This window comes from Macaca thibetana, chromosome 7 (genome assembly GCF_024542745.1).
Source record: "Macaca thibetana thibetana isolate TM-01 chromosome 7, ASM2454274v1, whole genome shotgun sequence".
Lineage (NCBI taxonomy): Eukaryota > Metazoa > Chordata > Mammalia > Primates > Cercopithecidae > Macaca > Macaca thibetana.
Genome location: NC_065584.1, coordinates 146,767,124 through 147,252,825, shown reverse-complemented (window position 1 = coordinate 147,252,825; position 485,702 = coordinate 146,767,124). Strand labels below are relative to the sequence as shown.

The window sequence follows — 485,702 nt, the reverse complement described above, 5'->3', positions numbered from 1 at the left end:
CTGCTTTCCACAGTGGCTGAACTAATTACATCCCCACCAGCATTGTATAACCATTCCCTTTCTCTCTAACCTCGCAGGCTTCTGTTATTTTTTGATTATTGGTATCTCATTGTGGTTTTTATTTGCATTTCTCTAATGATGAGTAATATTGAGCTTTTTTTTTTCTGTGCTTGTTGGCTGCATGTATGTCTTTGAGAAGTGTCCGTGTCCTTTGCCCATTTTTTTAATGGAGTTGTTTTTTGCTTGTTGATTTGTTTGAGTTCCTTATAGATTCTGGATATTACACTTTTGTTAGATGCAAAATTTGCTAATATTTTCTCCCATTTGTAGGTTGTCTATTTATTAATAGTTTCTTTGGCTGTGCAGAAGCTCTTTAGTTTAATTAGGTCTCGCTTATCTTTTTTTTTTTTTTGGACACAGGGTCTCACTCTGTCACCCAGGCTGGGGTGCAGTGATGTGATCATGGCTTACTGCAGCCTCGATCTCCTGGGTACAAGCAATCTTCCCTCCTCAGCCTCCTGAATAGATAGGACTACAGATGGATGCCACCATGGCTGGCTAATTTTTTAATTTTTTGTAGGATGGGTTTTTGCCATATTGCCCAGGCTGGTATTTTTGTTTCTGTTACAGTTGCTTTTGGAGTCTTCAACATGAGCCTTTGCCTCAGCTCATGTCCAGAATGGCATTTCCTAGATTTTCTTCTAGGGTTATTAGAGTTTTAGGTTTTACATTTAACTCATTAATCTATCTTGAGTTGATTTTTGTTTATGGTGAAAGGTAGGGGTCCAATTTCAGCCTTCTGCATATGGCTAGCCAATTATTCCAGCAGCATTTATTGAATAGGAAGTCATTTCCTCACTGCTTGTTTTTGTCAGCTTTGTTGAAGACCAGATGGTTGTAGGTGTATGGCTTTAATTCTGGGTTCTATAACCTATTCCATTGGTCTATGTGTCTGTTTTTGTACCAGTACCATACTGTTTTGGTTACTGTAATACAGTTTCAAGTCAGGTAGTGTGATACCTCCAGCTTTGTTCTTATTGCTTAGAATTACTTTGGCTATTAGGGCTCTTTTTTGGCTCCAAATACATTTTAGAATCATTATCACTCTGTGAAAAATGTCACTGGTGGTTTGATAGGAATGGAATTGAATCTGTAAATAGCTTTGGGCAGTATGACCATTTTAACAACATTGCTTCTTTCTATCCACGAGCATGGAATGTTTTTCTATTTGCTCGTGTTGTCTCTGATTTCTTTGAGCAGTGTTTTGTATGGTTTTTCTCATTTCCATTTTGCTTAGTTCAGCTCTGATTTTGGTTATTTCTTTTCTTCTGCTACCTTTGGAGTTGGTTTGCTCTCATTTTTCCGGTTCCTCTAGATGTAATGTTAGCTTGTCAATTTGAGGACTTTCTAACTTCTTGTGGAGGCATTTAGTGCTGTAAACATTCCTCTTCATACTGCTTTAGCTGCAAGATTCTGGTTATGTTATATCTTTGTTTTCATTTGTTTCAAAGACTTTATTCATTTCTGTCTTAATTTCATTATTTATACAAAAGTCATTCAGAAGCAGATTGCTTAATGTCCATTTAATTGTATGGTTTTGAGAGATCTTGTATTGATTTCTATTTTTATTGCACTGTGGTCTGAGAGTGTAGTTGGTATGATTTTGATTTTTTTGAATTTGTTGAGAATTGTTTTATGGTTAAGGGTGTGGTCAATTTTAGAGTATGTGTCATGTGCAGATGAGAAGAATGTATAACTTGTTTTTTGTTGGGTGAAATGTTCTGTAGATGTCTATTAATTTGGTCAAGTGTCAAGTTTAGGTCAAAAATATCTTGTATTAATAGTATTCTGCCTCAATGAGCTGTCCAGCACTGTCAGTGGGGTGTTGAAGTCTACCACTTTTGCTGTATGGGTATCTAAGTCTTTTCTTAAGTCTCTAAGAACTTGTTCTATGAATCTGGGGCTCCAGTATTGGGTGCACATATATTCAGGATAGTTAAGTCTTCTTGTAATTGAATGCTTTATCATTATTTAAAGCCCTTCTTTGTCCTTTTTGATCATTGTAGGTTTAAAGTTGGTTTTGTCTGAAATAAGAATAGGGACCTCTGCTCTTTTTTATTTTCCATTTGCTTCATAGATCTTTCTCCATCTCTTTGCTTTGAACCTGGGGGTGTCCCTGCATATGAGATGGGTTTCTTGAAGACAGCATATAGTTGGGTGTTGCTTCTTTACCCAACTTCCCACTCTGTGTCTTTTAAGTGGGACGTTTAACCCATTTAAATTCAATGTTAATAATGATATATGCGGATTTGGTCCAGTCATCCTGTTGTTAGCTGGTTGTTATGTAGACTTGGTCAGGAGATTTGGTCAACCTTTAAAACTATCTACCTGTGCAAGGCACTGCTCTGACTCTAGGGACACAGATGAAGACACGTGCTTGAGAACAATCACAGGCTTACCATGTACAAGGCTCTGCGCTAAGCCCTGTACTAGCTACACTCATCAGGGCTCATTTGGTGACAATCAACAAAAATTCAACCGAAACCAATATAAGTGGAGGATTTATTGGAAGGACCTTGGGCTAGCTTACAGAACCAGGAAGGAAGAGCTATGGGAGGTAGGGCAGCTCTGAGATCCTGGGGACCAATTCTCTTTCTTTTTTTTTCTCTCCTGTCTGATTTTTCCTTCATGCCCAGGGACAAAGCTTTCAGAAGCAGCTCTGAGGTCAAATCCTTTTCAGCTTCCAAAAAGGAAAATAAAAAAGAAGTTGGCTCCATTTAGAAAAATTATGGGGAAGGGCTTTAGCCTGGTTTGAGACACTTGTCATCTTTGGCCCAATTACTTATTTGGGGGGCTGGGGTAGGCAGGAAGGCAGGAAAGAAAGGAGGAGTCAGGGAACTGAAACCAGTCCAGGCAGGGTCTCCTGTCTCCCATTCCCCTGGTAAGAGCGTAGAGGTGCTCGGAATATCCAGTTGGCCAGACTGCAAAAGGCCAAATTGTTTATTTATTTATTTATTATTATACTTTAAGCTCTAGGGTACATGTGTACAACATGCAGGTTTGTTACATAGGTATACGTGTGCCATGTTGGTTTGTTGCACCCATCAACTTGTCATTTACATTAGGTATTTCTCCTAATGCTATCCCTCCCCACCCCCCCAACCCCATAAAAGGCCCTGGTGTGTGATGTTCCCTGCCCTGTGTCCATGTGTTCTCATTGTTCAGCTCCCATCTATGAGTGAGAACATGCGGTGTTTGGTTTTGTGTGCTTGTGATAGTTTGCTTAGAATGATGGTTTTCAGCTTCATCCATGTCCCTGCAAAGGACATGAACTCATCCTTTTTTATGGCTGCATAGTATTCCATGGTTTATATGTGCCACATTTTCTTAATCCAGTCTATTATTGACGGACATTTGGATTGGTTCCAAGTCTTTGCTATTGTGAATAGTTCCACAATAAACATATGTGTGCAGGTGTCTTTATAGTAGCATGATTTATAATCCTTTGGATATATACCCATAATGAGATCGCTGGGTGAAATGGTATTTCTAGTTCTAGATCCTTGAGGAATCACCACACTGTCTTCCACAATGGTTGAACTAATTTACACTCCCACCAACAGTGTAAAAGCATTCCTATTCTCCACATCCTCTCCAGTATCTGTTGTTTCCTGACTTTTTAATGATTGCAATTCTAACTGGTATGAGATGGTATCTCATTGTGGTTTTGATTTGCATTTCTCTGATGACCAGTGATGATGAGCATTTTTTCATGTGTCTGTTGGCTGCATAAATGTCTTCTTTTGCGAAGGGTCTGTTCACATCCTTTGCCCACTTTTTGATGGGGTTGTAAATTTCTTTAAGTTCTTTGTAGATTCTGGATATTAGCCCTTTGCCAGATGGATAGATTGCAAAAAGTTTCTCTCATTCTGCAGGTTGCCTGTTCACCCTGATGATGGTTTCTTTTGCTGTGTAGAAGCTCTTTAGTTTAATTAGATCCCATTTGTCTATTTTGGCTTTTGTTGCCATTGCTTTTGGTGTTTTAGTCATGAAGTCCTTGCCCATGCCTATGTCCTGAATGGTAATTGCCTAGGTTTTCTTCTAGGGTTTTTATGATTTTGGGTGTTATATTTAAGTCTTTAATCCATCTTGAGTTAATTTTTGTGTAAGGTATAAGGAAGGGATCCAGTTTCAGCTTTCTGCATATGGCTAGCCAGTTTTCCCAGCACAATTTATTAAATAGGGAATCCTTTCCCCATTGCTTGTTTTTGTCAGATTTTTCAAAGATCAGATGGTTGTAGATGTGTGGTGTTATTTCTGAGGCCTCTGTTCTGTTCCGTTGGTTTATATATCTGTTTTTGTACCAGTACCATGCTGTTTTGGTTACTGTACCTTGTAGTATAGTTTGAAGTCAGGCAGCATGATGCCTCCAGCTTTGTTCTTTTTGCTTAAGATTGTCTTGGCTATGTGGTCTCTTTTTTGCTTCCATTTGAAATTTAAAGTAGTTTTTTCCAATTCTGTGAAGAAAGTCATTAGTAGCTTGATGGGGATAGCATTGAATCTATAAATTACCTTGGGCCGTATGGCCATTTTCACAGTATTGACTCTTCCTATCCGTGAGCATGGAATTTTCTTCCATTTGTGTGTGTCCTCTTTTATTTTGTTGAGTAGTGGTTTGTAGTTCTCCTTGAAGAGGTCCTTCACCTCCCTTGTAAGTTGTATTCCTAGATATTTTATTCTCTTTTTTGTAATTGTGAATGGGAGTTCACTCATGATTTGGCTCTTTGTCTGCTATTGGTGTATAGGAATGCTTGTGATTTTTGCACATTGATTTTGTATCCTGAGACTTTGCTGAAATTTCTTATCAGCTTAAGGAGATTTTGGGGTGAGACAATGGGGTTTTCTAAATATACAATCATGTTATCTGCAAACAAAGACAACTTGACTTCTTCTTTTCCTAATTGAATACCCTTTCTTTCTTTCTCTTGGCTGATTGCCCTGGCCAGAACTTCCAATACTATGTTGAATAGGAGTGGTGAGAGAGGGCATTCTTGTCTTGTGCCAGTTTTCAAAGGGAATGCTTCCAGTTTTTGCCCATTCGGTATGATATTGGCTGTGAGTTTGTTATAAATAACTCTTATTATTTTGAGATACGTCCCATCAATATCTAGTTTATTGAGACTTTTTAGCATGAAAAGCTGTTGAATTTTGTTGAAGGCCTTTTTTGCATCTATTGAGATAATAATGTGGTTTTTGTCATTGGTTTTGTTTATGTGATGGACTACATTTATTGATTTGCATATGTTGAACCAGCCTTGCATCCCAGGGATGAAGCCAACTTGATCGTGGTAGATAAGCTTTTCGATGTGCTGCTGGATTTGGTTTGCCAGTATTTTATTGAGGATTTTCTCATCGATGTTCATCAGGGATATTGGCAAAAGCTAAATTGTTAAACATCTATTTTTGGCTAAGGTTGAGGCTGAAGCCAAAAGTCACCACTGAACTTTGAGATTCCAGAAGAAATCTGAAATTGTATTAAATAAGTATTATTGTTATGATGATTTCATTATCGAAAAGGTTAGTAGTTACATGTTAAAGGGTGAGAACGTTATTTCTCAGTGCAATGTCATTTCTCTGCTGGTGCTCCTGTGACGATTATACTTTTGACACAGAATAGTCACTCATTTCAACTAATATTTAATATCTGTTACGCTGAGCAGAGTATAATTCAGAAAAAAAGTTTTTCAGTAATATGTTTTCTAGAAAGAACTTTGTACCTATAATTCATTCTTGGGCAAATCTCTGTTCAGTATGGCAAGCTGGCTACACTGGGCATACAAAAAGCCTCTGAACCATACCAGGCAGGACGGTCTGGGTTTCATTCATTCCGGTTTCTGCGAGGGCCCCTGCAGCTGTGAGGAGCTTCAGTCGTCCTGTCAGCCCTACTCAGAGGCATTTGGCCTGCAGAGAAATTTTCTGGTTTTCTCTCAACTTCGAGGAAAGACAGTTCAAAGATCTAGATCTATGCCTTCAGCCTCACCCATGGCACTTACTCTCTGTAAGGCTCATGCCTTGCTCTTTGTTTTCTCTGCACCTGACTCTTCTTCCTGCAGACTGTGTGCTTCCTGAGGGCAAACTCCCCGTTTGTTCATTCTTGGATTTTCCGCACCTGGCCCATACCTGACCCCCAGGGTCCTGGAGCACTGACTGTGAGCCAGGAACTGTGTTGATGTCTCATGAGCTCATCTAATGTAATATCTAGAAAGTTCCCATGTACCTCCACCTCTAAGACCACTGTCATGTATATCCACTGGAAAAACTGACTTGTGAACATTGACTGGTGCCTAAGGCAGTCCTTGGAACATAGAAAATTGCCAATAAGATAAAATATGAGTTTTGGGAACCATTTGAAATTGGCATGAAGTTTTTAGTCACTTAACACCTCTGATAAGCACTGCTCTAGGAGCAGAGAAAGGGGGACTGAGACATCAAAGAATTACACAAAATGACTGGGCAATGCCTGCAATATGGTCACTGAGAAGGCTGAACATTAAATTGTCTATTTGCTGTGATTATATAAAAAGTATAGGATCTGGAAGTAAAACCTGGAAGTGAAATTTTGACCAAAAGAAGTCTAATGAGGGTTTCTTTTTCTTTTTTTTTTTTTTTTTTTTTTTTTTTTTGAGACGGAGTCTCGCTCTGTAACCCAGGCTGGAGTTCAGTGGTGCCATCTCGGCTCACTGCAAGCTCCGCCTCCTGGGTTCACGCCATTCTCCTGCCTCAGCCTCCTGAGTAGCTGGGACTACAGGCACCCGCCACCTCGCCCGGCTAATTTTTTATATTTTTAGTAGAGACGGGGTTTCACCATGTTAGCCAGGATGGTCTCGATCTCCTGACCTTGTGATCCACCCGCCTTGGCCTTGTAAAGTGATGGGATTACAGGCATGAGCCGTCGCACCTGGCCGCGGGTTTCTTTTTCAAGGTTTAAAAGCTAAGCATCGATCTAACTTAGCTGTTTATTTACTAATTTATATCCCTACTTTACTCCATAAGAATCTAAGGCGACTTAGAAGCTGGTTTATACATCCGCTGAGGCCCATCTGAGAGGCTACAGGTTTTTGTTCTTCCATTGCCTCAAGGGCCAGACCTGGAGAGAGAGAGCAGGGTTTCTCCAGGGCCGGCCTGCCTCGGAACTACCTGGGTGCTTAGGAACAACAGTGGTGGCTGGGCCCGCTGTGGCACCTGCTGAGTCAGTCTCTGTGGTTGAGGTGCCAGATTCCTATTTTTCTGAAACTCACTGGGGCATTCATTCGGCAGGTTACATTTTGCCAGGGTTAACATCCATTTTGCACCTCTGCCAGGGTGAGGTTAGGGGAGGAGAGCATGGGTCCTCATCACAGCCCCGAGTCTGCTGTGGGAAGACTGTTATTAGGGACACCTCCTATCCTCAAGGCTGGCCAAGAGCTGATGGGGAGCTGGCCCTGCTGCCAGCCCTGTGGGCAGTGGTAGTGAGCGTGGGAACAGGACATGAACGGTCGTCTGTGGCAGGACCCTCCAACTGTGGCCCCTGAGCCAGCAGCACGGGCATCACCAGAAATGTGATGGAAATGCAAACTCTTTGGGCCGTTCCCCAAACTCACTGAATCAGAGACGAGGGGACTCAGCACCTGCGCGTTTCACCGTGTGGGTGATTCTGACTGGCATTTCAGTGTTGGTAAATCACTGCTCTGTCGGTCCTTCTCCTAATTATCTCCTTCTAATCTCCCTGCAGCCATTTGAGGTGAGGGGTGGCAGCACCCCATTTCAGAGAGTTATCTGCTGTGTCCCAAAGCCTGCCAGGAGCAGAGGCAGGAGCCGAGTCCAGGCCAGGTGGCTTCTGGCTCCTTCCGTTCCTCAGGTGTCCAAGAGCAGCCAGTGGTGGCAGGAGTGGCCGCTCTCCTCCTCCGCACCTTGAAAGAGGGACTGGGAGGGATGGGGAATGCGGGGAGCAGCCTCATAGCCAGCAAGGCCTCTGGGGAAGCAGGGAGCACCCACGTGCATTCCTGTGCTGTCTCACACCCACCTTGCCCCTGCATAGCCTTGGCCTCCCCATGGCCCTTACCGCATCAGGCAGCCCAGAAATGGTGTGTCCAGGTAAGAGCCTGGAAATGAAATTTTCATTTAAAAAAAGTCCTTCCAGATTTACAAGGTGTGTGTGAAGGGAAGGTGCTTATACCGGAGAGGGTGTCCATGGATTAGGAAAGTCAAAATGGTGAGGGGTCTCTCACCTGCCAACACCACTGTGGGTAGGGTGGTCCCTGCTCCTCCTGGCCACCTTGCTGTGCAGGCAGTGGCAGCAGGTTCACGTCACAGACGAGGAAACTGAGCCTCCGTGAGCAGAGGGCAGTGCCAGGGCTCACCAGGGGATTTGGACACCTAGACCACTCTCTGCTGCAGCCAACCCTGGGCTCGGGTCCTGCACTGCCTGGCAGAGGCTGGTACAGGCGTCCAGTTGCTTAGGAAGAGGCTGTAGCCTCACTGTGGTCTCTGCCTGTCCAACCCAGCTTCCTCTCCCTCTGTGCAAAAGGGTGGCTGGGTTAATATCACGTGTTTTCATATCAACCAGCAATTTGGATTTCCTGAAGGTGTTTGTTCTGGGGAATAGAGGGGTGAAGGATCAAGTTTCTCCATCTTACTTTTTCAATGATGAGGACAACCTCATGCTTCCTGAGTTGGGAGCAGCACTTGCCTTAGAGTCTGAAAAAACGAAGGTGGAATTGTCATTTCTCCCCCTTCCCGTATTGAACAGCTTGCACCTCAGTTTCTTTATGTAACAGTTTGCACCTCCTGGGACAACACAACCCGTGTGGCAGAACTTTTGTGAAGAGTCAATGAAAGAGCGTATGTGATCTGCTCGAGCAGTGACCGGCACAGAGGTGCTGAAGAAATGCTTGTTACTTTCTTTCTAGGTACCTCGGAGTCCGTGTTCACGCAGTGTAAATGCCATCTGTGGGAATTGAGGACACTGTCACTAGAGACAGCAGTTCAAATGACAGACATAATTAAGAAAACCCAATATACTATAATTCAGAAAATCCAAATCTGCAAACCACATAAAGGCAAATTATTCTCTTTGAAGAAGGATTCTTCTATGTTAAAAAAAGCCCAAACAAAAAGCCCAAAACATACCCAGAGATCTCCTTTAAATCATGTATGGATTTCATTTTATTCAGTCTCTTCAGGAATATATTTATTGAGTAAAGCATAGATTGAGTGACCACCTGGCCATCTCCAGCTCAGAATTACCCCAAGTAGTAGGAGAAATTTGCTTTTTTGTTTGTTTGTTTGTTTTTTGTTTTTTTTTGAGACAGAGCCTCACACTGTTGCCCAGGCTGGAGTGCAGTGGTGCAATCTCGGCTCACTGCAACCTCAGCCTCCCGGGTTCAAGCGATTCTCCTGCCTCAGCCTCCCGAGTAGCTGGGATTACAGACACATGCCACCATGCCTGGCTAATTTTTGTATTTTTAGTAGAGACAGGGTTTCACCATGTTAGCCAGGATGGCCTCGATCTCCTGACCTCGTGATCTGCCTGCCTTGGCCTCCCAAGTGTTGGGATTACAGGCGGGAGCCACTGCACCCGGCTGGAATTTGCTTTTTTAAATTAAAGTTAACCTTGAGCTCAACAAGATTAAAAAAGAATTCCACTTGAAAATTCTTAGCATAAATGTCCCATTATTCTGACCTACACAACCTACGGGTATAGGCCAGAACAATGGAACATTTGTTCTATATCCATAAAGAAAATGCCACAAAGCGAAGTGTTCATAAATCCACAGTAAGTCCTCACTTAATGTCATTAGGTTCTTGGAAACTGTGACTTTGAGCAAATGACGTATGACGGACAAAACCAATTTTTTTCCTCATCAACGTTATAATGAAATCACATTGAACAAAACGACATTATTTGAAAACTTGCTGTCTGTTGCTTCTCTTAAAGTCGAAGTCTCCAAGAACCTACTGATGACCTTAGGTGAGGAGTTGCTGTACAAGCCTGCAACTCACAGGAGAAACCATTCTCACTGGACACTCGCTGGGCCTCTCTCTTTATCAAAATCATTTTTAAACTCTGTGGCTTTGGGCCTTGGGGGATGCCTCTGAGCTTCAGCATCTGCATCTGTGAACAAGGCTGGGACAGATGCAGGCATCAGACAACGGGTCCACATCAGGTCTTGCTCTGAAATGCGTTTTCTTCCCTGTGATGGTGGTAATGGGATTTGGGCTGTGACTATTGCTACCATTTCTATGCTGTCATAAGAACACTTGTTATTGATTTTGACATGAAACAGTCTTTTCAGCTGGTGCTGTGAGCACATTTCACCCTTAGCAAACTGGGGAAAAACGCTTTGATTTGAGGGTTACCAGGCTTAGCTGGGCGCAGGTGGGAATGAAGACACCAGGGAGATGCCGTGCCGACTGCATGAACGCCCATTTTCAGACCACTTGGAGCCCCTGCTGCTGGACCCGCAAACCTGTGGGGAAACTCCTTTCCAGCTTCTTAAACCTGGGCTTCAGGTCAGACTCCCGGAGGATCTATATTTAAAACATACAGGTGCCTGGGACCCAGCCCCGACAAGCTGCATTCGAGTCCTTGGGATGCTGTCATGCAGCCTGTCTGATTCCAGGCCATCGTCATGAACTGAAGGCCCCTTTCACCATCTCCCGCCCAGGAGGGCTCCCAAATCACTTTAGGGTTCAAGCAATAGCCAACGTGCCTTCCGCCGCATTCCTTTCCCATGCCAGATCTTTTCCATTTTATTCCAGCCTCATAAGCATTGCTTTTGTGCTTGGCAAGGTAGTAGATGTGTAGCGAGTATTTCATGCAGTAATTTTGCTGATTAGGACACAGGCTCAGGGGTAAGAGGCTTGTCCAAGCTCGCACAGCTGGAAAGTGAGGACAGCAGGATTCAAAGTCAGTTTCAGCTCCAAAGCCTGTGGTCTGTCCACTGCCTGCAAATAAGCCAGTAACACCTGGGCCTGCAATCTGCAGTCCATGAGCCAAATCCAGCCCGCTGCTTATTTTTGCACAGCCAGGGAGCCAAGAATAGCTTTTACATTTTTAAAATGTTAAAAAAAAAAACCATAAAAGCATGCACATTAAAAAAAAATGCAACAACAGAGGCTGTATGTGACCTGCTAAGCCTAAAATATTTACCATCTGGACCTTTAAAGGAAAAACTTGCCAACTGCTGATTAAGACTGTGACATATGTCCCCTTCTGAGCTCACCCTGGGACAGTGGTGAGATGACACTGGGTCAATGTGTCCATCCAAAGCTTCACTGTCAAAAACACAGCAGTTCTGAGTCACTAATGTGACATAGGACTTCAAAGACTCTTCGTAATCCTTCTTTTGCTGGCTTGGCCCGAAGGTGGCACATGTTCCTCTGGATGCACCAGTGTTTGCTAGAGCATCACAGAGAGATGAGGGCCTTGACATTTTTCACCTGCCACATTAAGAGTTTTCCAGGCCGGGTGCAGTGACACACACCTGTAATCCCAATGCTTTGGGAGGCTGAGGCGGGCAGATAGCTTGAGCTCGGGAGTTTGAGAGCAGCCTGGACAACACAGTGAAACCCTGTATTTTCAAAAAATACCAAAAAACTAGCCAGGCGTGGTGGTGTGTGCCTGGGGTCCCAGCTACTCTGGAGGCTGAGGTGGGAGGACCATCTGAGCCTGGAGAAGTTAACACTGCAGGGAGCTGTGACTGTGCCACTGCACTCCAGCCTGGGCAACAGAGCTAGACCCTGTCTCAAAAAAAAAAAAAAAAAAGGAAAGGGAAAAAAATGAGTTTTCCATTAAGGAGTTAAGGGGCCTCTAGGGCCTGAGGCCAATGGCTGGTTGTTCCCTTATATCAGAAGCCAGAACAATCACTGACCCAGTCCTATCATGTCCACTCTTGGCTGAGCCTGGCAAAAATTCTGTGAGGTTGAAGAGAGAGAATTGTTCTCCCAATTAAAAAACAGAATCTTCTTCTTTACAGAAAATAAAGCCGTGGCTCAGAGAGTATAGGGATTTGCACAAGCACACAAAATGGTGTGCTTTGAACCTTGTGGCTGGTCTTCTCATCTAAACATCGTGCTTCTCTAGCTTACAGTGTCATGGCTGGGCACGGGCTCAGTGCCCTGTGTTTAGAAAGAATACCCCACACTTACTTGGAGTTCCCTAACAGATCCTTTGGAGGCTTCTGCCATTCTCTAGGGATATATTCCTTTGTTTTGATCTATTTTCTATTGATTAGGATATTATATTACCCCAAGCAGATATGAAGTTATGAGAGACTCACTGGATTCTTGAATAGAAGTGCTGTAATTTTCTCCAACAGGATGGATGACAACCCGAAAGGTTATAGTTTTGCTGCCTGATAGGATAATTAATTTCATAACTAATTTAGTAATCTTAATTGCAGTATTCTTTTTTCTCAGTGATAATATTCTATATATATGCTAATGAATCTTGTCATTCTGCTGGTTCTTTCATTAGTGAGTTAAACCTTTGACACATGCTCACTAGATATTTGTATGAGCCATGTTTTGAACTTTTGAAAAATAGACTGACATCCTCATCATGCCTGCAAAAATGGAGACCTCCAAGATCAAATCCACCAAGCTGCAGTGGTCACCCTGGGGTCTGAAATCTTTTCTCTGTGGGTGTATTGATCTGTCAAGAGAGGGCCCAAGGTGGTGGAAACCTTTGGAGAGCACAGCTCGGTTTAGCTCTTGGTTCCACCTTTTAAAAGCTGGGTCATCTTGGCTGACTTGTGAGATGTCTCTCAGTTTTAGTGTCCTCAGCCATAAAATGGAGATAAGGCTCCATTTATATAATGTTGTTACATAAAAATTAAATAACAAATAATATTAGAAGACAGTGGTTGAGGATACAAATTCTTAGCCAGGCTGCCAGGGTTTGCTTCTTGGATCTGTTGTTTCCTAGATGCACAAAATTTTCTAGTTGATTTGATTGTGCTTCCATTTTCTCATCTATAAAATGGGGTTAGACCCTACCTTATAGGGTTACATGTGTCAATATTTAAAAAGCCCTTGGAACTGTAGTCGACTGGTATACTGTAAGCACTTAATAAGTGTTATCTGTGATGAGGAAAATAACGATATTCATAAAACACCCAGTAGAGCCCCTAGTATACAATTTATTCTCAAAGAATTGGTAGCTGTCAAAGATCAAGAATATTCATCATCCAGACTCAGAGTCATGGCAAAAGACCTGTTAATACATAAAAACAAAAAGTTTCCAAGAAGTAAAGAAATGTGCCCAAGATCACCAAGCCAGAACCAGAACCCAAGTCTTAGATTCCAGGCCAGATTCTGTCCCCCGTGCAGAACTTAGGAGCTAGACACCGAGCGCAAAGGACAACCAGCCCCGCCATACAGGGGCTGAGTCTCCTTCCTGCCAGACTCGTCTCTGTAGCTTTTGGTGATTCCCTGCCCAAGGAAATGTCTTCCCCGTGCTGCTACTGCTGCTTCTAAATCAACGCTTTTGTGGGGCCACAGGGAAAAGTCAGAGCCTGAGCAAAACACACCAGGTCAGGGATGGAGCCGTTTAGTTCCACGGGCAGAAAAAAGACCAGGACTGTCCTGCGCCCTCCCCCACCTTCCAATCCCTGGGGTCCTCAGCTCCACGCTCATGCCTCCAGTCAAAATAGTTAAAGATTTCCATCCTAAGTGATGATGAACAGGAAAAACAAACCCATACCATACCACATACCCAAATTCCAGACATTCCTCAGATGGTTTGCTGTGTAGGTGATTGGCCACAGACTTCTCTTGCTTCTCAGAGAGCGGGGATGGAGACTAGGGGTGGGGAGACGGGTGCCCCAACTGCTCATCCCAGAGTCTAGAAACAGGACTGGGATGGCTGCTGTCTGCAATAAGTCTGCTATCCTTTTCCACACCCATCAAGTAAGCCATATACTGGAATTGGGGTGTTACCAACATCACACTCTAAAGATGCATCAAAAACTAAACATTTGTTGAAGACCTACTGTGGGTCTGGCATCATGTTAGGGGCACAAGTGCTCAGTTAACTCTTGAAAGTGGACGCAATGGGGTTTTCACTGGTCACATTTTCAAGATTGCTTTCATGTAGGTGTGAAGGAAAAGGGAACAAGATTTTGCTGCATGCCTAATATGTGGTCAAATGCTTGTTGGCCTTTATCCTATGCGACTGCTATCTGGCATTAGTTAGGGTGCCTTGGCTGCAAGCCCAACTCCAGCTGGCTTAAATGTGGCAGAAGTGTATCTGGTTAGGGATTGGGAAGCCTGGAAGAATTAGGTTAGACAAACTGATCGACACTGCCACCAAAGTATAGATTCTTCGATTGCCTTCATTCCACCATCCCTGGGGGAGGCTCCATGATGAGGCTGGTGCTGCTTGTGGTCAGAAAGTGGCTTTTTCATTCACCACTGATAGGGAAGAGAGAGCCTGTTGGGGGATATATGATAGACATTGTGCTTGACTTCCCAACATCGACTCCCTTCTGCCTTGTGGAGTGCAGCAATATTTTGGGGGACTTGGCCTCAAGTCAAGGATAACACCATTTTTACTGGTCACATTTTCAAGATCACTTTCATGTAGCTGTGAAAGAAAAGGGAACAATTTTTTTTTTTTTTTTTTTTTTTTACTAAAAGAATAGATTTTTATTAAGCGCTGTGTTTCTAGCAGTATTAACAAAACAACAGACCAATTTCCATCACAGAACAACTCCTGAGGCATTCTCATTCCTTTCTGAAACTCTTCCATGAACTCCTGCAGTTTCCCGGAAGGAGCATCCATTCAAACGTAATGAATCAACTCTGGGGCTTTTGTGGTGAGGTGGGCCCAAAAGGCAGGGAATTTGGAATCTGGGAGTGGGAGAGACACATATCATCCACTCAGTAAACACACTGTCTAGAATGTGTTTCCTCTTATCTCCAGCAGACATTTTCTCTTATCTCCTTGGCCAGAATCAGGTTGTATGCCCATTCCAGAACCAGTCACTAGCAGGGGGAATGGTGTTATCCTTGACTTGAGGCCAAATCCCCCCAAATATTGCTGGACTCCGTAGGCAGAGGGGAGTAGGTGCTGGGAAGTCAAGTACAATGTCTATCAACAGGCGTGAAAACTAAGACTTGCTCCGAGCCATGTCTCCGAGTTCAAAGCCCTTGTAGGTTCTTTTCACTTCATTGTACTACATGAGGCAAGAAAAGGGAGGGAAGGACTAGGGAGTTGAATTTCAAGTGCCCTTTTGGAGCATGGAGCTGCAGGAGGAAACTCTGCTTCTTAAAGTACCCGTTCCCCTCCACCTTTCCTTTCTTTTTCAGATGGTCCTCACATCCCACTGGCATTCAGACCGGGGGCACCATCGCGTAGGGATTGGTTCATACCGTCCGAGGTCCTTTCAATATTTCAGTAGCAACTCCCTTTGGCTGGGCGTAGTGGCTCACACCTGTAATCCCAGCTTTGGGAGGCTGAGGTGGGTGGATCCCTTGAGGTCGGGAGTTCAAGACCAGCCTGGGCAACATGACAAAACCCTGTCTCTACTAAAATACGAAAATTAACTGGGTGTGGTGTTGTGTGCCTGTAATCCCAGCAACTCTGGAGGCTGAGGCAGGAGAACTGCTTGAACCTGGAAGGCAGAGGTTGCAGTGAGCCAGGATCGCACCACTACACTCCAGCCTGGGCAACAGAGCAAGACTCTGTCTCAAAAAACAAACAACTCCTTTTGAGCTGGAGCCTGTCTTCTGGATTTTGCTGGACAATGGGGAGAGTTACCAGGAGGTGTCAGGATATTTAGGATCAAGCTGTGTTTCCTTGCAGCTGTTTTAGGAAGGAAACCCTAGGAAAGCGATTTTCAGAGAAACTATTTTAGTCTGAGGCAATAATGTTGCCCTGTGGCATGGCAAGGCCACGGGGAGGTGGGGAGGAGGAAGAAGCCAGCTGTGGTGGGTGGTAGCTGTTTGGGAACAGGCTTTTTAAGTCTGTTCAAGTTCAAATCAGCCAGAGTCCAAAGCAGCTGACGCCAAGCAGGTCATAAACACGAGTTACACACTGCATGGTCTGAAGTTTCCTCCCAGGCAGTCCATCTTTATTAAATACCTCACATGTCCAAGGCTTGGTTTTGGGTGCTAGGGAGGTTGCATGAGATCCCTGCTTGAGACCTAGATGAGGTTGCTGCACAGGCAAAATACTACCTAGTAACAGTAGACGGGGTATGTGACATGCTAAGAGGGGAGGAGAGACAGTAATCGCAATAGGATTTGGGAGCAGCGTTTCCCAAGGTGTGATCTTTGGAATATCTGTCCCTCAAAATATACTGAAATTAAAAACTGCTCCAAGGGCCTCCAAACTGGGGCAACCCCACATATTTATAGGCTCCTTTTGGAGATATCCAGTGCATATGAGTATCTTAAAGGCTCTAAGAAGTCTCAGAGAGACTTATTAAATTATTAACCTGTTTACCTTTCATAGCCTGATTTCTGATACTTATTTACCCATGAAATGCCTCCCTTTTCTCTCCAGGAAAACAGGACTACCTGATCTATCGGTGTCCCATGGAACCACACTGCCCCCTGTGGTCAGAACCACCCGGGATGCAGAACAGCAAGGACCGCAAACTTGGGTGCAGAGGGCTTTCCTCCACACAACCCGGGAAGCTCCGTGATTGGCAAACGGCTCTGTCAGGATCCATCAAGTCAGCAAACATAGGTGCCTCTAGGATGCAAGCCAGAGAACAGGGCTGTTTGTGGCTTGCTGGTAGCCAAGCAAAATGCCCCGATCCATCAGGTGAGCTGATGATGAGCTTGCAGGCATGGAGAATGTAGCACTGAGGCAGAGTGGCAGCCAGCCTTAAAGGTTTGTTGTGTCTTCCACTGCTTCCCTGGCCCCGCCTTCTTTTGGAACGGAGCCCTGATTCCAAGGAGTGCAGGCCCTGCCAGACAGCCTCCGTCCCTACCTGTCCCTCCAGGTTTAGACCTTGCATGGTCCTCTCCCCGCATCCCTCCTTCCTGCCTGCATGCCTACACCCTAAATGTTCTCTCTGCTCTATTCACTAGCACAGGCTGCTTCCCTTCCTTTGAGAATCTACTCCAGTCCACCTCCTCCTCAGTCCTACCCTCCCAAGGACCCTCCCTGAGGCTGGAGTCCTGCCGGCCTCCCACCACACTGGATAACTTGGCATTGCTCTCGTTTCTCCTTGCAGGAGACTGGCTTCTCCAGGGTGGTCTGAGATCTTTGGAGGGAAAGACTGTGCCTTGCCTTCTCCTTCCATCTCTTCTCATGCTCATAGAGTCAGGGAGCTGAGAGGACACCAGCCCGTCTCTCCCCTGGAGCCTCTAAGCACCTCTCCCTTCCTGCTTTCCCAAATGCCTCTGTAACACCACGGTGCTGGGTGCATGGGACTGAGGGGCCTCCCTCGGGGCCCCTTCTCATCCTGGGCTACCCCAAGACTTGGACCCCATGTGGAACACTGTCAGCCTTCTGATGAATCCAGAAAGCATTTCTCCAACATTCAGTTGTGAGCTTAAGGGAATTAAACTTCTCTTTCTGAAAATAAGCTGCAGATTATCCTGAGAGAGGCTCAAACAGGCAGGAGACTCTGAATATGGCTGCAAGAGCTTAGGCTGTTACTGCGCCTCCTAGGTGCCAGCCCACGTGGGCAGGCTTTTCCGCCCACCACCCCCAGGTCAGCCTGGCCACAGAAGGTCTGGGCTGGGGTTTCTCGCCTTGCGGAGTTCAGGCAGCAAAACTCCTGCAATTATGCTCTGCTTCGGGTGGAGGGTGTTCAAATAAAAATGCCTGGCAGAATATCTCTGAACCATATAGCTAGCTACCTGTGAACACTGTGGTTTTAAACCCAGGATAGAGCAGGGTTTTGGAGACACTCAGTGGGAATAAAGTAAAGCAAGGCTCTGTGTGACTGCAGGTTACAGAACAAGCTCGGTAGCACGGGCTCTGTGAGCCTCAGGATGTCCTCTTTCCCCCCACCACAGACACGTGCAGACTTGGCCTCTCCTGCAGCCCTCACCAGCCCCTATGCTCACTGTCCCTACTTGCCCAGAAGCCTCCAGCACATCCCAGGCTCTGCCATATGCACACAGTTCCCTCTGTCCCCAGCTCCCTCTCCCTGTGTCTGCGTGCTTAATTTCCCACTGGCCAGGCTCAGACTGAGGTTCTCCCTAGGCTGTTGGTTTAAAAAAAAAAAAAAAAGGCGTTGAAAACAAACTGGAATTTCAGTCCTTGCTTTGCCACTCACTAGCTGGGTGATCTTAACATAGTGGTTGGGAGATCCCAGTTCTGCTAGCTGTGTGGCCTTGGGCAAGTTACCTAACCTCTCTGTGCCTCAGCCTTGCTGTCTATAAAACGGAGATAAGAGCACCCATGCATTGTACTGGGTATAGTTGTAAGGATTAAATAAAGGTGATAACGGTGAATGTCTTGCACATGGTAGGTGTAAGCTAACTTAGAGATGGACCACCACTCCCCCATCCTACCTCTGGCAGCAGCCCCTCCCACTACAGCATCTCCCACTGGGCAGCTCTGTGGCCCAGCTCACCTTGCTCTCAATTTTTTACCTTGGAACCGAATTCATTCTCTAGTTGCTGACCTTTGTTAGTGCATCTCCTGCTTCCATCATGCATTTTCCCTAGACAGAATCTCTCTCCTGATCTCCTGCAGTGATTCATCTGATAACTGGACCGGAAGTGCCCTCCCTGACACAAGGCCCCTCACGCTGTGCTCCTGGCTGCCGTCCTCTCCGGCCTCACTGAATTGTTCACCTCCTTAAGCAACTGCCTCTTCAGAAACCCAGGTCTACATAAGTGCGGTTCCTGCAGCCTGGAGTGCCACCCCGTCCCTTCTCTGTCTGGGGAACTCCTATTCAGTAGGAGTCAGGCCAAATGTCCTCCTCTTGGAAATCCTTCCCAGCTTCAGGGCTCTGCCCTTGACTCCCACGGCCATGGGTCAATGTTTGCCCTCCCTGGACTGTGACCTCCTCCGGGAAGTAGGCTCGGATCCCCAGCGTCCTATACACAGCAGGGGCCGGGGCATGTCTAAGTTAAGGTCTGAGTTGATAGGGCAGCCTGACCGAGCTGCGTGTGTAGAGGATCTGAATTCCTACAGACATGACCACTTCTGCATGAGTCTTGGTTTGCCGTTCTGCAAAATGGTTACACCACCTTCCCCACGGCTGCCAAGGGCTGGGCTCCAGCTGTCCAGCAGCACCGATCTGACACACAGGAGACTCGCTGAGCCCTCTTCCCCCTTTCTGGTTGGCTCAGGCTTCCCACCTTCGCTGTGGGTATGGTCAGCCCCAACCTCATTTTTGTTGTTCTTGTTAAGTCAAAGATATAAAAACCTTCATTATCAACTGGCTTAGAAATCCTAAATCATCCTTTTAAGGGTGAAAAAAAAAATCTATCTTATTGGTTGTTAGACACAGCAGTGACTCTCTTCGTTGCTATGGTGATTCTTTGACACCCCCTCTTGCAGATTAGAAATGCCTCACATTTTTCTAAGTCTGGCTGCCCCCCACAAACAGGGATTTCTGGCCCGGCAGTTCCCACTCCCAAACAGGAAGGAGGGCCTGGCAGCCTCTGGGGATTGCAGTTGTGGCTTCAGCTGTCAGAAGTGAACCTAACCTTCCTGTGTCAGGGCCTAGGTCAAGTTTGGAGATGATACCATATGCACTTCTGTATTTAACTGGGCAGTCTTCTGACAGAGGTGGTACGTAAAGCCAAAAAGTCCCCAAGCTACTTGTCCAGGACGCCTGCTCCTGGAATTTCTCCAAGTTAACTCTTGTGTCAGCAAAGCTACATGAAATTCAGTGGCACCCTGTGGCTTCGCGTCTGCCACTCACTCACACACACGTGCGCGCGCTCTCTCTCCTGACATACCTCTGGTAACTGTGGAGCTAGTCCTCAAGGTGGAAATCTACTCTCACGATAAAGACGGTTTCCTCCCCCTTCTTGTCCACCTTCCTCCCGTTCCCATGAGTCCTCCACACAGGTTTGTTCCTTTAAAGGTTTATTTCTGGCAAATAAAAAAAATAACTTATGTGGTTAGATAAATTAATGTATGTGATGAGACAGGACACAGGGCAGAGCTGAACGTTCCTGTTTTCTTCTGGATCTTGAAGGCTGCTGAGAGGCAGCTGAATGAGACCCAGCCTCGTGTTTTGTGGGATGAAGAGATGCAGACAGAGTGACTCAGGTACACTGATGCTCCCGGGAGGGCTGGGAGGTGGGCTCAGAGGAAGAGGCCGAATCCAAACCTTTTTTATTGAGAAGAAATAGTTCTTCTTTGTAGCTTAAAAAGAAAAAACCGAAGCTCTGCACACAGTCATCCGTAATGACCATAAACATAACATACCAAGCACAGGCTCGGAAAGATGGAGCAACAGACTGAGGACATTTTCAACATGGTACTTGGGGATACCTTTGGGAGAGATGCCTTCCCCAGCAGAGGCCAGCACTGTGGAGAGAGAGGACCAGAGCCACTACTAGCACAGTTGTCAAGGTCTTTTGCTTTCTGAACTCTGGGGACCACTGCCTTTTAGCCTGAGGTGAACGTCTCCAAATTTCTTGGGTTTGGTAAGTCTCAGAAGCAGCCAGCCCCTCGGTCGACGGAGGGTACCTTTCCTCCAGGAATCTGAGAATGGAACATGCAGATAGTCTGTGCTGGTGTCTTAAGGCCAGAATCCCAGAAGCCTTTCCGGAGCCCAGAACCTGAAAGCTGGGAGAGAAGATTCTGGGGACTACCTGCCAGGGAGGAAACCAAGGCTCCTCAGGGAGCAGCCTGCGAGCTCCCCAGGAGCAGAGCCCATGGCTTGCTCACCACTTCTGACCTGTGTCTGGTTGCTTCATGAGGTGTTGCTGGCCTTGGCATCACTTTGGAGGTGGGGTCTACTCTCAGGCTATGGTGAATTTTGGTTATAATTTTTGATGAATTAGGAACAGGCTTTAGTTGCCTGTGAATGTACTGACTAAGACAGCCGGAAAGCAAGCAGGTGAGACCCAGGAGAAGCTCAAAGGGTTTTCCCTGATAAAAGCGTGTGCCATGAGGCTACAGGCAGCTCACTTCTTAAGTCCCATGCACAGATTGCAGGCTGGGCAGCTGCCTCTGCAGCCGACCTGGAGGGACTGCGATGACCCACTGCAGGGCCAACCAGGAATTGAGGAACCTGCCTGCACAGACGGCCAGGGCCACAGCTGGCTGGACACCGGCAAAATTTAAACAACGGCTGTTCATTTCACCAAACACGACCTTAGCTTCCCTATCTAAAGACTTCTGAAAGGCAGAACCAAGTAAAGTCCACATTTTCAAGTCACTGGGCAGTTCTGAAATCCACTTCAGTTCCCCTTTTGGCCATCAGGAACAGCAATTTCTGGCACAAAAAAATCAGCCCAAGGATTCAAAAAGCCCTCAAGGAGCAGAGGGGCGTGAGAAGAAACACATCCACACACCTACTCCCTCTTCACAGAGACACATTTCTATGCTCCAGACCTGGGACCATTTTTATTCCGACACCACTCCCTTACTAGATGCTCTGGAAGTTCACACTCCCAAATGAACTCATGCCTGTGTTATTGATTTTCCTTTGAAGAACCAGAAGGCCCCCTCAGTGCCATCTGAGGACACTGCGGTAATGCTTATTAAATAACACCCAGACAAGGCATGGCCCTTCAACCATCTTATGAACTGAGAAACCACCACGCCGGCCACGAGGCCATTCACATAAGCAGGGTGGATGAGGAAAGGACAGATGAGAAACTGGGACCACACCAGATGATAACTGACAACCAAACTCCCCAGAGCTCCCAGCACTGGACGACTCCAGAAAGGTGAGTATTTATACAGCTCCTACAAAAATAAACTTTCTTCGACGCCTGTTCTTTAGAGGTGTAAAGGACAGGCCTTTGCATTTGGTTTGTCTCTGGAGGTTTTTCTGGTATCAAATGCAGTAAAGGTTTTAAACGACTCTGAGGCAGGGTGGGAGAACTCACCGCCTGCCCCTGCCTCGGTCCGGGGGTTCCAGGATGTGACGGGGACAGGCGGAAGAGGGCAGCTGCCCTGGGCATAGCATAGAAGAGCAGAGGGTGGGGTGGGCTGGGCCACAGAGGGGCTCCCCAGAGCCCTGTTACAGGAGGCCATTAACACATGGTGACTCTGAGCATTGGGGTCTGACTTCTGAGGGTCTCTGGAAGCACGTGTGCCCCTCCTCTCAGTGTCCAGCCAGGGCAGGCATAAGGTGTTGGATCAGCTCCACTTAAAGAGGGTGAGCCAAGGGTGTGCCAGCTTTTCCCCAAGAGGCTAGGGCTCTAGCAGCTCCCCTCCTCTTCAGAACTGGTACCCACACACTGTCAGTGTCCTACACACTCTCTCTCACTTGCTTTTCCTTTACAGTATCTTTTCTCTAACTTCACTGGTCTGAAAAAAAATTCTAATACGTGCAAGCACTTACAAGTAACTTACGGGAAGCTGTCAGAAGTTTATATATTTTAAAACCATGACATAGGCTAGAATCTGGTGAAACAAGATCATCAGGCAAGGTCGAAAGGTGACATCTTTGAAGGACCAAAGCACCCACTTTCCCCTGTCGGTGGAACTTTGAAACTATAGTGTGGATGGAGTCTGAGACACGACAGCACACCAGAAAGAGAGGCAGAGGGTGAGTGCCTTTAACTGTTACCAGTTTTGTAAATCATGTACTTCCGTTAACTTTTACCTCCCCCACTGTGAATTCTTTCAGACACTCTTGCTCCCTGGCATTAGACTCTGTCAAGCCATTCATCTTCCATGCACTGCCTTGGCTAAAGGCGCAGATTAAGGTAAATTCAAGGTCTTCCGGTGCCCTTCCCATGGGAGGGCTCTGAAAAGAAAAGGGGAAAAATACAAAATTGTGGACGTGTGACATCCAGAAAATGAACTCGGAAAAAATCTTATGTCTTCACTTATGTGATAATAAGTAAAACGATCTTGTTAAAGGTTCACATTGATTTTAGGATGCATTTAGATTTTCTAGATATCAAGACAGAAAAAAAGGCGTCTTGGGTTGGAGGGCAGGTGATAGGTTTGTAAGCAGATGCTTTCTAATCCGGGCTTGTGACCATTCTGAAGGCATAGAAACCAGCGTGGGACCTAAAGATGACTCACTGAGGAAGCTCTTTATGCCAGCAGAATCCCCACCCTGGACACTCAGGAGACGAGCGTTCCACTGACTGTCAAATGGGAGCCGTGGGTTTGTGTGGATGACTCTGTATGAACTGAAACAGCCTCTGCAGAGGAAGGAGCCCACAGATTTTATTATAGCCCCTGCTCACCAAGCCCGGACGGCCTCCCACAACTCTGCCCTTTGGACTATGGAGGGAAAAAATAATTGTTCAGTTTTCTGAGCCACAAAATACAAGATGGGTCTAGGTTGTACAAGGAGCTTACACACGGAGGCAAGAAAGCGTGCAAACAGGAGCGGGAATTTTTCACCCCCTGGGTGAGCCAGCGCTCAAGACATGACATGGAAGGAGGACCTCAGTCACCCTCCCGGAGTCCACACGGGTTTGTTTCTGGCTTTTATGAACCATGTCCAACTCCAGCTTCCGTCTTCTCCTGAGAGGAAGAAGAATATTCTATGACATCAATGATTTTTTCCCTATTACGGTATCACAAAGAGGTCCAGGGGCAGGCCTAAGAGAAGGACCAACAAAAGCAAACGTGTCTGAGAACGACATAATACTGACTTTTCTTTGTTGGTAACAGTCCACGAAATGTGCACCCCTCTCTCCTGAGACACAGTGAGGCAGGAGGGGAGGCGGCAGAGGAGCTGTGGGTAGGACATTGTACCGTGTGACATCACGATCATGCAGCCGGTGCCGACGGGACAGAGATGTGAGAACAAGCACGCAGGGCTCCAGGCTCACCCCGGGGGGAGGTGGGCAGTTTCCAGGTAAGTGCCCAGCCTCTCAGGAACACTGTCCAGTTCAGCCAGGGCCATCCCTTGGGACTCGCCATCTGGGCGCGCACCTTAGCCCTCATCTTCCCTCAGCTCGGTGGGTAAAAACTTATACTGCTGCTGGCGGATTTGGGCCAGTTTTTTCCTTGCTTCTTCCAGTTCTCGCTCTTTCTTTAGCATTTCTTCCTGGGCAGCGATGATCTAGAAAGAAAGCAACAAGCTGGATGGACCTAACGCTTTCTAGAAAACCCTCCCCACACCCCACTGCTCATGTGAGCTCCACGGCTCCCGTGACCATGGGGCACTGCAGCACATCAGGGACAGTCTTGGCTCTGGAGACCAGCCTCTGTCACTGTTTGGGGTTTGAGACTAACGACCCAGCCGAGCCATGAAAACATGCTGGGTCTGCCCGGTGATTTAACAGCAAACATCTACTACAGCCTTCCTATGTACCAGGCTCTGGTGCAAATACTCTTCACTGAAGTGGCTGCTCTGTGAAGCACGCCCAGTTGAAAGTCTTGTTTTTCCAAGAAATCTGAAGCTGAGCGATGTAGGTCCACTTGTCTGGAGTCACCCAGCCAGTGGAGGAAGACCTGGTCCAGGTATGGGCAAAGCTAAAGCGGAACCCTGAACCACCAGATGGCCCTCAAATGCTTATTTCATGCTTTTAAGGTGTGATCTGAGGAAGATTTGCTAATAGGTATTGTGTGAAAAGGGACAGTTGTGTTCAAAAAAGCAAAGTCAGTTCCTTTCCTGGCTTTCCAGAGCCTTTCCTAGGCTAATGACTATCATTACCAGGGTGGGGTTATTGAATGCAGTATTCTCCAGCCTTATTTGATCAGAGCCCCTTCGCTGTGAAACTTCTCATGAGAAACACATTCTGGTAAAAACACATGCAGTGCATAGCCAAACACAGGGCGTGCTTCAGGAAGAGCTAAGGCAGGCATGGGGCGTGAGTAACTTCAGTGCTCCTGGTGTGGACAAATAAAACAGTCCCCTAAAATGGATTTACGAGATGGACACACATCAAAAAGTGCAAGCCTGACTTCCTAGAGCTTTCTCCTCACTCCCATGCATGAAAATGTCATCCTGCCTAAGTCAGAATCCCAACTGCTCTTGTAACAGTTCTGGGAGAGGGAAAGCATGCTCTCTCTGCAGAGCCCAATGTCTGGAGCGGGCAGTAGCTCCAAATGTATTTTATTTAAATAATATTGCTGTCCTCCATTTTTGTTCTTCTTCTTTTCTACAATAGAATCCTTGATTTTTATCTAGGCAAATGCTACTCAAAAAAGAATACGACATTGCCCAGCCTCCTGTGCAGGGAGCTGACCAACATATGTGAGAGGAAGTAATGCCTGCAGCTTAGGGTCATGGCCTCCCCTCCTTGCCGGATGGAAAGCTGAGGGGCTACTGAGCCAAATGGACCACATGGCCAAAGGTAACATCTCAGGGATGGTGAAATAGCAAGGCAGACGGATCTGGCTCCTAGACACGAAGGAAACACCACACCATCTCTGGTACATGAGGAAGAAATAAACTTTCATCTTGAAGTCACTGTTCTTTTGTCTCTCTGTTATAACCTGACACCTACCTCGGGAAGTAAACACTATTCTTGATTTAATTACAAACCTGAGCAATGCCCCCCACAAACTTGGTTTTCACTACAACATCGTCATCATCAGCTTTGCCAAATGCTGCCTTCTGGGCTGCACGGACAAGATTGTCTGAGGCTCTTTTCACAGCATTTCCTGCCGCCTGGAGAGTGAACAAAACATACATGATATCATTAGAAACAGCCATTTGGGCCCGGCAAGAATAGACATGAAGGTACAGTTTGTGAGACTGTGAGTCAACTGATAATCCAGTTACAACATAAAGTTCTCCAGCCAGCGAGTACCCATCTGTCTGTCCATCCATCCATGGAGTCTACCAACACTGGAACCTCCCTGGTCACTCACAGATGAATGAGACAAAGTGCCTGGCCCTCAAGGAACACTCATTTTTGAGGGGAATTATAATTATGTAAATGTTTAATAAATGATTCCAGCAATGTGATACGTGTGTTAACAGAGGCAAGCCTGAGTTCTGCCTCCTTGGTCTGGAAAACCATTCCCCTGCCTCCATCTGATTTAGCACATACTTGAGGACTTGGCGCAGACATCACTTTCGCCTGGCTCCCTTAGCTCTACCCACACCCTCTCCCTGTGTGTGCCTGGAGTGTGCTGTGCCGGCGTCACTGCAGCCTTTCCCATGCTTGTGGCTGGCTGTCCCCTCCTGGACAGTCAGCAACTTGAAGGCAGAGACGGTGACTGGAATCCCTGCATCCCCAGCAGCGGCACTGTGGCTGTCCACAGTTGGTGCTCACTGAAGGCTTTGAGGGAATGAAGGGCTACCCTTGTGTGGAAGGGCTGGGAGCCTCACAGTAACTATGGCCTTGTGCACGTACTTTTAGGGTCTCAGCTGGGCTTTGCACCACAGGCTCTTAAGATGGAGCGATTGCTAGAGACAGGTAAAGAAGAGCTTTTCAGTCTTCCTTAGGTCTTCCTTAAGGGCTGTTGCCTGTATTGGCTGATTTTTAATGCTCATGAAGCATGTCCCCAGGGACATGCCAGCTGAGGTTTGGAGTTTTCTTCTAAAAGTGGTTAAGGCTTCATTAAACCTCTCGTATTTCTTGTCCAGCGCCCCCTCAGGGTTGAAGGTTTGTGCTTGAGGGTTTGCCATCAGAAAGCTGAGAGTTCTTCTCATTCAAAGTTAACTGCCCAGCCTGGTCTGTGAACTCAAGTGCCCAATGCAAACTATGAGGGCTTGCACAGGATGGGAAGGGAACCTATTAATATTTGACAAGTAATCACCATGTGCGTATTCGCCAGAGGGTTTATCAGGTCAGAAATCTTTAGCCTGCTTTTCTGATGTGAAACTGAGGTTAAGAAACCTAAGATTTGGTAGCTAGCAAGTTCTACATCTGGGATCTGCACCTAGGTCCATGTAGCCCCAGGGAACTCCTGAGTCATTTATAAGGGGCTCAAACACAACACTGCAGCATCCGGTTAAATCGGTAATGATGGGAACAAGAGCGATGCTGCATTCGATCTGTGTAAATCCTTAGGCCCTAACAAAGCACTGTCATATCCATTCTCCTATTTGACCCTCATAAGAGTCAGTGTGGATGGCTCTATCCCCATTTTACAGATGAAGCCCCTGAAAAGTTTTCAGTGATTTATATAAGATTATGCACCTAAAAAATGGCAGAAGCAGGACTTGAACCAGGTCTCTTAACTCAGGATGTTTTCCTCACAAGTGTGCCCCAGACTCAGAAATCACATATTCACAAACACACAGCTCCTCCATTTTTCCCTGGGTTTATCCCAGGTATCAAATAAAGGTGAGGGAGGTGGGTCATCCCAGGTATCAAATAAAGGTGAGGGAGGTGGGTCAGAGAGGGACTCAAGAGTCTCAAACAACAGAAATGCACTTTAGGCCTTTTACAGTAAAACAAGAGTTCTGAGCTTTGGTAGAACTATTCAAACATTTCTGCCATTTATGATTTGCTTCATGACTGACGTAAACATACTTTTGGCAATACAGACGATCTGCATTTTAACACTTATAATAAAAAAAACTTGAAAATTGGAAACAAAATGTCCAAAGTATAGAGAAATTCTGGCGTAATCAGTTGATGCAATATCATGCAATCATTAAACATGGAACTCATGAAGAACGGGCCAGCTAGCTTTGCATAGAGAAGTTAATGAAGCCTTATCTTCAAGGAAAAAATACATATGATAAAATGTTAAGTGAAAAGAAAGCAGAATGTATCTTGCCATGATTACAACTGGACAATATTTTATATGTAGATAAAAATGAACAGAAAACAATGATAACGTTTGATATATGAAGATGTTGGGGGCCGTGTGATTTTTTTTTCATTTAAGCATTTCTTTTATTGTGTTTAAAATATTTTTACAATTCAAGCAATCAGGAAAATGTATCTGCTTTGGGAAGGACTTGATTGTTACCTTCCTAACATGCTCTCTGGGCTCTGGGAAGCAGCCACAGTCTCATATAATCTCAGTTCCTTTACTCCCTTCTGTAGCAGACATTGGCTGAAGGCCTCCTCTGAAGCAGGCACCGAGTTAGTAACATGTGAGAGAGGCACAGATGAAGGTGTGGTATCTGCATCTAAGAGGCTCACAACCTGCTCACGGACAGACCTGCAGTGGTAACATGTGATGGGAACCTGAGTGGTCTGCCTAGGGGCTCTCAAACGACAGAGGAGGGATAAGCTGCCCAGACACTGGGAGTCAGGGAGGGCTTCCCAGAACAGAGGACTTTGAAGGTGAGTCACAAAGGACAAGTAGGGGTCTGCTGGGTTGGGCTGGTGAGGAGCAGGGCCCCAGGGCATGAGACCAGAAGGCACACGTGGAGAATGGCAGCTTGGCGGGGCAACAGTGGAGGATGCATGGATGCACGCAGTAGATGAGGCTGCAACGTGGACAGAGCTGGCTGATGGAAGGCCTGGTGGGGCATGCCAAGGAAGTGAGGCTTGTCCCCTTTGGTGACACTTACCCGCTCCAACAGGAGTATTTTCCCACCAGCATCAGTGACCATTACCTGTAGCCGCCTCATGGCCTCTGAATCCTGGTCGGCCTTCACCTTGCAGGCCACCAGCAGCTGAGCCGTGGAAGCGGCGACCTGCTTGGCAGATGAGATGAGCTTCTCCTCACTGGCGTGTCCCTGAACAGAGGCATTGGCCGCCTCACAGAGACTGCTGGTCGCAGCCGCCACCATCCGGGCCTGGGGACAGTCAACAGAGAAGTGACCCAAAGCCCAAACCTCCCTCAGGGGACCCAAAAAGCAAACTGGGAGGAAGGAGAAGGCAACTCACAGCAGAAATCAGCCCCTGTGACCACTGTCCGTCGTCTGCAGCATTGGCAGGGATGGAGCCCACCTAGAGAGGAGAGTCGAGAAATTGGCCGTGAGGGCAGGCAGCCCCAGTGGTCACAGCCCCTCGTCCCCACACCTTGCTCAGGAACCAGACGTGCACCCCACTTGGTGCCTCCTGCCAACAGCATAGGCCTAAGAAGGGAGCAACCTTTCTCATGTGGGACGCAGGCCATGCCAAGATTGCAGAGCACATCCCGGCAAGTTTCGCCACCAAGAGGAAATGGGAAATGCTAAGAATGGCTCCATTTAGCTGCCAGGTACTGCATTTCTGGGAAACGTCTCAGGAATGACGGCCTGGTGCTGTCTTTCTACACTTACTCCTCTGCTGAGCTTTCTCCATTTCAAATGCGGGAGCCACTAGGCCTCCTTTTTTCATGGTCTAAGGGAAATTTAAATCTCTCCCATTTACTGACCCTGAAAACCACACTGTGTTTCTGGCAGATGATGTTAAAAAAGTGTGGTGTACCTCCCTCTGGTACAATTGAGTGCAGACCCTGGTCTTAAGGAAATACCATTTTGTCAGGGGTGGGAGAGAAATAAGAGGCTGGAAGAAATACGGATCTCTGTTTCTATTTAGAAATCACAGCAGCAAGTAGAACATTTTCTGTCCACAGCTAGAGAGAGAAGCGACAGTAGGAAATACGTTCAAGCTCGTGGGACGTGCCTGATGAGGTAAGAGATGAGTATCTCAATTTGAATATGAAATTGGGGGTGTGTAAACAATGACAGGGTCATATCAGGGCTTGCTGAATGTCAGGTAAAACTCCAAGGTCCTGCCTATAATCCTATAGTTCACCCAAGTCTGGCTGAACCTCCGTCACCAACTTTTTAAATGCTTGAACACAAGTTCCTTGGAGGGCAGTTAGGGACTCTGCCATATCCAAGTTGGATTCTCTAGTATCTAAGCAACGTGTTGGACACATAGCCCTTTATGAATGTTGAAATAACCAGGATTTTTTTTTGACATAGGATGTTCTGTTCAATGACACATTTGTGGTCTTTACATGTTGACCAGCCAACAAGAACTTGCTGAGTACAGGAAGGACAAGGTTGGCAGAATGCTGGCTCTACAGGGGATCAACAGGAAGGATGGAGAGAACAGCTTATGTGCCAGGTGGGGAGACAGACACGGACCAATACTGAATAACATACAACACAATGGTTTAGAAAGAGAATTCAAGGTATGTAGACTGGACTAAGCTGTGGCTGAGCTCACAAAAGACTTCCTGGAAGAAGATGCACGGCCTATGGTCAGGCACAACCTTCCTGTCTGTAGTGTGAGTTCTCGAGTCAAGACACAACTTGCCTCCACCTATCTGTACGCTGACAGCAAAGGCCTTTTAATATCAAACAGAAATGAATGACAATGATGGTGACCACATTTTCCAAACCCACGACTGGTCAGGTTGCTGTGGGGCCTCTCCATTTGAGAGGCTCTCTGAAAGCCAGTGTGGATAGGATGGTTCCATGGGTATGTAAATCACAAGACACATGGAATATGTTAAATCAGAAGACTGTTCCATATCCAGAATTACTAATGTACTAATAACCCTTTGAATCCTCGAAAAACAACTATACTTTTATGCTAAAGTAGATCAAATGGGCGACTAAAGATAAAGCTGAAGAAACTGCAGAATTAAAATCCGACTGGCCCTTTCACCAGCAGACTTAGGAAAGTGCTAACTGCAAAGTTGGCCACTATTCAGCTCTCCAGTCCCGAAAATAAACGCAGCCCTTTGGAGCTGGAAAGTGGTATCATAAAAGCCGCCGACTGCGGTGCTTCTAGAGCGGCCCACCAGGAAAATATGACAGTTTACATCTTTACGTAGCCTAATGTACAGTGGGAATATAAATGTCTCATTCAGGCCCCAATCACTGCCTGGAATGGGATGCTTTCCTTAACAAGAAGCAGATGAGAGGCCCAGAAGCCAAATCTCTTATTCTGTTGGTCTGAATTCTGTAGTTTTCAGTCAGTCAGCACAGAGTGTGGCAATTCAGGGAGGGAAGGTATTGCATGTGTTTCCTTGGACAGGACAAAGGCTTGTAGCTCTTTTCCTGGGCCCTCAGAGGCATGAGTGTCCCCCATGTGGTCAGCAGCTTTACCCACCTTTCCTTGGGCCACCAGCTCCCTCTGGGCTGCTGAGGCCGATTTGACCAGGGCGCTTGTGGCAGCAGCAATGGATTTAGCAGCTTCCAAGATCTGTTCCTCAAAGTCCAGGGTCTCATCCGCTTGCTATAACCAAAAGAAAACAGCATCACATGCAATTCATATCCACAAAGCGCTCTTTCTTCCAAACTACTTACTGCCGGGTCACCTGGCTCTTCACCTGCCTATTGTTTTTTGTTGACAAACCACACCTGAAATGGGATGGTTCCTTAACAAGAAGCAGACTACAGGTCCCCTGTGCTAACTTCCAGGACTCTACGTCAATTTGGTTAAGCCACCCTCAGGTTACACAGTGTTGAAGATGTGGCTGGTACCTTTCAGGCATTAAAAGACAATGGCCAGACACAGCAATACTTTTCTTTGTATGTGTGGTACAATATATATAACACAAAATTTACCCTTTCACTTAACATTAAGTATTAATACACTGACATTGTTGTACAACAGCAACACCAGGATAGAAAGGTCAGGCTGCCTCTCCACCTGCAGCCCCTTCCCCCTGACTCCAAAAGGAAAAAGCTGTTAGCGTGACATCCCACAGAAATTCGAAATCGGGAAATTCAAAGACAGGCTCATTTTCTGGAACAGAATCTTTAAAGATATACATTCACTGTGAATAAAATACACTCAAATGGTTTTAGCAACATCAATAACCAAAACCAAAACAATAAAATCAAAACAGTGTATCATAGCACTCACTCTCTTCCAGAGCCTAAGCCTCAAAAATGGACTTTAAAAACAAAAAAGGAAAGATGGGTATCAGTTCTCAAAAGTCATCTTTTTCCTGGGTAAAAATTAAAGCCAAACAGCACTGGCATTTCTGTGGCTGAGCACTGAGACAGTTATAGACCAAGCACAGACTGCCCAGTGGTGAAAAAGAAACCAGGGCAACACGACATCAAGCTGGAGCTTGTTCTGTCCCCTGGACACCCGAGGCACGGGCTCCACCTTGGGGAGAACATTGGACACTATTGTGTAGGTGTTATCAGACTGTTAGGGCTCTGCTCTAAATTCACCACCATCTCCTTTGCTGCTAAAACAACTCAGGAAGTTGAAGAGAAGCTTTGGAGAAGTGGGACAAGTATAAAGACTGTGGTCCCAGGCTGCATGGGTTGGAGCACCACAGTTTTGTGGGGGGGCGGGGGGTGGGGTGGTCAGATTAGACCTGTGTGGTAATATTCCATGACTCAAGGTCAATTTGGTTAAGCTGCCCTCAGGTCACACAGTGTTGAAGATGTGGCTGGTACCTTTCAGGCATTGAGAGATGATGGCCAGGACCAGTAATATTCCTTTTGTATGTGTGGTAAAATATATGTAACACAAAACTTACCCTTTTATCCAATTTTAAGTGTACAATTCAGTGGCATTACAGACATTCACACTTTGTGCCAACAGTAATACATTTTTAAGAGTGCCTACTGTGTACCAAGTATTTTGTTAGGCACTTCTACATACAATGACTTCTCACCAAAAAAAAAAAAAAAAATCTAGTATTGGAATTATCTTTATCCTTATTTTTACAGTGAGAAAACCCAGGCTCAGGAAGGTAGATTATTGGACCAAGAATCTAAACCAGAATCAAACCTAAATCTGACTCCAAAATAAGGCACTGTAACTAGCCGAAGCCACCCCTTAGGGTATCCGTGAGGAATGGTTTGTGCCAGAGGTTCAAAGTCAGCTTGCTAACGCTCCCGTGTGAAACATCAGACAGGAGGGATACAATTCTTCTCCAGTTCTCCATTCTTAATGCCATATCTTGAACCATGAAAGGTGCTAATCCTTTTTCTTTTGCACTTCTAGTGGATCTGAATGATGGTGGCATTTCAGAAGTTCTGAGACAGAACTTGTGCACTGTTTCTTAATGCTGACCAAGTCTTGCTCTAAGAGTATTTAGGACAGAAATGAATTTAGTTCTACTGGACTCATTTTGGATTGGTGGAGTATAGAATTTGGTGACTGAAATACAGAAATGATCCGCTGTAAGGCACTCTCGCATAAAAGGAACTCCTGTGTAGTCCACAAATAAATTACAGTAGGCTCTAATTTATACATATTAAATATAGTAAATATATATTTAAAATGTATATTTTAATAACCTTGAGATTAAGAGCTTTTCTGGAAATTCATTCTGCCAAAGAATGTCAGGCACAGAACAGATTAAAGCACTAGGGAAATCACAGAATTTTTGACTCCAAACTCCTCATCTCATTTTGCAGATGAGGAAACGGAGACTCGTGGGAGCTCTTCACGGCGGCTCCTGAAGTCTCCCATGCTCTTGTCGCAGGTGGCCTCAACTACACTATGGGTTCCAAGCCCGAGTCCACTTTACAGTGTAGAATACTCTGTCAGATTTTCGGTTTCCCAAATTTTAAGATTTTAAAAAATGCAATTTCCTTAAAATTAAGCGCTAAGTCTTTAGCAGGGGTAGATCTGATAAGATAATCTCATCGCAAGGGATTTTTAAGAGCCTCTCCCACATCTTCCGCTGCCTGGGAGGTTTTTTTTTTTAAAAAATACATGCTTGTAATATTCAACTTGGAAATATTTTTGACACCCACAGATTTTTCTGGTGATGGCAACTATTGTAATGCTCTCTGATGAGTTTTTATTTTTCTTTCCGTAACATCACTATGCTTTAAATCGGACACGGCAGAAGGCCTTATCTCTGGGAGACATTTGCTCTGATTAGAAAGTATTAGAGATTCTCCCTAGAAAGGCTGACTGAGATGGCACAGGGATGGAGGGCTAATGTTAGATGCTACAGTTTGGGCAGAGTATCCTGATGAGACCTGCCTTCTGACTGCTGGTCCCTATTTTCCTGTATGCCAGGTTTATGACTAAGATGCACTGCCCACCCTATCTCTACTGCTGAAATCAGACACCAATACTTAATGTGTCCTCATACCATACAACTTCTAGCCTTAGAGAAAATGGGATCTCCCCAAGCCAAGGAGACGTGGTCAAAAACCCAGGTGCCCCATCAGTTCCAGCTCCCACCAGCATGCAGAATGGAATAAGGGAGAAGGTAGGAAGGACACACACTTAACCACATCACAAGGAGAGAAACAGAATTCGCTTGGTCTTCAAAGGACTTTCCTAGATAAAAGAATCACAATGAAAATGCAGAATTTGTTAATGGAACAGTCCCCACTGCAGCTGAGAGACTGGGAGACTAAGAGGAGCAACGTGGTGCACAGTGACTCTGGGGAAGAATGTGGAGGCTGGGCCCCTCTCACGGAGCTCTCATTCCCACCTCTTCACCAGAGAGGCTCAGTTCATTGGTGTCTTAAGGTCCTCTTTAGCTGACACGTTACTGACCTGACCAGGGTCCGTCAGGTCTGCCCCTCTGGTTTACAGAGGGGACAATGGAATCCTCACTTCTGGCTTTTTCATTCTTTCAGCAATTGGATCATGTAAAGACCCACTGAAATCTTTTAAACATTATAACTAATCCTGTGCATGTGGCTATTTATATTTCTTTAGAACTACTGGCATCAAGCTAAAGCAAGGAACTTAAGAAAATAGTTTCATTAAACAAGATAATAGTTTCATTAAACCAGGATAGTCTTTAGCCACAAAAAAGAATGAGATCCTGCCATTTGCAACCACATGGCTAGAACTGGAGATCCTCATGTTAAGTGAAATAAGCCAGGCACAGAAAGACACACATTGCGTGTTCCCACTTATTTGTGGGATCTAAAAATCAAAACAATTGAACTCATGGACATAGGAGGATGGTTCTCAGAGGCTGGGAAGGGTAGTGAGGGGATGGGAGGTAGGGATGGTTCATCAGCACAAAAAAATTGAGTAAGACCTACTATGTGATAGCACAACAGGGTGACTATAGTCAATAACTTAATTGTACATTTTAAAGTAATTAGAATAGTGTAATTGGATTGTTTATAACACAAAGGATAAATGCTTGAGGGGATGGATACCCCATTCTCCATGATGTCCTTATTTCACACTGCATGCCTGATATAGCTTGGCTGTGTCCCCACCCAAATCTCATCTTGAATTGTAGCTCCCAGAATCCCCACGTGTCATGGGAGGGACCTGGTGGGAGGTAACTGAATCATGGGGGCGGGTCTTTCCTGTGCTGTTCTCGTGATAGTGAATAAGTCTTATGCCACCATATGAGACGTATCTTGCTTCCCTTTCACTTTCCACCATGATTGTGAGGCCTCCCCAGCCATGTGGAACTGTGAGTCCAGTAAACCTTTTCTTTATCACCCAGTCCTGGGTATGTCTATTTTAGTGGTGTGAGAACAAGCTAATGCCTGTATCAACACATCTCATGTATCCCATAAATATATATACCTATCACGTACCCTCAAAAACCAAAAAAATGGATAGCCCTCGCTGCAGAATCACCTGAGAATCTGGTGTAAAGACGCAGACGCTGTTTTGGTAGGTCTGAGGTGGGAGCCAGGACTCTGTATTTCTTACAGAGGTGGTTACACACTATTCTGTAGGAAATGCTGGCCTGGACTCAGGAAAACAAACACCAGTTAACGTAATCCTACCAGCCTGTGATCCCCTCCAGGGCAAGATTGTGTTTTATTCAACCTATGTTTCTCTAGCACAAAATCAGGCGGAGGAGCCCATGTGATGATCGACATTTGCTGAATGAATATATCCATTCAAAATGAGTTTCCCAAGTTCCAGAGTTCAGCCAGAGCACAATGCACAAGGTTGGAGAAGGAGAAATACACAGAGTAAGCATCCATATCATTAGCATCCACTCCTGAGCCATGGTGGACAGATGCACACACAGCTATGAGCAGCTTCCTGCCCCGTTTAAGGCCGTGGGTTGTTAATTGTACACTCTACTTGCATCCCTCAACTAGAATTCACAGTTTGTGACATTTAGTCATACATGGACATACAAATGTAAACACAGTGGCATTTTACCAAGAGGCACTCTTAACAAGACAGCACTGGGAAAAAGAGTGAACAGATGTACAAACTAAGCATCTACTCTGCCTAATGAAGGTGTTTGCTGCTGCCTCTGCATGCTGAATCTATCTTGTCCCTTGACACACTGTTCTTTTCCCCCTTCCCCTCCACTTGAAAAGGCTATTTGGCCAGGTGCCCACCAGCTCTTAGCAATCGTCTTTCCTGGGCTATCTGGCCAACTCTTGCAGAGGATAGATTTATCCCCACCTAGGCCTTTTGGTAGCTTCTAGAAAAGTCTGAGCACCCTGTAGATGACCTCTTCCCTGCTCACCCTTTAAAAAGTCATGGCCTGCTGAGATCCCTCTTGGGAAAGGCTACATATTGGGTTGGTTCCCTTCCCATTTCCCACTTGGGAGAGTATTTGAGACCCCTATATGTTTGCTCTGATGGGTTTAAAGTTTCAGGAGCTGTATGTCCCCTGGAAGAGGAAATGGTGGTGGTAGGGGAAGTGGTATGGCAAGCGGAGGAGGGAAAAGGGACAGCCTTTCCTCATTTTTCCTTTTGGCGTTTGGCCTTTCTGATTCTGAACATGGTCTTCAGACTAATTCATTCATCTTCTAAGCCTACTTCCCCATCTAACCTACCTGATGGGGTCATTACAAGTACATGATTAATATATGTAAAGCATGGCTGACTCATAGGAGATGCTCAAAAACCATTAGCAATTAATTTCATTATCAAAAATTGTTTTTTTTCAGATTTGGGGCTAAATGAATCTGTTCCTCTGTCTAAACCCTGTTATGTACTCATAATTCTAACAAAAATTCTTCTTGCTGTTTCTGATTACAGCCTAAATTAATTGTAAGTAAAACCCACAAATCAGTAAGCGTCAAGTAACAAACAGCACAGATGGGCGCCAGCTTCTCTCTCAGCACCCCACCAGGAGTGGGACAATCTGGGTGGTAGTCACTGCTTTGTACTCTGACCATGTGACTGTGGGGTCTTCGCTGCCCTTCTCCAGGTATCAGTTACTCAGTTTTCTGTTTGTCACTTGAGGAGCAACTCAACCTTCCTGGTCCTTTTGCCTAGACATGGACAGTTCCAAATTAAACTTCTCTTAGAAGGCGGTGACTAAAATAAGCAGGAACTCCTTTTTCTCTTCTGATCTCTCTTGGCCTCCTCCTCAACATCCCCCACTGCCCCTGCTCCTCAACATCCTTACCCACTTCCCCTGCTCACTGTCCCTGTCAGGCCCCGGGCAAGTGTTGGGCGGGGGAAGAGAATGTCCACCCATGGTCTTTTCCTTGGCCTATTTCTTTACGCCCTGTAACCCCCCAGAGGAGTTCCTTTCCCCAATGAACTTGAAGGTGAAGGACCATAAGGCACCCACAGCAGATGGCCAAAGGCCTTGCCTTCCTCCCTGAAAACTTCCTTTGAGGGAATGCCTTGTTGAGAGCTAAAAACACAACGGTTGCCCTTCTCACAACTGGCTCCACAAACTGAAGAATCACCCCGGTGTCATCTTTCCAGCGGGGTCTCAGCCTTTGCTCTGCGTTACTCAAGAGTCTTGCAGAACGCCTGCTACTAAAAATAAGGTCATAGTGCATCAGAAACTTTTTAAAAATCCTCTTGGCTATATATTTTTCAAAGTGTGAACATTTTGCATTTAATTTAAATGTCCTTGAGGGAAAAAAGGAGGCCAAGGCCTAGAACTCCCACAACAGGAGTGAGGCATTTTCCTGCCAGTTGGAAGCCGGAGTGGAGCAGGCAGCCACATTTCTCTTTTTTTGGTTGCAAGTTTGGCTGCTACTAGTTTGCTTCTGGTATTGAACTGAGAGGTGGCTTGAGGGAGGCCTTAGCCTGTATGCAAAGCCCCAAACTATGCAAGGGTTAGATCAGCTTCTCTTCTGGAGGACCTATGGATGGGGTGGCTTCAGGACTGCCACCTTTACTAGTTCTAACAAAAGGTAAACTTCCCAGAACAACTGGAACTGCCAAGAGCCAGGCATGGACAGCTGGCCTTGTCTCAGGGAAAGCTCCAGAGAGACCTTAAACAGGCAAGATGGGTGACTGAGAAAGAAACTGCCGAATGGCTGTGCCTGTGCCTGGGGAGGGACCACACCCTCTGCACCCAAGGAATACGCACGAGTTCATGCACTGTCCATTGGAAAAGGTCCGCACTTGCCTGATTAGTATCTTGGGATTCGTTTTCCCACAGTATCCATTGCTTTATTTTTGTTTTCAAAATGAGAAGCAATGCCACTGGAATCATCTTTTCATCACTGTTTCTGTTTACGGGCCCTTGAATGTCAATATAGAAAGCATAGACAAAGATAACAGGGTTCTTCTCCCAAGACTTATCAGATAAACTCCCTACATCTTAAGCCCCCTTTATGTGTCTGTGAAGGGTCTGACAAGGGCCTACTGGTCTACCCTGGAGGGGAGTCTCCCATACTTATTTATTTTTTTGAGACAGAGTCTCACTCTGTCACCCAGGCTGGAGTGCAGTGGCATGATCTCAGCTCACTGCAACCTCCTCCTCCCAGGTTCAAGCATACTCAGTCCCAAGTAGCTGGGACTACAGGTGTGTGCCACCATGCCCGGTTTATTTATATTTTTTTGTATTTTTTTTTTTTTTTTTTTTTTGAGACGGAGTCTCGCTCTGTAGCCCAGGCTGGAGTGCAGTGGCCGGATCTCAGCTCACTGCAAGCTCCGCCTCCCGGGTTCACGCCATTCTCCGGCCTCAGCCTCCCGAGTAGCTGGGACTACAGGCGCCCGCCACCTCGCCCGGCTATTTTTTGTATTTCTTAGTAGAGACGGGGTTTCACCGTGTTAGCCAGGATGGTCTCGATCTCCTGACCTCGTGATCCGCCCATCTCGGCCTCCCAAAGTGCTGGGATTACAGGCTTCAGCCACCGCGCCCGGCCATTTTTTTGTATTTTTAGTAGAGACAGGGTTTCACCATGTTAGGCAGGTCTCGAACTCCTGACCTCAAATGATCCGCCCAACTCGACCTCCCAAAGTGCTGGGATTACAGGTGTGAGCCACCATGCCCGGCTCCATACTTGCTTTTCACACCTTGTATGCTCCTGGTCTGGAATCAATGAGTGCCACTCAAAGCCCATGTGCAGCCATATAGAAAATGCTGTATTTGTCCTTCTCCCTGAACAGTTGGTTCCTTTTTCCCTTCACTATATTTATCACTACAGAGAACATGCTGGTCAGTGACAAAGTCACCCAAAGAAACAAGAAAATCACATCAATTCAAACAAATGGGCTTCATCTGCAGGTCCTTTTGAAACCATGCTTTTCTTTGTTCGTAGTAACTTGCTGTCTCTTTTCCATGGCCATTTGCCATTTCAGTCAAACAATGTAACTGGACTCAAAACCAAAACCAGTGTTCTCCAGCTGTGTGAAGGAGGGACTGACTGGGGCAGCATCTTGAAACCCGCCTGACAGAGCACCTGCTGACACACACAGATCGCTTCTCAATGGAGAAGGATTCCGGAGACAGGTTCCATTGTGTAGCTCCAGAAGCCAGGACTCCAACATCACAGGACCCTCTCCTGTGTCATCACCTCTCTGATGCTGCTGTTGGCAACCCTGTCACTATGCATTCACTTGTAAGCAATGTGGCAATGACTTCTAGACACAGAAGTCTATAAGGGGAAGCTTTCATGACTGACCTGTTTAAACCACTTGCTCACACCTTTTCTCCTCCACAACACTGAGCTATGAGCACAGTAGTTCTCTTCCCAGAAAGCAGTGCTCACAAAGTATTTTGTTGAGAGAACTCAGAATGAACTCACACATACCTCACAGGCTTTTCTATAAGGAAGAGGTCAAAACCAACCAAAGAAGGCTGTTATGTACCAGAAAATATGTTTTCTATATCATAATCCCAAACTTCCTGCCACAGTCAATTAGGCTATGAAATTACTTTCTGCCTGTTGGCTTATTCTAAATATTACCAAACTCCACTGACAAGTTAACCTATAACAGGAAATTCAAGAGTTCAGTCAACATTATATTACCTTCATGAGATACATTTAGTCCTATATCCAAGGTTTGTATAAAGCTCACTGACTCAGTATCCATGCAGCTGGTATAGTGGATTTGCTTTATACATCGTTACTGTGAGTGGAAAGGGAAGTTATAGAAAACTGATTTGTGCTCCTTGAATTTTTGCTGAAACCCTGACATGAACTTCTAAATTGAAGATCAGGATAAAAATGAACCAAAATGAAATATAAATCTAGATGTGTTTGAGGCTATAATCCTGACCTTTATTTTATGTCTCATAGGCATGGGTTGGAACCGTTTTTTCCACTGAGCATACTGAATTCCTTAAGGATTCATCACTGCACAAAACTAAGCCGCACAAAATACCCCAGGCTCTTATGAAACATCAATACTTATTATTTGTTTCTATAATAAGCAAATAATCTAGTAATACTGACACAGGTCTCAAATGCTACAAGAAGAAATAGAAGATAACATGAATTGTAATGACTGCTCCGTCTTCTAAATCTACTTGTGATTTTAACGTGTTCTTTCCTGTTGCCTTATAAACTTTATTAGGAACCCCCGGAGACAGGGCAAGACACTGTAGGAATATGTTTGATATATAGTTGGATTAAATAACAACCTAATATATCAAACATATCACACAGAGGCCTGCAGAAAAGGCATCCAGGTTTGACTGAGCTCGAGACTAGGCACAGTATTGAAGGTTACGGCTGCGGGGGGTGGTCACTTTTGCAGCAACTCCGATACCTGTCTTTGGAGCACAGGTCTGCCTGCAGGTGTGGAAACGGCGCCATTAACAATACTGTCAGCACATGCACCAGCGCTCACTGACATTCTCAACTCCCCAGGTGAACAGCGGATTCAACAGTGCATGTCTGGGAGATTCCAGGCAAAAAGTGATGCTTAAGTTTTAAGAGCCTGAGGTGGAAATATACCAGAATCATCATCATAAACCATGAGCCTCTCCTTTAAAAACAGGCAACCTGAGAATGTGCTGAGCAGAGCATTTTTTGACAAAATTACTGTCCCTCCCCAAACTCTTCCTGAAAGCAGTGCGAATACATCCATATACAGAGGGCATGTGTGTGTGCGAGGGTAGGGTTATAGGGATGTAATAAGCAATTGTTTACTTACAGTACCCTGAGGATTTTTTTTAACATTTTGGGAGAGAATGGAGAGAAGTGATTAACCTCAAAAGACTGGCTGATTTTGGTGCAGATTGTTGTTACTGTTTTTCAATTGAGGAAATAAACTCCTATATAAAGGCAAGGAGGATATTTTATTTCATGCAAAAGTTATTGCAATGTGGATTGCCCTATTAGGCACAAAAACTATGGTTTGGGTTGAAGGTTTTCCAAAACAGTTTCATAGATAATGTCTGCCTCTGGTCATTAGGCAGAGAAAGACTTCAGACCATTGTAAAGCATTCTAGAAGTACCCACCACCCTTCCTAATATGAAGAGAGTGACCTAAGGTAGGAACCTTCAAACAAAGGAGTCACATCATTAGTTGTGGTAACCTTGACCTTGGCCAAAGGATTCCTTGGCCTTCCTATAAAAATCCTCAATGCAAACACAAAGGCTATATGATTCTGGAGTACTGTAGGGAGTCCTCACTGGCCGGCTTCAGCAGTCACCATTAATTTTTAAGGTGCGGTTATTTTTAAACCTTTGTTTTATAAAATGTTAAAACACAGACCCTTCCATCATCCCAATTCCATCTTCATTCTTGTACATTCCCTACTTATTTTTTTTTTCATCTGTGGGCTTTTAGAGTTGTAATCATAATGAGTATATAATTCTGCATCCTTTCTGTTATACCATGAGCATTTTCTTCATGCTACACAGTCCTAGCAACCATTATTTTTCATAGCTGCATAATATTCCTTCGAGGAGACACTTGGTCCACATCCAACTGCTCATTACTACATACAAGGTTGCAAGGAACAACCCTCTCACAGGCACACAACTTTCTTCCCCTCTTGATTTCCTCCTCAGGAGAGATTCCCAGAGATGGGATTAGTAGCTCAAAGGGCACACATAAAGTACAAATGGCCCTTGTGGGACTACACCAGCCTTCTCTGACAATGGGGTAGGGAAACGGACTGGTATGGACTGAAACTGCCACCCAGGGCCATACATAGCCCTCCCAACTGAGTGACGGTGCTCTGACCATGGCAAGGTAATTCGCCTCTTGGTGCTTCTGATTCTAATGGACTTTTTGAAAGGATCAGATGAGTGACTCTCATAAAGTACCTAGAAGACTGCCCGGCACATGCTTGGCAATTGAACAATGTGAGCTTTCTGTTTTCAGGCATTTCCTAGGGAAAAAGTCCCAGACACATATTTTCAGTGACGATGGTGATAATAATGGTGATCTAGTTACTATTTACTGAGTCTCACTGTATGTCAGGCAGTGTTCTTATACTATCTTATTATTATAACCATAATCCTATGGGGTAGGAACTTTAATAATTTTGTTTTCCCATCTGGAATCGTGAGGTGAAAGACCAGACAGGGGGAAACCAGGATTCAGGGACAGACAAGAGCTCAGAAGGACCCTGCGGAAGGACAAAGAGAAACCAGGATTCAGGGACAGACAAGAGCTCAGAAGGACCCTGCGGAAGGACAAAGAGAAAGACATTGAGACAGGAGCTCTTAGAATATGGGGAAGTGTTAATGTTAAATTAGCACCAGGCTAATTCTCCAGGAGAACGAATGTGTCAACTGACATGGCTTCGGCATTAGTGGACGGAGCCCTCCCCAAGAAAGGCCACTCGTGATAAATCAGACAAGGAAATGGAAAAACATTATGCACCAAACCTCTAAATCTTAGTTAATGGTTGACTCTTAAGTTTAAAGTACACTTTTCATTCACGATTAACTTGACTGACAAAACACAAACAAAGGCATAACCAGAAAATGGAGTTGTCCCAACACCCACACTTGGCTCTTAAGTTTGCAAGAAAAACTCGGCAATATCAGGCAACCCAAGACTCTCAGGTAGAGGCCAGCAGAGAGAACCCTAGTAAACCCCAAAATCAGAAGCCCAAATCCTTAAGTTACATCTTGATGAGAAAACGTTTACGTGCCTTTACCAAGTCCAGAGTGACTATTAGGAGGTTGGTTGTGAACACTCAAAAGTTTTAAGAATGTTCCCAAGCTGAACAGACTCAGTCTGTGTTTATTTCATACACTACACTGGCCCAGGCACTGCTTTTGAGTGGTCTGATCTGTTTCAGGGCCCAGACTCCATCCCTTGGTCTTACAAAAATAGGTAAATTTTTAGGTATACTTAAATTGGTGGAATCCAGCCCTTTTTCGAGGGGAAAAGCCAAATATTATTTCCTAATATATCTGGGTCCTTGGAAATAGGTGAGTTACAATGCACCACACCAGGGACTTACTTGAATAGGAAGAAAAAGGGGCCTCCTCTGGTTCTACCATTTTCCTGCTGAAGACAGCCATGGAAGGTGGGGTAGGAGGTATCAGCTTAACAGGGTGGGGGCTTTGCCCCTGCAGACAGCAGTAGCTCGTCATCCTTTTATTTAGAAAGCGTCCTTCCTCCTGCCTAATCTAAAAGTATCTCTTTCCTTTAAATGGCTATTTCTCTTCACATATCCTATAATCTTAAGTTTTAAACATTTATCTACATGACAAACAAAGGTGGAAAAAACATACCAGCTACCCATCACCTCCAGCATACACTGAAAAGGCCTGGAATGGGTGCACTTTTGAAGTTCTCATTGCCCTCTGATTCCCAGCAGTGCTATTTCTTTGTAAAAAGCAAAAGAGAAACCAGAAAATTGGAGGCTAACAATCTCCTCTCCAGTCACAGCAACTTCTGACAGAAAGCATCCAATACCTGCTTTAGATAATGGAACTAAATCAAGACTGCAAATGCCCCAATTCTTCCTTTGGACACACAGAGGTATTTTTCTGGGTGGTTAACTTAGACTCATGAGCCATTTTTCCCCCATACTCTAAAGCAGTGCCGGGCAGGTAGATCCGGTTTTCCGCTTGCTAATCTGACCATGAGGAAGGAGTCAAGCTCCCTGCAGCACTCCTCGCTCCACTTCACAGCCACCCACTGGAAGAACCCACTGACACCGGACAGCCAACCATAAATGAACACTTACTTTTGGTTTTGCTCTTGGCTTCAGTTGCTCTAACTTCTTAGCAGCAGCTTCGATGGATGCTGCAGCCCCCAGTAACTCTGTTTCTGCAATGACAGTTGGGTCTTCTGGATCCACCCACTCTGTTCCTAGAATCAGTCCAAAAGAAAGTGATTCTTGGTAGCTGCAGACCTCAGGGCACTGGCTTAATTACAAACAATATCTGGATTTGCATGCATGAAGGCTCCAGGAGCCTGACCTGCATTGTCCTAAGGAACCTTCCTTCGGTCTCTCATAAAGGCCATCTGGATGGGGGTGGGGGTGCTAATCCTGGTTTTCTAAATCAGTTGTGTGTATGGCCCTACCACAGGACAGTCACCAGGCAGCTTCAAAAATGATCTCATGGACCAAGGCTTGAGCCTTGCTTTGACTTTGAACTCAAAGCTCACGAATATAAGCAAGCATCCTCAGGAGACACTAGACTATGCTGTAGGTCACACAGGAATTTGCCATTCTCTTCTCCCTGGAACCCAGGAGGAATGACCCCTCACCTTAATTCAAAGTAAAGGAAATTGGTGAGAAGACCTTTCCCAGGTGAGTTGGCTGCTTCTATGTAAGCATAAAGGGTGTCCAAACAGTGCTGTCAGATAGTATCATTTTCAAAATATGAAGTATTATTTCAAGGAGAATAAATATCCTGATGAATGAAAATGCAGACAAAAAAGAAATGGGGAGGCTCCTAAGGGAAGTGAGTAGTTCTAGGTGGAGGATACCATTTAAGTAGAAGCACTTAATACAAAGACTAGAGTGTTGCTTCAGAGAAGATGTTACTTTTTCAAGCTAATTCTAAACCCATTTGCTTGCAGAAAGTCCTCACTCTATTCCCGGCTGCATTTGCCAGCTAAAGGCCCGTGCAGGCTGTGCTTTTCCTCTGTGCAGTCTGCTGTATTAGCACTGCCTGGAAGGGCTGCCCTCCGCCAAGACACAAGAATCCAGCCTACCTTTCATGGCTTCCGCCGCCTGGATGAGCTCTGTCACAGCACCGGCCACTCGCTTGGAGAAAGCAGCCAGCTGCTGCTTGAGTTCTGGGGTTGGTTTCTGAAGAATCTACAGGTGAAGAACAAGTCAGAGGCATGAGGGGGTTAGTAACCACTGAGACGAGAAAGAAGCACATTCCTCCTAGCGGATGTGGGGTCAGGCAGCCTGGTTTTAAGTTGCATTTCTGTCCCGAGTGACTTCAGAATCTTGTGGAAAACGCTTAAGACTCACTGGGTTTCAGTCTCCCCGTGTGAGAAATAAAACGTTGGGAACCAGTGGCGCCTCTAAGGTCCCCTCTGACATAGCTCCTAAAGATCATAAAGGAGACAAAGTCCTCACTTGTCTTTTATTTGGACCTTCATTTGTCCTTTATTTGTACATAAAACACACACATGCACCTGAAAATTACCCAAACTTTAAGAACATTCTGGCTGGGTACAGTGGCTCACACCTGTAATCCCAGCACTTTGGGAGGCCGAGGCGGGAGGATTGCTTGAACCCAGGAGTTCAAGACCAGCCTGGTCAACATAGCAAGACCTCATCTCTGAAACAAAAATTAAAAATTGGCTGGGCATGGTGGCACACACCCGTAGTCCCAACTACTCAGGAGGCTGAGGTGGGAGGATCTCTTGAGCCCAGGACGTCAAGGCTGCAGTTAGCAGTGGCTGCATCACTGCACTCTAGCCTGGGCCACAGAGAGAGATTCGGTCTCTTAAAAAAAAAAAAATAAATAAATTTTAAAAAAACATACTGAGTAAAGGCAAAAAGCCCCAGGCTAGGGGCCAATCGGTACTTGTGACAAAATAAAGGACCAGAGGAAAGGTGCCACTCAAGTCCTAGAGACAAAATCCTTAAGTGAGCAACAACGCACTGATCAGGAGGATGATTCTTGAGGAAACAATCCATTTCCAGAGTTCTGACTGCAAGCTCTCCTGGGAGAGGCCCTGAGGATTTGCCCTCTTTTGAATTAGTTCAAAGGTTTTTAAAACTTGTCTTTTGCTTTCTGTTTTTTATGGATTTAAAAAGAGGTCCTGGGAATCCTAAACACCTTTAAGACATCCCCAGCTGATTTCTTCTCAAACTCATCCATGAATGGAACTATGACACAGGATGACAGCTCTTCCCCATCTCCCACCAGGGATCTAAACTCCGGTGCACACCATCCTATCCCTTCCTCATGTTGAAATTCTTCTTCCACTGCTCTTTTCTGTTATCTCTTTCTCATGTTTCCCAAAGGTGATCTTCAGATTTAGAAAGGTTCAGACGGTCGGGAGAGAAGTATAACTGCTGTCTATCTCTGCACAATTTTGGAGCCTCTGAGTAGGGGACAAAACATCAGCTTTGGAAATGAACAAACTTGTGTTCAAACCTGGCTTCATACATTACTGGTTTTAAACCTGTTTTCTCATCTGTAAAGCTGGGATAATGCCTGTCTCAGGGCTGGCATAAAAACCAAATGGAGGCCGGGCATGGTGGCTCATGCCTGTAATCCCAGTACTTTGGGAAGCTGAGGTGGGTGGATCATCTGAGGTCAGGAGTTTGAGACCAGCCTGGCCAACATGGTGAAACTCCGTCTCTACTAAAAATATAAAAATTAGCTGGGTGTGGTGGCGGATGCCTGTAATCCCAGCTCTTCGGGAGGTTGAGGCAGGAGAACGGCTTGAACCCAGGAGACAGAGGTTGCAGTGAGCCGAGATTGCACCATTGCACTCCAGCCTGGACGGCAGAGTGAGACTCCATCTCAAAAAAAAAAAAAAAAAAAAAAAAGGATCAAATGGAATAACACATCATGGGGAATATTTCTCACAATGCTTGGAACAAAGCAGACATGCATTAAATGTTAATTCCCTTCTTGGTGCCCCACACTCCTTTCCCCTGCCCAGGGAGTAGCACAGTCTTTCTCAGGAATCTGGAAAGATGGTTTTTAGACCCAGGACTAACCCCTTTGCACCATGACTATAGAGAAAGCTTAGGAAAAAACAGATCAGAGGAGTCAATGGGTTACACCATGACCAGTCCCAGACACAGCAGTGTATAGATGACATTATGCATATGCACAAATGGATTAGTCAATAATCTCTGAGCATTACTTCACATGCATCTATTATAATCTTCCCTCCTCTTATAATCTTTTACACTTCTTTCATATTTGCTACTGTTCCATGATGATTCCAGCTGCTCTGTGATTCTCATTCCCTCACACTAGGGCCTATATATATATACACACACACACACACACATATATATATATATATCTCATTCTGCAGATATTAAGAACTCAACACAGACCTTTGAATGAACAAATGAATTAATGAATGAAAAGCAGACCAATACATTATTGGGACAAGTCCTACTATGACGGCTTCCTAGACCAGTTCCAAAAGAACACCAGAGCCACGGAGAAATAGAAGGAAGGGGGATAAATGCCTTTTCCTTTCCAAGACAGTCAGTGGGCAGGCAATTTAGTTAGGCATAGGTTCAGCAGTCAATGTCAATGTACAGGTACTTATCCTCTCTCTAAGCCTCAGTTTATTAAGTGACCACAACAGACTTCCCTTGTAGAGCTGTGGTGAGATTATATAAATTAATATATACATAAAGGGCTACTGACAGAATTGTTCCGGTGTGTGGCCTGGGCATAAGAATTTTTGTAAGTTCCCTGGGTGACTCTCATATGTGGCCATAGTTGTGAACCACTGCTCTAGACTTAGATGGTGGCATTTGTCACCAGTTAATTGCAAAAGGCTTGTACCATATTTATCTGAAACAATATATGCTGTAAGACTACTAGGTTACTCATAGTTATGGCTCAGGATCTCAGTAGCTAAGCAGTCCACAGGCATTGTTAAATGGTTTCCCTAAAGTGGCCAACACAGCATGAATAAGCAAAGGGTTAAAGGTATGGTAGGGACACTCATAATTAATGGTAAAAGATTGAATGATTTTCCCCTAAGCTAAAGACAAGGGAAGGATGTTTGCTCACATACTTCTACCAACATTCTCACAAAGTGGAATGATGAAAGACTTGTTTCTAAAAGGAGCACCCTTGGTGAGCAGTGTACACCATGACGGCCCGCAGACAGGGAACAGCCCCGATAAAGAACCTGAGCTTTAGATAACGAGGAGAAGAGGAATTCTATTTTTATTATGCCATTAAGTCAACATGATTTCTGATAGCAGACAATAGACAGATCCAAATTAAAGCTCTGCCAGTGGAAGCGAGGGTAATTTTATCCCTGCCACAGATCTCAAACTGTGGTTTTGCAGAAATATTGAACTGTGATAGTTGCAGAGGAAAAGTAGCTGCTTTTTGTCCTGCAATACAAATCCTCTACGATAAACCAGCACACAGCAAATGCAGGAGGCCACCATCATTCAAAAGGACATCTCTAAAGCGTCATAAAGCAGCTCTCAGGGCAGCGGGGAGATGGCTCTGTCCAAATTAGATCCTATGTTTGTTGAGAGTTAACTGAATTATCTAAAGGATTCCCCAGGCAGGGGTTCTCCATTTGCAGTCTCTAAATACCAAAAGGTTCTAACTCGGTTTTGTGGGTCTGTGACTCCTCTTAACAGTTTGAGGATCATTCTGTGTGTCTGTGCTGATGTTTCTTTGATGACGGTTGCAGAAGGCAGGAAAGGACCCAGGGCTTCTAGCTCAAAGGGGCCCATGACCCACAAAAGATGAAGAACGCTGAAATCGGGACAGTCACTGGCATCTATAACAGGGGGAAAGAGAGAATGGGAGTGGGAATAGATACAAACTTTATTACTGATATGTTTCTTTAAAATATAAGCATCTGAAGCAAATAGGACAAACTGTTAACAAAATTAGTCAATCATAGATGGTGGGTACATGGATGCTGCTATTAGTTTCTGTATTTATTTAAGCATTTTCCAAAGAAAAACTAAAATATACAAACCAGCCATAAAAGGTTAAGAATCCTTGGCTCTAGATATTATAACCGAACAAGGCGAGGACACCATAAACTCATGCATATTTTCATGTGCCGAGATTTCAGAAAAGCAACTCACTGAAGAGGACCCCCGATTCTCCTCGTACCAACTGAAAATGACCTCAACTTATTTCTGCAGATTGCTGGACACTTTCTCTAAACCTTGACTTCTGGAATTTTCTCTTTCCCTTTTTATAAAAAATGAACAATTATCTGACCTTTCTTCAGCTCTCAGGAATCTCCGGTGATTCTCCTTAAATTGTTAAAAACAGGGGATCAATTTTTCAAGCATTTCAGGAAGACTACCCTAAGAGCTACAGGTACAGTCTGGTTTAAGTCGACTCTTTTTCAGAATGGAGAGGCCATGGTCATATGATCATACACAGTCTTTTTGCAGAGACCAAAGAACAGAGTGAAGGGCAGAGTGTGTGTGTGTGTGTGTGTGTGTGTGTGTGAGAGAGACAGACAGACAGAGAGAATCAAAATCTCTGGTTTTTAATTGCTTTTCAAATCTATCACCTGCAAATAACTAATCCCATTTTACTAGACATTCTTTTCTTCTACCCTAAAAAGAATTTCAACAAAATTCTGATGTCTTTTTCCAGACTGGCAATTTGGCTTTCATTTTCTGGTTGTCGTTAGAATCCCCTCTGAAAATGAACACTACTTCCCAGGTTTGGGCATTCTCCTTTTCCTCATTTCTTGTTGGGTGTTCACACAGCACTGGCCTGTCAGTCTTGTGGCTTGCAGGACTCTCAGTGTAAAACAATACTCCTCTTTCTTATCCTTACTTTAACCCAGATTTCTAGAAGTTAAAGCTAACGGTGTGAATGGGAACGTATTTTTGGCAGCAGCCCTAAGACAGTGACCAATGTTATCACAATTTAGGTGACCGAATACGGTTGTGGGGGTTTCTATAATTTTTCACCAGGAACATGTATTTTTTATATGTTTATGACAATTCCCTAGAAACAGAACCTTGTTTTCCGCCTATAGTTTTTATTAGAAAATACTCTTCAAAGACTGTCTTGCTTTTTAAGGAACAAAAATAAATACATGAACATGAACAAATGAGTAAATAAATACATACATAATGCTATTTCATTCACATCCTCGGATGTCAGAGCCATCAGCACTTGTCACCCTCAAGGGGGAGAATTCTTTTTTTTTTCTGATAGTTGTATCTTTGATTGTTTTACTCTTTAACATTCTATAAACAACAACCAAGACCACTGAGGGAGACTGACTAGATTATAAATGGATTGGGAGCTACTTGAAGGCAGGGGTCATTATGTGCTTAGCTTGTATTTCTTTTGTGTGGTCTATGGAAGGAAGTCAATAAAATAAACGATGACTTAATGAATCAACCATAAAGCCCAAATGATAAGTCTTTTTCCTGTATTCCCCTTCTTTCAGTGACTATTTCTGAAGTTCTCTTTTTTCCATTATTTCTCCAATTTTTTTCCTGGCTTCTACTGATTCATGCTTTCTCAAGATCTAGCCTTGACTCTATATGTCTGTACTGTATGCTCTTAATAAAACTCCATATTGGCCAGGCCCAGTGGCTCATGCCTATAATCCCAGCACTTTGGGAGGCCAAGGTGGGCAGATCACCTGAGGTTAGGAGTTCGAGACCAGCCTGGCCAACATGGTAAAACCCCATCTCTACAAAAAAGACAAAATTAGCTAGGCCTGGTGGCTCTTGCCTGTAATCCCAGCTACTCGGGAGGCTGAGGCAGGAGAATCATTTGAACCCAGCAGGCGGAGGTTACAGTGAGCTGAGATCACGCCATTGCATTCCAGCCTGGGCAAGAAGGGCAAAGCTCCGTCTCAAACAAAAACAAAAAACAAAAAACCCATATACATGAATAAAAGCCTTCAACTGCCAGCACTAGAACTATATCTCCTCCTCCATCTTTACATCTAGAGAATGTATCAAATGCACAGTGTGCCTAATAAAACTTAGGCACATTGTAAATTTTATAGATTTTATCTATACAATCTCCCTTTCTTCTGTCTTGCTCTGTCAGTAGCATTACCACGATCCTAATCTTGAAGCTGGAGAACTTTGGAGGTAACTTTTAATCTTCCTTTCTATTGCTTCTCACACTTAGTTGCTAACTTTTAACAATTTTATCTTTAAAATATATTTGGATCTTTTCAGTCTCAAGGGGGAAAATCCTTATCACAAAAGATGAGATAGATTCTGTTTCTTTTATAGGAATAGTTTTACTATCATTCAGCTTTTCTTCCTATTAGTGATTTCATTTTAGTACCAGCTACCAGAAACCTCTGAATGGCCTTAGAGAACTAGGACACTGATATTTCTACCCCAGTGACGAACTACAATGACAATAATTGTATACAATGAAGACAAGAAACTCAGCTGGCAGGCTTTTAACAGATATATCAACCACCCAAGTTTGTAACATGTAAGGTTTAAGAGTCCTGATTCTCGGTGGCTCAAGCCTGTAATCCCAGCACTTTGGGAGGCCGAGACGGGCGGATCACGAGGTCAGGAGATCAAGACCATCCTGGAGAACATGGTGAAACCCCGTCTCTACTAAAAAATACAAAAAACTAGCCAGGCGAGGTGGCGGGCGCCTGTAGTCCCAGCTACTCAGGAGGATGAGGCAGGAGAATGGCATGAACCCAGGAGGTGGAGCTTGCAGTGAGCTGAGATCTGGCCACGGCACTCCAGTCTGGGCTACAGAGCGAGACTCCGTCTCAAAAAAAAAAAAGAGTCCTGATTCTACAGAAAATACAAGTAAGAATCCATAACAGAAAAGCAATCAACTACAATGTCAACGGTCATCAGAGAAGCACGTCTGGCCACAAGGTGCAATCTGTTCTTGCCTAGGCCCTGGGAAAGAAAGTAGTGGTCACTCTCCCTCCTTCCAATCTCCAGCCTCCATGAGATGAAACCTCCTGAATGACCTGTGATGCTGGGTCTCCCTGCAGCAAGTGACCTTCTTCCTGTTACAGAAAAAGCTGCCGTTTACCATCAGGGCTGATGCTGACATAGCGACTGAGTGGCCACTAAGCAGGAGTCTCTGAATGTGTGGCCTGGGACTGTTCCCAGACCTTCTGCAATGTTCCTAGAGATCCTGGACCTCTCGTCCTCCCCTCAGGCGGAGGCCAGCCACCTGCCCGCCCCTCAGACAGATGCACACCATATAGATAAGACAGCCTTGTCTTATTTTGCTCACCCAAACAAGGTGGGCATGGAGAGGGGAAGTGAGGAGAAAGGAAGCACTTGAGCAGATCCAACACCTCATTCCCGGATACTGGGATAGGGTTTAAGGTCAGCATGTGGTCAGGGAGGTGACCCTGTTAGAGCTCCGTTTTCCTTTCCCCTGAGAGAAACTTCTCCCTAAGACAAGTGCTGGCACCTGCCCTTCCTTACGCAGACAGAATTCCTCTCCCTAAAATAAGCTGTATTTTTGCTGGAGAGTGAAAGGGGAGACCTTCACTCCATTTGCATCCAGGCCTGTGTATGTGTCAGACATAAAGCTGGAGGCAGACCCCACACAGTGAGGTTCTTGTTAAATGACTCACCAAGGGCCAAGGTACAGATCGCCAACCTGAGGCCCATGTGTGCAGGGCCTGGACCCACAGACGTCATGTACATTATCAGTGCTGCACAGGTGCTGGAGAAAATCTGCTTCAACTCAGAAATGGAACTGGGGAGAAGTGGTAAAATAGAAATACAAGGATCCTTGTATCTCCTCCCTTCCCCCAAAATGAATAAGACAAAAGCAAAAGCATGAGAGAGGAAAAATAAGGAGAAATGGAGCATAGGGGGAGAGCTCCCATTTAGGAGGCAGAGGGCACTGCTACTGCAAGCCCACCATTAGCAAGTACCATCCACTAGCCAGAAACGGCACCTTCCCAGTAGCAGACTTCTTTTTTCTTTTTTTGAGATGGAGTCTTGCTTTGTCACCCAAGCTGGAGTGCAGTGGTGTGATCTTGACTCAATGCAACCTCCACCTCCCAGGTTCAAGCAATTCTCCTGCCTCAGCCTCCCGAGTAGCTGGGATTACAGGCACCCACCACCATGCCTGACTAATTTTTATATTTTTAGTCGAGATGGGGTTTCACCATGTTGGCCAGGCTAGTCTTGAACTACTGACCTCAAGCGATTACGAGCCTCAGCCTCCCAAAGTGCTGGGATTCAGACGTGAGCCACCGCGCCCGGCAGATTTCAATAAGGCATTCAGCAAATGTTAGCTTGGCCACAAAGTCCTGGGTTTCCAGACATGCTCATTTCATCCTTAATAAACTGCGTGTTTAACATCTGAGGAAACTGCACCCCAGACAAGACAGTGGCCATGTAGCTACTTATGTGGCAGAACCAGGATTTGAACTTGAGGCTCCTAAATCTACTGATTGCACCCTATTGTCCAATTCTTAGTTATAACAAGGTTCTATATGACTCAGAATATATTGTTCCATAATGAAAAAGAGGTCTTTGGAAAGCCTTGCTGGTGTTCTCTTTAACCTGAATTTCCTGCTAGGCACACCTACAGACTGAACACTTTAACTGTATCCCAACGTGTCTAGCTGGAGGCTCTTGCCTGTGAATGCTGACTGGCTAAGATGTCTTTCCTTGGCCTCCATATGATACACTGATCTCTATTCACAAGGGTTCAGACTTTGCGAGCTCAATGTTAGTAACCCCAGACTGGCTACTTTCCCAGAAAATGCACTTCAGAATTGACCACAGTTACCTGGATAAAGAATAAAAATAATGATCCCTTAAATGACCTCAAACGTTTAGCATCAGCAGATAATTTATTTCTAAGGAGGAGGCAGTGAAATGCACACAGCTGGGAATAGTAAGAATTGAGATTTGGATCCAGCTCTGTTGCTGAATAGCTGGGTGACTTCAACCAAGGGACAAGCTTTCTGGGTCTCAGATCATTCCTTTGGCCTATACGCCTCACAGCTGCACAAGGACAGAATGAGAAAACTTGAGAATGCCCAGCAAATGAAGGGCTTGGCATTCCTCCTCTAGATATGTGAATTATGTATCTAAAGGTGGCCTGTTGGATCTCTTTCGTTAGGTTTGGTAAGAGCAAGGGCAGTGATGCAGGGGAGACATCATCAACTCTCTTCTGGGGGTGTCCCTGACTATCGAGGCCTGCCCTGGACCTTACATGGCTCTCAACATGGTTCCTGAACTCAACAGAGACAGATGCACACTGTAGATACTTCTTGGTGCTCCGTGGTTTGGTCCTTAGAGAGTGTGTAGTGAGTCAAGCCTCCTTAGGAACTGCACAAACTGAGGCTCCCACGTGGGCAGCCCACGCGCCATGACCATCTACGCCCCTGCCTGGTGTCTTCTGTTCATGCCTTCTTAACCCAGCTCCACACTGGGCACGCTAGGTTGGGGGAGTCATTCTTGATGGGATCTAAGCCATTCATTCGAGGATGGGAGGAAGTTGTGAAGGGCTGGTGGGTCACCCGTAGCAATGGCAGCCTCCCTAACATGCCACGGAGGCTGGCATGGCTCTGTCAGAAGCCTTCTGTGTCCTTGCAGGATGTACTGGGGGCTTCTAAACAAGACCTCGTGATACTTTTTCAGGTTGGCACTGGCCTCCCACCCACTTACTCTGCTCCCTCCTCTTTTACATGCTAATCTTGCCTTTCGGGTGCACAAGAGAACTGGGCTTTCCTGAATTCTAACTGCAACTTCATCCAGACTGCACTTTTTAGCTCAGTGTGCTGGATCAGTGCACCAGGGGAGATTCCAGTTCAATCCAGTCCCAGCCTCACAGTGGCACTGGACAGGGCTCTGAGAGAGGTCCTCCTAAGGAAAGCATAGTTCCAATCAGCCAGGGCAGCTGGGGAGGGACACAGCTACTACCCAGCCCTGACTCATGCGCTTTCTTACCACCAAGACGTGCTCCAGGAGGTCCAAGTAGCCGAGGGTGCACTCCGTCCCGAAACGCAAGGCTCTGGTTCTCACCTCGTCACTGACATCGGGGTGGAAGGATGCTTGCTGGAGGGACAAAGGAAGGTTGAAATGTTAACATGGGAAAAGCCAGCAGTATTGGGCAGTCCCAGACTCAGAGGCAGGAGAACTTAACCCTGGTGACCTCGAGAAACTGCCCTGACTCTCTGGACAGAAGAGGTATCTCTCCTCCACATCCTCCTGCCACCTCCCACCTGCCCACAGCAGGCCCTCTGATGCAGTCTGTGCGTAGACTTTGTTAGTGCCCTGCAGCCAGATGATAGAAACAGCTCAATCTGGACCTTTGTTCCTCCTTTTCCCACCCCACATTTTTTTGAAATGCAAAAAATTCCACATGCACAAAAACATCCAGCAAGATTCATGATCAGTGCTTACAGCTGGAGACGTACTGACCTAGGGTCAGCCTTGCCTCTCTTTAGCAGCTTAAGGGGTCCTGAAAGCCCCTCTCTGCTCACAGGCTAATGAAGCCCAGGCTCTCACCCCTGGGCCTGACCATGCTACAGTCCGTGAGGCCTCTGTGACCGGGCCCTCTAGCTCCTGGGAAACTCCAGATAGTGAGCTGTCCCCAGTACCCTAGAGGCACCATAATTCATCTCATGTTACACAGAAGTCGAGATACACAAACCAGCACACATGCTTAACAGAGCATCTTGAGCTTTTTTCTTGTACTTATGACCTGCTAACTTGAGTCATTCATGATGACATCATTTCTGAAGGGATACCCATTCAGAGTCACCAGATAAAATGCACCCAGTTAAACTGGAATTTCAGATAATCGATGAAAAAAAATTTTTAGCAAGTATGGGACACCCTATTTTGTATTTGTTAAAACTAGCAACCCTACCCCTTCCTTCTACAGCTTCCCTCTGGAAAGAAACTGAGGGGCTTGCAGAAATACCTAAAACTACAAAGATATCACTAATCAGGACAAATACAAATCACACATTAGGACAAAAGGTAAAGGCTGAGGGCGAAGACCAGGATCCATGTTTTATCCACTCAAGCCCCTCTTCCTAGGAACGGGAGTGCTGATGGGAATACCTTGGGCTCCCGCCTTGACTTCCCCCCAATTCCTGGACAGAGTGGGGCTAATTCTCATGGCCAGCATGTTATATATGAGCTAGGTTTTCCTCATCTGAGGACTAATGGGCTCAGAGGCAGGAACCAAGAGCCATGCTCCCAGCCACCCACCATCACCTGTTATTCATCCTTATACCCCTGTGCCCGCGTCTGATTGATGAGACAACACTGTGGGAAGACACAGGCCCAGATGCTACTCAGAGTCACTTCCAGCAGGTTATGTGCAAGCCCCTGTGCAGGGAGTGGGTGAGGTGGAGCTGAGGTGCTTGCGTGCACTGCTGGGGGCTCTGTAACCAGGTAGAACCCTTTGGGAGAATAATCTGGCACTAATTAAACTCTTTTTTTTTTTTTTTTTTTTTTTTTTTTTGAGACGGAGTCTCGCTCTACCGCCCAGGCTGGAGTGCAGTGGCCGGATCTCAGCTCACTGCAAGCTCCGCCTCCCGGGTTTACGCCATTCTCCTTCCTCAGCCTCCCGAGCAGTTGGGACTACAGGCGCCCGCCACCGCGCCCGGCTAGTTTTTTGTATTTTTTTAGTAGAGATGGGGTTTCACCGTGTTAGCCAGGATGGCCTCGATCTCCTGACCTCGTGATCCGCCCGTCTCGGCCTCCCAAAGTGCTGGGATTACAGGCTTGAGCCACCGCGCCCGGCCTAAACTCTTATACTATTGGACCCACTAGTTCTATTTCTGGGAATCTTGCCTAAGGAAATAATCCAAAGCACAGAAAAAAACAGATATGCCCAAAGATGTTTACTGCAGTAAAGTTCATGATTTTTTAACAATGTAGACAGCCTAAATATCTGTCAACAGTGGGAAGATAATATTCATTAAAGGTACTTTGTAGTCATTAAAAAGTCAGCAATATAGCAACACAGAAATAGCTTTATAACATTAATCATAATAGTAGATATAAAATTACATCTAATATACACGTGTGCACATGAAAGTAAGACCAGAAAGAAATATGCATGAGAATTAACTTAGGGTTTAGGTAAGTCTTTCTCTCTGCCTAAGGAACCGCAGTAATCCTTCCATTCTAAGAAGAGCCAGTATGTAATTTTCTGCCCCTCCGTGTGTGGGCTGAGTAGGGTAGCCAGGGAAAAGGCAGAGCTGGACTAGGGTGACTAGGCCCTTCTGCTTGGCACGTAAGGCTTCCGTCTTGACTACCACTCAGCACCCCAGTTCTCCTGTCTATGCATTATTGCATGCACTCCCTTTCGGCCAGAGACCTCATTTCCTTTTGCAAAGGGGTGAGGGATACAGGAGACCAAGGGAAGCAGAAATGTTAGTAAGTTCGCTAAGTCAGTCCTATCCTAACAGGAGCATCAGGCCTCAGCAGTGACTCCTGTCGAGTCTGATTTTGGTGGGTGAAGCTGACGTTCAGGCTTCAGCGCTCTGGCTGCTACCTTGTCCTGCAAAGCCCAGATAATGTGACCTGGGGCCAAGATGACAGAGAGGAGCTGAGGATGGCCAAACAGCACCCACACTGTTCTACCTGAGCTCCTCCCCAGAAAACAGGGGAGCACATGTTAGGAGAGACTTAAAAATCTGAGCTGCATTCCCTTTAAAAAGACCATTTAATCACGGTTTTCTTTTTTCTGTTCAGTTTCCCCTGTTCATGTCTGTAGCTTGGCGACAAAAGCGTCTGCCACGCATCAACCATAGCGACCTTGAGCACTACATCTGGGAGGCCCTGAGTAGCAGAAGCAGAGTGGCTGAGGACGCAGGAGAGCCAATTTCAGTTCCGGTTCTGATAGTAAATAGCTGTATGACCTTGGTCATGCCACTTCTCTGAGCCCACTTCATCATGTGACAAATAGAATCATTACTCTTGCCTTTCTCATATGGGATGAAATGAGAGAATATCTATGACAGCCCTTCTAAAATTTTGGGGTGCCGTGTGTGTACACCACAATGCACGCAGGCCTTATCTTGCTAGGTAAATACTCCTCTCTGATAGAGGATGTAACCCCTTTGGCAGTTATCACTTCTGGTAGGTGGACTCCATCGAGCATATCAAAGTGGCCAATACTTGCAGCCTCAAGAGAGAGAGACAGAGTCCTACCTCCCTGATCTAGCAGCCCTGGGTCCTTTCTGAAAGTGGAGGCTTTCCAGCCCTGTTTCTTCCAGCCCACCCTCTTCTCTGCACCCTCCATCACCCAGGGGTCCCGTAAATGTGGTACTGTCTCCCAGGGTTGGGCCCTTGCACACAAATTCCCTCGTTGCTCCCTTCTGTACCTCCCTCTCCTTCTGAGGAGCCACCAAGAAGATGTAAGAGTTGGATCATGCAGCAGCAACTCCAGCTGAACTCACTTTACCACAAAGAATGGCTCTGTTCACTCAGACCCCACGCTGTAGGAGCAGGTCTTCAATTCCGGGTCAATGCCCGCCCTCACTCACCATGGCAGGGGATCATCAATCGATCGCAGAGCAGAAGTCAGAGTCCCTGGGGGCAAGGCTGTCCCTAGAAGGGTGAAGGCCTGGGGTGGGGGCTCTTACAGTTCACTTTCCTAATAGATCAAAAATAAAGGTTCCAGACCCTGGGTCTCCACAGCTCCCTCACCAAGCACAGGCTCAGGGCAGTTGCCCCAACTATCCACCCAAGGAGCAGAGGAATTTTTCCAAGATGTCTAGCACAGACTGCGAAAAGTAGCTCCCCAAGTTCCGCTGTATTCCTCCAACTCACTTCCTCACCGGGGATGGCAACACCTCTCCTAGTGCACAATGGCTGACCTATAGAGGTAAGAAAGGGTCCAGCAGAAGAGCGAACAGTTTCCACTCGGAGGAGCTGGAACCAAGTGCTGCAGTCCCTATCCACCACCCTCGGAGAGGCCTCCACCACACTCTGCAAAAAGGCCTCCTGCCTATTTAGGAAGAACTAGAATGAAGTGGGAGGATTAGGGCCAGCAGGGCTGACTCCATCCCCTCTCAAACACAAAACTGCCTTAGAGAGTCATTTCCCACAGGCTGGTGCATATGCCATATTCAGCGTGGTTTTTTTTTTTTTTTTTTTTTAAAGGGACAGGGTTTTGCTCTGTCACCTAGGCTGGAGTGGAGCAGCATAATCATAGCTCACTGCAGCCTTGAACTCCTGGGCTCAAGTGATCCTCCTGCTATAGCTACTCTTCTGAGTAGCTAGGACGACAGGTGCACACCACCACACTTGGTTATTTAAAAAAAATTTTTTTAAGAGATGAGGTCTCACTGTGTTGCCCAGGCTGGTCTCAAATTCCTGGTCTCAAGCGATCCTCCTGTCTCAGCTCCCAAAGTGTTGGGATTTCAGGCATGAGCCACCACAACTGTCCCTGTGTGCATTTTTATTACAAAGTTTAAGGTTCTGAGCCCCTCCCCTTTTCAGACTACACCAAGCAACCCAGTCATGACAGAGAATCATCTATGCATCCAAAACAATGCCAAGGTCTTTACCTTGCAAGCCGTCAACATATCTGACACGGCTTTCCGGCTCAGGTTGGCAGTAGCAATCACGTCCTCCTGTCTACACGAGTTTCCAGCTGCCACGGCTTTGGTTGTTGCCATGGTGATGCCTTTCGTCATCCTTATGGATTCTTCAGGTGATGATGTCTTTTCAGGTACATCTTTTGACTGGAACAACTGGAAGTCAGAAACAGAGAGGTTAAAAAAATAAAAAAGGAAAAGAAAAAAATAATTTATTCTTTTCCAACCAGGCTGTAGCTTGTGTCTGAAATCTGAGCCAGTAACTGGAAGAAACTGTTGCATGGCAGGAAATTAGAAATCTGAGTACAGTAATATGGTTCTTGTTTTCAAGATTCTCCTGGACAAACCTCTTGTCCTATACTAAGCATTCACGGGAACAATATGGTGAGGGAGACGTATCTAGAGTGTTCCCCTGTTGGTCTGCAGAAACTGACACCCAATATTTACACACTACCCATCCTGTGAAAGGTTGTTGCATGGCTTCATCGTTCTCTTCCCCCATCCCTGCTGGTGCTTTGGCAGTTTCCATAAACTCTCAGTTCCAGTGCTGGTTTCAGGGTAGGACTGACCTGGCCGCATCACTCAGGACTCACCTCTCTGTCTCGAAGGGGACGTCAGGTTGGGGGAAATGAAGCATCAGTTCCTTCTATTCTTAGCCTGTCTTAGAAATATAACTGCATAATTGTGCAGAGGTGTTCATGTCGAGTGTGCCATGGTGACACTGTGAATTATTTAGCAATCTACCCACCCACTCCCTTTAGAGAGGCTGAAATAAATTCATCATGGTAAGTCAATATCCCATTTCTGCTTCATGCTCATCTGTTCTGGCTCTCTAACATGAGCAATTGGTACCCTGGATGTGTGCTGAATGTGCATCTGTCCCTACATGAGGGCCCCTAGCCTAGGTGGGGCTGCCCTGTCTTCAGCCCTAGGCAACCATGTTTCAGCAAGGAAGGCCTCCCTGATGCAGAAGAGCGGGCTCAGTCGGTATCCCACAGAATGCCAACCACTGTCAAACATCACTGCCCCGTGAAAATGGGCAGCTGCAATTAAGCAGTCTAAGATCCCAAATTCCCACTTCACCCTTGAATGTTACAGTGGAATGAAGGCCACACGCAGTCCTTCACACTAATGTGATCCTCATGACACATGTTGCATGGAAACCCACGATCTGGGTAAATTTTATTCAGTCGGCATAAAATTCAGTGAACCCGGCTCACAGGAGCCTCGACCTCCTGGGCTAAAGTGATGCTTCCACCTCAGCCTCCTGAGTAGCTGGGACTACAGGTTCATGCCACTACACCCGCCCAACTTCTTAATTTTTTGTAGAGATATGGTTTCCCTATGTTGCCCAGGCTGGGCTCAAACTCCCGGGCTCAAGCAATCCTACTGCCTCAGCCTCCCAAAGTGCTGGGATTACAGGCATGCACCGCCACGCTTGGCCTCTGGGTGAATTTTAAATAACACCGGTACACTTAGAATAACCCATGTGTCTGTAGTTTCCCAGCATAGCTCCAAATTTCAAGTCTCTTCGATCACCACCATTAGGCCTGCCTATGCATATCAGAAGCTGTGTTCACAGGGGTGCCTGTGCCACCCCATCCCTAGCTTCAGGAGGCTCAGCACAGAGTGAGAGACTCCATTTGTTTGGGAGAAAGTAATTATCTGGTAATCCAGATAATTCTTCTGGATCTTATCCAAGACCATCAAGGTGGTGCCTCTGTGAGTCTGCAAAAACTACAGTGTTACTGAGCTTGGTGTGCCCCCCGATGCAGATTTGGCTTAGATCATAACATCCAAGTCCTTTTGAGTACCTGGAAAGCCTTCCCAAGAAAGACGGGTACAAACAAGCCTAGACTGTGAAGACTATAATAAATACCTAACTCTTCAATGTCTAGACACAAATGAACACCTATAAGCATCCAGGAAAACATAACCTCACTGAATCAACTAAATAAGGTACCAGGGACTAATCCTGGGGATGTGTGACCTTTCAGACAAAGGAATCAAAAGAGCTGTGTTGAGGAAACTCAGATTCAGGATAACACAAAGAGGGAATTGGAATCCTATCATATACATTTAACAAAGAAATTGAAATGATTAAAAAGAATCAAGCAGATATTCTGGAGCTGAAAATGCAATTAACATACTGAAGAATGCATATGAGTCTTTTAATGGCAGAACTGATCACACAGAAGAAATAATTAGTGAGTTTGAAGACAGGCTATTTGAAAACATAGTCAGAGGAGACAAAAAAGAATACAAAATAATGAAGCATGCCCACAGGATCTAGAAAATAGCTTCAAAAGGACAAATTTAAGAGTTATTGGCCTTAAAAAGGAGGTAGAAAAAGAGATGGGGTAGAAAGTTTATGCAAAGAGAACTTCCCAAACCTAGAGAAAGCGATCAATATCCAAGTACAAGAAGGTTAGAGAAGACCAACCAGATTTAACCCAAAGAAGACTACCTCAAGGAGTCGAATAATCAAACTCCCAAAGGTCAAGGATAAGAAAGGATCCCAAGAGCATCAAGAGAAAAGAAACAAATAACACATGATGGAACTTCAATATGCTTAGCCGCAGACTTCTCAGCGGAAGACTTACAGGCCAGGAGAGTGTGGCATGACATATTTAAAGTGCTGAAGGAAAAAAACATCTACTCCAGAATAGTATAGCTGATGAAAATAGACAAATGGGATTACATCAAGTTAAAAAGCTTTTGCACAGCAAAGAAACAATCAACCCACAGAATGGGAGAAAATAGTTGCAAACTACCCATCTGACAAGGGGTTAATAACTAGCCTGTGTAAGGAGCTCAAACAATTCTACAGGAAAAAAATCTAATAATCCGATCAAAAGATGGGCAAAAGGTCTCAATAGACCTTTCTCAAAAGAAGACATACAAATGGCAAACAGGCATATGAAAGGGTGCTCAACATCATTCATCATCAGAGAAATGCAAATCAAACTACAATGTGATATCATTTCACCCCAGTTAAAATGGCTTATATCCAAAAGACAGGCAATAACAAATGCTGGCAGGGATGTGGAGAAAAGGGATCCCTTGTACACTGTGGGTGGGAATGTAAATTAGTACGACTGTGGAGAAGAGTTTGGAGATTCCTCAAAAAACTAAAATTAGAGCTACTTTATGATCCAGCTATCCTACTCCTAGGTATACACCCAAAAGGAAGGAAATCAGTTTATTAAAGAGATATCTGCACTCCCATGTTTACTGCAGCACTATTCACAATAGCCAAGATTATATATATGAAATATATATGAAGTAAACTGCAATAAACATGCGAGTGCAGATACCTCTTCAATATTGTGTGTGTGTGTGTGTGTGTACCATTGTATATGTGTATCCATTCATCTGTTGATGGACACTTAGGTTGCTTCCAAATCTTGGCTACTGTGGTACACACACACAATGGAGTACTTTCAGCCATAGGAAAAAAAAAAAATGAGATCCTGTCATTTGCAACAACATGGATGGAACTGGAGGTCATTATGTTAAGTGAAATAAGCCAGGCACAGAAAGACACACTTTGCATGTTCTCACTTATTTGTGACAGCAAAAATTAAAATAATTGAACACATGGAGATAGAGGGTAGAAGGATGGTTGCCAGAGGCTGAGAAGGGTAGTAGGGAGGTGGGAGGTTGCGGGTGGGAAAGTGGGGAGGGATAATGGGTACAAAAAATAGAAAGAATGAATAAGACCTAATATTTGATAGCACAGAGAGTAACTACAGTAATAAATAATTGTACATTTAAAAATAACTAAAAGAGTATAATTGGATTGTAGCACAAAGGATAAATGCTTGAGGTGATGGATACCCCAATTATCCTGATGTGATTATTATGCATTGCATGCCTGTTATCAAAATATCTCATGTAACTCCTAAGTATAAACACCTACTATGTACCCACAAAAATTAAAAATAAACAAAAAACAAAAAAGGAGCTGTGTCTGGATTTTGGTAGCAAACACTCAGCCTGTGCAGCCAGGTGAGTGCCAGACAGTGGTACTTATGGCACCATCAGTTTTCCAGTTACTCCTGTATTTTTTAGTTTCTCCTTTAAAGCATGAACTGAGCGCAACATCAGTCAAGGCTAGATTCATTAACGATATGACAAGAAAACCCAAGTTTGTCACCCAAACCCTGCGGAATTGCTCTACTATTGTTTCCAGTGCTCTAGGGTTGCCTTTGCAGGTGACCCTTTAAAGGTGCAGAACAACTGGCAGCAAAGGCAGGTATCCCTCTTCCCCCAAAAAGTTGAATCTGTGATCAGACCTCCTATCAAAAAGAAATCTGTTTGAAGCTACTCATTTTCGGCATATTAGAATGAGCCAATCCACAACCATTGTGGGATCATAAGAACAGCAGGTATCATCCACATTGCAGTGACTCCAGAATGTCCTTAACTCTGCAATGCTGGAACAAGTCAGAAACGAACAAGGTCAATTTCTCTTACGTCAGATGACTCCAACGGAAGGAAGCTGGATTTTAAAGGGAAGTGTCTCAGGTAAAGGCTTCCAGGCTTTTCCAATAGCAAACGGCAGACTTCCAATTCTGCATGTGTGCGGGTACCAAGAGCACTGTGCATCAAGAGAGGCTGTGCACTGTTCACAGGATTAATGCTCCAGTTAAGCGCAGTCATACTGACTTTCCCTTTTTCCAGGAATCGTTGACAATCCTTTGATTTTGTGCTATAACTTTAGTGGAACTAAACCTGAATAGTCCTAAGTGATACCTTTCAATCAATTAACTCCTTGATTACAATTACACATCAATCCCAGCCAAACTCAGTGACACATGGGGTCTCAATTATATAAAACTACCAGCAGGCAGGTGAAGGGGCATTCTCAGTCCAGGTGTTTTAGGTAAAACCTCATTGGTAAAAAAAACCTCAAATGAGCTCTCACTTGGGTCAGCTGTGGGACTCTGGTACCCAAGGGAGGTAACTGCTGGCTCCTTACCGTAAGCTCCTGCTTTATGCATTCGATTGTGGCCTCAAGCGCCCTGGTGCCCCGGGTGGCCTCATCCTCCACCGCCTTTACAGTCTTGAGGAGGGAGGTGACATTAGTCACCATCACCTGCACAGGAAGAAAGAATGAACTCAGATAGTGCAGTGTCTCAGGTTCAGCCCCTACTCCTTTTACTTCTGGATCGCATGCTATGAGCAAGGACACCTCTCTTTCCTTTAAGTGAGAAGAGAACTCAGGTGCTCGTCCCCAGCCAGTGCCCCACTCTACCTTGGCGGCCCCCTTGAGCTGGTACATGGAAGGGTCGTCCGCTGGCTTGCTGGCAGCTCCCTTGGTAGCACTGATGAGATCGGAAAGGGCCTTGGCTACATCTTTGATGGCGTTGATCAAAACCACCTGAAAGAGAGCACCGGGCCCAGGTGAGCAGGCGCCAAGATGTCAGCTGCAGGCTTTACCAAGGCATGCAGCCCGAGGGCAGGCCAGGGCACAGGGAATGAGAAAGAGAGTCTAAAGTCTGCAGCATGGCAGACCTCCTGGGAAGCCACCCTTGGCGATTCTGATACAGGACTCAGGACTTTGAAAAGCTGCCCAGGGGAGGCTGAAGCCGAGCCAGAACGGAGAAGTCAGGTGTAAACGTGCAGCTTATGTAAAACCTCCTAGACAGCAACTTGGCAGATGAGCTGCCTCTGACAGCACGAAGGGCACCAGAGAGGCAACACCACTCACTCCTGACGGGCACCCTGAACACTGAGTAAAAATCCCCAGTTGACCCGGCCCTCAAGGCCCCACAGCAGCCCTGCCCAACTCTCTGGCTATGAGGGTGCTCTGCTGTAGGCACACAGGTCGGCCTGTCTGCTTCTCCATGGGAAATCTCAACTCATTCCTGTTCAGGGCCTTTGCTCGCTGTTCTAACTGGGCCTCAGCTCAAATGTCATGTCCTCAGAGGCTTTTCCCGATCCCTCAGCTAAGGGCCCATTCCTAGAACTGCCGAAACTGTCAGGTTGCCGTTTTATTTACAGCACTTATCAGTAGGTGGAATTATTTTATCATTCATTCACTTGTAAGTCATCTGTCTTCTCCCTCAACTTGAATGAAAGCTCCAGGAGGCTTAGCCTGGACTTCTGCTTTGTTTCACGCTTGTAACAGGGACGAGCACCCAGCAGGTACTCAGTAAATACTTGTGGAATGAAGATGCAGGTATGTTCCCACATAAACCTGGATGTGATGCATTATCTGTGTTTGCTTTTCTAATTTCACAGAGACCACAGATCATCTTTTCAAAGTGCTGGATTTAGAGTGAAAAGTACCAGGTCTAGATGGGAATTACACAATACTGGGCATTGCACTGAAGTGTTCCCAGTCCAGTAGCTCCAGTAACTCCTATTTCTACAATAATAAAAACATTTTCCCTTTACTGAGGGCAGTGTTCAGGCGCTGAGCCAAGCACTCCACACACATTATCTCATTTACTCCTTGCCACCACCTTTTCAAGTGGGAACCACAATCCTTCTGTCCACACTCCCGGAGTCTACACACTTGCGATTCAGAGTCTGGTGAGCATGAGGGCACGGTCTTAACCTCCACACTATGCCATGCCTGTGTGTGTGGCTCCGGCTCCTCATCCACAGTGAAATCAGCGTGCTAGCCCCATCTACCTCATTAAATTGTTTTGAAGATAAACTGGGATCTCCGATGTGAAAACGTATTAAGTGTGCAGTGGCGTGATCTCAGCTCACTGCAACCTCTGCCTCCTGGGTTCAAGCGATTCTCCTGCTCAGCCTCCTGAGTAGCTGGGACTACAGGCGCCCGCCACCTGTAGCGGAGGCTTTTGTGAACGCATAGAATTCCAAAAGGCAGCCAATCTGAACTCTGATGTTATCAGAAACCCACCAGAAAGGATGGTAGCATAAGGAATGTTTCCTCTCGGAGCTCTGCTCCAATCATGGGTGTCAGGGAGGAAGGGTTTTGCTGTGAGGGAACGAGGCGGTGTCCTCAAGTGAAGCAGCATAATCACTGCATCTCCTGAATGGCAGGGGGTTTCTAACCAGGTTTGTCCAGACAGACTAGTTTACTGAGAATGGTTTAAGGAGTGAAAACTGAAGTGCTTGGCATTTGATGGTTCTGGGAACAGAGAGAACAGAGTTTTTTGTTTTGTTTTGTTTTTTAAGTTTTACGCTCTGGGAACAGGCATCATCCATTTATTAATGACTTTTGTTGGCTGTTAGTTCAACAATAGGTGAACACATACTTGTTCAGTAGCCAGTAGCCACTATGTGCCAAGAGCTGTGCTGGGTGTGCAGGTTTCAAAGATGAGCAAACTGTGGTGACTGTCCTTGAGGAGCAATGGTCTGGGAAGGGGACCATGGAACAGGCAGGTGATCTCAATGAAACTGCCAAATATCAGAAGCAGAGGTCACAGAAGCACAGGGTCCTTCCCTAGCCTACCAGTTCTTCTCTCTCTTCCTTGAGAACCAAAGTTCTCACCTGGGCCATCTATAGGTGTTGTGTTCATTTCCCCACCCCCGTCTGGCTGCTGGGCCACCACTCCACACAAGCAGCTGGGGACACCAACATCCTCGATGGCACTCAGTGGTTACTGGAACGGGCCAATAACCTTCCCAGACTTCCCTCTTTCTTGACTGTCACTATCTCTGATGGGTTGAAACACTCCATCCTGGCAACACGACACCTGCAGCTTTCCTCCCCGCAGCTGCTGCTGCTTCTCGGTCTCCTGCGCCACTTGCACGGTAACGTGGTCCGAAATGCTGTATTCCTCTGGGCTCTGCCCTGACCCCCTGGCTTTTCCTCTCATGTGGTTGCAGTCACTATCTCTATGGCAACAGTCCCTGAACCCACAGCCTTGTGCCTGGGCAGGCTCAAAAGCACTCACTAGTTCTACCTGCGTGTGGCTCCAGCACTTCCATCACCTCCATCTCCCTGCCCACACCAGCTCTCCCTTCAGGGAGCTCCTGTGCCCTGCTCTGGCTGCACAAGGAGCCGCCTTTCACTCCTCCCCCTCCCTCAGGCATGCTGTGCTCCAGCCTTCCCCAGGCCAGGCCAAGCCTTCCTTCTAGACTCTCCTCAAATCCCTCAGCTTGTCTCCATCCCCATGGCCACCACCACAGTCTGTGCCACTCTCTCGCTTGGATGACTGCCTCCTACCGGTTCCTCAAACCAGACATACTCGCACACACATTGTCTACTTCAAAAGTTCCTGTTCTGCCTTAGGCCGCTTCTGAGGCGTAGTGTGCAGCGTTCACGGGAAGACCAGGAGGACACACTCCCCAGGCCCTGCTGGTACCTGGGTCTCGGGGTCGTCGGAGCCCAGGCTGGCTGCCCCCAGCTTGACCACTTCTGCGAGCTGGGTGATGGTGGCTGCTGAGGACTGGGCCGCCTGGGCCAGCTTGTCAGGAGTGGACGCAGCTCCTGACACAAGTAGTTTCGTGTCTTCCACCAAGGCCTTGGCTGTCTTGAGAATGTTCTCCCTGAGAGAGCCAGGAGGGGCAGGGGAGAAGGGGAGAGACAGAGGGCAAAGCTTGATTACTTCGAGAAGAAAAGAAATCCCGCACATGGGGCTTTTGTGAAAGGGCTTTGAAGAAGAGAAGTGCTGTGTTACACCTCCCCTTACCAAGGGACTCTCATCTTTCGCAAATGCAAAACTGGGGGGAGAAGAAGAAAGTTAACCAGTATTCATTCATATAGCCGACTGACATGAAAACTTCAGTGAAAGAGTCAGGCCCACTAACCCGGCTCCCTTCCCAAGCCCTATAGTTCAACGAAAGGTCAGCTGCTTTTCTGTGGTTCCCACTGTCCCTTAAAATACTTCATAGTCTCAGTGACTGTGAGGACATGTGGGCTGGAGCACCTCGTTCAGGATCAGAGGCTGGGCTTGCGAAGGGACAGCAGAGCTCTGGGAACTGCATTCCTAGCCCAGCCCTTGGATTGCAGAGGGGAAGAAAGGTGTTGGACATGTGGCGAGGTTTCAGGGGTCCCGAGCAGCAGATAGAGAGGCTCAGGGCAAGCTCAGCAGACAATGTTTCCCAAAACAGGGTTTACGCAAAACAGGCCCGCCCCCGCCATTCCCAATCCTGCTGGGGTTGGCCAGCAGTTCGAGGAACAGCTCTCTGGCTCAGAATGTGGCAGGTCTAAAAGCCGTCCTTCGCTGTAGCAGGCTGGATTTAAGGCTGTCAAAGGCAAAGCTCGAACCACGACACTGTGTTTACAGTTGGCAAAGGGGGCTTATTCTGATTACATGGTTCACTTTCCCAACTTGTGCATCTTGTTGAAATCAAAACAGGTAACTACATTTCTGGCTCCCAGGTGGCGTCTCCAAGTCGATCATGAGTTTCAGGGGCAGGCCACCCTGAACCTCTCTCCGTCCAGGACCCCCACGTACCTGTGGTCTGCGAAGGTCTCACTGTTCTCTGCATTTAGCGTCCCCGCTGTTGCAAACATAATGGTGGTGTCCAGGTCGGCAATGATCCCAGACACAGCGGTGGCAGCTGTAATGCATGCCTGGGTTCCTTTGTTCCCGGCCTGCAGAGCTGAGAGCACCAAGGAGACCTGTAGGCAGAAAGGGAATGTGAGGGGAGCTGGGAAATGGAGAGAACAGGACCTAAAAGCAGATTCTGAAAATTCTGAATTATCTCCTAGGAGCTGATGTGGCTTAGGGGTTATAGGCACATGTCTGGAGTCAACGGCCTTGGTCTGAATACCAGCTTTGCCATTTAAAGGCCATGTGACCTTAGGCAAAGCTGCTTTACCTCTCCAAACCTCAGTTTCCTCCTCTGTAAAATGGGGCCATTATTTCTGCCCTATTAGGGCTGACAGGATTAAGTAGGAAGAAAAATATGTGTAAAGTGTCTAGCAAGGCATTTGGCATACAGTAAGTGCTCAGCAGAGGGCAGATGCTGTTTATTCAATTACTACTATGTTTCTGAAACCACAGAATGGGATAAAGGATTAGGCTCCTGTGAAAGGTGTGGCAATTACATCCCCTTTTATTAGGTTTTCAGTAGGAATAGGCCACTGCCACCACTCATCGCTCCTTCACTGGGATGGAAATTCTCCAGAATGGAGTTCAGAAGGGCTGGAGTCTAGAGGGGATCTCGACTTCTAGCACTCCTGCGAGCCATCATCCACCCCTGAACCATCATTTCAGTGCCCTGAGGGCCCAGCAAGTACACTTGGGTGTCTTCCATGTCAGAAATCCTGTGCTGTCACCCTCACCCACCACATACACCCTCACTGCTCCAAGATTCTTTCCTATGACATAAACCTGACCATACTAAGACCCTGCTTACAAGTCTCCCCTGGCTGAACTCCCTTTCTGGTCATGTGTCTGCTTCACCCGGCTCTCACCACATCCGCCAGCTCCTGACTTTCCCAGACACTCCCACCTCTCCACCCTGGGTCCGCGCTCTGCCTGCAATGCCTCCTGCCCCTCTCCCTGAGCCACCGAACTACTTGGCCTGCAAGACACCAAAGTGAAGAAAGAAGGAAAAGCCACCAAACACAGATGTATCATCCTGTGCCTCAAGCAGCCTGCAAAACAGCTGAACCCTGGACACCTCCCCCTGCTCTCCTCTTCCAGAGACAGTCCAGCCTCCTGGGATCCCACAGCACACGGTTCTTGCCCTCAGGATGGCCCACTGCACCCAATGTAAATTGCATGTGTCAGGCTAGTGGCTGGAGGCTCGTTGAGTCCAGGAGCCCTCGTATTAATCTCTGTGTGCACACACCCGCTACCCTTGACTACGACCTAAAGAAGAATCTGACAACGTTTCGTACGTACATTTCTTAAAACATGCTGACCAGGGCAGGGGAGTCACTGTGTCACTGTGCCAGCAAGAGGCATGGAGTATGAGACACTCTGTCCCCAGTGCTGCTTAGATCTCAGCAGAGGCTGTGGACACAGTCTGGCAGGAGAGGCACAGGGACCATTTCCTGGGTACCTACCACATTCTGAGACCAGCCCACAAGGAATTGTTTCTCTTCCTCATCTGCCTTTCTTTTAAATGCTACTAGGTCCTACCAGGAAAAGACAAGTCAGACTGGCATAGAGCTGGCCTGGAAATGAGGTATCCAGGTTCTGGAAAGCCCCTCAGAGGATGCATGACAAAGGCCAAGACAAGTATCATGGGAAGCCTGAAGGGGTGTGTGTGTGTGTGGGAGACATTCTTAGCCAGGGTGAAAGAAAAAGAGCCCAGAAATAGCAACCCACCCTCTGTGAAGGGTGTGCCAGCCGGCAGGTGTTTACTGAGTATCTGCTAGTCACTAGGGGCTGAGGACACAAAGGCAGACAAGTCGTGGCTGTGTGTGGGTGCACTATACACACCATCAAGGCATATAACAAGACACAAACCATAGAGGACAGGGACTCACAGCAAGAAATAGTCAAAAGGCCAGTTGCTAGGAACGGGCCACCTCCTCCCCTTTGGTGCTCCCTCCAGGTATCCCAAATCAGGGACCCGCAGCCGGGAGAGGGAGCAGGGCCCAGGCCAGCTCAGGAAGATCAAGCTGCTTGGCCATGCCTGCAAACACTATGCAGCTTGGACCCCTCTCCTCCCTTCCTGATGCTCCCGCTACAAGGCCTTTTATGGGGGAATTTGGCAAGAATAACTTCAATAACAAGAAAGGGCTTTGAAAGGCAGGCAAATGCCTTCCTCCAGCTGAGAGATTTATTTCCTAGTCTGTGGAGTCCCAGGAGGCTGGACAGCCCTGTGGGCTACGGGAGAAGGCCAGACTGTGGCTTGGCCTCAGGGAGGGCCACGGACAGAGCAGTCTCTGTGGCAGCATCTTCCAGCTGAGGGTCCTCCCTGCCCACCCCTCAAGTCGGTTGCCAAGTTTCTCAACAGGACAGAGCTCTATGTCCTACGAACCAGAGTGAAGGGAAGGGGAAAAGCTATCAAGCCTGGATGCTTTATCCTGTACCTCAAGCAGCCTGCAAAACAGCTGACCTGAAAAATGATTCTGAGACAAAAAGCAAAGCAAAAGACTCGCATACTGGGGGAGAATAAAAGAGCTACTTGGGAATGAAGAAACACTCAAAGTAACGGCATGGTTAACTGGGGAAAACTGCCTGGGGAGCAAGAAGTTTGGAGGAAAGTTTCGAGAAAACAGTCGCTAGATTTACTAAATGTGTGAGTATGTGTCTGGTACTGCACCAGGCACTTTTACACATATCAGCACAGTACATCTTTGCAGTTCTCTGAGTCAGACATTATATATTTTAATCCTCATTTTACAGATGAGGAAATCGAGCTGTGGAAAGGTGAAGTACCTTAGCTAAGATCTTAGAGCCTTATTCACTACCCCATGGGAATCTCTCTACAAACAAGTGTCTTTCGAGTCAGAAAACTGAGGGCAAGTTTCTGCTTCTCCACAAAGGTACACGCCACTGCCCAATGTGGCCTAACCCACCCCTACTTCACTGTCTCCTCTGTAAATGAGAGGTTACACCAAAGGGATTTTCACTCCTGACTCAGCCCTCAGCACTCAGGAGCCTCCTTGAGAAGAAAGATGGTGTCAACAGGGGTTGCAGGAAAGGGCTCTGGCCCCAGGCCTCCCCCGACCAGGGCTCCTGGCTGCTGATGGGGACTTTGATACAATCCGCCCATGGGAAAGCCCTACAAGAATGGGGAGTGCCAGGGCCTGACCTTCATGGGAGAGACCCTCTAAGTCCTCAAATTCTCTGGGCCTATGATCAATCACCCCAGCTTCCTGACGCGCCCCATTCCTGGGAGAATCTGAGCAGTGGGGAAGATCGGGGTGAGACAGCTGAGTCAGCTGGGTTCGTTTTCGCTTAGTTTCCTGCTTTTGTCCTTGATTATGCGGATCACTGAGAGCCAGCGCAGGTTCCTGTGGCTCTAAACCGAGGGCTGCTCCTTACCTTCTCCGTGACGGCGCGGGCGCACTCGATCAGCTCCCTCTTGGTGTAGCTGTCTGTGGGGCAGACCTGGAGGGCCCCTGCCTTCTGCACCAGGAAGATACAGCCGTGGCCCAGGTCCTGCACACGAGTGCGAATCTGGAATCCGATCTGCAGGGGCAAGCCCAGGATGGGGAAGGAGAAGCGTGATGGACCCTGCCATCGAGGCCTTCCCTATGTGGAAAATTTCTCCTACGTCCTATGGGAGCCTGGCTAGGAAAATTCCACTCCTATTACGAGTCTGTGTTTGGTGAAGTATGGAATTTGGTTGATTTTGCTTCCCTTTTTAGAGACTGTAAAATGCCCAGTCTCTACCTAACAAGCCCGTATCTTGCGGTCCTAGTGTAATACCCTCCTTGATACGTATCTTTCCTGGTTTATGGCTTATCTGCTCCTCCAGCCACCTGGTAAGAATGTTAATTAGATGAACTTTGTGGGATAATTCTGTTATTCATTCAACAAGCATTTACTGAGCCCCTATTGTGTGTCAAGGCCTCTTCTAAGCAGGTAATGTGTTTAATTTCTTTTATTCTTCACAATAGCTCTAGAGGGTAATTAGAGGTTCAAAATGTGGTTTCCGTATTAAGCATATTTTGAAGTGTTCAGATTCTTGCAAAATTGGTATGTTTACCAACCAGAGCACCCCCTACCCCAGCTGTATCCCATGGGGACAGCGACCATACTGAGCCCAGACTTCCTATCAGGCTAGGTTTGAGGTTTCCTTTAAAAGGTACATTTTTAGAGCCAAAAGCTCAGCAGGCACACATTCTTTTAATAACTCCTCGGTTGTGTGATTATAAAAGGTACTTTGCCTAAGAGAGGCCAAATGGGCTCCGCTGTGGATTAGATGCCAGCTGTCTCCTTTAAGGTGTAATAAATTCCACTTCCACCTCCCCGAAGTTTGCATTCCTCTGGCCCTGTTTCACATCAAATTTCATTTTGGTCTGATCAATACAGCTGCCATAAATCATCTGCCTTCCAGCCCAGGCAGGCAACTCAAACCAAACCAAAACAAAACTTTAAGCATGGGTCACTGTCATTTTCAAGAATCTACAATAGCTAGAAACTGCGGCTCTTATTTTTCTAGCATCTATCAGGAATAGTTACGAAAAGATCTCAGGTATTGTGAATAAAACCTGGGAGATTTTTGGCCCCCTGGATGCTATCTTCCAATAGCGTCTCATTAGCCACAGTTAAAGGAAGGATGACTTTGGAGAATGAGGGGTGCTGCAGTTGTTATTTCTGCTATTATTGAAACACTGTTTTTAGGGAAAGCACTCTTCCTCTAAACCCCTTAAAGGCCAAAGAACTTTTAAATCCATTTAGTAGAATATTCTCATGATCGACAAAGTTGAGCTTCTGCTCTTTTAGGTGTCTTCTATACACTTTCTTCTCTTTTTTTATGATAGAGTCTTTTTCTGTCACCTGGGCTGGAGTGCAGTGGTGTGGTCTCGGCTCACCGCAATCTCCGCCCTCCCAGTTCAAGCAATTCTCCTGCCTCAGCCTCCTGAGTAGCTGGGATTACAGGCAGCCACCACAACGCCCGGATAATTTTTTGTATTTTTTTAAAGCAGAGACAGGGTTTCACCATGTTGGCCAGGCTGGTCTCGAACTCCTGAACTCAAGTGATCCGCCTGCCTTGGCCTCCCAAAGTGCTGGGATTACAGGCATGAGCCACCATGCCCAGCCAAGTTTCTGCTCTTTTGGGTGCTTTTTATACACTTCTATACACCTTCGTACACCGGTGCCATAGACGCTTCATAATTAGGCAGGGCTGTCTTGTTGACTACCTCCACGCAGAATACAACAGCAGCAGCACCTCTGGATTGCACAACACAGCAGCTCTGCAAACAGATCTGGGGAACGGTGTAGCAATAAGGCTGCCGCTGAGGCGGGAAAAACACTCCAGCCCACACAGATGTAATGTCATTTAAATATACGTGTTTGCTGGACATGTTTGTTGGTTTGAAAATAATGTTAAGCTGAAGCAGGGGTATACCCCATTAAAGTTTCAAACAATCTGGCTCTTGAAGTGCTCCAGATGCATCGAGTTAAAACCTAAGTATTTCAAGGTAAGATAATCTAGAGACAAGGGCTCTGAGGTCAGTGGCGACCACAGATCTTTAAAGGTTAAAGTGCTGCTGGAAAAGTCAGGTAAGAAGGAAATGGAGTTAGAAACATTTATAGAATTTCAAGGTAAAAAAGATCTTACCAGGTCAACCCTCCCATTTTATAGACAAAGAGATGGAGGCCCATCTCTTTATAGACAAAGAGAAGTGATGTGATTTGCCTAAGATCACACAGCTGGTCCCTGGCACAACTAGGTGAGAATCCAGGTCTTTAATCCTAAGCACAGTGCTCTATTTGGTAGATCAGTGTTTTTCTAACTTCTTTGATTTTTCTGTGTAGCAGGAGAACCCTTCCTCTCCCAATCCAAATTAAATCTCTTGTGGATCTCAGTATGTCAAATGGATAGCAGTAATGGGTTATTAGTATGCTCTTCCTTTATGAGTTAAAATGTATATCTTTGACCCAATAAAAAGCCAAAAATGACACTGAGTGAACCAAAGTGTTACAGATAAGGTTATGAAGGCTAGTTACAGCCTCAGCCACCAAATTATTTCTGTGTTTTGCTTTGGCGATACAGTGTTGAGAAGATCCTGTTACATGCATAAAGAAAGCGAAGGAGAGCAGTTTCCTCCCCATTCTTGACCACTGCAGCCAAGGCAGGAGGAGCAGCAGCCTGAGATCAGCACAAAACTACCCAGCAGCCTGAAGCAAAGCACCGGTGGCCCCCAGCGGGTTCCCATTTGGTCCAGACCACACTCAAAAGCTCCTTTCTGCCACCCACATGAGTGAAAGGTTGAGAGCAAGGGTGGGTTTTCCTAGCAGTTTCAACAATAGTTACATTAAGCTTAAAAAGTAACACTAGGGGCAAATATGCAGAACCTCCTCCATGGGTTTTGAAGAACATGGCATGAAACCACGCTGCTAGAAGAGACCCAGGCTCTCAAACTTCTCTGTGCGTTCCTCCTGCTCCTGTGCACAGTCTAGCCTGAGCTTTCTATCTGCAAAATGCAAGGCACCGGGACGAACACCTGTATCTTAAATCCCGTTGAGAGTGGGAGGGAGCGAGGACCCGCTCTTGAGCTGTCTTGAACCTGAACCCTACAGGAGGACATGATCCATGGTGGGCTACATCCTCAACAACACTTTTGTGGTCCCTTAGCACCACCCCCCACCAAAGGCTACGCTCTAAAAACATACCCTAGCGCCCTGCTGTCCGGCCCCTTTCTTGGAGGTGACACGAGGCATGTAGCAAGTGAGCCCGTATATGGTCCATGGTGCAGCTGGCTCAGTGGTCATCAGAAATAAAATTCTAGTTAAGAAGCTCCAAGGAAGGCCAGCACCAGAAAACAAGGGGATGAAAATAAGTGAGGCAACAGTTGCAAAGGCCTTTGGTGTTCTCAGTCAACCCAGGGCTTTGCCTCCATATTCAGGGCTGTGCCAAGTCACGCAATTGTCATCTAGGTACCTGGAGACCCCCTTGAGGCTCGGCCTCACAGGTGTATGTGTGTCTGCACAATTCTATTTGGACAGCACACAGGAGGGATGTAGTGTTATCAAGGACAAGCTGAAATAGGCTTCACCCACTGATGTTCATGGGCCAGGAGGGCTGAATCTAAGAGGAAGGACGGGATCTCAGGATTCCCTGCCAGCCCTGTTCTCAACCTTTCACCCCCGTGGGCAACAGAAAGGACTAAGGACCTTGCTTCCAGCTCTGCTTTTTCCTTGGGAACCTGACACTCTTAACCTTCAGGGGCCTTTGTTCCTTCCCGTGACACAGGACAGAAGCTATGTCCCACTCCAGGGGCTGATGGGATGAACAAATGAACAGGTACATGTGGAAAATCTCAAAAAGATGAAAGCCATATGAATGCATGCTGCTGGAAAAGGAGGCAGACTGGTGCAGAGAGGTAGCCAGGGTTGTGATTCCCGGCTAACCTGGGTTTGAATCCTGGCTACTCCACATATTTACTTGTTAACTTATTTACTTACTTGGAACATTCACTTATTCCAAAGTTATTTAAAGTGGCTCACATACTAGCGACTATAGTTGTGTGGTCTTGGGCAGTTTAACTGAGCTCCCTGAGCCTGGTTTTGCTTATCTGTGAAATGGGGAAGAACAAAATATTATCTCACTGCAGTTGTGAGGGGAAACAGGATTGGGCCCATCACAGCATCCGATATGCGGTAGCACTTGATAAATAATAACTCTATTACTTTGCAGAGGCACGTGAAATAGCTAGGACACTTAAATGAAAGAGGACAACAGAATCAACAGTCCACTGGCAATTTTCTAGAACATTTTGTTTTACTGGGGGAACATCCTTGAAAGGAAATCCTTTTTTTTTTTTTTAGATGGAGTTTTGCTCTTTTTGCCCAGGCTGGAGTGCAATGGTACGATCTTGGCTCACTGCAACCTCCACGACCTGGGTTCAAGCAATTCTCCTGCCTCAGTCTCCCAAGTAGCTGAGATTACAGGCACCCGTCACCATGCCTGGCTTATTTTTGTATTTGTAGTAGAGATGGGGTTTCACCATGTTGTCCAGGCTGGTCTCAAACTCCTGGCCTCAAGTGATCCACACATCTCGGCCTCCCAAAGTGTTGGGATTACAGGTGTGAGCCACAGAGGAAATTCATTCTGTATCCAAAAAGATAAGAGATTTAGACTGGGCTCAGTGGCTCAAGCCTGTAATCCCAGCACTTTGGGAGGCCAAGATGGGCAGATCACTTGGGGCCAGGAGTTCGAGACCAGCCTGGACAACATGGTGAAACCCCGTCTCTACTACAAATACAAAAATTAGCCGGGCATGGTGGTGGATGCCTGTAATCTCAGCTACTCAGGAGGCTGAGGCAGGAGAATTGCTTGAACCCGGGTGGCGGAGCTTGCAGTGAGCCAAGATCACACCATTGTACTCCAGCCTGGGCGACAGAGCAAAACTCCATCTCAAAAAAAAAAAAAAAAAAGATAAGGGATTTAAAAATGCTAAGCTTCTCCCTGCAATACTAAACTTCTCAGTAAATATGACCAGCCCACAGGGTGATCCAACGAACTACCAGTGTTGATTAGAAAGGAATGTTGCTCAAAGACATAAAATGTGGGGTTTTAAATTGGCAGCTTTAGAAAAGTGTTATTTGAGCCTCAAGAAAAACCCTCAATTCCTTTCTTGTCGAAATAAAAGTAAAATGGAGAAAATCATCTCCTGGTTTTGTGCCTTGGGGGAAATTAAAGGCCTGGTCTTTATGAAGTTTTGGATCTGATTCCAGTTGGAGGGGGTCTAAGGAATCCTGATCGCCTTTCCTTACTTCCTCAAACAAAACAAAACAAAACACACTGGTTTTTCCCAAGCCTTAAAAAACAACTACATCTGAAACCCGGTCAAATGTAATTTGCTTGGGATAGCTTGTCAAAGTTGAAAAGGCAAGAATGGAACTTATCTGACAAAGATAGAAAACATGGAAGAAAAAAGTGGCTGGGCATGGTGGCTGACATCTGTAATCCCAGCACTTGGGAGGCTGAGGTAGGTGGATGGCTTGAGCCAGGAGTTTGAAACCAGCCTGGACAACATAATGAGACCCTGTCAACAGAAAAATTAGCCAGGCATGGTGGTGCACACCTGTTGTCCCAGCTACTTGGGAGGCTGAGGTGAGAGGATTGCTTAAGCCCAGGACGGAGCTCAAGGCTGTAGTAAACCATGATTGCACTACTGCACTCCAGCCTAGGTAACAGAGCGAAGCCCCGGCTCAAAATAATAATAATAATAAGATAATAGTATTATTACTAGGTTGGTGTAAAAGTAATTGTGGTTTTTGCCACTAAAAGTAAGGCATTTACCTTTGCCTTGGGAGGCCGAGGCGGGTGAATCATGAGGTCAGGAGATCGAGACCATCCTGACTAACATGATGAAACCCTATCTCTACTAAAAATACAAAAAAAATTAGCCGAGTGTGGTGGCGGGCGCCTGTAGTCCCAGCTACTTGGGAGGCTGAGGCAGGAGAATGGTGTGAACCTGGGAGGCGGAGCTTACAGTGAGCCGAGATTGCGCCACTGCACTCCAGCCTGGGTGACTGAGCAAGAACCCATCTCAGAAAAGAAAAAAAAAAAAAAAAAAGAGTGGGTCCAATGGCAGCGGGGCATCATTTTCCCACCTCCAGCATGTGTATCTTAGGCTGGAAAATTTGAGAGAATTCTAAAGCAGACATCCATTTCATCTGGGGGAAAAGGCTGCGGTTCTCACCACAGGCGCTTAACAAATGATTGCGCCAGCTTTTAAGGCATCTGGTATTTCAAGTGGTTACTGCAGATTTTCCTCCGAGACAAAGCTTTCGTCGCTAAATCTTTTCCTCAGCATTTCCATTTAGAAGTTGTGGCTCATAGGATCTCGAATTCTTTCTTCTTCTTTTTGTTAAGGGGAAACTAATCTTAAATAGCAAAGCTGCTGGAGGCTTTTAACTTTTCCAAAGAAATAAGTTTTCACAGTGATGTTAACAAAGGTTTGAATTTTCCATGAAAAATAAGCAGATAAAGCTCCTGCTTGATGTTCCAGGGCAGAGCTATGACTTTTCCTGTAATTGTCACATTCTGGAAAAGACCAAAATGCTGACCTTGCACAGCCGACTGCGAGACTGCAGCGAAGGGAGCAGCTTCTGATTTCCCCTGGATATAAATATTTTCACATGCCGTGATGGGGGAGCCCTCTTGGGCAAACAAATAATTCCACAATCTTGGAATAAAAAGCTACATTGCTTCAGGGATCCCCTAACTTTCTCAGTTTTCCCCAAATATCTGTCTGGCAAATGTACACAAAGAATTTTCCTTAGCAAGCCACTGGAAATTTTATATTCTCTCTGCCCCTTTTCACTCCAGGTCACACGGCTCTCGTGTCTGGAATGTAAAATACATTTCAAGATGTAACAATGAAAAGGAAAACCTTAATGAAAACGTCAGCTGCTACAAATGCAGGGCTAATAACCAAAGTAACCTCCTGTACTTTTAGCAACACATTCTCTTTCCTTGCTGTTTTGGCATTGTTTTATATTTTGGTTCAGTGGTCTCTGTTGTAATAAAAAAAAAAATCTGCTTGTGTCACACGTTGGGTGGGTAGCTTACAAGAGCTCATGTGGAAAGGGCCCTGTAGTTAGGGAGGCCAGCAGTTAAACTAAGGCAGATGGTGGTAGATTCCATTTTCAAAGGTTTCTGTGGACAGATAGATATCCAAACCTCCCTTGCCAAATTCTTTTTGTTTTTTTGGCTTTGAGATGGAGTCTCCCTCTGTTGCCTACGCTAAAGGGCAGTGCGCAGTCTTGGCTCACTGCAACCTCCACCTCCTGGGTTAAAGCAGTTTTCCTGGCTCAACCTTCCAAGTAGCTGGGATTACAGGTGCATGCCACCACGCCCAGTTAATTTTTGTAGACAAGGGGGTTCACCATGTTGGCCAGGCTGGATCTTGAACTCCTAACCTCAAGTGATCCGTCTGCCTCGGCCTCCTGAAGTGTTCGGATTACAGGCGTGAGCCATCGCGCCCAGTCCACATTTTCCTTTTGTCCAAGCAAACTTTTCCTTACTGTAACATAAGTTCCCTTACATGTTTATGGAGTTCAAAATTACAGGTTAGTCAAATGAATTATAAATCTAGATGATCTTACTAAAACAGGGAGTCTATTTAAAAATAATAATAAAAAAAAGATAGGCCTGTGTTAGGAGTCAACAGAATCTTAATGTCGGTATCTGATAACTCTCTTTTCTTGGTAGTGAGTTCACAGTCATTGCAAATAGAATTATTCATGCTACAGCCTAGCCAATTATTCTAATATCTCAAAATGCAGGCACTGTTAGAGACTTAAGTAATCCCATGCTAGATATATATGTATGCAAGTACATATATATATATGGTACTCCTATTTACATGCATTGTTACCACACACATTAGAAAGTGATTTGTTTTGGGACTTCATTTCTGTAACATCTCTGGGAGTCTTTGTAAAAACATACTTAGACCTGACTCCCAGGAGAAATAGCAGCACTGAGTAACTTGGGGACAGTGACTGTCACCATAAGGAGAAGAGAAGACCAATTACAACCTTCTGCCTTGACAACTTGGTTCATTTAGGCACGTTTTGAACAGGGTTTGCACTCAATAAACAGCTTGCTGAATTTCACAGAATGTAATTACCTTTATCTTTCAAGTGTCCCTGTAATCCACTCCATTAATCTTCATTTCCAATTGGGCTTCCTTTCTCTAAGAAGCCGTGTGGTTCCCCAAGCCCTGGACTCCTTCTGTTTGTTCACACTGATACAGATGCTATGAGGCTCCCTGGAGCTGCACCTGACCCATGTCCTTCCCAATGGACCACCCCATTAGAAGTATGAGAGATGGCAGCTCTTAGAAAGTGGCCTTTGGGGCCCAACTTTGGCTACTGTTAGACTCTTACGGGTACAGGCATTCTAAAGCCAAGTCTACACTGGTCACTAAGGAAAGGTGGTCTAGGAAAGGCAGGGAAGTAATAAAAGGAGTCCACAGGACGTATGGGGGAAGGGATCTGGGTCAATTCTTAGCCACCCAGAATATTCAGGCAAGACTTTGTTTCATGAAAGTAGCTCTTTCTAGGGAGAGGGACAGCTAATTTTCATACTTGAATGAACCTTTGGAAAACAAAAATAATTGCGGGGGATGTGCTAACTGGAGTAGGAAGTGACAAGATGGCAGCCTCACGCTTGGGCATGCTAATAGAGACAGCAGGGGATGGGCCTAGGGACAGGGGACCTGGTAGAACACTGTATACAAAATCCTTCTGTCTGAAAGCCCATGCGCCAGTTCTTGGCCAGTCTGCCCCATAAGGGGCAGTGAGCCTTGAGTACAGCCTGGAGCTGCCTGGGTCTGGACCTGTGCTGTGCAGTGGTGGGGAAATAAACTGGGCTCTGGTTACTGGGCTGGGGTCTTCTAGAGTGGAGCTAAGCTATGAAGAAATACCCAGGAGTGGGCATCAGTGTGTGTGTGTGCATCTTAAAATAGGGGTCTTAAGGTGGCAGACCTCCTCTGGTTCCGCCGTGGCTGCTGCCATCTGGCCCTGGAAAGCCAGGTGCCCATAGTCACTGGTCATTTGTGAAGCCAGTCCTCCCAACTCCTCCGGGTTAGTAACCGACTTAGTCATCTGGAAAAAGAAAACAAGCAAGACACACACACACACACACACACACACACATACACACAGAGAAAAGCATGAGAACCATGTGTTAATATCACTGGAAGCCAAAGGGTTTCATTCACTTTTAAGCTCCTGAGGGGGTGAAGGCCAGGCCTTGCATTTGGGGCTAGAAGCTGGAGAGGGCAGTTCAAGCCAAGTCCATGCTGCACTGCACACAAAAGGCCAGAGCCCTCGCAGGGCCCTGCTCAGGCCAGATTCTGACCGGGCCAGTGGGGACATGCTCAGCGTTGGGGCTGTGCAGCTTGAAGCCAGCCCCCAGGGTCCCCCCTCTGGCAGGTGAGTGTGCCAGCTCCTCGCCAGCCCTGCTCTGGGGGGGTCACCAGAGGAATTCCCCCTAGAAGCCCCCAGAAGGCACAAGCCCTGTTCGCTTCTCACTCCTGGGCCCAGGCTTCTGTAGGGGGCTGATCTGGTCTCTGGATGCCCCGAAGCAGGTCCCACCCAGGCGAGAGAGGGCATGAGGACAGGGCTGTTAAGAAAACCATGAATGAGAAGTGCTGGATAAGCCAATGTTTTAGAGGAAAAAAAACTCATAGAGGATACAGCTTTGCAGTAAATTTGTGCCAAGGAATTACAAGGTTTTACCCACAAATTTAGTTAAGAGTAGTGTGTAGCCCACATGGTCAAGTTCTGCCTTTATTATGAAGATACTCGGGATTTTTCTCTGTTTCATAGACTGATGCATCTCAATTATCTAAGGTAGCTGGCATGCTAGTTTCTAGTGCTTCTTCTTCCTCTGGACAAAAATACCTTTAAATTCTCACAAAAGCAGTTTTAATCTACCACCCAGAAGGGTGTCAACTTGTCCCTCATCATGGGGCTCCCCTCCTGTTCCACCTCCTCTTGCTCTGGATAACAATACTGTCTCTTTATTTGTGGCCTTTTAAGACCTTGATTTTAAACAGCCTTTTAAAATACCTTTTGAATGACTCTCCATCCATCAAGGCAGGACAGGAATGTCCACCCCATCTAAGGCATGTGTACAAGGACACGTCCCAGCCTTCAGCTGAGATGTGGCCTCCAAGGAACGCACACTGAGCTGCACGAGAGTGAGTGGTGCCACGCACTGCTCCACTGCGACCTGCCAACAGGTGCACTGGGTCACTCCTTATGGGGTGAGGAGGGCCTCTTTCACACAAGGAGCCAGGCCAGTTATCTCAGGAGTGACCATGCAGCCTGAAGCTCAGCTCCTTAAGCTCATGGACACCCAGGGTCAGGCCAGGGCAGCCCAGGACCTGGCTCTGGAGACATTCCAGAAACACCATGAGGCTGCTCAAACATGTTTTTACCGCTGCTGCGCTGTGCTTCCTGCTCATCAGGAATCTGCGCTGAAGGGCTGCTGGCTCGGACCTAGGATCCATCCCCCACGCTCCCGAGAAGGACAAGACTGGGCTCAGCTCCAGCTTTTCACAGAACACTGAGATGGGTGTACCATTCCCCAGCCTGAATTCTTTTAAACAAGCCTGGCACAACCACAGAGTTTCCATGAATGAATGGCAGCAGCCAGGGACGACTTTGTGGTCCAAGCTCAACCTCTAGTGGACACACGATTACATGACAAAACCACTCAGAGGGGATCTGGGCACAGCAACCACGTGGTGGCTCATTCTGGTCACTCCAGCGAGGAAGGCCCATTGATTTCTCAACCCAGGCTTCTGTGGCAAGTATCAAAGAGGCATGTTTCCCCCGAGAAGGACAAGAAATTTTATCTTATGGCATCTGAGCTTTCAAAAGTTGAGAGAAACTTTTTCTATGGACTCCTATCAATTCTTTGGGAACCACATTTGTCATCTTTCTTATAACTGCTTAACATATCAGAGAGCATTCACTTTCTCTCAATGCCATTTGTATCTAAGGATCTATATAATACAGTTCTGGCTGCATTACATTTTAGCAAAAAAAAAAAAAAAAAAAAAAAAAAAAAGCCCAAACCAAACATTACCTCCAAAAGTCGTATGCCTTCTACTGTCAGGAATTTTTTTTTTCTTTTTACATAACCATACTGTTTCATTTTGCCTGAAAGATGGCAATACCTTATTGTCCAAGTATTATAACTTGATTTCATCAAATAATCTCATCTCTGTTCTATTTTATCCCGAAATATCTTCTCTTGCACTGTTATTTTAATCTACTAAAAACACCTCCAGTCCTTTGTGAGGTGAAAAGGATTCTTCCCCTTTCTCCTTAACTACAAATTCCTTGTTTTCCCCGTCTTCTCATTTTCTCTCCTTCCTTTGCTCCTCTGTCCTCATGCCCAAGTCTCAGCCACCTTTAATTCCCTCTTGCAGCTTTTTCATGAGATAAGAACTACAGCAGACTGGGGCTACCAGACACAGGCAGCCAGAAAGACCACAGATAAAGGACAGAAGCTGGAGCCCCTGAGGGACTAGAGAGTGGTCTGGGCTCTCTCTCCGACACAGATCTGGGATTTGCAGGCTCAGCGGCGGCAGTGGATAAAAAGGCAACTAACAGTGGGGAGGGCAGTTCTCTCCCCTCTTACCATTTCCTGAGCTGTCACCGCAATGGCTTTGGAGTATTTAACCACAGTTGTCTGATAGTCGACAAATGTTCCCTTTGGTTCTGGAGGAGTGCCTTCATCCAGCTACAGAGGAGAGGAAAAGAATCCAAAGGTCATAAGAAGCCTGGTGAAGTGTAGACTGTATTTATGAGAATTAGGAACTTTGAAAAACAGAGCGGGCCTCCGAGATTCTTTCGCCCAGTGTCAACTCAATTGCCCAACTTGTGCAATAAGGACTTCAACAGAAGGGCACATAAGGCATTCGGGGTACATGTCAAGGAGAGGCTCCCAGCCTTGCCTGAGAGGAGCGGGAGGCCTTCCAGAGGAGTGATGTTTCGGCCAAGTCTTACCAGGCGAGGAGTCTGCCACATGTAAAAGGTGGGAAAGGCATCCCAAGAAAAGGGAACAGGATTCAAGCACATGGAGGCGGGGGCCAGCCTGACACTTCTAGGGAAGCGCAAAGGGGCAGAAGATGAGGTGGGAAAGGAGGCGGACTATCCATCAGGAAGCGCTTCCTGAGGAATGGTAGAGTCCATGGCTATCCATGGAACCCTTCTTTAAGAGCACAATTGGGGAACAGAAGGAATTAGAAGCACCAGAAATACATTGTTGTTCACCTGACCATAAATGCAATGCAATAGGAACTGAGAGAAGGGCAAGATCACTGTGGGGTGGAAGAACTGAGGCAATGGGACTATGTCCCTTGAAGGCTTGGGGACATACTGGTGTAGGAGATTTGTATTCAAGATCTGCTTCCAAGGCTTGTGAATGAACCACAGGCTGGTTACTTAAACTCTGATCTCCAGTCCTTCAGTGTTAACTTCCAGGCATCACATGGTTACAGTAAAAACCAACACTACACCTGGTCAAGAACTACATATAGGAAGAGGAGAGAATGTGATAATGACGATGGTGATGATAATGTCAGTGATGAAGAAACAGGCAACCCATCTTCACCACCACCATCCTCACCATCACCACTGGTTGCTGGATGGTATTCCAGGCGAAGAGACAAAGTGAACAGAAATGAATACAGGCAGAGCGAGTCTAGTGAGGTCAGCCTGACCTGAATAGGAGGGAGCTGTTGACAGCAGTGGGAATGAGGCTGCATCTGTTTTATGGAGAACCTTGAAATCATGAAGACAACAGTGGGATCTTGGGTAGGCAATGACGTATTTGAGATTTCCCTGGCAGCTCTGTGCCATAAATTTCAGTCAGAGAAGAGATTGAGGCCAAGTGGTCAATTAGGAAAATGTTAGCTGGTCTCTTCAGTGAGAGCTATATGTCATGAGCAGGCATGGACTGCACTGTGAGTGAAAGGAACGCATCACTGTGGCCTATGCATGATGTGGCTGCATAGCCCAGCATATAATTTTCACCAAACTATTAACACAAAGTCCACACTAGACTTTTTTAGCTTTCCCTATCAGGCAGATAGATGCTGTATCCCCATCACGGCATGGGGACCCTGCTAGTCAAAGGAGACTGAACTGCATACTCATTCACTTGTTGTAAATTGACTGAACATCTTCTAAGCCTCAGGCCATGTGCTAGGAGCTTGCATGTGAGATGTGACATCACTACCAACATGCCAGGATGCTGGAGCTGAAGGGCAGCTCAGAGCTCTTGGCCAGTGGCCACCTGCCAAAGAACCTTTAACTAGTCTGAGGACAATGGGAAAAGAAAGAACAAAGTAGTGACTAGGATTTCAATTTCATTTATCTGAAAGGACTTTCCTTTATTCTGAGATTATAGCCTTCCTCCTTTTGTGGGTGCTAACATGACCTTTCTTTTGTAAAACAGCAGTGATGTAGATAGCACAGTCTTTGTCTGTTTTTGTTTCTTTAATTTTCTTACTTGGCCAAAAACAAAAACAAAACAAAAACAAAGAAAAGAGACCACATCACAAAATCCCATAGGATCCTACTAACCTCACTGAATGAGGAAATCAAGGTTCTGAGAGCTTGAATGCCTGTCCAAGGTCACCCGGAAAGCTGATTACTTCATACTCACTTGTGAGTCTCCAAACCTCCCAGTGCTCAGATGACGAGACAAAATCTCAAACAGAATCTGTTCCACAGTGGAAGCCCCCAAAGTGTCAAGAGTCACATCCAAGTTAGAATTAACTCTGGCTACACTCATGTTTTTCTATAATTCACTGGCTTTGAGAATTTCAGACATGAGTCTAATAGTATCTCAGAGTTTTAACCAAGTTAACGAAATTCTGAGAGACTATGCCAGCTTTCTAATGCCTTGCAGCACAGGGAGCCAAAGGACCTCAAACATCACTTAATTGTAAGTCCCCAGCAACAGGCTAAGCAAAGGGAGAATGGGAATGGGGAAGAGGTGTTATGTGGTGCCCTGGATGTCAGGCCAGGGTAGATAAGAGTTAGGGGCAACATTGAAACCACAATTATATACTTTGCAGAACTGAGCGGGGAAGAATAGCTCCTGGCCTCTGTGGCTTGTGTTGGCTGGCAGTTCCTAATTACTGCTATCAAGTAACACCTGACTTATTTCCAGCCCATCCAGAAGAATCCAATGTGTCTCTGGCTGAGACAGCACAGGCTATACCACTAACAGCAAGTGGTGCAGGGCCTGCTCTCTCTGTCCACAGTCCATCACAGTGCATAAGGCATAGGGCTATCAAAGAAAGACTTTGGATCTGATGTCCATCTTCCTAGGATGTATGGAATCTTTCCCTGTCATTTGAGAGGTACTGAAAAATATCTTCTCCCAAGAAGAAAAAGATTATCATTTGCATTTCTAATTTGCACCAAGAAACCTTGGGCTCCATTATTTAATGTCCTTGGGTAGATACATGGTTTATTTTCAAAGCTCTGGTGTTCTGACGTCCTGAAAACCAAACAAATCTACTGAGACTTATCCAAAGGCCTTGAGAAGAGGGAAATTTCACTCATTTTCTGCCACAATGTCCACATTTGCAGCATGAGAAGCCCACAGCAGAAACTGATGGACGATTTGACAAAGTGGAGCCTGAAGTCTCTAAAGGGAGACACAGCATTCCATCCTGGGCTTGTTATGTTTGTTCCTAGGCTGACAATGACTGCATAATGCCTAAGGATAATTATTCTAATTATAGTTACAGCGTATCATTTCTTCATGGAGATATGAACAACCAATCTTCTCTAAATTAGCAATTAAAGACTGCTTATTATCCTGAAAAACCTTATTAATGTATTCACAATCTGACAATGGACATTTCAAAACATAGATGATGTCTAAAATTCTTGGCATGCTATCACAGGATGGCAATTAGATGCTGATGAACAAGCATTCTTTCTAATGAATGTCAAACTTACATGACTAGTGAAGGATTCTTTGGGGGAAAGAACAGGAGATATGGAGTTGAAACTGTCTCCAGTCATGTCACCCTAATGATCCAACTCAATTGATGGGTCACTAAATGAGAAAATGATACTCATGTTCTCTTATATGTCTGTAGCCTGCAAGGGTTTACCAAGGGCTTTTACATATATACTATTTCAGTGGTTTCTGTGCCTGGCTAGATATCAGAACCACAAGGAGCATTTAAAGAGTATGTTAAAATGTAACTCAATTGAGTGGGTTGGGGGTGGAGCCTCGGAATCTACATTCTTAAAGCTCCACATGATTTCAAAATAGCCATTCCAAAAGCTAGCACTTGGGAATCACTTTTTTTTTTTTTTTTTTTTGGAGACAGAGTTTTGCTCTCATTGCCCAGGCTGGAGTGCAATGGGCACGATCTCGGCTCACCGCAACCTCTGCCTCCTGGGTTCAAGCAATTCTCCTGCCTCGGCCTCCTGAATAGCTGGGATTACAGGCATGTGCCACCATGCCCGGCTAATTTTGTATTTTTAGTAGAAACAGAGTTTCTCCATGTTGGTCAGGCTGGTCTTGAACTCCCAACCCTAGGTGATCCGCTTCCCAAAGTGCTGGGATTAAAGGCATGAGCCTCCATGCCTGGACAGGAATCACTTTTATTTCATTTTGGCAATTGTTCCCCCACAACAAACCCTATGAAGTAGATAATCAATTTCCATCTTACAAGTGAGGAAACCTATGATATCTTTTCCATCTCCATCTTTTTCTTTCATGTAAAATTAGAAGGAAGGGCACAACTGGCTTACAAAAGTAATGCATTAATAATAAAGAATAATATGTTGGATGTGTGACTGGATATCTGTACATTAACTAGAACCTTCAAGAAAAGTAGAGGCTTGTTGCTAAGAGCCTTGACAGCAGCTTACAGAAAAGCACGCAAGGCCCATGTGTGAGGGAGATGAGGGAGTGGAGAGCCCTGGAGCCCACGCCCACCTTGCTCATAGCCTCTGCAATGGCGTCCACCATGCCCCCAACCAGCCCCACTTCACTGGCAGCTTCGTTCAGCGTCACCATGATGTCGTCCACCGCTTCCTTCATCAGCTGGGCGGCCTCTGTGATGGCGTCATGGGTGTGCTGCGCCTGAGAAGGAAGTGTGAAACATTTCCTTAAGCAGAAGAGTGCAGTGCTCAGTCTTCTAAGAATAACCTTCAAAAGTAGAGTGTAAAACCATACCCCCACAATGGAGCACAGCAATGTATTCTATTCCTTCCCTTTCTTTATGTTTGGCCATTTGTTTGCAAAGTAAATAAAAATCAGAAAGACAAATAGAAAAAGATCTCTTTTTACAATCAGGGAAAAATAAAACTGCAATATCAAACAAAATCTTATGACATGACTAATATTATATGTTACTATGTTCAGGACTGAAGAAACAGAATGCCACAGGTCCCTAAATATACAACATATACAAGTTGACACATTAAAAAAATAATATAATGAAAAAATGTGCTTAAAATAAATGTACTTCTTTTCAAAGTCGCCCAACACACTATAATTCCCTATCTAAAGATAAGATTGGATTACAGAAATGTAGGTTCCTCTAAGGGAAATGTATCTGTGGAGTGCCTAATAGGCTTTGAAACTATGTCACAAATTATATGCCATGAGGTTGGAGAAATGCATGCAGCCCTGTAGGTAAAGCCCTGAGTACCCATGCATTCCTTAGACCATATTAGGAAGCAGGTGTTTCACACCTGTGTCAAGCAGAGTAGGGGTTAAGTAAATCAATGGATGAAAACAATGAAATAACGGCAGTCCTGGGCTCCCTGAAAGACACCTCAAGTAGTAGCAAGATGCCGGGGGGAACAGACAAGCCAGGCAAACCTGGGTTCTAGTTCTGGCTCCACTGCTGGCTCACTAGGTAAGTGGCCCTGGGCTTGCAGTCCTCCTAGGTAAAATGGGGAAAACTACAGCAACACTAAGCAGTGATGGATGATATGGCTGCAGGCGCCTTGTCATTTATAAGGGCAGTCTAGGAGGAAATCGTGCCCTCGCTCTGCAAAATCTGACCTGATGTCGGGTTTTTAGGGTTGGAATTGCATTACATCCAGGCATTGGGTCTACTCATGCCGTGGCCATGGCCGCCCTGAGCCACTTTGTTGGGGAAGTAGACCCTTTCAAAAGGCCAAGATATTGCATCTTTACTTTGGTAAATGAGAAGGTAAAGAAGCCAGTGGAAAGCAGTAAACGAGAACTCACTGGGTGATTTTCTAAACACAAGAGAATTTCAGAGGCTATGTGAGCCACAGGAATTGGCCCTGTCTGAATCGAAAAGCCATAGGAAGCAAGAAAAGTTATTCAAATATGACATCTGATGAGATGGGAAATATGTTGATCATGGGTGGTTATCCTTGAGGCAGCTGTGTCAGGATACACAGGACTGTCTTCGGGATGAGTGAAGTAAACTGGTAATTCGGGCTGATAGCTGATTTCATGGCACAGAGATGGTAAAACACAAAATGTGCAGATTGCTTTATTTTGATGATAGAAGTGTGAAAGGTGATACCTCTTGGACCTACTCTCCAGAAAGAGCATCTCATACATTTTTATTCATACAGAAGGTGAAAGGGAGGGTGCATATTTCTCTAAGTCTCATTTAGAAAGAGATGATGACTGTTGAAGATACAAAAATGCCAGCAATTCTACACATTCATATGAAAATTAAGTACACCTTCTTGGGGAGATGGGAGCACTGCCTGCCAAGGATCTGTACTCTCATGCAGGCTCAGGAAGGTTCAAAAGCAAATTTGGGGGGCAGCAGTAAATCACAAAACTTTTTGAACTCCTTGGACAATTTAAACGACACTGTCCTGTACCAGGTCACCAAAATCTATGAAAGCATATCCTTGCTCTTGGCAATCCCAGAAATGAATTACCTCCCCATCCACTCATGCTGATGAATTCTCTATAAGGCCTGCTCTCCTTCACTGCTCATGGTTAAGTTTTTCACAGATTCTTAGAGGGTCAGCCCAGCATCTACCTCTTCTATGAAGCCTCCTCCAATTACTCCAGGCCTTACCCAGGGCCTTTTCTTCTGAACGCCAAAGGCAAGTCTCATCTTTATCAGACAGCCTAATCTCAAATCACACACACCTGCTAGTAGAGCTCAATAGTTTCAGACACCCAAAGACACAGTTGGATCTCAATTAAGGCCTGTTTAAACCACCGACAGCAATCTCATAAGTGGCATCAGTCGGCCCAACAATGAGGTCGTTATTTTAGATTCCAGAGGGGTTCCTTGTTACTGTTCCTCATGGCACCACACAAGAGGAAAACCAGATTCCATTCTTTTTCAGACACACGTCTGAAGTCCGGCTTCCAAAGGAGCCTTGTTTCTTTATTACAGCACTTCAAATACAAAGCCCAGGATAGCAGGCACAGACATCACAGGAGTATGGAAAAATGGGAGAAGGCCACAGGGGAGCAGATTTCAACTTTGGTAGAGGGAGAAAAACAAGGAATAATTAGAACTGCCCAACAGTGGAGAGGGCTGCGCTTCTGCTGGAGTGTTGCAGGCGGAATCTGTGGGGGCCCATCAAGGATACTGCAGAAGGGAACTGGGCGGGGTGGGGATGAGTGGAGAAGGGAGCACTGTGGGGTTGAGAATACTGCAGAAGAGCTCAATGGAGCGAGGGAGAGGTTACACTGCAAATGCCTTGGTAAGCATGTAATTCATTAACACCAGGTTCTGGGCTGCCACTTTTTTAAAAAACATAACGACTATGTTAGGCACATTATCTCATTTAGTCTCTACCAGTATCTTAGGGAGGCATTCATAATTGCCTTCATTGTTTAGCTGCAGAAACAAAGAAATGAAGTAATCTACTCGTGAGAGGCAGAGGTAGGATTTGAATCCAATTATGTTTGACCCCAAAGCTTGTGCTATTTTTCACCAAATCAAAGCTACCCGTAACTATCTGACAAACCTTTATTTCTTCTGCAAACAGGGATATATAACACCTAGCACATGGCAAATAAAACCTAGTAAATATCTGTCCAAAGAATAACACTCAAGGTGATTAAGTCTCTGCATCAGGCATCTAAGGAAAGGGTTCAAAAAAGCAGACTGGTAGTGTCCCAGGCGCACTTTGGGCTAAGCCTGTCAGGGTTTGCAGAAAGAGAGCAGGTTGAATGAGACCAGTGAGGGACAGAGGTGATCACCTGCCTTGCCTTCACTCATCTTGTTCTACTTCATCATCTAATGCTTTACTGAAAACTACTTCACCCTGGTGGAAAATTATTCTAGACACCACTTTCAAGCAGAGGCTGTTACCAGAAAGCTTACAGGGCTGACTATGTGTGCTCTATGGGTGGGAACACAGGAAACTAAGTCCAAGCTGGATGTTGTGGCTTGCACCTGTAATCCTAGGTACTTGGGAGGCTGAAGGCGGAGGATTGCTTGAGGCCAGAAGTTTGTGATGAGCCTGGGCAACATGGCGAAACCCCATCTCTGATGGCTGGGAGCACAGTCAGCACTGTAAGCTTTCCGGTAACAGCCTCTGCTTTACCAGAAAGGAGAAGCTGAGGTTGTGAGGTTCCTTGAGAGAAAATAAAATTCCACAAGGAGCTCTGAACATACAGTCCAAGCAGATGTGTTCATGTCTTAAAAATCCAGAAAGGTCAGGTGTGGTGGCTCATGCTTGTAATTCCAGCACTTTGGGAGGCTGGGGTGGGTGGATCACCTGAGGTCAGGAGTTCAAGACTAGCCTGGCCAACATGGTGAAACCCCATCTCTACTAAAAATACAAAAAGTTAGCTGGGTATGGTGGCACACGCCTGTAATCCCAGCTACTCGGGAGGCTGAGGCAGGAGAATCACTTGAACCCGGGAGGCGGAGGTTGCAGTGAGCCGAGATCACACCATTGCACTCCAGGCTGGGCAACAAGAGCGAAACTCTGTCTCAAAAAAAAAAAAAATCCAGAAAACTCCTACTTTGAATTATTCTTTTAGTACTGAAACCCTCAGGTAGGAGTGGGGACACGTGGCAGTAAACAGCCTGGATAAAAGACAACCCAGGAGAGAGTCAGAAGGTAAGCTCTGCCTCCTCCAGTTTGGGGAGGGTGCAAAGGGGGCTGGCACGACTGCAAGGCACCCTGTTGTTACTCCATCACGGTCAAAATGGTATTTTTTTTCTCGCTCTATTCCACCACTTCAGCAACTCAACTTATTTTTCCAAAAGACTCTGAACGACTTGAGGGCAGTGGCTGGCTCTTAATATTTCAGCATCCCCAGAATGAGGCTCTTAATAACTGCCAAGTACATGAATGAAAAAATTGAACATAGAAAACTTAAGTCCAAGCTGGGTGCTGTGGTTTGCGCCTATAATTCCAGGTACTTGGGAGGCTAAAGGGGGAGGATTGCTTGAGGCCGGGAGTTCGAGATGAGCCTGGGCAACATAATGAGACCCCCATCTATAATTAATTTATTAAGTAAATAAGTAAATAAATGAGCAAGCACGCTAGCCAGGTATGGTGGCACATGCCTGTGGCCCCAGCTACTTGGGAGGCTGAGGCAGGAAGAAGGCATGAGGCCACGAATTCGTGACCAGCCTGGGCAATATAGTGAGACATTATCTCAAGAAAAGGAAAGTCCATGACATTATTCACACTGCTACTATGTTCAATGTTTCTAAAATAAGGACTGGTTGTGCCATTCCCCTGCTTAAAGACCGCCAATGGCTCCCCACTACTTACAATGAAGACCGAAGTCCGTAATGTGGAAGAGACCTGTCACCCTGCAGCCTAGTCCATCCTCCTGCCTGGTGGTCCCCCAACTCCGCATGTTCCAGATAGACCAGACCACTCACTATTCCTGAAGAAATCACAACCCTTTAATAAATCTACCTATGACTTTGCATATGCTGTTCTCTTTTCTGCACTTCCCAAGTTCAGAGTAAAATGTGGTGCAAGGTCTCCTATGACAGGCTGTCATCATACTTGGCCACTGGTATGGGAGATTTGTATATTAAACTGCAGTCTCTTAAGTACTAGGAATCGAAATGACATTTACTGGAGCACAATAGAGCATTCCTTTGTGCAAGCTGGGTGTCAGTGCTGAGCAGGGACCCAGCAAGCATTACAGTTTTCATTCCTGTCATCATCACACCATACATTTTTCCTCCCCAAGGATACTTGTCTACACATTCTGTCAAGAAAACAATAACTTTTATGTATATTTCTTCGTTTCCTCCCTAAGAACCCTGGGAAGGTCAATAGATTATTTCCGACCTCAGAGTGGGAGCTCAAATGCCACCAACAAGAACTGGAAGTGTTTTTTCCTGGAAGGACACATTACAGCAGGAATGCATGATGGCTTCTTAGTGGTCCTAAGTGAGTCCCCGAAATCCTGGACCATACCTTGGGGTTTCCGCCACCTTCTTTGGCTGCGTACAACATCTGCAAGGCAGACTCTGCGAGCGTCTTGGTCTGGTCCAGCACCGTCATCTGCTGCTGATGGTCAAGAATCTTGGAGGCCACACCGACTGCGGCTAAGATCAAGGGCTCAAAATAGCTTGCCAGTTGTGTCACCTTTTAAAAAAAATAAAAAAGCCACAGATGTATCATGTAAATACACGTGTCTCCTTCAGGGGCTCCACGGTGGGTACGGGAGGGGAACAGGACTGGGCTGACTCACAGGCAGAGGCAGATCTGTGGCAATTTACTGCTGAAAGCGCTTGCTAATTAATGTACTCTTTCTTGGTTTTTACTTCCTCCAGGGAGTTCTTCATCTTTCTAAATATGGCAGAGGTGCTAAGAAACCCATTCCAAGATCCAGAGTGAGATATGAGAATTGAATTCAATTTTACAAACTGTCAATTTCTATAAATTAACAACTTTTAAAAGAACTAAAGACGTCTTACAAACTCAGGAGGAAGGGGGAGTGGAAGAGGATAAGGTAGCAGGGGAGCAGAAAAAAGCAGGAGATGAAAGAAACCTTCAAAAGCTTTGTAGGAAGCCAATCCCAACTGCCTTTTGCCCGGAGCATTTTGACCAAGCCTTGATTTGGAAAAAAAGCACAAATGATTTCACATCAGCCTAGATGCTCTGTTTATGATTAGCCCAACTTGGGAGAACAAAAAAAGCTTATCCCCACAGGAACCACTGCCTCCGCACAGGCCCCCTTCCAGGAGGGCGATACCATGCATATCCATCCATGCTCACCAAAGCTCGCCTACCAGCTGGGCGCTGTGGGCCACGTGTTGCAAACATCTAGTGGGCGCATCCCCTGTGCCAGGCTCTCTGCTGAAAGTTTAACATCCATTTCCTCACTGAGCCTCCATAACTTTAAGAGGCAGATACACAGGAAGATACCGAGGCTTCAAGGGGTTGAGACACCTGCTCCATCTCATGCAGCTAAGAGCTGGAGACAGCGGCATCCCACCCCACAGCCCCAGCTCTCAGCTACCACAGTCTGTGGTCTCCGTCACTTTCATTGTGACTGCAGTCCTGCTGCTGTTGTAGCACTACACTTTTAGAAGTTTATCATTTGGTGTTTGGATGCCCCTCTACCTGGCATCAGAATATGAGATCTTAACATTTTGCTATATTCACTTCAGATACCAGAATCTATCCCCTCTCAGAATCTATTCTCAACTCAGAGAAAATACAATGGCATGAATCACACTTTTCTGTTCAATGCCTCATTCTGTGCGGTAATGACGAATGGCTAAATTATGCCCTTCAAGAGCACTTAAGTTCAAACCTTTAGCCAGCACCTTCCTTAATGCTTCTTCCCCTCACATGTTAGAAGGATGAGTGTTGTGGGATGTGGACAGGAAGACCACTCACATGAGCAGTCACTGGGCCAGCAGCAGCGGGTGGAGGACGATGGTGGGTGGTGGCTAGGGCAAAGTGGGGGAATGTGTCCAAAAAATAAACCTTAATTAGCGCTAAGAGTGAGACATGATTATTGGCCAACAATAAGCATATTTTTAATTGTTATCCCCTCTATGGTTATCTTACAAGAGGTTTCAAATCTGGTGAATAGGGCTGTTGGCAGCCCTTAGGGAGCCTTTGGGTGAATTTTAAAGGGGTCCTTTGGGCAGACATGAGTGACACCAGGGCAGAGCATAGGCTGAATTTGGTCCCTACTTCCCACTTCAGCCAAATGCCTTTGTGGAGGGCATGGCCTGCACAACCACAGGGAGCAGCTCCACACACCTGCATGTGATTTCATCCTCATCCCCAGGAAGGGCACTGGTGTCACTACCAAAGGGAATGGGGCACTAAGGGGTCATCGGGGCTGAAGGCTTTTAGGGTGGTCCTTTATGTCCTAAAGGAGGAGTCAAAATGTTTAATGCATTAGAATCTTACATGTTTTCTAGGTTAATTTTATTATTTTAAAAGTATATTTCATCAATGCAACTGTCAAATGTCAGCGGTTGCTGTGTGCTGAGAATCATTAAATGCAGTAACTAAATAGGAGCCCAGCTTCCCCATGGAGATAGCATGGCTGGGCCATGAAGGACGTCAGCTCTGGCTTCAGAATCACTGGATTTGAATCTTCCCTGCCAATTCCTTACTGAGAAATATTTAGCAAATTGTTCTAATCGCTCCCCTTCAGTTTCCTCATCTGTAACATGGGGATTAATAATAGCACTGAGAGTTCATCAGGACTGGTAGGAGGATTAGTGTACATGAAAGCCCTTCACCACGCTAACTGCCACATAGGAAGCATTCACTAAAGGCTAGGTGCTCACATATTACAGGCAAAGCTTTCTGAAGTCATGTGCTTTTCTCTGTATTTAGGGAGCTTAGCAAGGACTTTAACACCTTTAGTTCTTGGACATGACAAAACAGGAAACATCCTCCCTTGGGTTAGCACGTGCATTAAAATAACAGAATTTTGAGTATTTGGTACATGATGTTCATTCCTAGGTCAAGGGACACAGTGGATTGAATGGTGATCCCTCAAAAGATATGTCCATATTCAAATCCCTGCAACCTGGGAATGTGATCTCATGTGGAAAAAGGCTGCTTGCAGGTGCATTTAAGGATCTTGAAATGCGAATGTCCTGGATTAGCTGGGTGGGCTCTAAATCCAGTAACAAGTGTCCATCTAAGAGATAGAAGAGACACAGAGGAGCAGGTGACAACGTGATTATGGACGCAGGGATCAGTGTGATAGTCAAGGAGTGCCAGGAGCCACAGAAACACAGAAGCAGCAAAGAACAGATTCTCTAGGGAATCTACTCTACAGCCTCCAGAGGGAGCACGGCCCTGCCAGCTCCTGATTTTAGACTTTGGATGAGAGAATAAATTTCTGTTGTTTTAAGCCACAGAACTTCATGAACACAGCTGGGGTCTGAGAATTTGCATTTCTTATCACTCCCAGGTGCTACTGAAGCTGCTGCTCTGGGGCCCCCCATAAGCACTGCATTGAAGCCTTGGGGAAAATGTGGGTGTGAACTCCCAGTCCACGGCTCTTCAGGATAGAGGGCCCACAGACTGCCTCTGTCCAAAACTCTCTGTTAGAAGGTAAGAGATGGATTAGCCCAAGGGCCAAGAGTAAATTTATAAGTCAAGTAACATAATTGCATTATGTTTCTTTTGACGCTAACCAGTAACATAGGAATTAATCTTGTATACTAATGAAGTATCCGCAGAGACATGGGTATTGTCCTCTAAAGACATCCAGAAATGTTTTATTACAAAAGTTCTGGAATAAAAAGTAACTGCTGAGAAAACGTCCAGCTTCTCTTCTAAACTCAGTTTCCCTTATGGGCACACAGGCAGTGGCCCCAGTGTCCAGACCATTCTCCTACCCCTGCAAACCTCTTCACACAGATGGACAAGCCCTTTTCTAATTGCCATATAAAGAAACAGCTATGAAATGAAATATGCTGGCTGGGCGTGGTGGCTCACGCCTGTAATTCCAGCACTCTGGGAGGCCGAGGCGGGTGGGTCACCTGAGGTTGGGAGTTTGAGACCAGCCTGACCAACATGGAGAAACCCCATCTCTACTAATAATATAAAAATTAGCTGGGCATGGTGGCACATGCCTGTAATCCCAGCTACTCGGGAGGCCGAGGCAGGAGAATCAATTGAACCTGGGAGGCAGAGGTTGTGGTGACCTGAGATCGCGCCATTGCACTCCAGCCTGGGCAACAAGAGCAAAGCTCCGTCTCACAAAGAAGAGGAGAGGGGAGGGGAGGAGAGGAAAAGAGAGGAGAAGAGAAGAGAGGAGAAGAAAAGAGAGGAGAAGAGAAGAAAAAGAAATGAAATATGCCACACTTAAAAAGGCAAACAGACACTGGCCTTTGAGATTTCAAATCTTAAAAATCCCTCCTTGGAACCAGTGGGAAGGTGAGTAGGCCCTTAAGCTATTCTGTAATTTGAAAAAGCAATGAATATTGATTTTCTAAAGTCGATACTTGCCAAGAAGATTTTGGCTACTATATTTCTTCCTATACTGACGGCCGCACTAGGAAACCCAAGGTGGTTAAAAATCCAATCTCTGGCCTCTCCCTATTGAGGCACAGGTTGCACGACAAGCCAACTGCCCTTGAAGAATCTGCAAAATGAACCCCAACCAGGCAAAACGTCATTTGGCTCTTAAGACAATGTGGGTATGAACCGCCAGCCGAATGGCTCCCCTGGAGTGGACACCTAGGGAGCGTTTGGTCATCCAGAGAGGTCTGCTTTGCCTCATTATGTCAAAGAGTAGACACTATGTTAGAAACCACAAAAGAATAATGTACCCTTAAATACACCAGAATGGGGCTGGCCGGCCAGCCAGCCAGAGGTGGCAGACTCCAGGCTGGGAGTGTCTGCTTCAGTCTCTGGCTTCTTTCAGCAAAGGCCGATTGCAACGGACGACTGTAAATGCCAAATTACGTCTCTGGCCACAACCAGAAAAACTGTACTGAAGTTTTCTTCTGAACTCTAGGTAAAAATAGAGCCTGAACTGATCATTTCTGGAGAGGATGCCAGAGAGAGGTTCAGTGTTATTTTCTGCAGCTTAAACCAGCATTGGACTCAGGCACAATACTTGCACCACAGGCTTTTGGGAATGATAACAGTAAAGTCAGTAAAATCCTCTCTCCTGTGATCACACGCACACCCTCACAGGATCCCCTCGGTGTGCATTACCTTATGTCCCAGCTGAGCTGCTTCTCCCCGAGCCGCTGTGGCGATGGGATCAATAAGGTGCCCGATTTCCTGGACCACCGAAGTCAGCTGCTCCTGCAGGGCCTGATAAGGAGAGAAGCGTCAAGTTCATCCCATAACAGCTCCCCACAGAGCTGCACTGATTCAAAAAGGCCCCTCCGAAAAACGAGTGAGGCCATACAAAGCAGACACCAAAATGCCTGGGTGTGTGCCATCAAGCCACTGTGCCCTGCCCTGACCTTCTCAGTGATGACTCCTCCAGAGAGAGAGAGAAGAAGCAGGCCTGAGACACACTTTTGCAACTGGCTTCTTGCTCCTGTCAACCCTGACAACTGACGCTACTGGTATCTTTACTTTAGGTTCCTTGATGTAATTAGCAGACTTGCGGAACAGTCATGGCTTTCCAAAACGACAACTTCTTCCAAATGCAGGGAGATAATGGAGGGGTCTGAGGGAACATCCGGGTCGCTGTATTCTCAAAACTAAGAACCCCTTAAGGAGGGAGAGTGACATAAAAATGAGATTAGCTCCTTGAAAGCAGGACTACTTCCCAAACAGTGCACTGTGAAAATGCTCAGTCCACTGTGTTTGGTGGTGCATATGCAAATATTAAAAACGGTGCCCTCAGGGCCTTTCTTCTCAGGCTTGAGAGATGGTTTAATCTCTCCACCCCCAAAGAATTGAATCATGCTCTAAAGAGACAGCAAGATATCTAGATGATTCTGAGAGTGTGGGGGATGGGAGATTCAAAGGTGGAGATTCCCAGCCAGTGGCAGGAAAGATCAGATCCCTTTGCAGGACTATTCATAGGAGCTTCACTGATAGATGCAGGATTAATGCATCAGAGCACCGGGCATTTTAGGTCTGCACACACCAGCATGGAACTGAGTGAACTCCGCCGAAGTGGCGATGTCCTGCTCATCAGAAATGAGACTCTAGCCTTTGCTACTTTCCCACAGAACAATGCTGCCTATGGGCCAGCGGGGATGTGGGCAGAGTGTCCTCAACAAGAGGAGCAGACTAACATGCAAACTTGAAAACAAAACCCTGGAGAAAGAAAAAGAAAAGGAAAAAGAGAAATAGAGACAGATGGGAGCGGGCAAAGAGAAACTTCCAAGACGGCCAAGGGTTTTATTTAGCTAATTACTTATTATCTTCACATTCATAATGTGATTATAGTCAAGAATGCAAGAATATTCCAACAGTGCTGTCTTATTACAGATGGTTTGTTAAATTAAACAGGGTGTATGATTAGGGAGCACATGCAGTTAAAGGGGAAGGGCTCTCTTCCTAGTGAGGGAGTTCAAACAGGAGATGTACTGGCTGGGGGAGGATATGGTGGAAGGATGGGGGATGAGGGGGGATTCTGGGGTGCTGGTCATCTTTGCTACTTTTTTTTTTTTAAAGATGGAATCTTGCTCTGTCACCCAGACTTAAGGGTGGTAGTGCAATCTCGGCTCACTCACTGCAACCTTGCCTCTCAGGTTCAAGTGATTCTCCTGCCTCAGCCTCCCAAGTAGCTGGGATTACAGGTGACTGCCACTGCACCTGGCTAATTTTTCTACTTTTAGTAGAGATGGGGTTTCACCATGTTGGCCAGGCTGGTCTGGAACTCCTGACCTCAAGTGATCCATTCGCCTCAGCCTCCCAAAGTGCTAGGATTACAGGTGTGAGCCACAGTGCCTGGCCTCATCTTTGCTTCTTGATCTGGGTGCTGGTTGAAAGGCCTGTTCAGTTGGTGATAATTTATCAAGTGGTACACTTATTTGTCCTTGTCTGCATGCATATACATACGGACATTAATAACAGATTCAAAAGAATAATTCTAGCATCCCACACAGTTTGAGAAAATTTAATCTTTCTTTTTTTGGAAATAGGAGGGTGAAGGTGGAGCGAAATAGACAGCTCTATTAATAAAAATGAGCAATACTAACTCTGGGCCGAAAGCTGATTGTTAATGAATTCAGGGGCAGGAAGATAAACATCAATAAACAGACCATTCATATTTATTAAGCACCTTCTGCATGTCAAGCACTGTGCTTTCAGTTGAGATAGAAGTAAAAGTGGGGAACCTTTGGACAGGTAACAGAAAAAAACCCAAAGGGAAAAAAGTAGGAAAATTCCATTCTAAACTTTGGAAAAACAAGCAAGAGAGGGCAAAGTGGCTTTAAATTAATAATAGGATGCCAAAGTCCTCAAATGCTAGATATTGAATAACTTAGGGCAGAATCCTTGATCTCTGAACAGACCCAATGCATTAGTTTAATGCTGAATTTGCCAACTAACTAAAAAGCACACTGATGAAATATGACAACAGAGAATTATTTACTATTTACATACCTAGGTCCACTCTACTGATGTGTTAAAACATAGTACCCACCTAACCCCTAAATTACCTTGATATTGATATTTTCCCTCCCAATTTCAGCCACACTTCAACTTTCCATCCCAGTACATGTATTCCTTCCCCTAAGTCACCCTTCTCTACTTGGCATCCGCCCTACCCTCTCCAAAAAGTTCCCAGATTGGCTCCACAGAGAATGGCTGTCTAATGATGAAACTCCAGGAACAGAAACATTTTGGACCCACAACCTCTACCCCTCCAAGTCTGATGCTGAGATTTTTCAACATATCTAGAGGCTGCTAAGCAGGCCCCCAGATCCCCAGCTTACCTCCACAGAGATGTCGTCCCTTGTGGCCAGGCTCTGGCTGACAGCAGCCAGCGAGGCCTGCTCGATGTCCCGGATGCACCGGTTGATGCCATCGATGGAGTAATCACACTCCCTCTGTCCAGGGGCCTTGTCCCTGGAAGGAACAGTGCAAGTTGGACACAAGCTCCATGGGGCTCAAGTCCCACAGCCTGCTCCAGCACTGGTGGGCCAGGATCCCTGTCCACTTCCTCCCTGACTCAGTCACCTCCTTTCAGGAGGAATCCCTGACCCTTGGTTGGCAATGTCGCACTGCACAGCCCATGCATTCCTTAATTTAACACTTCAGATAACTCTACTTATTTCTGGTGGAAAGAATATGGTCCTGCCCTCCACCTTAGGCTGATAACAGGCAACTGCAACGGGAGCAATTTGGACTTGGATTCTCTATTCACTGGCTTAAGCACAGGACTCTTATTAAAAAAAAAAAAGTCAGCACTATTTCCAGTGCAAACGTATTATGCTTTCTACATTGCATACGAGTCACAAAGTCCTGGGCTATAGTAGGAATTAAAACATGTAGTGAATTTTTCTTTGCAAGCCATTAAGAAATAAAGTTAACTGTGGTTTTGAGCTTCAAAAGCAACTAGGAAGCAAAATATAATTAAGGAAGATGAATTTCATGCTGTGAGGTATTAACTGGCTAACTTCAGAAATGTTATGTCTATTTGGGGATGTCTTTTTAGGCTCCCACTATCACCAAGGAGGTCAGAGATGCTCAGAGTTACTGTAGGCCCTAGAATATTCTTTGTCTTATTAGCAAACTAACTGCAACCCCGAATCCTGCTAAATAACAATGGTGCTCAATGCCTAAACTCCTAGATACAGACAATGTGGTACAGTGATTAGACAGCCATTGGGCCTTACGGTGACCTTGGGGATATTACCCAAATTTTTCTGCCTAAACTTATTCATCGGTACAACAGAAATAATGACAATGGTACCTTACAAGACTGTTGTGATGTTCAAATAAAGTAATACAGATAAAACACTTGGAGTAGTATTTGGTATATGGTAAGTACTTAAGTTAGCAATTACTATTGTGACCAGTGCTTCTGGCCCCAAAGAGATAAAGAAAACGATGATAATGATCAACAACATCACTATTAAGGATAAAGCCTGGTGGGCTTGTCCTCCTCCTGCCCCGCTGAGATGCAGGCTGGCAGCAACCTCCAGATGGGAAACTGACCTGATAGAAGTGATGAGACTCTTGATGGAGTCGGACACTGTATGGGAATGCCCAGCCAGCACAGACCAGGTGGGTGGGTCTTTGGGGTTGATGGCCAGAGAGCGTGCCGTGCGAATGAGGTACGATGAACTCTCCAGCATGGTCTTGGCTGAAACCAGGATTGGTTCCTGTGCCTGGGAACCCTGAGACCAAACGGCAGAGAAATCAAAGTCAGGGTCGAAGATACGAGTGAATGAGGTGGGCCCTGAAAGGTCCTGTTCTTTGCCAAATCACCACCTCGGCCCTTTGAAGGAGACAAAGAGGGCAGGGAACCATGAAGACTGGATTACCCGGGGTCTGCACGGTGGGGACTTAAACCCATGTTTGCCCCTTAACTAGCATTTTTTAGCGTGACACATTCCAAGAATCACCCCAAACCTAGGCAGTAAGATTGTTCTCTACATATACGTCATCTCTCAAGAGAGTTGGAGTCACTGTGTTTCACTCACTGTGCACATGCCATGGGGGACAAGAGTAACAGTCACAGACATATTGACAGAAAGAGCTTTCGGAGTTTTGACTATTAACTCATTCGGTGCCACACAGAGTTAGCCAAAGACCTTAGTGTGATCTTCCTGCACAAACGCCCTACCTCGGAGCTGATCTGGGCGGGAATGCTGACAAACTCAGGGTTCGAGGCGAACGCCGTCAGGTTCTCCACAGCTTCAATCAAGGGTGCGGTGGCCATGCGACACTTACTGCGGTTGTCTTCAGAGAAATCCCCATCCAGGGCCTGATGGGACAAAACACAGAGATTCTGCCTGATTGAGAAGCACAAGTCATTCCTGAACCACAGGAATCACCTCTGAGTGAAAGAAGGTGGTTCAATGGGAACACTGAAAATGTTTGGTGACTTCATAACCAATAAATAAGAACTGATTAAAGAGACCCCTGCCATCAAGCAGAGGGGCCCCGTTAGCAGTTGTGAAGAATTAAAGACAAATGGGTAGCTCACAAGACAACGGCCTCCACAGTCAATGTCCCCCTCCCAGAAAACAGAGACACAGATTTAAACAGCAGCCTGCTCTTCAATGCCCCGTGACCCCCTGCACCAGACCATGCAGCGGAACGACTTTCCTCCTCACTTCTGAGACTAGAATCCTTCGGATCTTCGCCTTCATTTTACTCAGATTAAATCTATTCTCTTCCAAACAATAAACATACTTTATTGTATTTTAAAGCAGTACTTTTAACTTTTTCTAAGTTTTACCTGGATGTTCCCTAATGACTGATGCAGGCAAGGTGGGCATAACTGTCATCATTTGGAAATGAACACAATGGAATCCAATGGGAAGGAATAGACGAGAACTAACCCCAGCCATACAAACAAATCTCAAACATAATATTTAACAAAACAGGCCACCCACAAATGGGTACCTCCTGTACAATTCCATTAGTACCAAGTGCAAACACAGGTGGCCCTCCTAATCTAGGGTGTGAGAAGAGCAGATAAGACCAGAGAAAGCACAAGGAAAGTTTCTGTGTGCCAATAACATTCTGTTTCTTAATCTGGCTAGAGTTACCAAGGTGTGTTCCACTGGAGAAAATTCACTGGACTCTACAGACAACGTGTTTTCTCTCTATGTATCTTACGCTTCGTAATTAAAAAACAATACCAAACAAAACTAACAGCAGGTAACACAATGGCATTGAGTGATCAGGCCTATTGCTGATTTATGGCCTGGATGGATGAGAATCCAGGAATGTGGCCTGTGATCCATGCCAGACTGCCTCACAAAGGGTTAACACTTCGATGAGGTTCCCAGCCCTGGACTCTACCTCCTCAGGATCAAGGCTGTTAGAACCTACAGCCTGTGATCCAATGACAGAAACCCTCCCTCCCAGCAAAAGGCTACCCTTGAGAAGGCAGTTATGTTTGCAGAAGAATGCAAATTTCCTTGTTAAATGAGCAATGAAACTTTTAACTTAACCCTTATGAGCAACAGATAAAGCCAATTTAGACAACTGGGATCAAAAAAACAGGGGCACTGGCATCACCAAGCATAGCAGATCTGAGATGGGAGCATTTCTGTTTTCCAGTAAAGCAAGAGGGGGCAGGCACCGTTGGTTTGAAGGCCATTTCTGAATAACAACTACATTCCAATCAAGCCTTGGCAGCTTGGGACAATAATTACATACCCACAATGTTAATATTTTCAGAGGAATTCCCGCAATCCTGGCTTATTTATTGTTTTTTGCTAATACAGTGCCTGGCTCGCCTTGGCTCATGCCCTTCCCCCATCAGACAGGCCCTGACCTTACCCTCACCTCTCCAGTTTTGTCATTCTTCCAGGCCCGATGGAAACCCTTGCACACTGGCTACTTCTTGCTCACATTTAAACCTCATTTCTCACTACCACTGACATACTTGGTAAACGCTGATTTATGTTGCTGGCACTGGCCAGGTAGAAGTGGACCACCCTGGCACTCTGATCTTGTTGCACCGTTAATATTGCTCTGAAGTTTGGTAGATCCCTGGAGGTCAGGATTTACCAGACTTCAGGGCAATTTGAGAACACCAGTGCCAGGCAGGGTGGGTGCCCCTCAGCAGGTGCCTGACACAGGTGGACCCAAACATAGGCAAAGGAGTGAAGCAAGCTGATTGCAAGAGTGGACTTTGGAGTGGAAGAAACTCAGGTCCCAGCCCCACCAGTGGATACATGGCTTTCTCCAATCATATCCTTTCAGCTGGGATCACACAACTTCTAGCTTAACAGGAGATGCTCAGCCTTCCCTTGCTGCTGCTCCCCCTTCCTGCTTCTTACCTCTCCACGCTTTTCTCTTCCCCTTTCTGCTCCCACAACCTCTCAGTCTATTGGGAAGAAGGGCAGCCAGTCAAGCCACCAACCCTAAGCTGAACTTCTTCAAACTGAAAAGATGACTCTACTCAAGGGAAATCTCAAGGAATTGGTTTTCTAATTGTGCAGGTTTCACAGACAGCACTACTAGAATAAAGACGGGGTGTTTTTTTGTTTGTTTGGGGCTTTTGTTTTGAGCATAGGCCTTAAAATCATATTAACATATAGCCCATTGCTATTTGCAGGTCAGAGCCTTGAATAACATGACCTAGAATAGCAAGGTACAGCAATCATCTTCCATTCTCAAAAGGGACAAGTTACTTCATCCAAAGAAGGCATCCGGCATCAGAAAGGATAGTTTGCACAGGTATTATTTCACTCTAAACTCTGCTTCCATTGGGCACAGCAGAGCCACTCAAGTGAACTGAATACTCAAAGCTGCCCAATGGTGAAATTTCAAGCATGAGAGTTTCCGTGTCACAGAATGTCTGGCATACCAGCCATAATGATGAAAGGGTAAATTTACTTAGCCATATATCCAGGCCCCACCAGGACAAGAACACTTCCAAACCCGGAGCCTGCTCCAAGTGTTCCCCCTTAGCAAAATACCATGGAGACCTGGAAGAAACAATTTCTGTGAATGCACAAAATCAAAGATTCATGAACTTCGGGGATTAGAGGGGACCCTAAGGACAGTTGAAGCTTAAATCCCCAATTCTCCAGACAATAAAACCAGCACCTGGAAAGTGACACGACTTGACAAGGTCACCTTGCTACTCACTGGCATGCCTCAAACAATGATGCGAGCCTCCTGGCTCCCTTCTCTTCTGCTGACCTTAGACAAAGGCAACAGAACAAGCAGTAAAAAGCCCAAGAGCCTTTTTCCTTTTCCTTTTAAAGAAACCACTTTCCCAATCCAAACATAGGGATGACCAAGAAAGCATACTCACGGCCAAGTCAAATTCGATTAAAGAGAGCTGGATCGGGTGTCTGTGGTACACACTGAAAGTGCTTAACTGCAAAAACCCCGAACTTTAACTCTGCTGTGAGGGGCAAGGCCAAACTTCAACTTCTCAGAAAAACAAATGCTGCTGTTGCATAATTTCTACTTGGCACTCAAATGTGAGTGACTGCACATTTAAAATAACATTCCATTCCACACATCTGATTCAAGACTAGGTAATGAGCTGAATGAAGAGAGAAAGGCAGGCAACAGAGTGCGTGGTGACTCGGAGACACAGCCGCTGTGGTTAGGGGTGTGCATCTTTCTACCATACCCAGCATTTAGAGCCATCCCTGGCAGAAGGCAGAAACACAGAAATGGATTCTCATGCAGCCCTGCTCTGGGATTTTACAGAGTGCCATCAGTAGTGACTGATGCTAATGAGCCACTGTGTGAGGTAATCTGCTCCTGCCCCCTCGTGCTTCTCCTGGTGGCTCCCCTCCCTTCTTCATGACTATAAGGGTGTGGCAGCTGAGATTTAGGCTTGGGCACATCCTCACGGTTAAAAGGAAAAAAACAGCATTAAGCAGCACATAAAACTTAAGAGTAATATGCAGCTATGAGGGCAGCTGTCTTAAGCACTTAGGGAATTAAATATTCATTTGTTTTTCTGTTTGAGAGAATACATAACCATTCCTTCAAACAGGAAAATGTTCAGTATATAGTACCATGTGCTACAGTGAAACGACCTTTACCACTTTCCTGTTAGTAAATTAAAAGCAAAGCTCATGGCTTCCAGCAAACCCTGCCACGCGATGGGAATTGAAAAACCAGGCCCATTTCCACACGCTGAGGGGCAACATGTTCATTTCTGTTCCTCTTGCATTGCTCCTCGTTCCCGGGGTGCTCCAGGAGACAGAGGCCTTTATCTTTTCCACGTTACAACCCCCCGACATTCCTCCTCTGATGTTCTGTACAGGCCTATCTTTTAGGCCATCACAAGAGCTCATTTGCTGCAGGGAATTGCAAAGAGGGTTTGACACTGTGAGGAGAATCTGAAAAGAACATGAGATCTTAACAGAGATGCTTTATATAGAGATAGGTCAGGATTTAAAAACCGAAGAGAAGGCAGACAAGAAAGGGCTCCAGGAATTTCTACAGAATAGAGTGTCTTTCCTTTTTTCTACCCCATTGGTCCATCTAAATATAATGTTTTTTAACAACCAGAAAATGATCGATTTTAACTGAGATAAGCTCATTACACAGCAACCAACGATGTCACTGCTGTCAACTCTATTGCTCTTTCCACCCTCACCTCCCCAGACTCACATACAAGCCCTGCAAACACAGCAAGGTCTTTCTTCCCAGGCTGGAGAGATGACTTTGTCTCTCCATCCCAAGAGGTGAACAGCACGCCAGGGCTGAAAGCAGGGGCTCTGGGGCCTGGGTTTGAATTCTGCCCCACCACTTCCTGGCTGGGTCACCTTGGTAAAGTTACTTAACCTCTTTGTGCCTCAGGTTCCCACCTGTAAAATGGGGTAAGCACAGGGTGGTTGTATGGAGTGAATGAGTAACATACCCAAAGCACCAAATAAACGTTTTTAAATGTAAGCTTTATTACTTCCTAATTACTGTGAACTATGATGGTAATTCAGGTAACCTGCCACCAGGATCATGGGGCACCTGGACACTGGCTTTATTCATTTTCAACTGAGCTTACTCTTGCCTTCAAATAGGGAGGGGTTTTTGTTTGCTCATTTCTTTAAAAAGACTCTTTGTTTCAATAGCTAAGAAGCTGCTGACTGGGGTGAGAGCCCCATGTGCTGACCGCCAGCTTCCAGTTGGTGCTGGGCTGGGTGTTCCCTCCTTTTGCCTCTACTCGGTCATCCTGTTGACTAATTTCTGCATACAATTGCACTGGTGTTTTGCAGTCAAAATAAAGTGAGGTGTGCAGTGTCCTATCCTCTGGAGAGAACTGGGAAAACTTCTTCCTCTAGGACTTGTCCCAGCAGTAAAGCCAACCCTCCCATCTGAATGAACACAAAACCCTGAAGTAAAAAGTGTTAACTCCTTCAATGCCTTTCCCTTTAGTGGTGTCCAGGGTTTAACACAGAACTGGTATCCTGCCTCCCATGACAATGCTCCTTTGAAGGCTGGGGCTGTGGAGGGAGCTGGGGAGATGGTGCTGGGCCTTCTGCCTGTGGTCTGTTGTCCAGGCTGTGGCTGTGTTCCCACAGGCCAGCTGCCTGCTGCCTGCTTGGTCCTGGCTGAGGGCAGACTGTGTTTGTGGCTTCATCACCCATCTACAAGTACTACGGCCTAGTGATTCCCACTTGCTTCTTGCAAGTGAACCCTGCCTGCCCGCCACATCCCCATATACCTTAATGCAAAGGTGAATTTGCTACAAACACCAGAGGCTCTATTTTGAAAAGTTGATGCTCCACTTAAAAAATTCAAACAGCTATAAACAGAATTAATATCACAGGAACGATGAAAATGTTTTAAGTGATTTTTCCAAAATTTCCCATTCCCTTCTCCTTCTACCTACTCTCTTGGTCCAGATATATCCAGCAACAATGAGAGAGCCCTCTACCAGCCTACCCAAAAACGCCATAAGTAAACATATCGTTTAAGTAAAATCAGAGTATTTGCTACACAAGCATAGCGCTAACAGAGGCCCTATAACCAATCCTTTCCCATCAGAGTTCTGTCCCTAAGCTCCTCATGTACAGAATTTGGGAGGCCTCCTTCCCCACCAGCTAAAAGGTTAGTAGAGGGCAAGGCTGTTGGTTTTTCACGAAGAGTATCTCCATTAGTAAGGGATGCCTCTTCAGTGACATAAACCATAAGACTGAATTAGAAGTTAAGCTTCACTAGACAAGGAGAGGAGCGGAGCTTAAATCTTGTTCCCCTCCCCGCTCCGGAACAGGAGTTGAATAAGGCCTATAATCCAGCTACCTACCTTGATGGTCTTCACCAGGTTGGCAGTGCTGTTGGCGACTTCCTTGGCTGACTGGACAAAGTGCCTCTTGGCTACTGGGTTGGCCGTCTTGGATGAGGCGATGCGGCAGGCATTGCACAAGGCTGATGTGTGCTTGGCAACAATTGTGGCAGCTGACAGGACCTACAAAGCATGGAGCTAGGTTGGGGGTACCCCATGCTACAGTGCAGAGGGGTCCACCCTGGTCCTCGGCCCTGGGTTCCTGTTCAACTCACATGTTCAGAGCCTATGTAATTACAAGCATGTCTAGTTCTGCCACCCTCAAAGTCACTCCAAGAAAGAGGAGGGCAAGAAATCTTAAGCAAAGATAATAAAGAAAGAACAAGAAAAAAGGAGGTGCTGACATAGTGGTGGGATAGGCTGAGCCCCACGCAGTCTTAAAGGAGATGTAATCAGTTAGCCTTTGGAATCCCACATAGGAGGTCCAGGGTGTAGAATCTAGACCAAGGTTTACACATACATAATTTTAAGTTTTCTAGTAGTCACCTTAAAGTAAGTAGAGAAACAAGAGAAATTAATGAAATAATTTCTTCTATTTAACTTGGTATATCCAAAAATTTCATCATATAATCAATTTAAAAATATTACTGAGATTTTATCATTTTTTGTCATACCAAGTCTTTGAAATTCAGGGTGTACTGCATATTCACAACCCATCGCAATTCGGACTAGTTCCATTTCAGGTGCTTAACAGCCACATGTAGCCAGTGGCCATCAGACTGTAGAGCCCAGATCCAGATGAGAAAAATACATATCAAGGTGCAACAGCTCCCTTCTCATCCATGGGAGAGCTGCTGACATCTACTGAGGTGTCTGGCTCAGGAAGTTCCACAGGCTCCACCCTGCCAGCCTCAACTCATTTGCTCTACTGAATCCACCTGTTCTGCTTTGCTGAGGCTGGTAACACTCCTTTGGCCTTGCTGGATGGGTAAGGACTCCCAGACACACCAGCTCTCGGGGCTGCTTTAGGTCCACATGGTCCTTGTGGAAGTTTCCTTCTTTGTTCAGGTCCTTCTCCCGCCTCAAGAATGTGGGCCCCAGGTTGATGTTGGACATGTCACTAACAAGACTGCCTCCGCCACCCCCATTCCAGCCACTTCTCCTTCCTTTCGGTACACACTGTTTTAATAAGTGACCGGTACCCTATGCCACTCAGGTATGAGACATGTTATGGAATGTCACACGCACTGGCTCTTCATCAAATGGCACTCTGGCTTCTTTCTGTGCTGCAGATTCTACCCAACTTTGAGGCCCGGTTCAGTGCTGTCCCCTCTGGGAAGTGAGCCCTGACAGCCCCCCTGGAGAATTAATCACACCTTCCCTGGCACTGTCATCATGCCCTGGTCATTGCATTTTCCAAACTTTGCCCAACACACTAAGAGCCAAGGGGTAGAAAATGGACCCTGCACACACTGACCCCTTACAGCTAAGCACAGAACAAGCCCTCAATGCATGTCCCCTGAAATGAAGACTCCTTGTGAATCTCACTGTGATTACTTCACTCCTTTTGCCTTCTGGCACCTCATTTCAAGGCACTTACAAATTTCCAGATCCATCATATTTTGCAATATTTGTCCCCACCCAAGTCATTACCTACAGTGCTGGCATTTAGCTACCTTTGCAAGCTCTGAAAGAACAAGATTCTTTACTAATTTCTCATAGCCTCCCACAACCTACCTAGAGGAGCTGCTTAAGGGCTTGAAATCTTACATCCTCCCCAACAGTTACCTGTGATGGGCTGCTGCCAGGGTCCACCAAGTTCTGGCATGCCATCTGGATGGCCTGGTTAGCCCTGGCAAACTGGATGGGGTCCACTAGGCCCTGGTGGCCTGCCTGGCTGTTTGGATCAGAGATGCCAACCAAGTATGCAGCCTAGAAAGGGAAGAGAAAAACCACAGCTCAGGCTCCATGCTCCCACATGAGCCTGTCAGGGATGATGGTCCACACTATATATGCTGCTGTCACACTCAGGCACTTAGTTCAAACTGGTCAAGGTCATCTCATCCCACTCACCAATAAGGGTGTAGTAATGAACAGGTTTATGCCAGCTTGACATGCCAGCAGGAGTTTATCACAAGCTCATGGAACAAAGTCTCCTTGTTCTTAGGAGACAGCCTCAAGAAATTCTTCTTTGGGGGCATGGATAAGGATGGACGCAGCCCTGACTACGCTGGCAGCTGTCTTGTGATCACGAGGCTGCCCAGCCTCAGAATGAAGCTGACTCTTTGGCTGGCAGACAGGAGAGGCAGAAAACAGTGGGTACATGCAGACCAATGGCGTGGAGCTGCTGGGTCAGCCAACTTTGGAGCCTGCCCTGTCCTAGGGTTCCTCATCTCATAGCTTACCGAAGCATGTCCTTATTGCTTAGGTCAGTATTTTCAATAGCAGAAGGGATCTTAATTTTGTAATTGAGTAAGATGGCCCAGAAAAAAACAACAACAAAAGAGACAGCATTTGGTTCCCAAGAGGACAAGAGGGCACAAAGGAAGGTCTTCTCTTTGCAATTCCGTTTAGATGTGTCAGCCAAATAAAAGAGAAAAAATGAATCTGTGCACAGGAATTTTATCTTATTTCATTTCCCCTGAGATCTGAGGGGAAGGATGAAGGTAGAGAATTTCATCCCCTAAACTAGTAATGTTTCTCTGTGGTTCAGTAAAATCTTCTAAGTTCAAGGTAATTGTCAAATGATGAACCCGTTAAAGTAGATGCTGACATCTTTGAAGCTTCTGTCATAGGAGGTCAATCATCATTGAAAATACATAGGATAGTCAAAGAAGGGCAAGGAATGTGCCGTATCATTTCTCTGCATGATGGCATCTAATTTTTTTCTCTCTCTGATCCTAAAAAGAGCATGATGAAAGAGTTTTGCATTTCTAAAGCCTCAGCAAATTTAAATTATTTAGTGCTTATTTTTCTACCCCAAACAACTCATCTATAATAAAAACTTTTAAAACGATTGAAATGTTGGCCTCTGAACCTATTTGCTGGGTCTGTACTGAGTCTCGCCGTGCTCCCCAGCCTGGCCCATGGCTGCTCTGCTCCTGGGGGGTAACTGGCTCATGTTTTGTGTAAATGCCCCAGCCAGCACAGAAGCCACTGTCTTTCCCATGGTTTCTGTGGTGGTACTTGGAGAAACAGGTGCAGCTGGAGTTCCCCTGCACCTCCCACAGGGATCTGGCACAGGGCACATGGGTGTATCAGGACCAGCCCCTTACCTGGGCTGCGGCCTCTGTCAGTCCACAGAGAGCCTTGGATGCAATCCCCACACATTCCCCAAAGGCAGGGAGGTCCCCAGTCTTGGCGTTCTGTGAAATCCCTGCCATCGATTCACCCAGAACCTGCAAAACAAACGGCCAGCAACATTCTCTATCCAGCATTGCCTCAAACCAAGGGGTAAAGGAGGCTATACTCCAACTTTAACATTCAAGGCAACTGAATTTGGAACATTTGACATTTTCTCCTTTATTTGTATTAAGAAGAGATGGAAGAGAATTACATCATTTCCATTCCACAAAGAGATATGTACAATGAAAGTATAACCCCAAAGTTATCTATATTCCAAGGAGTTACAGTTAATATACACAGACTATATAGTAGAGTCTATAAAAGGCAACTCATAGGTGAACGGTCTAAACTGAGAACTAGTTCCTAGAATATAAAAATCATATCCACTGAGCTGTAGGTGAGGTCATAAACAGAAAGCAGGAGACTCACCCTTCCAGATATCATTTGTCTAGTTACTGACAATAAAATTTAAATAGAGATCTTTGTTAAGTATGTTTCCTGAAAACTATAAGAATTTTGCCTTATTTTGAAAATCGCTGGTATGGTGTGTTCTTTCTTCAGAGATCTTTACAATAACAGCTAAAAGAGATTTTAGTGTTCAGAATCCAATCCAGAGTGGTCACGCATCCTGTACAAGGTCACAGTGAAGGTCACATGGGCAGGTACAGGGTACACGATGCGAATCTGATGTTCCCTCACTATGTCCCAGGAGGGCTGGTCATATTTTCCTGGGCAACAATGATGGAACTGAAGGATGTCTTACCCTTTGGCGAGACTATGGTATTGCCAGGTCTAGAACCCAAAGCAGAGACCATTTGTCAATAAGCCATCTTGGAAGGGAATAAATTTCCTAAAATTGCTTAGATATACAAAATAATCCAGTTTACATAAGGACTTGCCAAAAAAAAAAAAAAAAAAAAAAAGGTAGAGGGTAGTTTCATGTACACTATTTCTCCCTCCCTCCTAAGCTCACATTCCTCTTTAAGAAGGAACCATTTCTTTAGATCTGAGTGTGTACACATCCTTCCCTTAGACAATCATAATTCCATAAAAGGTACTGGATGAGGATATTCTGGTTTTAGCCTAAATCAAACTGAGTCCTTCTGACACTACCAATACAGATGTTTCCCAGCTAGAATAAAAGTAACCATGTTCCAGCTACAAAGCCAGACTGCAACAACTCGACATCCATTCATCTGATGAAGGTGAAATTTTCACATTCTCAAAAGACATTGGTATGATTACTACAGAGGAGTGTTTCTCAACAGTTTGTTTGTTTTTTTCATTATTGTTCCACTAAGGAGCCATTTAAGTTTTTTTTTCCTAATCAAATACCAAAGAACAAGATTTTGTTGAGTAAGCTTAAGATAGGAGCAGGGTAACAAGCCATTACATTAACTTAAATTTTTTCAACACTTCTCCAAAAGAGGATCCCACGTAAGTCAAGTCACTGAAGGACTTTCCAAATCAGTTCCAGTGTAGAAAATACACGATTTGACTCACAATAAGACCCAGTTGTGAAAAAAGAGAGGAAAGGGTTCTCAAAGTATGGTTCCTGGACCACAGGGGCAGGACCTGGGAGATAGTCTGAAATGTAGAATCTCAGCTTCATCTCAGATCTACTGAAACAGAAACTTGGGGGTAGGCAATCTGTATTTAACAAGCCCTCCAGGTGATTCTGATGCACCCTCAAGTTTGAGAAGCTCCTGAGCAAAGGGCTCCACAAGGCTTCATGCTACATGCGGCTAGCCCTGCAGACCAGCCACGGGCAGATGCACATAAGGCACGTCTAAACTTCTCCCCACATTGACAAGCAATGCTAACTTCTGACTTATGGTACAGACAGTCTTACCTTGGAGTTTTCCATCACACTCTCAATGCAGTCAAAGTAAGAGAGGTCACTAACAGGTTCATTAGGATTGTCCAACATCCCCTTCACAGTCTACAGAAGAACACAACATAAAAAGCAAGCAAACGTCATACAGCAAGAGAAATGCAACATCAACTACCAACTATCAACTTTCCCTCCATATATAAGTTTCTGGTCATAATCACTTTTACTCAGATTTTTGAGAATTTAGATCATGACATCATGACTTCAGATTTCCTGTTAGCAACACAATGCTCATTATAGGGGAGCGGGTCTCTGGTTAGCTTTGCCAGACATTAGAATCTCTTGTTTTCAGTTTTAAAGGAGAAGAAACAAGGTAAACACAGAAGGATGGCATTTAAAACAGATTAGAACATTACTATAAGGCAATACATGCATGGTCAATTAGCACAATTTCTCTGCAGGATAATTCTAAGGAGTTTAAATTTCGAAAGGCCATTCATTCATTTCTTCATGACTAGTAAGAACCCTCAGTTTTTCCAATTTTGGAACATTTTAATGGGAAGGCAAGAAAGAAGGTAATTTCCCCAAACTGCCCATTGCAATGGTTCATTTGTTTTTAATTTAAACAGTATAGAAAATATTTATTGTTGTTTCGGTCCTCATCAAGGAAATAAATGGGTATAGGGGCCTGGCTCTCTGTCTCTAAGTCACTGAAAACCATGGCTAGCTCCGTCATGGCACTGTAATGACCTTTGATCACCACTTGTAAGGGACTTTTCCTGGGGATGCAGCCATTTATCCTCCTCCCCAGGAAGCGAGAATGTACATTAGGACCCAGCAATCTTTGGGACACAGCCAACAAAAAGACAGTCATTTGAGTTACAAAGGCTGGTGGGGGGCTGGGAGATAAGGAAGGGGAACTGCTGAGCTGTTAAAAATGGGAGGGAAAGAGGGCAGTGTAAGGAATGAGCTCATTTCATTCAAGAACCTCCTCCCACTCCTTGGATAATCAAAATTGTTTTAGTAACAGCAATCCTAAAGTAGTCATATTTTTCAAACAAGGATATCAATAAGGGACGGAGTATTGGCACCTAGGCCAACAGAGCTCATTTAGATCAACAGCCTACATATTTATATTTCCAAATGTGAACAGAGCAGAATAGGGTAGTAATTCAGCCAATGTAAGAAACATTCTCAACTGTTTTCAGAATGCTTCGGTCCTGTGATAACAATCCCCTTCTCACTTCCAGCTGTGCACAATGGCCTAGTGCCAGTACCAGGGCCTCAATCAAATGCTTCAGGAGCTGCAGTGGGTATTCCCACCATGCCAGACCCATGCTGATTTATCCAGAAATGGAAGGTACCTTGGGACAATCAACCCACATCTACTGAGATACCCATCTGGCACCTCAATATAACCTGCATTGGTTAGGACTGCAGGTTAGGACATACAAGTAGGTACACTGATTTTATGTTTACCCACACACACATTCTATGGGGATACATAACTTTTCCATAAATAACATGAGTATGAGTATAAAATGAAAAGTGCCCACACTGTGTTCTGGGCCCTTAGGGGACCCACAGCCACCTGGACTGTGTAAGTAGTATTAGTCCTAGGATTCCTCTTACATATCCCCTATATGGTACAGACACAATATATGGGAAAATCATTTTTACTCAAAAGCACACCTATCCCAGCCTCTCACTCTCTCCCCATTGTTCCAGAACAATCTCTCCAATATTTTTTAGGTAAAAATTGCTGATCTTCAGCCTACACCCAACATCACAGGCCTCTTCCTGTTTGAAATAAAGAATCCTTTAACAAAATACATCTCCTCCTGCTGGAAAAATGAGAAGCAGGAACGATAATCCCAACTAAATCTAGTTTATCTTAGTTTCTTTCCACTTGGATTGGAACTTTGGCCTTAACAGCCTCCGAGGAAAGATAAAAGGCAAGGACAGAGAAGAGAAAACTAGCCCTATAGGGAAAGAACAGACACAGACAAAGACAGACAGACACACAGACACAGACACTCCCTCTCTCAAGTCCTCAGCAGCCTTCCCAGGGACCCAGGGACCTACCTCGAGCTCCCGCAGGGCATTATCGCACTCTTTCTGGCCCGGAGCTTGTTGGGTACACAGAGTGATGAGTTGATTGATGCTCTCTGTCACAGCTCTGTGACAGAAACAGAATTTTTTTTTTTTTTTTTAAGATCAACAGTAATTTCCCCTACAATGCTTTGCAGGCTCACCAGAAATACAATTAATTCACTATTTCGGCTCGGGTCCCCAGGAGAACTCTTCCACAGAGGCTCTATACAACCAAAAATAAACCATACCCAGGGAAGACAGAAAGAGAAACCCTACCTTGCCTCTGATAATTCATTTGCTAGACCTGGAAGGGGTCCTAATACAGTTGACCTTTGAACAACATGGGTTTGCACTGTGCAAATCTGCTTATAGGTGGGGTTTGTTTTTTTTTTTTTCCAGTAACAGTCACACCAGTGTATCTACCTCTCCTTTCTCCCCTTCCAACTCTTCCACCTCTGCCACCTCTCAGACAGCAAGATGAACCCCTCTTCCTCCACTGCCTACTTAATGTGACAGGGATGAGGATGAAGACCTTTATGATGATCCACTTCCACTTAGTGAAAAGTACATTTTCTCCTCATCATTTTGTTAGTAGCTCAACTTATGGCAAGAATACAGTACATAATACATTAACATAAAACATATAAACTATATGTTAACTGTTTATGGTATCAGCAAGGCTTCCAGTCAACAGTAGGCTGTTGGTAAAGTTTAGGGAAGCAAAAGGTATACACGAATTTTTGACTGTGCAGGAGTCAGTGCCCCTAACCTTTGCATTGGTCAAGGGTCAACTGTAGTTCTGCTAAGAAAGCTAATATATTCATAAGAAAGAATTTGCAACAAGCAAATAGACCATATTTGCACTATTTAAGACCCTTAATCAGCAGCCCCCAAGGAACAAGACAACCTGAACAATTTGGAATATTTTGTACATTTTTTAACACACAGACATAAAGTGAACTGTGCCTATGATTTTAAAATTTCTTCCTTCCATTAAATTCTATGTGATTGACTGGTTCCTAAAAGCGACCACAAAATTATTCATTAAAATACCTATTTTCTTTGTTAACATTAACAGAAATAAACTAGGGACTCTTATATGACTTTACTTGTTTCTATTCTTAGAACATAAGAGGTAGCCCAGATTTTTCTACATTGACAAGCACTCTGTCCCTCCTGGGCAGCCCCTGTTTAATTTGTCTGAGCTCATGACATGGATAATTTTGAAAGTCATGGCCATTTGTAGTTAACTTTTTATAAAATATAAGATATGGGTCATAGTTCTTTTAAAAATTGTTTTGCATATGTAAGCCCAATAGTTCCAGCCCCATTTGTTGAAAAAGACAATCTTTTCCCCATTGATTTGTGTTGCACTGATCTACATGGTCAATGTTTTGTCAATACCACACTGTTTTAATGACTAGCTTTATACTAAGTCTTAAAATTGAAAACCCATGCATTTTATAAATGAAAAATCTGAGATAACTCCCAAAGAGGATGCTACAAATAAGCAGTAGAAGTAAGACGTAAACTCATGCCTTTCTGACTCCAAAACCAAATACACAGTTCTTTTCTGCAGTGTCATAACTGGTCCACACTTCTGGCAGGGCCCCGAATTCTACTCAGTTTCTAACCACTGCAGCTTTGGCAAGTTAAACAAAAATAAAATAGGCACATATTGCTGTTAATCACCAACACTAATATAAAAGATGCCTCATTTTATTAGTTAAATTGGCTTTGCAGCTTCCCACAGAATATCAAATTAGACAGAAAATGATGTTGCCAATGTACAAAAGCAAGCAGCTTAATTATTTGATGAGGAGATACTGCTTTCAATTTTAACTTGAGCTAGGGTGATAGGAAAAATTCTAAAATAGTTTTTGTAAGATTGACTCTGGTGATTCATTTATTTGGGGACCACTATTTAATTAAGGTGTCACTGGGAAGCACCGTGCTCTCCATGGTGCAAAGCAAAACAAGAATAAGGAGACAGCCGGACAATCCCCAGTTCCAAGGAATGTGGAGGGGTGTAGTCCTCAATGTGCGCATTTAAAGTACCCCCTGGGGAGAGCAGCACCCTGTTCTCCATGGTGGTGGCTTTGAGACACACTTCTGAGATAGGCTGGCATATATCAACATCATAATGGCATGATCGTTTGGTGCTATTTCCACATATCACAGAAGCTTTCTGTTTAGCTTAATTCTCTCTGTGTTTCCTGTTTATCTGTGTTTTTAAAAAACCGTGTTACTATATAAAAGTTTCTTCCATTAAAAACTAAGTGTTTATAACTGGTGAATCCAGAGGATATACAGCTGTGGGAAAGCTGCCAGTTTTCCTCATCTCTTAAATTTTTCTGTAGATGTAAAGTTTTTTCAAATAAAAACTTGAGACAAAAACCAACAGACTAAGGGTTTGTGGTTGGGTAATCCACAAAAGTCCCAGCCCAGCATCGCGTGTCTAAGTGAGATGCTTGGATAATACTGATCCAAAACTAAGAAGCATTATTTAGCTATCACAAATTCCCATAACTCATTTTACAGTCGGGATTAAACAGCTAAATAAGTGCTAAGTGGTCCAGAGGCAAACGGTTATGTAAATTTGACAATGAAAAATAATATTTATGTTTTAAACCCCAGCAGTTATCTATGAGCAAAGAACATGGAGCAACCCAAATACGCAACAATAAAGGATTAAATAAATATACAGCCCACAACAGAATCCTGGGGACCCATTAAAAGTCAGTGGTGTAGCATATTTTCTCATGTCACAGATGAATATATGTGTTACATGATTAAGGAAAATAAAATTTACAGAAGAGCATAAATAGAATGGGCCTACTGCTCTAAAACATATATATGCGTAGAAAATGATAGAATGACATATATTAAAATGTGAAGCGACTTTATGTTATTTTGAAAGAAAAACTTTCAATAAATCTACCCCCCATTAGAAACTGAATAATTTACATTATCATAAAAAATATGGCCAAAATTAGAAGGGTCTCTGTTCTTTGTAAATCCAAATAGGTCTGAAGTATCCTTTGATTTTTTTTTTTTTACAATTTTTTTTAATGATCAAAGCTACATAAGTTCATTTTGAAAAACACAAAAAAGCTAAATAACCATAATGCTACCTTCCAGAAACAGTGTTTTCATCTAGGCTTATCTATCTCCTCTCAGTTTCTAAAAAATTGGGGTGTACAACTTCAATGGTTAAAAAGGGTTAAGGCAAAAAATTATTTAGTGTTCAGAGATGCTGAAGTGATTCAATTGAAGTGTGAGAGCTCTGGCTGGAAGTTTCAAGTAGATACAGAATTGGGGAGGAGTGTGAGAAGAATCAATCGCTTGGTGCTTTTGATGATCTATTTCGCACAAGTCACCCAGTCAGGAGCTTAGAGGGTAAAAAGCAGCAGCAGACACCTCTCTTCCTGCCTCCAGGGAAGAGGCACCTGGGAAAGGAGGAAAGAGCAAATCGAAATTGACCTAGCTGTATTCCCAGGGTCCTGTTATGTCAAGGCACAGATATTAAAAAATAATCTAGGCTGGGCGCGGTGGCTCACGCCTAGAATCCCAGCACTTTGGGAAGCCGACGCGGGTGGATCACTAGGTCAGGAGTTTGAGACCAGCCTGGCCAACATGGTGAAACCCCGTCTCTACTAAAAATACAAAAATTAGAGGCCAGGCGTGGTGGCTCATGCCTGTAATCCCAGCACTTTGGGAGGCTGAGGCAGGTGGATCTTGAGGTCTGGAGTTCAAGACCAGACTGGCCAAGATGGTGAAACCCCATCTCTACTAAAGATACAAAAAATTAGCCGGGCGTGGTGGCAGGTGCCTGTAATCCCAGCTACTCAGGAGACTGAGGCAGGAGAATTGCTTGAACTCGGAGGGCGGAGGTGCAGTGAGCCAAGATCGCATCACTGCACTCCAGCCTGGGCAACAGAGTAAGACTCCGTCTAAAAAAAAAGAAAATTAGCTGGGCATGGTGGCATGGGCCTGTAATCTCAGCTACTTGAGAGGCTGAGCCAGGAGAATCGCTTGAACCCGGGAGGCGGAGGTTGCAGTGAGTCGAGATTGCGCCACTGCACTCCAGTCTGGGCAATGGAGCGAAATTCCATCTCAAAAATAAATAAATAAATAAACAAACAAACAAACATAATAATAATCATCTAGCTAGGCATGGTGGTTTGTGCCTATAATCCCAGCTACTCTGGAGGTTGTGGACAGGAGTTCGAGACCAGGCTGAGCAACACGGCAAGACTCCCTCTCTTAAAAAAAAAAAATTATTTAAAAATAACAAAAATAATCGTTTGTATCTCTCTAGGATGGCAAGGTGTTTGCAATCTAATTGAAAAGGCAAGACAATGAGAAGACAAGGTACAAAGAAGTCGGATGAAAGAAAGCAGTACCAGGGCGGGACACCTGGCAGGGCATGATAGATGGCTGAGCTAGGGAGCAGATAAATGCAGGGACTCACAGGGAGCTAGAAGGAAATGAAAGCCTTAGCCGCCGGGCGCAGAGTCTGCCTGAAAGGGAGGGTTCGATGTAGACTGAAGCAATTGGAAGTCAGGACTGAGTGAGATCCTGATTTGGATGGAGGGAAGGAAACATTCTCTGTAAGACCCACAGAGAGCAAAGGTCTCTTGTACACCTTTCTGTTTACGGAGCAGATGCACTCTTCTCATTTGTGCTGCTTGCTGGACCATCCGTCTTCACAGTCTTTGGGGACAGGAGGAGCCCTGCCCAGCAAGAACCTCAGACCAAAGGGGAGCCAGGGGGACAGGCGCTACCTGCGAGTTCCTAGGGAGCACCCTCTGTGGACTGGAAAGCAGCTGAAACCTGGCCCTGGGGTCTGATGCTGGCCGCTGTGGGCCTAAAGCCTTCTCAGTTCTGGAGTCCTTCTGGCCAGGATGACTAGTGGTGAGCAGTGATTCAGGGAAGGTGCTCAGAGGTAGGATACCCCCTTCCTTTTGGCAACTGCAAGCTAACTTTCTATTTCCTTGACTAAGTTCAGAGAGCACCTGCCCAGCCCCTGGTTGGGGAAAAAGGCTGACGAATGGGTGACAAAGGGTCTCTAGCTTCACCCGACTTGTCAGAAAAGAGCCAGAACCCAATCAGTTACATGGGAAGAAAATGAACAAGCCAGGCACTAAATAGCAAATGACTTCCTCTCCCCTAGGCACCCAAAACCAAGGGGCTAGGTAGGGTCCCCAAAACGCACCCAGGCTCAAAGGCAGAATTAAGAACAGAGGAACAAGACATTCTCTACATTTTTCTCCAGAAGCAAGCCTTTTCTTCCCAGAGAAAGCAGGACCGCAGACACCACAAATAATAAGGGGTTCGAGACTGTTAACACAACAGGGCTGAGTTGGTCCAGGCCTGGGCCCTCGCAGTGGCATTTCTGGGGACTTTGAGGATATACACACAGGAAGGACAGGCAGGACCTGACAGTCTCAAGAACAAGGAGGACAGAGGACTGAAGACTGAGACTATGATGATCAGATCCCTTCTGCCCAGCTTCCCGTGCACTTTTATGCAGGACTGTTCTAGGCCCAGATGAAATGAGGGGAGCACGTGCTGAGTCCTGCCTAACTCCACCAGGGCCACATCCCTGTCTTAATCACAGTGTGCACTCAGCACTGGGCCTCGCCCACATCAGGTCTGTGATGAAAATCTATGTAATGAAGACATGAATGAATAAGACAATGAATGAATGAACCCCAGCCTGGCGGAGCTTTGTGTCCCAAGAGGAGCCTGCCTGACCCTCTTGACCTGGCTGGAGTTTCTGCTGAGAAACAGCCCCAGGGAGCAGAAGCTTGCCAAAATGCGCCAAGAAACCAAGGAGAATGTGCCAGCGTTTTCTTGCACCAGTTCCATCCTGAGACAATCATTTTCACATGATGATTTTTAAGTGCTTACTTGGCTATGAAACCATCAGGCTGGGAATTCTCTGTCAACTGCTAAAAGCCAGGACAGAAAGGCAAAGAAAGCTTTTTTTTTTTCCTTTTCCCCGTGTCCTTTCTTCCAAGCCACCACCAGGGGGCCTGCAGCTATACACAGAGCCATACACCAGCAATATTCTTTCCGGGTCTGTTTCCTTCTATAGCTGGCTTTCAAAAGGGCAATTTATACATTCCCCCTCCTTCCCACAATTTAGGAGAGTGAAGACATTCCAAGTTGGAAACTGTAATTTTGAAATGATGCAAAAAATTGAAGATAATGAGAAACATCTGAGTTCAGATACCTGGAAATGTCAGTTGCTTTATCCAAAGGCTCTTTGTAGGAAAAAAAGGAATGATTAAGAGGGGGTTTTCTATCAGAAACAGCTGCTCAACAGAACAGACATCACCCCCAACCCCACCTCCCAACTCTCCCGCCATCGAGGGAGGTCACTTATTTACTAGAATAGTCACTAACAAAGCATGAGATGGGGAGATGGGAAGATAATTTTCCAGTCCTCTGGTGGCTCTAGCTATTGTTTGCAGTTAAAATGCACCTTCCAGGAATAAATGAAGAAACTCAAGGGTTTGCAAGCAAACTGCTCTGACAGTGTCTAACCCTTTACACACACACACACACACACACACACACACACACACACCACTACAAGCCGAGAAGGGAGGAAGGGCAGGTTTGGACCACGAGTACCATGAGATCTCATGTGCTGAGAGCTAAAGATAGCTTTGGGATGATGCAGTTCACACCCCCACTTTGCAGACGGGAAAGTTTAGACAGGCTGAGCAACCTGACCAATGCGACTGAGTCAGTCAAGTAGTAAAAAGCTTGGAATATAATTCAGGTCTCATGATGTCAACAATTTAAAAAACAGCCATTGAGCTCCCAGGGGAGATAAAAAGACACACACACACACACACACACACACACACACACAAACAACTAAGCAAATTTAAAAAACCAAGTTTAAAAAAAAGCAGAATCAAAGCTATGCTTTTCAAAAATCACGAATCTGCACATTTTGAAAAGGCTTCCAATTACTCTCTATCCCCTAATAGTCCTGCTTTTAATCTCTCTCCACTGTCAGCTTTCTTATATATAATGTGATGTTAAATAATGCTAAAAAAACATGCCTGCACCACCACAGAATCATGACCACCCTCCTCTCTGGGTTCAGGAAAATGAAAGAGGAGCAGCTGATATGAGAACCCCTTGGGCTGTCACTGCAGTGCTCCACATACCACATTCAACCACTAGTTACTGAACTAACTTGTGGCCCTGGAGCAGAAACTGTACTGTTTTACCCACTTCCCTGTGTGAAACCAATAGGAGAGAAGGACACCAGAATCATCCCAAAATTCACACTCATGTTTTAATATATTTCCAAAAACAATTTATTCCCACTGACTCCCTACTCATCTTAAAGTGGAGCCTTCCCCATGTGAGAGATATGACGTATTACATTCAGTCTAACACTGATGCCAGGCACAGGGTTAAATGCTCAACAAATGTCTGTTAAATGACTTGATGAGCACCGCTTTTTATCTTTACACTTTTTGGTATTTTCTGATTTTTCAAGAAGCATATGTTATTTTATAATCTGAAAGATGTAACACTGCTTTAAAACAACTATCTGATCCATTGTGTTTACAAGTCAAAAAGGACCTTACGTCTAAGCAAGTCTCTACTGAAAAGGCTGTATGAGAAGATGGAAGGTATTTTTAGTGGGGAAAGAACATGAAAATGAACCAGTTTTATAAAATACCAGAGTGTCCATCACTCTCAGCTCCACCTCCCATGACCTAAGGACAGCACCAATTCTTTGCTCAGCAAAACTGGGAGGATGTCAGGCACATCTCCAGACTGCAATGACACTGTTTAACCACATACAAAAGCACATTTTGTCCCACTCCTACCTTGCAGCTGCAGCCAGGAGATTTTTTGCGTTGGGAGCTCCTGGATCTACAGAGAGAGACTTGGCAGCTAACAGCAGCTTGCTGGATGCCATCGAGATATTCTTGAGGTTTCCTATCACTTGGATCTGGTCTTCTTTTGTCTGGAAGGTCAAAAGGAGCCAGAGCGATTAGGACCTGTCCATTTCTTGAAGGAGGCATTCAGAGAGCTAGAAGCAGCATCCTGACATGCAGGCAGGTTATCTGTATAGATCACATTAAACCCAATTAGCCTGTGGATGCCTAACTCGTTGAGACACTGACCAGTGTCTACCCTTCTCCAAACAGATGCTCAGATCAAGATGCATGCCATGGGGAAAGAAATCCATCCCCAAGTGGGTCAGCCAAGAGCTGTGCTTTCTCACAACCAGAGGCATTAAGCGGGGAGCAGGGTGGGAGGAGAGCGAGTGAGCTGTGAGCCAATGCACAGACCAGGCAGCGATTCCAGTGTCTTGCTCAACAATGCTGGAGTTGTCAAGGAGCTGTACATCTCGGCCTGGCACAAACGACCAGCACTGTCTCGATATTCAGAGCTGACTGCATCCCTAAAGTTCCTGACTCGGGAAAGGACACATTTCTCACCTGGCTGCCATCTGAGAAATAATTCTTTGTAGATACTAGAAGAAGATATACCCTGGTTATCTCTTTTAGGGAGGTCAAAGCAGCACAGGAAAAAAAACAGCTCTGCAAGCTGACACCAGATCAGTCAAGCTCCCTTGTTCTAAACAAGGGGTTTATCTGTTCATCTGAAGGAGACAGTTTTTAATTACTTGACAGTCAGTATTAGACACAGACCATTTGAATGGTCCATTAAACCTCAAATACATAAATATTTTTACTTTATTATCCCACATTTGAAGAGCTGTTCTAATCTTTGTTAAACATTCTCCTTCTTTCTACCCTCCCTCCAAATAGTAAGACTATGAATTCTGCTGGAGGATCACGGGAGAAGATATCCTTCATTACTAACAGCACCTCGTGCATAAGCTGACAGCATCTTTGGGAATGCCATTCCCAAGAGGGCATAAGCTTCCTAAGCAGCAAAAAGAATGCAACCATGGCCTGCCTGCTTCCAGGTTCCTTTTCCTATTTGTTCAGTCAGTCTCAAGGATGGATTGTCCATCTGAGAGGAGAGGCTAAGGTCAACTCCAGACAACCACCTCCACACCCACCTGCGCTTGGCCAGCCATCTCAATGCCAGCATCGAGGAATTCATCAAAATCATCGCTGAACTTTCCAGAGGCTGCAGCCAACTCTCCACTCTGGCCCCGGGTGGCATGGACAACTTCCCCAGCAGACTGGTTCAGATCAGCTGCTGCCTGGTTCAGTTCACTCTGGGCTTCCTGGAAAGGCTTCGTGCTTGGAGGTAGCTATGGGGAACAGACGGCACACCCCATGAGACATTTTGCTTTGTCGGGGAGGGATAAAAGGAAGGTATTGTGGAGGGGAGACAGACTCTTCAGGGATGCATTTGAGTCATCACAACTAAAAGGCTCTGAGTCATCTGAGCCCATTTTATTAATAGGTTTGACCCTCAACATATACATTCACTCATTCATTTAAATTTATCAAACACCTACTCAGTGCTAGACACTGTGGATCTAAAAATGTAAGCTATCTACAGGGGCTCAAGGTTTCTTATGTGGCAGAGACAGGATCCACACCAAGGTAATCTAACTCCGGGGTCCATTCTCTAAAACTCTACCCTATTTTGTCTCTCTTAAGATGAAAGCTACATTTTAGCTTTGTAAACTAAAAGGCAGATGCTATCAAACTTCAAATCATGTTCTTCCAAACTAATAGCCAACAATTATATTAGTGGCCTTTGCTAATAACTTTTAAATGTCATCTAGCAGAATGATAACCTATTTGTGAAAAGTTCTAGGGAGTTAAGCTCCCTAGAACCCACATGCATTGCCTCTATACCTGTGCAGAGAAGAAACAAACATGCACGAGCACAAACCCTCCTTCAGCAGACTCACAAAGCAGGGACGGGAACAGGCCCCAAGATGAAACTCCTCAGACTACTTGCTGTCTCACTGAGTCTTGGACACATGTACCCTTCCAACACCTGATTGTCACTATCTGAGATGTCCTGATAAGAAGCCAGGCGATCACACACCCCTTTGCCTGTCTCTCTGGGATGATCCAAGAGGAAACGGCAACATGGGCTCAAAGAAAAAGTAAGCTTTAAAAGCTTCACCTGGGAACTTTGTTGATCAGACAGCAAAACATGGAAAACAAAGACTGGTGGGAAAAACAGGACTCCTAGAGGAAGGGTTAGCTGCTCAGAGATCTCATGGAGAGAAGACTTCGCTCACACCTAATGCAAGCCGAGTCCCCCAGTGTCCTTTCCCAATCTAAGAACCTCTCACCGAATCCACAAGCAGCTTCTTGCTGGACTCCCCGATGCTCTTCAAGGCCACGTCCACATCCTTCTGCCCAGGAAGGCAATTTACGCAGTTATTCAAGGAGTGAGAGACGGCTTTAGCCACCTGAATTCGTGGAGGGAGAGAAGCACCTTTAAGTACAAACATTTCTGCGCACTTGTTGGGAACGGGCAGTGATGACACGCAGAGCTGAAACACACACGGAAATGACCCACCAGCATCCGCCTGCCACTGTCCCCTGTCTTACACCACCTCATCCAGGCCCCTCGTCCCACAGAAGATGTTTTCCACCCTCTTATTGGGATGGACACTCTCTCTGCAAAGGGTCTGACATGGTGACGCAGCACATCCCACCTGTTCCCCAAAGCCAGGCTAAGCCACAGTTTTGTGATTCAAACACAGAACTCTCCAGCATGAGGTCAGGTTCTAAAGCAAAGATTTCTTATAACCCAGAGAAATGAAAATATCTCCCTTCTTGGGAGCCCTGCTGAGGTCACCGAGGTGGAAGGAGACCTTGAGTTTTTTGGATCACAATTAGAAGGCCTGTGGTTAATTTCCTCTCAGTGACCCATGGGGCCATCCTCCCAAACCTCACTCTACCCAGGGGCAAGTGGGGTGCTCTGAGCACAACCTGGAGTTGCCCTCATGCTGTCTAGGAATGTTTAGTGGCCCCCTGTATGCATTCTTCGGTATCCTCAATTAAAAGGAAGGTCTTTGGAGGTGGGGAGGGTCATTTCCTGTAATCTAAGCTATCTCCTTCCCAGCCCCACATCTAGGACTCTGCCTGGATGCTCCTTAGCCAACAGGTTCCATCAGGCAGTTGAAGAATCATTCAAAGAAGTAAGAGAGAGCCAGGGTTGAAAACTTCTGGGTGGCCAGCCCTAGTGGATCTACCTCACTCCCTGGCGAGGAACAGCAATACAGGTCAGCACGCATAGGCCCAAAACAAGCATGTTATGTCCTGGCTCCGAAACTCCCAAGGACAGAATTCAAAGGCCCCCATACCCTCTCCTGACCGTGAATTAAGCAGATCACACATTAATGTAGAGAATACTAGGCAAGACTTACAAAAGTGAGTATCATGTATGGCCAGCACGGTTATGACCTTTGGAAGTTTCTGCAAAAAACTGCTGTGTCAGTGTTCATATCAGGGAAAAGTGCCCAGGAGACAGCCCCCCCCACATGTCCACGTTAATGATGACCATGACAACCACAAGCCTCACCTGAGCCAGTCTTTGTTGACTCTCTGCATCTCCAGGTGCAATCAGGGCCTGCTTGGCCTCTTGAATGAGCATGGCGGAGCCCTCCATCACGTCTCGAGCAGAATCTAACATGGCATGGGCAGCCGCGGGGTCGGTCGTCGATGCAGCCACTCCACGGGCGGCCTGGGCCAGCGTTTTCAGAGCTTGGGCCGTCTCTCTAGCAGCCACCCCTGGGGATAAAAGTCCATCAGACTTACAATTAGATTCCATCTAAATGTCACATTTTACTTAGGAATAAGCTTCTGCACCAGGGCCTGGCACAGAAGGGGAGCTGCAGATTAGTTTTCATAAAATTTGAACTGCTGTGTTTCTCAAAGAAGCAGCTGGCTTCAGAAACATATCCCCCTGGCTCTGGGCAAAACCAAGAGACACGTTAATAACAAATGCAATACTAAAGACTTCCTCCCCCTGACTTGCCTTGCTCCCACTGCCCCACTGTCCCTAGACCTAGAACACCAAGTGCCTGGGAGTGAGTACACAGATGGACATACCTGGGTATGTTCATGCACACGTTTGCGGGAGGCCATTGAAAGGCACCTTTCTTCTCAATTGTCTTTCTGGGACGTAACTTACATACACTACAGTGAACAAGTCCACATGTGCAGCTCAGTGAACTGGTATGTATGGACACAGCCACATATCCACCATCAGTTGTGCCAGTCAATACTCCCTTCACACCAGAAGGAATCACCATTCTAATGTCTATTACCTTAGACTACTTTTACCTGTTCTTAAACTTCATGTTAACAGAACCACATACATGTATATTTTTGTGTCTGCTTTCTTTCTCTGACCATAATGCTGTGAGATTCAGCTAAGTTGTGATGTGTGGCAGTTCATTCTTTTTTCTTGTTATATAGTATTCCACAATACAAATATGCCAATATTTGTTTATCCATTCTCTTGTTGATGGACATTTGGGTTGTTTCCCATTTGGGGCTGTTATGAATTAATCTAACAAGAAAGTTCTTATATATTCAAGTGGCCATATGGGATCACTTCTCTTTGGAATCACTTCTCTAGGAGTTGAAATGCTGGGTCATAGAGTAAGTATATATTTAGCTTTAGAAGATACCACAAAAACAGTTTTCCAAAATGATTTTACCATTATACATTCCACTGGCAATCTGTAAGAATTGCATTTGCTCTACATCCTAGCCAACACCAGGTATCATCAGATTTTAATTTAATCATTCTGATGTATGTGTAGCTGCATCTCAATGAGGTTTAACTTTTATGTCCTTAATGAGTAATGATGTTGAGCACCTTTGCATGCACTTAATGGCCATTTAGATATCCTCTTTTGTGAAGTGCCTGCTTATCTTTAAACATGCATCTAAACAGATGAAGGGATTTGGTGATAAACTATGAATATAAACTAGTCCTTTAAAGCTGTAGCACTAACTCATGCAGAATAAACATGAGTCTTACTACCTGGCACGCAATCCTTGACACACCCGAGAAGAGGATGAAGATTGGAGACGCCAGGACACATATGAGCCTGAGAATCACTGAACAGTTTACCCTAGAGCTCATCTCATAAAATTTCACAGATGAAGCCTGGTGCTGAGACGTATCTTGCCCACAAACACTTCCAGAGGTGGCACGAGAGCTACATCTGAGCTTTCCTCACTTCGAGGTCAAATATTCTTTATAGTGCTTTTTGGGGTAGAGAACTAAGAGCCCTTTTTGTTAGAACACGTACGATCTACATGAAAAATATGCAAATCGATGTCTCTCTCGCACTGAACTTTTGAAATGACTATTTTCTACAGGACTGAGCTGGAAGGTCTCTTGGCACCAGCGAGCGTGGTCTTTACTAGCCACTGCTTCAGCTGAGTCAGCACCTACACAGGAGGTGGTCTTTTCCTCACTGAGGGCAAGGCTCTGTGATACAGTAGAGTGTGAAAGGCCTCAGATCCATAAAACCAGACGGGTTTGCAGTGCTGCAGACTTGCTAATATGTAAATATTTAGTAAATCACACAGCTGGGATATAAAACTACGATCTAATCAAGGTAAATTACAAAGCTGCCAATCTATCATTTATCCCATGGCACTTCTGAATACAGCTGGTGGAATGAAAGAATTTTAAACTAAGTGCTTTTTATGGCAGAGGAGAAGTCCAGAAGAGAAAGCACAAAGGTAAACAAAGCTAAGGTGAAGAAGAGAAACAATCTGAGGAGAATGGTCATTCCATTTTACGCTTAAGCTTTTGGCACAGGGTTGAAGGATGCTGTTGCTCAGGAAAGCGCCAGATGTAGTTAAGACCTCATCTGGCTCCGGCTCTGCTGCTGATTAGCTGTGTGGTCTAGACTGCTGCCTTTTCCCTCTGGGCCTCAGTTTCTCAAGGGTTTTAGGAGAGGCTGAGTTCCTAGCTCTGACCATTGCAGATTCTAGGCTGTGATTTCTAGACCTCTCCTCTTGTCTTCCCATTTGTCATATGGACTCTTGAATCCCCTTCTCTTTGAGTCATATATAAGTTTGGAGGAGTAAATCATTTATCATATGCAATTAGAAAAGACATGTTTATGCAAAATCCATTTACTGAAAAAACCTTTCCTAGACTCATACAATTAAAAAAACACAGAAATCAGAAGAGCTAAATTCCAAAAACCTAAGCTGGTCCATCCCATGTGTTTTCTGCTAAGGACTCACTGTGAAATCTCAAAGCACATCAAAGATCTTCTTGAGAGAGATCACGTTTTTGTAAAGAGGAAGCCATATCATCAAAAGGATGAAACCAGGCTATCAGAGGTCAGAAAGCCCAATGAACACCCATGGCTGTGCATGGCTGAACACATAGCAACATTCTCAGTGCTCATCACTACAGGGTCAGATCTCCAAGCAAACACCACCCTCCGAATGGAACTGTTCCTGCAGTCAAAGTGTGCATCACAATACCAGAACCACCAGAGTGAAATACTAAAGCAGATTTCTGTTTCAATAACCACAGTCCTTTGAAAACACAGATTACTTTCACGGTATTCTTGCCATCTGGATCTTAAATGATACTCAGTAACAGAGTCTTATGAAGGCATATCAAGTGATATCAAATATAGCAGCATTCTTCATAATGGTTGCTATTCTTTACCAGAATTCAGGTGGACTGTGTATCCAGACAGTATTGGGCCACACAGCAACCTCAAAAGATAAAGACCAGGTATGACACAAACCTTTTATCTGTTCCAAAGTATTTACAAAGGGTTCTGTGTAATTGTAATCAGCTATACAGAAATATATTTTGAACACTGCACTGTATCTGCACTGGTCAAACAGAAACACACTTGCATTAGAATGCAGCCCAGTGGCAGCTCACGTGCAACTTCTGAAAATCCCACACACCTCAATTGTGGACAAGGAAACTGAGACCCAAGAAGTTTTCCACATGTGCTGTCTCTTTCCTTGCTTCCCATCCATTCTCCAACTTTCCTGAAACTGCCTTCAACAAGGAGAATAGTGACCTCCTTACTCCTAAAGCTAATGGATGCTTAAGTCTTCCATTTGACAAGACTTTCTGGGCAGCAACTGTCTGTGGCTCTAGAGACATCCCTCTCTCCTGGCTTCTCTGCCCCCTCCACAGCTCCATGTTCTTCTTTCTTTCAAAGATTTCCATTGCCAGTTTCCTCCTTAACTAGTCATGTTCTTCAGGATTACAACTGATAGGATGTCGCTTACTTTACCACTCCCTGTTGGCAAAATTATCTACTTCCAATCATTATCATTTTACCAACAATTTTCAAACCTGTATCATCCAGCCCAGCCTTCTCTACTGAGTTCCAGAGCCAAAGATTTAGCTGCCTAATGATGCTCTCCCTGCATATTCTCCAAGCACTTCAAATGGAATATATTTAGTGCTGAACCCAGCATTCCTGAACTTCACCTTCCCTACTCCTACCAATGGTCCTGTGTTCCCATCAGTGATTCATACAATTCTTCACTGAGCTATAAGGCCAAACACTTGGAACCGTTCATGTTATCATCTCCACCAACTTCTAACCAGTCACCAATAATGATCGGGTCTTTGCTTCTTCAATCCATCACTTCATCTCCACTGTAGGACACTATCATGTCTTATCTGGATTAATGCAACAGCCTGCTTGCCTACCACTTTGTTTCCATCCAATCTATTCTACACATGGGAGGAAGGGCAACCTATACAAAAAGCAATCTGACCTGTGTCCACAGCTGAAAAACATGTTCACATATTCTTCAGTTAAAGTCTAACCCATTTATTTAAGTTTATGAGGCCCTTTAGAATCTGACCCTGGCCCAACTTTTCAGCCTTATCCTCTTACTTCTCACTTCCTCTTTGCCTATTACTTTCACCATCTTCAGTTCCTTCCATCAGCCTTCTTTCTCTCATCTTTAAGGATCATACATGCAGTGCTCACTTATGCAACTGCCTTCCAATGCCTGCCAAAATTAAATGGGGCTACTTCTAGGCTGTTTTTCAACACCAACTAGACAGCATATCTTTCTGGGTGTTATCAGTATGAGATGACGCAACCTGTAAAGTAGTCTTTTCTCTAAATATGCATTTCATCATCTACACAACAGCTGGCAAGATTTAGGGAAAGTGTGGAAATTTCTGAAATTTAAATCTCTCATATTACCCTATGATTTTCTAAGAATTTTATCCTACTTTTCCTTCTCCTAGAATGCTAAAGGAGTCCTAAACAATACACAAAGCCCTCGCTAGGTGTCAATTCTGCTCTGAAAATTTCCCCTATCCTCCCATTGGGATCAAATTTTATGTTCTTATTATTGCAGGTACTATACATGCTGTACTAACTTTGTGTTCCTATTGTGCTCTTTAAAATTTTTATTTTCAAAGTAATAAATGTATACAGTTTTTACAAATCAAAGAGGATTTTGCTTGTAGTGATGGCAGAATAACTTACTGTAAACAGCCTTCCCACATAGAAACTCTGGAAAACATACATAAAACATTTATTTGAAGGCACTGGAGAAATACCAATGCCCCAAGGTAAGGAAGGCCAAGATCTTGAAAAGAAGGACTGAGTCCAATACTTAGGGCTGCTTTTTCTCTAAAGGCATTTCCTAATTTGTAACCTGTTGCCAAGAAGCTGAGAAGCTGAGTAAAGTTTCCTGAAGTCTCATGGGCTAGGAAGAGAAAAAGCATAGTTCTGAGCCCAAGAAACAGAATGGCTCTGGTAAATAGCAACCCTTTCCAATAGGACACGCAAGGGCTACACCCTCAAAGGTAAACTGGAAACAGACCACACAATTTCCAATCAGCTCAGTTCCTGCATTTTTATTGTGATCTGTCCTTATCTTAATCAGCTGTCAGGAGAAAACAGTAATCCTATGTAGGGAAAAAAATGTAATTCAGAGCCTCAAACTATCCCTACAATTTAAAATAGCAACGTTCAGTCTTGAAGGAAAACAAGCAAACAAACAAACAAACAAACAAAAAAAGAACATGAAAACACCAGGAGACAAGACCAATGGCTGAAATACCAAGAGTAGGGGGAAAAAAAACCCTGACAACAAAAACAGGCACAGGCTATCCAGATATCAGGATACCAGATTTCAACTTTAAATAACTGTGATAAATATGTTGACGAAATTAGATAACATACAGAATTTCAGCAGAGACGCAAACTATAAGTAAATAATCAAATGGATATTCTAAAACTGAAAAATATGATACTTACAATTAAAATCTCAATTGAAGGAGTTGAAAGCAGAATAGACACCGCTAAAGAGAGGAAAAGTGAACTGGAAGATAAATCAAAAGCAAATATTGAGAATAAAGCATGAAAGAAAAATGATGAAAAAGAAAAGGGTACAGAAGATGTAGAAAACACATAACATAACATAAGAAAAAGGAAATGGGACAGAAGCAATATTTCAAGAAACAAAGGTTGATTTTTTAAAAACTGGCAGAGGACAACAAATTCCATTTTCAAGGAGTACTTACAACCCAAAGAAGGATAAATATGCAGGAAAACTCCCCCAGGCACACTGCTGGAAAACCAAAAACTAAGAAAACTCAAAAAGCAAGGAAAGGGGAAAAATAAAACCACATTACCTTTATAGCTAACTTCACAACAGAAATAAAGGAAGCCAGCGACAACAGAATAACATCTCCAAAGTGCTGGAAGAAAACAACTGCCAATCTAAAATTTTATAGTAAGTTATATTATCCACTCAAAATAAAAGCTAAACAAAAGCATCTTTAGACAAATCAAAATGGAGAGAATTTGTCACCTGTAGATTAAGACTAAAGAAAATAATGAAGGGAGTTCTTCAGGTATAAGAGAAATGATCCCTAATGAAAACCCCTGGAGATGCAGAAGGAATGAAGGGTGATGGAAAGGGCAACTATGGGAGGAAATCCAAATGAATAAGGATTATCTGGAACAATACTGAGACTGTGTTGCAGAGATGAAAATATACCTAGAATTAAAACATATGGCTGGGCACGGTGGCTCACGCCTGTAATTCCAGCACTTTGGGAGGCCAAGGCGGGCGGATCATGAGGTCAAGAGATCAAGACCATCCTGGCAAACATGGGGAAACCCCACCACTACTAAATATACAAAAATCAGCTGGGTGTGGTGGCACACACCTGTAGTCCCAGCCATTCGGGAGGCTGAGGCAGGAGAATTGCTTGAACCTGGGAGGTGGAGGTTGCAGTGAGCTGAGATCGCACCACTGTACTCCAGCCTGGTGATGGCATGAGACTCTATCTCAAAAAAAAAAAAAAAAAAAAAAAAAAAAGACAACAATAATTGAAAGAAAGGTAAATGAAGTTAACATGTCCCAAGATTCTTGCACTATGCAGGAAGAGGTAAACAGAGTAACTTAGATTTAAAGAAATCATAAAAGAATAGTAAATGAATGTACAACTAACAAGCTAATCAAGAGGAAGGAAATAGAATTTAGAAAATGTATATGAATCTGAAAGGAGGCAAGCAAAGGGGAAAAAAAGGAACTTACCACAGGTAGGCACAGAAAAAACAAATATTAAGATGATAAGACTCGAACTCCAACATATCAGTAATTACACTATCTATAAATAGACAAAATACTCCAATTGAAAGAAAAAGATTGTTACACCACCAAATACTCTCTGCCCTCCCCAAAGAACAATGACAAACTCAGTGGATACCCAACCCATTAAATACAAGCATGAAGAAAAACTGAAAGTAAAACAATGAAAAAAGATATGTCATGCACACATTAACCAAAAAAGAGACTTCTATGCAGAAAACCATAAAACGGCACTGAGAGAAAAGAAGACCTAAATAAATGGATATTCACAGATTAGAAGACTCAATGATATAAAGACATCAATTCTCCCAAAATTGATTCAATGTTATCCCAATAGTGGTTTAAAAACACTGGTTTAAGAAAACAGTATTTTTTATTATTATTCTGTAGAAATTGACAAGCTGATTCTAGAATTTATGTGGAAATGGAAAAGGCCAAGAATAGTCAATACTAACCTGAGGAAAACCAACAAAGATGGAGGATGTGCATTACCAAACATTAAGACTTAGTATAAAACTGCAGGATAGCAATTAGGGAAGCGTAGTACTAATGTAAGAATAGGTAATTAAATCAATGGAAAAGAACAAATACCACAGACTGATCCAAACTTATATGTTCACTTACGTTACAACAGAGTGGCACTAAAGATCATTGGGAAAAAGTAGCCTTTTCAATGAGTGATGCTGGGTTAAATGGATATCCATGTGGAAAAACAATTAAATGAACCCTACTGCACATAAACAAAACTCATTCCAGATAGTTCAAAGTTCTAAACATGAAAATCAAACAGTGAAGCTCTAGGATATGACAGAGGAGAACATCTGCATGATCTTAGGCAAAAGTTTTAAAATAGGACACAAAAAGTACTAACCATAAAGAAAAAAAGTGTAAATTGGAATATATTAAAATAAAAACTTTTGTTCATTAAAAGGCACTTTAACAGAATACAAATGCAAATCACAATATACAAGCAATACATATAAGTACCAAAGAACTCCTATAAATGAGGAAAAGACAATAACCCAATTTTCAAACAACGGGCAAAACACACAAACACACTTCACAAAATGACCAATAAACCTATAAAAAGGTCCCTGATGGCATTGTTCATCAGGGAAATGCAAATTAAAATCATAATGTGATACTATCACACACAAACCAAAAGGGCTAAAATTAAAAGACTGATGACACAAAGTGGTGACAAGGATACAGAACTACTGGAGCTTCCGTATGCTGCTGAAAGAAATGTACTGAACACATGGGGAGCCTCTCACCTAGGAAATCCACTCCTAGGTACACAGCTAGGAAATGCTTACTATCTTCCCTAAACAATGTGGACTGGACTTGTTTCTGGCAGTGTCTTTTGGAAACAACCCAAATGCCCAACAACAGTATAAAGAACAGCTATATTTATGTAATGTAATACCATAGAGATAATGGAAATAACCACTCTGTGTACCACAGATGAGTCTCACAAACACAGTGCTATGAAAAAGCAGCTAGACATCAAGGGCACATATTATATTATTCCATTTACTTACAGCTCCAAAACAGGCAAAATTAATCTATGCTGTTAAGCGCCGTGAGTGTTTACCTCTGGGGAAGGAGAGCGGGGATACAGTGACTGGGAGGGGGCACAAAGGAGCATCTGGGAGGCTGAAGATGTTTGATTCCTCCATCTTGCTAGTGGCTTCTTGGGTGTTTTCAATTTGTGAGACCTTATGAAGGTATCCATTTAGGATTTATGCTGTTTTCTGTGCATATATTATACTTTAATAATGCATATTTCAAAAAGTCAGGCAGTGTTACTGTGTAACAAAAGCAATGATCCAAAATCCACTCCTCCCCTCTTCGTCCCTCCTCCTAGAGCCACTCAATTCCTTAAGCTTTCCTTCCGTATATATTTTTAAGAAATGTGCCCATACTGAAAACTCTTGGTTTTAAAATTTGAGGTATGTATAGACTTCCTACCACAATAACATTTCCTTATTGTATAACTTTTCTGCTTTTCTTAGAGTTGACGATTACACAATCTGTTCCTTATACAGACTCCTGTTGAAGGAGTCTCTTACCTTCAGGGCACCCGGCATCACCAATACTCAATACCGCCTCACCCCCCAGGGTTCTGCAGCACAAATCAGCTTGCCTCCTTGCTGGTTTCCCTACCCCTCAGGTTTCTGTTCACTTGCCTCTACCTGTTACCACGCGTCTGTCTGCTTCCATTTTCACACATTCCATTGACATCTTATTTGTCGTCATCTCTTACCCTCTTTAGCCTTTTGTATGCCTTTACTTTAGTGGGATTCCTGGACTCACAGATAGACCTGGAAGTCTATAATTACTACTTCTTTATAGTCTAATGGGGGCAATCCATAAATAGTTTGAGGGAATCATATTTTATTAGTCTTTGTGTGCTTAGTATCAAGCCCAGTAATGAGCACATGGTGCTTGAAAAATACATGGTGAACTGCTGGGGGAAAAATGGCACGTGTATTGTCCAAGGAATGAACATTCTCCTTCTCCTCCCCCGCTACGCCCAGTGGTCTGCAGCTGACTACAGAGGCATGAAGAGCGTGAGTCTCACCTGTGTAGTGTTCGTTGCCTTGAGCAGCACAGGTCAGCAGCTGTGCCATGGAGGAGCCCACTGCCTTGGATGTGCTTCCCAGGTCCTGAGCACATTTTTCCAGCTATAAGAATTTTCAAGGAGGAAAAGAACGTCTGCTGAGGTCTTAACATAATTTAGAAAAGTCATGCAGATCAAACTTTGAGCCCTAGCTCTTTCCCACCAATGGCACTAAGATGCAGCAGGGTGGTACAGGAGAAGAAGCCCGAGCTTTAGAACAAACAAATCTGGGTGCAAATCCCTGCCCCCTGCTCCCTCCCCTCCCAATTACTAGCATGAGATTGAGTAAATTACTGAGCCTCTCCAAGCCTCAGTTTCCTGAGGAAATCATAATATCTAGGCTCAGGTTTTCAGAGAATTAATGTAAGCTCTCAACAAATGGTAGCTATTAGTATTATGCCTTTAGAAGCTAATTTAGAAAGTCTGCAACAAATCCTTAGCGAGAATTAATTATGGCTGGGCAGGAAGTGGGCAGACATCCAGCTGCACCACCTTCCTGGCATGTGAGACCATTAACATTGTTCAATTTGATCATTATACTTTGAGGAGTTCCAACTGAAAGGAAATGCAATAGAAATAGAGGGTTGGAGTGGTAAATGAGATTATGAAAATGGGCACAGTGCTTGCTTCCCATGAATAGCATGTTACTTTGCTTTGTAAACTGAATAAAAAATTCAGGGAACGAAGTCAGTAAAGGCCTAGGATATGGACAATTATTTGATTACTAGATGAGGTTTTGGAAGAGAATTTCTAGGTATACTGCGAGAGTACAAAAAGGCAGCAGAGAACAAATGCATTTTAAACCTTGCAACATGTTTTCCAGGAGAAGCAGTGCTTTCCAATAAAAATAGAGCCTGGTCTATTATAGCAAACAATATGTTATGACACAATACAGACTTTATTAGAGCAATTTCTTTAAACATTCATGATGTTTTCCTGCATTCTAACTGACTGGTCTATGCTCTATGTAAAGGTGGAATTACATGTCATGCCAGTCTCTCTTGCACTCCCTGGGGTACAGGACTTTGCAAAGAGACTTCCGGACTACTTTGCAAAGCTGTGGGCCCGGGAGGCAATCCCAACTCTGTCATTAACTGGGTGGCCTAAGTTAAATGACTTAACCTCTCTGAACCTGAGTTTCTTCTTTTGTACAATTAGGGGAACTTGATTTAACACACATTTTCTGAGTGCTTTCTATGTACCAGGCATTGTTCTATGGTACATTAGATGCTTCTGAAGTCTCCTTTACATTCTAAAAGTCTTCAGTTCATTCAAAGAGCCAGAAGCTCTCAAAAGCACAGGTTTTAGAGTCCTGCAAATCTGGTTCTGCTTTGAATCAAATTCAAACTGTGGTTCTGCTCCTAACTGGCAGATAACACTGGACAAAACAGTGACAAACTGTGCCTCTGCGTTTCTCACCTGTAAACAGGGTTAATAAAACTTGTTCATGAAAGTTACTATCACGATAAACTAGACTGTGTGTGTACAGTGCTTCACAGATGCTTAATACATGGTGGTATTTTACTAGCAATGTTCAGTCATGTGAGAAAGTACATACAAATGAGGAGGACTGGTAAAGTTTTAGCCAACAAAACTCTGACATAAGCATGAGAAGGTGTGGTAATACGACCACAGTAGGTCTCTAGGGCCATTATTCCATTTGCAGTATGGCTTTCCTGTATGGACGCACTTTGTCGTTGTCCATCCTAGTGCTTTGCATTAAGTAAATGTTTTTTTTAAAATGATTGTTGATAATCTTTTCTATGTGTATCATGATAGCCTCATTGCTACCCATTTTGTAGATAAAATACTTGAGACACAGAGGAGATATGAAATGTGTGCAGAGCTAGTTGATGATACAGCTGAGTGTAGAAGCCAGCACTCCTAACTCCAAACCTAGTTCCTCCAGCTGCCCTGGGCATTCTTTACAGAAAAAGGCCACAGGGTTAGAAACTTCTCGACATGCTGCGACATTTAGCAAACACCCTAACAACAAATAATTTAACATCATAACAAAAGGTACACCTGCACTCCAGCTGGCTCTAACAGCTCACCGTTTCGCCTGGAAGTGGCTTCAGCTGGCTCTCCACGGCCGCCATCTTGGCATCCTGCAGTTCATTCTTAAGCGTCTGCACAGTATTCAGAGCTGAATCGATTTCCATCGGACCACAGGCTTCATGGGCCTGTCAACAGAGTTGGGAATATGTGTACCCAGTATGCTTCGGAAAAGTGTCCCCAACACTTTTGCAACTTATAAAATGCCTTTCTGGATATACCCAGTGATTCTCCAAATCCAGTAGGAGGAGCAAGGAAAGCAAGTATTTTTAAGAACAAAATCATCCTCAGTTAGAACCTTACTCTTAACTTCCTTAAACCATCAATTATGTATGTCTGATAACTAGATATAGTAAGTGTTCCAGAAGTGACCCTTATCTGAAATGCACTGGCCTCTTAGACTCAGTGGATCATTTATTTTCACTGTGGCTGGCTTCTAGAGGTAGGGCACCTAGCACAGCCATGCGTGTACAGAGAGGCATGGAAAAGATGCACTGAATGAACAAATGAACCCACGCAGGACTCTGGGGGCAAGTCTATGTCAACTTTATCGCTTCTCTTTACAAATTTCTAGATTATAAATCATTACTTTTCTGTACCGAAGATTACAAACTATTTTTTCCTTAGTGATTTATGAAAACTACTTTATCTCTTGGTCATCTATAATACTGATCTCCAAATGCTTTGATTCCATCCCTCAATATACGCATGCACATATAATTATATAAACATGTAATTATTGATTAGTACACTAAATACTGGTACATTTTCATTTCTTTCCATTTTTAGATAATAGTAGTAACAGCAGAAATAAATACCAATTGATTTCTGTGCCAGTATTACTCAAGAAGGAAACTGAGGCACAGAGAGGTTAACTAACTTGTCTAAGTCACAAAATTAGTCAATGACAGTCTGATTCCAGAGCCTGCACTCTTTTTTTTTTTTTTTTTTGGGGGGGGGAGACAGAGTCTCACTCTGTTGCCCAGGCTGGAGTGCAGTGTCATGGTCTTGGCACACTGCAACCTTTGTCTCCTGGGTTCAAGTGATTCTCATGCCTCAGCCTCCTAAGTAGCTGGAACTACAGGCATGCACCACCACACCCGGCTAATTTTTGTATTTTTAGTAGAGATGGGGTTTCACCATGTTGATCAGGCTGGTCTTGAACTCCTGGACTCAAGCAATCCACCCACCTCGGCCTCCCAAAGTGCTGGGATTAGAGCCTGCACTCTTAATCCTTATGCTACATATTAAAAAATATTGCTGGGTGCAGTGGCTCATGCCTGTAATTCTAACACTTTGGGAGGCTTAGGTGGGAGGATCACTTGAGCTCAGGAGTTCGAGACCAGCATGGGAAAGATGATGAAATCTCATCTCTAAAAATAAAAAAAACACAAACAAAAAAAATTAATCAAATGTGGTGGCACATGACAGTGGTCCAGCTACTCAAGTGGCTGAGGTGGGAGACTGCTTAAGTTCAGCAGATCGAGGTTACAGTGAGACATGATTGCACCACTGCACTCCAGTCTGGGCAACAGGGCAAGACCCTGTCTCCAAAAAACAAAACAAAACAAAACATATATATACACACACGCACACACACACACACATATATATATGTACAAGTTTTCACAGTGTCTTCCTGTACCCAATGGACAGTCTTGCTTGAGTCCCACTTTAGGGATCACTGCTCTGGAGCAGTGTGGTTCAATGTTGGTGTGTGTCTCAGACTCAGCAAAGAAGCTTGTGAAAATGCGGATGTTCAGGCTCTATGACCAGAAATTCTAATCTGGTTTCTCAGAGGCGAGGCCCAGGGATGTGCAGTCTAATAAGCATCCCCAGGTGATTCCAGTGTAGACAGTACCAGGAGCTCTCTTTGAGAAACATAGGTCAAAATAACTTTTTTATTGGATATAGTCTAAAGCTCTGGATATTTTTATTTGGCAGTGTAGCGTACTCCTCATATTAAGAATTCAAGTCAGCTTCTACCTACTTCTCTCACCAATTTATGAGGCTGCTTGTTTCTATAAAGGGATTGCTACAATGAAGAAAAGTGAATTCATGCTAGAACTTGATGCTAATACCACATCAAACATGAGTAGTAAATGAGGCCCTTTGGTAATTAATATGCTCCAGAGACAGAAATTTTTTCAGTCCTCAACTCTGTTCTCCTTAGGACCTTGTTAAGGTGAATGCTTCCATGTAAGATGTGAAAACATTGCAGGGCAAAAAAGATAACAAAGATGACCCTTCAAAATAGATTTTCTGCCTATATAATTTGTTATTAAGTTCACAAGATGACACCTGGAATATATGATCACTTATTCTGGACCACAATTTAGCTGGCACTGAGACACTGATGGCTACCATTCTCCCCTAAGACTGTGAAAAATGGACCACTGCTTGTCCCAGGATATGGGAGGAGGAGGAGGAAGTATGCAACTCAAGATAGTTCAACGAAAGGCATCTGAAACCAAAAAGTGAATAGTAAGTCTGGGAGATAGTGGCTTAATGCAATAAAAGCCAACCCCCAGGGGCATCTTTAACAGTCATGCAAGTGGAACGGACAACTCTGCCAAGAAATAGGTTCAGCAGTGTTCAGGCCCTGGGTGGCACTCATGCCACCCCAGCTCCCTTCCTGATAAGCTAACCCCTGTGACATGCTCCACTTGCCTTCTGCGAGGCGGTACGCAGCTCCGCCAAGCTGGTGGCCAGGTTCTTGGCACACTGGCTCAGCTGCATGGCTGCGGCCTGGTCACTCACGGTGGGCACTGCGGCTTTGGCAGAGGACACCATCTTGCTTCCAGGCTATAGAGAGATGAAAAGAAAGTAAGACGGCTCCTGGGCAGCAAGAGGTAGAGAGGAGAGACCCAAGCAGCGATATCTCCACAGCAGTCAGAACTGATTTTGTCCTAAAAAAAAGGAATATTAAACAACTCGTCCCCTACTCCCAAACTGCCACCTCAAGCCAGATACTCTAGGGCAGTACATTCTAGGAATGTTTAAAAAAAGAAAAAGGGAGGTGTCATGGAGGGTAGAAAAGGCAAAATTGGAATAGTGGCTTGAAATTCTCATTTAAAACAGATTTCAAAGAGAGTTCCTTATCAAATAGGTTTCACTGTATTTCTCAGAATAGCTCTTCATTCTGAGTCACACATACTCCCAAAAGACTGCTTAGGAAAACGAAGACAGATAAATAAAACAGCTAACATGACCTCGCATCTCACAAAGCAAAATAATTTCGCCAGTGAATGGATACCTATGTGCATGTACATATATTTTCAAAAGTAAGATCATACTGTTGACTCTATTTCACAATCTCCTTGTCTCACATATCCTACCTTTTAAACAGCTATACAATATTCCAGTATATGCATCTATTGCCATTTCTCAATTCTCTGTTGTTGGGCATGTTTCCATTTTTTCCAATTTAATAAACAATGGTATGATAAACAGCTTTGTAGCTAAATCTGTAGACATTTATAATTTTTTTGTATAAACTTTTAAAAGTAAAATTTCTGGATCAAAGAGTATACATACTTTTAAGACTTTTAATATATATGCTATAAAACTATACTTAGAAAAGTTGCAACAAGTGCCAGATCATAAATATTAAGGACAAAAGTTAATATTTTTAATATTTAAATAATATTTATAAAAGCTACCATGAGTATACAAAAAGCATAAAAAGATAATTTTGCACAATAAAAAATAACTGAAACTTATGAAAAAGTGTTTAACATTGTGAGTATCAGAGAAATGCAAAACCAAACAAAAATAGTTTTACAGAGCAAACTGGCAAAAACATACATGTTTTCTTAAAACCTGAATCCCCAATGTCATAAAAGATGTATTTAAAAGCACGCTCCATATTACTGCTAAGTTGTAAATTTAGAGTTGTTCGACCTCCTGGAACAGCAGTTTTATAACATGAAGTTTAAAATGTACAAACTTTTCGATCTGTCAATTCAATTTCTATTTATTTTCAACCTTCTCTTTTTCTTGTAAAGATCTATCTATAATAGCAAAGTTAAAAGAACAAAAGAAAAAGGGAAAACAAGGGCAGAGACAGAGTAGAACCAGGAACACGTCTACACGGCTCTGTCTTAACGCCCTACACTCTTGCCAGGGTGGAGACAGCACCCACAACTGGCTCCAGGCTCTCTCCCCTCTCAAATGAAGAGAGAAATGCCTTGTCCACGTCATAATTTGCAGTGTCCCAAAGATAAAAATAAGCTATTTGCAATCATCTCTCTAGGAGTTCAAGAAGAGAACAAAGACTTGAGCACATAAAGATTTTTATCACGTTACTCACGATGGCAAAAAATTGAAAACCTGTACGTCCAATGATGAGAGAAAAGTTAATTGTATATAGGCCCTTTTGTGTTTTTCGTCTAACATATGAGTGTTTATGATTTTTGAATAATCTGTTGCAAAAGGGCCTATATACAATGAATACCAATTTAAAAGAATATATACACACATACACACACATACATACCTGTGTTGCATATGTATGTAAAGTATGAGGAGATACATCAAACCTTTTACATTTTATTTCTGCATATTAGAGTTATACAACTTGAAAAATGAACCAAACAGATGTATCGCTGGGTCCTACAACTATCGGTTGAACTAGAAAGGGAGCGGAACTGACCCACCTCATCATATCAACTGCTTTTAAGTTGAGAAAAAGTGCTGATAAAGTAGAGACATTTGAATATAAGAAGCACATAAAGGGGAATTTTTCTGCAACTTACTATTTTTGTTTATTTTATTTTCCTTAAAATGAATCTACCCTTCTTCACCCCAAAGAGACTGACAATACTAACTGTACAATTGCCACAGAGAACGATCACATCTCTGGAGAAGATGCACTTCACACTTCTTTCCCCAGTCCATGAATAATGACATTAGGATCTCTGCAAACAAAAACCTAAAGCAATACCTATTCCTAAGCTGTTCATCACAACCTGCAACTTTTTACATGCTTTCTTCTCTTTGAAGAGAAATACATATGATAATCCTGAGGAAAATGGATCATATGCCATCTCCCCAGGGCAATTTCCCCGCATATCAGCATTTTGCTTTGCCAAGCTGAACCCACCTCTCCTGAAACTGAAAAGGCAAAGAAGAGGCCTTCAAGCCCTGCCTACTGCAAAGACTTAGCTGAGGCTGTGGAATTCATTAACTCCTCTCCTTAAAGGGCAGCCCCTGCCCAGACGAGGGCTGTGAGTGAGCCCAAGGTGACCACGGCCCTGTTACCTGGAGGAAGTTCTGGCTGGAGATGATGAGAGCCAGCTGGGCACTCAGGTCTTCGGTTTGAGCTTGGCTCCCCCTCACTCCCTGGACCAGTTGAGGGATGTGATCAGCCACTGCCTGCAGAGGGCAAGGAAATGAAAACAGCATGGCTAGAATGGTGGGATCATCCAAAGAAGCTAAAACATGACTCAAGAGCACTTTTTGGATGTGCCATCCACTCCCAGGGGACACCAGCCCCAGGCCTCGGAATGACACTGCACATTAAGCCAGCTGGGTCCTTACCAACACTGAATCCCATTTTCTGGGCATTTTCTCTACACACACTCTACCCTGTGGTACTGGAGGTCTCAATGCATTCCTTCGAAGATGATTGTCTATGATGAGGCCTAAAAGAAGTTCCTTAGCTGCAACTCACACCATCTGGCTCATTGCCATTGCAAACCTAGAATCAAAGGATCTACACGATTCACCGCTGGTAAACTGAAGTCATATGGCCCCATGTTCAGAAGGTGAGGGAAGTACTTGGATACCCGTGCATGTAAGTGCTTTGGCTTCTTTCTTTGCAAGCACGCATTCTGTGCATCAGCCTTTGTGTTGCCATGGCCCCTCTTTCTCTAAGAAGGACTTCTCATTCTCAAGCTGGACAGCCCAAAGCCAGGAGAAAGGAGAGAGGCACAGCATTCTGTGAGGCAGGGCTGCTGTACAGTAACGGGCTCCTACGGTATCTTGGGAGACGAGCCTTTTACTTTCTCTGTGTTCTGTCCACACTTCCTTTCTGTGCCCACACGTCCTTCTCGGCTTAACGAGGCTCTCAGAGGCCACAGCACTGTGGCTATCACTGCAGATAAAGGTGCCCAGGGCATACTGGCCTGGGAACATATTTTTCTAGGACTGCTCCAGCACAGGTTAAAAAAATGTTTCCAAGGAATTTTAGGCCCCCTTTAGGACTGCTAGTTCTGCTAGTTCTAGTCATTTGCTCCACTCTCCCCTCTTCATCTCAATCCTTTCATTTCCTGGTAGTGACACTCGACACCTAGTATCTCCAGTCTCTCTGCAGAAGAGGGGCGAGAGGTCTCACTCATCTGGTGGCATGTCCCTGCATGTGAGCTGCACATGCTCCCAGAGAAGGAAGTTTTCACCCCTGCTAGCAGCTGAACTGAGGACCCAAAGGAAGCAAACTCCCCCACAGCAGATGCCCTCACTCTCAGCAAGACCCCTTCGCTATCCACACAGGACCGAAGGACACCAGCCCAGGACCCTACTATGTCACTGAGGCTTTTCTTCCTGGAGTGCATTCAGTCCACAACAGCAGCAGGGCTGGCCTCAGAGAACCCAGATTCAGGAATAGAGGGCTCTATCAGAAGTAAAGCCATTTCTGAAGTGGGAGCAGTGGCACCCCTCACAAATGTGAATCATTTGGCAGAGATTTGAAGAAGGAGAGAGGGTGCAGTTGGCTCTCATAACCCCAGCACAGACAGGTATGCCTCCCAGCCAGCTACCACGGCTAGATGCAAATACTTCTAAGACATACCAGCCAGACGTGCCACCCACATGTGGGCAGTGGCTCTGCAACTGGATTTTGTGTCTGCCACAATTCAGAGGAGCCCTGGGGAAGTCAACTCTTGGAGAAACCAACAAGGGTGTTTACCGTCCCTTTTGTAGTAAACTGGGCTCAACTTAGCATCAAGGCCCAGGTGTCAGAAGAATAGAGACATAAGGGCAACAGCAAAAAGCACCAAAGCACAAAGTCACAGAGGCTAGACGGGATGAAATAAATCCTTGAGGTGCAATTACTAGAAAGCAGGAAATCAACCCTGCTCCAGGGAGCAAGGCTGAATTCAAAGTCCTGCCTCTCAAAGAAAGGCCACTCTGGAAACTCAACACTTCCTTCCTATTTCAGAGCCCTAAAATGGCCTCGTCATTGATCCTCTTTGGTTCAGTCTCTTGAAAAGAAAACTGTGGGCAAAAGTAAGACAATGCTGGGAGAAAATCATACTTTCCTTCCAAACACAGGCCATCCACTTAATGGACAAAAACCAGACGTGTATACACCTAGAACATGGGAACTGGGACAAATTGGATTAGAAGCTTGGATAATCTGTCTTTACTGAATTATCAGGGGACTTGGCGTTCTAACATTATCAGGGTCATCTGCAGCTGATCTGGCTCTCTGTGCACTGGAACCTCACCTTGCAACTCTGAACCAGCTGCTGCTGGGCCGCAGGGTTCTTGTTGGAAACAGCTGCATTCTGGGAGGCGGCAATGGTCTGTGTGGCTGCTGCTGCGGCCTGCTTGGCTGCAACCTGCAGATGAGTGATAGATGAGTCAGGGTCTGCGTATGCAACACACATGCATGTTGTACATGTCACTTCCACCACAGAGTCAGGATAGGTTTGTTGCTCTAAAGGAACTCCCAAGAGCAGGCTTTGTCTTTTAAAACCAGTGATGACCCTAATCTCACAACACACTATCTTCCTTGTGTTGACATCCTCTGAGACAAGTGACAAACACAGGCATGCTTGAAAGCTCAAGCTTTAAAGTTCATTTGTCTTTCCCAAAAACAAAAGGGATGATCCCAAGATCATAATGACACTGACAAGCCGCACCAAGTCTAAATGTTTTTGGAAAAAAAATCTTCCACAAGCAGCATAGATGGTTCTGTGTAAAGCACAAGTGCTGGTGCTCTCTCAGTACTCAAAAGCCTTAGTTCCAAAATGCTGAGACTTTCCCACCAGGGCACTTAATTGGGTTTATCCTCGTCTTTTTCCAAGAACAACAACGTTACTTTTCTTCCAGAATATCGCAGACTGCATATGGAGGGACTTCCCAGCACACAGGCAAAGGTCTCAGCTTCCAAACTCTCAAATTTCAGTGTAAGGTTCTCCTGTGTGCATTTGTAGGATAAACTTTTTTTTTTTTAAACATAGTTTGTGCCTATTACTATTTTAACTTTCTTTTTCAGAATAATTACTTCAAAAAATAACAAATATATTTCACTCCCTTCTATACCTCTCCACCCAAGCCTAATCTCCGAAGTTCATATTTCCTATGGGAAGTCCTGACAAAGTCACTGACTCTAACAGAATATAAATATTTTCAGCAAAAGATCCTTCTTGAATGTGTATATCCTTTAATGCTAGAAAAAAAATAATCCGGTTCCTCCTGAAAAGAATCTAAATTCTATTCTTGAACGTTAGAAAGGATTCGAGCTTACAGAAGCAACTTTTTCCAATGGAGTCAATGCTTTTATAGTACTCAAACCTTCAAACAATGATGTTTGAAGTCAAACAACCTTGACTTGGCTTTCTTTATATGGGCAACACCTTGTTAATTCAACTATCTTTTCAAATAACTGTTTGCAATTTAAGATGGGCATCCCAGGAAGCCAGCCTCTTTCCTGACCTCCAGTCGGTTGACAATTTTTTTCTTAATAGCATTCTGGGCAGCTGCGTTGGTTGCTACCCGGAGGCCTTCTGCAGCTTCTCTCAGCCTTTGCTGCTGGTCCTCATTCTCCGGGTTGGCTGCAGCCCCCTGCAAAGGTGAAAATAAAGATTTCAAGTGGTCTAGCGGGAGACATCACTGAATTCATGCCTTCAGTATTGTTTTTTCTTTGTAACAGAAAGCATTTGGAAGGATAGTCGAATGCTGCAAGCAATATCTTTATGATGAAGATGTTTCCTCATGCAACAAAAAAATACCTACCAGGGGATGTTTCAAAACTGCGTGGCTAAGCAGTTAGAAATCCAAAGTAATAATTAAACACTTGAGAACACTGCCTTGGTTGTCCATACAGATTAACCTGTGGTCAGAAACCCATGGTTTAAAAGATGGGAAGATTAAATCTCCCCTCTTCCTATCTCTCCCAGGGAGCATCTTCTTTTCATTGGCATGACATAGTAATGACACATGTCTTCATGTCACTCCTGAAATACCCTGTGGCACAGGTAAATGTGAAGGGGTAAGAGTCTAGTATCAACTCAGGCGGGGACAGAGGGAAGACGGGGAAGGATGGAGGGAGGGCTCAGGAATGCCATTAAAAAGATTCCAAGGAAATTTTGTGAAACATAGACCATGCCCAGAAATCACATTCCTAGAGAGACAGAGTTGGAAAGTCTAGTATAAAGTCGAGATGGTACCCAAAAGTACTGAATTAATGAGAGAAAGGTAATGCCCTCAACCCGACAGAAAAAGAGGAAGGCAATGTGCACAGTCAGTCATGCATTCTTTGTCCAGCCCCACAGCCCTTTTACTTTGTTGCTTTTAGTTGAACATGTCTTAGAAACCTAAGTGGATTTTATTTAGATGGGTGGGATTCTGAAGCAGGGGAAGGCTAATGGTAATGTAGAGAAAGGATATCATTTTAACTCTACAATAATTCAACAAATGCTCACCGCACATCCAGCCTTCCTCTCCCACCAACAATAACAGCAGCCATCAAGATTTCCCTCACCAGGGCCTGAATGCTTTGTAACATGTGCTTGATGTCTATAGATCAATGAGTTTCTTCCTATGAACGCTTTCAGGCAATAATATTTGCTCTCGAGGCAGGGAGAACAGTAGAGAACAGCACACTGATTTATCGAAAATCAATTTCCTAAAAGTCTAGATTTCCAAGTGGCCAATTTGCTAAACTTACCGATTTATAAGAACCGATTTCTTTGAGCTATTTATAAAAGTTATAGCAATGCATACAGGATGGACTAGTTTTAACAGCTGTGGCAGAATTATTTTGGCAACCCTCTTGAATAGAATCTCCTATTCTTTCAAACCTTAACCAATCTCATAATCTTGATTTTGTGTTTCTAGCACTGAAAAATTTTTATTTCTGTATTTCACATGCAAAAGGATTGTTTGGGCTACTTTTGGTTTCTTTTGCAGGTTTATGGAAGTTATTTTGTTTTTTTTCTGGTCTTCAGGTATTTTCTAAGCCACTCCTTTATATATGTCTCACATGCACATCAGTCTTAATTTTATTTATTTTGAGCAGCTGGAAACCAGCATTTCTGCACTTCACACTGATATGGATGCTTTGGGTCCTTGCTCAGCAATGTCTTTTTTTATGATGAATATGTATCAGATATGGGGTACTAATCTTGGCCTGAAATCTTAGTTTCTAATCATGAAATATATTTTTTCTGCACATTAAATATAATCCTTGGAAGTCTAACCTTTGCGTGTTCTTTAGCTTTCAACAAAATTCAGCAAATTAAAATATTGCTACAAAGACAAAATGAAAACTTTTAACTAAAAGCTGAAAGAATTTACAGAAACACTTAACATTGTCCCATTTAATATAAATAACCAAAATCACATGAATACTTAGAAGAAATGAGTTTTTGGTAACTTGGTAAATGCAGTGAATTGGCCTGGTAAACAGTCACATCAAGAAACAAAACATGGCCGGGCATGGGCTCATGCCTGTAATCCCAGCACTTTGGGAGGCTGAGGCGGGTGGATCAAGAGGTCAGGAGATCGAGACCATCCTGGCTAATACAGTGAAACCCCGTCTCTACTAAAAACACAAAAAATTAGCCGGGCATGGTGGCAGGTGCCTGTCCCAGCTACTCGGGAGGCTGAGGCAGGAGAATGGTGTGAACTCGGGAGGCGGAGCTTGCAGTGAGCCAAGACTGTGCCACTGCATTCCAGCCTGGGTGACAGAGCGAGACTCCATCTCAAAAAAAAAAAAAACAAAAAACAAACAAACAAAAAAAACGAAACGTGCACACTGGCCTGGCTCAATACTGCTTAGGTGGCATTAGCATTCATCTTTTTGAGTTTTAATTTTTTTCATTTGTAAAATAAGGAATGGACTAGATCTACCCTACAGTTCTTTCCAACCTAGCAAGTAATTTTTTGTGAACGTAAGATTGCCTCAAATAGCTATGTGTAGACTGAGAGAGGTGAGGTAAACTAGTAAAACCTTTTAAAAAAAATTCAACTACTACATAAAACCCAATACATACACACACACACACACACAGCATATATGTATCATATATACATATATGATATATATATAGCTTAAAGAAGGGGGTTAAAAGCAGAGCTTATTGGCTGAAACGCGGATTAGGAGACAAGGGAAGGCAGCTCAGATGCTGCCCCTCCCTGGGTCTCTGCTTCACCGCTGCCCACGAGGTGTCTCTAAGAACTCTCAGTCCTCAGGTAACATGAATGCCAGTTCAGTCAGGAGAGGTCCTCTACATGGCTATGTGTCATAATACTTTTTTTTTTTTTTTTGAGACGGAGTCTTGCAGTGTCATCTGGGCTGGAATGCAGCTGGAATGCACTATCTCGGCTCACTGCAACCTCCGGCTCCCAGGTTCAAGCAATTCTCCTGCCTCAGCCTCCCTAGTAACTGGGATTACAGGTATGTGCCACCAAGCCTGGCTAATTTTTGTATTTTTAGTAGAGACAGGGTTTCGCCATGTTGGTCAGACTGGTCTTAAACTCCCGACCTCAGGTAATCCACCTACTTTGGCCTCCCAAAGTGCTGGGATTACAGGTGTGTGCCACCATGCCCAGCCCACAATATATTTTAAGTGAAGTAATGCACATATTAGGTTGAGATACCAATTCCCGGAAGCCAGGGAGATGAGATAAGATGTGGAAACACTTAATGAATCTATTTTTTTTTTTTTTGAGACGCAGGTTTGCTCTTGTTGCCCGGGCTGGAGTGCAGTGATGCAATCTTGGCTCACTGCAACCTCCACCTCCTGGGTTCAAACAATTTTCTCCTGCCTCAGCGTCCCGAGTAGCTGGGATTATAATAGGTGCACACCACCACCCCCTGTTAATTTTTTGTATTTTTATTAGAGACGGGGTTTCAGCATGTTGGCCAGGTTGGTCTCCAGCTCCTGACCTCAGGTGATCCTCCCGTCTTGACCTCCCAAAAGTTCTGGGATTATAAGCACGAGCCACCGTGCCTGACCTTAATGAATCTTATATGCATAGAAATACATTTAAAATATTATTTTAAGGGCAGGAATTTGAAGGTGAATTTCATTTTCTTTTTTCACATTTATCTGCATGTTCTATTAATTCTACAAGAAATGTGTGCTAGGTACACAATAAAAAACCCAGAAAAATATAGCCTTATTCATTTAAAACAGTTCTCACCTAGAGATGCACATCGGAATACCCTGCAAAACTTAAACACGCACACGTGCGGGCACACGCGCGGGCGCGCGCGCGCACACACACACACACACACACACACACACACACACACAGAGTCCTACCAGTGACCTTGTGAATCAGGATCTTTGAGGATGAAATTGAGGCATGTGAATTTTAATATGTTTCATAGGGGGCTATGTATCAGACCCCAGGTTCCCAATCACTAGGTTTTGTAAGCATTATGCCATAGCATAGCTGTGAAAAAGCACAAAGCTAACACTTAACTCCTCATCCTTTTATAATATTTAAAACTGTGATGGGGATTTAAAGAACGGTAACATAGGAAATAGTCTACTGTGCAAAATCTTGCTAGAAGTTTAGTTGAGAAGTCAAATGGAGGGCAAAGTAACATTAAGGCGTTGAGGAAGAGAACAGGTTTAGGTGAATTTGCTATTGAAAAATCTCAGGTTTAAATTAGTCACCACGTTCAATGAAGCCAACACAGTGATGACCAAATGGAAAAAGAGGCCTCCCTAAAGAGGGCACTTTGCTGCTACGGCTGAGTCAGTACCACTCCCCTGAAGCATTTCATTCAGATGTTCCATCACCTCCTTTGCCACAAGAACAGGGTTAGATGTTACAAGCCACATATGTTTTAAGCAAACAAAAATGCACACTTGGCTGAACATCCCCCATCTGGAAGGTACCTTCCAAATCCTAACACTTAATAGTGTTCACTTTTCATACAAACAAATCCAGTACCTTTGCAGCTTCCACCATGCGAGCAGTGGAGTCGGCTAAGAGTTTTGCTGCTGCCAGGAGCTTCTTCGAATTCTCCATGTCGATTTCGGCTTCTGCATCTGACCTCATGGCATTGACGAGGTCTGATGTGGCTTGGGCCAGGACCCGCGCCTGGCGCACCATTTCACCTAGAGGACGGCATAGAAGATGTGGTCAGTTTGTCTGCTTTTCAAAGGTCAGTAAAACCTCAGGAGCCAGTAGAGTCTTGTCTCTACTCTTCTGATAAGTGGGAGCAAAAAAATGGAACCTCCATGCTCTACTCCTAAGCAATGCATCCAAATTAGAACCCAAAATGAAAATATTCCCTGCGGCTGCCAGGATGATACTCGCCAAACACATCCGGGTTCAGCCTTTCACTATGAGGCATGAAGAGAACAGAAGGAACCAAAGAGGAACACTTTATAAAGAGAGGGCAGGGAACAAAATTATGTGGATTTAGCATTAGTAAACACTTATTTAGAAAACACTGCTTTCTTCACTTTGAAAACCACTTACACAAAAGCCTCTATAATAAACTTTTTGAAGAACTGGCACAGAACAAAATTATTTTTAAATTCTGTATTAATGTGTAGGCTACCTAGCACCAGATGAGGGATATTACACAATCCACTCAATGTGTGCCACTTGGCCTTTGCTAATAGAAGCACAGACCCCAGCTTCATGCTCAAATGCTATGACTTGCCTTGGCCTGGAGTTTTCCCTGCCAATTTTCTCTTTGCTCATCCTTTTTTTCCCAGCACTGATTTTGATCTTGCATTATTCTTTGGTCTTATTGTCCCTGTGATTTTACTGAAATCTATTTTAATTTCCTTTTGGAAGTAGGAGGAGTATAACAACCAACATTAAAAACTAGCACGATTCAAATGTAAGGGATTTCTTCCTCTAGCAAAAGCCATCTGAAAAGAATGCTGAAGCACTGTAACAAAAAGGGGGAAGACGAAAGTTTTTACTCAAGTAAAAATGTGCTTAAGTGGTATCCTAGACTGGATCCCGAGACGGTTAAAGGACATCAGCAGAAAAACTGATGAAATCTGAATAATGTCTGTAGTTTAGTTAGTAAAGTACCAATGCTAATTTCCTGGGTTTGACAAATGTGCTATCTTTTAGGGAAGCTGTCAAAAATGGAGAAACTGGGAAAGGTATATGGGAACTCTCCTTATTTCCTCTGCAACTTTTTTGCAAATTTAAAAGTATTTCAAAATAAAAGGATTATCAAAAACAAACAAACAACAACAACAAATTCAAATGTGTGAGGCATTCCTATCTTGTTAAATTATTTATGGATACAGAAGAACACAAGACAATTTTCTTTAAAAAAAAACAAAACTCGCTATAAGGTATTGTTCTATGCTGTTAAGGAAGCTCAAAAATAGATCTCTTACAGATTACTAGTTGGGTTGCAAATTGTGGGTCCTTTCTGGAGAAAAATTTCTTAGACACATTTAAAATAAAAATTTACCTACCAGCCCAGCACCTCCATTAATAGGAATTTACCCTACATTTGAAAAGTAAACCATTTTTACAAGAATGCTTATTGTAGTGTTTTTGTAAAAGCAAAACAAACTCACAAACAAAAAAACTAAATGTCCATTAAAAGATCACTGGTTAAATTATGATGCCTACAAAAATAGAATACTATGCTGCCACTAAAAAGATTAACACACAGGTGGACATGAAAAAAGTCCAGGCTGGGCACGGTGGCTCACCCCTGTAATCCCAGCACTTCGGGAGGCTGAGGCGGGCAGATCACCCGAGGTCAGGAGTTCAAGACCAGCCTGGCCAACATGGTGAAGCCCCATCTCTACTAAAAATACAAAAATTAGCCGGGCATGGTGGCAGATGCCTGTAATCCCAGCTACTTGGGAGGCTGAGGCAGGAGTATCTCTCGAACCTGGGAGGTGGAGGTTGCACTGAGCCAAGATTGTGCCACTATACTCCAGCCTGGACAACAGAGTGAGATTCCACCTCAAAAAAAAGAAAAAAAAAGAAAAGAAAAAGTCGTTAAGATATATAAAGTGAAAAGGTTATGAATTTCTGTGACTTCCTTTTCAATAGATTATAAAAAGGTGTATTGTATATGTTTTTAAACTGACTGCGTATTATGTATGATGCTTTGGAATCTGAAAACACCTTTCTGCTGGAGACAAACTGTCCTCTAAGGGCTGGACAATTTAGAGACTGCAGAGGCTCAGCAGGGAACATGTCTTTGATATGCAAACTAACCAATCCAGAGCTATTCCTCCTCTAACTGGCCCAGACACTCAGGAGACACTGTTCCTCTGCCTGGATCATCCTGGGGCCAGGTCCCAGGTAACTAGCCACCACCTCCATAATTTAGAGCCTGCCAAAATTATTTAAACTAGCCAATCCTAAATTGTTTACCCTGCCCTGCATTTCCCAAGAAGTTCCAATAAAGGCCATGGTCTAGGCCCTCCCCTTGCTCCTGTCTTCTCCCTCCTGACCACCCTGGTGCTCTCCCATGACCCTGTGTGGCAGGCGCTGACCCCTCCAGGGGACACGCAAGTACAACAAACTTCTGAATTCCAAGCCTTGATCTTCTTTCCTTCTGTGGCTGCTCCAACTTTGCCATACCATACCCAACATGTGCATTCACAGAACAAAGGATCCGCCGCAAATCTAACAAAATAACAAAATCTAACCATCACAACAAAAACCCGGTGAACTCTGTTTAAGTCTGTAAGCATGGCTATGGAAGAGTCTTGTGCCTTTTTCCGAGCTTCAGTGGGGAAGTCTTTGAGACCGATGAGAACTTGCCCTTGCCAGTTATCCAGGCAGCCTTCACCTTCCCTGTGGGTGAGCACCACCATCAGGAACACCAAAACCCATCCATCCACCCACCCACAGCACAGTGCCTTACCAGCATCACCCATGGAGCTGAAGATGCTCTCAGTGACACACATGATGGTGTCGGTGGCCTGATCGTAGCGGCCAATGGGCTCGCCTCGGCTGGCAAACTGCCGCACATGCTGCAGGAGATCATGGAGGGCCTGGCTGACCACGCTGGCCGCTGCGCTGACCTGCTTCAGGAGCTCACTGTCGGTGGTGGCCGCCTGGCAGGCACGGACACAGTTCTCCACTGAGCGGTCCACCAGCTTCCCTGCTTCAATCAGCTGCTCCTGGCACACAGGGGAGCTGATAGTGGGGCTCACAACCTGAAGCGAGACAGGAACAGGTTGTGGGCACTGCGGTTGAATCCTGGTCCCTCTCCATGTGCCCCCACAGTCCCATCAAGGCCCTTCCTGCTCTGGGCCTCGGTTTCTTACTCACAGGACCATTGCTCGGTTTCTTACTTACAGGATCGTTTCATTCAATGAAACCATTGCTTCAGTCTCACACACTCTGCTATTCTACTTCATCCTTGTGATTTGACATGTCCCGCTGATTTATAATGTCATTAGTCACACGTGACAGTCCATACTACTGCCCTACTTCCATAGAGAGAAATTCCTGAGATTTCCCAATTATACCTCCTTCCTTTTAGGATCCTTTGAATTGAGTCTTTTGAGTTGGGATACAAAGACTACCTAAAAGAATTCTATTTCTATTCCCAGAAACACCTGAAACTCTGCTTCATAGTCCTTTAATGAACAGGGGGGTTCTGTCAGTTCCTTGTAAATTCTAGCAGTGTGGACAAGGAAAGCTTGAGGGAGACAATGCTGCAAATCTTACCATAGGCTCTCGATGGCAAGCTGAGCCAGATCACAGATCTACACAACATGACAGGCCATCAAGTCCAGAAACGGACATTTCCCATCTTCTGATGCATCATCACCGAGAGGACACATGAAGTGGAGGGGAAAGGTATTTGGAGGCAGACAGACCTGAGTTGTTACTCTAGTTCTGCCACTTACTACTTCTGTGGCCTTAACCTACCAACATCTAAGGGCCTCAGATTCCTCATCAGTGAACTAGAGATAATGGTACTTAATCCTGCTTGCAGCATTACTGGGGAGATGTAATGAGGGGATGCATGACACACAGAGTGTGTATACCCTGGCAACAATTAACATCCCCACTCGGACACTGTGCAGCCTACAAAGGGTTCCCATAAACTCTGGGGCTTATTTCTGAATCCATTTATAATGCTGTACCACACAAGGCAAGAACTATTTTTGTGCAGGTGTAAGATGCACTGAGAAGTCCAAAGGGGAGACACAGCAATTTGCATATAGAAATGAACTAGTGAAAAGTACCAAAGGCCTGAGGACTTGGGCAAAGAACAAATGATAAAAGCAGAATCAGACCACTTATGCTAAAATCCCATCATCACTTAAGACACTTGAAAGAAGTTCTAAAGCTTAGACTATTTGAAAAAATTCCACCCCTGCTACCCACCAAATGCCTGGAGGCAGATAACAGCAGGTGATACTGCATAGAAAGGGCTGGGGCGCCAGCTGGCTTACCTTGGCACATGCCACAAGCTGGGAGGTGGAGAGGGCACACTGCGTGGCAGCGGCAATTACCCTGTTCTGTAGGACAGTATCTTCGGCCACTTGGGCAACATTCTTTGCCTTTAGTACCAACATGGCAGCTGCATTGGCAACAGCTTTGGCCAAACTCATTAAAACATCCTGAAAAAGGGGAATCAAAGACTGTTCATTTATTTCTCTCTAATCACCTTTCACAGCCTGAAAATAAACATGTTATTAAAATTCCGTTTGATCTTTTTCCTTCAGCACTTCAGAAGTTTTTTTACTTGTTTTTTAAAATGTCAACTTATCCTTAGAGGTAATTAAAAAAGAAGACTTGTATCCTAATAACTCAGTCTCTTACATCCATTAAGTAGCACAGGTTTAAATCTAAAATAGTGAATTTGAGGGAAGGGTTATTATTTTAACCACTGATTCACATTCACGCACTTATCTAACACAAAGTCTTGACCACGTCTCTTGGATGAGTGGCCGATATGGTGGATCAGGAGAAGCTGAAAACATAGCCAGATGCCACAACATCATGTGCCATAGTTATAATTCATGGCCTCCAAGTCATCATGCCCCACTGCAACTTGAAAATGTATCTTCTGGATTTCTCCTTTGCCCAAAGATCTGAGTCGTCATCAGAAATTCAGCCATAGCTCTACCTCCAGAGGGCAACATTTGATGCGCACAGACACATAGCTGGCACCAATACCTACAGCTCAAGAGCCAAGAAATGCTCTGAACATGAGTTATTCTCAGTGTTCTGCAGCCTTCCGGGTAGGAATTAAATTATGACAGAAAGCAGAAAGAGAGCCTATATAAATACACTAGCTATAAGACGGTCTGACTGAAGATGCAAGGAGCGCTGAGCCTTGAAACAGCAGTTTATGTTTCAACTCAATGACTACGCATTCTGCCTGCAGAAAGAAGAATCCTTTGAGCCTACCAGATTTGCCACCCATCTGTTTGACCTGAAGAATAACCACGGTTACAGTTAATTTACTTCTTTGCTTTTAATACTGAAAGTAGTTTATTTGACTTGGAAATGCCTTCCCAAACATACAAGCCATTTTTACTTTGAACAAACATGTCAAGGCTTTTCCCCTCAAGGAAATATGGTCAGGAGTCTTTATTAGTTCATCAGATGATAAAGACCACATTTGATTCTAAATGTAAAGGGCACCCACAGTGTCTTTACAGTGAGATATTTTATGAGAAGATACAATGGAAATAATATTCAGCCTGCACAGTTTTACACAGAACAAAGACTAGATACAATCCAGCTAAAACAGAAACCCATGAATCTATCAAGTAAGCTGATTTTAAAATGGACAAAACCTAACTGGTCTTCAAGGAGCAGGTTATTCCAGTCTTTCTTAGGTCTGTGATGTTTCCTGGCTACCCCAGGTATAATTAAAGCCCATGGTGCTGAAAGCTGAAGATTCCTTTGGGATTTGACTGGCACTTGTCTACCATACAACTTTTAGGAATTGCTCCCACTATGGCAAAGTTACAGTTCCTGGACATTTATCTCAATGCTCAGTGAAAACACAGCTTGAATGTCACAAATTAATAAAAAGATTTTTAAAAATAACTTTCCAAAGTAGGTCATGGTATTCCCTCACTTGACATGAATTCATCTTTTCAGATGGGGGCCAGGATTTGGTCACATAGAATCATGATTGTTCTAAAGGGCTTTGTTAGAATTGTTTAAAGAAATCCTGTTCCTCTTATTAATTTTGTCCAAAAAAATACAGTTAGAAAAAGAATGTGATACTACAGCTATAGCTGCTGACAAGGCCTTTGTCAAAATTTTCAACAAGACCACTATTATACAGCCAGTGTAAAATAAATCTTTGTTAACTATGGGAACATGCAGTACATTAAGAACCCAAGAAAAGCTCTGAGATATGATCTCAAGAATCAGAAAAATAGAGTAAGAAATCCAATGTCAGTTACCCATAACTGGAGGAGGTTGCAGGATCACCTTACTGGCCTGGTCTCTACCTAGAGAGCTTACACAATTGAAAACATTCAAGTCAGGCCTGTCCCTGCTAACAAAAGCTCTGTAGGACTATCACCCTGAACCTGAACCTACTTCCTCTGCACATCTGAATAGAAACAAACATTAGGAAGCAGGGTTGACATTCATACACAATGAAAATAATCTGCTAAAGCAGGGAGAGGCAGGTAAAGCTTTTAAAAAATACAAGGTTGCATGCGATGTTTTAAGGAAGAATTGTCTTTCTCCTTAACCTTCCTTGGCACTTTGGAGAAAACAATAATATTAATACTTTTGGGGAAAGTAAATGACCATGTCAAGATAATTAAGCCTAGTAAAACAACAGCTGAATCTCCTATTTACCAAGTTCCTAAATGGGTACCTTCCTACAAATAATTACCTGCCCTAATTTAAAAAGTAAAGGCCAATGCAAGAGAAGTTTAGGGATATGGAAAGGGAAATCAGGATGGGGACACAATAAACTTGGGTTTAGCAGAATATATTGATGTGCAGTTCATTCTGATTCTAGGGAACTTATGACCGGCCATCTCAGTGTAGAAATGGCTTCCAGGAATATTCCTACAGCCCATGATACGAACTCACCCTCCATTATGACATAAATGTACATCGAATGTCTTATTGCACTGCAGGATATAAGTGAATCCCATAGCCCAGTGCCACAGGCATGTGAAGAGTGAAGGAGAAACAAACACATCTATGTATGAAGGTTGAAATTTCATGTCTCACAACATACATGATCACATCTTAGTTTAACTAACACATCTTTTGCTTATAAAATTTAGAAGTTCTAGATAAAATGGCATGCGAAATTGCCACCCATGAAGCAAGAAACCTGAATGCCAGAAGAAAGCTAATCATCTTTTTGTTCTGTCTATAACATATTATAAAATCATTGTCAAATGAAGAGGTGGTCAAAACAGATGAAGTCAAAAATGCAGGAAGAAAGGTATTGAGAGGTGTCAGGTAGTTAATAAAAACATTGTGTTATTTTCTGGACTTGGTGATATTTGTGGTATGAGTTTATATAAGTTTGCAATTCTTTGTGATTTCTTCTAAGCAAATATTTCACTATATACATAATTCAAAAACATTTTAACAAGTGAAGGCCGATGAAATTCTGTAGAATCCTAAACAGTGAACTTGACACAAGATTTGGAAAAGGGCATCTTTCAGAGAACCTGGGCTAGAACAGTAACAATTTCATTAGGATATATTTATATATGACTTGCAAAATTAGAGACTTAGGAGGAGGAGTAAAGGGCACTGGCCCACCAGCACATAAGCAGCTCATGCTGGCCTGAACTCCCCCAGCAGCAGGCCTCTGCGCCTCACCCTTTGAGGGACAGGGATGGAGGCAGACGAGCAGATACCTGATGCTTTCTGAGCTGCCGTGAGGTGATACTGCACACAGTGGTGACACTTGCTCCCCAGAGGGCAAGCAGCACATGGCCCTGGTACTGAAAAAGAAGGGTCACAAAAAAGACTTCTCTGCCACGCTTGTGGTTTTGGATAAGATACAAAAAACAAACCACCTCTGAGTACAAAGGAAATTCTCTCTCTCTCTCTGTATGTGTGTTGAAGTACATAGGTTTTCATGTTTATGAGGACTCAAGAATGATGCCATTAAACCCTTCTCCTAAACAGGTAAAATAAGACTGGCCAGGCGCTGATAATCAGGGGTTAGGTGACAGATACCAGGAGTTCATGACACTATTAATATTTCCTCCCTTCTTGTGATTAAAGAATGTCCAGCATATTGGAAAAAAAAATAATAATCAGGGTCACGTGTGGTGGCTCACGCCTGTAATCCCAGCACTTTGGGAGACCGAGGCGGGCCGATCATGAGGTCAGAAGTTTGAGACCAGCCTGATCAACACAGTGAAACCCCATCTCTACTAAAAATACAAAAATTAGCCGGGCGGGGTGGCATGCGCCTGTAACCTCAGCTACTCAGGAGGTTAAGGCAGGAGAATCACTTGAACCCGGGAGAGAGAGGTTGCAGTGAGCCGAGATCATGCCACTGCCCTCTAGCCTGGGTGACAGAGTGAAACTCTAATTTAAAAAAAAAAAAAATCAGGAAAGCTACATACGTGCTTTACAGTGATGAAACATGGTGTCAGTGAAATGAGTTTTCCTATTAAAAAAAAATTTTTTTTGCTAACACAAAAAGACCTCACTCCCAACATAATACATCTCAATCGCATTCTTGACAATCTCAAAGAAAATGTAGTTAGCTTTTGAAATATTACATTCTGCCTGCTGGGGTCTAAGACCATCACTTAGACTTCTTTCCATGACTATAAGGCTGCAAATATCTTACCTGGAATCGCTCATCAGTCTCATTCTCTCCAATCTGTCTCAGAAGATCCCCACTGGCTTGTCCGATGCTGCCAGCAGCAGTCAAAACTGTCTGTCGAGGCTGTGAACAAAGAACACACCTTAATTGGAAAGAAAACGCATTTCCTCCAGTGCCATGAGACATGGAAGTACAGGAAGTAGAATCTCATAGAATTTGCTCCCTTTGTCTATCAGTGAGAATCTCAGGTGGTCTGCCGGATAGAAGACATCCTGGTGAAATCCGTGCAAGGAAACATCCGGTGTCTCACAAACCAGCAATAGGTATGTGGATTTGAAATGGCCCATTAGTGAGCCTTGTTCAGGTGTTAAGAAGGTGATGCGCATTCCGTGGAAATTAGGGTGCAAACTTATATTTCCCTTAAATGTGTGTTAATCCTGTGTGTTAAGTTCCTGGGGTTGCATCTACTCAAGTACCCTTGATGGGGAGGCCTTTATACTAAGAGCTCAACCACTCCTGAATGTGGGTGAGCTCTTAGTTGCAGAGAGAAACATACCCCATCAGGATGCAAGGAACAGCTGGGGAAGCAAGAGCCGCATGGTCCCCCAGCAGATGTAGCCATCCCATCAGAACCCCAGTGATGCGTGCCTCTGGAGCTTACCTCTCCAGAAGTAGGCTGCACAGCTTTCAGCAAGTCTGACACTGCCCCAGCGAGGGTCCTGGCAGCTCTGAGCAAGTCCTCCCCGCTGCCCACCTCATCATCCATGAGGGCGGCCAGTAGCTTCACACCCTTGGACATCTCCGTCAGGTTGGAAGAAATAGTGGTGATTGCACATCCCACAGCTGTGTAGTCAGTGTCTGCAGGGTCACCTGGGAGAGAAAAGAACCATCCCCATCGAAGGAGGGCACATGGTTCTGGTGAGAATTTCCAAAACCCCACACTGGCGGGAGTTCCTCACCCACCATCCTGCAGGAGTCAGACAGCAAGCGTCACATGAGCACAGTGAGATGGCCTGCTCCCTGTCTCCACAGTGACTGCAGAAAGGTCCTTTTGCCTGGAGGCCTCAAGCATTGAAATACTGAGTACAACCACCTTTAAAAACCCAAAGGATGTCTCAGCATCTCACAGCCTTTTCCATTAGGCCCCTGTCAGCAGCTCAGGGGGTCAACTCTGCTCCTGAAAGGCGGATACGCTGCAGGGTGAAACCGAGCAAGTTCCCAGCTCTCCCCTGAGAGCGCAAGGCTGGGAGCCACACTGTGCCAGAAGAGACCACTGCTGGACAAGATGGGTGAAGGCACACATGACAGGTCTGTTCGTTCAAAACCATTTTCCAACTGTAGGTGCCCAGAAGGGAGAAAGTAGCCTCAATAGACTTTGCAGTATGTCCAGCACACTGACAAGCCATGAGAAGATCTGAATAGGTGCTTTTTAATGAGGATGCAAGATACAGGCAAAAAGCAATAAGATGTTCCTTACCCGCTCTCCTGGGTCACTGGGAGAAAAGCGCCTAAGAATAGACTATCCTCTCATAATATGAAGTCTATTGTTTCAATCAACAGATAACTTATATTTTAAAATTAAAAAAACAGCTTTTAAACAAAACTCCAATGCAGCACAAATCTTAAGGGACTTACCCGCCGTGAGGTTAACAACCGAAGCCGTTCCGGCCGTGATAGCATCAACTTGAGAATGGATTTCGTGTTTGGATTCATCGACTTTGTTCTGAACCCATACCCTAGATGCCTGCAAAGCCAGACAACGGCACAACACAATCACAGCACAGAATTACCCAGGAGACCGGAAAAGCCCCCCCATAAAATCAGACCAGCATTTTGGCTACATTCTTCTTATGAGGCCAACGCCGACAGGGCCCTTAAGTTATCCTAAACAGTATCCTCAACAGGCCTCTTGCTCCTTCGGAGATACTCAATGCCGTGCAAATTCTCCCTGTGTCTTACATTAATTATGTTGTTTGTGTTTTTAACTTTTAAGATCTTAGGGAGAAAAATTCCACATGGCTTTATTTAGAAAAATTCAATTGAAAAAGAACGAGAAGCGAAAAATCAATGTTTCATAATAATACTGCACATTAGCACTGATAGTTGTTGCTAATTTTCACCTTGCTTTGCAGGGAGCAGGGTGAGAAGGAGGGTGTTTCAGCTCATAGGTGTTCTCTGTCAATGTAGGAAATGTCTCTTGCTTACAACATGCATCGCCTTGAAGACGACTAAAGGCCATGCTCATGTAGATGGTAAGACCTTTCCTGGTAAGATGAGGGGATGGGTCGAGACCCCTGTTCTGGATCCAGATCTACCACTAGGAGGTGATAGGACCTTGGGCAAATCATATCCAGGTCCTGTGCCTTATACTTTTTCTACCGTAGGAATTCAATGGTTTTTAAAAACCTTTCCAGCTCTTATACTTTATATGTTTATTTGAACCTATAAATAGCAAGTTCTCTATTTTCTGGTATGAACTTACCTAATAAATGATCATTTATCTTGATAATGATGACCCTGCAGTAAGGTGCTCATCTGCTTCCCAAAATATCCCAAAAATATTCATCTATGTTCAGGATGTGACTAGCACTAAAAATAATTTATTGCATTCTAAATCTTTGAAAACTGGTGAAAGAGGAATGTTAAATCTTAAATATTTTAAAACTCTACCTCCCAATTATACTGGATATGGGAATCTGCCATACATGTTTTTACTCTGGAGTTCCCCAAAGCAAAATGTTTATTGTCTTCAGGTACCTGGGAGAAATGGCACCGAGGATACCAGCAACCTCCACGCACACAAATGTGCAAATGAAAGACTCAGCATTCTGGGAGAACTTGGAGGGCAGTTATCCTGGCAGGACAAGATGAGACTACAGACTGTATCTTGGTTCTGGCCCCTGTGATGGCACCAGTCAGTCCTACAACAGTGGTTGTCAACCCTGACTGGCCATTAGAATCAGCTGGTGAGAATAAAAACCACTGATTCTCAGGCTCCACCCACAGAAACATCGATTTATTTGGTCAGAGCTGGTGCTTTGGGCTTTGTTTTTAAAGTTCCTCGGATGATTCTAACATACAAAGCAGGGTTGAGAATGACAGTGCTAGCCGGTGCTTCTCAAACTTTAATGGTCACACAAAGAAGTTGGGAACTTGGCTAAAATGCAGATTCTGTTTGAGTGGGCTGGGGAAGGCCCAAGATTCTGCACCTCTTACAAGACACTGGGAATTGCCAACACTGCTGGTCCTGGGACCACGATTTGAGCAGTGAGGAGTTGGAAGATTTTATGCAGCAGTAGCTACAGGAAGATCTCTGGGTTAATCACCCACCTTGCTGAAAAGCTCAATGGTAGTAAGCCAGTGCTTCTCAAAGCACAGTCCCCAGACACGCAGCGCTGGCATCACCGGAGATCTTGCTGGAAATGCAAAATCTCAGGCCCTACCCAAGATCCAAAACCAAAAACAAAACAAAAAAAAATGGGGGGAGAGTCCAGCAATGTGTGTTTTAATAGGCCCTTCAGATGATGCTGACATATGCTACAGTTTGAGAACCACTGGTAGCGATAAAACTAACCAACAGCTAATGCTTACTGAGCTCTTACTACGTGCTAGGGGCCATGCTAAGAACTCTACAGGTGATTAGATCATTGCAGCTTCACAACAACTCTATTTACAGATGACAAAGAGGAGGATTAGAGAAGGCAAGTAGCCCAGATTCACACAGCCAGTACTGGAGCTGGGGTTTGAACCCAGGTCGCAGGATCCTAGGGTCCAAGTTCTCTGCCCTCCCATGGTACTGCCAAAAGCCTGCAGTACTCTATGATTTTCTCCTCCTATGGGTGCAACTGAGAGACAAAGTCTCAAGATCCTGAAAAAATCATGGGTTTCCATTTCACCTAGAGATAGAAATTTACCTAGATGAATCCTGACAGAGTGCATAACACTGCTTTCTGCCAGGACAGAGACTCGGCATGAAAACCACTCAACAGTATTTACCATATCCTGGCCGAGAGGTGGCAGCGAGTCGAGCTCACTGAGGTCATCCTGGGCCTGCTGGACGGCATGCATGCTTGTGTTGATCGTCCCCATCAGGGCCTGCTGGGCTGAGGTCTGCAAAGGCAGATGAAACAAAGCTGTCATCCCACACTCCTGGGACTGACATGGCCCTTTATGCAAAACAAAGCAAAACAGAACTCTGCGCTCGAGACAAAGCAGCCCAGGCCACATCTCAACAAGCGCCTGAACTATCTCCCATTTCAACCTGGAGGCCAGAAATAGATACTGCACTATATTAATAGAACACAAAATGAAGGTGATTGCCATGGAGGGATTATAATCAGAGGTGTGTGAAGAGCTTAATTAGCTGACAAGAAGGCTCATAAGAGTCCTTGCAGGGGAACTGAGGTGATCCAGTCTTTGAGTACCGAGGACCTCCTCATGCACAGGAAACATGTGGGTGTTAAATGAGAATGCTTCCTGATAGATGCTTAAGGACTCCACCTAAATCTACGGTCAACATGCTTTTTCAGAGACAAGTGTTGCTCCTGAGCTTTCAAAAAGTTCTCGTCCAATAGCAAGAGAGTCAGTCCCAAGGCCAGCCTCAGAGGCACCGAGCCAGACAGACCAGCACAGTGGAAAGCAATCAATGACTCCCAGGGTGAAACCTCAAGATTGCTAAAAACCTGGTCTACTTCTCAGCCTTTCCTAGGTGTATCTGGACCAATCAGCTTCGTGCTGCCAGGACATGGGAGCAGGGTTCTGCCCCTGTATCAAAAGTCATGTTGAGAGCTCCCCAATTTTCCAGTCACAGAGGACACCTCCGATACCAAACAGGCAGTGATCCGAGTCATCCTATTTAAAAAATGCACAGCTGAACGAGGCATGATTCAGCCGGGAACTAGAGAGAGTTCCAACACTCAGCCCATCACCACCGCTGGTGTCCACCCTGCATGCCGGAGGCAGCAGACTAACCAGCGGGGGAGGAGCACAGGAAGCCTCACCAGTGGCGGCATGTGGCCTCGGTGCATCTGCCCAACCATGACCTGCTGCTGTGGCGAAGGCATGCTGCCAACGTTGAAGGTCTCAGGCCCGCTGGAGCCCGAGCGCATCACGGCCGGCAGCGCCACTGAGCCGTGCTCTGCCTTCCCGGTCCGGTTGAACTGCTGCTGCAAGATGGTGGACCTGCCGGGAAAAGTGGTTTGGTCACTGTAAGGACGCCACCCATGTGGAGTGCAATGAAGAGACCCCACAGATGTCACGTATGTTCCCTGCTTTATGCTGTGAAGGCCAATTTAAAGAGGCACATACAGACAGAGAAGCAGGAATGAAGAAGTGGCATCACAATACTTAGCAGAGCTCTGAGATGAATCCTTTCACGATAAGTAATGTAAATAATTACTCCCAATTTATCCACTTAATAGACTTATGATATTATGCAATTAGTTGTTATTAAGAAAACAAGGCTGGGTGCAGTATCTCACCCCTGTAATCCCAGCCCTTTGGGAGGCCAAGCGGGGAGGATTCCTTGAAGTCAGGAGTTCAAGACCAGCCTGAACATATGAGACCTCATCTCTACAAAAAATTCAAAAACTTAGCCTGGAGTGGTGGTACATGCCTACAGTCCTAGCTATTCAAGAGGATGAGGTGGGAGGATCACCTGAGCCCAGGAGCCAGAGGCTGCAGTGAGCTATGATCATGCCTCTGTACTCCAGCCTGGGCAACAGAGTAAGACTCTGTCTCAAGAAGAAAAAATGACAACAACAACACAGAGATTCCTATAATAATGATGTCCCAGGTTTTAAGTGAATGTTTTGATATGTTGATATATCATTTTTGGTAAATCATACCTGAAAGAACATTCACTAAACAAGTATCAACCTTCTGCCAGGTTCCATTCCAAGCATCAGAGATACAGATGATGTATCTGCAGCTTGAAAGGGGAAATGTGGAAATGAAGCTAGGGGAAAATCTCCCACAGCTTAGCTCCCTCCGTCAGGCCCACCACCACTGACCACAGAGGATGTTTCACTGCCTCTAGAGCCTTGACCACGTGAGGCTTTGGCACCTTCCACAAATGCTTTCAGCTAAATATTGGGAAGACTCTTAAGGTATCTAATGGAAAAATTGCATTTTTAATTTTTTTTTTTTTTTGAGACAGAGTTTCACTCTTGTCATGCAGACCGGAGCACAGTGGCGCGATTTCGGCTCACTGCAACCTCCACCTCCCGGGTTCAAGTTATTCTCCTGCCTCAGCCTCCCAAGTAGCTGGGATTACCAGCGCCTGCCACCATGCCTGGCTAATTTTTTGTATTTTTAGTAGAGACAAGGTTTCATCATATTAGCCAGGCTGGTCTCGAACTCCCGACCTCAGGTGAACCACCCGCCTCGGCCTCCCAAAGTGCTGGGAATACAGGAGTGAGCCACAGAGCTCAGCCAAAAAATTGCACTGTTTACTTTATATTGTCTTAGAATGAAGAATAAGTGCAAAGGATGCAGATCGTCTAAAGGTAAGAAGTCTGAGGGTGGTGTATGTTCCTCAGAAGCCCAGCAGACAAACCCACAGACAGCATGTGTGTGTGTTGTGAGGTAGAAGGAAGGTGGAGGTGCAGCTGCATGAAGAGACAGGGGCCTCTGTCCCAGGGCCCTCGCACCATCACAGATCACTCCCTGTTGCGCAGGGCAAGGCTCGATAGCCATGCTGGGATCCCAAGCATTAGGCATCCATGGAGAAACACTGCAGTCTAGGGGTGGGGTGGTGAGAGACTAGGGAAGGTGGGTCTGGAGGCTCCAGTGAGAAGTCAGTTGCATTCTGAGATCTCAGCCAAGGACCAACACAGGAAGAAGTGGAAGGTCTAGAGATGGGGACCATCCTGACCATTCTTTCTGCTTGCCTTGATCAGACCCCACAGTGATGCCGTGGGCAGTGGAGGAGGCTACAGTGGTACCAGGCAGGGGAAGGTCCCAGACCTCTGGGCTCAGACACTTACTGGGCTGCTCCTATGGGAAGCAAAGCACAGCAGAGTCCTCTGAAGTGAAGCAGATCACCCTGTCAGAGAGCACTAGCTCACTAATTTACATCCAATGGCCATGAATAATTCCAAGGACTTAAGGTGCTCTGCCCAAGGGTGGCAAGTACTAGAAACACATCATATCAAGTTTGGTTCTAACTTGCATACTAGTGGGGACAAATGGAAAAACACCTTCTGGGTGATTAGGAAGCAAATTGTGAGAAACTGGCAGCAAGGGTGAAAATGTTAGAGAAACTACTATAGCTAAGCAAGTTTAATGGACTGGAAGATGCTAGAACTTTCTAGCAGCATACTATGGGAAACATTGCAAGATCTGAATCTGAGTCCTGACTCTACCACATATGTATATCTCAACTAACTTTCATGAGCTTCAGTTTCCTTATCTGTGGACTGGGAATGATAGCACTTGGCCTCCCTTTTGCATAGGGAGCTGTTATTGGAATTCCAAATGAGACAGAATGTCAGATACACACACTAAAGAATAAAGAACAGTCATTACATTGCTCTATTAATATAAAAGGGATGTTTGTATAGGTTCCCCATAAAAAACATTTATTAGATGTTACTTAATTTTAATAAATCTATCTCCTCATCTACAAATGGCGCTAAATTGAGAACACTGTGAATTTAAAATAATGATTGTGAGGATGATAGTTATAATAGCAAGTGCTATGTTCCAGGCATTGTTTTATGTGCTTTATTAGTAACTACCATGGAAATAAAACCTACTTAGGTGGTAATATCATTATCCCCACTTTATAGATGAGATCATGCCAGAAGAGAATTCAGTAACTTCCCCAGGGCCACACAGTGAAACACAGACCCCAGATTTGAGCCCAGGACGAGTTTCCATGCTCTTAACCACTCGCCTGTACTACGCTACCTCACAGCACTCGAGACAAGCGTGGCATGCAGCAGTGCTTCACTATAACTCCTCCACTGGCTACACTCTCTCCTCCCACAAAAGGGGCCAGAATCAAACACAGAGGCTCATCCTCTGACCTTCTGATGGTATGATTCGATCATGAGATTTAAATCAGAAATGCGGAACAGGACTCATGAACACTTACTGCCTCAAAAGACACAGTTAAACGCCACACTTTGGTCAATGTTTCCCTAAAATCCTCAGCCTCCCTCATGAGACATTTGCCACTTCAATGCTGCTGGTCTGGGGACCATGCTTGAAGAAGATTCAACTATATCATCTGCTGTCATCTTCTCCAGGTGACAGGCTTCAGAGCAGCAGGCTCCAAGCTGGCAAGAGGAAACCTGCCTGTCTAGGGAGAAGGTGGTGCTCTAGTGCTCTTCATAATACTTACTTTTTTGGGGAAACGGACTCTTCTAACATGGTTGACTCCTCATCACCTTCTAGTCCAAATCGATCTTTACTTTGTTTCTGGAAATGCAATAAAACAAAATGCAAAAATGAAACCCAGGCCAGGCACAGTGGCTCACACCTGTAATCCAGGCACTTTGGGAGCTGAGGCGGGCGGATCACTTGAGGTCAGGAGTTCGAGACAAACCTGGTCAACATGGTGAAACTCCGTCTCTTTAAAAAAAAAAAAAAACCATAAACCAGCCTGGCATGGTGACAGGAGCTTGTAATCCCAGCTACACCAGAGGCTGAGGCAGGAGAATTGCTTGAACTCAGAGGCGGAGGTTGCAGTGGGCCGAGACTGTGCCTCTGCACTCCAGCCTGGGTGACAGAGCAAGACTCTGTCTCAAAGAAAAAAAAAAAAGAAAAGAGAGAAAAGAAAATCAGCAGGTCTTCATACAAGGACCTTTTAAAAAAACATTTTGAAGGGACACAAGTGAAAGTGTTGAAGTTTACTCAAAATTCTTTATACTGGATATTTAGTAAGTGATGGATGAACAAAAGCATAATAATAAGAGAAATATATTATTTAATATATAGTTAAATGTCATGTATTTATTGCACAGACTTTAATTTTACATAGTAAAAAATCAAGATGCACATATTAACATTCTATTAAAACTTGTTTTTTTAATGGGCTGTATCTTGAAACCTTAAGAAATCTGTTTTTCTGTATACTACTATGGCATATAACCCCGTCACATTTGTTTAAAAAAAAACCAAAGACATGAAAACTGCAAAGATCATTTTTAGCCCCTCAATCCAAGTTTCCACAGAGGCTGAAAAGCACAGTACAGCTACGTGGAAAGGAAGATGCTGAGGGGTGCCAGGCTCATTCATTAGCTAAGTGACATGCTATTGTTCACTGCCTGGTAGTAAATGATACAAATTTATGCTACAGAAAAATCAGGAATTCTCATAGGATCTTGAGGTCAAAGATCTCATACTTAATTAGTGATTAAAGATGAAATTAGTAAATCAAGTTTTATTGTTTTGTGTTTTCTTTGAGACAGAGTCTTGCTCTGTCAACCAGGCTGGAGTACAGTGGCGTGATCTCAGCTCACTGCAACTTCCGCCTCCTGGGTTCAAGCGATTCTCCTGCCTCTGCCTCCCAAGTAACTGGGATTACAGGCACTCATGCCTGGCTAATTTTTTTTGTATTTTTAGTAGAGACGGGGTTTTACCATGTTGGCCAGACTGGTCTCTAACACCTGACCTCAGGTGATCTTCCCGCCTCGGCCTCCCAAAGTGTTGGATCACAGGCATGAGTCACTGTGCCTGGCCTCGAGTATTTTTTAAAAGGGCTTTTTTTTTTCAAGGTACCCACACCATCGAAACCGAGCCTTTTAATAAAGCGGTCTTGCTTTTCCAATTTGCATCAATACAAAATACCTTTTTCAGGATGATGTCAATGTAGCCTGCAATCAGCTGCGATATCTGCTCTCCCTCGGTGGTTTGTACTGAATAGTAGCTTTCCTGATACTCCCCAAAATCCTGAAAAGACAGCATTGGAGGAAATACAGCTAAATCAGATATATCAGCATTTTAAAGGCTAGGAGGTCCAGCTCTAGAACAATATGACATAGACTTCATTTCCCCTGCTCCTTCTCTCTAAATACAAACGAATACCCTAAAATTTATTGAACAATATTCAACAATGGTAAAAGAGCTCTCAAAACTGAAAAGATGAACTGGTTGGGGGCCTCAGAACATGTAAAACCACAATGTGGTTCAGTTCTTGGGTTTTCTTTCCTATCCCATATACCCGCAAGACTAAGAGCTGTAGAGGCCTGAACATTGGAACCTCCAACAGGCAGTTCCTGAAAAGCATGCTTTTAGTCAAAGAACCAGGAGAAGGGGAGCCCAACAGAGACTAATTTGGGGAAGTAGTCAGGAGCTCCAACTCCAGCTTAACAACCTGGGCTGACATTCACCGGAAGCTGCAGAGCAGTGAAACCTCAGACCCTCTCAGGCCCTTTTCCACAACCCAGGCAGGTGGATGGTCTGATCCTTTTGCTGCAGCAGGCACAGTAAAGCCCTGTGTCTCCCTGCCCTCCAGCCAGTGGCTTAAAGAGACTCAGACCCAGTGCCTTCTGGTTCCTGCAATGAAGGTCACCCAGCAATAGCAGGTAGCCCAGGGAAGTGTCTTCTGCCTTGATCAACAGAACCAACAGGGTTTGAGCAGGAACCTTAGTGTCAAAAGAAAAAATCAGCCCAGAATGGCACTGAAAGGGCTCAGAGAATAAAATTGTCATTGCAACTTAAGCCCACAAAAGTAGGCCAGAACACTACACACTGAACCTGAACAAAGTGGCCACCTGCTAACATAGAATATTTCAGTAAGATCAAAAGTCTCCTGATAGGCTGGGCACAGTGGCTCATACCTGTGATCCCACCACTTTGGGAGGTTGAGGCGAGAGGATCACTTGGGCCCAGGAGTTCAAGACCAGCTTGGGCAACATGGTGAGACTTCACCCCTATAAATTTTTTTTTCTTTTTTTAATTAGCCAGGCATAGTGGCATGAGCCTGCAGTTTCAGCTCAAGAGGCTGAGGGAGGAGGATCGCTTGAGACCAAGAGGTGAGCTATGATCACACCACTACACTCCAGCTTGGGCGACAGAGTGAGAGACTGTCTTTAAAAAAAAAAAAAAAAAGTCTCCTAATAACCAAGATGTCTAGGATGTTTTTTAAAAAATAAATATTCATATCAAGAGCCAGGACAACCACAATATGAATGATAGACAATCAACTCATGCCAATACTGAAATAAATCAGATATTGGAATTCTAAGGATTTTAAAGCAACCATCATAAAAATGCTTCACAATAAACTGCAAATTCTCTTGCAGCAAATTTTAAAGAATAAAAAGTTCCAACAAAGAAACAGAAGTCATAAAAAGGAACCAAATGGAAAGTATAAAAGAAGAACTGAAAAAGGCAATAACCAAAATTTTACAACTCACAGGTTAAGACTCAATAGTAGTGTGGAGCTAATAAAAAATAAAATCAGTAAACCTGAAAACAGATCAACAGCATTTAGTCAATCTGAACAACATAGAGAAAATAAACTAAAAAACAGAGCTTCAGGGATCTACAGGACAGTAACAAAAGATCTAACAATAATATCATCAGAATAACAGGAGAGGACAATGTTGGATAAAAATAAAGCATTTGAAGAAATAATGACTGAAAACTCCCCCAAATCATGAAAACTTAAACCCACAAATTCAAGAAGCTGAGTGAACTCCAAACAGAAGAAATCTTAAGAAGCCCATACCAAGAATTTTGAAAACCAGAGATAAAAATATCTTAAAAACAGCCACAGAAAAATGCCATATTACCTACAAATTGACACTAACTTGAATGACAGCAAATTTCTCATTAGAAATCATGGAGGTAAGAAAGAAGTGGCATGACATGTTTCAGATGCTAAAAGAAAGGAACTGTCAATCCCAAATGCTGTACCTGGCAAATTATCCTTCATGAATGAAGGGGAAATAATAACGTTCTCAGAGGAAGAAAACACTATGAGAATTTGTTGCTAGCAGATGTACCCTTAACAAATAGCTAAAGGAAGTTCTCCAAACACAAAATGATAACAGAAGGAGGCTGGGAACTTCAGAAAGGCAAGAAGAACAATGGGGTAGATAAAAATAAAGGGAAATGTAATAGACTGTTCTTCACTTCATGAGTTTCTTTCATCACATTTTCTGTTCAAAGCGGAAGCTGTAACACCATCTTATGTGGTTATAGACAAAATAACCATCTTACATGTATGCAGAAAAAATATTTAAATAATTATACTCAAAAAGTGTGGGGAGGGCCGGGCGTGGTGGCTCAAGCCTGTAATCCCAGCACTTTGGGAGGCCGAGATGGGTGGATCACGAGGTCAGGAGATCGAGACCATCCTGGCTAACACGGTGAAGCCCCGTCTCTACTAAAAAAAATACAAAAAACTAGCCAGGCGAGGTGGCGGGCGCCTGTAGTCCCAGCTACTCGGGAGGCTGAGGCAGGAGAATGGCGTGAACCCGGGAGGCGGAGCTTGCAGTGAGCTGAGATCCGGCCACTGCACTCCAGCCTGGGCGACAGAGCCAGACTCCGTCTCAAAAAAAAAAAAAAAAAGTGTGGGGAGTGGGTAGGTAAAAAGACCTAAATGGAAGTAAGGTTTCTACACTTCACTTAAAGGGGAAAAGCCAGTACCAGTAGGCTATGTTTAATTTTATATGCACATGGTAATATCTAGAATAACCAATGAGATATGCTCAAAATGTAACACACACACTAAGTGATATGCTCAAAATGTAACATACAAAGCAAACTGAAACTCTAAAAAGTGTCCAAGTAACCCACAGAAAAGGCAAAAAAAAAAAAAAAAGAGAGAGAGAGAGAGAGAAGCAAAGGGGACAAACAGAAAAACTACAAAATGATAGACTTGGGTCCTAATATATCAATAATTAGCTTAAATGTAGTGTAAATATACCAATTAAAAGAGATAGAATGGATTAAAAAAATACATAACCCAACTAATTATGCTCTCTACAAGAAATTCATTTCAAATATAACAATATATGCAGGTTGAAAATAAAACGACGGAAAAAGATATATCATGCCCACATTAGTTTTATAAAAAGCATTGGTGGCTGTGTTAACATTAGATACAGTAGACTTCAGAGCAAAACAAAAATTACTAACAGAAAAGAACATTACATAATGATAAAACAACTTCTCCATTAAGATGTAGGATTAAATGTACAGGCACCAAACAACAAAGCTTCAAATTACATGAAACAAAAACTGAGAGCTGAAAGAAAAAGTAGAAAAATCCACAATTATTGTTAAGAACCCCACTCTCGGCAACTGAGAAAACTGCCAGACAGAAAATTAACAAAGATATTCATTCAAAAGACTGGAACACCACCATCAACTAATAGGGATCTAACTGGTATTTACAGAGCCCACTTCACATGATAACAGCAGAATATATGTTCTTTTTGAGTACTCATAGAACACTCACCAAAAATGATATCCTGGGATATAAAAACAAACCTTAAAATTTCAAAAGGACTGAAATCATACAGAGTATGCTCTCTGACCATAATGGAATCAAACTAAAAAATCAATAGTAGAAAGACAGCAGAAAAACCTCCAAACACTTGGAAATTAAATAAAGGCTAGGAATAGGAAGGAAAAAAATCACTACATATAATGAACTTATACGCATTATGCATTATATGCGTTATGCATTATGCAACGTTAGGCTTTAATCAAAATACTGATGTGCTCTCTTTTGCCTGAGGTAGTTAATGAGGTTATCATAACTATTTATTTTTTTTTTTTTTTTTTTTTGAGGCGGAGTCTCGCTCTGTCACCCAGGCTGGAGTGCAGTGGTGTGATCTCGGCTCACTGCTAGCTCTGCCTCCTGGGTTCGTGCCATTCTTCTGCCTCAGCCTCCTGAGTAGCTGGGACTACAGGCGCCCGCCACCACGCTCAGCTAATTTTTTGTATTTTTAGTAGAGATGGGGTTTCTCATCCTGTGTTAGCCAGGATGGTCTCGATCTCCTGACCTCATGATCTGCCCGCCTCGGCCTCCCACAGTGCGGGGATTATAGGCGTGAGCCACCGCGCCTGGCCAAATTTTTGTTTGCAATAAATACTTGGATCTAGTTTAAAAAGACCAATAGTATTAAAAGATGTAAAACAAAACACAGTTGTTCCCTGTCCTACACATTCTCATATTCACTTTCTACCACATACTCCTCCAAAGGTAACCACTTTCAACTGTTTCGGCGGTTTCTTCTAGTATTTCTAAATAATATATTTATATTGATTTCTTGATTTTTCTAATTTAGAAATTATCCATGACTTCCTGCAATGCAAGGTTAGGACACAGCTAAGTAGGAACATTCATCTTTTGAGGGCCATACAGGCACAGCTGTTACAGCTACAGGAGGATAGAAGGTATGTTTTCTGATGATTCCTTCTAATTGGCAGGAACCTAACAATCTATAGTCAAATTAGATAACTAATGACTTCTTCTATGGTCCCTTCTTTACATAGTTTTTTTTTTTTTTTTTTTTGATGTCCTATTATGATATCTTGCATAGATAAGAGGTGATATTTCAAGCATTCACTAGAGACTTCAGGAGTCTTAAGAAATTGACAAATTCTAGCACTTTTTGATTTTTCTTATTGTACAACTTGCCCTACCAACTACCTGTCCTATTGTGTTTCACAAGTAAATGCGGCTATAGTTAAGGCATAGAGTTATTACGCTGCTAACAACAAATATTGAAATCAAGAGGAAGAATTCAGAGGTCTGAAGACCTGAAACAAACATATTCTCACTACTTTCCATAAATTTTACACTAAGCATCTTATCATCTTCATCTTATTCAATCCTAGCAGCTCTGTAGGCATGACTATCACCATTTTATAGCTGAAGAAATTAAGGCTCAGAGAGGAAAGGTAACTTGAACAAGGTCACAGAGCTGGGAAATGACAAACTGGATTTCTTTTTTTTTTTTTTTGAGACGGAGTCTCACGCTGTTGCCCAGGCTGGAGTGCAGTGGCGCGATCTCGGCTCACTGCAAGCTCCGCCTCCCGGGTTCCCGTCATTCTCCTGCCTCAGCCTCCTGAGTAGCTGGGACTACAGGCGCCCGCCCACCGCGCCCGGCTATTTTTTTTGTATTTTTAGTAGAGACGGGGTTTCACTGTGGTCTCCATCTCCTGACCTTGTGATCCGCCCGCCTCGGCCTCCCAAAGTGCTGGGATTACAGGCTTGAGCCACCGCGCCCGGCCGACAAACTGGATTTCTATAATAATACTATCCTAAAGTCCACGTTATTTCCACTGTGTACTATGCTGTCTTTCTAGGCAGGCTGAGAAAACATCCTCAGCAAGATAATCACAACGCTTAGGAAAATATAAAATAGAGAGGGGGCCTTTGTGTGTCAGAGCACTAAAAGTTTCCTTTCAGTATATGCTAGGGATGTCATCAGGAACACAGAACTGAGAATCATCTGGGTGAGTGGCTTTTTCTAGATAATGAACTAGAGGCTGACTTATGCAGAGTGCAGAGAAGGAGCGGTGCTTGAAGAAACCCAGGCTTGCTGACCTCTCTTTTACTTCTGGACCCATCCCCTTCCCTGCCCATGGGCTTGCACCTTCTTCCTCACTCCATGCTGGCTCTCCAAGGCCAGAGAAACCCAATGGGCAACAATCTGGTCTTTCTCCTGTTCCCACAATATCACCCGAGGCCACGCTAGTGCTCTTCTTGCCCTCTGCCAGTCCCTACCAGTGTGAAGCTCTTGGGTGAGGCTGCCCAGCGCTTGACGGTGGTGAGGGGCCACTCCTGCAGCACCTCCTTGGTCTTTTCATCCACGCGCATCACCGAGTCTTTGGTGATCCCCAGCAGGCGAGGCACCAGCTTGTTCTTGCCTTTCATCTTTTCCTGAAACAGGAGATACCAAGAGTCAGTGCTCTTCCTCTGAATACATCTGACTTTGCCAAGGAATCAGTGACTTTTCAACGTTTTACCTGCATACACTGTGTTTCAAAACAGGCAGGGCTATAGGAAAACCAAGGTTTTGAGGCTAGGTGAATAACTCATTAAACTAAAGGTATGGGAACTCAAACAAAGACATGAGAAGTATGGAAAGAGCCACAAGAGCATGCCTCCTGTTCAGGAGGGCAGCTTGCTCCAAAAACAGACTATGTCAGAAAGATGGGATAGAACTGAAAAGACATCCAGAGAAAAAGAAGCAAAGGTGAATTCCAGGTACTATCACTTCCAGTGGCCAACTCAGTGAGTAACAAAAGAGGATTAATCTGAGATTTAAAATTAGCTTAACTAAAACTCTGTCGAAGTAGAATCTTCTCATTATGAGGAGACACAGCTTCCTGCCCTTTTTTAAATCTCTGAAATATATTTCTGTTTGGATTCTTTGTTTTGGAATTTTGTATATCTACTGATTCTTAAAACTTATTGTATAACTAGTTTTAATAATGTTTTAAGACATAGTAATGTCTATTAAAATAATAGACCCTTAGCTCACACTCATACCAAAACAAATTAAAGAGAGATTAATAATTTAGGAAGAAAATCCAAGTGAGTATTTTTGTGATCCTTGGGTGAGAAATGATTTCCTAAGAAAAACACCAACATAACAAGCCATAAAGGAAATGATTAATAGGCTTAACTCAAAATATACATACTTTTGATAGATCGGGGGGAGGGGAGCAGAAGCTAAAAAAAACCTCATAAAAAATGAAAAAGACTGGGCAATAAATATTTACAATGAATGTAATGGCAATAGACTTCATATACTGTCTATGTGATGTGTTCATATATCAACAAAATAGCTGCTGAAGAATATGAACAGAAAATGTTTTTAAAATAACACAAGCAAATAAGTTTTCACTTAAAATAGCTGAGGTTTTTTAATTAAAATTAATACTCAGATTTGAGGAACATGTGAAGGGGGTCAGTAGTGATGAAAGCTTAAGACAGCAAAGCCTTCATGAGAGAAAATGTGTCAATATCTATCCAAACCCTTAAAAAGTCCCTACTTTTGACACAGCTAGCTTTTAGGAACTTAGTCTAAAAAAATAAAGTTATAAATGTGTGTAAAGATTATGCCACATGAAGCTCAACCACAGTACATCATAGTGAAAAGCTAGAAACCACCCAAATTTTCAGACAACATTGGGCCCATTCAGGGTGGTATGGCTGTAGATGAAACAATCCAAATTTTCAATAACACGGGACTTAATACATAAATTATGATATATCCAGATAACAGATTACCCTACATGATTAAAAATCATACTGTAGAAAAACAATTGGTTTTATGGAAGTAAATTATTCATAATATATTATTAAAAAACAGAATATAGGGCCTAATCTTAGGGGAAATAAAAATTTAAAAATAGGCATATGTCCATTACATGAAAAAAAATGGCACTGAACGTCTCATGTGTTTTGTATTATTTTTTTCATGCTTTTCCTTATTTCCAATATTTCATTTAATGCATGTATATTTTTAGGGTTGTCAGGAAAACCTTTTCAAGTTATATTTGCTGAAATCTAGCAACATCTCAACTGCTATTCTCAGGGGCATAGACACATACATTCACACAAAGGATCCATTTGTGGATGTGTCTACACACACCCAACACAGGGTAATGGCATTTAAAACACAGTTGGAGCATACTAGATACTTAGTAAGCATCATCTGTTCATCTTCAGAGCATCTCCAAAACACTGGTGTCATCACTTTTCACTTTGTAAGTGAAGAGACCAAGGCCAACAGTGGTGAGTGGTAAAGCCATAGTTTGAACACAGATTTGAGTAGCTCAAAAATATCCAAAAGCTGACTGTCTACTGTAGTTGACTGTCTTCCGGTAGAAGCAAAAAGAGAAAAGGCCAAATCCCCCCCAACCCCAACCGCCCTCACCATGGGCATTTGGTAACCCTCAGATGGTGACAGTCACCGCACACCCCCAGCTTCCTCAGGGAGGACACCATTGTGTGAGGAATCTACCTGGGTCTCAGAGGAGGGGAATATTCCTCCCTGAACCTTAAGTCTTAAACACTGAGAAGGGTCAGATTTTTTTCAAAGAGAGGACAGTTCCACAAGGGTGAGATCAGTGCAGGGCAGACAATGTCAGTTAATCTACTTTGGCTTCAGGAGCCACACAGAGTTTTAGGTTGAGAGGCTCTAGGCAGCTAATTTAGTAGCACGGGGTTGGCACAAACCCAGCTTCTGGGACCCAGGAAGAGGACTGGAGATAAAATATGGTTTGCAGCTGCTGCCTTCATTCTTTCCCATCTGCACTGCTCCCCAGTGAGGGATTCTGGGGTGCGGGAACACAGAATCGTGACGGATTGCCCTAATTCTTGTCAAGATCATTCCAGATTGGGAGAGGAAGCCACAGTGAACAAACAAGTTACAGTGGACTTTCTAGCAGCAGGTCACAACTGAGGAAAAGGGGCTGAGGGAACTCAAAAAATACTGGAACTGTCAACAGAGACCACCATCAAGGGATAAAATTACTTCAGCACCTACACACAAAATACAGAGCAGCTGGAGAAAGGTAAAGTCGCAAATGGCTGAGATCTGTGATCATGATGCAAGGTCTTCCCCGGTGCAGAGACCTGCCTTAGAGCCTCAGTGACAGGGATGTGAGGGGAGGGCCACAGGGTAATAAAGCTTCCTCTTTCCTTCCTATGCCTCAAATATCAATAACCCCCACACCACTCCTTTCCAACCTTCAACTACACAGACCAGCTTCCTTTTATCTCCAGTACACAAAGCAGGCTAAAGCAGGCACCAGTGAAAACCCATCTATCTTATATACCAACACACACACAGAGTTGTAGCTGTGATTTCTGCCAGCCATCTAGAAGCTTCTCTCTCAAGGTGGTCCTGATTAGATTGTTTTTGTTTTGAAAACGTCTGCAGCGTGTATAACTCAGAGGCAGGTGAAAGCAGGCATTCTACCGAGGAGAAGCAATGAACTTCTCGTTAATGAACCCAAGCCCTCCTCTTTCAAACGTATTTCAGCTGCTACTCCGGGTGTAGCCCTGGCAGCCAGCTGTGATCAAGCCTGCTGTCTGCAGACTCTTCTCACAGGTGCAGAGATTGCCTGATTCTGACATCACCTCTGCTTCACATCTGAGATCCAGAACTAGATGGAGGAATGCAACTGGACTGAGCTTCTGGCTCCCGGTCCTTCATTTCAATATGGCCCAAGCCCATAGGGTCCTCCCCATGATCCAGCTGAGCTCACTAGAGTTCTAGATTGGCTTGGCCAAAGGGCTGGTTTGCGTGTTTTGTTCTGTCTTCAGTATATTTCTTTATTTTAGGGGGATGGGGAAAAACGGCTGCTCAAGAGCAAACCTGTAGACCCTGTTTATTAGCCATTTCTCTCCCTACAAGTGACTGCCAATCTATTTTGACTAAACTTGGGATTCTGAGATGCTCTGAACGCCCTGTCTGGTGTTTTTACAGTTTAGGGGAGAAGAGGGTCTGTTCCCCCAGGTAATCTAAAACCTCAAGGCTCTGGCTATGTCTGCAAAAAATTTTCAAAGGCAAATTTAGAAGTGAGAAGAGTTACCCAGTGATTTTCTGGAATGAAACAAGATTTTATGCCAGTCATGGGAAATGCCTTACTGTTGCTTGTGGGGTTTTGGTGTAGCAGATCATGATGAAACGCAAAAGAAGTCAACGCAACAAGGAAGAATGTAGACATTTAAAGCTCCCATTTATGGAGATTTATATGAGGCAGTCCCCTTTTCTGTATTAACTTATTTAAACCTCATAAAAAGTCATAATTTTATGGGTGAACAAACTGAAGCAAGAGATGGAAGGTAAGGTAACTTATCCAAGGTCAAATTACTAAGTGGCAAAGCCAGGATCCAAACTGAAGTCCTTCTTTTCCAAAGCATATTTCCTAGCCACTGAAAATACTGCTGCCTAATGCTATTCCGTGTGAATTCATTATATGGCTCGCAGACATGCTCTGTATGGAGGTGGGTAAACTATGCCCATTGCTAAATCCAGCTTATGTTTTATGGCCCAAGAGCTAAGAATGAATTTTCTATTTTTAAATTTTAAACAAATCAAGAGGAATATTTTGTGCGACAAAGATTACATAAAATTCAAATTTCAGAGTCCAAAAATAAAGCTTTGTAGAAACATAACCATGCCATTCATTTACATTTTGCCTATGGCTGCTTTCATACTACAGGGGCAAAGTTGAGGAGCATGATTGGCAAAGCCTGAAATGTTTACTAGCTGGCCCCTAGGGCCAGGGATTTGGGAAATATGGGAAGAGTTCAGTGTCTGGGATAATCTGATATTTATTAGGCCAGGTACAGTGGCTCATGCCTGCAATCCCAACACTTTGGGAAACTGAGGTGGGAGGATCACTTGAGGCCAAGAGCTCAAGACCAGCCTAGGCAACATAAGGAGATCCGTCTCTAAGAAAAAATAAAAATAGGCCGGGCGCGGTGGCTCACGCCTGTAATCCCAGCAGTTTGGGAGGCTGAGGCGGGCGGATCACAAGGTCAGGAGATCGAGACCACGGTGAAACCCCGTCTCTACTAAAAATACAAAAAAATTAGCCGGGCGCAGTGGCGGGCGCCTGTAGTCCCAGCTACTCAGGAGGCTGAGGCAGGAGAATGGCGTAAACCCAGGAGGCGGAGCTTGCAGTGAGCCGAGATCGCGCCACTGCACTCCAGCCTGGGCGACAGAGCGAGACTCTGTCTCAAAAAACAAAAACAAAAACAAAAACAAAAAAAAAAGAGAGAAAAAATAAAAATAAATTAGCTGGGTGTGGTGGCACGTGCCTATAGTTTCAGTTACTCAAGAGGCTGCAGTGAGCCATGATCATGCCACTACATTCCAGACTGGGTGATAAGAGTGAGATCTAGTCTCTAAAAAACTAATAAATAAAATTAAATTAATCAATATCCTTATTTTCCAGTCACCACACTTGTTTACATACATTAGCTCGCTTACTCATCATTAGAGCTCTATAAGGAATTATTCCTATTTTTCAGATGAAGAAACAGAGATTTAGAGTTTAGGTACTTTCCCTAAGGTCATATAAGTTTCTACTATTTCTCACACAGGTGTAAATTACCATCCTGGATTCTAGGCCAATCGTCCCAACTCCAACATGCAAGCATGCTCTATTACAACGACACAAAGTTTAATACTGATTTTTAGGACAAAATGTTCATAGACATAGAAGAAAATATGATGTAAGCAGCTCTAAGCACATGAAACCAGTCCTTTCAAAACATCTATGACTGATTTCAAGGCTGTGTGGTTTGAGTAAGTGTGTTCAATATCATTATTAATTATAATTTCATTTACTTATTTAGAGTTTCTAATAGAAGCCTATAAAAGTAGTGAATGGGAAAGTGGAATTACTAACTTTTAATTTACTTCCTAAATTATGCTTTCATTAGCATAATTCCTTCACAATTTAATGCAATGTTCAGTTTGGGGCATGAGAAATCTGTTACTGATGTCTTTTAAAAAATTTATTGCCCCAGTTAGTACAGCCTCTATGGAAAACAGTATGGAGATTCCTTAAAAGCTAAAAGTAGATCTACCATTTGATCCACTACTGCTACCAGGTATCTACCCAAAGGAAAAGAAGACATTATATGAAAAACACACTTACACATGTATGTTTATAGCAGCACAATTCACAACTGCAAAGATGTGGACTCAACCTAAGTGACCATCAACTAATGAGTGGATAGAGAAAATGTGGCATATATACACCATGGAATACTACTCAGCCATGAAAAAGAACAAAATAATGTCTTTTGCAACAACTTGGATGGAGCTGGACGCTATTATTCTAAGTAAGTAACACAGGAGTGGAAAACCAAAAACCATATGCTGTCACCTGTAAGTGGGAGTTAAGCTATGAGTACACAGACGCATATAGATGAACTTTAGAGACTCAGAAGGGAAAGGGTGGGAGCGGGGCTACAGACAAAAAAGTACACATTAGGTATAATGTACACTACTTGGGTGACGGGAGCCACTGCTATATAATTCACCCATGTAACAAAAAACCACTTACACCCCAAAAGTGACTGAAAAAAAAAAGTATACCTTAGGTATACAATTTTTTCTTTCTGGTGCTATTCTGCATGTGATCTCTTTTTATCATATACTCTAAATGGTTTTGCGAATTTTTACATACATACTCTAAGGGCTTATTTCATATGGTTGACATATGCCTTATCAATTTCCTTGGCCAATTTAATCAATTTAACAATAAACCTGAAAATTAAAATGATTGTGTACATATTGTTAAAACATGTACAGGATCCATAAGCTGAAAATTACAAAATGTTGAAAGCAATCAAGGAGGCTCTCTATATCATGTTTATGGGTTAAAAGATTTAACACAGTAAAAATGTCAATTATCTCCAAATTGATCTATAAATTTAATGCAATTACTATCAAAATCACAGCAAGCCTTTTTGTAGACATAGATAAGTTTGTTGGAAAGTATATATGAAAAGGAAAAAACCTAAAATGGCTAAAACGATTTTGAAAAAAAAGAAAAAAGTTAAGGGAATTTATCTGATGTTAGGGCTTACTTATAGCTAAAGTTGATCACGACAGTGTGATTAGCACAGGGATACATATTTGAACGAGAACAAAACAGAGAACCCAGAAATAGACCCATATAGATGTGCTGAACTAAATTTTGACAAAGATGCAAAAGCAACTCAATGGAGGAAGAATAGCACTTTCAACAAATGGTGCTGGAGTAAGTTGATAATGGTGGAGGTTACACAAATCTATAAATATGACAAAATTGCATGGAACTAAACACACACAAGTGCATGTAATGCTGGAGAACTCTGAATAAGGTCTGTGGATTGTACTAATGTCATTCTCCTGGCTGTGTTACTGTACCGTTGTTAGCATTGGAGGAAACCTGATGAAGGGCACATATGACCTTTCTGTATTACTGTTATTTTTAAAACCACAGTCAGTTTTAGAATATTTTTAACACATCAAAAAGAACCCTGCACCCTTTAGCCATCATTCCCCTCTCTCCCTCACCACACTCTTAAGCAGCCACTAACCTTCTTTCTGTCTCTATAGATTTGCCTCTTCTGGGCACTTCACATAGAGGGAATCATATAGTATGTGGTCTTTTGTGACTGGCTTCTTTCACTGAGCATAACATTTACAAAGTTGATCCATGTTGTAGCATATATCGGTACTTCATTCCTTTTTATGGCTGAATGATATTGCATTGTATGGATACAACATAAATTGTCTACCCATTCATCAGCTGATGCTTTGTGTTGTTTCTTACTTTGGGCTAACACTGCTGTGAACACCTATGTGTAAGTTTTTATGTGGATACGCACTTTCAATTTTCTTTGGTATATATTCATAGAAGTGGGATTGCTGGGTCATATGGTATTTCTATGTTTAATCAATTGAGTACCTGACAGACTGTTTTCCAAAGTGACAGTACCATTTTACATTCCCACCAGCAAGTTACGGCTGTTCCAATTTTTCCATATCCTCACCAACACTTGTTATCATCTGACTTTTTGATTCTGAGTTAGTTTTACAGCTTCCTGTGAATCTGTAATAATTTCCAAGTTAAAAAAAAAATGACTTGGTATATCTTGTTACAGGATAAATAATCATAGCTACAAGTCATAGTAATTTTGTTCCTTCATTTGCTAAAGCAACGATTTTCCCCTCATTTTTGTATCTTACTGTATTTCCCAGAACTTCCAAAATAATGTTAGAGGGTAATGAGATGGTGGGCACATTTATTCTGATTTCAACTCTTACAGCTTTCTTTCCTTTTTTTTTTTTTTTTTTTTTTTTTTTAAACAGAGTCTTGCTCTATTGCCCAGGTGGGAGTGCAGTGGTGCAATTTTGGCTAACTGCAACCTCTGCCTCCCAGGTTCAAACAATTCTCCTGCCTCAGCTACCCAAGTACCTGAGATTACAGGTGTGCACCACCACATCTGGCTAACTTTTGTATTTTTAGTAGAGACGGGTTTTCACCATGTTGGCCAGGCTGGTCTTGAACTCCTGACCTCAAGTGATCTGCCTCCCCTGGCCTCCCAAAGTGCTGGGATTACAGGCATGAGCCACCACGCCCAGCCTCTTATAGATTTCTCTCTAGCGTCTCTATTAAGTATGATACTAATGAGAGGTTTGATACCGATGAACCTCTATCATGGTGAGCAAGTACACTTATATTCCAGCATTTTAAAGAATTTTCAATAAGATGTTGAGTTTTATCACACATCTTAGTGGCTTTATATAAAACAGTCATATGATATCATCTTATTTAAAGTCTTGATCTGATTCAGGTTCATTAATTCTTAATATTGACTAGTTCCTGCATTTTTTAGCTATACCACTTTCAAAATAAGGCAAACTATGGTCACATAAATTATATTAAAAACAATTATAAAATAAAATGTCATACTAATGGGCCCACTGAGCAAAACACTGAAGTGAGCAATATGCTATTAACATTGTAGAAAGCAACAAAAATAAAATAAAAATTTGAATATTTAATATGTATATACAAGTTGCAAGTGCCTGGGCAGGCATGGTGGCTCACGCCTGTAATCCCAGCACTTTGGGATTACAGGAGAATAACCTGATGTCGGGAGTTCAAGACCAGCGTGACCAACATGGAGAAACCCTATCTCTACTAAAAATACAGAATGAGCTGGGCATGGTGGTGCATGCCTGTAACCCTAGCTACTCGGGAGGCTAAGGCAGGAGAATTGTTTGAATATAGGAGGCGGAGGTTGTGGTGAGCCGAGATTGCGCCACTGCACTCCAGCCTGGGTGACACACCATCTCAAAAAAAAAAAAAAGTTGCAAGTGCTGCCTATTTTCTTAATCCTTTCTTCTCTTCAAAGAGATGCAATTTTTAAAAAAATATAGAGAAAGAAGGGAAATACAGAGAGAGAGGAGAGGGAAGGAAAGAGTAAGGAAGGAAGGGAAAAAAGGTCTCTCATGTTCTTGTTGTGCCTTAAGTAATTTTGTAAACGGAGATTTGGTTTGATCAAATCTGCAAGACCCCGCTATAACGAGAAGATCTTTGCTCGCTCTCAAATTATCCTAAGTGACCATGCACCGATTTTTCTTAGGTTCTAAATTGTCGCTGGAGAACAAACTGATTTTTTCTACAATTTGGTGTTCAACTTCTCTTCCTAATTACAGATTTCTTTATGTTCTTTATTATCCTAAATTTACTAACCTACATGCAAGCACATCGCTGAAACTGACTGTGTGTGAAGCCTGATGGTATTAATGGAAGAGACGATATGAATGTAAGAGATGAATTTAATACTGGGAGGACTACAGGGAAACTCAAGAAAATAAATGGAAATTGAAGCCATTAGCAGTGGACATGATGAAAATTTGTTTAATCTTTGTCCCTGCAAGGCATTGGAGCTCATTTACTACTGGATGCCCTTCACAATAATGAATGAAAAGCACAATTTCTAAAATGAGCAGATCTCCCCATGTGTTCAGGGCACAGATGGGAAGCTAGAACGGTGGAAGCAGGTGACTGCCTCTCAAATGGGGTCACTCCAGCTAAGGCAGTACAGCTAGAGGCTGGGAACACCATCTGTGAATCAGGGAGACCTGAACTCAAGTCCTGGCTTCTTCAGTTACTAGCCTTATGGCCCCAACTGAATCACTGGATCTAGCTGGGCCTCTGTGTTCTCACTTATACAAAGAAGATAGTAAGGCTGGGTGCTGTGGCTCACACCTGTAATCCTAGCACTTTGGGAGGCCAAGGTGGGCGGAGTGCCTGAGCTCAGGAGCTTAAGACTAGCCTGGGCAATATGATGAAACCCTGTCTCTACCAAAATACAAAAAATTAGCTGGGTGTGGCAGCATGCACCTGTAGTCCCAGCTACTTGAGAGGCTGAGGCAGGAGAATTGCTTGAACCCAGGAGGCAGAGGTTTCAGTGAGCCAAGATCGCGCCACTGCACTCCGGTCTGGGCGACAGAGTGAGACTCCGTCTCCAAAAACAAAAAGAAGATACTAATAGTAGTTTTGCCCTTGGGTTGTTGATAGGTTTGAATGAGATAAGCTTGATGGATGGCTGTTTACTAAACATTATTGCTGTTATTATTAATATTGATAAGTGGAGTCATTGTTACCTAGATGGCATCAGTGCCATTCAAATATTCAATGATACTTTAAAACTGCCACTAAACGTAAAAGATTCAACCTCTCAATTATTTTTCTTAAAAACAAGGTGACTGACATACACTTTCTTCATTGCAAAGGCCACAGCGATTCTGGGTGTAAAACTGAGAGCTAGTTTGGTTGATGTATTAATAACTAATCAGCATGCAGCATATGGCTTTCTGACACACAACTTCTTGCTATCTCCTCTCTCCAAATGAGGCAGCTTGCTCCAATGAGGAGTGGAGTCAAGAAAAACATCTTAGAGGACAATGTAACTTCTTCTTTTGTAGTTCTCTTTGGCTGTGGGGAGAGACACCTTCCTAGTCTGGTCAGTTTTGTCCTTCCAACGTCAGTCCCTGGATGCAGCCGCAACACGGCTGGTTTGCTCCCATTTGCTGAAAGCAACACAAGAAGACTCACTAGAAGTTAGAGCTTTCTCCAGGGCCCCAGGTGACAGGCCAAAGGGGCCAAAGCAAAACAAGTAGAAATATGTGAAACCTAATAGTTAGACAACTAAAGAGAGTATCATTTCCCTGAGGTTAGGAAAAGCAAAGGGGTAACAAAGATAACCAGAAGAGTTGTCGGTCAAGTGAAGATGACAGCCATCAAGGGCCAACCTGGGCTTGCTCACAGGTGCAATTTCAAAGACACGCCTCTTATCCTCTAGTAGGAAAACAGAAAATTCCCATGAAAACAGACCTGAGGGCCGTAAAATCCCAAGTTCTGTCTTAAAGTATACAAACGAAGCATCGTATTTACTACATGAATTCGATTTGGTCTGCAGTGGTGAAGAGCCTTCACTTAGTCCACAGGACTCTTGATGGTCATAAATGAAACATTGTCAGGAGAAGGAATAAGAAGGAAAAGTGAACTCACTCCTTCAGGGACTTTATAGCCCTGACAGTGATCTGAGCAAAGCCCAGCTGCCCAGGGGCTCCTGGACAGCAGGGCTCACTCACCAGCCCACAGGTCATACCCCTCATGGCTGTGGTGCAGCTAAACGCAGGTCAGCACTAGCCAGATGATCCACCTGCAAATGCTAGCAGGGTGAGCAGGACAAACCAGACTTAACAGCAAATGCTTGAACCAAAGAAAAAAGAAATGGTCAAGGTGAACGCCCTCCCCATTCTGCCCAACTCACCTTCACCAGGAAGAAGGACACGCCATATGTGCGGAGGGACCGTGCGAGTTTGACGTACTTGACCTTGGCTTCTATCTCACTCATCTCTCCGCAGTTCTTATGCTCCTGCAAAAGTGACAGTAGCCGGGAGCAGTTATTGCATCTCTGCCAGCAGAGAGAGGTAGTTATTGTACGTGGTGGACACAGTGGCTAGGAATGATCATTAAGTGATGTTTGTGTCTGAGACCCCTCCATAACACAGGCAACTGCTGACCAAGGATCAGAGCACACAGGAAGTTCTAACATAGGGATTTCAAACCAGAGTTTGAGCCCAAGTAGCCCAAGTAGCCACATTACTTCACAACTAAATGCGACAATTCATGCACACATGCAGTATGGTGGGAACAGGGTCCATAACCGCAATCACATTTTCAAAGGACTCCACGTCCCAAATGGTTGAGGGCCAAGACTTTAAATGATACCAAGAAAAATGTTCTTCTCAGGAGAGGTGTCATTCTAACATCCATCCAAAAGGTATTGGCTGGGTGTGGTGGCTCATGTCTATAATGCCAACACTTGGGGATCAAGGTGGGTGGATCATTTGAGATTAGGAGTTTGAGGCCAGCCTGGCCAACATGGTGAAACCCCATCTCCACTGAAAATACAAAAATTAGCCGGGTGGTGTGGCACATGCCTGTAATCCCAGCTACTTGGTAGGCTGAGGCACGAAAATCACTTGAACGGGGGCGGGGTAGGGGGTAGGGGATGGGGGGAGGGGTGGGGGGTGGGGGGTAGGGTACAGAGGTTGCAGTGAGCTGAGATCACCCCATTGCACTCCGTCTTGGCTCTGCTTCAAAAAAAAAAGTATAATTTTCTAAAGAATAGGGTAAATACATGTCTGTACACGATAGTACTCAGAAACAATACTGGAGAAAAGTATGTTTTATATGCATGAAATTTGTATTTTAATTTATATTTACATTTCAGGATCAAAGACGACTTTGGTATCTTGGATTCCTTAGAGTGTTGCACGCCAAAGTTTGTGTTAGGGCTTTTCTTACTGGTTGTGTAGACTGGACAAGTCTCTGATTTTTAGAATAATCCTGGATTTTTAAAAGGCGCTAATTTCCAAATTCCAGTTTCTAAAAACAAATCTCAGAACAAAGAGGCTACTTGTAGATCCTTCCTCAGTGCATGTTAACGGTCTATCACCTTGTTTCAATGTTACCAAGATAATGCCTTTGAAATTAAATGTATGCACATTTTTCTCAGAAGGGCTAGGTAACCTTTAGCAAGAAAATATGGATTAAGATAATAAATCTGCCCAAAGTAGAACTGTCAGCTTCTTTACTCTTGAGTCAGTAATCATTTATTATATAAGAGTACAGGCACGAGGTATAAAACTATTATGCGCAGAGGCCCCCTCATACTAATAAATGAGGATGGGGAGTGAGGAGAATAATAAAGTTCTGTACATTTCCAATACCTGAAAGATCCTCTTTTCAGCTCCTCTCTGCTTGATATATTCTTTGGGCAGGAATTCCTTCAGACTAAGAGAGAGACATTGAAAAAGGAAAGGCATTTATCATGTTCTATGATGAGAAGCAAAGCAAAGACATTTAATAAAACTCACAGTTAACTCACTAAGTCTCCCAGTATTTTACGGAGTAATTAATAACAGACTGCTATATCCTACGATGCACTTGAATAAGGACACGGACATAAAACTAGTATGATAGAAAAGGTCAAACTAACATATTTAAAGAAGAAAGAATTTCCAGGATCTATTGTAAAGTGGAAAAAAAAAAAAAAAAAAAAAAAAAGAGCACAAGAGTATATAGTATGCTGCCTTTTGTAAGAAACGAAGGAGATACTTATTTTGAAAACATTATTTTCTATTGTCTACATATTTAAAAAAAATACAAAGATAAACCTAGTTCTAATAAAAATGGTTCTCCGTGGAAGAGGGGAAAAACAAGGAACAAGGATGGAAACTAAACTTCTTCTGTATTTCTTATATTATAGTTTTCACTTTAGAACCACATGAAATTGCAAAAAAAAAAAAAAAAAAAAAGCAACATCTAAAAATCTAAAGCAAACTAAAACCGTCTATCAAGTTGACAGCATAACTACAGGGAGAATAATTATGTCAAGTAACTTTGCAAAACAGTCTTTTGACTGTATATCCCTCGTAGGATATTACGGACAAAATAAACCATAGTAGATTTGTTAGTAAAAATATTAGTATTTCAAATTAACATCTACTTTCCCTCCTGTCTATACATAAACACACACAATAAAATTAGGATATTACACTATATATAAGTAGGATGTTATATATAATTAGGATAAAGAAAATGAGTAATTATGGTTGTTGTTAGGAACCAAGTTTTTCAGCATAAAATAGATAAAAATAAACAAAATGCAAAAAGACTTGGCTAAACATTCTGCATTTTTTATTTGAACTGGAAATACTGGCCTGAGTACCTGATTCATTTTTCTTTTCCTGAAAAACATTTTCTAGCTACGTCCCCTTTAAAGGCCAGGAGCAAGAACAACCTGATAGCACCCTGTGCCCCCACCACCCCTGCTGGTGCCTAGGCCAGGTGGTCTTCTAAATACCATTTCCACTAAAAGGAATCAAGTCTCAGATAAATCACTGACTCTTGGTCTGAGGCAGGAAATGTATAAAATGTTCCTGGGACTTCTTGTGGCTTGAATCAAGGAAGTTACCAAGATAATACTGGAGCCAGTATCAATGAATTCCCATTAGCCAAAAATTGGATGATTTAAAACTGTATATTGAAAAAGAGAGAACAAAGTAATAAACCCATCCATCCAACCTCGACAGTTATCAACTCATGGCCAATCATGACTCATCTATTTCCCCATCCCACTGACCTCCCCTGGATTATTCCGATGCAAATCCCAGACATCATATAATTAATACCATGTGATGGGACAATTTAAGCATCAGAAAAAGGATGATTGCAGTAAGTTAAAGCACAGATATTTAATATCTACAAAGATTTTTTTAAAAAATCATGGTCACCTTAAGAGATTGCTATGGTCCCAACTCATACTGAAAATTATAAATGAGGGGAAAGAAACAAGTATTTATTCTGATGTTTCTAAATGTTCATGAGGGCAAGAATCACAGCTAATAAATGTAGAAAAAATAAAAGAAGTCCAAAATCATCATTATACAACTCTTACTGAAATAACTGATAGATCAAAGCAAATTCAATGACTGTAAGACAAAAAAATAACAAGTTGATCAGGAACTTTTTAACAGATTGATCGCTCTGATAACATCTAAACCCAATGATCAATTTTAATATTAATCAAAGTAGGATAACCAGATAATATATGCCTTCCAACTGATACAAAAGGAAGTATACAGCACCACCTAGGAAGTATTCTTGGCAATAAAGAATAAGTAAATACATAATTAAAACTGAATTTAATTGAATCCCTAAATCTAAATAACGGTTTACAAAAAGAATAGGGGAACATGTTCAATGATACCATCAGGATACAATTAGCCAAACCCAAACACAAGAAATTCTATGAAAATAACTTAGCTTCTTCAAAAATAAATAGTTTGGTAGTAATGGTGAAAAGGAGGGCATAATAATAAACTAAAAGAGATATAAGAAATATATTTACCTACAAAGCTCTAGTAACAAAGACAGTGCAGTAATGATGTAAGAACAGATACACAGGTCAATAGAACAGAATTGAGAGTCCAGAAATTAACCCTCACCTTTATAGTCAACTGATTTTCAACAAGGGTTCCAAGACAATTCAGTGGGGAAAGAATACATTTTTAAACAACTGGTGCTGGGACAACAGGATGTTCACATGCAAAAGACAGAAATTGAACCCCATACCTCATACTATACACTAGAATTAACTCAAAATCTATGATAGACCTACATGTAATAGCTAAATCTATAAAACTCTCAGAAGCAGATACAGGAGTAAATCTTTATGACCTTGATTTAGGCAAAGAGTTTTTAGATATAATACCAAAAGCACATGTAGTAAGAGAAAAAAAAAAGGACTATTTCGAAATTATAAACTTTTAAATTGCAAATACCACCATCAAGAAAGTGAAAATACAATCCATAGAATGGGGGAAAATATTTGCAAATTATTTATGAGGAAATTGCAATATATTGCAATATATGCAGAATATATAAAAAACCTTTAACTGATAATGAAAAGACAAACACTCAATTAAAAACGGGCAGAGGACATGAACAGACATTTCTCCAAAGAAGAGATACAAATGGCCAATAGGCACATGAAAGTATGTTCAACATTATTAGCCACTAGGAAAATGTAAAAAAAACCACAATGCGATACCAATACATACCCACTAGGAGGACTACAATAAAAAAGATGTACAACAGCAAGTGTTGGCAAAGGCATAGAGAAACTGGAACCCTCATACACTGCTGGCGGGAATATAAAACGGTACAGCTGCTGTAAAAAAAAAGTTTGATAGTTCCTTAAAATATTATGCAGCAATTCTACTCCTTGATATATGCCCAGAAAAAAATGAGAACACTTCCACACAAAAACTTGCACACAAATGTTCACAGCAGCATTATTGAGAGCCAAAAGATGAAAATAACTCAAAAGTCCATCAACTAATGGATAAAATGTGGTTTCTCCATACAATGGAAAATCATTTCTATCTAAAGGAAGTACCGACATATGCTACAACATGGAAACACTATGCTAAGGGGAAGAAGCCACTCACGAAGGAAAAGTTGTATGATTTCACTAATAAGAAAAAAAGAGAGATTCCAAGTTTGTCAGCAGGAGGGATCTAAGAAATATCTAATCTGCAGCAGTTTAGACATTAAAATTATCATTAAGCAACTTCATGGACAAAAATGAACGATTCAGAGAGAGCTGGAAGGCACCATCGCCACCAAAGAGGAAGCTGAATTTCAGAGAGGTAAAGACAGCTGAAGGCACAGGACTTTTGAGTAAGTAGCAGAGAGCCTCTGACCTCCCAGAACAAGAGTGGGTCCACCTGAACACACAGCTGCTTCAGGCTTTCTCAGGGGCCCATTTAAAATAAGGAAGTGGTATCATGAGAGAACCACTGCTGCCAGCCTCTAGGTAGTGGCTCCTACATCAGCAACAGAGACGCGGTTAAGGGTAGCAAAAGCGCCCAAAAAGGGCTCCATGTCAAGCCCTCTCAGAGCAATTTGTCTCAGAGCAATTTGTCACTAGAAGAATACCAGATGGTGGTGTCCAGGGGACCAGCAGGGTATAATATGCTGACCATCTATGGCAAGAAAGTCCTGTACTGCAGCAAGCTCCCTTCTTTTAAACTCCGCCAAACCAGCCCATCTGAATCTGCCTCCTATGCAGTCTTCAGGAGTTACTGAAAACAACATCAGAAGGTGCACTAGAGGTGTGACCCCTGAGGTTTCAAGAATTGGTTTGTGGGGAATTTAAAAACCATTTTAAGATATGAATGGTGTGTGCATGTGTGTGGCGTGTATTTTCCCCAGTAAATCAGCCATGTGCGCCACTTCAGCACAAAGCAGGAGGGAGCAGGCAGGGTGTCATCAAGGCCTGCCAGCCAGCAGCGCGGTAGTTCCAGCTCAGTTGTTGTTTTGATTACCAAACCTGAGTCTGGAAGGCTCCTAACATCTGGGACATGTATACAAGTGCAATCTGTCAGCCTTGTCGGAGAAAAAATGGGTCACACTGTCAAACCTGATTGGAAATATTCCTAACTAAGCAAGTTCTGGCCAAGCAAAATCCCTCCCACTGTCTCCTTAAATGTTCTCACCTTAAAAGGGCAGCCATCTACAAACTGTGCATTGAGAACTCACTTCTCTGCCAAACTCTACTGCCAGTCTTTTAAGCATGGCCCTTTCTGAATGCAGTCATAATAACAGTAAAGTCAGTACACTAATCTCTAGAAGACTCTCTAAGATCCATGAGAGGTTGAACGTTTGCAGCCAACAGACTCCTCTCTCACAAACCCCGACTTCTGCTCTGGTCAAGTCCACTGTATTTGTTCTCCAGTTTGTTGCAGCTGCCTGGATAGCACATGATAATGTGACATACTGACATAGCCCATGAGCTGCTGAAATAGTACAAAAATTGAGCTACTGCATTCTTCCTAAAGGTAATAGTCATAAAATGTATTAAATGACATATAGATGAGACAACTGTTAAATACTGAAAAGGAAAAATATCATGGAAATCTATTCTGTCCTCAGATTGCTTCATGGTTGTCTTTAAATTCCCTCAAAGATTATGCATTATGCATGGTTCATGCAAGACACTGTAGAAATCCAATCAGGAGATTCACACAAGAAAAAACCTTAGCCCTACATCAAAACACTAGCCACACATGTATAAGTTCACAGTTAGAATAATGGATTTCAAGCAGTAGATGTCACCTGTTATGATTCTACATTTTAAATGACTTTTTGGATTATCCAACTAATAGTCCAAACCAGATGGAGAGAGAGTGTTTCTGCAATTAAAACAGCTGCCATGTACTGAAGGCTAAACCCTGTTTCAGGTGCTTTACAAGCACTAGCAGATTAACTGAGTACTGACAAAAGCCGTGGGAAGCCAAGACCCCATTCTACACACAGACTCTGAGGCTCAGTGATGCTAAGTTGCCCAGGGCCACAGCCCACACGCTGTCTCATCCGTGGGCTCTGGGGACCATACTCTGGGCCACCACAGACCCTGACCCTCCAAGTTACCCTTTAGTCAAACAACATCCCACGTGATCAGTATTTCAGACTCTGTGGAATAAGATAATAATCAGATTATGATAATGAAGACCAGGTGGTAGCCATTGAGTTTTATAGAAATGCCCAGAAGCCGGTGGAATCAGGGAAGAGGAATTTAACACATTTAGGGGAGCAGGATCTGAATTCAAATACAGATGTCACCAAAACCTCATTTTCTGCTTTTTGAAGGATGAGATGCAATTTTGTTATTTTATTGTACATACTTAAACTATACAATGTGATATTTTCATATAATATACATAGTGAGAGAATGTCTACAGTCAAGCAAATTAACATATCCATCATCTTACAGTTTTTATGTGTGGGGTAAACGTACCTAAAATTTACTCTTTGTAAATTTCCAGTATACAATACTATCAACTATAGCCCTCATGCTGTATATAAGGAACATCAGGCCTCTAGACTTATTTATCCTATGTAACTGAGCCTCTGTACCCTTTGACCACTATCTCCCCATTTCCGCACCCTCAGTAACCACTTTCCTCCTCTCTGTTTCTATGTATTTGAGTTCTTATGTTTTAAGGTTCCACATATGAGTGAGACCACACAGTATTTTCATTTCTGTGTGGCTTATTTCACTCAGAGGACATAATAATGTCCTTTAGGTCCATCCATGTTGTCACAAATGGCAGCATCTCCATTGTTAAGGCTAAATATTATTCCATTGTGTGTACATAATCAAACCTCATTTTCTTACGTAAAATTTAAGCTGCCTCTACAAGTAATTACAAAAGAGAAGCTTCAAAGATGTTTCCTAGTCTGGCCGTAAGTTACAAGTACACAGGGAGGCAGCTATGATTTGGGGAAACGTAAACTGCCTCTTATCTGTCCCAGGGCTGCCATCAAGTCACTGCATGACCACAGGGAAGTCACTGTTTCTCTAAGTTGGTTTTTATCACTTGAAAAGCAGAGGTTTCCAACCTATGAGTGTTATCGCTCGTGCGAATTGAAAACAAGGGATGTCGCCTCATTTGTGAGAGCTGAGGGAATCCATATGAACATACAAACAAAGCAGCGGAGTGTCCACTCAGCACAGGGTGGAGGAACAGAGGGGAGGGATGGTGGAGGTACGATAAGGACAGCATCACCCAAAGGATGCTGGAACACCCAGGATGCTGACTCCAACCTTGATGTTGAATCACCAAATGATTAACAACAACATGTCAAATCTGGTATCACATAAGGTTCTCAGAGTGTGGCCCCAGGAGCAGCAGCATCAGCAGCACCTGGGAATGTGACAGAAATGCCAGTGTTCAGGCTTCACCCCACACCTGCTGGATAAGAGGCTCTGGGGGTGAGGCCCGGCATCTTTAAATAAGCCCTTTAGATAATTCTGATCAGATGAAGTTGGAGAACCACTGACACAGTGGGCTGAAAGCTCAAATTACAGATTCAGACACACTTGGATTTGAATCCAGACTCAAAGGTCAAAATGTCTGCAACTGCGAGTAGCAGTTAAGTTCTGGTTAAGTAAGGTGATAACACAGGCGGAGGGAAGCACTGACTGAGCTGGGAAACGCTCAGAATGGCAAGAAAAAGTGGAAAGGGAAAACAGCTTGTTAGTCAGTTTGTGCTGCTGCAAAAGAATACCACAGATTTGGTAATGACCGGTTTTTTAATTATATTTAATTATACTTAATTCTATAATTTATAATTCAATTATAAAGAACAGAAAATTTATTTCTGCACAGTTCTGGAGGCTGGAAAGTCCACGGTCAAGGCACTGTCAGGTTCAGCTGTCTGGTACGGGTGGCATCCTCTGGGGAGGGGAGAAAGGCTGTGTCCTCACAAGGCAAAGGAGCAGAAGAGCAAGCTGGCTGAATGCTGCGTGAAGCCTCTTTTTTATGGGCCTTAATCCCATTCATGAGGGAAAGGTCCTCATGACCTAATCATGTCTTGAGGCCCCACCTCTTAGCGCTATCACTTTGGCAACACCCAAATTTTGGAAAGAACACATTCAAACCACAGCAGCATGGCAGAAACATAGGAAATGGGTTTGAAGTCCTATCTTGGTCACACAGCAGTTCTGTCATCCTGAACCAATCCAAATGTCCTTTAATATAAGGACACGCCACTGCCCAGGAACTCAGAGACAGCGCAGGGCTGGATACCTTCAGCGGTTCCTGGTTTGAAAGTTCTGGAGTTTCAAAGTAGTTAGGGAGATAGGCACCAACCTCAGAAGACAGCTAGGAGGAAACAATACAGACACTACTGAACGTTCGCTACCTCCGAAACTGAGAGGATAGGAGAGCTCCGGGCTGTCAGAAACACAAGACAGAAGTTCACAGGGAGGAAGTACGCAAGTGGCTTTTTACTGCATTTTACTTTTAATTTAGTGGGAGGATGGTGGTGAAGAATATAATGTAAGATAGCTGATGAAAACAGAGGTTGAAATGCCAGATTTCTGGTTAGTTTGAAAACCGAGAATCAAGGGCCAAATTATTCTGACAAAAGCACACAGATGACCAACTCCAAAGGAGGAATATGTGTTTGAACAGAGGCCAAGTGAAAAACTGGTTTAAGACCTCCTACTGGGTCAAAAGCTTTGCTTGTTGACAGTAGAATTATCTTGAGTTTGTGGGGGAAAATTTCCAAGTCCACTGTGAATTCTTTCTCAACAAAGATTCATGTCCTGGGTCGCTTTGTTTTCTCAGTAAAATACTTCCGAGGAATTCCCAAACAGGAAGAGGGGGCTGTGGGAGTCAAGGATGAGAGAGGTTTCCTAAGCCTGTGACCTTCCTGCCCACTCTCAGCCCTTGGACCATTTCTTCCCGTAACATGCAGTCATGGAACCTTTCTGTCTGGCCTCCAGTGCCTATTACTTTTGCCTTTGCCACGTGTTAAATATCCAACTTTGGTGAATATAAGCTTTCATCATCACTTCAAGCCCAGATACTGCAACCATCTTTAAAAAAAAAAAAAAAAAGTTCAGTGAGCTGGGTGTGCTGTTTCAAGCCTGTAATCCCAGTACTTTGGGAGGCTGAAGAGGGTGGATCGCTTGAACCCAGGAGTTCGAGACCAGCTTGGACATCAAACTGGGACCCCATACAAAAGTTAGCCAGGCGTGGTGGTGCATTCTTGAAATCCCAGCTACTTGAGAGGCTGAGGTGAGGGGACTGCTTGCACCAGAGAGGTGGAGGCTGAGATGGCGCCACTGCACTCCAGCCTGGATGACAGAGTGAGACTTTGTCTCCAAAAAAAAAAAAAAAATAGTTGAGTGTGAAACATTTCAAATTATAGAAAAATATATGCTTTATAACTTATATACCTACCACCAAGGAGAAATACATGTTGGCATGTTGCCATATCTGCTTTATGACTGCTACTTCTCTTGTTACTAAAGTAGAGATTACAGAATTAGTGGAAGTCCCATATCCTTTCTTTATTAGGTAGCCATTTATTTTATTTATTTATTTTTTTGAGCGGAGTTTCCCTCTTGTTGCCCAGGCTGGGTGCAACGATGTAATCTTGGCTCACTGCAACCTCCACCTCCCAGGTTCAAGTGATTCTCGTGCCTCAGCCTCCCAAGTAGCTGGGATTACAGGTATGCACCACCACACCTGGCTAATTTTGTATTTGTAGTAGAGACGGGGTTTCTCCATGTTGGTCAGGATGGTCTTGAACTCCCCACCTCAGGTGATCCACCCACCTCAGCCTCCCAAAGTGCTGGGATTGCAGGCGTGGGCCACTGTGCTTGGCCACCACTTTTTTGAAGTTAGTTTCCACAGATATTTTAATATCTTCCTATAACTCCTTGTGTCTATAAACAATAATACATCCGGTTTCTCTTTGTGTATATATTTTTAAATAAAAAGATTCATATTCTGAAATACCTTGTTTCCTCTATAAAGAACCTTGGTGTCTTCACACATTTAAATGTATGTCCATCTGAGAGATATGAAATGCTCTATACCTTTTGATTTTGCATTTTCTGAATCACTTATTAAGTTAAACATCTTTTCATGTCTTTATCAGCCAACTACAGTTCCTTCTCTTTAAAGTACCTACTGATATCCTGGATGATCTTTTTCTCAGATTTTTTTTCTTTTTTAATATCTTCTGGATATTAATCTGATCCTGGAGTATGCATTGCAGATATGTAAATTTCTTTTTCCAGTTTGGAGCTTTACTCTTGATGATGTCTTTCCCTAATAAGATATTTTAATTTTAATAAAGGTAGATTTATCAATCTTTTGAATTACTGTATCACCTTATGACACTAATATAGTGTTTTAATTACTTTATCTTTATAAAAAATTGTGGTAGTTGTATGAGTCCTTCATATATCTTCAATTAGCCTTTACCATTCTTGAGCCTTGACTAGTTCATATTAATTTTAGCAGCTTTATTGAGATGTCCATTTTAAGGATAAGTTTTCTCATTATTATGTAAGTGACTGGAATTGAACTGAGTCTATAAGTTTGGGTAGAAGTACTTTACCTGATATCAAGTCTTCCTACCCATTAACATAGCAATAGCATAGCATTTACTCAGACTGCCTTTTATGCTCTTCAAAAAGCTTTTATCATTTTATTGGTGAGATCTTGGAGATCACTGGACAGCTGTCTTCCTAGGTAAATTATACTCTTTGTAACTACTATAAAAGGTAATTCCCTTTTATCAATTATATTTCCTCTTTGTCGATTTGTATGGGAATACTATTTGCTATTACACATTTTTTTTTTTTCCCCCTAAAGACCTCACTTAAAAGTCTTGTTAATTCCAGCAAGGTTCTCTGTAGACTGACTATCTATGTAGATAATCCTATCACCTGCAACTAATGACAGTTTTGTTTATCTAATCCTGATATGGTTTAGTTCTTTTTCTTTCCTTATTGCACTCACTAGGATATTTAGTATCATGTTGATAAGAAGCATTGATAGCAGGCATCCTTCTGGACATTAAAAGGAATTAATATTAAACTATTAATTATCATACTTGTTTAGACCAAGAAGGTTTTCATGAATTTCTGGCATGCCATGAAGTTTTTCTTTTTGTCATCAAGATTATTTCATTTTATCAAATTCTTTTTCTCCAGCAATTAAGACAATCATATAGTGTTTTTTCAAAAAAATCTAACATGGTAAACTATATAAACACGTTTTCTACTGTTAAGATGTGTCTCTTGGTATTCCATTCTAAAATGTCAAGTTCTCTCTCAGTCCCTAAAATACACAAACTCCCTATTCCCTTTTTCTGCCTTTTTATCTTGGCATTCAGCATCATTAGTGTATTATATATTTTACTTACTTATTAGTTCTCATCTGCCTTTCTGCACTAGAATTTAAGTTCCATGAGGGCAGAAATGCTTGACTGTGTTTTTCACTGCTGTATCTCCAGTAGCCTAGTGTCTACCACGTAGAAGGCACTCAACAAATTATTTGTTAAATAAATGAATTTTGCCTCCTTTAAAGAAACACTATTTAGTTCTAACTTGCACTTACGCATGAACATATGTCATGCTGGACTTAATACTTGATTAACTTTTTTGAGCAAGACATCTATATTCAATTTAAAAGCTTTCTATTGTCTGTATTCATTTTGGTATTACAGTTCTGCTAGTTTCAAATTAAGGTGAAGACCTTTACTTTTTTATTTTCTGAAATAACCGGGGCCTAGTGTTTATTTTGTTGGTTTTTGATTGGTATATTTTAAACTGATAAGTCAATTTCTTTCAAGATTATAGATTTCAATTTTCTAATTATCAATTTTTTCTAAATTTTCCTAGTTTATCACATTCTCAACCACTTTTTAATATCTCTTTACCTTATTTTGCCTTTTTCTTCTTTCGTTTTTCTTGATCACATTTACCCAAAGTTTATCAAGTTTTTCAAAGAACCAGCTTTTGGTTTTATTGATTCTCTGTGGTTTTTATTTCATTATTTTCTTTTAAATATTTTCTTTCTTCTATTTTGATCTTGTTGTACTAATCATTCACTGAGGGAAGTATGTTAACTTACTTCACTAAAATTGCATATCTGAAATTATTGCAATACAGTCTATTTTTCCTTTATATACATTTAAGGCAGTGTTAGGCACATATACAGGTTCACAATTATTTAGTATCCTGATAAATTAGTCCTTCTATCTTTATAATCTTCTTTATCTCGACTTATGCTTTGTTTGCCTTAGAGTCTATTTTGTGTACTGTAAGTAGAAATTTCCTGGCATATCAGTTTCAATGCATTTAAACTTTCCTCTGTCATTCTCTCTGTTCTTTGTCTAAAAGTGTGTCTTTTAGAGATAATATAGACCTGGACTTAAAAAAAAAAATTCCATTCAATGAGAATCTCTGTTTATTAATTGCTGCATTTCATTTACTTACATTTGGTATGATACCTAATATATTTACAAGTGTTTACCATATCTTATTCCAGACCTTCTTTTCACTTTGTTTCCATAAGCCACCCTGCACATCTCCTATTGTAACGGTCAAGCTATCTGCATTTCTTCCCTCCTACCCCTACTGGCTTGAAAGCTATATGGATTATTTCTTCTTGTTTGGTTTGACCAGTAATTAAAATTTTATTAAAGAACTTGTGAAGTCTGGTTTCTTTCACTGTTTCCATATACAGTCTATATATATTCTCTCAGGCTATCTTCATTTTTTTCCCAACAATTTTATTATGAAAAATTCCAAACATAGCACAATGTTGAAACATTGTGTATTGAACATTCTATATCTGTCACCTAGAGTCACCTTCAATTTTATCAAGTATCCTTGATTTAAGATCTGAAGTTTACCAGTAACTCTCATCTTCTCCAATAAAATATAGTCTACAGAAGGCTTTTACTCTGACCACTTCTTAAAGTTTTCCACAGTGTTTTTAAGGGTCTGGAAATTAGTCATTATTATGTTTTGCTGTTGCTGTTTTAAGAGTTAATTCTTCTTTAGATTTCCCTTCTACTTTGTCAATTTCTTTAATCAACATTGCTACTTGCATGATACTCTTCTCACCTTTTTAGAAACAATCCATAGTAGTCTGCATAGTTTACACTGCAACTTTCAACTTCCTGAATAGACCATCCCGCATTTAAAATACAGTTAAAAAGTTGGACTTTGTTGAAATGATCAGAGCCAAGTTTTGGTTCTGCATAATAACCATTTCATATATTTATCTGCCACACAGATTGTAGATTCAAAAACAGCAAGGAATTAGTATATAATATCTCCCTTATATTTTCTCTATACCTGGCACAATAAAACACATCTGCAAGTCCTCAATGAGTTAAAGAAAAACACCAGGCTCACACATAGGTAACAAAATTTCACATGAACCCCACACATTTGTACAAAAATTCACATCACACGGCCTATTTTCTGCAAGCATTTTCTGAACACAGAAAAGCATAAAGCAAATACCTGATTACTAGATTATGTGTCGTTTTTACTTCATGCACCAATAAAATGTCCCTTCTTAGGACCCTCTGAAGGTGACCTGAGGAAAACTGTCATGTAGATAAAGCATATCAGACTCAGTCTAGGAGATCCTGGCTTTCTTCTGCCTCCCCACACTTGACTGTTCTGGGCCTTGTCTCTGTCTCTCTCTAGCACTTATTCTCCCCATCGATAGAGTAGATGGATATATTAAATCATCCTTAAATCCCTGGAAACTCTGAAAATCTTTCAGACTCTGATGATTTTCATTATTGTAAATGAGTACCTTCACTGAAGTACCAAATCCAGAAATCACTGGAGAGTCTGAAGAAAGTTCAAAGCGAATCTCATAAAAATGTCCATATTGCAACTCTGAGCAAAAATGCTAAGAAAATTTTCAAAAAATTAAAAGATATGCCCTCGTTCACATCCCTATGCACCCACCTCAGAAATTACATAACTGAAATTTCTGGGGGCTGCATCTTCAGCATGGCTGTCACAAGTCCAACCTTCCCATTATTATTTTAAAACCCTAAATTGTTTAAGCAGATCACACATATGAAAGCTAGATTGGGAAAGAGCTAAAGGCTGCAAAAGAGAGCCCAGTCAGTCACCAGGGACAGCCCAGGCAAAAACAGGACCTGGCTATCCAACTCACAAATCAGCAAATGTGGCCTCACTGTTTTGTTTTAATTAAGAAGGGACTTATATCCTCAAGAAGTTTTACCTGCATGGTATAAGCAATAATGTACACAATTAAATATCTACATTAAGTAAAAATGCCTCATTACCTAATTTGGCCTAATTAAAAAGTAAATCAAATTCGTAAGGAAAAATAATTGCCACCAGGCAAAATTACCTTATTTTAATTTGGAATCTGAATAAGGGTGCAGGTACCACTACAGGCATAAACTTGATATTATAATCTTAGAAAAAAAAGAAACGAACTCAACGCAATTGCTTAACTCTTGTGGTCTCAGATTATTAAGAGAAGAATACTGCTGCTGGAGTGTGAGTGTGTAGCATTCAATAGGACCACAAACTGCAGTATGTACTTTTAAGACCAGTACCAATGCTTTGATATTAGTTTGTAATCTCGACACAGGCAGTCAGCTGTACAGGAACATTCACGATGATTTGGTTGGTACGATCCATCATGCTAGGAAACAGACCAAAGCACCCTGTAATCCCAGTTTTAAGTACCTTTGCTGCATAGTGGGAGACCAGTAAAAGGGGCAACTTTGCCTTTCATTGAAAGTAGGAATGCCTTTCAAAATGAGAGCCTGGTGTTAGAAGTCAGAAGCTATTTGCAGAGGAACTCTTTAACTGTGAATAAGCCACTTCTCTCTCTCCTGCTTCTTCCGTATCTATCAAATAAAATACTATGTTCTCAATTCACAAGGGAGTCCTGAGAACTAATTGCCCCAAGGCTATGGAGAAAGTGAGCTAATAAAATGACCCGGGTGGCATCGTCATCAATATAAGAACCCAGTGAATGGCTACATTCGGATCTCCTTCCTACCAGGGAGACATAAAAATTCACAGCTACAAAAGTCTAAAAACAGGTAAACGTTTTATTTCCATTTTTTTGATTCATCAGTCTTCCCTCCATTTTCTATTTGTCATCAGGCACTTTAAAAACAGAAACAGAATATTGTTTCCTCCGAGGCCTCACTAGCTCTTGGTGTTTATTCCTCAATATCCGTGGCCATAATCCTCAGGCTGATGACATCAGTTGTATCTGAGGGGCCAGCTGTGAGGCTAGAAGGTGGGAATGTGGAAACTGCTCAAGGAACTTGTGCACACGGCCTTCAATAGGTGGCTGAACAGAAGGGGACGCTTCCTGAGGCTCCTGAGGAAGGAAGCCAGACGACTGGGGTAAAAGCGGGCCCTGAGGAACACCCGACTGTATGACTCATTTGGAGAATACAGAACTAAGTAGGTGGTAGGAACTGCTCAGAGCCATCCTCAGCCTCAGACTCACAATGTGTGGCACACTGCAGGACACAGCATCACCTTGTAAAGGCTCCCTGGGATTCACTAACCCAAGGGCAGAGGTTTGCTTTCTGCGGGGTTAACAACTCAGTTTAGACCAAACAGCATATTGGCCAGGCATTCTCTGGCACCAGAAGAAAAGTTAACTTTTCTTCTTACTCATAGGCATATACTGGTCCCAATTACTTTCCACCAAAGTGAAAGTGGGGACAAGGGTCAAAGAAGCCTCTCCGTTATCCTCTCCCTGCGATACACTTGAACCAATACAATGAACGCACAATACCATGAATGGCCTACTGGACACATCTCATGCTGACTGGCACATCCTACAAGAAAGCTCATGTCCCTCCCCCTTACTCCCCCATTGGTGTTCACACCATGGCCCTACTGGAGTGGATTTTTTTTTTTTTTTAACTTTCCTCTTCACTAAGATGAAGTAGAAGGGAAAAAAAAGGGGTGGAGGGGGACACAGATCACTGAATTTCTATTCAGCAAGAAAAACTTCTCAATTTATCTTGCTTTCCCCAAAATCTGCAAATTTGGTCATCTACTTGATTGAAGAAAAGCTAGCATTCTCACAAATGATGAAATTAGGGTATGATCTTAGATACCTAGCTCAAAAAAAAAAAAAAAAATGGTGAAAGGAAAAGAAGAGAGGAGAAAAGAGAAAAAAAGAAAATCAAAATGTCATTTACTCTAAAAATCCAGGTTTATGTTTGTGTTCCACATGAGGTCCAAACTGTATCTGGGCTTGAAATCCACCAAACTCACAGGCTTTCTCGAAGGAGACAGGGTGAGAGCCATTCAGGATGTCATCCCGAGCCTGAAACACAAGAAGGAGGAAAAACATCAGAGGTTTGGGGGAGTGACGCGTTCTCTCCACTGACACATTCCCATGGCCCAGCACACTCTCTCTGTGGAGCAGGGGACAGTGCCAGCCGACCCACGGTGACATGTGCAGGACACAGTGGATGATCACCACATGGGAGAAAACTAAGGCGAAAGAAAAACAAACCTTTGTCCAAAATGGCCTGTAGATGGAAAACATTAGAGATGTCCGGTATAGCAAAAGCAAAGTCTGACGACAATTGAGAAAGGCAGAAGTGATTATAAAAAGAGGCCAAGGAAATTCATATGAAATGATCAGCTTCAAAGAGGCCAAAAGACAAATTCAGTGTACTTTTTATAATCCTAAATCATAAAGCTAGCTAATCAAATATCTAGAGGCAAAATCAACCCAACCCCCATCCCCAGATAAAGACCAATGTAATAGAAGAAGAGAAAGAAAGGCGATAGGCGCACACACACACAGACAAGAACTCAATACTCAAGACAGCAGGGGAAAGGACAAGCGAATGCATCCTAAAATGGGGAGCTTGCTGTGTCTGAACTCCTCCTCCTCCCAGTTCTCCATCCATCACTGCTGTTGTTTTCCGCTGCCCTCCTTTCTGCCTTTCTTTCTCTAAATGACCCCCAAATCACCCAAAGATGGACACTCTCAGCTATCACTCTGAGCCTTAAGCCAATAAGCATCTTTACACTGCCCTGCTATCTCTCTCCCTTTGGCCTCCCCACTTCTTTCCTCTCAGCCCTCTTTCCATGCCATCCTTCCATCCACTAAGTCAGGGGTCAGGAAACTTCTCCAAAAGGCCAAACAGTAAACATTTCACACCTCCTGGGCCACACCATCTCTGTCACAACTACTGAGTTCTGTCACGGGAATGCGAGAAGAGCCACAGAAGGTATGTATAACAACTACATAACCCTCAAGGGGATTTATCAATATGTGATACTTGAATACATAAGCTGTGTTACAATAAAACTTTATTCATAAGTATAGGCAAAAGGCATGACTGTAATTTGCCAACCCCCACATTATTTCTATGGGCAGATAGATGGATAAATATGGAGAGGAAAGGGAGGGAGGGAAAGAAAGGAAGAAAGGAAGCTGGCAGGAGAGGACAAAGATGGATGATGTTTTCCCTGAGCCACAAGCAACCTTGGGGACAATCCAGTACAATCCACATCTTCACACTGGGAAACTCAGACATGTTAAATGGCTTGTCAGTTTAACAATTACTTAAGGGTAACCACATGAAAGATTATTGAAAGGATATCTTCCAGTTAATGAGAAGTCCTGATTTTCTGACCAATATTCTCTTGCAATCTAAGATGTCAGCTAAGAAACCTCTGGGAAGCCACAGGGAGGCCCTACTCCGGATGGTCAGCTGCGCTCATCCAGAATATCAACCTGCACCACAACCAAACACATGCTTGGACCCAGAAGCAATGCCTGCTGGAAACGATGCCATAAACGTGGCAGAAGCCAGCGCCGCCCTCCTGCTCGCCACAAGATACAGCCAGGAGCTTCCTGCAATCTCATCAACCTCAGTGTCTGAGCAGTAAATACTGTACCTGAACATAAAGCAAGTTCAGCTGCACAGGGTCTCTCGAATCTACATTCTGATCAGAGTAAAAGAACTTCCGTCTAAGCAGCAACGTTTCGTTTTCATCTACTCCTTGTTCTCTGAATGTTCGGCTGTGATCCAGCCAATTTACTGCAACACAACAAGACATATAAGAGAACTGTGTTTATTTTTCCTCTTAATTAAAGGGAATTTACCAAAAGAGCAGTGTGATGCAGATTTCTATAACTCTGATACTTAGTTATAGTTACTTCTTACATTAGTACTGTGGTTTTTAAGCTTTGCAAAATAATTTCACATCTACCAAATGACCAGCCAAAATGGAAATGAGGGAGAAAATTCCCAGTCATTCCTAAAGTTATAGCTAAAGCACTATAATGAATGTGTAATATGCTGCCTCTCCGGTGGCAGGGTGGAGGGCAGATACTCCAGTCTCAGCTAATAAAGTGATTTAGAGGCTCTGAGCATAATAAGTTACCTCTGACCTCAAGTAGAAAAGAGGAAGAAAATGAAAGTATGGAGGGAGTGGGGGAGACAACAGTAAAGGGGGGCTGGCAGAACCATGCCATGGGTCAGCTTAAATCTCAGTCATTCTGAGAACCCTGTTCTCTCATCTATGTGTACAGGATTTGATCACTCCCCTGTACACTTTCACAGCTCTCACTCCAACACTCCTCTGCGGGCTTAAAACACATTGTGAGTTAAGTCCTTATCACCAGTGTCTCTAGATTATAAGCAACCTGAGTACAGAAAACGTGTCTCCCACATCTCCCACAGTACCTGCGAGAGTATCTTGCACATAATAATAAATCCTTGGGATTTTTCTACTAAAGTCTCTTGGAAAGAAGTATATAACTGTAAATCAAATTAGGCAGAAAGAAAAAAAAGCACACAAAGGGTCAGAGGAAATGAGAGCCTCACAGAAGATCAATAAACACAATGGCAATAACGATGTCGTCCCGATACAGCCACAAGAACAAATACAATGAAAGGAGGAAAGAGGCCAGGAAGTCTAGGTGGACTGGGTAATAAATTAAGACCCTTTCAGTGGAGGGTCAGGCAGCAAGGTGCAAACAGCATGGGCTTTAGGGACACAAGGGGTTACGTGCTGGCTTTTCCACAAATTAACTGTGTAGCTATGGAAAATGACTTTCCAATCATAGAATTCTATTACTTTTTTTTTTTGAGACAGAGTCACGCTCTGTCGCCCAGGCTGGAGTGCAGTGGCACAATCTCAGTTCACTGCAACCTCCGCCTCCCGGGTTCAAGCAATTCTCCTGCCTCAGCCTCCTGCATAGCTGGGATTACAGCTGTGTGCCACCACACCCAGCTAATTTTTGTATTTTTAAGCAGAGACAGGGTTTCACCATGTTGGTCAGGCTGGTCTCGAACTCCTGACCTCAAGTGATCCAACTGCCTCAGCCTCCCAAACTGCTAGAATTACAGGCATGAGTCACCGCGCCCAATCCACTATTACTATTTTTAACTCCTAAGGAAATAATGGGTCTAAGGCAACGGTCATTGCTGGATGTTAAACATCCCCCCAAAAAAGAAAACCAGAAACAACTTCCTGATGGAAGTGCCCATCACCACTGAAGAAAGCATCTTTATTAAAATAAACACAAACACTTAATCTAGTCAAGTCTCCAGATCTAAGGAATTAAAAGGGACAGAGGAACGTGTTAAATGACACCATAGGTATGCAATGAAGAAAATCCAGACTGTACAAAATGCTGTACAAGTAAGAATTTGGTTTTTTCACATACACAAAAACTGCAAAAAGACATGAACTATCACACTGAGTGGTGACCACAGTTAATAATAATGCATTATATATTTCAAAAATGCTAATAATAGATTTTTAACAATCTTACCACAAAAAAAGATAAATTAGTGAGGTGATGGATATGTTAATTAGCTTGATTGAATCCTTCTTCATTGTCTACATAGATATATCACACTGCACCCCATAAATATACATCATTAGTATTAGTCCATTAAAAAAGAGAGATGGAAAGACTCTTAGTAAAACAAATTAATTCACTAATTAATTAACTTGTTCAACCTTATTTGGATCCCAGTTCAAACTACTAAAAAAATTTTTAGACAATAATGAAGCAAATGTGAACATGATTCGTATATCTGATATTAAGATATTTCTTTAGATGTGAAATGGTATTACAGTTACTTTTTAAAAAATTTTTATTTATTTATTTTTTGAGACAGAGTCTCACTCTGTCATCCAGGCTGGAGTACAATGGTGCGACCTCAGCTCACTGCAATCTCCACCTCCCAGGTTCAAGTGCTTCTCCTGCCCGAGCCTCCTGAGTAGCTGGGAATACCGGCGTGCAGCTAATTTTTTGTGTGTTTTTAGCAGATGAGGTTTCACCATATCGGCCGGGCTGGTCTCAAACCCAACCTCAGGTAATCCACCTGCCTCGGCCTCCCAAAGTACTGGGATTATAGGCGTGAGCCACTGTGCCCAGCCTACTTTTTTTAAATCGAGTTTTAAGAAACAAAGACAAAAATCCTGTCCTGGGTCATACAGATGGCGGGAGGGAAGTAAGGCTCAGCAAAGCCTGTGTGTCTGTATCACGCTTCCTCTGCAAACACTTACGGTCATCATCTGTGTGCAGCTTGGCCTTCAACTTCTCCATTTTCCTCTCATCTCGTAGCAGTGTCCTGTCTTTTTTCAGTGTGCCCGTTCCTTCCTCTTTCTTTTCATCGACAGTTTCTTGGATTAAGGAGTATTCTTCATAATTTGTTATCCCTAAAAATTGGAAATTAGGTTACAATTATAAATAATTAAATTACTGTCAACCTCTTCCAGCCCAAGGCCTGTGCTATTCCAAGGAGCTCCTGGTGGCAAAGAACCAGAAACAGCCCTACTAACGTGAGGGTCAGGGAGGTGGCCACATCAAATTAAATGAGGGAGCTTCGGCCAGTTAAGTCATATTCACACTGTGGGGGGAAAACAGGTAACAAACTTGAACACTTTTTTTTTCAAAAACAAATTTTTAAAAATCAGACTCTGGTTTCCTCTTTCTTCCAAAATGTCTTTGGAGACCTTCCTACATTTTCACAGGGTTGTGGTCACTATGATAATACAGAATCTCCAGTGCTAAGTAATTGCTTTCATAAGGGTTTCCTAAAAATGCAGTAGTGAAATCGTACCCAAAGAAGTCACACTTACAGTAAAACTTACGTCACATTCAATTCTCTCATCTAGCCGGACGCGGTGGCTCATGCCTGTAATCCCAGCACTTTGGGAGGCCGAGGCAGACGGATCACGAGGTCAGGAGATCGAGACCATCCTGGCTAACACAGTGAAACCCAGTCTCTACTAAAAATACAAAAAATTAGCCAGGTGCTATGGCAGGCGCCTGTAGTCCCAGCTACTCGGGAGGCTGAGGCAGGAGAATGGCGTGAACCCAGGAGGCAGAGCTTACAGTGAGCTGAGATCCGGCCACTGCACTCCAGCCTGGGCGACAGAGCCAGACTCCATCTCAAAAAAAAAAAAAAAAAAAATTCTCTCATCTATAATAATTTTGGGGAAACACTGCCACAGAGGACGTCTTGCAGAAGGCGGCAAGACAGTGTCAAACAAAAAGTGTCTGAAGGAACTGGGCTCCCTTTGCATGAAGAGAAAACTAAGATAGGCAAGTCTATTTTCTTCAAATATTTGAAGGGCTTCATTAGAAAAGAGGCAGACTTGTTCTCTGGGGAGACTAATGGAAGCCACAAGAAGAAAAACTGTCTAATAATCATATGGACTGTCCTCATAAGTACTCAAGGAGATAGTGAACATCTACAGTGCTCGTATAGAATAGAAGGCAGCAATGGGCAGAAGGCTGAATTACACATGACTTTCCATTTGAAAATCTCCTTGTTTTGGAGAGGGAAACGAAAGCCCTCCACTATGACTTAGTGAGAAGTCCAAATGTTTCATGTATTGGCAAGCTGGGAGAATGGACACACCCTCTGGGGATTGGGCAGAACTCGGCATGTTAAGACATATTCAAAGTTGCCTAGAGATCAAATGCAGGTGGAAAAAAGAAGAGGCCTGTAATTAAAAACTAAACAAAAGATATAATGAAGGTTTATGAATGCTCACCTATTCTGCTACAAATAGTGACCAGGAGCTCCCCCACAGTCTTGGAATCATCCACCATCACCGTCTTCACAGATCCATCCAGCATCCGGATTTTCTGAGGTCTCTGTTTCTTTTTATATTCCAAAATATCCTAGAGCACAAACCACACACAAATTTCACACTGTGTGGGAAAATAAATAACAAACTTGGGACACTTTTCTTTAAAAAAAGAATTTTCAAAAAATCAGAGTAGACTCTGATTTCCTCTTTCTTCTAAAACATCTTTGAAAACCTTTCAAAGTTTTCAGGGGATTGTTGCCACTATGATAAAACAGAATCTCCAGTGCTAAATAACTGCTTTCATAAAGATTTCTTAAAAATCTGATAGCAAAATTGTGCCCAAAGAAGTCATACTTATGCCTCACAATTACTGAAAACTATCCTCAGTGAAATGAAAGTAGAGTATGACCTCCTGAAAGGCTGGGAATGATCTGTTCTAAGGAGAATTAGCAGAGGGAGGTGACTACTTGCCTTTTCAAAAGACAGCAGTGTGTGTCTCCAATTATCTTTTAACACTGTCATAATCAACTTTTACGATCTCTATGTTTTTACTATCTGCATATAAAAATGTTTTTAATTTTTACTATAAACACATTTTTACCTTATATATTATAAACAATGAAAGACATAAATAGCATCCTCATCGTTCTTCACAGCAGTGGCATATCACAGTAATAGTGGTTTTCAAAATAGTGTGCTGAAATACATTAATGACAAGACCAAACAGGGGTAACATGTTCGGGGGATATTTTTAAGTAACTTGTTGACTACACTTCCTAAAACTAGAACTATGAACTTCCTAAAACTAAACTATTAATTTCTTATCCAAATTAATTGGCATCACCTATTTCACTCTGACTTTACGGACTACCCATCAATCTGATGGGTCAAGTTCATCCTACATACTAAAACCCGGTATCTTGGAGGTTAAGCTGAACAAAACGTTTAATATGTTTTTACTCATGACTTCTCCCTATTTCCATAACACAACCACTTTTGTTGTTGCTGTTACTACTACTGATCATTATTAAACTCACATCTCAAATTGAAGTTTCTTTTTCAGAAACAAAACACTAATATTCAGTCTCTAACTACCGTTAGGGTTACATTTCGTTTTCCCTCTCATCTGTTCTTACTTCCCATTACCAGGCACAGGAATATCTCTTCCATACTTATAGCAAGATGCCGTAATCTTATCTCACAATTACCAAATCCAACAACGCCAAGTCGAAACTACTTAAAGTACTAACCTCGAACTGCTTGGATCCTTCTATGGAATATCAAGAATTTGGATATCTGGTATTTTCTATCACCACCTGAACAGCCCTTAGAGAGTACAATGCATCGAACTATTAATAAGATGCCCTTGAATCAAAATAGCGTAACCGTGTTGGCGTCTATGGAAGGCCCAGGGACAAAGGGATGAAGAAACAGCACTGGGATCGGCAGCATACCCCATTCCGCAACATGTAGTAATCCAGTGTTCTGCCCGCTTCCAGCCAGATCCCTTTCCTGGGGTCTTCATCCGAAAGAAACAGTCCATAGTCAGAAGCTGAAATATAGATGGGAAGAAAAACAGTAGGCAAAGTGGTGATGAAGCCATCGCTGACTTCCAGGCGCTGAGCCTGCTGACTCAGCAAGGATGTGGGTGTTCTCCTTCACCAGACAGAAATGTTTCGTTTTGACAACACCAGCAGCCGCCGGGACTGCAGCAGATCTGGAGGAGTAAGAGTTGAGTTGCAGAAGCAACGCCCACAACTAAGGTCTGTGTTTCCTAAAACCGGTGGGCTGTAGTTGTGTCTAAAATGTAGAAAAATTTAGAAGCAGTCCAAATTTCCTTCTAACTGAATTTGAGCTTGTTCTCTATCCCTTGCTATAAAAACCAGACCAACACCCCATCGAGAATGACAGGACAGCAGTGAAGAAACTAAGGAAGTGACCACCTAGGCCCAAGGCCACTCAGGCAAAGGGGGACAAATGAAGCCTTTATGTCTCCAGTGACCCCTCCATCATCCCAACTGAGCAGTCTAAAAGAGGGGTAGGAGTCCCTTGTGAGATAAGGCCTCTGACCCCGAACACCAACAAATTATGCAAAAGGTGCAAAATTAAATTTGGTGTTCTCTGCAGAAACCCCTGAATTTGACATAGGAAGTACGAAGGGGGCGGGATGGCAGGAGAGGAGCAGTACCACTTCCTACCCCCAAAATTTATTTCTTTCTTCTGATACCCAGCTGAGGGTAAGAGCTCCTGCTGTTTCTTAGAAAAGCAACTTCAAAATCTTTAAAGGTTTATACCTTCACTAGCACTATATAGCAATCAAGCTCCCCACCCCCAACCAAAAAAAAAAAATCTGACAGAACAACAACAGAGAAAGGGAACAGAAAAGTAAAGGCACCAGAAATGACTAGACAACCAAATAGTAGAGGAAAGTTAGGGATGTAGCAAACCTTATTTCTAAGTAATCTAGAAACACTACTAATAACATAAATAATGTTTTAATAGCCAGGGGGCGCAGCTGCTCACGCCTGTAATCCTAGCAATTTGAGAGGCCAAGGCAGGTGGATCAGTTGGGCACAGGAGTTCGAGACAAGCCTGAGCAACATAGCGAGACCTTGTATCTATAAAAAATACAAAAATTAGCCGGGTGTGCTGGCGTGTGCACCTGCAGTCCCAGCTATTCAGGAGGCTGAGGCGAGAGGATCACCTAAGAATGGAAGGTTGAGGCTGCAGTGAAGTGTGATGGGGCCACTGCACTCTAGCCTCAGTGACAGAGCGAGACCCTGTCTCAAAAAATAATAACCGTCCAGGCGCGGTGGCTCACGCCTGTAATCTCAGCACTTTGGGAGGCCGAGGCAGGCGGCTCACCAGAGATCAGGAGTTCAAGACCACCCTGGCTAACATGGTGAAACCCCGTCTCTACTAAAAATACAAAAAATTAGCTGGGTGTGGTGGCGCGCACCTGTAATCCCAGCTACTTGGGAGGCTAAGGCAGGAGAATTGCTTGAACCAGGAAGGTAGAGGTTGCAGTGAGCCGAGATCACACCATTGCCAGCCTGGGCAACAAGAGTGAGATTCCATCTAAAAAACAATAATAATAATAATCATCATCATCATCATCATCATGTTTCAGACCAAAAAGAATTTTATGAAAAGCAGATCTTTTCAAGAAGAGATTTTTGTATTTATAATTACCCTTGTTGTGATGTTTGATTTTTATTCTTCCTTTTATTTTGAGTCAGTGTCTCGCTCCGTCACCCAGGCTGGAGTGCAGTGGCTGGATCACGGTTTGCTGCAGCCATAAACTCCTGGGTTGAAGCTACTTTCCTGCCTTGACTTCCCCCGTAGCTGAGACTACAGGCACATACCGCAACACTCAGCTAATTTTTCAGACTTTAGTAGAGACAGAGTTTCACCCTGTTGCCTAGGCTGGTCTCTAACTCCTGGGCTCAAGCGATCTTCCCGCCTTGGCCTCCCAAAGTGCTTGGATTCCAGGTGTGAGCCACCATGCTTGGCCTATTCTTTCCATTTTTAAGATAAGTTTTATCCCACTTTCACACTAAAGACGTACTGATTTGGAAGGGATCCAATTTCTCAACTGCCTGTCAAATAAATACTAAATAAAGGAAAGACACATAGAGAGAAGACAAAGGGAAGAGGAAAATAAAATGGTACAAGTGGCTTTTGTTTAAACTCAGATTAATGGGGATGAGTGATTTAGCCAAACTTCAAACAAAACATATATCACAAATGTCTTTTTTTAAAAGTTTGAGATAAAATGTATAAAGTCCCTGTAAAAAAAAAAAACTTGAAATATAAGACCTGCCCTGGTTTCAATGGCAGTGGAAAGCGTTCAGCATGGGAAACAGGGTTTAGGACACATATCGCCAATATTGTTAGGGCAGCTTCACTTGCACTTTCTTGGGACGAGATGATACATGAGAACGTGATCTGTAAACTGCAGAGCATAATCCTCATGTATGGGAGGGTCAAGTTGCTGGGCACAATGACAGTGATGACTCAGCGGTGGGCATGGTCATTGTCATCACAAGTCTCACAGAGGAAGCAGGTAGTGTCTGATCTAAGAAGACATTTCATTTGAAACATAGGCACTAATAGGCTTGTGTACCACTTGGAGCCTCTCTTTAGCCAAAAAGTGAAAAACATGCAAACACATTTTAAGAAGCCAGTAAATAACCCATGACCTACCTTGCCCAGTTTGTGCCTCAGGTACCCGTTCCCGAATGACTCGACATGCATCATACACAGCTGTAGATGGTTCAAACTGCATGGTCTTCACCACGTTGCAGTGGCGGACACAAATCTTTAAGGACAGGGCCACCATTTTCCTAGGTGATGCGGACAGTCTCACTTAGAATGTCTGGAAAACACAAAGAGACAAACCCGGATGTTCACGTTAATAGTTTGTCTTGGGGAAAAAAACAAAAAAAAAGTGCTGGACTTAAAAATCAATTTTAAACAGGGAAAGAGAATAAAACAGCAAATACAGAGAACACTTTAGGTCCAAAACACATTTTAAAAATCAATTTTGAAAAATTTAAAGGAGGACAACTACAAAATATCGGCTAACAGCAGAACCCCTGAGGGTGACAAGTAGACCCCTGAGGAGGAGGGAGCTCCAGATGTTCACCACACCTCCCTCTGAGTAGTTCCCCTCCTTGGGGTTTCCGAGAAAAGGTCCTGGGAGTGGAATTTCCAGAGTTAATGTCCTCGAGGCAAGAGGCAGAAGCCTTGAGCACCTATGACCGAGTCCTAAAGACAGCCTCAGTTCCCTGGGTCCTCTCAGCTCCTGGGGACAGAGAAGAATCAGGGAAGCTCTCTCAGGTGCTCCTCTTGGCACAAGGGCCCCACCACCCCCCCCTACCAAAAGACTTGGCTTCTGGGCCCAGCTCCATCACTAAGAGCCTGTGTCAATCTGAGAAAGTCACTTTGGCCACTCTGCCTCAATTTCTTCACAAATAAAGTGGCTATAATGATATCGGCCCTGAACAGTGCATAAAATAGAATCCCAAGGAAAGATCAATGTGAGGCCAGAGAGGCCAATCTTAAACCCAAAGGGTACCAAGAAGCTTCATGTGATTGGGGTCTCAAAGTGAATAAATGCAACTCAATTCTGATTTTGTTTATGGAGATATTTTGTTTCTTGTCCGGCTCAATAGCTTTAGAAAATACACAGGTGGCTGGGTGCAGTGGCTCACGCCTGTAATCCCAGCACTTTGGGAGGCTGAAGGGGGCAGATCACTTGAACTCAGGAGTTCAAGACAGCCTGCCCAACATGGTGAAACCCTGTCTCTATTAAAAACATAAAAATTAGCCTGGCGTGGTGGCATACACCTGTAATCCCAGCTACTTGGGAGGCTGAGACAGGAGAATTGCTTGAACCCGGGAGAGCTGAGATCATGCCACTGCACTCCAGTCTGGACAACAGAATGAGACTGTCTCAAAAAAAAAAAAAAAAAGAAGGAAAGGGAAAGGAAAGTCACAGGTTTAGGCTAAGTTTGAATTCGTTCATAAAAGCCTTCTTTTAAAAATGTAAATTCAACAACTTAGTGCTTTTTCTTTGAGTTGGTGGCTCATGGTGTATTTCCAGTGTCTGCTCTATTTCATGGCCAAAAACTGACCTGTCCCCTACTCACTTAACCCAAGCTGGTCTCTATCAAATATACTCCTTGGGCACAAGACAGACAGAAAGAAACCTGTATCACAAATGCTTTTTCCTTTGTGCCTGAAGAACCAACTCAGACATAACCAGCTGAGTGTCATCCCAGCAAGCAAAACAAGACCCTTTATAACTAGTAGCTAAAAGAATCTTAGAGCAGCCCGGAAAACATCAATCCATAGGTATTTCAAGCTCACTCTCTTTCTTGTGTTTCATTAGAGAACCTGCAGGTAGTAAACCTGGACTCTAGCTTCTTCCCACGGAAGAAGGGAGGTGCCAGGAGGCAATGAGATGGCCACAAGGCAGAGGGGACAGCAGGCTGCCCAGGCCCAGGCAGTGCTGCAGATGCCTCCAGGGTCTCAGCTTCTCGGCATGCTTGATTGCTGGCGTCCTAACAACAGGTGGCTGGGTCACTTGGATACAGGAGATGTTTTTCAACAGATGCTCTGGTGAACGCGGGCATGGTTTACACGGTCTCACAAAGCAACCTTTCAGGCCATCCAACTGCAATGTCATTCTGACCCCTGCTTGCATTCTGAATGAATTTTGCCACGAAAATTGTAAAAATATTCCTCAGTTGACAAATGTCAGGATATACTTCTCAATAAACAACAGCAGTGTTCACTGGGAATCTGTCTAAAACTGAATTAATTAACCAAAGCCTAGGCAGTGGCTGGACTGCCGACACAGCAGAGGGGTTCAAAATATCTGGCAATTCCCACCTGCAATATTGGGGATTTTTAAAGCCATATGTAAAAGTTCCCCGCTCCCCCCTTTATGGGCCAAGTTAACCCAGCAACTCCCCTATTGGGGGAAATAAATTTAAACTCTAGAGATAAATGGACTAATTTGCTGTGATGTAGATCATTCCATGGCTGGTCTGTCCCCTGGGGCTGGCGACAATTGCTAAAATCTGTGACTGGTGGTAAGAGTCAGTGAGGAAAGCCACAAAGCTCCACGCTGTCATGGATGCTGTTTATGGGATGCAACAGAGAGGATGGGATGGTTAATATCATCTGTTCCCTGGGAAAAGGAAATGTTTTAAGTGTTGCTGTGTGAAGGCTGCCCTCCCCAGGCTAAAAGCTGAGCTTTCTGAAAGGTAAATGAATGGTCCCCCTAACTATGCAGAGAGAGATTCCATCAAAGCCGAGAGGGAGCCGTGACATGGACCCTAGAGCCAAATGTAACAGCAGGACCTAATACTGGAGCTCAGAAGGAAGCAGAAGACACACAGAGGAGCAAGGTGAAAGCGGCAAAAGGGGCAGCAGAATCGAAAGAGGGAGCCCTGCAGGGCATGGCAAGCCGCCTGGGGCTGCGGGGTCCACAAGGTGCACAGGAGAGAGGCTCAGAGAGCTGGGAAGCAGACAGGAAGGAGAGAAGCAGAAACAGGAGGACATGAAGGAAAACCTATGTCCAAAACAACTGGAAAAAGAAAGGCTGCTGGGGGCAAAGATTTGGAGGTGAGTTTCTTTGAGAGGTATTCAGTGGAGAGGTAGAGTTGAACACAAAGATGGAGAGAGAACTGGGTGGGAGGGGCTAGAAAGACCACCTAGGGAGTGAGGGAGAGCAAGGCGAAACCTAATGACTCAGCCCTGGGAACAACATTCTGAATTGGCAGAGAAGACACTGGCAAAGGAGGCACAGGGGTAGGTGAGGGAAGAGAACAGACAGAGGGTGGAACCCAGGAGAAAGCACGTCAAACAGAAGCGAGAGGTCAGCTGTGCTCACTACTGGTCACAGGTCAGGTAAGATGCAACTGAGACATTGCAATTGAATCTGGCAAATTGGAGGGCTTTAGGGGGATGGGGGATGGGGGTCGGGGGGTGGTGCGGGGGTGAGCCTGGAGTAGCAGGTTCAGGAGAGAGATGGAAGACAGGGGTGGCCCAGCAGGTATGGACTTGTCTCCTGAGCAGGTATGCTAGGAGGGGGCAGAGGAACAGGCAGTAGCTCAGATTTATGCTTTTAAGACTTTGTAATCCAAAAGTGCACATCACATGGTTGCTGTAAACTCCATGGGGAAGTTATCTACATAGACATGGTTTCCACCTTATTATGGTCCTAGAGACAGTCCCAGGACAGCTAAGTGCCCTTCCTCACCGTACATAATCTCTCTTCTGCACCAGGTGCACATGGCTGCCCCGGGTCTATTGCGGAGAAGGTGAGTGGCTAAGTCTGGGTTCACAGAAACGATCCTGGGTGCAGAGTCTGATGTGCAGGCTCAATTCCAGGCCTCCTGATGCCTTTGACCTCTGGACCTGTCACTTCCCCTCTGCTGCCTTTAGAGAGCAGGAAGTGACCTGCTGCCACAGAAGGAGCTTCCTGATACTCAATGCTTGGCCAGCTATTCCCGTTGGATCCTCAGTCTCCTCATCCTTACATCTCAAGAGGGGGCAGGGCATGGAATGGAGGGTTCAGGGCAGGTGTTCAACAGACAAGAAATACTACATTCACTATAAGACTTGTGGCCTCAACTTTTTTTTTTAAATCACCCAAAAACAACTATTGCAAAAAAGCATCACAGGAACACAATATACCCAAAAAAAAAAAAAAAAAAAAGAAAGAAAGAAAGAAAGAAAGAAAGAAAGAAAAAGAAAAAAAATCCTGAAAACTAAACTAGTCATTCTTATAGAACACCACACATGGGTGTAAGACTAAAATCCCCAGCATCGCCTTCTCACTTCTGGCTCCCTGTTTTATTAAGATTTAGTTTTTCGAAGCTCGAGATAAGGCCAACGACTGACTTCCCAGGAATGTCTCTAAAAGGCCAATACTTTGTAATCTACAACATTATATTTAAAGACAAGGTATTTTAATTATTCTCATGCAAGATAGTCACTGACATAGGGAAACCTAGATGAGCTCTGAAATCAAAGTATATGGGATTTATTCAGCATCCCACAAGAACCACAGCAATGAGCTGTTTCTAGCACCACTCACAACAAAATGAGACACTGGCAAAATGGACACTTGCTGGAATCAAGTACCATGACTTACCCTGTAGCAAAAAGAAAGTAGGATTAAGGCCGGGTGTGGAGGCTCACACCTGCAATCCCAGCACTTTGGGAGGCCAAGTCGGGCAGATCACCTGAGGTCAGGGGTTCGAGACCAGCCTGGCCAACATGGTGAAACCCCATCTCTACAAAAAATACAAAAATTATCTGGGTGTGGTGGTGGGCACCTGTAATTCCAGCTACTCGGGAGGCTGAGGCAGGAGAATCACTTTAATCCAGGAGGAGAAGGTTGCAATGAGCAGAGATCGCACCACTGCACCCCAGCCTGGGTAACAGAGTGAGGCTCTGTCTCAAAAAAACAGAAAACAAAGAAAAACAACAACAAAAAGAAAGTAGGATTAGAACATATAGCAACCAAGAAATGTAGACTAAAGATGACTGTGTATTTTCCACACTTGTGAGAAATTTAACTGTACATCCACTAAAGCCCTGTGAAAATGAGGCAGCTCAGACCACACACCTCAATAAAGATTTATGCTCCTTGTCCACTGTGATGTTTTCAGGGCAGCACAGCCTGCAACTGGTCCTGGCCTCTACTTTTCTGTACCCAAACCCCTCTCCAGGCTGTTCATCGTGCAGACTCTGAGGCTAGCAGCTGATCAGGTTTCCTTTTCTAGTTTGGCTGCATGAAAGTTCAGAGCCAAATCTGTACAATTTCTTGCAGAGTTGTTATAGTCTAATCCCTTTTTCTATTTTATCTTATTGTTTGTTTTTCCTTTCCCGCAATTTGAATGACTACTATCTCATTGGATCTTAAGTTTTGTTTTTTGGTTTTTTTTTGTTTGTTTGTTTTTGCTTAAAGACTGGGTATAAATTCATAAAACCTGCACTGTGTTTCTTTTCATAATCTTGTCTCACTCTGACCATTTCTGCCCTCATTGTATGTGCGAAGGTTGCATGACCCAACACAAAACCCTTCTGTGGTTTCCTCTGTGGAAATGGAGCTGATGAAACCAGTGGTGAAACCCAGACACTGTCCTTTTAAAATACACTTTTCAGTCCCAGGGAGCTGTAAACAGCCCAGGATGATGGCAGCAGTGCAGGTTGCTCGGGATCACCCTGGTTCACCCAGGGACAAACAAGTTCAGCTCCAGCAGAGGCCTCCTTCTCTTCAAAATAAATGCCTGTCATTGGTCAAGATGAGTAGCCTCCCCTTGGATCTCTGCCTATAAGGGAGGACCACGAGGTGCCCCGACCCCACCTGCCTTACACCAGCTGCATGACCTGAGCTGGTCACTTAACTGCCATCTGCCTCAGTCTCCTACAAAATGGGAGATAGTAACAGATCTACCTATAAAATTGCTAGAGAATTAAATGAGTCAAAGGCACAGAGAAAAGGCTAGGTAAGCGCTTATTGTTACTATTGTTATTGTTATTATTATTATTTTGAGATGGAGTTTTGTTCATTGCCCAGGCTAGAACGCAGTGGCGCAGTCTCGGGTCACTGCAACCTCTGCCTCCTGAGTTCAAGCGATTCTCCTGCCTCAGCCTCCCGAGTAGCTGGGACTACAGGTGGGTGCTACCATGCCCAGTTAATTTTGTATTTTTAGTAGAGTCAGAGTCTCTCCACCTTGGCCAGGCTGGTCTCAAACTCCCAACTTCAGGTGATCCATCTGCCTTGGCCTCCTAAAGTGCTGGGATTACAGGTGTGAGCCACCGCACCCGGCCTGGGCTTGTTATTATTATTAATAACATTAGTCATGGAAGCTGCAGAAACAATGGAAGCAGCATACTTGAGTCGGCCACTATCTGAACTACAAACATCATTTTATTGTTTATTTTGTATCTGTTATGTACTAGATAACCTAGCAGGCATTAGGGGGCAAAGACAGGTACAATTCCTGTCTACATGGAGCTCACCTTCTAGTTAGCCTTTTGTTCACTTAAATAAATAGAGTTCCTGTGGGCCAGGCGCAGTGGCTCATGCCTGTAATCCTAGTACTTTGGGAGGCCGAGGTGGGCAGATTATCTGAGGTCAGGAGTTTGAGACCAGCCTGGCCAACATGGTGAAATCCCATCTCTACTAAAAATATAAAAATTAGCCGAGCTAGTTGGCGTGTGCCTGTAGTCCTAGCTACCCAGGAGGCTGAGGCAGGAGAACCACTGGAACCCAAGAGGTGGAGGCTGCCGTGAGCCAAGATCGCACCACTGCACTCCAGCCTGGGTGACAGAACGAGATTCCGTCTCAAAAAAATAAATAAAAATTAAAAATAAATAAATATAGCTCCTGTGTTTATTTTTATGGCAGTCATACAACAGGCTTTTCCTAGACACAGAACTTTCTGAGGATGAGCTGTGAGGCTGAGTGTGTGTGTCAAGCAGCTAACTCCTGTAGCCCCTGGGCTGTTTCTCTTGGTGGTCACTTAGGTTCCCCCAATCCAAGAGTTCAAGAGGGAAAAAGTCCTCGCCCTGTGGGGCAAGGCTGGCATTACTATCAGCTTCCACCCTGGGGCTTGCTCATGAGCTCTGCCTAGGAGCAACTTAGGGGAGACACAATGGGGGCTCTGCACAGTCCTGTGTAAAGCAGGGCTTTGTGCCCACCTGGCAAGACCAGAGGGCCAGGCCACCATACCTCAATGGGGCCTTGGAGGTCTATAAGAGTAAGAGCTGGCCACCATTCCCCTCTTCTGCCTCCAGCCACTGGCTCTCCACCGTGACCTCTTGGGAAGGCCTCTGTGCCCAATTTTGGATGGCTGTACTTGCTTCAATTCATCTGTGGCTACACCTCAATCTCCTGGGAATGATTCAGCTCTCTCAAAGAAACGCCAAGGAAAGAGCTTCCCCTTCTCCACTCCCTACCTCTCTTCTACAAGGGAGGAAGAGAAGTAGCTTCTCTGCAGGTAAGAACCCACCGTGGACTGGGTCACAGCCACCCACAAGTGCTGCAAATGCCAAAGCCAGGGTCTTGCCCTCCATCTCACTCTGCAGGACAGTCTGGGCTCAGGCACCCTGGGGCTTGCCTTGAACATTCGCACTCCAGGCACTGAGCAGCTCAGGCATAGACAGGTGCCTATCTGTCCCCATCTAGGAAGGTAAGTCAAGTCATGCCTTCACTGGGAGGCAGCTATCTTTAATTTAAGGAGGGACCAGGAGGCAAGGAAGCAGGGCAACCCATTTGATCTCATCGTCAGTCCAGCTTTACCAAGGAGCCACATCTTCTGAAAGTTACCAAGGCCCTCCCTATTAATTTTGTCAACCCACTGGGCCCTGGATATCTCTTCCCAGCTGGTAGGAACCCAGAGGGCAGGGCCTGAGTGGAAAGGCTCCCCTAGCCTCGGTATCTACACTTGAGAGAGCCCCATGCTATAGTAAGCTCAGGGAAAGCAGCAATGAACACAGCTCATGTGACTTTTCCATGTGGCTAACAGCCACTTAGAATAGGACCAGGACAGCTAAGCTCCTGTCTGTAGCCAGAGTGGGGAGACCAGAAAACTAGCGAGAACATTTATGTAAGAATCCCTGAGTTCTCCCTTATGGAGGCAAGAGAGGCCAGGAGTACTGTTTGAACACTTCAACTAGAAATAACCGTTGTTAAAAGGTCAAGTGGTAAATGAACAAAGGAGAAATCATTAACCACCCACACAAGTGTGAACTTAGCAGCAGTCCATGCAGGTCAGTAAAAATTCCAGCCACGTTGTTGGCTCCCAGGGCTGCTTTGCAAACCCCATGTATCCCTAAGTAAACTGCGGGGCCATCACAGTTCCCAATATAGCAGCAATAAGATATAGATAGATATAGATCTAGATATAGATCTAGATCTATAGCCTAGTGTCAGGAATACATTTGCCATTAGAAGTCCATCTCCCCTGCTGGCCTCAGAGGGCAATAACGCATCAATAGAGTCATCTTTGTATTTCAAGGCCTAGCACAGTGTCCACCATACAGTAGGTACTCAATAAAAATCTGTGGACTTAATACATACTCCATGGAAAGATTTAACCAGATTTTCCCCTAAATTAGTCATTAGGAATTACCCACAGTAATATCACAACTAAAGGATGAACAGAGGGCCAACATCCAGCAGACCAAGCTATGTCTCAACAACAGCCCGCTCTAGGAAGCACAGATGCTGAACTTCAAGGCTGACAAGATGAAGCTCTCCATCTGGGCAAATGAACAACTCAAAAAAAGAACCAATGCCACATCAGTCAGAAATAACTGGAAGCTCCATGAGGGCAAGGACCATGTGTATTGCTCACAATGAAGTGCCTGACACAGAGAAGGGTTCAATACATATTTATTTAATGCATGAATGGGGTGGGGAGAAGTCAGCATTTCTACCCTCCACTAAGAACCAAAGAGAGTGCCCACAACATGGAATACAAGAACGATGAGAAAAGACCTTCGATACTCTTTTCCATTTTCAGGTGAAGAAACTAAAACCTTGAAGTCAAGAGACCTTCCCAAAGTTCACACTGCCAGAAAAGCACAATCAGACCTTCTCACACTGCCACAATGAACAGAGAGGGTACGCACACAGTTGATTAGCGCCCTCCCAGGATCCCTCCAACTTACCCTCCCACTGCCAGGCAGTTCTTGGCACTGGCACCTGGAATTCCATCATTAAGTATACTGTTGGTCATAAAGATTTGTCCCCAGTTAAACTGCGCAATAGAAATAGATATGTGCATTTACTGCCTATCACTGTCATAGAAATGGTAAGTTTCAGAACCTTCCAGGCAACTTAGCTGAGCTCTGCCCTTTATTAAAGATGATGCCTAATTAAGAGGTAATTCTGCTGAGGAAGGGGTAGTGTGCTACAGAACACACTAGAACTCTGGCACAGTGGAGAAAGGGCGGTGAGCAGGGGAGTACGAAAAAAGGACTGGCTGAAAGAGAGGGGAGCCGACGCCTATGTTCTCACAGCTTTATGATTTTGCCTAGAGCCGATCTTTAATGCACACATAGCATTTTGAAATGTATGGAAAATCAGGTTCAAGCTGCTTAGCCCAAATATTAAGGCCACCACCCAGCCTCATCTAACCCGCTTCCTATCTTCTATGCACATTATAAGAATCCTCCATACTAATGAAATAGATGATTTTTCAATCTCTGCAAAATTGCTTCAGTTATTTCAGCCTGTGTGTCTGAAATGTGACCACCCTCCGCCCCAGGTCCTCGGTTACCCCTCAACCCAGCATCCAGTTTTGCTTCTATAAACTAGTCTTTAAACTCTGCCCCAACAAGTAAGGATCTGTCTGCTCCCCTCAACTCTCGGAGCACTCAGCTGCGACCCTGCTCCAACACCAGCCCTCCTGGCCTGAGTCACCAGTGAAACAAACAGGAAACGCTATCACCTGATGACCACTCAGCACTGAAGCGTTCCATGGTACATCCATGTATGTCTTGTCCCTGGATATGATCAATAGGCTAGAAAGTTAAAAAGATTTTGATTTTTTTTTTGCACCCCCCCTTTCATAGATAAAAACAGAGGTTCTGGGAAGATACGTGAATTCCTGGCCTGTGTGTGGAAGATACTGTCGTTTTTTGTCGAACCGTAAGAAGGCTGTGTGAGCCCTCCAGCAATCTCACTATTCCCCTGTGGTTGCCAAAACAGCTGAATAAATCATTCATACGTTTCAGTCCTCTTGGAGTCTACTTTTCAGTCCTGCTATTTTCCTCCTCTTGTTACAAGCTTCAGAAAGAAGGTGGCTCTAAACTGAACTCTGACTTTGAATGCTTTTATACATTAACTTATTCAAATGATTGAAAGTAGATTGTTTACAAAAATGGATACAATAGAAATGTAAAAGGTCAGGTCCAAGAAAAAAAATAGAAGAAAAATAAAAGTGAAGGTCAAGACCAGGTGAACTATGAATTATTTACCATTTTTCTAGATAACAGGGAATAACTCATCCCATTACTTGTTTTTGTTGACCCTTGGTGGCGAGCCTATACAATCTCCGGAAGGCATATTCTGTAGGCTCCTGCTGAGGCTGAGCAACACAGGCTCTGTCATTAAGGCACACACCACTGTGATGGATACAGATACACTTGACTTTTACTGGGGGTCAGGGGGAAAGCTTGGTTCTACAGTGATCGGGGAGGTCATTCAGGGTTTTCTTCCAGACTGACCCTGGAAGAATGAGTGACAAGAACTGTATGCAAGTTCCTTCTCAACTGACTCTCTTCATGCTGGGCTTAATTTGAGAGTGAGAAAGTGTGGCCCCCATTGAGGAACACCTGCTAAAAGCAGCATGGATCTGGGTTGCCGAGTGACCATGCAAACCTACATTATCATGCTTGCTTTCACCCCAAAAATGGAAGAATCTTGCACTTCCTAGCTCCATTTCCTTCCCCTGCAAGGACCAGCGAGGAAAAGGCTGAAACCCCACACCACACATTACTCAAAAAGGCAACAGCACATTTTTGGACTTGGGTGAAATTTTCTTCAATCTTGAAGAAAAAAGGAAAGAAATTAAAAACCTATTCTTGCCACTTGTCTATGTTAACCTATTAACCATAAATTAGAAGGACCTAAAAATCTGGCATATATTTGGAGAACTGAAACAAACCAAGAAACCTGACTAAACTTTCCATTTGTATAGACTCAAAGTCCATCCGCATATCATCGCATTACCAATCCAGGAGTCACAGAACGAACTGGATTCTCCAAAGGCTCCTCATTTTCTACCACCACTCATTCCAAGGTCACCCCCATCTTATACCTAAAACTTGCAATGTTTCAGTTAAACTATATATACATACATATATATATCTATCTTACAGTATCCGTGATCTTAGACTTAGAAGTCATTAAGTCTAGTTCTCTACAGGTTATGTAAATCCTTGCAGTAATTTTCCCATCCTTCTGCATGTAAGAATTAAAACAAATAAATACATATATTTTTTAAAAAATTTTAAGTACATAGTAGCAGCTAACATATGTAAGTGATTACGTGCCAGGCACTGATGCTAAGCCCGTTTTATGTTAAGGCACTGAATCCTCAACATAACCCCATGCTAAGGGGTTTAGACTTCATCCAAGCAGGACAACAAAAACAGAGCAGTTATGTGAACTTGACCAAGGCCATGGATCTGAAGGTTCTGCCTCCTAATGTGTGCTGTTTAAAACAGAAGGGAACATGGAGAAGTCGATACAGTGCTTATGCCAGGAATGCAGTAAAATGGGAAAAAAAAAATTTATTGATAATATTGTTTTTATTAATAATTGAACTTTCACTTGTTGCATTATTATATGTCACACGCTGAACTAAGCACTTTACCTAATTATTCCGGAAAATCATTAGGTGAGGGAGATCCTATTTACCCTAAATTAGGCTTAATAGAGATTATGTCTTGTAAGGAAAAGGCAAACACAAGAGGAAAGGTAACCCAGGTCTGTCTGAATCTAGACTTCCATGTCTGGCCCCACCCCACTCAAAGATAAATACCACTAACATTTGGACACATTTCCTTTCAATGAATATGCATACTTTATGTGGTTGAGATGATATGCTCTATATAATTCTATATCCTAAGTTTTCCCCATTCTAATTACATAATAATCTCCCACAGTATCACAAACTCTTTACAAACACTGTTTTTAATAAATACATAATATTGTTGCCGGGCGCGGTGGCTCAAGCCTGTAATCCCAGCACTATGGGAGGTCGAGACGGGCGGATCACGAGGTCAGGAGATCCAGACCATTCTGGCTAACCCGGTGAAACCCCGTCTCTACTAAAAAATACAAAAAACTAGCCGGGCGAGGTGGTGGGCACCTGTAGTCCCAGCTACTCCAGAGGCTGAGGCAGGAGAATGGCGTGAACCCGGGAGGCGGAGCTTGCAGTGAGCTGAGATCCGGCCACTGCACTCCAGCCTGGGCGACAGAGCGAGACTCCGTCTCAAATACATACATACATACATACATACATAATATTGTAAATAAGGTCCCATAATTTAATAGCTGTATCTTTTCGTGTATATCAGCTATTTGCAAGTTTTCACTATTACAAATAAGGATGCAATAAGGATTTTTTTGTTTGAAACCTCTTCTGTTTTTTATTTCAGATTATTTTCTTCAGCTAAATTTCTTCCTTTTGTTAAAGGAATCATCAGCATTTTTACAAAGCAACCCAGAAGACAACAAAACAACAAGAAATAATGAAATCTGAATGTACAGGTATCAGCTGTTTGATTTATGGGTTAGCTAAATGAATATGCATTAACAACTGGGAAGGCCAATAATCAATCCAGGTTTTATAGTTCAATCTACCCCACAGAACCGTCCTGCCATCCAGGGCTCAAGCTGCAAGGGACCACACCAACAGACAGAATTGACAGAGGAATGAATGGGAGAAAAAACATCTGGCATAGGCAATAAACCAGATTTACAGAAAAGAGGCAGAGAAAAGATAAATGTTTAACAAAAATTTTAAAATATATTGCAAACAGTGGAAATGACAGAGAGGAGGAGGAGGATTGGACTAGACTTTACTACAGAAAGCCATGTGGATATGCATGGTGAGCAGCCACGTGCTGCTGTCTGTAAGCCCAAGTTTTTAGAACTGCCTACCAGACCGAACCCCAATTACCAAAAGGATATTAACTAAATTGAAGTAGGCTGATGAAGTATCATTTTCCCATAGTTAATAAAATAAAGACAGATCAAAAGTCTTACCAATTTCATCGGTGAGTTATGAATAAGATTTGTATTTTCAAATAGCAAAAAAACAAATCAAACTGCAGCCTGGAGACATACATATTACTTCATCAAAAGCACAAGGAAGAAACAAACACGTCCCCATGGGAGATGACATGAAACGATGAATTCTCAACAGCACAGTTGAGGACAGTGTTTTAAAGGATTGTTTTAAGATACTGTCACATTTGCTATACCTCCACAACCTGGACTTATTCTTGAAAAACAATTCCAAAAATAAATATAAAACTTAAGATAAAGCTGGAAAAATAACAGAAGAAATGCACAAACCAATCAAAGAGAAACGGGGATAAACAGTAAGAATCTCTAAAGAAATGGTAGGACTAAAGGAACTCCTGAATTGGCAAGGGGCCTCATCAATGGGAATTTGTGCTACAATCTTGTGTCATCTGTCAGCACCAGTCTATAAAACTGATATTCATCTTGTCCTCCAACAGTGCACCTAGCTTAATGCTATGGGCTGAATTGTGTTTCTTCCAAAATTCTTATGTTAAGGTCCTAACCCCCAGGACTTCAGACTGCGACGTTATTTGAAGATGGCACCTTTACAGAGGCAATCAGGTTAAAATGAGGTCATTAGAGCAGGTCATAATCCAAATTGACCGTTGTCCTTATAAGAAGGAGAAATTTGGACACAAACACACAGGAAGGATGATGTAAAGAGGACAGGAAAAGATGGCCATCTACAAGCCACAAGAGAGGCCTGGAACAGATCCCTCCCTCACAGCCTTCAGATGGAACACCATGACCTTGAACTTCTAGCCTCCAGAACTGTGAGACAATCAGTTTCTGTTATTTAAGCCACCCAATTAGTAGTATTTTGTTAGGGGACAGCCCTGGCAAACTAATCTATTTAGCCAGGCTAAATATGGCCCAATTAGGATATTAATAAGTACAATAAGCCTAAATATAGTTCTTTTAACACAAAATGGCAAGTAGTACAGTTAAATGTAAGTGGTAATCAGTAAAATAATTATAAACGTGTGTGAATATGTAAATATAGGCACAGCTGGGCCTCATACCTATAATCGCATTGACTCAAAGGCTTAGATGGAAGGAGTGCTTGAGTCCAGGAGTTCAAGAGCAGCCTGGGCAACATAGCAAGACTCTGTCTCTACACAAACTTTTTAAATATAAAAACTAGCTAGGCATGGTGGTGTGAACCTGTAGTCCTAGCTACTTGGGGGCTAAGGCAGGCGGATGGTTTGAGCTCAGGAGTTCAAGGCTGCAGTGAGCTATGATCATATCACTGCACTGCAGCCTGAGTAACAGAACAAGACAGCATCTCTAAAACAAATAAACAAATATAAGCAAAGATGCAGGTGCTGGTGTAGGCAATGACGTATGCACATGCATACGTATATATTGTGCCCAAGGTCACAAAGCTAGCAAATGATAGGAACAAGACTCTAACCTGGGTATATCTGCCTCCAGGGCCCATGTCTTGCTATAATACCACCATACTGTACCACCTAACAAAACTACATGGCAATTTGAAAATTATCTGTAAGAATAGGATATGATTGATGCTACATAGAATTTAGGGTGCTTCCAGCCAAGTAGGAAAGAGACTATGTTAGCATTTTGTTAGAGTGGCAGAATTATACTTTGTTTCCTGTTTGTTTTATTTTGGCTTTTGTTATACTGGAATTAAAATAAATAAATTCAACTGCAACACAAGCCCACTTTCGGTTACTCTAATACAGATGAAACCAAATAGTGTTTTTCCTTGTCAGATCGCCCCTCCATCATATAAAAAGGGATGGGAAGCACCTCTGTGGAGTCTCCCTCCACATTCAGTACAACCACCTCAAATTGCAGACATAAATATCTAGGGCACAGTATTTTGTGGATATAGAGGGTAAGGTTCAGATTCTGGGCCTAGGGGAAGGACACAGGTCAATCTACATCCATTTATCAATAACTTATAATGCATAGGACACTGTACAGATTACTTCAGGAGAATAAACAAGATGGAATAAGGCTGGTCTTGCATTCACGTGGCTTAAACTCTCACAGCAACTCGCACAGAGAGTTGGCAGGTGCCATGTAGTAGACTAGCTGCTGCCTGTGGAGAGAGGAGCCCTGCCTTGCCCTCCGAGAGCTTCCACAGGGCTTGAGGAGGAAAGCAGCAAGCAGTACCGGGTGACAAGTCTGGAATAAGAGCCAGGTCACGCTGATCACTAAAATCCTTCCAACATGTAGTGAATCTAGGATGAAGTCACACCTCTAGGGGTTCAGGTCATTAGGAGTCCTTGAGATTCCTGAAGGACTTTGAGATTATTCTAGGGCCTACTCGACCTTCCCAGGCAAGACCTAAGCAGGTGAGATTTAGTCAGAACAGAAATGGCCTCCAGCACAAGCAAGAGCTGCTCAACCTTAACGCCACCCCTCACAGGGGCACTAGCCCCCAGAACGAGACTATATCCTCCGTTAACTACTTGTTTATTATCATTGACTGCCTAAAAGCAGTGGCAGGGGCTGTCTACAAAGCTGCAATAGTAAGTTTGTATGTAAGATCAGGGGAGAGCACACATAACTTCTAACCAGTGCCCAGAGAGACTTCGGAGCCACTCTCTTACTGGTGGTCCAATGGCTGCACCTACTGTGATCCTTGTGGGCTCTCACGTCACCACAGCTCCCGATGAAACTGAGGTTGACAGATTTTATCATCATCTATAGACAGGAGACTATTAAAAAATACCTCACTATGAAACTATCAAGGTCGGGCATGGTGGCTCATGCCCATAATCCCAGCACTTTTGGAGGCTGAGGCAGGAGGATGGCTTGAGCCCAGGAGTTCAACAGCCTGGGAAACATAGGGAGACCTCGTCTATACCAAAAAACAAAAGAAAAAGAGAGAAAGAAGAGGGAGGGAGGGAAAGACAGACGGAGGGAGGGAGGGAGGGAGGGGGAGGGAGGAAAGGAAGGAAGGAAGGAAGGAAGGGAGGAAGGGAGGAGGGAGGAAGGGAGGAAGGGAGGAAGGGAGGAAGGGAGGAAGGAAGGGAGGGAAGGGAGGGAGGGAGGGAGGGAGGGAGGGAGGGAGGGAGGGAGGGAGGGAGGGAGGGAGGGAGGAAGGGAGGAAGGGAGGAATCAAACCTGAAAAAATAATGGATGAGTGATTATTTGTGCTAGAGAAGAGATGGCATCTAAAGAATCCACTGAGCAAGCTTCCTCTGTTACGGTTGGCATGTGTCTTCTCCAAAATTCATGTTGACACTTAATCCCCAGTACAACAGTATTAAGAGGTGGGGCCTTTAGGAAGTGATTTGGCTCTGACAAGGCTGAAGTCAGGACAAGGAGAGGAGGCAGAAAGGAGGAGAGAGAGACTGCAACCTGGGAGGTATGAGAAGCTATGGAACTCATAGGAAGCTGCAAGCCAACAGAGTCTATTTTGCTTTTGGGGATCCTTCGATTATATATCCATATTCCCCCAGTTGTTACTATTCTGGGTGAGAAAAGGCTAGCTGAGTATTCCAATGCCTTAGAAAAAAAATGACTTATTCAAATGAAAAACTCTTTCGAGTTTTCTTCTTTTCTATTTACCTTTTGAAAGACATCTAGAAATTTACTGGGGGGAAGACGTCTTTTCATTCCCCCCCACACTCCTCCCCCTCTCTTTAGTGATGAATCTCTTGGTGAACTCGTCTGAATGTCAAAAAGAAAAAGACATCTTCTCAGAAAAATATAAATATTTATAGACAGCATTACTCCATCACCCTGAAATGTTAAACAGAGCTGTTCCTCCATTCTCTTCTTTATTGATTTAGTTATGTGGTACATAATCAGAAAGCAAAAAAAAAAAAAAAAAAAAGGTAATGGTGGAACTCAAATCACGAGGTCATGCATCAAATAAATGCAGACCAAAAATCATTCATTAAATCTTGTTGTGACATACCTCCAGAGAGCAGTAACAGAAATAAAAAATCAATGTCAAAACAAACCCAGCCTTGGACCACTGGAGAGTGGCAGCTCACAGACCTTCCTCTGTGATGAGATGCCCACGTCTGTGGCACTCCTCCTCCTCTGAGGTATGTGCTCTTAGGGCTAAGTCCCACCAGTCTGACCGCAGGGCCAGTGGGAATAGAGTGGGATGTATTTAAAAGCAAAAATCTCAGGGAGTCAAGTCCTCATTCAGCACCAAAAATGTCTGAGTGGCCCTCCTCAACTTTCTCACCGGGTTGTAGCCTAGACAACGTTTAAGGAAGGTAAGTACCTGAGAGGTCATCTAGTCTAAAACCGAAGTTGGTTTTCTGGATCTCTCTTCTGATATCTAAACTCTGGCTTTACCTAAATGACCTGTCCTCTTTCCAAGTGATAGCCAACCTAGTAATAAGCAAAAATGTTGATTAGTTGGTGCCATATTTCCACAGTTTTTCCAATAGTTACAAAATGGCTACTTCTGACAGCAGATGTGATTTTACAGTGTTACAAAAGATCATTCCGGCAGCTCTTGTTATATATGCTATACAACTGACAATAACCCCACCAAATAAACAAAAAAGATAATTTCCTGACTTTAAAGACACGGAAGAGATTCTCTAGATTAAGAACAATGGGAAGAGGATGTTAAAATGATCTATGGCGCCCTCAATTACCTTTAAAATGTTCATATATTTTCTAAGGGATTTTTACAAAGCTTCAATGTATTAGGACTCTCAGTTTTAACTGCTGACTGAGGCTTTATCCTAATTATTTTTAAATAGTTTAATATTTGCCTTTTGTTGGGTCCCAAAAACAAAATGAACTCAAAAACACATATTTCAAAAGATTAGCAGAAAATATGGAAAATCAGTATATCAATTATTCTAAAGGGAACTAACATTTTACTGACACTTCATTTGAGCCACACTCTTGCAGACAAAATAAAACTGCTACTCCCCAAGAGCTCATGGCTTCGCTTTACATGGCCCTACCTTGGAATGTAAGGACAACTTTGGAAAATACCTCATTTGGGGGAAAAGCACACAAAACTAACAGATATCAACACAAAAGCGCAGGTCAAAAATAAAAAGCTTTAAAAACAAAATTCACAGTAGGTAACACCAAGACACCTCCTGAAGCTCAGCTTAGGGTTCTTCTCTTAGGAGAAGAATCCAGTTGGAATCAGTATAACCTGGGAACTGCCACAGATGGCTGACATGGAAGCACCATCTCACAGAGAAATGATATCACCATGTACTGATCACACATTATGTGCCAGGCACACAATGTTTATATCATTTATTTTATCTAAGGCCACAAAAAGCTGGTGACACCAAAGAAGTGGCAGAGGCTAAATGAAATCCACCACCAAAATTTCCTTTTTTATTTTTATTTATTTTTTTATTTTTTTGAGACAGAGTCTCACTCTGTCGCCCAAGCTGGAGTGCAGTAGCGTGATCTCCACTCACTGCAAGCTCCGCCTTCTGAGTTCACACCATTCTCCTGCCTCAGCCTCCCAAGTAGCTGGGACTACCCGCCCACCACCACGCCTGGCTAATTTTTTGTATTTTTAGTAGAGACGCGGTGGCACCATGTTAGCCAGGATGGTCTCGAACTCCTTACCTCGTGATCTACCTGCCTCGGCCTCCCAAAGTGCTGGAATTACAGGCATGAGCCACTGCGCCTGGCTATTTGTATTTTTTGAAACAGGGTCCCACTCTGTAGCCCAGGCTGGAGTGTGGTGGCGTGATTATGGCTCACTGCAACCTCGAGTGGGCTCAAGCAATCCTCCCACCTCTGCCTCCCAAGTAACTGGGACTACGGGTGTGTGCCACTATGCCCAGATAATTTTTTATTTTTTTTTTTTAGAGACAGGATCTTACTACATTGTCCAGGCTGGTCACAAACTCCTGGACTCAAGCAATCCTCCTGCCTCGTACCTCCCACCTTGGCCTCCCAAAGTGCTGGGATTACAGGTGAGAGACACTGTGCCCAGACCCACTACCAAATTTTCTGATAAATAAAATAGAAAACTGGGAATTATGCCGTCAAATAGGTTAAGTCTCCAGGATTATCTGGGAAAACTTTGCAGGTATCAGGGCAGGGAATACCTAGAGTGGAAGAAGGTACAGTGCAATATCATTTTATGACCAAATCCCATAAGGTTGCCAGGACTCTCTGCTCTGGTTCTGCCAGCCATATGCAACCTTCTGCTCCAGTGCATGGTCTCAGAACTGCTTGGTACACAGGAATGCTCACCCCTTCTTCTAATCCTGGATCTTAATTATGAGGGTCAAAAATGGAGGCTTAAAATATAGATCTTTCTCTGAAAAAAAGGTCTTTATTTTAGCACAGGCTTAGAAAAGGCATATGATCTCTACTATAATTCATACATGTTTATAATAACTCCATTTAATTCAATGAAACGTTATTGAAGGCCTACTATATATGACGTTCTAAGCATTTAGTATTATTACGACTTTTGCTCCTGTTTCAAAGGCATTGTGTAAATTGGGCTTTTGCCTAAGCAAGCCACCCTGGGATGCCTACACTGTGAAATCTGAATCTGCTGCTTTAAAAGGGCAGGGAAGCCCCCATAGGTACATGAATAGTTTTAAAACTATAACCATTTTAGCCTTACCCCAGAATTACACAGTGAGCTACTAGTAAAGGAGAAAGAAAATTATAGTCCATACCTTGTTACCAAGACTAAGTAACTGCAATATGAGATTTAAATAGAGCAAAAACCATCAATTAGCATTACTGTTAATCTTAGATTTCTCAGTTAAAGAACCTATGTATGTCAATACAATTATGAAACTCTGATTTCTATACTGGGCCTCTAGAAAAGGAGAATGTTTGCTTCCCATGTTGACAGTCCCTGTGTGATTTTTGCCCTCTTTGTAATTTTCTCTATTGAAAATGAAATTCATAGCATAATTAGAATCGTAATGGATTGAATTCCAATGCTAAAAGTGCACATGACACAGGCAAAGGAAACAGAACATGAGTCCCACCTGGAAAGAATTAAGAGGGTAAAACAAGCAAGCCCAAAACTGCCTAATAAAAATCACTCATTCTGGAAGTTTTAACAAGATGCTTTCTTAAAGAAAGAAAAGAAAAAAGAAAAAATGGGGAAATCAGAAAAGGTAAAGAAAATTAACATACTTGATCCAAATGATGTAACTGCATAATAACCAATTTTTAAACTCAAACAAATACAGGTAATTCTAGTATAGCTAAGAGACAAAACCCTCAGCCTGCATGTAGTACTGCTCTTTCGACTTTTAAAATAATGTGTATCACACACAGCAGTTCAATTTCTATATTAGCCTGTAAGAAGCACAAATCAACATTTCACAAGATAATTCTATGTATGATGAATCTCTTTGCTTATCTCAAGGATAATTACAACTGTTAAATGTTACCATTCTAAATATAAGGTAAAAAAAACACAAATAAAGATTATACTTACCTAATTCCCTCTTTGGCTAGCTCCCAAAATTCACCAACTCCCTCCATCAAGAGCAACAAAGAGACAGCAAGACAGAAAGCGAACACCTATCATTTCATCTCCTGATGAAAGCAACTGAGGTGTTTGGGTATAATTCCACCCTACCAAAAGGCAGAACGATAGAGAAAATTTAGTATCTAACCTTCCTTCCTGCACATCCAAGAGGATGGATCATCCCCTTAAGAATTCTCTTTTGCCAAGAAACAAAATGGCCTAACTACTACAACTGCATTAGCCTTCAGTGATAATGAAATTTTAAAAGGCATGTGTAATAAAGGCGTGGCCAGCACAAGCAAGCAAAAAGCAAGACGTTCCTTGATTCTTTTATCATGAGCACTTACCTTAGCCCTTCCTTGCAACCCCTGCAAGATAGCTACAATCCTATTTCAGCTGAGCAGAGTTTAAAATACTTATGGTAATGTAACTGGATATCCGCCAAGAGGAAACACCTTGGTATTCGTCCTTGCGCTACAACTAACCCTACACTCCTCAAGTTTCTTCCCTCTGTGTCCACCATCCAGCAAACACAATTTATGCCATCTTCAGTTTCATGCATATGTCAACCTCACACCGGTAGACACAGATATCTGATCCAACTAAAAGCTTACTTTTGTAACCTCCCAAGTAGCAATAAATGGCCCCTTAATAAGAGCTGTGTGTCCTTGGACAAGGCATTTATCATCTTGGAGTCTCACATTCCTCCTCTGTGAACTAAATGGTTAGGACCAGGTGATGTCCGAGTGGACTTCTAGCAGCCCATGCCATCATGTCTAAGGTGCACATCCTAGCGGCTGGCTTGCCCAGATCACGGAAAATGCGAACTTCAGTCTCAGGTTCTTGTGTTCAAGTGTCTCAAAAGATTCAGGATATTATATTACAATTAGGGAAGAAAATAATGAAGGGCGGCAGTGAGCATGTTCATTCATTTTCCATACTCAAATCAACAGTGCTTTGGCCCCCCTGGGTCTTTGACTATAATCTTCCAGGGGGCGAGAGATCACATCCTGGCAGATGTCAGTAAACTATTTATGCTAGTATTCCAGGCAAAATGAACCTGAAATACCTATTTTTGGTTTTTATTTTGTTTGTTCAACTGGATGAAAAGCAACAAACATAACTGTTTATATTTTCCTAAGCACTGAGAACACAACTCCAGAAAATGCAAGATAGAATTGCTGACCTATAAAATTATTTGAAAGTTAACAATTTGAAAAGCCTCAAATGCAAGACCAGCTCCTATTAAAATGTCTTCTATGTACCTACATTTGCTAATCTGTCATGTATATCGTTGTGTGTGCCATAATCCCAAATGCTTGCAAATCATTAAGATGAATGGCTTGAAGTCAAGAGTATAGGAAGACTCTCAAACTTGCCCTTTGGCCCACGGGAGAAGGTGGCATCTGCCTAGTGTTTGAGGACAGATTTAGGACAGATTTCATAGGGAACTCGGGCCCTACCCCACCTATAGCCTCAACAACCCCAGCCTCCCTCTATTGCACATTAACACAGGAGTGGGCCTACAGTTCTTCCTCCAGCATCCATTCCCATCTGCCCACTCAGATCTCTGCCTTCTTCAGCAAAATAATATCACCAGAGCACAGTCTGAAAGCCAGGCTGGCAACACAGAAGCCCACAAATGCCTGGATTTGAAAGAGTCTTATTCTCTAAAAAGACAGGTGGTTCCATTTAAAATTCTACTCTGGCCATTGGCATCAACCCATGCTTCACCCTCAGCCCCCAACACATATGCTGCAGGAGTTCCCGTCCTCCCCCTGCCCTCACCTGCGTGCAGTAGCCTAACTGTTCCCAGCCGCTGCGGGATTCCTCTTGGCTCTGTAGCAGCATCATTTTCTAACAGCATGGATGCAGAAACCTCCAAGACCATCTCATAGCAAAAGGCATATCCCCATATTTCTTGCTGTAACCACAGCCTATGCCTTCTTACCTTTAATTCAATTATAAGGATGAATTAATTTGGTCTCTGGTACCAAAAAACCCTCAGCTTACACTGCAGCCACCAGAGTCCAACCATACCCTAGTGGAGGGGACTCCACAACTGGCCACAGCATTGAAAGGTTCCAGGGGTGATCAAGATGACTCCACCTTCGCCAAGCTTTCCTAAAGGGTTCACTTAGCCTTGAGTAACCAGAAAAGTAGGTCATGGGCCTGAGTCATAGTCTGAAGCCCCATGTGCACATTCAGTAGTGAAGAACCAAGCCCCACAGTTATGTGTGGTTTGCAAGATGCAAGCAACATTTGCAGATGGGTCCTCCCGCCACTTCCCCCATCAATACCCTTACATCAGCTTTGACTACCAGCACAATGACAACACACACCCCTGCATCCTCCAGTCATCCTGAAAGCCCAACAACATTCCTGTCAGGCAGTCAAAAAATAAAAGTAAAAAAAGAGAAAGTGAAAGCAATCTAAGACATTATTAGTACAAGCAGCTTTTAGGTCACCATGCTCCAGCGAACCAAGGCAATAGCCTCTGATTAAGACAGGCTTAATTGTTCTTAGCTGCATTTTTTTTTTCTTATTTGGTCAGTAGCTGTCATACTGATATGGTGTTACTAGTCTTTAACCCTACTTTTTAAAGCAAGACTCTCTTTGCCCTTAGTGCCATCATGTGCTTATGTACATAATTGTGCACGCACACACAGACACCCCCACACCCCTTTGACATCACAGAATGGACGACTGAGGAATTAAGTCAGCACTCCAGTGCTTTTAAGAAAAATGTGTTAAGACAACCTGACAAAGAAGCAGAGGAAAACCATCAAAGCTTATCTATCTCTTCCTTCTCTGCTCTTGTCTTTTAACTGGGATATTTTCTTTCGTATCTACACCTAAAAGAGAAAATCTTATGCCTTTCAATGTCAACAATGAATGACGAAGCTCCTGAAACAAAGCTGTAAAACAGCACACTCACGTATCCTATCACCAATGAGACCTTCCCACTTCAAGGCTTCCCAGGGACAGAACACTCCGTCCTTCTGTAGGGACCCAGGATGGGATTCAGTCAGAAGGGCAGTGGTGGCTTACTCTATCAGCTGAGAAGCAGGGAACTTCTGGCAGTGCTACGTAACTTTTAAATCCATCAGGAAAATAATATTGCAAGCCAGCTAAGACTAATTTTCTCAAACTTGGTACAAATATGAAAAAACATGACCACATGCAAAGAGCCTGCAAAGGTGCAAGCCAAACAGCATGGATCTTCCTGGATCTAATGAAGATTGGAGTTAATTGGCCATTTAAAACCAACACTAATATATTATTTCTGAGTGGAATACAAAACTCACATGTAGCTCCATTATCAAACCACTCGGAGCAGGCCCATCGTCAGGCCCATGTGAGGCACTGGATCCCCTGTGCTCCTCTGCAGTTAAGGATACAGTGAAAATCCTGAATCCTAGCCATCATGCAGTTGACAACAAAAGGAAAAAGTACAGTAGTATCTAAAGCAAAGAACCAACTAAGGGCAGATCTGACCTCAGCAGTGAGTTTAACGGGTCACTCCTCAATGGAATGACAAAGCAACTCATCTTCCAAAACCAAGAGTCCATATGCCTTTCTCTCATATTCTGCTATCTCACCGAACTTATTCTCACCTCCAAATGAAATACATAAACTTAAAAGAAACAGTAAAACCAAAGGGAAATAGGTTCTGGATCAAGTGGAAAACTATCTGATAATGATCAACTTGCTAAGAAACAAAGGATTAGAAGGAAATGTATGTTTTGAGTTTTGGGCCAAATAAATGTTAACAGTAATTCCAGGGAATACTGTCAATACCAAATGGTGATCTCAGTTGGGATGACATAGATTAGCTATGATTTAAACTTTAATTTAGGTACGATGCATTCTCATTCCATAAAGGTCTATGATTTCATATAAGAACCACAGAGTAAACTTAGAATCATTATCTCAGCAATACTGCAAAAGTATGCTCATGAATGTAAGTTGGTTTTGGTAGATGAACCCATCACTAGATCACTGGATCAGCTATGTAAGAGACACTACCTTTCTCTTTGACTTACGAGCTATGAGATTTTCAACGATTTCCCGCACATGTCAAACCAATAGCTCCCTTCATGCTTAGCCATGGACAATCATCTGAAAAATAATTCTAAAGTGCTACACTACCTATAAACACACACTTGGTTTAGGATATGCTGTCCCAAAGAGCTTTTGTTTTTATGGATACAGTAATGTTTCATTCTTTTCTATTCCCAAACAGATTAATCGGTACAGGACTTAGTTAAAATCTCCACTGCCCGTTCAGTTACTCCACATGGATATTAAGCAAAGTAAATCCACTTAGTGACTACACTGTGAGGACTGGAGGCCACGCTGATCACCCTGATTAGCCCTGTCGGCTGGAGTAAGAAAGACAGGCTGGCACTCAGGGCCAGCTGTGCGGGGCACACAGACAGATGATGGGCAACATCGATGGGCTCTGAGCAATTGGTCTGGGCAGTGATGGATGCTATGTCGACAGCTTAGAGTGTCATTACAGATACAGAACTGGCCCAAGAGAAACCCAAACTCTCTCTTATTTTATTAAGATAAAGTTGGAGTTTCCATGACACAGTGCAGGACCAAGGCAGTTTTTCTCTCTTTTATCACTGACTTAGCCACAAAACAAAACAAAATCAACGTATATATTAAATAAGAATAAGGCAACTTAACTCAGTGAATGTATGTGTAAGACAGATTATAAAACACCATGTCTGCTTTTTTTAAATTATGAACAGGATGTATAAAAATTTTCAGTCAATACACGTAAAAAATTATTTAATCCATATTATTAATTATAATAAGTTGTTTCAGGACAGAGAGGAGAGTCACGGTTGTCTCTGTGTCCCCTTCATGAATATCAAGGGGCAAGTGCCTAATACATAACAGGACAGATCACACATCAGTTTCCACCCTACAGACTGGACTGAAAGAGATTGGGTGCCAGGTATTCCCCACTTGTCTGGACCAGGAGTCCCTCCAAATTTGCAACTACATGGCTGAAAGCAGCAACCATTCCCCCGCAAAATCCCCAACTTTTACAGATACACACACACACTTACACCCTTTTCCACTTCTTTCCTTCTGTAGCTCAAAAGGTTCTATTAATTATCTCATTGTATCACCTGGAGTGAGTCATTTTAATTTTCTGATCCTCAGTTTCCAAATTAAGATTAATAATCACTTTCACATTAATACTACCAAGGCCTACAAAGCACAGCATTACTCTGAAGAGTAAATCAAACCGGTAATTTTCCCTCTGCACACACCACCCTCCCGCCAACCACCCCCCCCACCCCCCCAGGGTTTAGTCCTTCAGACCAAGAAAAGCCTGGCTCATGTATGGCACTGCCTGGGAAGCATGGGAGAGCATGATTTTTTTCTACTGGATACCAGAAAGATTATCCTAAATGTGCACAAATGACATCTACACTAGCAGAGTGATTCTCCATTCCAAATTGGTTTTATGTCCCGAGGTCCTGAGGCCATCTGTGTTGGGGGGACCCTTTGGTAGAATTAGCTAGAAATTCTGTGTGGAAAAATCTCCCACATTTCGCCATTCTTTTTTAGTACCTGCTAATGCAAGAGCTACTAGTAACTACTGCGGAGTAATGATGTTCCATTTATATTGGGCCAACCCCGTCGTGGTCAGGGAGCTCGTCACAGCAAATAAGAGGGACCCTGTTCCAAGAAATATGGACAAATAACATGATGTTGAAGTGCAAGACTGTAGGAGCTCAGTAACATTTCTCAACCTTGTAAGTACCTCTGCCACATATCACTGCTGCGCAATTGAGTTTCACAGCATGAGGGCCTGAACTTATCCGGATTTAAACTTCTAGTACACATTTGAGAACACAGGGCTGGGGGCACAAAGTTGGAGGGCCTGAATCAATGCCAGCAAGATACTGTGTATGTATCTCTATTGACCAAGAGAATCATTTCTCCTTTAAAAGATGCTCTTTTTTTTGCTCTCAGTATCTGTGTATCGACTTTACTTTCTACTCACCCTAATAGTGTGAACTAGCATATTGTGCCCCAAATGCTATGGTTCCCAGTAAACTTTCCAAAGGACACGGCCGTACAATATCATCCTGCATCCTTTGCAAGGCTTTCAAATTTGTTGATGTTCTAACCTGAATCTTTGAGTGCTGATAAAGGTAAACAAATAAATATAATACTTCATAGACACAGTTCGTTCCTTAAGTCCCAAGGTGCTGTAAGAGGCAGGTTTCAGGAATCTGAAAATTCACTTTGGGGCCAGATGTGGTGGTACACACCTATAATCCCAGCACTTTGGGAGGCCAAGATGGGAGGATCGCTTGAGCCCATGAGTTTGAGACCTCCTGGGCAACATGGCAAGATCACGTCCCTACAAAAAAATTTTTAAAAAATTAGCCAGGCATGGTGGCACACTCCTGTAGTGCCAGCTATTAGGGAGGCTGAGGTAGGAGGATTGCTTGAGCCCAGGAGGTTGAGGCTACAGTGAGCTGCGTTCATGCCACTGCACTCCAGCTTGGGCAACAGAGAGAGAGAAAAAAAGAAAAAGGTGTTGGTGGCGGGGAGAGGGAGGGAGACAGAGAGAGAGGTGGGGGACAGAGGGAGGGAGAGAGAGAGAGAGTATGAATATGAATATGAGTATGAATATATGAATGAATTCACTTTGACAACAACAAAAGCAGTAGGCAGGTCATTTCCAAAGGTTCAGATTAAAGACCATGGAAACTTCTTCCAGTGGTATAGGATTCTGGGAAATTTGCTTATATATTGACCAAATTAAAATGAAAGGTGCACCAGACACAGGAACATTTTGCACATGGGAATTCTTGCTGCACTGATTATAAACATTGCAGTTTAAAACCTCGATAAGGATTAACTGAGGCCAGGGGTTTGAGACTAGCCTTGGCAGTATAGTAAGATCCTGTCTCTACAAAACATAAAAATAAAAAAAAACAGCTGGTGTGGTGGAACCCAGCTGTAGTCCCAGCTACTCAAGAAGCTGAGGTGGGAGGATTGCGTGAGCCTGAGAGTTTGAGTCTGCAGTGAGCCATGAGCAGGCCACTGCATTCCAGCCTGGGCAACAGAGCAAGACCTCCATCTCTAAAAATAAAAATAAAACCTAGATAAACTGGGGATACCTAAAGCTGAAGGTCAAGGGGAGACTGACCTTCAATCTCTGCCATTTTGGACTGGTTGTTGCATTAGTTACCCAGAGCTTTAAAAAAAACAAAAACAAAAACCCACAAATGTGGTGTCCTAAAACAATAGGAATTTGCTCTCTCGTAGCTAGAGGCACCAGAAGCCTGAAATCCAGGTGTCAGTGGGACCACGCTACCCTCCAAGGCTCTAGAAGAATACTTCCTTTCTCCTTTCAGCTTCTGGGGGGCTCCGTCTTCACCTGCCATTCTCCTCCATGTGTTTGTGTGGCCTCTCCTCTTCCTACAAGGACACCAGTCATCAGATTCCAGGCCCACCCTAATCCACTATGATCTTATCTCCATTCTTAACTAGTTATACCTGCAAAAACTATTTCCAAATAAGGTCACGCTCTGAGGTTTCAGGCAGACACAATTTTGGCAGGGGGCAGGTGGGACACAGTACTCAACCCGCTAGAGTTGTTAATGAAAGATTGAGTGAAGCTCTTATGGCAAGAGTTCTCTTGATATAAAAATACTTTCTGAGGGGCCGGGCGCAGTGGCTCAAGCTTGTAATCCCAGGACTTTGGGAGGCCGAGATGGGCGGATCACGAGGTCAGGAGATCGAGACCATCCTGGCTAACACAGTGAAACCCCGTCTCTACTAAAAATACAAAAAACTAGCTGGGCGAGGTGGCGGGCGCCTGTAGTCCCAGCTACTTGGGAGGCTGAGGCAGGAGAATGGCATAAACCTGGGAGGCGGAGCTTGCAGTGAGCTGAGATCCGGCCACTGCACTCCAGCCTGGGCCACAGAGCGAGACTCCGTCTCAAAAAAAAAAAAAAAAAAAAAAAAAAAACAACTTTCTGTAGAATTATAAAGATGCAGAATGCCATCTATACAGCTCTCACAAACTGGAGGATGCAGCATTTGTGCTAGCTCCTCTAAGGAGAGAAACTGGAGGTGAACTATGAGAATGAGCATGGCCACTCCAGCAGCTTCTCCAACACCTCACTCTTCTCTAACAGAGCAGAGCTGTGTCGTCAGAGCCAAACATAGAAAGTAAGTGGCATTCTTCAGAAAAAACATGCATACTGCCTCCCTCCTTTCACCTCCAATCCAAGAAAGACTTGTAGCCAACATATACTGTTTTGAGGAGAAAAAAAATAAATAAATAAAACCTAGATTCACTGCTATGCTTAGTTTAAAAAAAAAAAAAAAAAAAAATCAAACATTTCAGCTCCAAGCAACATAAATTAATCCAAACTGAGAACAGAAAACAGGGCATAGAACAGGCCACAGACAGAAACGCTGATTTGTTTTCCAACTTATTCTGCAAAAATGAAAGGCACAACTATTCCATCCCATAAACGAGTTTATATGGTGTGAGTTTAGCTTATAACATTAGCAGCAACTCAAGAAGGAAAGCCATTTTAACAATGCACATTTTCTAACTGAACCTTTGTTCTGTACACATAAAGCCAGAGAAGGTTTTCAACATCTCCAGCACAATATTTCACTCTAAAAACCAACACATCAGGAGAAACAAACTGGAAAGCTTCAGAAAACCCTTACACATCTGCAAATTCTCTAGGCTTGAGGAATCAACCACCTTCATAGTAACTAAAAGCATTTTTAAGAAGGAAACCGTCAAAGGTCTGACTCACTCAGCTCCGTTGACGCTGTCATTCCTTCTTCCAGGGGATGGACAGAGACGCACGCCCTCATCAGTGTAATAGTCATGACAAGCAGTACCTGGCTGGTACCCTCGGCTTTAGTGAAAATCTGTGTCTCATGATCACCTCCCCAAAACACACGCAGAAGCCCTTTAACATACAAACAGCTCACAATGACAACATCCAAGTCCTCTGACCAGGAGCTCCCACTGAGTCCTCTGTTAATACTCAGGGGTCCACAGTTGCAGTCATCAACTGAGGGTAACAAGTGCGGGTGTCCTCCGCCAGGCAGACTTTCTGTCGTGGAAGAGTGTAGAGTGGGAAGAGAGGAATTAGGTAAAAATAACATTACAAATCTTGTACCAGAAAATAGTCAGTGAAGTTGAACAGAATACCTAAACAAAAATGGATGAAAGAATAGGAGACAACTTTCAAACTAAATTCCAAATCACATGTAACACTAAAAATAATTCCCAGGGTCTTGGGCCACTATGATCCACCTGGCTATTATTGAAGAAACCAAACACATATCTCACGAATTGCCTGAGGCTGGGCGCAGTGGCTCTTGCCTATAATCTCAACACTTTGAGAGGCCGAGGCAGGATGATCATTTGAGCCCAGGAGTTCAAGACCAACCTAGGCTATATAGTGAGATTCTGTCTCTACCAAAAAAAAAAAAAAATTGCCTGAATGATGAATCACTTGGATAGCTCAAGCTTCCTTCAAGAGTCTTCTTTCTTTTCAGAAAGGAATTTTTAACTGGAAGACTACAGTTCTGCTTCCAGTTTCATACTTTAAATACTACAGAATATGTTTCTCCTAAACATCAGAAGGTATAAATTCCTTCTTTTACATCTTCAGCACTAACCTCCTTCTCCTCTATGCATTTGATTTAGAAGCAAAAAGCAAAAAGAACAGAAACTCCAACAGAGAGCCACTCAGTGTAGCAGACACTTCAAATAGGCAGGCGCTGCCATGGCACCTGATTCAACAGTCAGAGGTGCAGGGTGGCAGCGGGGCTGAGGCCTTATGAGATGGCATCTCTGATCGGGGTGGTGACCACCAAAACAGGGAGCTCACAGAGGCAGAAGAAAGAGGGTGACAGTGGCCAGTGTACCCCCCGCTTCTGTTACAGTCATGTTTCTTGTCTGCTAATAGCTCCTTATAAACGTGCAATCAAGGATAGGTGAGTGCCTTGGCATATCAGATTAGGAATGTAAAACATCAACATCGCTGGGCCAGACTGAGATGCCAAAACCAGAAAGTGATCACCAAGGAGTCCAAGGAATGGTTCCAGGAGCAGCCCATGCCAAAGTCACTGTGGTCATCTTCAGACGGACCCTCTGGTCTCACCCATAATGCAGAGGTGGCAAAACAGACTTGGCCTGGCTAACTTCTGCCTTCTGCTTGGACATGTGTCAGCTGCTGTACAATTTTTCCAAATGCGTAAAGATGACAGGCAAAAAAGAAAGCAGCTGACCCCACTCCTGAGAATGCCTATGCACTGTGATTTTTAATGGACATTCTGAACAATCTGAGCTCCATGAAGCCTTGCATTCAATGCCAAACCCCAACAGGGATGTTTTACAGACATGCAGCATTGCATGGTGGTCTCTTTTTCTATTAGAGCTATTAGAAAATCCTGCATGAAGACACGCATGCAGACACCACCTTCCACTCCATCAGAGCCAGGCCAGATGGCAAGGATCATACCAGTCACAGGCAGGAACATGTCATCTCTGCACTGCTCATTTGAGAAAGCAATTATCATTTATCAAATGCTTTCTAATAAGAGACTAACAAGGCAATTCAAACTACGTTTTTAAAAAGCGATCACGAAAACACTTTTTTTAAGGAAAGGTTGAATATAATGATGTTAAGAAGCAAACAGACAAATGTCCAGATGAGACAGCAAAGGCTCTCTTGACTCCACGTGAGGTTCCCAGTGAAATTACCCACTGAATACAAAAGCTGGGGAGAAACTCACACCACGACTAGGAGCCTAGGCTACACTCCATCTGGAGATACTTATTTCAGAAGAAAATAGGCTAGGTGCAGCGATGCATGCCTGTGATCCCAGCACATTGGGAGGCTGAGGCAGAAGGATCGCTTGAGGTGAGGAGGTTGAGGCTGCAGTGATTCATGATCAAGCCACTACCTTCCTGAATGGGTGACAGGGCAAGACCCTGTCTCCCAAACAAGAAGAAAGAAGAAGAAAATGTATTGAAAATAGTAAACTGTTGAAAAGATGGAAACTTGTTTGCCAGACAGTAATACCAACTTATAAAGCCAAAAATAATTACATCCTCAGGCTGTACAGGACAGACAAATAAAACAGACATGACATAAGAGCATATACAGTGTTCATACGTGCATTCGTATAACCCAACTATCATAGTCACACTGGGAAAGATCTAAGTAAAAACAGTGCAAGAGAAAATCACAAAGAGGTTTCACAAGAGAAAATGTGAAAAGGTAAAGTTAAGTCAAAAGGTAAGTAATAAACTGTGAAAATATTTTTGCAGAAAATGACAAAAGGTTACTATGTACCACAGAGATACTATCTAGAGCTTAAAAGCTTAGTAAAAAAATAAAACAAGTATCACGATAAAAAATAGTTACAGGACAGTAATAAAAATTTCACAAAAGAACAAACGCAAACGGCAAGGAAATAGATACAAAAAAAAGTTTATCCTCCAAATACAAATCCAAACAAGATATTCTCTATCATCTTAGCAGGAGTCTGAACACTCATCATGCTGGCAAGAAATATGAAGAAACCCACACAGTCCCCTCCAGAGAGGCACCACATTTTCGGCAGTCAATATGGCAATATTATTCAAGGGTCATAAATATGATGAGACTCCTTTGATTGATAATTTCATTTCTAGGAATTTACTGAGATAAATAAAGATAAACGCGAGTGTTTATGTTCCAAGATATCCATCACTGCTTTGTTCATAAGCAGGATACGAAATGATGTAAACTACACACATACACACGGGCATATGCACATAAAAGACTAAAAGAAAATCTACCTAACTGTTGAGAGTACCTTGTATTAAGATCTGGCTTTACAAATGATTTCTAGTTTGCTGTGTTTTGATTTCCTACAAGAGGCATATACAGTAGACAATCTCATAATCAAGCTCTGCTTAACCAATTTGCCAAATTAAAAGTCATTCTTCAGCGGGTGGGCTGCACCCACCATTACATGGTAGGCCTGCTATAGTAGTGAGTTCTCAAACCCATTCAGACCAGTTGTATTTATTGTGCAATTGCATATTTAAAAATGCTATGGGCTAAAGAAGTATGAGCGCAAAAAGAAAGAATTGCTGATCCTATGAAAACTCAATACAATGCTTTGTGTGCATTGCTAAAAAAGAAAATTACTGCCAAATTAGGTGAGGGCCAGACATCTGTCAATAGATTGAGAGAATTTTTTTAAGTATAAAGAAGCCTATTGTCAGATGACTTTTCAAATATCTTTTAAATTCACATTTCTCTTTAAAGAACCCCAAAACAGGGCAGGCGCGGTGGCTCACGCCTGTAATCCCAGCACTTCGGGAGGCCCAGGCAGGCAGATCACCTGAAATCAGGAGTTCGAGACCAGCCTGGCCAACATGATGAAACCCCATCTCTACTAAAAATATAAAAATTAGCCAGGCATGGTGGTGAGCGCCTGTATTCCCAGCAACTTGGGAGGCTGAGGCTAGAGAATCGCCTGAACCTGGGAGACGGAGGCTGCAGTGAGCTGAGATCCTGCCACTGCACAAACTAAAAACTGTACACCCTACAGCACAGGAGTCAATTGGGACAGAAAGATGGTGGAGAAGTCATAAGAAACACATTCAGAGACATATGTTGAAGACATACATATTTTTTAGGTCAAAACATAAATGCCTATGTTTTAGTTTAAAACTTTTTACAATTCTCAGTTTTAACTTCTCTCAATAAAAATTACAATTATTTTAGCACTAATTATAAATCTAGTCATGTCAAAAAACGTGGCTTCCTTCGCAGTCCTTTTACAACGAAGAAATGAATGTTCTTTTGAGCAGAGAGATGGCAGGATAGGGAGATGGAAAGGGAGGAAAGAGTGAGAAAACTGTGTGTGTGTGTGTGTGTTTACTTTTTAAAGAGTAGAGGGCCACTTAGATACACAAGCAGCAAAATTGAAAGTTTACAAAAACTTTTAGGATAGTTGATGCTGTAATGACTAATTATAAAGTCAGTGCAGTGATTACAAAATCCCTTACCTGCCACAGAAGATTTGATCAAAAGACAGAAAAGTTTTTAATTCAAATTCTCTTGGATGTATCGTTCCCCCAAAATCCTAATAAATCGCTACAAGTTCCAAAAGAAAACAAAATAGCTAATAATTCAGTAAATGTTTATGAAAATTCGCTGATAAATTTTGAGCTATAGCAGCACAGCAAATCCTATTGGTTTTTTGTACAGTAAGCCTGATTTTTTAAAAGCACTCATTTTTTGAGTCATAATTTATATACAATAAACTGCACATATTTATAGAACACAAGTAAGTTTCAGTATATGTATATACTTGTAAAACCATCCTGATAATCACATTGACGAACACAGCCATTAGCTCCAAACGTTTTCCTATGCCTCTTTGTAAATCAGCTTCCCCTCAGCTCTTGCTTTCCACTCTCCTCTGGCAATCATTCAACTGTTTCCTGTCACTATCCATTAGTTTGCATTTTTCCAGAATTTTGTTTAAAAGGAACTATATAGTATACACTCTTTTCTTTTTGGCGGGGGGGGGGGGGGGGGGGGGGGGCTGGCTTTGTTACTCGGCGTAATTATTTTGAGATTGATCCCTCTTGTTGCGTATGCTGATAGATCATTTGTCTTTCATGCTTAGTCTTAGTCCCCTGAACAGACACAACATGATTTCTCGATCCTTCCACGTGTGGATGGACATTTGGGTAGTTTGGGGTTATTACAAATAAAGCTCATGGTAAAGAGTGCATGTATCCAATAATCTGCCTTGGACGTTCACGTGTAAGTCTTTGCAAGGATGTGGCTTATGTATTTCTCTTGGGTAAATGTCAAGCAGAATCGCTAGGACACATGATAGGTGCATGACTAATTTTTGGAAGAAACTGCCATACTGTTTCCCAAAGAGGTTGTACCATTTTCCATTCTCACCCGCAGTGTACATGAGTTCCATTTACTCCACAAGAGCTGTATGAGTGTTTGATAGGACATGGGATGCCCTGTCCATGCAACATATACTAAGTACAGGTTTGTCTACTTTCTAGGAACTGGACAGAAGTTGACCATTCTAAATAATTATAAAGGTGTATTTTTAATTTCTGCCCTCTCCCTGTAACACAGACTATAATCAAAATAGATCAAAATAGATCAAAAAGAACGAAATACATTTACTGAGTATTTACCATATACCTGAATCTATGTATTCCATCCATCTTGTAAATACCATACAACAAGCCCATAAGGGTAGATACTAAAATTGAGCCATCAAATCCATTTTACAGGCAAGAAAACTGAGGACAAATAAATTACCCATGGTCACTGAGCTACTAGGACCAGGATTTGAACCCAGAAGTCTGAACACTGCCCTAGCTCTTAACTACTCCTCTATCCTCTTTGGGAGGTCAAGGCAGGAGGATCACCTGAGGTCAGGAGTTCGAGACCAGCCTGGCCAACATGGTGAAACCCCAGCTCTACTAAAAATACAAAAATTAGCCAGGCATGGTGGTGGACACCTGTATTCCCAGCAATGTATACCAGTTATACATTCCTAAATGCTGTTTGTTTTACAATAAATAATCCTGTGAACTATCTCTAGCATTCCTTTCCAGTTCTACCACAAAGATAATGGATTACAAATCTTTAAGAAACAGACCATTTAATAAGCCCTGGAATATCTTTTTGCACTAAAGCATCAGAGCAAATGTTCAATTCATACAACATTTCTACATCATATAAAATCATCAGAGCAATGACAGAATAGATGTTGATTAACCCAACCCAGCATATCTCACCTATTAAGTGCAGAAGTCAGTCCTCAGAAGTGAGGGGCATTATTTCAAAGAACATGGCTTATTTTTAACAAATTGCTTTTCTGGTGACAACAAGAAAAAAATCTCACAAGCAAGCAGGCTCATTATTCACTGTATCTCAGACTGCTACGGTTTCACAAAACACAATCCAGTTACTAAAAGGCCTTACCATAAAGACCCCCAGGGCTACAAGATAACCAGGTCAGCAATCTGTTGTGTTTTTAAAACTTGTGGGAGTTTGTTGCCATAGTTCTGAAAGGGTAAAAACAGAGGGCAATTGTGCAGACACCTCTTTGTCTACAGAAAGCCTAAGAGTACAATAGGGACCAAGGATAGCATCTGCATGAAGGAGAAAGCAAGGAAAACAACGCTTCCTAGAGGCAGCAGACTGTGACATTGACCATGGCATACAGAATATTGATTCGTAACCAAAAAAGAAGAAAGGCTGGAAAAAATAATCAGCATCTCCCCAGCACTCCGACAAAAGGGAAGGAAACTGCTCTATTAGCAAGATGAGGTACAGGTAGAAGAATCATAGAGTGAAGGAAGATTGTTCAATGACAAATCAACACATATTTAATAGTGGCTGCAAAGCACTGTACTAGGCTGAGGTGGGCAGGTGGATGCCAGGGGCGGGGGGTTTAGATACAAACAAGAAGTAGGAAACAAGGTCTCTACCCCAATTTGAAGTTTATCATCACGTTGGGGAAAGGGATTGTACTTTACATAAAATCATGACACGTATAGTCTCATATAATAATAATTATACGCCACTGACATCTTTGCTAACACTATGCACAGCCACTTGCTAAGTCCTTCCAAAATGGTGTTTCATTTAATCCTCACAAAAATCATGAGATAGCCATTATTCTTATCTCCATTTTACAGATTATTAAACTGACTGGGGAAAGGTTCCAGGACAGGCTCCTGACCATGTGGCTAGTAAGCGGTAAGGCTGGGAACCCAATGTGGCTCTGGTAACTCCAAAGCTGATGGTCTTAGCTACTAGGTTACAAAATCTCTACGAAGGCTTCAGAAACTTGTGGGAGAATGATCCCTCTGGGTAGTGAGGGCCTGGAAGGTTTCCTGCAGGAAGGATAGGAGATTCTAGAGAAACTGGAAAAAAAGAGGTACTACAGGAAAAAGAAAGGACTTCAGAAAGAGACTGGGCAACCACTTGGTGGGATGTGGTCAAGTCCCCAAATGTTCACCAGTTACTTCATATGCCAAGCCCTGGGGACACAGTACTGAATAAATCAGACACAGTCCCTTGCCCTCTGGGGACTACTGTCTATCAAGGGAAGCAGGCTACCTCAACAGGAGTGGATCTCCCAGCCAGGGACATACTCCTGACACTCTTATGACACTCAGCATCCATACCTCAGCCTAGAGAAAACAGCAGGTGTTTGTTTCCCAGGTGGCATGGTACTGCCATAAACCAGTAGCATAAAGCCAGTTTTCTTCAATCATTACGCTCACCAGCTTAAACATTTTTTTCTTAGTTTTGATGATACTTGCATTATTTTAAATTATGAGGATACAAAGAGGCTTTATAAATATGTTAATATCACTCTATCTTAAGTTAGCACACTAGAACATAAATGTCATCATAAGACATAATCACATCCCTCTCGCTTCTTGCCCCCAACTCTTCCCTTACTGAGAAACTCAGGCTTAGAGCCATCAGGTGGGAAAGGATCAGGCAGGTGCCAGCAAGGGATGCAGGAGGGGGTGCCACAGTGGCCCAGAAAAGGGAAAAATTAGAAGGAAGCCCATCGTGTTAAGTTGGAATGTGAAGAATTGGTGGGAATCAGGGGTTTCAAGACAGACACACCTGTGTGTGTGCCTTGCAGCAGTGTGCACATACAGAGATACACAGGTGATCCTCATTATTTGTAGATCCCGTATTTGCAAATCCCCTTGTTAAAATTTACTTGTGAGCCCAAAATCAATACTCCTGGCACATTTGCAGTCTCTCATGGACAAGTGCAGAAGAGCAAAACATTTGAGCTGCCAGCCTTGCATGTTCCCAGCTCGAGGTCACCCAGCAACACTCTGCTTTCTTGTTTCAGTCTCCTAAACGTCTCCGTTTCACAGTTTATTTAGTGCCAAGCTTTTTGCATCTTCTGCCTTTTGTTGATTGTGCTGTTTAAAACGGCCCCTAAACATAGTGCTGAGGTGCTGTCTAGCGTTCCTAAGCAGAGGGAGGCTGTGATGTGTCTTACAGAGAAAATGCATGTGTTAAGTTTTGTTCAGGCTGTTGTCCATGAATTCAATGTTAATGAATCAACAATATATATTAAGTAAGGTATCTTTAAATAGAAACACACATAAAACAAGATTATGTATTGACTGGCTGAGAAAAATTTTGTGACCAGAGTCCTACAGGAATTCAAGCCTGTATTTCTCCTACAAACTATTTGCTAATTCAGTATTTGAAGAGCCTTTACAGAATATAACTACTGTAATAAAACAATTACTGTAAATAACAAGAATCAATGGAATTCCTTAACTCTGTCCATTGAGGTAGTCAAGGATGAGTGACATCCAATAGCAAAAAGCATACTTAGTACTCAGATCTTGACTTCTGATTATCTTTTTTGTAATAAAAGAAAGCAGGACTCTGTGGAAAAATGGCTAGTTCTAGGGTTGGAGCACAGTAAGTACAAGATGAGCCTGGTAGGTCTTATTGTGCCAGAAAGCAAAGAATTGTTCAAAGAATGTTGGAGATGGATTGAAAGCACATAGTTTGAAAGGGCGCCTACTGGCTAAATCCAGAACAATTTGCACGTCAGAATAATGATAGTAACATTATAGCTTGATGAATAAAATATGAAACATAAGTCCACACTGGTATAAATAAATGAATTAAATACAATGAAATTTTCATGAGGGATGGGATAGCTACATAGTTTCAAAGTACCCCTACACAAAGAGAATAACTTTTCCCGAGGCAAAAGCTAGCCAATACCACCTCAGTCAAACCTCCGAGTGATGAGGTAGGCACCATTGGTAACAGGGCACATCTAGATTGGGCACCACATGATGGGCTGCAAAAAGAACATGGCATCCCTTCTGTGATATTCCCGCCAACAAAGCATCAGCTGAATTCAAGAATATAGAAAGACACAAACCTCAACTGAGGGATACTCTACAAAATAACTGGCCTTTCACCTTCAAGAGGGTCAAGGTTATGAAGGTCAAGGAAAGGCTTGTGAACTGTTCCAGCCTGAAGGAGACTAACAGCACAAGTTAAGGCAACACATGACTCTGAACTTGACCCTTCACTATAAAGGACATGGCTGGGACACTGGGTAAAACCTGAATGGCACCTGAGAATCAGATGATAGCAATTTTGATGATTGCACTGTGGCTGTGTTCAAGAATATCCTTTTGTAGGAACTACCTGCTAACATAAAAGCAATGGTGGGTGATTGTGCATTAGGTCACCAACTTACAATCAAATGGTTCAGAAACCTTTTTTGTGCTGTATTTTCAGCTTCTCTGTAAGTTTGTGATTGTTTCAAAAACTTTTGAAATATTATTTTAAGGCTGTGTAACATAGAACAGTCAGTGTGACAAGGGAGGAGGCCCCGGGGGAACATTCATCTTTGTTTCTTCATCTATCCCTAATGTAACTCCCCACCACCACCATCGCAAGCCCACAAACCCTCCAGGCTAGTGCCTGGCCTCTACACTCCCTTGCACAGCCACAATGCCTACCAGAATTCTCTACCCAAACAGACCTCCTATTACCCATCTTATCCCTCCTCTGACTTCTGTCCGGTCCTAGCGCCACTCCACCCCTAATCCCACAGGCTCTCCGTTGTTTAGAAATAATCTCCCTCAAGTTCTCTCCTAGACCCCCTCTCCTCCTGGTCCATCCCATGTACCCTCAGGCCTTGCATTCACCAGTTCCGCACAGAAGCCAGATCTCTCCCTTGCACCCCTTATCCAAGTCTACCCCCCACCTCCCCAAGGTCTTTCACAAGCATAACAAATTCACCTTATTCAAAAATAAACTCATCACCTCTCCCTTGTCCCCATGTCTTCCCAACCCGCTTCCCTCCTGTGTCGCTGATCTCAGTAACTTCACAATCCACCACCTCCCAACGCCTGAAATGGAGGGTCATCCTAGACACCAATGTTAACTCCTAAATCACTCTCAAACCTGTGCTTTCCTCCTACTCTATGACACTGCCGTCCCATCGTCTCGTCCAAATTCCTGCAACAGCTTCCCATCTAGGCTCCTCACATCTCTTCTTATGCTCTTCAATGCACTCTCCACATCCCAGACAGTGTACTCCTGAAAATTCAAGTCTGACTACAGCTCACTAAGCTTAAATCCTATAATGGATGCCCACTATTCTTAGGGAGACGTCTAACACCACCCCCGCCACTTATTAGATCTTCCAAAATCCATTTATCAACCCTAACTCTGTCTTAAACCCTCTGCACCAACTATATAAAAATATTTTCCTTTTCCAACAATGCTGCCAACATCCAGCAGACTGCCTGGCACTATGTAGATGCTCAGTAAATGTTTGTTGAATAAATGAATGTCAATTAGAGTCAATTAGATGCAGGGGTTGGTGGGGGGTGAGTAGTAGACCAACTTAATATTTCACAAACTCAAATCTTCAGATATGCCAAAGTATTGAACACACAACTCATGTCCTTGGCAAAAGCCTAACAAAAGTGTCAGAGAGAGTTTGCATAAAATAATTGGGAGCTCAAATTCAAGGTCCTTGAGGTTAGACATTAGCAAAGAAGGGAAACACTTGTTCACAGTCAAAACAGGCAGCAGTTACACCACGGCTGGCTGTTGCATGCCATAGCATGACTCAATTCCACTACACTTAATGTGTGGGCTGCACTCCCCAAGGTGTGTGGATGGTGAACTCAAAAAGAGAGATGTGCATGCGTACATACACATACATGGACTTGTGCACACACACACAAAAGAGCAGGGAAGTGGGGAAATCAGGCCTTTTCCACACAGGGGTCAAATAAACCCTAAGGAATGAAGAAAAAATCACAGCTAAAAACCAAAAGGGCCCCTTCTACAGAAACTCACTTGGTACACAACAGTTTGAAAGGAAGGATCCTTTTGAACTTTTCGCTTATTATTCCTTATATTTTCTGTAAACTCCATTATAACACACCCATTCTGGAGGCTTTACTAAAGAATAGCAGCCAATACGCTCCCAACTGCTGTCATCCACTTTACTTTAGGTATTGCTGAAAATCAAAGGAGAGATGGAGTCAAGAAAGAACAACCCAAAGGCAACAGAATAAAGCTGTTCTAGCTTAAAACCATCAAGGAAATGGAATCAGTAATCTAATTAAGAAGGTAGGTGCTGCGGGTGGGCTAGCATCATCCTTTCAAGCCTCAGAGAGGCCTTGTTGTCAGGATGACAAATAGAAAGCTACCATGACTTCTGTGACCCAGGGCTGCTCTGATGCCTATTAAGCATGAAGAGAGATCTTTTCCCCAGAGGAAAGAGAAAGTCTAATAGGAAGCCAAGGGCACCTCAAGGGCAGGAGAAAGCCCCACAAGCACAAAAAGGAAGCAACCTCCAAGGGACCCAGGATCACGGGCGAGAAAAGTACTGCTGTGAAGAGGCACGAGTCGCCCAGCCATATGGAAAACTCATCCGGAGATGCGGAAGGGGCAGAGGACTCCAGGCAGCGGTGGCGGTGACAGTGAGGAGGATGATGACGATGGTGGTGGCAGCGGCGGAGGTGGTGATGGTGACCACACAACCACAGTGGCCCACCGTGGAGCACTTGCTCTGTGCCAGGCCTGCGCCAAGCATCGCCTTACAACAAACACTGTGAGGAGGGTGCTTGCTATCCATTTCACTCCACTCCACGCAGCAGATAACACAGCTACAGACTGATGCTACAATCTACACAGCTATTAAAGTGGTAGGACTCAGCCTTCAACCCAAGTCTGCCCAATTTCAAAATCAGTGGCCTTCTATTTGAAGTACTATTCCCGGTTACTTGTGAATGACTGTTTTTATCCAGATGAAAAAAGGCAGTGTCTGGTGGATAGGAAGTCAGCCAACAATATTAGGGTGAAGGAATGCTGTATCACTGACCTTACACTTGGGTTAGCACAATAAAAGCTTCAGTAATAGATGACCAGGACCATGTTCTGACTCATCATCCTCCATGGGGGAAATCAACTACTACTAAGCCTGGCTGGATTCTACCATCACTAAACTTTTTTACTGTTAAACCACAGGCATTCCTTTCCTGGTATTATTCACAATTATTTCAACCTAAAAAATATCTTTTAGGCCGGGTGCGGTGGTTCATGCCTGTAATCCCTGCACTTTGGGAGGCTGAGGTGGGCAGATTGCCTGAGGTCAGGAGTTCGAGACGAGCCTGACCAACACAGTGAAACCCCATCTCTACTAAAGAATACAAAAAATTAGCCAGGCATAGTGGCAAGCGCCTATAGTCCCAGCTACTTGGGAGGCTGAGGCAGGAGAATGGCGTGAATCCAGGAGGCAGAGGTTGCAGTGAGCCGAGATTGTGCCACTGCACTCCAGCCTGGGCGACGGAGCAAGACTCCGTCTCAAAAAAAAAAAAAAAAAAAAAAATTAGCCAGGTGTGGTGGCAGGTGCATGTAATCCCAGCTACTCAGGAGGCTGAGGCAGGAGAATTGCTTGAACCTGGGAGGCAGAGGTAGCAGTGAGCAGACAGAGATTACGCCATTGCACTCCAGCCTGGGCGAGAGAGTGAAACTCATCTCAAAAAAAAAAAAAAAACAAAAAAACTTTTTGAAATGGTAAACACACTGTCTTTTTATTAGGTTCTCTCAGTCCTCTCTAGTGCTACTGACTAATACTACTTCACTAGTGACACTGGTATAACTACCTCTAGACAAGTCTATCAAAATGTGTCACATGAAATGTATTTGAGGAAGGGAAATTCTGACAGACTGCCCTTCTACCCCTGATTGTGGTACCAGGCACATCCGAAGAGGCATTTCGTGAAGATGGGAAGGGTAGTTCGCTTGCAGCTTGGGGAGGCTGCAGGTCTAACACATCATATATTGATTGCCTAGACCTCTTTGCCGCTACGGTGTCCAACGTGACTTAGACACACCAATGACATGGGCTTATGGGTGACTCCGGTGTTCAACCAAGTCACAAGGAAGAAAAGCAGAGCACAGGGTTATCCGTAAGAAGCAAGATCTCCTCGTGGAGGAGGCGTGTGTCTGAGCTGGCAGGTCAAGTGCCGGATTCTCAATTCAACAGCCTCTCATAGCAACAGCCGCAGCCTAACTTCCCTGATTCTGGTAGGAAAAGATGGTGCTGGGGATAGGGAGTAGACCGGAAGCTCAACCCAAAGCCTGTTCCTCCCAAACTGCCGAGGATTCTGGACGCACTTGTCCCTGGATTAAATCGACTCCAGCTTTAATTCCCTAGAGTAGATTCTGTGTCCAACATAGGAAATGTGAATAAAAACAAGAAGCTCATTGGTTTTACTAGTTTATTAAATTTATAAAATATTAGGTATAAAATACTCAGCCACAAAGGATAAGGAAACAAACTCAATTTATTTTAATTATATTTTAGCCTAATACCATTTAGGCTAGGATATTTCATATAAACTATAGTACTGCCCAATTTTATAAACTTAAACCTATACTGTAATTCACCTCATTCATAAACATGAGATAACTTGACCTACTTTCTAGTATATTCGGCTCCTTCTTGTCTGCATTAATCTGCAGTGACATTTTAAAAGTTGTTCTAATAATTTCCATTATATGAAAATGCACTTTTCATTTACATCACCTTTGATTTTCTTCCCACAAACAAAATACTGTTTTTTCAAGTTAGCCTGCAAACGTAGTAAGAAACAAGACATAGAAGACAGCTGATACAAAAAGTTCACCTCTGATGGGGCTCAACCTTGGGTTTCTTAATGGGGGAAAAGGGGAAGGAGGAAGAAGAGGCAAAGAATGAGAAAATTTTGCCCTAGGTCCACATGCTGCAGGATGGTAGGTTTGGGTCAATGTATAATCTGTGGAAAATCATAGAACACAGCTTTGAGAGATTAATATAAATCCCTTATCGAATAATATGAGCTCCATGCTTCCCAATAGTTCCATAATCTCAAATAATTAAAAAAAAAAAAAAAAAGACGACGACGAAGAAGAGAAGAAATCCACTTTCCACTCCCACAGCCGCTTTCCGACTATACACTGCAACCACCAACACCCTCCTGAACCTGGGCTCCTTCCCTCTTATGAAGCTCTCTTTAATACACTGTTGACAATCGCCCCCCAACCGACCCTTTTTTTTTTTTTTTTTTTCTTTTTGAGACAAGGTCTCGCTTTGTCACGCAGGCTGGAGTGCAGTGACTCAATCACGGCTCACTGCAGCATGGAATCTTCTGCCTCCGCCTCCCAAGTGGCTGGGATGGGAGGTGCATGCCACTAACCACTACCCCCAGCTAATTTGTGTGTGTGTATGTGTGCGGTGTTCGTTTTGTTTTGTTTTAAGAAATGGGATCTCACTTTGTTGCCTGGTATGGTCTCAAACTCCTAGGCTCAAGTAATCCTCCCACCTCAGCTTCCCAAAGTGCTGAATTACAGTAGACAGCCACCGCGCCCTGCCTTGACAACCCTTTTGAGCAGATCCCTCATACATGCAAGAATTTTCTATGGCTCCCAAATGCCTAGAGCACAGGTTGACACACTATGGCTCAAATGCTAAGAATGGTTTTTATAATTTTTAAGTGTTAAGGAAAAAATCCAAATGAATTATATTTCATGATACATAGAAATGATATGAAATTCAGATTGCAGTGTCCATAAATCAAGTTTCATTGGAACACAGCCACACCCATTTATGACTTGTCTATGCCTGCTTTCTGTGTGCCAATAGCAGAGTTGAATAGCTGCAACATAGGCAGTAGCCTCAAATATTTGTAGTTGAGTCCTCTGCCAGAAAAGATTGCTAACTTCTGGCCTGCATTGTAAAATCTATAGCCTTTGGCCTAACAGTACAGGTCATCAAAATATCTAACAGGCCTTCCTATAAACCTTATTTACTTGAAGACATAACGTAGACTCCACTGAAATGTCCTTCTCTATTTTTCCCAAAATGACTTCCTTTTCCTTTCCCGCTCCAAAGCTCTGCTCACTCCCAATAGTCTGTAGATATCCTGCTTTGTCTTTACAAAGGGAGTCACCTCATATATACATTTAACTTCCATAAGGTTAAAAAAGAATAATGATTTTAAGAGTATCAAGGCTATTCTCCACAAAGCTATTTGTAATTATAAAAGATGGAAACTACCCAAATGTCCATCAGTGAGGCACAGGTTGAATAAGGGAGAGCAAATCCACACAATGGAGGAAGAGGCAGATGCACAAAGGAGTGAGGACTCTCTCTCTCTCTCTGTATGCCACTACAGAAGAACAACTAGGGGAAATTAAATGAACAAAGCAGAGCGGAGAAACATGCATGGAGTATGCCTCGCTTAACTAAGAAGGGAGGGAGATACTAATACAAAAGTAGGCACACATTTGCTAACAAATATTAAAAAAAAAAAAAAAACACTACAAGGTAAACCATAATTTTTTCCATTGTTACCTATGGGGTGGGAGAAAATAGGATGGAGAGAGAACTGGGGTAAAAGCAAACACCTCTAGCTATAAACTGAAAGTTTGCTTCCCCAAAATTCATATGCTGAAACCTTATCCCCAATACGGTGGTATTTGGAGCTGGGGCCTTTGGGAAGTGATTAGGACATGAAGGCTCAGCTCTCGTGGAGTTAGTGCCCTTATAAAAGAGGCCCCAAAGTTGCCTTTCCCTTTCTGCCATGTGGGGATACAACAGGGTGGCTGCGTCTGTCAACCAGCAAGTGTACCCTCACCAGACACTGGATCTGCCTGTGCCCTGATCCTGGAATTCCCAGCCTGCAGAGCTATGAGCAATGAAATTTCTCTTGTTTATAGGCCACCCCATTTATAGCAGCCAAAATGAACCAAGAGACTACAGAGTAAGATTTCACAGATGAGACTCTGGAACCCTGACAATACTGTACATAATTATTCAAAATTGAAATTAAAAAAGGAACCTCTAAAAACATAAAACAAAAACCAATGAACCTAACTGTGTATTCAGCTGGTGGCACAATCACAGAGAGAAGGCCTATTCAAAGTATCTTTCAAATATAGACTGTTGTGTATGCAGCATGAGATAAAGCAGATGAAAAAATATGACAGTATCACTGAGAACTGGATTTTTGGCACGGATGAAAGAACAGAGTATATAATTGATGAAACTAAAAATCCTGCCCATCTGAATTTCACATGGAAGTATCAGTATGAACTAATAATCTACACACACACCCTAGTTCTGTCCACTGTAAGTATCCAGAAACAATGATAAATACAGTAGTAAGAAACATGCCTTGTTTCTATATTGTGCCTTCTAAATACTCAAGGAAACCAGGGCTCCTTGGGGAACTGGCAGATCTCAGTCTGGGGCAAGAAATGGGTAAGACAATCCCATAACATTTGATCTCACCAGAAAGTACACAAAAATACAGAAAATTCATGAGTCATGTGAAAAGGACTCAGGAGCCAATTTAGATTCCACTGTCCAAATATGGGACAATTTGAGCATCAATAAGTATATTAAATTGAAACACATCAATTAAATTACACTAAAAAAAAGAAATAAATAAAATCTCAGGGATCTCTTTTGGATACTGCTGCTTTGAAGATAAAAGAACTTATTTATCCTGACTTTCCAAGATAAATTTCAGTGTGAACAAATAAACGATGAGAGTATAAAGTTATAAAGTTCCTCTTTATATAAGTATTCTAGTATATAAACAAGGTAGGAATGATAGAATTAGAATATCACTATTTTGCAATCACTAATGAATTAAGAGATACAGGCAATGATCATCAATTGCTAATAATGTAACAAAGAGTCTACAGTAACTATGTATTTCTCAATGAAAATATATAGCCTGCCTACATGTATTCTTGCCAAAGAACAAACTAATAAAAAACATACCCCAAGAGATCTGAGTCTGACCAAACCTTCAGATTCAACTAACAAATCATAGAAAATACAAGGAAGATAGGAACATGTTAAACAGCACAGTGGGAAAGCAACCACCAAAATCCAGACTGTAGAACAAAACTGTGGGGTTTCTCAATCTTGGCACAACTGACATTTTGAGTCAGATACATTTTTGTTGTGGGGGGATCCCATGTGCTGTACCATGTGTAACAGCATCTGTGGCCTCTACCCACTCAATGTCAGTAGCATTCCCCAGTTGTGACAACCAAAAATGTCTCCAGACATTGCTAAATATCCCAAGATTGGGAAGGAGAATTATCCCTGTGTGAGAATCTCTGCTCTTAAAAATAAACAACCCAGTTTCATCAACAAATCACAAGGGTCAGAGAAGGTATGGAGAGATAGAGAAGAAGCCTATAGATGAAAAGATTAGAGATATATTAACTAACTGCAATGAGTAAGTCTCATTTGGATCCTGATTCAAAGAACCTTAAAAAATAAGACAATTGAGAAAATCTGAACATAAGTTTGATATTGGATAATATTCAGAAAATATTAACTTTTATATTTTTGGCACAATAAGAGAATGTAGATAATTTTTAAGTTCTATCTATTTGACACATATACTGAAATAGTGACAGGAAATAATAAAGAGGTGCTTCAAAATAATGGGTGGGAAGGGGGAAGTGGACAGAAAAAAGACTGGCTCAGAATTAATCATCTCTGGACTTGGGTAATACATGCACAGTTCTCTATAAAATTCTCTTCACTTTTGAATATGTTTGAAAGTTTCCTTTTTTAAAACTATGAATAAACAAATCTGGCAGGCGGTTCCATTGCCATTCCTCTCAGTGAGCATGTGAGCCCACATGACTGTGGGAGGGAATATAGGAATTTATAGCGCCCTGGGCTTGTCAGTGCTTCTTGGGATCTTGTCTTGATGCTGAGAATGAGTCCACTGTTGAAAACATGGCCCTTAAACACAGGGGCCAACTGCTCAGCAGCAGGCTGCTCCAACACTGCAGGAAAAGTCCACTTGCTGGACTCACTGGGAGACAGAACACTGGCCTCTAATGTGGCACCTTCCTAAGGGGTATTCACAAGAAATTATGTCTATAAGGAATTTTTGCCTGATGTGCTGAATTTAGTTCACCCGAAGTAAGGTTCCACTGCACCGCACCAAAATTTTACTCATCCTGGAAAGAGCCCAAGTCACTGCACAACCTCTGTGAACTCTCCCATCAGTCCTCAACAGCCCCCCTCAGGACTTCACTCTAGGTAAGAGAAATCTAAACTTCTGTCCTGTATAACCCACTGTTGTTTTCAGTCTTTTCAGCCACAAGTGGCAAAAACTCACTTCAACTCAGAGGAAATCCCACCTCCTCTTGGAAACCTGCTCTACCCGCTCCAGCAATATCCCCTTCTTCCTCTCAACTTTCCTTCTGCTCATCTGTCATCTACCACAGACCCCTCGGCACTGCAGTGTTTTTGGAAACATGTAAACACGACAGAGCAACACCCAAGTCGTTGTATCCTCCACGGTCAATTTGTATTTCCTCCCCAGTTTAGGGTATTGAATCCACTTCCTCTGAATCCAAACTTCTGAGAAGAGTGGCCAACAGGGACAGCAAGCGCTCTCGCCCACGTTCACACAGCTCACCTTCTGTGCCGGCAACAACCTCTCTAAAGGGAAGGCAAATGAACCCAGCATCCGGGACCACCTGGGTGAGCAGAGCCAAAAGTTCTCCTGCAGAAGAGATTGAGTCACTCCCCATCCCTTAGAGATCAATAAACTGAAGAATATAGAACATATCTGGGAAATATTTAGGATCAGGTAAAAAGGCTTTGTAAACTTCACTGACGTTCCCCCTCTTGATGAACGGTTGGAGTCTGTCTCAGATTTACATTTTCCAAATAGATTTGTGCCACTAAATCATTTGTATCTAGGTTTCACCGGATTTGTAAAGCTGTGAAGATTACTGATCTTTGTATAACAGAGTAAAAGCTGTCACATACAGATTACACATCTATTTGCTCAGCATTCTATCCTGTCCTTACAACCAATCAATATAAAAAATTTCAAGTCAGAGTGAGACCACTGTAAGTTGATGGTAGGGTAACCTTGGATTACTTATCACTATCAAGTTTAAATGTGGGACATCACCCTTGGACATCACTGCAACCAGTTAAATATTGACTTCCCTCTATCCCTTAAGACTTGACCTCACTAAAGCCAAATGTCTCCTCCTTAAGTAACTGAGGCACAGCTCTAAAGATGTTTCCTTTTATTCAATACCTGTTTGTGGGCATAAACATCATTGGAAAAGAAGCATATTTGCACGGAGACAGCACATGTTAATGCCACCACCCTGGCCTGACACAGAGATAACAAGGAGGAACTGCATCCACAGCCACCCAATCCTCAATGTGCTATTCCAGGGGAAAGCAGAGAACAGTTCTTTGGTAAAAGGTCTGTGGAGAGACTCCTGGTTCCACGGTCAAGGCTTCATCTAGTTCTATCTAGTGAGGAGGAGTGGGAAGGACACCAACACTATGTATGGGCTCCATCGCCCAGGACACCTGCCATCCATCCACTCACTACCATAGGAGGAAACTCACAAACACCAGGATACTAAAAGGTTTATTCAGACCACCATTCTGAATTTACTTTTAACACTTCTATTTTCTCTCCATTCCTGAGAGAAAATTCCATTTTCCCTGAGAAATGGAATTTTCTCTCAGGAATGGAGAGAAAATAGAAGTGTCAAAAGTAAAACTTGATTATCTTTCTAAACTTTCTTCCAAAATAACCACAAAAACACACGAGGCATTAAAAGAATCAAATGGACTTCACTTACACAGACACACTTCAGGCTATGAGAAAACACAAAATACAATAATGGTTATTGATAAAACACCTTTTCCCATTTACCAGTGGGATTGGTAAGAGATCCAACTTCTCGCATCAAATTCACCAAGGGAACATCAAGCAGAGAAGGATGTTCCGCTGTCCACACACAGCAGAGTTCTTTAGAATGAGCTCCTGGCCACAAGGCATACCCACAACAAAGACGAGGCTGGGAGTGAGGCAGAGCTGACTGTGCTACAGCAGCAGCGATTTTCTGGGGTAAAAACAGAGGTCTGTAGAGGAAAGTGTGCGAGACATGCCAGAGCCAGAGAAGTCTTTTCCCACCTATGAAATACAGCCGGCCACCATGCTTTCAGCCTGCCACAGGATCCAAGAAGCACTTCCCACTACAGGAAAGGTCTCAGAAGTCACCCACCCAGGGTCTAACTTCTTTGTGTGTGAAATGTCAGTGATAACATCTGTTCTACAAGGCTGGTTTGAGAATTTCAAGAGACACCGGGCTTCAAGGATATAGGTGCCTAACATATCACGTCCTCAATAAATGATTGCAAATTTTATAGATCAGGCCACTGCACCATCTAAGACACCATAGCCTGGGCTGATTCTCCAATACATCCCTAATCTGAAAATCTGAAACCTGAAATGTTCCAAAGTCTGAAACTTTCTGAGTGCTGCCAAGACACCACAAGAGGAAAATTCCATACCTGACCTTATGTGACACGTCACAGTCAACGTACAGTCAAAACTTTGTTTCACGCACAAAATTATTTTAAATAATGTATAAAATTACCTTCAGGCTATGTGTAGCAGGTATATGTAAAACATAAATAAACTTCATGTATAGACTTGGGTCCCATCCCAAAGACATCTCATTATGTATATGTAAATATTCCAAAATCTGGGGAAAAAAAATGAAATCTGAAGCACTTCTGGACCCAAGCAGTCTGGAAAAGGAATGCCCAAGCTGTAGTAATCACGAGCTTTCTTTGGCCAATGGCACTTGCTGAGCCCTGTGCAGAGTGCCTAGAGATCAACCTGTCCTGACCAAGGAGGGTGAGCTGTGAAAGCAAGACCTCCAGAAACAAAGCGGGCTCCTGAGAGAGGCAATGGGGTGACTGAGAACCTAGAAGAACTGGAGGCTAGATTCAAGACAGCTGCTGCGATATAAAAGGGAAATCCATTTAAACATACTCCACTAAGGGGCAAAAGGGTGAGGACTTCAGGCTCTGAGGATTAGAATCCCACTCTACAACTAGGTTCCGATGGGAACAGCATCTATTTAATCATAATACAGGAAACACCACTTGTTGATTTTTAACATTCAGAATCCAAAGATAAAATCATGGAAGGCTTTACTGAGTAGAGACAGGGTTTTGCCATGTTGGCCAGCCTGGTCTCAAACTCCTGACCTCAGGTGATCCTGCTGCCTTGGCCTCCCAAAGTGCTGAGATTACAGGCATAAGCCACTGCACCCAGCCTTATAATTAAAATGTTAAAATACAGTAACAAACAAAAATTGTAGAACATGCGATAACGTGTCATTTTTAAATATGTATTATCATAGAATGACTAAATCAAGCTATGTTAACATATGTATTACCTCACATATTTTTTGTGACAAGAACACTTTAAATCTACTCTTAGCAATTTTCAAGAATACATTATTAACTGTAGTCAACATGCTGTGCAATAGATCTCTTGAACTTACTCTATCTAACTGAAATTTTGTATCCTTTGAACAACATCTCCCCAGCACTGGTAACCACCTCTACTTTTCTGAGTTCAACTTTTTTAGATTCCACATGTAACTAAGAACATGGGTATTTGTCTTTCTATGCCTACCTTATTTCACTTAAGGTAATGCTCTCCAGGTTCATCCACATTGTTACAAATGACAATCTCCTTTAAGGCTGAATAGTATTTCATTGTGTATGTATACCACATTTTCCTTATCTTTTCATCCACTGATGGACACTTACGATGATTCCATATCCTAGCTACTGTGAACAGTGCTGCAATGAACATGGGAGTGCAGACATCTCCTCAACATGTAGGGTTACCGGATCATACGGAAGTTCTATTTTTAATTTTTTGAGGAGTCTCTAATCTGTTTTCCATTATGACCCTATTAACTTACATTCTTTCCAGTGATATACAAGCATTCCCTTTTCTCCACATCCTCGCCAACACTCGTTATCTTTCATCTTCTTTTTTTTATTGAGATGGAGTCTGCACCCAGGCTGGAGTGCAATGGCGCAATCTCAGCTCACTGCAACCTCTACCTCCCAGGTTCAAGCAATTCTCCTGCCTCAGCCTCCCAAGTAGCTGGAATTACAGGCGCCCACCACTATGCCTGGCTAATTTTTGTATTTTTAGTAGAGATGGGGTTTCACCATGTGGCCAGGCTGGTCTCAAACTCCTGACCTCAAGTGATCCCCACCTCAGCCTCCCAGAGTGCTGGGATTACAGGCGTGAGCCACCTCACCCAGCCCATCTTTCACTGTTTTGATGATAGCCATCCTAACAAGTGTGACATACTATCTCACTGTGGTTTTAATTTTCATTTCCCTGATGATTCGTGATGTTGAGTATTTTTTCATATACCTGTTGGCCATTGTGTATCTTCTTTTGAGAAATGTCTATTCAGATTCTTTGCTCATTTTTTAATAGGATTATTTGTTTTCTTACTATTGTTTGAGTTCCTCATATATTCTGCATAGTAACCCCTTATCAGATGCATGATTTACAAACATTTTCTCCCATTCTCAGGCTGTCTCCTCACTCTTGATTGTTTCCTAAGCTTTGCAGAAGTTTTTTAGTTTGGTGTAATCCCATTTGTCTATTTCTCTTTTCATTGCCTGTACTTTTGTGTTTACATCCAAAAAAAATCTATGCCCAGACCAATGTCAAGGAGCTTTTCCCGTATGTTTTCTTTTAATAGTTTTACTGTTTCAGGTCTTATATTGATGTCTTTCACCCATTTTGAGTTGATTTTTGTATATGATGTGAGATATGGTCTAATTTCATTTTTTTGCATGTGGATATCAGTTGTCCCAATACTACTTATTGAAGAGACTGCCCTTTCCCCATTGTGTGTTCTTGGCACCTTTGTCAAAACTCAATTGAGGTGGGCATGGTGGCTACATCTGTAATCCCAGCACTTTGAGAGGCTGACATGGGAGGATCACTTGAGCCTAGGAGTTTGAAACCAGCCTGGGCAACATAGGGAGACCTTGTCTCTCCAAAAATTTAAAAATCAGCTGGGCATGGTGGCACATGCCTGTAGTACTAGCTACTCAGGAGGCCAAAGTGAAAGGATCACTTGTGCCTAAGAGGTCAAAGCTGCAGTGAGTCGTGATCTCACCACAGCACTCCAGCCTGGGTGTCAGAGAGAGATCCTGTCTCAGAAACAAAACCAAACAAACAAACAAGTAACAACAGTAACAATCAATTGACCATAACTGTGGATTTATTTCTGGGCTCTCTATTCTGTTCCACTGGTCTATGTGTCTGTTTTTATACCAGTACCCATGCTGTTTCGATTACTACTGCTTTGTAGCATATTTTGAGGTCAGGTAGTAAAATGCCTCCAGCCTTGTTCTTTTCGCTCTAGATTGCTTTGGCTATTCAGGGTCTTTTGTGGTTTCATACAGATGTTTCTTATTTTTAGCCATTTGCATACAATATTTTAACTTAAATTTTTTAAATAAAAGATCCTCCATAAGACCATTGTTTAGATCACAGCAGTAGGATTTTCCTCAACGTTTATCAGGCTTTATAGTGGTGTGTTGACAGCACTGCAGCTGGCCTTACATGTGTTTATTTTAATCTTAGTAAAGTCATGTTTACACTCTATAAGTAGTACACTAGTTATTTTATGGATTTGGAAAGCTGTCCAATTCTCATTTATTGTAAACAGAATAGAATGGCCATTTTAGATCTTCACAGTATGGAATTTCGCAGCTAAAAAAGAAACGTGATTGCTTTTAAAGGTTCAAGTTCTACAAAAAATTACTCAATTGCAGATAAATGTATTCTAGAGTCATCGAGTCCATGAAATCCAATCAATTCTTACATAAAAGAGTCTCAAATCTTGAGTTCTCCAGGCGGGCTTAACATGGAAAGAAATTAACTGACGAACATAATTAGCCAAAAAATGTAAGGAAACAGCATATCCTATTATACCATGGATTAGTAAGTTTAATTATGAAAAACAGCCTGGAATTTTTTTTTTTTTTTTGGTGACAAGAGTCTTGCTCTGTCGCCCAGGCTGGAGAACAGTGGCGGGATCTTGGCTCACTGCAACCTCTGCCTCCCAGGTTCAAGTGATTCTCCTGCCTCAGCCTCCTGAGTAGCTGGGATTACAGGCAGCCGCCACTACATCCGGCTAGTTTTGGTATTTTTAGTAGAGATGGGGTTTCACCATGTTAGGCTGGTCTCGAACTCCTGACCTAAGGTGATCTGCCCACCTCGGCCTCCCGAAGTGCTGGGATTACAGGCATGAGCCACCGCATCTGGCCTAGCCTGGAAATTGTTATTGTTGCTCTGAAACATTTACTAAGCACAAACAGCAGAGTGAGGAGCCCAGCCTAGGTCCAGGAATCTTGATTGACAGTGCCAAGGAGGATTCTCAGTCACTCAGGGAGCCTGTAGGTGGGAGAGCAAGTGATGCCTGCAGTCATCAAGAAGCATAATCTAAAGAATCAGCTAATGGAGGGTGGCAGGAAGACAAAAGTGCATAACAGGTTACATTTTTAATGAAGTAAAGGAAGCATAGACCAACTTCTCTTCACTGACATCAGAGCCCTTAAGTGACTGGTACAGAATGACAAAGAGCTGCAAAGATCCTCCTTTGAATTTCACAGATTCAACAATTCTCCCTAAACAGCAGTGGGAACTAAAAATTCCCTGAGAGCCAAAAACAGTAGTTTTCATTGAAAATAGATTTTAAAATATTTTTCTTACAAGCCTTCAGGGAACACAGAGGTAAGGTCAGAATATTGCATTTAATCTCAAATTCAGAATATATCACAAGTCATTACATAAAATGCTAAAAAAATCATTTATCATTCCCCCACCCCATCTATCAATCTCTCTTTTCTCACATGCACACACATCCATGCATGCATGTAACTCTTTAAAGCATCATGTTTATTCCTGCAAAGCGTGGCAGTCTCAAATTCTCAATTGCTCATCTCTACAAGATCTCATCCAGAATGTCTTAGCCTTATGAAAGGCTCAAGAACATGACTGATTGGTTACATTGTTCATTCATTAACTTTTATTCAGACTTGGACTGGTCCAGATCACTGAAAGCAATTCTCCTTCCTCTGGTTCATGTCAAAATAAAAGCTCCTGCTGGCATTTACTCATGACTTTATATACTTTCAGACATGTTAGGACTTCAGGTAACCCTCATATTCCTATACATTTAAGACAAATGTTTCTGTTGTTGTTCAATACAGCTTTTTCCCAAAAAGGAAAGAGAATAAATATTCCCGGGTAGAGGAAACCCATGTGAAGCATACCAATTAGGCAGTAAACCAACAGTTGACAGAACAGAAAACAACTAGGTAAGTCTGTCAAATTTCATTTAGGTTTCCCAGAAAATCAGAATGTTAAGACAAATGAAAGCCAGAAATGACTAAGGGAGAGTTCCAAAGGACTGAACCACCATATTCCAATCAACGCAGAGCACACGTAACTTCTCAGGACTCTCAGAAGCAGCTAGGATTGTGCAGGCTTCTTGGAATAGGTATTGCCGCTCTTCTCCACATTATTTTGCTGTGCTAAATAATTCAGTCCTTTATTCCCTCTGTCTTCCTCCCACCCTCATCCTCACACATATCCCCAATACCCCAAGGAGAAGTAAACAGAAAGCAGTTTTCCATTTCCCACAGATGACGGCTTAAGAATCCACCTGGAACACTCCTTCCAGATCTGAAGTCTTGGGAAAGGCTTCGATCTGATGTGTTTCCTGTCCACTGTGCCCCAGGTCTTTCAGCCAGATCAGACCACTCAGCACCCTCTGTGGGTCCTCAAAGGACAATGTCCACCCCTGGATTCTCAGATGGTCCTCTGGGCAGGCAAGCTCTGCTCCATCCTGAGCACACCTGATTGTCATCAGCTCAGAACTCTGGGCTGTGCCCTCGACCTCCACACCCAGCCTGGAGCTTCTCACACCCAAGGTGTGCACTGGTCTCCTTGGAGTCTGGTATTCCACTCGCCTCACCCCTGGCTCTCAGCATCCCCACATCCCAGGCAGATACATATCTGTCAGATCACACCTGGCCAGAGGCTGCCTCACAATGGTTGAAAGGAAGGAGTCTGCACACTTCCATCAGGTTACTTAAACTGTCCATTGTTGTCTTTACCTTGACCATGGTGTGACTCAAAGCTAAACTGGATGTTCTCATAAATGGGCCATTTTTACTCAAGGTTCCCAACAGAATCCCTTCTGTTTGGCCCTCTGACCTCTCCAGTCTGACCATGCTAGCGATCACAGCATTTTCTGGAAACAGGCAATGTACAAGTAAAGTAGCTTTCTCTCCTGCTTCAGAGGAATGATACAGTCTTAGAGACAGAAGGGCCCTCAGCAGTCATGTGCCCCAGTATTTCCCAAACACCAGTTCTCAGACCAATTTTGGTTAGTCTATCGCTGCTAGTCACTGCACTACAGAAAAACAAGGAAGACATAGGAAATAAACAGCACTTTCATAATGCCAAATATGTACAATCTAAGGACAAATTTAGGAATAATCCTATTCTTTTAGTATTATTTTCTCTTCAGCGAAATTATGTTAGTAGATGGTACTAATTATTTTGTAAAAATAAACCTTTGATTATTAAAAATTCCACACACAAAATACAAAGAACAGTATGTAAATATATAGTGAACCCTCATTACTTATCCAGCTTTAATCATCAACTTTCTTTATATACAGCCAAAAAAAATTAGAAATAGGTCCTGAAATCGTTTTTCCTATTCTACAAAATTTGAAAGTATAGACATGACCAGGTTAGGCCAATTTACACCTGAAGAGAAGGACACCAAGATTAACTAACCTGTCCCAAGTTCTGCAGCTGGTCAGGAACAGAACTGATACATCTGGGGTGTGCCACGATACAGCTTCTGAGTAAGAGCATCAACTAAGACTGGCAGAAGAACCCTGTGTCTCTGCCCAGGATACTTCATACACACTACGTGGGATCGTACAACTCTCCCAGGACAACCAAAGAAGGAAAACAACAATCTACAACCAAAGTTTACTTTATCTCATGCTAGACAATTGTTTCCCAACCATGGAGGGCTCCAGGAACTACCAGCCAGTTTCAGTTCAAAGACTACCGGAGATATCAATGACAGACTAGATAAAGAAAATGTGGTACATATACACCATGGAATACGATGCAGCCATAAAAAAGAACAAGATCATATCCTTTGCAGGAACACGGATGGGGCTGGAGGCCATTATTCTCAGCAAACTAATGCAGAAAACCAAATACTGCATATTCTCACTTATAAATGTGAGCTAAATGATGAGAACACACAGAAACAAAGGGGAAGAGAGAAGAACAACACACACTGAGGCCTACTGGGGCGTGGAGGGTGGGAAGAGGGAGAGGATCAGGAAAAATAACTAATGGACACTAGACTTAATAGCTGGATGATAAAATAATCTGTACAACGAACTCCCATGACACAAGTTTACCTACAAAACAAACCTGCATGTGTACCCCGAACTTAAAATAAAAGTTAAAAAAAAAAAAAGACAAAAAGACCACTAGAAGTTTCTGCATTAATTCCTTACCCAGCACTTACCCCCTCAAACCACCCTAAGAGAAGATTTATGAAGCAAACCAGGGTGAATGAATGAGAATTCACACTATAAGGTCCAATATGATTTAAAAAAAAAAAAAAAAAAAAAAAAAAAAAACCGCTACTCAGCTCCTCCTCTAGGCCCCTATCGTCACCTCACCAAAGTACCACGAGGAAAAATCAGACAGGAATGGGAATATTAGGACCGGGCACTCTATACACCTGCCTCGCAGAACCACAGGAAGATCAAATGAGACAGCATAACAGACAGCAGTTTTAACATTTTATAAAACTATACCAATGCAGGGGGTTGGCCAATTGATGAGAATAAAGTATCTTTGCTAAAGGACTTACCTTAAATTCTCAGTTTCTATTAAGAGTGGATTTCCCTGAATATATCCTGAAGCATGTGAGAAGCCTCCTGCAGCACCTAAAATAATAATAAAAATCATCAGAATCAAGTAATGTTTTTGAAAAAGAATCTCAATCTATACATCTGGTCATTTCCCCCACACTAAGCATGAAAGGAAATAACTCAGGAAACAATGAATTTCCGCCACAACACGTGGGATGGGAATTTTCTTTACCCACAGGGAATTCAGGTCCCAAGACACTTATTTTGAAGACCAAAATCATGTTACTGCTGGCAAAGAGACAAAACACATTTTCTTCTTGTGGTAGGAATGCTTTAATGGCTTTGAATTTAAACAAAAACCAAATACAGACACATCCACCTCCCTCAAGGTCGGAAACAAAAATCTCAGGCACTGCACTCTGCTTCTTTTTAAAATTAGTTTACACGAGGCGCTCTTGTCTTCTTTTTTTTCCTATTTAGTTCCTCTAACACATCTGTGAAGTGGTCCCTTCTTGATTTTGCTGTTCCCATGTGGCTCCTGGTTCTCTAAGGCACTGGGAACTTGCTCTGTGGAAACCCAATTTGAAGCAGAGAAGCGCTATAAGCAATTGTAGAAATCAACAAAATGGCCTAGCCACAGTTAACGAACAGGCGCCTGCGTGAGAACATGCACACGTATCTACGAAACAGAATAAACATCCAGATACAGAACGAAGGATTCATATGAAACAGTCCCAAGTACGTGCAATCAAATCTGGGTGTACGGCAGACTAGTTAACAAACGGTGTTCGTTAGCATTTAAGAGAAGAAAACTCTACATCTCTCTCTCCCTACCTATGGAACAATAAACTCAAAATAAAAGGTTCCTTTTTTTATTTTATTTTATTTTATTTATTTTTTTTTTTTGAGACGGAGTCTCGCTCTGTCGCCCAGGCTGGAGTGCAGCGGCGCGATCTCTGCTCACTGCAAGCTCCATCGCCTCCCGGGTTCACGCCATTCTCCTGCCTCAGCCTCCCTAGAAGCTGGGACTACAGGCGCCCGCCACCACACCTGGCTAATTTTTTTGTATTTTCAGTAGAGACGGGGTTTCACTGTGTTCGCCAGGATGGTCTCCATCTCCTGACCTTGTGATCCGCCTGCCTCGGCCTCCCAAAGTGCTGGGACTACAGGCGTGAGCCACCACACCCGGCCTTATTTTATTTTTTGACAAAAGTATCGTTTTTAAAATTTCTGTTCTCTTTTTGCCATTCAAAAATTTTAGATTAAAAAAATTGTTACTAGCTACATGTCGCAGTCCTTTATACTTCCATATTGTGGTGTCATTCTTAAAAAGGCCTTTCCTATCTCATATATATATATATGATATATATGTATATTTATATCATATATATACAAATATATATATATTTTTTTTAAGACAGAGTCTCCCTCTTATTGCCCAGGCTGGAATGCAATTGCACAATCTCAGCTCACTGTAACCTCTGCCTCACAGGTTCAAGCAATTCTCCTGCTTCAGCCTCCTGAGTAGCTAGGGTTACAGGCGTCCATCACCACACCCAGCTAATTTTTGTATTTTTAGTAGAGACGGGGTTTTACTATGTTGGCCAGGCTGGTCTCGAACTCCTGACCTCAGGTGATCCATCCACCTGGTTCTCCCAAAGTGCTGGGATTACACACGTGAGCCACTGCACCCGTATTTCTTTATAGTAACAAAAACAGACTAAGATAGTCTTAAAAATAAATAAGAAAATTAATACTCCCTTCAAAATGGATAAAGAAAATTAAATTTTTCATAAGAGTCTTAAAAAATGTAACAGCAAGAAACATACGAAAATATAACAACTATACTAACAATAAAAATATGTAATTTTAGGCCAGACGCAGTGGCTCACGCCTGTAATCCCAGCACTTTTGGGAGGCCAAGGCTGGCGGATCATGAGGTCAGGATATCGAGACCAGCTTACACAATGAAACCCCATCTCTACTAAAAATACAAAAAATTAGCCGGGCGTGGTGGCGGGCGCCTGTAGTCCCAGCTACTTGGGAGGCTGAGGCAGGAGAATAGCATGAACCCAGGAGGTGGAGCTTGCAGTAAACTGAGATCGCGCCACTGCACTCCAGCCTGGGTGGCAGAGCGAGACTCCGTCTCAAAAAAAAAAAAAAAAAAGTAATGTAAGAAAATGGAGACCTTATTTGTACCTATCAGACTGGTAAAGATGACAAAGACCAACAACAAATAGCCAATGATATGGGCAGTTTCATGAAGGGAATATAAATTGGAAACGTCATTCTGTAGCCACCTGGGAGATTATGTCAGCATATAAGTTGGCATGCCCTTTGATCCAGCAATCGTACTTCTAAGAATTCACTCAAGGTAGATAATTAGGGAAGAAGAGAGATGGATACACATGGCCTTGTTTGTAATTATGAAGGGAGGAGGATAAATGCCCCTAAAGGCCCACAGATATGAGGCATGCTGAGTGAGCCACATAGACATTGAAAACAATTTTGGAGATCTATATTTATTGATATGAAAAGATATCCATTATATACTTCTGAGTGAATAAAATAGGTAAATGACCACATGTAGTATGATTCATTTGAGTGTGTGTATTCTTGGATGTCCAGAGAGATGTCTAGAAGGATGTTTATCAAAATAGTTATGATTCTGGTTATCAAAATGTTAGATGATTTTTACTTCTTATGCTGTTTGAATTTCATAAAATGAACAATCATTATTTTTCTAAATACAATGGAGCTACTTAACTTTTAAAATCTCACGTTGAAGTTAAGGAATATACAACATCAATGTCCACTCTCCTTCTCTATCAATTTTTCCTCCCTGACTTTACTGACATTCGTGCACACATGTGCTCTTAGTGAACACTGGGTAGAGAGTTAACCTTCCTCGAATCAGCTCCCATTCATTCCCGAGGGCCATGTCACCCCTGCCTTTGGGTCCCTAAGATAGTCTATAGCCCTGTTATAAATCTCCCTTTCACTTATGCTAGATAGAGTGAGTGTGTTACTGTAACCAACAGAATCCCATCTAATGCAGTGCTTCTTTTTCCTTTCCATTTCATCTTCTCAATCATTGCACACCATCTGAAAACAGAATAATCCTGTAGTCATATGAGTGAAGATTTACCACACAAGTTCAACTAATGTTTATGTACCACAGCTAAAGTAACTGAAGAAGCTCAAAGCTGCTATGAAAACAGGCAAAAAACTATTTCAAGAGGCAGGTAGATTCATTCCTGACTAACAAGGGAATTGATGAAGAGATTTTCTGAAGAAGAATAAAAACAAAGGAGACTAATTGTACAGATGGGCCGTTCCTTGTGGTTAAAATACTTTCCATTATGTGTAACCACTTCACAGATTTATTTTTATTGGGTTATATTTATATATGAAATAAATTTTTCTATGGAGATTATAAAATACAGAAATGTATCCCCATAATGGGCCCAAAATGTTTACTTTATCTCCAGCAAACAAATTTATTCTTCTCATTTTCCTTTATTTGTAAAAGTTCAGGAGTCCCATGTAATACATGTATCTTCATAATGGCATAATTATAAACTTGGCTAAAAAGTCATAACTCCTTGTAGATGCACAAATCTTTTTATAGGTATGTTGGATATAAAGTACAAATCTAATTAACCCCCTTCATCTGCTGGCAGCTTCTTCTTCCCCACACAATTTTCCTAGAAGTTAGACAAAGGACAAGAACCACTCTCCAATTTCAGAGATGAGCAGTCATGAGACTTAACATAGATTAAGTATCTGTGACTCCAAAGCGCAATACACCCCCCACCCCACCCCCAACACACGGGCCACCCAATGTGAACTGCTGGCCTCTCTGATCTGACCCCCTTTAGTGTTAAACAAGTCCACATTTGCGACGGAGATGCATGAGGATTTATGAGACAAAACGTTGCATTTAGGGAAAGCAACAGCACAGCAGTTAAGAGGAAGGTGTCCAATCCTGGTTGGATCATTTACTAGTCATCCGGCTGGGTGTGCCCTAACCTCTCTGTACCTCAGTTTCCTCTTCTGTAATAATGCCAAGGGCAGCCGTGAGGATTAAAGGAGATATTATATCTGATGCAATCAGCAATGCTCAATAGTCAGTGAGCTCCCTTGAGCTCCAGCTCAGGGGGTGCGATGGAAACAGCTCACGCTAGAAACTCGTTCATTGCCTGATCATAACAAGGTCCCTAGAGAACGCTGAGACAGAACATGTCTCCATGGAAGCACACCTACCTGTTTAAAATGCATATTATCAACATGGATAAGATACATCCAAGTAAATAGGAGCTTATTTCAAAGGACCAGGAGCTTGCTATTTAAAGGAAACTTGCTTTAAAGTAGCCTTCTCCAGAGTAACATACGATAAATCATTTAGCAGCTCCCATCATGCGCCTTTTCTGGATTATTCTGAGAAGCACAGAAAGATGTGAACAAAAGTCAGCAAAAGCTACTACCTAAAATGCCAGTCACCAACAGCAGGGCATTAAGGCAGGCCTTAACTCTGCTCCTGCATCCCAGACCCTTCCTACTTGCTCAGGGAAGCTTAAATACACCTCTCAGAGTCCACGGTTGCTCATCCTAAGAGCAGAAATGATCATACTCATACTTAGTTAGCTATTTTGACTGTTGTGAGGATGAAATGAGAGATGGGCATGGTGTCTGGAATCCAGTAAGTGTTTGGTAAATGATACACCTAATATTATCATCTCAACAGCATTAAAGAAAAAAGACACATATTAAGTAATCTGATGGAGACAACACCTGGCAGTTTTTCACCATGAGAGTTTTATAGACTGGTTTTCCTCATTTTACTTGGCTTAATCCCCACAGGAGTGTGGGTGTAAGTTGAAGGGGATGTGGAGTGTGCAGGATGTATGCAGCTGAACCCTAACTATGCGCTTTAGACCCATGCAGCCAAGAACCCATTTCTCATCAAATTCCATTAAAAGGGAGGGAACAGGGCGACACCACACTCAGGCTTTGCCCTGACATCAACTGCATGTGTGTAAAAATCAGAATATGGGCTCATATGGGCCCCAGCCCAAGTGTTTTTGCTCTCCAAAGTTTAAAAAAAAAAGTGTTTTTATAACATAAGACCAGGTAAAGCAGAGAAAATCCAATAGATTTGGCTGAGGATGAACAAGCATTACTCTTGGCTTGAAGCGATCACTAATTTTTGATATATTTTATTACTAATGAGTCAAAATCATAAAATCCAAGAAGCAAACAAATAAACCAAAAGTTCTCTGGCAGCCGTACACAGACATGGGAAGAGCTGAGGAAAAATTTTGAAAACAAAATTTCCCAACTTCCACCACTTGCCAAGGACTTCCTTGTTTTTGCTGAAGTCTTGAGAATGCTATAATTCGAAGTGTAGCCCAGTGATTAGAGTCAGAAGATATCCGAGACTCCAAGGGGAGATGCCCAATGCTCTGCTCATGGCTTCCCTGCACTGACTTTCCAGCTTGAGGCTGGGGGTTGGGCCAGGGTCAAAGGCAACTCAGTGAAGAGCAAGTAGACAGCGTCAACACCCAAGGACCTCAGAGATGACAATATGCTACCTTGCCCTTTTGCAGGACAAAGAGAAGAGTGAGCCGTAGCAGAAAAGCCCCAGAAATCCTTTTGTATTGCTCTAAAAACAGCATTCCAGCAAACTAGGAGGTAAAAAGTGTCACATGCAAAAAAGATTCTCAGTATAAAGGGGGGAAATGCTGGTTTAAACAAAATTAAGGAGTTTCTCCAATGCAGAATATTCTGGATGTTTTTACATGCTCATGTTGATTTTGAGTAAGGAGCTCTAACCTTAAGTGTGCACAGATTTCCTTTATTTTTGTGGTCTACGTCTTGGGACAAGTGTCCCACGCAATACTTTGGAAAATAATGTTATAATTAGTTCTTTTATGTAAATAATTGCTGAAAGTTCATTTTGTACCACTACATTCACAATTAAATGATTAAGCACAATTCACATAAGTAATCAGGTAATGGTGCCAACAATATCAACTCAAAGTAGCGTAAAATATATGCTTACTAGGAGGGCAAGAGAAAAGGTCTCCTTGTACTGCTTTAATTCACACTATCTTTATGAGCTTTTCACAACAAAAAAAAAAAACCAGAGATGTCATGAATTCTTTATGGTTCTCTAATTCACTGACCCCCCCCCTTAAAATTTTAAAAACAGTTATAATAAAAATAAATTAGTAATAGGTGTAACTAGAATGGAAACTCCATGAGAACAAGAACTCTCCTTGGTACAGAGCCACATCCCCAGCCCTTGAACAGTGCTGGGTACCAGGATACCCCACAAATATTTGACTGCATGAGTCTAAGAATGAATAAACAAGCTGCTCCTAAACATGCTATTACTACCGCATTTTATGAACTTGCCAAAATATACACTATGCACTTTTATATTTTAAATTGATTTTGAAATACTCACTATAAAATCATTTTTTATTTCTCTTTTCTGAAAGAAGTTTATTCCCCCATTTTTTTCCCAGCATAGTCTCCCATCTTTTGTAATCCCACCCTCCCCCCAAAAAAAGGAGACAGGAGAAAAGAGTATTCTTCTTTATAACTTCTGGGTTAGAAGAAACTTTCTGTCTCTAGACCAACTACGATATTCAGTATATTATTATAGCCAATTGTTTTCAATAGAAGTTTAATTAACTAACATTCAAATGCCTAGGAATTTCAATTAGCCAGAGCCACAAAGAGGGTCTCCTTTGGGGGAAGGAAAAAGAAACGCACTCATTTTTCAGAAAAAGGCAACTCTACAAAAATAAGCTTTTAACACTGAATTCCTGAAAAAGCAACTGGTCATGGAATATAAGTATCAAGAAATATCCTATATTATTAAATTACACTTAATATTCTGAACATAATGTTTAAAATAACCCTGAGATGTTATAACACCTTCAAATGGACAACTACAAACTTAACTGTTTTTGCTAAACTCCATTATAACAAAGTCTGGCAATGCATTTTAGAAAAATTTGAAACAATTTTTTTTTTTTTTTTTTAAGGAGGCAGGGGATGAAAGAGCAGGGATAAAGTGTCTCCCTCTTCTTTGGTCATTCAGCAAATTAAATTAATTAAACCCTTCCCCACCCTCAATTCCTTACACAAAGCAGTTAATGGCCAGGGTTTTCCTACTGGCAATCCTCAACTTCTGGTTGGACTATACTCTGATCTACTGTAGCAGCCTTCCCAGGCCCACCTGCTTGCCAGCTTCCTTCCAACAGGTTAAACCAGGTTAACACAGTCACTGGGGTCGGGTCCCCAGTCCCTACAAACTCAAGGCCAAGTTCCCAGGCTGCAGACACCCACTTCCTCACCTCCTGCCTGGCCTGCCTTGGGAGTCTGCTCCACCACCACTGAGCCAGTGCGCCTCATGTCCCCTGCCCTCTGAGCCATTTTCCCCTAAGAGGGCTTTGATGCCCACTCTTACATGTCTACAATGGCCTCCCCACACCCCCATTCAATCTAGCTGTCCATCAAGTTCCACCTGCTCCAAGGAGACTTCATTGACCACATCTCAATTTCTGTACTTCCAAAAGTTTGTTGAAATAATATATTTACATGTCTGTATTTCTCCACAGACTATGAGCTCTTACAGGGCAAGAACTATGACTTCTCCCATATTTTTATCCTCAGCTCAGAGCACAGTTTCTTATACACATTAAGTGCTCAATGAATGACTGAAAAATAGTGACTCCAAGAAACTGGGGCAGGCACAGGGGACCTCAAGAAGCTGAGGTACAGCAGCAGGGTCAGGAATGGGTCAGGTGTGTGTGTGTGTGTGTGCGCGCGTGCACGTGTACACACATCCACTGAAGTTATGGCTGGCTGATTCTATGATCACCCTCCCTGGGACTTCAAGGTTCCAGTTTAAGCCCTCCTTTTCCTCTCTCAGTCGCAGTGATTAGCCCACCATTCACACTTTTTTCTTTTTTCTTTTTCTTTTTTTTTTTTTTTATTAGACGGAGTTTCACTCTTGTTGCCCAAGCTGGAGTGCAGTGGCACAATCTTGGCTCACTGCAACCTCCATCTCCCAGGTTCAAATGATTCTTCTGCCTCAGCCTCCCGAGTAGCTGGGACTACAGGCGCATACCACCACGCCCGGCTAATTTTTGCATTTTTAGTAGAGATGGGGTTTTGCCATGTTAACCAAGCTGGTCTCGAACTCCTAATCTCAGGTGATCCACCTGCCTTGGCCTCCCAAACTGCTGGGATGACAGGCATAAGCCACCATACCCGGACCACTATTCACCCTTTTACTACAAACCTGGGGTCTGTGAATAAACTTCTCTCCTCTTTGGTCTATTGTCAGCTAGGGAGATACGCTGTTTTATATTTATGCCTTCTTTCCCAGCTCCAAAGCAAACAAAGGCTTTCATGCTATAACAATTAGAGAATGAAACAAAAAGATTCCCCTCTGTATGCTATTCCCTCATCCCTGAACCCTAAGAGCATGTGTCTATTACTCTCACTCATTCATTCCAATTTGGTAGCCTTTAAAAGAGCACAAAGTCACACAGCATACCAACAGTAGAAGCTGATCAACACCATAGGTAAGTATTATTCATCAACTACTTGAGTTTTTCTTTTGGGAAAACAGAATGAGAGGTTCCAGTAAAAAGAGCAAGAAGGTACATGTATACAATGGAATACTATTCAGTGCTAAAAAGAAAAGTGCTATCAAGCCATGAAAAGACATGGCGGAAATTAAATCCACATTACTAACAGAAGAAGCCAATCTGAAAAGGCTACATACTACACAATTCCAACTCCATGACATTCTGGAAAAGGCAACGCTAGGGAGACAGTAAAAAGATCAGTGGTTGGGCCAGGCGCAGTGGCTCACACCTGTAATCCCAGCACTTTAGGAGGCCAAGGCTTGGTGGATCACGTGAGGTGAGGAGTTAGGAGACCATCCTGGACAACATGGTGAAACCCGGTCTCTACTAAAAATACAAAAATTAGCCAGGCATGGTGGTGGGTGCCTGTAATCCCAGCTACCTGGGAGGCTGAGGCAAGAGAATCACTTGAACCGGGGAGGTGGAGGTTGCAGAGAGCCGAGATCGTGCCACTGCACTCCAGCCTAGGCAACAAGACCGAAACTCTGTCTCAAAAAATCAATCAATCAATCAATGGTTGCCAGGGGTCAGGGGGTGGGCAGAAGGGAGGAAAGAATAGGCAGCACTAAGGATTTTTTGGGCAGTGAAACTACTCTGCATGATACTACAAAGTATCATTCTACATTTTTCCAAACCAAAAGAATGTGCAACACCAAGAATAAACCCTGGCCAGGCGCAGTGGTGCATGCCTATAATCCCAACCCTTTGGGAGGCGAAGATAGGCAGATCACTTGAACTCAGGAGTCAGAAACCAGCCTGGGCAACATGGCAAAACCCCACCTCTACCAAAAATACAAAAATTAGCCAGGTGTGGAGGTATGTGCCTGTGGTACCAGCTACTCACAAGGCTGAGGTAGGAGGATCATTTGAGCCTCAGAGGTTAAGGCTGCAGTGTGCCTAATCTCACCCTGTACTCTAGTCTGAGCAAGAGTAAGACCCTGGGAAGGAAGGGAGGGGAGGGGAGGGGAACCCTAAGGTAAACTATGGTCTTTAGGTGACAATGATGTGTCAATATAGGTTCATCAATTATAACAAATGCACTACCCTGGCGTGGGATGTTGGTAATGGGGAAACTATGGGTGCCGTAGATATAAAGGAGCTCTCTGTACTTCCCACTTAATTTTGTTGTAAACCCAAAACTCCTCTGAAAAAATAAAGTCTGTTAAAAAATAAACAAAATATTTTTTAAAATACAGAGAGAAAGAGGTGTGGTGCTACAGATGCCACCCAGACACTGAAGCCAAGGAACTCCCTATGGGGACTCTCACCACTGCAGGCCAGGGCCTGGGAGAGATGTAGAGTGACACACGTTGGCTTGGCGTGGGGAAACAGACATGGAGGGTCTGGGATCCTCCTGGCCAGGTAGAGATCCTTTCACTGTATCAGAGCACTCCGGTTGAACAGGGGCTGCGCACACAAGACTCCACGCTGCTAGAACTGACCCTGGGAAGGTGCATCCTCCTCCATTTTTATTTTCACTGCCACCCTGACCATTAGCTGGAGGGCTATTCCTCCATGCTCATAACCTCAGGAACTGCTTCCACAGTGACACGATCCAGCTGAAGGACACACAGAGCGAGAACGTGACTTCCTCAAGTGGTGAATCTCACCTGATTTTCCTTACCAGTGGAAACTCTGCCATCTGTAATGAAGTATCTCAGGTCTGTAGCTAGGAAAAGGAGGGGCATCCTCTTCAGGGGACACGTTTCTATGAATACTCACACTGGCTCCATCCTCCAGCCCACAAAGCCTGGCTGCCTGATGCCATGAGCCAACACACCACAACATAAATGCAACAGGAAGAAACAATCAAAGTGTACTGTGAGTCTTCTCAGCCCCCAGCAACCTAAGATAAGTATCACAAACAAGAACACGAGGTCATTTGAGAGGATTCAGCTAATCAAGACTGAATTAGATACTCAGGTATACATAATGTGCAAATCAGGAATACTCACTTTCCATAAAGAAAACCTGTCACCACTTGGCCCTGATTAGCAGCTATTGTAACCCTCAAAATTCATCTTTCCAAAGTGATTTTTCTGCGCTGCTCTCTCTCACCATGTGAAGGCTCGTTTTCATAAAACTGCCACCTGATGTATTTCTCCAAAAGCTAAATTCCTCTTCTCTTCCCTCACATGGCCAGCGATTTTTTGCATATTCGCTATGGCACCTCTCATTCAAAACCCAAACCCCTCCTAACAAACTGTACTTCTTCTTCTCAGTATATTGTAAAAATTAATTCTCCTCAGCCTTGTTTCCCTCCTCCTGGCCCTGAGCTGTCAAACCAAGGCCCCCATTTTCTAAGACGCTCTTTCCCCTGTGGTTCCTCCTACTCTTGCATTTCACTAAATGTTCATGGGTTTTGTAGGTTTCTCTGCATAAAATGGCAACTCATTCTATCATGTTGTATTCTTTCTAACAACCAATCCACAACATAGGCTGCTAAGACTACACAGAGAAGGAATATTCAAGTGCCCAGCACCGAGCCTGGCACCAGGTCACCCAGGGCCAAGGCATCCTTGCTCCCTGACGCAGTAAGCCTTCCATGCCTCACTCCACTCCTCTGTAAAAGGCCGATGCCAGGGCCTCCCTCACCAGCTGATGCAAGGGACACACAAGCACAGCACACCTGCAATAAATGCTGACCTTCTCTCCCTCCCGACACGCGGCCTCTCAGCTCGCTACCTGGAATCAAATCTCTGTGAGCAGGATGGGGATTCACACCTTTCCTGTATTTCTTTAAAGCATTTTCATGAAGTGGAATATGCAGGAGATGGGGTTTTTTGTTTGTTTGTTTTGAGACGGAGTCTTGCTCTGTCACCCAGGCTGGAGTGCAGTGGCACAATCTCGCTCACTGCAACCCCCACCTCCCGGGTTCAAGTGATTCTCCTGCCTCAGCCTCCCGAGAAGCAGGGATTACAGTCATGCAGGGATTACAGTCATGCGCCACAACACCTGGTTAATTTTTGTATTTTTAGTAGAGACAGGGTTTCACCACATTGGCCAGGCTGGTCTCGAACTCCTGACCTCAGGTGATATGTCCGCCTCAGCCTTCTAAAGTGTTGAGATTACAGGCGTAAGACACCATGCTCAATGGTATTAAATAATGTTTTCCAGTTCCTGGTGGTTCTGGTTCTCTTTGGGTGATGAGATTTTATAACTTATTTACCACGTCATGTACTATATACGTGTTTAAAATTTTCTTTTAAAAAAGTTAAATACGGCCGGGCGCGGTGGCTCAAGCCTGTAATCCCAGCACTTTGGAAGGCCGAGACGGGCGGATCACGAGGTCAGGAGATCGAGACCATCCTGGCTGACACGGTGAAACCCCGTCTCTACTAAAAAATACAAAAAACTAGCCGGGCGAGGTGGCGGGCGCCTGTAGTCCCAGCTACTCGGGAGGCTGAGGCAGGAGAATGGAGTGAACCCGGGAGGCAGAGCTTGCAGTGAGCTGAGATCTGGCCACTGCACTCCAGCCTGGGCGGCAGAGCGAGACTCCGTCTCAAAAAAAAAAAAAAAAGTTAAATACATACAATGTTGACTGCGGCACTATTCACAATAGCAAAGACTTGGAACCAACCCAAATGTCCATCAATGATAGACTGGATTAAGAAAATGTGGTACATATATATCAGGGAATACTATGTAGCCATAAAAAAGGATGAGTTCATGTCCTTTGCAGGGACATGGATGAAGCTGGAAACCATCATTCCCAGCAAACTATCACAAAGACAGAAAACCAAACACTACATGTTCTCACTCATAGGTGGGAGTTGAACAATGAGAACACATGGACACAGGCCGGGGAACATCACACACTGGGGCCTGTCATGGGGAGGGGGAGCATTAGGAGAAATACCTAATGTAAAAGACGAGTTGATTGGTGCAGCAAACCAACATGGCATACATATACCTATGTAACAAACATGCACGTTGTGCACAAGTATCCCAGAACTTAAAGTATAATAAAACCAAATTTTAAAAGTTAAAAATGTACAAAACAAAGAAAATATCATCATGAACCCCTATGTACTAATCACTCAGCTTCAACAATTACCAACTCATGGCCAAAATTATTTCATCCTAGACCCCCATTTAATTCCTTCCCAGCACTCACTGGAGATTATTTTGAAGCAAGTATCACATATCATATTTAAATATAAGTATTTTAAGAAGTAGTTTTTTGTTTGTTTGTGGTTTTTTTGGGTTTTGTTTTTTTTTTTTTAGACAGAGTTTCTTTTTTTTTTTTTTTTTTTTTTTTTTTGAGACGGAGTCTCGCTCTGTCGCCCAGGCTGGAGTGCAGTGGCACTATCTCGGCTCACCGCAACCTCCACCTCCCAGGTTCAAGTGATTCACCTGCCTCAGCCTCCCGAGTAGCTGGGATTACAGGTGTGCACCACCACACCTGGCTAATTTTGTATTATTAGTAAAGACGGGGTTTCTCCATGTTGGTCAGGCTGGTCTCCAATGCCCAACCTCAGGTGATCCGCCCACCTCAGCCTCCCAAAGGGCGGGGATTACAAGCATGAGCCACCATGCCCAGCAAAGTAGTATTTTCAATAATAAGAAGCATAACAAAGCTGCTTTCACTTAGAAAACAAATTCTCTACTCATTAAAGTTACAGCCATCTTACTCTATCTGATCCCTATGGCACACAGTAAGACAAAGGTGACCCAGGAAAGACACAGCAGGCCTTAGTTGATTCCTGGTGGCACACAGCTGGCCAGGTGACCATGGGCAGGACACGCCTGCCCTCCCAGACCTCACTCCCTGGGGCAGAAACCAGGACATGAGGACTCCTATTCCACCCACCTGCATGAGCCCCTGCTCTCATGGGACAGCAAGGACTTTCTACTCCATTTATGTTCTCAGTGTTTCCCTTGGATTTCCAGAATCAGCTCCTCTACGGAGAGTAACTTAACTCGTACTTGCTCTTTGTCAAAAATAGAATGAATAAATATATATATTCATATAGCAAAGTCTTCTCCAGGAACAAATTTCCTCCATATTACCCTTTTATGTGGGGGGGAATCATTCCATTACCCTTTTCTCCCCTCCAGTGTCTTAAAATGCAAAAAAAATACAGAGCAATGTCTTACTCATGTCTCTGTGGGTCTCTGTCCTTATGGGGCAAGTACCAGCAATTCTCATGCTCCCTCCCTGCCCCTTGGATGAGATTGCCAGTCTACCCCACACAACTCACCTGCTAAAAAACAACCGATGCATCTGGCAGGGGCCTTTGGGGAGGGTACAATTCTATCCCCTCATAGTAGACAGTGGGTCCACTGCTATCCCCTCATAGTAGACAGTGTTCCTCTAGATTCTAATTCCTTTTCACAAATGCATAAACATGTTACATATCATCTCACCATAAATAGTATTATTTGAACACAGCTTTATTTTTATTTTTTATTTTTTTTGAGACGGAGTCTCACTCTGTCACTCAGGCTAGAGTGCAATGGCGTGATCTTGAACATAACTTTAAAACAAAAAAATTAACTCAGGCTTCATTTTTGAATTGTTTTGTACACTTCCTTGAATATTCCCTGCCAATTCTCACTAAGATTTAAATATTTACATGTTCTAGTAAGACAATCACCACTACCTTAGAGCATAAAATATCACATAATCACCCCACAGACCCCTGCAGACCAAGAGTCAAAACATTCTATTGCTATTTTAAAAGGCAGTTCCCAATTCCTACTTTCAACCTTACAAATAAACAGAATAAGACAAAATTACATCTGACCGTTATGAATTGGGATACTGAAATTTCACACTAAGTAATTGGGAAAATATTCAAATCCATGATTCTACCACAAGGCAGGGAGGGTTGGGCACGTTCCATACACCTGGAGAACAGCCACTCACGTGCTTTCCACTGGTTTTCAGTGGATGAAGTAATGAACATGGAATTAAACTATAGCTTGAACATTGATGAAGCTAAGTCACACAAACCTTCATGCCTGACCTCTGCAGGGCAGTGGACACTAGTGTGCTTCCAAGAAGTGTTTTCTGAATGGTCATCAGCGAACAGAAGAAGTTGGACTAATTTTTTTTTTTAAGTGATTCCATGGAAATTGATGAATTAAGTAAACCTCCATTATTTAGTTCACACTACCAAGAGGTGGTCTGCCTTCACCAGTTTGTGACTAGTGCACAGTAAATACAGAAATTGAGAGTGAACACTTAGAAAATTCTATATAGCAAGTGGACAAAGTGATTTACACTGATTCTGATTTTTTTAAATGTGCTTGTTTTTCAAATATTTCATTTTTATTGAATTTTGCAAAAGTTTATCAGCCTGAAAATATTTTTGTTTGTTGTTTGTTTTTGGAGATAGGGTCTTGCTCTACCACTCATGCTGGAGTGCTGTGGCACAATCTTGGCTCACTACAGGCTCAATCTCCGAGGCTCAAGCGACCCTCCCACCTCTCACCTCAGCCTCCCAAGTAGCTGGGACTACTGGCACATGCCACCATTCTGGACCAATTTTTAAATTTTTGGTGGAGATGAGGTTTCATCATGTTGCGCAGGCTGGTCTGGAACTCCTGGGCTCAAGCGATCTGCCCACCTCAACCTCCCAAAGTGTTAGAATTACAGGCATGAGCTACTGCGCCCAGCCCTGAAACAGATATTAAACTTTCAGATGATTTCAGAAGCACTCATCTAAGTCAACCCACCAGAATCTCCATTTTTTTGGCAATCTCCCTCTACATTTGTAGGAGGTAGGGAGTGGCAAGATAAACAGAGAAAGTGAGCTGAGACTCTATATTTTTAGACAGAAAAAAGCTAGGATTAGGATCTGTAACACTTATATTTTTATATCTACAACTAAAATGCCAAATTTCTTCAATTATAAAATGCCATGAATTATAAACCACACTGTGACATATAATACACTGTTGATGGGTCCTGATTTCAGAAATAGAAAAATTTATACAAACGAAAGTTCAAGTCTGGAATGATCATACCGCAATAAGCAAAAACACCAAGTATTCATTATAGTCATTACACACACGCAAGGAAAGAGTCTTTTTTTTTTTTTTTTTTTTTTTTTTTTGAGACAGGGTCTCGCCCTGTTGCCCAGGCTTCAGTGGTGCGACACAGCTCACTGTAACCTCAAACACCTGGGCTCAAGCAATCCTCCCACCTTAGTCTCCTGAGTACCTGGAGCTATAAAAGCATGTACCACCATGCCTGGCTAATTTTTTCATCCTTATTTTTGAAGAGGTGGGGTCTAGCTATGTTGCTTGGGCTGGTCTTAAACTGCGGGCCACATGTGATCCTCTCACCTCAGCCTCCCAAAGCACTGGAATTATAGGCTAAGCCACTGCACCTAGCTAATCATGTTTTTTAAAAGCCTTCCAGGTTGAAGTTAAAGGCAAAAAATTTCTAGATGAATAAAAGCCCATTACTAAGCATCAACTATGCACAAAACATCCCAAGAGACAAGAAAAATGAAGTGACAGTCCCTGGAGAATTCATAATTGAGATGGGAAGACAGATGGTACCTAAAATACCAAGGAGTTGAGAGTTAAGCAGCTTAAAGCCTCAAATGACTTGCACTGGCAGTCACTTCATTTGGTCCCAAGGCTCCTTCCTTAACCCCGCACCAAAGACGGGACACCCAGGAAGGGCTGCATTTTTTCCCCGCCTTTGACCCAAAGTTGAAGGCACATGCAGGGCGTCAGGTAGCTGAGCTCCCAACCTGCCTCCAACTTTAATCAGATAGTTGTGAGCTTGGGCAGCTATTTCCCCACTAAGCCACTGTGTCCCCATCCACAGAAAAGAATAATAAAGCATCCCTCTCAGGGTTCTGGGGAGGGCTCCTTCTGTTGGAAAGAAAGCAAGAAAGCAAGCAAGCAAGCAAGCAATTCAGGGATTTGGGCAACTTGTAGACTGAAGGGAAAGAGCAAAAGGGAAGGCAGAAACCATGGACTAGGGAGGGAAGAGGATTGCTGGGGAAAGGAGACCCTGGAAGAAATGGGAAATGGGCAGGTTATTCCACCCCCAGGCTGGAACATGGCCAGGCAGAGAGAAGGGAAGCTGGGTGCATGGCCCCATGGGACCCCTATCATCCATGCAAGATAGGAGGAGGGTTCTCTATGAAAAGCAGGTGCTGAAGAGGAGGGGTAAAGAGCTGCATTTTTCCTGAAGAAGCTGTGTGCTCACTGGGGCCCCTAGAAGGATGAATGTGGGAAGAGGGCTGAGCCAAGGTAGAGGGTCCTCAAATGAGCTGGCACCCATCTCTAATGATGTATTCAAGGGCTGGGCCAGTGGGAGGGGGGAGGAGGCCACAACACCTGCATTCTCCAGGGCTCAGATCTCTCAGTGGAGCCAGGTAAAGAAGGAAGTGAAGACAGGGGTGGCTGCCAGAGTGAGAAGACAAGGAGGAGTTTCTTCAGGGAGGTTCTGAGGAGGTCAAAGAGCTGGTGAGGGGTGTGATCAAGGTGAAGCATGTCAAGGGGGCAGCATTTCTGGGGAAACCACACTTGGCTCAGGATGCAGTTATAAACACCGGTTGCTGATTGGAAGGGAAGGCTTTTACAGACAGGTAAGGGTCAGCTTGGGGGCTCAGTTGTTATGGGTTGGCCTGCAGGGGCACTGGAGCCACTGGCTATGAGAAGAGAGGCATGGGAACCGGGAAGGCCCATGAACAGGGCACCAGCTCCATGGTGACAGCCAGGCCTTGGCCAGGGGAGTACAGCACAAGGCTGGGAGGAGCCATGGGGGCAAGACAGGAAGAGCGCAGCAGGAGGGGGTGGCGAACAACCACAGAGCGTGGGATTCCAAAATGCAACAGGGGGTCAGGTGCCCACAGATCCCGCCTCCAGACCCAGGGTCAGTGGGGGTATGGGAGGGGGCACAACCTCCCCAGAGAGGCCTGCAGGGGCAACAGCAAGGAAAGGCAGGGGCCACAAAGGTGGCTTGCAAAGAAAGCGTCAGGAAGCATCGATCCAGACTCAGTTTACTCTCTAATGCTTCGAGCATTAGTACATTTTTACGTACATCCAGAACTCAGGCTGGTGCCAGATACTGGCACAGAAAAGTCTGACAGAGAGTAGATCTAAGAGGCTCCATCTAAGGGGACAAAAAGGCTGGGCTGTAATCCCAGCACTTTGGGAGGCCAAGATGGGAGGATAGCTTGGGCCCTGGAGTTCGAGACCAGCCTGGGCAACAGAGTGAGAACCTGTCTTTACAAAAAATAAAAACAAAAAATTAGCTGGGTGTGGTGGCACACAGCTGTAGTCCCAGCTACTCAGGAGGTTGAGGTGAAAGGATCACTTGAGCCCAGGAGGTCGAGGTTACAGTGAGTCATGATTGTGCCACTGTACTCCAGCCTGAGCAATAGAGCAAGACCCTGACTTACAAAAAAAAAAAAAGGAGGTGACAATGACAGCAGCCCACCCAAGGGCAGGCATGGGGGGAGGAACTGTCAAGCAATTCAAGACACCCACGAGCTGAGCACTACCCTTAAGAAAGTGCTATGCCCAGTGTCAAGCCAGAGAACCTGGAAAGAAGAGCATAACAGGGAATTAGAGGAAAAGCAGGTTATCTACGATGTTCCCGCCAGGTGCCCGGCACAAGGCTCTGCACCCTCGCCTATCAGACGCAAAGACACAAAAGATGACTTCCAGGTCTGTCCTGCCCTTGAAGATTTTGATTACATGAAAAGGTTTTACGGGGTAGACCACAAGATATGTAAGAGATATATCAACCAAATGCAACAAATGTTTAATATTGAGGAATGTTTAGGTGTAATGGTGGTTGCTTTCTTTGGGGGGATTATAATCGTGTTTAAGAAAAGAGCCCTTCAGAGGTGTATACTCAAATATGTACAGATGAAATGATGTGTTGTTGAGGATTTATGTCAAAATAATCAAGTGAATGGAGAAAGGGGACTCTAGTTAAAACAAGATGGCTCATGTATTGAAAACTGGAGACAAGCTGGTGCGTGGGAGCCTACCGTTCCTTCTATTCCTGCAGATGTTTACAATTCCCAATAACTAGCTAAAAACAGGAGGCAACACATGAAAGTAAAGCACCTTGTCTTTAACTTAATTGTGTCAGTATGACATTACTACAAGCTCAAAACTCTGAAAGTGTGTTTTTAAAAAATGATAAAAATATATAAGGTTTTAAGGGTAGATGGACAGTTCCATAGGGATAGAGTCTATTAAGTTTTCTAAAGAAGCAAGACTGCTGGCTGTAAAAAGTGCAGTCATGCTTGAGAAGGTCCAGGAACTACATTTACCCAAAGAGCACGTCACCTTGACATTCCAGTTTGGCACCTTCTCCCCAGATGACATGAAATAAGTTTGACTGACTCGCAGGAGTGATGGGCAATAGACTCCTGTCATGCTTTGCTGCCTGGCTGAGGAATAACGCAACCAAAAGGTGCCAAGTGTCAGGCTCATCTCCTGAGCACCCTCAATGCAACTGGCATCTGCATTTTAAAACCACTGGAGGAAGAGCAATAAGCCTGAAAAGGAAGATAGCTAAGACCTGCTCTAAAAGTGAACGGCCTATCGTGTTGATTGATCATCACCAGCTGCCTTCACTGCTCTGAGACCCTAAGGAGCCCAACTGCCACTCCTACACACACACACACACACACACACACACACACACACACACACACACACACACCCCGTACATGGAAGCTTCTTCCACTACGCCACCAGTAGTACGCTTACCACCTTGGAGAAGATTGGCTTAGCCAGTGGTTCTCAACCAAGGGCAATTTTCCCACACAGGAGACATTCAGCATTGTCTGGGGAAATTTTTGGTATCCGCCATTGGGGCCGAGTGCTGCTGGCATAGTTTGTAGAGGCTGACGCAGCTGCTAAACATCCTCTGATGGTAAGAACAGCACCGTACGACAAAAAATGATCTGGCCCAAAATGTCAACAGGCTAAACTTGAGAAACACTAGCTTAAGCAACCAAAATTAGGGAAAAGAGAATATTCAGACTTGTTCAGAGAGGTGAGGGAGACAGGGAGAGTGGGACAAAGAAAGAGAAAGACAAAGAAGAAAGGAGAAAGAGCACTGCCTTCCAAACATCCTTTATTTATCTATTCCTACCAGTATTTCTTAACCAGATGTGGGATTTTATGCCATACATTCTGGCATAGCTCCCTCAGGAACACAAGAGGGGCTAGATACTTGAATGACTACAACTGCCAAGACAAATATTTGCTTTTTTCCAACGGCCATATTTACCCAAGATTATTCCCTGTTGTTGAACTAGAAAGCAACAGGCTGTTGACACACTTGGAACCAAGCCAGAGATCCGCCTGGCACCCTCCCCGTGGGTGGGGCGGGGAGAATGTGGTCCAGGAAGGCCCATCCCTAAAAACCTCCTAAGCTTTTGGATCGAGCCACTTTGAAACCACTGTGGAAACACATTCACATCAACAGGACAATCCTGGTGGCATGTTCAATAGCCCTGAAGAGTCTTGAGAAGAGGAAAGAGGAGGAGCGTGGCATAAGGAAAAGCAAAGGGAGAGGAGAGAGAGAGAAGGAAGAGAGAGGTCAGTTGTCACCAAAGAACTGAACAGAGCTTTGACCGGAGCAAGGCAGAAAGGGAAAACTCACACAAAATTACTTCTTCATCAACTGTAGCTTTAAAGCCAGGAATTAACTTTAGCTTGATTATTAACCCTGAAACATAACCCATACCTGACCTCCACAATGACAAATCCTCGCTTCTCATTTGAATTATACTGTTGGCATTCACGTATGTGGAGTGTTTATAAAACTATTCCGGTAACTGAAATTCAGCCTTGCCTATCCTACACGATCACAAAATTTCTCTCAAGTGCTACCCAGCTTCTGTTTTCCACAGCCATTCCCCTTTACCACAAAAATCCAACCACAGCTACAATTACTGCCACTGAGTTCACCTGCTTACACAAGCAGCCAAGAGAGGTATCTGACTCCAGGCTGCACCAACCTCATGCGTGAGCTAGAAGTGCCATCCTTCCAGAAAATCTGGGTAGCAGAGTGTGCCTGAGAAGACCGCCCTAGCACCCAGGCAATCCTGGGCACCAAATGCCAGGCTAACCCTACCTCCCGCTGGGAACTTTCTGAATCTCCCAGTTTCTCCTAAGAAGGAAGAGAGGCTCTAGAGCCAGGTCAGGCCAAATATCTGTGACTTGGGTGCCCAGAGGGGACCCTTTGGTCTTCCCATGAGAGCACACCTCCACCTCTGGCCTGTAGGAGTTGAATGGTGGCCCCCCTAAAGATATACCTACATCTTAATTCCTGGAACCTGTGAATGTGACCTTATTTGAGAAAATGATATTTGCAGACGTAATTAGGGATATCGAGAGGAGAGCATCCTGGATTACACAGGGGGCTCCCAAATCCAATGAGAAGTGACCTTAGAAGAGACAGAGAAAAAACACAAAGAACAGGCAGACTGTAGGAAGACAGAGGCAGAGTGTGGCGTGACACAGACACAAGACGAGGAAGGCATGGAGCCACCAGCAGCTTAAAGAGGCACGGAAGGATTCTCCCCAGAGCCTTTGAAGGGAGCATGGCCCGACAGACACCCTGATTTGGGACTTCTGGCTTCCAGAACTGGGAGAGAATAGATTCCTGTTGTTACAAGCCACCAGTTGTGGTCACGTGTCACAGCAGCCCTCAGAAGCTCATACATGCTCTTAACACTGGGGTTATCTAGCCTCGAGATTCCGGAAGGACCTGAGTGGGGTGCAGCTGGGCATCCTCCAGGTGCTTCTTCCAGCAGCTGCAGGAGAGCTCAGGAGGGCAGGGCTGGGGAATGTGTTCCCAGCCCCAAAAGCCCAGGCCAAGGATGTTTTCCAAAGGACAAGCGCAGGGGCAGGGTCAATGGAGAAGGTGTTTCCATCTGTCGAGAGGCAGAGACTACCCAAAGAAACACACTATTCCCAGCTGGTCAGTGAGAAAGGTACCCTCCGATGAGTGGCTGTTATCACCCATCTCCATTGCTAACACAGACTGAGCACTCCCCGTGGGCCACGGACTGTGCTTCCAACATTCCAAAGAGAGCTACTTGTGAGTCCTCTGAGTTTGATTTCATCACCCTGCCTTTTCTTTAAATTGTACCTCTTACCTATAGACCTAAAAACAATCGTTCAATGTTCCATTTAAAGAGATTGCCGCTGCTGGCACCCTTCTGAGGAAAATGAAGCATGGAGAGAGTGCAATGGTTTGCTCCAGGTCACTCAGTGGTGAAACCAGAGCCACGATGGAGGCCCAAATCTGCCACCACTGCCTGCCCGGGCTCCACTCTACCTCACCCAGGGCAGGGAGGTTTGTCCCCTCCCCTCCTGCCGCTCCCTCCCGCTGCCCAGCCCTGCCAGCCCCAGCCACACTGGGACAAGGATCATGTTTCTTACGCAAGCCACACTCGATGCCCGGTCCCCTTTCCATTCACCACCCACCCCCCCCCCCCATTTTATAGACCTTAAACAATAACTAGGGACATGAAAATGCTAATATCTGCCATTGTGGGCTCAGAGAACTCAATTCAGTAGGGGATACTGACATTGAAGCAAATGGCTACAAGGTACAGACTACGGGGGAAAGGCAAGAGGGAATTCTGGAGGTCCTAAACTAAAAGGCATCATCTTCGGCATGCCTGGCTGAAGTTCATGATGTGCCACAAGCCTACACATTTCACATTCAAGCAAGGTCCCCTCATTTTTTTCCCCCAAGACAGAGTTTCACTCTGTCACCCAGGCTGCAGTACACTGCCATGATCTTGGCTCACTGCAATCTCCACCTCCCAGGTTCAAGCAATTCTCCTGCCTCATCCCCCCCACCGAGTAGCTGGGATTTCAGGCTTGCGCCCTCACATCCGGGTAATTTTTGTATTTTTAGTACATATGGGGTTTTCCTATGTTTGTCACACTGGTCCCAAACTCCTGCCCTCAAGTGATCTACCCTCCTCGGACTCCCAAAGTGCTGGGATTACAAGCGTGAGCCACAGCTCCTGGCCGGTCCCCTCATTCCTTCTCAGCAATGCCACTGCCTTGGGGGAGACTTTGTCTCCTAACGGCTATTACTCCCGCCAGCATCTTGGTGCTCAAATCCACCCTCACCATGCCTCCAGGTGTCTCATGACACAGAGAGGTTTACACTATTTTTTCGTCAGTGCAATCTTTTAGGGAAGTACGCTGACAATGTGTTCCAAACTGCAAACATCTTTGAAAATGACCAGTGCCTTGAACTAGTAATCACAATGTTGCCGATTTAACATTAGGAAATAATCTCAGGTATAGAAATGCTTTCACATATAAAGATGCTCAGGCCGGGCGCGGTGGCTCATGCCTGTAATCCCAGCACTTTGGGAGGCTGAGGCGGGCGGATCACAAGGTCAGGAGATTGAGACCACGGTGAAACCCCGTCTCTACTAAAAATACAAAAAATTAGCCGGGCGCGGTTGTGGGCGCCTGTAGTCCCAGCTACTCGGGAGGCTGAGGCAGGAGAATGGCGTGAACCTGGGAGGCGGAGCTTGCAGTGAGCTGAGATCCGGCCACTGCACTCCAGCCTGGGCGACAGAGCAAGACTCCGTCTCAAAAAAAAAAAAAAAAAAAAAAGATGCTCAACATTCATTCTTTATGCTAATAAGGTCTTGGAAACAACTGAATGATCTGAAAGAAAGAGCTGGTTAAGTCAACCATGTTTCATACTCCCGACTGGATACTACTTAGCCAGTAAAATACTGTTTACAAGAATTTGAGAAAATGCTTACTCTATTAAAGTGGGGAAAAACCAGATAACTAAATTGTACTTATGATCATAACTATGTCGACTCAAGAAATAAATTAATGCCATGGGGGCAGAACCTGAAAATAAGTTGGTCAAACTACAAACTTTTTTCCTGAGAGGTGGGGGCTACGGGTATTTTGCTTTCACTTTCTAATTTCGTATATATTTTCTATAAGAAATAAGTGTTTCAATGACAGCAGATAAAAATATTTATTTATTTATTTATTTTAAAGTAGGCTGGGCACAGCAGCTCATGCCTATAACCCCAGTGCTTTGAAAGGCTGGGGCAGGAAGACTGCTTGTGCCTGGGAGTTTGAGATGTGCCTGGGAGTTTGAGATCAGCCTGGGCAACACGGCGAGGACTTGGACTGAGGTGAGAGCATCTCTTGAGTTCAGGAGTTTGGGGCTGCAGTGAGCTGTGCTTGTGCCACTGTGCTCCAGCCTGGGCAACACAGCGAGACCCGATCTCAAAAAAAAAAAAGAAAAAAAAAAAAAAGGAAAGGTTTCTGTGGCTTCTCAATGCTGCCAGGGGATTTTTGGAAAGGCGCATCAGGCCTTCCCAAATAAGTGCTTACTTCCCTCCTAAGCCTGGCCATCCAGTTCCCCTACACCCCATGCACATCCCTCTACTTTCTGGCCATATTTAATTACTCCACATTCCTAGAACTCACCTTATACCCCTCACCTCAGTGTTCTTACACACGTGGGTATGCACTTCCCTTCTCTCTCCCATGGGAATGCAGGCTCCAACAGGGTTTTTAATCTGTTCTAAGTCACTCCTATAATCCCAGTGCCTAGTGAAGTCTCTGGCACACCAAAAATATTTGCCAAATGGATGAACAGAGAAGTACTGATGTCCCGCTCATCTGTAGCCTTCTAACTTTTTCCCCAACTATTGGCCTCTCTTGCCCCCATCTCAACCCCTCACCAGGAGTTATCCTGCTCACACCTGTGTGTTCTCAGGGATATAACACATACCTAGTCTAATGGAACATTTGCCATGCTTTATCTCAGCCATTTCCTTACTGCATCAGCAGCAACCACACCAGATAAACAACGAACATTTATGCTTGAGAGTTTACATGGTTTTACCTCGTTCTTCCTCACAATAACCTTAAGATGTATCATGATCCTCATTTTACAGATGAAGAAACTGAGGCTTAAGAGGTAAAACACACACACACAGAGCTAGTAAACAGCAGAGCCATCCAACTCCAAAGCCCAGCCCCTTGACAATGCTATGCCAGGGCCAAATGCCAGTTTCTCTGTCTATCCTACACAGTGGACTGCAAACTTCCTGAGGGCGGGAAATACTTTTTATTATTTGAAGGCTGACCAACACTGCTGCACATAGCACATATTCAAATATTTGCTGATTTAAAACATAGGAGGATGGATGTCCTTCATGTAGACCACATTAATTCATAACGTGAGATAACCCTAGACCCACAACTAGAAGTTTAAAGCGTTTGTCTAGCAGAACAAAGGTAGTCAAATAGTTTTAAGTTCATTCAAATGAACACTGGGCTATGTAAGGAATTTAAGGGTCCAACTGTTGCCAGGCAGTGCCCCTTAAGCAATCTAGGAGTACTTCATTACCAAGTGGTATGTTAATTGCTGCTCTTAAATATCCATTAGCACAGATCCCCTAAATCCCTCTATTGGGCAATAATGCTTGAAATTTGTGTCACAGATCATATTTCAGAAACGTCTTTTAGAAATATCATCTGTCAGTTTAGTGTAATTTATTATGTATATATTTTAATGTTTTTAAATTGTCCCTATAGCTTCTAAGTTAGATGACTTTCATTATCCCAAACAAATGAAATTTTACTGTACGGAAAGAATATTGTAAATACTTCTAAAAATGCTATTTACGAACTTTATTTACCATAGCAATCGAGAAAGGCTACCTCAAGGGAAAGGTTTTTGTCCCCTGAGTGTTGGCTGGGACTCCACCCAGCATGCAGCCTCTGGGGTGTTTAACACTTATTAACAGCTTGTCTGGGTTTGCTGCTGGTGAATCTCTAGCAAGCAGACAAGCACAAATTAGCAGCTCCCGCATGCATCTCTCCTCTGGGCTAATTATGCAGGCAACAATGGGATATTTATAAGCATTTCTGAGTATGTGTGTGTCAGTGGGGGGAATGCAGTATCTTTTTGTTGTTGTTGTTTTTGACACGGAGTATCTTTCTGTCGCCCAGGCAAGAGTGAAGTGGAGAGATCTCTGCTCACTGCAACCTCCACCTCCCGGGGTTCAAGCGATTCTCCTGCCTCAGCTTCCCCAGTAGCTGGGAGTACAGGCACCCGACACCATGCCCAGCTAATTTTTGTATTTTTAGTAGAGACGGGGTTTTGCTATGTTGGCGAGGGTGGTCTTGAACTCCCGGCCTTAAGTGATCCACCCTCCTCGACCTCCCAAAGTGCTGGGATTACAGGCGTGAGCCACTGTGTCCAGCCTGGGAACGCAATATCTTGCACAGCATAGGAAAATTCATGTACACAGGAAAAACAACACAGAAGTAAAATGTGTAAGAAAATCTATAAGGTATACAATTCAGGGGCGCGGCTAACCTCAACACAACCTTCTGTAGTGTTCACAGAACTTCATCTCTCCTTTCTCATTCTCTGAAATCTTTCCACTTTGCAGACTGAAATGAGTCTTGCCACCAATGTGTGAAAAGGTCACCTCGGGACTGTATCAGAGGCAATTCTGAAAGCTGTTCCTGTTCCCTGGAGTCCAGCCTGCCTCCACCCCACGGGCACACCAGAAATCTCCTGCCAGCATAACATTTTTATGAAGTCTCCAGGACTCTGTCTTGTCTGGGGAGAAGCCCACCAGAGGAAGACTCTGAAGGCCTGATGCTGAGGCACCATCCCGCCTCCTGCCAGTTGTGTGGCTAAGGATTCTGAGTCTCCATTCCCTCATGTGTGAAACAGAGTTGCACAGTGCAGAGCTCTAATTATACCAGGACATGGCCAATCATTTTAAAACTCAAAACACCACCACTAAGTTTTCAAAATTCATTATTTAAAGAAGAAAATGCCCCTTACCAAGTAACTTACTGGATTACCTAGTAGTTAGTGCATGCCTGGCACTCGGCTAGATGCTGGACAATACCAAAAGGAGTAAGGCCAGGTCTCCCTTCCTGAGAACCCCACCCCCTTCCATCCAGTGGGAGGCGAGACCCATAAACAAAGACTATGATAAAACATGATGCACACTGGGGGTTTTCACCCACAGAGTTCAGGGCAGGGTGCAGGAAGTTGAAGGAATCACAGAAGGCTTCCCAGAGGAAGCCAGCGAAGCCAATCCTGGCAGGATGACAGGCCACTGTGCCCAACGGGAGAGAGACAAGGCCAGCATGCGCAAAGTGCGGCAGACACATGAATGGGAGACCTTCCAGACATTGGCTTAGGCAAGGATTTCATGACCAAGAACCCAAAGCAAATGCAATAAAAACAAAGATAAATAGGTGGGACTTAATTAAACTCAAGAGCTTTTGCAGGGCAAAAGGAACAGTCACCTGAGTACACAGACAACCCACCGAGTGGGAGAGAATCTTCACAATCTATACATCTGACAAAGGACTAATAACCAGAATCGACAACAAACTCAAATCAGCAAGAAGAAAACAAACAAGCTCATCAAAAAGTGGGCTAAGAACATGAATAGACAATTCTCAAAAGAAGGCATACAAATGGCCAACAAATGTATGGAAAAAATGCTCAGCATCACTAATGATCAGGGAAATGCAAATCAAAACCACAATGCAATACCACTTTACTCCTGCAAGAACAGCCATAATCAAAAAATAAAAAACATAATCGATGTTGGTGTGGATGCAGTAAACAGGGAGCACTTCTACGCTGCTGGTGGGAATGTAAACTAGTACAACCACTATGGAAAACAGTGTGGAGATTCCCTGAAGAACTAAAATTAGAACTACAATTTGATCCAGCAATACCACTACTGTGTATCTACTCAGGGGAAAGTCATCATACAAAAAAATTACTTACACACGCATGTTTATAGCAGCACAATTCGCAACTGCGAAAACATGGAACCAGCCCAAATGTCCATCAATCAATGAGTGGATAAAGAAACTGATGTATGTGTGCGTGCGTGTGTGTGTGATGGAATACTACTCAGTCATTAAAAAGGAATGAATGGCATTTGCAGCAACCTAAACGGAACTGGAGATTATTATTCTAAATGAAGCAACTCAAGAATGGGAAACCAAACATCATATATTCTCATTCATAAGTGGGAGCTAAGCTACAAAGATGCAAAGGTGTAAGAATGATACAGTGGACTTTGGGGACTCGAGGGAAAGGGTGGGAGGGGGTGAGGGATAAAAGACTACAAATTGGGTTCAGCATATACTGCTCAGGTGATTGGTGCACCAAAATCTCAGAAATCACCACTAAAGAACTTATTCATGTAACCAAATACTGCCTGTTCCCCCAAAAACCTATGGAAATAAATAAATAAATAAATAAATAAATGGAGGAGAGATGTTCAGGAAGGTTGGAAGGGGCAGAGCCTAGAGTGAGCAGAGGGAGGCTGCATCAGACAGGCAAGGAGGAGGTAGGCACCAGCACCTGTATGATTTCATCTTGCCCTTCCGATTCTGCAGTAACCTGAACACGTCACCAGTGAAGGATGAGGGCCACAACCCAGGATGCCAAGGTGTCAGGCAACTGTCCTGTGATGCGTTGCTGCAGTTACTGGGCTCCTTGCATCTTAAAGTTAAACAGAGACAAGGCGGCAAGATATGCGGGTAAAAACAAACCAAAATGGTATAAAAAATTTTTAATACTACATAGATAGGGCTATAATAGAAATACAACTTCTACGGGGCATAAATTGGCTGTAGTAAAAAATAAAATCAGAATATATAATTTGTTTAAGAGACAGTATCTCCAAACTATTCGGGTGTATCTATTATGTGCCAGGTATCGCGAATTTGAAGATGGACAGTTCTAGACTTCGAGGAGCTTGTAAGTTAAAGGGGAAAAAAAAAGCGAAGGTATCATTTAATACTGGGTGAGATAACAACTCAAAACGTGAACCCAGGGTGCTCCAGGGATCTAACAGAGACTCAGGGACAATCCAGGAAGGGTAAGGACAGGCAACTTTCGTGAGGAGAGGATGTTAAAATCTGAAGATGGGAAAGAAAGGAAAGGAAAAGTGGGGTAGGGAGCAGGATACTGCAAGAGGAAGCAGCAGGGAGAATTCCTCAGTGGCTCAACTGGCTGAGCCCAGGCAGTCAGAAAGGGAAGGAGGAGGCCGGGGTGGGCATCTGAAGACCAATGACAGCAGCAGGCGATCAGGCACAGTGGCAAGGGATGATACACCTTTTGCAGGAAAAAAAAGAGAGAGAAAGAGAGACTCTACATCTAAATGCTTTCCTCAACTCATTAGTGCTTAGAAATGTTCGCAATTGTGACTGGAAGGTCAGGTTCCTGCATTCACTTTCTGTTCAGTAAGGCAAGAGAAGGGCAGAGAATTTAGCCACAGGAGTCCCTAAAGGATTTGAGCATAAGGTAAACTCACCTGTAAAATGGCCCCAAGGCAGAGACCCTAAAGAAGGCATCTTAATTATCCCGCATAGGGCCCTCAGCTCCTCTGGCAAAGGCGTTAGCTGTTAAGGAGGGAGCTTGAGGAAATGAAGACACGCCCGCTGAGGAGGGGCCTCTGTGGGGTGTGTTACATTCCTTTGAAAACAGGCCCTTTGCTATAATTTGTGTAATCAGACCAAAGATTGGACTGTAGAACCCTGCTTCCCATTTATTACAATATCACGCTTCTGCCCAGGAAACCCCACCCAAGCTTTTGTTTGGAATTCCTTTCCTTGATTAGGTGCAAGTCCTATTATTCCCGCCACTCAAAATAACACATGGGTTTAATGAAGTTTCAAAGCACAGCCCAGCCAGAAACTTGACTTCCCTGAATGGGACTAGTTCTCTTTCTTCCGTCTTGTCTTGGAATAATGACTTCTTTTCCCTTTCCTTCTGTATAGAGGAAGAATGGGAAGCAGCGACATTCTGTACAAATGGAAAGGCAAATCATTTTTTCTCTCTGGAAAGAGCCACGCAAGCCAGCACCACTTTTCAGGCTGTGTCTGCAGCAACCTCGTTGCCTCCTGGCTCCAGCTGCCTCGGTTGCAGTTCTGCACACTCAGTGAGTGGGAAGGGGTGACACACTGTCCTCAAGTCTCGTCACCTGCAGAGCTGCCCTCCTCTCTGGCAGCCTTCATTATGTAATTCAGGCAGAGTCCAACCCCAAAGAAGGGCTGAGGAGCAGGGCAGGGGCATTGTCCAGACAGGTGAAGACATACTTTAGAATGCCTAGTAATTCTTAACCAAAGACAGGAGAAAAATTTCATATCAAAATGTGGGGTATTGGCCAGGCATGATGGCTCACACCTGTAATCCCAGCACTTTGAGAGGCCAAGGTGGGCGGATCACTTGTGGTCAGGAGTTCAAGACCAGCCCGGCCAACATAATGAAACCCCGTCTCTACCAAAAGTACAAAAATTAGCCAGGCATGGTGGCAGGTGCCTGTAATCCCAGCTACTCGGGAGGCTGAGACAGGAGAATCACTTGAACCCAGGAGGCAGAGGTTGCAGTGAGCCGAAATCAGGCCACTGCACTGCAGCCTGGGCAGCAGAGTGTGACTGTGTCTCAAAAAAAAAAAAAACACAAATAAACAAACAAAATCACGGAGTATTACAATTGGAAAATAGGATGAATCATTTTATCTAGCAAATACTTAAATAATGTAAGAGATGTGTTTTGTGGTCTGCCCAGCCCAAAAGAGCTGCCTTTGGTCCCCAGGGACCTGCCCTACCTTCCCACTCCCCCAAAGCTATCTGGGTAGGGGTAGAGCCCTGACCCTACGGCAGTTAATCCATTCCCAGGCCAGAGATCTAATACTGGTGTGGTCTTGATCAAATAGGCCAATTCTGGCCAGTGGAATTCTTCCTAGTAACTGAGCCATTCAATTTGGTGGAAGTCTACCTCAGTGCTTGGAAGATTACGAAGTCACAAAGATAAGGACAGTCACAGAGGGTTACTGGAAACTGGGAGGTAATCATGACCTTGCAAGTTCATCTAGATAATGATGGCCCCTCTCCCAAAAGAGGGACCAGGTATGTGGGAGCCCAGGAGAGCACCTTCAGTGCCTCAGTCCCCAGTTCTGGTGATTCCCCAAGGCCCTTTGCTTCCAAAAAGCATACAGGAAACTTCCTTGTTTACCAAACTGGTATGAATGGGTTTTCATTGCCACCAAAGAGCCTTGCCTAAAATAAGCACTCAGTATATGTCAGGTGCTATGGCAACAGTGCTATCTCAGAGCTAGTATGGAAGACAAAACCCTCTATTAGATAGTTGCAGAGTAGGAGGCACGGGCACAAAAAAGTGCTAGTGATATAATGCACATGGTCTGGCTAAAGAATAAAGAGCACAGCTCACCGTGAGCCAAACAAAGCTGCTTAGCAGAGACAGGTCTCCAATTTGGCCATGAAGAGTAGGAAGGGTGTAGCTGAACATTGGGGACGATGTTGATAATCCCACCATGAAACAAGGCTTCCTTACCACAATTCCTCTAGGCTCAGTCCACATCCGCTGGCCTCAGTTACTTAGATTGTAGCCCACGCAGAACTGGGAGAGGTTTTCTTGGCAAGCTCTCCCACCTCAATTTTCGGTGATCCTACTAAAATGCAGCAATCCCCAGAAGAGGCTATTTAGAGCTCTCTTAACAACTCGCCTGCACACTGAGAGTCAAGAGGGAAGTCAGGCTGCTGGAGGACTCCTCCCTCTAAATTTCTCCTCTCCTGCCTCCTCAGTGACATCACCAGCTGAAGGGAAAGTGGATGTTCATTCACAGGGGTTTGTAGAGAATCAGGAATGTGGGAGACCAGAATAGGCCACCCCAAAATATGAAGGATTATTGAGCTGAAGACAATTAAGAAGCAGCAGATGCAGGAAAGCTTCTCTGCTCTCCTTGGATCTGCCTAAAAGCAGGACATGTGTTTACAAAGAAGAAAGGTATCCTGCTCCCTCTTTTACCAGGGAGAACAAAGGTTAACCACGGCTGACTGCTTTAGATGCTTCTCGCTTCTCTGCCTGGAGATGGTACCAGAGGGAACTATGTGAACAAACTTTGCTAACTAGCCGTTATCTGCAGTTATTTACCTTCCCCCAAGCTGCTGCCCATAGAGAATCAAAATCCTTTTCCTTAGTGTTGTCACTTCTCACTTCTCTAAAAACCTACTGTTCTTTGTTGAAGATGCTATATAAGCTGGAATTCAAAGCCACCTCTCTTTGAGAACTACTCAATCCCTGGGTGTCTTCCATGTATATATGAAATAGACATGTTAATAATTCGGTTTTTCTCTTGTTAAAACTGTCTTTTGTTACAGTGGGTCTGTTCCAACTAAGAATCTATGAAGGTTAAAGAAGAAAATGATTTTTCCTCTTCTACAGGAAGTACAACCTGAACATATGTGGTAGGTGTTCAGGGGTAATGGTGGGAGCAGGAATGGAAAACAAAATAAATAAGATACAAGCAGGTCCTTAAGAAGCTCACCATTTACTAGAGGAAATAAGACATGCACACAACTGACCCAAGCACATGCCTACACATTTGAAATCCTATAATACCTATATCAGATGGATGACAAAGTCTTTTTTAAATCCCTCATGCCAGAAAATTTTCCTGGAGAAATGCAATTGAGTTGGGACACAAAATGTTGTTATGTAGACAAGATCAGTATCACCCATACAAACATGATTTAAATTACTAAAATGAATTACAATGACAGCTTTCAAAATTTTTAGCAGCAGTCTTTTCTTCAAATATAATTCCACTCAGAAGTCCAATAAGCAATAGAGATGCGTAAAAGCAGAGCTGCTTTGGCTGAAATAGGCGACCAGGTCAGGAGCTCCACAACCCTGCAGTCCACTGAGGCATCTCTGCAGAACACAGGGCTCCAAGAACCACTGGCGTTAAGCCTTTCATTTAAAGGTACTAGGGCTTATGGCTTTCAGGCACACATAGTAATTTGAAATTTACCTAATAAAAGTGTTCCCAGCTGGGCGCAGTGGCTCATGCCTGTAATCCCAGCACTTTGGGAGGCCAAGGCGGATGGATCACTTGAGGTCAGGAGTTCGAGACCAGCCTGGCCAACATGGCGAAACCCCATCTCTACTAAAAATAAAAAATTAGTTGGGCGTGTGGCAGTTGCCTGTAGTCCCAGCTACTCGGGAGGCTGAGGGAGGAGAATCACTTGAACCAGGGAGGCGGAGGTTGCAGTGAGCCGAGATCACACCACTACACTCCAGCCTGGGCAACAGAGTGAGACTCCGTCTTTAAAAAAAACAAAAAGTGTTCCCAGGTAGTAGAATCCACTAGCAAGACAGAATGGCTGTGACAAGGTTTGAGGTTACATTCTAAGCCTTCGGCTTTAACTCTGCCAGACCACTCTTCAGTAACACAGATAAGGACCCCCGCCATGTAAAAGTGCCAGAGTCCTGCACTATCACATCACACATCTTGTGTGTCATTCTCTTCCTCTTTTATATTTGGTACGTGACATCTCTAAATTCACTGTTTCCATGCGGCCTCCAAAGACCCTCTGGATCTGACAAATAGTCAAGATTTTCTGAATTTCAACCCTACCAATTGGCCCTTAGGGCCCACTTAGGTGGCTCCATCTACTGCTGGAGAACATGACTTCCATACCCCAAGACTCCACCCCAGCCTGGGTCACTGCCACTGGTGAGAACCCTTGATCCCACTCATACCCTCCTTCAAGAAAAATAAGGCCAGCTTGCTCAAAGTGTGTTCCTAGCGTTTCTCAGAGGTTCTGCGTGGTGCAGTGAGTCTTCAGATGTTTTAACATGCTCCTATACATGGGGAATTCCTCAGAGGAGAGACAAATATGAATCTGTTTTTGATTAATCATAAAACATTTTTAATTTCTTGGCACATCTCACATCACTGCCAAATCCTTTGAAAAACAAAAAATGACTTGAATATTTTCCCCAATTATAGTTAATTTGATACTTTCTTATCAAAATGCTTCCTTATAAAGAAAAGTCAGAAATGTATGGAGATGAGAAAACAAACAGTGAGTTACACATAGTGCCCCATTAAAATCAGGAAGAAGACAAGGGTGCCTGCTATTACTAGTCAGTATTTTATTTTACCCTCTAACCAATGCAGGCAGAAAAATGAAATAAAATACTAAAAAGAAGGCAGTAGCAGTAAAACTTTCAATATTTGCAAATGGAATGCCTGTCTGTCTAGAGTCTAGTGGATTACAAATGGTCAGATACAGTAACCATTTAGGAAATGGCAATTTTTTAGCTGGACATGGTGGCTCCACCTGTAATCTCAGCACTGTGGGAGGCCACAGCAGGAGCATCTCTTGAGACCAGCCTGGACAACATGGCAAAACTCCATCTCTACCCAAAAAAAGTACAAAAAATTAGCCAGGCATGGTGGTGTGTACCTGTAGTCCCAGCTACCCAGGAAGCTGAAGTTCAAGATCACCCAAGCCCAGAAGGTGGAGGCTGCAAGTGAGCCCTGATCGTGCCACTGCACTCCAGCCTGGATGACAAAGTGAGACCCTGTAAAAGAAAAGAAAAAAAGAGAAGAGAAGAGAAAAAAAAGAAAATGACATTTCAAAAAATTCTACTCATAATAGCAAATAGGAATAGAAAGAAGGGTAGGAGGAGAAAGAAAAAAAAAGAAGAAAAACTCCTAAGAAATAAACCAGCCTACCTACCCATATATATGCCAAAACGAATCTTATTTTAAATTTTACTAAATGACATTAAAGAAAAAAAAAAGATACAAATAATGGAGAGAACTACCATTTCCCAGATGAGAAGACTCAATATTGTAAGACAGCAATTCTTCCTCAGTTTGTAAAATCGATGTAAGTCAATGAGCATCTCAACTCAGAAAACTAATCCTAAAGTCCAACTGGAAGAGAAAAACCTTCAGGATGACCAAAAAAAAAAAAAAAAAAAAAGTTTAAACAATAAGAATAATGAAAGGAAATATCCTCATAAAATCAAATATACTACAAAGCTACAGTAACAAAAACAGAGTGACAACATTATGAAAATAGACATATTCTATTATCACTAGAACAGGAGAGTACAGAAAGCAAATACATTGATATTTAGGATACAAAAAAAGATATTTAAAACTGGCACAAAAAGAGCAAACTGTTTGACACATTATATTGGGAAAAGTAAATATCCACATACAAATTAAGTTGCAGTTCTACTACTATCATACACAAAAACAAATCCTAGGTAGATTAGAGAGATAAATATTTTAAAAACTACCAGAAAAAGAGACAAAGAATATCAAGTATATTTACAAAACGCAGAAGACAGAAAGAAAAGTTCACAGGTATGGCAAACACCACAGTTAAAAACTATATTTTGTAAACAAAGTTCAAAGACAGCAAGAAAGTGGTAATTTACAAAGGATTTTCTGAGGAAGAATACAACCTGATCTATTACTTTTACTCTAAAGCTTTCAATAATGTTTAAATCTTTCAGAGCAAGCAAGAATTCAAACATTCATGCTATAAATAAAAATATTTTTCACAAAAAAATGTAAATATAAAGGAACATTTCAACTGACTCTTTTCATAAATATTCACAAATCAAAAATCAGTAAAGTAAAAAAAAAGTTTGCTTGCTATTTTTTAGGAATAAAATTAAGAAAGGAACGTGAACAACTATCTGAAATATTTTCCTTTAAACATTCTACTAAGGACCTCTTCCATAGATGTTCTGGAAGAAAAGCTTCACACTTCAAAGGGTATACCTATAGGATTTAGATGATTATCTGAATGCCTGCACTAGTAAGCAAACAAACAATCACTCCAAGAGTAAACTAAGAATATCACAGGGAAGAAATCTAATTCCTAACTGGTGGGAAGGGTGTTTGGTTTTTTTTTGTTTTGTTTTGTTTTTTCTAAATAGAATTTATAAACTTCAAAATTTCTGGGAATTTTTCATAGCAAATCAAGTATACGTGTATTTTCTAAATCTACATCTCTGCCAAACCCCTAAGTTTTCTCCATACCTGCAAGGAAAACTCCTGGCATCTTGGTAGAATGCTGAATTTGGGACGGAGCTGCAAAGTTATCATGCAAGTTGTACTCTCTCACTGGAAAATAGAATCCTATGGCTCTTAACAATACTCAACGCCTGTATCCTTGTTAGGTGAAACTGAGGCCTGGGTATTGGGTCGCTTATCCCCTTAGCTCAGTCAGTAGCATTCTCCAGCTTTTTCCATTTGTTCCAGAAAATAGTTCTTACTGACCTTGGTAAAAGCATATCTTTTATTTTATTTTTTTCTAAGCAGTAAACAGGTAATCCTAAAGCTTTACAATTTCTCTGTCCCATCATCCTAGAAAGGACTTACCTGACTTATTTCAAAGTCCTACAATTTTCCTGAGTTTTTCTGTCAGTGAAAACTATGAACATTTTTTCAGTAGTGTTTTTTTTTTTCTAAGTCATCTTAAGTTAAAACTACACCTTTCTGGTATAAATAGGGCTTAAAACTCAACCAAAATTCTCTGTCTGGTATCAACAGCTGGTACAAGATCTCACTTCCTCATACTAGATCAAGGAAATCTTTATCTACAGAAATTCTATTCATACTGTTAAATAGTCCCTAAGTTCCCTGAAATACATGAATGAGCATCAAGCTACCGTTAATATCCTCTGTTCTCCTGCCACAGTGACGGGGGCAGGAGTTAGAGAATCACTTTAACACTAAAGTGTTTTCCTCACATTGTACTCATTCCACAAACATCTGTTGTAATAATTTAGATTAAGCATCTTGGTTGATCCTAATGTTTACCCAATTGCATCCAGTCATTAACTACTTACCTACCTGAAAATTGAGTTCTTGAAATCCTCTGTCAAGTCTAGTGAAAGAAAATAATAAAACTGCAAGACTGAATCTGTGTTATATTCTGTAGCTCTAGTTACTGGTTAAAAAAAAAAAAAAAAAAAATTAGATTAAAAGATATGCATCCCAAGCTAATTGCGCAGCATAAAAAGTAAATCACAGCTATTAAACAGAAGCATCATTATGTAATTTCTCTTGACAAGTTAAGCATTTTAATAAGTATTTTATAAATAATAAGGAAGCATTTTTCCACCTAAATTATATGCAATAACAAAGCATAATGCTAAGGGCACATAATAGGCAAAAATTCTGTCCCTTCTGTATTAAATTACGGGTATTTAATATAGATGCATTTATTTTAAAAATTCATTTATTTTTATGTGCATTTTCTGAAAAGGCCTGAAAATGACATGCACCAAATTCTTAACACTCATGAGGAAAAGTGGGAAAAAGTAAAAAGGGGAAAGGATTTTAAGTTGTATTTTAAATATATCTGTGTAATATGAATTTTCTCTAACATGAATCAATTTTGCCTTATTTTATTTTATTTATTTATTTATTTATTTTTTGAGACGCAGTCTCGCTCTGTCGCCCAGGCTGAGTCCAGTGGCGTAATCTCGGTTCACTACAACCTCCGCCTCCCGGGTTCAAGTGATTCTCCTGCCTCAGGCTCCCAAGTAGCTGGGATTACAGGCGCCCGGCCACCATGCCTAGCTAATTTTTAGCTAATTTTTAGTAGAGACTGGGTTTCACCAGGTTAGCCAGGTTGGTCTCGAACTCCTGACCCTCAGGTGATCCATCTGCCTCGGCCTCCCAAAGTGCTGGGATTACAGGAGTGAGCCACCATGCCCAGCCGCCATTATTTTTAAATAATATGAAAAATGCAAAACAATGCCAGCCAGCAAAGATATACTGAAGCTGGCATTGTAAATCAGTGCAACCTTTTCCATAACGTATGTGGGAGCTTTAAAGATATCCTTTGACTCAGCAATTATAAGTTTTTATAATGTGGATATATTATTTTTTAGAGAGAAAAGTGATCTTGTTTAATCACATATCACATGAGATCCCTAAAATGCAAGCTTTTGACATACAGGCTAGAAAACTAAACATATATTCAATTCTCATTATTTGCAGTAGTTATGCTCTATGAAGTCTCTATGAACATTGAATTAGCAAATACTGAACCTCTGCTCCTAGGGGAAATACAGGGTTATGTTCCTACAAGCCTCTGATCACAAAATTTTTGTCAGCCAATCAATACATAATATTGCTTTATGTGTGTTTCTATTTAAAGAGCCTTCTTTAATATATTGTCAATTCACTAACATTTAACCCAGCCAACAGCACTGTAACTCATGTATGAATGAAGCTTATCTAACATACATATTTTCCCCCTAAGGCATATCACAGCCTTCTGGAGCTTAAGAACACCAGACAACACTTCAGCACTGCACTAGGGGCTCATTTTAAACAGCAAAATCACCAACAAAAAGTATAAAAATGCAAAAACATGGCATTAAATAGACCACAAAAAGGACATCTGTGTACAGTATGAGAGCTAAAAGAAGAGGGCGCAGTGTTTTCTTGTGTGATCTCAGCTAGGAATGTGCACAGTGGTCAACTCAAATTTTTCATGCTTCATAAGTCAATGAATGACAGCAAAAGTGCCTGAAACATGGATTTGCAGGTTACAAATAAATCTCACTAAGTAGGCAAATTGACAAATATGGAATCCGTGAATAATGGGAATCAACTGTATGTATTTAATAGTCAAAAAAATTTCTCAAAAGACAGATTAACAACAGAATAAAAATACAGCCCATAAAAGGCTTTCTTGTCTCTGCTAACTCAGTGATTATCAACCAGGGGTTACTTTGTTCCCTAGGGGACATTTGATAATGTCTAGAGACATATGTTGATTGTCAAAACCGGGTCTAGCAGGTAGCAACCAGGATGCTGCAAAATATCCAGCAATGACCAAGACAGCCCACAACAACAAAGAAGTACCTGACAGAAAGCGAATAGTGTCAAGATTAAGAAATCCTGGGCTAACTGACCAATAAAGTCAATGTTTTGTCTTTAAGTGTGTCTTCTTGTACCTTCTATCAACCCACACTCTAAAGCCTAAAACAATAAATAATTTTAATGTCAAGGATGAAGCAGCTGTCATACTTTATTGCTAAGTGGCCTCTTGTTCTTAAACTTAACTAATGAATTCAATGCAATGTAAAACACAAAGCAGTTAAAAGCTATATTGAAATGTGTGACTTTTTGAGTCATTTCCACTGAGCTTGTAATGGTAGCTGGGTAATAATACTGTAAAACATACAGCCAGTCAGAAATCTAGGTGGTGTTTTTGAGATGGAATCTTGCTCTGAAGCCCAGGTGCAATGGTGTAGTCTCAGCCCACTGTAACCTCCATCTCCCAGGTTCAAGTGATTCTCCTGCCTCAGCCTCCCATAGCTGGGATTACAGGAGCCTGCCACCATGCCTGGCTAATTTTTTTTTTTTTTTTTTTTTTTTTTTTTTGGGTATTTTTAGTAGAGATGGGCTTTCACTATGTTGGCCAGGCTGGTCTCAAACTCCTGACCTCATGTTCTGCCTGCCTCAGCCTCCCAATGTGCTGAGATTACAGGCGTGAGCCACCACGCACTGCCTAAACTCTAGTTCTTAACACCAGGTAAGTAAAAACCATCCTTGCACAGGAATTAAGAAGTACAGTCTACAGCTGGGGTCCCTAATTCCCAGGCCATGGACCGGTACCAGTCTGTGCCCTGTTAGGAACCAGGCCACACAGTACGAGGTGAGCAGAGGGCAAGCAAGCGAAGCTCCATCTATATTTACAACTGCTCCCCATCACTCACATCACCACCTGAGATCCGCCTCCTATCAGAGAGGCGGCAGCATTAGATTCTCATAGGATTGCAAAACCTATTGTGAACCGTGCACGTGAAGGACCTAGGTTGTGCGCTCCTTATGAGAATCGAATGCCTGATGATCTCTCACTGTCTCCCATCAACCCCAGATGGGACTGTCTAGTTGCAGGAAAACAAGCTCAGGGCTCCCACTGATTCTACATTATGGTGAATTGTGTAATTATTTCATTATATATTGCAATGTAATAATAATAGAAATAAAGTACACATAAAGGTAATGTGCTTGAATCACCCTGAAACCATTCCTGCAGCCCCTAGTCCATGAAAATATTGTCTTCCACAAAACCAAAAAGGTTGGGGACCTCTAGTCTACAGTACACCATCCATGAGATGGGGAACTCCAAGCAGTCTGCAGAATAAATCAAGAACAGTTTGAGAAGGTTCTCGTGGTTACCTGTCTAAGGGAAGAAATTAAAATGTTCTGCAAAGTCTTAATGATTCTATGAAAAGAGGCCCAATTTAAGTGACCCCCAAATATCCTTAACTGCATAAATGCTGCACACCCCCTTTAATGCACCACCCATGTGGATTCAGTATTATTCAGTATTATTCTGAACACTGAAAAATATTCATTATTCTGAATATTTATTCTGTCTTGAATCGATCAGTTTTAAATAATGAATCAAGCAATTTGTAGAGTGGCCTCCAAAGTTACTCAAGAGCATTCCAAAAATCACTGAGCTAATATAACAAAGATAAATAATTTCCAACTGGGAGGCAGACTTGCAGACTAAGAATCACACTTGAAGTTTGGAACCTGAATTCTCGGCTGCATGAGTTTAGAGCCAAGTCATTTCGAGAGGTTTTTTCTCCCCTGTAAATACGTTTTAGCTCAACTCTGCAAAAATAAACCTAAGCTATTATTTCCTGTTCTAAGTATGTTCTGTTGGACATTACATACTCTGCTGGCTGATGCCTTTAACTTTCTACAGATCCTGTTGACCACTCAGACCTGGAAGCTCTCTTCCATCCTTCCTTAACCACTCTGGCCACTCTCTCCAGACTCCTGCTCTTCCCCTGCCCCAGACTACATTTGAAGCCTCATCCCTCAAACCCTCCCAGCCCCATACCTGAATTCTTACCCCAGGCTGGTACTTCTTGGACCACCATCATCAGAACCAGCTAGAAAAGTGTAGATTAAAGTGTGTTGCCCAGACCACATTCCCAGTCGATTCATCAGAATCTCAGGTGGCAGGCTTGGGAATCTGCATTTCCACTCCACCTCCCAGCTATTTAAGAACTATAGCCTTAGCCATAAAACAACACCTGCGGCTTCCTGGAAATGACATCATTGTGGCCTTGATTCATTTTTCATATTTCCCACTGCTCCAAACATCTGCCCCCTGCCCTATCCAATTCTCTAAGCCCATTTTAAACATCATTTCAACTAAACAATGTTATCAGCCGACACCTTTGGTTGAGAGAAACTGCTCTTCTCTAAACTTACACAGCACACTACATACAGTATATACCACATAAATTCAAAATTGTAGATCTGTCAAATTGCCCAACCAGACTGGAGCTCTTGAGTAGGGACCACACACCATACCTGGATTCGCCTGTAGTGGCCAGCAGAGTTCTTGGCACATAGCAGGAACTCACTGGATGGATGGGTGGGTGGATGGATGGGTGGATGGGTGGGTGGGTGGATGGATGGGTGGATGGGTGGGTGGGAGGGTGGATGGGTGGGTGGGTGGATGGATGGGTGGATGGGTGGGTGGGAGGGTGGATGGATGGATGGGTGGATGGATGGGTGGATGGGTGGATGGATGGGTGGATGGATGGGTGGGAGGGTGGATGGGTGGATGGGTGGCTGGGTGGGTGGGTGGGAGGGTGGGTGGTTGGGTGGCTGGGTGGGTGGGTGGCTGGGTGGGTGGGTGGGTGGATGGATGGCATGCATGTGTGGCGGGCCTCTGAGTGGCACTATTAAACTTCAGTGGCCAGGGTGGTGGCTCACACCTGTAATCCCAACACTTTGGGAGACTGAGGTGGGAGGACTGCTTGCGTCCAGGTATTAGAAACCAGCCTGGACATCATTGTGAGACCCTGCCTCAATTAAAATAATAGTAATAAATAAACTTCAGCAATCCCACATGATTTGTGATTAGTGTTAATGTGAACAAATGGAAGACTAAATGGAATAACCAAACAGAAGAATCTTAAGTAACTGGGGTATGGCTCTCAGGGAGCCCTACAGGAAGAAGGAAAGGTCTCCCTCCAAAGCCATTCATGTTTTACACTCCGTAGGGTCTCAATAAAAGGCAGCTAACTGACTGTACACGTACAGTCCTAGTAAACAGCTAAAGCAGATGAGGATAAGAAAGCAAACTAGCTACCAAAGAACTTTTCTGGGCATATGCAGCTATAGTTAAGACCAGTGGCAAACCTTTACACACTCCTATCAAGGAGCAAGACAGATACAGTAACAACCCCAAGAGGATCTACCTATAGAATAGAGTCTTGGATTCCTCAAGAGTATTTAGCCTAGATTCAAATCCACCCATAATTTTTATCCTTGAGTTGACCTTATTTTTGTTGTAAATCCACCCTCTATCCTGCCATTCCTTTCTGCCTGGATAGGTTTTCCTTTGGGAAATCACTATGTAGCAGCCACAGGATCTGGCCCCAAACTTAGCTCCAGAGGTTGATGTTTACCAGCGTAACCTTATCAGCACAATTTCAACCGTATTCTCATCAGCTGTGGGATGAACAGAAACCCAGTTCTAAGCACATGGCATTTCCCCTGGCCGCCATGTTAGTTAGGAGGAATAAATGTCAGGTCTTTGGTTTGATGGTTATGGGTGTGAATAAAGAACCAGGGAACCCTGGCTACTGCTAGCTGCCTTCTGGTGAGCACCAGGAAATCTAGGCCTAGGAAGGCACACCTAGAGAACCCTGTGTGCAACTTGAAAAGTAGGTCTTTTTCCAGTTATTGAGCCAATGCATTGTCTTTATTGTTTAAGCCAATTTGGGGTTTCTGTCATCCAAAGCATTACCATACCTACCCCACTCCTACTTTTCCATCCAATTTTACCTGATTCTCCTAGCACATACATAAACCCACTTTGTAAGACTCTGTAACTGTCCCCAACATACCCCATCCACTCCTAGCTCCTCATTTGTGTCTCATTCCCCTGCCTGAAATGTTCCTCCCTTGCTCTCTCCATTTTTGAAAACCTGCCTGGTCTTCCAGACTCAGGCTGGAGTCCTAATCCCTCCTAGGGCAGACATCCAGGCCCATAATTTTCTTGTCTCATTATCGATACTAGTTGTCATCTATGTCCTATTTTATACTTTTAAGTATCTTTCCACAAGCATAGTCTTGAGCTGGAACGAAGCTTCGTATGTTTCCAACCCCCTGCAAATGGCCCCTGGAAGAATATCTTGTGATAAATGGGAAACCAATAACTCCTGTATAGGCACATGCAAAATACGATTTAGACCTCCTGATCACTGCCAGTCACTCCTTCTCAATTCACAGAGCAATGTAGAGGATAGAAAGCAATTTCAGAGGCAACATATTCCAACATCACACAGTTGGCCACGGCCCTGTCACATTTCACAACCAGACTGGCAGTAACAGCTGGATGGGGATCAGAAATTTATCAGGCTACTTTCCATTTGCAGATTGCTGAAGTCCTTCCAACGAAGATGCAAGACTAACTCCTGTGTTCTAAAAAGTAAACATCCACACCTTTCAAACATCTACATAAAATCATCTGGGGGCAACACCAGAATGGAAAACATGAAAAAACACAACCCAAGGCATCTATCCAACAACAGGCTCCAGCCATCTTCAAAATCTTGTATATCCCTTTTCATAGCTGTAGCTCCAGATCCCTTTGGAGCACTCTGGGGGGTACATCTGTGAGATTTAAATGAGGAACATGAATAAACAGAGGTTGGGATTTACCAGTTATTGAGCCAATGCATTGTCTTTATTGTTTAAGCCAATTTGGGGTTTCCGTCATCCAAAGCATTATGATGTCTACCCCACTCCTACTTTTCCATCCAATTTGACCTGATTCTCCTAGCCCATACATAAACCCACTTTGTCTTTATTGTTTAAGCCAATTTGGGGTTTCTGTCATCCAAAGCATCACAGAGACGATCAGGAGATCATGAGTAAGTTGGGGGGTCATGCAGGACCCAGTACTATGTCCACTGAAGACGACAAAATGTGTGTGTGTGTTCAGATACAAGCCACAAAGATGTCAGTGCAGCCACCGGATTGATACTACCCTAGCCAGTCTAATCCTTCTGCATGTGTGGCATGACACGTCCCTTATCTGCACAAGGATTTTGACATCCCAGTTGGAGTCAATATTAACAGTATCTGAACATGTTTTTTCAACAAATTAGAGAAATGAAAGGGCTGACAAAATTTAAAATATCACTATGAGTGATCTACAGAATAAAGCAGGTATCTTTACAAATACATATTTACCTATAATAATTGGGAGCTTATTAACAGTTAATCCTCCCTTCATAAGGAATAGCAGTTTCTTTGGTAAACAGCCAGATTCAGCGTTGCCATACTGCCTCTTTATCCCCTTTCCTCCCCGATTAACACTGGTCTTTTCCTAGTTCCTAGTTTCTCAAGAGGTCCACAGACTATCAGCAAGGGCTTGTAAACAAACTGCAGTATTACGGACCGGGGGCCTGGCAATGGAAATGCTGCATGCCTCGTCATGGCCTCTGCATATCACATTACTACCAGGAGATTCATTCTCCTCGTAGCTCTAGTCTGTAAATGCTTTCAAGGTTGAGCTTTATTGTGAGCCATGTGGCTGCGAGAGGTAGTTCTCAAAGCTCCCCCTGCTCTAAACGACTCTGCCTTGGCTGTATGGCCACTGACCAAACTGGTTTTGCCTTTCCATCCATACTGGCCATGGTGCCAAGATGGCCTCGTAAGCTACTCACACTCTCACTGGCTCTGTGCTAAGAGTGGCTCTCTATCCTGTCCTTGCAACTGGATAGAAAAAAACAAACCTTCAGACAACATGCTCCCAGGAAGACTATTTGCTGAGAAGCCAGTCCAGAACACTTCCCAGCTTTCTGGTTCACCTTTCCAGAACATCTTAGTACTTCACAACTGTGGGGCAAGAAATGAAATACCAAAATGAACACAGTACAAGCAGAAAGCTGAATCCAAATAGTTGCTGTTCAATTAGAGAAAAAGCAAACCAAACACCAATCACAGTATCTTTATCAGCACTTTTCTTTTTTTTTTTTTTTTTTTTTTGGAGACAGAGTCTCGCTTAGTCGCCCGGGCTGGAGTGCAGTGGCGCGATCTCGGCTCACTGCAAGCTCCGCCTCCCGGGTTCACGCCATTCTCCTGCCTCAGCCTACCGAGTAGCTGGGACTACAGGCGCCCGCCGCCTCGCCCGGCTAATTTTTTGCATTTTTAGTAGAGACGGGGTTTCACCGTGTTAGCCAGGATGGTCTCGATCTCCTGACCTCGTGATCCGCCCGCCTCGGCCTCCCAAAGTGCTGGGATTACAGGCGTGAGCCACCGCGCCCGGCAGCACTTTTCAATCCACTCCAAGAACCCAACACAGATAAAGATTAGCCGTGCCCCAGCTCACTTGTCTGGCGGCTTCTTAAAGGAAAATCTCCAGCAAGAATTGATTTCATCAAAGCCAAGTGGTTTGCAGCAACTCCTTCTGTCAACAACAGGTCAAGAAAAAGCCCCCGTCAAAGGTAGTGAAGACGGAAATCAGGGCCGACCTCCCTCTCCATGCTGCACCAGGCAGGCCAGTCTCACTGTGTCAAAGCAGAGGACTTGTTCTTCCCCCAAGGATCAGAAACAGCTGCTCCCACTTCATCAAGTTTCCAGGATTCCAGAATGTTCCAGCCCCACCTCATGTCCTGAATGTCTGGCTCTACTGCTTCATAGAACCAGCAGAGCACAGAAAGGAAATCCAGTCCAAAGACCTGGAACGCTGAGGCGTTGCCAAGTCCTCTTCTGGCGCTCTCTCCCAAGCATGGTGAAAGAACTGACAGCATCAGTCTAGGACACAAACACTCCCAACTTTGGTTTGATATTCCGGATATCCATTCGACAAATATTCATTGAGTGCCCAGTCAGAATAAGGCCCTGCCACTACACTCCAGCCATGCTGGGCTCGAGTTCTTAGTTCTGAGAGTACCAAATTTCACCAATGCACACAGAGCAATGTGGATTTCAGGCCGCTGTCCAAGAACAGGGAACAATTGTTCACTATTGATTCACTTGGGCCTAAAAAGGATATGCAAATTTGCAGGAGATTTGCAGCTCTGCTATCCCTGGAACCCTGCCACAAAACCCAGGAAAGAACACAGTGCGACACAGTGAGACACACACACAAAGAGAGAAAGAGGGAAAGAGAGTTAGATTCAAGAGACACTATGCAAATGCAAGGCTAAAAAGATGCTGCTTCTCTAGAAATGTTTCCTAGCCTGATAACCCGCCTTTTCCCCACCATTTTTCTCTTTCCCTCTTTCCTCTTCCACAGACGAATGTGGACTTCTTGTGTTGTTTCAGTGCCTTAATTGTTATGGCAACAAGAAATCTTTGGAAGAAAGAGTTAAGAAACGTACTGTTCTTCACTCCCCAATTTTTCTATACACACCAGTCAATAAAAGAAAAAGCATAACATAGACCACCACCCCTGAGGTCATCCCCAAATCTCCACTTAGCACAAGACCAGGGTTATTAACACAATCACTGGGTTGCCACTAGCACTGATAAGGAAAAAAAAAAAGAAAGAATAAAGTTAGTGAATCCTGACACCATTTCTTACTTCCATTAGAATCTGCCATTCTAGGAATGGAAGGAAACTTCAGGCTGTGATTTTAAAAAAAAAAAAAAAAAAAAAAAAGATTTTTCTCTTAAAAGGGTAGATGATGAGAGAGTTGAGGGAGGAAAGAGAAAATGTAGGATGGCTCAGTGGCAGATAAGCTACAAACGGTGCTCCAGGAAATGAAAACTATTCCAAAGTACACCTCAATTTAGAACCTTTACAAGACTCTGGAATCTGTTTTTTCAGGAAAGCAGGATCCTTCCTTGTCCACACGGTGCTAGTTTTTCTTCCAGGTGTCTGTGGAGACAAGTCATTCCAGGAATCCATGAGCAACCCACACCTCCTTTTCCAGTTACCACCACTTATAATCTTTTGGAAAAGTCCCACAGAAAGATGGCTAAGGAAGCAGATGCCCCACAGGAGGCAGAGACCATGAGTGCTGGGGAGCCCAGAGGAAGAGGCACTACAAGTTTGGGGGGCCAGGGGAGACTAGCGAAGAGGCACTGAACTGGGCTTGGACCACGCAGAACTGACCTATTACAGGGAAGAACCTTCTACAATATTTTTTAAAAGGTCTGGAGAAATAAGAAACATCATTTTTAAGGAATCTGAAATTTGGATTAACACGAAGAGCAGGTTCAAATGGAGATTAACCACTCTAAGAACACAAATGATTATTATACAAAGCGTGATCGCTAACTTATCTTACGGCTCTCTCAGAGGTCAGGACCCTTCATTAACTCTGAGGACATCAGAGTCTGTCAAGGCCAGAATGGACCTCATGGGCGACACTACCCTCCACGCCAGACCCAGCCTCTGAATAGCCCAAGGCCCTATCCTGGGTTTTCAGCTTACTATTACAGTCCTCCCTGGAGATACTCTCATGGTTCCCCATTGTAGCCTGAACACAGTTTAACATTATATATTTGTGTGATTATTTCATTCATTAACTATTTGCCAAGGCCCTACAAAGGGCCAGGCATGTATTAGAGCTCCATTTTTTTTTTTTTTTTTTTTTTTTTTTTTTTGAGACAGAGTCTGGCTCTGCTACCAGGCTGCAGTGCAGTGGCTTGATCTTGGCTCACTGCAATCTCCGTCTCCTGGCTTCAAGCAATTCTCCTGCCTCAGCCTCCCAAGTAGGTGGGACTACTGGCACACGCCACCACACCCAGCTAATTTTTGTATTTTTAGTAGAGACAGGGTTTCACCATGTTGGCTAGGATGGTCTCCATCTCTTGACATTATGATCCATCCACCTCAGCCTCCCAAAGTGCTAGGATTAGAGGCGTGAGCCAGTGCATCCAGCCTAGAGCTCCATCTTACATCTGTCTCATCATTTTTCATTCCTGCCTCTTCTACTAGTCAATAAGCCCTATAAGGACAGAGGCCGTGTCCACATTGCATATAATTATATCTCCAACCCCTGACCTAGAGCTTGGCATAGTAGGTACTCAGTAAATATATGCTGAATTAATGAAGTCCAACCTCCTTGTTTTAGAGTTGAGAATATAGAGCTTCTGAACAATCTGATGATGTGGGCAACCGCTAGAGAGTGACTTAAGACCCAAGGCTTCCTGAGGAATGGCACCAACAGTGAAGGTATTAAACACTGCTTTAGGGAAAATTAAAAGGCTCTGGAGCTAAACAGAGAGCACTACATGCCCATCCTAGCCCTGTCCCTGTAGTGGCTATCTGTGAACGGCTTCCCCAGCACTCATTTCCTCCTAGCAAACAATCTCTCCTTGATTATACTCCTGAAGGTGACACATGTCCTAGGTCCCATATCCTAGGTCAAGCTAAGTCATCGTGGCCAGTCCATTTCTCTGGCCACAGTGACTGGTTTAAGGCAAACACATGACTTCAGTCAATCTAGTCTTAGTGAATTTCATGACTTCTGCTTGTAATCCTGGGTCAAAGTTGCTGGCTCTTCCATGGTTGATGTGGCATTCATTCATAAGGCCTGAATCTTCTGAGGCTGTTTTTGTCACCATGAGTGAAGACAGCATGATGGTGAGGCCCACATACATAGGAAGGCAGAACCAAGACAGTCCTAGGACAAGGGAACAGATCCCTAATACCAACACGAATCCCTGGATCGAACCATACCTGAAACACACCCCATGGTTGGACTTCTCAGTCACAAAAACCAGTAAATTATCTTCGTTATTTGAATCAGTCTGGGGTAGGTCTTCTTTTACTTGCAACCAAAAGGATCCTAGTATATACAGTATTTTCCCATTATCTGCAGTTTCAGTTGCCTGCAGTCAATTTGTGGTCTGAAAATACTAAATGGAACGTAACCCCCTCAAATAAGGGGACACTACTGTATTAAGCATATGATTTTGAAAAAGTAAAAATGAAGATAACATTTACTTCAAAAGGATATCTTACAGATCAACAAGGGACAAGAAAGGGCCCAGCATAATGTCTGGCACTTAACAAGTCCTAAATAAATACTCTTTGCATCTTATGAAAGGATTCGCTAAGGGTTCCTTTAAATAATCTTTTCATCTAGTATATTAAAATATCTGTTCACAAATAATCCACAATATAGCAAAGCAGCCAGAGTAGCCAGAAATAAATACATAAAAAGGCTGACAGTCACTGATCGCCAAGGCTCCATCCAAAATGAAAACAAACATCTTGAAGTTACAATAAATGTCTACGTAGTAACGTCTATCGGCTCACAGATTCACAGACTTTACTGTTGTATATATACACGCCTATACACAAAAATATAATGCGGTGAAAATTGAATTGTCACAAAACATTTCAAGAAGATATCCACTGTATAAAGGGGGATATTGTCAGGTGTGCTATCTATGGCTCATTCTCTTTCCATCTCAATCCCCTCCTCTCCCCTCCAACACACACACGCGCGCGCACACACACGTACCTGAGCAAACAGTGTTCAATCCAGTGGGGCTGACCCTAGGTAGGCCATAGGATTGGGGAGTTGGAAGGGGTGGTTCCCTGGGCAGGATGGACCAGAGAAGATACACAGGCAGTGTCCTTGGGAGCATCATCCAGGGTCAAAGCCAGAAAAGTTAAACTGTCCAAAATCTACAAGGCAAATTCCAGGCCAGAAACAGAACAGGCCAAGAAAGTCGAGAGCAAGAAATAACAGAATGAGGAAGGAAAAGTGAAATTCAGCCAAGACAGTGGCCAATAATAGCAACAGTCAATACAGGAACTTTACTTGTGTTATCTCATTTAATTCTCATGAAAATTCGTGAAGCTATTATTCTTCCTATTTTTAATGTTGTTATGGAACCTTTTAAACATATACAAAAGTAGAGAGGGCAGTTCAATGAAACCTCATACCCCTAACACAGGTATAAAAATCATCTACTCGGGGTGACTCCTGATTACCTACCCACTTTTCACCACTGCCCATCACCCCCAGCCCCAAATGTAAGTCATCTCAGCAGCCCTGTGCAAAAATTTAAGTCAGTTTCTTATTCCGACTTTAGAAGTTCACAGCCTAGTTCCTGAAGCACATGAATCTCACCTCACCTGGGTAGTCATCCTCCTGATCTGTCACGAGCAGCGACCAGAGCAAACCTCAACGGAATAACAGAGCTGAGTTGGACTGGGGAAATACCTCCAGATCCCAGTGTGACCCCACGAAGCATTAGGAACATACGAGCATGTCTTGGCTCTGTTACTGCCTGAACTCCCTGGTGATCTTCCCCACGAGTATATTAATTCTGCCTTTCCGCCTGGATCACGCATCCTGACCCAGTGAATCCCCTAAGACCCTTCGGGATCAAATCCAAACGCCGCCCTAGGCAGAAGGGCCCATTGCATTCTGGCACATGTTTGTCTCTCAAGTCCCTCACCACTCCTAAAATTCCCACTACACTGGACTTCTCAGAGTTCCAAAGTCCAGGTCCTGGCTTCTGCAAGCATTTCCTCACCTTCTACCCTCTTCAACACCACCCACAGCAGTCCCAAAATGACCAGATGATGGTTAACACTTCTTCCCTTCCCTCCTTCAGAGAAAGCACCACTTGTCCATATTCTCATTACGCCCTGCACATGTCTACCTGCAAACCTCATTTTATGTGATCCGTTCTTAGGTCACTCCCAGTTGTACAGATCACTCTTTGAAGGCCAAGATGTTTATTCATATATTTTTAAAAAAAAAAAAAAAAAAAAGTTTATTTATTTATTTAAGATGGCGTCTCACTCCGTCACCCAGACTGGAGTACAGTGGCACGATCTCGGCTCACTGCAACCTCTGCCTCCCAGGTTCAAGCAATTCTCCTGCCTCAGCCTCCCTAGTAGCTGGGATTACAGGACTCATCACCAAGCCCAGCTAATTTTTTGTAGTTTTAGTAGAGATGCAGTTTCACCATGTTGGCCAGGCTAGTCTCGAACTCCTGACCTCAGGTGATCCACCCACCTTGGCCTCCCAAAGTGCTGGGATTACAGGTGTGAGCCACTGTACCCAGCCTGTTTTATTTTTTATCTTTAATGGACCCCTGGAACACAGTGATGAGTTTGTTTGAATGTATTTATTGTAGTGTAAGTATTTACATGCATCTGCAAAATGAGCAGTTGGAGGTTTAGTAGTTAAGTCAAAATAGACTTTTAATCTTTTATTTTGGTCTCCTGTGCCTAAAAGGGGCCTGGATGTCATCAGTTAATGGTCTTCTGGCACATGGTATGTCTTCAGTTAATGTTTAATAAATAAAAGAAGCAAACAATAGGGTAGATGATGGCCAGAGAGACAGCAAGAAGCACTCCTTAAACATTACAAATCCCTCCCAATCAGTGCTTCATGCCAGGTAGATGCTCAATGTCCGAATGATTCACCCGAGATAATAAGCCCCTTGGGTTACCCACCCGGCCCCACCAGGCACTGGAACTACCTTCCTCTAGTTTCCAAGATGCCCACTAATTCCAGTGCTCAGGTATTTGGTAGACAAACCACACTCCCTCTGCTGATGCCCTTTCACAGTGATGCTGACTTTAACCACATTCTCCATCAGGCCCTTTTCTATTTTTTTTTTTTTTTTTTTTTTTTTGAGATGGAGTTTTTTTGCTCTCATTGCCCAGGCTGGAGTGCAATGGTGTGATCTCGGCTCACCACAACCTCCATCTCCCAGGTTCAAGTGATTCTCCTGCCTCAGCCTCCCGAGTAGCTGGGATTACAGTATGAGCCACCACGCCCAGCTAATTTTTTTTTTTTTAGTAGAGACGGGGTTTCTTCCATGTTGGTCAGGCTGGTCTCGAACTCCCGACCTCAGGTGATCCTCCCGCCTTGACCTCCCAAAGTGCTGGGATTACAGACACGAGCCACCATGCCTGGCCACTTTTAGACCCTTGTCTTAATCTGCCTGTAGACCTCTAATCTCTGGAGTGGCCCCTCCCAGTGAAGGTACACTATCACTTCAATCATATATGCTGTCCTTTTCTGGACATGGGCCCACTGGGTGACAGATGTGTTGAGAATGCCACCATCACCACCATAAGGACTATTCACAGGCCTACGGGCCAAGGTTCCAATCCCACCCACCACTCAATGTTGGCACACACATGATTTACCATAACAGGACAACCTGCTCCCACTCCCAATATCTTACCCGTATAAAAACGAAAATGCTTCCAAGAAAGCACGCCTCAATTCTATCAGCACTGCCTCAGATTTTCATTGCTTAAGCTCCCTGAAATGCCTGCTTCTAATTTGGCTAAGGGTGGAGAGGGATGAGCAGGGAGAGAAAAGTCATCAAATCTTTGCCTGCAAGTAAACTATGGTTTTTGCTGTGGTTGGCCCTGAAATTTAGACTCCATGGGTATTCTCCCTTTGCAAATCACAACTGAATCTCCTAAATCCCCTATCAGAAGTAAGCTACGGGATGCTCTGTACTTTAAGATCTTTTACATTGTATGTTTCTCTGAAGAATGGAGATGTTTTATTACGGTAATCAGCAGGTAATAAAGCACTTACCCTCTCTCCAAAGTAGATCAAATGGGATATACTTACCCCTAGATTTTTTTAAAGCATTTGTTCTTAGAAATGGTGACAATTTTTCAGAATGACAGTCCTAGGTTTATTGATTCACAAATGGCCTGGGTCTATCAAGTGGATATATACTTCCTCACATAAAAAGAGGTTAGAGGGGAGAATTTAACATATTAATTTACAGGTACAACTTTTTTTTTTTTTTTTTTTTTTTTTTTTTTTTTTTTTGCCTCCTAGAAAGTGCCCATTGAATCCTGTAGACTCAGAAATCAACCTAAAACCCCAAATCTAAAACCAAGGAGGAAGGATGTTTGAAAGGGGTCCTAGAGCCTACACAACAGGGACAGAATTTGTTTCTATAAGTACATATGTCCCGGAAATGAACTGTCTGCTGTACAACCTGGAAATAATTTATTCATCTGACACAGCTGAGTTCCAGTCTAATGCTTTAGGCTCTGAGCACTTGGGTAAATTATATTGCATTCAATGCAAAGTACTGATGACAATAGTTTGAAATGGTCCTGTAAGAATTAGGGCTAATGGGCCAGAAGTGTAGGTGCTTAATATCCAAGGGCCATTACTCTTGAGCTCTTGATGGAAGAATGGAGAGGATATTAGAATGGTAAAAACAAAGAAAAGGCTGGTGCTTTTGTATTTGTTTGTGAGTCTCACTCTGTTGCCCAGGCTCTGGAGTGCAGTGGTGCAATCTGAGCTCACTACAACCTCTGCCTCCCGGGTTCAAACAATTCTCCCACCTCAGCCTCTGAGTAGCTGGGGTTACAGGCGCCCGTCACCACGCCCAGCGAATTTTTGTATTTTTAGTAGAGACGGGGTTTCACCACATTGGCCAGGCTGGTCTCGAACTCCTGACCTCAAGCAATCCACCCGCCTTGGCCTCCCAAAGTGCTGCAATTACAGACGTGAGCCAACATGCCCGGCCAAGGCTGGTGCTCTTAACAGAGTGTGGGAGGTGGAGCACTGTGGCAGAATGAGGGAGTGGGCAAGACACCGAAGAGCCTCCTCAACACTATAAAAAGGATGCCCTGTTTAGATGCCTGAACTGGGCTACTGAGACCAGAAACTCCCCAGAGTACAGGAGCAGGGAAGTCAATCAGGTTTGAAGTTGCTAGAACTGCACCTCCCACCCCACCCTTAAAACAATCCTTTAACATTCTCATCCATCATCTCACCTCTTGGATAACCCTAACTTACACTGGCTGAGTAATCAAGACTGTGGGCAAAGAAAACTGAAAAGCTCAGCTGAGGGACTAAGCAAGTAAATCACTTCCTTCCTTGAGGCTCAGTTTCTTCATCCACAAAAAAGATCTGTCACATAAATATCAAATAAGATCATCTTTTTTACAGCGTTTTAGAAACTTTATGGCATTACTCCACTTTCTAGGAGCTGAGACCTCCAGGTAAGCTGGTTCGGCTTCTGGACTAAGTACTACTGAAGATTAGACCCCAACCCCCAAATATCAAGGAGCTGTCAGTCCTAGAGGTGAAAGTTTTCCTTGAACACCACCTCTTTAGAAAACACCTTTTTAAAACTACAATGACAGAGTGAGTTCTAGTGTCCAGCAGCACTTTGGGATGAATGTGGTTAACTAGAATTTATTGTATACTCTCAAGTACCTAGAAGAGTAGATTTTGAATGTTCCCAACACAAAGAAATGATAAATGTTTGAGGTGATTAATATGCTAATTATCCTGATTTGATAATGACACATGTATACACATATCAAAATATGACTCTGTATCCTATAAACATGTACAATTATTCCATGTCTACTAAAACTTTTAAAACAGTTTTTTAAAAATTACCATTAGAGCACTTATTCTTGTGAATAGCTCGGTCAGGAAAGCATCCTGCTGACTTTACAAAGCCCAAGCAGAGGGCATCCATCTCTTCCCTCATGCCCACAGATGATATCACATCGCACAGATGGCACATCTACCATCTACACTACACAGCACTGTTGAGACACCCTAGGGAGGACAGACAAAACACATGTGCTGTCAAGATCAGCAGGATTCCACTGCAGGTAGGCAAAAATACAAAAATTTATTAACAGCATTTAACCATCTCCAATAATCAACATGTACTATTTGGTCCTTTTCTTGGATTCCCTGTTTTCAAAAACGTACCCAAATTGGTGCCACAGAAGAAAAACCAAGATATCAGAAGCCCCTATGAACAGAAGGGAAGAGGGAATTGGCAAGACCTGTGACCTGTGACCTCTGACCTGGAAGTGAATTCCTTGGGAGAATCCTAGAGAATCCTTCTCAGGCCTGGCTGCCCATTAGCAACACCTGAGCAGCTTTAAAAAAGCCTAGGCCTGAGCATTTGTTGTAGCTGTAAAAGTTTCCTTGGTGATTCTACTGTGCAGCCAACACTGTAAACCACTAAACCACTGATTATGAGGGTCTCCAAACTACATGGCAAAGAAAGGCTAGGAAACAGTTTTGAAATTTATACTTATTATTTAAGATACTAGATTTCAGAAGTAATAGCAATAACAGTAACAATAATAAATGTCAAAGGAAGGCTGAAAGTTTATTCCAAGGAGTAAAACTCCAAAAGTATATTTGTGAAAACTGGATGCTAGAAATGTTGAGAGCGGTAGCAGTCACAAGATTTTGTGCATTTGTCAAAAGTCTGAACTGTTCATACACACACACAAGAATTATTGTATGAAGATTTAAAATAAATTTAAAACATACCAGCCAGGCGCAGTGGCTTTCGCCTATAATCCCAGCACTTTGGGAGGCTGAGGCGGGCAGATCATGAGGTCAGGAGTTCGAGACCAGCCTGGTCAACGTGGTGAAACCCTGTCTCTACTAAAATACAAAAATTAGCCAGGCATGGTGGCACACACCTGTAATCCCATCTACTCAGGAGGCTGAGGCAGGAGAATTGCTTGAATCTGGGAGGCAGAGGTTGCAGTGAGCTGCGACTGCACCACTGCACTCCAGCCTGGGCAACAGAGCGAGATTCTGTCTCCAAAAAAAAAAAAAAAATCAAGTTATCTAACCTAATAATACTCAATCTTGGCTAAAAATACTAGTATTGCCTGGAGAGTTTTGTTGTTGTTGTTGTTTTTGTTTGTTTGTTTTAAGACAGACAGGATCTCACTGTCTCAAATTCCTGGGCTCAAGCAATCCTCCTGCCTCAGCCTCCCAAGTGACCGGGACCACACCACTGCCATAGATCACCTAGGGAGGTTTTAAAAATCCTGACGCATAGGCTGTACCCCAGATCAATTACATCAGGATCTGGGGGTGGTGAGAAGGTTTCTGAGTTTTGGAAGTGCCCCAGTGGCACCTGAGTGCCAGGTGATTCCCATGGTCAGCCTTGTCTAATTTCCTGTAGAACAGGAGGAAGAACAACAGCAAAAGTGTGCTTAACACACAACTAACCCAAAGGAATGTGGCTCCCCAACAGTAAAAAGGCATCTAATCTACTTTCTACTCACCCAGGGAAGTTCACTAAAATCTACCCGTTTCCAAAATGATACCCTACCTAGCAGTGAATAAGGCAGACAAAGCCTGTGCCCTCACAGGGCTTAGACAGAGCAAAGGCCCAGAGCTGCAGGACTTCCCTGAAGTCGCATGCCACTTAGGGGCAGAGCCAGGATCAGAACCCACATCTCCTAATTCCGTGTAGAGAAGCAGAAAAAATAGAGGCAACTGCCTCAGAGTACTGTGAAATATATATTTGGTCTTCTTCCCAGTTTCCTGACAGATAGCTCTTAATGCACTGGGGATCTTCCAGAGTGATAACAGTGCCTTCTGTGTGCTAATGAGATGACTGATGACTGGGGGCCCCTAGACAGCTTCAGGATGGGGGCTGGTCACAAGACCCGATGAGAAGGTTGGGACGGATTTTAGGCCCACTCCCCATCTCAGAGAGGGGAGCAGAGCTGAAGGTTGACTTGATCACCAACGGCAAATGATTTAACCAATAACTCCTACTTAACAACGCTTCCATAAAAACTCAAATGGACTGGGTTCTGGGAGCTTCCAGATAGTGAAACACATGCAGGTTCGTGGAGGGTGGTACATCCACCCCGGAGTGGGCATGGACGCTCTAAGCTCCTTCTCCCATACCTTACCCTATGCATCTTTTCCATCATGTTTCCCTAAGTTCTGTGGGCTGCTCTAGCAAATTACTTGAATCCGAAAAGGGTGTCATGGGAACCCCCACCACATAGCCTGTCAGTCAGCAGCTCAGGCCACAATCTGTGCTGGCCACTGGCATCTCAAGTGGAGAGCAGTCTTGTGGGACTCAGCCATCAACCTGTGGGGCCTGACACTATCTCTAGACAGTGTCAAAATAGAATTGAATTAGAGGATACCCAGCTGGTGCCTGCAGGAGAACCAATCCCCTGGAGAATTGTTTGGTGGGTATGTGGGGAGAAATTCCCACACATCCTTGTGACCAGAGGTCACAAAGTAGTCTGTGTTGAGTGTTGTTAAGAGGATATTAGGAGAAACTGATTTGTTTGTTTCCTATATCCTTGCATGCCTCCATCAAAATAACAATTATTATCTCCAAGAAAAGAACTCACCAAAAAACAAGTTAGCTTCTATGTATCGAATTATGAAACCTGGGAATCAGAAATCTCATTCTCATAAACCTCTACTCTCCAAGCAAAGCAGCATTGCTAGGTCATATTGGCCCACACAGGGTGTACAGATAACTATTTATTGGAGGTCTCAGGACAGGATGAACAATAAACATGTGTTACCAGGAAAAATATCTTGACCACCGGCATTACCTCATACTGAACTCCTTCCTTTGGTACTTTCAAAAATCTGTTCCATTGGTAAGCCTCCTGATTTGTTCAAAATTTATTTGCTCTGATATATTTTGGTGACCATCCAATTACTGCTGTTCCTTACTTCTTTCTAATCTTATAAACTACTGTCTGGTTGGAATGCTGACACTTGTCCAGTGAGGTGCTTTATCCCATTCAATTGTATTGTCCCTGTCATACAACGAAGAAACAGCTTCAGCAAAGTAATGAGTAAACAAAGTCACACAAGGTAGCACAGCTTGAAACGGCGGAGCCAGGCTTTAAATATAGGTTAATCTGTCTGACTCTTAATCCTTTGCTATGCAAAGTGAGGTCCCTGGATAATAAGGTCCCTACCTGGGAGTCTGTTGGAAATGCAGATCCTCAGGCTCCTACTGGATCTGCTGAATCAGAATCCACATCGTAACCCCTGGTAACTGATATTCACACTAACATTTGGAAGTACTGGAGTAACCCCTATCCCAGAGCCAAGTGACTGCTTCTTGTTAATTAAGACAATGGGCAACCATCTGTGGCTTACACCATAAGCAAACAGCAGCCAATCACCTGAGCCTGAAAGCTACCAGATGGGATGCATGTTACACCACAGACTCAGTAATCCACAGGGCTTGCTGGATGGGGCCCTTCTACACAGCTGCCCACAGGTTGCTGGACAGAAAGACCAACTTCTCTCCTTTGCCAAAGCACCAGGGAAGTCTACAGGCCTGATCCTAGCATCTGCTAACACCAAGAAAGACATCTAAATACCTGCCACCATAATTCAAACCCTCCTGGCACTTTTTTATGGGGAGTAAATTTCACTCTTTAAGTAACCAATGAGGTGAGAAAGAACAACACAATTACTCTCAGAACAAAAAGCAGCTAATCCTCTTAGTGTCTGTCTGCTTCTCTCTCCTATACAGATGTGCTTATCTATTATTATATATATTTATCATGGTCCTTAGAGTCTAAAAACCTGAACTAGGGCTCTTACAACTAAACGTAAGATAGAAACAGACGGATTACTGTTGAGGGAGGGGATTAGGGGATGGGGGAGCCATCACGGAAAATGTCTCCCAGACCAGCTTTCCCGGACTCTAACTTAAGACTCTCAAAGTGTGGAACGTGGGCTACCTGCCTGAGAATCACTGAAGATGATCCCATTCCTGGGCCCAAGAATCCACTCTTTTTTTTTTTTTTTTTGAGACAGTCTCACTCTGTCACCCAGGCTGGAGTGCAGTGGTGCGATCTCGGCTCACTGCAATCTCCGCCTCCTGGTTCAAGTGATTCTCCTGCTTCAGCCCCCCAAGTAGCTGGAATTACATGCAGGCACCACCACGCCTGGCTATTTTTTGTATTTTTAGTAGATACAGGGTTTCACAACGTTGGCCAGGTTGGTCTCGAACTCCTGACCTCAAGTGATGTGCCTGCCTCGGCCTCCCAAAGTGCTGGGATTACAGGCGTGAACCATCATGCTTGGCCTAGAATCCACGTTTAAAAACCCCTTCCCCATGAATTCTTGCACACATAAAAATTTGAAGCTAACTGCCATCTGATCTAGGCACATAGTTACATGAGAACTGTCAGACTCAGTACTTAATCTTCATAACTGTGGGGCATCTCGTTTCCCACTGCTCTGAGGTAGAACTGATTGGGGAAGTGGAATCCTTACCCAAGGTCACACAGCAGGTAAGTGACTATGTGGCTAAAACACCATAGTTGAGGCCCTTTCAACAGACTGTGGAAGCAAATTCACAAAAACCAAACAAACAGAGAGGCATGATTTTGTTGCTAAATCACCTATTGCCACATGAAGCAAGAGCAATGCTTTTCTAAAAACGTAAGGTCTGGTCTCTCTTGCAAGAGTATTGCAGGGACTGTTATGGGTCGCACTTCCAGGACGGGACTGTGGCTGCCAACAGGGACAGCGGGCAGCATGTCGTAAAGGGCTCTGGAGAGCAGCTGGCTGCTGGCTGGGTCTGGGAACCAGATACAATCCAATGGCGTGATGAAAGTTCATGAACTTTCAGTAAATTCAAATTATTCCCAGTAATACTAGACGCAGTGGCTCACACCTGTAATCCCAGCACTTCGGGAGACCAAGGCGGGCAGATTGCTTGAAGTCATGAGTTCAAGACTAGCCTGGGCAACATAGCAAGACATCGCCTCTACTAAAAAAAAAAAAAAAGAAAAAAAAAAAAAGAAAATGAAAACCCCACCACATTAGGCATGGTGGCACGTATCTGTGGTCCCAGCTACTCAGGGGGCCAAGATGGGAGGATTGCTTGAGCCAGGGAAGTCAAGGCTATAGTGAACCTTGTTTGCCCCTTTGCATCCCAGCCTGAGTGACAAAGTGAGTACCTGTGTCACCAAAAAAAAGAAAGAAAAGAGAAAAAGAAAAAAGTAAAAAAACAAAAAAATAATTCTTCCCAGTAAGTGATATTTGAAGCAGTTCAGATTCTTCTTTCCACGATGGATCACATATCACTTGGGGGTCACCCACACTTACAACAAGACAATGATTCCCAAACAGACGGCTTCAGGAGGCTCACCCGAGGCTCTAAAAACAGACTTCTAGCCCATCCCTCTTAGAGATAATGATTTGGGGATGAACATCACATCCATAATAGTATTAGGGGGGAAAAAACTCCCATGTTTTCAAGTTGAGTGGGGAAGGCCCAAGTATAATACAAAAACTAGAAGTCACAGAAGACAAGATGGATACATTCCACTGAATTAAACTTAAAATTTTTTATTTTAAATTCTAAATTGACAAATTACAACTATATTTATGGGGTACACGTGAGGTCATGAACACAATGTGGAATAATTAAATCAGGCTAACATATTCAATACCTCAAATATTTATTTTTATGAGAATATCTGAAGTTTACTCTGAGATTTTGAAACATCCAATATGTTCTTATTTACTATAGTCACTTCATCACACTGTGCAATATACCTAACGCATATAAAAAAAAAAAGACATTCCTCTAATTGAGCCTTTGTACCCTTTGACCATCATCTCCCCAACCAGCCCAGCCCCTGGTAACCACCATTCTACTTTGTTTCTATGAGATCAACTTTTTTAGATTCCACATGTAAGTGAGAACACATGGTACTTATTTTTCTGTACCTGGTTTATTTCAAGTTAACATAATGCTCTCCAATTCGACCCACATTTTTGCAAATGACCAATTTCTTTGTTAAGGCTGAATAGTATTCCATTGTGAATATATACCACATTTTCTTTTTTTTTGAGACGGAGTCTCGCTCTGTCACCCAGGCTGGAGTGCAGTGGCTCGATCTCCGCTCACTGCAAGCTCCACCTCCTGGGTTCACGCCATTCTCCTGCCTCAGCCTCCTGAGTAGCTGGGACTACAGGCGCCCGCCACCAAGCCCAGCTAATTTTTTGTATTTTTAGTAGGGACGGGGTTTCACCGTGTTAACCAGGATGGTCTCGATCTCCTGACCTCGTAATCCACCCGCCTCGGCCTCCCAAAGTGCTGAGATTACAGGCGTGAGCCACCGCGCCCGGCCCACATTTTCCTTATCTATTCATCTGTTGATGGGACTTAAGTTGATCCTGTAACTTTGTGAATGGCGCTGTGAACGGCGCTGCAATGAATGTGAGAGTACAGAGACCTTCTCCACAAACTGACTTCAAATCTTCTGGGGAAACACCCAAAAGTGGGAATATTAGATCTAAATCTAATAAAAAATCTGAATGGCAATACATACTATAAAGACAAATGATATAAGAAAAATTATTCACGACTAAAACAATGGACTAACTTAATTAAGAGCTCTAACAAATGAACAATAGACCCAACACCACCTAATAGGAAAAAAAGGCACAGAAGTATGAATAATTGTTAGAAAAGAAAATAGGACAGTTCTTCATCAAGCAAGTGAAAAAACGTTCAACTCCACTTAGAGAAATGCAAAATAAAAAAAGATACTATTTTTCATGTGTCAGAAAGACAAAGATCAGAAAGTACAACAGTGTAGGTAACAGAAGTCCTGGGAACAGAACTTCTCTTACATCTTTTCTCCAAGAAGAAAAATTAGGCAATGCCTATCCATTTTTTAAATTTGCATTTCTAGGGCCGGGCGTGGTGGCTCACGCCTGTAATCCCAGCACTTTGGGAGGTTGAGGCAGGCGGATCACAAGCTCAGGAGTTCAAGACCAGCCTGGCCAACGTAGTGAAACCCTGTCTCTACTAAAAATACAAAAATTAGCCGCGCATGGTGGTACGTGCCTGTAATCCCAGCTACTCGGGAGGCTGGGGCAGGAAAATTGCTTGAACCCGGAAGGCGGAGGTAGTGGTGAGCTGAGATTGCGCCACTGCACTCTAGCCTGGGCAATAGAGCGAGACTCCATCTTTTAAAAAAATAATAAATTAATTAATTTATAATCCTTTGACCCAAAAATTCTTCTTTTAGGAATTTCTCCTAAATATAAATTCACAAATATGCAAAATGTTATTTGTTCATGAATATTCATTAAGAATAACAAAATATTTATTTATTTTTTGAGACAGAGTCTCACCCTGTCACCCAGGCTGGAGTGCAGTGGTGCAATCTCAGCTCACTGCAACCTGCACCTCTTGGGTCCAAGCAATTCTCACGCCTCAGCCTCCCAAGTAGCTACGACTACAGGCGCAAGCCACCATGCTCGGCTAATTTTTGTATTTTTAGTAGAGAAGGTGTTTCACCATATTGGTCAGGCTGGTCTCGAACTCCTGACCTCAGGTGATCCGCCCCACTCAGCCTCCCAAAGTGCAGGGATTACAGGCGTGAGCCATCGCGCCTGACCTAATACCAAACATCAGAGACCAAAGTAATGTCCATCAACAGGGAACTGGGCAAATAAGTTACAGTGCACCCGAATGATAGAATACTATGCAGCCATTTTTTAAATCCCCTGAACCAGAAGTCCTGTATTTACTTATGTGCAAAGATCTCCAAAATACAAAGCAAAATACTGAAAAGTAAATGTGGTATACTATCACTTGTGCTTAAAAATACACACATAAACCATGAGGGAAGATTCCTTGCAAGGAAAGAAACTGGTACCTGAGAGACAGAGGTAGGAGTTATAATTATTTTCCCTACTTATCTGCCCTCTGTGGATGTACTGTTCTATTTTTTTTAAGTAAGAGAAAAAAATAAGAAAAAACAAGAGAGGCAAGGAAGGGGCAGGGATAGGAGATGGGATGGAGCAGGAGGGACCACCTGAGTATAAAGTTGCAGTAAGAGTTCTCCCTGTTTCTCTCTTCAATAGTTACTTTATAGTAGACGATAGAAGTCCTAAAAAGACTGGGCGCAGTGGCTCACACCTGTAATACCAACACAAGACCAAGGTGGGAAGATTGCCTGAGCCCAGGAGTTCGAGACCAGCCCTGGCAACACAGACCCGGTCTCTACAAAAAAAACTTTTTTTTAAATTAGCCGGGCATGGTGGTGCACACCTGTAGTCCCAGCTATTCAGTATGCTGAGGTGAGAGGGTCAACTGAGCCCGGGAAGTCGAGGCTGCAGGGAGCCATGATCATGCCACCACACTCCAGCCTGGGCAACAGAGCAAAACTGTCTTGAAAAGAAAAAAAAAGCCCTGTAAATGTTACTTCAGCCTCAGTAATTCCACTTCTGATAATCCATCCCCAAATACTAATAAAACTTTATATGAAAAGACTCCATCAAAGCATCACTTATGAGTAAAAAGTTGAAATAACCAGTGCAATGTGTGTTTTAAGGATGTTCAGTTCTGCTGTAGAGAGCAAGACAACAAAACCAAATGGGACAGATGAAACGCCTAAGGTGTGTGGAGTACAGAAAGTAAACAAGCACACACCTGAGAGACACCAGCCATAGATGAAGCCAGAAGAGCATTTGCAGTCTGAACACCAATTGGAAGGCATAGAAAAACCAAGTGGTGGCTTAGTCTTCATCGACATCCAAGATCAGCCACCCACTGGTGACATTCCGACCCGCCTTGTTTGCCTGAGACATGCAAAAAGAAAAAAAAAGGCTCTGGACACACTCATGAAGGGCTGTCGATAAGTGATACCTTTGCCAGACATAGCCCCTGCATTTCTCCAATAGAGGAGGTATGTGGGCTCCCGGCACCTTCTGTCTCTTGAGTCGCCTTGCTCATTCTCAGATCTTGGCCCTCATGACCATGCCACTGGTATGGAATGGTGTGTGGCAGACACAGAGTCTGGATATGCACTGCCCAAGCCAGGATACAAGCAGTGTGGTCCATCTACCCTGGTGGACCTAAGTTTGTTTACCTACTCCATCTCCTTCCTCTTGCTTCTCCTTGTGTGCTTAAATTCACTTAATAAATGGAATGATTCAATCACCTTAATCTGATCTGTAAGCCTTTCTGTTAGTGACTTCTGGGATAGTGTCCTTGGAGGCTACCACAGCATTAAGATAATTTCCCACCATGACAAATATAGGAAATGATTACATAAGTTTTGACATATCCATATAACAAATTATCAATTTAAAATATATTTTGGCTTCAGTAACCTCATAAGCTTTCTCAATATTTGAAAAATATAAAATTGAACAGAATGTAAACTATATAAAAATAAACCAATTTTAATGAAAAAAAGTATATGCATATATCCATCTATTTTTAAAACTAAGAAAACACACTAAAATGTTAACACTGGTTATCTCCAAGGTAACTCATATATTCATATGATTTTTAAAGTATTTTTTATACTTTCCACATGTATTTTTATAATCTGGAAAAGTCAAACTTTCTTTTTTTTTTTTGAGACGAAGTCTCGCTCTGTCGCCTACGCTAGAGTGCAGTGGTGCGATCTCGGCTCACGGCAAGCTCCGCCTCCCAGGTTCACACCATTCTCCTGCCTCACCCTCCCAAGTAGCTGGGACTACAGGTGCCCACCACCACACCCAGCTAATTTTTTGTATTTTAATAGAGACAGGGTTTCACCGTGTTAGCCAGTATGGTCTCAATCTCCTGACCTCGTGATCCACCCGCCTCGGCCTCCCAAAGTGCTGGGATTACAGGCGTGACCCACAGCGCGTGGCCACTTTGAAATATACACAGAGAAAAGACTAGGAGGAAATCTATCTTAATGGTTAGTGGCTATAGGATTCAGAGTAACTACTTTATTCTTCCGCTTTCACAGTACTTTCAGTAATGGTCATCTTGTACTTTTATCATCACAAAGGCATTTTTCCCCTTGAGACAAAGAGGCTGGCAGTAGATAAGATCTACCAGCTAAAAGCCCAGCCCTGGAATTGAGAGTTAAAGCCTTAACTGTATACAGTCTTAATTGTGCATGCATTCCCAGCTGAAGTAAAATCTGTCAAACAAGTTTACTTGTTTTGCTGCAGGAATGAGATGAAAGATGTTTCCTGTAAAATTTCCAAGCCATATCCATCTTTGAGAATGACTGAAGACTACTTCTAAGGCTATGAGGTCATCATTTTTGCCTGTGACATACTGCTGTCACCAGCATGAGAGGCCTGGGATCCTCCTGCCTTGCTCAAACACCTCCACCCAACAGCGGGTGATAAACCAGGTGGGCTTTTCATTACACAGGGTTTGCTTTAGCATAATACAGCTAATGGTTTCCTGATGCAGAGGCACTGGGAATTTTATCCCTCAGCAATACATGGATAAAGGTCCCAGCTCAGCCAGCCAAGAAACCCACAAGGAAACCCAGCATATATCTCATAGAAGCCACATCTGACTCATCATCATCACCACCTTAAATGATCCCTGAGGAGTCCAAAGAAGACTTGAGATTTTGACACCAAACACCTGACACTGTTTCTCTAATCCCATTGGCTATGGTATACACTCCTCACCTACAATCTCAAAATCCAACCCATCCCTGAAGGCACATGTCTCAACAATTTAACCCTTGGAGGCCTTCCCAAGCATCAAAAGGAAACTCGACATTGTGTCTCTTTGGTAGCACATGTGCCTGTCTATACGTTCATGTATGTATACTGTAAATAGACATCTATACATCCAGACTCTACAGACTGCAGATTGGTATATGTGCACACATGCTACAATACCAAAACATACACCTCACTTTTGTGAATGCTATTGCTTCACTCTCCAAGTATTCATGGCTTGTCTGTGGGCACGTAGGATAAGGTCCCTGAGAACAGGGGCTGGCATCTATAACCCCTACATTACCTCTCACATGGAAATACAGAACATTTCCCAACTTCCAAACAGAAATAAAGATCACTTGGGATAGGGTCTAAGGGAGATCCTTTGGGCCAGCATCTAAAGCTGACAGAGAAAACATGAGATTTTAAACGTTTGCTTCTGTTTGAAAGTAGAGCACCTTTAAGATTTCCGAGGGTCCTGCCCAGCAGAGAATGTCTCTTGACCTGCTGAGGGAACGGCCCATGAGATGACTGTAACTAACCGGGCCTTCCAAACCAGGGGCCTGGATTGGCTCGTGGTGCTGCCTTCAGTGGGGCTCAAAAGGGACTGTGAGGAGATGCAGAAGCAAAGCTCCAGGGACGCACACCGTTGAGTCACAGTGCACAAGAATGATGGCTGTATGAGTTCATACGGTTTCATTCAGAGGAAATGCACCAATGTTTTCATCACCATTAGAAAGGAAATAATGACCAGCCTGGCCAACATGGCGAAACCCTGTCTCTACTAAAAATAAAAAATTAGCCGGGCGTGGTGGCACACGCCTGTAATCCCAGCTACTCGGGAGGCTGAGGCAAGAGAATCACTTGAACCTGGGAGGCAGAGGTTGTGGTGAGTTTGTTAATTGAGTATATAACATATAAGAAAAAATAATAAATGTATAATCTACATGACCAACCACATCATTGCCTCCTCCAAGCCATCCCCCTCCAAGCCACCAGCACTATTCACACAAAACTGAAGTCTTTAATCTACCCTTCTTCCTGCATCCCTTGCAGGAGTTCTCACTGGTGGCAGAGTTATAGATCCCACAGCACACTGCCAGGAGCTCTGACAGACTGCCAGAATTCCTCAGCAAAATGCATGAGGGCCACACTGACTAAGGAGGCCTGAGCTAGAAGCAGGGGTGCAGTGTGGGCGGTGGGGGGAACAGGTGAGGGCAGCATCCAGCTCCTGTCTCCTGATCCATCCAGTCTCCTGATCCCTTACACTACCTTAAGGGATCTTACAGACAGAATGGCCCACAAGTCTAAGCAAATGCCCTACTTTCTATAAGGTATCCAGAACCCTGTTACTGAAGGAGTAATAAAAGGGAACAAAGTGGAGGAAACCAACACTGACAAGAAAAGGGTGACTGCAGTTATGTTTTCACCAATTTCTGATACCCAAGAAAAAGACCAAACTAAATTCCAACATTACCACAGAAAAGACATTGCACTAACCTCACACATTGTTCTGCCAATGGTCAGAGAAAATATGATTGGAGAAGGTGGGGTATGGTGGCCCCTAGGGGACGAGTGAATGACCCCATTTCAGAAGTGAACAGCAGGATGTACTCAATAAATTTCAGCAGAACCAAGCTGCATAAATCTGTATGCGCAAGTTAATCCCATGCTGGTTTTAAATCATCTCAAAGAGATTGGTATATATTTCAGGGATATCTGAGAACATTTTATACATCACCCTCATTTTGTTGAAGATGACACCTTGCCTGAGGACACAGGGACGGCCTTAGCAAATTAATAAACTGATATAACATATGTGAGAGGCAGTGACCACAGGGCTCTGAGTAGGAGGGTAAGATCTGCAGCTATAAGGCACAGAGAAGAAACCATGTGACCTTGGGCAAGTGCCTTACAGTCACCATGTAACACTGGACCACAGTGTTCTCAAAAGGAGGTTGTGAAATGAATTCACGTGCAGAGATGCTATCATGATGACTATGAGGATCAGCTCCACCATGTTGCTCTTGTCCTATTTAGCTAACTTTGACTCAAGGTAAATCATTCTAACTTTATGGGCCTTTTTCCCCTGAGTGCAAAATGAAAGAAGGAAAATCGTTTCCAACTTCAAAATCCTTTGAATCGAAGTTCTTCTTCTATCCATGTGCTGGGGAAACTCATCACGGACAAGGGATACCAACTGGAACTTCCAGCTCCTACCACAGTTTCTCAAACATCTGTAAGAATGAATAAAAGCAAGCATAGAATGCATGTATGAGGCAGCCCAACTGATTCTGAATTCTAAAGCTGTGAATGTGAATGAATGAAGCTGCAGATGACAACTTCAATATGTATATCATTTACCGACATTTACTATATGCCAAAACAGGGCCCCTTAAAGTTCATGGTGGTTTCATCTACTCCTTCTGAGGCTACTTCAAGGTAGGGATCTGAAGTCCTGTCCGAGGCTCAGAGAGGAGAAACGACAGGCTTTTGTCCCAGGAGACACAATCCATGCCTAAATTAGGCAGGTCCATGCCTAAATTGCTTCCTACACACACAAGCACACACCTGCAACATCCTCTAAGAATGAGAATTGTTAAATTGTTACGTTAACAGAAAAACTCAGAGTATAAAATCTGCTGTTGACAAAGCTTCTATTCACAGCTTTGCGAAAGCTGATGATTTTAGTTTATGAAGCAATAAGACAGTTTTATTTCCCAGCATTGAAAAGGCTATGTTATCAGGGCACAGGAATGCTGGAATAGACCAGAATTCCCATACACAAAAAATTTCAGCTGGTCTTCAGGGCTCTTCCTCCTAAGAAAATGGAAGGACTGGGATTTATGTTTACAAAATGCCTAACTGGGAAGCAGAGTGGTTCCCACAAACCACCTTTCACCCCAGGTCCCTCAAAAGGAAATAGGAGCAGCATCTAATCCTAGTAACCCAGGATAAAGTTGCTTTGCTCAGATTGCTCTGTTTTGGGTTAGCTCCCCAAGACTGAGCTCTTCCCAGCTGGGATTGGTATGTTCAATATGGGAAAGGAATAAAGAATATCTTGCATCCATACAGCGCTGCGCAATTTAGTTGCCTTTTGTCTTTAATTTCTAACTTAATTGGTTTTGTTTTTTTAAGTGGCCCACACAACACTGACTGTTTAACATTTATTGAGGTGTGTCCACTGTCACTTTTCATAAATGTACCACATGTTTTAAAAATATGTACTTTCCAAGTTATGAGAGCTGTGCTCTATGTGTGTCCACTAGATCAAGCTAGTTATTCTCTACCTTTATTATTTATTTTTTTGCCCATTTGACGTATCAATTACTGGGATAAATTCTCCCACTTAAGCCAATGGATTTGTGAACTTTTCCCTGTGAGATTCAGCCAACTTCTTCTCCCTATATATATCCTTATATAAAGTACATACAACATAGTTAGCATAGTGTTCAGCTCTGAAGATGCTAGCTGCTAATAAAATGGTCCTGGACTTGTCTAAGGTCATAGAGCTTTTCGCTAGCATAGAAGTAAAGCCCTCTGACCCCCTTCTCTTAATCAGCAAGCAGGATGGGGTGGAAGGGAAGGCAAGTTTGTAGAAAGTATTTATTCCACAACTTTATGGTTAGAGAAGTACAGGAGAACACCACCATGTCCATACCTCACTGAGAATCTTAAGTCATATGTCAGCTAAACATTTTATCTTCCCCAACTTAATTGCCCAGTTTAACTCATTCTCCCTGGAATTTATCTCCCCTTGTTGCTGGCTTCAGGGCTCTGTAAGAATAGCTGTACCATGATGCACTTTATATAAACTTCTGGTCCTGAGAAATATTTGGCATATTCAAGGCAGGCAAGAGTTGTATCTAAACTACAGATAACCTTTGAGGACTTATCCCAGCCCTAGGATCCATACAATTGTCGGGGGTGGGGAGAGGGAAGTGAGTGAGTGTGAGTGTGTGTGAAATTGTGTGTGTGTGTGTAAGCCACACTCAGGGCAGACCACTCATTTCATTAGCAGCTTCCAAATCCTCTGTAACATTCTCCCACATCCCAGCGGGTGAGTGAATCTTTGTCAAAGTCAAAGTTAATTGCACATGAGAGAGAGAAGAGGCAATTTTCTCCTCTGGTTTTTGAACTCTGAAATTGATGCCTGGGAGTCGTTCTGTCCTCAAAATGTCAGCTGCAGGGCAGAAAAAAATACAACAAGAAAAGGCAGAATAAACCAGCAAGAAAACCTGCCAAACAGAAGAACATTCTTAGAAAGCCTCGGGTTAACAAGTCACAAATCTGCTTTTTTAAAAAACAACAACAAGGAAATATCCACCTCTATTGAAAAGCAACTTCTGTGACAAGATTTTCAGCTACAAGTTCATCAGAAACTGGTAACTGCAAAAAGCTCACAGGGTACTTGGTCTAGCAGCCAGGATTCAGCACAGACCTATCCATATGCCACTTGTGCCAATGCTTCAGCAAGCTGACCCATATTTCATCCACGAGAATGGACCACCACCGCCAAAACTTTATTCAGAAACCAATCCTGGATGAAGTGTAGAAACCAACCAACTGTAGTTTGTCAAACCACCCCCAATGTTTTTTAAAGGATTTACTGACACAGATTCTCTTTTTTGTTTCTTGGTATCTTCCCTCTAAAATAGAAGAGGGATTATTTCAAGCTGTGGACACATCCTGCTTTCTTTGGTCCTTGAGGGTCTCACCACATGTCAAAGAGCTGAGCATCAACCCCTTGAGTCATGCATCCACACTGCGAACCAAAAATAAAGCCCTAAGCCCCTCCACCAACTGAACAGACTTCCTCTTGGCCAAGAGGACGCCAGAAAAACCTGAAAAAACTGAATTTCTGATGGGAAGGGAGGTTGGACACGCCTCTTTATACCAACTCCCTTTTGGAGTTTAGGCAAAACTGACCAGCATTAACATTAAAATAGAGATCAAAGACTGACAAAACAGACTCTTTGCGGCAGTAAGATACCAAATTCCAACCCGACTCTGGTATAGCATCACATGGCAGAGAGCAGACGCTGAGGAAATGGAAATATTTTACCCAAAAATATATTTCTTTGACATATATTGAAATGGCCCTGCAAAGCCATCTTTCATGGGAGAAATCTGCACAGGAAAATCTCCATTTGCATGGAGGAATCTCCATTAATGCAGCCAGGCCTTTCTAGGATCTAGGAGAGATTAACTGAGTCTAACACCTTTTAAGGTCAGAAAAGAGACATTTACCATCTCTCTCTGAAGGCTGCTAACTGGAGGCTTCACCTACATAACAAAACAAGAACCTTGGCCCTCACAACCCCCCTCATCCTAACTCCGGCATATCTTTCTACTTACTTCAAGTCTTTAGACAAAGCTTAACTCTTTCAACCAACTGCCAATCAGAAAATCTTTGAATCCACCTATGACCTGTAACCTGCCCCCCAACTGTCTCCCTAAACTCCACTGCCTCAGGCACACTTCCTCAGGACCCCCTGAGACTGTTCCCAGGCCATGGTCACTCATATCGGCTCAGAATAAACCTCTTTCAATATTTTACAGTTAGGTTTTTTGGTTAACACCCTAACCCTACTCCAGGGCTTTCCCCCGTACCCCCCACCCTCATGGCCTGCAGCCCCAGTCATTCTCTGCTCCCCTCAACAGCACTGCATAGATGTCAAAAATTCAGCCATAGAGGAGAAAGAGAAGGGTGGGATGTGATCTACAATTCACCAAAAAACTATTCTTATGATCGTCTTTCCCTTCAAGCTTCAGGTTTCCAGTTTAAGCATGTTTGGCCCAGAAGTCAAGGGACCAGACACACGCCCCTGTCAATCTATGGGAGGGACAAAGGAATGACACTGCAAGAAGAAAAAAAGAAAGTGAAAAGTTGAAGTACTATACTCTCCTTACTTCCACCCAAGCCAACAGCAAGCAGTGGTGTGCTTTTTGCACCTCTAATTTAACCATTCACCCTGGCAAGGACTAAGTATGTAAGGAGTTAAACACACACTCCTTTCAAAAATTTAACAAGTACATAAAAATCAAAAGGTCCTTTAAAAATCAAAAGGCCCTTACTCAGTTTAAAAACAACTGAGTAAGAACGCAAAGATAACCGTCAGAGATTATTTTTTAAATTGCTCTCCCTCAAGAGATAGAACTTCTAAAACAGATACACACTTTAAAAAAATAAACAACTATTAAGTGAGTAATACTGGACCTCCTAAATCTGCAATATGATGCTACTTTTTCCACTTAACAACATATATGGTTATCTTTCCAACCACCTCCTTGGTCTCTATGCTGTAGTTATGTTTCCTGTTTGGAAGAAATAAGAAAAGGTTGATTTAGGGTCCTGTTGCCAACAGAGGGGTAGATATAACAAAACCTGTTCACAATTCTGTATTCCCCACACATTCAACATGAAAGCTATCAAGGTTATCTTTTCTAATCCCTGAGAGAAAGGCTGTATGCCTGTGCATATATGTACACTTACACACATGTAGACATTACTCAGCTCTGTGCCTTCAACAAACTTCAGGGGTAAATTGCAGGCTCTTCTAAGAAGCACAGAGATGGAAATGTGCCATTTTCCATCAGAAGTAACAATAAACACAACTTTGGGAGGCATACAACTGTACAACAATGAAGACTTCAGATCCCCAGAGAGAAATGGCATACATTCTGTAGCTCTTAGCTCAAAACTTTATTTTAGACACTAATATGGTTTGGCTGTGACCCCACCCAAATCTCATCTTGAATTGTAGAGCCCATAACTCCCACATATTGTTGGAGGGACCTGGTGGCAGGAAATTGAATCATGGTGGTGGTTTCTCTAATACTGTTCTCATGGTAGTGAGTAAGTCTCACGAGATCTGATGGTTTTATAAGAGGAAACCCCTTTCGCTTGGTCCTCACTGTCTCTTGCCTGCTGCCGTGTAAGACGTGTCTCTCGCCTTCCACCATGATTGTGAAGCCTCTCCAGCCACATGGAGCTGTGAGTCCACTAAACCTCTTTTTCTTTGTAAATTACTCAGTCTCAGGTATGTCTTAATCAGCAGCGTGAAAATGGAGTAATACAGACACTAACTAAAACACTTTTTTAAAGTTTCAGGAATATTTTCCTAGAAATACAACTTCAATTTCACACGCACACAACACACTCTTTTCTAGAAAACGTCTTTCACTGAAAACTGTGTAGCCAATTTTAGAGTCCTCAACCATCAAACAGAAATTTGCTGCTACACATTATACTCTTCCTTCTGCACCACTGACAAGACCCACTTTCCTTTACCCATCACTTTTGCTTCCTAGCCTAATTCTAGCAGCTGGCATACCCTGTACCAGCCTGTAAAAGTAAGAGAACACTGCAGTCTTCAATTTACAGTTCTCTGTTCTGCAAAGAGGCCAAACTTCCAAGGTTAAGCTTATTTAATATGCTATCATCTCCAGCTAATAATTTACATTGAAAAGGCACAGGAAACAAATTCCCTCAGTGTCTCATTTATGAGCCACCAAGGATGCAGCTTAAAATAAAGGTGTGAACACTAACAGAAAAATCAACATGGTCCAGGCCAAGACTTGACTTGGGCTGCCATTAATATTTATGAGCTATTTACCAATGTAAGTGAGAGGTACTTAACTACCTCCACCCAAAGGTACTGAGACGGCCAACTTCAATTGCTGGGGAAATGTCTACCTTTTATATAAAAAGCATACTCAGGAGGAAAGGGTTTGTCTCACCTAAAAGCCCCAGCTCTGTGGTCAATACTGCGGGCTCCAACTTCATATCAAGTTCATCCAGCTCTACAACATAGAAGTCTATGACCCTGGGCAAGTTGCTTAACCACTTAAACTTCAGTTTCTTTATCCATAAAATAAGAATAATAGTAGTAGCTACCTCTTAGAATTGTGATGTTTAAACAAGTTAATATTTTTAATCCGGCTTAGAACTGTGTGTGGCACATGTAAAGTGCTCAATAAATCTTAAATCATTATACCACTAATCCACACTAAAAAAGACATTGCAAGCCGGACGCTGTGGCTCACACCTATAATCCCTGCACTTTGGGAGGCTGAGGCTGGTGAATCACTTAAGGTCAGCAATTCGAGACCAGCCTGGCCAACATGGTAAAACACTGTCTTTACTAAAAATACAAAAATTAGTCAGGTGTGGTGGCGGGCATCTGTAATCCCAGATACTGGGGAGGCTAAGGTAGGAGAATTGCTTGAAGCTGGGAGGCAGAGATTGGAGAGAGCCAAGATCGCGTCACTGCACTCCAGCCTGGGCAATAGACCAAAAACTCCATCTCAAAAACACAAACAAACAAAAAACACTGTAGGTCATGGATATCCACTGTTCACCATATTTTGCATGTTCTAGCCTATTTAGTCCTCAAAACACTGATAAACCAGATAGAAATTTAATTTTCAGTTGAGAAATCTGAGGCTCAGACCAGTTTAAAATCTTACCAAACTTGCTAATGAGCTGAAATCTGAACCCATGTCTATTTGTCTTCAAAGCCTATGCTCCTCCTACTTCTCCAAGCTGTGTGGCTCCTTCCTGCCTCTGACACAAATAACTATAGAGAAATGTGCCGGCGGTGGCTCACGCCTGTAATCCCAGCACTTTGGGAGGCCAAGGTGGGCGGATCACGAGGTCAGGAGTTCAAGACCAGTCCGATCAACATGGTGAAACCCCGTCTCTACAAAAATACAAAAATTAGCCGGACATGGTGGCGCACGCCTGTAGTCCCAGCTACTCAGAAGGCTGAGGCAGGAGAAGCACTTGAACCCAGGTGATGGAGGTTGCAGTGAGCCAAGATCACGCCATTGCACTCCAGCCTGGGCAACAGGGCGAGACTCCATCTCAAAAAAAAAGGCTGCTAGCCAATATTTGATGAGCTCTTTACTATGTGCTCAGTCTGATGTCAGTGTTTACTCTCATTCTACACAGCAATCTTATGGCTAAGTAAAATCATTAATTCCATTTTTCTTATGAGAAAACTGAGGCTTAAACAGTTCAAGTAATATGTCCAGGGATATTTAAGTAAGTGGCAGAGCTGGGGCATGGCTGCAGAGTCTCCCATAATTATTTCATTTAAAAAAAGAAAGAGACAGACAGACTTACCCAACAGGTCTGGGAAACGTTTGTACCATCAAATCAGTATGTTCCTTAGAGTTAACATGTTTGTTTTTCCAAGTGGGTAATGTGGTAAGCCACAAAGCACCAGTTCTCTTATAACATTAGCAGTGTGTTTGACTTTTAAAAAACAAATTAGAATGTAAGTAGAGTCCTCATTCTCCAGGCCAATGTCATTTTTTTGTTTACAAAAGGGGTACAAAATTAAAATATTGGGGGTGAGGAATAATTATTCAGGTTCATTGCAAAACAGCAATCACCACCTCATTTTTCTCCACTGCTCGACCAATGTGGTGGGGGTAAACCACCATGTCCCCTAAGCAAACTTAAAAAGTAGAAACAATTTTGTTTGGGATATCTTTATGTTTGTTTCTATAAGGATTTAACTCAGTTATTTTTCAAGCAAAAACATGAAACATCCCATTTTATTCCAAGTACAACAGCTTGAACCTTTACTGTGATTTTCTACTAAGAGCAGTTCAGGGTAAGAAGGAAAAGGAAGAGGACAAAGGGACAAGGGTGAGCCTAAGGAGCAGTAAGACTGGACAGGCAAATAGAGGCTAAAGGACGAAAGGCACAGGTGCAGAAAGTGGGAACTCCAAGGCACAAAGTGGGAGGAAGGGCAAAGGTTTGGTGATCTCTGAATTAGCAGCAACCTCTCACTGTCCTTGGCTTCAGAACATCCACTAGCTACTGAAATATTATTGGCTCTTTCATCTGTATTCACTGATCTTCAATGAAATAGTAACAGTGAGTAGGTGCCACATGGTGACGGAGCAGCCATATCTTCAACCTACAGCATCACAGTCAGAACAATCCCATCACTGGATGGTCCCAGTGAAACCCACGTCTCCCTTCTCTCCAGTCACCCTACACCTTTCAAATAAAGCTCAGGACCAAATTTATCAATACATAATTCTGCCTCATGCAATTACTTACCTCACCTCCTACCTAAAATCTTACATAAGCAGCTCCAAAAAAATTTTCTGCTCTCAAAATGATGTGAGGCACAGCTACTAAGAATGACCGCACAGACAAATGAGTCGTGGCATGACTGATCGCCTGCCCCCCAGAGCTTCTGTCCAATTAAGCTGGGTGGACAGAGACTGATGGTACCAAAGGCAGAAGGATACCACCAGGCCTGCAGTCATGGGAAGAAAAGAGACAAGATGGGGATGAAGGCTGCAGCAGCTGTCTAGAAGCAAGCATGCACCCAAAGTTGAAATCAAAACATTTGAGATAATTATAGGTCACTACCAACACCATAGAGTGAATATGTTCCTTCATCCGACAGATACATTTTGTCTTATTTGTAGTCAAAACAAATCAAGTAAAATGTAGAATTCTTCAGGCAGAACAGCAAAACTCCTAACTGCATAATGTGATTAGGACCAAAATAAACCTATGACCCATATAAAAATACTGAAAACATAATCCAAAGAGGAAAGGATGCTGTGTGTCATCTGCAAAAAGGAGAAGGCAAATTCACATGTTGTTCTGGACCTAATTTAGAAGGTCTTATTGCCAAAAACTATAATAAATTGTGAGCACACTGTCTTCTTTTCATACTGCCTTACCCTCTAATCTATAAATAATAATTTCATATAAGCTGCAACAGGAACGGCAGCAAAAGACACAGTTTCTACTTGCACAAGGCACTTGACCTCTCTAAACCCACATCTCCACCTGTAAAAAGAGATGGTTGCACTGGATGATCCACAAGGCAGAGTCACACTAATCAAATGTCTTCAGTTTTGGAATTCACACTTGATTGGCTCCCTTCGACTCCTGGCCACATCATATCAGAGCTGCCCTTCCCCACCCAGGATCCTGTTGCATAGGGGGTTCAGCAGCAGCGAGCCACTGCACAGCAGGACATGCCAGAAACCACAGCTGCTATGGGGCAAGCCCAGCACACATGAAGGACAGGCAGAGGGTGCCTACAAGAGGAATGGCAAGTATGTTCTGCTGGATTTATTTATACTTTACGACCTGTCCACTACCAAAAGAATTCACTGGAGTCTGATATAAAAACACATGTCTGAAAAAAAATCAGATGTATGAAAAACACCAAAAAAACACCCAACCTGTACAGAGGGCACTTAAAATGAAGATCAAATTAAAAACTAGAAACTGTATGCATGTTTTCAGTGATCCTTTAGTCACCGGTAGTATGTCTACACAGATAAGCCTCAGGATAATTTCTTGTATCTAAGTAAGAAATGCCCTCTCCTTCAGGAAGAACACTCATCACAGAGTTTACTAAACTCAACACATAATAGGATCTGTTATAGTTATATTTCAAATCAAAGGAGAAAGAGAAAGTTTTAAATTCCTGCACACAGGTATGCCGGAAAACAAGACCACAACTTGCTGGCTCTTTGGAGTAGCCAAAGTCTGGAAACGATGCAAATTTCCACTGATGGTAAAATGGATAAATTATAGTATATTCACACAATGGATTAGTATGCAGCAATACAAATGAACAAACCAGTCATGCAAACAACAACATGGATCAATCTCACCAACACAGTGCTGAGCTAATAGCAATAGCTAACTGATACGATGAGTATACTTTTGGGGGGATTAAAAGTATATTGGGAGGATGACTGAAGATAGCCATCTACCACATAGATTTAAATAGAAGATGAAAAAAAAATCAGAGAAACAGAAATAATGAAATCTTATAATTAAAATGGGCCTTAGATCTTCTCTAGCTGAGCAGCCTCATTTGACAGAGAAGGAAACAAGAGTGCGTAGGGAGTTCCAAGGCTCACGTTCTCTTAATTCCTAGGTCTGTACCTTTGCCTCATACCTGCTCCTCTCCACAAAATGTTCCAGACTTGTATTTCTGCTCTCCTTGGTGTAAATGAGGTATACATTTTTAAATGCCATTTTGCATATTTACTCTCTTCTGGGAAAGTTTTCACTTTCCCAGTTTGTTAATTCCATACTCCAACAGGGTAAAGATAGAAACTGATTTAACTCTTCTCATTAGCAATGCCAATTATTTAGGAAAATAACTGTTGAATACTCACTTAAGGACTACTGAGAGATTAAATGCAATTTACCACTCTCGAAGTTTTTAACATTTCAATTACAATCACAACCTGACACAAAATTAATTTCCATGTTTTGAAATACACCAAACTGACTGATACAATTTCCCTTTCTTTCCCTCTGTCAAAAGCCAATGCCCATGAACCGCTAAAATCTCTTCTTATAGTACGTGAAGGTCAGATTATGTTTACATGCTAATGACTACTCTGAATTAATTACCACTCTTAATCAAACAAGCTCATCTGCCTAACACAGGTTATAAAAGACCTTTGAGAGGGGAAAAAAGCACCACATTAAAACTTTGTTCGCAACATACCATATGTACTTGTAAAGGGAGACTCCGGATTTTTCTTAAGAGCATTAGACTTTTGATCTTTTTAACAAAATTATACTTTACTGCCACAATGAAGAAAGTTTTATGGTTATTTTTTCATAATACTACTGACATAATGAAATCAGGTAAAACCTCATTCATAATGTATTCAAAAGTTATGTTCTCAAGTAATAAGAGCCTCTAGGAAATTAATTACTGACAAGAACTTAAAAAGCTGGAGATGTGCGCATACTAGGCTAGTAGCCAACAAGCAACTGGTGACCAAAGTGAAGCAGCTGGGTACAGTGTGTGCTGCGTGCATATATTATGCAAAAAAGTAGAAAGATGTGTCTTTCAAGTTACAGCAAAGCTAATGTTGAGGTTTCCGCCAACTCCCTGACAAGTGTTTCTTTTGCTTCGGTTAGTAGAGGGCGGAGGGGTTAACTTGTAAGAGATGTGGAGTATTGTCTGCCCTAGAGTAAAGACAGAAATCAGTGAAACAGAGCCAGAGTCATAGCTCCAACAGACAAGGCCACAGGCTTTTACATCATTGAATCTGTAGCTGCAAAATGCCAAACAGGCCCTGAAAGCGTTTGCAATTCCATCAATATTTACTTAGCACCAATTTTGTGTTGAACCTCTAGACCCTATCCGGATTGAAACCTAGAGAAGGATCTGGAATTTACTGAGTTGTCCATGTGCCAGACACTCTGCTAGGCCCATCAGTATCCGTCACACCTCATTTTTCACCATCACAATCACCCTGCAGGGGAAGAATGATGGGCCATTTCACAAATGGGTAACTGGAGGTTAAGTGACTTGCCCTTAGCAAAAGGTAAACCCAGGTCTACAAGGTTACGGGATACACTCCCTCCACTGTTCCAGCTGACCCTGGGCTATAAGATATCTCCCTGTCCAAGCAGGAAGGAAATCCAACATTTACAACAGAGCAGGAAGTTCTAACACAAAGCAAAGGACACTAGCACTAGGAAGAGACAACGCATCACAGGTGCTGAGCAGGAAAGCTACCACTTCCCACCTGGCAGGCAGGTGGTGGGAGGGACCATAAAAGAGGGATCACTGGAGCTGGCTTTGGGAAACAAGGTGGCTCTCAACATCTGGCGACAGGTAGACAGGCACAGCAAGCAAAGGAAAAGCTCAGCAAAGGGCCTGCAAAGCAGTAAGGAAGGGGCTGTGGCTGGACCATGTCGGGAGAGATGGAGGATCTAGGTCATCATTGTGAGAAGGACTCAGCATGACCAGAGGCTCCTGAGGCAGGAAGAGTGGCTGGAGCAAAGTGGAGAACTTGGGAATGCCCATGTAGCAGCTGTAACTTGGACGCATGAAAGGGGGGTATTGAGAGATTAGAGGTTGGGGCACCAATCAAAGCTAACTAGGAGAAATTAGAATCCTTGCATCAGGAGGTCAGGAAAGCAGGCTTGAAGCAATTTTGTGACTGAAGAAGTGCTGGAAGAGGAGGGTTTAAGACTAGAGTTGAGTTTTGCAGGCCAGGTGAACGGGAAACAGATACTGTTACCAATCCAAACAGGACAGGGAAGTCTTGAAGATGCCCAAAACATCCTGATCCAAACCAGCAGAGCAGCATGGAGGATTTGTGTAGGATGGTTCTTCTTCCAAGAAACCAGGACACACTGTGCACAAATCACATCTGGACAAATAGCCACTCATTTCATTGACTTACTTCAATGCAAGGGTAACCCAAGAATTTGTTTATGATTGGCTCTATGTCTGTGAAACTGATATCATTACAGAAACTCAAATATCATCCATGAGAAGAAAGAAAATGTACACTCGGAAAGAGCACATCATGTCTCTTAGCAATTACCATCTAAATTGTTTAAGTCTCCTGTAAGTATCTTAAAGGGTAAGACAGAGTGATTTATTTAGTTATGAGTAGCCTCTACAGCAATTTAAGTTGCTGTGGGACTTTGGGTGGCTTCTTAGAGTTACTATGCTACTTAGGATCAATATGTTATCCAGAATAGGGGAAAGGTTAAACAAAGAAAAGAAGGGAAATAATTTTCCACTAAGAGAGGGCAGATTTCTGAACCAAGAGAGGTCCAGAAGTGAGCCTCTTCTGAGAATAGACAACCAGCTCAGTCAGAGGGCCTAAGAAATGATGTGGTAATTTCACCACTAAAAGACTAAAATTCCACACAAAAAGATGCTGAGGGGCTCTAGAGTCTGTCATGTGGCAAATGTGTAAAAAACATCATCCAAAGTGTACTAAGCTCAGACTTCTCTGCTTCCAGCTCTGACCCAGGACAGCAGCTGGGTGGGCAAAGCAACTTTGTGACTGAAGAAATAAGTGCTGGAAGAGGAGTATTTAAGACTAGAGTTCAGTTTTACAGGCCTCCTGAGTGCACTGACCAGGACTAGACACCAGGGCACAGCAAGGGAGCATTTCAGGCACAGTCCCCACTGAACAGGTGCAAAATCAACCAGGGTTACTGCTGGGTTTTAAGAGTGGCTTCTCAGAAAAACACCCAGAAGAGATCATCTGAAGGCAAGTTAAACACCTATGTTTGTTTTAACTAAAGGCAAGAAATTCAGAAAAACGGGCTCTCTCATTCCACTCCGGCTCAAAAGAATGGTTTAAACATAAATGATCTAATCGTGAGTTAGATATACCAATCTCTAGAAATTTCATAATAATTGACTAAAGAAACTGGGGTCAATCTTCAACATTCAAGGGTGAACTCCACGAAGCATGCCACTTACTCCCACAAACATCCCTCTGTCAGTGGCAGAAAGGACTCCGCTTCTCATGCTGGGGGTGGGGTCGGGAGGGGGCTCCCCCAGGGCCCACAGCAGATAGGGGAGCTGCAAGATGAACATGGCCCCTCTTACAGGCAAGTCCACCCTCTTCTAACATTTGCAAAGAAAAAGTAGCATTTTAACATACAAACAAATAAAATGCACTATGGGATAGAATCTGAAGTCCAAGTATTTTTGAGAAAAAAAGGGAGAATTCAAAGAAATTTTCTCAAGACTACAGTGGACAATTCGGAGCTAGACCCAGCTGTTTTGAGGATAGGTGTTGAATTTTCATGGAAAAGTATGGAGTCACTCTTACATTCTCACAAGCCCTTCTTCAACTTAGAAACATTCCTAAACATAAAAAAAACGCAGTAACAGATTCATCAGAAGCCCGTATTTTTTACCACATTAATATGTCATTAATAACAAGTGCTGCTAATAGCTGTTTTGTCATGTCCTGATCATGCTAGTTCAGCCTTATCAAAACAGCTTGAAACAGTACAACCACAGGAGGGGTCAGTGTTTGGAGGTCACTTCCACAGGGAAGACAGAAAGACGACTTAACTGTAGAGCCTAGCATTGGGCAAGATATGAACAGCACAAAATAAATAATCAACCCACTAATACTGTAGGAAGTTCTTGTCAAAATGTTTTCGAATTGTACTTGGGGCCAAAGGACAATCTTTGTGTCTTAACTTTTACACTTCATTCCAAATACGTTTCTTTTCCTAGACTTAGGAAGAGCATGTGGTATCACTTTATACCATGTAACCAGATTCTCTGGGGGTTGTCTTCTATCACATCCATAAAAACAGATTATATTAATTCTCAGAGAGTCATTCCAAGGACCTGGAGGCACTGGGGGCAGGCAAGGCAGACAAAGGGTATTGCTTGGTGCCCAGGCACTCACTGTCTCTCCTGCAAGATCAGCAAACCCTCAGTCACCTGCCACAGCATCACCCCGGAGCAGGCAAAATATCACCATGCATGAATTAGTGGGGATAAAAGAACCGAGGCTCCAAGGGGGCCCCCAAATTACAACACCCATAACTTACAAATTAAATGACAGGCCAAGTCATAGTCCCAGTTCAAAGTAGTACGTTTTACTATGTGTTGGGCAAGATTTATATATGATACATATATTATCATCATATACCTATTTCTACGCCATCTCATCATCTAAATTATCTCAACTACTGCATAAGGTAAGCACCATTTTACAGCTTAAGGAACTGAAGCTCAGAATGTTCAAATGATTTGCACAAAGCTACTAAGCGACACCCAAGCCTAGCTGATCCCAAAGCCCAGGGCCCCCACCCTCTGGTTCACCACCCAAGGGCTAACATTTCAGAACCCTCTTCCAGGGCCCCTGAGGAAAATGGCATGCTCCAGGGGTTCCCCAGTGCTGACCCAAAGGGGCTGGCAGCACCTGTCGTGAGAAGGGAGGCTGAACACAAGTCATTTGGGATACTGAGACCACATCTTACCAGCCCCTGTTTTGCTATGCTTTACTAAGGCTGCCAGTGACAAACATCACTAAGAATGAAGAGGATACAGACTACTGGGAAGATCCCAATAGTCAGTCTTAAAAACTTTTCCTATTCGCTAAAAAACATTTTTATTCACATGACTTACAGAAATAAAATATTCTAAGTACAGGATTAATTTGAAACTAACATCCTTATCCAAACCCCAAGCTAAATACTTCCTTTTCTGACTGGGACACAACTGGGTGTGGACACGGAATCCAAAGCCACTGGATTCTCTCTACCTCAACGGAGCACAGGCATTTAGGAGGCAGAGCGGAGGGAGGGAGTTCCAGGCAGGGAAGTGGGAGATGGCTCAGGCAAGCCCCACAGCCTCCGCTGGCTTCAGTGGTCCTGTCTGTAAAGGAGGCGCACGGATGGCCATGACCTGACAAGCCCCCGAAAGCCCCTCTCCTCCCTCGTTCTCTGTGATCAGTGAGACGCTACAAGGAGGGGACCAGAGGACCAAGCTGGGCCGTTCTAAGCAGCGCATGTGCATTCCAGGCAAGCCATGCTGAGGATAGGAGCGGGGATGACCCTCCCACCCACGCTGCGGTGTCAGAAGTTCAATCTCAAGGCTGGACCGCTATTTGGAATCTAGATTCTGCTAGAAGACACCTTGCAAGTTTGCTAAGTCAAACAGATTTGAGATGCCAGTTGGGTATGTTTTTATTATCACACAATAAACACTTAGAAAGTAACAGAAATAGAGCTCAATCAATGGAATAACCTGTAACAAATGCTGTTAACCATGACTAAACAAATAGGCTCTACTAGCGAACTAAAGTATTAACATACAAAGGTCATTTCTCAAAAGAAAAAACAAAACAAAAACAAGACATTTTACAGAAAATAAGCCAATCTCTTTTTATGAAGCAGCTACTCCAAGATCCTGAATCACTCCAAAGCCGTCACAGTCAGAATGTCCAGTACACGCAGACAGGAAGCACAGGGTAATGGTTAAGATCACAGATCCTAGAGCCAAATCACTTTGGTCCAACTCCTGGCTTATGGGATCCTAAGCAGCTTACTTCAACTTTCTATAGGTTAGTTTATCTGTAAAATGGAGATAAAAACAGGACCTACCTCATAGGAATGTTAGGAAGCTAAATAAGTAAAACACTAAGATTACAGGCTGGCTTATAGTAAATTCATCCACATAAATGTAACTCTTACTATCACATGTATACAGAAAAACACCAAAAATACTGATTAGGAGTAACTGATTATTATTCTATTCACAAGAGGAAGAGATTAAACCATGGCTAGTAGAGACCTCCACTGCTCCTAAAATATTACACACACACACACACACACACACACACACACACACACACAATCTAAACAGAAAAACATATATCTAAATGCTGTACTAAAAATTCAACTGAAAACTTTGGCCTATATTTTCCAAAATAATTTAAGATCTAAGTTATGAAAACTTTACCTAATTTTTTCATTCATTCCAGCGTATTGCCTTTTTTATTTGATAAATCGTATTTCTCTAAATTTCTTTTCAACTTGATAGAAAGTTTCGTCATTTTTATTTCAAACTGTCCAAATTTTTTTGAAAAGAAAACTTTGTTTCAAAAATCATCTATAGGGCTTTGGCCAGGCGCAGTAGCTCACGCCTGTAATCCCAGCACTTTGGGAGGTCAAGGAGGGTGGATCACAAGGTCAGGAGTTCGAGACCAGCCTGGTCAAGATGGTGAAACCCTGTCTCTACTAAAAATACAAAAACTAGCTGGGCTTGGTGACACGCACCTATAGTCCTAACTACCCAGGGGGCCAAGGCAGGAGAATCACTTGAACCCAAGAGGCGAAGGTTGCAGTGAGTCGAGATCGCACCACTGCACTCCAGCCTGGGCGACAAGAGAGAAACTCTGTCTTTAAAAAAAAAAAAAAATCATCTATAGGGCTTAAATATTCACTCATCCAGAAGGAAACATCATATATTTAAATTTACCACCATGATTAAATGTTGTCTTCATTCATCTCTACCAAATGTACCTATTAAGGCTTATTCAGAGAGCTACTGTAGAAAATTCAATATGGAAGCCTCTTGATTCCAGAATATATACAGAAAAGCCCAAAAACCCATAAACAAAAACAAACCTTGAAATTTCACCAATGATAACAAGTAAATAGTCTATATACCAAAAAGTATGCAAAGTACTATAAAATAAAGAACATCTCACATATAGTTATGAATCTCATGCTCAGGTATGGAATGTGGGATTTGACTCCTTAGAGTCAATACCCCATACATCTTCCTCAGAAGACAAAAGGCCAAAACTGTGCACTGAACAGCTTGTTCAAGACATCTGCGCTCATCCTGCCCAGTACTGCCTACATCCTAGGGAAGACAACTCAATTGCTTACTAAGCATGCCACATTTTATTATGCTTCAATTACACAGTTCCTCTGATCAATCATGTTAGCATTTAATTACCATGCAATTAACTCACTGCACTAACTCAAGCTCATGGGCATTTCTGCTTTGGCCACAGAAATCAGAGTTGATATCCAAAGCCCACCCTGCATTTTACCCCACCCACCTGTGCTCTGCCTCCCAGGCACTTGCCTGGGTTATGATTATGAAATTTACACAGACTAGCAATTATTCTCCAAACTCAGTCAAAGCTGCCCAAAGAAGGACCAGCCTCAGGACAAGGGACTCACAGTATAAACACCCCTATTTGATGGAGACTCGGTAGTGGGAGGTGGGCAACTGAAGCATCACACGGGGGTCTCAATGAGATGACCAGTTACCAGACTTTGGTATTCCATAGCAGAATACCCCCAACCTTTCCCAAATTGTGCTGACTGATAAACTTCGTCTTGAGAAACCAGCCTTGAACCATGATCTCATTAAAAACAGACATTTCAACACCTAAGAAGTAAAAAGAACAGTATCTTTTAATAAAAAGCAATTATCTGAGCACATTTATCTCAGAAACGTGATCCTTCTTTTTCTCCTTCCAACTTTATATCAATTCCTAGATCAATTCTTTGGGGAAAACGAGATTAAATAATCTTAAAATCATTTCTAATCTTTACATCAGCTGATCAAAGTTCAGCAAGTGTTTTTAAGCTAAAAAGAAGTGAAGATATTTATCATCTGTCACCAGTGAATACAACAAATATCTTGTCATTCACTTCACATATGCTGAAATGACAGATATACACAAGCAAAAATAAAAAATAAAAATTAGGGCGGAGGAAAAGGAAGCATTCTGCTTTCCTGGTAAAATTTCTAGGAAGATTAATATCCTGTTTGAATGCCATGCTGCTCACACATGATTTTGAAAAGATCGTTTTCTGCTTTAAGACAAGAGTGGAATCAGCTGTTTTGACTTGGGGCCCTAGAGTGTAACTCTCAAGTTGCTTAGTTATTTATAACTTCAGAGCAATGCCTGCTTCTGCCATATCAAAGTATGCAAGACCCTAGGGAAAGGTCAGAAGACAATGTTGCTTGTTTCAAACACACTGGCAATTTAAAGCTCCCCCAACCTCAATGGGAGAGCTTTCATATTGGGAATGCTCCAGAAACAAACTAAAAGATCTCCTGGCAGGAGGGCTCTCATCTTTGCCAGGTTCAGCACAGTTCCTAGGAATTCCAAATGTTAATCTGAAGAGCTGGAATCCAGTCTGGTGTTTGTAATACCACCCATGTGACTACCTCATGCAGATATGCATTTGCTCAATAAATATTTGCTGAACATTTCCTGTTTGGAAGGCACCATAGCAGAGTCTCCTCACTCTCTGCCCCTCACCACACCCAAAAAACGTCTGACCCAGTCCAGTTTCCCAGAGGGTAGCCTAAACCCTCATACCAGCAGCCACTAGATAATGTGCTATAACCACTGCCACACTCTTGGAACCTGCAACACACAAATGATTTCAGAGGACAGAGAGGTCCCTTCCTCCTGGAGATATCAGAGTTTCCTGGATTTGTGCTGGGCTTTTAGAGAAAGACATGAGAGAGAAAGTAACAGGAAACTTGTACTCCCAGAATGTACTCCATTCGGGCCAGATCTTTATGAGTCTTATTCAAAATTGTTTTCCCCACGTCTAGAACAATGCCTGCCAAAAAGTAAATGCTCTCTTGATATTAGTTCCATAAATAGAAGAAAGGAAAGAATGATCTTAGACCTGGCATTGACTTCGCCATCACGTAACTAGCCTCAAGTCATGGAGGTTCAATGACATTTGGCTAATGTAAGTTCAGGCTACCCAAAGAGGCAGACACTCCCCTTCCCCTTTCCCCTCCGCCACCTATCATAGAGGCAGACAAGGTAAAAAACGATGTTACAGATTAAGTTTAGGGAGAACTTACTTCCTCTTTCCTCATGTATCAGTTGTAAATTCCTTAATTTGCTCCCTACAGATGTCACAAATCAATCCTTAACCAAGCACGGGGAAGAGGGAGATTGACTTGAAATTTCACCTATTTGTGCATAAGACAGAGCCAACATTGTAGTTCTGAGAAGTCCAGGAAATACTCCAGCCTGAGGCTACCAGATAAATTACAGAGCTGTGCAAGGATCTACTCCTGCAGACCCCAATTAGAGGGCAGGTGGGCTCCAGTGGGCAGAAACTCAGGACAGGAACTTTGGAAGAACACTGGCTAAACAGAAGGATTCCTTGCTTACTAACATGACGCCAGGACTTCCTAGTACATTTTAAAATAGGTTTAAATCAATGTAAGCCAGATTTAAGACAACTCTCCATGAGCACAGTGTGTAAGCTAAAGAAAGATTTGCTTGCAAAATAAGAGGAAGACGAGGACAAGGTGGGAGAACAAAAATTATCCTCTGAAGGTACCAGTGAAAAACATGTTTTTGGTCGGGCGCAGTGGCTTATGCCTGTAATCCCAGCACTTTGTGAGGCCAAGATAGGCGAATCACAAGGTCAGGAGTTCGAGACCAGCCTGGCCAACATGCTGAAACCCCATGTCTACTAAAAATACAAAAAATTAGCTGGGCATAGTGGCAGGCATCTGTAATCCCAGCTACTCAGGAGGCTGAGGCAGGAGAATCGCTTGAACCTGGGAGGAAGAGGTTGCAGTGAGCCGAGATCACGCCACTGTACTCCAGTCTGGGGAACAGAATGAGACTCCGTCTCAAAAAAAAAAAAAAAAGAAACATGTTTTTGTATTTTAATGTTATTACCCAGCAAAAAAGTGAGCAGTGGGGCAGAGTTTAGAATGGCCCAGAGTCACACTCACACACACCCCACCAACTACTTTCTGTTACCCTTTCTTCCTGCTACTCTCTCAGCACTTAGCACTCTGGCTCCTCCCTTGTGCTGATAACAATAAATAAATAGCCTAATGGAACTACTGGAAGTTTTACCTAAAGTCTACGATCCATTTCAAGATAATTTTTGTATATGGTGTAACCTAAGTATCAAGGTTCATTTTTTTCCATTATGTTTACCCAACTGTTTTAGCATCACTTGTTGAAAAGCCCATCCATTCTCCATTGAATTACGTTGTCCCCTTTGATGAAATTCTGTTGATCATACATGTGTGGGTCTATCTCTGGACTCTGTTCTGTTCCTTCCATCTAATATGTCTGCCCTTACATGAATATCTCACTGTCTTGCTTTCCATAGCTTTGAAGTAAGCCCTCCAACAATGTTCTTTTCCAAAACTAATTTGGCTACTCTGAGCCCTTTGCATTTCCATGTAAATTTTAGAATCAGCTTGCTGATTTATTAAAACAAACACATACACCCCCTTCTGGGATTCTGAATGAAAATGTAATGCACCTACAGATCAATTTGGGGAGATGACATCTTAACAATGTTGAGTCTTCTAATCCATAAAAACGGTATCTGTTTCCTTTTATTTGAGAGACCTATCAGAGTTCAACAAGAACAACAAAATCTAGAGCTACTACCTGTGTGTCAAGAAGGGAGGAGTTGCTAGAAAACAGCAAATCTCTGCAAAATAATTTACAATTTTACACAGTTCTTTCATGAACCTTACAGGCAACTGATTCCACTGATTTTTTTAATAGGCTCAAAAAAGCACAGATGAAGAAACAGGCAGATTTGGCGCCCAAATCCTGGTACTCTTTTTTCTACTTCAGATTCCAGAGTCTTTGATACTATACAGTTCACTGAAAACTAAGAATCAAAGGGAGGCTGGCAGGAGAGAGAAAAACAACTGGGGAAGGGGTGTGAGCCCAGCTCCAGGACCTGCTCCCAGAAGCTAAGTGAGGTTTCCAGGTTCTCGGACAAGCTCACAGAACAGAGAGGAATGAGAAGAAACCAATAAAGATGATGAAAAATTCAGAACAGGACAATATCCTTCTAGAAAGGCCACAAGCTGGCAAAAAACCAAGAAGGAAATGGGGCAGGCATACTGCAGGAGGTCCACAGAGCACAGCCAAGGGCAGACACATGGCCACCAAGATGCCTGGGAATTTCCAAGAAGAGACAGGTTAAAGAGCAAGGCAGGCATTGTTATTTCCTTTTCACACCACAGAAGGAAAATCACTTCCCTAAGAAGCTTTAATAGACTGTGGCAGTGAGTGAATCACTAATCACTTAAGAAGGCTCTCTGTGTATAAAGCACACATGGGTTAAACGGAGAAATCAGTGCTAAAAGTTGCAGGAAGTGGAGGATTCAAGCTCAGGGTAGAATAATTACACAGCACACACAAAGATGTGGAGGCCTACTGATCCCAGGTGTTTGCACGTGGTTAGTTCAGATCTTACTGCTGGTGACACAGGACTGAGGGTCACTTCCTAGGAGGGTCGGTTCATTGGTTTCACTGAGTGACTTTTATTCTCTTTTTATTTTTCTATATTTACAGGTTATCTACCGTGAACCCATATTACTTTTATAATAAAGAACAACAGATGTACATATATTTTAATGGCTATAAAGGGAACTTGTTAACTGCGTTGTAGCCGAGTTTGAAATCTGGCCACATAAATCCAGGCACTATGACTCAGAGTGGCCAGGCCATAAGGCACAAACCACCTGGCCTTGGAAGAGGGGGTGGCTAATAAAGCAGCATTTGAAAACGTAGCAAACTGTGAAGTCAATTCTTCCAGGCTTCACAAAGCTGTTTTCCTCCAACCCACCTCTGGGCTCTTTAACAGCCATAAGGAAAGGACTCAACTCAAAGTTGTTACCAAACAGTACAAGAGCAAGGAAGGGAGACACAGGTGATAACAGAGAAGCCCAAGACCAACTATCACCGGGCCTTTCTATCTCACACTCACTTGCATTTTTGCAAGTGGCAGTTCTCATAACCTGCCTGTGTGTGTTCAAATTCCATCTCCAAATCTGGATGCAGAACCAGATGACGCCCCTGTCTCCTTTCCCCCAGCCAGGCCAGAAGCCAAGCACAGATGATACATCATGAGTCTTTATAGATCAATACCGTCATGATTACCAGCTTTGGAATCAAGAGTACCGATGATTTCTGTCTGAAACTCACCATTTAAAGAGACCCCTCGTATCACCAGGCCCAGTGCTTTGGCAATAAACTGACGCCTGTAGCCTAGAGCAACGTGTCCCAGGTCAGGCACCAGGCAGCTGCACAGGCTTGACACCCTGGCTGACTCCCCTCCCACTGCTTGTCCTATCTGTCACAAAGACATTCTTCCTCCTTAGAAACTTTAAAACCCCACAACTAAACTAATATCCTCACAAAAGGAAGTCGGCAGTTCAAACCTTTATTTTCTGGCAACTCCATGTTTTGAAAGCATTTGAGAAAAGCTGTCAAATATAGTAAATTCAAGCTACCGTGCCTCTCCCTAGAAAAAAAAAAATGCATATTTTGTTTTTTGTTTTGTTTTGTTTTGTTTTGTTTTTTTTGAGACGGAGTCTCGCTCTGTCGCCCAGGCTGGAGTGCAGTGGCCGGATCTCAGCTCACTGCAAGCTCCGCCTCCTGGGTTCACGCCATTCTCCTGCCTCGGCCTCCCGAGTAGTTGGGACTACAGGCGCCCGCCACTGCGCCCGGCTAGTTTTTTGTATTTTTTTAGTAGAGACGGGGTTTCACCGTGTTAGCCAGGATGGTCTCGATCTCCTGACCTCGTGATCCGCCCGTCTCGGCCTCCCAAAGTGCTGGGATTACAGGCTTGAGCCACCGCGCCCGGCCCATGTTTTGTTTTAAAATGAAAACACAAAGGGAGCAGCAGCATGTCAAGGAGAATAAGCCCCACAATTCTGAAAGCTTCCTTCAGTTAAAGAAAGTTGTGGCAATGCCTTCCAATCATCCATGCATTACACAGGCATATTCTTAAAGGAAGAGCCACCTGTGACTAGTTCTCCTATGGGGCCCATCACAGGCTTAGGACAAAGAGAGCGAAGAAGGTCACGAAGCCATATCACATGCAGTGGTATCCAACCCACGGATACCAGGGTGCCCAAACTACATCTTAATTGGCTTTCAGCTAGAATCTTGGTATCTGACCCTCCATGGAAATGATGCCCATTCATTAGCTGCCTACCTTGGAAATAATCATCTCAAAGATCAGGCATAAGGCTTATACGATTCTTCAAAATATACACTTAAAAATGAAATAGAAAACATGAAAAGCTCAATGAGCCTCCATTAGTCATGGCATGTAATCATCTACCACCTTCAAATCCTGCTGATATAACTGTGTCCAATTAAAGAAAAAACAACATCCAAAGGTTCTGTCACATCAGTGTGGATGGGTCCCTCTAATTGTGACTATTCCTTTCCAAGAAATATCTGTCAGTCACTTCTGAAATCCAGACATTCTGCACCACAGCAGGTGGTTTTACTATTCAAAGTGTGACAGAATCATGAAAAGCCCTAACCAAGAATTAAGGTTTCCCCAGGGCAGTGTGAGTGCAAGCTTCATTTTCTGAGAGCCAACCAAACAACTAAGTGTATCCTGCAACCTCGTGGGAGGGTCACTCTTTTGGCACAAGTCTATCAAGGATGAAATTGATGGGGGTTCTCAATGGCCAGTCACGGACATCCACCCCAGCCCTGCCCTTGGCCTCAGCTGGAGGCTTGAGAAATTCAGGCAGAGAGAGACACATGTGGCCTACTCAGGAGAAATAGGAACAAAAAGGACTTGTATAGCCCTGATGCCAACAGATGACCCAATCCACTTCTTTTGGCCAAGTAGAAGCAAGGAGTAGAGATAAAAGTTCCTCCTTTTCTTAAACAATGAACAGAAGGAGGCTTACCTGTCCCAAGCTCCTTCAGCCTTCTGAGAAAGGTCATTTATCTGTTTGCTCGATGAGATGGTCCATAACATGCCCCATGGCGCATTGCACATTTAAGCAGAATATTTCTAAGCTCCAAAACTTGCACAAGATGCGTTTTTCAGTGGCACTATTTGTGAGGAACAGAAGTGCCCTGGCACGACTTCAAGCCCCCTTAGGTTACCAAATTCTAAACAAACAAAACTGTGTTGCTGCAGGGACTGTGGTGGGGCCTGCACACTCAGAAAAGATGGCCAAGAGCAGCCTGGGAGAATTGTCTTGAAACAATACTATCTTTCTTCGGCATCTTTAACTGCTCAAGAAGAGTATGCATATTAAATAGCAGGAAAAAGTTGCTCAATTGAGGCAAAAATTCCTTTCCCAACAGCGCTCCCTCAAGAAGGAATTTCACATTGTGCCCAACTCCAAGTGGGCATTGATGTCACTCCAGATTGTCACAGCAGATATTCGGGTCTTTCTCAGCCACTTCTGACAGAATTCTGCTTAACGAAATCTTTCTTCCCTTGCCTCCATTTACATTTGCCTACTATACGCCTGGCTTTGTCTAGACACCAAGGGTCCAAAGGCCAGCTGGACTCTGCCTGATCCATCTGGAACCTAGTTTAAACATTCTAATCCACTGCAAAGGTGTCTTCTTGTTTTGCGGTATGGAGGCCAGCCACGATGCCTCCCTATATACTGAGCACACTGGAGACAATGACTATTTGTTCCCTAGCAATCAAAGTTCTGTGGAGCCATTTGCCTGGCTGCATTCATTTTATTTATTCATTTATTCATTTATTCATTTATTCATTTATTTATTTATTTATTTATTTATTGAGATGGAATCACATTCTTGTCACCCAGGCTGGAGTGCAGTGGTGCAATCTCGGCTCACTGCAACCTCCACCTCCTGGGTTCAAGCAATTCTCCTGCCTCAGCCTCCTGAGTAGCTGGGACTACAGGCATGCATCACCACGCCCATCTAATTTTTGTATTTTTTAGTAGAGACGGGGTTTCACCATGTTGGCCAGGCTGGTCGTGATCTCCTGGCCTCGGGTGATCCGCCCACCTCAGCCTCCCAAAGTGCTGGGATTACAGGCGTGAGCCATCGCACCTGGCCTACATTCATTTTAAACAAGAGAAAATCACCAACGCCCACCATCTGTTTTGGACCTTCACTCCTCCTCCCTCACCTGAATTGTAATTTTGAATGATTTTTTTTTTTTTTTTTTTTTTTTTTTTCAAAGAAACTTTGCAGCCAGGCACGGTGGCTTATGCCTGTAATCCCACCACTTTGGGAGGCTAAGGCGGGCAGATCATCTGAGGTCAGGAGTTCGAGACCAGCCTGACCAACATGGAGAAACTCTGTCTCTACTAAAAATACAAAATTAGCCAGGAGTGGTGGCACATGTCTGTAATCTCAGCTACTCGGGAGGCTGAGGCAGGAGAATTGCTTGAACCCGGGAGGTGGAGGTTGTGGTGAGCCAAGATCATGCCATCGCACTCCAGCCTGGGCAACAACAGCGAAACTCTGTCTCAAAAAAAAGAAAAAAGAAAAGAAACTTTGCTAATTTAAGGACTGGTAAACTGTGGCAAACTACAGTCATCAGTTGGCATGTTGGCCCTGCCTCCTTTTCCCCCAGTTTTAAAACACGTTTGCTTAAAAGAGGCTTGGTTTCAAGCCATATCCAGGCCATTTCTCTATCTATTTTATTTTTTTGGAGACACTGTGTCACCCAGACAGCTCACCGCAACCTCTGCCTCCTGGGCTCCAGCGATCCTCCCTCCTCAGTCTCCCGAGTAGCTGGGACTACAGGCAAAAGCACCACCATGCCTGGCTAATTTTCATATTTTTTGGTAGACACGGGGTTTCGCCATGTTGCCCAGGCTGATCTTGGACTCCTGAGCTCAAGCAATGTTCCCACCTCAGCCTCCCAAAGTGCTGGGATTATAGGCGTGCGCCCTCTGGTCAATGTTTTGTAATAAATAAAATAACATCCCAGGGAGCAGAAAGAACAGATTGAAAATATAAACACGGCCTAGAAAAAAAAATTCTCTGTCATCAAGTTTATTCCTAGAGACTTTCATAAAGTCCACACAGTAAGTCTTTGATTCTGTCATTAAGACGCACAGTGGCAAAAACGGTCTCTTCTTGGTCTTTCACTAGTCATTAAGTCAGCAATGACTTTAGACTCTCCACATTCCACTCACTGACCTCTACTCCGTTTAACAATAACAATAACCCCTGTACACACAGCTCTCCTCAGAGTGGTTAATTGCTTTAATAGTTTTGCCAAATTCCTTTTAATAGTTTATCATGATGTACACAGACTCTCCCATTCCTAAAATGTAATGAATTGGTGACTGATTAGTATTTACATACCAAAAGAACGGTAAGGGAAAAAAAAAATCCTCCTAGGAGGCAAATTTTGTGGGAAAGATATCCCACCAGATACTGGGGGTCAGTTGATACGTGGCGGTACCTCACTTTCCTGTGACAGACACCGGAATATCATCAGACTTACGGCTACCCCAGTTCTCTAGAACACACCCACCCATACAGAAGCATATTATTTTAAAATATCCCTTGGCAAATGAAGAGACTACAAAATGTTTAGGGTCAGCCTTTGCAGGATCTAACCATTCGGAATCATAAAGAGATACTTAGCAAATCCAGGTTCAGTAATAACCAGGCTATTTACTTCAGAATTAAAAAATCAAATTCTTATTTATATTTTTAACAGGTATAAAATTCCAGACTTTTTTTTTTTTTTTTTTGAGGCAGGGTCTCACTCTGTCACCCAGGCTGGAGTGCAGTGGCATGATCACGGCTAATTTTTGTATTTTTTGTACCAAAAGTTTCACCATGTTACCCAGGCTGGTCTCGAACTCCTGGGCTCAAGTGACCTGCCCACCTCGGCCTCCCAAAGTGCTGAGATTATAGGTGTGAGCCACCACACCCGGTCACATTCCACACTTTAAATCTCTCAAGACAGGAAGCATGGACCTTTCCTTGGCATTAAAACAGCAAACCAAAAACTGTCCATGCTTGGTTAGCAACATGGGGAAGCCAGAATGCTATATAACAGAAAAGCACCCACAACCACACCATGGAAAAAAGGAACCAGATGAGCAATGGAAATCATCCTTCTTTAAAAATTTTATAGCTATAAATGTATCTTCTCAAATATGAATTGCTTAAAGTTCTACTAAAACCGAATGTAGACTCTCTCAGCATAAAATCATCCTCAGGGGGAAAAAAATCATATTGCATCTAGGCCTTTGCTATCACTGAGTCATTTGTGGCTAACTCAGTGCTGGGTGGCCACGATTTTAGGAAAGAGCTCTGAGAAACGATTTTCAGAATTACCAACAAAAATGTCTGCTGGAGTAGGAAATGGGATTCTTCCCATACAGAGGAAGCAGGCGTCCTGCATCCATTGGAGAGCAAGGAGCAATTGCTGGAGTTCCAGAAGGAGTGCAGGAAAGTACCCCTGGGAAAACAAATCACCTAGACAGGATCTAACTAAGGGTCCATCCACTTAGCCTAACTGCATTTCACCTCCACAGATTTAAACTTCTGGATTCAAGTACTCCAATATCCGATAGAAAATGAAGTGACTCTCACATGCTGCCCAGATATTTTGGGGAGGAAGAAATGGAGGAAACACAAGTCCATATGTAGAGTATACTGGGAGCTCTCAATCATCAGCCCCACTCATTCATTCACTCCCTCAGCGAACATTTATTGAATCCCTGCTATGTATTAAGTATGCCCTCTTAGACACAGGGGATGCAGCTATGAATAAAAAGGGCCTCATTCCCACGGGTGTCAGAAATGTCAACAAAAAATTCCAACACACAGGGCAAGTGCAATCACAGTCACGCGTGTAAGGGAAAGACATAACCCAGAGGAGGAGGAAATTACCTCCATCTGAGGGGAAGGAGGCACAACCGGAGACTACTGAACACCACCAGGAGCAGAGGTCTGTGTTCTGCCTGTGTACATGCAAAAAAGGCAGAACACAGATACTACTATCTGCCTACAGAACACAGTTCATTTTACAAATTAAGTATATTTAAATGAACCCCATTGTTGTGTGTATAATGGACAACAGAAGGCAAAGCAACTTAGAAGTTGGTTGCGATCTGTAAGAGAGATGATCCACATTATAATTTTTTTAAATTGGATCTATGCAGATGTTGGCCCAGTTCTCAGGAGCACAGGCATTGGTAAACCAGAGCCATCAATGCATAGGGTCCATGTTCCATTTCCAGGAACAATCAGGCACTGATCACACCACATGCCATATTGGAGCAGGGCTTCTCCATCCTTTAAACAGCAGGTTCTGATGCAAGAAGGCTGGTGGAATCTGGGCATTTGCATTCCTGATAAGCTCCCAGAAGATGGGAAGCTGCTGGGCCATGGCCCACACTCTACAAAGTGTGGGTGAGGAAGGTAGACAGTGTTGAGTCCTGACACCCATCCTAGTCAAGGTGGTGGGGGAGGGGGCCTCTTTTACAATACACATTCCAATCCTTATCTAAAAGGGAATCTCTAGGAGATGTGATTCTCTATAATTTCTTTTTAAGTTGTACGCGTGATGCTGAGGCACAGCCAACCTTGTGAACTATGTTCGAGTAGGCCTTTTGACAAGTAAATCTTCTCTGGGCATGCCTCACCCCAGGAAATGAGCTGCTTCTCTTTGTAGATAGGTAAGAACCAGCAGCTTCCAGAGATCCATGGGAACAGTGAGTCAGAAAGAGGAGGCCCGGAATCACAGCCTCTGCAGGCTGACATCTGGCAGAGAATCCATCCTGCCCCTTTCCATCCACTATAATTGCTTTCCAAAGCTAGTGCTTAGATCATGATCATCATCTGTTTAGCTTCATAAAACCACACAAAGAAGATAAACAGAAGGTTTTTTTGGGTTTTTTTTTTTGGGGGGGGGGGGGGGGTTTTTTTTTGGTTTTTTTTTTTTTGTTTTTGGCCTAGAACTTACAGATAAGGGGTCATCCATGATGAAAGACTGGAAAGAAGCCAAAAGGCAACATGCAATTAGCCAACCCCCCGCCTCCAGGCTCGCATCTTTAAAGGGCTCTGTGGCCACACCCCACCTTGCTGCAAAGTACAATTTTGTTAATAAAAGGGATCAAGTGGAATGTGGCCCTTTAGGGCTTTTACACACAAACTGCTTCTGGGAAAAGGGTGAGTAATAGAAGTCTACCCTCTCCAGGTAGAATAGGTGATAGGCCTGGGCCCATCTGAAATACCAGCATTTCAAATTTTCCTACATCTACTTTCCATTTAACAAGGCACTTCAAAAAATTCTGTTCCATGTGTTCAGCCTCTTGCTCCCAATTTCTACCCCGTCATTAAAAGTCATTCTTTCCCTTGCTTATGGCATGTTTAGCTGACAGAGGGCAGGACAACTTTTCAACAGGGAGGTCCCACTCCACCCCAATCTTGGAAATGCCATTCCCATGAGAGGCTTTCCTAAGATTGGTTTCAGAAGTGTCACAGTTGGGGTCAAGAGGCAGGGTCATGTTCTCTCCCTCTCTAGTGGCATTCTCTCTGGGGAGAAAGATCCTAGACTTTCTCAACCATCAGTGGATCACTCAAAGCAAAAACAAAAAGCAGCAGCAACTTACAATTCCTACCACATGTATCACGTTCATCTCTCTATTCTTAGGTCCTAGGAGGGTCACTGTATCAAGGAATGAATGACTAGATAAATGACTGGAAATAACAGGATGAACAACATCCTGTCCTGCAGGAGTTCCATCTTCTAGCCCGGAGACTGAGAAGGCATTGCACAGTGCAACTGCAAGTGCAGCGAAGGAACTCCAGGCTCGGGGGCCCAGGGTGGCACAGCTAGGAGGTGGTAAAAGCTGCCTTTGGGCCTGGGTCTTCCAGTTCCACATCAGTGCATCTTTCTCCTTTACCCAGTATTGCCTTCTCGGTAACAGAAGCAAACAGTGTTCCGGGAACAGAGAAAAAGGAGGGCAGTGTGGGGAGCGGGCAGCATCTGCATCAAGCCTGGAGGAGCCAAGCAGGCTGGCAGTAAGAGACAGCGTCACAGTCCAGCTGTAGCAAGGGGGCTGCTTAGAATCCTCTGACCACTTCCCAGCACCAAATGAAAGCATGGTGGGAGCAGGGCGCACGCAACAATGTCTTCTAAAATAAATGTTTTTTCCTCTTCCTTTAAAAAAAATATTTAGCCTTGACTTACAGAGCTGGAAAGAGGCATAAGCCTATGATATGCAAGAAATATGAACAGAGATATTATTTTTCAACTAAAGCATGGGGGAGGGAAGAGTTAAAAGTTACGGATAATTTAATCACATCTGGGGAAACATGACTCTTGAAACAAAGAATCACCCAGAAAATCTCCTCTGGGGCCTGAACTTCTGCCATTAATGATTTTTCCTTCTTAAGGGAAAAAAGGTTAACAAAGTGTAGCCATTTTTCTAAATAGGGTCACACAGCCCTTTCCCAAGCAGATATCTGCTTGGAGGAGAATTAACACCACATACAAATCCCTGGCCTGAATGCAAATCTCCCTAATCTACTTCTGGAGAGGCTCACGCCTTTGTTTAAAGCCCCAGCCAGCTGAGGTCCAGCCATAAGCAGAGATGGTAATTGAATTTTGTCAAGGGTCCACTGCCCTCAGCCTAGGGAAAGTCATCCTTGAGTGAAGGTTGGAGGCCCTGGAGCCCCCTTGGCTATGCCCACCCAAACTGAGGCAAACCACAGGCTTGCGGCACTTGGATAACTGAAGACATGAAAAGCATTGACGATAAAAATTCACATGAAAACTACCACAGCCAGTCTCCAGCATGGCTTCCTCCCAGCTGTCTTCTTGAGAATAAAAGAATTCTAAGATCACCCAGACAAAGGGGGGCTGCATCCATAATTTTGACAGATCTAAAAAAACTCTTCATCAGCAGTGTCCTCCCTTGAGACAAAGAGATTGTTATTTACTTACCTAAGAGGCAACCTCCGCCGGGCATGGTGGCTCACACCTGTAATCCCAGCACTTTGGGAGGTCGAGGTGGGTGAATCACCTGAGGTCAGGAGTTCGAGACCAGCCTGACCAACATGGTGAAACCCTGTTTCTACTAAAAATACAAAAACTACCCAGGAACGGTGGTGTATGCCTGTAGTCCCAGCTACTCAGGAGGCTAAGGCAGGAGAATTGCTTGAACCTGGAAGGCGGAAGCTGTAGCGAGCCAAGACTGTGCCCATGCACTCCAGCCTGGGTGACAAAGTAAGATTCCATCTCAAAAAAAAAAAAAAAAAAAAGCGAAGCAGGGTGGGGCAGGGGAACCTCCATGGTGTTGGGCCAGCTTCCTATGTGGGAGAGCGTAAAGGCTGAGTGGATTTGGGGGACCTTTTGTAATGAAAGCTTAGAACAGACACTCCTGACAATAATCTGCTCAAACTCAACTTTACTCAATTGTAATCATACAACAGCAAGGGGAGGAAAGGACCTTATGAGTGATTACGAGCCAGGCATGTGTGTTGTTTAACACCCACCGCACAACAAACCTACAGGGGTGGGTATGTCACCAGTGTTTGACACATGAGGAAACTGAGGCCCAGAAGCTTCATCATAGCTGGCCTGTAGTCAGAGCCATTAGGTGGGACAGGCAGGATTTGAACTCAGTTCCTGCAACCAGCACATGGAGCATGGCTCTGCTGTTTCTGACACAATTTCAGACCATCGGAGGAAAGCTCACTCGTACTTGCTCAGTTTCCAGTGCAGCAGCTGGCAGACAGCTGTTCTGGGACCAGACTTCCCAGATCATGATTTACGCCCATCATCTGTCTCTCCATGAACCATGAACATCCAACCCAGCATCCCCAAAGAAGGCCGGAGGGAACACAAATGCAATTAGTGAGTTCCAGATTTTCAATCCTTCTAATACTTCCACCCCTAACAGGAAGGCCACAACAACACTCCGAGTCCTCAAATGTCAGTGACAGCAGGAAGAGTGGCCAGAACGTCCTGGGCTACCCCACTTTTCCAAAGCAGCATTGAAAATCCTCCTTCAAGGACTATTAGAGACACAAGGATTTACCAAGACTTTTCTGATATGGAATTCTGTGGAATCTGTTATGTAGAATTCTGTGATTACTCAAATTCTACCATAACAAAAGGCAATTATTTGTAATAAATGAATGGGAAATAAAAATAAAATAAAAACTTATACACTTTAATTTATAAATTTCACAGTTTGAGACATTCTGAATCTATGGGGGGAAAAGTTTTGAAAAAAAATCACAAAAGGAAACTGACATTATTTTAAAAACAGACTATCTCTAGACATTGGGATTATTGGAACAGTTTTTTTCTTTTTTTTTTTTTTTTGAGACAGAGTCTTGCTCTGTCGCCCAGGGACGCGATCTCGGCTCACTGCAACTTCTGCCTCCCAGGTTCAGGCAGTTCTCACTTCAGCCTCGGAGTAGCTGAGATTACAGGCACTCTCCACCACACCCAGTTAATTTTTTTGTATTTTTAGTAGAGATGGGGTTTCACCATGTTAGCCAGGACGCTCTCGATCTCCTGACCTTGTGATCCACCTGCCTCAGCCTCCCAAAGTGCTGGGATTACAGGCATCAGTCACCGCACCCCCAGCCAGTTTCACCATATTAGCCAGGATGCTCTTGATCTCCTGACCTCGTGATCCACCCGCCTCCACCTCCCAAAGTGTTGGAATCAGGCGTAAGCCACCGCGTCCAGCCAGTTTTTATTTTCTTTTACTGGAGTAAATCTTCTAATTTATCTATAATAGCATATATTATTTATATAATAAATAAGTTACAAAATACATCTGAATAACTTAGCTTACTCATAAATTTATTCTGTGAGACATTCAGTAATTAATAAAATACATACATATATACCAGAAATTGAGAGAAAAAGATTCCCCCACTAATACTCCCTGCCCCAATGCTCAGAGGCCATTTGTCTTTTTTTCCCTTGGTGAGATAAGGCTTCCTCCAGTTTGTAGATTCCTAAACAAGGAAAAGAACACAGAAAACATCATCCCTGAAGGACAGAGATTCCTCTAACCAGCAGGAAGCAGGTAGTGAGGTCCTGCTCTGACTGTTAGGAAACTCCAAGCACTACCATACTATAAGAGTTGTGAAAGGAAAATGAATCTTGGGACCCCCAACTCACTAAGTCAAAGGGAAAAGTCAAGCTGGGAGCTGCTTAGGGCAAACCTGCCTCCCATTCTATTCCTAAAACAAGATAGCTACTAAGAAAAAAAGCTATCTACTTACCTCCCTCACAAGGAATTTCCTTGTGGACAAACGACAGACAACTCAAACTCATCCCTCTGCTCACTGAGATAAAAGCATATCTGATTGCCTACTTTGGAAGGGTTAATAAGAAACGCAAAAGAATGCAACCATTTGTCTCTTATCTACCTCTGACCTGGAAGCCCCCACCCACTTCGAGTTGTCCCACCGTTCCAGAGGGAACCAATGTAAATCTTATGTATGTAAGTGTGTGTGTGTGTGTGTGTGTGTATATGTGTGTGTGTGTATATATATATATATTTTTTTTTTTTTTTTTTTTGAGACTGTCTTGCTCTGTCACCCAGACTGGAGTGCAGTGGCACGATTTCGGCTCACCAAAGCCTCCACCTCCCAGGTTCAAGCAACATGATTCTCCTGCCTCAGCCTACCAAGTAGCTGGAATTATAGGCATGTGCCACCATGCCCAGCTAATTTTTGTATTTTTAGTAGAGACAGGTTTTCACCATGTTGGCCAGGCTGGTCTCAAACTCCTGACTTCAGGTGATGCGCCTGCCTCAGCCTCCCACAGTGCTGGGATTACAGGTGTGAGCCACCACGCCTGGCCATCTTACATATTTTGATGTCTCATGTTTCTGTAAAATGTATAAAACCAAGCTGTGCTCCAACCACCTTGGGCCCATGTCATCAGGATCTCGTAAGGCTGTATCAAGGGTGTGCACCCTTAACTTTGGCAAAATAAACTTCCTAAACTGACTGAGACCTATTTCAGATTTGGGGGGTTTAGAGTTAAAGGTGGGAATGACCCCAAAGCAATCTTGCCAGAACCTGGAAATTATTTCTGGCATTTCTAGCACTACCACATTTATCTAGCATTTCTATATCAAACACAGAGAACTCGTGTAAAAAAAGTGATGTTTACCTGGCCAAAGCGCCTTCCTCATGCAAAAAATTCCACAGGTAGAACAGCAGGTGACATATAGCTGTGTCTTTAAAAAGTAAGAACACACACAACACTGAGAAGCTTCTGGTAATATATACATCCTATATCCAAGGTATAGGATAAGGAGTTATTAAATCATTAACATATTTTGGGGGAAGATGGAATGTCTCCAGATATATTTTCCTAAGGCTGCCTGTAATTTTTACTCCAATTTACACACAAGCACAATCTCTGGGAATGTGTGCCTAAGCATGTTCATGTTTCCAACCAGCTGTCTTTGGGATGTGCTGAAGGCCCTACTGCCACAGCCAGTTCCTCTGAGGATACAGACAAACATGTGTCCCAAGTCACATAGAGATAACCCCCATAAGTAAGTTCAAGCATTAACAACCGCCCAGAACAAATAATTTTTTAAAAATTCATAAACAAATGAATCCATAAATCAATTTAATCGTAGTAACAACCCCTTTAAAATAAACACCAGGGGAGGAAAGTGGTTAATGTATCTATCACATGATGTTAGCTATCACTTTAAAAGCCTCAAAATAATGCTTATAATAATAAAATCCCTGTGGATTATGTCTCAGTGCTAGTGAGTCTCACTACGAATATGCTAAAATCACTGCTGAAGATCTAAGGTCTATTATTTACTGTAGGTGCTGCATAACCAATTACCCCCAAATGCAATGCCTTCACATAAACACAATCTCACAGATTTCATCAGTCAGGAATTTGACAGCGGCATAACTAGGTGGTTCTTTCACTGAGTTGGACTCAGAACGTGGGCAGGAGGTTTCCAACATGGGGTACTCACATGGCTGTTGACAATGGGCAACATGCAGTTTCCCCACTTTGTGGGACTCTCCATCAGCCACTTCAGCACCTTCACAATATGGCAGCTGACTTCTTTCAGAGGAAGCAATCCGAGAGAGCACAAGGAGAAGACACAGTGCCTTTTGTCACTTGGTCTCTCCGGTCACATGTCATCCCTTCCACTTGATTCTAAACACTGTGATTCACTTCTGAGTCCAACCCCCATCTAAGGGGAAGGGAATTAGGTTCTGTCCCTCAAAGGGAGGAGACCTGAAGATTTGTTGACTTTACTTTGAAACCACCAGGATGAGGTATTTGTGCTTTGGGGACAGGGTGGATGGGAGAAGGAGAGTGTTAAAAAATAAGTCAGGATCCAGGAATTACCAGTTCTCCAATTCCTAATGGCTATATGAAAAGTTTCAGGGAAAGTTTCTTAGAAGGCAATGGTTGCACAGTGTTATTTTTAAAAGTGCCTCTGAGATAAACTGTTTAATGATTTGGGACACATGCTTATGCTGTTTGAGAAGTTGCACCTGAGCTGCTTGTGTAACCTGTTTGGTTTTTCACAGATTATGAATCATTGAAGATACCAAAGGACTGTTTTAGAAAACGTGAAGAAAAGGAGCAAAAGAGGACCCCTGTGTATACCTTCATGTCATTCACAGAGTTGTGGATTCTATATTTATATCTTTTGTTTGTTTGTTTTTGAGACAGAGTCTTGCTCTGTGGCCCAGGCTGGAGTGCAGTGGCGTAATCTCGACTCACTGCAACCTCTGCCTGCCAGGTTCAAGTGATTCTCTTGCCTCAGCCTCCCGAGTAGCTGCGACTACAGCATGCACCACCATGCCCAGCTAATTTTTGTATTTTTAGTAAAGACGGGGTTTCACCACAATGGGCAGGTTGGTCTTGGACTCCTGACCTCATGATCTGCCTACCTCGGCCTCCCAAAGTGCTGAGATGACAGGCGTGAGCCACTGAGCCCCGCCTATATTTATATATTTAACCATTCACAGCATGTGTATCTTATTAGTCTTGGAATGCTCATATTCTTACTGCCTTCTTTTGGGGATAAATCAGCAACTCAGCAGAACATTATCACACTGCAAGGCTCAGTAAATATTTTGAGATCAATTAGAAGCCATTTGGCTGATCATCGTATTCTGAAAATAATCACTCAGGCAGTAATATTACATTAGAAAGGCTTTCCGTTTATGTTTCATCAGACAGAATTGGAAGACTGGTCTCATCCAAGTTTTGTTTTAATTGGCAATGCTGGGTAGTCATTCAAAAATTACTCAGATTTTCCCACAAACATAAATTCTGGCCATTTTGCAGTGATTCTCACAGTGCAGTCCCAATGGATCTTGCTGGTGGTCTGCAAGGGTGAACTTTTATTACCAAACGTGAGTCTATAATCACTGTCCTTGTCTTACCAACAATTCCCATCCCCACCCCAGTCTCCAAGGCTCAGCTCGGACCCACTGCTTGGTTAAGCCTTTCCTGACCACTTCAGCTTAAAAGATGTCCCCATTCTACTCCCACCAGTCTCTGTACTCCTTCAGCAGATCAGGACTGTGTCCTCCTCCTTTACATGTTTGCCCAGATTTCAACTTTACTATGGAGGACAGTCAAGCTACACTGTTGTTCTTAATGTACATTTATTTTTTTGTATGATCATTTATCCTATTTCATTTTACAAAGTACCATTTTCTCTATTAACCCTAAAGTGGCTTACATGTGACCATGTGTTTGTGGTTTTCTTTCTTTTCTTTTTTTTTTTTTTTTTTTTGAGACAGAGTCTCACTCTATTGCCCAGGCTGGAGTTGCAGTGGTGCTATCACAGCTCACTGCAGCCTCTCCCTCCTGGGCTCAAGTGATCCTCCCACCTCAGCCTCCCAAGTAGTTGGGACTACAGGCACGTGCCACCACGCCTGGCAAATTTCCTTATTTATTTATTTATTTATTTATCTTTGAGATGGAGTCTCACTCTGTCGCCCAGCCTGGAGTGCAGCGGCGCAATCTCGGCTCACTGTAAGCTCCACCTCCCAGGTTCACGCCATTCTCCTGCCTCAGCCTCCCAAGTAGCTGGGACTACAAGTACCTGCCACCACGCCCGGCTAATGTTTTGTATTTTTAGTAGAGACGGGGTTTCACCATGTTAGCCAGGATGGTCTCAATCTCCTGACCCCGTGATCTGTCCTCCTCGGCCTCCCAAAGTGTCATTTTTAATTTTTATAGAGTCAGGATCTCCCTATGTTGCCCAGGCGGGTCTTGAATTCCTGGGCTCAAGCAAGCCTCCCACCTTGGCCTCCAAAAGTGCTGGGATTATAGGCATGAGCCACAGCACCCAGCAAGTGTTTGCTTCTATAATGACAAGTGAGAACAATAGGTCTGCAGGTCAGCAAGGTGAAATGCCCAACGATTGGGCATTTGTAAACAACTCAATTGTAAAATGATTCACAAACTGGAAGAAGTCTGAGAAGCATTGACCCAAGATAATACTGGCAATAATCAAACTAAAAACATCCAGAGCTCTAGGAAGCACACCTTTCCTATATGGTGGCCTCCTGAGTTCTGAGAATCACTTCTGCAAGGAATCTCATAACCAGCCAGGGCAGGTCTGACTAGCCTCGTATGTACACATCACGCAAGTTGACCACACCAAATCAACCCAACAAGTCAATGACAGAAGAGAAGAGATTCACAAGGAAGAAAATGCAGTGACAGCAGCCTGGACCATCATCTTTAGCATAGACAGAACATATGTGCTAGAAGGAGACTTTTCCACGTCCTAATCTATTTTTGCCACTCCTAGGAACTCCAAGGCAACCAGGATAGTTAGATATAGTCAAAGGGAACCCACTGTGAACACTGCATTTATGCTTCTATCTCTGGGATGGACCTCACAGTTGCTACAAGGGCAGAGATAATGGTGTGTTCAAATCTCAGGCAATTTATTCCTCACTATGAGCTCTTTGTGAACACTAGCCCTTCTACCTGTATCAAAGATCAGACCCTGCAAAGAACAAGGGTGCCCGCTTTAGGAAAATCCAATATATTAAAAAAAAAAAAAAAAAAAAAAAACACTTGCAAACCAGACACAACTCTAGAGGACAATGCCCTCTTTAAACTCCTGATTTTAAATGCTCAACTCCTGTAGAACAGATAGATTATGTTATGCAAATTCAACCCTACATTAACCAAGAGATAGAAGCTAATGTCTCCAGTAATGAGACAAAATGATATCATGTGCCTCCTGATGTGATGGACTGAGAAGGATGCAAAACATCATTTATATAGCATGCCCGACAAAAATAGATGTAATTGTGAAAAATCTAATAGTGAGAAAATACCACACAAACCAAAATCGCTACCAAAGAGCCAACCTGTATCCTTTAAAAATGTCAATGTCATGAATGGCAAAAAAAAAAAAAAAAAAAAAAAAAGGAACTGTTCCTGATTAAAAGAGACTAAAGAGACATGACAACTGAATACAGAATCTGCGTAATCCTGGACTGAATCCTAGGGCAGGAGAAGAATTACTATCAAGGACATTATTGTGTTAAGTGGCAAAATTTGGATATGAACTGCATACTGGATAATAGTATTACATGCCTTGTTTTAACTAATTGAACAGTGGTTATGAAAGGAATGTCTGCCAGCAAGGACAGGCTAGCAAAAAAGAAAAAAAAGAAAAGGAATGTCCTTGATCTTAGGAAAGACTTTCTGAAGTATTTAGCAGCAAAGGGGCATGATGGTACAACTTTCAAATGGGTCAGAGAAAACAGTATGTAATACAGAGAATAAGTATGGCAAAATGTTTATGATTAATGAATCCAGGTAATGCTATACGGAAATTCTTTGTATTTTTTTTACAACTTTTCTGTAAGTTTGAGATCATTTTAAAATAGTCTTTTAAAACAACACACTCGATTAAAACACTCGATTTGCACCAAGTGTTTCCACAGTAACGTCTGTTAAATAAAGCAAAGCACCCCATATTAAATTCATCTGTCGCCATCCTCCAACCCACAGACCCAGGTGATGGTGCCCCTCTCCACTCCCAACCCATCCAAACTCAGCCATACAGATCCAGCTTCTAGGCATTACAGACAGACACACAGATCAAGCCAGGAAGCTGTGAGGAGCTCAGAACACACACAAGTTTCAGGTGTGAGGTCTCCCTAAGAAATGTAGGAAAAGGAGGTTACCTGATTTAAACAAGCAGGGGAGTGGGAGAGGGGAGGGAAGACAGTGTCCCCACCCACTTCATGTAAGCTAGTTTGACAATCACCATAAAGGATCCCACAGCAAGGTCAAGCTCTCAGAGCACAACCACTTACCCCCACCCCACACTTCTGCCCTTTTCCCATGGGAAGAGATGACTCCTGTTCTCATGTCCACATCCTCTCATCCAGGAGCAAGGTAGCTGCAGTGAAGGATGCAGCCTGAGACGGAGACCACACCGCCAGGCATTGAACAGCACAGCAAACAGCAGGAAGGAAAGGGCTGAAGCCCTGACCGTTAGGCTTGCTTCAGCCACTGATCTCCCTGCAAGCCTGATAAACCTGACCTTGTGGCAGCCAGAACCATGGTCCCCAGAAATGACCACGTCCTATTCTCCAGAACCTGTGACTGTGTTACCTTACGTGGCAAAATGGACTTTGCAGATGTGATCAAGTTAAAGACTTTGAGATGGGGAGATTATCCTGGATGATCTAGGTGGGCCCGAAGTAGGCACGAAGGTCCTGAAAAGCAGAGAACCTTTCCCAGTTGTGGTCCAAGGGAGATGTGAAGATGAAGGGAGGGTCAGAGAGAGAGATCACATAGCTGAATTTGAAGACAGAGGAATGGTATCTCCAGCTGAGGGATGCAGGCTGCCGCTAGAAGCTGGAAAAAAACGACGACATGGATTCTCCCTTGGAGCTTCCTGAAGGAACGCAGCCCTCCCCATAACTTGATTCCAGCCCAGTGAGAATTGTAAGATGACACATTTGTGTTGTTTCAAGTCACAAGTTTAAGGTCATTTGTTGCAGCAGCAATGAAAAACTACAGCAGACCCTGCTCCATCATCAGAAATGAGTGAGTTTTCATCCCTTTTGAGAAGTTAGGTGAGTGGAGCCTGGAGTCCACTCTTGGTCCCACAAAGCCTTTGGGGCACCAGCAGAAAAACCACGGTCCGGCTGGGCGCGGTGGCTCACGCCTGTAATCCCAGCACTTTGGGAGGCCAAGGCGGGTGGATCACGAGGTCAGGAGTTCGAGATCAGCCTGGTCAACACGGTGAAACCCCATCTCTACAAAAGGTACCAAAAATCAGCTGGGCATGGTGGCATGTGCCTATAATCCCAGCTACTTAGGGAGGCTGAGGCAGGAGAATCACTTGAACCTGGGAGGTGGAGGGTGCAGTGAGCCGAGATCGTGCCAATGCACTCCAGCCTGGGCGATAGGGCAAGACTGCGTCTCAAAAAAAGAAAAAAAGAAAAAAAATGGCCCTTGGGACCAGAGGATCTCTAAAGATAATTCACAAAATGAATGGCCTCCGTTTCAGCTGAACTTACCTGGTACTATCTGCTCTTGTTTTGTAGGATACTTTGCCACCAGAACACTGATATTTCTTTTTTTAGTAATAAAATGTGTTCAGTTTTGACTAAGTCATTGGCAGACACCAGCGGCCCAGAGCACTAGCATCCAAGTCTCTAAGCCCAATTCACTTCATCAGTAAACTACCCGGCGCAGCCACACCCACCCTGACCCAGCTTTTGTCCTTCCTCTGATCCTACACATCGCCAGAGCTGCCTTCCAGATCCCAGTCATCCTCGGCATTGCAGGCCCAAGCAGCAGCAGCAGCTGGACAGTAAACTGGGGGCAGCAAGGCCCAAACTTCACCCTGGGAATTCAGCTGCTGCACAAGGGTCACCGCCTCCCTGCTTCCACCCCACCACTTTCCCTAACATCTTCTCTACGCACTGCCCTTTTATCTGCTGGGAGCCATGCAGCTGGCCAAAGACACGCTGCCAAATGTAATCCATGGGTGTGGTGACTTGCTCCAGCTACACAGCAGGAGCTACTTAAGTGATTGCCTCTGCTCTCAGAAGGGAGTTTGAAGGTATTTTTATCACTGAAATGTTTCCATTGAACAAAACATCTGGGGGAGACAGCTACTGTCCCAACTAATAAGACCCATACCCAGACTCATAGCTTTTATCAAGATGGTTTGTTTTAGAGTGGAGCTTATTTGGAGCTCCTACTTCTTAATGTCTACCAACAGCTGGAGAGAATGTACCCACCAGGAGAGCGATTACATTGGAAGGAGGTCAAGGCGGCCCAAGGAAGACCGAGAAAAAAGAGCAGCAATTGCTTTTGATGATTTGTATTTCACATACTTAAAACAGAGGCCGGCTGTCTGGGAGATTGATCCAGAGAGAACATCGTTTTTAAAGGAAACAGCACAATTAAACCAAGAACTTGCACTAGAAATGGTTCTGGCCCGAAAGAGATCTGTTCTAAGCACCTTGGTACAGGAATGGGCCAGGCAGGGTGCTGGCTACAACGCAGAAGGAAGCAGCCTGTTGTGGGTAGCCAGGTCAGCAGAGCTCACCCTGCAGGGAATCTTATCAGCCTTTTATAATCCTGTCACTGTCCATTCCTGTTAAATGCAAGATCTGCCAGAGATGCCTGCGGAATGACAGAGAAGGGCTGTGACTCTGCCATGAAGAAATATGCTTCCAACAAACATCAGAGTAATTCTGGGTGCCGAGGAGATCCCAGTTAATGCAGACAGACCAGGATGACCACAGCAACCCAGCAAAGGAGCTTCCCTCTGAGCAAGAACAGAGGGAGGGAACTGGGTAAGGAAGACAGGTAAGGCTGCTATAGGCCCAAACTAGGAGCAGTCTCCCACTGACACCCATCTTTGCTCTCATTCACACCTGCACAAGAAGGGGTCACTCCTGACCATCTGTCAACACCAAGCACCACAGATACAAGAACAGGAGGGATGCAGAAAGAGGAGCCCTCAGGGAGGGCTGGGGAAGCCCAGGGAAACCCCACAATGAGGCCGTGAAGGCTGAACCACAAGACCAGAAATTGCATCCTGCCACCACTGGGTCTGCAGATTAGAAGACTTTGAAGCCCTATGAATTCTCAAATCTGAAACAGCCATTTTTTTTTTAACTCTTTTGTATTTATTTTGCTTTTAAACTGGCAAAAAAAAGTTTAAAGATTAATAACATTCTGTGCTAGTGAGGGCCCTCATGGTTGGAGATGTAAATTCTATTTTTTTTTTTTTTTTTTTTGAGATGGCGTTTCGCTCTTGTTGCCAAGGCTGGAGTGCAATGGCACGATCTTGGCTCACCACAACCTCCACCTCCCCAGTGCAAGCAATTCTCCTGCCTCAGCCTCCTGAGTCGCTGGGATTACAGGCATGCACCACCACGCCCGGCTAATTTTGTATTTTTAGTAAAGACAGGGTTTCTCCATGTCGGTCAGGCTGGTCTCGAACTCCCGACCTCAGGTGATCCACCTGCCTCTGCCTCCCAAAGTGCTGGGTGGGATTACAGGCATGAGCCACCGCGCCCGGCCAATTCTATCATCTTTTAAAGGGGACATTTTTAAAGGAGCATATCCTTTGACCTTGAAATTCTATAGCATTGCCCATAAGAGTCTACAGTGTGGCATTACAGAAATGTGCAATGCAATATGTTTTTATAAATTCCAAGGCGTGGGGGACACTCAGAAACAGAAGAATGAGTGGTTACATAATTTATCTTTTTATATAAAAATAATATGTAACAATTAATATAAAGAAATAGCCAGGTGAGGTGTCTCACTCCTATAATCCCAGAACTTTGGGAGGCTGAGGCGGGCAGATCGCCTGAGGTCAGGAGTTCAAGACCAGCCTGGCCGACATGGTGAAATCGTCTCTATTAAAAATACAAAAATTAGCTGGGCGTGGTGCCAGGCACCTGTAATCCCAGCTACTCAGGAGGCTGAGGCAGGAGAATCGCCTGAACCCAGGAGGCGGAGGTTGCAGTGAGCTGAGATCACGCCACTGCACTCCAGCCTGGCAACAGAGACAGACTCCGTAAAAAAAAAAAAAAAAGAAAGAAAGAAAGAATATGTAGTCTTTAAATATAGGATAAATTTGTGTTAGTAAGAAATAAACATCTATACTAGTTTTGTAAATGCATTATATAGAACAATATTATTTTCGTTTTAAAAAAAGCACTTTCTTGGCGGGGTGTGGAGGCTCATGCCTGTAATCCCAGCACTTTGGGAGACTGAGGCGGGAGGATCATGTAAGCCCAGAGTTCTAGACCAACCCAGGCATCACGGTATCTACAAAAAATAAAAAATTAGCTAGGCATGGTGGCATGTGCCTGTGGTTCCAGCTACTCAAGAAGCTGAGGCAGGATAATCGTTTGTGCCTAGGAGTTCACGACTGCAGTGAGCTGGGTGATAGATTGAAACCTGTCTCAAAAAAATTAATAAAAAACTTACACATACTTTCTCACATACAAGGGGTCATAAGTGTTTTACGTAATATAGGGTTCTGATACCACCTTGAAACTATTTTTCCTTCTCACAAAAAGCAAATGTGGTTAACATTAATAGTTTGTTGTTTTTAAGCCAGGTGAGACTCTCTCAGCAAGAGAAAAAAAAAAAAAAAAGAACAACTTGCAACTTCTCAGTTAAATCATTCCTTTCATTAGCAAAATCATGCTTTTTAATGAAGAGAAACAAGCCCTTCAGGATCCCAAAGGAGGAAGAGAACTGTGATTGGATGTCTCTATGGACTCATAATTTCAGACGAGGTAATAAAACGATAAAATGGACTAGTTCGCTAGAATGGGGTTACCTATGGGTACTACTCAGCCACAGGCTGCAGGTAAAATTCTTCTGTGCCCAACATCCCAACTGCCCTGTGAACAGTGTTAGCTCTGGGGTGGGGACATTTTGAATGAGGGGAGATTGACAGAATCCCACCTTGAGGCAGAGCCAGAAGCAAAGAAAGCAATGCAGGAAAGGTCTGAACACTTTAGCACAGTATCTGAAAGGGAAAGGGCTTGTTTCTCTGGCCATCTAAAATTTATATTACATTGTGACTTCTTCAAAAAAAGAAAAAAAGTACAGCCTGGCACAATGAGGGAAGAGAGTCCCAAGTGTGGTAACATAGGGCATGCAATGCAGGACCAGAAGACTGGAAGCACTGGCAGGCTACCAGGGTGATGAAGATTACTCTGGAAAAAGCTGCTTTCTCTTTTTATAAATGTTTACTTCTTTTTCTTATTTTTTAATATATCAACATGTTGTAAATTACTTTTCTAACTTTATAAAATAAGACATCTTAAAGAAATATAGACCGGGCACCGTGGCTCACGCCTGTAATCCCAGCCCTTTGGGAGGCCAAGGCGGCTGGATGACTTGAGGCCAGGAGTTCGAGATCAGCCTGGCCAACCACGGCTAATATGGTGAAACCCCGTCTGTAATAAAAATACAAAAATTAGCCAGGCATGGTGGCGGGCGCCTGTACTCCCAGCTACTCTGGAGGTTGAGGCCGGAGAATCGCTTGAACCCAGGAGGCAGACATTGTAGAGAGCTGAGATCCCGCCACTGCACTCCAGCCTGGGCAACAGAGTGAGACTCTGTCTCAAAATAATAACAATAAGTAAGATATATAAACAAAATCTGTTATAGGAAGGAGCGGACATTTCTTAAGATACTCATCCAACATCTTCCACCCACCTGCTCTCCCCCTTCACTCAAATAACTGAACACCCCAGAAAGGTCTTCACTCCTGAAGTCCACAGAAGACAAGGAAACACCTGTTGACTTTTTATTAGGAGGCTTGCAATGACAGGAAACCAACTGGCCCACCATCACCACTGCTGGGTTTGCTCAAGTATTCGCCAGTGGTGCCTATTAATAACTCTTCAGATAGACTGGCTTTAGGCAAGCAAATGGAAGAAGGAAATTACTTTGTTTAGTTCATTTAACAGATGTTTATTGAGCTCACAGTCCCGTGCTGGGCCCTGGGACACAAGGATGAAGCACAGTCCCTGCCCTCAAGGGGCTCACTGTCTAAAGACAAAGATGGCCGGGCATGGTGGCTCACACCTGTAATCCCAGCACTTTGGGAGGCCAAGGCAGGCAGATCACTTGAGGCCAGGAGTTCGAGCCCAACCTGGCTGACATGGTGAAACCCCATCTCTACTAAAAATACAAAATCAGCCAGGTGTGGTGGTGCTTGCCTGTAATCCCAGCTACTCAGGAGGCTGAGGCAGGAGAACTGCTTGAACCTGGGAGGCGGACGTTGCAGTGTGCCAAGATTGCACCACTGCACACCAGCCTGGGTGACAGATGGAGACTCTGTCTCAAAAAAATAAAAATAAAGACAAAGAAGTTTGCTTCAGACAATGGGAAAGTGCTCGATTAGAAGGGATCAGCCAAACGCAAGTGGGAGGGGACACTTCAGACAGTCCTTGAAGGATGACTAGCCAGGGTAAGTACACAGCAGTCTAAGGGCATAGCGCTAAAACCACCCTGCAAAAGAAAATCATCTCCCTCCTCTACTGTTGAGGAAATAAGCCCAGAGAATAGAGGGTGCCAGTCCTTGGTGCCTATATGAGAAACTGAGGCGCAGGTAAATGCACACAGGCACAGGTTATCACGCTACAGAGCTGGGATTTGAATCCAGCTCCCACAAGCTCCAGAGGCTTGACTAGATGGAAAGACAAGCTTAGCCCCACTAAGTCTAAAGAAGCAAGAAGGAGCTGCCTTTAAGATATGATTCCATCTTGTCCCTGGATGGACATCCCAGCATTCCAGACGGGAGGTATAGGCATGGATTTAGGAACAGAGTTTGTAACACAAAACTCATAGCATGGTTCCCATCTGCCATTGCCTAAAACATAAGAACTGCAACACATACCTGGCCATGGAAGCCGGGCTAAGTAGGTTCAACCTAAGTCTGCATTTGGTGAATGGCTTGGCCCAGCCCAGAACTAAGCATATACATGATGCCAGAAATGGAGAAGCCTAATGAAAATTTAAAACCCATAAGATACTAGAACTGCGTATCTAATACAGAATAGACAAAATAACTGACCAGAGCGAGGTCACTTGGAGATTGTCTTTGACATAGAAATCCCACCGAGTGGCAAGAAAACAGTCATCAGAACACACTGGATCTACCCCTAACCCACCCCTCTCCTCCTACCTGCCAGCCTGAGCCCTCAAGCACTGGCTCTCCAGACTACCAGAAACAATCAGAGTCTCCCTGGAGAGCTGTTCCTGTCCAGCCTGGCAGAGGCGGGCAGAGGTAGACAAGAAGTCTACCTCCAAAATGAACACACACTTTTTCTCTTCCTTGTTCATGTCTGTCCCCACATTGTCCAAGTTTCTCCCCCACCTCAAGGAGCCAGAGTGCTATAGAAGCAACATTTTAAAGTTGCCATACAGGGGAGGGTCCTATCTGGGTTTATGCTGAGGGTGGGTAAAAAGAAGAAAGTAACAAATAACCTAGGCTGCAAATAATAAGTGACCCCATCTCGCCACCAGCTGTAAAATCCCACTTCTAGTCATGATGCGGGGGTTAAAAGCAAGAGAAGGGGCCCCACATGAGGTCTGACAGTCCAGGCTGGATCCCAACTGCACACTCTCCCTGTGTGACCCACTGGGTGAGTTCCTTCAGTCTCATCCTCTGTAAATCAGGGGCTGCACCTGCCTCCTGGGCTGCAGGGAGGGTTAAGTTACAAGAACGTGTGCCACACAGCCCAATGCCGAGGACACTGGAAGTACTTTGAGAATGCTGTTAGAGCTGTTAACTCTTCAGGGCGAGAATCAGTTTAGCTGCTTGTGAAAGTAAAGCAAGGTTTCTGAGGAGGTCTACTGCAGCAGCTGGACAATGTGGAGCCTGCAGCGCCCCCCAGTATGAGGTGCACAACCCCGGGGCCAAGTTGCTGCTTGGACCCAAGGCTCTCCTTTGACAGCAGTGCCCTGCATCCGACCTGCCCTCAGTCTACCTGCTCGAAGCCTTCTGCCCCAGTCCCCAGCTTCCAGTATGGTCTTCCTTTCTCAACACCTCACTGCAAGTGCCCCATGGGCCCAGCAGATACAGTCTGCTCTTAGAAACCAAACACCCTCAGTATTTTCAGAAGTGCTGACTTAGACAGAACACCCCCTGCAGAGGGATCCCGTAGGATTCCGCCAAGTGAATGTGAAACGCACATTTAAGGGAGGGTTCAGTGGACAAACCCACCACCTATGATAACCTTAAGGAGGACAGGTACACAGATGCAGGTGATGCTAACAGGTTCCCCTACTGTTCAATCAGGCTCACGTCTCATACCACTCAGTCTCCTGCAGCTGGAAGACACTTCAAGGCCAGACAAAACCTTGAGGGTCTCCAATAACTTTACCCACATCCACCCAGGCGGTTCAGCAAGAGTCACACTCCAGGACAAGTCTTACTTTCATCAAAAAGCTTACAGCCTTACTTCTCCAAGTGTGGTCTATATGGCAGCAGCATCACCTGTATCTTGTTAGAAATGCAGACTCCCAGGCCCACCCAGACCTACTGAGTTAGGATCTGTGTTTTACCAAGATGCCCATGATGCTTTAGAATCATTAGAAGAAAGCAATCTGCCCAAATAGCATGACAGTTTACTTAGGCTTTTACTGGATCTCATCTTTCTTCATGGAGTGGAAGTTTCCAGACAGCACAGACTGTGTCTATCACAGTTGCTGGTGCATAGTAAGTAAGAAATATGTGTTGAATGAATGGATGAATAGGCAGTCTACTCATGACTAAAGAGATCTATCCTGTTGTAAGTGCAAAGACAGACGCACGGAAGGATCAGAGAGAGAAAGCGAATGCATACCTGGGGGTGGAGGAAGACATTGAAACAAGGTAGTCAGATAAGCATCTCTAAAGGGGATAGCATTAGGATGAGACATTATGGATGAGAAGGTACGTGCCAGGGAAGAGGATGCTGGACAGAGGAAATGGCACCTGCATCTGCCACCATAAAGCGGGTACTTTCTCGAAGGCCAGTAAAGGCAGGCCAGTGTGGCTGAAGCAAAGTGAAAAAGAGGAAAGTGGTCAAAACTCCCCTAACTGCCAAAGAAGAGAATCAGGACTCATAGGTTCGGCTCTGGTGATGGAACAGAGTAGCTCCAAGAAGGCAGACTCAGAAGGCCCCAAAACCATTATGACTGTTGGGGGCAACAGAAGGGCCCCGTACGGAGTCCCTGCTGTCACCTTCAAGGATCTTGCAGTTGGGTGTGAGAGAGGCTGGCCACAAAGGGCAGGAGTCCATCAGCCAGACCTGGCTGGAGATGCCACGGGTCTAGAGCTGCTTGCAAAGCAGAAATGAAGATTACTCATGGTTTTCAACAAGTTGATCCAGAAACGTCTGGGCAGCCGAGCATCCGAGGGCCAAGCAGGCCAGTCCAGATGTTACCCTGCAGCAGCGCACTGGCAGAGAAGACACAAATGACATGTGTCAGTGCAGGTAGCCATGTCAGCGGGTGAGCAACATCCTCCCGGCACTGAACAACACTGCTGGGGTTCAGATGACAAAGCAGGAGGAGGGAAAAATGCCACACAGGGTTCATGCTCTTGAGACTCCGTGCAGCAACACAGCTGGCAACCCCTCTGCCTTCAGTTTTGGTGCCAGCCCACAAGCAGCAGCTCCAGAGAAGGCTCTCTGCAAATATCCCACCGTGGAGTCCAGTCATATGACTGCCAAGGGCCGTTGGCAATACTCAGGCCTAAAGCCCCTCTTTTCACAGATGAGAAAAGTCAAGACTCAGAAGATAGGCCTTGCCCTAAATCAGCAGCAAGGAATGGCAAGGCCAGGAATAGAATTGCACAGTCGAGTCTATAAAGCTTACATTTTACCTGTAAACTACCTCTCTAATAAAACTCGGTTTCTAAACAAATGTTATTCTTGCTGTCTGACTCCTAACCGAAGAGACGAAGCAGCCTGCAGTTCCAGATCTTAACCATGCCCCCAGTTCTCTCTCCTTAATCCCAAGACTTGCACCAGCCAAACTGAAACTCCTGGTTTTCGTCAAAAACAAAGTTCGAGAAAGAACTGTTCACATTTGAGCAGGGGAGGAAAATCTGAAAATTGTAGAGGGAAATCGACAAACTTTTTTATGAGATATAAAGAATAAGAACAAGAAGAAAAGCTCTTGTTCCGTACATCAGGCTTACCGACCCAAGACCAGAACCCATCCCAGGAAACGTTTGGAGACCACACAAAATCATGCAGTTTAAAGGCTGGTGGGTTATTAATTTAAACATAATCATCCAAATAGTTGCCTTTTTCCCCTGCATTCTAGTTTTGGTTAGCCCTGACACATCAATGCAACCTCGGGCAGATGACACCTAACTTTGCAGACCTTCGGTCAATTCATCTATAAAATGAGGAGTGTGATAAAACTCAGGTGTCTTTCAGCTAGAAAATTCAAACATTCTGTTACATTTTTGGAACAGGACTGAAAATTGTTCCTATTAAGTCAGCTTACACAAAGTTTATTTTCTTAACTTGAAGAAATGAATGTCAGTCATTATAAATTTAAATTAGCATATCTCTTAGGAAATAATTAGTAAGTTGGTGTCACAGCGGTTGCATTCTGTTTCTAGGGAGTAAGCTTCAGCAATGACAAATCGTTAAATGAATCTTCAGGGAAACAGAGCCAAATACCCCACCCTCACTAAATGGGTATTTGGCTCTATTTCCCCAAAGGTCCATTATTATTTATAAGGCAAAAATTAGGGTTTCTTTTGCATAGCGTAGAACTCAGGCAGTGAGGTCATTTGTTTTGAAACTACAGCAACCAGTCCAACTATTTTTTTTCCATTAGCATTCTAGTTACTCTAGGTCAAGAGAGTGAGATGCAGATTTCAGAGAACAGGCAAAGGCTGCAAGGCCACCCACAGCATGGCCACGGATTCCACCTGGGACAGCCCAGAGTATAACTTACTGCTCATTTTCCTTTCATTCGCAAACGTAAGAAGCCAATGAAGACTCAGACACGAGCAAACCAAACATATTTCAAGGAATCGTCAACAGCCTCAGAGTCCATTTAAAAAACAAAACACTACCATAACATCCACATTATTCCTTATTCTTTTTTGAGACAGGGTCTTACTCTCCTGTCCTGGCTGGAGGACAATGGTACAATCATAGCTCACTGCGGCCTCAAACTCCTGGCTCAAGTGATCCTCCCATCTCAGCCTCCTGAGTAGCTGGGACTACAGGAATGCACTGTCACACGTGGCTAATTATTTTATTGTTTTATTTTTTGTAGAGGCAGGGTGTCACTATGTTGGTCTCAAACTCCCAGACTCAAGCAATCTTCTCACCTCAGCCTCCCAAAGCACTGGGAATATAGGCATGTGCCATCGAGCCTGGCCCACATTATCCCTTATTCTTATTGAGTGAAAAAGGGGCGGAGAGGGGGTGACAAATTCCTCTGAGAATCATAGACGCTTTCACCCAAAAAGGAGAACATAGAGACAATTATGCCTTCAGTTTCTAGGGATTTATGAGCCCCCTGAAATTTCTTTTCTGAACCTCAGGTTTAGGACCCCTGCTAAATTAACATATTAAAAGGAATCCTCTTTTGGTCAGGTGTGGTGGCTCACGCCTGTAATCCCAGCACTTTGGGAGGCCGATGCAGGCAGATCACGAGTTCAGGAGATCGAGACCATCCTGGCTAACACGGTGAAATGCTGTCTCTACTAAAAATACAAAAAATTAGCCGGGCGTGGTGGCGGGCACCTGTAGTCCCAGCTACTTGGAAGGCTGAGGCAGGAGAATGCTGTGAACCCAGGAGGTGGAGATTGCAGTGAGTGGATGTCGCACCACTGCACTCCAGCCTAGGCAACAGAGCGAGACTCCATCTCAAAAAAAAAAAAAAGAAAGAAAAGAAATTCTCTTTTATAAGTCTCTCTGAATGTTGTACAACTCCTTTGTTTGTTTTGTTTTTAAACAGAGTTTTGCTCACTACCCAGGTTGGAGCGCAATCTCGGCCGACTGCAACTTCCACCTTTGGGGTTCAAGCGATTTTCCTGCCTCAGCCTCTCAAGTAGCTGGGGTTACAGGTGCTCGCCACCACGCCTGGCTAATTTTTGTATTTTTAGTAAAGATGGGGGTTTCACCATTTTGGCCAGGCTGGTCTCGAACTCCTGACCTCAGCCTCCCAAAGTGCTGGGATTTCAGGCGTGAGCCACTGCGCCCGGCCTTGTAGAACTCCTTTGTAAATGCAGTTGTGAATGGCAACGCCAATTACAAAGGGATGCACAGGAAGAGCAGGATCCAGTGAGGAAACTGGCTTCTTGTAGCATTGATGAGGGAGAAGTATGACCTCTGAGTTCACACAACTGCTGAAGCCCTCTGCTTCAGCTAGGATTCTTCACTTAATAGTTTTCCATAGGAACCTTCCCTTAGATACACAGATTTGTGCTTTGTACTCAATTTTTCAAAATAAGAATAATAAACAAAAGCATACATTGTTTAGGAATGCATACACAGGTAGTGCAATTACAAAAAGCAAAGATCAGTTAAAATTAAAAGTTGAGATGGGAAGGATGTCTAAGGTATTTGTAACCCGGTTGTTGACTCCGCAGATGTTCATATTACTCCTTAAATTACACCTGCATTTTGCATACTCTTCCGTATGTATACGGAAATAAAGCACTTTAAAAAAAAAAAAAAAGACAGTTTTGTGTTAGTGACAGGGACCTCCAAGCATTATTCTCAGTGTTATTCCCAACCCCATTTTAAGACACACCAATAAAACTGAAGTGAGCCCAGTGCTGTGAAGGGGTGGGGCCTGGCCAGGAACAGTTGGAAGTTCTGTCCCCAGGGCCATCATCTATAAATACACTTTCATTTTTAAAAGTCTATGCCCTGGGACAGTCCTGTGCTCTGGGCTAATGCCACGCTGACCTCTGAGGCTGCCTCCCAGTCTGGGAAAAGCCAGTGTCAGGTTTCTGCAAACCCACTGGTCTTTCCTCTTACACACCCTGCAGGCCTATTTCCTGTGGCACATTCTGTGACCAGGAACGGTCTCATTAAGGCACCTTTGACAGCTGAGAAAGGAGCAAAGAACCAGACACGGCCACAGACTTAGGAGGAACCCTGGGCCACCCCCTTCCTCCGCTGCACACAGAGGCCTGGCTTCCTTGCCTCTCCTCCTCCAAGCGCCTCGCTCACGGTCACTTTACCTTCCTCAGGGAATTCTGTTCATTCAACAAATGCTCAAGTCATCCATTGGTCTGAGAAATAGGTAAAGGCTATAGGAGCATGATCAGTGTGTCTCAATTCCTAACCCTTCCCACACTCACCACTACCATTTTGACTAAATAAGGAGGCACACTCCTTTCCTAATCATTTGAACAAGAGTATGTCATCCAAAAAGACTCTTTTTGGTAATCTCACTAGTAGACAAACTTGTCATTTTTATGTTTTAGTTACAATAGGCAAAAATTGACACCATGACATCAAGCAACATTTGAACTCAGTTTTGGACGGCCCACACCTCACACTCAGTGCAGGCCTGAAGCACAGAAAAAGTGCCTATTTGAGTCCTCGCTGTTTGCTAAGCTTTGTGCCGGATGCTGTCTACGGTCCAGAGGCGAAGGGAGCTGCATCCCTGCCTATCAGGAACTCACACTAGTGTGGGTGAAAGGCACACAGGAAAGAGCCCTCTAGCATGAGGGTTCTCACCGTAGGACAAGATGAGGAAGATACAAGGAATCATCTCGAAGGCTGGGGACATGTGATCTGGGTTTGGGGAAAGAAAGAGTTCTATCAGACAGCTGGTGTGGGGAGGAGTCTCCTGGAAAAAATGACTTGGACACAGACCCCAAAGTGGGTGAATACAATGCAGGATGTGGTGGGGTGAGGAGATTCCCAGACGTCAGTCCTTGGGACTGACTCGTATGGGGGTGGGTGCACGGGAAAGGTGGGAACAGGAGCTGAATCAGGGGAAATCGGGTGAGTATCTATCTAAGTCTGACAGGCCTCCTATCCCAAGGTAAGATATTGGAACTTTATTCTGAATGCAGTAGGGAATGTCAAGCGCAGGGGAGAAGGAAGAAAGGAGGCAGGAAATGCACCACTCCGAGCTGGGCAGAAAGGCGCAAGAAAGAAGGAATCCCTCCGCCTCTGCATCCCCATCCTCCTGCTGCCATCTGACTGGCTGATGGGGGAGGCCGGGCTGTGCACCTGCGTGCAGCCTTTGGGAAGACCGTTGAATTTGTCTTGTGTCTTTATTACAGTCCTGAGTTTTCCTTTTTTTTTTTTTTTTTTTTTTTTTTTTTTGAGACGGAGTCTCGCTCTGTCACCCAGGCTGGAGTGCAGTGCCCGGATCTCAGCTCACTGCAAGCTCTGCCTCCCTGGTTCATGCCATTCTCCTGCCTCAGCCTCCCGAGTAGCTGGGACTACAGGCGCCCGCCACCTCGCCCGGCTAGTTTTTTGTATTTTTTAGTAGAGACGGGGTTTCACCGGGTTAGCCAGGATGGTCTCGATCTCCTGACCTCATGATCCGCCCGTCTCAGCCTCCCAAATTGCTGGGATTACAGGTGTGAGCCACCGCGCCCGGCCACCTTTTTTTTTTTGAGACGGAGTTTCGCTCTTGTTGCCAGGGCTGTAGTGCAACGGCCCCATCTCAGCTCACTGCAACCTCAGCCTCCCAGGTCAAAGCCATTCTCCTGCCTCAGCCTCCGGAGTAGCTGGGATTACAGGCATGCGCCACCACGCCCGGCTAATTTTGTATTTTTAGTAGAGATAGGGTTTCTCCATGTTGGTCAGGCTGGTCTCGAACTCCGGACCTCAGGTGATCCACCCACCTCAGCCTCCCAAAGTTCTGGGATTACAGGCATGAGCCACCGCGCCTGGCAGTCCTGAGTTTTCAATCCCGAACGTGAAATCACTGAATTACGCTGGCCTCTCAGGGAAGAGGGCCAACCTCACCCTTCCCCCCACCAACTGTTATCGTTCATCTCAGTTACCTCAAGATCCTCTGTAGAGAAGCATCTTCCCCTCTTCCCAGCCTTTCCATAGTATAACTCTCTTGGGTGCCAGGCCCCAGATAAGGGGCTGGGGTGCCAGCAGGAAAGGGTGGTTCCTGCCCTCAGGGAACTCCTGTTTGACAGAGACAATCCTAGAGCAGTAGGAAAGGGCCAGTGGAGGGGACTTCCCTGTAAGGGCCATGCAAAGATGCAGGACAGCCGTATACAGGGTGCGGCTGGGGTAGCACACTGGAGCCTACCCAAACTCAGGAGGTGAAGCAGGTTATAGCTCATTTCAAAAACATACTCTATCTTCATGTATGACCTAAAGCTTCTTACAAACAGCACTGCCTCTAAGTATGGCAAAAAAAAAAAAAAAAAAAAAAAAAGTGCTTTATTTTGAGGGAGGATCATGTTCTGTTGCCCAGGCTGGAGTGCAGTGGCATGATCTTGGCTCACTGCAGCCCCGACCTCCTGGGCTCAAGTGACTCTCCCACCTCTCAGTCCCCCGAGGAGCTGGGACTACAGGTACACACCATCATGTCCAGCTAATTTTTTGTAGAGGCGGGGTTTTGCCATGTTGCTCAGGCTCTTCTGGAATTCCTGGGCTCAAGCCATCCTCCTGCCTCAGCCTCCCAAAGTGCTGGGATTACAGGTGTGAGCCACCATGCCCAGCCTTGTGCTTGTTTTTACCCCCACCCTAACCCCAGTTTGCAGCAAAACAGAGGAGTTTTATCCTGTTGTGTCAGTTATTCAAGAGATCCTTCATATATGTCAAGTATTGTCTATAGAACAAATAATTAACATTGTCTCAGAATTATATTTTGCTACTTAAAAAATGTATATAAGGGCTATTACGACTAATGAAATATGAATTCACTCGATAGCCTTTTTGTCTTGATATGCTCTCTCTCAAAGGATACTGAAAGTACAATTACTATTGTCTGCAGGGAGCTGTAGCCAAACTTTTAGACCTTCAAAGATGCCCCCACCTTTCTCTCCCAGCACAGTGCCTGCACTGGCTCGTGGGTAACAAAGGCAGTGGCTGGGGGCTGTCCCAGAGCTCCCGCATGCGCATGTGGATCTCACCTGCCACTTGAGAACTGCATGCCATTCTCACCTCCCCAGCACCTGCTCCAGGCCACTCTTAGGGCTGCTGGGGGCAGGAGGCTTGGAGCCTGTGGCCTCTTCCTGCCCGTGCTCTCTGAAGCGTGTGAAGAGCCAGCTAGAGTGAGTCACTAGGAATTAAAGTTTGGCAGCCAAGCGCCCCAGAGATGCAGAGCTGTTATCAAAGGTCCACTGTCAGCCCTAGCCAAGGCCTTTGACTTAAGGGAACTCGCCATTGGATGTAGTGACTAATGCCTGAGCATAAGCCAGGGTCTCATTCCTCACTGAAGAGTTTCAGCCCCTCCTTGGCTGAGGAGCCCGGGTCGGTCGACTGTCTGGGTTAAACATCAAACAGCTACCTCTGGAATCTGTTTCCTGGTTTGGCCATCCTCCCGAATGGGTCCCATAGGTTGGAAACACTGACTGTGTCTCTAAGTGAGCACTCAGAATTTGAGAAGGATCCCACTCATGTGCAGTCTCAGTGGGAAAGGGGCATGAGATCATTTTGTTCCCATGTTAGTTGCTGAAACCCTTTGTCCTTCTGGAATTGGCAGGCCTTTACTTTTCCTGAGCTCTTAGCAATGGTTTCCCTATAAAGCTATTGTTTTGAGTCAATCACGAAGAATGCTGGACTTACATGTGCATGTGCACGCTCGCTCTCTCACACACACACACACACACAAACACACATCCACACGCAAGAGCCATGCCCATCTTGAGCTCAGGAAAGATGGCAAAATCCACCAGGATGTTTTACTTTTGAAGAAGGTGACATATTGAGGAGTGGGTTCTGTATTCTTAATTTGGCTTTTGCTTTTTTTAAACTACAGACTTAAGCTAGAAGAGAGTCAGTAAGAGCAAAGGGATTAAAATATTTCCTTCATTAGGTATCCACTTAGGAATTGCCTGTGTCTTAGTGCTTTAAGGGTGCTTGTGGGTGGCTCTCAAGAGTGCCAACTCCAGAATCAAGCCAAGCACACAAGCAGCCTGAACAAGAGCAGAGTTTTTCTTTGCACACTCCACCAACACAAAGTATTCAGTCACATTGCTCCATCCATTCAGGCTCTATTTCCCAATGGCAGAACAACTAGACTTCCTCTGCTCACTCCAGCATTCCTCTGGGGCCAATTTTAAAAAGCTTGGGACTTCAAAATGCACAGGCACACTTTTCTTTATAAAGAAAAGCTTTTGGGTAAGCAGCATTGTGAAAGGAACTGAATTTATAAATCCACACAAAAGCCATGATTTTTCTTTTGAGACAGATCGGTTCACACACTTTTTCTTCTGATGCACTGTGTGTGCTATCTGGTCTACAATGTAGACAGTTCCCTAGGTCAGAAAATGCATCTGCTCACGAACAGACAGAAATGGCAATGTTCTTAACACTTGTCTTAGATGAGAAGTCTGCTTACACGCTCACAACAAAATAAGGAAGCAATTTTTGACTCTAGTCAAGAAGCCTCTGGAATATTTTTTCCAACACAAGTGTTTCTCATTTAGTCCAAGCTCTGTTTCAATTACACGCCAAGAAAAGACAAAGAAAAACCCACTCTACCACCTACTCCTGCCTTCATGAAAACATTATAAATTATCTTTATTACGTCATATAGAAAAGTCATCTTACATAAGGTAAATTGTTGACAAATGGTTACAGCAGCCGTTTTCTGGACAATTGCTGTATTCGTAGGTGTTCTTTTGCTCACCTGCCAGGCCCTGGCCTTATCTCTCTCAAGAAAACACCATGGAAATGACTATCCCTGTCTGAAGCCTTTGACATCAGTTTCTAAAGAATTGTCATGAATATCAACATCAAAAAACAACTCCTTTGTAACATTAAATAATTTCAGAAATAAAAACTGACTGGCTGGAGTGTCTTAACATCTTAACTTTCCCCAGCTTAGTAAATCCCAGCTGTGCGGGGGATGTCAGTTTAACTTTCACATGGCCCCCACAGCCAACACCCTTGTCATCATTCTGTTACAGGCATTTCAAAGGAGTTTAAAGCAGCATGCTATCCCCTCTGGCTCATTTCCTAGGTTAGGTCAACTCTTAGGTGGCAATGCTTAAGCTCTGAGGGTCCCACACCAAAATGAGGCCTGCTCTCTTTTCATTTTTGGTTATGGGCTCACACTCCAGAATAGAAGGCAACAGCTTTCCAATGTACACCAAAAGGATAGAAGGAAAACTTAAGTGTCTGGATTGTTAAAGGCTACACAACCTTTATTACTGTTGTTTATTCTTTCTAAGGCTCTGCTGGTGATAAGTGTGTGAACTTACCCAAGACTCTACACCAAAGATGTATCTTTTCTGCTCTGACCAGAAATTTTAGATGCAGAAGGAAATTTGGAGACCTGGCCCCGCAGGGATTATAAAATTACCTGGCCAAAACTCCACAAAGGACTAAAGGGGTGGGCCACCTGACACTAGGGAAGCCACTCACAGCAAGTCTGAGGTTTCCTTCCTTTATGAAGTCCTGTGTTCTAGCTTAAATTCACGTCATGCAAATTTTGCAATTATTCAATATACGCATGCTTATTTTCTTTTTTTTTTTGAGACGGTCTCGGTCTGTCGCCCAGACTGGAATGCAATGGCACGATCTCAGCTCACTGCAACCTCTACCTCTTGGCAATTCTCCTGCCTCAGCCTCTCAAGTAGCTGGGATTATAGGCATGCGCCACCATGCCCAGCTAATTCTGTATTTTTAGTAGAGACGAAGTTTTGCCATGTTGGCCAGGCTGGTCTCAAACTCCTGACCTCAGGTGATCTACCCACCATGACCTCCCAAAGTGCTTGGATTACAAGCGTGAGCCACCATGGCCGGCTTTAAAGTAATTTTTTTGTCTTCCATATTACCTGAGTAAAATTAAGGCTCCAATTAGATGTCTTAGGTTTATCCTGTGGTTTCACAAATTCAGGCTCACCACTTAGCACTTCACCCCTATCTGGGAAGCAGAAATTTTGTCTCCCTCCTTCTCTTACAGACAACAACCTACCACTCAATTATGTTTGGTGACTTGACCAAAAGACTTGGAGGCAGGCCAAGGCATAGAAGGTCAGGCCAGGTCTCCGGCCTCCTATATGGGGCTCTCCGCCACTTTACATCCATCCAGTTCACAGGCACCCACAGCCATTTCGGAACTCATCAGGCAATGGTCAACTTAAAATCTGCCCACATATCTTCTCTATATTGAGGGAGGTTTAGGTTGGTGAGTGTCCTCTCCCAAGCTTGAGGCAAGGCTCACAAAACGGAGGGCTAATTCTTCACTGGCTTTCAGAGTGCCGAAATCTCATTGGCTTTTGGAATATTTTGACATCTTCCCCACCCACTAGGCACATTGTCCCCATTCACAGCTATTTGCAAAAATTAAAAGTACAAGCTGCTTAGCGGAGACAAGTCAGAGCCAGTATCATCAGCATCCCGAATCTGAAAAAAAAAAACAAAATCAAATCTCCTCAGGAGAAAACTGTCAACCCAAACACAAGGCGGTTTAATTCAGAACTGTGTTGACCACTTTCCTAACAACAGGCTTTTCAGCCATGTTATCTACTGGAAGGGCTACAGTAAATACTAATATCTTAGCTGTGCATTTTATATTCCAAAGCAAAAGGAGAAAAGGGATCGTGCTAATATAAAAGCTGTGTTTACAAATTCCCAGGGGCAACATATTCCTCTAAAGCAACGGTTCTCAACAAGGAGCAATTTTACTCCTCAGGGAACATTTGGCAATGTCTGGAGACATTTTTGGCTGTCACACCTGAAAGGGGGTGGGGATGCTAGTGGCATCTACTGGGTAGAGAGGCCAGGGATGCTGCTAAACACCCTACGATGCACAGGCCAGCCCCACACAACAAAGAATCATCCAGCCCAGATGACAACAGTGCTGAGGACTGAGAAACCCTAAAATGTAGGAAGCAGGAAGAAGACTGGAGCAAAGTCACGAGTCCCAGTTCGTTCCCCGATAGGCTGCTCTGTCCGGACACACCACCGGACCTCCCTGGGTCTCTGGTTCACTGTCACTAAACAGAGAGGTTGGCCTGTTTCAGAGGTTCTGCAACCCCTAGACTGAGTTCAACCATTAATTCTCCAGGGCTTAAAGGACGGCTGCTCTCCAGGCTGGCAGCCACTGCCTTTCAACATACCTCCCTTGATCAGGGGGCATTTTCCACCAGTTCTCCCAAAGCCCCATCACATTTCCTCTGGAAAAGGGAGCAATGCTAAAAGCAACTTCTTTCTCCGTATCACCAGCCACCACGACAGTCCCTGGCAACCTCCCAGTCCACAGGAATGAGATGCAAGGAGTTCCTGGACTCTACAATCTCCTTCCAACCCTAAAACCTATGATTCTATTCAGTCAACAAACTAAGGACAGACATGGAAGCTTCATTTCCAGCTCTATGTTCTGCTCTGCAGAAACCTATAAGCAGAAGAGAAAAAAAAATGCTTTACAATAAAATTAAAAGAAAACAGCACAGCTACAATTGCACTCAATGTACATATAAGAATTTTCCATTTTCATACTTTGCAACCATAAAATCAGCTCACCCTCCCATCTTAGGGGACAGACTTAGTATTAAAGCCATTGTTTCGTGGATAGAGAAAACGTGCTACCACCTTGCCATTCCCAAAACCTTCTCCACTGGCTCCAGCTGTTTACACAGCTCCATGGAATACAACAACTTAGCTGAGAGGCTAAACCCCTCCACACACAACCCGATGGTCTCGAGAATGACAGAACACAGGGACTGTTTTACATGTAAAATGTTCACGTTCAGGAAAAGGAATATAACTGGCCTGACTAGGGGAGAAGATTACGGTTTTAACTGCATCCATACAAGTATCATCACACTCATTCTCTGAAAGAGTCAGAGACAGAAACACTTCCCCAGCCCCGCTGCACGGGAATCCTATGATCTCCATCACACACCAAGCCACGGGATTCTCCAGGTGGCAAGCTGGGATAGGGCGGCTAGGCCAAGGGGAGAGTAAGCAACAGCTCCCAGCAAAGAGAGAACCAGAGGAATATTCTAAGGCTAAAAGGAAACAGCACATACTGCTGCTGCCAAGTAGAAGTAGTAAAGGGCTTAGCATATTTCATTTGCCTTAATTAAAAACAACAACAAAAAAAAAAAATGCACTCACCACAAGTTTCCCAAGTATATGCATTATCCATACACCAAATGAGAGAGGAAATCTAAAGATCATTTAAGGGGGGGGAAAAAGACGAGCGAAAACTCTGAGTAATCACACATGCACCCCCATAGTGCCCACGGGCAACAGAGGGTTAACATCCCGGGGCAAAGTTTCCTCTCAGCAGTAGAAATCCGAAATCATCACAAAGATGCTGAGTGATTTAGTCATGAGCCCTCCTCTCAGCCATCAGAAGGAATGGCAAAAATGCAAAGTGAGTGCTGGGAGCCAGAACAATTTCATTTTCCTCCTAACTGTGCAAAGAATTTGCATTTAAAATGAGCATTTCAAGAATGCCCAATAGTTGGCTGCTAACATGAACAAGAATAAAAGTGATCCATCACCCGACAACACCAAAATTTTTTGCAAGTATTTAATTGCAAAAAAAGTATTTGGGTACCCAGAAGACTGAAGAACACTTACGGCTAATTACATCTCACAAGTCAGGTGTCAGATTAACTTTTTTTTTTAATATACTTTAAGTTCTAGGGTACAAGTGCACAACGTGCAGGTTTGTTACACAGGTACACATGTGCCATGCTGGTTTGCTGCAACCATCAACTCATCATTTACATTAGGTATATCTCCTAATGCTATCCCTCTCCCTCCTCCCGACCCCACAATAGGCCCCGGTGTGTGATGTTCCCCATCCTGTGTCCAAGTGTTTTCATTGTTCAGTTCCCACCCATGAGTGAGAACATGAGGTGTTTGGTTTTCTGTCCTTGTGATAGTTTGCTGAGAATGATGGTTCCCAGCTTCATCCATGTCCCTGCAAAGGACATGAACTCTTCCTTTTTCAGGGCTGCATAGTATTCCATGGTGTATATGTGCCACATTTTCTTAATCCAGTCTATCATTGATGGACATTTGGGTTGGTTCCAAGTCTTTGCTATTGTGAATAGTGCAGCAATAAACATACGTGTACATGTGTCTTTATAGTAGCATGATTTATAATCCTTTGGGTATACCCAGTAATGGGATTGCTGGGTTAAATGGTATTTCTAGTTTTAGATCCTTGAGGAATCACCACACTGTCTTCCACAACGGTTGAACTAATTTCACTCCCACCAACAGTGGGAGTGTTCCTATTTCTCCACATCCTCTCCAGCATCTATTGTTTCCTGACTTTTTAATGATCCCCATTCTAACTGGAGTGAGATGGTATCTCATTGTGGTTTTGATTTGCATTTCTCCAGATTAACTCTTAAAATGCACTCACATCGCATTAACAAAAGGTAACAAGGAAACAAGATACCTTCTTGTTGGCTAAGTTTCCCGAGAATCAAACTTTTATGCTTTCTACATCATAAGCTAAGTGAAATAGAGAAAAAAATCGGGAAATAAAGACCTGTCAATTAACAACAATGGTTCTCACCATTCATATCCAAAAACACAGAATTGCAGTTTGATTTTTGAAGGGAGGAAGAGATCCAGAGGGGAACACAGAGGTAGGGGGGCGGGTCAGAAAGTGGGAAGTCAGTGGCTGGCTGTAGCCTTGCTCTGTAAGAGGGACAGTTTCAAGAGTTTCATGAAAGACACAAGAGCCTTTTATCTTCTTTCCTCACTAATAAAAATGGAGGGTGAAAATACACACTAGAAAAACATCCAAAGAAGTTCAGAAAAGGGCTGCCAGAGGCAGGGGGGTTGGGGGAAAGGCAAGAGGTGCCCCTACTCTAACAGGGAGTAAGTACCCCTGTGGCCATGGCCATCAGCCAGCTGTACAGCAAAGATGGAGCTCTAGAGAGTCTGGCGCTGTCCTTAGCGTCTCCTTCCACATCCTCCTCCTTATGGGGGTGGCAGCTCTGCGGTCAGGAGAGATTTTCCCCAGCACTAGACAATTTCCTAACAAGGGCATTTTCATTAAAGATGAGACACAAGGCAATGAACAAGGGAAAGATAAATGGCCAGAGGATGCTGTCCAGCCTGCAATGTGGGTCTCATTCCCACCAGAGCCTCACACCACACTGGTTCTGGTTCTGGAAGAGAGGCCCAGACCCCAGCTGGCAAGAGCCACACCCATAGCGCCAGGCCATTTCCTCCTGCTCTGGTCTCTCATTATTCAGCCTACAGCACTACCTCACTCATCTCCTAAAAACGGGGGTCCGCTCTGGCTAACCAGACTTCCCTGCATCCCCAAGACGCTAACGTGCCTGGCACACTCTCAGCCTGGGAATCTGGACCCTCAGGGTCCAGGGAAGATGAGTCACTGGCTAAAAACCAGGAACCCAAGAGTAGTGCTGGTTTCCAAAACAGATGGCCCTAACAACGTGTCCAGCCAGTTCCCTCAAGTGGACAGCCCACGGGCCTTTCAGAAGACCCAGGGGCTAACCGAGGACAGCATAAAGCAAAGTACATGTTTCCTGGTCCTCTTCTGGGAGCTCCTATGAAGCAGCCCACACTGACGCTCCTTCTTCCATCATTTAGTTTTTTTATTTTTTTTATTTTTATTTTTATTTATTTTTTTTTTTTTGAGACAGAGTCTCACTTTGTGGCCCAGGCCAGAGTGCAATGGTGCGATTTCAGCTCACTGCAACCTCTGCCTCCCAGGTTCAAGTGATTCTCCTGCCTCAGCCTCCCAAGTATCTGGGATTACAGGCACGCGCCACCACACCTGGCTAATTCCTGTATTTTTAGTAGAGACCGGATTTCACCATATTGGCCAGGCTGGTCTCAATCTCCTGACCTTGTAATCCGCCCACCTGGGCCTCCCAAAGTGCTGGGATTACAGGCGTGAGCCACCGCGCCTGGCCTGGTTTATTTTTAAAAGTACAGACAGACGGCCAGGCGTGGTGGCTCACGCCTGTAATCCCAGCACTTTGGGAGGCTGAGGCAGGCAGATCACCTGAGGTCCAGAGTTCGAGACCAGCCTGACCAACATGGAGAAACCCCGTCTCTACTAAAAATACAAAATTAACCAGGCATGGTGGCGCATGCCTGTAATCCCAGCTACTACAGAGGCTGAGGCAGGAGAATGGCTTGAACCCGGGAGGAGGAGGTTGCTGTGAGCCGAGATTGTGCCATTGCACTCCAGCCTGCGAAACAAGAGCGAAACTCCGTCTCAAAAAACAAACAAACGAACAAAAGTACAGACAGACACAGCCCTTCCACCTGACTCCAACAATGAAAAGTTAAATGTCCCAGGCCATGACTTCATCAGCGTGGATAGGGTCAGGCCAACAGTTGGTCACTCTGCGCTGACCACTCCTGAGCCAGCAGCAATTTCTGTGAGTGCTCCTGTGCGTGCTCTTCCCCTTGCATGGAGTACTCTTCCCTAGACGCCTGTTACCTGGCAGCCTTGCTCTCATTCTTCAAGCCCTTGCTGAAATGCCGACTCTTAAGAGATCATCCAGAACAGCTGCCCCTCTTCCTCTACTACACCTTGCTTGTCGGTTTCTGCTCTCACTCCAGGGCCTGAGACAGAGCCTGGCCCACAGTGATGCTCAGTAACTATTTACTCAATAAATGAACGCACTAGGAAAAGCAAAGCAAACACATCTAAATACTACGTCTAGGTAGAACCCCATCCATGTCAAAGGCATAAATAACATTATTCATATTGCTCTATACATCACAGCCGGAGTCTGGAAACTGCCTACATGCCTATGTACAGAAGAATAGGTACATAATACGAAAAAAATGAATGAGTACCATACTACAACGAGAATGACAGACCCACAACTCAAACGAAGAGAAGATGGAAGCAAATCTCACAAGCATCATGTTGAACAAAACCAGAAACAAGAGGACGCACTGGGCAGGTCCATTTATATTAAGTTCAAAAACAGGCAAAACTGGCCAGGCACGGTGGCTCACGTCTGTAATTCCAGCACTTTGGGAGGCCGATGCAGGCGGATCACGAGGGAGTTCAAGACCAGCCTGGCAAATATGGTCAAACCCCATCTCTACTAAATAATACAAAAATTAGCCGGGCATGGTGGCGTGCGTCTGTAGTCCCAGCTACTCGGGAGGCTGAGGCAGGAGAATTGCTGGAACCCAGGAGGCAGAGGTTGCAGTGAGCTGAGATTGCACCACTGTACTCCAGCCTGCTGGGCAACAAAGCGAGACTCTGTCTAAAAAAAAAAAAAGCAAAACTAAGTCAAGATTATGACTGCAGGAAGGCGGTGGGTGCACCAGCAGGGGTAGCAGGGGTCTTCTGAAGTACCAATGGGTTATTTCCTGAGCTGGATGCAGGTGACACAGGTGAGTTCAGTATGTGAAAATTCATCAAATCATCCATTTATGATTTGTGTTCGTTTCTCTATGCTCTATTTCAACAAAACTTCATTGCAAAGAGAGAAAACATGTCTGAAATAAACACGGAATTCTTATTTTTCTTAATAAAGCCAGCTGAAGATTCCTGTCCATCACAAAGACTGGCACCTGACATAGAGCTTCCCTTGGATGAGCAGCAAACACCACCTGCCTCTTTGCACAAGACCATGTGGCTAGTTATTCGGGTGAGGTGTGAACACATCAAATACCCCCCGAAGCTGAAACCTGCCAGGACACATGGCTGGCTGCTACAATCTTCTTCCCCCTTTGCAGCCCTAGAAAGTATGGGTCCCGATAAATATCAGTGGCTTTAAATGGAAACAGGTGGTAGGCATGTCACTGCCTGAGGCTGAGGCAGCACCTGGGCAGACATCTGAAGCTGCAACTCTGCCCAGAGCCTACAGAGTTGAGGTCCTGGATCACACCAGAGGGGGAGAAGAACAATCATGGCTGACCTGCTGCCTCTTTCTAGTAATTTCTTCCTTTTAAATTATGTCATGAAAATTGATCATTCAAGGGGAAAATCCTCTCTGAGGCAAGGTCAAAAAACTACATGAGTAACAAAGCAATCGCTTTGGCTAAGCTTTGGCTCACTCCAAAGCTTAGGACCTCAGACACTAAGTGGCCCCAAGCCAACTGTGACCCAAAGGACAAGCCCCTGGAAAAGGATCACATTCGGCAGAGGGAAAGAAAAAAAATGAAAGCCTGCCCCAGGACACCTACTAAGACTCAACTCAAACTAAAGGGTCCAGACAAGTGTTGGCTGGATGTCGTCAACCTGAAAAATAGAAGTTTAGACTTGACTTGCCTAGCATACCTGAGTGCGTTCATTCACACACTCATAGACATAGGCATGCATGCTTTCCATTCAAACTCCAGTAAATTTTCCTCTATCATAAAGTTTTAACTGACTAGGATGTTCAGGGCTTGGGGAATAGTATAAAGGTATCGTTACTGATCTATAAGATACAACCCCTTTTAAAATAAAGTGCATTCTTATTTTGTCATCCTATTCATACTCTGCCTCACAGGGCAGACAAGAGCAGATAAACTGATCTCCATTTTACTTAAAAAAAAAAAAAGAAAAGAAAAAAGGCCGGGTGTGGTGGCTCATGCCTGTAATCCCAGCACTTTGGGAGGCCAAGGTGGGCGGATCACGAGGTCAATAGAGCGAGACCATCCTGGCCAACATGGTGAAACCCCATCTCTACTAAAAATACAAAAAATTAGCCGGGCGTGGTGGTGGGCGTCTGTAGTCCCGGCTACTTAGGAGGCTGAGGCAGGAGAATAACTTGAACCCAGGAGGCGGAGGTTGCAGTGAGCCTAGATTGTGCCACTGCACTCCAGCCTGGCGACAGAGTCAGACTCCATCTCAAAAATAGTAATAATAATAATATAGATTCTACTGCTTTCCACATAGAGCTAGTGCCACATAAACCAGCAGACCCCTGAAATGGAGGTTTAGCCACTAATAGCCTCCCTTCCTTAGGTCTTCCAGGCACCAGAGAGGAGGGCAGAGGTAGGAGAGGGATGCAAAAAGGAAGAAATGCTGATTAAGCAAGCTGGGACTTGCAAGGAGAGTCGCACTCAAGCCCTGCATCACCCTTGAGTTTTTTTTTTTTTTTTTTAATTTATTTATTTTGAGACAGGGCCTCATTCTGTTGCCCAGGTTGGAGTGCAGTGGTGCCATCATGGCTCACTGCAGCCTTAACCTCCTGGACTCAGGTGACCCTCCCACCTCAGCCTCCAGAGTAGCTGGGACTATAGGTGTGCACCATGACGCCCAGCTAAATTTTTTTTTTTTTTTTTTTTTTTTTTTTTTTTTTTTTTTTTTTTTTTGGAGGGATGAGGTTTTGCCATGTTCCCCAGGCTGCCCCCTCAAGAAGATACTTCTTAATTAAGTATCCTCAAGAGGAATCTCTCCCTTCTAGAGGTTTGTGAGACACTCCAGGAATGGCAAAGAAAAACCATGACCAACTAGCAACACCTCTTTATTAACAAGTCATCAATGTGCCATCTCTCATTAGGACCAGCTCAGAAGGAGAAACTGGAAAAGCACAAGGAGCCAAGTCGCCAATGTGAAAGATTCCAAATGTACTATTTCTAACACCCATCTCAAGGAATCAGGGAGAGGCGGCGGGCGGCAGGGGTGGAGGGTGACCCCACCTGACCCTTAGCATGGAGAGACACTGGAAAAAAGGCCTGGGCACAAGAGTAAGCCTTGTCCCCACTGGCCATCGCTGCATAAGCCCTCACTCCCACCAATGAGATGCCCACGCCACTGCAGAGGTGGCGCTCCGAGAGCCACCAGCAATAGAGGCTCTATTGTTGACTCATACGAAAACTTCAGAATCCCAAGAAAGAGACGCCAAGGCCCAACAACAGTGGATGAAGGACCATTGATCAGACCTGACCATCAGGTCACTGTCAACTGAAAAACATTTTTTTTCCAGTTTTCTGGCACAGTTGCTTCCAAACTATCCCAAACTTCCAAAACATGGCTAATTACACAAGGTAAATGAGTCCTGACAAATGACACAAAGGAAAAACCGCAGGAATCCATTCTAGGTGCTCACTGCAGGAGGTGACACAGGAGAGGGAACCTGAAGCCGAGCAGTGAAGTGGGCAGAATGGGACTTCATGCTCCCTCCAGCCCCCACGACTCCCTCACCTGCCAACCAGCTCCCACACAGGTGCAGCATTATTGCCTGTGCACCCTCCTGCACTCCTCCCCTGCTGGCCGTGGCTTTATCATCTAGACACATGGAAAACCCCAATACAAAGCAGCCAGCTCCCTGCCTTGCCACCAGAATGCTGTCCGTCTCCCAGCAAGAACTCTCCCTGGGTCACTGGAAAAGGCACTTCGGCCCCTGGAGGTCTGACCCCCAAGGAAGATGGGACCCAGTTCCTCTGCAGTCACCAGCCTCTGGCTTAAAGAATCTGCAGTTCAAAAATCTCCAACAACCCCTGCTATGAACTCAATCATGTCCCCTCCAAACTCCTATGCTGTGCTGGAGACAGGGCCATAGGGAGATAACTAGGTTTAGATGAGGTCATGACGGTGGAGCCTTCATGATGGGGTTAGTGCCCGGTTAAGAGGAGATGCCAGAGAGCCTGCTTGTGCATGCATGCTCGCACGCTCGCACGCTCTCACTCTGTCATGTGAAGACGCAGCCAGAAGGCAGCTGCCTGTAAACCAGGAAGAAGGCCCTCACCAGAACTCAACCACGCTGATCTCAGACTTCCAGCCTCCAGAACCGTGAAAAAATTTCTATTGTTTAAGCCATCCAGTCCACAGCATTTTGCAATAGCAACCTGAGCTAATACCTTCCCCAGGGAGATTCCCCTTGACCAAGAGTAGACAGGGCCACAGGCAAACTAAACAGTGTGTCAAACATTCACAGGTTGTAAAAAGCAGCTTGTGAGGCATGATGCCCTACTGTCAAATTCTCCCCCACCCTGAATTCCCCATCCCACAGCTTGATGGCCTAATGTCAGAATGTCAAGGAGCCTTGAACCCCCCCTTTTCTGCCACAGGGCAGCAGAAGGGGACAGCGCCAGGGAAAATCTGTGCAGTGAGACAACGGATGGAACAGGAAGCCCCAGGAAACAGAAATGGCCACAGAACCTTTGTACTTGCAGTCTCAGGGAGATCAGAGTCTCTGAAAGCATACTAACTATGTGACAAGCCCTCATTCCCAACCTCAACACTGGGAATCTAAAATTAGCCAGAGAAAGAGTCTACTCAGCTCTGTGTCTCCTACACAGGCCCTGATAAGTGTCACTACCTCCTTTGGCAATAGCTTGTCTTGTGAGTGCTATAAATACTACCTAAGCCTACCCAATGTGAATTATGAATACCAAGAATCATTTCAGGGTTTTCAGGCACTGGCTATGTGACAGGGGTATCAAATTCAAAGTCGCCTGCACAAGACACATACCCAGGGAACACATAAATCCCTCAGGTCCAACCCTGCATTTTAAACGGTGGAGAGGACTCACTCAAGAGCACCTCCACCTTCCGTGCGGCTGAGGCTGCAGCTGCTACTGCTGCAGCTCTGAAGAGCCGATGAAACGCTTTTCACCTTTTGTCTATTTGCTAGGAAGTAGGAGGCTGAGAGAGATGAGAATCTTGAGATTATAGAAAAGGACAAAAAGGAGTTTTGGCCTTCTTGGATATTTAGATCTGGCTCAGAGCTTTCCAGTGAAGAGGCCCTTGGAAAAGGAAGGCTGGAGAAGCAGTAGGTACTCTCCAGATGATCCAGGGCTGTTACTTGTCACTTGTCCCCTTGGGGGCTTGATCCAGTAAGGTTCGTTTTTTTTTTTCTTGAGACACAGTCTCGCTCTGTCGGCGCCATCTCAGCTCAATGCAAGCTCCGCCTCCCGGGTTCCCGCCATTCTCCTGCCTCAGCCTCCTGAGTAGCTAGGACTACAGGCGTCCGTCACCACGCCCAGCTAATTTTTTTTGTATTTTTAGTAGAGACAGTTTCACCGTGTTAGCCAGGATAGTCTCGATCTCCTGACCTCGTGATCCACCCACCTCAGCCTCCCAAAGTGCTGGGATTACAGGTGTGAACCACTACACCTGGTCAACGGTTTTTTTTTTTTTTTTTTTTTTTTTTTTAAGAGTCTCACTCTGTCACCCAGTAGGCTCTTAATAGATGTCTGTGGATTGAATTTCAGTTTTTTGGGTTTCTGGGGTTCACAACTGCAGACCCCTAACCCCCAGGAGCAAGGCCGGCTGCACTGGTCTGCAAAAGCAAAGTGCCAGCCAGACTCCCCGCACCTGGCCGAGAGGTAAAGCTCAGGCACAGGGAACAGGTGGAGGGGTAATGGCTCCGAAGTCAGGATGGGGAATGGAGATGTGTGTCAGAGTCAAGAGAGATAGCAGAGGGGGACTGGAAAAGAGCCCATCAAGGCATATGGAGTCCCAGAGGCAAAAGGGAGAGAGGGTGTTAGAGGATGATAAGCAGTGACCCGTGACGGGCAGCCCCAAGCAGGGCACCTGGGAACAAACTGTGAGATCTGGCCACCAAAGGGTTGCTGGAGGCCTTCCAGAATGGCGTTCTGGCATAGTAGTAACCGCAGAAGTCCATGAGGAGGAACGAGATACAGGTTACTCTTTCTGAAAGTCAACAGACAGCTCACAACCGACACTAGGCCAGTGGTTAAAAAAACAAACAAACACATTGTTCCCCATACAGTGTGGCGCCCCCGTCTTTTAACAACCCCTGTGCTATCTGACTTTCTCCCACTGTGCCGTCCCATCTTTTTGTCTTGGTTCATTCAGTCTCTCCCGTTCAGAACATCATCTCCCACTGACTTTTTGACATTCTGCAGATTGCTGAAGGCGCGGCTGAAGTGCACCTCCAGGAACCCCTTCCTGAGTTTCCCATCACATCCCCTCCATCGGGTACCTCTCTCCTGACCTGAAAACTGCAATATTGCTGACCCACACACTCCTGCAGGCAGAGCTGGGGACTCGCTGCCTCTGTATCACTCTCAGGAGGCACCACAATCTTTTGCCCACGACAAACCCTCAAAAAAGAGGAGTCCATTGAATACAGTGGTTTCCTTTAAAAACAGTTATTTTTCTCCCTCCTTTGCTCAAATTCCTTGTGCTTAGTAACAGACATAACTGCCCACCACAAAACCCCGGTGTCCAGGATTTCACAAGTTTGATTCTGCCAGCCCCCCAGGGGGAGGAAAAGTGAGGAATAAGCTGTGTGGAGGGACCTGGGACTGGGGGGATGACAGTGTCTATCTCTTTTCTCCCCACCTGCCCCGATGTCACAGGGTCAGCAGAAGGCAGGGTCTTGGGAAGAATGCTCTGGAAGCCATCTGAAAGAGTTCAGTCCCTGCTGGGCTACTCTGGGCCACTCCTCTAAAGGGCTGAATGAAAGAAGCCAGTTTTCCAGTGTCTAAGGCAAACTAAGGAACTGGACCTATCTGCTCAAAACTAAACCCTCCCTCTCACCCATGCCCTTGCCCTCTCCCTCACCCCCTGTGTCAAGCTGAACTCCTATGGAGATGAGCCAGAGGGAGACTTGCGGAAGGGATGGGGCACAGGGGCCTGTGCTGCACCCCACTTCCTGAAACACATGCTCTAAGGCATCTGCCAGACATCCCACCTAAATGTCCAGACCTAAAATAATGCCAGATAATAATGACCAGACCTAAAAATAATCCCATACCCCATGAGGGTGCCCCCACCTGGCATCCCAAAGTTCTCACAGAGAACCCGGCCGGAGAACCAGCAGCCCTGCATGAGACGGCCCTCAGGTCCCAATCATCCAAGCCCCAACCAGACCCCTCCAGACTCAGGTCCCAATCATCCAAGCCCCAACCAGACCCCTCCAGACTCAGGTCCCAATCATCCAAGCCCCAACCAGACCCCTCCAGACTCAGGTCCCAATCATCCAAACCCCAACCAGACCCCTCCAGACTCAGGTCCCAATCATCCAAGCCCCAACCAGACCCCTCCAGACTCAGGTCCCAATCATCCAAACCCCAACCAGACCCCTCCAGACTCAGGTCCCAATCATCCAAACCCCAACCAGACCCCTCCAGACTCAGGTCCCAATCATCCAAACCCCAACCAGACCCCTCCAGACTCAGGTCCCAATCATCCAAACCCCAACCAGACCCCTCCAGACTCAGGTCCCAATCATCCGAGCCCCAACCAGACCCCTCCAGACTGAAGTCCCAGTCATCCAAACCCCAACCAGAACCCTCCAGTGAGTCTGGAAGCAAAAGCACTGGGCATTAAAATATCAGGGCCTGGCCTCCCGAAGTGCCCCCTCGCCTCTTCCTTCCCTTTCTGCCTCCTTCCCGCACAAACATTTGCTGGAGGACTGCTCTATAAACTGACATCAGTGGAAAAGAAACATCCGGAGTACATTCTGAGTTGAGTCATTAAACATCACAGAATCCCTTAGGGGAAGCAAAAGGCCAAACTGAGCCACTAAATGCTAGGGCTTCAAAACCCCAAAATAAAGCATGTCTACCACTGCTCTGAAGGGAGCATCACATGTGACCATCTCCTCCGAGCCACAGAGGCCCATGCAGCAGGCAGCCACTCACACTCCTGCACGGGTGGCCAGGGGTCAGCCCCTGGCACCTGGGGGTGGGCCCGGCCTGTGGACAATAGCAGCAAAACTGATTTTATCCACCCACCCACCGGCAGCTGCAGGAAGGGCTCACACTGTTTGCAAACCCTGAGAACTATCATTTTATGCCCTCCAAAACACTGAGGAGAAAGCAAACCAGTCACAGGAACCTAGATCCAAAGGGGAGGAGGTAAGTGAAAACCAGCCACACAGAAAACACAGACAGAGGGATTCAGTGCTGGCCTGACTAACTCACGGCAGACCCTTTGCATCAGTTGCATTTTTGTTGAATTCTCACATGGGGGGCTGATTCAAAGTACCACCACAAAATAAATTCGAGGACAGCTGACTGTTCATTAAACAGGAAGGGACAAGAGGGAAACTTGGAATCAACTTTCAATTACTCACACTACTTAAAACCACCTCTCAGCAGCTGGTGCAATCAGTCAGCAACATAAACCATGGCCAGGGGCAGATAAGCAGCTGGATCTGGGTAACTCTTCAAGAACTGCCCTCCTTCAGTCCCTGCTATCAGTCAGGTAGCCCAGCACCTGCAAACGAAGAAAGGGTCTTCTATTAGAGCACACTTTTGGCACCTGCCATGTGCAGATCATACTGTCATTAGCCAGTACTCGCTGCTTGTTTCTCTGAAGACACAAATGACAGGAGTCTATGCAGCTACTTTCCAATCCTACTTTTAGGATCCAAGTTAATATTCTACCAAAAAAAAAAAAGTAGGTTGACAATGCCAAATGGCCTCTCTCTCTGCACCATCGAATCTACCCATCTCTCAAAATCTTTCTAGCCAGCTGCATGCCCTTTTACCAATGAGCTGCTTTATTGTGTGTTCACCGTTGCATCACCCAAATTTAGCAAGCAAAAATGGAGGAAATCTAGTTAAACTTGTATTTCAGGTAAACCACAGATAATTCTGCAGTATAAGTATTTCCCATGCAATCTTTGGAAGATACTTATACTATAAATGATAGACTGCTTATCTGAGATTTAATTCACCTGGGCAGCCTGTAGTTTATCTGGCAACCCTGCTTCATCTTCATTCCAGAGAAAACACTAAATCCCAAGAACAGCTGGAAGCAAACTTCGAGAGCCTCCAGCTGCCAGCCCATTCTACACAGAGGATTAGGCAAAGCAGTACACCGACCCCGCCACTCTGGGCAACAAGGGCAGGCAGAAGGGAGCAGGAGGATTGCCTCCAAAGGAGAGGCAAGTCAAGTCCCTTCTCCCCTTCTTAACTTATTGGACTTACTCAAAATATCGACACAGAAAAATGTGAACTTAAAAATCAAATGCTGTATGATTCCACTGATTGAGGACCTAGAGTAGTCAAAATCATAAAGACAAAGTAGACTGGTGGTTGCCAAGGGCTGGAGGGAAGGAGGATGAGTGGTAATGGGCAGTTTCAGTGATACAAGATGAAAGAGTTCTGGAGATGGATGGCGGTGATGCTGCCCAGCAATGTGAATGTACTTAATGCCACTCAACTATACACTTACAAATAGTTAAAGTAGTAAATTTTATGTTATGTTTATTTTTACCACAATGTGTTCTTAAACTTTCGATTTCCTTCTCATTTCCAGCTTAGCCAGCTCTTTCTCTCTCTCTTGTGTCTACTTCATCTCTAACTTCATGGAATAGGTATCTACTAAGAACCTTACACAATGCAAAAGGAAATCAAATCAGCAGGATATAAATGAAATGCAAGGAAGGCCAGGGCAGAAGGAGGAGCAGGTTTGCAGCCAGGGAGAACATTTCGCAAGCCCGCCTGGCTCCCGTCTGTCTAGGCCTCGGGGCTCCCTGCAGAAGCACCCTCACAACTCCACTATTCTTTCACCCTTGGTGCATCCTAAGGGCCTTGGCATCACCTCATGCTCAGCTCTAAGAAACGATCCAGGACCAGAACCCTACAGGCAATGAAGCTTGTCTCCACAGGCGCCAGGGAAGCCTCGGGGCTGGAGGACGCATGGTCTCTGCAGTTAGAATCACCCTTTGCCCAAGAATATCAACACGTACACACACACACACCCACCCCACTTCTGACTCTGGAGACCCCTAAGCAGGCATCATGTCACATAAATATATGATCTAAAACTGCAGGTCGTCTGCCTTGGAGGGTGTTTGACACAAAACAAGACTTGGGGCACTCTAGCCATGGCTCTGATATGTACCATCAAAAGATAAAACAGAGTCAAGGGCAGAAAGCATTCCTGAAGCCCACAGACCTCTGCAAGGCCCAAAAGCTAGTTGAGGACAGCAGCAAAGGCTCCCTCACCACAGTCCTGGTCAATCCCTGGCCAGGTAATCAGGTTTGTGGAGCCAATTCCTCTTTTCTTTTTATGAGATGGAGTCTCGCTCTGTCGCCCAGGCTGGAGTGTGATGGCACCATCTTGGCTCCCTGTAACCTCTGCCTCCCGGGTTCAAGCGATTCTCTTGCCTCCACCTCCTGAGTAGCTGCGACTACAGGCACACACCACCATGCCCAGCTAATTTTTGTATTTCTAGTAGAGATGGGATTTCACCATGTTAGCCAGGATGGTCTCGATCTCCTGACCTCGTGATTTGCCCACCTCGGCCTCCCAAAGTGCTGGGATTACAGGTGTGAGCCACCGCGCCCAACCCAGTCAACTCCTCTTAAGAATCCAGATTCTCCTCGGCAGCCCTTACTTGCCCACCCAACCCTGACCTGGCCAGACTGCCACAACTAGCCCCTCACACCATGCCCTAGACACATGGGGCAGTTTGCAGACTCCAGGGGCTAGCAGTGGGGCTGTGGTACACATGGCCCTTAGAATCACATCAGTGTGCCCTGGTCCTCTCCTGGACTCTGCTCTGGGTCTGCAGTAGTGCCCAGGAATCTTCAAATTTAGCAAGAACCAGGCAGGTCAGACACAGTGGCTCACACCTATAATCCACTAAAGCACTTTGAGAGGCCAAGGTAGGAGAATCACTTGAGGTCAGGAGTTCAAGAACAGCCTGGGCAACATAGCAAGACCTCATCTCTACCAAAAAAAAAAAAAAAAAAAAGACCACTCCAGGCAATTGTAAAGGCAGGGATCCTCAGACCATACACTAAAAGAACAAGAATGGAGAAACAACATTTGAGCTAAAAAAAAATAAAATAAAATAAACAAAAATAACAAAGATAGATAGATAGATAGATAGATCGATCGATCGATATATATGCCAGGCATGGTGGCTCATGCCTATAATTCCAACACTTTAGGAGGCTGAGGTAGAAGGACAGCTTGAGCCCAGGAGCTCGAGACCAGCCTGGGCAATATTGCAAGGCCTCAGCTCTACAAAATTAGCTAGCTAGCTAGGCATAGTAGCACACCGGAGCTAGTACTCAGCTACTCAGGAGGCTGAGGCAGTAGGATCTCTTGAGCCCAAGAGGTGGAAGCTGCAGTGATCAGTGTTCATGCCACCACACTCCAGCCCAGATGACAAAGTGAGATCCGGTCTCTCTCACACACACACACACACACACACACACACACACACACACACACACACAAACACACACAGAGGATGGGGGCCACTTAATGATGTAGGGCAATACTCACAGATGTTAGGTTAAAAAAAAAGCTGAATCCCCAACTGTATCTCCTACAGGGGACTATCTATGCTGAATATGTATTTACATACAAGTTCAACTCGTGCCCCAGTTAACGAAAGGATAAGCTTTCTATAAACACAGTGACTCAGATACACCATCAGCTTCTGGATTTGCCTCCTTGCTAGGCTTCAGATATCACACTCCAGTGCACAAGCAACAATTCCCCGCGCATACTCCATCCAAGGGTAGGATCTAGTGGTTGGTGGGGAGAAGAGCATTTCAGGCAAGGAGTCTGAGTAAAAGCCGAAAGGTGAAGACTCTACCGAGACCCACACTGAGAGGTCAGCCTGGAAGCTGAGAGCGCCTGGAAGCCAGAGGAGAGTTTCTGCAGGAGACACTAGAAAACATTAGGAGAGGAAGTTGGGGTCCAGGTACAGGGGCAACTGGGAACTACTGAAGATTTGTGAGCAAGAGAGTGACAGTGGCAGAACTCCACCAGGAGCCCAAATTCTTTTACAACCAGGACAGAGAAGAAACAGCAAGAAGGAAGCAAGGGGGAAGTTGTGATTTCAGAAAATAAAGACAGAAAATCACGGAACCATGCACTTTTGATTGTGAATGCCAAGCCTGGAAATATGGCTACTTGCCAACTTTCTCTTGTCCTTTCTATGCATAGCTTTGGCCAAGGTTCTGTTGTTGTTTTCTCAAAGACGGGGTTTGGCTCTGTCACCCAAACTGGGGTGCAGTGGCTTGATCATAGCTCATTGCAGCCTCAACCTCCTTGGGCTCAAGCAATCCTCTCACTTCAGCCTCCCAAGTCGCTGGGACTACAGGCCACGTCCAGTAATTTTTATTTTTATTTTTTTAACTCCTGGGCTCAAACAACCCTCCTGCCTTGGCCTCCCAAAGTGCTGGGATTACAAGATGAGCCACCACGCCCAGCCTGTTTTTAAAGGGGAATTTGGCCCTGGGAGGACAGGGATTCTCCACACTAGAGCAGTCCTGATCCAAAAGGTGCTGCACAGGAATGTTCAACTTTCCTGCCCTCTGCCAGCTCATCTACTGGGCTATCAAGTAACTACTGCAGCCCCAAGGATCTTAGCAGAGGAGAGAGGAACAGGAAGAAAGCACTTCAGCATCAGGACCAAACTCTTGACAAAGACCCTCCCCTAGAAACAAAAGATCTGGGTCATGCATAAGACTTTTCAAGATCTACGCATGGAGGAATTATAGCCCCAGATACCCCTCCCCATACCACTCACCAATCCATTTGAGTCCCCTCCTCTTAAGACTTGCTGCATCGCCAGGGCTTCTGTTGATGAGTTAAGCCACTTCATTTCAGGTTTTGAAAACTAATGCTCTCTGACATGTTATTTTTCCTGCTGCCAAGGAGTTTAATACCCAGCATTCACTATTTTATATTAAAATCAGTTATGATTTTTACTACACATCAAAGCTCATTTTCCCCTAAAACTGCAAAGCTGAGACACCACAAAGGAATGCAAAAGGAGTAAGAAGCCAGTTGCCCTGCAAAATTATGCAACTAATGCCCTCTGAGGAAAAAAGCAGCCCCCTAAATAAATAAAGAAGAAACTCAAAGAGCATGCTCTATAGTAGTTTTCTCCTGATAGGATGAGCTGCACTTTAACATTTTAAACTAGGTCAGTACATGAGTTCTGATGTTGAGCTTTAAAAGGACTTGCTTGCTTCAGATTTGGGATAACATACTAGTGAATCTAGAGACTGCTCCATGAATAACTATTCCTAACAACCAAAGCTTATTTCTAACATTTTGCATCTCAGTTAAAACAAACCTCAGCATTTCTCTCTGTGATTAAAAATAAGCTACGCCACAGGATTACAACGTCCATGTCTTTCCCTCCCGCTGCATGTCAAGTGTTCTCGCCCTTAAAAGTAATAAACCTGGCATCTCTCTGTAATAAATAATTCCACACAGGTTTTAGAAAAGCAGCACATGACAGAGGGTACTGGAGGAACAGCAAACACACAACAGAATAAACCGAATCCAGAGGTGAAGCTCCTTCAGCCTGCCCAGTGCAAGCCTCTTTCCTCCCTGGATCCTTCTAATATGATCGTGCATTTCTATAACTACATTTGCAAATGAGTGACTCAATAACTGCTACCTAATTCTGTAAAGCAATGGGATGTACTTGTTCAAGGGAAGCTATATGGAATTAGGCCCTTAACAACTGGGAATCCCGTTACTCCTCAGTGCTGTGGACTGGAGCTGATAGCACATAGATCACCCAAGCCTTCCCCAGGGCAATTGAGAGGATCCAGTGAAATTTAATGTAAGGAGGCACTATGCGGGCTCCCTGGGCCCAATTAGAGCCATGCTGCTTCTGCTCCAAGTTCGTCCCCTACATCCAAGGACTTGGGACCTGTTGGAAATACAGATTCCTGGGCTCCTCATCGAAGGATTCTGCATCAGTGGCAGCCAGCCCTCGGCCAGCCTTTGGAAGCTCAGTCCTGGCCAACTCACAGTGAGGAAATAGCCAAGTTCTATTCTGGTGTCATGAGCACCTCATGGTAGGTAGCCCGTCAGACTGAGCAAGCCCAGGAATTGGCTTGTAATGGGACATAGCAGGAACAAAACCAGAAATGCACATGAGTGAGTGGGGCGGGGCCCGAGAGCCCTTCATAGCCTCTGGGGATTTCGAACTTGGGAGAAAAGTTAACCCTGGGCCGGGTGCAGTGGCTCACGCCTGTAATCCCAGCACTTTGGGAGGCCAAGGGGGGCGGATCACGAGGTCAGGAGATTGAGACCATCCTGGCTAACATGGTGAAACCCCATCTCTACTAAAAATACAAAAAATTAGCTGGGCGTGGTGGTGGGCGCCCGTAGTCCCAGCTACTTGGGAGGCTGAGGCAGGAGAATGGCGTGAACCTGGGAGGCGGAGCTTGCAGTGAGCTGAGATCGAGCCACTGCACTCCAGCCTGAAAAAAAAAGAAAAGAAACTCTGTCCAAGGAGCACTTCCAGGAAAAAGACTGAGCCTCAGAGATTTTGAAGTGTGAAGCATCCACCACTCCATTCCATTCACTTGTCTCACAACTCAGCCACATGCTGTTTCCAAGTGCTCCTCCCAGCCCCTCCCTCTATGCAAACCCACCCCAACATTCTGGACCCACCACCTCCTAAAACTTTCCTTGGCCATCCAGGCTGAAACTACCTCTCTCACCTTCAACTTCTAACACACTTAGCACTAAAACCAGCTTCCCAAATTGCACTTCATTCAATTAGTGAACAGTTCCTCACTTAAAAAAAAAAAAAAAAAATTAAGGGCTTCTTGAACAAAGTCTGGCAAACCAAAGATTATGCAGCTATGCGTTCATTATGGAGATTAATTTATTAAAGGCCTCAAGAAGGCTTTAATAAATAAACTGTTTAATTTTGTTTGACCCAACATTTTCTAAACTCCACTGACCTAAAAACCCATTTGTTCAGGAAGCCCTATTAACTTCTTGCAGAACTGATGATCCACGTTAGAGTTTGGGAAATGCTGATCTATTCCATTCATCTAACAACTAATTATGCCATGTTTGACTTGAATGGTTATTTAATCTTATTTCTTTAGTTCTGGGTGTATTTACATATTATCTTAAGTAGAATATTCATTTAAGCTAGGAGCGTGTCTTACATGTCTTTGAACACCCTACAGCCCCCAGTCCAGCCTTGTAGACGTTCTGAATACATAGATTGATTTGAAAGCATTAGATCCAATAGTAAAAATCACAGATGTGTCTTAGAACGCAAAAAGTGTTTAAAATCACAGCGATCAAGTTCCACTCACTTTTTATATAAGAAAACTGAAGTCCAGAGATATAAAATAGATCATCCAAAGTCACAAAAAAGTCAATAGTGGAACCATGACTAGAACCAAGACCCAAGTCTTCTGACTCACTAGCTAGTGTTCCTTCTGTGATTTAAATAAGCCTTACTCTTCCAGACTCCAGCTGGTTTTCCAGCAGGTAAAGGAATCTAAGGTATTCTAGTGATCTGAATACCAAAGGCAGTAGGACAGAGGCATACCAATTACAAGAAATTAAAATACAAAAAGAAGACCCAAGCTCTGCTAAAATGGGAGTTAGGCACTCTGAAGATTCCAGAATGCTTATTAGGAGTTTAAGACTACAGAGCTCAGTATCAAGAATATCAAGAAAGGGCCAGTGGGCGATGGCTCATGCCTGTAATCCCAGCACTTTGGGAGGATCCCTTGAGCCCAGGAGTTCGAGACCAGCCTAGGCAACAGAGTGAGCCCTCATCTCTACTAAACATTTAAAAATTAGCTGGGCGTGGTGGCATGTGCCTGTAGTTCCAGCTACTTGGGAGGCTGAGGTGAAAGGATTATTTGAGCCCCCCAGGAAGTCGAGGGTACAGTGAACTGTGATTGGGCCAATGCACTCCATCCTCGGTGACAGAGCAAGACCCTGTCTCCCCCAGCACCCACCCTCAAAAAAAGAAAATCAAATACTGACATTTGTAATTTGTATAGCTGAGTAAGACACTTGACTTTCATTGAAACATCACATTAATAGTTTCAGCATTTTACTTCTCAACTACATTTACGTTTACTGATACAATATATGTAAGGCCTGATTATAGTCAAACGAATGCTACTTAAGGATGTGTGTGTGCACCAGTGTATTATGCATGTGAGTCACTGTTTGTTCCTAAAGAGTTCCAATGATGAAACTATGATACCTCTTATTCCTCCACCAGTCTAAAAGTATCATGAGATAAACTCTAACATACATAGCATATACGTTAGAGTTGCTTGGGGGCAGAAGGAAAGGGAGTTGTTATTTGCTAATACAGATTCAAGACCTACAAAGGTGGAGGTGGAGGTCGCTGTAATGCCACAGGTGATTCCCATCCACAGGCAGGGATAAGAACGACTGCTCTGGAGGCCTGGGGTCAGCTGGGTCACACCTGCAGGTGCTGCAGCCTGGGCATTTCAACAGCTCCAGTTCTATCTTAAAGATCAATTCTGCTAACAAGGCCTCCCTGACCCCTGGTATCCCCAAGCCTGGTATTCTCTCTCCTGCCCAGAACTTGACCTGGATAGCTGACACTGGGCATTTGCCTGGTAACTCCATGGTCATGATACATAATAACTGTAATTTCGTTAAAGCATAGTGGTTCTTTGTACTTTTAGTTCATCAGTAAGGCCCAGTGGCTCTCAACCAACCCCCAAACATACACATGCACCAACACTGCAGATGACAGGCAATGCTGCACAACCCCACATGCCTTTGTCAGCATCCAACACCATATGCACCCCAGCAGCAGCTGGCTCTGCTTCTAGCCCTCCTGCCGCACTCAGTAAAGCACTTTGGAATTCATACGTGGGAAAAGCAATAATACAACAGTTGCTTTGCTTCCTTTTTCTAGTAAGTCCTCCATAAAGTCTAGAGCCTTAGCCAATAATTAGAAGCAAATGGCTTTAACACATCTCACCATTGGTCATGACACAAGAGTGAGTCAGGACCATGCGGTGAAGAACCAATGACAGCACCAGTTACTAACAGCCTTGTGCTGGTGCCAGAAATGGAGACAAAGGCAAAAGGACTAAGAAATGATGGTTCTTTAGAAAGCAGAAATACTGACCAATTCAAAATCTTCAAAGTCTACATTATTCCATTTTATAGGGTAAGTTATATGCTATGGGAGTATTCACAAATTTGGGAATTCAAAAAGCTCCAAGACAAAGGCCTATGCCGCTTCATGGAACGTATTTCTTACCTAAGATTCAAACCACTCCATCCAGAGAATGAAGTCATCTGAAGATATGGCCCACATGGGATTTGTCACCTCCATGAAGACCAGTAACCTCACATCATCGAAGACCAAGGCCATTTCTCAGATCTCCTCGTCCTGCCCTCTAAGCAGCATCCAGAATTACTAGCCTTACTCTCCTCCTCAGCATTTCCCTGGCCTGCCTTCTCCCTCTCTGGCTGTAGCTTCTTAGACTTCTTTCTAGGTTCAAGCGGCTCCACCCCACCATTAGCTATTAGAATCCCTCCAAGGCTCACATCAGTAGGTGCTCAATAAACGTTCCTGACTAGATGGTAAACTGCTAACATCAATGAACTGCTAGAAAACAGATTCTCCCCTTTGTTTTGAAACAGGGTCTTGCTCTGTCACCCAGGCAGGAACAGAGTGGCACAATCACGGCTCACTGTCATGGGCTCAAGGGATCCTCCCACCTCAACGTCCCAAGTAGCTGGACTACAGTCGCATATCACCATCCCTGGCTAATTTTTTGTTTTCCATAGAGACAGGGTTTCGCTGTTACCAAGGTTGATCTCAAATTCATGGGCCCAAGCGATCCTCTGTCCTCCGTCTCCCAAAGTGCTGGGATTACAGGCATAAGCCACTGCATCTGGCTCAGACTCCCATTTTATACACACCCTATAGATTGAATCTCAGATTCTCCAATCAGCAGGTGACTCTCAGATTCCCCAATCAGCAGGTGACTCTCAGAGTCCCCAATCAGCAGGTGACTCAGATTCCCCAATCAGCAGGTGACTCTCAGATTCCCCAATCAGCAGGTGAAGCTCAGATTTCCCCAATCAGCAGGTGAATCTCAGATTCCCCAATCAGCAGGTGAATCTCAGATTTCCCCAATCAGCAGGTGAATCTCAGATTCCCCTATCAGCAGGTGAATCTCAGCTTCTCCAATCAGCAGGTGAATCTCAGATTTCCCCAATCAGCAGGTGAATCTCAGATTCCCCTATCAGCAGGTGAATCTCAGCTTCTCCAATCAGCAGGTGAAGCTCAGATTCCCCCATCAGCAGGTGAATCTCAGATTCGCCAATCAGCAGGTGAAATCAGGGAAAATGAGGAAAGAATGTCCATACCCTACTCTCATCTCATCTCTTTCCAATGCTCCTTTAATCTAAAGTTTGAAGTTTAGGAATTTTAATAGATGCTGATTGGGCCTCCTTTGAGGTAGCTGCGAATACAAATTGATGAAGAGGAAAAGAAATCTTCCTTTACAGCTTTAATAAAGAGCTCATTCATAGCCCAAAATATGTTCCTATTGCCCAACTGTTAGTATTATAACAAAGACGTAGAACTTTTACCAATTAATGTCACTGTCCAACAGAAATTGTTGATGGTGATAAAACAAATTAAAGTTGTATATTAGAACCAGTTAAGGAAGCAGGAAGGGCACAAAAACCAAACACTGCTATCAGAAGAGATAACCGAAGGCATTTATTAAACTGGATTGCCAAAGAATATAACAAATTTAGTATTAAATTATAACTACAGTAGTCTGAACAATGGCCCCCCAACAATGTTCATACCCCAATCCTTAGAACCTGTGAATGGTATCATACATGGCAAAAGGAACTTTGCAAACATGATCGAGGAGGATCTTGAGATGGGGAGATTAGTCTGGATTATCCACGTGCACCCCATGTAATCACAAAGGTCCTGAAAAAAGGGAAGGTAGGAGGGCCAACGTCAGAAGACAGGAGGTGGGACAGTGGAAGGAGAGGTGAGAGAGAGCTTAGAAGACATGGCACTGCTGGCTCGGAAGACGGAAGATAGGACCACAGGCCAAGGACTGCAGGCGGCCTCAAGAAGCTGGAAAAAGCAAAGAAATGGATTCTCCCCTAGAGCCTCCAGAAAAATCACAGCCCTGCTGACACCTTGAGTTTAGGACTTCTGAACTCTAGAACCCCAAGTTAATAAATGTGTGTTGCCTTAAGCTACTAAATGTGTAGTAATTTCCCACAGCAGCAAAATGTTTGTTTTGATTTTATTTTGAAGGTTGGGTATTAAAATATAGAGAAAGAAAAAACAAAATGTTTTTTTTCCTATTATCTCACACAGCACAGTCAATACTAAACTTCTGGTCACCAAAATGTATGGGGATTTCTCCTCACACAGCAACCAAGCAGTTTCCCAGGTGACTCTCCAGCAGACACCAGCTGGGCATCCTCTAATTTATTTATTTATTTATTTATTTATAATTTTTTTTTTTTTTTTTTTTTTTTTTTTGGAGACGGAGTCTTACTCTGTCCCCCCAGGCTGGAGTACAACGGTGCAATCTCGGCTCACTGCAACCTCCACCTCCCGGGTTCAAGCGATTCTCTTGCCTCAGCCTCTCAAGTAGCTGAGTTTACAGGCACGCACCACCACACCAGCTAATTTTTGTACTTTTAGTAGAGACGGGGTTTCACCATGTTGGCCAGGCTAGTCTGGAACTCCTGACCTCAGGTGATTCACTCACCTCAGCCTCCCAAAGTGCTGGGATCACAGGCGTGAGGCACCACACCAGGCCACATCCTCTAATTTAACTCAATTCTGACATTATCCACCTGGACATGGTGTCGGGCTTGAGGGCTCAGTTCCACAAGACTGTCCCCTACAAGCCTCAGGTTGTGACCTGTGCTTCTGACCAACAGGCTATAAATCAGGGTTCCCATGACCCATCCTTAGGTTCACTTAATTTGTAAGAGCAACTCACAGCTCTCAACGAAACCCTTCACTGACCTTTACCCTTTTATCATTAACATTACAAAGCATAAAGATGGACAGCCACATAGAAGAGATGCTTAGGGCGAGGTATGAGGGAAGGGGTGTGAAGCTTCCATGCCCTCTCGGTGGGGCACACCACTCTCCATGAACCTCCACGTGTTTATCCATCTGGAAGCTCGTCTGAACCCAGTCCTTCATGTTTTTAATAGAGGTGTCATTAAACAGGCATGATTGATCACATCACTGGCCATCAGTGATCAATTTAACCTTTGGCCCCTCTCCCTTTCCCAGCAGTGCGGACTGGCATCTGAAGTGGGGACAATCTTGTGAGGCTAAACCATCCACCTGTGGGATCTGACCCTCTATCTCCAGGTAGATGGTGTAAAAATTGAGTTAAATTAGAGGCCATCCAGTTGGTGTCCACTCAAGACTCTGCCTTGAATAGATTTGTGTGGGGAACGCCCTCCCGCCCCAATGCACAATGGTGTCAGGAGTGTTGAGTGACTGTGCAAGAGTAGAGAGGAGGACATAATATCTTGGTTTACTCTATCTTTAGTTTACCTCAGTGTTTTCTGTTTACTTGTATTCAGGGGTGGGTTCACATGAAGCTCACACAAGTTAAAAAGCCAGGCATGGTTGCATGTGGCTGTACTCCCAGCTACTCAGGAGGCTGAAGCGCAGAGATCACTCGAGCCCAGGAGTTCGAGCCTGCAGTGAGCTATGATTGTGCCACTGCATTCCAGCCTGGGTGACAGAGCAAGACGGTGTCCCAAAAAAATTAGATCAGTAAATAATACAAATGAGCACAAGGCCTCGGAAGGGATCCCTCCATGTGAGGGGCCCTAAAGCTACACATCTTGCCAAATCCATCTCTGCTTGTACTAGAACCATGTTAAACTCACCCACACCTGACCCATCACTAATTCAATGGATTTTCATCAGAAAGTGAGCTTCATCAGGAAACGCTGTCCCAGAGCATGAATGTGAAGTGGGCAGGAGATGGATAAAGCACCTGAGGAACCAGCTATCTATTATATACCAATGTGACTATATCCAGAACCTGGCTTTGTTTCCACAGGCTGTTTTCCAAGATAGAAATAGCCTGTTTTATAGACTGCTTCCTTCAGAGCAGTATTTGCTATCATAGTCATTCATGCTTTCAGTATTTGCTGAGCAGTGCATGGGGAGGATACAAAAAATGGTTGAAACTGCCTCAAGGAGCGAAACTTTTGAAGGGATAAGAGATGTACACTGGTATCACACGCTGCTTTCCATCACAGCTCTACTTTAAAAGGGAAGTATCAATCATAAATAAAAGTAGGACGGTCAATAATTCCAGCTGCGGGGATCCAGGAGGCCACAGCCAAGGGCAAGACAGGGATAGGGGTAAAAGAGAACACCAAGAGAGGTTGCCATGGAAACATTCACCACAGCAGAGAAGGACAGTGAGGACAGTCAGCACCTTCCTCCCCAGTGTTCGGCACAAACACCACCTCACCCATTAGGTTAGGAGTCTATTACAGAAAAAATGCTCTGCCATTTGGTTGTATTTACCGATCTGCAGACAGGACTATGCTCTTGCCAAGTTCAAAATGCTGTTCTCCCAATGAATAAAACCTGTACCATACGCTTAAGAAAGGAGAGGGGGATGATATGTAAGAATTAGGGACAATTTGATCTCTATCTCAATCTTAAATGCAGGGAGTTTAAAGAAGCAAGGCATACCATAAATCCATGTTTCAACTCAGAATTAATTAAATGCTAACATTAAGTTACATATTCCCTCTGAAAGGCAGAAAGAATCAAGTTCATGAGAGGCCCAAACTAAGACTTGAAAGACAGAAGACCACGAGATTGAGGAGGCAGGTGAGCCAAGATATAAAATGAACCTGGGATAGACAGCAGTATCGAGCACATGGCGGGTTCTTCATGAACATCTGTAAAATGAGGAAATAAGAACACGCCTAAATCAAGTAAATGAAGAGACCATCCAGGTTATCCTGCCCTGTCTAAACTCCGGTCACTGCCCTGGGAGTCCTGCTTTACATGGTATCATAGGCCCTGTTTCCGCACAGGGAGTTCCTGTCCCTAGAATAACCCTGACCCTTGTTAACCCAGAGACAGCTGAAATACAGGAACACCACATATCTTCTTGCCCCCTAATTAACGGCCTCTGACTTCAAGCCAAATCAACTTTCGAAACTGTAAGCTCACTAGAATGAAGGCCAAAAATCTCAATGTTCACACAGGACAATGCATACCCAAAGGGAAAAAGTCTAACACTAGCCAGAGGCTTTCACAATTAGAGAGTCATTGACTTGCCATTCAACAGAAATAAACATTTATTCTCACTGTGGGGCTTCCAGAGGCTGGTAGCATGCTGACCCAACCCATAAAAACTGGCTAAGATACAGGTGCACGGTGGCTCACACCTGTAATCCAAGCACTTTGGGAGGCCAAGGTGGGCAGATCACCTGAGGTCAGGAGCGCGAGACCAGCCTGGCCAACATGGCTAAACCCTGTCTTTATTAAAAATACAAAAAGTAGCCAGGAGTGGTGGCAGGTACCTGTAAATCCCAGCTACTCGGAAGGCTGAGGCAGGAGAATCCCTTGAACCCAGGAGGCGGAGGGTGCAGTGAGCTGAGATCGTGCCACTGCACTTCAGCCTGGGCAACAGAGCAAGACTCCATCTCAAAAAAAAAACACAACTGGCTCAGATAGGTCAAATGTTCTGTATTCCAGGATCAATCTATTAATAGGTCTAGGCTGACAAACAGGTTTTATCACATGTGGCAACTCCCATTGATTGGCAGTGGCTGTCTTTCCTAGGGTACATAGTAAAGTGTCATAATCTTCTAGCAATGTCTGCCATGACAGCAAGAGAAAAAGTGATGGCACAGGGGTCAGGCATTTACTATCCTTGATCCTAATTATACTGTATACATATGCATAAACATATAATGCATATATTTACAACCACATATAATTATCTTTTTCCCTAATTAGCTTTTAAACAATAAAGAAAAGCCCTACTACAGACAGCAACATCTAAATCACAACCATATCATTATCCTAAGTACAAAAGAAACAGGAAATTAAGAGTAGGAAGTATGACTTTAACCCGAGTCCAGCATGTGCTAGCACAGCTGTTGCTAGAAGGATCCAACTGTTGAAGCCTGCTCAGCCAGGGGACCCTTCCCTCCCTAGGTCCTTGGGATCACCGGAGCATCTGTCCTGGTCCGGGCATATCACACACAGGGGAACTTGGCAGGGTAAAGAGGACTGACTCTGCAGAGTGCCATTTACTGGATAAGGCATTGTTCCAGGGGATTTATGTGGTCTCAATAGCCTTGTGCTCATCCTTATTCCCAGGCTCAGACCTAAACATGAATGTTGGCCCCACCTACCTCCCTACTTCCCTCTTACACTTGCTACGCTGTAAAGGATATGGGCTGACTGATTATGCACCAAACTGTATGTGACAAACAAATGCTGCAAGTGGCCAGAGGTAAGGAGATCACCAACTCCTTAAGGTTTAAAGGTTGACATGTTTAGAACAAAATCTCAGCAGATAAAGCTGCACTTCCATCCGCAGAGGGGAATGAGGCTGACTGGAATTTGGATAGCAAAGGATCTTTCAGACACACTAAGCTTTACAGACAAGACTGTCTTCAACTTTACAAGGATACGGCATATTTCCACAGGGAGAAGTGCATTAGCCCCTACTCCCTTTAAACATCCTGCCAAATGTGCAAAAAGCAAGGCTGTGATCTGGCTGCTCCCCAGTGCCCCTCTGTTTTCCCTTAAATAACCACTACTGGATTAGGTCATGTCATGGACTTTCTAGAGCAGCACGTGATGGCTCTTTGCCAGCCATCCTGGAAGTCAATTTGACTACCTGACCAAGGTTGGCTTGTAATGGTTCTCTAAATGCTGTTTGGCCCTCAGCTCATCGCACTACATCCTCTCTAATGCTTGCCTTCCCCAGTGAGCTCTTGGGGATCAGGGTGCGTCTGCTGCCACCAGAGGCGAAAGTGGGAAAGGGGATGGTCCATAGATGTCTCTTCCTACACCCAAAAGTCTGTAAATCTCCTGCTGGTGCTCCTCCTACACCCAAAAGTCTGTAAATCAATCCGTTGCATTGCCAGTTGTCACATAAATGATTCATGCCTATGTTAATCAATACAGTTTTGCAGATGCTATTAACCCTGATCGTTTCAAGGGGAAAATATAGCTCAGGATGCAGAGGCCACTGCACCAATTGGTAGACAGACACAGATAGACAGACAGGCAGACAGACACACACACACACACACACACTGCCATGGTGTTTTTTTGAAAGTAGTTTTACAGGGGAAAAAAGTAAACCTGACCTAAAACAGAGGCATCAGTATCCTTAGGCAGGGGCTAGGATTAGAAGCTCATGTCGGTAAGGAGAATGGCTCCAGGTGACACACAGTACTATGATTATGACTCTTGCCCAAATATACCTATATCAACAGACACCTAGGGGCAGGGTAAAATAGCACCTTTCAGCCAGGTGTGATGACTCACACCTATAATCTTCAGGAGGCAGAGGGAGAAGGACTGCTTGGGGCCAGGAGTTCACCACCAGCCTGGGCAACACTGTGAGATCCTGTCTCCACACAAAAAAAAAAAAAAAAAAGTCATGTATGGTGGCTTGCACTTATAGTCCCAGCTACCTGGGAGGCTGAGGTGGGACAATCACTCGAACCTGGGAATTGAAGGCTGCAGTGAGCTGTTCATACCACTGCACTCAAGCCTGGGTGACAAAGCAAGACCCTGTCTGAAAAAAAAAAAAAAAAATTAAATTAAAAAAAAAAAAGTCCAACAACAGCAAAATAAGAAATACTACCTTTGTACTTAATGTTCTAGATCACAAACGGCAAATAGGAGACAATGTGGCAGTAACTTCCACCTCCATGGTGTGGCCGATATTAATCCATCACCATACTCTTGACCATGGAAGCTGACCTGGCCTCACGATCTCTCTCAGCAGCCACCACCAATCACCAGGAGGTAAAACTGAAGATGAAACTTGCATGTGTCCCCAATAACTCCTAATATACTGCTGTTGATGAGTGTGCTACTCAGAAAGGATTCCTAGACCTCTGGCAGGCTGTACACCAGCATGGGAGGTGCTCTCTTAAGAGTCCTTGATGGTGTTTTTCCTAAAGTGGCTCATGATCAATGAGAGATGAAATACAACTGTGCAAATAACAGAAAGCCAAAGTGATTAAAAAGTCCATTGAACAAATGTGTTGGGAATTCTACTGAAATGTTAGAGGATGTATACAAAAGAAAAATCATAGAATTGGGCTGGGCACGGTGACTCATGCCTGTAATCCCAACACCTTGGGAGGCCAAGGCGGGAGGATCGCTTGGGGTCAGGAGTTTGAGACCATCCTGGGCAACATAGTTAGTCCCTGTCTCTACAAAACAAAATTAAAAATTAGCCCAGGTACGATGGTGCATGCACGCTTGTAGTCCCAGCTACCCGGAAGCCAAGACAGGAGGAGCCCTTGAATCCAGAAATTCAAGGTTTCAGTGAACTATGATTGTGGTACTGCACTCCAGCCTGGGGGACAGAGTGAGACCCTGCCTCAAAAAAAAAAAAAAATAGAGAAATCAAAGAATTGTGGAGCAAATGACCAAGCCATAATAGCCCCAGAGATACTCCCCAAACAACCCAATTCTTCCAAGTCCCTTGAGACCTCCTCTGGCCACACTGGCCTTCACTGGTTTCTCAAACACATTGAGCTCCTGTCCACTCTGCAGGGCTTTCCCTAGGCAGCTTTCTCAACAGGGAAAGCTCTCTTCCTCCTCCTACACTGACATCCTGCCACCTGCTCACGAAAAGCGGGCAAACTCCCACTCAGGCTATAGGGTTGGACACATTCCCTCAAGGAAGCTTTCCCTGATCGCCCTCTGCCTCACCCCAGGCCAGGGTAGAACACCAATTCCTCCGGCACAGCACTCCCTGCAGTTGCCAAGGACTCTTAGTTTGAATTCTATCTAAGTGGAAGCCTGGCTATGCTTTCCATGAGCTCCTGAGCATAGGGCACATGTGCACCACTGTATCCTTACCACACAGCACAGTGCCTGGAACTTAGAGGGAACATGGAATCAATGAACTAATAGATCAATGGATGATTGAATAAATGATGAGGCAGACAACTGAATTAGAACCGCAGGTCAAACAGGAGGTTAGCAGAACATCTGTGATGCAGAAAGCAATGAGAAGTATGGAGAAATGTGTTTGTGACATAAGTTTGAAACAATTAGGCACAAGAAACATCCTGATAGAGTGGAGAAGGCAGGCAACAGTGATATCATGGAGCATGAAATAAAATCCAAAATTCATAAAGATTAATAAATTTGACTACATACAACAAATTTTCTACAGTGAAAATGCTAGTAACAAAGACAAAATGAGGGAAAGTATTCACAGCATGTGACAGATGCTAATTTCCATAATACACACAAAGGAAGGCCAGGCGTGGTGGCTCACACCTGTAATCCCAGCACTTTGGGAGGCCAAGGAGGGTGGATCACCTGAGGTCAGGAGTTCGAGACCAGCCGGGCCAACATGGTGAAACCCCATCTCTACTAAAAATACACAAAATTGGCAAGGCATGGTGGTGGGCGCCTGTAATCCCAGCTACTTGGGAGGCTAAGGCAGGAGAAGTGCTCAAACCCAGGAGGCAGAAGTTGCAGTGAGTCAAGATTGTGCCATTGCACTCCAGCCTGGGTGACAAGAGCAAAACTCCATCTCAAAAAAATAAATAAAATAATTTAAAAAGTCAAATACAAATGAATAAAAGACAACAACATAATAGACGAAGGACACAGAAAGTGAACAGAAAAAGAAATTAAAATGACAAGCATATAAAAGACAGTCAACTTCTGAGGAGAAAAATGAATGGTTTTACACTGTTGGTGGTAGTGTAAATTAGTTCAACCATTGCGGAAGATAGTCTGGCAATTCTGCAAATATCTGCAGGCAGAAATACCATTTGACCTAGCAATCCCATTACTGAGTATATGCCCAAAGGAGTATAAATCATTCTACTATAAAGATACATGTATGTGTATGTTCACTGCAGCACTATTCACAATAGCAAAGACATGGAATCAACCCAAATGCCCATCAATGATAGACTGGATAAAGAAAATGTGGAACATATACACCATGGAATACTATGCACCCATAAAAAAGAACAAGATCATGATCCTTTGAAAGGACATGGATGGAGCTGGAAGCCATTATCCTCAACAAACTAAGGCAGAAACAGAAAACCAAATACTGCATGTTCTCACTGATAAGTGGGAGCTGAACAATAGGAAAACATGGACACAGAGCGGGGAACAACACACTTTGGGGTCTTGGGGGTGGAAAGGAGAGCATCAGGAAGAACAGCTAATGGATGCCAGGCTTAATACCTAGGTAATGGGTTGATCTGTGCAGCAAACCACCATGGCACACGTTTACCTATGTAACAAACCTGCACATCCCTCACATGTTCCCCTAAACTCAAAAGTTGAAGGAAAAAAAAAGATGCTCAACCTCACATCACACACCGTAAGTGATATGAGATTCCATTTTTACCTAGCGGACTGGCAAATATGGGCAGTCCGACAATACACTGTGTTGGCAAAGACTCCTGGGAACAGGCACTCTCATACGTTGTTGGTTAAATGATTTAAAATGATACAACTTCTTTGGAGGACAATTTAGCAATATTAAATTAAAGATGAATATACTTTCTGACTTCATCATTTTAGGACTTTATCCCACAGCTGTACTCACACTTGTATGCAAGAGAAAGAGCGCACGCATGCGCAAGAGTGCACACACATCAGCAAAACGCAAAAAATGACCCAAATGTCAATAGGGAGCCAGTTAAAAGACGCAATGGAATATACTATAATGGAATATACTATTGCTGTTAAAAAAGAATGAGGCTATTCTATATAATCTAATAGGATATAACTTACAATGTTAACTTTTTTTTAAGTAAGATGCATAAGTACACACACCTTATAAACTATATAGAGTATTCAGAGAGGAAGGGAGTCAGAACTTAAAGACACATATACATAGAACGCTTCCAGGATAATACACAAATACCACTAACAGTGGTTGCCTTTAGGAAGGGACCTTAGTTTTTAGTGGATGGGTTGGAGCAAAGTTACTTTTCACTGCATACCTCTTTCTACTTTTTAAATTTTTACCACATGTGAAATTTAACTTTTTGAAAATTAAAATTATATTAAAAAGAAAGGAGAACAGATGAGCCTAAATGAGGGAGACAATCTTTTTTTTTTTGTGTGTGTGTGTGTGTGTGTGTGTGTGTGTGTGTGAGTGACAGAGTCTTGCTCTGTCACCCAGGCTGGAGTGCAGTGGTGCAATCTCAGCTCCCTATATAACCTCTGCCTCCTGGGTTCCAGTGATTCTCCTGCCTCAGCCTCCTGAGTCACTGGGATTACAAGTACCCACCGCCATCACTCCCGGCTAATTTTTGTATTTTTAGTAGAGACAGGGTTTCACCATGTTGGCCTGGCTGGTCTTGAACTCATGACCTGAAGTGGTCCACAAGAAGGGAAGTGAATCTAGACAGGAGACTTGATTCACTCAAGCTTCAAATAACTGAGGCAGGTATGGTAAGATAGTATCCCTTACACCAGAACGGGGCCCTGATGTACAAAGGCCATCTGGGGGAAAAATCCAGAACCTTGATTCAAAAGCAGAAAACACAACTCAGCCTATAAGCAGACCCGAAGCAAGCAGGTAACACATTCACAGTCCAGAGTCAAGAGGATTAAACAGAGAATTCACATACCTGAGATTGGCTAACACCAAGCCTAGAAACAGAGGTGGTATGCCCCAGAGATCTGCCTCGGTGACACTCAGGTGGTACAAGGATTTGTCCTCTGGTTCTTAGTAGGCCCTATGGAGTTTTAGAACTTTGGGGCATCAGGCCTCCTGGATCAGGAATTGATTAGTCCAGAGGGATACCACAGCCTTACAGTTGATTTAATACAGATTTAACAAGAAGTTACAAGACAAAAACCCTCAGGCTTCTGGGTCAGGTTGTCCCCTGGGTCCCTGTGGCCAGCAACAGGTATAGGTGAGAGCCTCTGAATGAACCGCCCAGGCCAGAGCCCTGTCAGCGCTGCAGTCTTCTTCCCAGAAAACACTACGATTTGTATTTCAGGTTGAAATTCACATCACCAGATGAAGACACCCAGTTCCTCACCCTAGGAGTACACATCTCACACCCTCTGCCCCTCTATTTGGGGACCAACGCCTCTGTCAACATACCTATCTTAAAATAGAAACCGAGTGGCATATGCCCTGGTCTATTTCAGAAACTATGTCAAACACATCTGGATGAGTACTCCCCATGCCTGCCTGGCAAGGGCTTCTCCTTGGCTCGTAGGAAAATAGGGCACAGACACTTCTCTCTCCCCTGCCAGTTATGTGAGGGATTTTCTGGAGTCAGCATGTTTCACAAGAGGCGTAGAAACTCTATAAATATGCATTCTAGGGCATAAACCAAAGGACCTTAAATTAGTCATGGCCAACTACTAGTTTTAAATACATGTACTCGAAGGAGCAAAACAACTCCTAGTAAATTGCCAAGAACACAGTAAAAGCTCCATAAAACACCTCCTGCAGTTTTTTCACCTCCAAGAACCCAAACCTCAAAACATTTAAAAATTAAATTAAATTAAATCACATAGCACACATTAGCATGCCACTGGTTGTTTTCAAAGTGCCTTCACATACATCATCTCAATATGGTACCCTGTGTACATCCAGCTCAACACAAGCGGAGCTGAAGCCTAGTACACAGCTGCTCCTCAGTAAATGATAAATGAATAATTCATCTTTGTGAAAAATGTAAGTTTTCTGGAAATATAAGAGAAGTAACCACCTTTCCATTCTTATGCCCAATGGTTAGATTACAAAAGCCACTCAGTCAATCCTAGCCCTCCCAGCTCAGAATCATTAGATACTCTGAGAAACTTCTCAGTGTCACCTATTTTTCCCAGTCACACTAATGTTATTGCTATTATCTAAATGCATCATCCAAAATTCGTATGTCAGAAACAATCCCCAATGCAACAGTGTTGAGTGGTGTTTAGGTAAAGAGAGCTCCAACCTAACGAGTGGATTAATGCTACTATAAAAAGGGCTTGCCGGAATGGATTTGCTCTTTTGCCCTTCTACCATGTGAGGACACAGCAAGAAGGCCCTCACCAGAAGCCAGCACCTTGATTTTGGACCTCTCAGTCTCCTGAACTCTGAGACAAATACATGTCTGTTCTTTGAAAATTACCCAGTCTCGGGTATTTGGTTTTGCAGCATGAAATAGACTAAGATGGTCATTTTGTCTTCAAATAGAGGATTACTTTCCCAGAGTGTTTAATTCTTTTCCAGAGAACCTAATAAAAAATTCGATAAAAAATCTAATAAAGATACAGTAATAAAAAGTAAAGAAATGTAATTAAACATACACACACTGAGACACAGAAGGAATACAGCCCAACTATATTACACCAGGATGAGGCCTGCTATGATTCTGAGCTACAAGTGAATTTGTTGTCTACATTCAGGAGCTTAAAGAGCAACATGTCCTTTCCAAGGAGCATTCCGTAAGTCCCACTGACCCAGAACAAGAAACGGGCCTGGGACCATGCCTGGGGCCGGAGGCCTGGAGCAGCTCGCCCACTCTACATTTGTATCCCTGATATTGTGTTCAATAGAGACGAAATCCACAGAACATTTACACCAAAGTTGAACAAGGGCATAGAATTAAATATACATGGGTTTCTGGTCTTCCATGTTTAGTAATTTCCTTTATTTTATTTATATATCTGAGGAACGACTGATGCCATTTTCCCTTTCTTCCTTCTGAATGTTTTTCCAAATGGAGAAAGCTAAAGAAAGCTGCACAAGTCCATGTTTGCTGAGCTATAAAGATTCTTTCAGCATCCAAACTTAAACCACCAAATTCAAACAAGCCACTTGTCAATGTTTCGTTTCAAAATTCCAGAGTCTCAGGCTACATGTGATCCTTCCAGGCACAAACCCTGAGAAACCAAACAAGCAGTATGGTCACGTTTACAGTTACCTGTTCTGGTGTCCTCGGGATATGACACATGTTTAAATTGCCTAATTATGTAATTATCTAATTTTGTGTTTAACATGTCATCAGTGCACAGTGAAATTATATTCCACAAATATGTAGAGAACATTCAGCCTTAATTAGTTGTTTATCCCTAGTGCTCTGCTGCTCTCATCTCAGATTCAAAAACGTTATTGAACTAGGTCTTTTAAATGTTCACTTTAATGTATACATTGAAGTATACATACATAAGTATATTTCCCTTCTCCAAGGGGAAAAGCCCTACATGCAGTGTCACATCTTCAACAGGCTTGTGACCAAGGACTGGGGACACTGTGGTAGGCAGAGTCCTCTGCTTAAACTCTGGGAGCCCTTCAGAGAGATGTCTGCTGTTAAAAGTCGTTTCCCCTCAAGCCTCACTCAGTGGGCCTGGGGCTCAAAAGTCAGCTCAAGGTCATTATTTCTCAGTGAGAATCCAGAGCAAGGTATCAGTCTCTCAGATCCTCCCTTGTGCTTGATCATCCAAATTACAACCATCGTCCTGGAAAGAGTTGGCTGTTTTTCTGTATTATTATTACTCTTGCTTTTCCTGTTTTATAATCTTTCTCACCTCCTCCAGGAAGCCTTTGAGACTTCCAGACCAAATTGATCTCTCCAATGGCTAAAGTGAATTATCATTCAGTAACAGCCCCAAACAATTTACCCTGAATTACTCACACTTCTACATTACCTTGTGATTGTTCACTCTAACCATCTTACTGTTCAATCTGAAATACCTGGCCATGATTTATACTTTACTCATGATCCACACGGAGTTTGAGCACAATGCAGGGTGCCAGTAAATGCTCAATAAATATTTATTGGTTCGTTTGACTAAGTATCAAACAGAGATGAGATCTGTCCACTAGACATCTGAACTCTTGCAGAATTAAAGTATTAAAGTTACCATCCCCAAAAATGTGGCGCAAATCATTAACTCAAACAAGTGGTACCTCCTCCTAACAAAAATTGCTACTTCACAAATAATCCAGATTAAGTGTAATTGAGAGGACAAACATCTAGGAAACAAAACAGAAGCTAAAGTGTTAATTGAGGCCAAGATTCCTCTAAGCAGGAAGAGTTTGGACAGAAAATAATAGTTGTAGTTGTTTTTGATAGTTTCTATGTCTTCAATTTAACCACGAATGGCCCAATAAGACAGATACACTATTTTGAAAGTCATACAAATTTGCTTTCCACTGAAGAGACAAAACAGTTGTTTAACTTTCTAGACACTGGTATGTTCTCCAAAGTCAATTAAACCGTAATAGAATTTTCCCCCTTTGAAACACCAACAAATGCTAGCTTACAACAGAAGTCCGGTAAGTGTTCAGAATATGTAAACATAGCCACAAAGACCTAATTTTCTTTTTAAAATCTGTACACTTATATATACAGTCCAGAGGACTCAAAGGATAACTAGAATAAACTAATTTGGGAGTATCACGAAATTGGAATCATCATAAAATCAAAACCTTTTTTCTTATCAGTTGGGGCCAGGTCTCTCAGGAAGTCTCTGCATTTATATCGGTTATGTAAAAACCTTAACCAGTGATCTTGGATAAGTCACGTATAGGCTGAAGGGACACGATAGTTCTCAGGAAAATATCTCAATAACATTATTTTGGGTCTGAATAATCTTTGCCGAGGAAACTACAGAGATTCAAAACACTTCAGCATTAAGTTATGTTTGCTTCTAGAAAGTTTCTGGTATTTCTGATATTGGTGTGCCTGATGTTTTAGGAATTCACAAGAAAAATGACCAAACCACCCCAGGCACCTTGACCAGGAGAGAGCCACCCCCTCTTACAGTTCCCACCCCCAAAATTAACCCAAACCTGTAGGCATGTCTAAAGAAAACTTCCAGACTACTTCCTCTCTCTAGCTTCTCCAAAACGCACCAGCAATTAAATACACCGGCCAGAGTGAAGTTCCCTGTTAAACTACAAACCCACCATGCCAAAAAATTAAGAGGGTAACTAAACCCTGGCCAAGACAGGTCTCAAGTCGGGTAGGGAGACGTCTCACTAGCTAGAAACCACAATGCAGAGTTGGCTAGACACGATCATAACACATGTGCTTTTCATAAACAATAAGTTTTCGATTTTCAAAGCACCCAAAGGGAAAGTTTCAAGGGGGTTTCACCAACCGATAAATCAGTTCATCCTCCTGGCTCCCAGAACAGCAAACTCAGATATCCCAGGCAGAACCATCCCCCCGCACAGGCCTCTCCTCAGTTTGCTACCAGGCATCTTCTCCTCCTCCTTCCTGAAACAGTGCCATCAAAAGATCACTGTATCCACACAGTGATTGCTTAGGGCTCACCACTACCCACCCCCCACCCCCCACCCCCCGCCGCCCCTAGGACCGGTCTCCAGACGGAAGTCAGGCTGATGATATCTGTCTCCCCTGGGGAAGCTTTCAATAGGGCCCCAGGTCCCATTCCAGAAGCTCTGAGTCAGTGAGTCTGGGTGAGATTCTGAAATCCGGATTTTCAAAGCTGTCCCAGGTGATACTTGAAGATCAGTCAAGAATTAATGCATACTAAATTCATATTACTAATAACCACACATTATAACATTACCTACTGGAAACTACAGTGGCACTCACAGAATTCACACTTTTAACACACGACATATGACACGTGGCACATACATCAGTATACTTTTGCCAGAGGTACCTGCCAGGTTTCACATGCCATCTCTTTAGAGAAATAAGCACAGGTAATTCTCATAAAAAGAGCTTTTCCTCTTCTCAAAAGCATGTCCCACATTCAGCTGTGCGAAAGAATCTAAATAGATTCACCTGTGAATACGGAAATCGAAACATAATCAACCCACTCCAGACACACCGGGCAAGGAGTGAAACTGGCTTATTAATAGGCCAGGCGATCAAGGCACGTGGCTTCACATGCTTTCTTCCTTAAACCAAGTTTACAATCTTGCTCCTACTGTTGTTCTTAAAATAAATTCTAGAGGCACAAACATTACATCTACACTAAACACAAACCACAGGAACCAAGTAAAGAAGGAAACGTCTGTGCATCCACAAAGACAAACAAAATAAGCTTCCTGTTGAAAACCTTTACTATGTGCATTAACTGGACTCAAGTTGCAGGTCAGTTGTCACCAGTGTTAAGGCCACCACAGCAAGATGCAACTCCATCCTCTTCCCATGACTCTTCCACCGTATTTCTCAAATTCCCTGTAAGAAATGCAAACCTATCTGGGAAAAGTGACACTTACGAACTATTAAACCTTATTTGTCTTCCAATAAATAAACCAATCTCCTTCCTTGGGACTGTGAAACCCAAGACCAGCAGAACTGGGGGTTGGGGCGGCGGGGGCTGGGGGGAATGATGAAAGTTCAAGAACAGAAGGCTGAGGGTCTTGGTGTCTTCTCCCACTTACAGACCCTAAAGATTCTACCTTCCAAGAAGCAAGAGTGAGGAAGTAAGATATATGTGTCATACACATCGCATAAGTCACTCTACAAAGATGTATTGATGACTTCCACGTATCTGACACTGCCTAGCCCTAGGAATAAGCCTCAGTTTTCAGGCAAGAAACAGGGCAATTACCAGAGAGTTTGGAGGGCAACAGCCAAGATGAACAAACAGGGAGTCAAAGCTTCCCAAGGAAGAGACCCCAAAGCTGAGATCCGATTTACATATTTGCTGTCTGCATGGCATGGCCAGGGAGCAGAAACTGCAAACTGCCCCCAGAGAGACATGGCAGGGTCACCAGGGACTCAGATCCCAAGGGCATCATCTGGAGGGCAAAGGCAGGTCGCAATCTGGAAGGGATGGTGCTGCAGAAGGGGAGGGGTGGGAATGCCAGGCTGGTCTCATCCACCCCCCGCCCAGCAGAGGTAAACATGGCTAAATCCTGCCCAGCTCTCACCCCAATTCCATGCCCCCTTACAACCTCCTCCTGTTGCCTTCCTCTTCCTGCCACCTTCAAGTCCCACTTGGGGGGCTCACCCCAAGTCACTCAGCAAGTGGAGGACACCTCAGAATAGGGACTATACCAAGGACAAGGTAATAGAAGCTTAGGCCAAGGAGAAGAAAAGAAAGAGAACTCCAAGTAGACAGAACTTTCTGTGCCCAGCCATAGATCTGTGCTGGACCCACAAACTGCCCCCACAGTTCCCAGGATACACACACTATCCCAGCCCTCCCCTTCAGACCCATAAATCCTGTTTGTGGATGAAAACAAAGTAAGTTCTAGAGGGATATCATGCAGAGAAGGACCTCAAAATCAGCATGCACACCCTCCCCGCCCATCACTGATACCGGCCACTAAAGCACCCAGGCCAATAACCTTGGGGGTGCTCCTGATACCTCCAATCACTCAAAACACTCTGCTGGCCCTGCCTCCTAAAGAACCTCTGAGCCAGCCCCTTCTGTCACCTTTACCAGAGCAAAGTTTCTCTACCTTTTGCTTGGGCTATAAATGGAGAGGGGCAGTCTGGGTGGCTTGTTATTAATAAAAATGCAGATTTAGTAGCATGAGGTAAGGCAACAGAATGTGTCATTTTAACAAGCACAGAAAGTGATTCTGACACAGCTGCTCCCAGAACACACTTGGCCCAACAGACTTTGGAATCTCAGCCACTGGAGAGCAGCCACCGTGGTCAACTCTGTCCCGAGCAGTGGCCACAAGGCAGGGCCTCCCAAAAAAAATGTTTGCCGAGGGAATGAAAAAAATACCATGAAGCTTTGGACCAACTAGAAACCACAGTGGAAAGACAGAACTGAATGAACAGCTCACTCTCAGCACACCCGGGGTCCCCGGTGATCTGACTAGGAGTTAGTTTAGGCAAATTTCCATACTTGAGGCTTAGTCCCCATTACCATACGAAGAATTCACCAGCTGGTCCAGGCTGAGGTCTGTCTGGGTCTGAAAGGCTCTTGTCCACATTACCTCTTTTCCCCTATCCCAATCCCTGCCAGTTAAAGCCCACAGCAGCCGTCTGTCTCCTCCCAGTCAGAGCCAAGGCACTGAGGTACAGACCTGGCTCCCAGACTAGAGGGGCAGCCCCAGGAGGGCAGCAACGGCTTTGCTCCTCTCTGCCTCCCAACGTGTCTGGTATAGAGCCTAATAAATGCCTGCTGAAATGTTTAAATGAAATGGGGAGAGAGAAAAAGGTGAACCTTTACAGGCTGTACCTACCCTACTTTCAGCCTTCATACAGGCACTTGGCAGCCCCCTCAAAGGATGCAGGGAGCAAGGGAGTTGACAGCAGGAGTCACCTCTAGGACACCACTCCATGGCTTCTCCAAGGCCCTCCTCAGGCAGGGTCTTAGAACAAATGCTTCCACGGAAATGTGAGATACAGGTGGACCATACCTTAGTAGAGGCTTTCCAGGTGTTGGAGAAAGGCAGTTCCCATAATCAACTCCCCATTCCCTCACCCACTAAAGAAGCAGTTAACAGGTCAAGGGGACTTAGAAACTGAAGATTACAAACAAGAGTGGTGGTTTAAAAGGTTCCTGGCAGCTCTAATGCAGTCTGGGCTAAAGGCTCTCAACAAAGAATAACTTATTCCATGTGGGACAATAAGTAGGTTCTCCCCTCAACCAATGATGGCAAATTAACTGAGCAACTACTACTAAAAGCAACCTTGCACACACATGCTGCATACCAACTGAGTCCTGCAGAAGGCGGGCAAGCTGAGACTCCAACCCTAGAGTCCAGCACTTGCACAAGGTGAAATTATACCCAGGGAGGACATATCCTATGAAACATTTTCATAGCACTCATACAACAGAACACAATTATGACAGTACAGGAGACAAACACCAAAGCAGGAAGACTCAAGCCCTTTTAATATTAAAAAGCTGAGACAATTCTCCCAGTCCTCTTGGTAAAGGTCTCTGGTAACATCCAACCCTCCTCTATAAAAATCCACGCAGTCTCCAGGGTGCTAGGAAGCCTTTGTCTTGTGACAGGGTCCCACTGAAGTCAATGCCCCTCACTGCAACTGCTAGGCGAGGTCAAGGGGCCCCATGCAAGAAGGGGAGTTACCAGGCTGTGAGGATGCACATCCCAAGGCAGAGCTCAGAGGACACAAGAGAATCTGCTGGAGACCAACCACAGACAGTATTCCCCAGGGGTGCTCGCCCCCTAGCAGCACATGAGAATCACCTGGGAAGCTTTTAAGACAAATAGGGGCTGAGTGCAGTGGCTCACACCTGTAATCCCAGCACTTCAGGAGGCAGAGGCTGGCGGATCACTTGAGGCCAGGAGTTGGAGACCAGCCTGACCAACACAGCATAACCCCACCTCTACTAAAAATACAAAAATTAGCCGGGCATGGTGGCAGGCTCCTGTGGTCCCAGCTACTCAGGAGGCTGAGGCAGGAGAATCACTTGAACTGGGGAGGCAGAGGTTGCAGTAAGCCGAGATCAGGCCACTGCACTCCAGCCTGGGTGACAAAGCAAGACTCTATCTCATGAAAAAAAAAAAAAAAGGCCAGGCAGAGTGGCTCATGCCAACACTTTGGGAGGCCGAGGTGAGTAGATCATTTGAGATTAGGAGTTCGAGACCAGCCTGGCCAACATGGTGAAACCCCGCCTCTACTGAAAATACAAAAATTAGCCGGGCATGGTGGCATGCACCTGTGGTCCCTGCTACTCAGGAGGCTGAGGCAGGAGAGTTGCTTGAATTGGGGAGGCAGACATTGCCGTGAGCCAAGATTGGGCCACGAGACTCCAGCCGCCTGGGTGACAGAGAAAGACTCTATCTCAAAAAAAAAAAAAAGAAAGAAAAAAAAAGGAAAAAGAAAAATAGGGATGCCTGTGTGTGGTGGGGCTAGGCCCTGGTGTGGTTTAAAAGCTCCCAGGTAAGCCTAATGACTCTTGGCAGCAAGACTCTTGGGCTAATCCCAGGAGAAAGCAAGAGATGCAGGATGCAGGTGGAGGTGCGTGCACACACACACCAACAGACGAGTGACGAGTACAGTGTTCTTGCTGTTTGCTGCCACCAGAGCCATCCTTCCCTACACACTGCAGATCTCACTTAAGGAAGACAGGACCAAGCCTGCCTGAGGCCTTCACCACTCAGCGTCTCATTCCTCTTTCCTTTCTTCAGCCATTCACAATGCCGGCTGCCTCCCTTAAGAGAGGCTTCATCCATGGCCCTCAAAGGGAGCGCAGGGTGCAGCAAATCATGGCACAAGTGGGCTCCCCGCAACCACGTCAATCACTACCATCTTTAGGCTTAAGGCTCCATGCTTTGTGCCTCATATGCAACGTCTCAATCCCACCACAACCCACTGAGGTAGTTACTATTATTATCCATCTTTACAAATAAAAAAACGGAGGCATGGACAGTTAAGAACTTATGCGATGCTTCACATCAAGTCCATGTCTGAACCAGGATTCAAATCCCAGTGCAGAGTTCTAACGTCTAATCATTTTGCTACCCAGATTACATCCAGTTGAAATTAATATCAGCACTGGTCAGCCTTCGAAAAGAGGGAAAGTTACCAAATGAAAGCAGAGTAGGTTAAAGCCCTGAATGTGATGTCTTAAAAATCAATTTCAGGCCGGGCACAGTGGCTCACACCTGTAATCCCAAAACTTTGGGAGGCCAAGATGCATGGATCACTTGAGGTCAGGAGTTCGAGACCAGCCTGGGCATCATGGAGAAGCCCCGTCTCTACAAAAATATAAAAATTAGCTGGCTGTGGTGGCAGGCATCTATTATCCCAGCTACTTGGGAGACTGAGGCATGAGAATTCGTTGAACCCAGGAGACAGAGACTGCAGTGAGCCGAGATCGTGCCACTGCACTCCAGCTGGGACAACACAGCAAGACTCCATCTCAAAAAAAAAAAATCAATTTCATCAGTATAGGTGGGAAAGGTATGATTTTTACTGGCAGTTCATGTGAAAAAGATCTGTGGTTTCGGGTGACCATATGTTCATTCACGCACATTTGCAGGACACCTACCATAGGTCAGGTACAGGGCTAGGCCCGGGTAACATGGAGACACAGGTCATACCCTTTTCCCCAGTGACTTTGTTTTTTGTTGTTGTTGCTATTTCGTTTTGTTTTTTAAAAAAGGGTCTCACTATGTCGCCTAGGCTGGAGTACAGTGGCACAACCTTGACCTCCCAGGCTCAGGTGATCCTCCTGCCTCAGCCTCCCAAGTAGCTGGGACTACAGAATCAAGCCACCATGCCCAGATAATTTTTTTGTATTTTTTTTTGTAGAGACGAGGTGTCACCATGTTGCCCAGGGCTGGTTTTGAACCCCTGAGCTCAAGCAATCCACCTGCCTTGGCCTCCCAAAGTGCTAGGATTACAGGCATGAGCCACTGCACCAGGTCCCAATGACTTTTTAAGAGCTAATGTGATCCTAGAGCTAAGGTGATCCTGGGCAGCATCAGGATAACCTCTTCTCCCAGGACAAGCCAGCTGCAGGCTGCACTACACTGTGCAGACCATGCGGGGGCCTCCAAAGGAAGCTGTTTGTGGGCTTGTCTGAGTGATTGGGTGGTCCCTCAACACTGGTGTTCAAGAACAGCACCCACGCTCTGCTCCAGATGAGCTAAATCAGCATCTCCAGGAGAGGGGTCCAGGCATCACCAGCTTATGAGTTTTCACAAGTGTTTCTGAGCAGCCAGAACTGAAAACCAGTCTCCAAAGGATGGAACCAAACCAGTCTCCAAAGGATGGAACCACGAAGGTGAAAAATCCAGAAACCACACATAGGAGGAGTTGACGATGGGTTGATTAAAGATGGCAGAGGTATGGGAGTGAGACTGGAGTCTTCCTGGGGAAGGCATTTCTGCACTGCTGCTGGAGTGCGCGGAGATGGGATAAGGACCAAGGGCAGAAACCCTCAAGAGAAGGTATCCCTGGTACCTTCAATTTGGAGACCTCCGGGGCTCCTCTAAACTCTGTCTTGGTCTGAAAAGCTGCATAGTAAATGGCCCAATGCTCAGATAATTTGGGTAGACAATTACTGTAATACAGTAAAAACTATAATTTTATATTAATAGCAACTAACTGCTTTAATTCTTCTGTACAAGAAACAATCTGAAGTCACACACCCATCAATGTGTCCATTTAGGGAATACATAAGTTTTAAAAATTCACATTTCTGACCGGGCGCGGTGGCTCAAGTCTGTAATCCCAGCACTTTGGGAGGCCGAGGCGGGCGGATCACGAGGTCAGGAGATCAAGACCATCCTGGTTAGAAACCCCATCTCTACTAAAAATACAAAAAATTAGCCGGGCGTGGTGGCGGGCACCTGGAGTCCCAGTTACTAGGGAGGCTGAGGCAGGAGAATGGCGTCAACCTGGGAGGCGGAGCTTGAAGTGAGCCGGGGTTACGCCACTGCACTCCAGCCTGGGTGACAGAGTGAGACTCCACCTCAAAAAAAAAAAAAAAACAAAATCACATTCCTGGGCCTTATCTCCATCCATGACATCTGCACTTTAAACAACATCTTAGGTGATTCACCTCTGATGAGGGTCGATGCCTGGACTGCACTTTGAGAAACACTTTGATAGGCAAGTCTTTTTTTTTTTTTTTGAGATAGAGTTTTGCTCTTGTTGCTCAGGCTGGAGTGCAATGGCTGATTCTGCTGCCTCAGCCTCCCGAGTAGCTGAGATTACAGACACGTGCCACCAGGCCCGGCTAATTTTGTATTTTTAGTAGAGAAGGGGTTTCACCATGTTAGTCAGGCTGGTCTCAAACTCCTGACCTCAGGTGATCCACCTGCCTCGGCCTCCCAAAGTGCTGGGATTACAGGTGTGAGCCACTGCACCCGGCCCGATCGGCAAGTCTGACACAAAGAATGATTCCCTAAAACCTTATCCAATGCAGTAATAATTCATCCTAATGCGACCCTCAGCAACACTCACTTTTTTTCTTGCTTAAGTTAGAAGACTTAATATTGCTAAAAAGAAATTTCCCCCTGCAATTTTATTTAACTTTTAAGTTCAAAGATACATGTGCAGGTTTGTTATATAGGTAAACTTGTGTCATGGGGGTTTGTTGCACAGATTATTTCATCACCCCCACGTTAAGCCTGGGTTAGTTTCCCTGAGCCTCTCCCTCCTCCCACCTCCTACCCTCCAATAGACCCCAGAGTGTGTTTTCCCCTCTATATGTCCATATGTCCTCATCATTTAGTTCCCACTTATAAGTGAGAACATACTGTATTTGGTTTTCTGTTTCTGCATTAGTTTGCTAAGGATAATGGCCTCCAGCTCCATCCATGTTCCTGCAAAGGACATGATCTCATTCTTTTTTATGGCTATGTAGTATTCCATGAATAACACTCATTTTAAGTTCCTTATACAACCTGAAGTTGTTTTCCTTCATATGTACATAAAGGTGCAGCTGTGTTAACCTGCCCCCTAGTAAAATGACATTTTACACCCCTCTCTATGCTTAAAAAACACCAAGGAGGGGCTGGGCGCAGTGGCTCATGCCTGTAATCCCAGCATTTTGGGAAGCCAAGGTGGGCAGATTACCTGAGGCCAGCAGTTCAAGACCAGCCATGGCCAACAGGTGAAACCCCGTTGTTCCCAGACCAAACTGAGGGTCGGAATGCTATTTCTCGTGGCCCAGTAACAAGATGCAGATGAACTGGGGAGGAAGAGAGTTTTTATCTCTGTAAATGGTTACAGAGAGAAGGCCTGGAAATTATCGCCAGACCAACTCAAAATTACGAAGTTTTCCAGAGCTTATATACCTTCTAAACTATATGTCTATGTGTAAGTGTTCATTCATCTAATGACATAAGTGATTAACTTATTTTAATCTGTAACTGAGGTATTAGTCCTGAAGGCCTTGCTCTAGAGCCTCAGTAAATTTACTTAATCTAAACGGGTTCAGGTGCTGGGGTGATTACCCTTATCTTGTCTCCTGCTAAATCACGGAGCTTTGAGGAGTTCCTTCAGATCCCCAATAAACTTGTTTGTGGAGGCCTGGGGAGTTTCTTCGGACCCACAATAAAGCTTGTTTAATCCTATATGGGTCCTGTTAAGAATTCCTTCGTTATTTTGTCATGCTTTAAGGCCCGGGAAAGGCCTAGGCAAAACTCTTGATGGGCTTTTGTTACATCCCAGCCTTTGTATAAAGTCACTAGCTTTTAATATTTAACTTAACCACTCAGTACTGAAACAGCTGTTAGTGACACCTGGCCTGCACACAGCCTCTACTAAAAATACAAGAATTAGCTGGGCATGGTGGTGCACGCCTGTAGTCCCAGCCACTCAGGAGACTGAGGCAGGAGAATCGCTTGAACCCAGGAGGCAGAGGTTGCAGTGAGCCGAGTTCACGCCACTACACTCCAGACTGGGTGACAGAGCGACACTCCATCTCAAAAAAATATATAGCAGGTAGGATATCTACACACAGGGGTGCTCCAAGAATGTTTTCTTAATCACCTATTAACATAATGTCAATTTTTGAAAAATCTGGACTGGTTAATCATTACCATCCAAAATGACATGAAATTCCATTGAAAATATTTATTTAACACAAATTATCTTATCTTTTAAATTAAGCATTTAAAAATTTTAACTACAATTCCATTAGTTGATGCCAGCCTACCACTCCACTATGAATACATTAAATTCTAGACCATACAGCTTTCAGCAAGTCTGCTATAAAGTGAGTCAGCACTTTTAATTTCCCAGTTGTATAAGGCTGATTGGCGTTACTGTTCTTCAGTTGAGGTCCTAACATAACAAATAAGAACAAAGCAAAGTGGGATCAATAGGAATCTCAAAGAGCCCTGGCAGAGGCCCATCTTTGAGGAAGTAAACCTGACAGGGATAAGGAGCCCCTTGGGTTGTCAAGAAATAAAGAGTTCAGGAGAGGCACTGTGGCTCACACCTGTAATCCCAGCACCTTGGGAGGCCAAGGTGGGAAGACTGCTCGAGCCCAGGAGTTTGAGATCAGTCTGGGCAACGTGGTCTACTAAAAATACAAAAATTAGCCAGGTCTGGTGGTGTGCACCTGTAGCCCCGGCTGCTCAGGAGGATGACGCAAGAGGATAGCTTGAGCCCAGCAGGTCGAGGCTGCAGTGAGCCACTGCACTCCGGCCTGGGTGACAGAGCAAGATTGTCCCCATTAACCTCCCCCCCACCCCAAAAAAAAGAAACTCTGCTTCAGAGGTAAAGCAATTTTCTAACCTTTCTTCTTCAAAGGTTCTTCAGTGCAACCTTTCTAGAAAAAGGTGCTCTCTCCAGCTTGCTCCTGGAGGTATCGCATTAAGGTCAGGAGGGTGCTCCAATAGTTCCTATTTGTAAGTGGCAGCTCTGATACATAATGTAGGCAGATCACTAAGGAAGACTCCAGAAAGCATCGCTCTCCGGGAACTTCTAGCATCAACAGCTGTCTTGTGGCCTCTAAGCACATTTCAGACAGACCAAGGCCTAAGGCAGCACAGTCCAACAGAAATATAATGTGAGCTGCGTATGTGATTTTAAATCTTCCAGTAGCCACATTTTAAAACATAAAAAGAAACACGTGAACTTACTTTTAATAATATATTTTATTTAACTCAATATATCTAAAATATTATGTCAACATGTAACCAATCTAAAAATTAGTGGGATAGTTTATATTCTTTTTTTGTTTGCCAAGACTTTGAAATCTGGTGTGTATTTTACATTTACAGCACATATCTCAATCTGAATGCTAAATCTTCATCAGAAATGCTTGATCTTTATTTCGATCTCATAACATTTATAGCTGAAAAAGCTGATTCACATACCCAAGTTATTCCAAATGTACTTAAAAGTTTTCCAATAACTAGTTTTAAATTTGAATAAAATAAAATCAGAAATTCAGCTCCCCAGTCCCACCAGCCACAATTCAAGTATTCAATAACCATTCTGGGCAGTGACAACAGAGGTATAAGCATTTTTCTTTCCAAGTTATTCCATACCAAATGCTCTCCTTTCTTAATTATCAGAAGCTATAAAAGCAACTCGAAGGACAAAATCATGAGGGATTTGTGTTGATTCTGGAATAGTCTATCATTGCAATGTTGTGTCTTAAGGATGAGTGGGAGTGTACCAGGCACAACTGGGAGAGAGGGAGGGAGACAAATTCCCAGAGCCCCCACCGTGGGTCAACCACTGCACCCAGCATACAACATCCACTGAACCATTTGTTCCCTACCATCTTGTAGGTGACATATTAAGTGGATTTAATAGATACAGAATCTGAGATTAGTCACAATGGGAACTTGTCCACAGCTATTCCCAGGGAGACCCTTCCTTCCTTACCTTGCCACATCAGGATCCAAGGATAAGCAGGGGAAAAAGCAACGTATGTCCTCTCTACATTAAATACCAGGTAGAACTTAAGACAGGCCAGGGGGCAAGTGACCAGAGGTGGCAAAGCCAAGCACTTGGACAACCACGCCCTGGTCTGAAAGTGAATGTGGGATGGGAAGAGGGACCAGAGCGGTAAAAGGGAGGGCAAGGCCTGACAAGCCTAGCTTTTATATTTCTGTCCCACTGAATACATAATCCCTCCAATGGTGCTACTTCAATGCACCCCGGTTCACAGGCACTGTCGTGGCTGAGAGTCAAGTACAGTACCTAATCTCTACCAGCAGGGCTTGTAGCCCTGAGAAGCTTTACTTAGCTCCAAATTCACAAACCTCCTTGTAGACTCGATTCAGTTCTTCCTGAACTCAGATGCAAAGTCTGAGGTTCCCACAGTAGGGCTGAATCAGGCGGAGAAAACCATTTTCTGATCCAATAACAGAAGGGTGAATCAAGTAACTGAAGCAGTATCTGAAAGGGCATTTCTATATGTGAACACTGTCATTTAACTCAAAGTTTCTTGGAAAGTCCTTAATAAGGACACGGTAAAGCAATTTTCTAAGCTGCTTTGGGCATGAGAGGAAGCAAAATACACTTGGTCTAAAAGGCATGTAAAGCCTTACCACTTCCTCTAGAGATAGCCCAGAAATGAAGCTGATGAGGAAACAAGGATTTTTCCCTGATTCTGACTGGAGAGCAAAGGGACAAAGATGCTGAAGGAAGCAAGCTGGAGAGGGTGACAGGCAAATTAAATGACTTAAATAAAATTAGAGAGGCATAATAGCCAGATAGGAAGAGCAAGGACTAGACAACAACTATCAGATGCAGAATTGTCCCCAGAGATCTTCATGCCTTGGGGAGGAGGAGGTGACCTTGCCAAAGGGTGCCCCAACACCTGATGCCATCTCCACAGCACTCCCCAACGTCAGCTCCAAAAGCTGCTCTGTAACTCCATGATCTGCGGAATCGATCTGTTAGGCTTCTGAGCCTCTGGGCAACTGCTGGCTAGGATGTTCTGGAGATGGGAAGAGGAGAAATGGCAGCTTGGAGAAATGGGGAGGGGAACAGAGCCCCCATGCCATGGCATCACAGCACTCCAGTCCAACTCCTCATTTTCCTGAGGCCAGCAAGAGTAGGTAATTATCAAAGGTCAACACCCTTATTGCAGGCAGAGCCCGGTCTTCTAGGAGCCTCCAAGAGCTCAGAGCAGGCCTTGAATTCCAACACACTCAAGCCACACTCCTGTGGGCAAATGGGCAGGGCGGCTCCTGTCAGGCCAAATGCTAAATAAGCCTCTCTCACAATGGCTTCAGAGTCATCTCTTTGATATGTAATATTCCAGGGAGGAAATGGGCCTAACTTCAGCTGTCACCTGACTCCAAACTGCAAACCCTACCTCCAGCCTCAAAGATATGACAAATTTAGCAATTTAATCTTGAAAACATAAATATAATGAGTTGTATCTACTTAGCTACACAAAAGAGCAAGATTTCTTTCCCTTTTTGCAGTTCCTTTAGCAGACTGCCTGTCATACAAATCGCATTCTGGCTTAACGCTTAGCCAGTAATAAAATTCTGTTCCTTCTCTTTTACCTTTGTGGAGAGGTTTTCTGTACTGAAAAGGGATTTTGTTTTTCATTAATTAATCTACTTATTTAGTTTTTGAGATAGAGTCTTGCTCTGTTACCCAGGTTGGAATGCAGAGGCGATCACAGCTCAATGCAGCCTTGACATCCTGGGCTTAAGCGATCCTCCTGCCTCGGCTTCCTGAGTAGCTGGGACTACAGGCACGTGCCACCATGCCTGGCTAATTTTTGTATTTTTTGTAGAGACAGGGTCTCCCCATGTTCCCCTGGGTGGTCTCGAACTCCTGAGTTCAAGCGATCCTCCCACTTTGGCCTCCCAAAATGCTAGGGTTATAGGCATGAGCCACAGTGCCCAGTCAACTTTGTTTTTAATTTATATTTCCCCAACATTCTTCACAGAATCATCCCAATCTCCACCCAGACCTGACTCCCTTTAAATTATTTTTAAGCCAATTACATCTTCAACTAAAATAGGGTCCCCTGAAGTTTTATGATATGATTTACCGCATGGACATGGAGGGCCACCCCCAACAACTCAGAGATCCTTAAACTTGACACGGGGACCTCTGAACATAGCTTAGTAACAATCTCTCAGCCTCACACACTGCGAAGACCACAAATTCCAAGCGGAGGAAACAGTCACAGCGACCCTGGGCCCACTGGCCCAACCCTTGGAACATACTGCTCCCTGTGCCAGCAGCGCCTGGCAGCGGGCCCCTTCCTCTGGGTCACCCCAGCAGAGCGGGACTCCTGTTTTGTTGGGCTGCTGTTTCCCCAGAATGGGACGAGCAGAAGTGGAATGAATGAGCACTGTTAGCTGTCCACTTTCCCCTCAAAGTCAGAGTAAATCCTATCTCAACATTCAGTTTGTTTCAGTTGGAATCATTTGTTCCACCAGGAAATGTTTCTTAAACAGAGAGCTCTGTTTCAACTGTTACAATGAAAAAGTCCTTTCAGCAGCAGAATGTTCCTCAAACATCTCTGCTGCCATGCAGCCAGCTGAACACAGGTGAAAACATCCATATCCACGTCTCAGCCCTGCCACTTGCTGCACTTTCTCAGAAGAAACTTGCATGGCTGTCGGTCAGTTCGGGCACCTCTCCCACCCGTTCCTCCCAGAAATCTGTCCATCTCTGTCCCTAAAAGGAACATGACTATCAAAAGCATCCTTGACACAGTGGCTCACAGCTGTAATCCCAGCACTTTGGGAGACTGAGGTGGGCGGATCACCTGAGGTCAGGAGTTTGAGACCAGCCTGGCCAACATGGTGAAACCCCAGCTCCACTAAAAATACAAAAATTAGCAGGGCATGGTGGTGCATGCCTGTAATCCCAGCTACTCAGGGGGCTGGGGTAGGAGAACTGCTTGAACCCGGGAGGCAGAGGTTGCAGTGAGCCGAGATCACACCATTGCACTCCAGCCTGGGCAGCAAGAGCGAACCTCCATCTCAAAATAAATAAATAAATAAATATGTAAAAAGGTATCCTTGAGAGGAAAAATTCTTTTATTTACTCCTCCTTGGGTCACAACCAGAGTCTGCTTTTGGCAGAGCCAAGTTGGAGGTAGACTCGAGGGTTCCGTCCAGCCAGACCTTGGAGCTGTCATTAATTATGACTAAGCACTAATGGAAATCTAACTTTATTTACCCCCCATCAACTTGGCTTGTGTTACCAGAACAAGGAGGCAACCAAACATGAAATGCTTTGGGAAATGACCCACTAGACTGAACGTCCAAATCACTTTTGCTGTTACATACTGTATGACAGCGGTTCTCAAACCTCTATGAGCAGAACACCCCTGAGAACTTGTTAAAACAATGGTTCCTAAGCCCCAGCCCAGAGCGTATGGTTCAGTAGGTTGGGGGCGAGGTTGGGGAATCTGCATTTGTAGTAAGTTCCCAGGTGATACTGCTGCTGCCACTGGTCCTGGACTACACTTTGAGGAGCCTGCTGAACACAGCACCTCAGCCGCTACTTGAAGGACAAACTAGCTTCTTACTGGATTCAGTGGCAAGACTAAGCCCACTGGTTCTCAAACACAATCCCCTTGGAACACTAGTGTTCTGCCACTGAAATCAAAGCATGGGCTCACTCTCCTCCCCCACATTCTCAAATCAAATTAAACCTCAAGCACCACTTACTTGCTCCTACTATCATCTAAAAGGATTTGATTTCTCAAATTATACATATACATTTTTTGCTAACATTTCACTGAGTTCAACCAATATGACATATGATTATGAAGAAGTTGTAATGGCCCGGCTGCCACAGCCAAAACCACATGGAAGGACACCAAACTTCAGTGCACTTGGCCTCCAGCTCAAGTTCAACTTCCCAAGGCAATCTCCCTTGACCACTGCAGCCAGATGGCTCAAATCACTTACTATGCCCTCAGACTGCCAGATAAATAAGGGGCTTGGTTCCTGCCTTCAAAACTCAATCTAGCAGACAAAAATAAAATAGGCATACACATTAAACCATTTCTAACCAAGACAGTGTGTAATCCATTGCTGAACTGTGCAGCATAAACGTCAAAGGCTTCAGATTTTCTGCACAAGCAATCTGGTGTTTCATCACAGAAAACGGCTCTATCCACCCCATGCCTCTGCACTGGAGCCCTTTCAGATCCCCTACTCATGCTACAAGAATCACTGTAAAGTTTCAGCCTTTCTACAATTTAATTTTAAAAACTGAATGTGCACCTGTCCCTGCAGACCTTGGCAATAGCATATAAATTCACGCCATGACTTTGAACACAAACATCCTGCCACTTACAGTGCAGAGGTTTTCCCTGTTCTGTGTTCCGTAGGTCGCTCTATCTGGTGCATCAAGCCAAGAGAAACAGCCTGGTGTAGCACCCCCAACGATAGGGATATTTACTGTCTTGAGATTTTTCCTTCCTGATCTTTATGCCTTGTACACTTAAGATGGACTAGCAATAAAACCCACTATGTTAGCTTGGGGGTGAGGGCAGGGCCAACACATCTGGATCCAATCATTGTAATTTTACATTGTTAGCAACTTCCAAGGCAGCAGAGCACAGGGGGCAGTGCATGGACTAAATGAGATCCCAGGATCCTGATCAGGTTTTATCCCTAACCCCATATGTCACCTTGGGCAGGGACCTAACCTCATGAGGGCTCAGTTTTCTAAAGAGTCTTCCAAGGTCAGGATACCAGTGCTAACTAGCAATACGATTCAAGCATTGATGAATTTATAATGACTTTACCTTTCCCACTTGATTTTACCTGCAAAGATTTCAGTTCTTCTTGGAGGAGACATAGGCATTGTTCATTTCTCTTGAGGGCATATCACTCCCTTTTCCCCTCCTCCCTGTCCACTCTCCCAAGCCTGGCAGCCTCTCCACTTCCCTAGTTCAGCTTCTCCGAGCAGGGGCTGTGATGAGAAAGAGCCCCCGGGAGAGTTTCCCAAATTGGCACTGAGCTCTCTCCAACTAATGTCTAGCACAGCAGGCCTTTAGTTCCTCAAATAAGCTTCTAATTGTCTTTTCGGAAATGTGCACGGACGCTTATTTCAAGCCATTTGGCAAGTGCCTCGCAGTGTATTTTCTCTGACATGGTGCTTGGAGAAGGAGGATTTAAGAGTCTAGGGGAGCACTGGAAAAATTGTATTCCATCTGATCCTGCCCTTGGACAAAAATATAACAACTTTTTCAAGGACCCACTGCTGGTATGATGTAAACTTCCACGGGTCTTCAAAAACTCAAAGTTGCTGACTCTTACATTTGAATATAAGTCTTTACCCAGGGACAGGAAGAAGGTATCCTGACAGAGTTAATGGATGCCAAGAATTGTGACACATTTGGGTGGTCCCGGTCGTGCCAAAAAACACATGCTCCTGTCTCCCTGGGCATCATTCTTCCAGGGTCAACATTAACAGGACAGCTAGCACCCTACCATCAGAGATGACGACAGACCACAGGGTCAAGAGGATTTGAGCACAGCACTCAATTTGGAGCCAGAAACTTGAGTTCAAATCCCAGACCTCCATCTCTTCCAATTCTTCAAAACGGTTATCAGCCCTTGTTACCACCACCTGACTGGTTTCAGATGTTGACAGGTGTTCCAGTCCTCTAGGCAAGTCTCTCCCCAAATTTAGTACGCAGGCAAGTTCATCTCAGGATCTGATTCACGTGAAGATTCTGGGTCCGTAGGTCTGGATTAACTTAAGATTCTGCATTTCCAACAAGTTTCCAGGTGATGCTGACATTGCTGGTCCACAGACCAATTTTAAATCGCAGGGACAAAGAGACTTATGTCTAACCAGTGTTTCCCAAATGTCCCTGGTAAGAATGACATGGACTAACTGTTAAATACACCAGCGCATGCCCAGTGAGCTGTGTAAATTTACTTTGAGTTAGTACTCAGATGAATCTTATCATCAGAGAAGTCTGGAAGACCCTGAACTGGTTCATCCACATCCCTCTTCTAAAGTTCCCACACAACCAGTGGGTCCCCTTGTCTCCTTTCCATTTTTCTCTTTAGTTAACTTAAAATCTAATAGCCAAGCCCCTGTTTCCAGGGCCCCCATTTTTAGAGATGAATGATCTCCCAAACTTTTCCAGGTTCTGGCATACTGGAAAAATTATTGTATCTGTAGGGCCTAAGTCCTGGCAGCCCCAGAGGAACAGAGAGAGGACTAAAGGCATCATTCACTATCTCAGCTCACCTGTTAGCATAATTCAGCTTCCTGACTAGAAAGCTCTGCTCCAACCTCAACCTCAATGGGCAAAACCCTGCAGAGCGCTCCAATGTATCTCCCCATTGTTAAGATGACCCAAAAGAAAAAAAAAATACCAAACTTCTATCCTGAGGTTGCCTACAAAGGCCAATGCAGCACGGGGATAAAAACACACACACACACACACACACACACACACATCCATTACTCACACTCTCTAAGGAGGAATAACATCTAATTACCATGTGCCCAGGAACATGAACTATCTGTTTGACATCCATCATCTACTAAATCCTTGCAATAACTTCATTACTTGGATATGATGTACACGTTTTACTCATGAGGACACTGAGGCTTACAGTGGTTAGGTGACTTGTCCAAGGTCACACTAAATTATGGCCACTGTGTGGTGGGTTCCCACATCAGCATGTGTGTGACCTTTGCAGCACTCATCCCTCTTTGGTTTGTTTTAATGCCTCGATCCAAGCATACCCTTCCAGACTGTTCTATCCATGAAGGCAGGGCTCAGGTCAGTTTTGTTTCAGGCTGTATCCACCATGCACTTAGCAGACACCCAGAAAAAGATGTGCCAAACAGATGAATGACTCCAAAGCCAGGGTTATTCTATAAGAATAGGCTGCTTTCACAGCCACAGCGCGCATACGGGTGTACCTTGGTTTAAAAGACTCCCAAACTATAAAACACGAATTTACAAGACACACTATCCATTGAATGCACAGTGGAAGGACACTGGCCTAGGAGTCAGAAGACCAAAGGACTCTCCTCCCACTTACGCTACCTTACCATCGTATTTGAACAAGCCCCTTCGCTCTCTGCACCTTGGCTTCTTCACCAATCTGATGGTTTAATTCATCCCCCAAACCTCTGTGAACTCCCACATGTGCCAGATGTGGCTCTAAGAAAGAAACGAGTAATAGTAATGGATAAGAGGCTGCGCCCATCCCTCAGTAGCCCTGCACCAATTCCACTCCACTTAGCCCACTAAGCACTAACGGAGAGAATGCACAAAGAACAGTTTTCAAACAAGTATGAAACAGAGAGGGTCCTTGAGGGAATACATGCTTCACAAAAGAAATCTTTACTTTGCAAGCTAATTCACAAAAAGCATGGCTAAAGTGACAAGTTCCCCTGATACCTTTTTTAAAAATCTGGTTTATTAAAGTATAATTATGTAGAGTAAAATTCATCCTTTTTAGGGATACAGTTCTATAAATTTTGACAAACGCATGTAAATCTTGCTATAGTTTTTAAAGTAGTTTATTTAACTTTTTAAGAATACATTATATAAAATGATGTAAGCATATATGACCCAAAGACACAAAATTAATTTTAGCTTCCCTTTTCTTTTTTTTTTTTTTTTTTTTTTTTGAGATGGAGTCTTGATCTCTCACCCAAGCTGGAGTGCAATGGCACCATCTTGGCTCACTGCAAACTCTGACTCCCAGTTCAAGCAATTCTCCTGCCTCAGCCTCCTGAGTAGCTGGAATTACAGGCGCGCACCACCATGCCTAGCTAATTTTTGTATTTTTAGTAGAGAAGGAGTTTTACCATGTTGGTCAGGCTGCTCTTGAACTCCTGACCTCGTGATCCACCTGCCTCAGCCTCCCAAAGTACTGGGGTCACAGGCATAAGCCACTGCGCCTAGCCCTAGCTCTTCTTTCTAAAAGTGAAGCTTCCTCATTCTCCCAGAAGGAGGAACATAGAACTAAAAATCTTGTCTTCGGGGGAAAAAAATCCATTTGCAGAAACATCTGCAAAGCACGGAATTTAGAATACCAAGATCTATTGCACTGGTCAAGACAACTGAATCTCTTCTATTAATAAAGTATCTCCTCCCAACCCTCCTCCTCCCATATGAAAGCAGTTACCAATTTTTGAAATATGCACAGACTCCAAGAATATACATATATTTCAACCATGGTCATTCCTAACTACCTGTGCAGTTTAAAACCACAAAGCCTCCTTGAATTAACTCCAAAAATCTAAAATATATTTCACATACTATTAATGCTCCAAAGGAATTTACTTCGACAATGAACGTAACTTTTTAAAAGGCTATCTTAAAATGAATTGCATGAGCCTTTATAAAAATGAGAAGGGGGTGGTTACCCAAATAGAAAGCTAACAGTCTATTAAGATTACATCTCTGTTGCAGAATGAGACCCTGTAGCAGCCCAAAAATGGAAACAAATGCCAATACAAACAATCCAACAGTATTTATAACCCTACTGTGTGACTGGTTTCTGGTAAAAAGCAGAACTGATTTCCAAACCCGAGTTCAGTGACATTTAAACTTCAGTATACCTAAGGATATTTTGATTATAAAAACTACAAGGTGCAGTGGCTCACGCCTATAATCCCAGCACTTTGGGAAGCTGAGGCAGTCAGAAGGCTTGAGCTCAGGAGTTACAGACCAGCCATAAGCAACATGACCAGGCTCTACAAAAAAAATCCCAGTCAGTCAGTCATGGTGGCGCCATCTGTGGTCCCAGCTACTTAGGAGGCTGAAGCAGGAGAATCGCTTGAACCTGGAGGGCAGAGGTTACAGTGAGCAGAGATCACACCACTGCATTCCAGCCTGGGAGACAGAGTGAGATCCTGTCTCATTCATAAATAAATAAATAAATAAATAAATAAATAAATAAGTAGAAATAAGGACCAGGCATGGTGGCTCTCTCCTGTAATCCCAGCACTTTGGGAGGCCGAGGCAGGAGGATTGTTTGAGCTCAGGAGTTCAAGAACAGCCTGGGCAACAAAGCATGACCTAGTCTCCACAAATTAAAAGAAGAAGAAGAAGAAAAGAAAACCACAAGTTCTTGGGCCATACAATTAATCTGGACTACCAAATTAAAATATCCAGGGATTGGGCAGTTATAATACTTAACCTTAATTACAGGTAATTCTGATGGTGGTGATCCAAAGACTACACTCTTAAGAAACACAACCCTAGCTAAGAGACCATGTACTTTACTATATAATCACTACAATAAAGCTAATAAGGTGAAATAATTTGGATATTGGTCCTGAATATGGGTTAGAATCTACAGGCTAGTGGCCAAAGCTTATAAATAGTTTCATTATTCAGAAAGATGGTCATTGTAATATCAAAAGCTGAACGATACAGTGACAACATAGCATTAACATTGGGCTGCTTGCTCTAAGTGTGGTCCCCTGACCAGCAGCTCAGAATTTTGAGGGCCCATCTTAGACTTGCTGAAAGAAAATCTCTGGGGCTGGGGCCCGGGCCCAGGCATCCATGTTTTAAAAAATTTATCCAGGTGTTTCTTCTGCACTGTGCATGCTCAAACACATTTTAGTTAATACAAACACATTTTATAACAATAACAATAAATACTTAATAATCACAATTTTTTTCTTGCCTTGTCCTCTTGCTGGTTTTATTTTTGCTTTGATAAGGCATTCAGTGACTTATGGTATGGCCACACCCTCTCAGTTTATCTCCCACCCGCCACCCCACTGTGGTACAAGGTACATCTGTATAGCACAGAAGGTTCAAGCCAGATTTCTTTTCTACTAACTGAGGGACAATTAGCATGGTGTAGGCAGACAAAGAGCTCAGACCCTGCTCACAAGTATGGTGGCAGGGGTACGGTACAAGAAGACACTCCCCTTGGCCTCTAAGGTTTGAAATGCCCCCGACTCCAGTGAGCACGTCTTTTTTTCTTTTTTTTTGAGACAGAGTTTCACTCCCTCACTCTGTTGTCCAGGCTGGAGTATTGTGGCGTGATCTCAGCTCACCGCAACCGCTGCCTCCCGGGTTCAAGTGATTCTCATGCCTCAGCCTCTGAAGTAGCTGGGATTACAGGCGCCCGCCACAACACAAGCTAAATTTTTGTATTTTAGTAGAGATGGGGTTTCTCCATGTTAGCCAGGCTGGTCTCGAACTCCTGACCTCAAGTGATCCACCCACCTCGGCCTCCCAAAGTGTTGGGATTACAGGCATGAGCCATTATTGCACCCAGCCCAGTAAGTACCTTTCCATGACATCTCCTAGCAATTCCGATGCAAGCCAGCCAGCTAACAAAAATTAAATGAAAACTTGGTGGTGATGGTGGTTTTCCCCTCTAAATTATGTCCATGATAGAGTACATTTGTTCTCCTATCCTTGAATGCACTGAAATATCCGGGGGAAACAATAAAAATATGTATTCTGTGGTTGCAACCTGAGCTTCGATTCTCAGGTATTCCATAGGACCTCCCAAATCTGTATTTGTAACGAAAATAAGAATCCTGCCTAGGAGATTCTTATGCATATCAAGGTTTGCGACTCACTGGTATTATGGGAGAAACCTATGATACTGAAGCGATCTGAGCTTCAGTCAAACCTATCTACTATTCAGTATATAAACCTTGCTACGTCTTACCGTCCTCAAAGTAGTGATAATACATACCTCACAGGATTATGATGGTAATCAATGTGCAAGGCCTTAATAAAAGGTAAAATCAACAAAATCACCAGGTGCAGAATTCCACAATTAAGGGAACTGTGGAATTCTGCACCTGCAGGCTTTGTTGACTTTACTTCAGGGAATTCCACAATTAGGGTCCCTTGGCCTGTAAAGGTAACTTCACTGACAAGCATTCCATGTCAGACGTAGATTCTGAGACAGAAGTCCGTCTGACAATTTGTGTTATGGGTTGAATTGTGCCCCGCCATCCCCCAAAATACGTTAAAGTCCAATACTCTAGAACCTCAGAATGGGACCTTATTTGGAGATAGAGTCTTTACAGAGAGAATCAAGTTGAAATGAGATCATTAGGGTGTCCCTAATCCAATAGGACTGTTGTCCTTATAAAAAGGGGAAATTTGAACACAGAAACAGACACAACAGGATAGAGGTGAGGCCGGAGGCAGGGCTTACAGGTCGGATGGAGGACTAGCTAAGACACAGGCGGGGTGAAAGCAACTTTCAGTTGGACACGCCCACCAATATGCCATGTCAATTTACCATTGCCATGGCAACACCTGGGAGTTACCATCCATTTCCATGCAATGATCCAAAGACCCAAAAGTTACTACCCCTTCCCTAGAAATTTCTGCATAAGTGACTCCTTAATCTGCATTTTATTAAAAGTGGGTATAAATATGACTGCAAAACGGCCCTGAGCCGCTACTGTCAGCACACTGCCTGTGAGGTAGTGCCACTCTGCAGGAGCAGGCACGGAGCTGTCGCACTGCTGCTTCAACAAAGCTGTTTTCCTCTACCTCTAGCTGGCTCTTGAATTCTTTCCTGGGCAAAGCCAAGAATCCTCATGGACTAAGCCCCACTTTGGGGCTCGTCTGCCCTGCATCAGAGGGATGACAATGAAGAGACGTGGAGAAGATACCCTTCCACAAGAAACGCAGAGAGGCATGGAACAGGCTCCTCCTCACAGTCCTCAGAAGGAGTAAACCCTTGCTCTTAGACTTCTAGCTTCCAGAACTGACACAATAAATGTCTATGATCCCAGTCACCTAGTCTGTGGTACTCTGTTACAGCAACTCTAGAAAACTAATACAATAATACCGTAATATTGTAATATTTAATTAATTAATATACAGTAATATAATAAAACCTACCATCAGCTTCCAATTCAAGAGAAAAATGCCCTTCTCCTGTCCCTGTGGTTAGGGATACGGCCACCTGATGCTTCTCGGATTCCCCAGGGCTTGCTCTAGGCCCTTCACCAGGCATGTTCATAAAGCTCCATCTAAACATCTTCTGAGATTCATCAAAGAGCCAGCTCAGTGGGACAAGGCACTGCTGCAGGCTCTACTGGGCCGTGTCCAGCCTATAGCAACTATCACAAGATCACGGCACTCAAACACGCGACAACTTCACCAGCAAAAACCAGCCAACAGTTTACCATCCTTTATTACTGTTAAAATCCATCCCTGCACAGCCAGCTTGTACCCTTCTGCTCCTTCTGTCCCAGGAGCACTCAGGCCAGCTTCTGGTTCTCCACCAGCTTCTCCAAGAGCTGGTTAAACCCAAACCCCACCCCAGAGCCAGTCTCAGCCTCACCTAGGGACCCTAATCAAGAAGACTCACAAAAGCCCTCAGGGAGGTGATTTCCTCACACTAAATGCAGCTTTCATTCTCACCTAAGTAGGACAAAACACACTGGGAAAATGCCAGAAAATTAAATTTCCCCAAAGAAAATAAAAAGCCCTTTCTATATGCATTTTAAATGGAGCCCTACAAGGTCTGTCTTAGAAACCAGAAGCAGTGCAGGAGTGAGGAGCAAACTGCGACCCAGTCAGTCGAGATGGCTGTCGTGTCTCAGTCGAGTCTGTCCAGTGTGCATGGCCAGCAGGCGTCTGCCCTGCAGGGTGCCTGTCCCCAGTCCTCTGGCTGCCTTGACCCCCTACAGGCAACCCTCCTAGGATCCTTCCTAGGGCTCCCGATTCAGTTCAGTGAGTCCGGTGGGGGTTAGGAACTAGCAGTTTTAATAAGCTTCCCTAGAGATTCTGATGCGTACCCAGGGCTGAGAACTGCAACCCTGAATTACAGACAGGTTTCAACAGCACATCCCAAGAAAAGGAGGAAGCAGGGTTTTAGTGCCAGCTCTGTCAAGTATCATACCCTTCTGAGCCTCAGTTCTTTCCCTGTCAAAGGGAGACACCCACCTACAACCATTCTGACCGACCTTTCTTTAAAACAAATACTGATAATAAAAGTAAACTTCCCTCGAGTCACTGAGATGTCCCACACAGACATCTGTCCTGTCTTCTTGGGTGTACTAAACCTAACTGCTTTGTGGCTGTGCTTCAGGCTGCCCTTGTCTGATGTCTTACCCACAGGGCAAGCTCCTTGAACCCCATCAGGGAGAGCCTGGGAGTGACAGGTGTTGAGTCCAGTAGAGAGCCCTTCAAGGAGAAAATTAAGCTTCTTAAAGTAGTCTCCATGTAATCTCCCAAACCCGGGAATAATCTACACCCCCCTTGGAAGATCCGCCATGCATGACCTCGGGCTAAACTTGGGAAATAGCCTCACTTCCATGAAACTAGGACCTAGGTGCGCGTGCCAAGTAATTAAATGGACTGTATTGAAGCAATGCAAATGAAAAAAGAGGAGGTTTAATTTAAACACAGGATGAGGATGCTTTGGGGCTCTTTTAACCCGGGTGTCTGAAAGCAGCACAGAGAGGGTCCACTGAACTCCCCAATGAGCTCAAATGCTTAGGAGAAGAAGGAGACACCTCCCTCTGTGATGAAGTGGACTCTGGGGATGAGTGATTCACCAAAACAAGTCGCCAGAACATTAAGGTCAATGATAAACACTTCAGACGAGTCCATTTATCGTCTTCAACCCAGCGACAAAAGTTGCCAAGTAGACTGCTTAAGTGCCCCCTTCAGAGATAAAGATGAGAACTGCAACCATTTGTCTCCATCCAGCTGTCCTCTGCAGGTGCCTTACATCACTCAACAAGTGTTTAACAAGGATGTGCTTCCTTCATTCAATACTTGAACCCCCAACTCTCAACACATGACCTAAAAATACTGCACCATGAGACACTGCTTTTCCACTTCAACATTATGCTCTACCTTAGCTCAAGTCTGGAAAAGACTTCTATTCCCTCATCCAAGGCCAACCTCTAACCAGCAAGTTTCCTTCATCAATCGTTCATTAAGAATTTTTTGGCGAGTACCTATCATGTGCCAGGCATTCTTGTAGGCACTTGGGGACACAGAGGCAGAGATGATTCCTCTTCTGGAGCTTATATTCTAAATGCAGTGACACAGACAATAAATGAGTCCTGTATGTAATATCAGGGAATAATGATAGGAAAATAAGGAAGAAGCTTGAGAATAGGAGCCGGGGGATGCCAGTGTGACCTCATAAGAGGTGATCCTGGAGCAGATTCCTAATGAAGAGAAAGGTGAGAGAGCGCCCCCAACTTTAAGCCAGGGAGAAACATCCAGCAAGAAGGCTGGAGCTGGAGAAGCCAGGGGGCAGGAGAACCAGGTTGTGACATGGAAGCCAGTGGAAGGGCTCCAGAGAGAAAGCAATGACCTGGACAAATGCTGAGGAGAGCCTGTAGAAGATGACAACTAAAGAGTTCACCACTGGATTGCACCACATGGATACTGCCGCCACCTTCATAAGCGTGGTTCTCGGAGGGGCAAAGTGGCTCATGTGTGTAATCCCAACACTTTAAGAGGCCAAGGCAGGCGGATCACTTGAACCCAGGAGTTTGAAACTGGCCTGGACAACATGGCAAAACAAAAAACAAAAACTGGCTAAAAGCCAGACTGGGGTGAGTTCAAGAAAGAATGAGAGCAGGAAATGGTGTCAGCGAGTGTGACAGTTCTTTCAAATATTTTTACCATGAAGGGCGTGGAGAGGAATGGAAGAACAGCAGACTAGGACACAGGGTCAAGAGTGTTCCGTTCCTGCTGTTTTTTCTTTTTTTGTTGCTATTTGTTTTTTTTCTATTTTTTTTGAGATGGAGTCTAGCTTTGTCGCACAATCTCGGCTCACTGTAACCTCCGCCTCCCGGGTTCTAGCGATTCTCCTGTCTCAGCCTCCTGAGTAGATAGGACTACAGGCACACGACACCATGCCCAGCTAATTTTTGTATTTTTAGTAGAGATGGGGTTTCACCATGTTGGTCAGGCTGGTCTCGAACTCCTGATCTCATGATTCGCCCACCTTAGCCTACCAAAGTGCTGGGATTCAGTGTGAGGGACCGTGCCCGGCCTGCTGTTTTTTTTCCTTTAGATGACAGGTGCTGTTGCATGCTTCTGATGGGGACTATCCATCAGAGTGGGAAACTGATGATGCCAAAGGGAAAGGAGATGGCTGCATGTATAAAAGCCAAGAGAGGACAGATCTCATTCACACGTGGTTACAGGTGCTGGTAGGTTAGTAAGTTTAGTACACGAAGATGATGAAAGTAGCTTCTAATTGTTTCTTCTCTCAGTGAAATAAGCCAGTTCATCAGCTGAGAAGTGGGTCTAGAAACATAGTGGACCTGAAAGTGTCAAGAGTCCCCTTCAGGTTTGTGGCCATAAATTAACGGCAAGACAATGCCAAGGGATATGTGTTTTCTCCAGCCAGGATCATCAGCCTGGAGCTGAAGGAGAGTGAGCAGAGGGTGGGCTTAACCAAGGATGGGGTTTTCTTTCCCAGGACAGTAAGACAATGAGGGGAAAGGTCAAAGGAGTTGAGGGTATATGCAAGAACCTGAGCTGGGTAAGGAGGACAAGAAAGGGATGACGGACAACGAAAAAGAAAGGGCCACCAGGTCAGAAGCCCTTGTAGGTGAAAGCTAGGTGGAACCAAGTACTAGAGGCAATAAGACAAAAGAGAAAAGGGGAGGGTCAGACTGGTGAGTTTGTCAAGATTTTGCTGCAGGTGCAGTTATCAGTAATGATAAGGTCTACAACCATATTTTTCAAATGATGGGGTGCAAGTTTAGCGGGTGGTGAAATCAATTTAGTGGGTCAGGATCAGCATCTTATTGTTTTAATGAAACAATAAAAAGTATGAAAGTGCATTATATCCAGTAAGAGTAAATACTGTTTTGTGAAACTTCTGTGTGTTTGCATTGGGTCATCACATAAGATATATTTCTCCTATGGCTTAGGGTTAAAAAAAAACTTCAAAGACACTAGAGCAAGGGTTCTTGACCCTGGGACTACTGACGTTTTGGATGGCATAATTCTTTGTTATGTGGGGCTGTCCTGTGCATTGCAGGGTGTTCAGCAGCCTCACTAGAATGTCAACAGCATCTCTTCTTCCTCCAAAGTTGTGCCAAAAAAAGTCTCTAGACATTGCCAAATATCCTCCTTGTCGAAAAAATCACTGAGAATCAGTGGTCTAGAGATAACCATGTGAGCGATGGCTGAAGCAGGGTAGAGGAAAAGATAACCATGTGAGCGATGGCTGAAGCAGGGTAGAGGAAAAGATAACTGAAGGAGAGTTGGTCAAGGGACTGAGAAGTTGGGAATTGGGTGGACAACCTATACAGATGTTCAAGTCACCAAAAATGTTGATGGGAGGAGGGACTGTGGGCCAGATGCTAAAATCTCCCAAGAATGAGGCAAGGTGACCCAGAGGACTGTAGATGAGTGGTCCTCTACTGTGGCTGCACATTAGAATCACCTGGAGAACTTACCCACCAATGCCCAGGCCCCATCCCAAACCAACTCCACAGAATCTCCAGGTGATTCCAATGTGCAGCCAGGTCCAGGAACACTGCAGAAGAAACCCATCCTGCAAAGCCCCACTTAAACGTGACCTCCTTCATGACAATTTCCCTTCCAGGTCTCTTTTATTTCCTGCACTCCACTATCACTACCAATTTTGCTTTGCTTAGAGCTGACATAGGAAATCACTAGAAAAACATTCAAGGCTCTAAAACTAAGTGGCTGGCACTCCAGCCTGGGTGACAGAACGAGACCCTGTCTCTAAAAATAAACAAAACAAATTAAAACTAAGTGGCTGAAAACAGAATAAACTGTTCAACTGCTAAAAAATTTTAGAACTAGGAGATCAGTGAGAAGGAAAGCCTTTTAGGGAATACTCTCTGCTTGAGCTTTGAGTCATCCAAATCTGTCAAGGACATCCAGACAAGCGAGGGTCCCAGAGGACAGCCAAACACTTATGTGTCACTGATAAGCATCATTAGAAACATAACCCCTTTGGGAGGCCGAGGAAGGCCTGGGCAACATGATGAAACCCTGTGTCTGCTAAAAATACAAAAATTAGCCAACCATGGTGGTACATGGCTGTAATCCCAGCTACTTGGGTCGCTAAGACAGAACAATCGCTTGAACCCAGGAGGCACAGGCTGCAGTGAGCCGAGATTGCGTCACTGCACTCCGGCCTGGGCAACAAAGTGAGACTCTACCTCAAAAAGAAAAAAAGAAAAAAAAACCCAGAAACATAACCACTTTGCTGACACTGCAATAAACATTTGTTGAAATTAATGGCTACTGTACTTAATTTCCTCCAAAAAATGCATGAATGATCAGATTATGACACAATTTATGCCATATTTATCATCTGGTCACTATATTATTCTCAATACCCTTCACATGTAGCCAACTTTTTATTGAAAGAAATCAATAACATCAAATCTTGAATATGCATGTATGACAGGAAAAAACAGGAATCAGAATCTCCTCTTTCCCAAGAGAACTCTCTATAGACTATTTAGAATGATACCCACAAATTCTCACTTTCATTGCTGATGAAACATGCAAATATCTATAAAACATCATTAAATCCCCAAATATCTACAACAAATTCAGACAAGAATTAAGTAATATGACTCAAATATTATTTTTTCCCAGCTTGGGGAAATTGGCAGAATTGCATTAAATGTCCCTTGACTGAGATGCTAACTTTCACCCGTATTAGTCCATTCTCACATTGCTATAATGACATACCTGAGACTGGGTAATTTATAAAGGAAACAGGTTTAATTGAGTCACAGTTCAGCATGGCTGGGGAGGTCTAAAGAAACTTACAATAACGGCAGAAAGGGAAGCAAACATGTCCTTCTTCACACGGCAGCAGGAAACAGAAGTGCCAAGCAAAGGGGGAAAAGCCCCTCATAAAACCATCAGGTCTCGTGAGATCTCACTCACTATCATAAGAACAGCATGGGGTAACCGCCCTCATGATTCAATTACCTCCCACTGGTATGGGGATTATGGGAACTACAAGATGAGATTTTTACATGCGGACACAGCCAAACCATATCAATTGCCACCTCCTACTCTCATGTCCTCACATTTCAAAACACAATCATGCCTTTCCAACAGTCCCCCTAAGTCTTAGTTCATTCCAGCATGAACAGAAAAGTCCAGGTCCAAAGTCTAATCTGAGACAAGGCAAGTCCCTTCCACCTATTAGCCTGTAAAATCCAAAGCAACTCAGGTACTTCCTAGATACAAAGGGGGTACAGGAATTACCTAAATATGCTCACTCCAAATGGGAGAAATTGGCTAAAATAAAGGGACTACAGGCCCCCTGCAAGTCCAAAATCCAACAGGGCAGATATTTAACCTTGAAGTTCCAAAATGCTCTCCTTTCACTCCATGTCTCACATCTACATTACACTGATGCAAGAGGTGGGTTCCTATGACCTTGGACAGCTCCACCCCTGTGGCTCTGCAAAGTACACCCTCCCTCTCAGCTGCTTCACAGGCTGGTGTTGAGTGTCTGCAGCTTTTCCAGGTATGTGGTGCAAGCTGTTTGTGGATCTAGCATTCTGGGTTCCAGAGAATGGTGGCCCTCTTCTCACAGCTCCACTAGGCAGTGCCCCAATGGGGACTCTGTGTGGGGGTTCCAGCCCCACATTTTCCTTCTGCACTACCCTAGCAGAGGTTCTCCATGAGGGCTCCACCCCTGTAGCAAATGTCTCCCTGGACATCCAGGCATTTTTTTTTTTTTTTCTTTTGAAACGAAGTCTCACTCTGTCACTCAGACTGGAGTGCAGTGGCACATCCAGGCATTTCTGTACATCCTCTGAAATCTAAACAGAGGTTCCCAAATCTCAATTCTTGTCTTCTGCACACCTGCAGGACCAACATCACATGGAAGCTGCCAAGGCTTGGGGCTTACATCTTATGAAGCAATAGCCTGGGCTGTACTTTGGCCCCTTTTAGCCACTGCTGGAGTGGTTGAGATGCAGGGCACCAATTCCCAACGCTGCACACAGCAGGGGGGCCCTGGACCCAGCCCAGGAAACCATTTTCCCAGGGGCTCCCATGAAGGTCTCTTGTTACTTATGCAAATTTCTGCAGCTGGCTTGAAATCCTCCCCAGAAAACGGGTTTTTCTTTTTTACCACATCGTCAGGCTGCAAATTTTCTAAACTTTCATGCTCTGTCACCTCCTAAATGTTCTGCTGCTTATAAATTTCTTCCCCCAGATACCCTAAATCACCTCTCTCAAATTCAAAGTTCCACAGATATCTAGGGCAGGGGCAAAAAGCCGCCAGTCTCTTTGCTAAAGCATAGCAAGAGTCACCTTGGTTCCAGTTCCCAAGAAGCTCCTCATCTCCATCTGAAACCACCTCAGCCTGGAATTTACTGTCCATATCACCATCAGCATTTTGGTCAAAATCATTCAACAAGTCTCTGGGAAGTTCCAAACTTTCGCACATCTTCCTGTCTTCCTCTGAGCCCTCCAAACTGTTCCAATGTCACTTCCACATTTTTAGGTATCTTTATAGCAGCACCCCACTCTCTGCGGTACCAATTTACTCTATTAGCCATACCCGAGACTGGGTAATTTATAAAGGAAGCAGGTTTAACTGAGTCACAGTTCAGCATGGCTGGGACCAGGAGGCTGGGGCCGGGGACCTCAGGAAACTTACAGACATGGTGGAAGGGAAAGCAAACTTGTCCTTCTTCACATGATGGCAGGAGACAGAAGTGCCAAGCAAAGGGGGAAAAGGCCGTTATGAAACCATCAGGTCTCATGAGATCTCACTCACTATTATGAGAACAGCATGGGTATAGCTACCTCCATGGTTCAATTACCTCCCACCACGTCCCTCCCAAGACACATGGGGATTATGGCAACTACAATTCAAGATGAGATTTTGCATGGGTACACAGTCAAATCATATCCCATCCATAACATGGCTGGCTGGAAAAGAACATAACACCCATGGAAGAGAGGTAGCTAGTTCCTCTAAACCAGTGGTTCTCCATAGAACTCATCAGTTCTATCAAGATTGCAAAAATCACATAAATAGTCTGGGTTGAAAATGGTAGAAGCATAACAGCCAGCTAAGCCAGGATCGTATGGAAAGAGACCTGGGTTCAAATACCAGCCCAGCCCTCTCTGGCTGACCCGCAGGATAAGTCTCTTTTGGAAACTTGTTAAAAATGCAAATCAAACCCCACCAAGGACCCATCGAATCTGAAACTCAGGCCCAATAATCTGGGGGTTTAACAAGCCCTGCAGGTGATTCCCATGCATTTTAGTTTGGGAACCACTGATGTAATCTCAAGCATGGTTTTCAAATTGTGCAGCACAGCCCTGGCTTCCAGTGGGTTGAGATTCTGGATCTCCCGTCAGGATTCAGAGTCACACAGTATGTACTTTTTTCAATGTAGAGCAGAGTGTGGTGCCTCACACCTGTAATCCCAGTGCTTTGGGAGGTGTCAAGGTGGGAGGATCGCTTGAGGTTAGGAGTTTGAGACTACTCTAGGCAACATAGTGAGACCTGGTCTCTACAAAAAAATATATAAAATACAAATTAGCCAGGTATGGTGGCAAGTTCCTGTAGCCCCAGCTTCACAGGAGGCTGAGGCAGGAGGATCACTTGAGCCCAGGAGTTTGAGGCTGTAGTGAGGTGTGATTGTACAACTGCACTCCAGCCTGGGCATCAGAGAGACCCTGTCTCTAAAAATATTATTCAGATAAAAAATAAAAATAAAATGTGAAATGCTTTTGAAAGGTTGGCTTTAGCTGAAACTGGCAAAAACTCATCATTTCTATCAAGATTTCAAAAATCACATTAGGAGGCTGGGTTGAAAATGGTAGAGGTGGAACAGCCGGCTAAGCCAGGGATCGTATGGAAAGAGACCTGGATTCAAATCCCAACCCAGCCCTCTCTGGGCCTCAATTAGGAAAACCAAGTTTGAGGAGATGCTGCTGCTATCCAGAAAGGCTTCTCAGGCCAGGCACCGTGGCTCACGCCTGTAATTCCAACACTTTGGGAGGCCAAGGCAGGTGGACTGCCTGAGCCCAGGAGTTCCAGACCAGCATGGCCAACATGGTAAAACCCCATCTCTACTAAAAATACAAAAATTAGCTGGGAGTGGTGGCACATGCCTGTAATCCCAGCTACTTGGGAGGCTGAGGCATGAGAATCGCTTGAACTCAGAAGGTGGAGATTGCAGTGAGCCAAGATCATGCTACTGCACTCCAGCTAGACCCTGTCTAAAAATAAAAAAAAGAAAGGCTTCTCAATTGGCCAGAAGCTCTCCCTGCAGGGGCCACTATTGGTCTTCCCTCAGAATGGGATCAGAGAAAGTTAAGATAAAGGAGAGTGCTTCTAAGAGCTTTCCTGAGCTCTTACTTTCACCACCTCCTGGGGCAGAGGGAAACAGTTTTTTCGGAAGCTATCCTTTACACTGAAAGTATACTCTACTAGAAGTTGAGAAATCAAAGGATTTTAGAAAATAATTAATTGTGCCGGGCGGGGTGGCTCACACCTGTAATCCCAGCACTTTGGAAGGCCGAGACGGGCGGATCACGAGGTCAGGAGATCGAGACCATCCTGGCTAACACGGTGAAACCCCGTCTCTACTAAAAATACAAAAAATTAGCCGGGCGTGGTGGCGGGCGCCTGTAGTCCCAGCTACTGGGGAGGCTGAGGCAGGAGAATGGCGTGAACCCGGGAGGCGGAGCTTGCAGTGAGCCGAGATCCCGCCACTGCACTCCAGCCTGGGTGACAGAGGGAGACTCCCTCTCAAAAAAAAAAAAAAAAAAAAAAAAAAAATTAATTGAAAATTTCCAAAGAGATAAGAGGTTGCAATAGGAGGCATCAGAGAAGGTAAGCGTATTTCCCAGCCTCTTTTTCTAAATGGTTGCTGGCAAGTTTCTTATCCATTAACCAAACATTTTTAAACTTGTTTTCATATAGAAAAGCCTGCGTGTTTGAACAAGTCAACCAATTTAAGTGTATATGGAAAAAGTTAATTACCTCTCCCTCCTCACTGCTAATCTTAAACAATGGTAAGTTTTGGGTGTCCTCACACATTTTTCTCCAAGGTCATACATATACAGCTTATTTTCTTAATCAGAAATACGGCCGGTCGCAGTGGCTCATGCAGTAATCACAGCACTTTGGGAGGCCGAGGCAGGTGGATCACCTGAGGTCAGGAGCTCAAGACCAGCCTGGCCAACATGGTGAAACCCGTCTCTACTAAAAATACAAAAATTAGCCAGGTGTGGTGGCGGGTGCCTGTAATCTCAGCTACTCGGGACACCTAGGCAGGAGAATCGCTTCAACCCAGGAGACAGAGATTGCAGTGAGCCGAGATGGAGCCACTGCACTCCAGTCTGTGCTAACAAGTGAGCCTCCATCTAAAAAAAAAAAAAATTTTTTTTAATAAAATCAGAAATACGGTCATGCAACATATGATACTCTGCAACTAGCTTTTATTTTACATATTATTTTTAATATGTCATGCACAACCCTCACAAAATAATCCATTCTATGTATGTACCTCATTTTATTCATTTTACTAATGAACATTTGTTGCTTCTAGTTTATTTACTGCAAAAAATCCTACAACAAACACCCTTACACACAGATCCTTACAGGCCAATGTTTTTCTTAATGTAAAACAAGGTTGCAAATGTGGGATTGCTGGGTCACTTGGCAGGTGTGCTCCAAACTTTCACAGAAACCATCTGCTTTTCCTAAAGATTGTAACAATTCACACTTGTATCAATGGTCTGAGAATTCCCACCACCCCAACCCCAAACAGCAAGTATTACCAACCTTTTAAAAGATGTATCAATTGTATGGACAGGAAATAATACCTGTTTTTAAATTTGTATTTCTCTGTCCACTAGGGAAGTTGAGAAGAGGTGCAATAATTTGCATCCCTTCTTCTGGGAATTGCCTGGTCACATCCTTTTCTCATCGTTCTATAATGTTGTATTTCAGTTACTATTTCATCACATTCTCATCTCCCCACCCTCTACCCCACCCTCACCCTGGCTACTAGATACACAAAGTACAAAAGTGTATCACCTCCTCGGAATACAATGTGTGGGCACTGTGAGGGCAGGGGATATCTTCTCAGCATAAAGTGCATGGTAAACCCTCAAAAACATTCACTGAATGAGTGAATAACAGACGTAGGGAATTATGTTTGTAAAAATTGCAGCTAAAAGAGTAAAAAGAAAATACAAATGTTCAATCCTTATTCTACATTTTCAGAACAGCATCAGTTTGACTGAAATTAAATTGTTGGTTAAGAGGAAAACAAAACCATGGTCTTGGCACTGTCTCTGAAACTCCACTGTGAAATGGGTGGCAAATGAGCCCAGTCCTAATTCATAGCTCTGGGCGACACATAAAGATTCTCAAGACTAAAGCATTTTGTACCCAACCTTGTCCACCAGCTGTCATTCAAATGGCACCTGCCCCTGAGCCACAGATTGTCAGGGTGGTCAGTACAAAAGAGAGGCCTACCTTAAGCACGTTATCACTCCCCCTCCTTCACCCTGACTTCTTTGCCTTTCTCCAGCTTATTGAGGAGGGGATGTGAGCCCTGCAGGGGAAATTTGACAGAGTTCAGATTCCCTAACTCTTTGAACTTTAGGGAAAACATCTGGTCATACCCTCCATTTATCCCTATTATTTGTAATAGTTATGTGTGGCTTATGTTTTAACTAGTCTCCCTATTAGATAAAAGTAATACGATTAAAAAGTTCTGGGGAAACTACTGTAATTAAAAAGGCACCAGTGGGTATGTTAAGCTGTAATTCCAGGCCTGCTTATTATGTTTTCCTTCTTGTCTTTAAAAGTTTTGTACCTAATAAAAATAACTGAATTATTTAACTCTTTTTGAGTACTTCTTGTACTGGCCAACCACCACTCAGAATCACCAAGAAAACATTATGACTCAAAAGTTCTGGAGCAATAATGTCACAGATCACAAGTTGTAGACACTGTCTCAAGAGGCTGGACATGCCACACACATATCACAACACCACCTCACAGACTGGTAAACAGACAGGCAACTTCCCAAAACACATACTCGTTTTCTAACCTTTTTAAGTTACAAAATCTTAAAAGGAAAAAAAAAATGCAAGAACTTTGGTCAAGTTATGAAGTTATGACAATAAGAATCAGGTTGGCTGGGCGCGGTGTCTCATGCCTATAATCCCAGCACTCTGAGAGGCTGAGGCAGGTGGATCACCTGAGGTTAGGAGTTTGAGACCAGCCTGGCCAACATGGTGAAACCGTGTCTCTACTAAAAATACAAAAATTAGCTGGGCTTGGTGGTGCGTGCCTGTAATCCCAGCTACTTGGAAGGCTGAGGTGACAGAGCAAGATTCTCTCAAAAAAAAAAAGGAATCAGGCAAGCGGCAACAAAACACAATTTATAACAATTCGTTGAGAGAGGCATAAAAAAATAGATAAATATTAAGGTAGTAAACTTGGGAATAAAGATTGGAGGGTTCACAATAAAGCTTCTCTTTTTTATTATGTAAGGTTTAACATGTATAAAATATATGTGGCATATATGTAGTTATAAAGCATAATGCTAAAATGCATAAATACATTTAGATGCATAGATTTTTTTTCTGAGAATAGTTGGTAAAAATGTATATTGTTCACCACCTGTAATCGTCCTTTACTACTCTAGAGAACCAATGATGTTCGAGGAGTGAAGGGTGAAGGAGGGGAAATCAGATTACTTTTGAGACAGAAAAGAAAGATACTGACTAGAAAATGACATACCCACCTCTTCCTAAACCCTAACTTCACTTAAAAATACTCTAGGGAACAGTGTTTAGAAAAACCTGAATGAGTCAGCAGTAGGTGAGTTCAAAACACATATATAGCCTATGCCTGTACAGAATATCCCTGGTAACTCATTCAACAGGGTCACGCTGTTAAAAAGTTCGCTTTCTCTTTGGAGGTAGAAGCCCCACATCAATGCCAAAAAGAGAGACCCTCTAATACTCTTTGGAAACTCCCTGATAACTTGAATGGGTACAAAGGCAGAAAGAAACCAGTGGCTTCACCAATCTGAAGAGACCTGTTTCTGTGATTAAGGTACTCCCTCTAAGACTGGAAACTTAAAACGGATGGAGGCTTTCTGCAACTGACTTCTCTTCTAAATTAGCTATGCTAATTTTGGAAAAATGTATCTTGGGTTCTGGGTGTTTTCCACTATTCTAGTGCTCAATGGAAAAAAAAAAATCATTCGTGTAGGCATCCCTCTTCTCTGAAGGCCACTTGTCACACCCACCACCATCCTCTGATTTTGCATAGAGGTCCCAAATAAGCAATCAAGGTAGATAAAATCTTGGCTGACATTCATATCGGAGACATTTTTGCAGGCGCTTCATGAAATGAATCAGGGAAAGAGCTGCCTAACACCTAACATCTCCAGGCACATCTCCCACAGGAGAGCCTCTCCCCTCCCTCTGCACACTTAACCCCCAACCCCAGAGGTTTCTGTGGTCCCTTCTAGCCTCCTCAATGATGAAGACCCCAAGTGCAGACACGGCCTTAATACTATGACATCATTTCGGTAACACGCCAAGGAGAACACGTTCCTGCAGTTGGCTGCGTGTAGGTCAGCAAACACGCCCGTGCCCTGCCCCTTCACAAAGCAGAGGTCACAGTCTATTTCAAAAGTAAAGATTCCCCACTCCCGCTTCCCCCTCCCTCCGGAGAGGTCGCTGCCTCCACGCTCTGGAGAAGGGACGTCAGCATGCAACCTGACAATGCCACAACTCAACACACGCAGGTACTATTAGAAGGAATAGTAAGTGGTACTTACAGTACCAGGGCAATTTACGTGTATTTTGGGGTCCACTTCTCCAGGACATCATCCCTACCCAACAACACCAACACTTCAGTTCATTCCTCTCTCATCTTCTGGAAAGACAGAAGTTTTCACTATGAGACACAGGAATTCTGGCCTAAGTTGTCCCAGTCCTTCACGGACAGCAAGAATCCAAGTTTCCCCACGCGTCACCTGAAGCCCCAACTTCTGGAAACGCCCTCCTTTCCTCGCCTCCACGAGCTGCGAGAGCAGAACATGCAGCCGCGGGCGCTACTGCTGTCGCCGCCAAAGTCAAGGAGGCGACTGGAAGCTCAGGCTGGTCGGCGGCCTCGGGGCGACCACAGGCAAGGCCCTGATCCCGATCCACGAACCAAGGCGCCTCATCTCCCCCAGGGAGTGAGCTCCCGCGCCCCTCGGAGTACCCAGGCGAGCCCGGGCGCCGGGAGAACGCTCTGCACTCAGCGCCCAGCCCCGGGACGCCGCCAAGCGCACGGCTCCGGCTGAGCGCCCGGGCAGCGGTAGGTGCGGGGAAGAGGGGCGTGTTCCCTGAGACTCCGAGCCCCAAGGCCGGGTCCAGGCGGGACAGGGGAAGGCGGCAAGCCGAGCACGCTGTCCGTGACGACGGCTCTCGGCCCCAAGCCCCGCCGGCTGGCGTGGCGACGCGCTGTAGCCCGCGCGCCCTTGCAGGGACAGCAGCCGTGAGCGCCTTGCGCGGCCGCCTCCGCGCCTGCCTCGGCGCGCAAACTTTCCCAGCGACAACCGCTCAGGCCTCTCCGACGGGGGCGCGGCCCTCTCCCCGGGGCCCAGAAACGGCTTGCCCCCTCCCCTCCGCAGCTAAAACCCACTGAAAATATGGCGCCCTCGAAAGTCGTTCCTTGGTCCCATCAGGGATCCCGAAATACTCGTCTCCAGGTCCCTCCAGCTTCCAATGGGTGCAAAATTTCAGCTCGTGGGACCGAGGAAGGAGAGGGAGCAGCTGAGTCTGTGTGAGGCCAGCAGCACTGGATGCAAAGCCTGTCCCTGCTTTCGGCCCGGCACTGCCCCCGTCGCTCAGCGGCCAGCAGTTCGCCCGTGGCAAGACTGCCAAGTAAAAGACAGTCGTGGGATCGGCAGGTCTGAGTGTCCGGCACTGGAGAAGGAACTCCGCACTGGAGGGCTGTCTTAGCCCACAGCCTCGGCGGGAGACTTGTTTGCGAAGTGGCGCTGGAGTCCCGGCGGCCAGTGCTGGAATGAAGCCGCTCCGCCCGCGCCAACTCTCCTGGCGCGGGGGCCCAGCCGGGGTCGAGGGGACACTCTATGCAGGCGGGGCCGTTTTTCAAAGCCCAGTTACCGGAAACCCAGCGAGAGCCCCGGAGGGGACCGGCTGCCCACGGCCAGGAATCCGCTCTCTGGCGCCGGCTGCGAGGCTGTTTGCAAACCGCTGCGCCCGGGTCCAGTGCAGTTAAACATACATGTGCAATAGACAGGTGCATTAATATCATTTTATTTTTATTTTCCTGCAAGAAGCCCTCCTAGACCATCAAATCTGGGAGCTTTACGGGTTTTTCCTGCATTGGCATCACTCACAAGAAGCAAAAGGGAGGAAAAAAAAAACACCCACATTTTCCTTCTGGAGAGGGGAGGGAAAAGATACGAGAAATTCATGCAACGTGCATGCAGCTGGAGGAAGAGGAAAACCCGAGTGAGCCGTGCGCCTTACCGGGGGATGCATTTACTGTCTCATTGCAGAGCGCCTGCCCGGGAGTGCAGCCCGCGTCCCCCAGCGCGCAGGGCGACCACTCCGCTCCCGCAGCCGCCTCAGCCACTGCCGCCGCCGCTGGCTCCGGGCGCGGAACAAGAGCCGAGGGCGAGCGCGAGCGCACTGCCCGCGAGCGCTGGGAGGGCAGGAAGCGCGTCATCATTCGGGGACGGCGTGGCTCCGGTCCGGCCGCTGCGCCGCGCTGCATCGGGGGTGGGCCGCCACCCAGGCTCTGGCGCCCCTGCTGGGTCTCTCCTCGCGTGGGGTGATGCTGAAAGGGTCCGTGAGGGAAGGCGATGCACAGGCCGAGCTGTCACGTGGAAGGGAGGCTCGGGGTGACCCCGGCTTCCCAGAACTGGGGCTCTGCTGTGTAAAGGGGATGACTGGAGGACCCAGCGTCTTGTGGGCTGGGGCCCCTAGGTCCGCAGAGTGCCCTCTCGGGACCAGTGGCCAGGTCCTGGGGGAAGCGAGGTGTGGCTGACTGGAGGGCCATGGCGGGCGGTGGGGTCTTGCTGCGAAGCGGAGGGCCGTGACCCCAGGCGAGCCTGCTCCTTTCAGTACAAGGATCCTGAAACCTTGCTAGTCAGGGGTCACTTAGGAATTTAGAGAACGACTATAGGGATGAGTGGCGGAAGGGGTGTGCTCTATTGACAAGGAGAAAATAATTCACTCCTGTTTGCCATGCCCTGAGTAAAGTCAGTTATATACCTCTTACATTTACAGTCATTATTAGTAAATACTGTAAATACCGTGGAACAATGTGAAGGTTATTCAAGGGGGTGAGGAGACAAAACACTATGTACCATATGGTCCCATTTTTTAAAACTGTGATTTCTAGAGAAAGGCAGAAAAGACTGGATAAAGAAACACCAATAAATCTCTCAGTAATTGGTGGAATTGTGAGTAATTTTACTTTTTTATTTATCTGTAAGGGACACATTAGTAATTCAAAAAAAAAAAAAAGAAAGAAAACAAGAAAAGAATTAGCCATGACCCCTTTACTCCTAGCACTTTGGGAGGCCAAATCAGGAAGATATCAAGCCCAAGGAGTTTAAGATTGGCCTGGGCAATACAGCGAGACCCTATCTCCAAAAAAAATTTAAATTAGCCGGCTGTGGGGGTGCATGCCTGTAGTCCCAGCTACTGGGGAGAATGGTGGGAGGATCACTTGAGCCCAGGAGCTTGGGGGCTGCAGTGAGCGGTGACTGTACCACAGCACTCTGGCCTGGATGACAGAGTGGGACCCTGTCTCAAAAAAGACGACATTATTTCCATCCCAATACAGAATGACCAGGAAATAGGTAGCAAATCTCTTCAGTTACTCAAATGAAACTGCTGGCAACTTTTTAGTGTTTCTCAGAGAAAGAAACTGCTGTCACCATAAACCAGAGAGTGAATTGATTTTGTAAATTGAAATGATTTTGAATAAGTCCATTGGGACATTGGATAAGGCTGGACACTCTGTGAGAACAATACCCTGTCCTTATCCAGGCCGATGAACCGGGTTGTATCATAACAGCAAAGATAACCTTAGGGTACAACTTTGTAACTTATTGCAGAAAATAAACTGGAAAGCTAACAAAGTGCATTATCAATGCATAGTGAGAGAACCGATTACTTGGCAACTTGAGAAAGTCCTAAAAATTGCAGGGCACAATTTTTAATTGCACAGGTAAAGTATTTTTGTTCACCACACCTTTTTAAACATTTACCAGTCTGACAGAATAACTAGTGGTGACAGCAAGCCACCTCAGGGGATGATTAAAAAGTACATGTTTATTCATTTCTGTACAAGCCTGGTAATAAGCTCACTAAATTAATGCCACCTAAATTGTTCCCTGGTTTACTAACAAAGAATAACCATATTTTTATGGTCCAACTGCCAGGTTTACCTAAGAGGCTCATCTAGGAGAGGAAAAAATGGTTGCAACTAAAGTGATTTTCCCCTTCCACTTAGTCCTCCGTTCATAGGGCCCAATAGCTTCCTATTAAGCATCTCAAAATCTTTCTGACACCTGGATTTCAAGATTTTCCATTACTTAATGCATCCTCCTGAAAGTATTCCCACACTTTTCCACTACCGATCAGCAGGATGCCATTCAGTATTAGAAGCTGTATTCCATGAGAGCAAGAACCTTATCTGTATCTCTGTGCCTGAAGGAGCCCGGCACATAATATTTAATAGGTACTCAATAAAAATCTGCTTTATGAAAATAGCCTATTTGTTCAGTACCTAGTTTACTAGTTGCTGAGATATTTGAAAAGTTATCTCTCCTATTAGAGTGTCAGCATAATTCTAGGATGCTGAGATCCTGTAGATTTATAGCCTTGGTTTGGTTCAGTTACTTTTCAAAGTTCCAGCTAAATCCTAAGGCATTCAGAAGGTGAGGTGCAGGTGTCTGAATATTTGTGCATTAATAATCCAAATAGCACTATTTTGTGGCTTTCCAAGGTCAATTAAATTCTTTTCCCCAGTGAGAAAGAACATCAACCTTACAACTCAGCTTTAGTTCTGGCTTCAAACCAGTTAGATTTGGACACTTCTTAATTTTACAGCTCCTTGTTTTTCTAACCACTCTTAGGGCTCCAAAATCATTTACTGTTTTTTTTTTAGAGAAATCAACTAACCATTCTATGTCCTAGCATTACATTTTTCAAAAATTTCCCCAGTAGAAGTAAAAGCAATTTTACCAGTAACCTTTACTAACTTTTCTGAAATTGAGATGCCTCCCTAGACCTAAAAAGAGTTATTTCTAAATTTAGAGTTAGCTACTAGTAGTCTCTGTCTTTATTCACAGTGATCATAGTTCATTGTAGATCAGCAAAAAAAAACAAAAACAAAAACAAAATCTAACTTTTTTTAACAAGATTACATTTTGGGGCTTTGTCTCTACCCAGCAGAGGAAAACAGGATGGGAGATAAAACAGTCCATCTAAGCAATTTCTCAAGCCTTGATAGCCTCTTACTTCTGCCAAGCAGATCTTCAGTAACAAAATAAATACACTTTGTGTGAATCAAGAGTGGAACATTTGGGGAGGTAAGTCAAAGAGATAGCTTCCAAGTCACTTGTAATAAATATATCTGGAACAAAAAAACATTTTCTTCACAAGTTAGATTTGTGATTACCAAATTAGACCTTGCTTGGTGCCAAAGAGCTGGATGCTGAGAGACTGCCCCTCTCCTCCCATTGCACTGAGCCTTAACCTCCTGAATTCCTGTCCAGCACTTGTAGGTATCTGGGGTCAACTGTGTCCAAGTGGAAAAAATAAAAGAAATTCCATCAAATATTTGTTCTACTTTATTTATAAGAGTTTATTTTGTGCCATATTAAAATATTTTAAAGGGCTTCCTTGATACAATACACCAACAGTTCATGATTTCCTATCCTTTCAAAAATGTTTGTATCCTTTCCCGAGAGCAAGGAAGGTAGGAACCACATTTTCGAATAATTGTCCATCATTCAGAACCAGAGATGAAAAGAAGATACTTAGGCTTCTATTGTAATTTGATATCTTTAGGTTTGTAGAAATCTTTTCTGATTATAAGTTTTAGGAGAGTATATTAACCAAAAATTATAGGAGGAAATATTATCTGAGTTGTCATACAACATATAGTTCGTAAGCTATTTTTAATTTATTTGAAAAGCAAATATTTGACATTTTGCAAAAATTAATATATTTTAGCTTTTTATTTATCTCGAAGCATAGGACCTCATTTCATCCCTAACTATTCAGAATAACATGACAGATACAGATTTAAATGTCCTATTTTAAAAAGGAAATTGGGCTGGGCATGGTGGTTCATGCTTGCAATCCTAGCACGTTGAGAGGCCAAGATGGGAGGATCGCATGAGGCCAGAAATTCAAGACCAGCCTAGTCAGCATAACAAGACCTTACCTCTTTTTTTTTTTTTTTAATTTTTTTAATTTTTTTTACTTTTAAGAAAAAAAGAGGCTGGGCACAGTGGCTCACACCTGCAGTCCCAGCACTTTGGGAGGCCAAGGCAGGCGAATCACCTGAGGTCAAGAGTTCAAGACCAGCCTGACCAACATAGTGAAACCCCATCTCTATTTTCGAAAAATGCAAAAATTAGCTGGGTGCGGTGGCACACCCCTGTAATCCCAGCTACTTGGGAGGCTGAGGCAGGAGAATCACTTAAACCAAGGAGGTGGAAGTTGCTGTGAGCAAGATCATGCTACTACACTCCAGCCTGGGCGACACAGCGAGACTCCATCTCAAAAAAAAAAAAAAAAAAGAGAAAGAAAAGAGGAAATTGCTCCGATAGATTTAGCAAATGGTTATCATTGTACTCAATGCAGAACATGCTTGAGATTAATTTTTCTTTTGCAGCATATAAAACATACTACAAGGTTCTTTAAATGTCTCTGAAACAATATACTGTCTAGAAGAATATAATACCAATAATTATTTTGCTAAGTTGAATTGATCCTTAATCCAAATCAAATGATTAATATAGAGTATGGGAGGTAGGATGTTTCTTCTTTTGCCTGCTTGCTTGCTGATTTAAGATGTGTTTGTAGTTATACTGTGATTAAAAATCTTTTAAAAATATTTCATTGTATATCATCAAAATTGCTTTATTAAATATGTGTCATTTAAGTCTCTGGTCACTTGCAATTTTTTTTAAGGTTAGGTATAAATATGTTTTCATGAAATTGTTCCATAATGTCAAGATACAGTAGAAAGACTTTTAAACTAAAAAAGTGTTTTAAAAATCTGTTATCACAGACTGGTGCGCCCCCCGCCTTTCACTAAACTATATTAACTAAGATTGGTCTTTGGGACTCTGGAGATTTTTAATTTATTTATAGATGCGACAGAACTCTTATAAAAAAAAACATTTTGTTTAGGGATTGGACCAATTTTAATTTTAAAATAATGTATGTATTGTCATCTAGGAAATATTATTCTAGATCTTCCTCAAATGGAATGGATTTGTTCTAAACAAAATAAGATGATTAGATCATGTCTAAATCATTGTTTTTCATTATTTAATTAAAAGTGATCCACTGAAATATAGAAAATTTAAGCAGAAATTACTTAGATATGTTTAATGTGACTTCAGGGAGGTAAGCGGGGACTATGGGCTTACATTGAAGACAAAATAAGTATGTCCAGCACAATTCTTACTTGCCTATTTCTTTAAATCAATTTAACAAATATTTACTGAGTTGATGCCAGGACTTACTATGAGCAAGCCACTCTCCCTCCCAGCTGTGGCACACATCTACTGAATAAAAGAGTCTCTGCCTTCCCTTTTAAGATTACAGAGGCCACACCAGATATTCAAATTGATTCTGTTGATAAAAGGTCTTTAGAAGTCTGGCATCATATCACTTCCCTCAGAGTTACAAGCTCCAGGAGTTTAGAAAACATCAAAAGGAAACATTTTTTGGTAAGACCAGTCCTAGGCACAGAGCCACAGATATGGTCCTTGTCCTGTCTTCTGTTGCCCAGAGCAGTCTAGAATAGCCTGGAACTTTTAAGATTAACTACGTAGCAGGAGCTCTGATGAAATGGTTCATATGTTATTTGTCTCACCATTTTGAATGTACTTTTATTTCCTGCCAGATCCATCTCCTAGAGTTCAGGAAGTTTTGATTTTTTGCAAATTTGCCTCAAAAGGTGATTCCATTGAGATTTGCAGACTTTTGATGTTTCACATGTATTTATTTTTACAAACTTGGAATTTTCAGCATTAGTCAGAATCACCTTTACAAAGACTGTAAAGTTGGCATGCTACAGTGCCATGTAAAAGGTAAGTTGGAGGGCAGCTGAGGAGAGAAGGAAAAAGAAGAAAATATCCATTCAGGTGATTTGCAATGCATGAGTTCTTAACATTACTTGAATGTTTCCCCAATGCAGTCTAAAATAAGATGAAAACAAAACAACAACAATAAAAAAACAAAAACCTCCAGCACCAACTCAATTAGCTTAATTTTTTTCTACCTCAAACTAAAATATATTCAATATAATCCATAACTTCACAAAAAAATTAAAAACATAATTAAAAATTAGAAATAATTAGAAAACTTTTTTTTTTAACTTTTATTTTTTGAGACAGAGTCTCACTCTGTTGCCCCGGCTGGAGTGCAGTGGCATGATCTCTGCTCACTGCAACCTCCGCCTCCCGGGTTCAAGCCATTCTCATGCCTCAGTCTCCCAAGTAGCTGGGATTACAGGCACACGCCACCAAGCCCAGCTAATTTTTTGTAGTTTTAGTAGAGATGGAGTTTCACCATGTTGGCCAGGCTGGTGTCAAACTCCTGACCTCAGGTGATTCACCTGCCTCGGCCTCCCAAAGTGCTGGAATTACAGATGTGAGCCACCACTCCCGGCCTGGTAGGTTTTATTTTTAATATGTTTTATGAAAATTTTCAAATATGTAACAAAAGTAAAGAGAATTATGTAACGAACCCCATATACCCCATCACTCAACTTCAACAATCTCAAGATAGTGCTACTTGGTCCATCTATCCTTTGTGTGTACATATTTTAAAGCTAATCTCAGACACCATGTGATTTCACCCCTGCTCACTAAATATACTCCATTCTCTACAACATATGGACATTTTCTTAGATAGGCACAATGCCATTATCATACCTACTAAAATTAGTAATAATTCCTTAATGTTATCTATATTGTGATCACACCCAGTTTATATTCACAGATTTCCCTAATTGTCTTTAAAACACCAAACAGTAGATTAGTTTCTTGTTTTTCTCAACTATCTTTTAATCTTGACATCTAGAGTAGCCCATTCTTACCTTTTCTATGGCATTAACTAAAAGAAAACTCCTTAACTGTCCCATAGAATGTTCCATATTCCAGATCTATGTGTTGCTTCCTTGTGAAGTTGTTTAACTTGCCCCACTAACCTCCTATTGTAAACTTGACGTTGGTTCTATCAGCTTAGTTCAGTTCAGGTTTGACTTTTAGGCAACCATACTTCATAGCTGGTGCTGTGTGTTCCATACTACATCATATCAGGGGGCACAGAATGTCAGTTTGTCAATTTTTCATTGAAGCTGAGATTGATCAATATGTTCAGGACATGCCAGCTGGATCCCACTATTGTAAAGTTCCCATCTGCCTTTTATCAAATGGTTTCACCTACTTATTCCTATTGTCTGAATTGAAGATTCATTAGGGGCTGCAAAATAGGGATGCTCTTTATTTTTTTTTTTTTTTTAAACGGAATCTTAACCTGTCTCCCAGGCTGGAGTGCAGTGGCACTGTCTCGACTCACTGCAACCTCCGCCTCCCAGATTAAAGCAATTCTCCTGCCTCAGCCTCCCAAGTAGCTGGGATTACAGGCGCCTGCCATCACACCCGGCTAATTTTCGTATTTTTAGTAGCCATAGGGTTTCATCATGTTGGCCAGGTTGGTCTTGAACTCCTGACCTCAGGTGAACCACCCACCTCAGCCTCCCAAAGTGCCGGGATTACAGGTGTGAGCCACCGCGCCCTTCCAGGATGTTCTAATTGAGCATTAACATGTAAAGGAATATACTTGGTGGCAGGCACCTTCTTTCCCTGAAAGGTCCATGAGATCTTAGAATTCATTGAATTAGAATGTTTGTAATAAAGTTCATGAAAATACATGATCACAAGAAGGCAGCAAAGAAGGCACCAAATCCCTCTAAATTCCATTCAAATGAAGATTTTAAAAAAACCTTTAGTTTCAAAAGCTTGGTTTGTTATTTAAGTTGTTAAAAGTCTAGCTCCATTCAGAAGCAGCTGATATTTTCACTTTGTCAATATGTCATATTGTCACTGATATTGTCACTGTCATATTGTTGGGGAGGGGTTCCACAGTTATACAATATTCCAAATATGATCTATTGGGAAATTTTCCCCATTTGTATAACAGAGCTCATCCATATCTGCAAGAAGAAACATTCTCACCCAATCTGAAATTACTTATAGAATTATTCCCTTTATAGAATGTTAAAAAGTTGGAAACAATTCTCTCTGAGGGGGAAATCTCCAGGGAAATGAATATTCCCAGATTGCAGGTAAGGCCACAGAGAACCACCATGGGACTGAAAGGCTGGAGAGAAGGAGGCTTTCTAAGCATTGGGCATTTCTCTAGAAACAGACTAGATTCAAGAGACCGCTCATTCAAATGCCCAGGCCCTGCTCCCAGAGATGTGGATTTACTAAATCTTTTCCTTTAAAAATCCTTTCTGGATCATGACGCAGCTGATCCAGAGACCACATTTGAGGAAACCTCATGATGCTAATAGAATCAGGTAAAATAGAAAACATGCTGTCATTTGGAAGGAGGTGAGCACTCTTAGGACTACAGTTATGGTTTACCAGACAACTCTAGATGCCACCAGTGTGGCCTGGTGTTGACTCTGGTGGTTTCTTGCCGGTATATTCTTTGGTTTTTTTTTTGGGGGGGGGGGGGAACACCCTAAGAAACCATTTCTCATTTCCACAAAATGAGCATGGCTAGAGCTGCCCATTCCTTCAGAAGAGATGGCAGCCTCCCACATTCCCACAAATAGACAAGTGATGAAACAGGAAATTATTTATAAGGGGGATCTTTCTACTCCTTTATCTTGACTTTGCCCGTTTTTAAGACTAAGACCAAAGATACTGGCTCAAATTTAATTCTGCAATCGAGGACTATTTTGGGGTTTCTGTTTTCTACTTTATCGGATTCTGTTCAAGATTATGCAGATCAATCCTGTCAAAAGTAATCACTCCCAATGGGGGCAGTTTACTAAAGAGGAAAATGAAAATTGAAGCGGGAATCAGGAAACCTGGGTTCTACTGGTGGCTCCACAGCAGATATGTGACCTTGGACATGTCTCTTCACTTTTAACATCAGAGTAATTTTATTTGCAAAATGAACAGGTTGTGGTTGGGCACGGTGGCTCACGCCTGTAATCCCAGCACTTTGGGAGACCGAGGCAGGCGGATCACTTGAGATCAGGAGTTCGAGACCAGCCTGGCCAACATGGTGAAACCCTGTCTCTACTAAAATTACGAAAATTAGCCGATGTGGTGATGCACACCTGTTTTTTTTTTTTTTTTTTTTTTTTTTTTTTTTTTGAGGCGGAGTTTCGCTCCTGTGCAGTGGCCGGATCTCAGCTCACTGCAAGCTCCGCCTCCCGGGTTTACGCCATTCTCCTGCCTCAGCCTCCCGAGTAGCCGGGACTACAGGCGCCCGCCACCTCGCCCGGCTAGTTTTTTTTTTTTTGTATTTTTTAGTAGAGACGGGGTTTCACCATGTTAGCCAGGATGGTCTCGATCTCCTGACCTCGTGATCCGCC

At 43.8% G+C, this 485,702-nt stretch overlaps 2 protein-coding genes across 8 annotated transcripts; one reads left to right on the top strand and one right to left on the bottom strand.

Moving 5' to 3' along the window:
* Positions 1-20,037: 20,037 nt before the first annotated feature.
* On the bottom strand, positions 20,038-476,548 carry TLN2 (talin 2). Of its 7 annotated transcripts, none has more exons than XM_050797236.1 (59): positions 476,354-476,548; positions 412,652-412,794; positions 273,707-273,782; positions 216,133-216,304; positions 213,381-213,478; positions 211,888-212,017; positions 210,391-210,543; positions 207,763-207,905; positions 206,043-206,170; positions 190,655-190,718; positions 189,190-189,294; positions 177,601-177,756; positions 171,699-171,800; positions 170,251-170,327; positions 166,904-167,084; positions 165,900-166,013; positions 163,539-163,647; positions 162,565-162,773; positions 161,928-162,026; positions 157,570-157,737; positions 156,024-156,318; positions 153,107-153,273; positions 148,631-148,759; positions 147,418-147,531; positions 145,232-145,345; positions 142,640-142,774; positions 139,969-140,097; positions 137,876-137,978; positions 128,231-128,439; positions 126,993-127,112; positions 125,790-125,987; positions 124,582-124,721; positions 116,705-116,798; positions 114,638-114,727; positions 112,716-112,838; positions 111,229-111,372; positions 109,462-109,623; positions 103,351-103,491; positions 102,720-102,901; positions 101,495-101,627; positions 98,805-98,906; positions 94,071-94,241; positions 88,648-88,794; positions 84,313-84,414; positions 81,642-81,761; positions 72,510-72,656; positions 69,015-69,181; positions 67,920-68,103; positions 64,889-65,014; positions 64,613-64,729; positions 59,599-59,784; positions 55,013-55,120; positions 45,127-45,232; positions 44,150-44,274; positions 31,024-31,149; positions 28,858-28,920; positions 28,539-28,766; positions 25,602-25,727; positions 20,038-24,173 (listed from the first exon to the last, which is right to left on the bottom strand). In XM_050797236.1, exons 4-59 carry the CDS (start codon positions 216,266-216,268, stop codon positions 24,045-24,047), a joined length of 7,674 nt encoding a protein of 2,557 aa, XP_050653193.1. In that variant the 5' UTR covers positions 216,269-216,304; positions 273,707-273,782; positions 412,652-412,794; positions 476,354-476,548; the 3' UTR covers positions 20,038-24,044. The 7 variants fall into 7 exon arrangements, with proteins under 7 accessions (XP_050653193.1, XP_050653195.1, XP_050653194.1 ...); XM_050797238.1 differs by lacking the exon at positions 412,652-412,794 and adding an exon at positions 236,679-236,818 and having other exon boundaries at positions 476,354-476,469; XM_050797237.1 differs by lacking the exons at positions 412,652-412,794; positions 476,354-476,548 and adding exons at positions 236,679-236,818; positions 474,649-474,737.
* Positions 218,269-226,425, top strand: LOC126958745 (uncharacterized). The gene is made up of 3 exons (XM_050797289.1): positions 218,269-219,063; positions 223,252-223,454; positions 224,982-226,425. Exons 1-3 carry the CDS (start codon positions 218,999-219,001, stop codon positions 225,071-225,073), a joined length of 360 nt encoding a protein of 119 aa, XP_050653246.1. The 5' UTR covers positions 218,269-218,998; the 3' UTR covers positions 225,074-226,425.
* Positions 476,549-485,702: the final 9,154 nt, after the last annotated feature.

What these genes read in the sequence shown, in the direction of transcription:
- TLN2 (XM_050797236.1), bottom strand. Translation starts at nt 216,268, where the DNA reads ATGGTGGCCCTGTCCTTAAAGATTTGTGTCCGCCACTGCAACGTGGTG. An exon ending in AGCCACTTCCAGGCGAAACG is followed by an intron (nt 137,979 to 139,968) that starts GTGAGCTGTTAG and finishes AAATTCTTATAG; the next exon opens with CTGGAAAAATGTGCTCAGGA. An exon ending in GAGACCTTCGCAGACCACAG is followed by an intron (nt 68,104 to 69,014) that starts GTACGTGGGGGT and finishes TGGCTCTCTCAG; the next exon opens with GGAGAACATTCTCAAGACAG.
- LOC126958745 (XM_050797289.1), top strand. Translation starts at nt 218,999, where the DNA reads ATGAAGGAAAACCTATGTCCAAAACAACTGGAAAAAGAAAGGCTGCTG. An exon ending in CTGGGGGCAAAGATTTGGAG is followed by an intron (nt 219,064 to 223,251) that starts GTGAGTTTCTTT and finishes TTCTGCCTCCAG; the next exon opens with CCACTGGCTCTCCACCGTGA. An exon ending in GAGAAGTAGCTTCTCTGCAG is followed by an intron (nt 223,455 to 224,981) that starts GTAAGAACCCAC and finishes TTCCATTTTCAG; the next exon opens with GTGAAGAAACTAAAACCTTG.